Source organism: Narcine bancroftii, chromosome 14, assembly GCF_036971445.1.
Source record: "Narcine bancroftii isolate sNarBan1 chromosome 14, sNarBan1.hap1, whole genome shotgun sequence".
NCBI lineage: Eukaryota > Metazoa > Chordata > Chondrichthyes > Torpediniformes > Narcinidae > Narcine > Narcine bancroftii.
Window position 1 is genome coordinate 30,295,978 of NC_091482.1, and position 544,512 is coordinate 30,840,489.

The following is a 544,512-nucleotide window of genomic DNA, read 5'->3' on the forward strand; positions in this document are numbered from 1 at the left end:
CAAATGCAGGACAAGCATTATATCTATCAAAATAAATAGATAAATCTTGTTTTGTATAAATGAGAGTCTCGGATGGCCAGTGTGAGCATTTCCTTGGGTTGTTCAGCATTCTCACTGCCTGTGGGAAGAAGCTGTTCCTCAGCCTGGTGGGACTGGCTCTGATTCTCCCAGATCTCTTCCCTGAATGTAGCCTTATACAATCACTATCCACATGACCCACCAATTCTTGTACCAACGCACATCCTATTTGATAATGGATTTAATAAACTAAGGTCCCCATTCTGATCACTGTGCACCAATCAGGAAAGTAAATTTCCATCATTACCATCTGCATCCTGCCATCAAGCCAGTTCTAGAACCAATAAGTCAGCACATTTTGGACCCCACTTACCTTAACCTTTTGGATCAGCCAAACATGCGGGACCTTAACAAATTTCTCACTAACGTCCATGCATGTAACATATCTCACCCTGCCTTCATCAATTTTCTTCATCACCTTCATCACCAAAAAAATTCAATCAAATTAGTGACACAGGATTTCTCCCTTATAAAACCACGCTGACTCATTCTAATCAGTCCTTGCCTTTCCAAATGAGCATAAATCTTCCAATCTTCTCGTGCCTCACCTATGACTAATAAAGATTCAGATATCTCCACTAGGGTCCTACCATACTTTTCAGAGCATTCGAGGATAGATCCTACCTAACCCTGGGGATTTAACCGTCCTTTCATGTTGCATGACATTGAGCACTTCCAGCTTCTTAATAACTATGGTAAATGAACGATAAAATCAACATATTCCTCCTTGAAATCATTATCCTCCACATTCTTGTTTGTATTCACCAAGGAGAAGTATTCATTGAGCACCTCACCCATGTACCATGATTCCACACACGTTACCTCTTTGTTACCAAGAACACCCACTCTTTTCTTAACCATCCTCTTGCTCCCAATATGGTTATGGAAGAACCTGGGATTCTCCTTAACTTTACCTTAATGAGAATATTTCCTGACATCTTTTTGCCCTAATTTCCTTCAATTCTCTCCTATACTCTCTAGGACCTCACTTCATTGTAGTTGCCCATACCAGCTATGCCCCTCCATTTTGTAAATTATACTTTGAATAACTTTTGTCCAAGGTTCCTCAATCTTGCTCCCATTTCATTTCACTGAAATATGCTGGGCCAGTACCCTTTCACAAAACCCTCCCCCCACACCTTGGTAGATGTTGTTTACCCACAATTACCTTAATTGCTTTCAATCTACCTTCACCTGGTCCTCTCTTGTGCTTCCCCCATTTGGAACATTCACTTAAGGACCAAACTTATCCTTTCCCATAACTACTTTGAAACTTCCAGAATCATCCACTTCCACCAGATGCCAGGTTTCATTTCCTAAGAGAATTTATCTGCAGCTCCTTCTCCAGTAGGACTTGTTTGCACTCATCAACTACCACCCTCTTCAAGTCCCCAATACTAAGGTAATCCTAGTCAATATTGGGAAAGTTAAAATCTCCCATTTTTGCACCTTTCCACCACTTGCTAACATATCGGTTTCTTTAATTTCCACTGACAACTGCAAGGCCTGCAAAAGAAGCGCCAGTAAAGTTATCGCCCTGACCTATTCCTTATTTTCCCATATGGTCTTGTGGAATGTTCCCTCCAGGGTATCCTCAACCTTCTGCTGCGATGCTCTACCTCAGTGGTTCTCAACCTTTTTCATTCCGCTTACATACCACTTTATGCGAGTGGGAAGGGAAGGTTGAGAATCACTCCTCTAGACCCAACTGTAAATGAAATATTTTGCTTGAGAAAAATTGTCGTTGGCCCATTTCCTTTGGAGTTATGAAACCGTGCACATAACGAGTCCACGAGGTCCGATTAAAACAGTGGTTTTCAAACTTTTTCTTCCCATCCCCACATACCACCTTAAGCAATCCCTTACAAATCACAGAGCATCGATGGCACAAGGAATACTTAAAGTGGTACATGAGTGGAAAGAAAAAGGTTGAGAACCTAACCATTACAAATCCCACTCCTCATTTGCATACTCCTCCAAACCTATGTTTACAATGAATGGTAACCGAATTAGTGCTGGTTTTGCAAACATCCAGACTAAGGAAGTTTTGTAAAGATCAAAGAAACCCATGTTTCTTCTTCTGTGGTGTCATCCCTCTATTTGACATTGAGCAATTACAGCAGGCTTAATGCAACAGATCACACCATGAGGATATCTTTCTCTTTTTCTCTACTGTATAACTGAGTATATTCAACCTGAGCTAACATAAATACTGCATTAAAACTTTGGGGTTTTTTTGCCATCTAACACACAACAGACTAGTTGTGAAAGTGATAGATCTTCCAAATTTGCTGTAGAGGTACATGATCAGAGCAAAATGACATCAATTTTATATCAAATTAAGGCTGCAAGGTCTAACCAGAGAGAAATTAATCAAAGATGAAAGCAAGCTCATCCTTTGTGAACTGCTTTAAAAATTCAGAGAGAAGTGAACAAGATTTAGATGCATCCTGCAACAACCATATCTTTTTCGCAACAAAGCATCCTTTAATGTAATACAGCATCTCGTGTTTCACAGGAATATTTAAAATAACAATATTTAACACTCACTAAAGTAGATATCAGAGCAGGTGGCTTAAAGGTGGTCATTCAGATAGAACAGGTAGAAAAGAAAAGAAAACTCTTTGGGAATTAAAGTCAAAGCTGCATGACCTAATGCACATTCTTGAAAGTTGTAGCGTTCTAACATAGGAGAATGCATTTGTGAAAAATTATCGGGGAGGTGGCAGGTTTCCAGAGGCAATAGGAACCTCTGCTCCTTGGACTCGTGCTTTGAAATGTATTGTTTGATATTGCCTCCATATTATCCAAGGCTTATTCCGAAAGGACCCACCAGTCAATCTCCTTTCATTGCTGCATCTCATAATACCAGGGCACAGTGTCAATAGAAACCACTAACACCTTAAGTGATTGAAATGAAGCAATAATGGGCTAAGTGTGTGTACTGTCAAACCAAATGGAGGATTGGCTGAGTGATTGAAGGACAAAGTCAAGATTCAGGTCTCATGATTAATCTGCCAGCCCGTCACTCATGCTATAACTGTACTCTTCAAATCATAACATGAAGATGCTTACACTTGTCCGTTGTTTACCACTTATAGAGAAGGTGTGTGGATCGGAGGAGGTGTCCTACTAATATCAGTTGAGGACATTGGAAGCAGAATTCAGCCCCTCAGCCCAATGCTTGTCCTCCTTAAAAATTATTTTGCTTAATCTTTCTATCTCTGTCACTCTACAACGCCTTCTCCATACCCCTTCGTCTCATCTGTATCCAAAACCTATAGAGTCTTCCTTTGAAGTCAATTCATCCCTGAGGCTGCACAGCCCTCCAGGGTAAATTTTAATTACACATCATCCTGTGGGTGGAGGCCTACTGCGCTGTCTTGAACGGCAAATGTTTTATTTCAAGAGGGTGACTCCTGGTTCCAGGCGAAATCAGTAAATCCTATCACAATTTTGAATATTTCAGTGATATCAGCTCACTAGTTCGACTTTATTATCTTCAGGGCTTCCTCTAGGGGCACCAAGTTGCTCACACGTCATAAGGATTTGCAGGCAAATAGACAAATTGGCAATTGTAAATTGTGTTTGAGTCTAGGTGAGTGGAAGACTCTGTGAGAATAAAATGGGCTAGGAAAGGATTAGTGCAAAAATAGGCATAGATTTTGCAGTTGCCGTGAGGATTTGAACCTAGGTTCAGAGCTTTGCGAAAACGTACTGCTCACTTCAAGTGCGCTTTCACTTGGAAGAGTGATGAACATGCTGGTTAGCCTGTGATAGTGTCCAAGCGGTCGTGCAGAAAGAAAAAGGAGCACAGCCAAGAGGCCACAATTTCAGGTTAAAAGGGGATCAATTGAAAACAAATGTGGACAAATTTCTTTAGAAAGAGGGTCGTGAGCCTATGGAACTTGTTGCCACGGGCGGCAGTGGAAGCGAGGTCATTGGGCGTTTTTTAAGACAGAAATTGGCAGATATTTGATTAGTCAGGGTGTCAAGGGTTAAGGGGAGAAGGCTGGGGAGGGGGGAGTGCTGAGTGATAAGGATCAGCTCATGATTAAATGGCGGAGCAGACCCGACGGGCCGATTGGCCTACTTCTGCTCTTATATCTCGCGATCTATGTGAATACTGAGATAAACAGCAGAAGATGAGAGAAGGAGAAATGCTTGGTTTGCAGGAAGGAATGCCCCAAAGGTAATAAGGTGATTTTTTTTATTCTAGTGAAGAGGGAGAAAGACTGGGAGCAAGCAAAAGAGTAGAAAGTGCCATCGTCCACAGTAGGTGACTGCATGAGTGATCTGAGGGAGATTGCCATGAGCTTGAGGCCATGTCATTGAACAAGGCAGAGAAGAAATCAAACTGAGGAGCAGAGGAGGCTTTTGTCTTTTGTCAGTGAGGTGGGCTCTGCAGTCTTCTTCAAAGGAGGTTGCTGCCCGCCGAACTGTGAGGCGCCAAGATGCATGGTTTGAGGTGAAATCAGCCCACTGGCGGTGGTCAATGTGGCAGGCACCAAGAGATTTCTTTAGGCAGTCCTTGTATCTCTTCTTTGATGCACCTATGTCACGGTGGCCAGTGGAGAGCTCGCCATATAACACGATCTTGGGAAGGCGATGGTCCTCCATTCTGGAGACGTGACCTACCCAGCGCAGTTGGATCTTCAGCAGCGTGGATTCGATGCTGTCGGCAGTACCTTATCTCACATACTTCCTTTAAAGTACAAGGGCTTCAGTTCCCATATTTCCTTTGGCGCTCCACATTCCACAAACTCTTTCACATAATGCGGCAGAGTTCCCACACTCTCTTGAAGACTCTGATGTCTTTGTTCCCATCCTCCCTTAAAACACAATGGGGCCCCATTTCCCATGCTCCCTTTACTGAAATCAGTGGAAAATTATACCATGGTGTAACGTCTAACAGAAGTGAATTAAAAGTTTGGGAATATTCATGGGCATAATATCAAATAGTCTGCAAAATCTTTCCTTAAAAGGAAAACACTCCAAAACAAATATAAACAAATGCAAGATGTGCAGTACCATCTAGAGACATTGTCTGGTAGTGCAGAAACTGTCAGCATGACCAGGTCAGATGGAGGCCAACCATACTGTAAATAACTCAGAAAGGGTTTTAAGATCAGGCTGATTAAGAATCTAATGAGAAATACATTTAAATGAGCTGTGACTGCAAGCAGCAAAAAAAAAACTGCTCCAAGATGCCTTGTACTGTGCCTAAGACCATCATTACTTGCTCAAATCAGAAGCCGTGGATGATTGTGTGGGTGTGGGTGCTGCTGAGGAACCGAGACGCTGCCCTCAGAGCGGGCGACAAGGTGGCTCAAGCAAGAGCCAAGATGTCTAAGGCCATCGGAGAATCAAAATGTGCGCACGCCCAGCACATTCGCAATCACTTCCTGGACAGCAAGGACACTCGACGCATATGGAAGGGCACCCATGACATCACCAGCCACAAGACTACACCATCTGCCTCTGCTGGTGTGGCCTCCATCCCAGATGCACAGAACAACTTCTAGCGTGTTTTGAGGTGAAAAACGATGTGGCGGTGAAGAAGACCACCTCTCCTCCAAATGACCAGGTGCTGTGACAGTGGCCGAAGTGAGGAAAGTGTGAGGTAAATCAACCCACGGAAAGCTGCTGGTCCAGATAACATTCCCAGTTGAGTGCTCAGGGGGTGTGCGGCTTAGTTGGCGGATGTTCTCACCAACATCTTTAACATCTCCCTGAGAAGTACGTGGTCCCAACGTGCTTCAAAGCTGCCACATTGTCCCTGTGCCAAAGAAGATGTCTGTGTCCTGCCTCAATGACGACCACCCTGTGGCACTCACGTCCATTGTCATGAAGTGCTTCAAGAAGCTCATCATGGGGCACATCCAGCTCTTGCTGCCCCATCACTGGAGCCTCCTGCAGTTTGCATACAGATGCAGCTGCTGTATGGACGATGCCCTCACCACCGCCCTCCATCTAGCCTTCAACCACCTGGAAAACAAGGATTCATATGTTCAAATGCTATTTATTGACCAGTTTAGCATTCACCTCAGTAACTGATAAGGAAGTTGAGCTTGCTGGGACTAAACACTAAACACCTCTCTCTGCAATTCTATTCTTGACTACCTATCAGGGAGACCTCAAGCAGTTGGGATCAGTAATTGAGGCCGGGGGCCCCCAGGGCTGCATGTTTAGTCCACTGCTGTTCACTCTGCTGACGCATGACTGTACGGCTAAACACAGCTCGAACCACATCATCAAGTTCATTGATGACGTGGTCAGCCTGATCAGTGAGAATGAGGAGTCAGTGTACAGAGATGAGATGCAGTCACTAACAGACTGGTGCAGAGCCATCAACCTGTATCTGAATGTTAACAAACTACAGAGATAGTTGTCAACTTCGGGAGGGCCCAGGGGGAAACCACGCTTCACTGACCATTGACGGCTTCACCATTGAGGTCACAAAGAGTATCAATTTCCTTGGAGCGAACTTGGCAGAGAATCTCACATGGTCCCTTAACACCAGCTCCATAGCCAAGAAAGCCCAGCACCACCTCTACTTCCCATGAAGGCTGAGGAAAGTCCATCTCCCACCCTCCATCCTCACTGCATTCTACAGAGGATGTATAGAGAGCACCCTGCACAACTGCTTCACCACCCGGTTTGAAAGCTCGGACCGCAAGACCCTGCAGAGGATAGTGAAGTCAGTGGAAAAGATCATTGGGGGCTTCTTCCTACCATAAAGGACATCTACAACACTCGATGCAGGTGAAAGGCAATAACCATTGTGAAGGTCTCCACACACCCCTCATGTAAACTGTTCTCCCTTCTGCCATCTGGTAGGACGTACCGTAGCACTTGGGTCCTTATGTCCAGATTGGGCAACAGATTTTCCCCCCCAAGCCATCAGGCTCCTGAATCCACAGAACATAAGTGGATAGTGGACCGTGGACTTTTACTTCATATGTCTTAATATTTTAATGTATTTAACTTTTATTCTAACTTATATTTATGTAAATATGCCCCGTGGTCCTGGAGAAATACTATCTCGTTTTTACCATGAACGATAAATAAAAGTGGCTTGACTTAACTTTAAAGCACATATAGGATTATGGATGGGATTATGTCATAACAAAAGCCTGATCCTACACATTTACATCTGTTTGTACATAAACTGAAGTTCGAGGCAAGAAGAATTCATATGCTCAAGCATTCATTGCAAATTCTTTATCAACAAAAACGAGCATATTCATACAAAGTACCTTCAATGTTATGCAAACAGTTCAATCCCTGAACTGCACTTTCAAGATAGAGAAGATTTTCTGACTTGTGTTTGAATGGTCCCAAGGCAGCACATCCTTCAGAACTTGTACAAACCTTCCACACCATCTCCCGCCAGCAGGAGAAATTTAAGAGCAAAACTCATTTAACATTTGGTGCAGCAAGAGTTATAAATACATCATGATGAGATGTTAATGGGGTGATAACTAACTTTTGCCAAATTTCTTCCTATTGTTCCTAACTGTGTACTAAAAACAAGAGAGACTGCAGAAGCTGTGATTGTAGTTAATGAACAAACTTGCTCGAGAAACTCAGCAGGTCCTGCAACGTCCTTGGTGGCAAAGATTCAGTACGTAATCAATGCTTCGGCCAAGTGAGGTTTCATATAGAGCTTCCATGCAATTATTATTCATAATCTATCCTGCAGTCATGATTCAGCCCTCTTCACTCTCCCTCAAGAAAATCAATTATTTTGTGTTACAATCAGTTGGCAAACAACAGAAAGCATCTCAAGAAGGCTAAACATATTATAATTAAGTGAATTAGTATTTCAGTTTACCAACAACATCTGTGGATGTGCTACACTATGTTCGTGGCACTTAAACTGTTTAATGAATAATAACGTACTGCAACTGAATTAAAAATTATCACCAGTCTCAATATCAAGATGCATTTCAATGCCGAATATTACCAAGAGAATAACACCAAACATGGGACATGATATTGCTTTAAGATATCGACAGTTCAAATATCAGCCACATTTTATTACATCAACCTGTTTTCATACCTGGGAACCCCTGCATTATGCTATCTGGCCATTCAAGCAGAGAAGTCCAGCTCAGTAATGCAGCCGCAACATGTGGTTGGTGGAGGGGAAACCACACCTACAGAGGAGACAGGCAGAAGGGGTGAGATGTTACAGATCTTTCAACCAAAGCCAATCTTCCTTCAGCTCCACTTTGCCTTGTGAAACAGAGTGGAGTACAGTTGGCCAAACAAACAGAATGCTGGAGGAACTCAGCAGGTCAGACAGAAGTTCTGATTCCTGATCCAAGGCTTGTGGACGCTGCCCGACACACTGAGCTCCTCCAGCATTTTGTGTGCTTCTCCAGTTTTCCAGCATCGGCCTTCTTTCTTGTTTTCCTCATGAAGACCCTTTGCGACTGTTCAAACTAAAGAAATCTGCAGATTACTCCCTAATGCTACCTTTAAGTCAATGATAGAGCATTGCTCCATGCATAGAAGATGTACTGAGGATTGTGAAGACAAATTATGGTCTCCAGAGCATCACTAATAACCGCAAAGACACAACCACTAAGAAGGTATAGAAAGTCCCACAATATAAAAAGACCTACTCTAATATCTCCTCACTAATTTATCACTTGCTGTTGGGAAAGATTGCCATCGAATCACGGAAACTCAAACTCCATCATGTTATGCGACTTCACTGTTTAATGGGATAAATTCAGCTCTGACTTAAAAGTTTATACTCTATTATCAGAACAATGCTACTCTACAACTTGGGGCAGCATGGTTAGCGTGGCAGCTAGCGCAATGCTGCTACATTGCCAGGGTTCGAATCCAGCACTGTCTATAAGGAGTTTGTATGTTCTCCCTGTATCTGCATGTGTTTTCCCTAGGGCCTCCGGTTTCCTCCCACAGTTCAAAATGTATTGGGTGTTAATTGGGTGTAATTGGGTGGCACGGGCTCGTGGGGCAAAAGGGCTTGTTACCGTGCTGTATGACTAAATTTAATTTTAACAATTTTAATTTAAAACTTCAACCAATCTCAAAAGGAACATTTGACACAACTCTTTAAAAAAATGCCAAATGAGTGAAGTCTATAACAAGTATTCACAACACATTCTTGGCAATGGTCGGCGTAGCGGTTAGGGCAACGGCTTTACAGCACCAGCAATCGGGACTGGACTAGGGTTCGACCAGACTGGCATGCTGTCTGTAAGGAGTTTGTACGTTCTCCCCATGTCTGCAATGGGCTTTCTCCGGGGGCTCCAGTTTCTTCCCACCATTCAAAACGTACCGGGAATGTAGTGTAAATTGGGCGACACAGACTTATAGGGCCGTAAGGGCTGTTACCATGCTGTACGTCTTGCACAGCCAATCAACCACAGTTGAGAAATAACCTCTGCAATCTTTAAACTTCATTTTATGAATAGACAATTAATGGAAGCAGACAACTCCACAAACATCCCTGTCTTCAATTAAGTACTTCTGACCATGCTTAAGTTGGGGTCCCAAATGGATGAATCACTTCAACCTCATCCTGATATTCACATCCATGTGACATGAAGAAGAAACTCAGTGTAATCGATAGAGCTGCTCTAAGAGCAGCTGTTGCCACCATCCAGTTGGCCTACTCAAGAACTACTATTCAATTCAAGCTGTTCTATTGCCCAACTGACCAAAACTGCCGAGGAATTTTCCCTCCATGAAAAGCAATGTCAATCACCATGCTATTCACCTGCATGTCAGCATTGTCGTTAAATAGCACAATGCAAATGATGAAAAGTTGATGGATCAGGCAGCAACCACAGAAAAAAATGGACAGTCAACGTTTCGAGTTGGTGTCCTCTCTGGAGACAGAGTCCGAACCCGAAACATTGACTATCCATTTCTCTGCCTGTCTCACTGAACCCTCCAGCCCCTTGTCTGTAGTTCCTGTGCTTCACTTGTTACCACTGAAGTTCGGTCTGGGTTTGACTATGCCATTCAGGCTCACTGCAGCCTTGGTCAAATCTTGGACTAAAGAGCTGTACTCTGGAGGTGAGAGTGACTCCCCCGAACATTGAACAGTGTTTGACTGAGCATGGCATCAGGGTTGAGACTCTAATCAAAGTCAAGGTGAATGGGCAACCAATCTGGCCAAGCTTATTGCTTGCACAAATTGTTATTGGAGACCAACTATCTTAGTATCTGCCTACCACTGCAACAGTTCACCAGTGGCAGTGTCTGAGCTTCAACAATGGCCTTCACTCTGTCGTTAAGTCAGGTGTGGAAATTCTTGCTTGTGATTATACTTTTCTCTTTATAATCCAATAGTTTAGTTTAATTACTGACATCAACACTTAAGGAGTTATTTTGACCAGAAACATAACTCCATAAATACAAGTTCAAGTTTATCAGCTGATTGTATAAGTTCAACCCAACAAAACTGCATTCTCGGGTCCTGGGTGAAAAATCATGCAAACACAATACACATACATATGCAATATGAATATACTGTTACGGAGTCCAGAAGACCCCAAAAACCAGCAGCATTAGATCTGTCCCACAACACAAAGGGTCACTTCAACAAAAGTAATTTTTTATTATTTTTCAACAAGAAAACAGAATTAAACTTTAACTTATTACTTCTTCTTTGGCTTGGCTTTGTGGACGAAGATTTATGGAGGGGTATGTCCACGTCAGCTGCAGGCTCGTTGGTGACTGACAAGTCCGATGCGGGACAGGCAGGCACGGTTGCAGCGGTTGCAAGGGAAGATTGGTGGGTTGGGGTTGGGTGTTGGGTTTTTCCTCCTTTGACTTTTGTCAGTGAGGTGGGCTCTGCGGTCTTATCAACTTACTTAACCTACCTAATCCTCCCTCTAATACTAAGTGCAGGTGTGTGTAATGTATATTTAAGATTTAAAAAGTTCTTTGGATCACAGTTCAATCTCACTGGTTGCAGGCAATTCTTTTACTGTTCACAGAAGTTAGCATTAATAAAGTTCACCAGGCTTTGGTACTTAACAGGCAAATGGTTACCACTCAGGAGGGTTCTTGTTGATCTTCAGAAAGAGATTCCTTTTGTTCCAGGATATCCGCACCTGATTCCTGTTTAATCAGCCTTCCTGATGAAACTTTCCCCCTTGAGGGTTCTCCAGATGATCCTCCTTCTTTCAGGTCACCTTTCAGACAGCCAGTCTTCTCCTTTGACCAGACAGTCTTCCAAACGTTTGGCAGATTTGTCCTTCTGGAACTGATTTCTGTCTCCTTTCTCTCTGCTTCACACCCTCCTCTCTGAGAGCAAGACTGTTCTGTCTGCCTGCAAAAATCACATGCTCTCCCAGGCAAGCTGTATGCTGCAACTTTATTGTTCTTTTTGCAAAAAGCACTCTGCAGAAGTCCTGCAAATATTCTGTGCTTTAAAATGTTTGTGTGCAACCTGCCCTAATAATCCTTCCCAAAACACCTCTAAATACTCCGTCTCAATACACATGTAAAAATAAATAAATATTGTTTCATAAATGGTAGCGTCTCGGAAGGTTAGGATGACCAGTTCATTCAGTCAATCAGCAGTCTCACTGCTCATGGTAAGAAGATATTTCTCAATCTAATGGTTCTGACTCTGATGTTCCTGCATCTCTTTCCTGACAGGAGTAGCTGAAAGATACTGTGATAGGGGACCTCAATGATTTTGTGAGCCCACTTTAAACAATGATCCCTGCAGATCATTCAATGGAGGGGGAGGGAGACCCCAGTAATCCTCTCTACCACTCCTATGGTCCTGTGGATGAACTTCCGATCTAATGCTCTATAGCAACTACACCACACTGAGATGTCGTTGGCCAGGACGTTCTTTAGAGAGCTCCTGTAGAAAGATGGTGGCTGGTAGCCTTGCCTACCTCAGTCTTCTCAGGAAGTGCAGTAGCTGTGGCACCATCCTGACAAGTGAGAGAACGTTGCGTGTCCAGAATAGGTCACCACTCAAGTGGACTCTGAGGAACTTGGTGCTCTCTACTCTCTCCACTACAGATCTATTCATGTTTAGTGGAGGTTGGTCATCCCTGGTCTTCCTCAAGTCCACAATCATCTCCTTTGTCTTGTCCACATTGAGACTCAGGTTGTTATTCTCGCACCATTTCAGCAAACACTCTGGGTACACAAGCAGGTCAGAGACTGGATATTAACTCCTCAGAGTCTTCCCACGAGTGACAAGCTATTTGATGGAATACATCACCACAGCTCCAAGAACATTAAGGAAAATTGACACTATCCAAAACAAAGCAGCCGACTCGACTGGCAGCTGGTGAACCAATTTAAAGTTACATTCTCCACTACCAATGTGCCTTGGCTGCAGTTCGTTTTGTCCACATAACAAACCATAAAAACCCAGCAAGGCTTCAACCACAGCAAATTTAAATCCTGTGACCACTGCCATCATTTTTAAATTTTAAATTTAGACATTCAACACAGTAACAGTTCACTTTGGCCCATAAGTCCATGCTGCCCAATTACACCCAATTAACCTACAACCTCCAGTACATTTCAAATGGTGGGAGGAAACCAGAGCACCCAGGAAAAACCCAAGCAGACGCAGGAAGGTCATACAAATTCCTCACAGAGAATGTGGGATTCGAGCCCCCATCCTGATTGGTGGCGCTGAAACACTATGCCAACCGCTCCTTTGTATCAATTACTCACTAACACTGAATTAAAATTCTGTCTTCTCTCCCTACCAAGCAGTGGGAGAACCTACATTGCGCACACACACTGGAGTATTTCAAGAAGGTGACACTCCTCCAGATTCTCAAGGACGCTGAGAGATCATCAATAAATGCCTCACCAATTATCGCATACCCCAAGAATTAATATAAAAGAATTAAACATGAGATCCACTTTATTTTATGTCGATGCCCGTAAGCACTGGCCCATTGTTCTACTCAATTTATTACCATTCCAACCGTTCCAACTGTAAATAAAATCAGTGTGATGCTTACATGAATGGCTGTTCTGATTGACCATGTAGCCTCATCAGCCTTTGAAGAAGCTGTGAGCACCCATTTTAAGTGATGACATACGACCGCATCAAGCATTTCAGTCTGTGTAAGTGCACATGTATCCAAGCTCAAAGAGCAAAAATTCATGCGTCAACAGGCATCGGAATAAACGTTATATTTAGCTTATTAAGCAGAAATTAAAAGTTAGTGAGTGGCTTCATGACAAAATTCCTGTATCTGAGGCAGAAGGTGATAGTGTTGGTGAGTGGAGATTAGGATGAGGTTTCTTAATAGAGGCTGGCTTCTGGAGTTAACTGTCCTGCCCATTGTTGCACATCATCCTTCTACATATACCCTCTGTGAAATTTCAGCTAGTTTAGCATAATTTTCTTAACAACAGTTAATCCTTTTGATCTGCTTGGAGTAAAATTTAAAAGGACAGAAAATACAGCAGTGCATTCCCTCATAATTAAGTGAAATACTATTTCAGTTTAGCAGCAATCAACATTTATGGATGTGTTAAAATATTCGCATGGCAGTAAAACCATTAATGCATATCAAATTGCTCAAAGCACAACGTTATGGCTTTGAAAATTATTAACAGAACCAACAATGAGACTTACTTTATTTGTGTATATCAATAATTCAAATATTATCACAGTTATATTATCTTAAAATATCAGCAATTTAAATATCACATTCCACATAACACCATACATTGCCAATAACTCAGAGGTCCGACTCTCTGATTTTATCTCCCTCCTCTAGTACTCGTGGCCAGTTAAGAAAGGAAGATGCGGCATTGCAGCTGCTTAAGTGCACGACTGTTCTGAATTACACATTGGCTGTGATATCTCCCTCCAAGGCCATAATAGAGGCTACAGGGCCCAGGAAACTGTCCAAATCAATTTTGAGAGAAGACTAGCAATGGTGCCAAGCACCACAGGCTCTGCAAAGTAAGTACAACATGCATCCAAACATAGAGCTCAATAATAAATCAAAATAAACTCAGCTGAAGGAATAGTGCATTTATGTGGCCATCAATTAGAAGTGAGAATGAAAGTTGAGTATAGATTTCAGGGCACAATGCTAGTTACAGACATATTCTATCTTATATTATTCTGACAGAGGTAATAACTAATCTTCATGAATTAATTACCACACCTACTGCAACTTCCACTGGTTGCGATAGAAGGTGCAAGCAATCTGGATGACAAGAAGTGGAGGTGCATTGGAGGCAGCAAATGTCGTCAACAGAAGCAAGGAGCAGAGCGGATTGTTTGGAGTCAGCAATAGTAAACAGTTCACAAACTCGGACAGCAATAGCATCTGGATGCCACCTTACAGCCCCTGGAGCCAGGCTTTCAGTGCAGGAAGATATTTAAATTTAGACACACAGATTTATGACCATGATGGCGACAGAGGATTGGTTGTAACTCGGGTTTGGTTATGTCAGGGAATGTGGACCTTGGGCTGCCGATGGGAAAAGGGGACCTTGGGCTGCCTCAGGGAATGGGGACCTCGGGCTGCCATAGGGAATGGGGTCCTCGGGTTACTGTGGAGAATGGGGATGGGTTGCCGTGGGGAATGGGGACCTTGGGCTGCCGTGGGGAATGGGATTGGGGACTTTGGGCTGCTGCCTGGAGCAGGCACCGTTGTATTCAGTACTTTTACCTCAAAATATGAATGTATAGTAGTTTTTATCATTTTTTTATAAGTATGGTTGCATGTGCGGGTGGACGTAATTCATGCAGGTTGAAAGTCGAGGACTACCTATACAGCACGGCAACAGGCCCTTCCGGCCCGTGAGCTCATGCTGCCCAATTACACCCAAATGACCTGCAACCCTAGTAGGTTATGAAGGGTGGGAGGAAACCGGAGCACCCAGAGGAAACCAACGCAGACACAGGAAGAACGTATAAACTCCTTTCAGACAGCGCTGGATCCTAACCCCATTTGCTGGCCCTGTAACAGGGCCAGCTAACCACGCTGCCTTTTTTTTGTAACTACACAAGGGCAAAGGGAAACGCTCACACTCTTCCACTTATTCCGGAAGTGTCATTGAACATCAAGCATTCATTTATTATTTGTAAATTTGGATATGAAATTTAATCCGAACAATGATCTCCCATTCTCTTGAACTCTGCTGTTAAAGAATGTTTAATGCACTAACAAGGCAGCAATAAGCACCATCTCAGAGCAGCTGGTTAATACTGTTTTTATTGCCAGTCCACCAAAACCTGGTGAAACACTGTGAACCAATACGTCCATTCCTTCAGAATACTAGTGCTCCGTGGCACATATCACAGCAGAGTGGGAGGACCACCACACTGATGTCTCCCACTTCATCTTTGATTGGGCATGCATGAAATTCTACGGTGTTCTGAACAAAGGAACAAAGGAGTGCCCTACTGCTACATGAATGTAAGCTTGATCCACATCAGTCTGTTGGAGGACATGTGACATCCTCAATGCTCCTTAGTAGATTAGAATCAACAAACACGGTGGCAGTTGTCTGAGCTTCACTCACATGTACCACTGCATTGGGTGACTGCAGTGGAATATAGAATAGCTGGGACTATATAATAATTGGAACTATTGAAATTGAGTTGTTGCACCATAATTAAAAATCTAGGATTAATTGAATACATGAACGAATCTAACGAATTAAACAGTATAACGGGGAATAACTAACTGAGGGTGCCCTGCGCTTCTGATGTAAATTATTTATGACCCTACTCAGAAACAAGTCAATTTGTACGATACAAAGCTAAGTGGGTTAGCGAGCAGTGGATGTTAAGATGGATGGTTAAGTGGACTGAAGGGGGGAAACACACGGTGTCTACAATACTGTATTTAGGTTAAGTGAATTAACAAGACTGATAGTCAAATTTTTTTTAAAGCGTTATGTTGGGCCTTGTAAAGATATGGTATTGATAAGCATTTGTTGGGAGCGGTGTGTGCAGTTTTAGACTTTGTTTCAAAAGGAATATAGACTAGCCTTAGAAAGAGCAGATCCGGTAGATTTAACCCCAGGATGGAGAGGTTGTTCTAAGAAAAGAGACTAAATTACATTGGACAATGAACATTTGGCTTCCTGAACACTATGGATTTTAGGCTACTGATCATGAAAATCACCTTAAGATTTTCCTATCAGGTTTAAATATAACCTATTTTATAATCTATAGCTATAACTACATCCAGCTGAGTAACAACATGCTTCAAGCACACAAAACCATGAGGTGCAACATGTCATTGAAAATTCATTTTCTGCATTTGCACTTGGCCTTCTTCCCTGCTGATCTTGGTGAAGTCAGTGACGAACATGGTGAAAGGTTTTGACAGGACATTGTGACCACGGAAAAAGCAGGATCATGGCAACTGAATTCTATCAATGCTGGCCAGCTGTTGTTAGACACTGACATGAGAGGCATCAGATGCTGAGTACAAACAAAAATCAGCGGCAAAACATTTTTAGGACAGTTGAACTGACACAATGTGTCAGCATCATTATGGAGGAAGCAAACCTTCTGAATCAAATTGTTGCCCCGTGTAATAAAAGTGATAAGTGAGATACATGAGATGCTGAGCAAGACGGGTTTGGGAGATGCTGAGAGGTTGTGCCATCCAGCTGGAGAGTTTAGAACAAGGCACGAAGTGTCTGGACAAGGCCCAGGATATTTCATTCTGAGAGGCGAAATGTGTTCACATTAAATGGCTGCAAAAGTTAGGAATCTTCTACTTCCAATGCTTAATCATTGATTCGAGGCAAGACTGAGATACAGTATGTGGAGTTTGGAGATCAGGAATCAGAGGACCCGAAGATCAGGTCGGAGAGAAGATGAGACGCAAGATTAGCCAAGAGTCTGGCGGAACGATGGAGCAAGTTTAAGTGCTTCTCTGGCCTGAAATTTCTTCTGTTTCTAATATTCTTCTGTTCTGATATAGATTCAATAGTGTTGAACAACCCCAAATGTCCATCTTCCTCAGAACTAAAAATCATGGGTGCTGAACCCTGTCTTTTGCTGATCCGCAGCTCACTTTTCACACACTTAAGAACTGAGATTGTCTTTTTTATGGCATTGGAGCCTTCCTGCAATGAACAAAATAACTCTGCAACTGAGAGCATCTGAGTCATTGAACTTGAAGTCTTTTAGCCAACTTTCCTAATATTTGAGGTAGAAGGTTTAGCCATCACAAGCGCACAATGTCAATGGCTGTTTCGTGTTAAGGGGCTGAAAGATCAGAAATAAAACTTACTGGTGCTAGACTGCAGGGCACCTCCGCAGTTCTTCAGCACAATGAGTTGTTTCACGTCTTCCTCCCACATCAAATCAGCCAATGAACCACTCTATCAGCCAAAGTTAGATTTCTCCTTGCATGCACTTGGATCCACTGTAATAGTTGGAGAGAGTATTTATTTAAGTTTACTTATCACATTCTACCTAGTACCGCAGTCTAACAGGTCAGCTCGAACATGCATGCAACCATTGAAACTAGAATGGCAGGAGCGTAATTACAGAATGTAAAGTTGCAAGGGAAAAAGAAGATCAATTAGTACAAAGAAAAGGACATCAAGAGATGGCTCTTTTTGGGGTTCATTCAAGAGTCCAATTAGGTGCAGGGAAGAAACTGTCTTTTAGCATGTTAGTGAGATATTTCATACTTTTGAGCCTATGGGTAGAGGGAGAGGAGATTGTGTCTATGGTGTGACGGGTCCTTCAGAGCATTGGATGTATTTCCCAAGTGGCAGAAGATGTAGATGGAGTCCATGGAGGGGAAGGAAGTTCTGAGCTGCATCCACCACCTTATGTAGCTTCTTCTAGTCTTGATCAGAGCAGTTGCCGTACCACACAGGGCTGCATCCAGGAAATATGCATTAGATTGCATACCTGTAAAAGTTACTGAAAGACAAGGGAGATGGGCTAAACTTGCTTAGTCTTTGTTGGGCATGACCAGTTACCTCAATAATCGCAAGGACAAAGGCTGAGGGGAACAATAGGCTTTATTGTACATAAGACTTGAGCTGGCCCGGATCCAAGTGAGGGAAGTGCGGGGAAGGGAGAGGTGGCTCGACCTTTATGGTCTAGGCCACAGGGGAGAGTATCATCAGGGGGCGGGCCAGCCCGTGTCTTTACCGGCCAATGACTATATACAATCCATACCATTACTTCTAAGAAAATAGAACTGTGGGTGTGTTTTCTTAAATATCATTAATGATGTGATGTTACTAGACAAATTCCATGCTTTGGAGAACTTAGCAGATATTAAAGGAACTAGAGATTTGGGTACTTTCTGAAGTTTACTTGTTACAGGTTATAAACATTGAATCAAATGTTGTTGTTTTAAAATGTCTGAAATAAAATCTCCCCACTTATATCTTCCTACTTGTTTCAAGAAGGCCACCACCATCCCAATACCAAATAAATACACAATAATGGGCCTAAAGTCAATGCTCCGATATCCACCCTTATGAAGTGATTTGAGAGGCATTCATGGCTCACAGCAACTCTAAACTGCCAGTCAGCCCTGATCCACTTCAATTTGTTTATTGTCCAAACAGGCAGAGACCAGCTCCCTACCTCTCCACACAACAGGTTAGCGTAGCAGTAAGCACAACGCCTTTACAGAGCCAGCAATTGGGACCGGACCGGGGTTCAAATCCCGCACAGTCTGTAAGGAGTTTGTACGTTCTCCCGGGGGCTCTGGTTTCCTCCCACCATTCAAAAAATGAACCATGGGTGTAGGTCAATGGGGTGTAAATTGCGCAGCATGGACTCGTGGCTGAAATGGCCTGTTACTGTGCTAATATCTAAATGATTTAAAAAAAAACCCTGGAACACCTGGAGACTAGGCTCACCTATGTCAGACTAAGTACAGTTCCACCTTCAGCACCCCAGTCCCCAGAAAACTTTGGGATCCATCTAGGCCTCAGTGCCCCTCTCTGCAACTTCCTATCTAACAGACTGCAATCAGAGAAGATGGGCCGCAACGTCTCCTCCACGAATCCACTCAGTCCCAGACTACACCCCTCTACACCCACAATAGTACAGCTAAATACTGCTCCATTTCCATCTTTGGATTCACTGAGTACACCACAGTTGGAGGACAAGTATCAAATAATGTTGCAGTGAACATAGAAAGGAGAATGAAAGTCTAGTGGCATGGTGCCAAGACAACAAACTCTTTCCCAGCATCAATAAGACAAGTGATCGTTAACTTCAGGAGAGGGGCAGGGGCTATAAACTCTATCCATATTAACGTGGTTGCCTTGCTGAAGGATTCCATAAAAAATATTGCAGTTTTACAAACATTTTGGCAGATGGTGGGTGAGGTAAGGAATCCAGTGTGGTGATGAAGAATGGTATAGATTGTGTTCTCCTATTTGTTGTTTGAGGTAGAAAACATAAAATACGCTTAACTGTAATAAACAAGCACGATGTAAGGATTGCTGCAAGGAGAACATTGAAGCTAGCTTACTTGTCTCAAAATGTTTCTCAATTTATCTTAAAATATATAGTAAATAAAACTACTATATCAATAAGGGAAATCATGGAGAGCCAGGACTCCATTTCTACTATGTTTCTGCTCTACTGACGGAGATACCCTTCCAGGCAAATTCTACTCTAAACATTATTGCAATATGCACACTGTAACAAGTCATATGGTACAATTCTTAATGTGTTCCTGTTGGTCTGCTCCCAGTTTACAGCTGATTTTTAAAATGTATTTAGACATATAGTTCGGCACACGAGTCCATGCTGTTCAATTTATACCCAATTAACCTACGTCCCTGGTACATTTCAAATGGTGGGAGGAAACCGGACCCCCTGGGGAAAACCCACGCAGACACAGGGAGAATGTGCAAACTCCTTATAGACAGTGTGGGATTCGAACCCCGATCCCAATGGCTGGTGCTGTAAAGGCATTGGACTAACCAGTACGCCAACCGTGCCGCCCATGTCCTCATATCTTAAAGGAACACAATGTAACCAGCCAATAAGGCATTCAAATTAGCCAGAGTTTTAAATTTTTTAAATTTGGACAAACAGCACAGTTATGGGCCATTTCGGCCCACGAGTCCACACCTCCCAATTTACACCCAATCAACCTACTCCCCTGGTTCATTTTGAAGGGTGGCACAGTTGGCATGGAGGTTTTAGACAAAAGCTCTTGTATCAATGAGGAAGCTAAATAGAAAAATACAGGTTTTTATCTTGCTCAGGCAGAGCTAACTTGATCCCTTGAGGTGAAGATAAAGCCATCTGTGCTATTCTGATAATCAAGCAACATAATATCTCAGGAATAAAAGGCAATTGGAATCAATAATTTCTGAGCCCTAAAATGGGTCTGACTCGCCTTGGTTTAGATTCAAAGCCTTTTACAACAATGCTTCAAAGAACGATTTGTCATTAATTTACCACTATTTAAAAAAAAGTTAAGAACATGAATCATTTTTCTCTCAGCAAAATCTAAAGCACTTGTAAAGTAACCTGCATGAATGCAGATACAATAAAGAGTGAATTTAAAGACTATGATGTATAATTCCAACTGATTACTTGGAACAAGCAGGTCTGCCAATCATTTCTTTTGTTGTATCTATATTAAGAGCTGAAATGAAAAGCGTAAAGAATGTGCTCGGCAGGTAGCTTACCAAGAAGTTAGGAGGTCAGTCATACCCACGGGCTGAAAGAAATCTTTGATGAATTTAATTAACTAACTCTCTGTGATCGTGTTTGCGATTTTGTGTCTTTGACAAAAACACCGAAGCATTTGAAAGCTGTAATTGTACATTATGCAATATTCCACCTTGAGGATGAAGACAATTTGAGGGATGGGCCAGGATTAGCAGCTCAATGTTTCTGTAGCATCTGAAGCCTGAAGCCTGGATAGAGATGGAGGTAAGAAAGGAGGGGGAATTGTGTTTTTGATCAGGAAAAATGTCCAGTGGGACGACCGGTATATGGATGGAACTTGCAAATAAGAAGAGGGTGATTACAGTACAACTCTGGTTATCCAAAATGATCGAGACCAGGCCTATATCAGATAAACAGGTTATTCAGAGAACTGGTCATAATTTTAAAAAAACAGTCCAGTAGTGTAGTGCGTGTCGAAAGAACCAATGACTTGCTGATCCAAACCAAGGCTTTTATTAACTAAAAGACTGGAGCATATCACAAGTAGGTCGACCAGTCCAGAATGACCTGGTCTGAGTAGGAGCAATCCTTTAAGACCTGCCAGTAGGTGTGGCTACACTCTCAGCCAATCACAGTCATCCTACACGACCATCTGTACATCTGTACATATACACATTGGTGATAGAATCTGGACTATCACAAGTAGCAACCGCAAATCACTTGTAACAATGTTTAAACAACAACAAACAACAAGGGAAGACTAAGACTTTTTAAGTCCTAAAATTATGTTTAATTCACACAAAAATTATTCACTTACACCTCCCCACCGAGACCATGCTCCTGCCTGGGTGCCCAAGGTCCCTGCTGCTGCCAGGAGCCTGATGTCGTCATTCCCCCCCCCCCCCCCCCCCCACCCCACCGCTGCCAGGTGCCCAAGGTTCCACCCTGCTGTCGGGAGCCAGAGATCCTACCTATTCCTCGAAGCCCAACGTTCCTGCTTCTGCCCGGGAGGCCGCTCTCCTTGATGTCGCCAGGACAAGGGATTCTTCTGACCGCTTGTGGCTGGGAGACAGTGGCCTGTGGTTTGGGAAGGAGAGTTGAAGAGAAAAGTCAAGAGGGGCAGGTAAAGAAGAAATGGAAAGGGAGGGGAGGGAGTTATCTGAAACGAGGACAATTGTCGTTCTAATTTCATGTCGAGTGAATTTTTCTTTCAACTTGTGAGGTCAGTTCAGCTCCAAAAACATTTGGATAAATGAGGATTTTGGAGAGTCTGATTTCAGATAATTGGAGTTGCACTGTACTTTGAACTAAAAGCCTCCCAAAAGTCAGTGGGAATGAAAGGAGCAAAGATAAAGGGAGACTGCAGATGGCTGTAAGAAAATGAGGGTTGTAGTACTAAGTGATTGTAACTTCCCTAATATATACTGTAACTGCCATATTGCTAAGGGCTGGATGGGGCAGAATTTGTTGAGGAACGTTTGCAGTTGACACTTAGAATTTTACCATCTGACTTACTGCTTTCAGCATACTGCAAACATGGTGAGTATACAACTTGCCAAAAAGTCTGTCTGCCTCTGTGAACTAGGCACACAGTAGAAATACTGCCCTAAATTTTTAGACATATGGTATCTATGTTTATTAATAAAGAATTGATTGACTTTCCTTTAAGAAAATACACATCTGTTGTTACTGAAGAAAGAGCTAAAGACCAGGTTGTAAAGAGGTGCCAGAGGATTGCAAAACTGGCCTCAAAATGATAACATTTGGTGCAACAGAACGGCATAGTTTGGTTCCACCTCATGTTCTGCAGAAATCTCTGCTTATGATCAAAGCATATTCATGAGAACTTCCATTTATACAGTGCCCTCTCAGGTACTCCAAAACTTCACATTTAGCCATTCTATTACTATTGTAAGAGCATGTCAACAAGTACGCTGTAGACAGATCACCAGTTAATCTGTTCCGGTTGGAGTCAATGGAGAAAAGACTCTCCAATAAAATCTTGAAAGAACTTCCTGGTTTTCAGGAGGGACAGTTGTTCTGACCTTATCTGAGTCAACAGATAAGATGTTACGGGGCGTGGCAAGATGGCGTAGAGTCTAGACGTGTAATCTCAACCTCTCTGGCCGGACTTTTAAGTACCTGTTTTTTAACCCTTTGTTTTCAAGTTTAAACTTCTTAAATTTTAGTTTAAAGTATTAAGGAATTACTATGGCCATTAATGGTAAAAAGATTAAACTTCAAGTGCAGAATAAGTTACATTTTCGAAGTGCTGAAGATTTGGGGCCTAAACAACTTGCTACAGCCTCAGGTTTAATTTCTTCAGTGCCTAAACTACAAAGACTGCCTGTGGGAGCTGAAAAAAAAATGTCTACTACTCACCAAATGAAGGATAGCGCTGGAATTACCTGTTCTCTGGAAGAAGGTGCGTGTTCCCATGTAGTGGATTCTGATTCTGGCAGCCTGCTGATTTTAACGGAGGGAGCACGCAGGAAGACGACTTCATTGTCTGAAACGTCAATGAATCTCCAACCTGAAGATTTCGATCTCTTCCGTGATTTTTTTTTAAAACAACGAGCTGCGGGGGGAGGCCAGCGTCGACCCCCGAGGAAGTCGGGGTGCTGTCGCTGGGAGTCCAGACCCGCAGTAAGACTGTTAAAATGCCTTTTGTTGAGTTGCAACAGGAGCTCCAGTTACCTGGTTCTGCCACTACATTAGAGAAAGCAGGGCTGAGCTTTTCTGAATTACAATGTAACCAGTTAAATGCTGTCATTTTCAGCCTATAATGAATGAGTTGGCTCAAAGGATAAGTTCAGAATTGAATACAGTTAAAACACGTGTAGAAGCAACTTGTGAAGATTTTTTAAAATTTCAGTCTGCTTTTTTGGAATGTCAACAACAAGTGGCTTCTAATACAGAAAAAGTGTTGAAGGTTGAAAAATCCGTTATGGAATTGCGAGAACGTGAGAAGGAGTTAAAGAGAAAAATAGACTATTTGGAGAATCAAAGTAGAAGGAATAATGTGAAAATTGTTGGTTTGCCAGAAGGTATGGAAGGATAAGATCCTCTTCGTTTTTTTAAAGACTGGATCCCACAAGTATTGGGGCAAGAATTTTTTTCTGAAGGCTTGGTATTGGAAAGAGCTCACAGAACTTTAAGGAGACCACCTTTACCTAGTCAGCCACCGAGACCTGTAATAATTCGATGTTTGAATTATTTGAATAGAGATGCAATACTTCAACTGGCGGTGCAAAATGGGAGAAAACGACAAACTCCGTTATTGATTCAAAATAGCAGAGTTTTTTTTATCCTGATTTGAGTCAAGAGGTCATTCAACGTCGATGTCGATTTAATCCAGTTAAAGAAGTTTTGTGGCTTAAAGGTTAAGTCTACTTTTCGCTATCCGGCAAAATTGAAGGTGTTTCATGGAGACTACCAATCTCGGTTTTTTGAGGATGATCATGAAGCAATGATTTTTGCTGATTCATTGCCTGTTATAAGAGGACAAAGACGTAGTCCACCATCGTCTCCTAAAGAAAAATCTGATTGTTCTGGAAATGGAAGAAATGGTAGAAATGGAAAAAACGGGAATGGAAAGAGTACAACTTCTTTTGAAATGGGATCTTCGAGTTTGGAACCTCTTGGATGAATAGCAGAATCTTCTTATTCTTATTTTAATTTTTATGTTATTATGATATTTTGAGATTATTTTTTTGTTCGGCTGGGGAAGAAGAGATTTGTTCTAGATTTTATTAGTCATCAGCCACTGGTGGGTGATCCACACCCAAATTTTGTTTAGGGATTACTACCTTTTGGTAGGTTTTTTTTGGGGGGGGTTGTTAAATTTTTTTTCTTATTCTTTTATTTTATCTAGCTTTTACTTTGTGATTTTTTTTCTCTTATTGGAGGGCCTATATACGATGATTTAAGTTTTTATATAAAGATATAATCCTAACCCTAACCCTAGTAATATTAGTAGATATGTTAAAGTTGAGGTTTGCTACTTTTAATGTTCGAGGTTTAAACAGTTCGATTAAGCGTAATGATGACGGACAGCTATGGTATTGATAAGAATTCTTTGTTTCTTTATTTTTAAATTTGATCTTTGGTAAAATGTGTGTTTGGTAGCGATATGATTTTATCTGAAATGATTAAATTTGAGACTTTTCTTATGAAGGTACCAGAGAAGGGTTATATTTCATTCATGTATTAAATATTATAGGATGGTATGGATAAAAAGGGTTGGGATAAATCCAAATCTGTATGATTAAAATACCTTTAGATCTGATAGTATCTTTATTGGGCAGTTTGCAACCTCTGAAAGGTTTGGGGTTAGATAAATTTCAAATTGCTTTTGTATATTTAGCATTATTTGTAGAGAAAACATGTATTGTTAGTATGTGGAAAGATACAAATATGATTGATATTAATAGATGGCATAATGAGAGGACATACTGTCTAATAATGGGAAAAAATTACATATGTTTCGTGTGATAACTATAGCTTTTTTATTAGTAAGTGGTTGTTATATTCAGAATATTTACATTTCAATTTATGTTGATTAGATTTTAATATGTATGTTTAATTTTTCCTTAATTTTTTTTTTCCTTTCTTTATGACTCTCCTTAGGAGAGCTGGCTGAAGGGGAGGAGGGGGTGTTCTTTTTTTTCTTTTTTTTTTCTTTTTTTTTCTATAAAATATAACAATCATGTTTTTGGTTTATTGTTGTATATGTTATTTACTATCTGTATTTTGAACGAATAAATAAAGTTTAAAAAAAAACAGATAAGATCTTACTCCAATGACTTGTCCAAATATGCCCACCTGGATGATGCAGTACTCCTTGGCAGCACACCAGGGCATCAGCCAAGATTACCAGCCGCAACCTTCTGACTTGGAGAGGGATTCAGCTAGACTGAGATTTGTGTGGAAAACAATTAACAAGCAGGAGAACAGGAAGAATGGAGACACTGAACTGTGTTGGTTATTTGGAGGTATGAACAGTCAAGCAGATTCATGCCTTACAGTCAGGTTTACATGGAATCAAAGCCACCTAATCATCACTGACTGTCAAACACCCATTCGCAATTCTGCTATATTAATCTTTGTTTTTGATTCTCTCCAAATTCTCATATAGTCCCCTCCCACATTTCACTACACATCTGCACACTGATGGCTATTTGCAGTGGTCACCTAACACCAGGGGATTTTTTAGAATGCGGGACAAACCCAAGAGGACACAGGGCCACCATGCAAGCTCCACACAGACAGCACCGGAGATCAGGACTGAATCCAGAGTTATGGCAATGGCTCTACTCACTGTTTCATCATGACATTATATGCTAGGCTCCTCCATTACAGTCTGCTATTCCACCAATAGGCCAGGCACAACAGAGGCTGCAATGTAGTGGTATTCAGGAGGGTCCTCACTACTGACCTCCAGAAATCCTGCACAATTTTCAATTCAATTTGGTCTTCTCAGAAAAGGATGCATTTTATGCCTGCATGCAATAAGAACTGGACAAAATGCAGGTATCTGATAATGTGGCAAGTCAAGAAACTGCCAGGCAAGACCAGCTCCAAGACCAGCTTCATAAAGAATGGCATTGCCATTGCTGAATCCTTTCCCTCGTCCTCACCTACCATCCCATGAGCTTTCACTTCCAACATAGTATACTCCATAATTCCATGGGATTTGGTCTTTCCACAACTCCTTTATCCATCCATCCTTTCCTACTAATCAGCAGTTATCCCTATGAGCACAAATAAAATGCTACCCTTGCATGGGCATTTCATCACTCACCACCATTTGGAGCCCCAGACAGTCCTTCCAAGCGAAGTAACGCTCCACTTGTGAATCTGTCAGAGTCACTTACTGAATCGAGTGCTGCCGACGTGGCCTCCTCTGCATCAGGGAGTCTTTACACAGATTCGGAGATCGCTTCAGTGAGCACTTTCTCTCTGTCCACTGCAAGAGCAAGTATCTCCCAGTGGCCAGCCACTTCAATCCCACATCCCACTGACATTTCTGACTATGGCCTCATATCAGACTGCAATGTTGAGGCTACATGTTACCAAACATTGCATCTTGGCAATCTCTAACCGGACAATGTCGACCTCCAATTTCCAGTAGCCCTTATGCTTTCCCTTAACTCTCTGGCCCCATTCCTCCTTCTCTCTTCAACTCTCTGCCCCCATCCTCCCTGGTTGTTATCTAACACCTTCCTTCCTTCATCTCCTCTTTCCCTTCCTTCCTCTATCAGTCCATCTTTCTGACCCTTCTCCTCCCACCTTTATTTTCTTCCCCCCCACACCTGCATTTATTTATCACCCTACCCTCCCCATGTTTTTATTCAGGCATGCGCTCACTTCTTCCTTTTCCTGATGAAGGGTTTTCAGCCAGAAACATCGACTAACACTTTCCATGGATGTTGCCTGACCTACTGAGATCCATTGTGTGTTTCTGCTGGAGATAATGACCCTGGACAAAGTTTTTCAAAAGGTTTGTTTCCTGTTTTTAAAATAATAGAGGATGATGATAGACAACTTCAAGGTGAACACAGATATAATTTCAGATTTTGTATATTACGTAGGACACTGGAGAAACATTAAATTAAATTTTATTGTATTTAGTATGTTTAATCCAAATATGATGCTGACATATTGAGTTAGTACAACTGAGCTAACAATGCTTTGCCACTAATTTTCATTTGTACTCAGCATCTGATGCCTCTCATGTCAGTGTCCAACAATAGCCAGACAGCATTGATAAATTCCAGTTGTCCTGATTCCACTTTTCCACAGTGGCAATGTCCTGGTGAAACCTTTCACCGAGTTCATCAATGACTGCACCAAGATCAGCAGGGAAGAAGTCCAAGTGCAGAAAATGAATTTTTATTAACACGTTGCACTTCATATTTTAAGTCTACTTCAAGCATAGAAAATTATGAAATCATAAAAATAGATTATATCTATTCAAAACATACCAGGGGTGTAGGTTAATTGGGTGTAAATTGGGCGGCATGGACTTGTGATTCAAAATGGTCTGTTACTGTGCTGTATGTCTAAATTTTTTAAATTAAATTTAATCTAAAAATAATAGTATGAGTGGAAAGTTTTAAGATGATTTTCGTGATCAGCAGCCAAAAATCCATAAAATACACCAAAAAATGTTTAGGAGGGAAAATCTTCATCATCCAGCATCTGAAATTAATCACCTCATCAACATTATGGGCATAAAAATTGCTCAGATGGGAGGGGGTATTCTAATACTCCAATGAGATTCCCCCAACCACAAGGCACAAGCCAGGAGCTGTTTAACTCTTGCCTGGATGAAGCCATCTCTGTAACTCTAATGAAGTTCAAGACCATGCAGGTCAAAGTAACCTATGTCAACTACACAACATGCACAATGCTTAATATTCATTCCTCCCCCACTATTCATTATGTATTTTAAATGATTTATTATTTGATTTGTTCATTTGTTTAATTTCCTCTTTCTTTCTTATTATCTCATTCTCTTATTCTGTGTTGGTATTTGTGTACCTGAGAAGCTGCAGCAAGAAAGGTTTTCATTGCACCTGCACACCTTTCTTATGTATATAACAGTTCATTCACCGAGACGGGGTGCCTGCCAAGATGAACTGCAATTACTTCTCGAGGCCATTTGATAGTAGCTTCCCAGCCTCTGATAGCTCAGTGGTTAGAGCACTGATTTTGTAAGACAGGGATCACAATCTTGGTCTTCGCTGGGGCCTCATTTCTGGGAGGAACGCTCGTCAAAGTGATGACACTCTATCTTCCTTATGATAGACAAAGTTAAAGAATTTCATGGACGTTACATTCTAAATGTCATATTATGTGACAATAATGGAACCCTTTATCAAATCTGTGACCTTTACTACCAAGAAGGACATAGCCAGTAGGAACATAAGGACACTGCCACCTGGAAGTTCCACTTCAGTTCACATTCTGTCCTTTCTTGGAAATACATCACCAATCCTTCATTATTACAGCACCATATGAGTGTCTTTTCTAGAAAATGAAGAAGGCGACTCACTAACATCTTCTCAAGGGCAATTTGGGATGAATAAGGAACACTAGCTTGACATTCTTCTTTTCTTTCTTTCTTTGGCGGACGAAGATTTATGGAGGGGTATGTCCACGTCTGCTGCAGGCTCGTTGGTGACTGACAAGTCCGATACGGGACAGGCAGGCACGGTTGCAGCAGTTGCAAGGGAAAATTGGATGGTTGGGGTTGGGTGTTGGGTTTTTCCTCCTTTGTCTTTTGTCAGTGAGGTGGGCTCTGCAGTCTTCTTCAAAGGAGGTTGCAGCCCGCCGAACTGTGAGGCGCCAAGATGCACGGTTGGAGGCGATATCAGCCCACTGGCGGTGATCAATGTTGCAGGCACCAAGAGATTTCTTTAAGCAGTCCTTGTACTCTTCTTTGGTGCACCTCTGTCTCGTTGGCCAGTGGAGAGCTCGCCATTTTACATGATCTTGGGAAGGGGATGGTCCTCCATTCTGGAGACATGACCCACCCAGCGCAGTTTGGTTTTCAGCAGCGTGGATTCGATGCTTGCGGACTCTGCCAGCTCGAGTACTTCGATGCTGGTGATGAAGTCACTCCAATGAATGTTGAGGATGGAGCGGAGACAGCGCTGATGGAAGCGTTCTAGGAGCCGTAGGTGATGCCGGTAGAGGATCCATGATTCGGAGCTGAACAGGAGCGTGGGTATGACAACGGCTCTGTACACGCTGATCTTTGTGTGTTTCTTCAGGTGCTTGTTTTTCCAGACTCTTTTGTGTAGTCTTCCAAAGGTGCTATTTGCCTTGGCGAGTCTGTTTATCTCGTTGTCGATCCTTGCATCAGATGAAATGGTGCAGCCGAGGTAGGTAAACTGGTTGACCGTTTTGAGTTCTGTGTGCCTGATGGAGATATGGGGGGGCTGGTGGTCATGGTGGGGAGCTGGCTGATGGAGGACCTCCGTTTTCTTCAGGCTGACTTCCAGGCCAAACATTTTGGCAATTTCCGCAAAACAGGACATCATGCACTGGAGAGCTGGCTCTGAATGGGCAACTAAAGCAGCATCATCTGCAAAGAGTAGTTCACGGACAAGTTGCTCTTGTGTCTTGGTGTGAGCTTGCAGGCGCCTCAGATTGAAGAGACTGCCATCCGTGCGGTACCGGATGTAAACAGCATCTTAATTGTTGAGGTCTTTCATGGCTTGTTTCAGCATTATGCTGAAGAAGATAGTAAAGAGGGTTGGTGCGAGGACGCAGCCTTGCTTCACGTCATTGTCAATGGAGTAGGGTTCGGAGAGCTCATTGCTGTATCTGACCCGACCTTGTTGGTTTTCGTGCAGTTGGATAACCATGTTGAGGAACTTGGGGGGGCATCCGAGGCGCTCTAATATTTGCCAAAGCCCTTTCCTGCTCACGGTGTTGAAGGCTTTGGTGAGGTCAACAAAGGTGATGTAGAGTCCTTTGTTTTATTCTCTGCACTTTTCTTGGAGCTGTCTGAGGGCAAAGACCATGTCAGTAGTTCCTCTGTTTGCACGAAAGCCACACTATGATTTTGGGAGGACATTTTCGGCGACACTAGGTATTAGTCTATTAAGGAGAATCCTAGTGAAGATTTCGCCTGCAGTAGAGAGCAGCGTGATTCCCCTACAGTTTGAGCAGTCTGATTTCTCGCTTATGTTTTTGTACAGGGCGATGATGATGGCATCACGAAGATCCTGAAGCAGCTTTCCTTGGTCCCAGCAGAGCATGAAAAACTCATGCAGTTTGGCATGCAGAGTTTTGTCTCCAGCCTTCCAGACCTCTGGGGGGATTCCATCCATACCTGCTGCTTTGCCACTTTTCAGTTGTTCAATTGCCTTATATGTCTCTTCCCGGGTGAGGACCTCATCCAGCTCTAGATTCAAGGGCTGTTGAGGGAGCTGGAGCAGGGCGGATTCTTGGACTGAGCGGTTGGCACTGAAAAGAGATTGGAAGTGATCTGTCCATCGATTGAGGATGGAGATCTTGTCGCTGAGGAGGACTTCGCCGTCTGAGCTGCGCAGAGGGCTTTGGGCTTGGGGTGAGGGGCCGTACACAGCCTTTAGTGTCTCATAGAAACCCCTGAAGTCGCCAATGTCGGCGCTAAGCTGGGTTCGTTTGGCGAGGATAGTCCACCACTCATTTTGGATCTCCCGAGTTTGCGCTGAAGATGGCTGCATGTGAGATGGAAGGTTCGTTTTTTCTCTGGCCAGGAAGGCTTTGCAAGGTGAGCCTGGTGGGCAGATCACTTCTTTGCCAGCAGCTCCTGGATTTCCTGGTTGTTTTTGTCAAACCAGTCCTTGTTTTTCCTGGAGGAAAAGCCCAGTACCTCTTCAGTGGATTGCAGTATGGCCATTTTCAGCTGATCCCAGAGGGTTTCAGGAGACGTGTCTGTGAGACAGTTTGCATCCTCGAGCTTTGCTTAGTTTAACATATAGCTCCCATATCCCATAAATAAATAGTTCAATTATCTTCTTCTTAGGTATCCCTTAAGTATCAAGGATCACTTACAATCATTCCAGGTGTGTGGATTCGTTTTCAATGGCTGAGGGCCACTGTGGAAATCATAGACCCATCCGTTGATGGGGCAGGAGATGTCTGATACACCTGGAGAGTGGCTGGTCAGTGGAGTGGACCCCTCCTTCCAACTCTGAGACAGATGTCTGTGCTCTCCTGGCATATCAACTCGAGGTTTTCAAACCATAAAATGCTACAGCACAGAAAATAGGCCATTCAGCCCCTCTAGTCTGTGCTTACCATCATTCCACTAGTCCCATTGACCTACTCTTATTCCATTGCCCTCCAGGCCTCTCCCATCCATGTACCTATCCAAATCTTTCTTAAAATACATGATTGAGCTCACATTCTCCATATCAGATGGCAGCTCATTCCAAATTCCCATCACTCTCTGAGTGAAGTTCTCCCTAATGTTCCCCCTAAACCTTCCCCCTTCAGCTTAAAGCTATGACCTCTCGTATTTATCTCCCCCAATCAATGGAAAAAGCCTATTCTCATCCATTCTGTCCATACCTCTCATAATCTCTCAAATCTCCACTCATTCTTCTTCGCTCCAAGGAATAAAGTCCTAACCTGTAACTCAACTCCTGGAGACCCAGCAACATCCTTATAAATCCTCTCTGCACTCTTTCAATTTTATTGATATCCTTCCTCTAGTTAGGCAACCAGGACTACACACAATATTCCAAATTTGGCCTCACAAACGTCTTAAACAACTTCAACATAACATCCCAACTCCTATACTCAATAATTTGATTTATAAAGGCTAAGATTCCAAAAGCTTTCTTTACCACCCTGTCCACATGTAAACAATGTATCTGTATTCCCAGATCTCCCTGCCCCTCCACACTCCTCAGTGCTCTACCATTTATTGCATATCTCCTACCTTGGTTTGCCCTTCCAAAACACATCACCTCACACTTGTCTACATTAAACTCCATCTGCCATTTTCTGGCCCATTCTCCTAGCTGGTCCAGATCCCTCTTTGAAAGCTTTGAAAATCTTCCTCGCTGTCTACAACGCCTCCTATCTTTGTCATCATCAAACTTGCTGATCCAATTCATCACATTATCATCCAGATCATTGATATAAACAACAAACAACAATGGTCCCAGCACTGAGGCATACCACTAGTCACAGGCCTCCAGTCTGAGAAGCAACCATCCACTACCATCCTCTGTCTTCTTCCACACAGCCAATTTCAAATTCATTTTGCAACCTGTTCTTAAATACCTAGTGTCACAACCTTCTGAACTAATCTCCCATGTGGGACCTTGTCAAAGGCTTTACTCTCAGAACTCCTTCCAACAATTTGCCTACTACTGATGTCAGGCACACCAGCCTATATTACCTGGTTTATTTTTGGTGTTCTTTTTAAACAACGGGACAACATGACTGTAATGCCATAATTGGCTGTTGCTGGCTGGACATGCTTCCCAAGACAAATCTTACCCCTAGCTCCTTGAATACTCCCTTTTTGCTTCGATCAGTCAATGAGGTTGATGGTTGTTCCAGCCTTTAGTTGATAATTTCATAACTTCAGCCTTTATGTGATAGCAATGAGCTCCCCGCCAATCCTCCGGAACCTCACCCATGGCCAAGGACATTTTGAATATATGAGCCAGGGCCCCTGAAATTTCGACACTAGTCTCTCTCAAAGTCTAAGGGAACCACCCTGAATATTCCATCTCCACTCTGCACTTTCATGGGCCAAATATTTACAGGTGTCAGTGAGAATACTGCAATTTTTCAAGGAAGGTTCAAGCATCTTCTTGTATATTTTCCTCAGTACACCTGATAATCTTTTCCTGTGAAAGGACTGAGAATGCAAATGGGGCTGTGCCCATCAAATAGTAACAATGCCCTCAATATAAAGGATTTTAGCCTGAGATTGGACGTTGATGTCAGTTCATTTATCGTTCCATTAAATTTAGAAGATTTTGCAGAAGCATCAGACAGTGATTTTTCACTGTCTTTCACTGCCTCTACAGGGAATCTATGTCTCAGAAGTCTATAGAAGGAAAGAAAACATAAATCTCATTGGACAATGTGTACCTTTAGTATTAATCATTTAAAGGCTGCGCTGATACATTGGAAGCCACAGAAAATCTCATCATTGCTGTCTGTTTTGATGTGTGAAATGACCCACCTTTATCTTCAGTGTTGTGCAGAGGATGCAAGTTGACAGAGGACCCATCCTTCTGCACGCTTCAGTGAATGTCGATGGTTGCTGCATTACTCTGTAGAAAATCCTAGACAATCTTTATAAAATCTCTCATGCCCTCTATTTGCATCTGATTAACCTCTAGAGATGGAAGAATGCAACATTTTTAGAAGCTTATAAGATTTGAAGAGGATGGGAAGTCATGGATTAGAATACAATAAAGGTCATTTTAAAATTTAGCCATCTAGAAGCCGAGCTGTATTATACCTGTCTATGGATTTGAGCAATGTAGCTGTTAAATTTGCCAAAAGGAAGCAGATTATATTTTCAGAGAGCCCTGGATCAAACCTTCTTGGAACAAATCATTCAGTTGCACGATTGAAGAGATTTTTATGTCTAACAGCAGCAATTTATATGTATTTAGTGCCTGCTACATGGTGAAGTGTCCCTGGTAGGAGCTCACCTGTGCAAAATACAAGAAAAGGCCTTGGAAAGAGATATCAGGACAAAGAAAAATAAAACCTGGGAAAGGGGAGAAAGCCAACTTTCTGTGAAGTGAATACATTTCTGAAATAAACAATATATTTGATGCACAAGAAGAAAAAGGCATAATAGATCAAAGGATATAGTCAGTATTGTTTACATTTTCCACTTCAAACCGGTGCTCAGCTAAGGTTCCCAAATAATACTTTTAAAATGTTTGAACAAATTTATGGTTCTTTTGAAAGACATCCCTAATAGCCCTTGACTAAAAGCTTTTAAAATAATTTATAATTCACCTGGCCTCCTTTCAAGTTATCTCTCATAGGCCACTGCTGATTCATTCCTCGTCTCCCGTGTTTTTGTGCCTGTATTGGTGGGTGTTGTGGGTGAGTGGCAGAGAGGGGTTGATTATAATTGAGTGCAACCTATTCAATTGTAACCTTGTTGTTCTGTGACCAGGGAGAACTGAGTTCAGATAAAGCAGCATTGACTGTAAATCAATTGAATGGGGCTCCCTCTCACAGTTTCTTTCCTTGTCGTTCATCCCCTTTACACTTCGGATCAGTGGCACTATTCCTGTCCTAGTGCCTGTAGATCAGACTTAAACACTGATCCCTGGAGTACTGAGAAAGACTAGGCCTTGCCTCTGAAGGACTCTTGCCTTCTGGCTTCATGAAAAATGTATGAGAAACACAAAAGCTGCAGTTGCTGGAATCTTGAGCAAACAAAGAATTGCTGGAGGAACTCAACAACATCCATGGGTAGAAATGGTCAGTCAATGTCTTGGGGTTTGGCTACAAATTTTCCAGTTGCATTTCAACCCATAGATGCTGACTAACCTCCTGAATTCTTCCAGTAATTTTTTCCGCATGAACAGTGTACAAATTGGTTTATTTGATCTAAGACAGGGTGGCCAAACTACTGCCCCCAGGCCATCTGCGGCCCGTTACCCATTCTCAAATGGCCCAGGGTGAATTTGAAATTTAATCTGGAATATGGCTCAATGGAACATAGCCTCTAACAATAAATTCCACTTCTTTGTTTCAACACTAGATGTCGCTGCCATTTTGAACAATGACTAGACAAACCCTTGCAATGTTACTCACCATTGAAAATGTTTATCTCAGGTTCTAAAAACAGCATTTACCTCAGCTGATAAAACACAGTGGAGCTAAAAAAAATGGGAAATAGCAAGAGAGTGCCATAATTTTCAGACACGGTGGGAAAACGAAGTCAAAAGGAACTGTGTTTGTTTGATTTGCAAGGAATCTGCTAACTTTAATAGTCTATCTCCAGATTTACACATTGCATTATAATCATTAAGGTAGACACTTGGGCCATGAACTGTACTCACTGAGAGATGTGGAGGAATGTTGGAAACGCCCTCGTCCCTTTCTTGATCTCTTCTCCTGTTCTTATTTTGCACCCAGCTTTTGCTTTGATGCTGCTTTTTGAATGAGAGTTTTAAAGAGTTTTATTGTATTCATTTAAATTAAATGTATGAGCAGCAGATACAGAAATGCCAACTGTCATATATGAGCACATCAATAAACTACCGTAACATCAACAGTTAAACAGTGGTGTAGTATAGTTATTTTGATAGAAAATTAATTTTCTGGGGTCTTCTGATCTAAAAACACCATTTTTCCTACAGTGTAACAGATTGAAAACTGCAGAGCTTAATATTATTTGGCCAGTGACTCCTTATATTTTTCTGTATGTGGCCCACAACCAAAAAGGTTTGGCCACTCCTGATCTAAGAGTTTCCAAAATACCACAATTGGATTTAGTGTCTCATAGGATTTGACATTGTCACGATGGACAATAGAGTAACAGTTAATTAAAAAGAGAGGAGTTAGCAAAGTGAAAGGTTAAGACAACAGTTGTGCTCAGATTTAGTATCAACACATGGGTTACAGAGATGGCTGATGTGATTCCATTCTGGAACAAAACACACTGACGGCGTTTTCAGAATGCAAATAAGCTGAGACATCCCCATCAAAAGCACTTTGTTTAGCTAATGGTTGAACATCAAGCATTTCTGCATTGAACAATTTGTAGTGGCAGCTACACTACTACCGAAATAACACACAACCAGACGGGTTGAGCTCAGTGAGCAGAACTGATTTATTGCAGGCTGCCTAGCTGGCCTTATATTCCCAGCCTGGACCTGGCTGAGAACCGCGCTGGGGGCACTGACGTCACCCGGGCGTCACATGGTCCACCAGTGCACGTTTCTGAGCCCTGTGCTGAGAAGAAGGGGAAACCCCCGACAGCGCCATTTTGGCCGGCTGCCCCGCCATGTGGATTACAAGTGGGGCCAGTTCGCCTGCCTAGTGGTGTGCCACCACACTGCCCCCCCACCCCCAGAACCGGCGCCAATGTCGTTTTTAGCTGGGCGGTCTCACTTCTTGGGCTGGGCCACAATCAGGGTTCAGTGGGGTCGAGGTGCGCTGGCTTCAGCCTGTCCACAGTAAACAGTTCCCGCCTGCTACCGATGTCCAGCGTGAACGTAGACCCTGAACGCTGGACAACCTTGTATGGCCCTTCATAAGGTCTCTGCAAAGGTGCTGCAGGCGGGCCCCACCAAATAAAAATGTACTCTGTGGAAAGCAGCTCGATGAGGCCATGAGATGCCCGTGTGCCATTTCTGGGCAGAAGTGGGGGTGCGAAGGAGTCCAAGCAGGCCCAGAGGTGGGGAAGCAGCTCATGCAGCAACCGCTGGGGGTTGTGAGGTGTATCAATGAACTCACCAGGAAGTGCCAGCAGTGCGCCATAGACCAGCTCAGCTGATGATGCCTGCAGATCCTCCTTGGGCATGGAACAGATGCCCAGGCGCACCCAAGGCAGTTTGTCCACCCAGTTGGGACTGGTGAGGCTGGCCATAAGTGCCGACTTAAGGTGGTGGTGCAAACACTTGACCAGCCCATTGGCCTGCGGGTGATAGGCCGTGGTGCAGTATAGCTCGATCCTCAACCTGTTGGCGAGCTGTGCCCAGAGCGCAGAGGTGAACTGGGCGCCCCAATCGCTGGTGAGGTGATTCAGAATGCCGAACCGGGCAACCCAACTGTACAACAGAGCTCGGGAGCAGGAGTCCGTGGAGACATCCACCATCGGGATCGCCTTGGACCAACGAGTGGTGTGGTCCACCACGGTGAATAAGTAACGGTTGCCCCGGGAAACGGATAAGGGCCCAACTATGACCATGTGAATGTGGCTGAACCGTTCCCGGATGTGCTCAAACTCTTGCATGGGTGCCCTGGTGTGCCTATGTACCTTGGACATCTGGCAATGGGTGCATGTTCTGGCCCAGCCCGTGATCTGCTTCCGCAGCCCGTGCCAGACGAACCGCTCTGCCACCATCCAGACCGTGGATGTGGTGGAAGACTTGCCTGCACCACTGCTGGGGAACCACTGGCCCCGGGGTGCCCATGAAGACATCGCACAGGATGGTGCTTCCGCCACTCGGAGTCGGGAGGTCTTGGAACCGCAGGCCCATGATGGCAGTCCTGAAGGCTTGCGTCTCCTCATCAGACATCTGGTCCCGGGCGAGCTAGTCGAAGTCGAGGCTGGGCATCAGTGCACAGATGCCCGGTCGCGAGAGTGCATCAGTGACCACGTTGTCCTCCCCCGATTTGTCCCGAATGTTGGTGGTAAACTCCAACACTAAGGAGAGGTGATGCTACTGGCGGGCCGACTAGGGCTCCTTCACCATCGCGAGTGCCTGGGTGAGGGGTTTGTGGTCAATGAAGGTGGTAAAAGTCCTCCCCTCCAAGAAATAGTGGAAATGCTGCACTGCCAGGTACATGCCCAGTAACTCACGGTCAAAAGCACTATAATTGCGCTCTGGTGGGCGGAGAAGCCAGCTGAAGAAAGCCAGCAGCTTCCATTGTCTGTTCACCTGCTGCTCCAGGATGGCACCAACGGCTGTGGCAGAGGCATCGATGGAGAGTGTCATATGCAGGTTGGTGCGTGGGTAGGCGAGCATGGTAGCCTTCAGGAGGGCGTCCTTGGTGGCCTCGAATGCACTGCAGGCCTCTGGGGTCCAGGTGAGCGTTTTTTGCTTGGCTGAAATGAGGGCAAATAGCGGCTGCATGATGCGCGCAGCTTCCGGGATGAATCGGTTGTAGAAGTTGACCATACCTACAAACTCCTGCAGCCCCTTGAGATTGTCCAGACGTGGGAACTCCTTGATAGTGGCGACCTTCATAGTGGCGGGCGTGGCTCCCTTGGTCGTGATGGTATGGCTCAGGAACTGCATGGACTCTTTCCCAAACTGGCATTTGGCTGGGTTGATGGTAAGGCTGAAGTCGGCCAGCCGGGAGAAGAGGGTGCGCAGGTGGGCCTTGTGTTGTGCCCGATCCATGTTGGCAATGAAGATGTCATCTAAGTAAGTAAAGATGAAATCCAGATCCCTGCCCACTGAGTCCATGAGGCGCTAGAAAGTCTGAAAGTCTGAGCGACATTCTTGGCATGTGAAGGAATTCAAACAAGAAGAAGAGGTGATGATGGCCATCTTGGGTATGTCCTTGTGTGCACCGGGATTTGGTGATATTCACGCACCAGGTCAACCTTGGAGAAAACCCTCGCACCATGCAGGTTGGCCGTAAAGTCCTGGATGTGAGGGATGGGGTAACGGTCAGGAACTGTCACCTCATTGAGCCGTCGATAGTCTCTGCAGGGACGCCAGCCATCGGAGGCCTTCGGGACTAGGTGGAGCGGCAAGGCCCACGAGCTGTCAGACTGTTGAATGATCCCCAGCTTCAACAGATGCAAAAACTCCTCCTTCGCCACCTGGAGCTTGTCAGGCAGGAGCTGGCATGCCTTGGCGTGAACCGATGGGCCCTGGGTGGGGATGTGGATGAGACGGTGAACCTCCATGAGAACTTTTGTCAGCCGATCTGGAAGTGGACTATCTTTTCTCCATATGTCTCCGTTGCATTGGGTGCACGGACGGGAGGTCCTCGAGGTTGGTTCCTGGACTCGATGGCCATGGCCAGGATGATGCTGATCTGGGCCCCAGGGTTGACGAGGAACTGCCTGCCGCTGACTGAGTCCCACAGGTAGAAGAGGCTGTGTCCTTGGCCAGCTGCCGCAGCCATTAACAGCGGCTGGCCTGCTCATTTCCCTGGAATGAGTGGGGCTGATGACACTTTCGAGCCTTGGCTCCCCAGTGCTGGTGGTAGAAGCAGAGGACTGGAATGGATGCTGTTCCCCTGGTTATGCTCTTGGTGGCCCCTGCAGGGGCAGGATGCTCTACTGCAATGCTAGGGGCGGACTTGGCGTGGTCATGCCCGTGTCTCGTGACCTGCTGGACTGCCAAGCCCTCCGGGAATCGCTCAAGCCATAGCACTTGGGCCTTCTGAGCGACCTTCCTTGGGTCAGTAAAACTCTCTTGGGCCAGTAAAGTTCAGGTCAATTCTAGCAAGTTGCGGGAAGCTGTAGACAGGACAAGGCCCTTTCAGGGTGAGATATGTTCAACATCTTTAAAAGAGTGATCAATTTTTAAAATGCGCAAAGGACCTGGTTGATCACCTGCACACAATTGGGAAGGGATTTGCTGGAGTGAGCTGTTTTCTGGGTCAGAAAGAAGAACACATGAGTAGATGTCATAATGAAAGGATTAAATTCTGTGTTTGGGACATTTACAGAGAGAAGATTAATGTACAATGCTTTGTAGGGTTCTGCAGTACATAATTATTTGACATCTTACGTCATGTTATTTAACGTGTGTATCAAAGTTATTGGATTATGGTAGTTGTAATTTGTGATAGTACAGATTCTATCACCAATGTGTATATACACAGAATGTAGCGTAGGATGACTGTGATTGGCTGAGTGTGCAGCCACGCCTACTGGCAGGTCTTAAAGGATTGCTCCTAGCCAGACCAGGTCATTCTGAACTGGTCGACCTACATGTGATATGCTCCAGTCTTTTAGTTAATAAAAGCCTTGGTTTGGATCAACAAGTCTTTGGTTCTTTTGACACACTCTACATAATGTCTAACTAAATAAAACTTTTGCGGGTTGTGCTTGTGAACTAGTTTTACCCCAACAAGACGACTTCAGGGGCATTCCAGAGGATAGTTATAGAGACAACTAACAACACAACTGAAGTCTCAACTGGTTTGTGTTCTCATAAAACAACATGACAGTCCTCAAGGTTTCCCTCATGGCCCACCACTTGTTGCAGAATGTTAATTATAGCTTTCCTTCGTAAGAATTCCATCAGCAGTACCAGCCATGCGCTGACTGACAAATTACCTACACGAGGAGAAGTAAAGAATGCCATTTTAAAAATAATCTGGAGAACATGCCAGAGACGCCCTTTCTTGGTGTATCTCTTCTATTTCCACATTGAGGAGAAAAGAGGACAATGATGGCAACATTTCTTGAGAGAAACGGGTAATTTTGGACCAGCTGTAGTCACAATGATCTCAGCAAGATCTTCAATGCTTGGGTTTTCTGCCTCGCTCTCGCGCAAACTAACTGATAAATTGATTCCTATAATCTGTCAGAACTCCAGAAGATACACAGTCCACAGAAGGGTAAAGGTGAACCAGAAGGAATTTGTTACATATCTATTTTTAGTCCAATGTTCCTAAATCATATCAGTGTATTCAGAAAATATTGAGAAAATAGTTCAAATAAATAAACAAATGGAAATAAATTTACCTCTTGTATTCTCTTTAGTCATTTCCCTTCAGAACAGAAAATAGATGATATAACCACTGTTTAGGAATGGAATGTTTGCCACCAGATCCTCATCAACAGGCAAATAAATTGTTCAGTTTTATATTATGCTATTATATTATATTATATTACAAAGGAGGATTGTAATAGGATTGGGCCAGATTGTTTCAGAGAAGGAAAACATTTCCATTCAAATTGTTTAATTCTGGACTCTTATGTGCCAACTATTTGCACTTAAGATGGGTTTCAAGGTCCAGGCATTTGATATTCAACTATCGTAATGAAGCAGTGCTCGCAAATGTTTTTAGTGGTTTAGTATTCCAATAATCTTATTAATATTTCTACATGTCGCTCCCTTTTGTGACCAAGAACAATGAATTTTGTGACATGTTCATGACAGCCAATTCTTATTCTGAATCTGAGGCTGACTTCCTCAAAAACTTTGAGACACAACCGGCTGCAAATGCTAGTACCTGGAGCCACAAACAATCTGCTGGAATGACTCAGCATCTGGTGGGATGAGAGAGTCAAGTCCTCATGTTGGGGTCTCAGCCTAAAGTGTTGACAGTCCCTTTCTCTCCAAGAAGCTGCTGGTCCCACTGCATTCCTCCAGCAGATTGTCTGACAGCGAGGTTGCCAGCTGTTGTGCACCTGACTGTCTGCTTCAATGAGAGCGACAGCCTTCGGAGGTTGCATTTACAGGGGATGATACAATAGCTGTAAATGAGCATTATATTTCTAAAGATAGGGATATTCAAATCACAAAAAAAATTGTTTGATTCACATCTTTGGAAGTGATTCAATGGAGGAAATTTGGTGTAATATAATATTTTCCGTATTATTACATGACAATAAAAGAATCTTGAATCTTGTGTAGATGTATTTATCTAATTAAACTTTTACCCCACTGAATCACTTCCAAAGATGTGAATCAAATAATTTTTTTGTGATTGAATATCCGTATCTTTAGAAATAAAGATTTAATTACATAAATACATCTGCACAAGATTCAAGATTCTTATTGCCATGTAATAATACAAAAAATGTAATATTACACCAAATTTCCTTCTGTCTCCCCTAAGGCGAATGAAAAATCACCGTTAGTTTTGTCCAGAACCCCTCACAGTACGAGAGAAGGTAGCAAACGAGAATCCCTTCAGGCATACTGGATTCGCATCCAGCGCTCCTGCAGACTCTGTTCAATCCATCGGCAGACCGAGCTCCAGATCCAAACCTCCAACACAAGCAGGAAGCCCTCAGCCCCCTCAAAAAGTCCCTTGACTTCAAGTCGCTGACCACCCACAGCTTGTGTGGACCTTTCAGCGGATGAGCCGTGGCTATTGTCCTGTAGGCTTGTCTCCTCTGCTTCTCCTTCTCAATAGCAGGGTGTTCTTTCCATTTCTGGTACCCTGCGCTGATCTGCTGGGGTCTGCGGCCCCTCATGGCCACTGCCGAGCATATCCACTGCCACCTTGGGGACACACCCCGAGGTTGCAGAATTTAAATTTAAAACTCCGTTGTCTCCATTAACAGTATGTTTAAAGCCTGCATGATGCGCTATCAATAATGTTTCAGGATGTTGACACCCATGTGGACCATTGGGCCACCGTGCCATTCAGCGAGGAAGTCTCCATGTTATGGAAGGTGATCTCTAGCAACTTCACTAGGTCAGTCGTCCCTTTTAAGTCCAACTTACTCTGCTCAAGTAGCCTCTGGCACACATAGTCTGATCTGATGCCAGTGACATAGGCATCTGGGATCATGTCCTCCGTGTAGTTGGTGGCTGACACTGGCTGAAAGTTGCACGCTCGTGCGGGTCTCCACAGAGCCCAGGGGAACTCATCGCTCAATTCTCCGGGTCACTGTCTGTGGGTCGCCAGCATGTGTCTGCCATATACTTTATTGACTTCTCCCTGTACTGGTCTTTCAGTATGTCCGTTGCACCTCCACCCCCCCCCCCCCCCATATGTTGAGACATCCCTGATCATTGGTAATGCTCGATGTCCAACCAAGATAAGGTAGGTGCAGCTTGTTTGGCTACAATTCCAGTGGAATTCTGCAGGAAGACTTCAAAGCAGTGTAGCCAGAGTTCAAAGCTTTCTGAACCTTCTGGCAATTGTGGGTCAATTTCCCTCTTATCGGGCTTCAAAAGTTGTTTTATCATTGGGATAAAAATTGTTTAAATGAAATTGATGCACTATCAATAACTCAAAGGACTGGAGTTGCAGAACAATAGGCATTTATTTACAATAAACCTAGTATATCCCGTGCTGTGACCCTGGCTCTGGGGGAATGGGTTGTGGCATTGAAGACTTTTTTACGGGTCAAGTGGGTGGAGCCATGGGTAAAGTCCCAGAAAGGGGTGGAGCCAGACAAACACATATACAACAGTTCTCCGCACTGCACAGAGCTGATGGCATTAGGACAGGGCGGTTGGGCACTGCAGAGCAGCACGGTGTCACCACTCCCCCTCTCCTGGGTCCACACCAGAGGTAGCGTTTCCAGTACAGTAGCTCTAAATAAAAATCTAAATAAATAAAATTCCAGATTAATGAGATTCCAGCTGACTCGGTGTGTTCCCAAATTAGATAATAATATAGTGAAATGAGCCAGATTTACTTTGTACCCTAATGATGTACATCTGATAGACACTGTTGGAGGTCATTGTATGAGAGTATGAGAGAAATCCAAATTCTAGTTCTGTATAATCGAGAAAAAACCTAAATTCTATGTGAACAGCATTTGAAATAAAATTTACTACGTCCTTGAACTATTTTATACCCCTCAGTATCAACTCCAGTCTAAACAAAAAGCCAGAGGTAAATGTTAGAAATGAATAGAGAAGCATGCAACAAGCTTAAAGTTAAGGTCCCCCAAATTGGGGTGCATAAATATAGATTAAGATGGGAAAAAGATTTAAATACTCAAATAAGTGAAAAGGATTCGATGGAGTTGTGTAAGAAGAATATGATTAAACTTATAAATGTAAGATACAAGATAGATCAATATTTTTTTTTACATCAGTTATATTTGACTCCACAAAAATTAAATGGATTAAACCCTATATCAGATTTATGTTCTAGATGTAGATCTGAGGTTGGAACTTTTTTTCATTCAACTTGAGTCTAAAGTTAGACCATTTTGGTTAGGGGTAGGTAATTTTTTTGGAACAAATTACAGGGTCAAATTTCCACAGGACCCAATGTTATTTTTATTGAGTATCGATGGACAAAATTAAAATGAAATATGTATCAAATTTATTTATCGAATTGCTTTAGCAGTTTCTAGGAAATGTATAGCAATATCACAGAAGTCAGAAATAGGTTTAGGTACGTAAAGATGTACAGTTGTATATCACTAGAGAAAATTACATAATCAGCAAGATAAATATCATGTTTTTTGGAAAATATAGAGCACATATTTACAAAATTTTGGTTTAAATGTTTTATAGGCTCTCTGGAGACCTCACTCTTGGTAACCTCCAATAGACTTTATTGTATAAATGTTTTAGTTTCTTGGCATTCTCTTTTTTTTTCCTTTTCTTTTCTTTTTTTCCCCTTAGGGGTGGGGACGATAGGAAGGGTGGGTTGAGGGGGATAGGAAGATATCCTATGTATAATTTCTTTGGAAATAATTTACAATTGGATGGAAAGTAATTATATTGTGTTTAAAAATTTATAAATATAACTTTTCAAAATAAAAGCATGTAACAAGGCAAAAAGTGGTGAAGGTCCTGGAGATTGAGAGAGGTTACAAAAAGTAGCGAAGGTCCTGGAGATTGGGAGAGGTTACAAAAGTGGCGAAGGTCCTGGAGATTGAGAGAGGTTACAAAAGTGGTGAAAGTCCTGGTGATTGAGAGAGGTTACAAAAGTAGCGAAGGTCCTGAGATTGGGAGAGGTTACAAAAGTGGCGAAGGTCCTGGAGATTGGGAGAGGTTACAAAAGTGGCGAAGGTCCTGAAGATTGAGAGAGGTTACAAAAGTGGCGAAGGTCCTGGAGATTGGGAGAGGTTACAAAAGTGGCGAAGGTCCTGGAGATTGAGAGAGGTTACAAAAGTGGCGAAGGTCCTGGAGATTGGGAGAGGTTACAAAAGTGGCGAAGGTCCTGGAGATTGGGAGAGGTTACAAAAGTGGCAGAGGTCCTGGAGATTGAGAGAGGTTACAAAAGTAGCGAAGGTCCTGAGATTGGGAGAGGTTACAAAAGTGGCGAAGGTCCTGGAGATTGGGAGAGGTTACAAAAGTGGCGAAGGTCCTGAAGATTGAGAGAGGTTACAAAAGTGGCGAAGGTCCTGGAGATTGGGAGAGGTTACAAAAGTGGCGAAGGTCCTGGAGATTGGGGGAGGTTACAAAAGTGGCGAAGGTCCTGGAGATTGGTGGAGGTTACAAAAGTGGCGAAGGTCCTGGAGATTGGGGGAGGTTACAAAAGTGGCGAAGGTCCTGGAGATTGGGAGAGGTTACAAAAGTGGCGAAGGTCCTGGAGATTGGGAGAGGTTACAAAAGTGGCGAAGGTCCTGGAGATTGGGAGAGGTTACAAAAGTGGCGAAGGTCCTGGAGATTGGGAGAGGTTACAAAAGTGGCGAAGGTCCTGGAGATTGGGGGAGGTTACAAAAGTGGCGAAGGTCCTGGAGATTGGGAGAGGTTACAAAAGCAGTAGAAGGTGTAAAACAGAGGGTAAAATCTTGCAACAAGGAAATATGAAATAAAATTCAACAAATATCAAAATCATAGTCAAAAGATGAATAATAATTGTAGTTGGGGATGGAAGGGAGGTGAGTAGCAATGTTGCCTCTTTAAATTGGTGGTACAAATGTTGATCATCAGCAATAATACAAAAGATTACCCATTGCCCAGGACTTTCTTGTTTCTATCCAACTCTTTTAAAGAGAACATTACAGACACATTTGCTATAATTTTCTAAAGTTTTCCTGAATCAGTAATCACTGTTTTGGATTGAATATTTACACATGTCATTTGATATGTAGGAGAAATGGTACAGGGAATTAGAACATAAGGTCATTGATTCAAATGCCTAAATCACCTCATTCCGTGCAGTGACATTATTACAATTATGTAAGTAATTCTGCAGCAGTAATATGAAAGGTTAATCATTCCAGGAACAAGCAACAATGCAGACTGCTCAGCACCTCTACTTCCTCAGAAGTCTGCAGAGGTTCAGTAAATAACAGAAACCCTGGCAAATTTCTGCAGATGTGTGGTGGAAAGAGTGATGGCGGCTGCATCACAGTCTGGTATGGGGACACCAATACTCCTGAGCACAAAGCTCTGCAATAGTGGACACAGCCCAGGACATCATGGGAAAAACCCTCCCCACCATCGAGAACATCTACAGGGAACACTGACGTCAGAGGGCAGCAGCAATCATCAAGGATTCCGTTCTTGCTGTGACCATCAGGAAAGTATTGGTGCCACAATACTCATATGACCAGGTTCAGGAACTGCTGCTTCCCCTCCACCGTCAGACTCCTCAACAACAAACTCAATCAGGGACTCATTGAAGGATTCTTACCAACCTATTTCCAGTGTTACCTTTGCAGCTTTTTTTTAAACAACCAAACAGTTATCCAGTCCAGTGGCTAAGGACATGTTAAATATTTATACCAGACCCCCTGCAACTTCTACTCTAGCCTACTCTAGCCTCCATCAAGGTCCAAAGGAATATCTTATCAGGCCCTGGGGATTTATCCACCCTTTTTTTTGCCTTAAGACAGCAAGCACCTCCTCTTCTTTAATCTGCATAGGTTCCATGACCTCACTGCAAGTTTTCCTTACTCCCCTCAACTGTGCCAGTTTCGTGATTGAATACTGATGCAAAAAAAATTAAGATCTCACCCATTTCTTTTGGCTCCATACATAGCTGACCACTCTGATCTTTGAGGGGACCAATTTTGTCCCTTTTACTCTTAATATACCTATCGAAATATTTATGATTTTCCTTCACATTTTCTACCAAAGCAACCTCATGTCTTCTTTTAGTCTTCCCGATTTCTTTCATGAGCTTTTTTCTTGCATTTTGGGGATAGGCAATTGCAAGTCATCTAAGTGATATTTAAAAAATCAATCATACATCTCCTTCCATAACTAATTGATCCCTGACTGGTTCCGTTTTCTTGGGCTTGTATAGAGCACAATGTTGAAGAGAAATGTCACAACAATGTTTTGTTTTTGACTGCTGATATTTTCTCACCTTGAGGCCAATATTTGTTAAAAGGGCAAGTAATGCGTCCTCCTTTTCAATCTAGATCCCTTTATTGCATTTTTGCAAAACATTTTTGTCCTACGTTGATTGCTTTTCATTTCTTGTCTGTTTCTATCCATTGTTGGAAGTGTATAAAACATCAAAGCTGACAAATATGTTATGGTTCAGTGAAGTGTTTTAGAGAGAGTCTCCACAAATCTTCATTCTGGTAGAGTACTGTTATCCACTTACTTTAAGGGCTTATTCTGCTCACAGTAATATGTCAATGTTGCTTTCCTCTTAAAGTGCCAGATATATGAAATTACTTCCCCTTACTCTGGAATATTGATTCAGTTGTGAGAGTGTTTTGTTCAGGTTGGGATTAAATCACCATTAAGAGTCTTTAATACCAGTGGGGGAGGGAGAACAATTGAGGGAAACCCGTGCCACTGTTACCAATGACAACTAGTAGCAATGGATCTTTTCAAAGGCTGTGAGCCCTACCTTGACCTAAAATATCTTCTCCAGGAACCAATGTTCGGTGGTGCAATGTTTCTCGCATCCCCATGGAGACGTGCAGATCCCTCCCATGCCCACGTGACCATCCCTTCTGCTGTGAGGCTGGAGAGATAATAATGGGAGACATGGAGATGGCAGAGGAACTAAATGAGTAGTTTGCATCAGTCTTCACTATGGAAGACATTCACAGTGTTTAAGAGTCTCTGGGAAGGGAAGTGAGTGCAATTACTATTTCAAGAAAGAAGGTGCTCAGAAAACTGAATGGTCTAAGTCTCCCAGACCAAATGGGTTCTGAAAGAAGTAGCTGCAGGAATCATGGAAGTATCGGTAATGATCTTTAAGCATCAGTAGATTCTGGCATGGTCCTGGAGGACTAGAAAATTGCCAATGTACCCCACTATTCAAGAGGCAGCAGAAAGGAAATTATAGACTGGTTATCCTGATGTTGGGAAGATGTTGGAATTGATTATCAAAGATGAAGTTATGGAGTTCTTGAAGGTACGCTTCAAGATAGGCCAAAGCCAGGATGGTTTACATGAGAGAAAATCTTGCTTGACAAACCTATTGGAATTCTTTGAAGAAGTGACAAGAAGGTTAGATGGGTGTTATGGTTGGCGTAGCAGTTAGCACATCGCCTTCATGGCACTAGCAATCAGCACTGGACCAGCGTTGTCTGTAAGGAGTTTGTACGCTCTCCCCATGTCTGCGTGGGTTTCCTGCGGGGCCTCTGGTTTCCTCCCATCGTTTGAAACATACTGGGGGTGTAGGTTAATGAATGTGAATTGGGTGGCAGAGAATTGTGGGACAAAATGGCCTGATACCGTGTTGTATGTCTAAATTTAAAATTGAATAAAAGAAATTCAGTGGATGTTGTGTATTTGGATTTTCAGAAGGCGTTAGACAAGGTACCGCATATGAGGCTATTTAACAAGTTATCCCCATGGTACACCAGGAAACAACCTAGCATGGGTCAAGCATAAGGCATAGGAAGCAAAGAGTTGGAATATATGGATCAGATTCTGGTTGGCGGCCGGTTGCTCATGGTGCATCACAAGGGTCAGTGTTGGGGCCATTTCATTTTATGTTGTATATTAATAATTTTGGCCATGGATTGAATGGCTTTGTGGCCAAGTTTGCGAATGCTAAGAAGATTGGTGGAGGAGCAGGTTGTGTTGAGGTCATGGGAAGGCTGCATGAGGATTAGACAAATTAGGAAAACGGGCGGAGAAGTGGCAAATGAAATACAATGTCGAAAAGTGTCCGGCCATGTGCTCCAGGAGAAGAAATAAACAGGCAGATTATTTTCTAAATGGGGAGAAAATTGTAAATGCCCAGATGCAAAGGGACCTGGGAGTCCTGGCGCTGGCATTTATTTCAACAGGAAAAGAATATAAGAGCAAGGGTGTGATGTTGAGGCTTAACAAGGCACTGGTGAGACCTCCCTTGGAGTATTGCGAGCAATTTTGGGCTCCTCATTTAAGAAAGGCTGTGCTAATGTTAGAAATGGTTGATAATACCAGGAATTATGAGGAACTTTTGGTAGCTCTTGGCCTGTACTCATTGGAATTTAGGAGAATGAGGGAGAGCTCAATGAAGCATTACAAATGTTGAAAAGTGTGGACAGAGTAGATGTAGAAAGGTTATTTCCCATGGTGAGAGAGTCTAGGGCAAGAGAGGATATGTTCAGGATTGAAGGGCAAACACACAGAACAGAGATGAGGAGGAATTTCTTTAGTGGGTGATGAATCTGTGGAATTTGTAACTACAGGCAGTTGTGGAGGCCCGGTGATTGAGTCTATTTAAGGAAAAGATTGATAGGTTCTTGATTGGCCAGAGCATCCATCAAAGGTATTGAGGAGAAAGCCAAGGAATGGGGCTGTGGGAAAATGGATCCTCTCATGATTGAAAACAGGGCAGATTTAATGGGCTGAATAGCCTATTTCTGCACCTGTCGTGGTCTTACAGCACCTCAACACGCCCCCCCACAGCACACCACACACCCCTCCACACCACCGCACAGCTGTCCACACCACCACACACCACCGCACACCCCTCCACACCACCGTACATCCATCCACACCACCACACAATACCGCACACCCCTCCACACCACTGCACACCCGTCCACACCACTGCACAGCCTCCACACCACCGCACACCCCTTCACTCCACCACATACCCCTTCAAACCACCGCACATCACCGCACACCCCTCCACGCCACCGCACACCCCTCCACACCACTGCACACCCCTTCAAACCACCGCACATCACCGCACACCCCTTCACACCACTGCACACCCCCCACACCATTGCACAGCCTCCACACCACCGCACACCCCTCCACTCCACCACACACCCCTTCAAACCACCGTACATCACCGCACACCCCTCCACGCCACCGCACACCCCTCCACACCACCGCACACCCCTTCAAACCACCGCACATCACCGCACACCCCTCCACACCACCGCACACCCGTCCACACCCTCAACAGAATTTGTGTTACTCGGGAGGCTTCTTAAATAACTTAGAAATGCAAGATTCAAACTGTTCACACACTCTTACATATACATATACATACTCCCCACAGGGGTTCACTACAGTTATTACAGTGAGAAGGGTGTATTCTTACATGGTTACAAAATAGTTCACATTATCCTGACTATATAATATCCTTCCTTCTCAAGATAAAGAAAAACTTACTGTTCTTTATCACTTTCTTTCTCGTGCAACTTAAGTAACTGAACTTGTACACTCATTTATTTACACAACTATTTTTAAATAGTTCTTATCAATATCGCACTTGCGGCAGTTTCTTCCTTCACCATCTTGTGGATTTGGTTGTGACTGTTGGGCTCTGTGTTGCTGGTACACGTGTAAGTGATGTAATTGTTATGCTTCACCTGACAACTGCTGTGTTGATGTTTCAGTATTAGCGATTGTGGTCTCTTCACTTGATAGCTCACTTGATAATGATGTTGCAGGCTTTGCTAGTATTAAAGCTTTCTGCTTCATCACATCTTGTGTCGGCCAGATGTGAGTTCTGTTCCTCTTCAGCTGATTGCCAGAGTCTGTCTCGACAATGTATTATCTTCTCATACATCAGCTTCTCTGATGATCTTTGCTAGGGTCCATATTTTCCACATCGGCTCTTGAATATGCACATGCTACCCTCTGAAGAGTTCTGCCAATGCTTGTGCACATTTGTTATAATGCTGGCGTCCATCTTCTTGCGGGACATCCTGGTTTCCTCCTGGGTTTCTGGAGGGTGTATTTTGCTTGGCAGAGTTTATTTATATCTCCTGCCATTTAGAAGTTCTGCCAGGGACTTCACGTCAGCCCTTAAAGGTGTTGCTTGTAACGAGAGAAGAGCTAGGGATGGGTCATCTTTTGTTTCGCGACATTTAACTGGTGTGCGTTTCACAGTTTGCACTTGTCTTTCAATGAACCCATGACCTTTGGAGTAGTATGGGGATGATGTAGTGATAACAAACCCACTACTCTGCAGCCAGCTTCCTGAATTCTTGTGACGTGAACTGTGTTCCATTGTCACATATTACTTACTCGAGTATTTCTTGTTCAGCAAGAAGTGCTCTCATTTCTGAGGGAATAGTTGATGCTTTCTAGTCTTTCACCCTTTTGATGAATGGAAACTTAGAGTAGAAACAGGCTATTATTAAATACCACTCTTGATTCTCAGTGAACAGATCTGTTCCCACTGTGAGCCATGGCCTGGCAGATACTTCTGTGGAAATCATTTCCTCTTTTTGTTGTGTGTTTCAGTTGATCCTTTTGGAAATATTCTTTATCTGGATCTCATAATTGGCAGAGATCAACTCCCGGCAGATATCCAGACCTAGAATTGCTGGTCTGTCTGCATCTACCACGTAGAACGTAAAGAAGATGTTCTTTCCCTTATGGCAGCCATTAATCTTAGTTCTCCCAAGCTGCTTGATCATGGGTCCACCATTGGTCATTAATGTGACATTTGCTGTTTCCAATACACTGTCTTTTGGATTATGTTCTCTGGGAACATCTGGTGGTAGAGTCTGAGTGGGAGGATGTTGCTTTGTGATCCACTATTCAGCTTCACCTTTAGGTTAAATATCGTAGGCTTGTTCTGGATTGTCCTCTGTATTTGGATCCTTGTGTGCAACTCGTTTCCTTCTTTCATCTCACCCAATATCTTGTGAAGTTATATGGATTCTATGTCCAGTATCTGGATGTCAGAGTCCTCATTGTTGCTTCCTTTATGTGGCGGATCTTCTTCATGTCTTCTTTCTTCACTGGTATTACTGTTTTCTTCATACCAGTCTTGTACATCTTCACCCAGTGGTTTACTTTATCACAGGCTCTACATTCAGAACTGTATGTAGGGCATTGGTTTAGGTCATCGAAGGGGTGTTGTCTGCCACACTTCCTGCAGGTCTTGGGGGTTTTCACTTTTCTCATTGTCTTCTTTAATGCATCGACCCTTCCTTTTCTTTACTGTGGGTTGGTCTGCATTGATAGGGATTTCATTTGTGTCCTCGTGGCTTCGAAAGCTCAGGCTCTGTCTATATCTTCAGCCAGCTTCAAGCTATCCTTCCCTATAAGTGACTTTTGCTCTTCGGAATGGGCACTCCCCATATTAGTTGATCAACTAATCTTTCCTCTATATCCTTAAATCTGCATTTTGCAGCAACAATTTTTAGTCTAGTGAGGACGTTATCAACAGTTTCATTAGTCTCTTGCATTAAGCCTTGAAATTCATTGTGTTTAATTCTATGATTAGACCTGGGTTCGAGGTGAGAAGCAAACTCTGCAAATATCTGCTCTGGATCATTTTTCTCCCCCTCTGTAAGCTCCCAGCTATTAAATAAGTCAAGGCCTCGCTCCCCTGTCCAGAGAAGTAGATAACTGACCTTCTCTTCTGCTGTTGCATTTTTTAAATAGCTTTTGAATGATAAATTGCACTTCTGGTAAAACATTTTAAATGATTCAACAATGTTTTCAGCCTCCCCGTCCATCACTGGGTGAACTGCTGCTGCTCCAGACAGTTTTTCAATAATGGTTTTTCCCTTCTTCCCCTTCGTATTTCAGTGACTTACAATCAATTGTATGGCTTTATTCTTGTTCTCTTATACCGCACCCACCATGTTATGTCTCTGTATTATTCTGGAAGCTTTGTAAATAACTTAGAGATTTAAGATTCAAGTAACAAAAGACTGTTCACTCACTCTCACATCTACATACGCCCCACAGTGGTGCACTACAGTTACTACAGTGAGAAGGATGCATTCTTATGCGGTTACAAAATAGTTCACATTATCCTGACTATAAAACACCATTACACGTCCCTTAACATCACCACACACCCCTCCACATCACCACACACCCCTCCTCACCATTTCACACATCTCCATACCCCTACAAAACCCTCCACACCAATACACACCCCTCCACAGCACCACACATCCCTCCACACCTCTACAAACCCCTCCACATCACTCTACACCCCTCCTCATCCCTACAAACCCCTCCACACCACCACACACATCTCCATACCCCTACAAACCCCTCCACATCACCACACACCCCTACACACACATAGCAGTAGCTGCAGAAGAAGGCAAGGCGGGAGAGGGTGAGGGTCAATGGTGAGCTAGGCTGATTGTAGTTTCTTTCCTTGCTTCAACCCCTCCACCCCAACCTGCCCACTTCCTCCTGAAGTCAAGAATGTGATGGAATACTCCCGACTTGCTTGGATGAGTTCAATTCTACCAACACTCATGATGTCAAAACAAAGTAGCCCCTTGATTGGCTTTCTGTCCACCATCCTAAACATTCACTTTGCCTCTGAGATGCACAGCCAATTCAATCAGGGAAGGTTGACCTTGTCAGTCGGCAGATCACCAAGAGAGCAGTCAGAAGGGGTGGCCTGATCAGACAGCGGAAGGCATATGTCATAGATCATCAGTGCACGAACCACCTGATCAGCAGGAACTCAGCTGGTCTCGCAGTGTCTGCAGGAGGTAATGATACATTACTGCTATTTCGGGCCTGAGCCCCTCTTCAAAGTATAAGCAAAAAGCAGGCAGGCATCTGAATTAAAGACTGGGGAGAAAAAAATGGGGAAGAATGGGCAGGGGGGAACCTCAGACAAAAGGTGTTGATTGGATAAGATGAGAGGTGAGAATTGATTTTGGCTCTGTGAAAGGAGACAGAGAGAAAAGGGAAGAGGGAGAGACAGAGCTAGACAAAAGGAGACAGGGGAAGAAGAAGGAAGGGGGGTGTTTCTAACAGAAGTATGCAGAGATAAGGTTGTAACTTAAATAGGTCTCAAAGCTTCCAAATACAAAATTATGACCTGAAATGTCAACAGTTGCTTTTCCGGCTTCCTTTTTGATCCAGATTCCACCATCTACAGTCTTTTGTGTCTCAGGTATCAAAGGTTGTAGTCTCAGCTTTATGTTAAATTATTGTAATCTCAACTAAAGTAAAAGTAGCTTATCAGAAAGAAAGCAATGTGGGTCGGTCATCCGTTATTACATCTCCAGTGTGTATTCTTGTACAGTGATTCAATCCCATCCTTTGAAAGTGTCGGGAGGTTTAGTGGGAAAACCTGTCCACCAGTACATATGCAAACTCGTTCTGAACGTTCCTGTTCAGACAGTGCATTTCACATCATAACAATTCACTGCAAAATGAAATTGACTCTTCATTCTTGCTCAACCAGTCAGGTGTCCTTAATATCTCTGGTAGTTACATGGCACTGTATGCCGCAGACAAAGATATGGATTCATACTTGACAGACTAAATTTGTCACAGAACAAAGAGAATTTTACCTAACATCCCAGAGAGTTAATTATTTCCATCTTAATCACTAAGTACCTGTTCCATTGAAAACGAAAGAGACATATTTACATGTATCATCTGTCACACCACATACTCAAGATATCAATTAAGCCTGATCTTGACATCAGGAGGCCAAATAAAGTGTGGTTTTGAAGAACAAGGACAATCAAACCTGGAGGATACGGATGCTGCAGGAACATTATTTAAAGAATGATGCAGATATACAGTTAAATCAATAAATCTATAAATTTAAAATCTAGACATACAGCATGGTAATAGGCCATTTTGGCCCATGAATCCGTGCCGCCCAATTTAACCCAATTAACCTACACCCCCTGGTGTTTTTCGAACGGCGGGGGAGGAAACTGGAGCTTCCGGGGGGAAAACCCATGCAGACACAGGGAGAATAGACAAACTCCTGACAGATGCACGGGATTCGAAGCCCGGTCCCGATCGCTGGAACCACTACCCCAACCGTGCTGCCCTGCCCAAATTCAGCAAGTGTTACTTACAATCATATTGCATGACAGCTGTGAAACATATTCTAACATGGGCTCACCTCCAGAATTAGAATTCTCACGTTGTTTGACTTGAAGAGCCTCTATAATCATGGATTATCACTGAGATTAGAACATTTCTCCCACCCCACCCCGATGTACCCAACCACTCCTGGATCTTGGAGGACATGATGACTGCTGGAGAAAAACCAATTGAGCATGTGATCTAAAACCTCATTGCTGCTGTCAGCATGTGTGCTCCAGAGGTTTGGCCATCAAAGTGACATCTCTCCCCGACTCAAAGGATGGCTTCCCTCCAGCTACCCAAGTTGTCTCCAATCATTAGTGCCAGATTGTTTGGGCCTGCAAGGAAACTCATTACAAATACACGAATATCGGCTTCCTGATGTTGCAGCAGCTCACGCTTAGAGGGACATTAATTCGCAGCAAGCTTTCAACTTCCAGCCCACATAATTTGTCTCTTAACTTAACTGATTGTGCATCAAATGAGAGCATTGGCTTCATTAGTTAATTTGCAGGAATAAAAAAAAAATTAAGCTCCCAGAGAGTTGAGATGCCATCTTTTTCCCTTTAGTGGTTTCAGATAAAAGATAGATGCGTCAGACAATTGGACACAAAGGATTGTTGCCCCAAGGCAGTCTGCACAATCTTTTGGGCATCCACATCAATTGGAAGGCAGATTACCAAGGCTGAGTTATGAATGTGCGATCATTCCTGCTAATTCCCCAATGTACATTGCAGCCTTTATTTTCTCAGCAACATGGAAGGATGATACGAAAGTAGGTGGAGGAGCAGGTTGTGTTGAGGAAACATGGAGGCTGCAGAGGACTCAGATGAGGAGAATGGGCAGAGGACATATAATATCGGAAAGCTTATGATCCCGTACTTTGGTAGAGAAAAAAAATAAACAGGCAGATATTTTTTATATGGTGAGAAAATTGAAAATACACAGGGACCTGGGAGCCTTTGTGCAGGATCACCTGAAGGTAAATTGCAGGTTGAGATGATGGTAAAGAAGGCAAGTGTAATGCTGGCAGTACAAACCATGCATTACGAGCCGCAATAGACAGTGTTTAATTTTAAAACACTAATTTTATTCCTAACTCTCAAACTGTAGTCTTAACTCTAAAACTATCCTTAACACTAAACCTATCCCCAGCTATGCATGTGTATGATTACCATTACAGTCCAGACCGAAATCCAGAAAGTCTTTTAAATTCAGTGTTGAAGCATAGGCCTTTGAAATTTGATGCCCACAATTAATGATGAACTGATGAGAAGACTGGAGTTATGGCTGCCATAGACTCAGAAATTCTCCTTACGTTGCCTTTGAAGAAATGTCCGATCGTATAAGCTGTAGTCACAATACTCCTGGCCCTTTTGTAGGCAAGACTCGGACTGGGTGGCCTTCACAAAGCTTCCAAGACCCTGACACTGGTCTCTCCAAATAACTTCACTGCCAGTCCCACTTAAAATGATTGCTTCGCAAAAAGACCCTCCTGTCAGAGGTCAATCCACTGAAAAGGCCCAGTCATTCACAGAGCATTCTCTTTTGTTTCAGATTTCCAGTGACTGTCGTTATCGGGACAGTCAAAAATGGCTGGGTACAAGAGCTGCTTCAAAAAGCTGTTTTCTCTCCAGCAGTCAGAATAGTTCTTCCCTTTGCAAAATCACAATGTCTTTGCAAATGTATTGAATTCTGGAACAGACTGTGACAAGCCTTCCCTCAGTTCTTCCAACGTATCGAATTATCACTGGGCTGTGACTTGTGTTGTGCTGAAATGTCAAATGTTAACTGTGACCATTCAGTCCCTCCTTTCTATACTATCCCTTACCGTGATAATCCCATTTTATTAAAATGGGTGTTCATAATAAAAATAAGAGCAGGAATGTGATGTTGAGGCTTTATAGGGGATGCGTGAGACCTCACCTGGAGCATTGTGAGCAGTTTTGGGCTCCTCATTGAAGAAAATATGTCCTGATGTTAGAGAGGGTTCATAAAAGGGTTCACTGAGATGAAAAAGAGCATTTAACAGCTCTTGACCTGTGTTCATTGGAATTTGGGAGAATGAAGGGGATTTCATTGAAACATTTTGAATGTTGTAAGGTGTGGTTAACCACTATTGAGCCAGGATTGGCTGGACTCGCCTCCCGAGACTGATCCTACCCATTTCCCCCTGCATGTTCCCCTTTCTCTTTGTTTCGACCAGTCAATAGAGTTGACAGTAGTTCCTGTCCTTAGTTAATAAAAGCCTGATAGTGTCACAATATCATCATAAGGGAGGGACTGAGTAGATATAGAAAGGTACAGTGGGAGAGTCTAGGACAAGAGGTCACAACTTCAGGATTGAAGGGTGTCTGTTTAGAACAGAAATGTGTAGGAATTTCGTCAAGAGGTAAATCTGTGGAATTTGTTGCCACGGGCAGTTATGGCCAGGCTATTGGGTGTATTTAAGACAGAGATTGATAGGTTAGGGGGAGAAGGCCGGGCAGTGGGGCTGAATGGGAGAATGGATCAGGTCATGATTAAATGGCAGGGCAGACTCAATGGCCTATTTCTGCTGCTACAGTTTGTCTTATGGATATCTTGCACACCCAGTTGAAGATTTATTCACAGGGATTTTGGCAGCTCACTATTAACACAGTTGTAAACACTTAATTGCAAGCTCTACCAGATATATTTCACCAAAACTGGAAGAGTGTGGTTTCAGTTGCAGAGAGGGAGGGTTCGAGAGAGCATATCTGTGATAGGTGATAAAGGTTGACCAGGTAGCATCATTGATTTCAGTTCCAGCAGTTAAAGAATGTGGGGCGCAGCAAGGGCCCGATAACGACAGTCACTGGAAATCTGAAACAAAAGAGAATGGCGGAATTATCCATGGATTTGACATCCTTATGGTGTCTCGTGTTATATCATCAACTCACACATCCATATCACTCCGACGATGTAATGGGGGGGGGGGGTATTATACTGACCGCTTGCTATTGGCTATGGCTGTAGAGATATTCCACCCTAACAGATGGAGATGCTTTCCCACTGGCCAGTTTAGAGGTGGTTCTAGTCTGTTAATAAAATTGATATGCCATAGACATGGACCAATCAAGTATTATACCAATACAGGGCTTTTATTAACAGACTAGAACAGATCATCTGGACGTGTGGAACATCAGCTAAATTACTCCATCCTTTTTTATTTCATAACTTCATAATCTTACTCTTCATCAGGCAAGATTCAGCTCGTATCTGACTCTTTGATAAAGAATGATGTAAAATAATTACTAAATGTCTCTCCTTTAGCACATGGGCTAAGCTGACAAAAGGAAAACAAGTCTGTGAGTCAGTGAAATCAGCCAAGTCAGTTTATTCAAAACAGTTGTGCTGACCTTTTAAGGTTCGCCTCGCTCCCATATTTTATCATCCAGAGAATGTAGTTTACTCCTCTCAGGAACGCCACAGTGAGTTGGTGCAGGTTCATGTCCAAATCCTCGCTCTACCTGACAGAATTCTACCTTTTGTGATATGGCACACAAGATGCCAATAGTTTGGTGATTAATCTGAGAACACATTTACGACCAAACACCGTGCAACTGAGGGGACCCTGGTCTGGAGGTGGCGTGATCTTTCAAATGAGGAAAGGGATCCATCTGCCATCTCAGAAGGGTGTGAAAAGATCCGATGTGGAAATGTGCACAATGCTTCGATGTCCTGACCAATATTTACTCCCCACTTGACAAAAGATTATATCGTCATTATCACATTGAGGTGCACTTGTTGGCTGCACATTTCCCACTTGATAACTGTGATTACACTTCAAAACTATTTAATCAGTTGCTAAGCATCATAAGATGAGAGGCTCTACACAGGAACATGTCTTTCTTCTTAATTATTTGGTTCTTAGTCAGTCCCAATACAAGAGGTTCTTGAGTGATAAGATGAACCAAGATTCCAATTTCTTTGGTGCCCAGCAGGAAATGTCCTTGTAGAAACCCCAGGGATGGAAATGGTAACTCTGCTGAGATATTGGAGAGCTGTCAGAGTCTATGGAATCAGCATCTCTAATCTAATACCCTGCAAGAGACACCGTCTTGTGTACAATGACACACGTACACAAAAATACACACTCATTGAGACATGGTGTATCAACCACGTACAACCTGACACGTAAGCAGATTCACGTGAACGTATACATGTAGTGGTGGTCCTGGTTACCCCCTAGTTTGGCATCTGATGCAAGCTTACACATCCGTAGCGCGACATTTAGTTAGATCAAGTCATATGTGCATGAACATACAGTACCTGTTGGGAACCAGGCCAAGTAGATAAACCAACATGTCAATCACCAAGCAATGATGATTTAACTTGGTGATGCCAATCAGGACCTGAACCACACAGCTGATCCCCTGTGCACAACATCAAACGTCAAGATTTGCCCAAACTGTGTGTATAAACTGAGCACCATGTTACTTGCAGGCTGGTAAATGATTGATTTGTACTATTAGTTTCAGTCTCCTAGAATTTGATCTTGATTGATTCCTTTGGCATGGGTAAAGTTTGCAGGGGGGGAAGGGAGGAGCGCTGGAAGGGTGTCCTGATTTTAAAGGGCCTGCAGTAGTGAGAAGATTCCAAATACCTACCTTGGAGCACATGGGGACGGAATGAGCAGGAAAGGAAAGGGGGTCCTTCAGCAGGAGGCTATATCAATGTGGCTTTCAGAGATATTCTGCTTCATAAATCTTAGTGAGGGACCATCTGCAATATTCACAAGTCAACCTCATTATGACAAGCCACTGGTTCCTGCCATGAATCAGGAAGGGCTCATGAGAACTAGACAGTAGCCAGGAAGGAATTTAAGGAAGGACTTAGGAGAGCTCGAAGGGGGCATGAGAAGGGCTTGGCATGTAGGATTAAGGAAAGCCCCAAGGTGTTCTACATGTATGGGAAGAACAGAAGGATGATGAGAATGAATGTGGGGCTGCTTAAGGATAAAGGAAGCAACATGTGCCTGGAGGAAGAGGGGATTGGGGAAGTTCTAAATGAATACTTTGCTTCAGTATTCACCAGAGAAAAGGGCCTGGATTAGGGTGAGGTCAAACATGTGCTGGATAATGTAGAGATTAGGGCCAGGAAGTGTTGGATCCTTTTAAAAACATTAATATTGATGTCCTCGGAGATGGACGTGAAGTATCCAAGGTGACTATGGGAAGTGAGGGAAAAGATAGCTGGGGGATTGGCTATGATCTTTGAATTCTCCTTTTTCAAGGGGGGGGGGAGGAGATGGAGGATTGGACAATGGTAAGTGTTGTCCCCTTGCTTAAAAAGGTTAATATGGAGAATCCTAGGAATTATAGACCAGAGAATCTTACATCAGTGGTGTGCAATATGAAAATGAAAATGGAAATGGAAACACGCCTTAGCGGAACAAAAAATAATCCTTACCTCTGCTGCCTGGATTCATTCCTTTACACGTCAGGGGTGCTGCATGCTTCAGATAGCAATGGGAAATAAAGAGCGATTCCAGCTGCATGGGGGATTATGGGTAACGAAGGCACCCATCAATCCTGCATTGAGCCAGTTGCCAGCCGCCACCGTAAGTTTTGTTTCAACAAAATATGTAAATTTTAACAATGGAGGGGAGGGGTGGGGGGCATTTTCAGTGCAAGTGCAAAATGTGTAAGTAAGTTTTAACAGGGGGAGGGGTTGCAGTATCAGTGCTTGCAGTAGGCGCTATGTTCCCTGGATACGCCACTGATAATCATTGAATATATCGTGATCTGAGAAAGCCAGTATCATTTTGTTAAGAATAATTACATTATTTCAAACTCACCAAAACGGTTATTCAGAAACACTCTGGCCGGGGGGGAGTAGGTGCCACAGTCACACTTCCCTCTCACCACGCATGGGCCAGCCGACACTATTTAGGGCTGCACGTTCACCAGCCGGCACAGTTTAGGGCCCCTTTAAAATAAATCTGCAGGCCCTGCACTAATCTGGTTCTGCCTGGAGGTCAGTGACTAGTGGAATTCTGCAGGTATCTGTTCTGGGATCCCTCCTCTGGGATTTTTACAAATAACCTAGAATCTAATAACATAAGAGAACACTAATTTTATTGCACTTTATGAAGGGTTCACTTTCCAAATAATTACCATACATAAATACACATTAGTTTATGTTTAATTTATTTCTGCGCACGGATGGCAGTCTCTTCAATCTGAGGCGCCTGCAAGCTCACACCAAGACACAAGAGAAACTTGTCCGTGAACTACTCTTTGCAGATGATGCCGCTTTAGTTGCCCATTCAGAGCCAGCTCTTCAGCGCTTGACGTCCTGCTTTGCGGAAACTGCCAAAATGTTTGGCCTGGAAGTCAGCCTGAAGAAAACTGAGGTCCTCCATCAGCCAGCTCCCCACCATGACTACCAGCCCCCCCACATCTCCATCGGGCACACAAAACTCAAAACGGTCAACCAGTTTACCTATCTCGGCTGCACCATTTCATCAGATGCAAGGATCGACAATGAGATAGACAACAGACTCGCCAAGGCAAATAGCGCCTTTGGAAGACTACACAAAAGAGTCTGGAAAAACAACCAACTGAAAAACCTCACAAAGATAAGCGTATACAGAGCCGTTGTCATACCCACACTCCTGTTCGGCTCCGAATCATGGGTCCTCTACCGGCACCACCTACGGCTCCTAGAACGCTTCCACCAGCGTTGTCTCCGCTCCATCCTCAACATCCATTGGAGCGCTCACACCCCTAACGTCGAGGTACTCGAGATGGCAGAGGTCGACAGCATCGAGTCCACGCTGCTGAAGATCCAGCTGCGCTGGATGGGTCACGTCTCCAGAATGGAAGACCATCGCCTTCCCAAGATCGTATTATATGGCGAGCTCTCCACTGGCCACCGTGACAGAGGTGCACCAAAGAAAAGGTACAAGGACTGCCTAAAGAAATCTCTTGGTGCCTGCCACATTGACCACCGCCAGTGGGCTGATAACGCCTCAAACCGTGCATCTTGGCGCCTCACAGTTTGGCGGGCAGCAGCCTCCTTTGAAGAAGACCGCAGAGCCCACCTCACTGACAAAAGGCAAAGGAGGAAAAACCCAACACCCAACCCCAACCAACCAATTTTCCCTTGCAACCGCTGCAATCGTGTCTGCCTGTCCCGCATCGGACTGGTCAGCCACAAACGAGCCTGCAGCTGACGTGGACTTTTTACCCCCTCCATAAATCTTCGTCCGCGAAGCCAAGCCAAAGAAGAAGAAGAAGAATTTATTTCTATAATGTCAGGATGTTTCCTTATATGTTAAAGGTTATTCATTTGCACACAACAGCCAAGTAAATTTGTAACATATCCGACAGTTACACAATGCCATCTAAGGTAAATCTTCAATGAAATTTTTTGCAAAAATAATTTATAACTAATTTTAGAGGAGAAATATATCATGTTTACAAACAGGAGTCTCCTGAGTCTTGACTGGTGAAGAACAACAAGCAGTTGGAAGACAGAGAACACACACTGAATCTGTTTTGTGTGGACGTCTGACAGAACTGTGACTGAGTGCTGAGTGCCAAGCCGTTTATATTGAGAGACATCCAGATGACCTCACTGTGGCAGATTACTCACCATCTCATCGAAGGTCACCCCAGGAGGACTGAGACATGACCTCAGACCCACCCTGACCTCAGTAGGTTGGTAAGCCTCCTTGGCCCACATGGAAACATGCTAAGGCCTACCAGTGGTCCATGAAGAATGGGTCAGTAGCTTTGTGGATTATATATAGGGTGGAGGAGTTCTGGATAGTGCCAAAGATTGTCATAGGTTACAAAAGGATATAGACAGGATACAGAGAAATGGTAGATGGAGTTCAAACCGGATAAGTGTGGGGTGATGCATTTTGGAAAGTCAAACCAGAAGGGTGAGTACAGGATTAATGGTTGGTTACAGTGTGGAGGAGCAGAGGGATCATGGGTTCTAAATCTCTCAAGATTTCACACAGGTTGATAGAATAGTTAAGAAGGCCTATATGATCCTGAGTTTCATTAGTCAGGGAATTGAGTTCAAGAGTCGAGAGGTCATGTTGCAAGTCTACGAATATCTGATGAGACCACACCGAGAATATTGTGTTCAGTTGTGGTTACCTCATTACTGGAAGGATGTGGAACCTATGGAGAGGTGGACATCATATTTACCAGGATGTTGCCTGGATTGGAAAATAAATCTTTTGAGGCAAGGTTAGCAGAGCTGGAACTTTTCTCTTTTGAGGGAAGAAGGATGAGAGGTGGACATACAGCAACTTTTTGCTATTCCCAGGAATATCAAATAACAGAGGACACGAGTATAAAGTGAAGGGAGGGAAGTTTAGGGGAGACATCAACGGTAAGTTTTTTTTACACAGAGGGTTGTGGGTGCCAGGGATGGTAGTGGAGGCTGAAATGTTAGGGGCATTTAAGAGATAGGCAGATGGATGGAAGAAAAAAATAGAGTGTTGCCGGGTAAGGAGTGTTTATGTTTTTTTAGTAGGAATATGTAGATCGGCACAACATTAAGGTCCAAGGGCCTGCACTGTATGTCTGTGCATTTATGTACTTGGCCATACAGATAAACCACGACTTACGATATTTCAAAGTTACAATGATCAGAATCCGTTTGGAATAAAGTTGTCAAGGTTGACCTGCATCAATGTGCTTGCTCTTCCTTCTCTGAAGGAAATTCTTCCATCCAATCAGTACATGCAGATCACTTCCACTTCAGCCACCACCCCATTTTGGTGCTCCTCTTGGAACGCATGTGCAGATTTCCATCACTAGGGAGGGAGGGAGAGATTGAAGAGAGCAATGGCAATCTGTGCACACATCTCAAATAACAACATAGGTTGCGAGGTGAACCCACTGCCCTAGTTACCCAACACCACCTTGGGCTCCCAGCAGGAGTGGGGATGTCGGCCTCCCAGCAGGAGTGGGGATGTCCGCCTCCCAGCAGGAGCGGGAATGTCAATGTCAGTCTCCCAGCAGGAGCAGGGATGTCAGCTTCCCAGCAGGAGCGGGAACGTCGGCCTCCCAATGGGAGCGGGGACGTCGGCCTCCCAATGGGACAGATCAAACTACTACCTATATACGTAGACCCCAATTTAAAATAATTTCAACTTACGATTCGGGTCCCGGAACCAAACCCCATCGTAAGTCATGGTCTACCTGTGGTTCCAAAGTAAAGGTAAATACATCACATGTTACAAGATCAAACCAGCAACCACAAAGAAGGCAGATCACACAGGGGTAAAGATGAACAATTATTTTATTAACAAAAATTCACCTTCAAACTTTAATTCAAAGTCCCCCCTTTTATAACAATGCCCACTGGTTACTATGCAAATCTCTATCACAGTGTAAAACGAATAAATTCCCCAGCCTAAATATAACATATGTAATCAAAGTCTAAGCTACACTTCCAACCAGCCCAATGAAAAACTTAAGACACAAAACTAACACAAAACACACAAGACTCTTAAAACCTTGATCTCAACCGAAGCAACGATCATAAACAAAATTCAGTTTGTTTGGTAAACTAAAGCCAAAAGATCTTTGAGAGTGAGGGAGAGAGAGAGAGAGAGAGAGAGAGAGAGAGAGAGAGAGAGAGAGAGAGACAGACAGACAGACAGACAGACAGACAGACAGACAGACAGACAGACAGACAGACAGACAGACAGACAGAGAGAGCACAAAATTCAAAGTTGTCTTGTGTTGCTTGCAGAGAGAGGAACAACTGGCTTGGTCCGTCCGGATCCTTCTGGCTGCCTTCGGAATGTTCATCCCTTTATGAAATGCCCAACATTCTAAACTGTCTTCCAGACAATGACTCATGCTCTGGGCCTCTTTCCACTCCACAGCACCACCCAGTGGTGGTTTATTGTCCAAGTCCAGAAATTTTTAGATCATTTTCTGCGCATGCTCAGTCCGTCTCCCACTCAGCAATTCACCTTCACCTTGGCTCTCTAAGGCAAACTGTCACTTTTTAACATAAAACCACACAATTTCCCTTGGTAGGCCAAACAGTGTGAAAAATTTTAGCATAGCCTTCACAATTGTCTTTGCTTTAATGCTTCTCAGGGGCATAGCCTCTGGAAACCTTGAAGCTATGCACATATGTTAACAAATATTCATTTCCCGCTTTGGTTTTTGGCAATGGGCCAACACAATCCACTATCACTTTTGAGAAGGGCTTCCCAAAAGCAGGGATAGATTGTAAAGGTGCCACTGGTGGTCCTTGATTAAGCTTGCCCACCAGTTGACAAGTGTGAGGGGATCTACAAAAGTTCACAACATCCTTTCTTAATTTTGGCCAATAAAACTGTTTCCTTATCTTTTCTACCATCTTCTTCATTCCAAGATGACCTCCTAAAGGTGTACTATGAGCAAACTTTAATATTTCATTCCTGTAAGTTTTGGTAATTACAATTTGCCTTACTATTGCCCAGTTTTCACTGGCAGGTATCACTTGTGGTCTCCACTTTTTCATCAATATTCATGAATGGTTTAAAAATATCCCTAACTTTCTCACTCTGAACACAGGCAGTTGATACCACCCCTTTCTCTTTTTTCCTTTTCAGTACAGGAGAATTTGTTATTATGTGTTCTGCCTTCTTAAAATAGTGGCAAATAACACTCAAAAAATTTTCCTTCACCCATTTCTCTTCCTCTCTTCCTTTAACCTCACCTCTAGATTTTCTTTCTACTCTACTTGGATTATCAGCAGTATTGCTTTGAAAGGTTTTCCCTGGTGTCCACTTAGGCTTGTGGGTTAAAACATATTCCTCTGCAAATTTAGCCAATTCTTGCCAAGTTTTTACATTTTCTCTGCCAAGTACACTTGAATATCGTCAGGAACACAATTTTTAATCTCCTCAATCAGAATGATTTCCCTCAATAAATCAAAGTTATTTTCTACTTTCATTGCAGCACACCACTGATCAAAACGTACAACCTTCCTATAAGCAAAATCCAGGTAAGATTGGGTTGCTGCCATTTTTAAACTCCTGAACTTTTGTCTATAAGCCTCTGGGACTAGTTCATAAAATCAGAGTATAGCCTGCTTTATAAATTCGTAATCAGCTGCTTGTTGTACAGTGAGACATGAGTACACCTGTTGGACTTTCCCTTTAAGAACACTTTGTAGCAGGAGTGACCACTGGTCTGGTGGCCATTTTAAATTTACAGCTACTTTCTCAAAATGCTGGAAATATTGATCTATTTCAGCTTCCTCAAATGGAGGAACTGACCTCACTTCTCTACTGACCAGAAGCCTCTCCTCCTGACCAGCATGTGGGTTTTGGGCTTCTCCTTCTCCTTGCATTAGGGTCAGCTTTAATTTAGCTAGTTCTAGCTCATGCTTCTGTTCTTTCTCTCTCTCCTCCATTTCTGCCTGACTTACTACTTCCCATTTGGCTTTCCTTTCTGTCTCTCTTTTTTCCTCTAACTCTAGTTTTCTCAAAGCCAACTTTACTTCCTCTGAAGTTTTCTCCTTTGGAAACTGTTCTAATGCAGCTTCTTCAAATACCCCCTTTCCTACATAGTGCTTTACAATCTTTTGGGCAATTTCCTTTCTTTTCATCCCAGTTCTTACTGTATGAAGTTTTAACTTGCCAACTATAACCATCAGTTCTGACTTTTTAGTCATTTTTAAATGAACCACTGAAGGGTTCACTGTGAACTGGTCAATATTCGTAGTTGTTGGCTTTTCTGCTGGTGATTTATACACTCACCTTTTATTTTTCATTTCAAACTGGAGGTTGAGTCAAACTCAGACGACTGATAACTAAGCATAAGTCAATCGCCCCTAAAGCTTCCAAATTGGTTTGATCACGGACGATCCCTCCAAATTATGTTACAAGATCAAACCAGCAACCACAAAGAAGGCAGATCACACAGGGGTAAAGATGAACAATTACTTTATTAACAAAAATTCACCTTCAAACTTTCATTCAAAATTTCCCCTTTTATAACAATGCCCACTGGTTACTATGCAAATTTCTATAACAGTGTAAGACTAATAAATTCCCCAGCCTAAATATAACATATGAAATTAAAGTTATATTTCTAACCAGCCCAAACTTAGACACAATACACACAAGACTCACAAAACTTCAATCTCAACCGAAGCAAAGATCATAAACAAAATTCAGTTTGTTTGTTAAACTGAAGCCAAAAGATCTTTGAGAGAGAGGGAGAGAGAGCACAAAATTCAAAGTTGTATTGTGTTATTTGCAGAGAGAGGAACCATTGGCTTGGTCCGGATCCTTCTGGCTGCCTTCGGAATGTTCATCCCTTTATGAAATGCCCAACATTCTAAACTGTCTTCCAGACAATGACTCATGCTCTGGGCCTCTTTCCACTCCACAGCACCACCCAGTGGTGGTTTATTGTCCAAGTCCAGAAATTTTTAGATCATTTTCTGCACATGCTCAGTCCGTCTCCCACTCAGCAATTCACCTTCACCTTGGCTCTCTAAGGCAAACTGTCACTTTTTAACATAAAACCACACAACACATAGGTCAATACACAACACAGAACTCTGTAACAACGTATATTCCCAAACAAAATAACATATCCACACTTACCACATCAAAGAATCATCCTCATATGTTGCTGGAGTGCCTGTTTTCCATGTGCCTTTGCTGCTCACTCTCCATCCCAGTTTTCACAAGATCACAAGATAAAGGAGCAGAAGCAAGCCACTAGGCCCATCGAGTCTGTTCTGAGACTCTACAGTAAGCTGAACTATGCTCACACCTTGTTCCAATTTCCAGCCTTTTCACCCATATCCATTACTAATTAGATACTTATCAATTTCCTGTTTAAAATTCTCCCAGTGATCTGGCCTCCACCGCTGTATGCGGCAGTGAGATACACAGATCCACAACCCTCTGACTAAAGAAGTTCTTCCTCTTCTCAGTTTTAAATTTATAGCTTCCAATTTTAAGACTGAGACCCCTTGTCCTTGATTCACCCACCAAGGGAAATATCTACATCCACTCTGTCAAAACCTTTCAAAATTCAAAAAGTCTCTATGAGATCCCCTCTCATTCTTCAATGAATACAACCCAACAGCTGCTAAATGTTCCTCAAACGTTAGGAATCATCCAAGTAAATCTCCTCTGCACCCTCTCCAACAACATCACATCTTTTCAAAGATTGGGGGCCCAAAACGACACACAATTCTCCAAAGTGCTGGTGTTCCTCCAGTTGATAGTGTAAAACTGTAGGTGGAAAGCTGGTGGCCTTTGTTGGAAGTGGCTGCAGCTGGCCTTGGAGTTCAGTCCTGTCTTTTGAAACCCTCCCTGTATGGCCTTGATGTGCATGGCAGCAATCAGGATCACAAATGATGTTCAGGGGGAAGAGAGCACATTAATACACACTGCTCCTCCTCTATCCTGCTGCAGAACCTTGTCATTCAGTCATGTCTGAGAGTCTTTGCTTTGCCATGCAATTTTAAATTGGTTATTAGTTCAATGTTTGGGGACCTTGTTGCATGTAATGGAGATTTTAATTCTGTAATGCTTATTTATCTATCTTTACTGAAACCAGATTGAAAAGCCTTCTAATGAAAACCCAATTATGAAACTGTAACAATTTATTTTGTGTGAAATGCTTGAATGAATCAGACACAGTTTGCATAATGAGTTTCAGTCGGTTTGCCATTGTTCTTTGGACAATAAAAAAGACAATAAACTGTTAGCAAGTGGACAACTATTAATGGGGGATTTCATTTTAATTTCTGGCAATCTGAAAAATAACTGAAAGTAATCTTATTCCTTTACACCATGTATGTTGGCATATTACTTTAGATCTCTCCACGTTCAATGAGGTCTTTCTGCTTTTCTTATTCTTCCAGATTCCAATGGTTTCAATTGATATATCAAATTATCCCAAGTATTTCCTGATCTAAATCCCCTTGATACATATGTTCTGGTCTTGTTGAGTTCTTGGAGGGAGATTTTTCCTGTTTTGTCAATAATATTACATGCTAATCTTGAACCTAATCTTTTAACGGCTTTGTTTGGAGTGTTGGATGACATTAACGAGCCATTTTCTTCATCTGATCGTCAAGTCATTCTATTTCCAACTCTTATGGCACAGAGCCATCCTACTTCAATGGAAAGATCCTGTTCCACCCACTAGTACTCAGTGGTTACGTCATGTCTTAATTTAGAAAAGATCAGGTGCCCCGCGTTAAATTTTCATAAAATTTGGAGTCCTTTTATGGACTATTTTTGTGCTCATTAAATCTGTCTTGATCATTGAATTTATTTATTTATTTATGTGCATGGATTTTCCTTCAGTTAGTAATGTGTTATAGATTCAGCAAAACTGTTCTACCTTTAGTTTTATGTCAAAACATCCCAGGTTTTCTCGTTAGGAGGTTAGAGTTCTTTGTTTTTTTTCTTTGTTTTGTCATTCTGACAACATTGTATAGGGAAAGGGTACATCACCATTGCTTTATTTTTGGAAATGTATTCTTCACATTTGGTAACCTTGTGTTCTCTATACGTGTTCTTGTTCTATAAAGCTCAATAAAAAGATTGAAAGAGAGGAAGTGACTTATCCAGAGAAAAACGGCAGGGTAAGATTGGCTTGGCATTTCTCCTGCGCCCCTCAGTGATGCTAAACAGTGCTGAAAATCAGTCACCACCTTGAATTAGTCCCTTCCATCTTGTTATTTGATCCACGGGAACCACATAATTTGTTCCACTAAATCCTTCTGGGCATATTGAATTAAAATACTTCTTGTATAAGAGGTACATGCAGGGTTCTTTCAATGGCTCCCCATTGTCCCATACCCTGGCACAGTACTTATGATCCATGGGCCCTGGGCCATCATTGTTTCAATGTATTTGGCTTAAGCATCATTCCACACTAAATGAAGACTTAACCATTAGAGGTCAAGACCAAACCTAATCTCAGTATATGAATGAATCCAAAATAAGTTCCAAGGTGTAAAGTTAAACATCTAGAAGTATTTTACATGTGAAGTCAATGGAAATATAATTGGGCATCTTGCAATTTGGAAGTCCAACATCACTCTGAGATTGATGATAATCATTATTTAATTGAGCTCACCATCATGAATTTGTCAAATCATCTACTATTTTTATCTAAATGGACATCTGAGCCATTTGATGAATTCAACAGTGGTTCGTTTGTGGATCAATTCCAATATCTATGAATTATCAGCTTGCAAAATCCCTTCAATTCAACAAAAGCAGTCTCCACTATAAATTGTCGCTAAGGATGACCATGACTGTCATGGGACAAACCGTGGCTTTCCAGCTCCAGTAAGCTCATGACAACTGGTTCAAAAAAATTGAAAAACCACAGTATTCGAACAAATTTGGGAACTGTACATGCAACACCACAGAGAGGGCCTACCGCGGACCTCCACCCCCTAAAATGATAGAATGAGAAGACGACGAAATTAACTGACCCAGTGTGTAAAAGTAGATGGCACAATTTTTTTATTTTCTTGTTTATTTTCATTGTGTGATTACATTGTTTAATGGGTTTGCTGTATTGTATATGTTGAACGTTTAATGGGTTTGGAAGGGGGTGGGAAGGAGGGAGAGAAGGGGGAAGAAAATGACATAGTGTATATTCAAGAGGGAAATGTTTGTGTGTATTTTGGTTAATATGGTTCATAGTGTGAAAATTTTTTTAAAAAATTTTAAAAATTGAAAAACATCCAAATAGTGATGCTGAAATTCTAAACACTAAACAAATCAGCTGGGGTATACTCTTGAGGAGAAGTAGCATCTGTGGTGAGACAGAGAGAGAGAGACAGAGTGGAAAGGTAATGGAATTTCAGGTCAAAGGTTTGAAGGGATAAGTGCTGATAAAATATTAACTGTTTCTTTTATTGCAATTGTTCTCCGACTTGTTGAGTATTTCTGGTTTTTCATTTCAAAATAAACAATCATTTGCAATTTTAAGAAAAATACCTGAGCAAAAATCGATTTACAATTATCAGCATCTCAGACAGAGCGTCCCAGAAGTGTGTGGCTCTTGTATCTCGACAGGTCACAAAACCCAATTTGTCGTAAAGAATTTAGAGAACAACAGAAGCAAAGTTTACCAGGACCTAAAAGAATAAGATCTCTCCCAGAAGTACATGTAAATAAAACTCCACGTTATATTGTGTTGCATCCTAATTTAGGAATGTTCTGCAAATGTTTTATTCAAATGATTCTGCAAACTAGATAAGCCTCAGGTTGTGATATATTCTGCTTTCTGATTTTAAGGAGAAAAACAGAATTGACTGTTATTTTGATTAGGGTCAGAAGTGGAGATATTCGCAACTGACTGGACAATATTTAATTCCACTTGCAATACCTCGGAAGATGGAGCAAAATACAGAGACATCTATTATTTATCATACAGTAAAAATAACTGGTACTTCAGAGATGTTGAGTACCTTGTGCTGAAGCGACTTTCCTCCTGATGCCCCAAGGCATTATGGTTATTCAATCAAATTCCCAATTGTCGTCTGCTTGCCTGAGTGAAAGCATCTCAAATAGTCGATAAGCTTGAATGGTATCACATTGTATACATTGTATACCATTGGCTCAGCATGTACCATTTACAATAGGTATTGCATTTTAAACAATCAGGTTACTCCAACAGGATCTTCCAAAGCCATTGCATTTAACTTCAGGAAGGGCAAGAGCATCAGGTACATCAGAACACCAGGAGTCCATCCAAGTCCCATCCCATCTTGGATATATGTTGCCACCCCTTGGATTTTAAGCCTCAAACTCCCCACGATACCTTTATTGGGGTTCTTTCAAATGAAGAAATATAGCATCTTATGGTAGAGATTCATCACTCTGAATTTTGGGTGGCACGGTTAGTGCATTGCCTTTACAGTGCCTGAGATCAGAACTGGGGTTTGAATCCCATGCTGTCTGTAAGAGGTTTGTACATTCTCCCCATTTCTGCATGGATTTTCCCCGGGATCTCCACTGGCCTCCAACCATTTGAAAGGTATCTGGGGTGTAGATTAATTGGGTGTAAATTGGGAATGTATTACTGGGAAAGGGTAAACAAGGTTGGACTTCATTCCCTGGAGCGTAAGAAAATGAGGGGAGATTTCATAGAGATTATGAGGGTTATATGTAGAAACATAGAAGCATAGAAAAACAGGAACAGGAGTAGGCTATTTGGCCCTTCGAGTAGGATTTTTCCACTGAGGTTCCATGAGATTCAACATGGATTAAGGGTGAAAGGGGTATTTCTTCACACAGAGAGCGATGTGGGGAATGCGGGCTCAGTTTTAACATTTCAGTAAAGTTTGGACAGGTTCATGGATGGGAGGGGGTGTGGAGGTCTTGGAATGAGTGCAGGTCAGTGACACTAGGCAGAATAATAGTTCAGCACAGGCCGGAATGTTCTATGGCTCTATGAATAATGAACATGTGATCGAAGTAATTCAAGAGCACATCTACTCCAAAAGGACATGTTTTTTTTTAGCTCGCCTGTCCTCACTTCCCTCGGCCTGGGCTCTTGTGAAAATTTGTCAGACATCATCCACCCCTGGTTTTCTGTGCCCTCAAAATACATGGGTGACCTGCATTTCTTGGGAGTTCAATACTTTCAGGGTAATTCAACCCAGTTTGTTTATCAGTTAACTGTCGTGTACTTCGCTGGCCTGCCATATCCTTCACACAGTACGAAGACCAAACTGCATCACAGACCTGGGCAATTTGGTGTTTTCTGTATTCACACCAACCCAGATTATAAATTCAATCTTTTTCATTTCTTATTACCAATCCACTCACCTTTATCTTGTAACATACAAGGGCAGAAAAATAACCTATATTATTGTGCGCTCTTGGAGATTTGATTGCACTGAATTATCAGACTTTCAAAACTATTGGAATTTACCACTCCAACACACTTTCATTTCATTTTTTAATATGCTACATGTTTGGAAAAAGTTTACCAGCCATTGCCATGAGTTTAAAGGCAGTCTCCAATGCACTCCAGACCTCAATCCTATCCACAAACCTACCCTACGTTCTCAACCTCTGGAGTTCCCGAAACCAAACCCAATTTCCACCTCACACCTGGCCTACATCCTGGACCCTGCCCCAGGTCAATCTTCGGACCACCAGCTCTGACTGCTTTGACTCTGGGTCCCCAGCTCACGTTCCATACAAATGAGTGAGCCAGGTCCAACCAATCAGGACTTCTCAAAAATGGATCCTTGATTATTCCAGCTTTATCGGGTCTCTGAAAAGACCTTTAATCAACACAACCTTCATTTCTACATCCTGAAGAATTGTCATTAACATGGTGTTAACTCACTGCCCTAACAAGGCATGTTCTTCCTTTGACTTTCTAGTTTTTTCTGCCTTCCTCCAATTGTTAACAGTTTTTTAAAACTCACTCTAGGTATTATAATAATTACATTTTCTTCAGAACCTTAAAATAAAAGTACAAAGTCCGTTTTGCTGTTTGACATGTCACCTGTGTCTGTGCCCTTTTCAAACACAGTATATACCATTGGCATTTCATTGTCGTTTCAATCTCACAATCGGCACTAAACAAATCCAGCAAAACAGTTAAAGGATCAAAATGATCTCTGGAAAAGCAGTCATTTCCTCTCATTCAAGACACCTCTCCGAATGGATGGGCTGTCACTCATTCTTTGAGGTTTTATCACACTCTTTTTTAATTCAAATTATATTCCTGAATATGGGTTCTTTGTTTCCTCATTGTTTCCTCAACCAGAACTCAGCCCTGGCTCTTACTTTGATTGGTTGAAATGTCATCAGTGGACTGACAATAACCACACCAGCAGTGCGAGTATAATAAACTAATATGTACACTAAGAGGTCTTGTCTCTGCAAGATGAACCTGGAAGGCTAGACTAGCTCTGGACTGCTTTATCTACAAGGTCACCGGGATGACCCCTGGTGACCTAGTGGTGTAATTACATCTCACCACATTCAGGTCTTACATAAAATGTTTAACGGATAACAGGGCATATCATTAATCTTAAGATTGATTGGCATTGATTTGCACTGTAGAATAATCATAGGAAAAATAGGTTTTCTTGGCTAAAATGTACTTCTCAATCCATTAACCATAAAGGCAGCACAATGACTATATATTATTCCACTTCAACCTCCCACACACACATGGCTTATGTGAAAAATTGCCATGTTGTCAGTCCCAACGCACCCCATCGACTCAACATTCTTGGATATGTCACTTCCATTTCACTCTTTTTGTTGTAGTTGAAAATTCCTGTCCTTTGCTTTATTCCCAAAACTGAACCCTGTAGTGTGGACTGTATCCAATCATTATTTCTTGCATCCAAAGCAAAGATTTAATCTCCTGGCACTGCCACAAGAGGCTGAGGTTGAGCAAGAGCCAATTGCCGAGCTGTGCAAGAACCTCCAAGTAACTTTGAACTTTGGGATCTTGCGACAAAGGAGTGAAAAATGACTTCTTCATTATATGCCTCCAGTTCGAGCTGCTTATTTTAGCAAAATGTGCACTTTCTCCAAGGTGAACTCTGGCAAAAAAGCATAATTTTGCATCATTCTTGAAATATAACCAGATTCTTCTGGCAGTGAGTTAGGCTCGCATACAAAAAAGTTATTTTATGTACTCTTGCAGAACCATTTTTGTGTATATAGGTTCTGCTGTGCCAAAGGAGATCACAGTAAGATGGACCCAGGACTTAGCCTCTATCCTTGCCCCCCCCCCACCCTGGTCCAACTCCTCCAATGGCCAAACCAACATCCCATCACCTGCAATTACTATTATGTTTGTCACACAGCCGCTACGTTCTGGGAAATTATTCCCAAGTTTACAAAATGCAGTCTGCGTAAAAATGTCAGAACAGAAATGAGTGACTCATTCTGAAATTTTACCTCCTCGACTCCTGGTATATTTTCCAGAATGCCTGCAGTCCAAAGATAACTGCAGGCATTCCAGAAACAAGGGCTAATGTATAGCACGTATTTGCAAGTACCGCCTCTTTACTTACCGCACTTCCTTTACTTACACTGTCTAAACTCGCGTAAGGAAATGAAGATCTTGTGTTTTTTTATGGTTTGTGTGTGAACAGCCACTCCGGAAGGTAAGAAGACATTTTTGAACAGGGAAAAAAACAATTGTAAATTCTATGTAAAAAAATATTTGATACTACACTTAGGATCTGACAAACCCTGGACACAACTAAAGTCTGCAACAAAGGGTAAACCATACAGTGATCACAATATGTTGCTGTTACCACGAGGCACAATTTCTATGCCACTGAAAATGCATTTTTATTTGTTGAGACAAGGCAATGGTTTTAAATGGCTCAAAGCAGAGGTGCAAATGTCTGGAAAAAGCTATACAAAGAAGTATTTCCGCCCCTTCGCTTTTAACCATTAGAGAGGCATCAAAGAGATCACAAGCCAAGGAATGCAAACATTTAAGACATTTATTTACTGTGTGTCTTGCTAAAAGAATGCATTTATAATATGAAAGGACAGAGAAATTTTGTGCTGCATCCTTCTCCTTACACAGGCCAGCGTGGGAACAAGATTCTCATTTATCTCTTGCCATTTGCCCTCAAATCCAAAATTCCTGTCTTAGCACTGCAGACTTCATATGGCCCATACTAGGTTTACATGCTGATACATTGGTTGGTTCCTGCAGATTAAAGAGGAAGTCCCTGCCTGTCTCAAATGAATAATGCAGCTGGGACCTGTTTTTGCCTGCGAGGAACTGCAGGAGCACTGAGCTGTATTGGCAAAAGTCTCGTTGCTGTGGGGATTGCATTTAAGGGCCCAGTTTTCTGTGACTAAATGAACGAGACTAAGCATAACCGGTAAAGTGGTGGTAGAGATGGCAGATGACACCAAAAGCACATTCATGACCTGCCATTACACCAATATCATATTTACAGATGCCAACAAGTCTAACTGCCAGTTGAAGACAATTACCAAGAGTGGATGAGATCAACACTGAACCAGTGAGTAGTGCAAAGGGCAAGGATGGTCAATGACTCATGCCAGAACCCTTCACCAAGACTCTTGTGTGAACCCAACTCTCATACTCAAATAAAGAGCCCTTTCATCTGTTATCTGAGTAACAAATAACTTTGAAGTTCAGGATTGGAAGTTTCTCATACCTTCATCAAGGTATGGGAAAATATGTTGGCAGGCATCTGAACAAAAAGGTAAGGGGGAGACTCTGTTTGACCTGCTGAGTTTTTCCAGCGTTGTGTTTCTACATTTTACTTCTACTTCTCACCAACCTATTGGGGCAATTTACAGAGATTAAATAACCCACCAATCTGCACATCTTTGGGATGTACGAGGAAATGGGTACACCCAGAGAGAATCCAGGCCATCACAGGAAGAATATACAGACTATAGCAGTCAGGATTAAACCCAAGTTGCTAGAGCTGTCAGCTACCAGCTCTACTGTGCCAGCCTGAACAGCCGAGCGGGGTTGTGACATTTCAAAGGGCAAAGTTGTCTGAATGCAAAGCAAGATGGAAAGCGGCCTAACCAAACCAATCCCAGATCCCATACGAGGAAGGAAAATCTGCAGGGCCTCTCCGACCCCTGGGGCATGTAAACCTAACGGAAAGAGGAATGGGAAAGTAGTGGTGCAGCAGAACCACGCGCAAGTCATTGGCCACCACAGGTACTGTGCAAGAAGGTATCACAGCTCATTCATCTAGAGCTGGGAAAATGACGAGATTAATGACAGTGAGAAGCATGAAAAATATCTTGGCAGTAGTCTGATATATTTTTCACTTTATACCTTAAAGGTGCCCACGTGAATTTACTTGGCAAAGAGGAAGTCCCATTTGTGCTGAATAAATGAATGAGCTGGATAAAAATATAGGTGAGCACAAAGAATTTATTTGGCATCTGTGTGCTTGGTGTTGTGCATACAGTCCCTCAGTGCCAAGCAATCATTAATGCATCAAAATGACAGAAAACTCAGCATTCATTCTCTGACATTTATTCATTAGAGCATAAAACCGCATGATGGAGGCAGACTGAGGAACTAATTATAAAAAGCATAGGTCAAGGTGGATTGGTGAAGTTGATTTTCCAAACACAAGTCCGCCTTTTGAGATATAAGACAGCTGCAAATCACTTTGTCACCATAGGATGTAAAATTGATGTTCTAGCTTTCAATTGTCCACTAGTATTTCTGCACCTTATACCCTATTGGCATTTCTACTCTCTTCTCAATTTCTTAACATGGGGCATTTGAGCAAAGGTGTCTGCATTTTTGCTAACTTATATTTTGTCTTTAACTTGCAATACATTTGCAATTTAGCTTTTCAGGTTAGTCTAAACCAGTGGTTCCACTCACATCCCACTTTAAGTAATCCCTTTGCCATCGGTGATCTGTGATTACGGGATTGCTTAAGGTGGGATGTGAGTGGGAAGGGAAGGTCGTGAACCACTGCTCTGGACCCAATTGTTACGGAAATATTTTGCTTGAGAAAAATTTGTCATTGGCCATTTCCTTTGGAGTTATGAAACCATGCACATAACGAGTCAATGAGGTACAATTAAAACCGTGGTTTTCAAATTTTTTCTTTCCACCCACATATCACATTAAGCAATCCCTTAGTATTCACAGAGCACCTATAGCATAGGGAATACTTAAAGTGGGATGTGAGTGGAAAAAGGTTCCAGCATTTTATGCTTTAATTTCAAATTTACAGGGCACCGGGTAATATAGTTTTGTTTGTTTTAAGATTAATAAAATCAGTTTAATGTGGTAACATCACATGGTAGCTTGTGTACAAATTGGATGCTTTAAGTAGCTGCAGTGGCTTTCTATCTAAAAGACATTATTGGTTTAAGCTAGTGGATGATAGTGAAAAGTTCTATATAATGCAATCCTTTTTCTTCAAACACAAACATTTGCAAAAAAATCTATAACTCTAAGGTTAGGTTAATGTCAAAAATTAGTTTGCTAAAACAAATGTAGCATATTTCTGTTTACTGAGTTCATCGATATTGTACATTGCCTCTGTGCTGATAAAAAGGAAAATTTGTCTGTAAATACATCTCCATTCAGTAATACCCTGTTACTAAGTTCGATGTAATGGTGCTAAATAGAAAGTTGTCACTCTGTCTCTAAAATTAACTCTGCAGAAATCAACGATGCTCTAATATATCTCCATGGTATGTTTAGCCTTAGCAACCTGGCTGAAATTTCCATCTGTTCCTAGCATGCTGTCATTGCACCAGAAAGTGCGTGCTCAATGACTAGTTTGAACCTGAGCCGAGCTTTTTTGTATTTTTCCGTGGGATGTGGGTTTCATTGATAAGGCCAACATTTGGGCCAATCCCTCAGAAGGTGTGTATGGTGAAGATACTCCCATAATGCTATGGGGTAGGATATTCCAAGATCAGCAACAGTTAAGGGATAGCAATATACTTTAGAGCCAGAATGGTGTGACACTTAGAGAAAAACTGCAATCTCAATTACAGTGTTGGGCACTATCAGTTGCCCCAATGATTTCAATGACAAAAACTTGAGGGGAAATGATACGTTTTATTGTAGTGAAGACTTGAGCTGGCCTGGATCCAAACTAGGGAAGTGCAGGGAAGCGAAAGGTGTCTGACCTTTATGGCCTGGGTCCCGGGGAGGAGTCCAGGAAAGAGTGTCATCAGGAGGTGGGCCAGCCCCAGCCAATTAGCATATACAATCCATACCATTACCTACAGGTTGCAAGATTTTAAAGTCTTAAGAGTCATACGATGTGAAAACATCCATTCAGCCTAACACACACATGGGCACTCCTCGGTATTAATCTCTTCTTCCAGCATGTGGCCTACAGTTTTCCTTGCCAGCTGATTCATGTCATCATCCAGACAAACACTGTCGCTGACTTTACATCTCCCACCAGTGTTTTCCAGGTGCTGACCAACCTCATTTCCTCACTACATCTCTTACCCATTACCCAAACAAATGTCCTTCAGTTTTATCAACCTGAGATGGGGAATGGACGATCTAGCCCCTCCTAACTTTAAATACCTCAAGTTATGCACCCTCTAGGTTGGGGGTGCTATTGAAAAAAATTCAGTGAATTCTGTAGCCCATTTTCTAAAGATAGCATATTTACAAATTAGACACTTTTGTTATGAGCCCTTAGGACCCATAAACCCAGCAGCAATAGATATTCACCAAGGCAAATGGTTACTTAAACAAAAGTTGCTTTTAATTATCTTTAAACATGAAAACAGAATCACACTTTAATTTATCTCTATAGACTTATTTAACCCCCTTCTAATTCTAAGCGCACGTGTATGTAATGTGTGTGTAAGTTCAGAAAAGTTCTTTGGTTCAGGTCCAATCTCACTTCTCATTCCTCCAAGTTCTCTGGTTGCAGGCAACTCTTATACTAATTTAACATTTATCAAGTTCTCAGACTTTGGTGTTTGAAAGGCAAATGCTTACTGCTCAGGAAGGTTCTTCTCGGTTTTCAGAGAGAGATTTACTTCCATCAGCCACTTCAGTGTCTTGCCGAAGAAACTTGCCCTGTCAGGGTTCTCCAGATGATAACCTCTTTCTTTCAGGTCATCATAGAGTTCCTTCTTGTTTCTCTTATTCCAAGTGAAACATTAGACAGCCAGACCTATCCTCTTGCATGAACCACAAGAGCTTTGACCAGCTGTCTTCCAAAATGGGACATTCTACAAGTTTGCGAGCTTGTTCTGTTCTAATCCCAGCTGGCTGTAATACTGCACAAGTGATGTGTGTGTGTGTGTGTGTGTGTGTGTGTGTGTGTGTGTGTGTGTGTGTGTGTGTGTGTGTGTGTGTGTGTGTGTGTGTGTGTGTGTGTGTGTGTGTGTATGTGTCTCTCTCTCTCTCTGAGAGAAAGCCTGTTTTACTCTCTCTGCTTGCAAAACCACATGACCCTCTTCCAACAGCAAGCTCTCCTCCAGACAATATGCAGCTCCAACGAGCTCTTTCATCTATTGCCTTTTGTGAACAACAATCCATTAGTGAAGTCTCTTGAGCACCCTTCAAAGCTCTTGCAAAAGTTATGAGACCTCCAGTGCTGTCTAACATTGTGCAGAGCTCCTGTATTTCAAATAAGATCTGTTTTAAAGTATTTGTATGCGACCCACTCTAACAAACCTTTCCCAGAAACATATCTATATAGTCCTGTTACAGTTTGTTCAATCTCAGATTTCTGATTTTCCTGTGGTCCCTGAGATGAATATTCTTGATACATTTTTTAATACACTATCCTTATAAAGGCTTAAGATCTCTTATTTATGACAAAGGTCCATTTAAGACAAGCCTTGTTAATTAAAATTAAGAACACCTGGGAACAGGATTTGAACCTTTTGCTCTCTAATGAGGTTTGGGATTCTATTTTTAATTTGATTAACAGTATTTCCTTTAGTGCACAGAATTGTTTGCTGCTTTTGTAAGTGGAACACAGAGCACATATGTCTAAAGTTCAACTGTCCTGTTTTGATTCAGATATGAATCCTTTATGTGACAACTGTAAAACAAGATGATGCCTCTGTAGCTCGTAGGTTCTGGATCTGCCCTAGCTTAGAAACATTTTGTGAGGATGTTTTTCAAACATTATTGGCGAGTTTAAATTTAAAATTGGAACTTCACCCTTTAATTCTCTTTGGAATATTCTCTTTGGAATATCTCAAGAGAATGACTTCCATTCAGAGCTGAGTTTCATCTTTTATTTTGTTGATAGCCAGGTATACAATTTTGATGAAATGGAAAGATAATACCCCACCTACACATGCACAGTGGATAAACGTTATTATGTCTTGCTTAAATCTAGAAAAAAATAGATATGCTATCAAGGATTCAAACATAAATTTCCAAAAGATATGGGGCTCATTTATGGATGACTATCATAATCTTAAGATTTAGTGTGGTTCCGGAATTTTGGCGCTCTGTTGTCCTTCTCCAAGGTGTTCCTTGATTCATATGTGTCAACTTTCAACCTTGCTTAGAGGAAGAGGTCTTGAATATTTTTCTTTCCTTTTTTTGTTTTTTTTTTGTTGTTGTTAAAGTTTTATTTCATTGTTAAGAATGTGCTCTGGATTTCTTAATTATGATTGTATTTGTAATTTTTTTCTCTAATTTGTAGCACATTGTATAAGGTTGCCTTGATATCAAGGGCACTTAGTCTCACTTCATCCTTGGAATTCAGGTTGTCAGCATGAACTAAGACTCTGATCAGAGGTTAAGATCTCAGTGAGCCTGGAAGAACTGCTCGAGTTACCACCCAATCACCTGGTTGGATTGTTGGCTTAACTTTCAGTCATTCGCTGGTGATCGAGATCATTGTGATGCAGTGGTAATTTGCATTTGCTTTTTATGAACAAGACATATCTGGAAAATTTCCACTTTCAAGTGCAAGAGAAAAATATACAGTGAATGGCAGAACTCTGGGTAATTGATGAATAAAGGAACCTTGAGGTGGAAGTCTATAAGTCCCTGGATAGGATGACAGAGAAGGTATACAGCATTGAATGTAAAAGTCGGCTTTATGTCGCAGCTTCATAAAAGTTTGGTTCAGCCACATCAGGTGTTACGAGTTCAGTTCACATTGCCACACACACCATAGGAAGAATTTGGAGGCTTTGGAGAAGGTGTAGAAGAGGATCAGCAGATGTTGAAGGAGTGGAGTGTATTAGTTATAAGGAGAGGTTGGTCAAACTCAAATTGTTTTCTCTGGAGTGTTGGAGACTGCAGATGAACTGATAAAAAATTTAAAATTATAATAGGTAGAGTCAGGTGGATAATCAATCTTTTTTCCCCAGGGTGGAAATGTCAAAAACCAGAGGGCATGGATTTAAGGTGAGATTTGAGAGGCAAGTTTTTTTTTTACAGAGAGTGGAACACTGCCAGGGGAGGTTTTAGAAAATATAATTAAAATGCTTAAGAGGCATTTAGAGAGAGATGGGTGAACAGGCAGGAAAAGAGTATGTGCAGCAGATGGGAGTCGTTAGATTGGTCTTGTGCTCAATGCAGATGGTGAGCTGAAGGGAATGCTCCTCTGCTGGCCCTGTTCTATGGTCCATTTAAATGCCAATATGTCAGCTGCATATGAATTGTAGGCTAAAAAAAAATCTAAAATGTAAGAAGCACTTTACAAGACAAATGGAGTTAATATTCCAGGTCACAGACTCTTCGTGAGAACGAGAAACAGGACAGGTTAGCTCTCTGTTGCGGAATAGGTGGGAGAGAGATGGGAGAGCAAACAGAATACCTTTGATAGAGTGAGTCCAAATGAGTTAATATGACAGTGAGAAGCGTATTACACTTCCATTATCCATAATACATTTTGTTAATAGTAGGGATGTTGGAATATGCCCGAGCCACAATATACTAATAAAAAGGACGTTATCCACGGTTGCTGAGTGCTTCAAGGACTTCTGGGTTTTTTTTAATTTTAGACAAACAACACAGTAACAGGCCCTCAAGCCTGTACCGACCATTTGCAGCCCAGTACATTTTGAAGGGTGGGAGGAAACCAGAGCACCTGAAGGGAACCCACACAGACCCAGGGAAAACATACAAGCTCCTTACAGATAGTCCCAGATTCGAACCCCAGTGGCTGGCATTGTGCTAACCGCTACACTAACCATACCACCCCTTAAAGGTCAGATTTCCAGCATCCTTGGAAGTGTGCTGAGAACACTTAAGCTAGGATAGAGTCCTGCAGCCATTAGGTGGAGAGAATCAAATTGGCTGAAGACTGGTGTGTACGATAGCAGGAAATTCAAGAGAAGGGGCAGTGCTGCAACAAGTTGGTGCAACAGACCCCCTCCCCCCACCAGTGCAGTCCTGATCTTGAATGCTATCTGTACAATATTTGCATGTTCTCCCCATGACTGCATTGGTTTCTGCCAAACGCTCCAAAGGCATGTTGGTTGGTTAAATATCATCATGTAGATGGTAATTGGCTGTTGTAAATTTCCTTTCTATGCAAAGTAATGGCAAAAGAATTGAAAAGGGAATTGATGGGAATATGTGATTAAGAATCTGTTACAGGAGTACAGGGAGATAAAGAGAGGAAGGAATGGAACTAGCATGGACTCGATGGGCCAAAGAACCTAATTCCATGATTCTGTGTGATTATATTTATAATATAACGCAAAACAAGGCCAATCTAATCAATTCCTCACTTAAGGTTCTTATCCACATCCTACAACTTCTTGCTCATTAACATCTGCTAGTGTCACCAAAAGAGACACTAGTATTCAAGAAAATATCCCTTTCTCTAGTCACCTGTGAAGCCAGAGATTAGTAATAATCCCCACATCATTAATACCCACAAAATTGTCAAGGAATGAACTAAAATCACTGTCAGCCTTGTTCTTTGGTCTCATGTATTGTGCTCAACTACCAATAACGACGTGATGTGCATGGAAACTCCTTTCGCCTCTTCATTGCTTAATTGGCCAATGACTGAAGTTGGCAGGACCGCACAGCATTGATCTGATATGCTGGATGATGGATCGCCTAGTGCTGCTCTCACTAATTAGCAAGCATTTACTCCTAAAATGTAGCTGCACCTGGTTGTAACCTCATTTTGCACCTTGTGGCGTTTTTCCCTTCCTTCCACAATTAATCAGACTTGATCCATTGGTTCGATAGTAATGGGAGAGCTTGGATATACTGAGCCAAGAGGTTACAAATTTTGGTGCTACACTTTTCTGCTTGTGGCCGACAAGTCTCCATGGAGACCAGATTTGTTGCTTGTGTAGGGAAAAGCTGGAAATGCTGCAACTTGGAAATGAAAAATATTTCCAACTGATGTATCGATGGTCTAACAGTGTTTGTGCCTCCACAGATGCTGCTTGACTGGCTGGGTGTTTATGCTTCAGTTTTGAGCTCCATCATCTATCCTGGGTATGACAATCCTCATGCATTCAATGCAATGGAGAGTGTCCTTTTTGGGAGAATACGTCTCTTTGTCTCCACAAGGGCTCTGCTAGGATTGCTCTTGCCATTCCTACTTTAAACTGAAGGCAGACTGAAGGAGGACACGGAAGACATCCTTCATGCAAAAGACACAAGAGACTGTGGATCCCATATTCTGGAGAAAATACACGGCTGGAGAATCTCAGCTGTAAGTACAAGACAAAATACAAGGCCAAGGTGGTATCGATGGAGCAGGCAACATCTATGGATGAAGTCCTGATGCAGGGTTTCAACATGACATCCCCTTGCCTTTAAAGGTATCACTGATCAATGAAGATTTTGCTTCCTGAACATTTTTTTATGGATCACAAAAATCACCTGAAACGTTTCTAATCACATCCAGTTTTTTTTTTAGATATAACCTATTTTTGTGATTTCCTGTCATATTTTGTCTATTACTATATTGGCAAAAAATGCAAGTGGTTTTGGTCAGTCCAAGCATGCCTAGGCATGCACTCAGTGCAGGTGTAATGCAAATGGTGTCTTAGGCATGGGCATGCATGGAAGGCATTTAAAGATGTTGTTGAGAATTTTCTTGGCAACTACAAAGCACCAAACCACATCCAGCTGAGTGACAACTTGCTTCAAGTGTACAAAGTCATGAAGTGTAGCATCTCATTGAAAATTAATTTTCTGCATTCACACTTGGGCTTCTTCCCTGCTGATCTTGGTGCAGTCAGTGACGAACATGATGAAAGGTTTCTCCAGGACATTGCGGCCATGGAAAAGCGGAATCAGGGGAACTGGAATCCATCAAAGTTGCCTGACTATTGTTGAGCACTGACAAGAGAGTCATCATCAAACAAAATTCAGCGGCAAAACATTTTTAGGTCAGTTGAACTAACGCAATATGTCAATATCATTAGGCAATTAAGCATGCTAAATTCATTTAAAGTTAATTTAATGTTTCTCCAACTTCCTACATGAGACAGCAAATCTGTAATTATATTTGTGTTCAACTTGAAGTTGTCTATCATAACACCATTTTTTTTTTTTAGGAAGCAAACTTGATGAAAAAAAAATTGTTGTCCATTGTATTAGTTCTCCAACAACTGTTGCAAACACTGGAATACATTTTCCTTCAGGGCTTAATGGTCAGTGTCCATCAGAGTGGTGGACATTGAAATCCCCCAGCTTGTCTACATTTCTGTGACCTTGCTGCTTTCAGTAATTTAGAGGAGCACTGGTGCATTTTCTGAGAGCCTGCTGCTTCTTCATCTGGCTTTGCATCCCATAGGATGATGATGGTTTCTTACAGTATGAAGAGTTTGATATGTGCATCCTGGACTGGCTGTACAGGCCTATCCTTGACAGGCACTGCTTGCCACATACTTGGCAGGTAAGGCCTAGAGGGGCAGCTCCTCTGTTGTGGTCCTTCCTGTGTCTTTCCTCTGTTGCCTCTTTGAGCTTGTCCTCAGCAGTGTCCACACCTTTCCTGATGGCGTCCCTCCACTGCGAGCCATCTTGAGCCAGAACTTTCCATGTTATGGGGCAATGTCAGTTTCCTTGAGGCTCTTTTGCAGAACATCCTTGTACCATAGTCGCTGGCCTCCTCGTTTTCAGGTACCACTGTGTAGTTGGCAGTCTTCTGTCAGGAATTCTGATGACATGCCCTGACCAGCAGACAAAAGGTGGTAGCAAGCATGAGATTTCCTCACTTTCATTTGGCCTAATGCGAGGAAACTAAAATCCAGACTCACTATTGAGGACTTCCAATCCAATTTCTCAACTGTATACTTGCTTGGTCTCTTTCACCGATGGGAACTACAATGGACATAAAGGGACTGGAGGAAATAGGGGAGTTTGTGAATATAGCAGCCAAGCTGGCATTTTAATGTCCCTTCCCCATATAAATTAAGAATATATTTGCTGCTTTATATATTAACTTTTTTGATAGAGGGAAACATATTTCAAGAAACAGCTGCAATTGAGAGAGTTTTGTCTTTGTTATTTAAAAAAATGCTGTGGTGAAATTGAACACGACTCTGTTTTGGTAAGGTTTCATCGGAAGATCTGGTTGGTAACCAGGCAAAGTTGATTGATTTGGAAATCGGGTTAGGTAGAGTGATGAAGTGATTTTTTAGTCTTGTTCTGACTGAACATTGTCAAGCCATCCGGACACCAGGTGTTCAGATTTTATTCGCATTCTTGTAGTAATTCCTACTTTCTGTGCTTTTGATCGAGATGACTGACAACACTGCTTTCCAAATGTATAAAACTGACAAGAATACACTAGTCTTTTGTTTGCCTGCTTGAGACCAATAAAGTCCATGGTTTTATCAAATTTTATCTATATGGTGCTTAATACTGAAATTTATAGTAAACTTTAGTTCACTCAAAAATCTGTTGCATTTCAACCAGCTATTAAAAAATGTTCTGGAAACAAAAATCTCAATTTTATTGTTTTGAAGTTTGTTTTACTACCTCCACTACACATTAATAGCTCAGTAGTGGAGAGAATAGAGAGTATCAAGTTCCTTAGAGTTCGCTTGAGAAGTGACTTATTCTGGATCTCCTCTTTTGTCAGGATGATGCAACAGCGTCTATATTTCCTCAGAAGACTGAGGCAGTCAAGGTGACCGGCCACCATCCTGTCAACTTTCTGCAGGAGCTCTATCGAGAGTCTCCTGGCCGGCTGCATCACAGGGTGGTACAGATGCTGGAGGGCATTGGATCGCAGGATAATCCACAGGGCCATAAGAGCGGCAGAGAGGATCACTGGGGTCTCCCTCCTGAGGGCTCGCAAAATCACAGAGGGCCCTGACCACCCCACACCCAGCATCTTTCAACTACTCCCATCAGGAAAGAGATACAGGAGGATCAGAGCCAGCGCCACCAGGCTGAGGAACAGCTTCTTCCCTCGGGCGGTGAGAATACTGAACGACTGAATGAGCTGCCCATACAAATGCTTTGATAACTCTAACTATTTATTCAACAGTATTCATTTATTTTTATATATGTATATTTTGCTCTGTACATGTATCATTAGTCAGTATGTGTATTATGTCTGGATGTGTGTCTGCGTGTTTTTCACAGAGGACCAGAGAACACTGTTTCATCGGGTTGTACTTATACAACTGGATGATGATAAACTTAAACTTGTGCTGCTTTCTTCTCTATATGTTGTAATTTAAAAAATTTAAATGGTGTATTAGTTTTATCTTGAACCTTTCAGTCTTTAGATAAGTGGTCATCATCTTTTGAAATAGTAAAAATACATGGAGAACATCCCACACATTCCCATGAAGGGTTAATATTGTATTGAATGTCACCAAGCCCCCAAAATGGACATTCTATCCCAAGCTTTGCAATAGGAAGAGATTACCAGACAGAGAGAGAAGATTCAGAGATGTGCTCAAGGCCTCCTTGCAGAAATACTACATCAGTGGTTCTCAACCTTTTTCTTTCCATTCACACACAACTTTAAGTCATCCTGATGCCATGGGTGCTCTGTGATTGGTAAGGGATTGCTTAAGATGGTATGTGGGTGGAAAGAAAAAGTTTGAAAACCTCTGTTTTATTCATACCTCATTGACTCGTTATGTGCACGGTTTCATGACTCCAAAGGAATTGGGCCAATGACAATTTTTCTCAAGCAAAATATTTCAGTAACAATTGGGTATAGAGCAGTGATTCTCAACCTTCCCTTCCCACTCACCTACCACCTTAAGCAATCGCTCACTAATCACAGAGCCCCGATGCCATGGGGATGACTTGAAGTGGAAAGGAAAAAAGTTGAGAACCGCTGTGCTGCATCATCTCTGAGTCTATGGTACCGCTGGCCTAAGAACAAAGGGAAGGAGCAGCACTTGGGATAATATTTAACAACTTCAAGGTCTTATGTTGAGAGCTCATGAGGTTCTGCCAAACTGGTGAAAGGAGGCGACCACCCCACCAACTATCCACTCTATCAGTCGTCAGCTCAGTTTGTTTAAGAGTTTGTGGAACCTGAGTCAGCGAAAGCATTCAAGACCTAAACGTAAATACCCAGAGGATCTCAGTGGGTCCGGCAACGTTAATGGGAGAAACAGAATCATCGACATTGAGCCAAAACCCTTTATCGAGAGTGGTTAAAATGTAGTAGAGGAGCCATTTTAAAGAGGACAGGGTGGGAGAGGTAGAACAGGCCCGTAGATAGTCAGCTTTTCAGAGTTAGGGAGAATCGGTAAGAGAGTGGAGCTGAGACCATGATCAGATCAGGCCTGAATCTCTTTAATGTGTTGCAAACCATATGTGGTTAAGACAAAATGTGATATCAACATCATAATATTCGTAAATGAGATTAAAAGCTCGTTCAAGTGCCAGATCTTGAATTGACCAAAACTTATGCAGTCAATGGTGAAGTCACAAATCGAATTTGATGACAATGGTAACCCCTCAGAATTGGAGGAGCACGGAGATGGCACAAGATTTTGGGACTGGAGGAGGTTACAGAGAAACAAAAATGAAGAAGCCAAGGGAGTTTGAACCTCAGGATAAGATTTTCAATACTGAATCATGAACAGACCAAGAGTGAAACAAGAACAAGGACGATGGGTGACCTGAATATATTTTAGAAATGGAATGAACCTGATGTAACATTGTTCTAAATTTGGTTTGGCTTATTCAACTTACACAAAGGCCAACTAACATATTTCATCAAGATTCACTAGGTTTGCATCCAATATCTGAATGCTCAAAAAGCCACGGCCCATTCACTAAAACCACAAGCACCGTCCCATTCACTATAACCACGAGCGCCGGCCATTCCCTAAAACTACAAGCGCCGGCCCATTCACTAAAACCACGAGCACCGGCCATTCTCTAAAACTACGAGCACCGGCCCATTCACTAAAACCACAAGCACCGGCCCATTCACTAAAACCACAAGCGCCGGCCCATTCACTAAAACCACAAGCACCGGCCCATTCACTAAAACTACAAGCGCCGGCCCATTCACTAAAACCACAAGCGCCGGCCCATTCACTAAAACCACGAGTGCCAGCCCATTCACTAAAACCACGAGTGCCGGCCCATTCACTAAAACCACGAGCGCTGGCCATTCATGAAAACAATGAGCGCCAGCCCATTCACTAAAACCACAAGTTCTTGCCCCATTCACTAAAACCACAAGTGCTGGCCATTCACTAAAACCACGAGTGCCAGCCATTCATTGCTCATTGATAGATGAACTGTTGATGGTAGAAATTGTAGATTTTGTTCAAGACATTAAATTCTGATTCTCCAGTGTAAGTAATGATAGGAGAATGGAATGGCCAGGGGGCAGGGGTTCCAGTGATGGAAATGTGGGGAAAATCAATTGTGAATAGGGTAGGATCAGTGTAAACGAGTTTTCTGTGTCACCCCAGAGTCAATGGGCCGAAAGGTCTGATTCCATGTTCTCATGATTTATTGACAGTGGTCAAAGTCAATGAAAAAACATCCTACAGTAGCACATCAATGAGAGTGTCCACTATTGCAAGTGAATTCTTAATATTTTAAGAAAGATTCCAATTTTTTAAATATTCCTGGAAGGTCCATCGTAACAATTTATGCTCAACGATTGCATCCAAAATTCTGATCTGTCTTTGCACTGTAATCCCTCCTTTTGCATCACACAGCAAGTTCCCCTTTGGCCACTTTATCATTGAGATTCAGAGCCCAGACAGTAAATGCTACAAACTCTCTGGGAAATGTGGGTCAATAACATAGTAATAAAGCAAATTTTAATGTGATGCCCACAGATTTTATTCCTGACAGCAAGTAGTGCACAATGTCTGGTGTGGCGTGATCACTGATTTCTGCACAGGGCTCAAACCTATTCATCACCTCTCAACAAATAAAACCATAGGGCCTTAAGACCATATAAAACAGTGATTAGGAAGAACTTCTTTAGCCAGAGGGTCGTGGATCTGTGGAACTCGCTGCCGCATACAGCAGTGGAAGCCAGATCACTGGGAGTACTTAAACAAGAAATAGGCAAGTATCTCATTAGTGAGGGCATCAAGGGATATGGGGAAAAGGCTGGAAATTAGAAATAGTGTAGAGTAGCTTAGTGTAGATTTACGGAACAGACTTGATGGGCCTAGTGGCCTGTTTATGTTCCTTTGTCTTGTGATTTTGTGACCATAAGACATGGGAGAAAAATAGGCAGATCCATTTTCCCTCTCACCCCCATGGCCCAGCATTCTCCCCATAACCTTTGATGCCCTCACTAATCAAGGACCCTTCAATCTCTGACTTAAATACACCCTTAACTACCTGTGGCATCAAATTCCATCCTCTGGCTAAAGAAATCCCTCCACATCTCTGTTCCAAGCAGACAACCTCCAATCCTGCAGTTGTCCTCGATTCTCCCACCATGGGAAATCTATGTCTACACAGTCCATAGTTTTCAACATTCAAAATGCCTCATTCTCCTAAATTCCACAGAGTACAGGCCAAGAGCTGTCAAATGCTCCTCATATGATAACCTCTTCATTTCCGGAATCATCCTCGTGAAGCTCCTCTGAGCCCTCTCCAACATCAGTACATCTTTTCTTAAATGATGATCCCAAAACTGCTCACAATACATCGAGTGAGGTCTCACTGGGGCCTTACAAAGCCTTAACATCACATCCCTGCTCTTACATTCTATTCCTCTTGAAATTAATGCCAGCATTGCAGTTGCAGCTGTTGGCGCCTGTATCAACAATTAGACCAAGATAGCATTCGGGTACAGATAAATAATAAGTAACTTTGATGCCACAGATGTGCCTGGCAATGACCATTTCCAATAACAGATTGTGGTCTAATCACCTATTCTTGATGTTCAATGGCATTGCCTTCCACTTGGTCCCATCCCATCAACTTCCTGTGGACTCACCATTGATCAAACCTCAACTGCACCAGCCAGATTAATGTAATGGCTACAAGAGCAGGGAATCCTGTGGTGAATGTATCCTGTGCAAAATTATCATTTTGTTGTCTCTACATTTTTTTGGAATAAATTAAAATGGAAAGGAAATTGGCATTCAAGCAGACTTGAAATCGAGCAAAGGCCTCCAGAGATCCGACAAAACATGTTCATTTACTGCATCCCTGCACTTTGATCATTCCAATTACAGAAGTAAGATATAAATGGACCCCAAGTTTTATCGAAAGAGATCTAAATCTTCCTAGCGTTTTCCAAACTTAAAAGGAATAATATCCAGTAACCATTGTCTCAGGGTGGGTGGAAAGTCCTCTTTCCATTTAAGGAATAATCCTCTTCCAGCCAGTAATGTGAAAATGCTAAGACCTGTTCTTGATTAGATGTTAAATATATGTTTACATCACTGAAGAAGCCAAACATTGCCATCCAAGGACATGGTTTTAGATCGATCCCAAAAATGGCCGAAGTTGTTCTGAAAATAGCTGTCCAATATTCTGCTAAATTGGGACAAAACCAAAACATATGTATCAAAGGAGGTAGATTCGAGTGAGCTCAACTTTAGACATTTTATTTGTTCTAAACTTTAAGTATTTCCATATCTTCTGGATCCAAATTTCATCGACAAACTTTTGAATTACAACGTACATAAAGGTATAATATCCACCTTGTGTTATAAATTATTGAATTTAAAAACAGTCTCTTTAATTAGGATCAAAACTGAATGGGAGAATGATGTTAATATGTCTATTTCAGAAGAATGGATTTCAATGTCACTCTATTTTAACAGATTTTCCTTCTTAATATTGACAGCAGCATCCAGCATATCACACTTGTTGCTGTTATTCTGATCTACAAAATCCTTTTTGTGTTCTGTGAGGTCTGGTTAAATTTAAATTTAATTTTTTTAAATGTACACATACAGTACAGCAATGGGCCCTTTCAGCCCACAAGCCTGTACCGCCCAATTAAACCCTATTGACCTGTAACCTCAGTATGTTTCAAAAGGTGGAATGAAACCTGGGAAAATCCACATGGAGAGAATGCACAAACTCCTTATAGACAGCATGGAATTCAAACCCCGATCCTAATCGCTGGCGTTGTAACAGCGTTGCACTAACCGCTACACCAACCGTGCTGTCCAAAATAACCAATGTCAGATGTGGGTTAATTGAATCCTGCAACATAAGTTGCAGTCAATTATCTTTCTTGCTCAATATTGCTCACATAAGACTGGCACAAACCCAAGCAAAGTTTTGACCAGAGCACCATTTTAACATCTAATAAACATGGAGTGACAGGCAAAGAATAAGTTGATTTACTATAATAGTCTGATCAGATGAGTGATATTTAAATGTTACTGTATTGCATCGGTCTCTGCATTCCTTTTAATCAAATATTTATTCCATTAAAATGTTTTCATTAGTGTATGACTTTAGCCTTCAGCAAGAATCTGTTTTTCAAACTAAGTTATGATGCTTTTGTCACGCTTTTCCCCATAATATTATGCATTAAATATAGGCAAGATAATTAGGCAGCTGTGTTGCACAGATTTAGTGCTCAGGGATCTGGATGATTGATGGATCTGACATGCAGTGGGAGGTAATAAAAGTCAGACTGTATACGATAGAATATGGATTCATATTTTTAAATTGGACGAGGCTGCTGGAAAAAATTGGTCTCAATATTTTAAAGTTGAAAGCTTCTCTATAATATCAACAATAAAGGTTATGTCACCTGGGACTATCCTGACATCCAGACATTGTATATGAAGGAAAGTGACTAAGTCAAACATTTATCAATGTGGAAATTTAAAAGCTGCAGATGCTGGGAATCTGAGATAAAGTTAGAAACACACATTAAGTCAGGTAGCATCAGTGGAAAAACAAACAGGGTTAATGATTCAAGTGGAAGAACCTTCATCAGAACAAAGGCTCTCAAACCTGAAACATTGACACTGGATTTTCCACCCCCCACCCCCCCCCCCCCACAGGTGTTAACCGACTGAATTTATTCATCAACATGGTTCTGCCAGGAGGCATTAAATTGTGCACGACTTGGGTTTAGGATCATCTTAACTGAAGCAGAATTGAAGCTCTTCTGCAAACAATGAGCTGTTGGTGATCTCAGTGGTTTCCATGGGTAGAATATTTCGATTCATGGTCTTTCTCCTACTCTGCAGGTGTAGCAGGGGCTTGGGTTCCCAAAATCTTCCACCAATAGGTAATTTAATTTTTAAACCAAGATGAAGTGAGGTTGGGTCAGAGGAAGAATCAAAGGCAGAGCCTCAAAGACAAATCCTTGTCTACCCTCCTACAACGTCCTCCACTTATTTGCTCTCATTTTTGCATACATTCTATCTCACGCGCGTACAATTGCACAATCGCTTACCCAGATTTTCAGTCTCTCAAATTCACATACACACACAAATATACAAATGTGCACACACACACACACACACACACACACACACACACACACACACACACACACACACACACACACACACACACACACACACACACACACAAACAGAGTAGATTCATTAGCATAACAAATTTGCACATACATCCACATATTCTCGCATACTTTCACTTGGAGTCACATACTGTTCAGGCAAAATTAAGCATATTATGTCAACAAATATATATTCAAATACATACTTATTTAAACGCATTTGTGTCTTTCACAAGCACAACACTTTCGTGTATAGATACATGTACAGGTACTCCCAAACAGAAATGCTTATGCTCACTCAACAGCCCCTCTCTCTCACACATGCACACATATTTAACGAGAATTAATTGCATTAGCGATCACATATGGGTGAAAATGTTCCAAGCAGGACGTCAGACTGGGTGTTTCTGGTCACAATCCATCTTGGCATATGATAATGAGAGTTTATTGTCAGGTTCATTCATACCATGTAAATATGCACCAAATTTCTTATTGACTCCAGCTACACAGGTATGTAAGATTCCTGAACTAGGACATTATAAATTAGATCCGTAACCAACGTTTTGGGCTTGAGCTGGACTGCTGAGTTTCTCCAGCAAAATGCCAAGCAAAAGAAGAGATAATAAACAGTGATCATTATGGTTAGTGCAAGAAAAAAAACGATGCTTCAGTAAGGCAGATAGACCTTTCAGTGGTCCCAGAGTAGTTTACGATTAGGGTTAGGATAGTACAGGGAGCTTCAAGACCCTGGTAGCTGTTGGATTAAAGACTATTCTTCAATCTAGAGCAGTGGCACTCAACTTTTTCTTTCTACTCACATGCCTCTAAGTCATCCCTATGCCATCGGTGCTCTGTGATTCGTAAGGGGTTGCTTAAGGTGGGATGTGAGTGGAAAGGGAAGATTGAGGACACAATTGTTGCTGAAATATTTTGCTTGAGAAAAACTGCCATTGGCCCATTTCCTTTGGAGTTCTGAAAACGTGCACCTAACGAGTCAATGAGGGGCGATTAAAACAGGGGTTTCCCTTCCCACCCACATTCCACCTTAAGTGATCCCTTATGAATCTTAGAGCACCTATGGCAAAGGGAATACTTAAAGTGGGATGTGGGTGGAAAGAATAAGGTTGAGAATCACTGATCTAGAGGCTTTGGACCTTAGGCTTCCTTATCTTCTATCTGAAGGTAGCAGATTGTGACTAGGGTAGTCGGAATCTTTTAGGTTGTTGGCTGCTGCCATGAGGTAGCACCTTATCAATAGTTTAAATGGACAGGGACATCCGTGTGGGTGACAGATTTAGCTTAGTTTGCCACATGCTGCCTTCTGTATTCCTCAGCATTCAAGTTTCAACATCAGGAACGGTGGAGGTTCATGGAGTATTCACCGTCATGTCAAATCCCTTCAGATTTCCTGGCATTTTCTTGGCTTCAGTTACAGGGAGAAGATGGGTAGGCTGCAGCTTTGTTCCCTGGAGTATAGGCGGCTGAAGCAGAATCTTACAGCTGTTTATAAAAATGGATAAAGCAAATGTTCGCAATCTTCTTCCCGGGGTAGGTGATTTTAGAACTGGAAGATCCGTAACCAACGTTTTGGGCTTGAGCTGGCCTGCTGAGTTTCTCCAGCCTTGTGTTTTTACTTCAACCAAGACTTTTGTGTTTTACTTCGAACTGGAAGGCATAAGTTTAGGGTGAGGAGAGGGGGGGATATTTAAGAGGGACACCTATTTTCACTCAGAAGGGGGTCCATACCTGGAATGAGCTGCCAGATGAAGCTACAATTACAATGTAGTTTCAACCTCCCCACTAAGAGTTGAACTTACTGTTTTCACTCTTTTCTTCGGAGTTAACTTTCTGCCCAATTGGAACAGGACTCTGCTCATGATGAAGAGAGGTGTGAATTGAGGAGGTGGGGCACGCCTCTACTCCAGCAGGAGAAGAAATGTTTCCACGTGCCACGTCCATGCTCCTGCCTGGCATCTCTCTGCTCCTGAAGGAAAAACAATCCATTGAAGTTCGAAATATGACCCACTTGAAGGTAACAAAGCAAGCCCAGGGACCGGGCATTAACACGAGGCCTTTTCACACTGCATCGTAAAATGGAGATTCCCCGGAAATTTTCCCGTGAACCTGCGGTGTGAAAAAGTCGGCACATGAATTTCAATGGGTCCACGGCCCTACCTCGAACGTAGAGCCACGGCCCTGGGAAATTTTCCAAGACCACCCTCTCCCTGCAGTGTGAAGAGCCAAATGGCCAAGCAAGGAGGCCTCATGACATCAGCGCTTGTGGGCTGCATCACATTGGCGATAAAATGAAAAGATACTTACCAGCAGAGAACAGTGGATCGCTTCGGACCATCGTGACAGCAGCACAACGCGGGATGAATGATCGTCCTTGTTAACCATAATCTCTCACGCAGCTGGATTTCCTAGAGTGATTCCAGCTGCGTGAGGGATTATGGGAAATGAAGTTTGCACACTTCCTCCCTTCTGGGTATCGGTAGGTCACTTGCTCACCTGCTCCCTCCCTCCCTACCCCTCCCCCCGTTCATTGGTCAGTCATTTGCCCACATACTCCACTGCGCTTCGGGGCTGCTTCGGCCCGTCGTGACGGTGGTACAATGCAGGATGAATGGCCGACTTCGTTTCCTATAATCCCTCGCGCAGCTGGAACCACTCTAGGAAATCCAGTTGCGTGAGGGATTATGCTTAACAAAGATGGCCATTCATCCCGCATTGTGCTGCTGTCACGACGGGCCGAAGCAGCCCAAAAGAGCAGTGGAGTGTGTGGGCAAATGACTGACCAACGAACAAGGGGGGAGGGAGGGAGGGAGCAGGTGAGCAAGTGACCTATCGATGCCCAGGAGGGAGGGAGTGGACAAGCGAGCGAGTGACCTTCTGGCAGCTGTGGGGGAGGGAGCAGGTGGGCGAAAGACTGGCGGGCAGGAGGCAGGGAGTGGGTGGGTGAATGACCAACCTACTGACGGCCATGGGGGAGGGAGTAGGTGGGTGAGAGGCTGACGAATGGGTGGGGAGGGAGCGGGTGGGCAAAGACCAATGGACGGGCTGGGAGGGAGAAGAAAGTGAACAACTTACCGATGGTCGGGAGAAGCAAGTGAACAACCTACCAACGGTCGGGAGGGAGGGACCAGGCAGGCAAATTACCAACCAACGGCCAGGTGGGAGGGAGAGGGAGCGGGCAAGCAACCAATTGTACCTCCTAACTATGCTTCCAGCAAGACTCAGATATCCAACCAAAAGGTTGGATCTGACTCTCGGTTGTAACCTTTCCAACTGGGATGTAATGGGAACTGGCAAACCAGCTCCAATGTAGATGTAAGAGAGAAGTGTCATTGTTTTGGAGATGGTATTAAAGTCACCCCATTATCACAGGTCAGAAAGTGGCATTGGGAGCTTCATTTGGGGGTGTAATTAGAATTGCATCACAAACACAGGAGCGGGGATACAATCAGTTGGCCAAAAAGCATCAGGGTGATAGGATATCAACCCACAGACCTTAATGAGGAGCTCGAAGGAGCACTTCAGTTTACCAAATTGTGCTTGAAATGGGGTGGGGATGAATTAAACGTAGGGAACTGATTCACACTGGAGAGGACGTACACTAATGGACTTGACGTCACCCACAGAAAGCAATTACAACGTGAAAAAGGTGTGGTTGTTTATACTCAGAGAGTTATGCAATATAGAAACAGGCCCTTTAGCCCAACTAGTCCATCCCAACCAATATGGCATTCTGGACTCACCCCATTTAGTCCAAATCCCTCCAAGCCTCACCTATCCACAAAGCTTTGTCTTTTGTATGTCATTATTGTGCCTGCTTCTACAGATCCTCTGCCAGCTCATTCCAGATATGGACCACACTGAGTAAAAAAAAAAAAAATGCCTCTCAGGCACCTACCAAACCTTTCCCCTCTTGCCTTAATCGTTTGTCCTCTAGTTCTAGAATCATCTCCCCTGGAAAATAGATGGTGAGCATTCACTTTATTTATACCACACAAGATTTTCTAAACCACTACAAGATCAGCCCTCAACCTTTATTCACTCCAGCCTATCCAACCTCTCCCTCAACTCAATCCCTCCAGTCCTAATAATATATCCTCTGCACCCCTCTCAATTTATTGATGCCCCTCTATAGCTGGGCACAGCACTCAATGTGTGGTCTCATCACTATCTCATATAGCTGAATGATGAGGTCCCAACTTTTGTACTCCATACCCTGCCCAATGAAGACTAGTTTGCAAACACTTTCTTCACCACCATGCCTGTAGTTGGGGAAATGTTTGAAGCTATCATTAAGGAAAATATAGTGAGACATCGGGATATAAATTGTTCTCTCAGACAGAGGTGGAGTGGATTCAAGAAAGCCAGGTTGTGCTTGACAAATTCACCAGAGTTCTTTGAGGATATAAAGAGCATAGTGGATAGAAGGAATAGGCCGATGGTGCATTCTTGGATTTTCAGGCGGTTTTCAATAAGGTGCTGCATAAAAGACATCCATAAGATGAGGATGCATGGAGTCAGGGTACCGTATTCGCAGGGGTAATCAACCAATAGAAGACAGATTGGGGATAAATGGGTGTTTTTGTGGTTGGCAGTCAATGGTGAGTGGAGTTCCGCAAGGTTCGGTGCTGGGCCACTGGGTAATCATTTCAAGGAGGGGACCGAGTGTAGCATCTCTACGCTTGCTTAATGACACTAAATCGAGTGGAAAAGCAAATAGTGCAGAGGATGCAGATTCATATAGGTACATTTAATGCGTGGGCCGGGTCCACTAGAAGGAGTATAATATTGGTGAATGTGGCATCATGTGCCTTGGAATAAAAAAATAGATCGGATTATTATTTAGATGGCGAAAAATTGCAGCATGTTTTCGTGCAGAGGGACGTGTATGAATCCCCGAAGGTTGGTTTGCAGGTGCAAGAGATAATCAAGAAGGCAAATGGATGCTGGTCTTCATTGCTGGGGAGGGGGGGGGCTGGATTTAAGGCCAGGGAAGTTCTGATGCATCCGCTTGCAGTACTGTAAGAGGAGCAGTTCAAGAGATTTGGAAGTAAAATAATGGTTTTTTAAAAGATGACATAATTTTATTTTAATTTGGCATCACATTCAGCACAGGAATTGTGGATGTCCTAAGCTGTTCAAAGCGGATCCTCTTCAAATGAGGTCCAAATGAGTGGAACATTGTGTGACAACGATGTCAAGCCCATCTTTCACAATACGGGAGACAGGTAGAACCTCACCTGAGCTTGGTGGTTGTTACCTTGCTTCTGCACACTGCTCGAAAGCCATCAGGATGAGGGAAGAGATGGCCATTCATCCCGCATTGTGCTGCTGTCACGATGGATGTGCTCCATCCTGTATGTTCAGGCAACTGCTACTGATATTAATGTGCCTTTAAGAACTCTCGTCCTTCATTGATAACTATGCTGCAAAGTCGGGGCAAAGTTCGGGCCCTCTAGGAATTTTGTGGGATGCATGCTACTATGTTTTTATTTTCTGTGTAGATATCACGTTAACACTGCTGGACACTTGTTTTTGAAGGAGACCTGGTATTTTAGAAGTACTGTGATCTTAAATGCACAAAAAAAATTTGAATTCAATTTCCAGACAACCAAACACTATGCTTTCTGAATACAAATAATTGGTTGAGAAGCCTGTGGGCAACACGGAGTTCATGAAATCCACCTTCAATCACTTGTAAGCACCCAAATTCTATTAAAGTTACCTGCTATTTGCAGTACTTTATTGTTTTCTTCTATTTCAGCTGTGTCGAACTAGCATTTTCAGTGTCACAATAAAATGCAACTGCTTCACATCCATACACTCTTGCTTCGGACAGCAGCAAGTCCTGCAAATTGGAGACTTGTGCTAAAATGACCAGATGGTTAAACCCATCGGTAATCTCCATTTTCACTCACAGTGGGGAGAATTGTCTTTTGCTTCATTTTCCACACACAGAAAAAAGGACAAGCTAAATATTGGTGTGATAACTCCCATCAGTGCAGTAATTGTATGCATTCAAATACACTGGAAACAGACTGCCAACTTACATTTTGTGTTGTTCCATATTAACATTGAAATTGCTGCTGGATTTATGAGCCCAATGGGAAACACACATGGTTAGGGATGGGGGAGGGGTTGCTACTGGGGAGAGCTGGCAATGCACATTTAACACTTTTGCTCCTGTGTACACAGTGATCCACTCCCCTGTTCCTCATTCTTTGTCATGACATCAGCCACCAGCAGTAAACATCAGAACAAGCGCAGAGTGGCAGGTTTCGCTGGACTGCATCAGCTCAAGGCTGACGTATCCAGCGCCAAGGTTCTAATTAAACTCAGTTGACCTTGTCTGGTCGATCATGTCATTCACAAGCCTGGCATCAGACAAGGTAAACAAGGAAAAGCGATTCAAGGGTGCGCGCAAAGCCTCCTTGATAAAATGCAGCATTCTCACTGAATCCAGCCCGTAACTGCACAAACTGGAGAAGGAAGGTTCAGCAGGTCATGGAGCACCTTGAATCCAGGCATCAGGAGCGCCCTGAAGCCCTGTGTATTTGATGGAAGGAGAGAAGTAGCCCACCCCTTTGGGCACTGTTCATCCACTCTGCGGCAGGGTCCGCCGTTCCCTTCATCAGTCACTTTGGAGCAAGCAAAACTGGGAGAAAATCATCTCAATCCCAAGGAACTGCCTATAAAAAAAATAGCAGGTAATCAGCACTGGTTAACGCCAGGGAGCTGTACTGTGAAAAGGGCATGAATCCAAGGAAGGTGATTGGCAGCCACCATGGAGGTGCTGTGGTGAAGGCCTCCATGGAGCTGATGGAGAAGAGGAAATACAGTGTGGGGCAAAGGGTAAGTGGTAAAATCTGTGGGAGCAGACACAGGTCAAAGCCCGAGGACATGTGGTCATGGTCAGTGAATGAATCTCCAATGTTTATTGCAACATGCACTGCTCAATCCAGCACTCTGTCAGCCACCGCACGAACCAGTCGCACAGCCCTAACCATGCACTTTTCAACATTTCACACGGCCTCCACACAAGGCCAGACTTTCAGCCAACATGCGACATCATGAGACAGTTCTAACACAAGGTGACGAGGTGATTGGCCAGTGGCAGGAATGGCAAACTGACAGGGATGAGCAGTTACATTTACCTGGCCCTGTACAAGGCAGACAAGCCAGAACAGCCATGAGGAGTGTTCATGGACAGTAGGAGAGATAGAACCAAATATGGTGATGTTTTCGTACCCGATTTCCTTCGTTTCTCTCACTAACTTTTACATTCAACTCACAGCTTTTGAAGCAAATGTACAAGCTTCAGTTCACATCTCCCTCCTAACAACACAGCACACCCCTGAGCAAAAAAACTCTCCAAAAACATACGGGGTTGGGAGGTTAATTGGGGGGGGGGGCACAGAAGGACTTTCTACCATCATTTCTACCACCAAAATTATAAATCAACTTTAAAATGACTCATTTTAGATCATTAAGAATAAATTGGCCGTAGAAAAGCAAGGAGATTGTGAAGATAAAGGCAGCCCATCGCCAGCTCGTTGTGTGGCCTCAACCTGGCAGTACACTGAAGATGCCATCCATTATACAGTGGTGTTGGTTTAAGCATAACTATCATCTGCAAATGTGTCCTCAGCCACAGGTCTGTAGATTCAATAAGGATTTGCAAGACTCCGATGAGTCTTGGCCTAGAAGACATGAAAGTGCGTAGCGTGAATGCCCACTGTGTATCTACCATAGCGGGTGCATGCACGTGCATGTTTAAGTTCGCAAGGTGACCCATTTGCTCAGGTGTGCTGCTATGTCACCAGCAAGAACCATATCTTTAGAAAAGAATAAACTCCAACATCATCGAATCCCAGGATTAACTTCCTCTTTCTTAAAAGCTTCAGAAAACTATGAACATATAAAGTATCTCCAAGCTTCTATCTCTGTGTCAGTTATATAGTAATAAACGGGCCCTTTGGCCCAATGTCCACACCCACTGAGATGCCTATCTGCACTCATCTCATTTTCCTCTATTTTGGTTCATATCCATCCATTCTATTCCCATCCGTGCATAAGTCCAGATATATTTTAAACACTGTGGTTTATACCACGACTATCATGTCTGGCAACTTGGTCCATGTGTGGAAAAACGTCCTTCAGATTTCCCTTAAATACTTCCCCTCTTATCTTAAATCAATTTCCTCTAGGTTTATGCTGCCTTAGCCTTAGTAAAATATTGTGACTACCTATCCTGTCTATACCCACATAACTTTAAAAACTAGGTCATCCTCCTGTGCTCCAGTGAAAAAACTTTCAGCCTATCCAACCTCTCCTTGTAACTAAAGCCTCCCATTCTTGGCAACATCTTGGTGAACCTCTTCTGCACTTTTTCTTGCATTACCGCATCCTTTCTATCACATGGTAACAGAAATGGACAGAACTTTCCAAGTGCAGCCTTGCCAATGTCTTGTACAACGGTAACATTATTCTTAGACTCGATATCATTTTACCTATGAATCCTTCCTACAGATAAATTCATTAGTCACTGTAAATTGCCCGAGTTGGTAAGGTAGAACCTGGGGAGAGTTACAGTGAGGTTGTACAAGACATTGGTGAGGCCAAATTTGGAGTATCGTGTGTAGTTCTGGTTGCCAAACTATAGGAAGGATATCAGTAAGAGTGGAAGAGGGCAGAGAAGATTTACTAGGATGTTGCTGGGACTTCAGGAGTTGAGTTACAGGGAAAGATTAAACAGATTTGGATTTTATTTCTTGGAATGTAGAAGAATGAGGGGAGATTTGACAGAGGATTACAAAATTATGAGGGGTGCAGACAGAGTAAATGCGAGTAGGCTCTTTCCACAGATTAGGAGAGATAAATACAAGAGGACATGACTTTAGGGTGAAAGGTGAAAGGTTTAAGGGGAACATGTAGGGGAACTTCTTCATTCAGAGAGCGGTGGGAGTGTGGAATGAGCTGCCATCTGATGTGGCAAATGCGGCTCACTCTTAAATTTTAAGAATAAATTGGAAAGACAAGTAGATGGGAGAGGTCTGGAGGGCCATGAACTGGGTGCAGGTCAGTGGGACTAGAGAAATCATATTTTGGCACAGACTAGAAGGGCTTGTTTTCTGTGCAGTAGGGTTCTATGGTTCGAAGGGATGGCACAAATAAAACAGTAATAGTTACAGCATTAGAAAGTAAATGGGTACTTGATGGGCTGAAGGGCATACTTCCAAGCTGTATAACTCTATAGGTGAGAGCCTGCTGAGTTTTGGAACAGGTGCTGAAATGGTGACCAGCATAGACACGGTGGGCCAACTGGTCTCCTGCGCCACACAGAGCTGCGGCGGTGTGATTCTCAGTAGCAAAAGTTGTGGCCTTGCCATTGCACTGGCATTATTTTTCACCCGAGGTGGCACAATGAGAGGAAAGAGCGGGAGGGGTGGAGACGTGGAGTGGAGCAGGAAAACCAGGATGCAAAAGTGAAGAATGAAGAGTTAGAGGAATTAGAATCAATCAGTTTTAACAAGTATGGATAAAAACTTCCTACTAATCCATGAATTTTTAAAAATTCTGTGACAAGATCATCATCCAGAAAACTTAATTTACGCAGTGATCGATCGGTGATTGAAGTTCAATCCAATGTTCTTTTTTGATCTGTATTTGAAAAGGAAGGGGGGGGTCCTTATTAATTATTTCAGGATCTCTGATTTGATATGAATGCAGAAGTGTTGATTAATAAGGTAATTTATCATTTTGATAAGAAACTCTCATTTCTTCTCCTTGCCAAACAGCTTTGTTTTTTGTAATTGGGTTAGATCTTTTTATAATAGAATATTTCTGTAATATAATTTGTTTAATTGAGAATGCGGGGAACCTTGGATGAAATGTGCAATGGACTATTTTTTTGACTTCTCATACGTATTCGTATGTGCTCTACATTTTTCAATGCGGAACTTCAATTTTAATTTCTATAAAAATATTGAAAAGGGAAAGAAAAAAAGGTATGGAATGGAATGAAACACAGTGGATGACTCTCAACATGACCCAGAAGAGGGTGTTTTCCTTGAAAGGCATGAACAAGTTCAATTAATGCAAACAAACTGATTTTCACACAGGATTATCCTGTTAGACTAAGTAATTAATTAATGGCTGGTAATAAATTTTAATTGTTTCTGGCACTGAGGTATATTTGGTGATTACTAATTGATGTGTGGATCTGAAAAGCTCCTGAATAATATTTGCTTGGCTGACTTTTATCCAATGTAATGATAAAATTTACTCATTCAGATACAATGCAAACATTGCCTCTACAAACAGGCCCTATATAATGATTGAAATGACTTCAAGAATAGCGCTCACTTACTGACATGCAGTGATGCCAACTTAAAATGGGTTTATTCACTGACATAATTCCATCCAACTGCTCAGTACAAGGAATGTGTGCACGCTAAAGAAACGTTTGCTTCTGCAGTATGAAATACATCACGCAGTGTGCACCGCAGAACTGGGTTGTGCATTGTAAAACTGCTGAGCGCTGCAGACAAATGAGCTAATTGATGCCAGCTCCCAGGGGGCTGGGAATTGAAATGAGCACACATATGAAAGGAAGAAAGATAGTGGCATTAGCTGGCTCTCCCAGCATAATGCAAACATTTTCCTGTTATTTAACTATGATGGTTTTGTTGTATCAGTTAAGAACTTGTTCATTCCCCTGCTGTTTCTAGTTTGAAATAACTTTTCCATCAGTGCCGATTGTGCCCAGAGCTGGTTGGAATTGGTTTGCTTATATTACCATCCGCATAACTTAAAAAGACGGCATCAGGTCAATATTGGTTTTCAGACCACCGAGCTGTAATGACAAGGCTCATTCAGCACTGCCCTTCAGCAGCTCTCCACCTTTACACCATCGGGGGTCCACATAACAGCACATGCTACAGGACCAAGCCTCCAGTGTGGGAGCACATTGTAAAGGGCTCCACAAACAACAAGAGTAAAAGTATCTGTTTACAGATGGCTGAACTGCAAGATATCGTTTGCTGCTTGCACAAAGTTAATTCAAACAATCCTGAGCAATACACACAGAAAACTCACAAACCAAAGTGAACAATCTTCCCACAACAAGGTGGCCATTGATTTTACTTCATCCAAACACCCAACCATTAGTTCCACAACCCAGAAACAGCATCAATTTGTATTGTGCCTCTCCTAGCTGTGTTTAGCTCTCATTGTATGATTGCTTTCATACAGTGGCAATCACCCCAAATTCACTCGGCCAGAATAACATCTTGCAAAGTCGAAGAAGGAAACCCAAATATCACTCAGACTGATGACCTGACACCACAGGATAACTGATTTGAAAGAATGGTTGAGGTGGGGACCACAAACCATTTCAGTACTGAAAGATGCCAACTCTGAGCAAGGTTGATCTGCTCCATGACATTGCAAACACATACTTGGTTGGTTATTGGTTGGCTTAGCTACATGTTGGTGATGTCGGCTTCACTTGTCTACCCCATTGATGGGTAGAGGACATCTGTCAGCTTTATAGGTAGAGGACCTCTTTGCTCATCTCCCACTGCAATGAACTTGATGCGACTTTGTCACTGATATCAATGGTTTAATTGTGTTCGAGCCTGTGTGGATGGACTGGAGATCATACACAGTCTATTTCTGTAAAAGTGCTATTAGAGTAGGTGAAAGATTGAGTTCATAAAGACTAGAATAATGTTGCCTCACCTCACACTCACTGTCCAATTAAAATATAAGAAACTGCTTTTTTAAAAAAAAATAACATCTTTGCTCAATTATACCCCCGAGAAGAGAAAAGCTGTGTCTTTTCCTAACTAAAATTCATTTAGCTGTGCCATTTAACTTTATGCTTTTGACCTATCTTACTGAATGCCAATCTCATTTGTTTTGTCTTGGTAAATGTGAGACTTCCACTGCTCACCTTCCAGGTTTCAACTTGCTTGCTTACGAAGCATGAAATGCCAATTCAATTCAGCTGGTGCAGAAAGACCTGGTACTGATAACCAAGGCACCCAATCTCACAAAGCACTGAATGCAAATGGAATTTTAATCAGTTAAGTGTCAGCTCAGAATCAGGATTTGTTATCATGAGCAAGTCAAGAAATTCGGTGCTTTGCAGCAGCGTCACTGTGTAAACATTCGTATTATAACCATCTTACGGCATTATTACATATTTTTAAAAATTAATAATAAGAGTGCACAAAAAGTAAGACAGTGCCTTTTTTATTCATTCAGGAATCTAATGGCAGAAGGGAAGAAGCTGTCCTTGTGCCGCTGAGTGCTCGTCTTCAGGCTCCTGTACCTTTTCCCCAATAGTAGCAGAGTGAAGAGGGCATGGCCTGGGTGGTGGTGGGGGTCTTTGAGGATAGAGGCTGCTTTTTTAAGACACCACCTCATGTAGATGTCCTCGATGGAGTGGAGTCTGGTGCCTGTGATGTCGTGGCCGAGTTAACAACCCTCTGGAGTTTATTCTTGTCCTGAGAGCTGATGCAACCAGCCAGAATGCTCTCCATGGTACAACTGTAGATGTTTACACGAGTCTTTGGTGACATGCCAAATCTCCTCAGACACAAAGTGTAGCTGCTGGCGAGCCTTCTTTGTGATTGCATCAACATGGAGGCTCCGGGACAGATCCTTAGAGATGTTGACCCCAGGAATTTGAAGTTCTTGACCCTCTCCATTACTGAGCACTCGATGAGCACTGGGTCGTGTTCCCCTGACTTCTTCCTGAAGTCCTCAATCATCTCCTTGGCTTTGCTGATGTTGAGCACAAGGTTGTTGTTGTTACACTATTCAATGAGCTGATCTCTCTCCCTCCTGTATGTTTCCTCATTGCCAACAACTGTGGTGTCAACAGCAAACTTGTAGATGGCATTGGAATTGTGCCTGGCCACACAGTCATGGGTATATAACGAGTAGAGCAGTGGGCTAAGCACACGTCCATGGCTCATGCCTTGAGCATAAAGGTTAATTTCTACATGATGAAAATAAGCTCAAATATCTCATTTTTTAAAAATACAGGAAACCCCAGATATACTCAGTAAGTCAGTCAGCGACTGTCAGTCATCCTCCTGGTGGAGGATCTCATCACTCGACCCCCACGCCAGTGGGTAGAAGCAATCGTCACTCCACCACACTATATTGTGCTAAATTTTGTGCGGACGAGCTCTGCTTAAATGCAGTTTATTTTTGAATGAGAATTACTCCAGTATGAATATTCTTCTCCAGTATGTCATTCAACCATATTTAATTTGCATTTACATTGGTAAAATAATGTTTGCCTGAACTGGTTTCTCACTGTAACACTACTCTGCAATGCTGGAACTCTATTCTGTCCTGTATTTTATTCCACAGTATGGTTAGATTTGCTGGATAGCACGCCAAACAGACCTTTCCTCTGCACACGTGACAACAAACTTTAGCTAGAGCTGAAAACAATCTGCTGACAGAACAGAGCAGGTTGAGTATCATCAGTGGGTGGAAAAGAATGGTCAATGTTTCGGACTGGAACCTTTCATCCAGACACAAGAAATTCTGATGATGGGCTCCAGCCCAAGGTATTGACCATTCTCTTTCTCCCCCTGATGCTGATCAGCCCTCTGCATCCTTCCAGCAGATTCTTCTCATCACTCCAGATTCTAGCATTTACAATGTCTCATGTGTCCCTTTGAATTTTCCAGCGTTGTCTCCGCTCCATCCTCAACATTCATTGGAGCGACTTCATCACCAACATCGACGTACTCGAGATGGCAGAGGCCAACACCATCGAATCCACGCTGCTGAAGATCCAACTGCGCTGGGTGGGTCACGTCTCCAGAATGAAGGACCATCGCCTTCCCAAGATCGTGTTATATGGCGAGCTCTCCACTGGCCACCGAGACAGATGTGCACCAAAGAAGAGGTACAAGGACTGCCTAAAGAAATCTCTTGGTGCCTGCCACATTGACCACCGCCAGTGGGCTGATATCGCCTCAAACCGTGCATCTTGGCGCCTCACAGTTCGGCGGGCAGCAACCTCCTTTGAAGAAGACCGCAGAGCACACCTCACTGACAAAAGGCAAAGGAGGAAAAACCCAACACCCAACCCCAACCAACCAATTTTCCCCTGCAACTGCTGCAACTGTGTCTGCCTGTCCCGCATCGGACTTGTCAGCCACAAACGAGCCTGCAGCTGACGTGGACATTTACCCCCTCCATAAATCTTCGTCCACGAAGCCAAGCCAAAGAAAGAGATTAATCAGGGGTAGATTTAAAGGAGACTCGCAGTGGAGAAGTTCAGGTGCCTGGGATATTGGGAGCTGAAAGCACAAGAAGCAAGGGGCAGGATTTGGAGAAGTGCGGGAAGGTTAGAGGAGGTTGCACAGATAGGAAGGATAAGTACTGAATGAGAATTTTAGAACTGAGAAATTGGCTGATGTTGATCAGAGAGCATCTGTAGAGTTGAAGTGGTCATCAGAGTGCCATCAGAAATATGACCGGAGGTCATTATTTCCAAAATGATCATTCTGTTTCCACTGTCACTCCAAGACCTAATGAAGACATTTACCATTGTCTCCTATTATTTCAGACTTCCTGCATCTGGAGAATGTTGTGTTACGATTTATAAGCATAATTAATCTTGCCTCCAGTTGGGTTATGAATCCAATAGTTCATCTCAAGCCTGCTTCCTGCTTTTTATGCAAGACCCATACAGGCGGGGACAACCTTTGCTCTGAAGCACAATGTCCATTTTTGCTTTGTCTCAATGGGTGCTGTGGCATGGCAGTTGAATATGGAGGCACCAACAAAATAGCCACTTCCTCCTCATCAGCCATAAATGTGAGAATCATCCTTGGACAGATCGTGCATCGTAAATCATCTGGCAGGAAAATAAGCCTTCATTAGTAAAACATGAAAGTCTGCAGACACTGTGGTTGAAGTAAAATCACAATGTTGGAGAAACTCAGCAGGTCAAACAGTGTCCTTAATACAGATATAGCAAAGATAACGATACATAACCAACGTTTCAGCCTTCATCGATTACATATCTTTATCTTTGCTATATAAAGTACACTGTTTGACCTGCTGAGTTTATCCCATATTGTTTTTACAAACAAGCCTTCATTGGCTGGTTTTGCCGTCCATATCGTGCACTTGAACAGATTACGTGAGAAATTGTAAGTTAGGAAAAATAGTTTCCCAGGCAGAAAAACAGTAACCAAAAGATACAGATTTCAAGGTGTTGGCAAGAGGACAAGGGCAGATTGTTTTTCACGCGGCGATCAATTGTTCTGCACACCGAAACTGTACTTTAAACATTCTTTTTTTTTAACTAGTACTTCCATTTTAGAGAACAGTGCTAATTTTCAGAGGTAATTCTGTAAAGCAATTGTTCGCACATACACACAAATACATGGGTTCTCACAGTTAGATCTGCGATGTGCAGGACTGAGTCATGACATTTCCAATCTGAACAGCAGCTCAGTAAGTTCCATGACACTCACAGCGTATCTCATTACAGGATTAACAGCCAGGGAATATCTACCACACAGGAAGGTCTACAACCTGCAGCTGACCAAATCAACTCCCCCTGCATCAGACATTTCTATACCATGAGCTGACTAAGGAGTCGCATCTGATCAGCTTCATGCTTCACTGTGAAGCTGTCATAAATCAGGCCGCAATACATGACTGGGAACTGGGAAACAGTGATAAAAGGGCTATTCCTAGAAAATGCATCCCATTGTGTTCGCTGAACAAATTATTTTGACATATAAATATCTCTTCATCCTTAAAATTGCCCAAACCCTGGCAGGACAGCAGTTCCAGTTTTGTGATCGCTGCTGTTGTGTCCTCCACATCTGGCCAAACCAAGAGTGGGGCCTATTCCACACCCTCTTTATAAACTTCATGTCACTACATTGCCAGCAACCCAGCTTCAAATCTGCTGCTGTCTGTAAGGAGTTTGCACATTCTCCCTGCCACCTCTGTGCTCCAGTTTCCTCCCAGTCTCCGATAGGTTCATTGGGTGTGATTGGGCTGCTGCGGTTTCATGGACTGGAACTGCCTTCTATCGTGCTATATCATTAAAATTTTACATTTTGAGAAACATTGATGTCTTTGCCTTAAGTTCTTCCAGGACCCATTTAAGATCAACATTCTTTTATTTCCATGTGTACAAACAGACAAAATAAATGCGCACAAACAAGCGTGCCTACATGGCCAGTGCTTTGACAAGCTGTGACAAGGGGTTTGAATTTTTATTGTTTTCTTATTTTCTCTTTTTTTGTATTATCAAAAAAAGGTAGACACTATTTAGAATATGAATTATGGATATGATTTACAATTTATATATGTTAGTGATATATTATTTAGTTTATGCAACTGTCTGTATTACCTTAACGATTTGTATCCTTTTTGGATGTATAAGTTCTTTATTAACCTCAATAACATCAGGTGGTAGAGCCCTGCAGAGGTGTGCTTAAGGTGGGATGTGGGTGGGAAGGGAAGGTTGAGAACCACTGCTCTAGACCCAATTGTCACTGAAATATTTTGCTTGAGAAAAATTTTCATTGGGCCATTTCCTTTGGAGTTATGAAACCGTCCACATAATGAGTCCATTAAGTACCATTAAAACAGTGGTTTTCAAACTTTTTCTTTCCACCTCCATACCACCTTAAGCAATCCCTGACTGATCACAGAGCACCAGTGTCTTCAATACATTGTGCAACACACAAACATGCAGGAGAAACTCAGAAGGTCACACAGCATCCTTAGGAAGTAAAGAGTAACCAATGTTTCAGGCCTGGGCCCTTCATCAGGTAGAAGCAAACACAGGCCTGTATAAAAATGTGATGGGGAGGGAGGATGCAAAGAAAAAAAACTGAGAAGAGATGAGAGGAGTGTGGCAATACACCTCTAGCCTACTGCAGGGGGTGACCACTCTACCTTCAGGAAGATCACCAGAGGACAGACAACACCTGGTCGGCTGTCAATCAGTCAACCTGACTGGACCAAACCCCACCCGGTTGGCTGCCAATCATCCACACGGGATATAAGCCATATCCGGCCCCTCTCGAGGTCAATCGCTCAGGAGCAGGGCACATCTACCTTAAAGAGACCTTTAAGCTTAATAAAGCCTGTTGTTCAGTCTTTGAATCTTGTGTCTGCTTCCTGTCACTACAGTGCATCACAGAGAGGGCAGAGGGTTAAAAAGGAGTAGAGAAGGAGAGGAAAGGGTAGGAAGCTGGAGAAAAGGGGACAGATAGGGAAGGCAAGTCACGGGGACGAATGGAAATTGGAAAAGTCAATGTCAATGCTATCTGGTTGGAGCCAAGAAAGAATTTAAAGTGTTGTTTCTCCAATTTGCGGTGGGCCTTAACTGACGTGACTGTCCATGACCTTATGCACTCCCAAGTTGAGGCCTGCAACCCTTGATCCAACTCAACAGACCAAATTGCTCTCCCTCCCTCAGTGAGTGTGCGCATCGTACCATCCCTCTTGATGCCCTGTTAGCACTTCCTCCTGCTCTTTGGGAGAACATAATTTTCTCCGCCCATGCAGAGGGTACTTGGCACGTTTGCTTTCAGCAGACGTTCTTGTTTAACTCAGATACCTTGTGGCCAATTTTTAATTTAATTGGTCCTTCTTGATTTTGCAACCCACACCACCCTTGTGCAATAAAAATCAATTTTAAAAAGAACAATCAACCTCGGGGATTTCCCATTCCACTCACCTTGGAGAGTGTTAATGAAGTGAGCTTCTGTTCGACAGGGGTGGCCTGTTATTATTGATGGTAAATCTTCAGTTGACCTGTCAAGAAGCTGCTGGCTGGAGAGGAGAGGAGAGGAGAGAAGGAGGGGAGGGCCGAGTTATAAGATTAATCTGGAGCTCAGAGAAATGCAGTACAAGGTATTGAAGGTCGTGCAACAGGCACCAGTTGCAGTGACTCTTATCCTGGCAGGTCACTGGACTACAAGAGCTACATTTGACAAATGTATTCCAGCAAAGAAAGATTAATGGTCATTATTTTCATGAGCATATAAAGAAGTGACACGAGGTAATTTAGACTGAATTTCTCAGGAAATTTCTTGACATCATAGCAATTTTTGGTAGTTTATTAACCAACTCACTTAAATCTGCCTTCAGTATCTGTCTTGGTGCTCATTTTTCATGGCTGAACATTTTCCAGAGAAGCTTTTTGCATCAATAGTGTATTTGAATATCTTGTAATTTCGAGGTCGCATCCTTCCATGTCCAGCCGCTAATTCACTGTTATTAAACTGAAAAGGGGGCTCAAAAAAGGATTCGCGAGGACTGGAAGGCTTGAGTTATAAGCAGAGGACCTATTTCGCCAGAGTGTACTGAGAGTGTATACAAAATCATCAGGAGCATCAATGAGGGGAACGGTCATTTCCCCAGAGTAGGGAAGGCTAAACCCAGAGGGCCAGAGGCCCAGTTTTGTGCTGTCTCTGAGCCAAGGATTACTTTGATGGAATTAGATGAGGAAGCACAGGATTATTCAAGCTGAGCTGAATGGTCCATTTCTGTGCAGTTTACCCCATGAAATGGAGCGGAGACAACGCTGGTGGAAGCGTTCTAGGAGCCGTAGGTGATGCCGGTAGAGGACCCATGATTCGGAGCCGAACAGGAGTGTGGGTATGACAACGGCTCTGTATACGCTTATCTTTGTGAGGTTTTTCAGTTGGTTGTTTTTCCAGACTCTTTTGTGTAGTCTTCCAAAGGTGCTATTTGCCTTGGCGAGTCTGTTGTCTATCTCGTTGTCGATCCTTGCATCTGATGAAATGGTGCAGCCGAGATAGGTAAACTGGTTGACCGTTTTGAGTTTTGTGTGCCCGATGGAGATGTGGGGGGGCTGGTAGACATGGTGGGGAGCTGGCTGATGGAGGACCTCAGTTTTCTTCAGGCTGACTTCCAGGCCAAACATTTTGGCAGTTTCCGCAAAGCAGGACGTCAAGCGCTGAAGAGCTGGCTCTGAATGGGCAACTAAAGCGGCATCGTCTGCAAAGAGTAGTTCACGGACAAGTTTCTCTTGTGTCTTGGTGTGAGCTTGCAGGCGCCTCAGATTGAAGAGACTGCCATCCGTGCGGTACCGGATGTAAACAGCGTCTTCATTGTTGGGGTCTTTCATGGCTTGGTTCAGCATCATGCTGAAGAAGATTGAAAAGAGGGTTGGTGCGAGAACACAGCCTTGCTTCACGCCATTGTTAATGGAGAAGGGTTCAGAGAGCTCATTGCTGTATCTGACCCGACCTTGTTGGTTTTCGTGCAGTTGGATAATCATGTTGAGGAACTTTGGGGGACATCCGATGCGCTCTAGTATTTGCCAAAGCCCTTTCCTGCTCACGGTGTCGAAGGCTTTGGTGAGGTCAACAAAGGTGATGTAGAGTCCTTTGTTTTGTTCTCTGCACTTTACTTGGAGCTGTCTGAGGGCAAAGACCAAGTCAGTAGTTCCTCTGTTTGCGCATCCATTGGAGTGCTTTCATCCCTAACGTCGAAGTACTCAAGATGGCAGAGATCGACAGCATCGAGTCCACGCTGCTGAAGATCCAGCTGCGCTGGGTGGGTCACGTCTCCAGAATGGAGGACCATCGCCTTCCCAAGATTGTGTTATATGGCAAGCTCTCCACTGGCCACCAAGACAGAGGTGCACCAAAGAAAAGGTACAAGGACTGCCTAAAGAAATCTCTTGGTGCCTGCCACATTGACCACCGCCAGTGGACTGATATCGCCTCAAACCGTGCATCTTGGCGCCTCACAATTTGGCGGGCAGCAACCTCCTTTGAAGAAGACCGCAGAGCCCACCTCACTGACAAAAGGCAAAGGAGGAAAAACCCAACACCCAACCCCAACCAACCAATTTTCCCCTGCAGCCGCTGCAACCGTGTCTGCCTGTCCCGCATCGGACTGGTCAGCCACAAACGAGCCTGCAGCTGACGTGGACTTTTACCCCCTCCATAAATCTTCGTCCGCAAAGCCAAGCCAAAGAAACCCCATGAAATCCGTGACCTATATAAAAATGTTGCATGAATGGGAGTTGTTGTTGAACTACTATGGGTTGTGAGCCAGTTCCAATTTAAGGAAGATTCTTAGTTTCATTTAAGTATGAAAATGGTTCTCAAATAGGAGAACAAATTCAATGTGGATAAAAAGATCCCATTGACCTTTTTCCATCCTATTCCTTTTGGCTTCCTTTGCAATATTCAGTATTGCCATTGGTGGATGGCCTTCACGGGTGGATGGCCTTCATGGGTGGATGGCCTTCACGGATGGATGGCCTACATTGGTGGATGGCCTTCACTGGTGGATGGCCTTCACTGTTGGATGGCCTACATGGGTAGATAGCCTACATTGGTGGATGGCCTTCAGTGGTGGATGGCCTTCACTGGTGGATGGCCTTCACTGGTGGATGGCCTTCATGGGTGGATGGCCTTCACGGGTGGATGGCCTTCATGGGTGGATGGCCTTCACGGGTGGATGGCCTTCATGGGTGGATAGCCTACATTGGTGGATGGCCTTCACTGGTGGATGGCCTTCACTGGTGGATGGCCTACATGGGTAGATAGCCTACATTGGTGGATGGCCTTCACTGGTGGATGGCCTTCACTGGTGGATGGCCTTCACTGGTGGATGGCCTTCATGGGTGGATGGCCTTCATGGGTGGATGGCCTTCATGGTGGATAGCCTACATTGGTGGATGGCCTTCACTGGTGGATGGCCTTCACTGGTGGATGGTCTACATGGGTGGATAGCCTACATTGGTGGATGGCCTTCACTGGTGGATGGCCTTCATGGGTGGATGGCCTTCATTGATCTCCCAGCTGTAGATCTTGTCCTTTGGCAGTTCCTCATGATTAAGGATGACTTGCTTCCACTCTGGTTTGATTTGTTCACAGGTGGCTGACAAGGTTAGCGTGGGAAATGCAGACTCCCTGAGATGTCCTGGTGAAGTGGTTATGCTCTCCTTCTTCAATGTTTGCTCCTGATGCACAGATTTGAGATTGTCAATACACTTTCTTCACTTTGAGTGGGTATGAGCCAGGAATCCTCCCGACTCAGTGGGGATTCAGGAGTTTTCTTCCCCCAAAGACATTTTGAGCACCATCTTGACTCTTTCCCCTGTTCAGATGGTAGTCTATTCCCATGACAGAGCTCGGAATATGGTATCTGTCAATGAGATGATCTGCCCAATGGAGCTGAGTGACTGTATTCCCGGGCATGTTGGTTTGTGGAAAGGATGCTGATGTTGGCTCCCTTGCTGTGTGTTGCCTGCGTCACTTGTGGTCGACCATGGGTTCTGTTCCTCTGGCCTCTCCAGGGTGCAAGCCAGGGCAGAGTTAATATGGAGATCTATCTGTTACCTATGCAGTGGGAACCTTCCCCCGCCCCCCCCATGTTAATGACGTCTGAAGGAACGACGAAAGTCGATATGGTTTGGTGCCAGCAGCATCACAGGAGTTGATGCGCAGTAGACAACCACCTTCAGGACTCCGACTCTGGATTTTTCCTTGGGGTTTACTCCCAAAACCTTTCCTGTGAGCAGGTATAACCATGAGGCAGCGGAGGTTTGAATCAGAGATTTCCCTCTCCTAGATGAGTTACTACCCATGGTTAACCAGCCCAATCTGCCCGGAGCAACTAGTTTCAAAGTGCCCATCAGTGAGAACAGCTCCGCCATACCCCACATGAAGGCAAAGAGTTGGACTTGGTTGTCAGAGGCAGTTTGAGACGCACGCCATGAAGGGTATTTGTGCAACAGTGGGAGCTCGTCACCACAACCACCCTTTGGGTTTGACAACCTTTAGAGTTGGCTCTCTTATCCTTCCAGTAAATTTGGAGGCAAGTCGAAATAACATCGGTTCTATCCTCCCAGTGCCCCAGGATGGCAGCTGTAGGGAGTCTATTTCTCAGAGTATGTGTCAGGTCGAAGGTCTTGACCTTCAAACACTCTCTTCCCCAATCAGCCATATGCAGGCACTTTGATGCTGATGGTGGATTCCACCATTAATCACTGTGGAAACAGCTGTCAGACCAATTATTAACTCGATCATTCACAAATTGTCATACGTCAATTGGATAAACCAAATATGTTTTCATTTATCATTTATTTTATATTTAACTCAAACAATGATTGTAATATTTATCACTTAACCTTCCTGAGAATTAGACACTAACTGAGCAGCAGCTTTGTTCTTCATGAATCTAACTACATCTAAACCCAATACAGAACAAGGCAGCTTTGTACATTGAAGAGAGCTGAAGTACTTGTCTACTAATTAATATCCATTGATTGATTCACAGTTGAAATGACAAAAGGTTTACATGACTCGAACCATTGCTAATCAATTTCTGACATCATTAGTCTCAGTGGCACATTCAGCTCTGCTACAAAATATTTACCACTGGTATCAGTGACAAACATTGAAACCATTTGCATCACTTCAGCGAATAATGCAACATTTAAATTTAACCCACCTCACCCCCAGAAAAAAACCTGCATTAAAAAACAAGAGATTCATTGTATTGACATTGGTTCTTTCTTCCTTGATGTTTTATGGAAGTTTGCAATGCACAAATAGTCTCCAACATTTCTTACAGCACTGAATGCATTTTGGAAAGTATCTCAATGCTTTAGATGGTGTAGAATTTTCATCTTGCTCCTTTTATTTGTAATTCTATAAAAGTATCACAAATTCATGTTTACCTCCTTGATTGATTACATTCCATCTATCTTCTCATAAAGCCAGTGGTTTTTTACGACCTCGTGCAGATTTCACTGCCTGAAATCCCAAGGACTCTTGATTTACTGGTCATAAGAGACAGCAGATGCTGGAACCTGCAGCAAAAGGCAAAAACCGTTGGAGGGACTCAGCAGATCAGGCAGCATCTGTGGAGGAAAATGGGCAATCCCGAAGCAAGGTTCTAGGCCTTCCTTCAACGGTTCGTTCGATTAGCCGCCAACAGTTCATTGTTGACTATTTCGTTCTGTTTCTTGACATCAGACATCTTCTGACATTAGCTATCTACCAAGATCAATTTGAACAAAGCTTTGTTAATGACACAAAGCGAAAATAAATGTTTGAAATATAGACTCCGACAGATAGTCCAGGAGCTGAAATGTTAACTGTTGCTCTCTCCACAGATCCTGCCTGACCGGTTGAGTGTTTCTATCATTGTCTGTTCTTAATTCAGGTTTTTTATGTTCATTCTCTGTTATGGCATTATGAGAATAGTTGCCGACTGTGGTGATACACCACTAGCCTACTGCAGGAAGATCACCAGAGGACAGACCACACCTGGCCGGCTGTCAATCAACCGCCCGGGATATAATCCTGAGCCGGCCCCTCCTGAGCGAGTAACTCAGGAGTCACCAGTACAGCTACCACTGTAATAGAGACTTTTAACTGAATAAATTGTGATGTACTGCTGCACCATATTCAAATATGAAGGAGAAAGAAGCAGGAAATGTTAATTATTCATTCTTGGAGTGGCACCTCCAAGGTATTATTTAACCTGAATAGCAATGAGCTACATTCTTGACGCTCTGTTATCGTGTTATGAACCCACTCCCATGGTTCCAGGGCTAAGACTCATCCTTTTGCAATGAAGGTGATATCTCTCCCAGATTAAATAGTATGGGATTTGTGGGGTGGTGTTCCAATCAACCGGATGCCTCGTACAGTACGTCTGAAAATCCGGACTGCTAGGGGATTGAGTCGGTCCGGATTTAAATTTCAGCTCTCAAGCCCATGCCGACCCAATTACATCCTACCTTTTGAAGGGTGGGACTGGAGCACCCAGAGGAAACCCGCGCAGACACAGGGAGAATGCACAAGTTCCTTACAGACACCGGCGTATTCAAACCCTGCAGCAGCATTGCTGTAACTTCCTTCAGCTGTACTTTTAAAATGCAAGGAAGAATAAAGAAGCAATGAAGAGTAAAATTGTGACAGCATATATTCATTACCAAACAAAATTTATCAAAATGAGCAGTTTTCAACAAAAATAAAGTCAACTCTTGACAAAAACGCAAACATCAAATGTTTTCACCACAATAAAAAGCATGTAATGCTTGAACTTATGTTAGCTTCAAATGTGCGTTGTGAAAAACGTATACCAATGTTATTTTGTACTAATGAATTTTTTGTTTATTATGCATACTTATATCAAATACAAAGTGCAAAAAAAATGTATTTGTTCAGTTCCACAACTTCTGATGCCTGCTGCACTGTTTAAATTCTAGAATTTTGTTCCTTGCCTATTTTATATCATAAATTGTAGACTGTCCGATGTTGTATGTTTCCATTAGAACAGCATTACTCACACCATGTTCTAGTTTCTTAATTATTTCAGGTTTGTCACTCAATTTCAAACACGTTCTTTCTCATCCCACCACGAAGTTCATCTAATCTATGATCCTTTATTATGGGTTTATAAATACCTTTATAAAATATGGTAAATGGAAGGAAGAGGTTAGAAAATTAGAGCATTTGTTGTAGTATGGCCATTTCAAAATGGCCCTTACACACGAATGCACGTGCACAAAATCCCGCTGAGTTTTAAAAGTTTGAGAGTTTTTGAAAAGTCCAGATTTACGAGTGTTCTGGATTTCTGACATCTGGATTTATGGACTTCTACTGTATTTCTGGACTTCAGGGGTGACGGGTTCATTCGTTTCTGTCCAAAAACAAAAGCTTCAGCAAGTCTCTGCAATCAATTCTTTTGAGAGTAGACACCACAGTTACCATATAATAGACACAGGCAACGTTCCGTATGATGGTGCAAGTTCGAGATAGAGTCAAGTTTCTTGAACGCAGCGGGAACATCACGTCATCAAGCAACTGGAGAATATTCCATCGTGGTCTTTGATTTGGGCCTTTTGGATCATGGAATGGGTATGGGGTCAGGAGACGAGAGATTTGTCACAGGGAACCAGGCCTCTGACCTGAGCTTGTGGCCTCAGTGTTTATGGTTAAATCAGTTGAGGTTTTGCTCAGTGGTGACTTCCAGGATATTGATAATGATGATGGGTGGGTTAATTGATAATGGTAAATTCAAGGGGTGGAATGAGATTGAAAAAATTGCCCTGGGCATCAACATATACTCAATGGCATCATCTGTCCTTTGGAAATATGTGAGATTGAACTAAGTTGGGAATGGAAGGTAAAATCTAGTTCATTATATGGCTCGCCACCACATTTTTGCAGTGCATCAATGGTCCAGAAAGAAATCCATAGTGAACTTAATTTCTATCTTCCTCATCCTCTGGGGAGCCTGGCCAGGAATTGCATTTGAAATTAGGTCTAGTCTACTTATTAGCCTGAGGTTGCTCTTTTCCCATGAGGTTGCCACTTCATCTCCTCATGCAGAGTGATCAGGGAACAACTTGAGATTGAAAGGCCCCAGCTGATGAGATTGTCCAGATTTCAGTGCCGTCAGACACTGGCAAGCCCAAACCTGAACAGGCCCAAAAATCACAAGCTGCTGATTTCAACGTATGCCCTGAATTTTGACTGCACAGTTAGAAGTATTATTCTCTCTGCGTGGAACCAAGACATAACCTTCCCTCCCCAGCCCCCAGCCCCTGCAGTGGTAGTAAAAGTAACTTAGTTCCATCCCTGAGAGGAATAACATTTTATCCTGATAAAATGAGCGACATTTAAAATGTAGGCTTAGACACTGTTCAAAATAAAATAACTCAGAGAGTAGAAAAGACTCGGAGCAGAACAGGAATACTAATGTGACTAAAATTGGAACAGACTAATGGCTATGCAGTAATGGCTTGCTCAAATTGATGTTAGCTTCAAAGCCTGCAGGCCTTAACCATGTGTTTGCCCTTAAAAGAACATTTCCAGAAGAACCTAACCAAACTTTTTGAACTCTGCGTTGAATGACTTTTATTGCAGAGCAATATCATCCAAGATAATGGTACATCGAAAGAATTCATTGGAACATTGCCATGTCAAGAATATTCTGAATTGTATTATTCACTGTGGAAAACATACGAGTCGTTAGTGGCTCAAGAAGCCATAACAGGCAGATCAACCCCTTCTTGTGTGTACAAATCTTGTAAGATGAAGCTTATCTTGGGCCCGTCGTGCAGGGCTGCAGTGTGAAAACAAGGCATGGAATTGAGCCGCAAAAGGCAGTGAGAATCTGACAACCGAGGTGGAGGAGTTAATGTGATAATGGATGGTGCAGAAAGTAACAGCAGGAAAACTGACGAGAAAAACTGATCAATGCAACTGTGAGTACAGCAGCAGAGAGAGAACTTGGCTTGGTGTGCAGCCCCCTTGAAATATTTCTCCACAAACTGTGAATGTACACGAGTCGTTGAATGCTGCACAGAGGAGGAGTGGGCCCCTCCATTCTGCACGATCGCAGTCGATCTACCCTAATTATGCCCTTTCCCCACAGCCCCTAATTCCACAATCTTTCAAAAACGTGTGGACCTTTTTCGATGAAATGAGCCATCATTCTCAGGGGCTGAGAATTCCAGGCGTTCACTCCCATCTGCAAGGAGATGGGCACGAAGGTGGCCTTGTGAAGCGCTGATGCTCTCTGTAGTCTACCAGACACCTTTAGCTCACTCCCCACATTAACAGGTGACAGGTGCTACATATGTTAGCTTACATCAAGGTTTCTACCCTCTGTGGGGCCACCTCTCAAATGTAATTTCTGTGTCTGCCAGGACTCAGATGCTAATGCTGTCACCTCCGAGTTCAAAGTGAGACTCTAACTCCAGAGAAGTTCGGCATGATCTGGACTTCTCCTGTAACGCACTCTGGGGTTCTGCAGTCTGATAAGGCAGACATTTTCAGCCAAAATGCCACATGTCCTAAATTATCTCATCACTTGACAAAGAGAAAAGGAGATCTTCCTAGGCGACTTTTTATTCCTCAACCAACGCCTACTGTGGAAGAACGATCGGCTCATTGTTGTTTGAAGGAGCACGTGCAAATTGGCCATCACATTTCCTGTACTTCACTGGTGATCCAAAGTAATCATGTATTTCATTAGCTGTGGAAAACCTGAGAGGTCATGAAATTTTGAAACACACCACATAACTGCTAACCTTCATTGACTGAGTAAAGTTTGAAGCCGTATTTTAAAATAAAAGTGCAATTTATGAGTCATCGAGATATAAATTTGTGGTGCTACACCACTAGCCGACTGCAGGGGGGCTCGAGCTGTGTACCTGCAGGAAGAGCACTGGAGGACAAGACAACACCTGGTCAGCTGTCAATCAGCTGACCTGAATGGACCAAGCCCCACCCGGTCGGCTGCCAATCATCCGCCCGGGATATAAGCCACCTCCGACCCCTTGAAGTCAGTCACACGGAGTTGAAGCAGGGACTTTAAGTGGAATAAAGCCTGTTATCAGTCTTTAAGTCTTGTGTTTGCTTTTCTGTACGACAGCACACCACAATTTATTCCACTTAATATTTAAGCTGCTATGGAGAAGCTCCTGAGCGCTGGGAGCCTCGAAGTCGACCCACATCACCCGGAAGCGCAAGCACGGTTCGAAATCTGGAGGCACACGGTCAAAGCAATCACCGAGGCACACGCTGACAGCCTAGACTTCGACAGGTAAAAGCTCATCCTGCTCCACTCGAAGCTGGATCCCCAAGCCTTCCAGGCCATCAAAGACTGCACTGAGTACTCGGAGGCAATGAACACCAGGAAACCACGTATAAACCCTCAACAAACATGGTCTCCGCCAGGTACCTCCTAAGCATTCATGCCCAGCAGCCCAGAGAGACTGCTGGGTCCTACCTGGGAGCCCTGCGTGAGTTGGCCCGGCCGTGCATGGCCGAACACAGGTTGACAAAAAAGGAAGTCGAAAGGCTGATCAGGGACACCTGCGTCCGGGGTCTACGCTCGAGAGCCGTCAGGCAGAAGCTGCTGGAAGACAATATTTACTCCATGGCCAAAACTGCGGAGGTAATCCAAGCCCTGGAGGCAGCAGTCCTACACATTAAAGCCTTCGACACCAGACTCCCCCAGGTCTACTCGTGGAAAGTGCAGATAGCAGCTGTGGCCCAAAACCAGCTGGTGGATGAGAACATCGCTGCAGTGGGCGCCCCACACCCTTGTAAGAACTGTGGGTCTCAATGTCGGCCGGATCGGCGGCCGCGACAAAACTGCCCAGCCAGGAACCAATTCTGCTCGAAATGCGGCATGTAAGGCACTACGCTAATGTATGCCTTCCTAATGCTGCTGGCAGCTCAGCGGCCCTCTACAATCAACACCCCTCCCTCCCAGTCCCGGCCACGTGTGATTGCTGGGCAGCACCATTGCCCCCACAGCGACTTCCGGACTCCCCAGCCTCAGCAGCCGTACTTCCAGCCTCACCAGCAATGATCACCGCGTGCTCACCATGCATCCAAACCAGCCCCAGGCCACGCCAGCACCGCCCCGCTAAGACACCACATCTGCGGACTACAATTATGTCACTTCCGCATCACAGAGTGATGTCACTTCCACCACTCGCGACGACATCACCGGCATAGGCAGATGACAGCGTGATGTCACTTCCTCTGGTGTGACCAGTGCAACAGCAGAAGGCGGCCAGCCATGCCACTGCCACACACCCCCACACGGCACCGCCATCTTGGGCTGGGTGGGCGCTGGCACTCTGGGGCTTCTCAGGCCTACAACGTGCATACTGCCGACTTCACCAGCACCAACACTAATGATGTGGTCAACACGGGCACTGACCAGGCCACCCTTCCAACACACCCCAAGCCTCCGGATGCCACCTATCGCCACCCACCACACCCCAAGCCTACGGAGAACACCACCAGCCAATACTCACCTCTCTCGTCGCACCCCATGCCTGCAGAGGATGGCACTGGCTGCAACTTGCCCCCACTGTCAGGGAACTGCAACTCTATCCCCGAGATGGTTCTAGCGGCCACCACACTGTCCAGAGACATCCCTCATTGCCTCGGACGCTCCATGATGGACGTTGAGGTCAATGGGCAGGTAATAAAGTGCCTATTCAACAGTGGCAGGACCAAAAGCTTCATTCACCCGAACATGGCCCGCTCTCTGAAACTCAAAATCCACCCCACCACCTTCTCTATTGCCTTCGCCGCCCAAGACTGAACCATTAACACCCTCGGGTGCTGTTCCACCATCCTGACTGGGGTTGGGGAACATACACCGGGTTCAGGCTCCTGGTCATGCCCAAATTCTGCACTCCAGTCCTCCTGGGCTTAGATTTCCAATGCCACCTGCAGAGCATCACCCTCACCTTCAAGGGGAGCCCTACTCCCACTCACGCTCCCCAGTGCGCCGTCCAACCAGCCCCGGCCAATCTGCGGCCTCTCCATGCTGCGCATCACCCCTCCTGCCCTCTTCCCACTCTTCACGCCAGATTGTGAGCCAATAGCCACCAGTAGTAGGCACTATTGCACAGACGATAGAGACTTTATCAAGGCAGAGGTGCAGCGGTTTCTGGCAGATGGTGTCGTAGAACCCAGCAACAGCCCATGGACAGCCCAAGTCCTGGTAGTCAAAGGGGGCAGTAAGCCAAGGATGGTCATAGATTACAGTCAGACCATCAACCGGTACACCCAGCTGGATGACTACACCTAACTGAGGATAGCCAACAAGGTCAATGACATAGCTCATACAGGGTCTTCTCCACTATTGACCTGAAGTCGACCTGTCACTAACTCCCCATCCACCCGTAGGACAAACCCTACACTACCTTCGAGGTGGATGGGCACCTCTACCAGTTCCACCGAGTTCCATTTGGGGTCACTAACAGGGTCTCTGTCTTCCAGCAGGAGATGGATCGCATGGTAGACCAGCACAAATTAAAGGCGACCTTCCTATACCTGGATAATGTCACCATCTGTGGTCATGGCCAGCAGGACCACGATGCTAACCTGGAGAGACAACTGAGGAGCTGAACCTCACTTACAATAAAGAAAAGTGCATGTTCAGCACCACCCACCTTGCCATCCTTGGGTACATCATGGCACATGATGTGATCGGCCTGGATCCAGAACAGATGCTCCCATTAATGGAGTTACCCCTCCCACACGCACTCAAAGCACTCCTCAGGTGCCTTGACCATTTCTCATACTACTCGCAGTGGGTTCCCTGCTTCTCGGTCAAGGTCCGGCCACTGACCCAGGCCTCCACCTTTCCCCTCCCACCTGAGGTACAGGCAGCCTTCATGAGCATCAGGCAGGACATCGCGGATGTCACGATGCATGCCATAGATGAGGACTCCCCCTTCCAGGTGGAGAGCAGTGCCTCTGATGTGGTCCTCGCCACTACCCTTAACCAGAAGGGGCACCCTGTTGCCTTCATCTCCAGAACCCTCCACAGTTCCGAGGTAGGGCACTCTGCCATTGAAAAGGAGTCCCAGGCAATCGTGGAAGCGGTCCGCCACTGGCACCACTACCTGGCTGGCAGGAGATTCACCCTCCTCATCGACCAGCATGCAGTGGCGTTCATGTTCAGCACCATCCACAAAGTTAAGATCAAGAACTATAAGATCTTGCACTGGAGAGTCGAGCTAGCAATGTACAGCTATGACATCCAGTATCGACTGGAGAAGTTCAACAACTCCCCGATGCCCTCTCCCGAACTTGCACGCCACTCCACAATGACTAGCTGCAGGCCCTGCACAAGTCCTTCCACCTGGGTGTCATGTGTCTATATTATTTTATCAAGTCCCGACACCTCCCATACACCATCCAGGACGTCAGGACCATGACTGAGGCATGCCAGGTCTGCGTGGAATACAAGCCCCACTTCTTCCGCCCACCCCAGGCCCACATCATAAAGACCACCCAGCCCTTCAGGGCCCCCTGCCTTCCATGAATTGGAATGTCTATTTCCTCGCAGTCATAGACAAGTACTCCCATTTCCCTTTCGCTATCCCATGTCCAGACACCTCCACGGCCACCATCATCAGGGCACTGACGCAGATCTTCATCATGTTCGGCTACCCCGCGTTCTTCCACAGTGACCAGGGCTCCAGCTTCATGAGTGAGGAGCTGCGCCATTACCTGACTGCAAGGGACATCGCAACTAGTCACACAACTAGTTACAAGCCAAGGGGTTGCAATGGGCAGGTAGAGTGCGAAAACAGGATAATCTGGAAGGCAGTCCTCCTGGCCCTCGAGCCCAAGGGCTGATCCATAGAGTACTGGCAGGACACGCTCCATACCATTAGGTCACTCCTGTGCACGGCTACCAGCAAGACCCTTCACAAATGCTTGTTTTAGTTTCCCAGGAAATCGGTGACTTGAATCTCACTCCCAGCATAGCTCATGTCCCCAGGACCAGTGCTCCTGCGTAGACACGTGTAGGTGTTCCTCCTACACGCCAACCACAATTACGCTTTTGTTAGGGACCCCAGCGGCAGGGAGGATACCATCTTAACCAGGGGGCTGCCACCAGCGGGAGCACCCACCGCAGCACCACAGCCTCCATCACCCCCGGACCATTTGGAAATCAGCCTGGTCAAAGCCCTGTGCTTCATGCAAGAGGAGAGGACTGGCTGTCTAATGTTTCACTTGGGATAAGGGAAACAAAAAGGAACTCTGTGGTGACCTGAAAGAAAGAGGTTATCATCTGGAGAACTGTGAAGGGGCAAGACACTGGAGTGGCTGATGGAAGTACATCAGTTGTGGATATCCTGGAACAACAAATCTCTCTGAAAACCGACAAGAAGTTTCCTGAAAGGTAACCATTTACCTTTCAAGCATCAAAGCCTGGTGAAATTTATAAATGTTAAATTCTGTGCACAGTATAAGAATTGCCTGCAACCAGTGAATTTGAGGATGGACAAGTGAGATTGGACTGTGAGCCAAAGAACTTTTCTGAACTTACACACATATTACATACGCATGTGCTTAGAATTAGAAGGGGGTTAAGTTAGGTTAAATAAGTTAGTGACAAGTTAAAGTTTGATTCTCTTTTCATTTTTAAAGATAATTAAAAGCAACTTTTGTTTAAGTAACCATTTGTCTTGGTGAATATCTATTGCTGCTGGGTTTTGGGGTCCTCTGGACTCATAACATTTTATGGGGGATCATCTGTTCGATTTGAAAATTGGTGTTTTTGTGATTTATTAGTTAATTGGTTTTTTTTCTTTCTTTCTTTTTCAATCTTTTTATTATTATTATAATTTATAAACACATACAGTTCAAAGGGATATAAAAAATACATAGTAAGTAATGAATTAATACAGAGATATTAAACAATAATATTACAGAATAAAAATATATCATAAAAAAAAATTTAGATCAGTTTAGGGTGTGAACTATCTCTAAAAAAAAAGATATAATTAATAACAATATATGAAAAAAGAGAAAAAAAACCCAAAAAAGAAGAAAAAACAAATCTGAATTAAAAAAACTTTAAAAAAAACTTTAAAAAAACCTACAGATATAGCTAAACCACGCCGATCACTCCGATCTCATCTTACAGCCCAATTATCATACATAATCATAGAAAGAAAACAGAGCCAGATCAACTCACCACAAATGAAAATATTGAATAAATGGTCGCCAGGTTAACTCAAACTTAGAAGGGGATTTATAGACAGAGTTTCTAATTTTCTCTAAATTTAAACATAGTATAGTTTGGGTAAACCATTGGAAAACAGTGGGAGGATTAACCTCTTTCCAATTCAATAGTATAGATCTTCTAGCCATTAGTGTAAGAAAAGCAATCATACGATCCGCAGGAAGAGATAAATAAGTCAAATCTATCATAGATAATCCAAAAATTGCAGTAATGGGATGTGGTTGTAAATCAATATTCAAAACAGTAGATATAATGGAAAAAATTTGGTTTTTTGGTTTTTTTTCAAGCTAATGTGTAATCTAGGCTTGTGTAAATCTATATACTCTGTCACAGTATCTCAATAGTCAGGATCTCAAAGATTATGGGGAGGAGGCAGGAGAGCAGGGCTGAGTGGGAGAACGGATCAGCTCATGATGGAGTGGACTCGAGGGGCTCAATGGCCTACTTCTATATCTTATGGGAGATTAAATACTCCATTTAATAATGCCAAGACATTGCCCTGTTGGAAATAAATATTTTCAGGAAAACAATCAGAAATAACTAGGTTTCTAGTCAGAATTGATCAAGAAGAAAAAAATCACAAGGAAAATAAAAGCATTTGTGATGGACTGGATAACATGTTAGGCTGCAGCACACATTCCAAAGGATAAGGCAATCAAATAACTTCGGACAAACATCAGTCTCCTTAGAGAATTATTAAAACCAACCTGAGACTTGTATGGCTGCATCTTTAGATGCAGATAGAATATAATGCCCTGATTCAAACATAAAACCAAATCAAACAAAATCAGAAGGCTGCCAATGTGATGGAAAGTTATTAACCTGATTTATTATGTCCTTTCAATAGATTTGCTATTTCCAGCATTCTTGTTGGTTTTATTAAAAACCAGTTATTTGTCTTTTGCAGAAGCATTTAACTGCAATGTATTGCAGATACAGTCGAAAGAATAAGCAATGCAAGACAAACATTAGAGGTACAAGCTTCGGAAAATCTATATGGAGCAAATTCACTGATTTCCCTTCATCTACATGGTAAGAAATATCCTCAAATAACTGATTATTTAAATATGATTTCCCTTTCATATACTCGTGTTGACTTTGCTCAATCATATTATTTAAGTGTCTTTTTCATGTATCAAATGGGTTTAATGTCTTACCAGAACATCACCTCTGACAGAGATGGATTTTCTCTTTATTGCAGTAATGACACAGATAAAATTCTGGAGCACCTGGCATGGGACTTGAAGGACAACCTGTGTGCGAAGCAGCAAAAACCACCACATGAATGACCGCTCTACTTCCCACATTATTATCAAACCTTTTTACATCTTCTGCATCTGCCTACCACAACAACAGGTTTACCTCAGACACCATCTCACAAAATCACTGGAACACCTGGACAGCAAAGATGCAAACATCAGGATGCTCTTCATTGGCCCACAGGAAAAGGAATGTCAGGGTTGTTTGCAATGCCACGTCCATACTCTGGCAACAAATTGAACTCTGAACGTGTCTTCATTTCATGTCGAAACAGAAGGGACAGTGGCCAGATTTTCCTGCAAAACCTTGGCCAGACATTTGGATCCACTCATCCATTCCTCTGCATTCAATTCAGGAGAGCTAAATTTGATCAAATATATGAGGATTAATTCAGTAGTTGGCCTCAAATCCTCGTGCCTATTCTCAACTAAACACAAACTTGCCTCCAGTCCTTGTTTCTCCATTTATCTATTCAAAGCACAACCATCACTTCAACACTGGGTTCCCAAGCAAAAAAAAATCTTTGCCTCAGCAGTTACAGTCACAAATCTGCAAAATATTGGTGTCCCCTTGTGGTGATACGACCACCAGCCGACTGCAGGGGGCGATTTCTGTACCTCCGGGAAGACCACCTAAGGGGCTGACTCCACCTGGCTGGCTGTCAATCGGCCGACCTGAATATAGACCTGAGCCGGTCACATGGGAGCCACCGAAGCGTGAACCATTGTTCAAACTTTTACCTGAATAAAGCCTGTTGTACAGTCTTTCAAGTTTTGTACTTGCTCGCTGCTACCTCAGCACCACACACTTTTCACATCTTTTTCCTCTCATTTCAAGCCTGCATTTTCAGTCTTTTTATTCAAATTCCAATGATCAGTTTTGAATAAATCTGACTTTTCTTAACTCAGCTTCAGAGATCTATCTATTTTTCAAATCTATTGCCTGTGCAGAGCTATGATGAAAACAATTCAGTCCGATCTCAATATTCCTGTTTATTTTTATTATTATTTGCCAGTCCTAAACATAAATATAACTTGACACTTATTTTTCGATAAAACTCATTCTTGCATTGAAATCCCATTTTCCACAGGTAATTGAAAAAATGAAAGTCTGCAGGCGCCGCGATTGTAGTGAAAGCACAAAATGCTGGGGGAACTCAGCAGGTCTCGCAGCCTCCCTAGGAGGTAAGGATAGATAGGAGGTAAAGCCTGAGCCCTTCCTCAAGGTACAAGCCAACAACAGGCTCAGGGAGGAGGGAAGAAACAGTAGGGGGAAGAGCACAGGCCAACAGGCAGCTGGAAGCCACTTGGCACAAGATGGCGGTGGATACAAGTAGCCAGGAAAGCCTGTGGAAGTGAGTGTTGGTGAGTACACGGCTGTAGAGCTCGAGAACAGCAGGGATTGCGGGGGGGGGGGGGGGGGGGAGCCACGTGAAATTCTCCTCTCTTCGAAGGGAGAGCTGTGAGAGCACGTGTTTCTTTGTTCCACTCTTCAGAATATACAGCCATCACTTAAATTAGAACATAATTTTAGAATTCATCGAGATATACGTATCGAGTTCAGTGGTGCAGTTTAAATCACGAATTTCTAACTTCATCCCATTCCTGGTCAGAACGTGGAGTTTGGCAGATAAAATGTTCCAGATACAAGAAGTCAGAAATTTTTAAAAAAAAGAATGTTTGTAACACTGAACCATTCAGGCAGCAGAGATGAACAGGGAAATAGCTCACATCTCGTCAAAGACCCCTGACCAGAACAGTCTTCAGCCCAGATTTCCTTTATAGGCTGCCTGACCTATTGACTATTTCTGGCATTACCTTTTCTCATTCTGGATGTGGTCATTTGTTTTGATTCAATTGATGAGTAATTCTACATACTGGATCATCGCAGGCAAGGCAAAGAAGACTGTGTCCAATCTTTCAGGGTTTTTCATCCCCCATTCAGCCTCTGGCTATCATTTGCAAAGCCAGAATTCATCAATTGTCAATGAAAAAAATGGTGCGTTGTGATTAAAATAGAAAATGTTGGAAATGCACAGCAGGTCAGGTCACACCAGTGGAAGGGAAAACAGTTCAGGTTGCCGCTCGAGAATTGTTGGTCAGGACTCAATGGAGTCAAAAGAAGCTTGCTGGGCTTCAGGGTGAGGGAGGGGAATGTCTCTAATAGGATAAAGCTGGGCTGACCATGGGGATAAGCTGTAAACATATTTATCTGGTCAGTGAGTGAATGGGAGCAGTTAAAGAATCAATAAAAAAGTGTGGGAGGGAGGAGTCACGTGATGGAGTAGTGGCCGGACGGTGAACTCCAGCCCTCTCCAGAAAAGTCGGGAAAAACAAAGAAAAACACAAAGGCACAGAAATAAAAGTTACAGAAAAGTGAGTATAAAGGTGGAAAGAAGATGGCGACAAAAAAAGAAAAATCGAAAGCAACGGTAAGAAGAGAGGAAGAGAAGACAAAGGAGGAAAAAGGTGAAGGCCTTACCTGTCCGAAGAGGCCCGCTGCGGAGAGAGAAACCCGCTCCCTCAGGTCGGTAAATAATGGACTACAAAAATGACTCGCAGAGCCGAGTAAAAGTGCGCAACCGCGCATGCGCGATACTTCGCGCATGCGCGATGCGAATGAAAAAAAACACACCGACGGGAGGGGGGACCAGCTGGGGAGTCGATCTCCACAGCCGGCAACGACAGCTGCAGAACACCTGCAGCAAGAAGAGACCACAGAAGACAATAGAAACAAGAAAGAAGAGGAGGAAAGGGCACCAAAGAAACAACAGATGGCCAACCCAGAGGAAGAAGAGGAGGAAGAGGAAGAGTACAGTGAAATAGAAGAAGAAAAGAAAGGCAAGGTAAAGGAGGTACTTTCTCTTATTAAAGGATACATGGAGTCATTTAAAGAATGGCAAACACAGGAATTTAAGGATTTAAGAAAAAGAATAAACAACACAGAAGAGAAAATAAATAAAATGGAGATGACCTTAACAGAAATGGGAAAGAAAATGGACAAGATGGAAGAGCGGGCAGTAGCAGCAGAAATGGAGGTAGAAGACTTAAAAAAGAAATTGGAGAAATCTAATAAAAAAACTAAAGAGACACAAGAACTACTAGCCCAAAAAATAGATACAATGGAAAACCATAACAGAAGAAATAACATAAAGATAGTGGGCCTTAAGGAAGATGAAGAAGGCAAGAATATGAGGGAGTTTATAAAAGAGTGGATCCCTAAGACCCTAGGATGTCCAGAACTACAGCAAGAAATGGAAATAGAAAGGGCACATAGAGTATTGGCCTCTAAACCACAACCACAACAAAAACCAAGATCTATTGTAGTAAAATTCCTAAGATATACTACAAGAGAAAAGGTACTGGAGAAGACAATGGAAAAAGTAAGAGAGGGCAACAAACCACTGGAGTATAAAGGGCAAAAAATCTTCATTTATCCAGATATAAGTTTTGAACTCCTAAAGAAGAGAAAAGAATTCAATACAGCAAAGGCGATTTTATGGAAGAAAGGGTATAAATTTATACTAAAGCATCCAGCGGTATTGAAAATATTTATTCCAGGACAACAAAACAGACTATTCTCAGATCCAGAAGAAGCACGAAAATTTGCAGAACAATTACAAAAATAGACTGAGGGAGGAAGACGGGTAATGAGAGTTAAAATGATCACGATTGATATGTATGTGGGTAAAGACAAAAATAGACTGAGGGATGAAGACGGGTAATGAGAGTAAAAATGATCACGATTGATATGTATGCGGGTAAAGAGGTATAAGAGTGAATAGAGACAATACGTGAATGTATCTGTACTTAGAGGAAAATATAGATAGTATAGACAAGAATTAATAAGGGAAGGTAATGGAATAGAGAGAATAAGGAGGGAATTAAAAGAGTGACCTTTGTGACATATGAAAAGTGAAATCTTTTCTGGGGGAGGCGGGGTGGGGGGAAATAGCGGTCACTGCAAAATCAGTTGACGCTTGCGAGTGGATTCGCAAATCCAAATGGAGAGGGGAGATGTGGTTGTCCGACAAGGGATAAAGGACAACTCAGGAGGGGAAGGGGAGATTGGGGATAAATAAGATAGAAATAGGAGAATAAGGAAAATGTTGGATGTTGTAGGAATGTTGTCTTATAAAGAGTTGAAAATAAGAAAACAGAAATGGAAAAGGAGGAAAGGTAATGATGGAAAAACGGAAAGAGAAGATAAACAAAATATAAAAGGGCTACGCTGAACTATATGTCTTTAAATATTAATGGAATACATAACCAAATTAAAAGGAAGAAACTACTAAATTTAAATGAATAAATGTATTCCATTAGAAAAAATAACAGATAGGTTAAGAAATAATATTGAAATATTCGAGCAAGTATAGGAGCCTTACATTAAATACAATAGCGAAAACCTACCGGGGACAAACAGTACCTAAGTTGATGGAAGGAGAAGGAAAGAAAAGAATGGACTCAGTAGAATTTCTGGTGTAATTTTGTTGAATGACAACATTGTCTGACTGGCTTAATGCAACCTAGATTGTATACCTAAAATGAATGAGGGGGGGGTGGGGGGGTGGTTTGGGAGGAAAGGGGGGGGGGAGAAAAAGTCACTGTATATGTGTGAAAAAGAAATAGTGTATATCATGGCTAATGTGATTTATGGTGTGAAAAATAAAAAATTTAAAAAAAAAGTGTGGGAGAAGCAAAACATGAGCAGGAAGAGACGCTAGTCATGTCCTCCATTTCTGAGAATTTATTGTCACGAACCCTATTACGAGCTCCCTTTACATTTAGTGTGAGTATCACTTTAAGGGCTAGCACTGGCTGCACCCATTCACACCAGTGGTGAGAGTGGGTGGCAACAACTGATACAGATGTTATCCAAAGTTGATACACTGGGGGAAGAGAACGAACATTTGTCGCTTTATCCAGGGACACAGGCGGCGAGAGAGTCATGGGACACTGGAGGTACTAGCATTCTTTATTGACCACCAGCCATCTCCTGGAACACTCAGGTGGAGTGACTCTGTGTGAAATGGACAATTCCGCTGATTCTCCCTGTCAGGGGAATGAGTGAATCACATTGTGACCAAAGAAAAAGGTGACTTTGATTGACCTATACCCGGATTTTGCTGTATCAGATCATGACCAAAGTAATGGGCATTTCAACTGATCTGTGCCTGGATTTTGGAAGCATCATGGAAGTCACACATTTCTATTGCACCTTCCATTTTTGTTATTATTTTTAAAATGTTGTCAAGCTTTTTATTTGTATTCTTTTCTTTCTTATTTAAAGCTTTTAATACATCGTTTACATTACGTGTGGACTTCCACTTTCTTTTTGCCTTCTTCTGTTCTGTTGAAGTTGAGCCCGTCGAGTCTTCTTTCTGTGAGGACTCATCTAATCCTGCTGAGTCCAGACTGTATTAGTCCAACTGCTGGACCGTGCATGCACAATTGCTCCATTTGGATGGAGGAGCCAGAGACTTCGCAGTGCTAGGTCCAGGAGGAGACAATTCCAGTTGGAAGGCAGGTTGAACTTCTTCTCCAGGCTTTTTAAATTGTAATAGGTCTAGCTTCTTTCTTTTGGTGTACTCCAGAGGCTGTCAGTCATGTCTTATTTTTCTTAGAACCCATCTTCAGGTAAGTTCAAATATCAAGTAGACAAGTATTCTTGTAGAAAAAAAAAATTAATCCTTTTTTTGAACAATTCCAGGAGGACTGAGGATTCACATCATGTGACTCCCCTTTCCTAACTTATATCTATGTAAATATGCTCCGTTGTCCTGGAGAAACGCTACCTCGTCCCATCATGTGAGCATGGTAGGAACGATAAATAAAGTCGGCTTGACTTGACATAGCAAATGTGGGAGAATATGGGAAAGGATTGTGCACCCTGATTTATCTGAAATCCCCAGATTCCTGTGCAAGCTCCATCAAATGAAACACTGGAAGAGTTATTAAAGGAACTTTCTTAACTCAGCAAGATGTGCAGCTTTGTTTATTGATCCTTCAACCTGTGGTGTATTTAGTAAATGTCTAGCATTTACGCTGAATTCTACATTCTCTCTGCAATGAGATTTAATGGTTAATTCAGAATTCTCACATTCGCAAAACACCACACAGCGCCTCTGGCTTCTTCAGGAGCACCTCTCAAACCCAAGACCCCTTCAAAGACAAGGGCAGCAGGTGCGCTCACACACCATCACTGCAATGTAACCTTCTGGGGGAGGGGGGGGGAAAAACAAGATTAGTTTTTACAAGATGGATCACGTCCAGCAAGTTGTGATGTACAACTTCAAGGTATAGACAACATGGGGAGAGCACGCCTAACTTTGCCTGTGTCCTGATAGCCACTTTGTGTATATAGAATCAAATTCCCCAAAGCCAAGTGGTGAGGCTCTCCCTGTCCCTGGCGGTGCAAAGAATGAATCTGGCCTCTGTTCCAGTCAGTTGGTCATGGCTGCACAATTGGTCTTCTACGTCAATGTTCTTTCAGAAAGGCACCTTCTCTAAGTCCATCAGGCAGTGGTCAGCACAGAATGCCCTGCTGGACTTGCAGAAGGAGGACACGGTGGATCTTTTAGATTGGGAAAACAATTTAGTTGAATGCCTCATCACCACAATTCATCAAGAAGCACCAAGTCCTCGCTTGGCTGGTGGTGAGGACACACGCACATCACTGCTCCTACAAAACTTGGTAAGCAGCTCGCTTGGATCTGCCCCCACCTTGTTGTTCCTCCCACACAGCAAAATGTCCACAAGGAAATGCTGCCAACTGGCACCATCCAGTCTCAAGGCATACTGAAACATGGTACTGCTTTGTGGGGAAGGAGTACAGTCTGGAGTCCTGCCACTGGACATAGGGAGGCTCATTTCAGTATGGAGGCCTCTCAAACACTCGAAGTTTGGACTGTACTAGGAGACCATGCAATTGTCAATGGTTCCCTATACTCAGACTGTGCTCACACTCCAAATGTTTAGGACGAATAACAAAGAGTGTATGGACTGAGAGCCATTGTGAATGAAATCAAGGGCACTGATTTTCATATTTCTTGTATACTTCATGAATAAAATCTAATAAAATTTAATTTTGAAAGAATTTTTTAAAAGAATCTCCACCCACAGCAGCAAAATTCCAGTCCTAGCAACTTCCTCGTGAATCTGCTCTGCACCCTCTCCCTCTCCAACACAACCGGATGTTCACACTGCAGTCTAACGCGTGCTGTGTACAGCTCTAGCACAACCTCCCTGATCTTATAGTCTGCACCTTGCCAACTAAAGGGGAAGCATCCAGCATGGCCTTTTCTATCGATTTTGTAGAGCAGTCCTGCTATTTAAGGATCTGTGAACGTAGAACCCAGAGATCGATAAACGCAGGAGGACAGATCAATATTCTTCCACTTATTCGAACCACCCTTTCTTCATTGCACTTCCCCAAACCTCCTCCAGAGTAAATACTATTTGCCAGAAAACCAAAATTTGATTTCCATTTGCTACCTGATGAACTGGTCCTCAACCTTTTTCTTTCCACTCACATCCCACTTTAAGTGATCCCTATGCCATGGGTGCTCTGCGATTAGTAAGGGATTGCTTAAGGTGGTATCTGAGAGGGAAGAGAAGGTTGAGAATCACTGCTTTGGACCCAATTGTTACTGAAATATTTTGCTTGAGAAAAATTGTCACTGGCCCATTTCCTTTGGAGCTATGAAACCTGCACATAACAAGTCAATTAGGAACGATTAAAACAGTGGTTTTCAAACTTTCTCTTTCCACTCACCTTAAACAATCCCTTGCTAATCGCAGAGCCCCGATGGCATAGGCATTACTTAAAGTGGGATGTGAGTGGAAAGAAAAAGGCTGAGAACCACTGGTCTAGATCTTGTTGAAGTTGAAATCCTCCTGAACTAGCTTCATTATGAATCTTCACTTCCTTCTTCCCCAAACAAATTTGCAATATGTGCCCTTGATTTTTGGATGACAAGAAATTGGATAATTCTGACATCAGTTTTCAAGGTAAGGTGACTTCTCCAATTAGTAGTAAAATAGGAGTTCAAGCCTTTCTGCTTTTCTTGCATGCCAGTGTGTTCATTATTTGTGTTAATTGCAGGACTGGATGCCTCTTGGTGCTTAATGAACACTGGAGAAGGCAGTAAATTGCAGGGCTAAAGCTCGTTTTAATTGGACTATTAGGATAACACTTCAAACCACAAATCATTATGGGTTCAACCTCTGGGAGGGCAACACTGGTAAATAATCAGATGCATGGCTTCAATCAAACTGAAAGAAGTATAGTGAGATCTAAACCAGCATTTTATTCCGGCCATTTATAGAATCATGGCCCAGGGTTTTACCGACAGAATGGTGACATTTCCCATTTTACAGACCTATTGCAGAAGGCAATTCAAACATTTGGTAATTGGAAATTAAAGATGTTTATTCATCAAAACTGTACACAACTCCAGGATGTTCCAAAGCATTCTGCAGAGTGGTTGTCGTTTACATAAGCAGCAGGCACCATGAAGCTGGGAATGAACAGAAAATGTCGCTGCGTGTGATGTCAGTCGAGGTACAAACATTCCAGGAAGAAATCTGCTGTTCTTGTCGCAACGGTTGCTTGGAACCATCCGAGTGCGAAGACTCTGGATTTAATGTCAAGTCTGGCGGACAGCATTTCAACTGGACTCATGGGGGACTGAGCACTCTGTCCTCAGTTTGTTAATTTAACTCCCTTGAACAGGTTTCTGCAGCATGTTTATCAACTTGTAGATCACCTCAATATAAACTTTGCCTTAAAACGAGGTTAAAGATTTCCCTATTCAATGAACTCTCAAATAAACAACTAAGACAGGTATACCCCGCTTTACGAAACTAGAGCGTTCCTATGGAACCTTTTGTTAACAAAAATGGTGTAAAGCAAAGAAGCAGTTACCGTTGATTTCTATGGGGACATTTTGTGAGCATTCTCAGACCATACCAAGTAACACATGAAACCTAAAATAACACAAACATTTATTAAAAGCAGGAATTATATGATAAATGCACGGCCCATAAAGTAGAAATGATGTATGTTCAGTGCAGTTAGGCTGAGTTTTTGGGGGTTGGGGTGGTACGAGAGAGAGGAAGAGGCCCATCTCATGACATCTCATCGCAGTCCCCGGGGAAGAAGCTGCTCGCGGTGTGTGCGCAGTTCCCCAAACGGCATTCGCCACAATTATTCGTTAAAACAAAAATCCTTCCGTAAAAGCGAGCACGGGTTTTTTGGTAAAAGGAAATTCGCGTAAAGCGGGAGATTTCAATAGTTAAATCATCTATGTAAAATAGAATGGGGCATAAATGGTATTTTTCTGCAGTATTTGAAAATAGATAAAGTTAAAATGGATGTCACTCTCTTTGTTTATGTACAAGATGGACGTTGGGAATATTTTGTAGAACCAAAGGCAAAGAAAGAATTCAATTTGCTGCTTGCAGCTGTGTGATTAAAATGCTAACCAGTGCAATGCGTTGGTAAATCAAAAATGTAATTTATCCTCAAGACAACTGGGCTATTATGTATGAGAATGTCAACAGTTGAAGGCCATTATCTTGCTGTTAACTCTTAACAGTTTGATTTCCTGCCTGCTGCAACAAACAGGTTGTAATATTAAAAGAATAAACTGAACCCAGTTACATTAATCTAACCTTTTGGAGAACGTGAAAGCCATCGGTATTCAACGGAAAGAAGATGCGATGTATCCCTACATCCTACGCCCCAACCCTCCCTCAGTTACAGCACAAATGCACAGATGAGCAGGTTGTCAAGGTTATTGGCTGTGGGTGTTGATGTGTACACTGGTGGCTACCCTTTCCCAGCCAAATAACACAGTCCACTTGTCCAGAATGATGCATTAAGAATAATGTGAAAGGCACAAATTAAAGCAAGGTTTTGCTTTACTCCCGAGGCCTCATATAACAAAAACAAATAACTGATAAGGATAAAAGTCCAGAGGGAGGATGAAAGAGAAGTCGAAATTTATGTATTTACATGCAGCACGGTAACAGGTCATTTCAGCCCATGAGTCCTTGCTGCCCAATGCAACGCCAATCGTGCCAGTTAGTGACTTAAAAGTACATCTGAAAGTCAATAAACAGCTCACTTCCCAGGAAAGGTTCTCGTTGAGCTTTGATTGGCATTGTCAGCACAATTATGCACTGTCTGTTCTGCCCTTTCATTCACAGGGCTGGGCCTATTACCTTGTTAAATTAAACCAATCGATACTGGGATTTCAAGTAATACAATGAACAGGAAAACTTGACTGCACCAGTGATTTAGTTCTAATTAGAACTCACAGTTAAGGCTTTGGCAGAAAATATTCACCCTTACTTTCCCTTACTGAGTTTATCTGAGAAAATTAAATCACATACACAAAAAAAATCAATTTGCCTCAGGAATCCTGACGGGAAAGCACTTATTACAACAACTAGGAACAGGCTTTGAAACAGGGTATCCTGTCAAAGATTTTAAATTTAAATTTAGACATACAGCACGGTAACAGGCCTGTTTGTTCCACGAGCCCGTGGCGCCCAATTACACCTCATTAACCTACAACCCCTGGTACGTTTTGAAAGGCGGGAGGAAACCCCTTACAGACAGCACGGGATACGAACACTGGTCCAGATCACTGGCGCTGTAACAGCTATGCCAATGGGCGTAGAGAAAGGAAAGAGTTCTTTCACAAACTCAGTATCTGTTAGAATACGCTGCAACTTAGCTATTGGGATATGATTAAATCTGGCAATCTGTTTGGACACACCACCTTTAGACAAAGACAAGCAAGCAACGAAACGCACGAATTGTGGGTGCTGACAACCTGAGCAAATAAAAGAAGATGGAGGGACTCAGCATGTCAGGCGAGAGAAATGGACTGGCAACATTTCAGGGCGGGACCCTTTTCAAATGAGAGTAATTGTAATGGGTGAGAGCGAGTTCCATCAGGTTAGTAGAGGGGGAACCTCTCAGAGATCGTCCTGAAGAGGAATGCACGTGCATAAGGATACCATGCCCACAGTGAAAATGATAATACAAGCAAGTAATATATTTGTTGTCGACTGAGAGGTTAATATTGTCCAGAACACTGCAGGAAGATTATCTCTTCCAAAGAAAGCAGGTGTGGGGACGAGGGGAATGGGGAAATTTAGCATCCTGTACAAAGTGTCGAAGCTCAAGTGCACAAGTCCATAACAGAGGCGAGCTCTTATTTTCATGTAGACACACGGGACATAGAAGATGCTGGAATCTGAAACATAGAAACATAGAAAATAGGTGTAGGAGTAGGCTATTTGGCCCTTCAAGCCTACACCGCCATTCATTTTGATCATGGCTGATCATCCACTCAGTACCCTGTTCCAGCTCTCTCTCCATACCCCCTGATCGCCCTAGTCACAAGTACTAAATCTAACTCTCTCTTAAATATAGCTATGGAACCGGCCTCAATCACTTCCTGTGGCAGAGAATTCCATAAATTCATCACCCTCTGAGTGAAAAATTCTTCCTCATCTCAGTCCTAAAGGACTTCCCCTTTATCCTTAAACTGTGACCCCTGCTTCTAGACTTGCTTAACATTGGGAACAAACTTCCTGCATCTAGCCTGTCAATTCCCTTAAGAATTTTGAACGTTTCTGTTAAATCTCCTCTTAATCGTCTAAACTCCAGCGAGTACAAGCCCAGTCGTTCTAGCCTTTCTTCATATGCAAGTCCCTCCATCCCTGATATCAATCTGGTCAACCTTTTCTGCACTCTCTCCATGGCAATGATGTCCTTCCTCAGATAAGGAGACCAAAACTGAACACAATACTCCAGGTGAAGTCTCACCAAGGCCCTAAACAACTGCATCAATACCTCTCTACTCCTGCACTCGAATCCTCTTGATATGAACGCCAACATACCATTCGACTTTTTTACTGCTTGCTGCACCTGCCTGCCCACTTTTAATGACTGATGCACAGTGACACCCAGGTCTCTTTGCATCTCCCCTTTTCCTAATTGGATACCATTAAGATAGTACTCAGCTCTCCCATTCTTTCCTCCAAAGTGGATAACCACACACTTATCCACATTATATTGCATCTGCCATGCATTTGCCCACTCACCCAACCTGTCCAAGTCACCCTGCACACTCTTAACAGCCTCTACACAGCTTACAATCCCATCCAGCTTCGTGTCGTCTGCAAACTTGGAAATACTGTTTTCTAATTCCTCATCTAAATCATTAATATATATCGTAAATAACTGGGGTCCCAGCACTGAGCCTTGTGGTACCCCACTAGTAACTGACTGCCATTCTGAAAAGTACCCGTTTATTCCTACTCTTTGCTTCTTATCTGTCAACCAATTCTCTATCCACCTCAATACCGTATCCCCTATACAGTGTGCCTTAAGTTTGTATAGTCTCCCGAGGGCATTGATCCCGGCCCTGCCCAGATGGAGATCGTTCCATTTGAACCGATCCCATCTGCCCAGAACCGATTCCAATGCCCCAAGAATCTGAACCCTTCTCACCTACACCACTGTTCAAGTCACATATTCATTCTATCTATTCTGCAATTCCTACTCTGACTAGCTCGTGGCACTGGCAATAATCCAGAGATTCGGCTCCGAATCATGGGTCCTCTACCGGCACCACCTACGGCTCCTAGAACGCTTCCACCAGCGTTGTCTCCGCTCCATCCTCAACATCCATTGGAGCGCTTTCATCCCTAACGTCGAAGTACTCGAGATGGCAGAGGTCGACAGCATCGAGTCCACGCTGCTGAAGATCCAGCTGCGCTGGATGGGTCACGTCTCCAGAATGGAGGACCATCGCCTTCCCAAGATCTCCACTGGCCACCGTGACAGAGGTGCACCAAAGAAAAGGTACAAGGACTGCCTAAAGAAATCTCTTGGTGCCTGCCACATTGACCACCGCCAGTGGGCTGATAACACCTCGAACCGTGCATCTTGGCGCCTCACAGTTTGGCGGGCAGCAACCTCCTTTGAAGAAGACCGCAGAGCCCACCTCACTGACAAAAGGCAAAGGAGGAAAAACCCAACACCCAACCCCAACCAACCAATTTTCCCCTGCAACCGCTGCAGCCGTGCCTGCCTGTCCCGCATCGGACTTGTCAGCCACAAACGAGCCTGCAGCTGACGTGGACTTTTTACCCCCTCCATAAATCTTCGTCCGCGAAGCCAAGCCAAAGATTACCCTAGAGGTCCTACTCCTTAACTTCCTTCCAAGCTCCTTGAATTCTGCTTGTCGGACCTCATCCCACTTTTTTCCTATGTCGTAGATACCAACATGGACCACGACATTTGGCTGTTCACCCTCCCCACCCAGAATGTCCTGCAGCCGCTCCGTGATATCCCTGACCCTTGCACCCGGGAGGCAACACACCAACTGGGAGTTTACGGCCATAGAAGCTCCTGTCTATTCCCCTTACAATTGAATCCCCTATGACTATTGACTTACCACTCTTTTTCCGGCCCTCTTGCACAGCAGAGCCACTCACAGTGCCCTGACCCTGGCTACTGCTGCCTTCTCCAGATGAGCCATCTCCCCAACAACATCCAAAGTGGAATATCTGTTTTTCAGGGAGATGACCACAGGATACTTCTGCACTACCTTCCTGTTCTTACTCTTACCCTTGGTCACCCAGTCCCTGTATCCCTCAACTCTATGAAGCTGTGGTGTGACCAACTCGCTAAAGATGTTATCCACCAAATCCTCAGCATCCCGGATGCTCCAGAGCGAGTCCATGTGCAGCTCCAGTGCCGTCATGCGGTCAATCAAGAGCTGCAGCTGAACACACTTCCTGCACACGTAGTTCCCAGGGACTCTATCAGTCACCCTGAGTTCCCACATAGCACAAGAGGAGCATGGCACGGGACTGAACTCACCTGCCATGTATAAAATGACTGCCTACGATGGAGTTAAATTAAAAAAAAGATGCTCACCCCTTTACCTGTGCCTCAGCCTCTCTGCGTCTAAGTCTCTCGAGCCAACAAACAAACTGCTAGAGGAACTCACAGGTCAGGCAGCATCAGTGGGAACAAAAGAATGGTCGACAATTCGGGTCAGAACCCTCCAACAAGTCTATTTTCAGCCATTGGCTGCTAACATCAAAGGCGAACAATTCATTAAACCTATTTTGGGGCCCTGTGCCACGATGTGTGGAAAATTAGCACCTAGAGGTCATTGCAATGAGCCCTAATAAGAAATAATCAGAAAATGTTGGACTTTTATAAAAACATGAAACAAAATGGGCTGATTTGTTGTTGAGGGAATTCTTCTTCTTTGGCCTCCGTCGGTCGTGGTCGACTATATGTAACTGCGCCTCTGGTAGTGGCTGGAGTGGCCTCTCCAGGGCGCAAGACAGGGCAGAGATAATAGGGAGATCCAAATGTTGCCCGTGAGTAGGGCCCCCTCCCCCCCCCCCCCATGCTAATGACAGGCCAAAAGGAACGATGAAGGTCAATACAGTTTGGTGCCAGCAGCATTGCAGGAGTTGCCGTGCCCGTGCTGGGTGCAACAGACAGCCACTTTCGGGATTCCGACTCCAGATTTTTTCCTCGGGGTTGACTCCAAAGCCTTTCCTGTGAGTGGGTACAGCCACAAGACAGCGGAGGTTTGAATCAAAGTTTTCCCTCTCCCAGATGAGTGATCATCCGCAGTTAATGAGCCCCCGATCTGCCCAGACCAACTGGTTTCAAGGTGCCTTTGCCCTTCTCCTGTCAGTGAGAACAGCTCTGCCAGGCATAAGAACTTCACCCCACATGAAGGGCAGGAGTTGGACTTGGTTCTCAGAGGCTGTTTGAGTCATCCGCCATTTGTGTAGCAGTGGGAGCTTGTCCTCACTGCCACCCTTCAGCTAGGACAACCTTGGGAATATATGTTGATGGGGGCATTTTGCAAACAATCTGAATGAAAGGCATGTGGATAAAGAAAAGTAAAAGTCATGGGATTTTTTTAAATTGAAAGTTGGATTTAGACACACAGCACGGTAAGAAGTTCCTCTGGTCTGTGAGCCCGTGCCACCCGCAAACAAACCAATAAACCTCCAAACCCCATACATTTTGCACAGTGGGAGGAAACCAGAGCGCCCAGAGGAAACCCACATAGACACGGGGAGGGCGTACAAACTCCTTACAGACAGCGCAGGACTCGAACCTGAGTCGCCGGCTCCGTAATAGTGCTGTTGTCAGTTTTCAGTCATCTCAAAGAGAAAGGTAAAATTGTATGGAGTCTATATAGATTCTCAACCAGTGATCTTCAACTGGTGGATCTGGGAGGGGCACATTCCAAGCCGAAATAAAATGCTTAAAATAATGATTGAGAAAGTCAAAGCAGCAAATTTGGGGCAAAGAAGCATATTTGGGAGACAAAGGTTGAAACTTGGGAAGGCAAACAGAGAATTAGTGACAACGGTCTTGAAGTGCAATGGGAAATGTATTAAAAAAATGAACAAAGAGTTGAGGTTCCACTAAAATATAAACCATTGAAACAAATATTATGAATCAATAATAAGAGGGAATTATACAATTAAAAATCTATATTAAGAGAGGTGATAAAAAAGAATGCAAGGTTGGGAAATCTTAAAGGAAAGCAAAGAGGTGTCACACACTCAAGACGTGAGGAGAAAAAGCAGAGTGAAGTGTTCTGAAGTTATATAACTAACAACAAAATGTCAAAAATAGAGACTGCAACTAAAGGATGAGCAAGATAAACTTGGAGAATGACAGCAAAGGAGCAGAAATATTTGCTGTGAAAACCAACATGATGGACAAGACATTAGAAAGAGAAATTAGAAAATAGTGCCTTTTATAATAGAAAAGTGTAAAATAATAGATATGTGTGTGTGTGTGTGTGTGTGTGTGTGTGTGTTTGTGTGTGTGCGTGTGTGTGTTTGTGTGTGTGTGTGTGTGTGTTTGTGTGTGTGCATGTGTGTGTGTATGTTTGTGTGTGTGTGTGTTTGTGTGTGTGTGTTTGTGTGTGTGTTTGTGTGTGTGCGTGTTTGTGTGTGTGCATGTGTGTGTGTTCATTTGTGTGTGTTTGTGTGTGTGTGCGTGTGTGTGTGTTTGTGTGTGTGTGTTTGTGTGTGTGTGTTTGTGTGTGTGTTTGTGTGTGTGTGTTTGTGTGTGTGCATGTGTGTGTGTTTGTGTGTGTGTGTGTGTTTGTGTGTGTGTGTGTTTGTGTGTTTGTGTGTGTGTTTGTGTGTGTGTGTGTTTGTGTGTGTGTGTTTGTGTGTGTTTGTGTGTGTGTGTGTTTGTGTGTGTGTGTTTGTGTGTGTGTGTTTGTGTGTGTTTGTGTGTGTGTGTTTGTGTGTGTGTGTGTTTGTGTGTGTGTGTGTTTGTGTGTGTGTGTGTGTGTGTGAGTGTGTGTTTGTGTGTGTGTGTGTTCATGTGTGTGTGTGTTCGTGTGTGTGTGTGTTTGTGTGTGTTCGTGTGTATGTACGTGTGTGTGTGTACGTGTGCATGTGCACGTGTATATGTGTACATGTGTGTATATATGAATAATGCATGTAATAATAAATTCATTAGGAACAGCAATAGTAACAGAGACATGGCAGACAGCTAATATTATTTTTATATTTCAAATGAGAGACAAAGTATGTTTGGGGAAATTTAGGCCAGTTAGATTAATGATAGTCGTAGGAAATATAATGAAATCTTCATTCAAAATGTAATAGTAAAATGGTGAGAATCTGAAAATGTAATAAAGTGCAGTCAACATGGATTTCAAAAGGCAAAAATCATGCTGGACAAACTTACTGAGTTTTTGAAAAAGTTTCCGGTGAAAGTCATGGAAACACCCAGTTGCAATTGAATTTTCAATAAGCTTGCAAAAATTATTGATATCAGACTCACAGTCAAGGTTAGAGTATGTGAAACGATATGCTGAGAACAGAAAAAAGTCCCATTATTGTCACATAGAATGTTACACACAAGAAACTCTTTAATTTTGTCTACTCTAAAGATGCCGCCTCTTTGTCCTGTGCCCCTCACAGAGATGAGGCCCCTGCGAACCGTAACAAGTTAACAATTTAACAGAAAACAGGTGCCTTTCAGGGGTAGCAGGTAACAGCTTCCAGAGAGAACCTCAAGCATTCTCAACGTATAGAAACGGTTTTGACTCATGAATCAAAAAGACAATTTTAAAATCTGCCAAACGTGCTACTTGTTGGTTAATGCAGAGAGAGATTTGAAAACTAGAACAATACACTTGCAGAAAAGCTTCATTATACACGAGTCTGAGGCATCAATTTAATTTTGCAGGAATAGGAAGGTAACAGGCAGCTTGGATAATGCTGCTACGTGCACTAGATAAGCAAAGAGATCTAAAGGCACAGATGATAATCATGAAACATAATGAATTTACAAAGAGGCAAGGATAATATCGGAATTAACGAACAAATCATGAAACATGGCAGCAGGTCAAGAAAGACACTGAAAGAAAATTGGAGTTTATTTCCAGAGAAATAGAATGGAAAAGCAGAAAGTAAAGCTAATATGATAAAAAGCAAAGAAACTGCTTATACAGAGTATAAGCTAGAAATCTGAAATCTCAATGAGACTGTATTTATAAATCCGAGATTAATGCAGAGGCCTGAATAAAAAGGTGAGGGTTACGAGGTAATACGTGGATACAGATGGGAGGGGAGAGGAGAAAGAAGTTGAAGTGATCGGGGGGTGAGAAGAGGGTTGTGAAAGATAGTTCTGATAGAAGGGCAAGGGGTGGGGAGCTGAAGGGGACAAGGGGGAGTTAACAGAAACTGGAAAAGTCGACATTAATACTGTCTGTCGAGACAGGATATAAGGTTTTGCTCCTCTAATTTGCAGGTGGCTTCACATTTGCAGAACATGAAGCTACAGACAGCCACGTCTGTCTATGACCTCATGGCGAAAGGCAGGTTGAAGAAGCCACCGATCCCACATGGAGGAGTCAAATTGTTCTCGCTCCCTCCGGGAGGACACACACAGTCCAGATATCCCTCCTGATGTCCTACGGGGACTTCCTCCTGCACTTAGGAGAGCATCATTTACTCTGTATAAGCAGGGTGGTGAAGTAGGCATTTGGCAAGTTTGCCTTCAACGGTGGGGCATTCAGGACAAGAATTGGAACATCACGTCACAACTGCGGAAGATGTCAGGGTACAGTTCTGGTCACCCAAGGAAGGATGCCATTAAACCAGAGAGGATGCAGTGAAAATTTACAAGGATGTTCCCAAGACTGGAGGGCTTGAGTTATAAGGAGAGACCAGATAGGCTGGAAATTGTTCCCTGGACTGTGGGACGTTGAAAAGCAACCTTAATAGAGATTTAAAGAATCGTGAGGGGTGTACAGTGGCTAACAACAGCTTTTTCCCCAAGGGTATGAGAGTCTAAAACAATGAATATAGATTTAAGATGAGAGGCGAGCGGTTTAAAAGATATCAGAAAGGCAAGTTTTCACAGAGACGGTGATGGGTTTATGGCACAAGCTACCAGAGGGGGTTGCAGAGGCAGGTACAGTTGGGACAGTTAAATGTCATTTAAGGCAGGTGCATAGCCAGGAAAGATTTAGAGATATGGATCAAGGCCCCTGCTTGTAAATATACTGTTGGTCCTTCATTCTCACTGGAAGGACATTATGGGAGTAGATTCACCAGGAACGGCAAAGTTAGACTCAATATTGCAAGATCAGTCAGTGATGGAAAATAAATACTGGTTTTGCTGGAGGCTCAAAAGATAGGTTCTTTGGCTTGGCTTCACGGACGAAGATTTATGGAGGGGTATGTCTGCTGCAGGCTCGTTGGTGACTGACAAGTCCGATGCGGGACAGGCAGGCACGGTTGCAGCGGTTGCAACGGAAAATTGGTTGGTTGGGGTTGGGTGTTGGGTTTTTCCTCCTTTGTCTTTTGTCAGTGAGGTGGGCTCTGCGATCTTCTTCAAAGGAGGTTGCTGCCCGCCGAACTGTGAGGCGCCAAGATGCACGGTTGGAGGCGATATCAGCCCACTGGTGGTGGTCAATGGGGCAGGCACTAAAAGATTTCTTTAAGCAGTCCTTGTACCTCTTCTTTGGTGCACCTCTGTCTCGGTGGCCAGTGGAGAGCTCGCCATATAACACGATTTTGGGAAGGCCTCCATTCTGGAGATGTGACCCACCCAGCGCAGTTTGATCTTCAGCAGCATGGATTCAATGCTTGCGGACTCTGCCAGCTCGAGTACTTCGATGTTGATGATGAAGTCATTCCAATGAATGTTGAGGATGGAGCGGAGACAACGCTGGTGGAAGCGTTCTAGGAGCCGTAGGTAATGCCGATAGAGGACCCATGATTCAGAGCCGAACAGGAGCGTGGATATGACAACGGCTCTGTACACGCTGATCTTTGTGTGTTTCTTCAGGTGCTTGTTTTTCCAGACTCTTTAGTGTAGTCTTCCAAAGGCACTATTTGCCTTGGCGAGTCTGTTGTCTATCTCTTTGTCGATCCTTGCATCCGATGAAATGGTGCAGCCGAGGTAGGTAAACTGGTTGACCGTTTTGAGTTCTGTGTGCCTGATGGAGATGTGGGAGGGCTGGTATTCATGGTGGGGAGCTGGTTGATGGAGGACCTCAGTTTTCTTCAGGCTGACTTCCAGGCCAAACATTTTGGCAGTTTCCGCAAAACAGGACGTCATGCACTGGCTCTGAATAGGCAACTAAAGCGGCATCGTCTGCAAAGAGTAGTTCACGGATAAGTTGCTCTTATGTCTTGGTGTGAGCTTGCAGGTGCCTCAGGTTGAAGAGACTGCCATCCGTGCGGTACAGGATGTAAACAGCGTCTTCATTGTTGAGGTCTTTCATGGCTTGTTTTAATATGATTTAAAACACGTATTTAACATCATATTTAGTGTAGCATCCTAACTAGTATGAAGAAAAATTATTCATTTAAAAATTAATGAGATGCATTTAATGCTGTATATCATAAAATGGTAGGATTGAGATGTGTAACATTATTTGGAAATAAATAGATCCCATAAACCTAATGAGGTATTACTGTTTCGCTGGAGGTTTGACAGGGGGATTAACAGTTACTGAAAAAAAGTACGAGTCCACAATACTGGAAATCAACTGTTAACAAAACTGAAGTCAAAGTCTAATTGTGATGAATAATGGAGGCTTGAGATTCATAACTAAATCTTTCATAAAGCAACTCCAGTAACTTCAAGTTGACAGTTTCATCACCTTGTGAATTTCAAGCACAGCAAGAAGCCGACACTGGGAAATTCAATTGCATTCTTATTGAATTGTGGAGCAGGAATGACGGCTCAGATGGACCACTCCTGCTTCTTACGTTACGTTCCCATGAGACTGCTTCCTACAGATAATTACTGGGACTAGTCACACACCAAATGTTTCCTGCAGGAGAGGGCAGCGGGTGAGTGTTGTGTGATCTGTTTGGGTGCTAGAGTTGTCACGATTGCGCCTTCCCAACATCGTGTTATATAGTGAGCTCTCCACTGGCCACCGAGACAGAGGTGCACCAAAGAAGAGGTACAAGGACTGCCTAAAGAAATCTCTTGGTGCCTACCACATTGACCACCGCCAGTGGGCTGATATCGCCTCAAACCGTGCATCTTGGCGCCTCACAGTTCGGCGGGCAGCAACCTCCTTTGAAGAAGACCGCAGAGCCCACCTCACTAACAAAAGACAAAGGAGGAAAAACCCAACACCCAACCCCAACCAACCAATTTTCCCTTGCAACTGCTGCAACCGTATCTGTCTGTCCCGCATCGGACTTGTCAGCCACAAACGAGCCTGCAACTGATGTGGACAACTACCCCTCCATAAATCTTCATCCACGAAGCCAAGCCAAAGAAGGAAGATGCAAGCTGAGCATGTGTGTGGGTGATTGGTGGTGAGGCAATGGGTTTCAATGTTTGGTATATGCTCTGATAGACCACAGGGAGCAAAAGGTGGGAGGGTATGGATTGAAATGGGTGTTACCCGAGTCCACTAGTGCGCCTGGTGGGAAATGTATTTGCAGATCTCTTCACCGTAACATTCTCCAACTTGTTCCATCTAAGGGACGAAATCTTCATCTTGGGAGAGTGAAGATCTTGCACCAAACCATCCTCATGGTCTGATTCCTGGCAATGAAGTCCATTTCTAATCGTTCTCACTGCCTTCCGAATCCTGTGCAACAGGAGCTTGCCTACTCCCCCCACCCCTTTCTCTCCCAAAGTTCCAGCATGGTTTCCCAAACCACCGGGATCTCCTCTCTTCCATACTGGGTTGTTCTTCAGTGACATTGACATGGGACTCGCTTCCTGCAGGGCTCCCAGCACATGTTAGAGGCACAGAGCACCTTTCCTCTGGAGCTCATCACAAGATATGCAGCCTCAAACCATGTGACCACACCCCTCCCACTCCCCCCCCCCACCCTTTAAATAGGCGGACTTGGACCAGCAGTCATCTCTATGCTCCTTAGCTGGATTAATTTGGAGCTCCAGAACAATTGTCTTTTTGCTCCAGCCTCACAATCTTTAAAATGAATGACAAATGACTCCAAAGAAATTGACTTTTTGGCCCATCATCCACCAATTTACATTCATCCTAACCCATTTTATTCTCCCTGCATTCCCATCAACAACCTCTGCACTCCAGATGCTGCCACCCACGAGCGGGCCCTTCACATTGGCTGAGAACTTTACTAAGACAACAGGACTTTGGATGTGGGAGGAATCCAGGCAACCTGGCGAAGCCCATCTGATCACAAGAGTAGCGTGCAGACTCCAGATTCAACCTGGGTCAACGGCAACAAGAGGTAGCAGCTCTGCCCTCTCTACCAACCTGCTCAGCTGAGAACATTCCGGGAAAGTAAACAGCGGAAATTTGTGTGACGCCTCTCTCCTAGATATTTCTCTGACAGTCTCAGGACAGGCCTCGAGGCCAGAGACCCCAGCTCAACCGCCATGCTCACATCCGTCACCATGACAGACCGCTGGCTCGGAAATCATTTGTACTCCCGTAATACTTCAAACTCTAAGGAGGCTCACTAATCGTTTTAATGGTTGCAGGTTATTTAAACTAATCACTGGCCGTGACCCTCCCACCAATATCCGGTTTCTTCCCCTCCCCCCTTCAAATAAAAACATACCGGGGTATAGGTTAATAGGATATAATTTGGGCACCACACAAATAGGCCTGTTACAGTGCTGTTATGTCTAATTTAATTAAAATTTAATTAACAGAGGAGACCGAGCAGAGGACAGACACGTGAACACAGTAAGCTCTTGCTTTATTAATATCAGCATCAGCCTATTCAAGGCTTAAGAGTCAGAATGGAGGGAAAGGAATGGAAATGGCCTGTGACCGATTAATAAAAGAATGGTGCTTGAGCAGTTTGTCAAAACTATTTGTTGGCATTGTTGAGTGTTATGTGGTCTCTCAAACTGATTAAATTATGTAAATGAAACACAATGAATAATAAAAGTCTGTTCTATTATCTGCTTTGCAGTCTGGTGAATATAGGTATTCAGTCCATAATATCAAGGCCTCTCACCTTCAGAAATGCTTTCATGAACATAATTTCACATCTGGGGCCTTTTTAAAGTGTGTGCTGGTGAAAAGCACAATGCAGCATGCACCGTCTCAACAGGCAGAGTAAAACAAATCCTTTAAAAAAACATAAAGAGAAAGCCCGATACGTACAATGACCTCTGATAGGAAAATGGTTTAAATATCTCATCAGCCAGTCCCTACTACATCCCTGCAGCCTGATTACTTATCAGCTACTTTTATGATTATAATGACAGCCAATTTCAAAATAGGCCTTTCAAATTTTTTTATTACATTTATGGAAATTAAGTCTTTTAATAACTCGAGGACAGACTGTAACAATCTGTAATTCGTGGCACATCATTCAACACTCTCACCACAGCGATCTGTAACATTGACATTGTGTTTTAATGAAGTGGAAGATTTTTTTCTTCCTCTTTTTTTGGTGTGGGTTAAAGCAATCATTTGTAATTCTGCTGATGGCTTTATGAACACGGTCAGTAATTGGATGTTGGCCACCGCAGTCTAAAATCCAGGCTTCTCCCTTACAGGAAGGAAACTTAAATGTGTTGGATTCAGATTTGTAGGAAATCTTCACCAGAAGATAATGCCAGGAGAGAGAGGAGATTAGAAAGAAGAACAAAATTGAGAACTTTTTTTAAAAAAAAACACAAGTCCTGTACAGGTCTCCTTGTCAATCTATCTATTATTCTAAACAAAAGTATTCTTTAGCATTGAACAGAAACTATAATATTAAGACTTGGTGCCTCAAGGCATTTCCAAGCAATTTTCAGCCAGTTACTATGATAATGTGAAGAATATTACTGTCAACTTACACACAAGATCAGCAAGTGAAGCTGAAGGACTTCGACTCTCAACTTTGTTTACCATTGACGGTCCTTGGATAGTTCCAGGTTTGTCATTTTAGCCAAAGATTGCAGTCAGCGGTTTGGTATGACATCTGTGTCTGACTTCAAAAAATCCCTATAAATTCTGGAGCTATAATTGTCACAGGTCCTTTTAGGTACAAACAAGCATGTAGGAGCGACCTGGTGAGAGAAACATCCCAAACTCAAAATCCTTCTCTAGGTCTGACATACCTTTTGGGTACCTAGATAATAGCTGGTGATTAAATACAATTTCATTAGTTACAGGACATAGTTTATTTCAATATTTTGTGAACAAATGGCTCCAAGGAATTTTATTTTATCACAGAGCCAATCTTAAATGATGAGACCAAACATGTTTGTTGACATGGGGTAGTTCGCATTAATAGCAAAAGAACAAAATTCAGACATATTTACCATGGTGCTGGGAGAGATGAATCTTTGGATAAACAAACACCCCGAGTATTGGCTGACAAATATGATCAAGGCCTGTTTGATGATTTATCTGGTAAATTATCCACTCCAGAACTTCCCCAATCTCATTCTGGGCTTGTAAGCAGAACCCCTTTAATCAACGTCATCAAGGTGAAAAAGTATCTCAGCTTAAGATGTATGATGCCAAGTTCCCACATTCCAATACTGAGACTTTAGTATCATAGAGATATTGTCACACAGCTCAGAAATGTATCCTCCTCCACTACCTCCATGCTAACCTTACTGCCCATCTACACATATCTAATTTGCCAGTATTAGGACCATATCCTTCCACGCTGTGCCTATTTGAGTGTCTGTCTAAATGCAGCTTGTGTAATAAATTTATCCAATTGTACTGGCAGTAAGTTCCAGATATCAACCAGTCTCTATGTAAATGACACAGCTTGAAGATCTGCTTTTAAAATTTTAAAAACCATCCCCTCATGTTTTTGAAACCCATACCACTGAAAAAAGATTTTAACATTCTTTTATATAATCTGATATACTTCTATCACTAGGAATCAGATGATGGCTCACTTTAAACTCAAACCCTCTACAGAAGGTCTCAAAGCCCTGAGTTTCTTTCTCGACAAGTGACCTAACCAGTCCCTCTCCAACACCACCCTCCTCTGTCTGGCAGAACTTGTTATCACCCTTAATAACTTCTCCTTTGACTTTCTCCAAATCAAATGAGCAGACATGCTACAGTCCCAGCTATGCCTGCCTTTTTCTTGGCTTTGTGGAGCAATCCATGTTGCAAGCCTCCACAGGCAAGGCTCTCAGCTTTTCCTCCACTACATTGGTGCTGTCACATGCAGCTATGATGAGTTTGTCAACTTTATTCACTTTGCTGTTAACTTTCACCCCAACCTCAAATCTCTGGTGGCACTCTCCCCTTTCTTGATCTTACTTGGGAGACAAGCTTTCTACAGACCTATTTTTACAAACCTACCAACTCCCACAATTACCCTGTCCCTTGTAAGGATTCTATTCCTTTCTCTAAATTCCTCCATTTCCATCGTATCTGCTCCAAAAATGAGGTCTTCCAGTCCAGATCATCCGAGATGTCTTCCTTCTTCCAAAACAACATCTTCCTCTCTACCACCACCAACTCAGCCCTGACCTTAATCTCCTCCATTTCCCCAGATGCAACATGGGATTCCCCTTGTCCTCACCTACCATCCCCACCAGCCTCCACATACAAAACATTTCAATCACCTACATGATCCCACCAACAATCTTCCCTCCCTCCTTCTGTAGGGACTCCCTCATCCACTCATCTCTTCCATTAATCACCCCATTGGCAGCTTCCCCTGCAGCAGCAGGAGGTGCCACATGTATGACCAGACCTCCTCCCTCAACACCATTCGGGGACCCAAACAGTCCTTCCCAGTGAAGCGACTCTGGGAGTCATCTACTGCACCTGGTGCTCCTGTTGTGGCCTTCTCTGCATCTGAGAGACTGGACACAGACTGAGAGGTTGCTTCACATTTATGTCTGCATCAATGACAGGGATCTCTGATGGCCAACCGTTTCATTTCTGTGTCCCAATCCCATGCTGACATGCTGGTCTATGGTCTTGTGCGCTATCAAGCCATGGCCACTGATGGTCTATCAATAACTTAAAAGACCAGGGTTATGGAATTATAGGCTTTTACTTACAATAAACATGAAGGCCTTCCTGTGCTGTGTCCCAAGCTTTCTGGGGAGGGGTTTTGGTGTTGGACCCTTTATACAGGATCAAGAGGGAGGAGCCAAAGGTACGGTCACAGGTCAGGGCATAGCCAGATTAATGAGTGTACAGCAATACCTAATTTTCCACCTGGGCATCTCCAACTGGATGGCATTAACATTGATTCTCCAGTTTCTGCTAGCCCACTCCCCTTTCTCCCCTTCCCTCTCCACTCACAGAGCCTTCCCCCTCCCATTTGCTGATGTTCCTTCCCTCCCTTATCCACCTATTCCCCCTTGCATGTGAGACTGTGCTCCTCCCTCTATTCCTCCCCCCGCACCACTTTGTTCAGACGCCTGCCTACATTTTGTTCAAACCTTGATGAAGGGCTCGAGCCTGAAATGTTGGCTATGTATCTTTATCTTTGCTAGATAAAGTTGACTGTTCGACAGGCTGAGTTTCTCCTGCATTGTGTTTTTACCTCAACCAGGGAGTCTTCAGATGTCCATGGTTTACTTTACTGTTAAGACCACTCCAGTGTTTCAGTATGTCTGAGCCAAAAAGGCAGTCCTGGTCCATTCTGACCAGTGCATTCTGACAGAGTAAAATCAGACTATCCATCGAAGATCTGTAGGTGGAATATCACCTGGAGCACAAACGTAGCATTTTACCCCAAACTTGAATTCTGCTGCTTAATGGTTCTGGTCTAACTCTCTAGGAACCTGCTTAATCATGAAGCTTAATTGTTCCTGTTCTTTTTCATTCCATTTAAAAATACTTAATGTATAAGAAGAGTGATAACCTGGTAGAGTGTTACAAAAACTGAACGTTGCTAAATCAGCAAAAAAACTGGAATTTTAATAAGGATGTCCTTTCCTCCAACTAATTAAAAATGTCTGCCTGTGATTTTTTTTTTAAACCCACATTGATCATTTTAAGAAATGCAAAAGAAGACAGAACAGTCTCAGATTAGGTCTTTGTTCCAATGATGAACTTAATCCCCAAGATAAACAGAATTTCTTCTGCTTCCACATGCTACATATCCCACGACCACCTGCATATTTATGTACCTGCCTAAAAGCTTCTGAAATGCTATCATCATATCTTCTTCCACCACTACACCTGGCAGACTGTCCCAAGCACCCACCCATATCTGTGTGTTAAAACTTGCCCTGCACATTTCCCTTCTCAAGTTAAATGCATGCCCTCCAGCATCCGCCATTTTTAACCTGGGGAAAAAGATTCAGTCTATCTATGGCTCCCATCATTTTAGAAACTTCTTGCAGGTCTCTCCTCAGCCTCTGATGCTCCAGAGTAAACCACACAAGCTTGTCCAACCTCTCCTTATAGTTCATGCTCACTAACCATTGCAACATTTTGGTGAAGCTCTTCTGCACCTTCTCCAAAGCCTCCACATTCTTCCTGTAAGAGACGGCCAGAATTGCAGCCCAAAGTTTTATATCACTGAAGCAAGACTTCTCCCACTCAATGCCTGATCAATGAATGGTGGCACTTGCTTTATCACCCTATCTACTTTCTGGGAGCTAATGGACTCGGACCCTCAGATTCTTAAAGTAGTCTTTTATTTATTAAGTAATTTTCAAGTTTATTTATCATCCGATTGTACAAGTAGAACCCAATGAAACAGCGTTTTCCGATCCTTAGTGCAAAACACTGCCACACACATAGCACACATACATACAAATGATACGTACGCAGAGTATGTACACATAAAAATATTAAATAAATATTTCTAGTGCTGGACACAGCCAAGAAAGACTCAGTCACCACATTAAAAGTCATTCATGACTGTTTTTATTCAAATTCAGTGCGCGCCTCTTTAAGGGCAGCATAAGCTCAGTCACCTCGTGCATTACGACATCATAATCGCTGCCCTAGTGCGCATTGGGCAGGAGACTTGATACAGGGAGAAAACCCTGACAGCGCCATCTTCCCATGGCTGCCTCGCCATGTGGTGTTACACGTGGGGCCGTTTCGCCATGAGAGAGTGCACCACCACATATTCTCCTTAATTAAATAGTAGTTATGGAAGGTTTGTTTCGATACAATAGGGCATTTAAAATGTTCCAATTAATGTTTGAGTGCGAGAAAATGAATGCAGTATGAACCAGTCAACAGAAAGATGCAAGAGAACGAAGTTATTCCGCCCTCTCCATCACTGATCTGCGTCTGAACTTCACATATCCTATCTATTTCCCCCATATTCCCAAATCCTTTGGTTAACAGTCAGATTTACAATGGGAAACTGTCCCAGCACTAGTTATGAGGGAAATTGAGCTAGTTTCAGCAAAGGTGCTGGGAAAACATGAACATGTAAATGAAAGTTAAAACACTGCAGATGCCAGTAACATGAGACAAATCCAGAAACTGAAGAAACGCTCAGCTCCTGTGGAAAGCGTTCAATGTTGAGAACCTTTCATTCGTAGAAGGGCCTGACAGGTCTTCAATCTGAAAAAAAATCACTCTCTTTCTCTCTCTCCACAGACCCAGTGAGTGTTTGAAGCATTTTCTGCTTTGACTTATGAACGTATTGGCTTTTCCTGTGCTTTTAAAATTGCCCTGTCTTTTGTGCTGGTGTGGTCAGTTCAGTCTGCATTGTGCAATCAACCAGAAACTGAACCCAGAGAATGTATGTGCAAATAACTGGCTTTACCTGAGAAATAGACCTTTATCTAATCCAGTCAGTCCAATAGAAATCGCCAGTTAACTTCAGACATCGAGAATGTTTAAAGAAGAATTTAGTGAGCAGTGGAATCCAGTGATGCAAAGGGAGATGTGTTGCCTCAGGCAAGGCTAAATTAATAAGAAAATGGCATTTATTTAATCACTGATCTTAATACAAGAAGTTAATATGAACAACACAAATAAGAAATATTATATCAGGGTAAGAATTTAATAAAAGCAAATTATCCACAAAGGGAGTAGAACAAATACAAGGCCTCTTGGAGCATGGATGATCCTCTGGGATCTACTGCCTGAAGTTCTTGCACCACACAGGAACTTCCAGGCACTTTGCATGTCCTGAGGGACTGCACGCAGGAAAATTCCCCATGACCCAGCACAAGGTCAGCAATTCCAAAACAAGGGGCAACTGGATCATTGTACGGCACTGAGGAGCTTGAGAGTTCCTGTGTTAAAATGCTGCAGGAGTTGCCCGCTCCCAACCAGAGTTTGGAAAAGCAAGCAAATGACATAGAAGCAAGGATGGCCAGCATGACCTTGTGTGTGTGCATCTCAAATTTGACTGAGGTTTTTTTTGAAGGCAGGACCAAGAATATTGATTGGGACATTTTCTATATGGACTTTCGCTAGGTCTTTGTTTTGTGCGTTTTTTTTTCAACTTTTCCGGAGAGGGCTGGAATTCCCTGACCGACCACTACTCCATCACGTGACTCCTCCGCTAGGTCTTTGTTAAGGTACTGCATAGTGGGTTCATCCGGAAGGTGAGATCACATGGGATCCAGGATGAGTTAACCAATTGGATACAGAGGGTACAAGTGGAGGGTTGTTTTTTTCCCCCAATGTGGAGGTCTGTGACAAGCGATGTGCTGCAGGGATCAGTGCTTGTTCATCATTTATATTAATGACCTAAGCATGATTGCACAGAATAAAATCTCCACACAGGTACAAAACAAAGGCCAGAACTGGCAAAGCACAGGGCAGGCAATAGATGGGGTGAATGAATAGTCAGACAGTGACAAATGGAAATTAATAGAGGAAGTCTGCAACAGTATGTTTTGGTATCAATAATGGAGAGCGACAACATCGACTAAGTATCAAAGAAGATGAGAAGGAACAGAGAGACTCAGGTGCACAAATTCATGAAAAGTGTAAAAATAAACTAATTAATAAGTTAATGTGATCACAAATTCTGAAGCACAAAAATGGATTCTGTACAGACTATTTTAAGATGATAACTGGAGCATTGCATCAATTTAATAGCCTGAATACACCTGGGATTGTTTAATCTCAGAAGCTAAGCAGGGTCAGGACTGATCAGTATTTGGGAGGGGAGACCGCCGAGGAACACCAGGTGCTGTAGGTTTATGCCTTACGGTAGACAAAAGTTAAAGAATTTCATGCATGCTACATTCTAAATGTAGTATTATGTGACAATAATGTAGCGGCGGCTTCACTGCTATTGAAATAACACAACCAGACGGGTTGAGCTCAGTGAGCAGAACTGATTTATTGCCTGGACCTGGCTGAGAACCGTGCTGGGGGGGTGCTGACGTCACACGTGGGTCCCTAAGCGCAGGCTTCTGAGCCCAGTGCCGAAGTCGAAGGGGAAACCTCTGACGGCTCCATTTTGGCCGGCTGCCCCGCCATGTGTGTTACAAGCGGGGCCGGTTTGCCTGCCTAACGGCGTGCCGCCACACCTTTACCTTCTGGTCATCACACTTTAAGCGGGATGCAAAAAAGTTGAGAAAGGATGCAGAAGTTACCAGAATGGTTCTAGGGATGAGAGAGTCCCACAGGCCTGGGTTGGAGAAACAGGGGTCAGAGTCACAGCCCCTATGGGCCAGGATCCGCGCCAATCCTGCTCACCAACATTGATGATTTAAGTCAAGTTTATTGTCCTCTGACTGTACAAGTACAACCCTACAAAACTGCATTCTCCAGTCCTCAGTGCAAAACATGCAGACACAGTAATAGACATAAAGCACATGCAGCCAAACAATACACATGCAGGACAAGTATTCATGTATACAAATAAATATTGTTCTGTAAAAACTAGTGTCTCGGATAATTAGTGTGAGCAGATCCTTTGGTCGTCCAGCATTCTCACTGTCCATGGGAACAAGGTGTTTCTCCGCCTGGTCGTGCAGCCTCTGATACTTCTGTATCTCTTTCCCGATGGGAGCATCTTGAAGATGCTGTGTGCAGAGTGGAAGGAGTCTTCAATGATTTTGTGCACCCACTTCAAACATTGATCCCAGTAGAACACATCGATGGGGCGAGGTGGTGGTGGGAGAGAGACTCCAGAGATCCTCTCGGACACTATGGATTGATGTCTGATCCATTGTCTGCAGCAACCGTACATACTGTGATGCAGCCAGTCAGAATGCTTTTGATAGACCTCCTGTAGAAGGTTGACATAATGGTGGCCAATAGCCTTGCCCGCTTTAGTCTTCTCAAAAAGTGCAGTTGCTGTTGCACCTTCCTGACAAGTGAGGAGATGTGTCCACAATAGGTCACTAGTTAAGTGAACTATAAGGAATGGTGCTCTCCACTGCGTAATTATTGATGTGCAGTGGAAGGTGGTCATTCCTGGTCCTCAAGTCCATGATCACCTCCTTCATCTTGTCCCCATGGAGATTCAGGTTGTTATTCTCACACCTTATCATGAGATTTTCCGCCTCTTCTCTGCAGTGACTCATCGTTGTTGCTGATGAGGCCGACGACTGTCATGTCATCTGCAAACTTGATGACTCTGTTGGAGCTGGATCTGGTGACACAGTCGTGGGTCAGTAGCATGAACAGGAGAGGGCCAAGCACCCAACCCTGAGGTGCCCCAGTGCCCAGCGTGATTGTGTTCGATGTTCTGCTACCGACCGGATAGGCTGTGATCTTTCCTTTAGAAACTCCAGCATCCAGTTACAGAGAGGGATGTTGAGTCCCAGCAAGAGCCCCTCATCTTGATACTTCTTAGATATTCCGAGCAGCTGCCTCCACCATTTCACAGGCAGTGTGTTCCTGATTCAACCACCTTCTGGCTGAAAATGTTTTTCTTCAGATACCCTCTATTCATCTTACTCCTCACTTTAAACCAATGCCCGTTGGTTTTAATAGACTCTTTTATCAGGACCTCTTAACTTCTAGCACTTCAAGGAGGACAACTCCAATCTACCACTTCTCTCTGTAAGGAAGTGCTCCATCCCAGACAATATCCTTGTAAATCTCCCTTGCACACTCTGCAACACCATTACATCCTTCCTCTTGTGCGAACTGCACACATTACAGCTGTGTCCTGACCAGAGATATATAAAGTTGTACCATGAGCTCCATACTCTTATATTCTATGGTCGGTTTAATGAAGATCTACCTTCACCATCTCCCTGTCATTGCCATCTTAAGAGTCTATGGGCTTGGACATGAAGGTCTCTCCATTCCCCAGTACCTCAATAGGCCCTTATGAAGACCTACAAAATGCTTCCTCTCTCCCTTCCCAGGATTAAATCCCATCTGCCGTGGCTGAACTCAATTTACCAGCTAATCGACTTTTATAATCCAATATGATCCTCCTCACCTTCCACACCACCACCAATTGGTGTTCTCTTTGGAGCAAAGAAGAGACATCATGGAAGTGGACACCATAGTTGAGATAAAAAGAGGCAGAATGTTCCAATTAATCATTGGTCCAAGGCCCTTAGATCAGGTTTTAAATTACTGGCAGGAGGCAAGGAGGATGGAAGGGAAAATGTTAATTAGAATTTGGAATCCATTGGCCTTGAGGTTGGTGAGTTCATACAGATGCCTGGTAGCAACATTAAAGGTCAGGGAAAGGCCTCCTGCACCATAACAATTCTCCAATTCAATGTGGAAATCACTGCAGATTTAGAGTCATGCTTCCACCACAAAGGTAACTTCATATGATGGACCCCCACCAACAGCCACAAACTATAGAAGTTTTACCATTTTATCGGAAGGAGAGCGGCCCATTGTGAAGCAAATACCCTTGCAAGTCGAGTACTGACATGTCCCCTGGGAGAGGTTAGCTCCCCTTTTTAAAATTACCAACCAATCACAGCTGCATTCCCAATCAGCTGCATGTGGTCAGCAGCTAAATTGTTGGACAGCACTGACCCATTCGCCTATTTCTGAGATGAGCTGAACTGCAGCAGTAAAAACCTTCACTCTTTCTGAAGAGGGGAAATTAACTCTTGTGTAGGAGCAGATTCCCATGTTTATGATCTTATGGTCTCGTGCTATGTGTTAAAAACACTGAAGATATAGTCACGGATGCCTCCTGTCATTCATCTTCAACATTCATATCCATATTATGTTCAAGCACACCAAAAGCAGTATTGTCAACCATGCCATTACTTTTGAGCACCTTACCTTCCCAAATAGAGCTGTACCCACTGCTGTTTTCCCAGACAATGGAAAAGACTTGGGATTGGGGAGCTTGGTTTGGTTATTTGTTTTACTCATTGCATGCAGTGCCACGCTCAAGGTTTTCTGGGCTTGCTGGGCTACGGAGGACAGGGCTGGGTTTATTCAAAGGCAGGAAGCATATGCTGAAACTGTGCATGGCACATCTGATGCTGTCCTGGTCTTTGTGCAGGAGCACAAGGCAAACCACGCCCGTAACCTGCCTCACAAAGCTTCATGCGACATCTGGCAGGAGATTTTATTGACCTGGAGGAAAACAGTCGAGTCTTGGAGTGAATTTACATTTCAAATGCAGAGGTTGAACCAAAGGAAACAACATCCAAGCTAATATCAAATGTTAATTATCAGTTCTTGTTCATATCTTGAGAGTAGTATCTATTTAACACAAGTTGGATGATACAGACACTGTTCTTTCACCTCAAGTATAGCCAATCCAGATGAAAAGAAACTGTCCTCTTTTTTGCCAATTATCTTTCTTGAGAGACGGCTTTCTACTTTAAAGGTGTCCTGCAACAGCAAGTCATTGCTGTAATTGGAAGGTGCACATGAATGAGCAAAGATCCATGATCAGTAACACCAACAGCCCATGATCTCAAATGGTTTGACAGCAAATCATTCCAGTAAGGGCTCCCAACACCCTCACTCCACCACCCAACTCCAAGCCCCAGAATGCACATGTTGTGGGGGGGGGGGGGGTTCCAGCAGCAAGATCGCGTTTTCAGTCACCTTTTCCCTTGGCCACTTCAATGGCCTCTGTCCATTGTTCCTGTGCACGTAACCGATGGCCTCTCGCTGGCATTACCAGAACGGCAGGGATTTTTTTCTGCCATGAAGATTGGGAGGGGGGACAAAACCCACTGCACTTCACTGACAGACTCCCACCAAGTCTGCAAGCTCAGGCAATGGCAAGTTTATAGTCATCTGATTGCACAAGTACAACCCAATGAAACAACCTTCTTTGGTCCTCAGTGCAAAACATGCAAACACACAACCTGACAAACAATACATATGTAGGATAACTATTTCATCGATACAAATAAATAAATAAAGTTTCATGAATATGAGAGTCTCAGGTGTTTAGCCATTCAGCACTGCCCATAGGAAGAAGCTGATCTTCAGCCTGGTGGTGCTGGTTCTGATACTTCTATATCTCTCCCCTGACGGGAGCAGCTGAAAGATGCTGTGGGCGAGATAATATAGGGGGAATAATGTATTGTTAAAACTCCTCAGCTGTTCCTGCAAGGCAGGTGGTTACACTATTTCTGATGTTGATGGGTTTTAAAGGTGGGATGGACTTTATCCATTAATTTGCAATGGAAAAAAATTAGTAACCAAAAACCATCCATCTAATCTTGGAAAATTTAAACCAGAGGCTGGGGGGGGGGGGGGGGGGGTGGAGGGGGTGCTGCAGGGAAGGGACTGTCTGTGGCTCAGAGATATTGTTTGGGGCAATGAAAGGAACAACCTTATTCAACACCCCTGATATATTTTGGATTCTTTCCCAAAACTGAAACGACTTCTCCCTTAATGGGACAGAAACAAACCAACAAAAGTTCTTTCCAAAACACTTCAAACATTTACCCCTCTCTGGATGAGGAAGACAGGAGGGAACAGAATGGGTGGGAACACAAGAGCTGGGGCAAGGATTCAGGCCAAGGTGATGAGCAGTTTTGGTCATTGTGAAGGAGTTGATAGCTCAGTGAGAAGTTCAGGGCGGCACAGTTGGCAGAATGGTTAGATCACACATTTAAAGCACCGGTGATCAGTACTGGACCCCGCGCTGTCTGTAAGAGTTTATACGTTCTCCCCATGTCTGCATGGGTTTTCTTGGGGCGGGGAGGCGTCCAGTTTACTGCCACCATTCAAAACATATCGAAATGTAGGTTAATGGGCCAAAATGGCCTGTTTCTGTGCTGTATGCCTAAATTTAAATATATTTTAAAAATGAAATAGTTCCCTTTAATGTGAGAAAATGCAAGTAAATTGGATGGTCAGGGCAAACAATCTGTAGGAAACAGGTGAAGGCAACAGGATTCTCACAGAATCTTTTACATCTAATGTCTTCTTAATTTAATTTTTTTTTAATGTTAATTAATTTTTTTAAATTTAGTCATACAGCATGGTAACAGGCCATTTCAGCCCACAAATCCATGCCGCCCAATTTACACCCAATTAGCCAACAGCCCCAATACATTTCAAACAGTGGGAATAGTCTCCAGAGAAAACCCACACAAACGCAGAGAGAACGTACAACCTCCTTACAGACAGCGCGTGATTCAAACCCTGGTGTTGTAACAGCGTTGCACTAACCACTAGGCCAACCATGCCAGCCTGCTCAAATCAAATCTCGCCTCTCCCCTTATCATATCCAATTAACCCCTTTTGGTGGTCCCAGCCAGCTTTATCTTTATACTGAGCCTTCCTGTACCCTGCTTATTCCTTGAAGAAGGGTGGAGTCCTGAAACTTGGGTAACATATCTTTACCTCCAATGGACACTGAAAGACCAGCTGAGTTCCTCCAGCGTTTCTGTGTGTATTTTACAGGGTAATGGGAACACAGGGGGAAAAAAGGGCAGCAAACTCTAAGAAGTGGTGAACCAGAAGGGTCTAGAAAACTGGCCAAGACAGAGGAGATGGGGAAATGCTGACGGCAATGGAGGCTTTAATAGGATTGGATGGGAGCAAAAGATGAAGACAGGTGAAGAAATGCTTCAAATAGAATGTGGGACATAGCACAGAGTGCACTGTTCGACCCACGTCAACCAACTCCAAAACAATCTAATCCTTGCCTCCCTTACACCTCTCTTTCTTACATCCATGTGCCTATCCGAGTCTTCTGAATGTCCTTACTGTATGGTCCTCCACCACTCCCAGAAATGCATGATGCAGAAAAGAAGGAAAAGAGATGCCAAAGATATTGAATCCTGGGCAGACACAGTGGTTGAATGCTGTATGATCCCTTGATGAAGGGCTCAGGCCAAAAATATTGGTTCTGCATCCTTATCTTTGCTCTATAAAGTCCACTCTTCGACCAGCTGAATTTCTCTACCATTGTGATTTTACTTGAATCCTGGGAAACCCGGCTCATGATTTCTGGAGGGCGTGGACATGAACGTCTCCAAGATATTGCATGGAAACTACTAAGAACACAGTAAACATGACAACGAATGGTCTGCATAGCCTGAATGGGGTGTCACAGCAATGAGGGACGGTGATCCAAGTGGAACAATTCGCGTAAAACCACAATATTCAGAGATCGGCTCAGTCACATAGCTGGGAGTTTTCCATTGGGACAGACTGATGATGTTACCAGGTGGAGCTCAGTAACTGTTAATAGCCTAATTTATAATCCAAATGGCACTTGTCTCTGCTTCAGGCTTTGATGGATGAATTCAGACCAGGCAACAATGATGAAGCTCTCTGCTCATCAAGGCTTTAAGCACTTACCATGCACAAGTTTCTCCAATTAATTTAATGGGATTTTGACAGAGAGTAAAACGGTATTTGTCAATTAATTAACAGACATATTTTGGAACAGAATGCACCAGGCTTCCACTCAACAACACAAACTGAAAATGGTGTAAAATTCCTTTTAATTTTCAAATTAATTTATTACTTGAATGCAACCCAACTGGTTCAGGTGGTTTGCAAATAATGGAAATTTGACACAGTTTAGACTTGGGATCTAATAGAGAAATGTGGGTGGTTACAAATAACTCATCTCTGGTAGTAGATTTCACACTGGGATCTAAGCAAGGGAATGATGCTTGACAGGTTGCAGGGATGGATCCAATTAAAGAATTCAGATCATTTACATTTGAGTTATGGATCCTTGGAAGTGGCTTTGAGATTGCCTTCCAGCACACCTTCGATCAGGTAAATTATATTTTGTCGTATTACCATGTGACAATAAAAAGAATTTTGGATCTAATTTAAGGGTATTTCAATGAATTGCCCAGTAGGGCAAACACATCCTGTGTACATGACAATTGATTTAATGTGGAAATAGCAAGGCATTCATATTCTTGCCTCTTTTGTCACCCGCGTTATAAGTCATGGCTTCTCATCTGGAGTTCACAAACACTAGCTCAGGAAAAATTAAACATAATCATTGGGGTTAGGGTTAGGGTTAGATAACGCAGTCTCACAGTGACAAACCCAAAGTCAAATTTGTTGTTCAGAGCAATAAAGGCCCAGACTGCATTCTTATTGGAAAAACGGCAAAAAAAAATGTGATGGCCAATGTTTCTTGCAAGTGGAGAGAAATGCACCCACTGCTAATTACAGGCCAGTGAAGTGTACGGTCGTCCGACGTGAGGATCGGCAGTGATCGGGATCCCATCCTTCCCAGCTCCTCCTCCCTTTTCAGTAAGGTCAGTCAGTGTCACCTTATCCTGTGGCTGTCAAGAAACCCAAACACAGCTATCCCTCATTAAAACCACTGCCATACTTCCATCGAAAGGATATTTGATTTTGCATCTTATGAACAGAGACCTGGAGAAACTGGGAGAGGTGGAGCGAGGGAAGGGGGGAGAAGGGGAAGGGTGAGGAGACATGGAGGATTGTGGGGGAAAGTAAGGTAGACTCCATGGGATGGACTCCCTCTGTATCTTTCCCATGATTGGATTGTTGTCAGAGAGTGTGGGGATTGGGAGAAATGGAACTGTCAGAGAGAGACACATGGGGAGCGCGGTCAGAAATCTAGCAGATACAAGACCACCTGTATAACTGCCTGTTCAGGTAATCGATGGCCTTTTGTTCATCTGGTGGAAGATGTCTGTGCCTGCCAGAAATAGTGACAGGCTACAATATCCCAGGCATGCGAAAATGCAATCTGACTCTCATCTTGCACAATGATCTCAACATTTAGTAACAGCAAGGCCGCGTTCCCCAAGATCAGCATAAGTACACAACCAAAGGGAGTCCAGTTCATTGAGGATAACTGATCACTGACTAACTTTCAATGCATACATGAATGGGCATGGGATTAAACAGTCAAGACTCACTTATAACACTTACCACAATGCAGCAGCCTGTCAATTCTATCTGGACATGTACATGCAGATTCACTGCTAAAATGAAACATCAGAATTGAGTGACAAACAGCACAAAGGAGGTCAGAAAGATCGGGAAACTGATGGGGAAAATAAGCTGCATCACCTGCAGCCAGTGTAGCAATGTTGCCCTCTGCTGGACCAAAGTATTTTAACAGAAAGACCCAACTTCTGCCCTTGGCATTCATGTACCACATTTCAATATTATTTGTTGTCTTGTATTACAGATAGCACATATCCTCAAAGGATTAGAATCATTTACTGAAATTAACTTTTTTTAAAAATAACGTTTCATTTGATATTCACTCATTGGGAGCCCATCAGGCCATCCTCTCACTGCTGCTGTGGGCCCAATAGTTTTGTTCATGCACAAAGATGAGATACACTGCCTCCAATAGCACTGTACTTGCCACCAACCAACTGGCTCCAGTAGTGTGATGTGGGTTCTGTAACGATGCATGCGTCCCATCCTTAACTTAGACCAGTAGCATTTGATGGATGCTGCGAGACCAGCTCACTTCCTCCAGCATTTCTGGGGGTTTCTACAGCAGCATTTTACTTCAACTGACCGCAGCTTGCTGGAAAGAGGCTAAATGTTAGGAAGTGGACTGGAAAAGGAGCTTGCAGATAGCTTGCCTCCAATTCACCCTTTCTGTCATTTTATTTTTGAAATAATACGAATGTGTAACTTTTTGCTTTTGAGCCGTGCACTCCAGAGGTGCCCATGGATGCAGAGGTATCTGGGGCATTCCGGGCTTGGCTGGCATTCTCAGCAGAGAAGGGGGGTTCACTGCACTACCAAGTTTCTGATCACTGGAACAATGCTGTCTTGGGAAGTTGGCTGAGCAGAAGTTTTTCTACTTTACAACAGCTGCTACAAACCAGAGTACATCACTCACACGCTTGTCTTGTTGTAAACATACTGCAAGCATTTAAAACATATCAAGTTTGCTGCCTTACAAATCCAGTTGCCTACCATGAACACAAGCCAACCGCAGTAGGAATTTGCCCAAACTGCAATTACGTTGGGTGGGTCTGGGTGTAGATTTTGCTTTCAAGGGGTGTGCAAGCAAAGTAGTGAATGGGGGCACAGAGATCAACTGAATTGTGCAAATTCAAGGCAAACAAACAGGAATTAATCAAAACAACAGAAGCTGAAAATCTCTATTTTTATGAGTTTAAAACAAATCTTAAAACAAATATTAAAAAGTATAAAGTCGAGCGAGTACAAAGTCAGAACAAACTCATTACAAGAGCATGGGTGCAGAGGATTGTTTCTGGAAGTGTGCTCAGAGTTAATACTAATGCCACAGCAATAAAATCCCTGCAAAAGATCGGTCACAGTTTGCAATGCGAGGGGAAACATTCTCAGTCGACATCATCCATGGATCTTGGGGACTCACAACCAATGGCTCAACTTGCAGATAGTCAAGTCAAGTCAAGTCAAACTTCCCTGCTAAAAAAAGTTTATAAGTTAAGCTACGAAGGGGATTAAAAAGTCCAACATGTTCGAGGAAAGTAATAATTAACATACTTGGAGATACATAGACGATTTGTCAGGGTAAACTAAATTCATTTTAAATAAATTGTTAAAATCAGAGTTTTTCCCAAGTAGTTACATATCCAAGTGTTTTCTCTCTCCACTCTTAACCAATGAAGCCCCTTCACCAGCACTGTGTTCATTTCAGAAGCAATGTTACATTCTTGCGTTGCAATTGCTGACAGGTTAAAAGGATAGGAAACTTTGCTTTTCCCTCTCCTCCTGTGGAACATTGCATTGATTTTTCACTTCATCCATTATGAATCGTCAGTGCAACAAAAGAGCGCCTCCCCCCGCCCCGAGACGGCTACTGCAGCGGCAAGCTCTACCATACACGAGAGAGATGGGGAGGGGGCTACAAGTCATGCTGGGGAAAAAAGTGAACCATGAAGTACAGGTGTGCTTCAATCAGTGATGTCACAACAGGAAGCTGCAATTGCCCTAGGGGGAGCAAATAACTAACTCAGCCTGACCGACTGAGTTCCTCCATCAGTTTGTTTATTGTTCCAGATACCAGCATCAGGGCGAGGTAAAGTAAATAGAGTCCAAACACCAGCAATGAACAACTGTGTTCTAAAATGCCATTCCACAAGGCGGACAGTCAGCACCTGCTTCCCAGGTCAGATCAGCAAACACCAGAGGACATATGTATAATGTAAGGGAGGGAAGTTTAGGGGAGACAATAGGGGTAAGTTTTTTTTTTTATACACATAAAGTTGTGGGTGCCTGGAATGCCTTGCCAGGGATGGTGGTGGAGGCTGAAACATTGGGGGCATTTAAGAGATTCTTGGACACATGGATAAAAGGAAAGTAGAGGGTTACGGGGTAGGGAGGAGTTAGTACCTTTTTTTAAAGAAGGAATATATGGGTCGGCACAACATCGAGGGTCGAAGGGCCGGTACTGTGCTGTATTGTTCTATGTTCTACGATAAGGAACTGGGAGCAAAGGCCACAGGAGTAAGCTACCCTAGCAGAGCAGACTTTCCCTTTAAATCGTTCAGACTGCATTTCCTTTTCCACAGCGTTGAATCAAATTCCTGGGATTCTCCAACAAGTACTCCCACCATATGAATCAGGCAGTTCAGGAAAGCAGCTGTGCTCCACTTTCTCAGGGACAGTATCAGGTTGACATGAAGCGGTGGCCTTTATTGCAATGTCCACGCCCCGTGTAGCCTCTGGGCTGTGGAGGTGGGCTGAACAAATTGCAGTGGGCTGGGGAGTCAGGTCTCTCAGAGAGGTAAGACTACCAAGTGACTTACCACTCACTATCCATCCTGAGAGAAATGGCATGGAGCCACCATTCCAAATTGTGCTACCCAGCCTGTAGGAAAGCAAATCAAAGAGCACTCCCTTCAGTCAGCCAGTAAATAATAGACAGTATCACCTATTTCCTCACCGTTAATTAACGGATTTAATGAACAAGAAGAATATTGGTATTCTCTTCACATGTCACCTAGCCTGTTGGAGTTATAGCAATCCCTCTTCTGATGGCTGTCTTGGGCTAAATTAGCCAAATGGTACAAGGCCAACTGCAACTTCCTGGTCTGTACAGCTCAACGATAGAGCTAGCCTCCACTCAAATATCAACTTAGTTGGGAATAGAAGGAAAAGCAAGTCACTTGAAATGTTTAAAAAAACTGTCCTATTTGTGATGTGTGCCAACAAAGTGGGGTATAAATAGTGAAACTAAGATCTGTTGTAGGTGTTTGAAATACAAAGACTAGAATAATACTTCCCACTGGTGTGCAAAAAGAAAAAGGTAAAAATATACATATAATAAATAAAGCAACATAACAGTATCGTGTCAATTGTGACAGAATCCGGGAATACAACTGAAAAACGCTGATCAGAAGTGTGGGACCATTCTGGTCAAGGCTCGCGGTTACTGCATGTATATTCTCTCCCAAGATGGAGAGGGCTTTTGAGTGCTCAGAGATTCAATGTTCATTCAGCCTTTGGAAGATAAATTTCCACTTCTTCTCCACTCCGCACCTATTTGGTATCTGCATTTAAGAAGAAAAATACAGTTTTGGTAGTTTTCACTTCCTTTCAATCATTAACTTATCCCAAACTTTGTTCTGGTGAAAGATCATTGATGCAAAACATGAACTGGTTCTCCCTCCTCAGGTGCTGTCTGACATGCAGCGCATTTTTAGAAATTCTATGCATTCATCTTGCATTTCCACCATTATTATTTTTACATTATTTAAAGTAATACTCAAACTGGTCCCGCTGTGATCCATGAAATCACTGCCACTTTACCAGCTCACTTGATCTATCAATATCTCTTTGTAATCTTTTGCTCCCAACTACTTTGCCACAGATCTCTGCATCACTGAATTACAAATATATACTGTGCTAACCGCTTCAATCATTAAAAACCATGATCTTTGTGGGACACCAGAAATTATTTTCTTCCAGCTCGAATACACACCAGTTCGCTCGACTCTCCCTATTCCACCAGGCCTCTCCTATTGACTTTAATTCAATAAACTATAAATTTTAATGGTCTTGTGTCGAACCTTGGAGTACGTTTGGGAAGATATTACCTTCAGTTACCTCCTCAAATACTTGATGTCTGTTTGGTTAAAACTGTTTAAAGTAGTTTCTAATTTGCTCAGGTTCCTCACGTGCTCACTCAGTCTGTCCCTTACTACAGATTCCAATAACTTCCCAACAACAGATGTCACAAAAACACATCAGTATTCCATAGGAACTGGCCCGTCAGCCCAAAGTCCAACAGATCTAGAATTTCTTAGTCATCCTGCCTTTACCTTCAGAAAATAATGAATTTCTATTTGCAATTTTAAAATGCAAAGCAAAAATTCTTGAAAGTAATGGCAAAAACATCTGGAAAACAACTAAAACTTTATTAAATTTTTAAAAACTGGATATGCTAAAGTTTGGCAGCAATGTCAGTGAATGATTGGGTTGTGGTTTGCTGGATGCACAAGTTCAAGTGACGGCTGGACAGCTGAAGAAAACAGAGCAAGTTAATTCACTCATCTGGAACTGGTAACGTGGGTATCTGATTTCAGATTCCGATTTATTGTCAGAGAACATGCATGACATCACATACAACCCTCAGATAACATTTTTCCTGCAGGCGCGGCAGAATTATCACTGAGTAGTGCAAAATGAAACTGTACACAACATATAGATGTAAACAATTAAAGAAATGTAAACAGATAACGAATGTAAACAAACTGCAATACAGAGAGAAAAAAATCCATAAAAATCTATCTTTAAATTAAATTAGACATACAGCACTGTAACAGGTCAATTCGGCCCTACAAGTCCATGACACCCATTTTACACCCAATCTACCAAGTATGTTTTGAACAGTGGGAGGAAACCAGAGCCCCCGGATAAAACCCATGCAAACATGGGGAGAACGTACCAACTCGTTACGGACAGCGCAGGATTCTAACCTAGGCCAGGCCCGATTGTTGGCACTGTAAAGGCATTGGGCTAACTGCGATGCCAACTGTGCCACCCGCACATTTCCAATGATTAAATCATAGAATTTTGATCCAAATGTTCACCAATGTTCCCCATGGAAGGAATTCCACAACACTGAGTAATACAAAATAAAATCCTGTGATAGAACAAAGCATTTCACAGATCAAGGAAATTATAGAGAATATCAAATATTAGCCTCATCAGTAGTACTAACCAGGACAACCAAAGGTGAAGATCACACATGTCAAACTCTGGTCCGCGATATAATTATATTTGGCCCGCAAGATCATTTCAAAAATGTATTAGAGGTGGCCCATTGGCCGCCGCGCCAGTATAGCGCATGCACAGTAATACAACAAATCCCAGAATGCATTGGCGTCAGCCCGCTAATCGCCCCCACCTCCTCTGTTTACGTTGCAGGGTCTCACCGTGGACTCTGATTTTGGGGCCTGGCCGGTGTCAGGGGAAGCCAAGGCTGCTTCCCAGCGCCCGGAACCGGAGGCCTCGGGCCTGACCTCGCCAGGACCGTTGCCCACTCCCCCTCACTGCCGCAGGCCAACCCGCGACTCACGGTGACGGGGCCGCTGATCCGCCGAGATGCCGCCCTGCAGTGAGAGCCGATGCCCCCGCACTGTCATTGTCCAACCCGATCGCCCGCAAACCCCGCCCTCCCGCACACAGGCCTGAGTAAGTATTATGAACTTTAATCTCAGGATAAAACGATCTTCCAAAAGTTTCATGTCACAGTGATAAATATATTCCTGGTTAAAAATGGTCCTGCACCTGCAAACAAGCTCATTAGGCATAAATATTGTAAAACAGCTACATCTTGTGGTACCCTACTGGCGACTGCCTGCCAATTTGAAAATGACCTATGTATTGCCACTCTCTGCTTCCTGCCTGCCGACCAGTTGTCTACCCACATCAACACGTTACCCCTGGTGTTGAAATGGCCTGTAATGGTTCCTGGGCTGTTCTGTACAATGCTCTCCCCACATTTCCATCAATTCCTAGGTTCTAACACTGACCTGAAGCATATGGTCAATTCACAGCTACCAATTAATGATAACGAGTTTACACTGTATAATGTACAAATGGGCCAAAAAACCTACTAATCCACCAGGGGGAACCTGCAAACTCTACACAGGCAGCAGAGGAAGTCAAGGTAGAACATAGGTCACTGGAGCAATTTCACACTCTCTAAAATGGTTTTCTTGCTGGTGTCAATTTAATGAATTCTAGCCCTCAATTTCTTTTTAGTTTTCTTGGAATATAAAGCATCAGGTACTGTGATAAAATAAGCAATTGTTCAGAAAACCTACAATTTGTTTTTCATAGCAACACAACCCACTTAGATTCTCAATTTTGAACGCATCATCAAAAGATTCATTGCACAGATTATTCCGCATTGAGAGGACAAGGTGTTCAGAGAAACACTGTTTTGGTATGAGGATATCAATACCCCCGAGCTTAAAGCCCTCCAAAGGTAGTGGACACTGTGCAGGACATCACAGGCAAAACCCTCCCCAATATTGAGAACATCTACAAGGAACGCTGCAGCTATCATCAAGGATCCACACCACCCAGCGCACGCTCTGTTCTCACTGCCGCCGTGAGGAAAGATGTATCGGTGCCACAAAACTCACACCACCAGGTTCAGGAACAGCGGCTAACCCTCCACCCTCAGATTCCTCCACAACAAACTCCATCAGGGACTCATTTAAGGACTCTTACTTTTGCACTTTATTAATTGTTTGTTTTATCCTCTCTGTATTGCACAGTCCGTTGTTTACATTATTTGTTATCATGTGTACATTCTGAACAGTTTATTTTTGCACTACCAATTAGTGGTAATACTGCCTTGCTTGCAGGAGAAAGAATTTCAGGGTTGTAGGTGATATCATGTATGTTCTCTGACAATAAATCTGAAGGTGCATCTTGGGTCATCCTTTAAAACAAGGTTTTCCAGTTGCACTCACACCCTCTCCCATCAACCAATGATTGAGAAAAGAACAGAAGTCCAATAAAAAGCTTCCAAAAAGCCAAGGTGTAAGATGTAATGAGCCCAGGTGTACATGGCATTCCCTCATTGACAGCTGGTAATGACTTGTTGGCTCTGACAAGTGGTTGGTCTCGACTGTCCCAACAACCCTGGTTAGTATTGGAAGGAGATCGCACTTACTTTCGTCCCAGCCCTCAGAGACCCCTGCCAGCTCATAATGCTTCTTACGCAGTCCTCCCAAGCGCTGCCTCTCTTTTTGTAGCTGACTTTCCAGTTCCAAAACATGAACCTTCAGGACAGGCATTAAAACACAAAGATGTTGCATTTAAACTTTGACAGGGAAGAATCGGCACTAGTTTTTCAGTGCACATTAAATACACAAATATGGAACAAGAAAAGGTGACCAATCCCATTCTTTCTACGGACCATGGACAAGAACCATTTCATCTGTCAAGCCTCCAAAAGAAAAGCTCACAGATTCCAGATCTTTAATGGTGATCGAGCAAGACTCCTGAGCACACTTCCCTCCAATGACAGCCCTCATTCTTTGACTGATGCTCATCATCTGAAAATAAAATTATAGCCAGCGCTGCTGTAAAGGTAGTACTTCTGCTGGTTCAGACCCGGGCAGAACTAGGGTGGGGGTAGTGTTGGAGACAAAGAGCTCCCCTGCAGGGTACTGTATCCAGTCGTGATGCTGACGGCAACAGCTTTGTGCACGCTTTTATTTAAAATCCTGTGACCATGGGTTCTGTGCCCAAGATAGCAGCGCCTGTGCTTTGCAGCGGCCGTGAGGAGTTGCAGACTCTGGCACCAGTAAGGGAGAACACCCCTACCCCCCCACCCCTGTTGAGAAGGAGAAGCAAGGATGGTTACCACGGTGGCAGTCCAGCAGAGGGGCTCTGCGACTGAAGGACAAACAGGTGGCGAGCTATTGACGACTGAAGGGACTCTCTTTTGCTTCCCTTTCTCTGAAGTGCTGGGCAACGCCACTGGCAAATCTTTGTCTGCCTTATGGCAGACTAAAGGCAACTTCATGTAATGTTACATTTCTGTTTTATTACATGGCAATTAATAGTATCTGATTTGATCGTCAGACTCACGAGATTAAGAACTTGTTGGAGAAGTTCATTCTGATCAGAACATAAGCTTAATGTTAATTCTCCTTGAAATGTGCCCCTGCTACTGGACCATGGAACTTGAAAGATGCAGTTATTTCAAAGGGACAGACACATCATCTTATTCATTACTTCAAAAAAAATTGAGAGCTTCAACAATACCTGCGAGTCCATTTCCTGTCGCTTGATTTGTGTCAGTGTCATGCTGGAGAAATCCATTGTATCTGGAACAAATCGATGGAAATCAGCCAACCATGTATGGGGAAAGAAAAATCAACAACAGGCGTTCACAACCTGCAATTCTTCATCGACATTTAGGCTCCTACAGAAGTATTTCTGGCTGGCTATAGATCTATGGGCAGTTAGTATTGTCCACTAATTTGCCCAAACCTCTTCCTTCCTGTCAGCAACATATAGAAGTTACCCAACATGGGCACAATAGCAACGTTCAACACAACATCCAGGCAAACGCAAGAAATCCCTTAGATAATCTGTCAAAGGTGCCATCTTTCAGGTGAGACAACAAATCCTTTGCTTTATCACTGGAAACAAAGCTTAAACTGTGCTGTCTTGAAGAACAGGAGAGCTCCTTCCAGTGTCCTGGTTCACACACAACACTCACCCAAGAGCAATATCTGGTCACTATCTCATTAATGTTTACGTTCAAATGCAATTAGTCAGCTGCATTTCTAAATTATAACAATGGCTCTAGAACATATAACATTGTCCTCAAAAGATTTGAGGTCATTAAAGTAATATTATAAATTTTAGCCTCTTTAAATATATGTCACCACTGACTGATTTCCCTCTGCTTAGCCCAGGGAATAAAAGACTCATCTGAACCCGCCAGTCTGTGTTTCTAGATGACACACATCAATGAAAGAGCATTAAACCTGGAAAATGTGAAGAATAAAAATAGTAAATTCTGGGGGAAAAAATCAACAAGTCAAGCAGAATCTGTAGAGAGAGAAGCTGACAAATAATGTAGTTGATTATCTTTTGTCAGGTTACTGATGAGAAGCAAATATTTGCCCTGTTGCCGAGAGGAGAGTACACTGAACTGGAATAAAAGTAAGGAAAATGTTTTACTAGAAGGCTAGTTATATTTCTCTCTCTCCAAATATTTCCAGACTTTGGAGGATATTAAGTTTCCAACGTCTGTGGCTAAGTTGTACAAAATGGATGTTTCCACCCCCTCCCCTTAGCCTTTTGCTTTGTATCAGACTAGTAGACAAGATGAACAGTACACTACCTTTCTCCTCAATCTGGGATTTTCCCGATTTGGTGGAAGCCACCACTTTGGCCGTGGCCTCATTTACTCCCTTGGACGCTTCCCGTAGCCTTCCAAGATTAGAGTTATCTTTATCTGCTTTCACCTACAAAATAAATGACCACAAATTGGCTTATTAGGAGCAAAGGATCAACCAGAGGGTTAAACAAGAAAGCCTGCAGATGCTGGAGTCGCGTGCAATACATCATGGTGCTGGAAAACTCAGCAGGTAATGCATGTACCTGACAAAGGATCCAGACCCAAATGGTGGATACCCTTTACTCCTTATGGATGATGTTTGTTCTGTTGAGTTTTGCCAGCACGTTTGTACATTGGGCAAACCCTGAGATGAATACTTCTCAGCTGTATTCACCAAAGAGATGTGGAAGAGAGTGAGATTAGGGAAAGATCTATTGATAGTCTGGAGCATGTCAATATTAAGAGGGTGAAGGTGTTCAATGTACTGATCACATAAGGGTGGATTTGAGGGTTAAGTTTCTTTACAAATTGAGGGACTGGCATCTGGAAGAAACTGTGAGAGAAGGTATAAAAAGACAAAATGCTGGAGAAGCTCAGCAGGTCAAACAGTGTCATTTATGTAGCAAAGGGAGAGGTTCATAACCAACATTTCGGGCTTAAGCCCATCAAGGTGTGAGAGAATCCCGGTAGGCATCCAAACATAAAGGTGTGGGGGGGGGGAGGTGGGGGGTGGCAAGGGCAGGAGATAATAAGTGGATGAGGGGGGAGGAGGGATGGCTGGGTGGGTAAGGGTGAAGGGGGGGCCAAGATGAGCAAGACAGAAGAAAGCAGAGAAATCAATGTTCATGTCATCTGGCTGGAGGGTGCCCAGACGGAAGATACGGTGTTGGCCCTCCAATCTGCGGGTGGACAGGGTGGGATTGCGCTAAAGGCCATGGACAGACGTGTGAGCCTGGAAGTGTGATGAAGCCAGATACTGTCTCAATATTTAAAAAAGATTTGGACAGGCACTTGCATCGGCATGGCCAAGAAGAGCTAATGCGGGCCAACAGGATTAATGTAGATGGTGGGCAGGGATGTGGTTGACTCAGGACATTTCTACGCTGTACATTTATGACTTTAAACGGTTGGCCAACATTCAGGCAACATTAAACTCCTGACTACATGCTGTCAAAGTCAGAAGAAAGATTGAGAGAAATTATCCCAAATTCACTGAATAGAGTGCTTTGTTAGTGAAGATAGAATACACAGTACAGTCATACAAGTCTACTCCCTCACCAACTGCATGTAGACTGTTACACACTGAATCACTCTTAATGTCTATTTTCATATTCACTGAGATTTTATTTCAAACGTTGAAATAAAGTGTTCATAAAGAAAAATAACACTGTTCAACTCTTTGCTTTTCTTGTGTTTCTATCCATTTCCCTTATGTTATTTTAAGAATATGAGACCAAGACATGTAATGACTTACCTTGGAGGCAGCAACCAGTTGTACTGTGCTGGCTGCAATCTCATGGGAGCACACCATCAAATCCTCAAACTTCCCCTTTCCCTGGACAACCATGTCTGCAGCATCCCTGAACAGACAAACAGAAGGGCTTTGAACCATTTAACAAATTTCAACCGGAGACGCACGGGAGACTTTACAAATAGTGGGCCAACCAGCCACAGTGGTTTGATGAAGGGCTCTGGCCTAAAACGTTGCCCATTCTTTTCCTCCCACAGATGCTGCTCAACCCACTGAGATCCTCCACCACAGCAAAGTGCACCATTAACTAGAAGAGCATTAGGTGGAAGTTAGAGAGCCATTTGCTGACACAGGCTCCATCCACCATTAGGCAAACGTGGGTAAATGACTCTGTTAATGTACATCTCGAAGTTGAATTGCTTGGCTTGGCTTCGCGAACGAAGATTTATGGAAGGGTAATGTCCACGTCAGCTGCAGGCTCGTTTGTGGCTGGCAAGTCTGATGCAGGACAGGCAGACACGGTTGCAGCGGTTGCAAGGGAAAATTATAAAAACCTGTCAAATAACGTGCAATCTCCTATATGAGTAAAATTGCCTGTTTTCTTTGTTTGTAATTGTATGGCATGAGAGCTTGTCATCATATACACAAGTTTATAATGTTCAGCTGCAGTAAAATTCTTACTGTTGCAGCCAAACAGGTACAAAAGATACACCACAAAAATGGTATTAAATCAAATTACCTCTATGTACCATGAAACAAGATTAAAAAACAGATAAATATTCACAGTGGAATCAGTGCAAACAAGACATATTCAATATTGCAGACAGATCTTGTGGTGGTCCTGGAATAGTTTAAGGATAGGGGTAGTACAGGGAGGTTCAAAACCCTGATAGTTGTCAGAAAAGAACTGTTCTTGAGCCTAGAGGTGCCGGACTGGGTTTCTGTACCTAGTTTCTGAGAGTGACAGTGAGAAGAGTCTAGGACCAAAGTGATGGAGATCCTTCATGATGAAGCTGCCTTCTTGAAGCTTTGTCTCACATGAATGAATGTCTTCAATAGATTGGAGGCTGGTGCCCGTGATGGACCTAACCAGGTTTGCCACTTTCTGCAACCTTCAGTGTTCCTGGGCCCTTGAGTTTTAAAACCAGCCTGTGAAACAACCAATCGGTATACTTTCCACAAAGTCGCTTTGTTTTCGTACATTGTCAGTGATTCAGACAAGGGCAAAAATCTTGAACTTTGCAAATGATTAAAAAATTGGGAGATGTGGTGAACAGTCAGGAGAACGGTGATAGACTGCAGCAACACAAGACACAGTGGAAAGACAAATAGCAAATTTAATACAGAGATGTGTGAAGCGATTGATTTTGGTTAAAAAGTATGAGGAATGAGATTACAGATCCAAAGTCACTTATTTCTATTCATTAATCCACTGAATAGGGATAAGAGAAGTCTGTGTGTGTGAATCTGCAAAGTTGGTGGGACATTCTGAAAGTTCTGTGGGACTGTGGGCTTCATAAATAGAGGCTTGGCGTGCAAAAGCATTGTCATCATGTTAACATTTAGTAACATCGATTAGGCCACAAGTAGAGCACTGCATAAATTTCTAGTCACCACACTTGGTGAAGGCTGCGGAATGGTTCCAGGATGAAGGATTTCAGTGACATTCGGCTGGAGAGACTGGGGTTGCTATCCTCTGACAAGAAGGTTGAAGAAAAAGATCTGACAGATTGGAGAAATCGAGAGAAACACTGATCCCATTTCAGCAGGAGGTCAGGAACAAGATTTAAAAAGATCAGCAAAAGATATGGAATGATGTGAAATTTGTTTTGTTAAAAATGTAGAACATGATTGTAACCTGGAAACTGCTGTCTGTAGGGGAAAACGAAATGAAGCCTATGAGGGGTTACAAAAGGAACTCAATAGATGCTCAATAGAGAGTGATTTCAGGTTTATTGCCAGAGTACATACCTGTACATGACATCGTATACAACCCTGAGATTCTATTTCCCGCGGGCAAGGCAGAATTACCCCTTATTGGTAGCGCAAAACAAAAACTGTACACAACGTACACATGTAAACAAATAAAGAAATGTAAACAGATAATGAATGTAAACAAACTGACTGAGCAATACAGAGAATATATTTTTTTAAAAATCAATGTGCAAAAGTAAGAGACCTTAAATGAGTCCCTGATTGAGTTTGTCCTGGAGGTGTCTGATGGTGGAGGGGGAGTAGCTGTTCCTGAACCTGGTGGTGCGAGTTTTGAGGCACCTATATCTCTTGGGATAAGGAGCCTGACTAAATTGCTCTACATCAACTCAATGGGCTGAATGACCTTCTCCCCTGCCTTAATTTTATAATTGTAGAAAAAGTTTTTTTTAAATTTGAATTGAACATTCAAAGAATCAAACCTACTGGCAACTGGTAGGTTAATAACAAATAAATACTCACATGGGATCCTTGTTAACTAGTGTAATTATATGCATGATCCAAATTCTTTTTTCTTTTTCAATCTTTTTATTATTATTATAATTTATAAACACATACAGTTCAAAGAGATATAAAAAAATACATAGTAAGTAATGAATTAATACAGAGATATTAAACAATATTGCAGAATAAAAATATATCATAAAAAAAAAATTTTTGATCAGTTTAGGGTGTGAACTATCTCTAAAAAAAAAGATATAATTAATAACAATATATGAAAAAAGAAAAAAAAAACCCAAAAGAGAAGAAAAAACAAATCTGAATTAAAAAAAACTTTAAAAAAAAACTTTAAAAAAAACCTACAGATATAGCTAAACCACGCCGATCACTCCGATCTCATCTTACAGCCCAATTATCATACATAATCATAGAAAGAAAACAAAGCCAGATCAACTCACCACAAATGAAAATATTGAATAAATGGTCGCCAGGTTAACTCAAACTTAGAAGGGGATTCATAGACAGAGTTTCTAATTTTCTCTAAATTTAAACATAGTATAGTTTGGGTAAACCATTGGAAAACAGTGGGAGGATTTACCTCTTTCCAATTTAATAGTATAGATCTTCTAGCCATTAGTGTAAGAAAAGCAATCATACGATCCGCAGGAAGAGATAAATAAGTCAAATCTATCATAGGTAATCCAAAAATTGCAGTAATGGGATGTGGTTGTAAATCAATATTCAAAACAGTAGATATAATGGAAAAAATTTCCTTCCAATAATTCTGTAAAGAGGGACAGGACCAAAACATATGTGTAAGGGAAGCTATTTCCAATTGACATTTATCACATATAGGATCGATATGAAAATAAAAGCGATGGAGTTTATCTTTAGACATATGAGCTCTATGAACAACTTTAAACTGTATTAGTGAATGTTTTGCACAGAGAGAAGAGTTTACCAGTCGCAGAATTTTATTCCAATTTTCATTAGAAATATGAAGGTTTTCCCAATCATTTTTAAACTTTTCAAAAGTCCCAGAATTTATTTTTGTAATTATATTATATAATTTAGATATCACACCTTTTGGAGGGAATTTTGAATATAGTATATCCTCTAAAACAGTCGTAGTCTCCCAATTGGGAAAAGAGGGTAAAGTCGAAACTAAGAAACTATGATAGTTTACTTTTTAAAATAGCTAGAGACCATTTTATATATTTAGGGATTAAGATTACTAAAAAACATAAAGATTTGTTTAGGACTAATTTTTTCCCTCTATTGGACCTGATCGGCAGTTTACTTACTAATTGGTCACCATTATCTCTATCCATGATAGGCCGAATTAATGCTATTAAGATGATGATCTTACCTAAATTTTTTATATATATTCCAAGCTATACCTATTTTTGTTCCTAAATCTTTTTTTGATAAGGTCGATTCTAAATTGTCCTCGTATATCTGGCAAAACAATAATCCTAGATTGGGGAAAAAATATTTACAGAAATCTAAACTAGAGGGAGGGTTGGCATTACCCAACTTTAGAATTTATTACTGGGCAATTAGTATTAGTTACTTAAGGTATTGGTTGAATTATTCAGAATTATCTCTAAATCCCCATTGGGTAAATTTAGAAATTAAACCGATACAAAATTTTTCAATTAGCTCTATTTTGGGAGCTGCTCTCCCTTTTACTCTTACTAAATTATATAAACAAATTGATAATCCAATGGCTAAACATACACTACGTATATGGTTTCAATTCCGGAGATTTTTTGGCCTAAGTCATTTTATCTTGGAAACTCCTATTGTACTAAATTTCCTTTTTCATCCCTCTCCAATTGATCAAGCTTATTTACTCTGGAAAGTTAAAGGTATAACATGCTTTTCGGATTTATTCTTGGATAACTCTTTCATGTCATTTGAACAATTATCCATGAAATATGATTTACCTCGATCTCATTTCTTTCGATATGATCCAAATTCAACAGCACACGTGAAATTTAGCTGTTGTCCATAGACAACTGACAATAGAACTATAAAAATTAAGCAGTCATAATACTTACACCAACAGGGTGGCTCCCCAACCTACAGCCTTAGATGCAGAAATCAGGCCTTCAGTCCATCTGGAGTTCTTGGCATAGAACTCTTTCTGGGTTGCTGCTCCCTGTTAATAAGAAACACATCCATCATGGAATTTTGTCTCACTCTTCTCCATCTCTTTGAAGGTTCCTACATCTTGCTGGATCTGTTGAATTATCTAAATATCCATTCTCCATTCACCAGTACATGGGTGACAATAGCAAAGAGAAACGGACATCAGTCCAATTCAAACCACCTCCACCTCAGCCGAGAGGAAGGGTCTGTCTTGCGACCTTGTGCTTTGTTTGGGGAATGGCGAGAGGAGAAACAAGCTCCAGCCTGAGGGAAGCATGGTATGGCCTTGCGAAGAGGGACAAGGAATTTCCTGATCTCCTGCCATCACTTTGGCAGGAGCTTCAGCCAAAACAACTCACGTGATTTAACATGGCATCAGATTGTGGGCAAGTAGCTGCTTGCAAATCTTTGTTGTTAGTAAGGCGTGCCTGAAATGCCTGGAGTGAGAACTTCTGAACAACAATCAGGACCCGTTTCAACAGCACTGCTTCATTTATATGCCAACTTTGACAGTAGAGTTCCACCTCCACAGGTGACTAACCAGACAAATAATGAAAACCATGTCCAAGGAGGAGAAGATAGGAAACTGAGTGCTTGGACTTGATGCAGGCTTCAAAAAACTTTAATTAGGTAAGTTAATGTTCAGGGAAAGAATTCTTGAGATCAAGGGTCAGATATTCTAAGGAACAGCACAGTTGGTGCAGTGAGGAGTTCTCAAGAGGTGAGAAATAGAAGGACAGAGTTGGTTTTATGTTGTGTTTGCTCCATCCAAATATTTAAATCAACAAATTGCTTTGCAACTAAACATCTGCTGTCTATAACTGAAAGAAACATCCATATTATCAAGAAGACGGGCTGCACAATAGTGCAGATAATAGAGATGTTGCCTCACAGCTTCAGTGGCCCAGGTTCACTCCCAGTGCTGTCTATATGGAGTTTGCTCATTCTCCTAACACCTGGTGGGTGGGCATTCTTCAGGTGCTCTGGATTCTTCCCACATAATTGGCCCCTACAAGTTGTCCCTAGTTTGTGTGAGATTAATAGAATCCGAGTGGATTTAAATTTAGAGGCATACAGGCCCCTTCGGCCCACGAGCCCGCGTTGCCCAATTGACCTATAACCCCTGGGGAGAAAACCAGAGCACTCGGAGGAAATCTATGCAGACATGGGGAGAACATACAAACTCCTTACAGAGAGCGCCAGATTTGAACCCCAGTCTTGATTGCTAGCGCCGTTACAGAGTTGTGCTAACCGTGCTGTCAAATTCACCCATTTGATGGGTGAATGAGACAGAAGGACTGGGAAGGGTTGACTGATGGTTGGCATCGATTCAGGAAAGTCTGCGGTGGTGTTGGATGACTCTATGACTAAGTTTTACAAAGTGCTTACCCTGCCACTCTCCACAATGTCCCTCTGGAGATCCTTCGACGTCAGAACCAACATTTTGACAGCATGCATCAGGTCAGTGCAAGATTCAAGGATCCTACAGGAAATTACACACAATAAAATAAGACATAAACTTATTCTCGAATTGAGATAAATGAGAAAATATGCAATGAACTAGTCAATTTGATTTTTTAGTCAAGCCTTTGAATAAATAGGAAACTGCAATGAAAACTGGATTTGTAAGGTTCTGAGGTAATTCTGGATACGAGTCAAGCAGTCACCTGCAGTTCTGTAGAATTCAACAGATGTGAATGGGTGTAATCCACCGACATTTGAGGTTGTGAAGGGGAAATTATTCTTTCTTTGGACTTTGAATAGTCATAACTTCAATAACAGCAGAACAGCTGTACAGCAATCCAATGGTTAGGGTCCAATTTCACCAATTCAGGGCTGATTTAATTAGAATATTAGACAGCATTTTATGCAACAGGAGTAGTCATTTGGGTCAAAGAAGATGAAGTCAACAAATGAAGTTAGAATTTGCAGTTGGCAGTGACTTGGTTCAAACTTGTGCAATGGCTCTTGCAGGAACTTCTTGGAAGCATGTCATCTCCATCCATCTTAAGCATCATGGCCTCCTGCGTTGGATGGAACTAGACCCACCAACAAAACAGCTGCAAAAAGACAGCTGGCTCCATAAAATTCAAAGACTAAATAACATTAAAACTTTGAAAAAAAAGTATATCGCCAATCGTTCTGTTCTCCTGATGCAGACCTAAAAGTGATGTGGAACGGTCATCGAACAGAGCACACTGATGAAGATAAATGCAGAGAGTTGACCGCATTATCACGTGGAAGTCAAATACCGATGCTGTGGGAAATGTTGGTGATCACGTGGGAAATTGCTGATATTTCTTTACAAAATATTGGTTTGAGAGTCAAAACAATTGCTTTTCCTACTGATTACTGTTGGGCAGGAATCTCGAGATTGAAAATATATACACTCGGCGGCTTTGTAAAATGCCATTTAAAATTTTAGATGCCCAAGACAGTGACACCTATGCTGATTCCAGGGGACTAGTGGACTGGCATAGGGCACCAGAAATGGGGAGAATACCCCACCATTGAGAAGAAGCATGGGAGATGATGCTACAAGATGGCAATGGACCAGCGAGGAGCTCAGTGGCTGAAGAACTCACACAGGCTGCAGGCAAACTGCGGTTAAAGGACCCACATAGGCTACGGGCTACTGGAGACGGGGTCATAGGAACAGGTACTGAAACCAGGATTCGAGAGGGTGCTGAGGACAAGAATGGCCCCCAAAGGGCCTCAGGCGCTGAAGACGTCCCGATTGTATCGGATGTTTGGATCTGGAGCTCAGGTTGCTAATGGCTAGAACCAAGTCTGTGCAGCCGCAGGAATGCTGGGGGTGAATCCACGGAGACACGCGTCTCTAAAAGGATTCTCTTTTGCTTCTCTTTCTTCTTTTGTTAGGGGCACAAGGCGATGCTCACGGCAACTCTCTGTTTGCCTTATGGCAGACAAAAGTTGATGATATCATGTATTTTACATTTTTAATGTGACAATAAAGAGAACCTTGCAAAATTGATGTAAACTGATACGAACACATGCAATTACCTCTCATTCACCTCAAGTTTTACACCAGTGTCTCCAGCCCTGGATTTGCTCAGCATTTCCTGGTTACAAGATTTTGAAAGAGAGACAAAACAGGTTAAGTACGATTTTTTTATAATTTAGACTTACAGTGACAGGCCTTTCTGGTCTATGAGCCATGCCCTCCCCCCCACACCACCACCACCACCAAAAAACATCAGTCAACCTACAAACCCCGCATATTTTTGAAAGCTGGAAGGAAACCAGAGCACCCGAAGGAAATAGACACAGGGAGAACATACAAACTCCTAACACACAGCTCCAGATTCAAACCTGGGTCGCTGGTGCTGTAAGATCATTGCACTGACTGCTACACTAACCCAAACCTCAGAAATTCAACAGCTAAATTTCACCCTGCTGTCTTTTGAAAATTAATATGTTGATTTTTGTTGATGCACAGCATCCTGTCAGAGTGAGCATAAAACTAACATGGCTGTTGGAAAAGGCAACCAAGAGGTTCAGATAAAAATAGGTTTTCAACTTGTTGCAGGAAAACGTCAGACAGAAAGAGAAAGCCAGCTAGTAATAAATGGAAATTAAATACCCATGAGCAGCAACACTCAAAAGCCCTTGGTATCGCTGCACGCTCAAAGCCCTTGGTATCGCTGCACGCTCAAAGCCCTTGGAATCGCTGCACGCTCCAGACAGTGCTTTGTGACACAACTTACACACCCCACACATCACTCCATTTCACCCCACATATATGGGACCCACATAATATATAGGCTGTTCTACAATAAGTTAGTTTGAAATGGTAATTCCAGAATTGTAAAAAATTAGTCAAGTACAAAGAAAAACTTTCCTTTGTGAGAGTAAGCGCAGACATTTTGTTCCCATGTGGCTTGCATGACTTTGCAGAAAATCTGTAAGCACTGTATGTTTTGGATGACAGGATAAAGCAAGTCACGAAACACCAATCACAAGAGAAATGTTACCTTTAAGTATCTGATTAAATCACCATTATACCTCAAACACCTCCTATTTAAATCTCAAGCAAGCTTAAACAGGTGATTACTAGCGCAGAAAGACAACCTGTATAAATAAAAGCACATTTATTTTATCAACTCCATCTTTCAACTCTTCCCCTCAGAGTCAGATAAACGGTCATGGGAAGAGAATATGAACTCTTAAACCTGCTCCATCAGCCAATGCAATCATGGCCTAACTTCTAAATGATCTCCACCTCCCCATCTACATCCCTTAATTCTTTCCAAGTTCAGTCCAAATCAACTGATTGATCTCCATCTTATATGTATTAATCAACTGTGCATCCACAGGTATCCAGCACCTGGGGTTCAATAGATTCATAGCCATCTTTGAAAAGGCTAAGCCTCATTCTGATGTTTGTTTTAAAACCATGCAGCACGGTAGAAGACTATTTCCTGCCGATGAAAGCCGTGCTGTCCAAATTACACCCATTAACCTACCAAACCTGCACTTTTTGAAAAGCAGACCAATCGGAGTAAACCCTTGCAGGTCACCAGAACGTACAAACTCCTTACAGACAGTGGCAGATTCAACCCCAGGTCACTGGCACCATGATAGCGTGGCGCTAACCATGATCCTATCGGTCCAAATTCTTCAGGAAGAGGAAACAGTCACTTATCATTAACCTGGTCAAATCTGAGAAGATCAAATAAGACAACAGAAGACCAACAAATGGATGAATACAGGGAGCAGACCTGCACAAATGGCTAGAGTTGAAGAATGGACACATCAAGATGGATACATTAAGTGGGCAAGGCTGCACAAGAGATGTTTTATATTAATTATAGTATGAAAGAAAGGAGGTCAGGTTAGGGCAGCATATAACACGAGTTTAGAATAATGCTGGAATGCCATAAACATTTCCAGGCTGCATGAAGTGAACATCTATGAGAACAATGGTAAATATGGAAAATTTCAATCAATGTGGAAAGATTCACTGGGCTGGGTGCGTTTTCCTGGGAATGGATGAGGCCGTAATGAGATTAATCTGAGTCCAAAAAACACAAGGACCCAGTTCCCTTCAAGAGACATCAATAGGAGTAAAAGATTTAAAATACCTATGAAGATTTTCAAATATCTGAGAAATTTTCATTCACCTTAAGTGCCACAGAAGGCTGAAACTCACTGGCTGAAATCCTCATCACTTTTAAAAGGTATCTCACAAGCACGTTCTCTCGACTGGGATAATAGGAAGGTTCAATTATTTAGAAATTCCAATGGAATGTTATAGCTAGGGAAATTGAATACCTTTGTAGGGAAGTTATGCCACAGTTATACAGGTGATATCGCATTACTCGTTACATATTATGATCAGATCACTCAGGAAGCTATTACATGGTGGAACAGGTTGAAGAGGCTCAAGTGACCTCTTCCTGCAGCCAACTCATTTGTTTGTACACGTGACTGATATCACCTTAGTGAGTGTCTGAGAGCTGAGAAGCTGAATAGCTGATGTTGACAAGTCTAGATTCAATGAACCAAATTCTTTGCTTCGCTTCTGCAAATTATAATGATTCAGAAGGATCTTCGATGCGAATCCAGCTCAAGCTTCAAAACTGAATAAAACATTTCCTTTTTCTTGTATCACAAACAGTCCACATAATTCCAATGATCAATCTTGCACCATGTTGACGTATCCCCCAATCCAGAAACCCTCTTTTGATGTAATGGAATTCTTTAATACCTCTTTACCATTCTAGCTATTGAAACTAGTCCAGAAACTGATCCAAATCACCTCTATCCTTGTAGTAGCTGCCTCAACAGCTGCAGACGTGGCGGACATCTCTTGTTCCACAAGATCTCCCAGCTCTTTTTGTTTGATGTCTCTTCCTTTAGGTCTGAGTTCCTGAAATGATCACATACACAGTCGTCAGCAGTATGACAGAGGGCAGAGCATTCATGGAATGATTTCAAGAGTGGCACAAATTGCTCATTCGGGACATATTTTGTCTTGAATGGTGGTGCGACACAATGACAAGACTTCACAGGTCCAGTTCCTGAATTGTGTCGCTAAAGTCGTTCCCAGATGGAGAAAGAGTGTAGGTAACTCTGGTTGGCTTTGGCATTCTTCCCGCAAATTAATCTGTTCCTAACTTTGATCCAAATATACAGGACAAGACTCGGCTTCTTACCTCTGCAACCATGTTTATCTGGGTCACACTTTTCTTTACTTCTGTGCAATCTGCAGCACCCAGCATTGAAGAGTCCTTCAACTTGGAGAAGTAAGAGAGGACATCACTGCCACACTGCTTACATGCTTCCAACAGGTCTAACAATTAGAAAACAGAACTAATGTAAGGTCAGGGAAGAACCCAGGGTCGATATTATAAATGTATGACTCCATAGCCAATTGCTTTATTCCAAAGCTCTTTCCCTACGTACTCATCTTGGACTGGACCCACAGGCTTTCTTTGACATTGCAAGTTATGGATGAAAAAAGATCAGCCAGGATCAACCTGCTGATCAAATGGAATTAAGCTCAATCCTGATGCACTGGGGCTTAGATGAAAGAGAGGAGGAAAATTCAATTGGGCAGGGGATGGTGAGGAAACAAGAGAGGGAAGGGGAGATAGAGAGCTTTGAGTGGAGAGACAAGAGGAAGAGGGGCAGAATCTGGAGATCACATTTGGCCTGAAGTGTCCAAGTGTGAATTGAGCTGTCAGTCTAGTTTCCACTAATTCAACCCATCATCTCCTCCCCAATATTCTGAAAATAATTATTGTTGAGTTTTACCCACACACTTTCACCAAATCTCCATGATCCATTGAGAAAGAGGGAGAACCTGTTCTTTTGCACCCATTGGCACAGCAGCTTTAATACTGAACTTCTCACAATCAGGTCAGCAGAAGGACTTATTCACAATTCTTTCAACACCATGGCGTCACAATCTCCCACACAGTTAGAGAAGTGGGGAAGTTGAGAGCACAGCACTCAATAAAGTCAGCCAAGATAAACTGGGCAATTGAGAACCTGCCTCCGCGCCGTAGATTCAATGTCATGCAAGTCCATTCAAATTAGGGAGGGAATTAGAAGAGGGAAGATAAAATTCCATCTCAAGCTCCAGTTGGGCCTGTTATTGAAATTCCATCTCAATTCTGTTCTAGAAGAGGGAAGATAAAATTCCATCTCAAGCTCCAGTTGGGCCTGTTATTAAAAGTCCATCAAGCTCCAGTTGGCCCTGATATTAAAATTCCATCTCAAGCTCCAGTTGGGCCTGTTATTGAAATTCCATCTCAAGCTCCAGTTGGGCCTGTTATTGAAATTCCATCTCAAGCTCCAGTTGGGCCTGTTATTAAAATTCCATCTCAAGCTCCAGTTGGGCCTGTTATTGAAATTCCATCTCAAGCTCCAGTTGGCCCTGTTATTAAAATTCCATCTCAAGCTCCAGTTGGGCCTGTTATTGAAATTCCAACTCAAGCTCCAGTTGGCCCTGTTATTAAAATTCCATCTCAAGCTCCAGTTGGCCCTGTTATTAAAATTCCATCTCAAGCTCCAGTTGGGCCTGTTATTGAAATTCCATCTCAAGCTCCAGTTGGGCCTGTTATTGAAATTCCATCTCAAGCTCCCGTTGGGCCTGTTATTAAAATTCCATCTCAAGCTCCCGTTGGGCCTGTTATTAAAATTCCATCTCAAGCTCCAGTTGGGCCTGTTATTGAAATTCCATCTCAAGCTCCATTTGGGCCTGTTATTAAAATTCCATCTCAAGCTCCATTGGGCCTGTTATTGAGCTGACAACTGCTGTTCTGGAAATGAGATGAATCATGATGGCTGAAAGGATGGCTCTGCTGACATATTTCACTAAGAATAGAATAGGATAAACAATCTGGAAGTTGTACCTTCCTCAGCACTAGTAAGTGCTCTAGACCTCTTAATGATTCATTCAACTACTTTAGTGAGCATTAACAATACTTCCAAATGAACCATGCTTTCAAGGGGGAAGGTGGTAAATGCTGATACAGTTGGTAAACTGCCTACATCAAGCTATTTCCTCGTAATATGGCTTGCAAATGAACTCTCTGAACGTCTCATGATCATCCAGTATTCATGCCAAAATCTGGATAAGAATCATACATCTCCAGGCAGCAACTCAGGAGAGAGCAGTGCCTGTTTGTTCGGTAAAATGCGAGAAGGTTGATGCGAGCAAAACATTTCAATTTAAAGAACCCGTCTACAGATGGCAGACCAAGGGCACCAATCCCCGTCTACTCACGGCAGACTGAGGGCATTACTCACCATCTGCAGACTGAAGGCATGACTCACATCCACAGACAGAAGACCTAGGGCATTACTCACTGTCTGCAGACACGGACCGAAGGCATTACTCGCCTTCTGCAAACCGAAGGCATAACTCACCGTCCGCAGATGGCAGACCTAGGTCATTACTCACTGTCTGCAGATACAGACTGAGGGCATTACTCGCCATCTGCAGATGGCGGGCCGAGGGCATTACTCACCATCTGCAGACCGAAGGCATTACTCATCATCCTCGGACAGCAGACCTAGGGCATTACCCTCAGTCTGCAGACATGGAGTGAAGGTATTACTCACCAGACGACTGAGGGTATAAATGTCTGGAGACAATGGGTTAACAACATAACTAAACATCTGCCAACAATGAGTTAACAACACCACTCAGTACAGAGAATGGACGTTACTTACTGTCTGCCTGCTCCATTGAAACCATATGGGAAGTGGCGCTACCCTGAACAATGGTGTCACTCATCAGATGGGTAAAGAGGGTCACTGATTGGAGCATGCCGCTAGCATCTAAAAAAATTTTTAAAAGAATTAATAAACCAAGCAGCGTAAAGACCAAATAAGAGCTCCAACTTACACATTTTACAATGTCCCTTCCCTATCATTCATAATTTTCCACTCCCTCCTTCCCTCTAAGTATTGATTTTGTTGTTATGTACAAGCCACTCTGAGTGTCTGAAACTTCATGAACCAGGAGAACCACATCCAGCAAAAAACACAAGGATAAAAATGAAAACTTTAATATCAACTACACAATCATCATTTCGACCTGCACCTCCTTGGGTCAGTAGTCCATATTTACACCCAGTCAATTTAAATTTAGATATACAGAATGGTAACAGGTCATTTCAGCCAACAAGTCCGCGCCGCCCCCTATTCACACTCAATTAACCTACAAACTCCCAGTACATTTTGAAGGGTGGGAGGAAACCAGAACCCCCAGGGAAAACTCACACAGACACGGGGAGAATGTACAAACTCCTTACAGACAGCGCGGGATTTGAACCCCAGTCCCAATCGCTGGCACTGTAAAGGCATTGGGCTAACCACTACACTAACCATACCACCCGAAAGTAAATCTTCTTTGATACGACCTGCCAATTAGCAAACACTAGTTACCATATATATAAATGGCATAAATATCAAGGAATGACCTTCATGTCAAGAGGAGCATTCAGAGAGATATGAGCACACATAAAGCAGGAGCAGTTCGCTTCATCTGACCATTAGGAAACCAAATTACACATGTAATTATGGCAACGGGTTGTTGTAAAACAGCAAAGGTGTTCTGCAGCATTTATGTGAGGCTTTGATGCCACCTCATTTTTCATGCTGTGTGGTTTCCTGAACTCACAAAGAGAATATTTGCTGTAAAGTGATGCAAGAAAAAGTTTGCAGGATTCCCTGCAGTGATGATGAAGCAGTGCAAAGGCGAATTCCAATAGAACCGGAGGCTGTGTTCTTAGCCCCCGCTCTACTCACTTTACACCTACGACTGCGTAGCTTGGTATGACAGTAACACCATCTACAAATTTGCCGATGATGCCAGAGTAGTGGGTTGTGTAAAGGAAGGGGATGAGTCAGCGTACACGAGGGAGATTGAAAACTTGACTGAATGGTGCACCAACAACAACCTTGCACTCAATGTCACCAAAACTAAGGAGCTGATTGTTGACTTCAAGAAAGGAAAGCCAGAGGTTTACCCTAAACACCTTTCCCTAAAAAAAATTGGAAAAAATTTTAAAAAGAAATGAAATGGTATTAAAAAAAATTCTAAAGTGATCAAGAAGAGGACCTAGAAAAGCAAAAGAAAGATCTAGAACAACCTACAATAAAGAAAAAAGCAGAAAAAGGTGCAGAAGTTTCTTTATCTTCTGGAGAAATTAAGCAATTTTTTGACTTTTTCAACTATCTATGGAAGTATTAATTGATGAAATTAAGGAAGAATGATGATAAGATGGAAAGATTAATGCAAAAAGTTGACACTAGATTTGAAATAGTGGAGGGTAAAATTAAAGGGAATGAATTCAAGATTCAAAATCTCAAAGACCAAATGAAGAAAGTACAAATAGACACCATTACAAACCATGATCAGTTAATGCAAAAGATAGACGTTTTAGAAAACTTTAGTGGACGGAATAATATTAAGATTGTTGGACTTAAGGATATGAAAGTCAAGACATGAAAAAATTTTGCAATGGTGGATCTTTGGGTCAGGCTGAATTTCAAGGAGATCTAGAGATAGAATGAGCCCATAGGGCATTGAGACCTAAACCTCAGCCTGACCAAAGATCCCGTCCAATACTTGTCAGATTCCTTCAATATGAAGTAAGAGAGAAGATATTGGAGTTGGCAGCAAAGCAATAAAGAAAGACAATCACCTTTGATTTATAAAGGAAATTTTAAATCCAGACACAAGTTTTGAATTGTTGAAAAGAGTTTAATTCGGTTAAAGATGTGTTAGGGAAAAAAGGCTATGCCTCTGTTTTGAGATATCTAGCTGTATTGAAGGTATTTATTCCAGGAGGGAGGAATAGATGTTTTACTGAGCCTAATGAAACAAAGGTATATGCCGATTCACTGCCTGCTAAAAATTTAGGCTGTTCATACCTAAATTAATCGTACAATTGAAAGGTTTTTGCTGTAACTGAAGTATGTTGTGTTTTGAGAAAGCTTACAGGGGGAGGAAGGTTTAACCTATAATGTGCATAATCTATTATATTTGATAAGATTTATGGATTATAAAGACTTTTGTAAGGGATGGTTTGGTATTTCGAGTGAGTTAGTGAGGAACATGATGCTGACCATGGGCACTAATGTGATACTTTTTGGACCCTGCATCGGAATAGAGGTGCTTTAACATTACATACCTCTGGGGTTTTCTTTACTTTTTTCTTCTTTTCCTTTCTTTATCTTTTTTGTTTTAAGCTTAGACTATTTATATATGTAGTATATTATATAGACAACAGGAGTGTGGGTATGACAACGGCTCTGTATACGCTTATCTTTGTGAGGTTTTTCAGTTGGTTGTTTTTCCAAACTCTTTTGTGTAGTCTTCCAAAGGCGCTATTTGCCTTGGCGAGTCTGTTGTCTATCTCATTGTCGATCCTTGCATCTGATGAAATGGTGCAGCCGAGATAGGTAAACTGGTTGACCGTTTTGAGTTTTGTGTGCCCGATGGAGATGTGGGGGTGCTGGTAGTCATGGTGGGGAGCTGGCTGATGGAGGACCTCAGTTTTCTTCAGGCCGACTTCCAGGCCAAACATTTTGGCAGTTTCCGCAAAGCAGGACGTCAAGCGCTGAAGAGCTGGCTCTGAATGGGCAACTAAAGCGGCATCGTCTGCAAAGAGTAGTTCACGGACAAGTTTCTCTTGTGTCTTGGTGTGAGCTTGCAGGCGCCTCAGATTGGCATACCCACACTCCTGTTCGGCTCCGAATCATGGGTCCTCTACCGGCACCACCTACGGCTCCTAGGACGCTTCCACCAGCGTTGTCTCCGCTCCATCCTCAACATCCATTGGAGCGCTTTCATCCCTAACATCGAAGTACTCGAGATGGCAGAGGTCGACAGCATCGAGTCCACGCTGCTGAAGATCCAGCTGCGCTGGATGGGTCACGTCTCCAGAATGGAGGACCATCGCCTTCCCAAGATCGTGTTATATGGCAAGCTCTCCACTGGCCACCGTGACAGAGGTGCACCAAAGAAAAGGAACAAGGACTGCCTAAAGAAATCTCTTGGTGCCTGCCACATTGACCACCGCCAGTGGGCTGATAACGCCTCAAACCGTGCATCTTGGCACCTCAGTTTGGCAGGCAGCAACCTCCTTTGAAGAAGACCGCAGAGCCCACCTCACTGACAAAAGGCAAAGGAGGAAAAACCCAACACCCAACCCCAACCAACCAATTTTCCCCTGCAACCGCTGCAACCGTGTCTGCCTGTCCCACATCGGACTTGTCAGCCACAAACGAGCCTGCAGCTGACGTGGACTTTTTACCCCCTCCATAAATCTTCGTCCGTGAAGCCAAGCCAAAGAAAAGATATATTATATAGAGAAGGTTGTGGTGAGTAGGGAGGGGGAAGGGGGACAAATGCTTTAATTCTGGCGTCTAATGGCAAACAAATTGTCTTTTATTAGTATTAATATTAATAGAATTCAGAATCCGATAAAGAGAAAAAAGTTATTAAGCTATATGAAAAAAAACTAAAGTAGAATGTGGCTTTTTTTTTTACAAGAAACTCATTTAACAGAAATAGAACATGAAAAATTAAAGAAAGACTGGGTAGGTCCCGTATTGTTTTCTTCATTTAATTCTAAAGCTAGAGGAGTGGTGATATTAATAAATAAAAAATTACCAATTAAAATATTGGATGTTATTATTGATAAAGTGGGGAGATGTTATGGTACATTGTAAAATTTATTCTGAATATTGGACTTTGATGCACCGAATATAGATGATGGAAAATTTATACAGGATGTTAGCTAATGCAAACGGGAAAATAATTATGGGAGGAGACTTTAATTTTACTTTTGATTCGAAGTTGGATAGATCAGGTGAAATTATGGTTAAAGACAAGGTAGTTAAAGTTGTATAGAATTTTATGAATGAAATAAAACTTGTGGACAGTTGGAGGAGAATGTATCCTGATGTTAGATTATGCATTTTATACCTTTAGTCACAAGACATATTCGTGTAGAGATATGGTTTTAATCTCCTCTCAATTGCAAGCTAGAAAGAAAACCTTTGAACCATGATATTCAAGTGGACTTTTCTTTATTCTTACTTTGTTTGCTGCTAAAGCTTTTTCTTGCCTCAATATTTTGAACGCTTAATTACGACAGAGCAAGGTTTCTCATTTGGTTGCGTTCGTGGTCTGAGGACTCTATGTGCTTTCTCAGTTTCATTTGGACCTTCAAATTGATTCACCCCCAGAACCTTGGGTCTCTTTCCTTGGAGAAACTGAATCATGTCAATGCTTTTCTTCTCCTTCCTCCAAGACAACAATCTGAATGTTGTTTCTCCTACTAGAATTTTCCACCTTATCAATTTTTTTCTGAATTTATCTTTCTCTCAACAATTTCTTTCTTAGCTTCAGACTCCAAATTTTTCAGCTTCTCTTTTACATTTTTAACCTTTCGATAAATCTTCATAATATCCTTTTGTTCTTGTACTTGCTTCATATTTGTTGATAACTGGTTGTATTTTTCATTCATATCTTTAACCTCAGATCTTAAATATTTTATTTCTTTCCACACCATTTTGATATAATCCCATATTTCCCAAACCATCTGTTGCAATTCAAGGTTCTTTTTATCCTTTTGTATAGCCGTATTTAACTTGTTTAACATCTTCATAGACTGAAGCAACCTCTTCAAATCCTCTCTGTCCTGGTTCCACAACACTTGCTAATTCACCACTGAAATCAATTATCTCACTCGAACTTGACACTCTGATCTTGCTTGAAGAATCTGTTTTCCTTGGCCTGACGCCATCTTCGCCAGCCAGCAGGCTGGTCACACTCGCTGCTGTTCCCAGCAATTCCATTTTCTGAAGGGCCTTGGTCATCACTCCAGATCCGGGATTTCTCTGCATCAAAGGCCTCACTTCATATCCAGAAACAACACCTTCACCTGCTCCAGCAACAATAATTCTTCTCTTTGAAGGCATTTTAAAAAGTAAATGGTCTATTCTTATAGTTTCTCTTGTATTTTAATCTGTTTACTTCAATCATTTTCTTCTATTTTCCCAGGAGTTTTAGAATCCCACATCCTACGTGTGTCACATGATTTCCCCCCCCCCCCCCACCGCTGTGCACTTTATTGATTTTGTTCTCTCTGTATTACAAGTCAGTTTGTTTACATTCATTATCTGCTTACAGTTCTTTGTTCATTTTGTGTGGTTTATTTTTTGCACTACCAATTATTGGTAAATCTGCCTGGCCCGCAAGCAAAAGGAATGTCAGAGTTGTATGTGATGTCACGTATGTACTCTGACAATAAATCTGAATGGGCTCCTCATCCCCAAGTTTACAATGGGAAATGGCAATCTCTTTGATTATGCAGATTGTGAGTGGGCTGATTCACTTGGCAGGGGACAAGTTTTAGTCATAGCCTGAGAATAAGGGGCTATTTACTGAGAGCCTAAAAGAATTCTCCATCAGCGAGGATGTGAGACCTCAATCATAACATTGATTTAATAGGTATTTGAATATCAAAGGAATTAAGGAATATGGTAGGAGCGCAGAAAGATGGATTCGCATCTTGATTGGTTGAATAGCCTCTCCCAATCCTATTTCTTATGGTGGTATGATGGTCTTCTGCGATACACAGGTAGAGAGATCTTTTTTCAATGCAAAACCAAGGGCAACGGGGTTCAAAAATTCTAGTGTTTTAAATCAAACTGGAGTCATTTCCAGTTCCATGGGCTGATGTTTATCCTTCATTTAACATCTCCACCTACGGATGATCTGATCCAAACGTTTGCAGATGCGCTTCTGACAGTGCCTGGTCTTCACACAGCCCCACACAATTCAATGATCAGCTCCACGCTGAATGGATAGTCACCTTTCCTCTGGTTTGAGTGTTTTATGACTTTGTGCTTGCCATTATGAGCTGCCTTTGGTGGAGAATGGTGGCCCCATTGGTGCCACTTGGTTCCCGTATATCTTTTATTTCTTTTGATTTTGATAATACAATAGATAACTGTTTTGTTTAACTGTGAATAATGTAAACATTGATAAAATAATTATGAAGAGAAGGAAAGAGAATTGTAAACCTTGTTATCATTGTGCTCTAGATTTTCTTATGACAATATTGTATAATATTTTAATTTTTTTTAAATCTGCTGGCGCATTGTATAATTGTACTGTTCAATTGTTCATATTGTAAAACACCAATAAAAATGCTTTAAAAAGAAAGAGAATGTACCCCTGACAGTCTGGCACTCTGTCTGCACTGCAAATAAAAATGAAATGGAGACATGCAAATCAGCCGACGTAGCCTGCCTTCCCGGACTTGGCTCCACCAATCATACCGAATTGATGATGTCAATAGAAACCTGATAGAGGTCTTGCTTTATGTGTTCATAGGCTGCATTTTACCTTATTCTTGCAGCATGACTTGTTTGGACCAGCGAAGAGCTGAAAAGAAAGGAGTTAAGGATCAAGGCAATGTGAGCTTGCAGGTTGTTGAATGAAGTTAACTTGGTTAGTGGCACTGATTAGGAAGCGTCAGGCTCCTAATCAATCCCCAATACACAGGCATTGTACAAGCAGCAGCTCCACCACTGATCTTCTCCCAGCTGCTCCTTGTGGTTTCTCTGCCTGTAGCTACCCTACAGCTTCTCTGCCTGCAACCAAAGTGATGTCTAGAATGGAACCATTCTCAAGTAGTGAGCTTCTGAGGAGAAGCAGAATAAATATTGAAGAAAGCAAACCAAATCACGCGACAACTGATACCAATGTAGATTTTCCCCCATAAGCAAGCAGAATTCTTTTAAACATAACTGGATCACAGTTTTAAAAACTAATCCCTGCAAGGGATTACTGAATTTAGTTCAGTAGTGGGTAAACATTGGAACCTAATTTGATCAAGCTACTGAAAATATGTTTCTGAAATGGCTAAACAAAGTCATACACAATACAAACCAAGGATAATGTTTGTCACACTGGTAGTTTCTCAAATCCCACCTGATTTGTCAGCTAGATACTCTGTATGTCCATCCTGTAGTCTGTTGAGAGAATCCAGTGTAGCCTGAGCTCTTGAGATCAGATAATCTGCAGGAAGAAATCCGCTGCATTAAGAATTGTGTTGGTTTGCAAGTGTCTCTTGCTGACTTAGCATAGCATCAAAAATAACATTTTCTTTGGGTATAAAAGAAGGGATGTTGTCTCGTATGTTTCTCGCTCTACAATTGCCCGGGATGTTACCTGGAAAGGAGAACTGTACAATAGAGATGAAGTAGGCTGGGTATACAGTATGCCTACTGGTACATTGGAGGCTGAGGAGTGATCTTAGACCAGGGGTGGACAAACCTTTTTGGTTGTGGGCTACAAACATAAAAATTTAAGGAGTCACTGGCCAAACAATTTTCAATCTGTTACACTGAAAGAAAAATGGTTTTTTTAGACAAGAAAAACATTGTGCTATTGAAAATTTGTTTTCTATCAAATTAACTATACAACACCACTGTTAAACTTTTGACGTTTTGTAGTTAATTGATGTGCTCACATATGACAGTAGGCATTTCTGTATCTGCTGCTCTTAAAGTTAATTTAAATTAATACAATAAAACTCATTCGAAAAGCTGTGCAAAATAAGAACAGGAAAAGAGATCAAGAAAGGGACGAGGCCATCTCCAACATTCCTCCACAACTCTCAGTGAGTACAGTTCATGGTCAAGTGTCCATCTTAATGATTATGATGCAATGTGTAAATCTGGAGATAGGCTATTAAAGTTAGCAGATTCCTTGCAAATCAAACAAACACAATTCCTTTTGACTTCTGTGAAAAAGTATTCATTTTCCCACAGTGTTTGAAATTTTTGCCATTCCCTTTATTAACTGAGGAAACATTTTCATCGATAAGTAACCTTGCAATGGTCAGTCTAGTACGGGGTGGCCAACATTTTAATTTTTTTAATTTAGGCATACAGCACAGAAACAGGCCATTTCGGCCCACAAGTCTATGCCGCCCAATTAACCTACCCCCCTGGCACATGCTCATGGGCCGAAATGGCCTGTTTCTGTACTGTATGTCTAAATTTTAAAAATAAAATTAAAACATTGGCCACCTCTTGTCGAGTAGTTCAAATAGCAGTGACATCTAGTGCTGAAACTAGGAAGTGCAATATACATACAATGCAATTTATTGTTAGAGACTATTTCCTTACGGACCACATTCCATTTTAGTTTTAAAGTTCACCCTGAGCCATTTAAAAATGGGAAATACATTTTGCATGGGGGCGTAGTTTGGCCACCCCTGTCTCAAGGGTTTATAAAGTTACAAGGGCCAAAAATAAGAGAAATAGTTGGATCAAGATCACTTGAGAGGAATACTTCTGTGCTGCATCATTCTACCACTCACAATCGTCGGTGTAAATAAAGCATACCAAACGAAGGGCTCAGGTCCAAAACATTGGTTACTCATTACTTCCTATGGATGCTGCAGGACCTGCTGAGTTTCTCCAGCACATTTGTGTCTGAAAACAATTTGGCTGATCTCTTGTGTTACATTGGGTGGTGGTAAAATTCCCAAGGGGGGGGGTATGGTGGTAATTATTACTTCAAAAATTCTAAATTATTCCACATCTCCTTTGTATCCGTCTTAACAAGGACCCTCAGGATCTTCTACATTTCATTCAGTTCCCCCTCACTCTCGTACAAGCCTGGCCTGTCCATCATTCCCTCAGGTGAACACTTGGCCATTCCAGATATTTGTCCAGTATACTTTCTCTGAACTGCTTCAAACACAATGCACTTGCACACAGCAAAATTACTCTGCCCAAAATGCACATATCCTTTCCCGGATCGTTAACGGATACAAGTTGTTTGGGTCTCAAATCGTGCGGTAAACCAGCTTCAGTATCACTTCACATTCTTTTACTTACAACCAACTACAACCTATATTTGCTCCAAATTCTGGATGGCCTCAAGTTCTCTGTATTTACCTGCAGAACTGGTGCAACTAAAATGAAGGGGATCCTCCAACTTGCTCAGGGCATCCTGAATGATTCCCTCCGCCTCCTCGACGGCAGAGCGCAGAAGAGCAAACTGTTCATCAAGCAGCTGTTTCGCCAGAGCTTGCTCATGGCTCTCCTAAAACATGCAAATACACAAATGCAGCCCGGTTACACAGGACATGCTCAGCCCAGTTATACAGATCAACCCAAACACACCCAGACTGGTTACACAGGACAACCAAAACACTCGCCTAGTTACACATGACAAGCCAAACACACGACCATTCCATTTACACAATACAACCCAAACACATGCCCATCCCAGTTACACAGGACAGCCCAAATGCACGCCCAGCCTGGTTACACAGGACAACCCAAACACACATCCATCCCAGTTACACAGGACATCCAAAATACACATTGAACCTTGTTACGCAGGTCACACTATTTACACAATCAGCTAATTACACAGGTCAACCCATACACACACCCAGCTGCTTACAGAGGAGAACACAAACACACACTGAATCCTGTTACACATTATAACTGATTAGCACACAAAGACTAGGAACACAAGGAGAATGAAGAGAGTTAACTGAATGCACAACAGAAAAAGGGAGTGAAAGTCGCTGTGATTGTAGTCAAAACACAGAAATGCTGGAGGAACTCAGCCGGTCTCGCAGTGTCCATAAGAGTTAAATGTGTATATATATATATATATATATATATATATATATATACACACACACACACACACACACACACACACACACACACACACACATACATACATCTATATATATATATAACCAACGTTACGGGCCTGAAACATCGGTAATATATCTTCCCCCCCCCCCCTCCCCACCCCACCCATGGACTCTGTCAGACCGACGGAGTTCCTCCAGCAGTTCTGTGATTTGAACACAACACAAGAACCACAAGTACCAGCATAACTCTGTTGGAGCTCACTTTGGCACAATCCAGGCTGATACGATAATAGCACAGAGAAGGATCAGGGCACGTTAAAACACTTAGCTGAGTGTCACTGGTGGATATTAAAGATCACATCTCGCAGAATCAGTAAAACCACGCCGTTCAACCTGGTGTACAAATCAGCTGGTAAGATATTCAAACACAAGTTTTGAGGCCCTGTGTACCTTCTCATTCAATTGATTCTGCAACCCCTCAACTGTCCGGCTGGTGCTGTCCTTCTCTGCTGATAGGGCCTCCTTCACCTGCTTTAGCTCATCCTGTAGCACGGTTAACCTGCTCTCCTTCTCATCCACAACCTGGCTGAGTGCAACCTTTTCTGACGTCAGTGATTCGATGGTTGATGCCATTGTAGTGTTTGTCTGTTACGATCAAACAGAAAATAAACTAAGGAAGCATCTGAGGAAATTATCTCTAACATCTTTAGGCAATCCATGAGTGCCCATTTTTTGAAGGTAATAAGTGAGAAAATTAGTGCCAACATTAATAATTTATCTATTTTCCAATCTTTATTAATTGCCAAATTGGAAACCCCAAGTTTAAGATGCTCTTAAAAATGAATAAATAATTTTCTTCCCAAACCAACTGGGTTGCATCAGGACAGCTAGTTTCATTCCAGATTAAGCAAATTTCACCCTCAACTTGGAAACCGGTGATATCAACAGCTGGGTGCCCAGATCTATAATTGTATCGTAATGACTGCTGTCTGATCCCACAATGGTCACCTACACACATCCTGCTTTCATTTGAATACAATCTGCATGTTTCTATCTCCAGCGCAGCAATGTTGGTTGAAGCTAAACACAGGTCATGATGGCGCTGGAGAATGTCGACGAAATTCACCAGGTTGTTGGATTGGTCAAGTTTATTGTCAATTGATTGTACAAGTACAACCTGACGAAACAGCATTCTCTGGTCCTCGGTGCACAACATGCAGACGCACAACCAGACCTAAACACGCGTATAGTCAAACAAGTACTTCATCTATACAAATAAAATTGTTCTCACTGGCCATGAGAAGAAGCTGTTCCTCAGCCTGGTGGTGCCGTTCTGAGACTCCTATACCTCCTCCCCGATGGGAGCATCTGAAAGATGCCAAGTGCAGAGTGGAAGGGGTCCTCAATGAATTAGTGTGCCCCCTTCAGACAATGATCCTGGTAGATCACGTCGATGGGGGCGGGGGGGGGAATGGGAGACTCCCATGATCCTCTCTGCCATTCTTATGGTCCTGTGGATTAATCTCCGATCCATTTCTCTGCAGAAAATGTACCACACTGTGATGTAGCCGGCCAGGACACTCAGAAAGTGCAGTGACCGTTGTGCCCTCCTGACAAATGAGGAAGTGTTGAGTGTCCATGATAGGTCACTAGTTAAGAGAAATCTTTGGTGCTCTCCACCCTCTCTACTACAGTTCTTTATGACTGGGGATAGGTTGAATTTGGAGTAAAGGAGCTTGAGGGGTTGCTTGATAGAAGCATATACAAGAGGCATGGACACTCATTATGTTCTCATGGTGGAGCATAGGTCAAAAACATGAGGTATAAGGATTGAAGCAAGAGGTAAGAAATTTCAAGGACCTGATTTAATTGGGGGATCTGCACAATTTTTTTTTAAACTCACAGTGTGGTGGATATCTGGAATGCTTCACCCAAGGTGGTGGTGGAGTCCAATGGAATTGCTACATTTAAGAGGCATTTGAACAGTTAAGGATATGACACAAATGAGGGCAAATGGGCCCAATGCAGGTGAGCAAAAAGGTTGGACTGAAGAACCCTTTTCTGTATTGTACTGGTCCAACACGATGACAGGAAACAAAAAGCTGCTTCCGGCTCTGAACATCATCTTCCACATGATTCCACATTGCCAAGATGGAGAAAGTAGAGAGGGGCTGCAAGTCTGCACATGCCTTTGTACATCTGCTAAAACCCTGTAACATAATGCAAGCAAGTGTCAAGCCCAGTCCCAAGTCAGCTCCATGTTGGAGGATAAAAATAAATTGGACATGAGACAGACAATGGAATAATCAGTGTTCCTGTGCTGAAGCCTTACAGATGGCCACATCTACTGAGGAGAGGGCTGCGTAGCTCAGTGTGACAATAACACCATCTACAAATTTGTTGACGATACCATGGCAGTGGGTTGTATAAAAGAAGGGGAAGAGTTAGCTTACAGGAAGGTGACTGAAAATTTGGCTGAATGGGTCACCATCAATGACCTTGCACTCAATGTCACAAAAACCAAGGAGCTGATTGTTGACTTCAGGAAGGGAAAACCAGAGGTTTACAATCCAGTGATGATTGGAGGATCAGAGTTGGAGAGGGTGAGTAGATTTAGGTTCTTGGGAGTAACTATCTCGGAGCATCTTTCCTGGACCCAATGGAGCATCTTGCCTGGACCCAACACACCAATGGTATCATGAAGAAGGCATGTCAGCGCCTCTAATTCTACTCAGGAGGTTTGCAGAGGTTTAGTATGGCATCAGAAACCCTGGCAATTTTTACAAATATATGGCAGAAAGTGTTCTGACTGGCTGCATCATAGTCTGGTGTAGGAACACCAATACCCCGGAGCCCTCCAAAAGGTAATGGACACCGCCCAGGAAAAAGCCTCCCCACTATCAAGAACATCTTCAGGGAATGATGCTGTTGGAGGGCAGCAGCAATCATCAAAGACCCACAACACCCAGCACACATTCTGTCCTCACTGCTGCCATCAAGAAAGAAGTATAGGTGCCACAAGATTCACACCACCTGATTCAGGAATCTCCTATCTGCTCTCCTAACCAACAAGTCCCCAATTACCATTGTTCTCCAATTCTCTGCACTTCCCTTATGAACAGAGGGGCCAGCCTCTGTGCCCGAGATGTGACCACCATGGCTTGCTCATTGTCCCCCTGCAACAATCACAAATGCTATACTTGTTGTTGAGGGGAATGGCCACAGGGGTGTTCTGCACTGTTTGGCTAGTACCCTTCCCTCTCCTAACAGTCACCCAGTTCCCTGCCCTCCACCATCAGACTCCTCAACAACAAACTCAATCAGAGACTCATTTAAGTGCACTTTATTGATTTTCTTTGCTCTCCCTGTATAGCTTACTTACATGTGTTATCTGTTTACAGTATAGTTCTTTGTTTACATGTTTACATTGTGTACAGTTTATTTTTGGCACTACCTATTAGTGGTAACTTTTCCATGCCCGCAGGAAAAAGGAATCTCAGGGTTGTATGTGATGTCAATAAATCTGAAATTTGGTCCATCGTATTTAACTGCAAAGATATTCAAGCACAGAGAACAACTCCCCATTAAACATCCTCCCAGCAACCCATGGACATTAGATGTAGGGAATGGTATGTTGGGATCAGGGGCATCGAAGCTAATTGCTTTAACCTTTGTTTACTGTGGATGTTCCGGTCGTCTGCAACCTCAAGTGTCTACCCCATGTATCTTCACAGAAGAACACTGGATCCAATCTGGAATCCATGGTTTACAGAACCCATTTGGTACACAAATTATTTTCATCATTTAGTCCAGTAAAATCATCCATACAGGCCAAGTAAATGGAGCAGGAGTTCCACACCACTCCTGTTAACCTTGAAAGAAAATCATTCCTGTACAATCTCACCTGTTTAGACTCTTCATGTGAGCTTTTCAAGGTCACTACCTCTTCATTCCTGGATTGCAATTCCTCTTGCAGAGCTTCCAGCTTGTGAGTCTGCTCCTGTTCCTATTGTTTCAAGCCAGAGTAATTCATCATCTTTAAAGATGTCTGTTCAGAGGCATCAAACTGTCTGTTATTTTACTTACTTTAAACTTTTCAAACTCACAGGAAAAAAAAACAGGTTTTCATATTAGAGAACGCAAAATAATCAATTGGACCCCTCCCTGTAATTGCCTTCAAACTAACCAATTATTCATCAGCTGTTTACAAGATTAGTGAATACTTTACTGAAGAGATTTAATGACCCCATTATTCCCAATTTAGTGGACGCTCCCTTAATCCCCAATGTACTGGACATGGTACTCAATATACTCCGACTTACTGTACATTCCCTTGCCTTTTGCCTTATCTCACTTCTCTGGATTGGATTCCACCCAATCATTGTTCAGCACTTGAACGTAATCTTGCTCCTTATCAACCAACACTATTTTGCAGACTTCATCATGAAGGCCTTTTAATCTATCATCCATGCCAGCTGCAAATCAATCTCATTCCCTCACTAATTTTCCCCCGTCAACCTATTCTCCACACAGTTCCATCAACTCCCCCTACCCTGGCCAGCTACATGCTGCAGACTAGGAGAATTTGAGGAGCAAGAGATCAAATTAAAAAGCAGATCCAAAAAGGTAGTAATCTCTGAATTACTACCTGAGCCATGTGCAAATTGGCACAAGGTCCAGAAGATTAGAGTTAAATGCATGGGAGAAGTGAGTTACAATTCTTTCCTTTTTTTAAAATTTAGACATACAGCACTGTAACAGGCCAGTTCGGCCCTACAAGTCCATGCTGCACAATTTACACCCTATTAACCTACACCCTGGTATGTTTTTTGAAGGGTTGGAGGAAACCCACAGACACAGGGAGAATGGTCCAGTCCCGATCGCTGGAGCTGTAAAGGCATTGCGCTAACTACTACGCCAACCATGTCGAAGGAAATTGGCACCAGTATTGGGGAAGGAAGGAACTGTTCAAAGTGGACAGGCTCAATCTGAACTGTGACCTGGTGAATTGCATAACTAGGACTTTGGACAGGGATTTGAACTAAATAGTAGGGTGGGGGGGGAAATAAGTTAAAGAAGAGTGAAAGCAAAAGTTAAAGAGAAAGTAAGAGTCGACGGATAAAAGACAAGTGCAAATGAGGCAAGGGTGACCATATCTTAAAAGCTCAATGGGTAAAAGGGCAGTTTGTCTGAATGCCTATAGTATTCAAAACTAAGTCAGTGAAGTTCTGTACAAAGAGGTATGATTTAGTGGCCATTACAGAAATGTGGTTGCAGGATGGAGAGGATTGGGAATTAAATATTCAAGGATATCAGGTAAAAAGGAAGGACAAGCAGGAAGGTAAAGGGAGGTGGGGTTGCGCTCTTAGTTAAGGATGAGATCAAGGTAATAGTGAGAGACGTTGCAAGATCTAAGGTGCAAAACCTTGAATCCATCTGAGTAGAGATTAGAAATAGCAAAGGGAGGGGGAAAAAAAAATCACTGGTGGGAGTTGTCTACAAGCCACCCAGTAACAACATTGCAGTGGCGCAGGCAATAAACCAAGAAATATTGGAGGCATGCAAGGATGTTATTGGGTGGTTTGTAGACAACTCCCACCAGTGATTTTTTTTCCCCTCCCTTTGCTATTTCTAATCTCTACTCAGGTGGATTCAAGGTTTTGCACCTTAGTGCCAATAGGTAGAGCTGTTATCATGGAGGACTTTAACATGCACATAGACAATGGGAATGAAGTTGGTCGAAGCAACATTGAGGAGGACTTTATAGAATGCATCTGTGATGGCTTTCTTGAACACTATGTCACCAAACCTACAAAGGAACATGCTATCTTGGATCTGATCCTATGCAATGTGATCTTGTATTTGGGGATCTTCTTGGAAAGAGTGACCACAGTATGATTAAATTTCTCATACAAATGAGGAGTATCATAGTTCATTCTAAAGAGCAGAGGTCAGTACTGAACCCTGACTGATCCCTGGTGCTGTGAGGCAGCAGAGCTCCATGCACTGTCATCCCATGGCTCACTCATTCACATGCTCAACAAGCAGAAGACAAAGCACTGAATCTTGAGTTCCACCACTCTCCAATCACAGCCAACAAACAGCACCATCTGTTTCCAGCAAACGAGCCAATTTTGTCTCCCTCAGATCCACTCATTTATTTGTTTGTTTTTAAGCAGAACTCTGTGTGGAATCTTGTCAAAACCTTGGTGAAATTCATGGTGGTTATATCTCACACACACACACTGCTCTCATCAACCAAGATCCCAATGTAATGGATTAATAATTTGGGAGAATTTGTTAAGATTTAGAGTAGGTTACATACATACACACATTTTAAAACAGATCTTATTTGAAAGACTGAAGATCTCCGCACATTTCACAAGTAGGTGCTAATTGAACTGACGTCATAAAATGAATGGACTGGAGACAAACTGACTACAAGTACCTTTCTGCAAAGTGTTTACAGGAAGGTCACTCCTGGGTTTGGTTTATCTAAAACAACACCTTGAGCAGAAGAAAGAACTGTTGTTTGCTGAAGAAGGTGGGGATTTTGCAAGTGAGAGTCACAGAAACACCAAAAGCACAAATGCTTCAGTTTGAGTTGAAACTGATTTAATTCATCCGCAGGCCCCAAAGCATCAAAGAGAATTGAAGATCCCGTCAATATCCAGCTACCCGAAGTGTCAGTGCTTCTACCTGGAACAAGGGCCAGTTTGGCTGTAATATTCTGTAGCCAGGCAGTCTGTGAACACCCTTTGTCCATTGCATTAATACAGCATATTTGAAACAGCATGAAGATCACAAGATGTTGTGCAGAAATGCAAGCAAATAAAAATTGATACAGAGCTATATTACCCATCAGGGCAAGTGGTGAAAACTTTTGAAAAATCTTTAAGGATCATCTTCACAGAGCGAGGGTGGAGACATAAAGGGAAGGCAGAGGACATTGGTGAGGTATGTGAACGAGGGGAAAGAGGCATGAGATTCAAGATTAGAATTGCACCCAACCAGATTGGAATTTCTGATACAGCTGACAGAGGAAAGCGATCTCTGATTCTTTTGGAATTTGACCAGATGCTAAACTCACTTTCTGCTGCATATCTTCTTTCAGCTGTTGCACAGATTCCTCCAGCCCCTTCTTTGCTTGCTCCATGTCCTCCTGCGTCTGGCGAAACGAAGTCATTTGCTTCATGACGTCTGCGTTCTGTAAAAATGGCAGGGTGGGATGTCAAGGTGGATGAGAAATATAAATCCATCGGGGAACATATAAGGCAGTGAACTCACGCCTTGGGCCCTTGAAGCAGCAGCCTCCTAAATTCTTCAGAGCTACAGTAGCAACAATCTCAGCCAAGCTCCTATCTCTCTACTTTTTATTTTTAAATTTTTTTTTTTAATTTCTTACACTATGAGTCATATCAATAACAACATCCACAAATGATCATCATCAATATATACATAGTGACATTTCTTCTTTTTCCCCCCTTTCATCCCTCTCCCCTTTCCCATCCGTCTTCAAAAACCAATAAATAATAAAACTCACAAAACAAAGAAATAGCAAAAAGCAAAGAGAAAAAGTTGTATCGTCCACTTTCACATTTAAATCCTATTGTGCTCATAATGATGTTGTTTTAAGAGATGGAGGTTTGTGGTCGCCAATATATTTTATGGATGGTTCCCAAATTTTTTCAAATAATGTACACTTGTCTTTCAGATTGTATGTAATTTTTTCTAATGTTTATGTCTGTAAACCACTGTTGTATTTTAAGGTTTGTTTCCATTTTCCAGGTTGTCATAATACATTTTTTGACAATTGCTTGCCCTATTATCATAAATTTTATTTGGCCTCTGTCTAATTTTAGTCCTAATATTTTTGTCTCATATTATTTAACAGAAAAATTTTTGGATCTTTTGGTTTATTATTTTTTTGTGATTTTGTTTAATATTAGGTTTAGATCTTCCCAGAAAGCTTTTACTTTTGAACATGTCCAAATTGCATGTAATGTTAATCCAGTCTCTTATTTACAACAAAAACATCTATCCAATGCTGTTGGGTACCACTCTTTTAATTTCTGAGGAGTAAAATATGTAGCCAGTTATATTGTATTATTATCGTGTTCCTCATTGTTCCGATACATAACTTCTCCCATGTTTCGTTCTTCATCTCAGCGTTTAAATCTTTTTCCCAACTTTGTTTCAGTTTATACTTTATTTCACCCTCTTCCTTATATTGCAATTTGATGTACATGTTGGTAATAATTTTTTAAATTATCATTGTGTCTGTGATTAAATATTCATAGTTGCTACTTTCTGGTTATCTCAAGCCATTTCCCAGTTTATCTTTAAGATAAGTTTTCAATTGATAATATCCAAACATTGTACCTTGTGTTATTCCATATTTATCTTTTAATTGCTCAAATGTTAATAAATTATTTCCCAAAAAGCAATCTTCTATTTTCTTGATTCCTTTTCTATCCCATTCCTTGAAAAATAAATAATCTATTATAAAGGGGATTAATGGTTTTTGTGTTAATATCATTTTTGGTATTTGATAATTTATTTTTTTTCTTCCATAATTTAAGTATGTGATATAGTACTGGTGAATTGTTATATTGCACCAATTTTTCATCCCATTTGTAAAGAATGTGTTCCGGGATATTTTTTACCAATTTGTCTAATTCTATCTTAGTTCAGTCCGGTTTTTCTCCTCTCTGATAAAAATCAGACAAGTACCTTAACTGTGCTGCCGTATAGTAATTTTTGAAGTTTGGTAGCTGTAACCCTCCTTGTTTGCAACTCCATGTTAATTTTTCGCGTTATTCTTGATTTCTTACCTTTCCATAAAAATTTCCTTACTATTTTCTTAAGTTTTGCAAAAAAAAAATTGTCAGGGGAATTGGTAATGTTTGGAATAGATATTGCACTCGTGGGAACACATTCATCTTAATACAGTTTACTCTTCCTATTAAAGTTAAGGGTAGTTCTTTCCAATTATCTTTCCTGTATTTTTTTAAATTAATGATTCATTGCTTAATTTGTATAAATGTTTTAGGTTGTTACCTATTCTGATACCAAGGTAACGTATCACCTTTGATTGCCATTTAAAAAGGGATTCTTTTTAAAATTCTGAAAAATCAACTTTGTTCATTGGCATCACTTCACTTTTATTGGTGTTAATCTTGTACCCTGATATCTCTTTTTTTTAAACTTTATTTAATATTTTCAAAACAAAAACTTTTACAAATTCCATAATATAAAAATGAAAACTACAACTATCCCACCCCCTTCCACCCATCCTCAGCAAACCCTACAAGGGAAGCATTAAGAAAATTTTTAAAAATACATACAGCAGTTTAAAATATTTCTAAATTCATACATTTCAAATAAGGCAACCACATCTGAACAAAAAAGTCATAATTATCATGCAAATTATATGTTATTTTCTCCATATAAATACAGGACCTCAACTTGTTAAGCCAACGATTTACATTTATCTCAACTTTTGTCTTTCCAAGAAATCACAATGGTCCATTATATAATGCTCTAATCCAGTTAATAAATTTTTCTGGTAGTTTAAATTTCTGTAACACTTTAAACAAATAGTTCCACTCTACCCTGTCAAAGATTTCTCTGCATCTAATGTAACAACTACCGTTGGGGTTTTATTTATTTGTGCTACATGAATTAAATTAATAAGTTTACAAACATTATCAGTTGCCTGTCTTTTTTTAACAAATTCAATTTGGTCTTGCCTTACTATTTTCGGTACACAATCATTCAGTCTGTTTGCTAGTAATTTTGCTATTAATTTATAATCTGTATTCAATAATGATATTGGTCTGTATGACGTTGGCAATAGCGGGTCTTTTCCCTCTTTCAGAATTACTGTGATTATTGCTGTTTTACATGATTCTGGTAAGTTTTGGATCTCTTCTACTTGATTCATTACTTCAGAGGGGAGGGATTAATAGATCCCAAAAAACTTTATAAAACTCTATAGGGAATCCATCTTCACCTGGTGTTTTATTGTTTGGTGGTTTCATTAATATATCTTTTATTTTGTTCCTCTATTTGTAGATGTGGTAGTTCAATATTAGATAAAAATTAGTCAATTTTGTCATTTTTTCCTATATTTTCAGTTTGATTTTATTGTTTATAGAATCTTTTAAAATTTTCATTAATCTCCAATGGATTAAATGTGATCTGCTTATCATCTTTTCTTGTCGGTAGAATGGTTCTTTTACCTTGTTCCGTTTTAAGTTGGCAGGCCAATATTCTCTCCCAGTTCATAATATTTTTGATTTGTTTTCATTATATTTTTCTCTACTTTTTCTTAAAAGAAATACGATGAATTATGCTGGCACATGAAGTGAATGTTGTTTCAGACATTTAGGCCAGTTAGCTTAATGTCTGAGTTCAGGAAAATTCTTGAACTATTATGAAGGAGGAAAGAGTGAGACGTTTGGATAGAAATTGTTCCCTAACAAATACAGTGAACAGAGGAGAAAAGCTGGATGCTACATGCGAGAATTTCAAGATGGCATTTATTAAGGTGTCATCAAAAAGACTTATCCGTAAGATAATGATGTATGGAGTTGGGAGCCATGAATGAGCATGGAGAGTCCTAATCCAATATAGGGCAGAGAGCTGGGATGAATGGCTGTTTCTCTGGTTGGCAGTGGTGAATAGAGTGTCTCAGAGATCGGAGCTGGGCCCACAATGGTTAACAATATACATTAATGATTTGAAAAAGAGGGAGGGTGGTCAAGTGTAGCTCATGATATTCATTTGAATGGAAAAGCAAAAGATGCAGTGAATCTGCAGAGTGATATGGAAAGGTTAAGTGAGTGGGAATAGTACAATATTGGCAAATGTAAGGTCATCCACTTCAAAAGGAAAATTAAATATTATTCAGTGATGGAAGATTGAAGCATGCTGTTGGGCAGAGGATCTGAAAATACAAGAATGACTCAGCAGGTCAGGCCACATCTATGGAGAGAAAAGCAGAATTGAGGAAAGCTAATGAACTCTATACTGCCGGCATCTGCATGGTTCTAACTTCCGCACTTAAGAATGAAATGTGAAGGCAGACACAGGGATATCTGATCTCTCATTCCGCCACTAGACCCACATACTGAGGCCAAGGGCATTCATAACATGCAGAGTGAGATATACTTTCATACCTGGTTCCTCGTTGGGCACGTCCATTGCCTGTCTGTGCTGTGTCACCAAACTAACACTGGCAGTGCACTGAGAACCACACAGCCAATAAGTGTTTCTGCAGGGGTTTGGTGACACATAACACAAGCTAGGTCCAGTGCAATCTGGCCCATTAACTATTTTCTGCATTCTTATGCAAAGTAATCAACCTGAAAGGTTAACTGCTTTCACTCTCAACAGATTCAGTCTGATCTTCATCCATTTAAGACCAATTATTATTCCCCCGGCTAAATCATGTCCTTATTCTTCTATTGCAGTGTCTGCTTGCTAGAGGGTTCAAAATTATTTCATTAATTGGTTTTGGTCTTATTTAATTTGGCATACACAACATTTATTAAATTCTTCAACTCCAATTTTATTTAGTTTATCCTCCAACAATAATATACAGACCTGTATAGGGTGTGAGGGACTTGTGCGATTACATCCGCACAATGATTTATGACTTGAAAATGCAAATATTTACACTGGTGGAAGCCGGAGCCACCAGAGAAAACCCACGCAAACACGGGGAGAAGATGCAAACTCCTTACAGGCAGTGCCAGACTCGAACCCCATTTCAGTCCCAATCACTGGTGCTCTAAAGGTGCTGCGCGAACTGCTACACTAACCATGCTACTTGCTTTAAAAGGCCGAGACTCATGGAGTAATGTTACAGTCGTTCATAGTGTTTATAGAGTATGGTGTAACAAAGACTGTGTGCAGTATAGGGGAGGGTATCATTAAAACAGTGCCCGGGCATCACCTTTTACCAACAACCAGTCCATTTCAGAGTCTACTAACAGCATAGCAGATATTGTCCTTCAATCTCATTGAAATCTTAAAAATTCTTGGATGGGCAGGATGCTCCAAATGTACTCACCCTGGTTACTCATTCCACAGATGTTGCCAAACCTGCTGAGTGTTTGCAGCATCTTCTGTTCCTATTTTAGATTTACCACATTTGCGGTTCTTTTGATTTGCATCTATGACAGTAATTTCCCCTGCTTGGGGTGTAGAGAATTAAGGATCCCCGTCTCAGGATAACAGGTCAGTTGTTCAATAATGTAATGTGAAATCTCTGCACTCCTTGGGGGGTGGTAAAGTTTTGGATATGTATTAGCTATGGATGCTGAGCTGATTCAAGATTGAAAATCCTTGATTTCTGGGCACTTAAGAAAATTATGGATTTGATTAAACCAAGTAAAAGTTCAGTTACCATGACATTGAACAGGCTTTAATGGGCTTCATGACCCATTCCACTTTCAATGCAGTAGAACACCCACTTGGATTATGTCTTGAGATGTGCTTTAATCTGACACCCCTCCCCCCCCCATACCCAGCTCTGTTTTGAAAACTGAAACCCCCTCCCCCTTACCCAATATCTGGAGAAGGGTTCCTGACCCAAAGCATTACTGGTTATCTTTTTACAGATGCTGCTTGACTTGTTGAGTTCTTCCACCATTTTTTTTTTAGTTTGAGTCACACCATTTACATAAATTACTGCACAGTGCAGGCCATTTGCCCATGATGTTGTGCCAACCCATGTAAACCTACTCCACAACAATCCAATTTTTTCCTTTCTCACCTCCATAATTCTCTATTTTTCTTACATCCACGTTCCTATCTAAAAGACCTTTGAATGTTGCTATTGTACAACATCCCCAGCAATATATTCTAGGCACGAACTACTCTCCCTGTAAAAAAAAACTTACTTCTGATATCTCCCTTAAACTTACCGCCACTCACCTTAAACAGATGTCCTCTGGTGTAAGAATTAAAATACAAGTTGCAAGGAAAGTCTGCAACTAGCCAGTAGATGTTGACATAAATCATGCCGTCTCCTAGTCACATCTTGCTTCAAGATTAGCTCACTCTCTCTCTCTGATAAGACAGTCAGTTTTGAATTTTCTTTGTTCTACAAAGATGGAGGGTCTTGGGATAGACCAAAAAATTTATTGACTGTTTTAAGTATCATTTAATCATATAAGAAAGTAGTAGTAATGTAGTAACTGATAAGGTTTAATAAACCGTGAAAAACTCAACTGCAACTTTGGTACTGACTATTCTTGAATGAGTCATAAACAGGGACATTCCAGTCTCTCCAAGTGACTATAAAGGAAGATAGTCGTAACATCTGGTATTTGCTATTGTCAGCCCAGGAAAAAGGTCCTGGTTGTCCACCCTGTCTAGGCCCTTCATAATCTGACATACCTTTATTAATTCACCTCCCATCCTTCCTCACTCCAAAGAGAAAGCCCTAGTCTAACACGATTGTGCTTTCGAAACAGTCTTGCATCTTCGCCAGCAGATGGCGCTCAGGTTGTAGAAAACCTGAATGGAACTTCCTAACAGGTATAATTTGAATTTTAGGAAAACAAAATTCTCCAGTGAGTTCATCACATTAGCTACTCTTCCTATCATCACAAATTTATTTTAATATTTAACTATTTTGAAAGTGGTTTTCAAAAGATTAATGAAGATAATATGCAAAAGAAAAAAATACCAATGATCCTCTCCCATTCACCCATAAATATGAATTTACGCATTCAACACAAAACTCTCAGCAAACTGCTCAACCAGCCTGATATCTGGCTCACCCAGAGGAACAGCCAAAGATCCCAGGCTGCTGCAAACCCACCCCAGAGCTGGGCACAGTCTCCAATGTCCAGCTGATGGACTTTGAACACACCAAGTCCAGCTAAACGTCAAAAATCAATTCTGCAATTACTTAAACTCTCTTTTCTTTATAAAATATTTTTATTGGTGTTTATATTTTACATGATAAATGCATAAACAATAGTTATAGATTGTGCTATAAGATTCAAGAGAAAGAAAAAAATTATTACAAAAAAGCTTTGCATGATAAAAAAAAATCTAGAGCACAAGCATATAAAAGAATAGAATTAAACACACAAAAAAACCAAAGAAAAATATGATCAACCCCCCTCCCACCCCCCACCACTGAGCAAGGTTAAAAGTCACATCTAGGATTCAAGTGATGACTACTTGGAGATTGACAGCACCAAAGTTCAGAACAACCCTAATTCTTAAGATTGTGATAATAGTCCACAAATGGGCCCCACATCTTTTGAAAGTTAATATATAGATCTTTAATGGCATATCTAATTTTTTTTTCTAAACTTAAACAAGACATAATATAATTTAACCATTGAGCGTGTGTAGGTGAAGTGTTGTCTTTCCATCTAATCAAAATGACACGTCTGGCCATCAGTGAAGGATAACATTCAGTTTTGAATTGGAGTCAGTAAAACATCATCATCTTGAAATGATCCAAAAATAGCAATTAAAGGGCAAGGTTCTAATTTAAACTTGAAAATCACCGATAATGTTTGAAAAATATCTTTCCAAAATTTTTGGGCAAGTCCAAAACATGTGAACCAATTTTACATAACGAGACAATTTAACTTTAGACATACGTACACTATGGACCACTTTAAATTGCAACGAACAGCATCATGCATAAAAGGAGGTCGTATTAATCAAATTACAAATCTAATTATAAATTACACCTTTCATTTTAATTGTAGAATATATTTTTTAAGGATTTTGCAGAATTTCACTGATTTGAGTTTACATCAGTTTGTTGGTCTGGGAATAGGCACAGGCAAATTCCAACAGGTTAGGTTGAACCAGCATTGGAACATTTTGGTTGGAGCAATGATGGTGTGAAAAGTTCCAGCAGTGTTTTACCAGAACCTGGTATACTGCAACCCTCACCGACAATGTTTGCTATTTAAGTGCCTGTAGGAAACCGATGGTCGTCAGCCAAGTCCCTGCTGCGACCAAGGGAGCGAACGATTACTGAACCCTCCTGAAAACTTTCACTTCCACGGAAGTACAAACCTCATTGTCTCAAACATTTTACCAAGTCAAGGCGGAGTCACGTGACGGAGTAGTGGCCGGTCAGGAAAACCAACGCTCTCTAGGAAAATAGGAAAAAAGTTAGGAAAAATAAAAACATAACAAAAATAAAATTTAAGAAATAGAAAATAAAGATACAGAGAAGAGAAAGAAGATGACTCTCAAGAAGGAAAAAGTAAAAGCAACTGGAAAAAAAAGTAGAAAAGTCACTGGAGAAGATAGAAGAAGGCTTTACCTGCACGAAGGAACAGGATGCTGTGGTGGCGAGGAGCACCTGACACTCGAGGTCATTACCTGCCCTGCGGAGTCGCGACCCACCAGCCGGTTCACTACAAAAATGGCTCTCGGAGACAAACAAAAGTGCGAAGTGCGCAATCAAAGGAGAAAGAGGACACCAGAGGGAGGGGGGCTCAGCAGAGGAGCGTGGTGTCTCAAGAGCAAACAACTGAGGGACGCCCAACACAAGGGCGCTCAGCTGGAGGACAAGGAAGCCAGCAGAAGAGGGAGCGATGAAACAGATGAGGGAGGAATACGGTAGGATGACCTTCCAGATGACAAGAAGATCAACGTCAGGAAGCACCACAGACGAGCAGCCCAGGAGGGGAGGACCAGCAACAAGAGGCCCAGCAAGAAGAGGCCCGACAAAGAGATACAAGCAGCTCATCGAGAACAACAGAAGAGACACAGACACAAACACTGATACAGACGCAGAAGAAGAGGAAGATCTTCACAGAGAAACAGAAGGTAAAACTGATGGACAAAAAGAAATAAAAGGTAAAGCTGATGAAGGTAAAGTCTTTTGAGTTTAGAATTTAAAAGGAAAATGAAATGAAAAGAACAGAAGATAAAATGCAAAAGTTTGAACTGGTAATGACAAAAATAGGGAAAAGAGTAGAGAGTGTGGAAGAGCAGGAAACAGCTGTAGAAATGGAAGTGAATAACTTAAGAGAAAATTTGGAAGAAAGTGACAAAAAAATTAAAGAGACACAAGAGTTGTTATCTCAGAAAATTGATATGTTGGAAAATTATAGTAGGCAAAACAACATAAAAATAGTGGGCCTGAAGGAGGGTCAAGAAGGCACAGATATGAAGGAATTTATAAAGGATGGATCCCGAAGGTCCTGGGAACAACAAAATGCAGGAAGAAATGGAAATAGAAAGGGCACACAGAGCATTAGCTCACAGGCACATCAAAAATCAAGATCCATCTTTGTAAAATTTTTGAGATACATGACAAGAGAAAATATACTGGAACGGGCAAGGAATAAAATTAGAGAAAATAATAAACCATTGGAATACAAGGGTCAAAAAAAAATTTTTTTTGACCCAGACATAAATTTTAAATTCTTAAAGAGGAGGAAGGATTTTATGGAAAAAAGGGTACAAATTCATATTAAAACATCTAGCCGTGCTTAAAATATTTATACCTGGGGAGCAAAACAGACTGTTCTCGGATTCAGAGAAAGCGCAAGGGATGCCCTGGGTTTGAGATGTCGGACCTCCCACCAACTGCAATCATCCTTCTCTGTTCAAGGAATGGCTAAAATAATAATTGGGGCTTTCCCAAAGTGCCCCTTGACTTTACCCTAGTTTTGTTCAGGCTCTTTGATGCAATGCTCTAACAAATACAGCTTTGACATCATGTCAGTCACAATCACCTGCTCACTGCAATTCAACTTTCTGGTTCATATGAAGACCAAGCCTAAATTTAAATCTGGGGCCAAATGGACAGGGCAAAACCCCAATTGGGTCCCAGCATGGGGGTTATGAGAGAGGAGGTGCTGCTGGAGGGCACTGACAAAGACATTCCATTACTGTACTGATGCTAGAAGATTGATTGGGCAATAATTTGATGAATGGATTTGTTGTCCTCTTTGTGAGGACGACCCACTTGGACAATCTGCCACATAGGCAGGAAAATGCCAGTGTTGCCACTGTCCTAGTGCAGTACTGAAGTACACATCTTCGTTGTCACTGCCGACAGCACAAGTTGATAACTGATGCATCACCATCACACACCACGACAATGCGTTTAATACATAACACAACATAACAATTACAGCACAGAAACAGGCCATTAGACCCTTCTAGTCCGCACCGAACCAAACACCCCTCTCTAGTCCCACCTCCCTGCACAATGCCCATAACCCTCCATCCATATACCTGTCCAACCTTTTCTTAAATAATACAATTGACTCCGCCGCCACTATTTCTCCCAGAAGCTCATTCCACATGTCTACCACTCTCTGAGTAAAGAAGTTCTCCCTCATGTTACCTCTAAACCTCTGCCCCTTAATTCTTAACTCATGTCCTCTTGTTTTAATCTTTCCTCCTCTTAACGGAAATAGTCTATCCACATCCACTCTGTCTATCCCTTTCATAATCTTAAATACTTCTATCAAATCCACTCTCAACCTTCTACGCTCCAAAGAATAAAGACCTAATCTGTCCAATCTCTCCCTATACTCTAGATGCTTAAACCCAGGTAACATTCTGGTAAACCTTCTCTGCACTCTCTCCACTCTGTTTATATCCTTTCTATAATTAGGCGACCAGAACTGCACACAGAACTCCAAATTAGGCCGCACCAACGTCTTATACAATCTCAACATCACCTCCCAACTCCTATATTCCATGCAATGATTGATAAAGGCCAGCATACTAAAAGCCTTCTTCACCACCCTATTCACGTGAGTTTCTACTCAGACAACTCTGATAGCTCAGTGGTTAGAGCACTGGTCTTGTAAACCAGGGTTCGTGAGATCATTCCTCGCTGGGGCCTAATTTCTGTGAGGGGCACTTGACAAAGTGGCGACTCTCTGTCTTCCTTACAGTAGACAAAGTCAAGGAATCTTGTGCATGTTACATTCTAAATGTAGTATTATGTTCCAATAATGGAACTTTTACCTTTTAACAACTCATATGCCAAAGCACTTCTGGCCGATCCAGTTGGATGTCATTGAACGTCAAGGGTTCGTGCTAGACTCTCTCCTCGTGGAGACAGCCAGTGTCCGACACTTCCATGAATCACCTTTATGTGCTGAACTGGACGTTCTGGTGGACCTCAACTAATTTGCTGATTACTGTAAATACTCACCTAGGATTCAGCACATTGCAGAAACTCCTGTTTAGCTCCTGGAACCAAGGAGAGTGTTGGGCAAAAACTGGAAAAAAATCTATCACGAGCAACGAGGAAGCCTTCTGCAGAGCCACATACCAAATAAATAATCCTCATCTGCCAATTCTACTCTCTCCCAAATGATCCCAATAATGTCTCCTGTCAAACCGAGCATGCTGCAGGATATGTGGTGGTTGAGCTAATCTGAGATGAAAGGAACGAGCAATCGTTTGTCAAACAACTACCATTAGTTAATTGCCTTCCAATGAACATCACTAAGTTATCCATTACTTACATATATCCATAATGTAGCTTAAAACGTTGGGTTTTTTTTAAATTCAAAGTAAGTTTGATTGTAAATTTTGACATCTGGCACAGTTTACTCAAAGACAAATTACACTGGACAACAATAATTTTGTATGCTGTTACAGCGCCAGCTATTGGGACCAGGGTTCAAATCCCACACTGCCTGTCAGGAATTAATACATTCTCCCCATGTATGCGTGGTTTTCCCTGTGGGCTCCACTTTCCTCCCACTGTTCGAAACATACCAGGGTTATAAGTTAATTGGGTGGCATGGGCTCGTGGGCCAAAATTGCCTGTTACCGTGCTGTATGTTCAAATTTAAAAAGGTTTGGTTTCTGAATTAAAATTGGGGATCATGATTCATATTTGCTGTATCATGTAGAAAGTTAGATAAACATTAGATTAACTTTTATTGAATTTAGCATGTTAATCACATAATGATGCTGACTCATTGTGTTAGTTCAGCTGCCTTAAAAATGTTTTGCTGATTTTCATTTGTACTCAGCATCTGACGCCTCTTGTGTGTGTCCAACAATAGTCGGCCAGCACTGATGGATTCCAGTTGCCCTGATGCCACGTTTCCATTGTCGCAATGTTCTGATGAAACTTTTCACCATGCGACGTTGAGGAGACATTTCTGCTGTACTGAATCTTCCTGAAGACAATAAATGCTATTGTTAGGTGCTACTGCCTGAATTATATGTGCATCAACATGTGTTCAATCTCCATCAGTGTAATGCACATCATCTGTATATGTGAGGCTGTTTTTATTGCCTGTCTGCATCTACCCTGACTAAGCATGCCCAGGCCTAAGACATTTGCATAGCATCTGCACTGAGTGCAGGCCCAGGCAGGCTTGGACTGACCAAGACAGCTTGCTTTGAGGGCAATATACTAGTAGACTTGAAATATGACAGGAAATCACAAAAATAAGTTATGTCTAAAAAAAAAAGTGCACAATAGGAAGATTTGATGGTGATTTTTGTGATCAGCAGCCCAAAGTCTATAAAATACACCCAATAGTGTGATCAGGAAGCAAAATCTTCATTGTCCAGTGTTATTATCATTATTTTATGTCTTCTTCAATTAAAAATGATCAAGAATCAAACTGTCGGAAGGACTCTGAGCCTGGCTGCAGGTGTAGAGGCCAAGGAATAGCTGTTGTTTCAAGTCGGGCTGACCAGTTGAGTCTTGACTCGAAACATCAACCATCTCTCTTCCTCTTCCAGACAGGAAGGAAATGCAAGAAAAAGTCAATTCCATGTCAATCAGAAGTAAAAACAAAACAATTCATAACCTCATCTGAAATTGAAACACTTAATTCTGTTTGATGAGTCTACCTTACAAGAGGCTCAACCCATTTTGATATGGAGTGTTAATTTCAAACGGAACAAATGATTTTTAACACCATGATCCCCTCAGTACTGGTCAGCAAGCTTCAAACCCTGGGCCTCTGCTCCTTCTTCTGCAACTGGATCCTTCACTTCCTCATCAGGAAACCACAATCAGTGTGGATCCGTAACAACATCTCAACCTCTGACCATCAACACAGGTGTACCTCAAGGATGGGTGCTTAGTCCACTATTCTACTCTCTCTACACATGACTGAATGGCAAGGCACAATTCAAATGCTATCTGCAAATTTTCCAATGACACCACAGTTGTCGGAAGAATCACAGATGGCAATGAGGAAGCGTACAGGAGAGAGATAGGTCGGCTAGTTTAGTATTGTCACGACAACAACTTGCACTTAACGTCAGTGAAACTAAGAAATTGATTGTTGACCAGGAGAAACCAGGAGAACACAAACCATACCTCTGAGAAGTCAGCAGTGGAGAAGAGGGTAAAGAACTTCAAATTCCTGGGGCCACCATGTCAATGCAATCATGAAGGTTTTCCAGTGGCCTGGTTTCATTAGAAGTTTGAGGAGATTTGGTCTGGTACCCAAGACTCTCACAAATTTCTCCAAGTGTACTGTGGAGAGCTTTCTGAGTGGTTGCATCACTGCCTGGTATGGAGGTGCCAATGCTCAGGACAGGAAAAGACAACTGAGGGTTGTAAACTCGGCCAACGCAATCTTGGGAATTAATCTTCACTTTGTTCGTGACATTTTTGAGGTGGTGCCTCAAGAAAGCAGCATCAATCATCAAGGACCCTCACCGCCCAAGCCATGCCTTTTATTCATTGCTACCATCAGGAAGGAGGAAGAGGAGCCTGAAGATGGACACCTCTAGCATTATATTTATGATCGGACAGTGAACCCTATGGACACTCTGTCACTTTTTCTCTTTTTCGAACGAGCTATTTTTATTTTATTTACAAAATTGTAATTTTTATAAGGTAGTTATTTTTACACCTTGTTCTGCACAACACTGCTGCCCCAAAGCAACAAATTTCAAGATGCATATTCATGACAATAAAGCTGATTCTAAAGATTTACATCAAGAAGTTTCAAAGCACTTTACAGCAATGTCAACATTAGATTGTAATATGAGAAATATTGTAATGTCATTAATTTACACACAGCAACACAATGATCAATGAAATGTCACCATGATCAGACGATTTCTTTCTGGGACATTGGTTCTGGGCATAATGCCCAGTTCTTGTTTTAAAGTTTATGATAGGATCCTTCAATTTCATCAGTAAGGACTGGAGGACCTCAGTTTAAATGCTTCTTCTGAAAAGTGTCATCTCTAACAGTTCTGCACTGCACTGCGAGCTCAGCCATCTCTGTTCAACTCCCTTGGAGTGCGACATGAACCCACAAATCGGACTTGAAAGAGATTGCTCCAAGTCAGAGCTTGCAGTTGGTGCAAATGTAAACGTAACATCAGGTTTTCATTGAAAGTGTGAAGGATTTTAGAACTTTTGAGATTATACTTGAATAAACTACAGTCAATTATCCTCAGATTCTGGGGAAACTACCAATGAGAAATGCTGATTGGCTGCTGACATCAATTGGGGCTGACTGTCCCCATGACAAAACTTCCAGTCTTCCCCTCTGATGACTCCTTTTCATTTTGCCAACAAGGGAAATTATTCACTCCTTATGCACAGAAGATCACAGAAATTTACAGCGAGTCCACAACAACGTTCTCAGCACCTATACAGTATTTCACTTGGGAAACGAGAACTCTATCAGACAGACACCTCTTCGGGACCTTCCAGACTTCTCAAACTTTGTCAGTCCTCCACCAATTCCAGCAAAGTACAGTGGCCCAGCTCCTTGTGCCAGTGGAGGAAGCCAACTCAAACATAGAGCTGCTGCAGAGCTGAACTTTGTCAATTGTCAATCAGCTCAAAGCATGTTTATGTCAGTGTCACAAAGCTGCAACCTCACTATGTGCAAACCTCCTCTGAACAACCCCTGTTATACTAATGAGTACCACAAAGCCAGAGGTTTTCCCTGTGGCTTAAATATTAAAACAAGAACCCAGCTGATCTCACAGATGGACAAGTTCCTGAAACATTATTTGATTAAAAAGCATTCAATAGCACAAACGAAAATATCCATTTTGCATTAATTGACCATCACATTTTCAACACTGCAGCTTGACTGCACTTAAAAAGCACTGTGGGGAATTCAAATATAAATGGGACAATAGAAATGCAAGATGCTCTTTCTATTGCAATAGCCAAGAGCTAAATGACCACTCAGTAGACTTGTATTTCAACGGGGAGCTTGTGATCTTAATTATCCAAATAAGCCCAAATGCAATACAGGTTTAGTACCTGCAAAAGAGCATGAGGAAAGTGTGGGGGTGGGGATGGTGCAAAGGGAAAGGTGGGAGTGGAGAAAGAACACTAGAGAGACAGACAAGAACCGGGGTTGTAGGTTAAGTGGGTATAAATTGGGCGGCACGGACTCGTGGACTGAAATGGCCTGTAACTGACCGTCCTGTATGTTTAAATTTTGAAAATTAAATTTAAAAGCAACATCATGCCTTTTATAATCTCAGGACTTCTGAAGAAGTGCAACACCAAGGAAGAATTTTTGATGTCTGGTCTCTGTTGCAATATGGGGAATGTACCAGCTAATCTGAACAACCACCTTCTCATTATCAGATAATCTATTTTAATGCTGTTGACTTAAGAAGGGTTAAATGTTTTCTTGTGTTGGATGCACATCACATTCTGCTTTACTTTAAAAAAAGTGATGTGAATTTTCTCCAGAGTCCTGCATTCAAGTGTCAGTACAGACATTCAAGGGTAAATAGGGATAAATCTTTTAGCTGGTTAGGGAAATCCAGGACAAAGGGTATAGCTTAAAAATCAGCTCAAAATTAAAAAGCAATTTCCAATGTGGAATTCTTCCATGTACAACATGTCTGGGATTCAGAGACTTTGTTAAGAGACACTGGGAGAAGGCAGCTTTGTGGAGTTAAGGCATAGATCATTCATGAATCTACTGAATAGCAAAACCACCCTGAAAAGAGTAAATGACCTTCTCCTACTGCTCAGTCTCTGCGGTGGACTTTGATTGAACAACCTTCACATCCAGAGTCAAGAGTGCTAATCTGCAGATGTCAACTAATGTATAACTGTATGAAGTTACAGCAGGTCACAGACCATGTTATTGTGACTTGACACTCACTTGTAAACCAGGATGGAACTCTAAAGGGACCCACCTTTCGGAGCAAATCTGCATGGTTCTGAACCAGTTCTGTGTACTTCTCCTTCAGTTTTGTGTACCTTTGTTCATTAGCTTGAGCTTTTCCTGGAAGATGATTTTAAAAAAAGAGAAAAACGTAACTGACCCATCTCATTGAGGTTAATATTTTGAAATATCAAAAGTTTAAATGTCATTAACTCAGTGAGCTCTTTAACTGATGGTCCAAGTGCAAATTCAAACTTCACCCTGAACTGAGCTATTTGATCTTAGATAGGTGGGTGCTACCAACTGTAACTTGAACCAAAACAAGTGAAACAGTCACATTTACCAACTCACAGTTCCACTGAAAAACATGCGTGTGTGAATACAAGGGGAGGGCATTGCAGCCCAACTTTATCAGGAGGCGACCCTGGAAAGAAGAGCCACTTGATATTGCAAAGTTGCGCTCTATTAGAAGAACTATTGTTTTCAGAAGTCGAGGGATTGTTAAAAATGAACTACCGGTAGGTTTTTGAGTGCTGTAGACTCCTTCAAGTTTTAGATTCCAATTAATAAAGGCACCAGGAGAAGGGTAGATCACCACTCATTCAGATGCAGCTTGAAGGTGAACAGATAGCTGAAGGTGACTTCCAAGCTCTAATTGGTTGGATGAAGTTGCATGAAAACACAGTGATCTCTTGTTGACTGGTTAATACTATTACCAATTCACTCTGATGGTGTTTTTAATAATGTCGGATAAAGCCACAATCCCGATGAAACATCCCGCCAACGTGAATTTTGTAACTTACGTTCTATCTCCGTGAGGCTCCTCTGGGCTTTCTCCGTGTCATCCTGCCTCTTCTTAACCTCCTCGAGTTCAGCCTTCACAAACTCGTTCTCGTCCACAGCCTGCTGCTTCAGGTGCTGCTGCTCGGCGAGCTCCGCCTCCAGCTCACTGATCCTCCCCCTCAGCTGGGAGATCAGGCGCTTACTCTGAAGTGAAAACAGCATCACGGGATTCAGCACATCCCGCTTTAACAAGAAATTACAGATGCATCACATGAGAGACCCAAAGTAACAGCAGAGAAGCCTAAAATGCCACCTGGTATGAACCTGCAAAATGCCCCAAGGATAGTTTTTTTTTTAAATATTAAAAGTGTGTCATTGCTTCAGTGATCAATTATTAAATGTAGTTTTAAAAGCCTGTAGGTTAGTGAAGAATGAGACAATGAAGTGAGTTAAGGAACTGTGGAGACGGACTGGGAATTTATCGAAAAACAGGTTCAGAAGATCACGGGAAGCTGCTTTAGAATGAGAACATAAAGACATTTCCACAAAATGAAGGCTGGTCCAAGAGAAAGTATTCACTTTCACCTCTTCAACCTTATGCTAAAATTGCCTTCGACTCCAATTACTCTCAGCAAACTTACCCCATGCATCTGGAAATAACGAGCTAGTAATCCTGAACACAAAGCTGTCCATCTCTCTGGGTAATGTACCAGTAATCTCCTTCACTTCTTTAAAAATTGGGTCATGTACTCCAAGCAAGAGCAGAGATCGAAGAGTGTCTACCTTAATATCTCAGCAAAATCCTTGGAGTTACTTCAGATCAAGAGATCTTTCAGAGACAGCTGAGAGTTCCAGGATTTATTGACCACACCATTTGGAGCATGACAGTCAAGGTCATATGGCACAGAGCGTAGTCTACTGCAGGGTCCAAACTTCTTTGACATATAATGTGCGGCTCACGGATATACATTGGCTGAGAGTGTAGTTTCAGAGGGCGTTATTTTCAATTGGCTGATTGTTGCACCTCTCAAACACACAAGAACACAACACAAGAAAAAGGAACAGATGTAGACCATTTGGCCCATCGAGTCTGCTCCGTGAAACCTCCCTGAGCTAAACTGTTCTTGCATCTAGTTCCAAGTTCCGGCCATCTGAAGTTTATCGTATGTGGCTCTTGTGTTAAGCAAGTTTGTCTAAGACTTACTCAAGAACACCATGCACCAAACAGGAAGCCCAAAGCTCCAAGCCAGTGACATATAAAACTATGCCCACAACTGCTGAGTTCAGTGAAGCTGGGTAAAGGATAATGGAGCTATTGTGCATAGCATTACTGAACAGTCTGGTGACCTGATCCAACTTGACAGAACCCAACTCTGTGTCGTGTTCAAATGAAGGACCACAGAAGTTGCAAATGCTTAGGTAAGGTCAATCTGTGCCAGCTCCTTAAAATTTAAAAGTACAGAACTATGGAAGTAAATTATTCTTGCATGTATTGACTTATGGTATAAAACCTTGCTTTGCATGCTATCCAGGTAAGTCATATTACAGCAAATACAACAAGAATATAAACATTGTGTTGTTTACAAAATCGTGCATGGTTTAGTGTCACTTCAGGCAAAAAGCAGGGTATAGTATAAAACGGAAAAGTCCAGTTAATAGGGCAAGGCATCATTTTTTACGAGAGGTCTCTCCAAGAGTTTGATGCAGAAACAACAAAACTGTAAAGCCGCCTATTCTACCCCAATGCAGCTGTCGGGTGGCCACCTAAAAGCGGAGAACCCGGCCAGGAGGAGCACCTCCTCCCGCAGGTATAATCTCCGGCTCCGAGAAGCCCCGTTGCACCTGAAAGCAGCAGTGGGACTACGGCCACAGTCTACAGGAGCCAGCGTTCGCTTGGACGTGGCTCTCCTTCAGCCGGCACATTCAGGTGACAGAAAGGAGTCCTCTCCATGGCCACCTGAATGTCCCAGCTGCACTCCTCCAGCTGCATCTGCCGGCACATTATTTGCATCCGAGCACCTGAAAGCGGCTTATGCTTCAACCTGGAGGTGTTTTTTCAAACTCGTGTATCCTCTGCCTGAAGGAACGGGGGAGGAGGGAGAAGGAACAGGGGCGGAGGGAGAACAAAGTGAATGACTGTGGGGACTTGTGTTTTTCCACCGCAGGGCTAACTGTCCACAGTCAAGAGAGTCAGGAGGCGCAGGGGTTTCTGTTCCTTCCTTATAACGTTTGGTTGGCAGATGCAAGCACAGCATGTATCCAAAAAGTCTGTCTTTGGTGGGTTAGAGGTCTGTACTTGAGTGGACAATTTGCAAGAGAGCCTAGACTGAGGACCACTGGTGAGCTCAGTGAGCAACCAGTATGTGCTTCAACCTGTGCAGAGAGGTCTGCAACTCTTCTATTGGAGTGGCCTAACCCATCACTACTCAACACCACAAGTCAATGCACAAGAATTATTGAAGGTGTGTGGGCTTTCTAATTAAGATGCTAGACAACTTCCTATCTGGCTTAATTTCATCAGTACATAAAGCATTCAAAATTGTTTATAGAGGAGTATCAAACCTAACTGACCACTTTATTTTCACAATATCTCCTGCCTGGAATCTCAAATGCTCCATCCAGATGTGAACAAACTAACCCTATAATTATACCGCTGAAGGTTTTCCACAACTCGAGTCAACATGAGTCCTAACAGCATCACTGGATTGACAGGCGATCTAATTATCTGGTTACAGGCTGCAGGAACCTCAGCTCTTTCTCCCCATGAGTTCATTCAAGACGAAGGAAAATAAAAACTTGGCTTCAGTCTGCTCCAAGTTCACAAAAACCTGCACTATATGGAGGTGCTAATTTCACCCGCACTTCAATTGAGTTGGCAACGAGAGCAGCAGGTAGGAGGGGTGGGGATAGTATATCAAAAGATTCGAGCCTGAAATCTGTCTGCTGGTCACCTGCCCTCTAGCAGCTGTCTCTTCCAGCAGTGTCCATGGTGGAGGCCAGTTCCCAGTCACCAGCAGGGCCCAAGCCAGTGCAGGCCTTTCCCATCATAAAGGCAGAGCAGCTTTGGTATCTGGTGAGGCTTGCTGGCCAAAGAATACAAACACACAGAAACAAATGGCACTAGTTAGATCTACTCAGTTAAAATCAATAACCAGCTCTACTTGCCTTTCTCCCAGAAGGAGAGTCCTCCCATTCATTGCAACGATAGGGCTCCGTTTGTGCCTGGTTCAGCAGGCGTGGTTAAAATGGACAGACTCCCACCTTCAAAGCAGGGAAATCTTGACAAGTTGCTGCCGCCACATCAGTGGAGAACAGCCACCTGACATGGGGCTGCCCTCGCCTGTCACCCAACTACTGGGGTATCTGCTGGCAGATCTATACTGCTTCAATGAGTAAAATCAGCACCCTATTTTCCTTCATTCAATATATATTTCGGTCCACATATTCACACACTTTTAGATAAAGTTATCCTTGCATATGATTCATGTTTATTAAAGATGCTGTAATGATGTTCAGAAGGAAAAATATTTTATTTATCGAACTTGTCAGAATTCTCAGAAACAACCAAATCGTTCTCTTATGATTCCTTCAGTTTGCAATTTTTGGTGCCCACAGCAAATTCAACAGCTTTTATCCAAAGCAATATTCCTTATCCACTGAGATAAAAGGCATTTCCCAACAGGCAACACAACGTCAACAGCCGGGACAGAGCACAAGTCAAAGGAAGCAAAGACAGACTGATTCCTGCTGTGGTGATTAGACTTGCTCCTTTTCTCCAACCCATACACATCCCAACCCTCTCAACAACTTGAAACACATCAACTTGTTTTCTCGCTCTTCCAGTTTTGATGAAATGTTAACACTGCCTGACTTTCCACACATGCCATCAGACCTGCTGACTGTTTTGAGCTCCTCTATTCTTTACACCAGCCAGGTTGAGAAGACCAGAGTGCAAATGCACACTGGCTACCACCTCAGTGAACCTGGGACTTTCATTGGAATAATTTTTTTTACAATAACATGGTGTTGCTGTTGGTTGGAACTGTTGATCAACAAGAAAGCATTTCCTTTTCTCAAATCTATGGTGCCCCGGTACAAGAACAGAGCAAACTGACAACTCACCTCAGCTTTAAAGCTCGCCAATTCATCCTTCAGAGCTGCATTCTCCTTGTAGAGTTGCTTAATCAACTTATCCCTGTAAATAAACACATTTGTGAGCGTGAACCAATCGGCAGAAAACAAGGGTGGACGGTTACCAGCCCGTTTCAAGAGAAGCACCTGCGTCACCAAATAAATCCAGTTTTCTTCTTAACAATACCTTTCTCCCTTTGGTAACACCTATTCTGATTGGACTCGTGGCATGTTAGGTCTGGTTCCATTCTTCACCTTTCTGGACAAGTCACTCTCTGACAGTAAGGAGACTTGGGAGGAACAGGGCAGAAGAGTCTTGCCTTACAGTGCTCCTCGACAGGGTCCTACTTCCTGGCTGCCCCACCTGACAGCCCCACTTAGGTTTAAACTGCCTGTAGAATGGTGCAGTTTGAATCACCAAGGTTTGCGCCCAAGATGGTGACAACCAAGCTCGGCAGCCCAGACAAGGGTTGCAAGTTCCAGGGAATCAGAGGACCAGCACAAGAGAACACCCATCACCCCACACCCTGTGAGCAGGGAAAGCCGGGGAGGACCCTGTAGGGTAAGAGACCATAGCAATGAGGAGCTCAACAATCACACCAGGCCACAGGATGCTGGAGACCGATTTCTGAGAAGCAGGTATGAGATCAGGTCCTGTGAGGACCATCGGGTAAGCAGAGCTCCCTCACTCGATGTCACTGAAGGGACTCTTGTGCTTCTCTTTCTTGTCTTGATAAGGATTCCACTGCTGGTGCCTCACAGGGCAAACAAATTTTGTAAATTTGGTGTTCATGACAATAAAGGAATCGTGAATCTAGAGTTAACAGCATTTCTGAACTTTCCCCTCCAGTCAGAGATCACTGAAGGCAATGGCTGCCATCTGCTGGCCTGGGATAAGTTAATTTCCGGACACTACACATGCAAGTGTGACTCTGTATGGTAAACGACTGTCGCATGGTCAGGCACACCCAATGGCCGGCTGTACCCGTGGCCCCTCCCACAGGCTCCTGTATAAAGGTGACTGTCCCATAGCCCCCTTCTCAGTGCAGGACAGTCAAGCAGTATGGATATGCCTTTGTTCTTTAGTGAATAAAAGCCTATTGGTTTCTCAACCTCAGTTTTTGAGTAAATAATTCTCTCTGCTGACCAAATTTCAAAGTTTACTCATGCTTAGGAACAAAATGTTTAGGCTTCAACACACATATTTACCTTGGTTATTTAAATATCACTGTTACAAGTTGCATTTTAATTTCCATAGTGTGAATTTAATTTGGTGAGCAATTCAATTGTGGTCACTGAGGGATGGTGACAAAGTCATTAACCTAAGCGCTCTGTAAATTAAACTGATACAACTCCAGCATACCTGGCAAGTTTTTCCACAGAGCCACATAAATGCCTCTTCAAAAGAGATAATAAAAATGATTTAGGAATAGATCAAGTCAAGTTTATAGTCATCTGATTGTACAAGAACAACCTGGCAAAAGAAACAGCGTTCTCCGGTCCTCGGTGCAAAAACACGCAGACGAACAACCAGATATAGCACACAGAGTATTTTATCTAAAATAAATAATTAAATATACTTTTGTACAATGAGAGCCTCGGATGGTCAGTGTGAGCAGTTCCTTTGGTCTTTCAGAATTCTCACTGCCCGTGGGAAGAAGATGTTCCTCAGATTGGTGGTGCTGGATCTGATACTCCTGGACCTTTTCCCCAGTGGGAGCAAGTGAAAGGGTTGGAATGGGTCCACAATTATTTTGCATGCCCTCTTCAAACAATGATCCTCATAGATCACATTGATTGGGGGGTGGGGAGAGGGAGGGAGACTCTAGTGATCCTCTCTGCCACTCTTACGGCCCTGTGTATTGACCTCCAATCTATTTCTCTGCAGCAACCATACCACACTGTGATGCAGCTGGCCAGGATGCTCTCGATATGTTGACATAATGGTGTCTGGTAGCCTTGGCCGCTTCCATCTTCTCAGGAAGTGCAGTCATTACTGCGTCTTCCTGACAAGTGAAGAGATGTTGAACGTCCACAATAGGTCACTAGTTAAGTGAACCCCGAGGAACTTGGTGCTCTCCATACTCTATTACAGAGTTGTTAATGTGCAGTGGAGGGTGGTCATTCCTGGTCCTCCTGAAGTCCACGATCATCTCCCTCATTTTGCTCACATTTAAACTCAGGTTGTTCCTCTTGCACCATGTCATGTGTTTTTCTACCTCTTCAGTGTAGTGTGACTCATTATTGTGTCAACTACTGTTGTGTCAACTGCAAACTTGATGACACTGTTGGAACTGAGTCAGTAGCATGAACAGGAGTGGGCTGAGCACACAGCCCCCTGAGGTGCGTCAGTGCTCAGTGCAACGGTGCTCGATATTCTGCTACCAACCTAGATAGACTGTGGTCCTTCCGTTAGGAAGTCCAGGATCCAGTTACAGCGAGGGGCATCGAATCCCAGCAAGGACGAGTATAGTGTGTATCAGTTGGAGTGGGGAATTGGATGACAGTAAAGGAGGAGTCTTTGGATTACAGAGCAGAATTCACATGGCAAAGGTGAAACCTGGTGTCATATCAAACCTTCTTCATCAAGTACTTGAGAAGGAACAAGGGAATCAAAGCCTTATACTGGTTTTCCCAACTTCTTGTACTTGTCAGGAGTGAGAAAGCAAACATCAGCAATGCAACGGGAAATGCAGGTATTAGCGTCAGTGCAATCATTGCTCATTTTCTTAGGTAATCCGAGAAATTAATCAGTGATTCCAAGAGCCTTTCCTACTCTTGTCCCCTCCTTTGTTGCCATCCTAGAGAGAGATGATGAATTGACTTGATTCAGATCATCGTAAAAAGGGTAAAACACAAAAGTCTCCAGACACCGTGGTTGTAGCAGAAACTCAGCTGGTCAAACCGTGTGCTCTATGTGCAGCTTCTTGTCTTCCGAGATGAAAAAAGAGAGATCAAGAAAGGGGAGAGTGTTGTCAGAGATGGACCAAGTGATTCAACTTGAACTCAAGCAAAACACTGTAATGCTGGTGCAGGGCCGCGGGGCCCAAGGAGCAGAGATACAGCGCACCCGCGGGTTTCAACCACCCAGTCAACTCCCATCAGCTCTGCACAGGCTTTGAACAGGAGCTGATGGCAGTTTTATTTAAAATCCCGCAACCGCAGTGTCTGTACCCAAGATGGCGGTGCCTCTGATCAGCAGCAGACATGAGGGGTTGCAAACTCCAGGGGATCAGAGGACTGGCGCGGGGCACCATCCCCCGTCTTAGAGGAGACGACCCATGGGACAGTGACCATGGAGGCGGACCAGTGAGGGGGCTGAAAGACCAATGCATGCGGAGTGCTGCTGGCGACTCAAGGAGAGGAACCCACAGAGGCTACAGACACCGTGACAGGAGACTCGTGACAGGCTGCGGACTGCTGGAGGCTGGTCATGGGATTTTTAAACGGGCCGTTCAAAGCCTCTATGAAGCTGATAGGAGTCGAACTGTATGGTTGGGCCCTGCGAGAGTGCTGTGTCTTTGTTCCCCACTCTCCAAGGGTCCACACCAGCAGCAGTGCTGCCATTACAACAGTTCTGGCAGCACCGCCATTTTACAAATGTGGTCTGGAGGTGAGGAAATCCATGATCCACTTACACAGTGGGGTGTTGAGTCCCAAGTTTGCTGATCAGTTTTGAGGGGATGATGGTATGGAATGACGAACTGCAGTTGATAAAGAGCATCCTAATGTATGCTTCTTTGCTGTCCAGATGTTCCAGAGTTTTGTGTGGAGCTAATGCGATGGCATCTGCTGCAGACCTGTCGCTGCAGTAAGCAAATTGGAATGGATCCGTGTCGCTGCTCTGACAGGAGCTGATATGCTTCAACAGCAGCCTCTCAAAATACTTCATTCCTGTGGATGCAAGTGCTACTGATCGCTAGCTATTTAGGCAGGTTACCACACTATTCCAATGATTTCTGTGAAACGTTCCCTGTTGGGCTCGAGTAGGTTCAAAAACATAAATATCATTTTATGGCCTTTTTGTTTTTAAATGGGTCTTTTAGACCCAGTTTTTAACGGATATTTATCTTTCTTAAGGATAACTGTTATAATTGCATTAGCAAAAAAAATCTGGTCAAGAATGAACTTGCATTGCTTGCTTCAATACTTCCGTTAGAAGAGCCATTAATAACATTAATCCATCTTCACCAGGAGACTTCCCATTTGGCATAGATTTAAGTGCAATTTTACGTCCTTAGGGTAAGCTTTAAAATGTAAATTTCTCCTGGACAGATTTAGAACAGCTCCTTTTTTTCTCTTTACTTCATCAGTGAGCAGTGAGCCAGAATTATTCTTGCCCTTCACCTGCGTATTTGGAGGATGATGAATCATTCCACGAGACCCAGCCATTCTCATCTGGACAGGTGTTCATCATCAATTATCAAACACATTTTTTCCATAATTGACTTTAGATCAATGCCCTTACCTTTCGTCCTTCGACACTCCATTCTGATTATTGAAATTGAATGGGTCAGTGGGTCCAGTGCTTCCAAAGAGGTCATCAAATTTATTATCAAATAAGCTCTGCAAGAAGGAGAGTTAGAACATTACAAAATAACCATAATTACTGACTCACTCACACAAATAAACAATGAAAACCAACCTCCGTGTAGAAAGCAACAGTTAAGTATCTATTCGGAAACATCAAACTGATAATTCACGGAAAGAACAAAAGAAAGCAGAAGCAGGGTTAGACCTCCAGGCCCTTCCAGCCTGCACCACCATTTCATACATACGTGTTCAACAGAAATACAAAAGGAAGATTGGAGTAATTGCATCCAGATACTCAATCCAGCAAAAACTCCCATGGCCTTCAACCTTATTGTTCCCCAACCCCACGCTGCCCGGTTCTACCATCCATCTCCTCTTCTCTCTACTCAATCCAGCAACTAGTCTCTTACAATCCTGCACCCCAAGTAGGAGCAAATGCACTTTGAGCACAGCAGCCACTATAACTGTGACTGGTCACAGAAGTTCACAGCACATGTTCGAACAGGGCTCACCAACGCAGCAGGAACCCCAACTCTACTAATGTCCCTCTTCAGCCTGGAGGCCCTTTGCCAATCTAACAAATCAAGAAGTGCACGTTTGACCAGAAACAATGACCGTCGACTTCTCTCTGTGGATACTGCCTGACCCTACTGGGTCCCACCACCTTTCCCATATTTGCTCATCTTCTCAGATGATGTGATGGCTAAATTCAGCACAGACTAAAAACTCAAATGAGGGATTTGTTGTCTAGGCCAAGAGACAAACCAATTCATCCACTAATTCAAGGCAAAACAATGAAAACCTTACAGAGGTTCAATCACCCATATTTTACCCACTACAAACAAAAACAGCTCACTTAAGAGTGCACAGAAACAGATCATCCGCTTACATTCCCTCTTTTCCTCAGATCCGTTTGGAATAAACAGAAACAATGATCTTTGAAAGAGGATATTTATCGAATCTCTAGGGAAAAGCACCTTCCCAAAGCCCCTTGCATTAATATAACTGGAATGTGGTACCTAGCTCACGGAGACAAAGGAAAAGTGACTAAAGGTGTAATTGAAAGGGGAGAGGCTAGATTTAAATCAGGATCCCAGAGTTTAGGGAGCTGAAGCCACCACATAGATGAAGAGGAGTACTGCTGGCAGAGAGGTGGCAGTGGGATGATTGTGAAGATGGTTGCCTGTAATAAAGGTAAAACACAGACCCACAGAAAGTGCTAAAATCTAAAGCACTGAGAAGCAAAATCACACAGGAAAGGCCAAAATTGATAACGTGCAACACTGAGTCACGAATGTTTTCGCTACTGAAAAACACAGAAAAAAAAATGACTGAAGTTTTTGTGCTCTTTTTAAACCTGTCCTGAAAGCTCAACAACGGTAGAAGTGAACTGCTCAGTGCAAAGGGCATGACAGCTGTGAAGGGAGATCTATGGGTAAAACAGTAGAGGCAAGAAAGAGCCTGGATTCTCCTATTATCATGCTGGTTTCAAATCAAAAGTGTTTCCAGAATTTAGTCCATTTGAAGACCAGCCAACCAACCAACCACTGTATATCATTCTTAATGAAAGGCTGAATTTGCTCCCTCCCTTTCTGCTTTCTAAACAAGTGAAGCAGATGGAGTAACTCTGACAAAACAAATGGTGTAAACTTCTCAGTTCCACAAAGGCACCTGGGAGCAGCTACACACGGAATACTAAAGATTCTGGATGGGTTCTAATGAAAACACAGCTCTTCCAATGAATCCAGCTAATAACCCTTCAAATCACTTCAGCCCAGGGTATAAAGCAACTCAGAGAAATCAATCATCACCATGGAAACTATTCCACTTGTTTCTCTGTTCTCTCCTGTGCATTAATCCCTTCCACTGCAGTTATAAAAAATTGACATGGGGGAAAAAACCTGATCATAATTTCACTTGCAGCTTCTCGGTTTCAGGTCCCGTTTAACAATCACGGTACCTTTCCTCCTGAAGGCTGGCATGGTTACCGACACGGTTACCGACACGGTTACCAAAATGCTATGACAGCGCCAGCATCCTGGGTTCGAATCTGACACTGTGTGTGAGGAGTTTGTACATTCTCCTTGTGACCTGTACGGGTTCTCCCCTGCTGCTTCGGTTTTCTCCCACCTTCCAGAAATATAGGGGGTTGGAAGCTAAATGGGCAGTATCAGCCTCTATTGTGTGGCAAATAAACAAAAAGATAAAAACTTTAATTTGTCCTGATTTCATCTCCAAATGTTGCCTTTCAACATACCATTTAATTTTTTGGTAAAAATCCAGTTAAGCACTTTGACTATTATAAACTGTTCCATTTCCAATGGAATGTGAACAAAATATAGATAAACCAACATACCACAGAGTTCAGTGCATAAAGCCTTAGAATTATACCAAAGGTCTGGCTTTACATAATTGGGGTTGCACAGTGGATGTAGCGGTCACAGCAACCCTTTTACAGCACCAGCGATCGGGACTAAGGTTCGAATCCTGCACTGTCTGTAAGGAGTTTGTACATTTTCCCAGTGTCTGTGTGGGTTTTCTCCAGGGGCTCTGGTTTCCTGCCACCCTTTAAAACATACTGGGGATGTAGGTTAATTGGGTATAAATTGGACGGCATGGACTCGTGGGTCGAAATGGCCTGTTACCGTGCTGTATGTCTAAATTTTTTAATTAATTTAATAATATACACAAATTGTTACTTCATTGATCTGATGGAATGGGGAAAAAAATATTGGTATCAGAGGTAAATAGGTACATTTCAGAGCAAGATTTCTTCAAGCTAATTGGTCCTGTTGCTGTCACATAACATACAGCGCCAACGACTGGGGTTTAAATCCCGTGCTGTCTGTAAGGATTTTGTACGTCCTCCCCAAGTCTGTGTGGGTTTCCTCCAGGTGCTCTGGTTTCCTCCCACCTTTCAAAAACATACCGGGGGTTTCATTAGACAACACGGGCTTATGGGCCGAAAGGGCCTGTTACCATGCTGTATGCCTGGATGTATGTATATCTAACCTCTCAGATTTAATTAACCATTCAATTATCACTGAGAAAGAAAGGCAGACCCATTTACACTTGGGCATAAACAAAATGCTGCCAGGAACTACTTAATTATCACGACAAACCCTGCCCAAGATCTCAATTTGTAAATCCCCAATGTGACCATAGCCCCTTTCACACTTGCATCCCAGTAAACCGGCTGTTCAGTGCCCCGGGATAGGAATGAGTGTTTGGCCTTTCACACTTGACCACTCCTAACCGGGACACTGAACGCTTTCACACTTGCAAGGGTTTATCCCTGGTATTTGGTCTGTTCTACTTTTAATAGGAAGTGCCTGCAATGCAATTGCCCGTTTCACACTTGCCTGATCTCAATGCCAGCATCTGCAGACACCGGGGATTGTACTGGGGTTGAAGCTAGCAGTCCCCGGCGTGAGATGACATCATCTGTTGAGCAGATTTAGCTTTCACGCTTACCACTTTAAAGGCGGATTGGCCTTCAATTCCTGAGATCACTGGCAAATGTGAAAGGGGCTCATGAGAATCATTTGGTTGATAGAATTTTTATACATTTGGCTCTGTCACAATAAAAAAAAAGCTAAAAATTGTAGAAACTGGAAATTTGATGTAAACAAACATGCAGCAGGTCAGATGGATGCTGTACAAAGACCCTTCATTGGAACTGAAATGAGGACACCACCAGTTGATTTTTAAGTTGCTCTGGGGAAACACAGTCAGGACAAGGAGATAGGGTGATGCCAGAGTTGATGTGGGGATAAGTTATCGAGTCAGAGACACAAAGCACAGAACAGATTAACCCAACATGTCCATGCCAACCAATTTGGTGTCCTGGCCTCATCCCATTTGGGCCAAATCCTTCTAAGCTCTTCATATATCTGTCCAAATGTAGAAATTATGAGCCAATTAATCCAGTTCGACAGGGCGAATCTGAATAAAGGAATATAGAATCTATGAAATGAGGAAAGTTAGAGTGAGAACACACCACCTGTACAATTAGTGAACTGCATGTTGTGGACAAACCTCCCACCCTCTTAAACATAAAATTTACTTACAGTGTGTGCAATTCTTGAACTTGAAACTTGTTTCTCTTTCCACACACTGCCTGAACTCAAGGGCTTCTTACATTTATCATACCAGGAATTCAATATTTTGTTACCCAGATTCATTGCCAGCAATATATTTTAACATAATGGTGTCCTCAATGATATCCCTGCTTTTTTTCCAATACACTCATTTATTTCTTCCATATTCCAATCATATGTATTAATATAGGGTTAGCTGACTTTTTTGTTATTAACAACATTCCACTTATAAATAAAATCCTTCGTTGTTTCTTCATCTATTGAATTCAATCCCACTCCGATCCAAGGGGGACTGTCTTCTTCAAAAAAGAAGACAGGCAATTTAAAGATTTATTGATGCCTCTTCTGTTATAATGGATATATTGGTCTGGGCAGTGAAGACCCAGACCCTTTCAGAATCTTTCTCAACTGCTATAATTACAGTACTCATTATAAAATATTGACAAAGTCATTAGCTAATAGACTGGGACAATATTTACCAAAATTAATACATGCAGATCAGATAGAATTCTTCAAATAGTCTAAGTCGACAATTTAATATAACGCGCCGCTGAAATAATGACAACGTGCACATTTGGAGTTGTACTCAAGAATATTTTAGGCCTCCAGGCACGGCTTTATACGCATTCCCTTTTCCGCTGCTGCCAGAGAAAGTGATGTCACTGGCGAATACAAAGGGTTCTTACTGCGCCCGGGCTTTCTCTCCTCGGTTAAGGAAGCCCCGCCCCATCTTGGGAGCCGGCCTCTTTGCCAATGTGCGACCGCCATTTTGGGAGCCGGTTCGCGTGCATAGTGGCATAGTAAGTGGGCTGCCACATGAACATCCCCCCCCCCCCCCCCTTTCTCCTCACCCACAGAACCAGCGATAATCCTCCCGTAACCCAAAGTCTGGATTGGTCTCTGTTTTGATGGTCTGCTTCTGTGCCACGGTGTCTGGACTACCACCGGTTGGGCCAAATCTGCATGGGCTGGTTTAAGTGAAGACCTCTCTTTCCCCATAATGTCCACAACGAACGAGGACCCATTGTTCTTAAGCACCTTAAACAGCCCCTCATACAGTCTCTGCAATGGTGCCCGATGCACCACCCTTCTTACAAAGATGAACACAGTTCTGCAGGTCTTTGGTCATGCAGGTCATGCTGTCATGTTGGTGTGGGGGGCAGGGTACCAAGTTTCTCGCGTCATCTATCTAGGACTGCCACAAGTTCTTCCTCTTGCCCCTGAAGGGCTTGGATGAACTCACCTAGGACGACCACGGGAGCTCTGTAAATCAACTCAGCTGACGAGGTGTATAGATCTTCCTTGGGTATGGTGCAGATTCCAAATAGGACCCCACCTTTTCCCTCTATCTTTTTGCTTCGACGCCTGCCGACACTCTCATACTTTGATGAAGGGCTCAAGCCCAAAACATCAGTCATGTATTTTTACCTTTGCTACATGAAGGAAACTGCTTGACCAGCTGAGTTTCTCCAGCATTTTGTGTTTTACTTCTTCCATGTTGCCTACAGATTTTCATGATTTATGCAAAATCATTTCAGCTCTGTGTGCTGTTACTAATTTCTCAATTTTCAAGCAATACATGATTTTTTGGGAACTATTCAATTCCTGGTGGCTTTTTAAAAATTAATTGCCTTTTCCTCAATTTTGGCAATTAATTGGAGACTCCATAAGAAATGCGAGGAAACTATCCAAGTTTGCACCTACACATGAGGCTCCAGGGTAGGTGACGAAGAAGCAACTCATTAGCTAAATGGGATCGTCCGATATAGCTGACTGTGTGGTTGCTGTAGGTGCAGCAATTAAATCTGGGGATCATCAAGAGGCCAAAACAAAGGTAATAATGATGGTTCAAATGCAGGAAAGACAACAGGGAAAACATGACACAGATTTCAAGTATAATACAGTAGCATAAGATATGTGTCCAAAAAGTGAACACAAATACAATGCCCTTAAGTCATGAGTATGATTACTACTTCCTTACAGAAGAATAGTTTTGTAGAACAGATAAGCAGAAGATCTGCTCTTTCACTCCTGCAGAATCAATGATTGCCTGCCCTCTGAAACATTAACTTCAGTCTGGTCCCTAGTGGCTAAACCTCATCACAAGTGGCTAAACCATACCACAATCCAGGTTGATCTCCTGCTCATTGATATGCTTGTGGCAAGATCTCAGTGCAGATTTTACAGCCTCGTGACTTGGAGATCTGCAGTAGGTTTTGATGTTTGGTTGAAAGGTATCCCTGCCAGTTGAGGAACCAAATGTAGATGCCTGGGACAGATAGAAGGATTAGTCAAAATCCTCTTAGGGTTTTTGGAAGACGGCCCTGATCTAGAAGAAGTGATGGGATTCGCATCTTGTATCACATGGGATGAAGGTGATGCAGGATTTTCCGTCACACATAACTGGGTATAATGGCACGAGTTTGAGAACAAATCTTGCCACTTCCTGCTCAAGCTCCAGGAGTAATATCTATCGTGAAAAAAAGGAAAAAAATATTTTGTCTCCTATTCACAAATTTAAGATTCAATGAAAGCAGCCACCTTGGCAGTGCTGAGAAACTCAGCAGGTCACACTGCATCCATTGGAAGAGAAAGGCAATCGTCAAGAAGTCAGGCCCAAGTCATCAATGACCTGCTGAGTTTCTCCAGCACTTCTGAGCACTGCACCAGACCGCAGCATTGGCAGATTTTGTTTGCCACCAGACGATGAATTAGGGTTTAGCCAAGTAAAATCCATCCAGCTATTTGATTGCAGAAATGACTTTTAAGTATCTCTCCTATTATCTTCCTTCACATGAAAGCTCATCATTTCCTAACAATTAAAACAATCTTGCATTGCCTCACAAGAGAATAAAACTAAAAGCACTGAAGCTAACCCTGAGAAACACAGCAGCAAGTTTTATTACACTGCTCCTGGTGTCCTTACTGCATCAAGTGCACATTGAACGTCTTGTCCTGTACCTGCTGGGATGATGGATCCATCTCGACCAGGTCGTCAGTTTCCACAACAGGCTCACTGTCAGGTGAGGCAGACTCGACAGGGATTACCACAACAGGGCTGACATGCTCAGACAGAGCAGAAGCCCGCAGGAAATTTGGAGGATTCTGAAAGGAAAAAAAATGAAACAAAATTCAGTTAAATATTAATGAAAGGGCACAGTCCATAGTTAAATGTACATGTAGATTAATGTTTGGGATGTGGATGGTTCAGCCTGCAGCTGAAACATCAACACTGCTTTCAAAAGTACTTATTTGCAAGGAAGAGAATGGAACCTCAGAGGTTAAACATTTGACAATAATACCATCAGAGCAATCTCTATATTTAGTATTTAAATGCACATTGATTGAAGAAAGTCTCTACTCACAAGGACTAAATAATTTCAAAGAAAATACAACAAATTTATCGTTGAAAATTCAGTGGTCTGTGGGTGGATGTGAAAAATCTTCTCATGGTCTATCAGAAATACATTTAAGTTCCTAATCTGATAGTGATTCCCGCTCTCCTTCCTATCTTTCCCTATCTCAGCCTATTTAGTGCTTAAATACACAAGAAATAGGACCAAGAGTCGGCCATCCAGCCCATCGAGTCTGTTCCGTCATTCAATGAGATCATAGATGATCTGATGATGGGCTCATCTCCACCTACCTGGCTTTTCCCCCATATCCCTTAATTACCCAACCTTGTAAAAATCTATCCAACCTTGTCTTAAAATATATTCACTGAGGTACCCTCTACAGCTTCCACAGGCAGCGAATTCCATAGATTCACCACCCTCTGGGAAAAGCAGTTCTTCCTCATCTCCATCCTAAATCTACTACCCTGAATCTTGAGGTTATGTTCTCCTCTCTCCCACCAATGGGAACAACTTACCTAAACCTTTCATCATTTTATACGTTTCTATAAAGATCCCATCTCATTCTTCTAAATTCAAGCAAGTTCGACCACAGACGACTCAATCTCTCCTCGTAGGTGAACCCCAAACCCCACCCCCGGTATCAACCTGGTGAACCTCCTCTGGACCGCCCCAAAGCCAGTACCTCTTTCCTCCACATGAAGGCTCCATCATGTCCTAACAACTAAAACAATCTCGCAGTCTCCATTCTGCTCAACCTTTAACTCATCCAGAGCTCTACTGACAATATTCTGTTTCACCCTGCACCCTTCTGACAGCAACCTTCACTGATTAAAAAAAAAGATGCAGAGCCCCAGGTTTCCAAGGCCTCAGATGTCAATTGTTGCCATATTTAAATCCTTCGGCTTCCAATGTCAGGCATGTCCAATTACACTCTCAAATCAACTTGTAATCAACCTTTTCTTTGTTCTGGAGCAAAAATAAACTGCTGGAGGAACTCAGCAGCGGCATCTGTGGGATGAAGCATTTCGGATTGAGATGAAGAGAAAAGATGGCAAGTATAAGGAGGAGAGAAGAAGGCGCTGGTAAATTGTCAGTACCCAGAGGAATACCAAAGGACGACGCGCAATTCCAGCTGGGACAAGGAGGGCTCCAGTTGGGAGGCTGAGGCAGGTGGGTGATTGATGGAAGCAGACAAAGGAAGAGAAAGAGAAACAAAATCTGCTGATGCTGGAGGCCTTCAGCAAACAATGAGCTGCTGGAGAAACTCAACAGGGTCAGGCAGCATCATAGGTAAGAAACGTCAATGAAAATTTCAGGTGAAGACCTTTTATCAAGATTAATTTTTTTTAAAAAGGCTGATATAACGTATGTGAAGGAGAAAATTGCTGTGAGGGGACCAAGAGTGATAGGGTTTTGCACAGCACCTCTAGGCTGGGTGCTCAACCCACTCCTGCTCACACTACTGACCCACGACTGCGTCACCAGATCCTGCTCCAACAGAGTCACCCAGTTTGCAGATGACACAACAGTCGTTGGCCTCATCAGCAACAGCGATGAGTCACACAAGAGGAGGGGCGGAAAAGCTCATGAAACGGTGCAAGAGGAACAACCTGAGTCTCAGTGTGGACAGGATCACGGACTTCAGGAGGACCAGGAACGACCCCCCTCCACTACACATCAACAACTCTGTATCAGAGAGCACCAAGTTTCTTGGAGTTCACCTAACTAGTGACCTATTGTGTTGAGGAACTTTGGGGGGCATCCGAGGAGCTCTAGTATTTGCCAAAGCCCTTTCCTGCTCATGGTGTCGAAGGCTTTGGTGAGGTCAACAAAGGTGATGTAGAGTCCTTTGTTTTGTTCTCTGCACTTTTCTTGGAGCTGTCTGAGGGCAAAGACCATGTCAGTAGTTCCTCTGTTTGCACGAAAGCTGCACTGTGATTCTGAGAGGACATTTTCGGCGACACTAGGTATTATTCTAATAAGGAGAATCCTAGCAAAGATTTTGCCTGCAATGGAAAGCAGCGTGATTCCCCTGTAGTTTGAGCAGTCTGATTTCTCGCCTTTGTTTTTGTACAGGGCGAAGATGATGGTGATTATCCAACTGCACGAAAATCAACAAGGTCGGGTCAGATACAGCAATGAGCTCTCTGAACCCTTCTCCATTAACAATGGCGTGAAGCAAGGCCACGTCCTCGCACCAACCCTCTTTTCAATCTTCTTCAGCATGATGCTGAAACAAGCCATGAAAGACCTCAACAATGAAGACGCTGTTTACATCCGGTACCGCACGGATGGCAGTCTCTTCAATCTGAGGCGCCTGCAAGCTCACACCAAGACACAAGAGCAATTTGTCCGTGAACTACTCTTTGCAGACGATGCTGCTTTAGTTGCCCATTCAGAGCCAGCTCTTCAGCGCTTGACGTCCTGTTTTGCGGAAACTGCCAAAATGTTTGGCCTGGAAGTCAGCCTGAAGAAAACTGAGGTCCTCCGCCAGCCTCCCCACATCTCCATCGGGCACACAAAACTCAAAACAGTCAACCAGTTTACCTATCTCGGCTGCACCATTTCATCGGATGCAAGGATCAACAACAAGATAGACAACAGACTCGCCAAGGCAAATAGCGCCTTTGGAAGACGACACAAAAGAGTCTGGATAAACAACCAACTGAAAAACCTCACAAAGATTAGCATATACAGAGCCGTTGTCATACCCACACTCCTGTTCGGCTCCGAATCATGGGTCCTCTACCGGCATCACCTACGGCTCCTAGAACGTTTCCACCAGCGTTGTCTCCGCTCCATCCTCAACATTCATTGGAGCGACTTCATCACCAACATCGAAGTACTCGAGCTGGCAGAGGCCAACAGCATCAAATCCACACTGCTGAAGATCCAACTGTGCTGGGTAGGTCACGTCTCCAGAATGGAGGACCATCGCCTTCCCAAGATCGTGTTACATGGCTAGTTCTCCACTGGCCACCAAGACAGAGGTGCACCAAAGAAGAGGTACAAGGAGTGCTTAAAGAAATCTCTTGGTGCCTGCCACATTGACCACCGCCAGTGGGCTGATCTCACCTCAAACCGTGCATCTTGGCGCCTCACAGTTCGGCGGGCAGCAACCTCCTTTGAAGAAGACCGCAGAGCCCACCTCACTGACAAAAGACAAAGGAGGAAAAACCCAACACCCAACCCCAACCCCAACCAACCAATTTTTCCTTGCAACCGCTGCAACCGTGTCTGCCTGTCCCGCATCGGACTTGTCAGCCACAAACAAGCCTGCAGCTGATATGGACATTACCCCTCCATAAATCTTCATCCACGAAGCCAAGCCAAAGAAGAGAAAGACCTATTGTGGACACTCAACATCTCCTCACTTGTCACGAAGGTGCAACAGTGTCTACACTTCCTAAGATGATGGAAGTGGGCAAGGCTACCAGACACCATTGTCAACCTTCTACAGGAGCACTATCGAGACCATTCTGACTGGCTGCATCACAGAGTGGTACGGTTGCTACATTAAAATGGATCAGAGATCGATCCACAGGACCAGAAGAGTGGCAGATAGGATCAGTGGAGATTTCCCCCCCCCCACCCCCCACCTAAATCGATGTGATCTACCGGGACCGTTGTCTAAAGAGGGCATGCAAAATCATTAAGGGTCCCTTCCACCATGAACATAGCATCTTTCAGCTGCTCCCATTGGAACAGAGGAACAGGACCCCAATGCTCCCATTGGGGAAAAGCACCACCAGGCTGAGGAACAGCTTCTTCCTACAGGCAGAGAGAATGGTGAACGACCAAAGGAACTGCTCACACTGACCATCCGAGAATCTCATATTCATGAAACAATATTTATTTGTATTGATGAAATACTTTCCTTGCATATGCACTGCTTGTCTGTATGTGTATTAGGTCTGATTGTGTGTCTGCATATTTTTGCACCGAGGACCGGAAAAATTGTTTCATCGGGTTGTATTTGTGCAATCATATGACAATGAAACTGACTTGAGAAGATGGGAGAAGTGGACAGGTCAGTGGAGGGAGAGATCACTGGGAAAGGGGTAAGGAGTTAGATAAGTACATGAGTAGATAAAGAGATAGAAACAGTGGAACCAGAAAGATTGAAGGTGAACCTAAAATTAGAAAAGAAATTGATGTTCGTGCCATTAAGCTTAAGGCTGTCCAAGTGGAACAAGATGCGTTGTTCCGCAAGTCTCGGTTTGGCTTCCCTTGACAACGGATGAGGCCTGGGAAAGACCTGTCAATGTTGGAACTGGGAGAGTTGGAAGGTTTGGGAGAGTCGAAATGGTCAGCTACAGGAACTTCAAGCTTAGAGTCACAGTGTTGGTTCATCGATTTATGGGAAAGTTATCACCCAAAAATAAAGCAGAAGGAGACAACGGGATAGTGGTGGGGGAAGAGGTTATGTCCACATCAACATATGGCCTGTAAAAAATGAGGGTCAGTAAATAGGTTGCAATTGGAGGCTAACTGGCAATACTTGCTCCTGAGGAAAAGACTGTTAATTTTCATGAAGGTATCCAAGGCCTGCCTTTCACAGTGCAAGAACCCCAGGAGCAGGGTTGGCAGATTTAAAAAATTAAAAATAAAGTTGTAAAAGCTCCAACAGAACCAAAAAGAGCCTAACAATCTTCTAAATCCGCCAAAAACCCACCATTCAGCACTTTCTGCCGCCAACCAGTTCAAGAAAGCGTCAAATTTCTGCCATTTAGTTCCAAAAGAGCCCAATCTGGGAACCCTGCTCAGGAGAGGCATGGTATTGCAGGGTCAGGAGTCACGAGCAGAAAGCCAGATTGAGGAGCTGTGTGGGGCAGCACTGGAGATTCAGTGTTTCAAAAGTAACACATAGGATCAGCGGAAAAAGTTCTGCGAAAGACTGAAAAGGGAAACATAAAAATATTAATCATTCTGAATCTACTTCAGGCAATTCCGGCATTACATACGCAAATCAAGCACTACAAGAATGAACATCTCGTTGTTCAAAAAAATTAGTGTTTCATGCTCACATCTGCGGTTGAAAATAATCTGTGCAACCCCAAAGTTAAAGTATTCTACATCCTTTTCACTGAGTGCAAATCACAGGAGAATGGATCCTAACTTCAAGAAACACAGCAAGGCTTACGATGAGACTACAACTGGTATCCATGAATTCCGAAAGGCATGGTGCAACTTTATAAATATTCCACAGTTGTGGAGAATCTGTTCCCATGCTAGCCAGGCAATTACTCCGACCTTACCTCTCTGTGCAAGTCAGTATAATCCTTTTAAATGACTTAGCATTCATAACTTCAAGTGTACAGAAGAATTTAAACAATGTCCTTAATAACTTGAACAAGAAAATATCTCGCATGATCCTCAAATTGCACGTCATTGAATGAAAAGAGGGAAACCATTAATGACTTTTGTCATTAGGACGGCAGTCCTGTTACTCCTTCAGACTCCATGCTCTTCAAAAATAAAAGGATTGCCTGCTTTCCATTTTCAATGGGAATAAATGACTGCTGGGGAGATCATTAGAAATCACTTCACAGGAATTGACAGGAACTCACTATTGATCACTATTAGTGAAAGGCTCAACAGGGAATTTCTGAACAGCTAAGTTCATCTTTTGCAGTATGCATTGCAATCAGTGCAAACCATATGCTGTAGTGTCAAAGAAAATGCCAAAATGGAGTGATGGCTCAAAATCAGCCAATGGTTTTCCATCTCACTGCAAAGTGAGGGAGAGTGGCTTTTTAACGCTAGAATAGACTAAACGCTGCAGTGTGCTGCAAAAAGAGTATCCGTTAATAAGAGTCAGAGCAGAACATCCCAGTAGGTGCCTTTTCTCTGAATAACTACTGACAGAGGTTTGAACTCAAACATAATCCTTGCTGAAGCAGGTGCCAGAGGAACAGGACCCCAATGCTTCTTTACAGAGCGTGAGAGAGAATAAGAAAACAAAGCAAAATGCAGATGAAAGACAGCAAAGGTAGAAGGAGTAAAAATTTATTAATATTTCTCACCGGTGGCACGTTGCCGTAGCGGTTAGCGCAATGCCTTTACAGCCTCAGCGATCGGGACGGGCATTCGAATCCCACACTGCCTGTAAGGAGTTCGTTCGTTCTCCCTGTTTCTGCGTGGGATTTCCCCAGGGGCTCTGGTTTCCTCCCACCGTTGGAAATGTACCGGGGGTGTGTTAATTGGGTGTAAATTGGCCAGCACAGATTCGTGGGGTGAAATTTGAGTTTAAAAATTTAATTCTCTTTCAAGGCTTCTTTTGCCCAATTCTCAGATTTCTCCCTATTTTTCCCCAAAAGCACCAGCTGCTTGCTGGGGTCACATCACCAGTATCTTTTTTTTTATACATCTAGATCATTTTTGATGTGAGAGTTGCCACAAATCCAAGGCACAAATCCGACCTTACCCCTCTGTGCACTTCAGTTTAGTCCTGACTTAGCATTCATAACTTCAAGGGTACAGAAGAATTTAAACAACATCCTTAACAACTTGAACAAGAAAATAAGCTAGTTTTCCCCTTTTTGCTCCTTCGTTTGCCATTTTGAAAAGTTCACATCAGCCACTGGACCAATAACAGATGGTCATAATGGGAATGATTCGTCACGTTCTGTAAAGATACAGAAAGTGCAAGGTGGTCCCTGGATGCTGTTCGTACCAGCATTGTGTAGCGTGAAACTTGATTACGCCATTCATCCAGAGACCGTCAAGCATTTGGCTGCATTTTTTTCCCTTTACGCACTGTCAACCGTGCAAATCATCAGCTCTTCTTTGATGCAACGGGCAGTCTCCTGGTTTTCATCTGCTCCAGACTCTTAATCGGATGGGAATGAGGCATGGCAGATGCAATCATTTGAAGCATACGTGGTTGAGATGATCTTGCAGAATCAGATGATGACAACCCTGATCAAATTAGACAGAACACAACACCCTGACATGCGGAGAAATTCAAAAGTGACAATCCTGAGGCACAATCCTTTTATTTAAGATTAATTGATCATTCAACTAATCTTAAATTGGATTTGTCCTCCATCAGCCACATGAAAAAAAGTGCGGATCTATGAGACCCAAAGATCAACCCTTCAAAAATATAGTCTCAGGCAGGCAGCTTGGCCCAGTTGGTGGAATATTGATCCTTCTGATTGCTATCAAATGACCCCGTCGCTGAAGATGGCAACAGTGTTCTTGCTAAGATTCCTTGTTGACATGTTCTGGTCTCAGACCAAAGAAATAGAGTAAATTCCCCTTTAACCGACACTCAATCAACTGGAAACTCAAACAACAGGGAAAAAAGAAGAAAAAATAAATAAATTGCAAGATATATATATAAATAAAGTTTCAAATAAAAGTTTAAAATTGTAAATGTTCTCCGAAGCACCACACAACCCCTTGGGAGCAAAGATTCAGCCAGCGAAGTGTCCTTTAAGTAAAGTTGTGTTTGAATAAAATGTCGGCGCCCAGGATGAAGAGCCGATTCGCCGATGGGATGACTATTCCCAAAGTGTATCCTTATCCCTGCCTGGTAAGAGTCTTTATCTTTATTGGTATATTATTAAGGCTTGCAAGAGGGCGGGTTAATTATAACGACAGAACAGTTGGAGTAGTGCAAGGCTGTTACAGACCTCACAAAAAGGGTTTGAATTTAAAGGAAGGTACATCAAGGGCCTGACCAGGACACAATGGCGTGGAGGTGAGTCAGATTGTGTCGAGGATCTGACCAGGACACAATGGCGTGGGGGTAAGTCAGATTATGTTGAGGATCTGACCGGGACACAATGGTGTGGAGGTGAGTCAGACTGTGTCGAGGATCTGACCGGGATACATGCATGGAGATGTATCAGGTTGTCAACATGAGCAGAGGGGTGTTAATTATGATGGCGGCATGGTTAACACAACACTGTTACAGTGCCAGGGACCGGGATTCAAATTTAAATGTTGTAAATTACAGGAATTATCTGATTAAAGTGAACTTTATATAATTAAAAGCGTCCACGATACGTTCTGTAAAATTGGGCATCATGCGATGTGGACGTCGTGCAAACACCATACTATATCTATATTTAGAAAATCTTTATGGGATAGTGTAGTGTACCTGTAAGCTTTTTATTTAAAAATAGGGATCAGAATGGGAAATGACACGAGGCTCAGTAGGATAAGTGTGGGGACTGACATCGTGCTGTGGAGAGAGAGCAGGGCAGAAGGATCAGTCTGTGGGCCAACACAGGGCTGGGGGAGAGAGCAGGCAGTGGGATCAGCATGGGGCTGTGGGGAGAGAGTGGGGCAGTGGGATCAGTGTGGGGACTAATACAGGGCTATGGGGAGACTGCAGGGCAGTGGGATCAGTGTGGGGACTGACACAGCTGTGGGGAGGAGAACGGGGCAGTGGGATCAGTGTGGGGACTGATACATGGCTGTGGGGAGAACACACGGCTGTGGGAGAGACCGGGGCAGTCAGATCAGTTTGAGTATAGAGCATACAATTTCCTATAGCTAGCGATTGTTTTTTTCTCAATTCCTGTGGACTTGCTCGTGGTAATGGAATAAGTATGGGTCCACGAACGTATATTTGGTAAGGTGTTGCCCGAACGGATGTAAGCAGCACATACCTGTACTGATATTTTTTTAACTAATTCACATTTTGCACTGCCTTTTTTCTTTTAAACAGTATATTCTTAATGCAGGAGTATTAGTTAGGCATTGGAAGTATGAATCTAATCAACTGGGAAATTCACATTTCTGACATCTGTGCTCCCCATAGGTGCCGGATAATGGGGATTTTATAATACTCACCTCAGCAAGTATCAGTCCACATCTTTAGTTTTTGGAAAAAAAAGGAAATTTAGAGAAATCTAAACTAAAAAATATTCAACAATAACAAAATAGAAATGGAAAATGCAAGTAATAATTTTCAATGATTGTAGATTGAGCTATTGGGGTCCAGAACCCTGAATTGCCTTGAGAAGCTCGTGGCCACATGAAGCGATGTTCCTTGTACAGTGAATGAACACTAAAAGTGCTTTTATGTAGTCAGTTCCAGTGATGATGAAAGCTCAGTTCTGCCAGGATGATGCAAGAGCCGGAAGAAGCCATTTATGTGGCAGCAGCTATGACAAACAGACTGGCTTTTTACTTAAAAATTGAAATCTTACACATGGAAAAAACAACAATTAATAAAGATGCTTAAAAGAAAACCATTCAGGAAAAGTGCACATCTGCTCTGATCGTGTAACTGTTACATAGTGTTGGCAAAATTGAAGATAAAACATCTCCATTTCCTGAACAATATTGATAAAATACAATCTAGAGCCAGAGGATTTCTTATTTCTAAAGAAAGCATTCATAATTGTCTCCAAAGTGAGATAAAATCAATAAAATGCCCAAAACTCATGCATTTTTCCACAATCATGTGTAATGCCACTACTTTAAGAACACTAAGGGGTGAATTTAAAATCTTTGCATTCTTGGATTGAATGGGGAAACGGGTCAGGATTTGGACAGTGCAGCCTTGAGAAAGTTCTGCTTTTGCTCATCTTCCCAAAGCCTCATTAAAAATGTGCAACATCCTCCATGGCACGAAGGAATTCCTGACCCATAACCACTCAAAAGGAAGCAGCATTTGTGATGGCCTGTGTCTGTTCATCATGGGATCACAGGAGCCCAGTGTAATGCACATGCACAGATTTGTTAATGTAATTCTGCATGTTTGGCAGAATATTTCTTTTGTTGACATAATGTGGAAGAAACAAGTGCTCTCTCTGCCACACTAACTTCACCTGAACTTTATGAGATCAGCAGACTTGATAAATATTATACAATCTACTGCCCCAACCCTCTCCAATCTGTGAATTGGAAACAGTGGAGCTGGGTTGAATTCCTAAGTGCTCTGCTTATTCTCAAATGGCTAAAAGGAACATTGTTACCTTACAGCACATTCCTGCTCTGTAATGTGGCCACTTTTTTGGTAACTGCTCCCTGTCACTTCCCTCTAGGTGCATGCACAACAGTATTCTCTGTAATCAACATGGGAGAATCCTAGCACACCACTGCAACAGGCAATAAGTTTACATTTCAATGTGCATTATCCTTAATTGTCTTCTTAATTCCACGATTCTCAATGTTCCTTTTATTTTGGACTAGTACAAGACATTGAATTTGAAACCCATCTTCAAATTTTAAATTTAGACATACAGCACGCTACAGGTCATTTCGGCCCACAAGCCCGTGCCACCCAATTATACCTGACTGACCTACAACCCTGATAGGTTTTGAACAGATGACAGATGCCAAATGAAAATGTCAGCTGTGTTTAGCATTATTAGCTTCAGCAATTTAAACGCTGGCCTTTTCCACAAATGGTGCATCGATGCTATTTTAATTTTCAAAAGGAGCTTACTTCTGGAAGTTGTGGAATCTGGATCAGTCGCTTGAAATACTGCAAGTTGCTGGATCTATAAAATAATTCCTTCAGTCTGTGTTTAAAAAAAAAACAATAGAATTGTCAAGCACACTTGAAAGGGAAAATTATAACCTCTCGCTACACTGACTGCCATGAAATCCATGGAGATAGTGAGAACAGGCAGAACGTCATGCCATTGTTACAAAAACAGTGTCTTCCCCTTTGCCATCAGAATTCTTAATGGACAATGAATCTTATAGACACAACCTCATCTTCTTTCCATTTTTTGCACTAATTATATATTTTTTTAATCTTGTATTTATGGAATTGTAATTTATAGCAATTTTGTACAATATTGCTGTCCCAAAACAACAAATTACGTGACACATGTTCTTGATAATAAACCTGATTCTGGTGAACACAGAATTTTTTTTTCTTGGGCTTATGGATCACATCATTGACAAATGAATCAACAAATGCAGAAACTAACAGAAAGTTAATCATTCAACAAGAATTACCATTTGTAACATTCTAGAGAAAACATATTAGTTACTGGAAGACATGTATGCAGTTATTTTAGGAATCAATAATTTTCTGGTAATTGATAACCAGAGACATTTCAGAGACATTAAAATACATAATTCAAGGAATAAGTCAATACAAAATCACTCGGAAAGGTATTCAATCTATATTTAATAGTTTATATAATATCTATGTTGTATTAGATCCTGATATTTTTTTATTAGGGAATATGCAATCATTAATTGATTTAGGCTTAAATGATTATCAGATTTCTTTTATCTATTTAGCCTTAGCAGTGGCCAAGAAATGTATAGCGTTTACTTGGAAAGACAGAAATATATTAACCTTAGATAGGTGGTATTTAGAGATGAAGTCTTGTTTAATTATGGAAAAGGTATCTTTTTCAATTCAAGATAAGATGTCTTTTTATAAGCTGAAGTGGACTCCATTTGTTAAGTACATGCAATTAAGTTTGACTTAAATATGTTTTATGTGAGAAATTTTAGATTTGATAACTTTTTTTTATTAGTATTTTTACCTGTTATTTTTTTTTGTTTGTGAGTGTTTTTTTTAATTATATAATATTATTAACTTTATTAATTATTCACTCTTTATTTTGGGGGGGGAGGGGGGGTTTATATACATAGATTTTTTTTAGTGGCTGTATATATGGGGGGGTTAGACTGATTTAAGTTAGGTCATTAATGCTGTGTTGTAATAATTACTTTATTTTTATTTTTATTTAAATGTAATTTTTTTGTTTTATTCATGTGATACAATCTTTAAAGTTTTTTAAAAAAAACAAAATCACTCCACTTATCCAACACTCCATCCCACTTCTGCTCCAACAAATAAATACCCATCGCTCTGCTTATCACCCTGGGTGCTTATCACCAACTGCATATGATTTTACAGACATCCCCACCCTCATTCCATCCCCTCCCCTCTCAATCCCCACCCTCACTCCATCCCCTCCCCATCTCTATCGCCACCGTCACTACATCCCTTCCACTCCATCCCCACCCACACTGCAACCCTTCCCCTCTGTCCCCACCCTCACTTCATCCCCTCCCCACCCTCTCCCCCACCATCCCCACCTTCACTCCATCCCTTACCCTCTTCGTCCCCCACCCTCACTGCATCCCTTCTCCCTCTCCATCCTCACTCCATCCCTTTCTCCTCTCCATCTCCACCCTCACTCCATCCCTTCCTCCTCTCCACCTCACCCCCTCTCTGTTCCCATCCTCACTCTACCCATTCCCCCTCTCTGTCCCCACCCTCACTCCATCCCCTCCATCCCTTACCCCCTTCGTTCCCACCCTCACTGCAACCCTTCTCCCTCTCCACCCCCACTCTCACTCCATCCCTTTCCCCTCTCCTTCCCCACTCTCTCTCCATCCCTTCCCCCTCAATGCAACCCATTTCCCCCCACCCCTCCCAGGGCCAGCGCTACCATCAGACCAACTTGGCAGCTGTCTGGGGCACAGATCTGAGAGAGGTGCTGTTGAAAAGAGCAAATTGTACCCCATAGTTTAGGTAGGCCAAGTGTAAGGTTCTGAGTCTTCTGACCGGTGTGCGTCTGTAGGCCAAGTGACGTGGAGAAGGTTTGGCCTTTGGAGTCAGGAGTTGGGAGCTCCGGTCACCGGAGCCAGGCACTTCTGAAGCCTGACTCCAAACCCTCCCCTTGGCCTACACCATCCCCTTGTGTGTGTGTGTGTGTGTGTGTGTGTGTGTGTGTGTGTGTGTGTGTGTGTGTGTGTGTGTGTGTGTGTGTGTGTGTGTGTGTGTGTGTGTGTGTGTGTGTGTGTGTGAATAAGTGAGATATTTATATTTATTGTTCCAATAATTCTAACATTGGTTTTAGCAATTTATTAACACTTCATCTAGAAAGTCTTTTTAGCCCCTTTTTAGAGGATCATTATTCTCGAGAAGAGGAACCAAGCAGATTTGAGACCTCATTAAGGATAGCACAGGACATGTATTTGCTGGTTTCTCGTAACAAAATAACCATTAATATTCTTAAATGAGAAATAAAAATATAGAAATTCTTAAAAGAAATCAGCTCAGCAATTACTCCATGCCATTTTTCTCATTATATTAATGATTTTGTTTATCCTAGTGGTCAAAGTTTCATAAAACATGAGAGCTTCAAAAGGTAGATTCACAGAAAAACATTCTTCAAAATCCATGCGTAAAGCCAGGCTGAAGTTATATTGTTACATTTTGCTCAAGGTTCTCTATTAATGTATGGCAAGTTCTCACAATCTTTGTGTGTAATCTCCTTCCAGGCAGTTCTTAAAGCGACATGCAGTCAGCTTGATTAATTGCTCGAGTTGATGCTGTCTCACAGGGGGGCAATTAATAGAGCGACCACCTCACCACTCCAGCCCTCTGGCTTCTGCCCTGAACCCTGGCCCTGTCTGTGTCCACTTTGCACATTTCCCCCTGTGACCACGTGAGCTTCCTCTGGAGGTTTCAATGTCCTCTCAACCTGATGTAGATTATTGTAGAATGTGGGGGGAAACTGTGGAAATGTGGGAAAATAAAAAAAGGGAATAGCATCGATTTGTAAAAATGGTTGTGGGAAAGTTGATGGGCCAAAGGGGCATTTTCACCCTGCATCATTCTTGTGGGAAAAAATGGACGCTGGTAGGTAGACGGACTTAAAGGGGTGTGAAATAAAAGGTTTGAATGTTGCGTTGCCCTTGACAGGAGGATGCATTCCACTGAGTGCCCTTTAGTTCAAAATGATTTGTGCACCAAAATATTGTCTTTTGTTTTTGAGAAGATAATCAAAGATTGACGCACAACTTATTCTTGCAATTGAAAATAAATTTAGCAGTTTCAAGTTCATTTTTTTCTACAAAACATTCGTTTTTGAAAATTAAAGTTGGCAATTTTTTTTGGAAGATGCGCGTATTTGGCCTTGCCTAGTGCGCAAAATAGTCTGGCACGGTCCTGCTTCCCCCTCTCCATCCCCACCCTCACTCCACCCTCCATACCCCCCCTCCATCCCCATCCTCACTCCATCCTTTCTCTGTCTCCATTTCCATTCCTTCCCCCTTCTCCATCCCCACCCTCAATCCACCATTTCCCCATCTCTATTCCCACCCTCATTCCATCGATTCCCACCCTCACTCCATCCCTTCCCTCTCCAATCCCATCCAATCCCCATTCCCACCCTCACTCCATCCCCCCTCCATCCCCATCCTCACTCCATCCCTTCCCCACTCCATTACCACCCTCACTCCACCCCCATCTCTATCCCAACCCTCACTCCATCGCCTCCCCCTCTCCATCCCCTCCCCTCTCCGTCCCCATCCTCACTCCATCCTTGCCCCTTTCCATCCCTTCCCCCTCTCCGTCACAAGCAGCCTTGTTGAAATGTCTTACTTTTTAGCTACTTCCTTCCTTCATTTCAATCATGATTACATTTCAAAACACTGATTATGAAATACACTACTTAATTTCACCTCTTTATTTCACTTAAATTTTACAGCACATGTAAATATCTTGTAATATTTTGCCATAAACAATATACAAATACAGAAATATTTGGTAAAATTATCTAAGATCCATTACAGGATCCAGCTATACAATAAAGCAAAAATTAAGCAATTTTCAAAGATGTGCTTTATCAAGGAAACAACATTGGTTTCATAATGTTGTTGCCTTGGGGGTTGGTAGAGGATCAACAGGAAAAAGTCAGCCAAGTGCTACTTACTTCTTAAACTGTTCGTGAAACCGATCTCTATGGCCTTGTAATGTGTCAGCTGGCAGACCTGCAGAAAAAAAACATTTTAAAACTCTATTACAATAAAGCATTCAACCCAGAAGGCTGAATACACCATTAATAGTTTAGAATGCATAACATTTTAAATGTTTATGGCCAGCATTCACTGTTTTGGCTATTCGTGACTGTTGTTGAAGGTGAGATGATGCAGTATGGTCCAACCATTTCCCAATGAGACTTTATTTGCAAGTTTCAGAACCAGAACAAGTCTACTGGAGTCTCACTTCACAACATCAGAACAATTTGCTTCCCAAAACATAACTGCTAAAGTAGAAGCTTGGATTTTTTTTTCCAGATTTGTACTCTCACCTTAATGGGGTTATGTTTATTGCATAAACAGACTGATATATGAGTTACTTCTCTCTCTTCAATTACACTGGACAATGAAGATTTTGCTTCCTGAACATTTTTGAGTGTATTTTAGGATTATGAAAATCTCCTTAAATTTTTCCTATGATGTACTTTTTTTTAGATACAACCTATTTTTGTGATTTACTTCAAGCATACAAAACTATAAAGTGCAACCTGTCATTGAAAATTCATTTTCTGCATTTGCACTTGGGCTTCTTGACACTGACACGGGAGGCATCAGATGCTGAGCACAACTGAGAATCAGCGGCAAAACACTTTTAGATCAGTTGAACTAACACAACGTATCGACATCATATGCAATTAAACATGCAAAATTCAACAAAAGTTCATTTAATGTTTTTCCAAATTCCTACATGATACAGTACAACTGAAATTATCATTGTGTTCAGCTTGAAGTTTTCTATCATAATTCCACTTTTTTTTTCAGGAAGCAAACCTTTTGAAAAATATTTTTGTCTGGTGTTATGGGTCCTTTAGGAGTACTCTTTTATTTCAGGAACTTGTGAAGAAATTTGAAATTGATAGCTTCCTATTGATATCCTCAGCTATAATCTAATTTTATTAAGCAATGCCAAATTCCCAACAACAAATTTCCCCGACTATACAGTATTGCCAAGGGCACAAAATGCTATCTAGTTATATCTTTACACCACAGTGTATATAGGTGGCTCTCAAGCCTTTGGATTTAGTTACATGAGATTCAAAACTTTCTCATTTCAGATTTGGATAAACTGATGGTAAATGTCAGAAATTTTGTTCAAAACTTGATTTACAGCATTCATTTTAGTCAGAAAATGGCTGATCAAAAATCTCATTGTCACTTGCCTTCCACCCTCTGCCCCGTTACCAGTCCAGACTCTCCACTGCAGACCCAAAAGAGCTCAATTGGGCTCCTCACAGATCCAAGTGCCCTTAGCTAATGCGATCATTGCATTATTTTGAAAAGCGCATAAATGATAGTAAATCATCAGTTTCTTTTTTAAAATGTCCTTCTGCTGCAGATAGGCAAACTTGCAGATTCGCAACCCTGCTTCACGTCATACAACTGGGGGCAGCAAACGCAAAAATTCAGCAGTTCAACCAATTACTTGAAGACCCATTTGAAAAGATGTACATCATTCATGACTTTACCCAGCAATTCTCCTCGGAAAGAGATTTTTGGGAATCCCAGAGGCCCTGTCAACAGCCAGAGGGGGGAAAAAACACTTTAAAATAGGAAGATGGACCAAAGTAAATTCATTGAATCTCCTTGATTATCTCTGAAAGTTTAGAGTGGTGGACTGAGTACCAACCAAGTGGGGTGCTTTGCCCTAAGTGGTGTTAAGCGTAAGGAGCTGCATTCATCCAATAAATATAGGGTATTTCATCACTTGATGGAAAGTACTTGAAGTCGCTTAAATACAAAATACCAAGCCTGAATTTCAAGGTGAGCTAACCAAGCTGAATTTCAGGACACTGGTGACCATTAGGTAGCTCAGGTCGAATATCTAAGGAGAGTGTCAGGCTCTCCTTTGTTGACTATGTCATATGCTGCAGGCCACTCTTCAGCTCAATCTCTCTACTGTCCTGGACTAGCTGTCTGGAGGTTCATTAATCTGAAGCTAATAAAAACTGCAATCATAACCAAGATCCCCAGTTCTGACCTTATAACAGGTGGAAACACCAAAACCGGTGACAAGAATTAGACCAAGGCCATTTCCCAGAGGAAATTCTGTTCTTGACGAAAGATGATTGATCTGCATTAGTTGCAACCATGCTCCTTCAACTCCAGCCTGTGGGGATCTTTGCCAAATTCCCCATGGTCTCAGTTTTACTCAGATTTCAGTGGCCACAAAGTTGAATTAGTGACAGAAATCTACTTCCACTTATGTCATGCTGCTGAACTGCTCACAAACCACACGGCCCCGAACAGCAAGGAATAGCTTACTCACTAATCACATTTCGTTGGTGTGAAAGGAACTTTCAACCCCAGTTTGATCTCATCAGCCACCTTTGTAAGCATCACAGCACTAAAGACCAGATATCAAGAACAAGTGATGAATACCAATCAAATGACATTGAACCACAGTCTACGTGCAGCAGTGCTTTACATGAAACATTCATGGCACTGGTTGCCTTTTGAAGTCAATAGTGCATTCATACTCACAGGAATGTAACTTGAAGAGAAGTTTAACTGTGTAATCATAGAGGTGACTGCTGTCAAGAATAACCTGAATTAGAGGTGCCAATCGACACTGGCCGGCTGCTGTAACAGAAACCGATCTTGACATGTCCAGAGAGCTGAAGACTGTAAAATCAGAGGGAAACAGTATCACTAAAGGAGCAGCTCTGCATCAGATATAAAACACATGCAGCAATCTATCACTGCAGCTCAACACTTGGAATATCTTCCTAATTAATCTTCTCCAACAGTTATCTATGAAATCCTTTGGGTATTTTTCTGAGTCAATTTATCAGAGGAGATTTGCATCTTCTGCTCGGGCAGCACGGTTAGCGATGGTAGCGATTGGAACTGGGGTTCAAATCCTGTAAAGAGTTTGTACGTTCTCCCCATGTCTGTATAGGTTTTCCCCAGGTGCTCTGCTTTCCTCCCACCGGGGGGCAAGTCACTCAGGAATAATTGAGCAGCACAGGCTTGTGGGGCGAAATGGCCTGTCAACTCGTTGTATGTCTAAATTTAAATTTAAAAGTAAAAACAAAAGTATCAGAGTTACAAATGAGAAATTAACTGAATGAAATCTAGTGGAATAATTACCTTGATCACAAGAAAATAGTGAAAGCAGAGGAAAGCGAGTTCGTAATTGAAGCAGAGGAAATGAAGTGAGAGTGACAGATATTGCAATGACTTTTGGGAAGATGACAAAATGATCGGTTACTTCCTCTTACTGTGACATTTGTCCTTTGCTCATTCTCTCCGTTTTTTTTAAATTATATTTCTGTTCAAGTTTACAATATTCGCTTTTCTTCGCCATTAACAGCCCTGAACATTCTCAATCTCTCACTGTTGCAGATGGGGACTCCACAATCACTCACAGCAGATACAATCTCCCTGGCTCTCCACTCAGCCCTGGATCACCTGGGCAACAGCAACGCCTACATCAGGCTGCTTTTCATCAATTCCAGCTCATCTTTCAACACCATCATCCTCTCAGTACTGGTCAGCAAGCTTCAAAAGCTTGGCCTCTGCACCTCCCTCTGCAACTGGATCCTTGACTTCAGTGTGAATCGGCAACAATATCTCCTCCTCATTGACAATTAACAGAGGTGCACCTCAAGAATGCATGCTGAGTCCACTGTTCTACTCTCTGTACACACATGACTGTGGGGCTCAGCACAATTCAAATGGCATCTACAAATTTGCCATGACACCAAGGCTGTCAGCAGAACCAGTCAGTCATGAGAAAGCATACAGGAGTGAGATAGATCTGCCAGGTGAATGGTGTCACAACAACAACCTTGCACTCAGTATGAGCAAAACCAAGGAATTGATTGTGGACTTCAGGAAGTGGAAATCAGGAGAACACCAACCAGTTCTCATTGAGGGATCAGCAATAGAGAGGGTAAAATTCCTTGGTGTCTACATCTCTTAAGATCTACTCTGGGGCCATCATGCCCCAGATTGTGAGCAATCATGAGGAAGGCTTGCCAGGAGCCATATATGGTTAGGAGATTTGTATGTCACCAAAGATGCTCGCAAATTTCAACAGGTGGAGAGCATTCTGACTGGTTGCATCACTGTCTGGTATGAAGATGAAAACAAACAGGAGAGGAAAAGACTACAGAGGATTGTAAAAACAGCCAGAGCCATCATGGGCATAGGGTCTTCACTCCATTTAGGACATGGCTAAGAGGTGGTGCCTCAAGAAAGCAGCTTCTATCATCAAATACCCTCACCACCCAGGCCATGCCCATTTCTCACTGTTACCAGAAGGAAGGTGGTACAGGAGCCTGGAAAAGCACACCCAATCTTTACAAAAACAGCTTCTTCCCCTCCACCGTCAGATTTCTGAACAGACAACGAACCTATAAAGTGTTTTCTCTTTTCGTACTAATTATATATTTTTTAATTATTGTATTTACAGAACTAATATTCACAGCAATTTTGCACCTATATTGATAAAACAAATTTCTTGGCAAGTTCATGACAATAAAACCTGCTTTGGATTCTACAATATTTGAGAAATCTCTGACTGCCACTGTAACTTCCCTGGCAACTTGTGTATTTCTGCCACAGCTTAGTGATGCCCAACCATACAGAAGGAGATATCAATACCCAAACCTGTGGAAGCAATCGCAATTTCTTAAAGTAAAATAAGTAATGGTGTCCAGAAGAGGCGGTAATATTGACACAGTGCAAATTGCATGTCCCTGCAAAGGTATTTTGCCTTCAGCTCTGTTCCACATCCCAATATATTTATCGCCAGGACACTGGTGGGAGGGGGGCTCAGCAGAGGAGCGGGCTGTCACAGACCGACCAGCTGAGAGACGGCCGACACCAGGGCTCTCAGCTGGAGGATAAGGAAGAAAGCAGGATGCAACAAAACAGACGTGGAAGACAGTCGGAGGGAAGATCGACAAGAAGACCAACGTCAAGAAGCACAACAGACGAGCAGCCCAAGAGGGGAGGAACAGCAAAAAGAGGCCCGACAAACAGATACAAGCAGCTCATCAGGAAAAACAGAAGAGACACAGACACAAAGAAGAGAAGAAGAAGACGCCAACACAGATACAGACACAGAAGAAGAGGAAGAACACGACCAAGATCTCCATAGAGAAATAGAAGGTAAAACTAATGGACAAAGAGAAATAATAGGTAAAACTAATGGACAAAAAGAAATAACAGGTAAAACTGATGAACAGAATATAGATAAAGTCTTTTTTGAAGAACAAATGAGGTCACTAAAAGAATGGTTGTCATTAGAGTTTAATGCAATTAAAAGGAAAATGAAAAGAACAGAAAATAAAATGCAAAGGTTAGAACTGGTAATGACAGAAATAGGGAAAAGAGTAGAGAATGTGGAAGAGCGGGAAACGGCTGTAGAAATGGAAGTGAATGACTTAAGAGAAAAATTGGAAGAAAGTGACAAAAAAATTGATGAGACACAAGAGTTGTTATCTCAGAAAATTGATATGTTGGAAAACTATAGTAGGTAAAACAAGATTAAAAAAGTGGGCCTGAAAGAGGGTGAACAAAGTACAGACATGAAGAAATTTATAAAAGGATAGATACCGAAAGTCCTGGAAATGACAGAAATGCAGGAAGAATGGAAATAGAAAGGGCACACAGAGCATTATCTCAGAAACCACAGGCACATCAAAAACCATGATCCATCTTAGTAAAATTTTTGAAATATACGACAAGAGAAACCATACAGAAGGAGATATCAATACCCAAACCTGTGGAAGCAATCGCAATTTCTTAAAGTAAAATAAGTAATGGTGTCCAGAAGAGGCGGTAATATTGACACAGTGCAAATTGCATGTCCCTGCAAAGGTATTTTGCCTTCAGCTCTGTTCCACATCCCAATATATTTATCGCCAGGACACTGGTGGGAACGGGCAAGGAATAAAATTAGAGAATATAATAAACCATTGGAATACAAGGGTCAAAAAATATTTTTTTACCCAGACATAAAGTTTTCAACTCTTAAAGAGGAGGGAGGAATTTAATAAAGCAAGATCAACTTTATGGAAAAAAGGTTACAAATTTATATTAAGACATCCAGCCATGCTTAAAATATTTATACCTGGGGAGCAAAACAGACTGTTCTCGGATCCAGAGAAAGTGCAAGAATTTGCAGAACGTTTGTAGGACAGGAGAAGAAATGAAGAGATGTAACAAGAATGAAGTATATATAAAGATGTAAAAACAATGTATATGTAAACAACTAAAGAGGGAAAAGAGAAGGGAAGGAAGGGAGTAAGGGGAAAAAAAAGAAGAGAGAGTTTTGTTATACGTGTTAAAAAAAAGTGTTTTCGGGAGAGGGCTGGGTGGATGGGGAATAACCGTCACTGCAAAATCAGTTGAGGCTGCGAACAAGATCACAACCCAAATGAAAAGGGGAGTTGTGGTTGCCCAACCAGGGGTATGGAGCAACTCAGAGAAGGGGGGGAACTTTTGGGGTTAAGGTATTAGTGGATGTGGGAACTACAGGGGTACTTTATGTCTTAAGTGTGTTGTTGTATATTAAGTGTAATAAGAAAAAACTAAGAGATGAAAATGGGGAAAAGGAGGATGGAGGTGGCAAAGAAGAGGAAAAGAGATGTATGAAAGATATAAGATGGCCATGTTGAACTATATGACTATAAACATTAATGGAATACATAACCAAATTAAAAGGAAGAGGCTATTAAATTTATTGAAGAAGGAAAAAATAGATACAGCATTTGTGCAGGAAACGCATCTAACTGCAGCAGAACTTAACAAATTAAAGAGAGAATGGGTAGGACACTTAATGGCAGCATCCTGTAATTCAAAAGCTAGAGGTGTAGCCATACTAGTTAACAAAAATGTACCCATCAAAATAGAGGAGGAAATAATAGATCCAGCAGGGAGGTATGCAATGATAAAGGGTCAGATATACTCAGAATTTTGGAATTTGCTCAATATATACGCACCTAACGAAGAGGATCAAAAGTTTATGCATGATATTTTTTTGAAGATTGCAGACACACAAGGAAATATATTGATAGGAGGGGATTTTATCCTTAATTTGGACCCAATGTTAGATAAAACTGGACAAAAGACAAGTAAAAAGAATAAAGTAGCCAAATTTATGGTTAATCAATGCAGCAAATGAAACTTATGGATATATGGAAGAGGCAACACCCAAGAGAGAAGGCATTTTCATATTATTCGAGTAGGCACAAAACTTACTCAAGGATTGATATGTTTTTGTTGTCAGCCCATATTCAAACTGAACATAAACCTAGACTACTATCAGATCATTTACCCCTATTATTAGCAATAAAACTGGAGGTCATCCCACCAAGAATATACAGATGGAGGTAAACTTAGAGAATTTATTGAATGTCAAATTAAAACATATTTTGAAATAAACACAGGATCAGTGAAAGACAAATTTATATTATGGGACGCAATGAAAGCCTTCATTTGAAGGCAGATAATAAGTTATGTGACTAAGATGAAAAAGGATTACAATCAGGAAATAGAGCAGTTGGAAAGGGAGATAGTAAGTACAGAAAAGGAACTAGTAAAAAGGGATGATATAACGAAAAGGAGAGAACTGGCAGACAAAAAAATTAAATATCAATTGGCCAAAAAAAGTACCACAACCGAAGACTGGGAGCAGTTCAAGATGCAGCAAAGGAGGACAAAGGGATTAATCAAGAGAGCAAAAATAAATTACGAAAGTAAGCTTGCGGCAAATATAAAAACCGACTGCAAAAGCTTTTATAAATATGTCAAGAGGAAAAGATCGGTGAAATCCAGAGTAGGTCCTTTGCAGTCGGAATCAGGGGAATATAGAATGGGGAATAAGGAAATGGCAGACCAATTAAATTCTTACTTTAGTTCTGTTTTTGCAAGAGAGGATACAAATATCCTCCCAAGGATGTTGGGAAACATAGAGACTAATGCAAGGGAGGAACTGAAAGAAATCAGTATCTCTAAGGACATGGTCTTGGGGAAATTGATGGGAATGAAGGCAGATAAATCCCAAGGGCCTGATAATCTACATCCTAGGGTACTCAAGGAAGTGGCCATTCAGATAGCAGATGCTTTAAGAATTATTTTCCAGAACTCGATAGACTCAGGATCAGTACCCATAGATTGGAGGGTGGCTAATGTTACCCCACTATTTAAAAAAGGGGGTAGAGAAAAAGCAGGGAATTATCAGCCGGTGAGCCTTACATCAGTAGTGGGCAAAATGATGGAATCCATTATTAAGGATGTAATAGCGGAGCATATGACTAGCAGAGAAGGGATCGGACGGAGTCAACATGGATTTACAAAAGGTAAATCGTGCTTGACAAATCTATTGGAATTCTTTGAGATGGTGACAGGTAAAATAGATGGGGGAGAGCCAGTGGATGTGGTGTACCTGGACTTCCAAAAGGCCTTCGATAAGGTCCCGCATAAACGATTGGCTTCCAAAATCAAGGATCATGGGATTTGGGGCAAAGTATTGATGTGGATTGAGAACTGGCTGGCAGGTAGAAGACAGAGAGTTGGGATAAATGGCTCGTTTTCTGAGTGGCAGGTGGTGACCAGTGGGGTACCACAGGGATCTGTACTGGGACCCCAGCTGTTCACAATTTACATTAATGATCTGGATGAGGGGATTGGATGTAATATCTCCAAATTTGCAGATGACACTAAGCTAGGAAAGGTTGTGTGCACAGAAGAGGGGGGTCAGGAAGCTCCAGTGTGATTTGGATAAATTGAGGGACTGGGCAGATACATGGCAAATGCACTACAATGTGGATAAATGTGAGGTTATCCACTTTGGTAATACAAACCGGAGGGCAGATTACTATTTGAATGGCAATAGATTAAGAGATGGGGAAGTGCAGAGAGACCTAGGGGTACTTGTACGTCAGTCTCTAAAGGCGTGCATGCAGGTACAGCAGGCAGTTAAAAAGACAAATGGTATGTTGGCCTTCATATCAAGAGGGTTTGAGTATAGGAACAAGGATACCTTACTGCAGCTGTACAGGGCCTTGGTGAGACCCCACCTGGAGTATTGTGTGCAGTTTTGGTCACCTTATCTAAGGAAGGATGTTCTTGCAATGGAGGGAGTGCAGAGGCGATTCACTAGGCTGATACATGGAATGGCAGGAATGACTTATGAGGAAAGATTGCGCAAATTGGGATTGTACTCGCTGGAGTTTAGAAGATTGAGAGGGGATCTCATAGAGACATATAAAATTCTGGCAGGATTGGACAGAATGGATGCAGATGGGATGTTTCCAATAATGGGAAAATCCAGAACCCGGGGCCATGGTTTAAGGATAATAGGCAAACCATTTAGGACCGAGATGAGGAGGAATTTCTTTACCCAGAGGGTGGTGAATCTGTGGAATTCATTGCCACAGAGGACAGTAGAGGCAGGTTCATTAAATATATTTAAGAGGGAATTAGATCTATTTCTTCAGTATAAGGGTATTAAAGGTTACGGAGAGAAGGCGGGGACGGGGTACTGAATTTTAAGATCAGCAATGATCTCGTTGAATGGCGGAGCAGGCTCGAAGGGTCGAAAGACAAATTCCTGCTGCTATCTTCTATGTTTCTATGTTTCTACGAAACATTACAAACGTAAAAGGTGAAGAAGAACATGATGAAAACAAAGCAAAAATATTAAGAAATGGGAGAAAAAAACATAAAATATTAGCCTGGCAACTTAAAACAGAACAAGCTAAAAGAACAATACTGGCATCAAGGAAAAAGGACAAAAAAATTACATATAATCCAACAGAGATTAATTAAAATTTTAAGGAATTTTATGAACAATTGTATCAAACTGAGAACAAGGGGAAAGACGATAAAATAGAGAAAGTTTTAGCTAAAAATGAACTGCCGAAATTGCAGGAAGAGGAACAAAACAAACTAATAAAACCATTTGAAATAGAGGAAATACAGGATATATTAAAAAAGCTACTGAACAATAAAACACCAGGAGAGGATGGATTTCCAATAGAATTTTATAAAACATTTAAAGAGTTATTAATCCCTCCTCTCCTGGAAGTAATGAACCATATAGAAGAAACACAAAACTTGCCAGATTCATGTAAGACAGCAATAATTACAGTAATACCAAAGATGGGGAAGGATCCACTAACACCAGCATCATATAGACCAATATCACTACTTAACTCAGATTCTAAGATAATAGTGAAATTATTAGCAAACAGAATTATGGCCGATTGTGTACCTAAAATAGTAAAACAAGATCAAACTGGATTTATTAAGAAAATACGAACAGCGGACAATGTCTGCAAACTTAATAATCTAATTCACGCAGTTCAAGGAAATAAGAAACCAACAGTGGCTGTTGGTCTAGATGCAGAAAAAGCCTTTGACAGAGTAGAGTGGAATTACCTATTTAAAGTATTACAGAAATTCAATCTACCAGAAAAATATGTAAATTGGATTAATGGATAATGGACCGTTGGCGAAGGTAACAGTCAATGGATATGTATCGAGTCACTTTAAATTAAGTAGGTCAACTAGACAGGGATGTCCACTATTCCCCTCATTGTTCGCCTTAGCAATAGAACCTTTGGCAGAACTGATAAGAATAGAAAATAAAATAAAAGGGATAAAAATAAAGGAGGAGTATAAAATCAGTTTATTTGCAGATGACATCATAGTATACCTAACAGAACCAGAGGTATCAGTAAAAGAATTACATAAGAAATTGAAGGAATATGGAGAAATATCAGGGTACAAGATCACCGCAAATAAAAGTGAAGTGATGCCAATGAGTAACGCAGACTATACAGAATTTTAAAAAGAATTACCATTTAAATGGCAAGCACAAGCAATCTGATACCTAGGGATCAGGTTAGATAATAACTTAAGCCACTTGTACAAATTAAATTATCAGCCACTAATAAAGAAATTGCAGGAAAACTTAGAACAATGGAAAGAATTACCACTAACGTTGATGGGGAGGGTAAACTGCATTGAAATGAACGTGTTCCCAAGGATACAATACTTATTTCAGACATTACCAATTCCCTTAACAGAAAAATTCTTAAAGGAACTAAAGAGAATAATAAGGGAATTCTTGTGGAAAGGGAGGAATCCAAGGGTCGCTTTGGATAAATTAACAGAGAGGTATAATCAAGGTGGTTTACATTACCAAATTTTAGAAATTATTATAGAGCCGCACAATTGAGGTATTTATCAAATTTTTACCAGACAAGGGAAAAACCAGACTGGACTAAGATAGAACTAGATAAAATAGGGGAAAAGGTACAAGGACATATACTTTATAAGTGGGATGAAAAACTGGTGCAATATAAAAACTCACCAGTATTGCATCATTTATTTAATACATGGAAAAAGATCCACTTAGAAAGGAAAAAAAAGTATTATCAAATACCAAAATTACTATTGACGCAAAATCCGCTAATTCCTTTTACAATAGACAACCTTTCCTTTAGAGAATGGAAGAGAAAAGGAATCAAAAGAATAGAAAACTGTTTTTTGGGAAATCATTTATTAACATTTGAACAGTTGAAGTACAAATATGGAATAACTCATGGTACAATGTTTGCATATCATCAATTGAAAGCGTACTTAAAGGATAAATTGGGAAACAGCTTGAGATTACCTGAAGGAAGCAGCTTTGAATATGTGATTACAGACAATGATAATCAAAAGATTTATAACAAACATGTACATTAAGCTGCAAGAGAAGGAAAATGAAATAAACTATAAACCTTAGCAGAAGTGGGAAAAGGATCTAAACATAAAGATAAAAAATGAAGTATGGGAAAAGTTATGTTCTGGAACTATGAAGAATACAATGAACACAAGGTTACGTATGATACAGTAGAATTGGTTACACAGGGTATATATTGCTCCTCAAAAATTAATAAAATGGGATCTACATTATCAGATAAATGTTTTCACTGTGAGAAGGAAATGGGAACAACATTACATGCAACTTGGGCATGTACGAAAGTAAATACGTTTTGGGAAGAATTAAATCAGACACGAAATAAAATTACAAAAAATAACATACCAAAAAAACCCGAGATATTTCTTTTAAGTAACATGAGAAGTAGAGAATGAGGCCTCAAATTGGATAAAGCACAAAAAAAATTCATTATGATAGTCTTAGCGATAGCAAAAAAATGTATAAAATCACCTTGGAAAATGGAAGAGAGCATGAGTATACAGCAATAGTACATGGAAATGCATAAATGTATTCCATTGGAAAAAATAACATATAATTTAAAAAACTAAAGTCACAATGTTTGAACAAATTTGGAAACCTTACATATCAGAGAGAATCTGCCTACAACCTCCATCCGCTAAAATTAGAATGAAAATGGTAAGACGACAAAACGACTAGATTCAGTGTGTAGTAAATAGATGACGCATTTTTCTGATTTATTTTCATTTGTGTGAAAATATTGTTTTATGGTTTTATTGTATTGTAAATGTTGAATATTCATGGGTATTGGAGGGGGGTGGGAGGAGGGGAGGGAGAGAAAAAGGGGAGAAAAGACCACTGTGTAAATTTAATGAGATACGTTTGTGCATATTTTGGTTGATAAGATTCATTAAATTTATTTTTAAAAACCTTTAATTGACTTTTTACAGGTATTCAGACTCAAATTTTAACTCAACTGTGGCAAATGATCAGCATTTGCTCAAATTTATTCCAGATTTCACACCACCTTTTGTGAGAAAATCATTCTATTTGATATTGTTACTTGTCATGGTCACCTGAATATTGTTTCGTTTCTTTCCCATCTTCCATCCTCTCACAAATATTACATTTGTGTTTTCCCACTTCAATTGAACTGCTTGTCTTTATCTGCATCTTGCTTTATCTGAATTTTCATAGACTGGAAGGTCTTTCATATAAAATGTTAGCTCCATTTTGCACTTCACTGAAGCAGTTGAGCCCTCCCTCTAGTTCTGCTTTTCATTTCCAATTTCAAGGAGTTGCAGCAGTTTTCATGTCGAGTCAAGTTTATTGTCATCAGTACAACCCAAGAAAGTGTTCTCTGGTCCTTAGTGCAAAACAAGCAGACAAACATGTAGACACACACAATACATAATGTGGACGAGTATTATGTTTTGGGCTCAACAAGATGGGTTGACTCCAGAAGCAAATTCTTTCTTTGGCTTGGCTTCGCGGACGAAGATTTATGGAGGGGGTAAAAAGTCCACGTCAGCTGCAGGCTCGTTTGTGGCTGACAAGTCCGATGCGGGACAGGCAGACACGATTGCAGCGGTTGCAAGGGAAAATTGGTTGGTTGGGGTTGGGTGTTGGGTTTTTCCTCCTTTGCCTTTTGTCAGTGAGGTGGGCTCTGCGGCCTTCTTCAAAGGAGGTTGCTGCCCGCCAAACTGTGAGGCGCCAAGATGCACGGTTTGAGGCGTTATCAGCCCACTGGCGGTGGTCAATGTGGCAGGCACCAAGAGATTTCTTTAGGCAGTCCTTGTACCTTTTCTTTGGTGCACCTCTGTCACGGTGGCCAGTGGAGAACTCGCCATATAACACGATCTTGGGAAGGCGATGGTCCTCCATTCTGGAGACGTGACCCATCCAGCGCAGCTGGATCTTCAGCAGCGTGGACTCGATGCTGTCGACCTCTGCCATCTCGAGTACTTCGACGTTAGGGGTGTAAGCGCTCCAATGGATGTTGAGGATGGAGCGGAGACAACGCTGGTGGAAGCGTTCTAGGAGCCGTAGGTGATGCCGGTAGAGGACCCATGATTCGGAGCCGAACAGGAGTGTGGGTATGACAACAGCTCTGTATACGCTTATCTTTGTGAGGTTTTTCAGTTGCAAATACAGTTGGCAATAAATGCTGAACTTCACTGATGCCCAGATACAAGCAAAACAATAAAATTAGAAGCTAATAGAGCAGTCAACAGTCATTTTGGTGGATGCGGGCAGAGTTGGCCTTGTTGCAATCTCAGCCAAGAAATTGGATTGCACCCAGTTTTGGCACATTTGAGCATTTCTATGAGCCTCAACATTCAATCAGGGCACCCGCCAAAAAAGGTACTATTGGCCGAACTGCAAAAATTTTGTCATCTCTAAATGAAACCCTCCACTTGAGATAGTACCTTTAGATAGTCATCATACCTCAGACATCACACAGGCATGGTGTGCCAGAACAGCTTTGGATGCACATCTCATCCCATAGGCTGCTACGACCAAGCAGGTGCTCAATCAACTAAACCCTGCTTTGGTGTGTCCATTCAAGTCCTGGCTTTGCTAAGACCTTAAAACTCACCCAATTCATAAGCCATTTTGTGAACACTTAGCAAGGTTTCTAATTAAGCAGGTAATGGGTATAACTTCCCATTCTTTATTTCAATGCATGGTTTTCACAGACGACTGGAGAGGAGATGGCAAATCTGTTTTGACTAAAAATGGACAATTAACCCAGCAACTGCTTGGGTGCTGTGGCAGTAAGTGGAACTGCTGCTCAGTTCCCCAGACCAAGAGTCACTCCTGACCTCCTGTGTGGAGCTTGCACTCTTTCCCCATGAATGTACTGGCTTTCACCAGATGCTCTGGTATTTTCTGATGTCTTGTATATATTGAGAGACTAAATTATCCCTTGCTGTCGGTAAATAGAAAATTAATTTAAGGGTATGTCAGAGGGAATATGTTCCAGGGCTCCAGGGAAAAGAGGAGGGGGACAAATAGAGTTCTCTACCAATCGTCTGCACCTTCACCACCCCCCCAACCCAAACTAGCCAACTAACCTACATTAATTTAAGGAGACAGATCTTGGAGTATGTGGCAGGGATCAGCGCAGCAATAAGCAGCTTCTCAACAAAGCCCACCACTCATCTTCTCCCCATCTGTCAAAACTCCTTCCCATGTCCTCTCCACCCTGAACAACCTTCCAACCCCACCTTAAGTCATGACCTGCCCCAATCTTCTCTCACCAGCAATCCTCTCCCTAACAGTTCTGCAGCGGGAGAAAGTCACATCAAGGGTACAATGCGACAGTCAATATGGAAGAACCTTCCCATTTGCAGGGGGATTTTCAACCAAAGGAGGCTGATTTATGCTGATAAGCAGAAGAAAATTAGGATGCTTTTTCCTTAAAGTTGTGAGCAGCTGGGATCCAGAAATGCACTGTGTCATAGGATGCTGGAAGTATATTCAATAATGAGTTTCAAAAGGGAATTGATAAGCACTTGAAAGGAAAACATTTTGCAAGACTAGAGAAAGCTGAAAAATGGAACCAATTGACTGTGCTTGTAAATGCTGGCACAGATTCAAAGGACTGGCTGCCACCCTTGAATTCTTTAACTGTTTATCATTCCCTTCAGTATGTTACATCAGTATCAATTTACTTGATGAAGCTGGGTCCCATGTGAGGATTTTTTTTAAATTTCAAAATTGCAAGTTACTGGATACCAACTTACCTGCCTGAAAAAGATTGAGCTCGCACTCCAGATAATCAAACATTTCCACAGTCAACTGAAAACTGATAAGAAACAGAAAAGACATCCATTAGTTATAGTTTTACCAGCAAACTTGGTATCTTTTTAAGGGGCACTCCACTCAGCACATCTCTGTAAAGTAAGGTTTTGAAATAATTGCAAGGAAAGGACCTGGACCAACTCCCGATCTTAGGAAAAGCAGACAGATCACCTCAAGGCAGATGAGCAGTTTGGAGTCATGTAGCAGGAGGGCGATTTGCATAATACCATATTCCAAAATAAACCATAAATCATGCAGGTCTTAATATTCCCCCACATTTAGCAAGAACTCACTTAATCGCTACGTGTAAGAGCTCACAGAAATCTTGCAACAGATTAATTGAAATGAACTATTTCAATGTGCAAATCCAGAGGAAGGAACAGATCCAGATTATTGTTCACATTAAACTCTATCTTGCTCACTCACTTAGCAGGCTAATTATGTCCTTCTCAGACTCTTGTTCAGGCAAATTGAGAGTAAACGTTAGGGAGTGATGTCATGCAAGAAAAAAAATCGGTAATGGAACCTGCAATAAACATTCAATGCATTATCTCTTGGCACTAAACCATCATTAGTAATTCTCCTTCAAATGATTTACAAATGATGACTGCTCTCTTATTCTTAATTCTTGGGTCACAACTACATCCGAGCTCTTCACCTAACATAATGTGTGGAATATCAATTTACTGCCAAAAGTCATCTAAATTTCTTTAATCATACATCATTATTTCCATTCCCAATGCTGTTAGAAATACAGCAAAGAGAAAGACTTGGAAGCAAGTGGTCCACACCTGGGGTACAATGCTTTTCTCAGTTTTAGACAGTGAAACACACAGTAAACATCATGGTGGTGTCTCTGGACAAAGGTCCCAAATATTCAATACCCATTCTGTGAAAGAATAAGTTCAACAAATATGCTTAACCGAGAGTTAATGAATTAGGTGAGAAAATACATTAGCTGCCTGTAAGATAGTGGGAATATAATTGCCTTCTAAACATGACCTTCACTGTGCTGTAATGAAATTTTACCCAACTCTAGAAGAATGTCAATACACCTTGAGTAAAGGACACCCTGACATTTCCCAGTCATTTGCAGACACCACAGATGAACATGTTATTGTAAACACAAAATTTCCAGGTGTATGAAACTCATGTGAAACTTATAGGGTCTCACGCAGCCCACCCCCCCCAAAGCTGTATAAAAGTATGATGAACACTCTGATACTTTGAGTGGGGTTCAGTGTAGAGAATGAGTTACTAAACTCTTTCTTTATCACCCCTCACTAATCAAGGCTAAATAAAGAAACTATTGAATGCTTAATTGGTTCTGCTGTTTGTTTTATTACAGTGCGGGCTGACTTTCACAATTCTTCAGTAAAGAAACTGGATAAAAGGCTCAAGCCCAAAATGTCAGTTATGTATTTTTATCTTTGCTATATAAAGGACACTGTTTGACCTGCTGAGTTTCTTCACAATTGTGTTTTTACAGTTTCGATGGTATGGTTGCATTTAATTATATTTGAGGATTGGAAAATAAATTGGCTTTGTGTGTTGGTCAATGTAATTTCTTTTCTCTGCAAAAGCTGGAGAAATGCCTTAGGTCAAGCATTCAACATTTGTAAGCTTCACGACATGTCAAGACACAGTTGATTCTCACTGTACATTATTTTGGATGATAATATAAACTGAAGTTACTTCCTTGCTGCAAGTGAACTATTTCAGCGAACAGTTCACTTATCATGAAAGGGCGTTTCATAGTGAACAAACTGTACTGGCAGAAGCAGCCTGGTGTAACATGCAGTACAGATTAAGCCACATCCAATCCCTGAACTAAACCAAAGCAAAATAAAACATGGATAAAGGCTGTGCAACCTTTATAGTTCAATAGTTACCAAACCACCTTGTAATTAGTTATAATCTCAGATACCCAACCCCATTTCTAGATCACAAAAAATCCTTTTCTTTCAGAGATCCAAATTAATCTTGATGAACAATAGTTTCTGCCTCAACTTCCAGTCCTGGAAGTGATTGTTCTACCTCTCAAATGCACTCTATTTTTCAGCTTCTTCCATCCCAATATTTAAATTTCCTACATTTAATAGTAAAGCACAAAAGTCTGTAAACACCCTGGCCGAAGTAAACACTCAATGCCAGAGAAACTCAGGAGACGCCACACTTGTGCCCACACCTTTTTCCTCACCACAGTCCGGGGCCCCCAAACAGGCCTTTCAAGTGAAGCAACACCTCACTTGTGCGTACGCAGGACTGATTTACTGCATCCTGTGCTCCCTTTGTGGCCTTCTCTACATTGGAGAAACTGGATGCAGGCTGGGAGATCACTTCGCTGAGCACCTTCACTCTGTCTGCACCAGTGACAGGGACCTCCCAGAGGCCAATCATTTCAGTTCTGCATCCCATTCTCACATGTCTATCCATGGCCTTATGTACTATCCCACCAATACTATCCATACATTTGAGGAACAACATCTGATTTTCCATCCAAGCACTCTCCAGCCAGATGGTATTAACATCAACTTCTCCAGTTTCTGCTAACCTGCTCTCCTTTCTCCCTCCCTTCCCCCTTGTCTTCTTTCCCTCAGCTCTCCTCCCCTTCCCTCTCTATTCACCTAGCTATTCCCTCCTCCCCCATTTACTGCTGAGCCCTCCTGCCCTTCTTCACTTATTACCTCCTGCCTTTCAGTCCATGCCCTTCCCCCTTACCTTTCTTTTGTTCAGATGCCGCCGATATTTTTCCATACTTTGATGAAGGGCTCAAGCCCGAAACATCAGTTGTGTATCTTTATCCTTGCTATATAAAGGACACTGTTTGATCAGCTGTTTTTCCAGCATTGGGTGTTTATTTCTTGCATTTAATTTTGTTTTCATGGCCCCCTATTTATTTTCCTTAATAGTCCTTAAATTGTCCTACCATTCCATGCTCAGTTAAATTAAAAAAAACTTGTCTTTTTCTGTCTTTTCTAATGAGAGGCAGCATCCCCATGAATGTACATTGCTTCCTGTCTTAAACCTCAAAATTTTTCCAATACAACTTCTTCCTCTTTGAAATGCAACAGCAGAAACTAGAAAAAATCTTCCTCAGAGTTACATTTGTCCTTGCTGCCTTTATTAAAGTGTATCATTGCCTTCAATATTTTGCTACCTATTCCCCAAAAATCAGACCAATCATAAATAACATTCAAACAACTTCTATTCAGAGATTGAAGCTGCCACAATTTCACCTCAAAATTGGGAATGCTGAATTTCTCTTCAGTCCACGGGAACTGCCAACAATGACTGAACCAAATGGCCTCCTCTACTTCGTAAACATCAATCAAATATCACTTTTTAATCCTTTTTTTCCATTTCATCAACATGGTTTTGTAAGCTCACTTTGGCTTTCAAAAGACCGGCTTTTCGCATGGTCAAATTCTGTCATCGCATCCTCTTGGGCTCATTTCAGATCACCAACAGCACACAGAATGGCAAATGCAAGAACTCCAGGACTGAATTCTGAGGGACACGAGTCTTATCCAATTAATGCCCTCAAAAACTTTCTTCTCACAATTTTAATCAAGTTTGTTATTTATTCCCCCTGTATTTCCATTCTCAATCTTCTCCATTAATCTTCCATGTGATTGCTGAGGTTTTATCTGAAGTTCTTATTCTCTAGGTTCAGTGTTGGCAGTGTTGATTACATCAATAAGCCCTGGGCAAATGCAGAAAATAAATACCTTCTTTGGAAGCCCTGTTCATCACAGTCAGTATTTCAAATTTATGCCAGCACCAATTTTGTTCATTATGCACATATTTTGCTTATATTGAATTGAAGCAATACAACCCGTCTACCCTCTCTGATAAAAACATTTCACTTCACCAAGAACTCAGCAAGATTCCTTTATGAAAACTGTTGGGAGTCAGTGAATCACAAGTCTCTTTCACAGTCCTCACAGATTAGCATTAAGTCAATGTCAAGAGGATGTCTATGTCAGTTATTGATTTCCATCTATTCTTTTGGGCCTCAGAGGACATAATTTAAAGCCAGAACCCGTTGAGAGGGGGGAAAAGTTGATACTGCTCATCCACAGCAACAAAAATAAACAAAGCCCAAATTAACCAGTTTCCTTTTTTAGTTTGACAAATAAAAGAATGGTGATATTCAATCACTAACAGTGCAGTGGATTTGAGAGAAAATGAAATAGAAGGACTTCAGCATCCATCAAAATGCCAGTGTATATGGCAATACAAAATATTAAGGTACAAGTTACATAGAAAACTGCTCTGACAAAGTCTTTGAAACACATGGAAAATTAATTGTTACATAGATGAAATAGGAAATTCTATGGTTCAAGGGTGAACCTGGAAAAGTGACAACAAATTCACTGAGACTTGGGTTTATCACTTTTAAAAAGTTGAAAGTTTCAAACTTTAACTTCTCCTGAGAAGTATATTTTGTCAAAATTGTGCTCTGAAGGTTAGTGAAAGCAATAGACCACATCCTGCAAAATGATTGAAAACAGTTTTTCTACTTAGATTAGAAAGAGGAGTATTTTCCCTTTAAAAACTGGCTTAAAATCAGTGATGTTCAGTTATCAAAAAATTCTTTCAAGGGCACAAAAGTTTGAATGCCCAACTTTATTCCAAAGGCAGAGATCACCAATTTGTGCTTCAGAAGACTTTACTTGAGTAAACATGACAGTGTAAATATAAGAGTGCAACAAGAAATGACTGGAGCCAGTTGACTCACTAAATTAAAGCCCATTCCATAATGCAAGAAAGCCTAAAAAAAGGCAGAGGTTTCCTTGGCTTAAACTCCAACACAGGATGGGAGAGCACGAGTTGGACATGCATAAGTGGGACAGAGAGCCAGGGTGTGAACGAGGGTGATGGAGAGGGAATTAAAAAGTTCTATTAAAAATCATATGCAAAAGGAATCAGTTCCATCTGCTGAATGTGGGGCTGAGCGAATGAACATGGCAAGACAGGGTGTACATTATCAAGCTCAAGGAGAGATGTTACGAAAGCTGTATCTTGTGTGGGTGTCGTGAAGCATGAAGTCAGAGTCATGGACTCAGGACAAGATGGAGATGTTCCATTTTGGTCCCATCCACTGAAGACATCTATGTGACGCACTGCCTCAAGAAAGCAGAACCCTATCACCTTCGTCACTTCTCGTGACTACATTTGGGAAGAAGGTACGGAAGCCTGAAATCCAGCACCTCTGGGATCAAAACCAGTGTTTTTCTGCTAGCCATCAGGTTCTTCTCCAGGACCACAAAATAACCTGTCTGCAATATTGCACAATTTCATTTAGTGAACTTATTTTTCTCTTCTACTAACTAAATATTTATTATATTTTATAAATTTTATCTCTTTCCACACATGGAGCAATTGAATGTCTGCCACTGTAGTTAAACAGAAGTACTTGATTGGCTATAACAAGAATTTCAATGCATACCATCATTGTACTTGAGATTGTAACAATAAACTCATTGTCATAATCAGGTTGTGACAGCCAGTACATGTCAGCCATTCTCTTTTATTGGAATAATTTATCTGCTTCCCACCATGTTTTAGAGCAGCCAATCTCAACAGGGGCCAAATGGCCCACCTGGGGGACACAGTACATTGAAGCAGGGTGGGGGGGGGGGGGGGGGGGGCGCGCCACAGACTAAAATCTTTTTTTTTAATGTTTTTCATGCAGTCAATAGAAGTACATAGAAGATCAATTAAACTTGACTGGTTCATGGAGGAGGGCCCATACACTTTGAGCAGAATCGTGAAAAAGTTGAGAATTGCTGTTCCAGAGGGAGAGAAAAGAAACCAAGAGAGTTATCACAAGATATAGGGGCAGACCATCAAGTCAGCTTTGCCATTCAAATCATGAGCTGATTAAGCTCCACACCCCAGTTTTCTCCATGTAACCCTTGATGCCCTGACTAATCAAATACTTGTCAATCTCTGCCTTAAATACACTCAACAACTTCATTTCCACAGCTGCCTATGGCAACAAATGCCTATGGCAACAAGTTCCTCTGACCAAAGAAATGTCTTTGTTTTAAATTGATGCCCTTTTATACTGATGTTATGCCGTCTTGTCCTAGAATCCCCTACCTAGCCAATACTTTTAGCCGCTACATTTAGTCTCTGAGAAGTCAAATGAATAAAAAGCTGTCCCTTGCCGTTGAAGCGCTAAACGCCAAAGGCCAATTCCATCAAGAAGCACAAGAGTGAGAAAACTGTCTTGTGTCCAAGTAACACATGCCAAAGTAAATAACAATTATTCCACATTAATGAAAAACCCAAATGATCATACAAGAGAAGTAACAACTGATCTTTCCACATAATGCAGCATTAAATATAGTTAATTCTTTTCCATACCATGCAGATACAAGTAGCTAGACAGGGAAAGTGTGTGTACTCCATCTAGGGAAATGTAATCTTAATTAAATTGCATTTCTAATGACATTGATTTGAAGATCCTTGTCTGTCATTCAGCTGGTTAAAGAGTTGACTAACCAAATTATAAAAAATAATTTGGAGAACTTCTCAAGAAATCACAAGAAAAAGATTTGAGCATTGATTGCAAATTCACATCTAGAAAGACATTAACTGGTGGATAAATAACTGAGTAGAATCAAATTTCTGAAAATGTAAGTGCCTCAGAACTGTATTATCCCAATCGAATTTAGACATGAATTGATTACAGGGAATCTGACAACAAACCCTCACCAAACCTAGCTGCTTTCACTGAAAATGGAATGAAATCTAACAATGTGGTTCCCAATAAAATAAATTCTTAGTTTTCGAAAAAAAAACTTTTATCAGTTATTTCAAACATGTTAACTTCTACTTCAATGCCCTCCTGCACAAAAAAAGTGTATGACCATTCAGAGAGCTACCCCTCCCAATCACTTCTCAGTTATTTTTCTCTTCTGCCTCCCCCCACCCATATCCACTTGCCTGTTGCCTTGTACTCCTCCCCCTCCCTAAACGTTCGTTCCCTTTGCTTCTATTGATGCTGTGTGAGCTGCTGAGTATTGCGCATGACCAAATGTGCCATTTTCCATAAAACCTTCACAGCTCCACAGTGAGTGAAAATACTTCAGTTTAAACTGAGCTGCTCTAAATTCTGAACTAATTTCATAATAAAGTAATATTTTAAGGTTTATAGATGACATAGAATCTATGCTTCATCTACAGTCTTCTTTATCGTGTAACTATTTTGAAAACAAAAGTGACTTGTATTCAGATGAAGCAAATTTAATCACATTACTTACAAATTATTTACATCATTTTCACCCGTTTCCTCTAGTTGCCTGTCTGTCATCTGAAGATTGCCTGGAAATCTGGGATTCTACATGAAAAACAAAGTGGAAAAGTACATTAAAAACAAATTTAAAAGTTCTGATTCAGAACCCTTTTAAGCAGAGAAAATAAAGCAGAAAGTTGCACTTGAGAGAGTTGTAGTTCTTATAAAGCATTATTGTCCCTCTCTTTGGACATCATCGGGCTTGCTCAGTACCTTCAGGATATGCTGGTTTTATTTTGGGTTTCCAGTATATTGTATTTTTCACAGAAAGCTCCAACTCCAAAGAAACTTGCTCAACCCACTAAATTCAGCAAAACTGCAGAGTTGAGTTCAAAGGCTCTACAGCAGAAAAATATGTAAACATCTGGTAGCAGCTGTTGCTAAAATTAACAACAGAGGCCATAGTTGGAATTTATTATGGGATTTCATCGCAAGTTTTTATGACAGTTTGGCAGCATTCCCTTAATACTTGGGAGTTCTGTACACGTATGGGCGAGTCCTGAGAGAGTGCTTTTGTCCTGGAATGTCCACAATCTATTGCCTTCCATGGATGCTGCCAGACCTGTCAAGTTCCTCCAGCATTTTCTGTGTGGCTCCACTAACATGTACCTGGGTATCTTAACTCTCAACTACATTTAACAATTTACCTGGATTCATTTTTTCTTTTTTTTTTAAAAAAAACATTGCCAAACTCCCCAGAACTATAAATGTTCCTCACCCAAAGAAAATAAGCCTAACTTCATCTCTCACTTCAATGTCCAAACCAAAATAATTGTCAGAAATGCATCATTGGGACAAATCTTGCATGATGAGAAATTATTTCAAATTTAGCAACTGGATAGAACATTTAATTATTTATCATAAACTGAGGCTGAGCAGAAATCTATAAACACCAATAAAATTGATTGGATAAGTGGAAAAAATAAATAATGGAGATGTATAATAATTATACAGCAATAGACCATTCTCATCGTACATGTTTGAAACAAGTTAAAATGAAGTTGTTTCATTTTGATTTGTTAACCTAGCAGCTGCCCATAATTATCACTCAATCTAGTAAGAATACAATAAATCAGATCTCTCATCTCAGTGGAGGCATGAGTAACTTGTTTTGAGAATAACCTCGACCACCGATTTGCTAGATTATACCCTTTCATACAGCCACTTCAATGCAGGAACATTGTGTCATGGCTTCTGTGTAAAAGATGCCAACACGGAATGGGGGGGGGGGGTTCATTGTAGTCTCGCCTTTAAACTGGCAGCAGAGGCAGTCACAGCGTCAGATTGACATCTGTGTAAAAAGGGCAACCTGTCAGATGGTGACCAGGATAGGAAAGGATGTGTTTTTTAACTGCATAAAAGCCCCCCCTCCCCAAAACAATGGGGAATATTTAAAACATTTTTGAGTATTTTACAGGTAAGCATTTAAAACTTGGACAAAACATGCAACTTGGACAACAGGGAAAATCTTTTTAATAATAACATTGCTGTAATTTCAAGAGAAAACAAAGCAGCTTAGCTATAGCAGAAAACATTTTATAAAAACAAACTGCCGCTGTCAGTCCCCACGCTTGTCCCACTGCCCTGCTCTCTCCCGCCTGCCCGCTGTCCATCCCCATGCTGGTCGCACTGCCCTTCTCTCTCCAGGGTGGGGGAATGGGGCAGTGGGACCAGGGCAGGGACTGACAACGGACCACTGGGAGAGTCTCCTGGCAGCCCGCCACCAGCCCACAACCATAGATGGCGGTGATGCTAGTGAGCCACGCAGCGACAATGATCTCTGTCAGTGTTACTCACCACTATCACCATAATTTCAACTTTGCATACAAGACCCGGAGTATATTTTTGAGCCATGTTTTGGGAAAAAGAGGATCTAACATACCATCAAATGCTGTATGTTATACATCACACTAGACACCAATAGTGTTGTGCTGCACATCCCACCTCTTTTGCTCCAGGAATGCTGGCTTGCTGTGTAAAATGTCGCAGTGGCCCAGCATTATTTGGTTTAGTGTAAACAAGCAAAGTCGGCTTAATGACGGATATTCTTTACAGAAGTATTGCGGGATCTCTGTGTGAAAAGGTCTAATAATTCTGGAAGTTCAAACCTTCACCGAAGGTACAGATATTTCCCTGTCAGTCAGTCACCTGCTGCAGGAAATTTGAGGATAAACAAAGATGACCTGCCAAATTACCTTAATTAGAAGGGTTAATTGTGCGAAAATGAAAGTGATGCCAAGACTGCAATATCTCTTTCAATCATTGCCAATTTCTTTGCCTAAGAATTTTTTGAAGATATTTAATGGTCATATAAGACAATTTCTTTGAAATAATAAAATGCCCATGATTGCCATGGAGAAACTGACATGGGAATATAAATTGCGAAGATTAAGATTACCAGATTTTAAAAAAATTATTTAGCAGCCATGGCGAGGTTCCTCTCTTCCTTTTTCAAACAGAACTCTCCCTCATGGATCAAAATGGGACTACGTACAATAAGAGAGGGTGGAGCAAAGGATTTCATTTATAAATGTAATGTCGAATTATTAATTAAAAAAAACATTTAACCCCATTCCAATATATATGATTAAAATCTGGTATGAAATTAATGAGAGCACTGGAAAAAAAATGTGGGGATATCACCAAAAGCACCATTGTGCCAGAACAAACTATTGCCCATGAACTTGGGCAATAGAATTTTAAATATTTGGCATGAGAAAGGTATTAAACCTATTGAAGATTGCTATGAAGAAGGGAAACTTATGTATTTTGAACAACTAGAACAAAAATATAATCTGTCAAATGGAACCTTCCACTGATTCTTTCAGTTGAGGTCCTTCTTGCAAGAGAGGCAAGGTCCCACGATGCCCCTGCCCTCACTAAATTAATAACTAGGATGTATTCTGTTCTCCAAGGAGAAAGTGTTAAGCCAGGCCTACAAAGATCCAGGGAGAGGTGAGAGTTGGATCTAGATGTTACAATACCAGAGATGTATTGGTCTGACTGGTTAATGTGAGATATGGACTGGACCAATATAATTTTCTACATCAATTGTATCTTACGCCACAAAAATTACATAAATCAAAATCTGACATATGTGAAATGTGCTTTAGGTGTGGCATCGACATTGGACATGGTCCTGTGGGAAGGTAAGATCATTCAGGCATGACACTGCTGAAACACTATGTGAAGTAACCTTCACATACAGAGCTGTACCTTCTGGGTAACTTTATGGATGTGAGAAATAAATGACTAAATATATCAAACACCTGGAAATCCAACTCTCCCCTACTTATTGTTTGATGGGGTGAGGAGATGTATAGTCTTATACCCATGGAGAAAATTACATAACTTTAAAAAATAAATGACATTTTCATTAAGATATGGCAATCATATTTAGATTATATAGGGGTCCAATTGTAAACTTGACACTTCAATGTATAGAAAGATGTGATTATCCCAGAAAAAGGATCATGAAAAACAAGAGCTCTGATGATCCATAAAATTATATTCTTATATTTGGGGGTGGGGGAGGGAAAAGGGGAGATTTTTTCTTTTTCTTTTGTCTTGTAAACATTTAATATATACTTGAAATGTATAAAAGGAGGTCCTTAGACCACTTGGAATCGGTAGAATCGGCAATCTCCGTCAGGCTGAGGGATCTCTAAACACCCCACGGATATACAACAACTCCGCGGGAGTTTTAAACACTCGAGCAGGTACAACCACTACTCCGTGGATAACAACAATAACTCTGTAGTTTACAACAACTCTGGGAGTTTTAAAGTACTCCAGCAGGTACAACAGCAGCAGCAGACCCTCGAGCCACGTAAAGACGGCCTGGCAACGTGGACGCAGAGGGGGGCTACAGGTCAAACTGAGACACCGGGGCCTGAGGATTACACTCCCTACCATTCTCCTGGCCAATGTAAAGTCCTTGAAGAACAAACCTGATGAACTCCAAGACAGATTTCAACATCAGAGAGATATCAGGGAGTGCTGTGTGATGTGTTTTATGGAAACATGGCTAAACGTGGACATTCCAGACACGGCAGTGCAGTCCAAAGGCTATACCCTCCATCGCGCTGATTGAACACTGGCATCTGGGAAAATGAGGGGAGGTGGCATTTGCGTCATCATCAATTCATTGTGGTGCATAAACGTGATGATCATGTCCCAGTCCTGCTCCCCCAATTAGGAACATCTGGTGATCAAGTGTCGCCTATTCTACCTCCTGAGGGAGTTCATCCTGGTCGCTGTGTACATTCTGCCCAGGCTAACGTCAGTCTGGCACTGGAGGGACTGAGCACTGTGATAAACAGCCATGAGACAGCACATCCTGATGCCTTCCCGATCATTATGGGAAACTCTGATAAACTACCACCAACACGTCACATGTGAGACCAGCGGAACCAACACATTCAACCACTGCTACACCACCATGAAGAATGCATACTGAGTCATACCATGACCGCACTTCAGCAAGTCTGATCACCTGAATGTACTTCTACTCCCAGCATACAGGCAGAGACTGAAGACCACATCACCAGTGGTGAAGACGGCGAAGGTATAATCAAGGGAGGCGGAGGAGTGTCTGCAGGACTGCTTTGAATCGGAGGACTGAAACATATTCAAGAACTCATCCATAGACTTGAATGAATATGCATCAGGTGTCACCGACTTCATCAAGAACTGCATGGATGAGTGTGATCCCACGTGCATATACCGGGTGTTCCCCAACCAGAAGCCCTGGATGAATCAGAGAACCTGCAACCTGCTGAGGTTGAGAATAAGGGTATTTAAGGCCGGGGATTGAGATCTTTACAAGAAATCCATGAACAACCTGCAGAGGTCCATTTTCCGAAGCAACGTGGCAATTCCGGAGGAAACTAGAGCCAGCTCAGCGTGCGACATCACAGGCACTAGACTTCACTCCTTCGAGGACATCAACATGAGGCGGTGTCTTAAAGAAAAAAAGCAGCCTCCATCCTCAAAGACTCCCCCACCACCCAGGCCATCCCCTCTTCACTCTGCTACCATCAGGGAAAAGCATTTAGCGGCACAAGGACAGCTTCTTCCCCGCTGCCATCAGATTGCTGAATAATCAATGAATGAACCAAAGACACTGCCTGACTTTTTGTTCATTATTATTGTTATTAATTTACTTTATTTTTATAGTAATGTTGTAAGATGGTTATAATATGAATGTTTGCACTGTGGTGCTGTCGCAAAATTCCAAATATCATGACTTGTTCATGACAATAAATCCTGATTCTGAAAGACTTTATGAATATATTTATGGAAAGATAAAGAATTTATAGATTTGACGTTGGTTCTGAATGAAATCTTGAAAATGAAGTTTAGTTAAGTCGATCAAGAAAATAAAATGTGAGATTAAGGAAAAAAAGGAAGGAAATGTCAGAATAAGTGTCTTTACAGCCCATTTACGTGCTTGTTTTTTGGTCTCAGAGCTTTGTTTTCCCCATGGAACATCTGTGGCTCATGCATGTATGATACAACAGGAGATTGAGGCAGAACCTGTCCTTGGAGTCTGGAGAAAGCTCCTCATGTCACATTCATCAGCATAAAGTTTCCCCTCAAGGCATTTTCTGGTCACCACTTGTTTTTAATGAATAGATCTACTCTGGGTTTCAGCTGTGAGCTGCTGGTGCAAATCTTCTGCTGACATGAGACATCTTTTTGCCATATGCCATGGGTTTGTCTTTTCCAGTCAAACAAGTCTTGAACACCAGCATCATTTTCATCAAACCAACCTTGGTGGTGTCAGCTGTCAAAGCTAATACACAGCATATACCTTTTAAAACCTTCCTGAAATGGACATGAGATTAAGTACGTCTCATGATTATGCAATTTTTTAAAAAATTCTCCCCCTCCTTCATAATGCTCTCAGATAGGATCAACTATTTCCACTTTGAAACCATAGCTATAATCAATATATGACCATAAAGCATAAAGACTGACCATTGCAAGGATCGGAATTAGCTAATATAACCTGTAAGGCAATGTCCAACAAAGCAGGATCCTGTTTGCTGTTTGCTGTGAAATGATAGCATGGTTTGTCCAGTTTTAATTGATCAAACACTATTAAAGAACAGAAAGCTTTAGGGTGTCTTTTGGACTTTCAGTCAAAGTAGTTCCCCTTCCACCAACAATATCTGAAGATTGTTTGTACAAATTAGTTGGATCAGATCCTGAACACTGTACTTCAAAACAGAGGTTCAGTGATTGTAAAGTTTTGGGATGTCCTAAAATCATGAAAGGTACATCTTTTTCATAGTTTTTTTTACACTAAATAAGGCTTGAGAATATTAGAAAAATATCCATAAAGCAAATCAAGCTATTTCAGAAACAAATAGTAAATTTCTCCAAGAGAGGAACAAGCCAAATTGGAAAAGCCCAATCTGTCTGCTGTTGCCACAGGTCCACAACAGACACCATTTTCATGGTCCTGCATTCATTCCTGTAATATCTGGAATAATCACCCATGTCCAACTTCTATTTATTGACCTCAGCTCTATCTTCAACACCATGGACCCAAAACTCTGATATACAGGTATCAACATCCCACTCAATCCTGACTTCCTGATCTACAGACTGCGAGCAATGAAGATTGGTGACAACATCTCCTCCACAATAATCCTTCACAGCAGACCCCTACAAGGCTGTATACTCAGCCCCTTAATGACTATGTGGCCAAATTCTGCTCTAACTCCAACAACAAGTTTGCAAATCTGATGAGAGTGAGTGAAAGAAAGAGAAAGAGAATCAGTGATAGGTGTGCCAGATGGAGTACAATGTTGGTAACTGTGAAGTCATCCATTTTGGAAGGTAATGATGAAAGATTGCAGTGCATTGTTGCGAAGAGGGAATTGGAAAAGACGCCCCTCAATGCCAAAACAAAGGAGCTGGAAGCTAACCAAGAAACGGAGGAAAGCACACATTCCTGTACTCAGCAATGTTGCTGAGATGAAGATGTGGACAACTTCAAATTCTCAGGAGTACAGATCACCAACATCCCCAGGTCTAACCACGTTAATATTACAGCCATGAAAACTAACCTCCCCTCAGTCAACACTTCTCACTCTCAGTTGAGGTGCTCAAATATTAAAGGCCTCATCTCTGTGCATTCATCCTCTTCTCCTTCGCCTCCATTGAGCAGAAAGTATATGTGTTTGAGAACACGACCTCCAGGTTTGGGATCTGTGATGATCAAAGTGGATGTTACCATGAAAGGCAGCTTTCAGCACCAACAGAGGGATAGGATAGGAAGAGCAAGTTCTGGGCTCCAGAACCAGTTCCTTCCTAAGGGCAGAGGGAGAATTGTATGCTTGGGCAGCTACCTTTGTGAAATGTTATTGTAGGGGCCAGGTCAGGGGAATATGAAAGGAGAGGGCATAAAGTCAAGATGAAGGGACAAGATTTAAAAAAGATCTGAAGGGCACCTTTTTCACAAAGAGGGTGGTGGTTTTCTGGAACAAGCTGGCAAAGGGGGTGTAGACAATTCTAACATTCAAAAGACATTTAGATAGGATAGGAAAGGTGTAGAGGGATATGAGTCGAACGCAAGCTATGTGGTCAGCATGGATGTTGGGCCAAAGGGCCTGTTTCCATGCTGTAGAACTCTACTATTCAGGAACTGAAGGGCATACTGTATGTTTAAGTTGAGATGGAAATACTTAAGAAATATTTGCATGACAACTTTCTCATTCAGATGGTAATTGCTATCAGGAACGAGCTGCCAGCAGAAGCTATTGAAGCAGATGCAATTATAACATTCAAAAGGCATTTGGACAGGTATGTGGTTAGGAAAGGCTAAGAAGATGATAGATCAAATGCAGAAAAATGGGATGAGCCCAGAATGCCAGCTTGGTGAGCATGGATAAGTTGGGCCGAAGGACCTCTCCCATGCTCTATGACTACGGCTTGCTCTTACCTCCAAAAACACTCATCTCCAGCAGGAGATCCAGTGCAGGGACATGTCAGTATCTTGGCTTCAACATAGAACCTTTCCTATTGCTTCATCTTCTGGAGCCAAATCACTCATCACTAGCATCAGAATGTGGGCCATGTATAACACAAGCATCCATTCCCACTTTGTCTGCTTTAAGCACGTTTGATAGATTTTCAGGAAAGAACACTAAACAAGTTGGAACTCATGATCCAGAGCCAGGCCAATCCTTCCCAGAATGCCGACAGGTCTACCTATGCCATTAAACCTGCAACTGAGTGAAAGCGGAAGCAACCGAGCCTACAAGATACAGCCGGGCCACCCTCAGTTGCCTTAACTTACCACTTTGGAAAGCCCTCGTGGTCAGGAGTAACCTTGAAATAATTTATACTTGCTGCACCAGCAAATGTGGATACCTATATCTCGTAATGCTAAACTGTGCAGACCACGACATTATAATCATCATCCTCTGACTGCAGCAGGTCAAATACCACATCCAAAGAAAGAGCCCAACATTAAACTTTGACACTCACATGGCAATTCCTAACCAGCAAGATTATCACTTCCACATCAAAGGAGTCATGGGTGTCGCTGCTAGTGCTCAAACCACAATGACCAATCCTATGGAAAGAGCTGGCGACTTTCAATCTCTCCAGAGTGCACAATAGAAGGATCTTCCCTAGGATATTTCAAAAATATTCAACCATGCGAGTTGATCATTGTTGTCTCTTCATGTTGCTGGAGATCCAGCTACAAGTCAAGGATCTCCACCAATGCCATCACTAACAACCCAAGGATTCCCACCAATGCCATTTCTTAAAGGTCAAGGACCTATACCTATGGCACCAGTTCAAGATCCATTTTCTCCATTCACCTCAAGAGGCATCCACATGATGGTTTTCATCATTTAAACTATCTGGGCTCACTTGTGTAGAAATGTCACTTAGTTTAGGTCCTATGTGTTTCTTGAACCATACCATAGTAATAAGCAAGCACGTTGAGGAATACATAGTAACCACAGATCAAATTTTACATAAATACGCAACTCCTGTTAACTGTAGACCCAGAATCATCGTCCCTGAAATGAACCACATCCTTGGAACACCCTCATTTTCACCACCTCCCAATGACCTCTGTGGATGCCACAAGCTCACAGATCCTGTTCCAGATTCTCCCGTTGTTAGCCGCTGCAGTGAGATGCAAAATGAAACCTCTGAGGTGCCATCTTCAAGAGGAGGTTTAGATCTTATGTCCCAGGTGCCCCCTCACATACTGAATGTCACAAAGCTTTTCACAAGGAAAGCAAGTGCTCATTGCTTCCTGCCGATCATTACCCAACAAGCAGTACAAATCAGGCATTTACTACTGCTATGTATCGGCACCTGCTGTGTTCAAGTCAGTTGTCAGTAATTTTTAAAAATATTTTATTAACTCTTGATCAGCTTGAAAGCCTTCTGGAATGATATACAGTATGAAAGACAGAATCTGTCTAAGTGACACAAGATTTTTCATCCACAGTACCCTTGTCAACCCTTTCTGTTCATTGTGTAGAGCAAAAAGCTGAAGTTGCCTGTCATCTCAAATAGATGCAGATGCTCCTCAGACATTTCTGGGAATCAAGGCCTTCTTCAGGCATGTTATCTCAATCTGTTTTTTTTCAATAGATTGCAATAGATGGAAAGAATCCCACAATAAATAATGAAATGAAGCCAGAGAAGTTGCTTACCTTACTGTGGAATTCCATCCTTATTATTAGTAGTTTGAGGTAGACACAGCTCAGTCTCCCGTAGCCTTCACTTAAATGACCCTTCCAAGAATGAATTTTAAAAAACACAAAATTAGACAGTCTAGTATTTCAACCCAAAAAAATACATAAAGAAATATATATATCTATATATACGCCTTTAAAATCTGAACGTTTTTGTAGCTGCTTATCAGTCCTTTGAGGCAGGTCAGTTGAGGCATTTCAACAGGTCTCAGAGGCACTCTGTAGAAAAGGGAAATGAGTAGATATTTATCGGGCAGTATTCCCGCTTGGAATATGGTAACACCAGCTGGACTTTGGAAGCATCTTGTGTTCGACCCTGACCATGCTTGTGTGGTGAGTTCCCTCGTACCACAGACAGGATAGTTAGAAGGTTAGTTAGTTCAATTTTTCCCTCTGTCGGTGCAAGGCAGGAGAATTAGGAAAAGTTGATGAGCACGTGAGCGAGGGAGCACTCAGACCTAGCGTAGACTTTTGGATTCCCTTGGCCCAAATGGTCCCCTTATGCATCAAGAGAAAATATAAAGAACTATGTGACATCAGCTTTGGCTGTAATTCTGCACTGAATAACTGTCCTGTGAACATTGTGCATTATTATTTTAACTGCAACATCAACAGCTCAGTTCACATTGGTGTTACAATCAGAAAAATAGCGATTGTCTCAGCTCACATTTTAAGAATGGAAAAATAAGGGACTGATATAGCAAAAGCCAAATTCAAGAAGCACCAGCACTCAGACAAGAGAAACAACAATGTCTACATTTGCAGCTGCCCATAATGACCAGGTAATGCAAGAAGAATGGCATTAGAGCACATAGTCAGTTAGTGCTGGCTACTGAAACATTGGCTGTTCATCATTTCCAGACAGGCTGATATTCAGTGGACAATGATGCGTTTCAAATGAGGTCGTAACAATATTAGCAGCTCAATACGGTAACAGAACCTACGATGTGTTACAGTGTCCACATGGATAATCAGCATTCCTCCAAATTGACCTTTTACTTATTTCCAATTTCCTTTGCTCTATTGTTGTGGAAGCTGCCCGGGCTCTAAGCCAAGAATACACTCCGGAAATCTTGCTTGATTATGCTTTTTGTGAGACAGCTAGCGTTAATGGAGCAATGTAATTAGAAGCTAATGTTGCTAACAATACAGGCATTTTTTCCAATTATTTCCTGAAATTCATGTATTTATTTCAGAATTTCAAAAATTACAATTTATCTCAAAACATTTTTAATCACAAGAAAGAAAGGCTGTGACAAGAAAATTGGAAGCTCCCAACAGAAGGAACATTCAGCAAAAGGAACTTCTGACGATTCAAGTCTAACTTTTGACCTGGCATCATTTATGACAGTTCATGGATAAGAGCTCCAGATTCTTGAAATTATGCCAAACCTGCTGGCATGTGCAGGTTTGAAATCCTGTAAAATCAGCCTGGATTTTGCAAGTAACTATCCGCAGTTCTCTGTGTTACAGGCAAGTCTCAAAGATATGGCCCAACTGCTGGCGCTGGTTGTTCCCCCATCACTTCAGGGTTGGATCATCATGGAGACCAGTGCAGAAATGTGATGCTGCTGAGCTCCCCCACTATTTATGCTGGAGAATCTATTCAATTAACTTGTACCAGCAACAAACAAATCTGCTGGAGGAACTAATAAGCAGATTGAGCAGCTTCAGTGGATGAAGAAGAATCACCAATGTTTCTGGCCAGAACTGTTCTAGCCCAAAACATTGACTGCTATGGATGCTCCTCACCCCACTGAGTTCCTCAAGTGGGTTGTTTGCTGCTTCAGATTCGAACATCTGCAATCTCACTTGTGCCTCTCCAACTTGCGTCAGGTTGTGTTTGGAGCACAGACAGGTGTCACACTCAGTTCAATGCAGGTTACAATAGTGAGGGTAGGAGCTTAACAGATGTTTCAACTAAGGTACGAGTTTACAGTGTTGTAGCTTTAATTATTTCCATTTTAAATTTTTTAAATACTTAATTGCAAAAAGCTTGGAGATGTTTATCCCATTTCTGGCATCCCACACAACACTGCATTCATGCCGTGGAGGTCCGATCAGCATAAGGTGATTCTGCAAAAGACTCCACTGCTCATCTCCTCAGTCCAACTCTTCAAATTTAATCTAACCCATTTCTTTTTGGACTCACCTCATATTTTTTATGCTTCCAATTTCCCTTTCCCATGTTAGTCTCGAGAAAAGAGTCCCAACCCAAAACACCTTGCCATTGATGCTACCTGAGTCTCTCCATAGAATCATAGCATCCCACAGCACAGAAAACTGGCCATTCAGCCCTTCTAGTGTGTGGCAAACACTATTTCACTAGTCCCACCCACCTGCTCCCATTCCATATCCCTCCAGACCTCCCCCATCCATTTAGCCATCCAATCTATTTTTAAAACTCAAGATCGAGCCCACATTCACTACATCAGATGACAGCCCATTCCACACACTCACCACTCTCTGAATTAAGAACTTTCCCCTAATGTTTCCCCTAAACTTTTCCCCTTTCAGCTTAAAACTCTGACCTCTCGCATTTATCTCCCTCAATCTAAGTGGAAAAAGCCAACTTGCATTCTCTCTGTCTATACTGCTCAATCTTGTTCTTCTTTCTTTGGCTTGGCTTCGCGGACGAAGATTTATGGAGGGGGTAAAAGTCCACGTCAGCTGCAGGCTCGATTGTGGCTGACAAGTCCGATGCGGGACAGGCAGACACGGTTGCAGCGGTTGCAGGGAAAAATTGGTTGGTTGGGGTTGGGTGTTGGGTTTTTCCTCCTTTGTCTTTTGTCAGTGAGGTGGGCTTTGCGGTCTTCTTCAAAGGAGGTTGCTGCCCGCCGAACTGTGAGGCGCCAAGATGCACGGTTTGAGGCGATATCAGCCCACTGGCGGTGGTCAATGTGGCAGGCACCAAGAGATTTCTTTAGGCAGTCCTTGTACCTCTTCTTTGGTGCACCTCTGTCACGGTGGCCAGTGGAGAGCTCGCCATATAACACGATCTTGGGAAGCCGATGGTCCTCCATTCTGGAGACGTGACCCACCCAGCGCAGCTGGATCTTCAGCAGCGTGGACTCGATGCTGTCGGCCTCTGCCATCTCGAGTACTTCGATGTTAGGGATGAAGTCGCTCCAATGAATGTTGAGGATGGAGCGGAGACAACGCTGGTGGAAGCGTTCTAGGAACCGTAGGTGATGCCGGTAGAGGACCCATGACTCGGAGCCGAACAGGAGTGTGGGCATGACAACGGCTCCGTATACGCTAATCTTTGTGAGGTTTTTCAGTTGATTGTCCCTCCAGACTCCTTTGTGTAGCCCTCCAAAGGCGCTATTTGCCTTGGAGAGTCTGTTGTCTATCTCGTTGTCGATCCTTGCATCTGATGAAATGGTGCAGCCGAGATAGGTAAACCTCTATCAAATCTCCCCTCATTCTTCTTCACTCCAAGGAATAAAGTCCTGACCGGTTTAATCTTTCCCTGCGCTTAGTATTAGAGGGGGGAATTAAGTGGGTTAGGTAGGTTAAGTAATAAGTTAAAGTTTAATTCTGTTTTCTTGTTCAAATATAATTAAAAACTACTTTTGTTTAAGTAATCTGGTCTTGTGGTGCATATCTATTACTGCTGGTTTTTGGGGTCCTCCGTAACACCAGATCTCTCTGCTTCTCTGCACTCCTCAGTGCCCTACCATTTACTAGTTATGTCCTAACTTGGTTTGCTCTGCCAAAATGCAACACCTCACACTTGCCTGTATTAAACTCCATCAGCCATTTACTGGTCCATTCTCCCAGTTGGTCCAGATCCCGCTGCAAGGTTTGAAAATTACGTCAGAATCCACGACACCTCCTATCTTTGTGTCATCAGCCAACTTGCTAATCCAATATAGACAACAAACAACCACAGTCCCAATTCAGATCCTAAGACACACCCAGTGGTAGATTAACTACCACCTGGGCCACTAGGCTGAGCTTTAGTAAGGCCCCCGCAGGGTCAGCATCATGGGTGGGGGGGAATCTGCGGGCCATGCCCACCCGCAGCACTAGCGGCACCAAAGCAACTACACATTTTATTATGTTTTCAGTTCCTGACTCAAATTTAAGGTCTCCATCAGAGGTGCAGTGCCATCGGAGCTTATCAGGCCACTTTGGGGCCATTCCAGCTATGGATGGTTCTAGACTATTTTGAGCCCTAGGCCAGGCTGAGCGCGGGGGAAAGGGGCGCTACGGCTGTGGTCAAGCCTAGACCCAGACCCAGCCAATTTCCCCTTTCCCTGCTGCTGCATTGCGTTCAGCCTGCGCCATCCAGGCAGAGGGGTAACTGGGTGGGGGGGGAAGAGAACAACCCTCCCCCCCACCTTTTCATCTCGGAAACGCCCCTGAACCTCTCCCACAACACATATTTTTGCCACAAATGCTGTGGTCTCACAGTTCAAAAACAGGCACCACTAATCTGCCCTCCCTGCTGATTGGGCTATTAGACAGTGTGGATCACATGCCACACATGCGTGAATTGCGCGAACAGAATTCAATGTTCGAAAAGTAAATTGGAGAGGGAGGGAAAGCCTGAGAGGCAAGATCTGTAAATGTTTGTTTTATTTAAAAACTAAATTAATTTGCAAATTATGCCCCACAGTTCACGTAAGCCGAGGGGAGGGTTCGGAGTCAGTGTCAGGATCTCCTGTCACCGGTGCTCCCGGGTCCCAACTCTGAACCCTCCCCTGTCCCTTTGGCCTACTGATGTGCTCCAGATGAGACCAAAACAATCTGTGCAATACAAAGTATCGAGGATGCTTTGGCCTCCCCAGCAATAAATCATGCTTTGTTGCAATTAAATACATTTTGCAGCTGTTTTCATGAATTGCAATTTTTGAAAATGTATTAAGTGTAATGATAATGCTTGCGTGTTACACATCTGCTACAATTTAAATGCACCCCCATAATAACTGTGATTGGCGACGAGTTTGTGGTAGTATTTAAGGTCTGGTATCGTCACAGGTTGACACAGGGCTCCCGTCGCACCAAAACAACCACGCCTCCCCTCCCTTGCTCAGCCCAGTCAGCTCAGCCCCCCACTGATCCCTTGCACAGTCTGGCACCGACCGGGCCCAAAAAGTGGCCAGATGAGATGCTAGAATGGCACTCCGATGAGCTTCAGCAGCACTGTACCCCTGTGGAGATATTAAATTTGAGACAGAAATTGAAAAGATAATAAAATGTGTAGTTGTTTTGGTGACACTAGTGCTGTAGGTGAGCATGGCCAGCGAATGCCCACCCCCCCCCACGGCTAAGGACATTTTGAATATTTCTGCCAGAGCCCGTGCAATTTCTACACTAATCTCCCTCAAGGTTTGAAGGAATATCATATCCAGCCCTGGGGATTTGTCTACCTTGATTTGCTGTAAGGCAGCAAGCAGCTTCTCCTTCTTAATTTCCATGTTCCATGACACTTCTTTTTGTTTCCCTTCCACACCAGAGTCCCTGGTGTGCATGCGCAGTAGGCCGAGGGGAGGATTTGGAGTCGGGACTTGGGCATCAGGACCTCTGGTGTGGTCTGAGGGGGAGGGTTAATGTCAGGCTTCAGGAGCTCATGTGACACTGAGACCACGGCATCTGTGGCAGATGCTATGGTCTCGCAGTTCAACGATATGCAGTGCGGGAGGGCTGTAGGGTCAGGGGTGCTGCGGGGCTGAAAATGCAAGAGGAGTGGTTATTCTCCCTGCTCCCCTCCCCCCCCCCCCCAAGCTACGCTGCTGCTCGGGCTCCCAGGCAGGAGTGGGGACCTTGGTGGGGAGGTGTCAGTGATCAGCGGCAGCAGTTGGGAGGGGGAGTGTGTGCAGGTGAAGACTGGGTCAGAGGCGAGCTCCAACACGAGAACCAGAACAGTCCCTGCCGGAACGAGCCCCAGGAAGCCTCCTTGGGGATTGCTAGCAGCGGTGGGAATGTGTCGGAGATTGGCGGTGGAACATGGAGGGGTCTCAGTGGCTCAGTGGTCGGCAGCAGTATTGGGGATGTGTCAAGGATCGGCAGCAGCCAGCATTTTTTTGGTGAGAATTAAGCATTATTTTAATGCTTAAAAAGCCTTCCCTTGTCATTTGTTGTTGTTTAAACATTGATAGAAGTGAGTTTATGTTGCTACTGGGCTGTTTTTTAAAAATGACTAGTTCTCTAAAAAATTCAATCTCCAAATAGTCCAGTCACATCCATTTCAGATAATCGGAGTTGTACTGTACATTTGAAAGCCACTTTAAGGAAATTTAAAATTTTGTAAGAAACCAGGAGTCCATCTGTGCAACCAGAATATATCCCACTTGTACAATAAGTAATGAATTATTGGTTTTCATCCACTTCGTGAGTTTAACAGGCTGCGAGGCAGCTCCATGCTGCCAGACAGCAGGCTTATCATTTGAAAATCGACTTAAGGGAGACATTGCAGTCAAGACAAAGGCTGGGTCATATTTCTTACAGTTCATGTTCTTATAAAGCTACTTTCACATTTTCCACAACATCGCAGCAACAGTGACATTTTGAAAATCACACAGGTGCATTTTGGGAAACAATGTCACCTCACAAGTAAAAGCCGGTAATCACTGATATAGCTGATGTTTTTTTTTATTTGGAAATGATAAATAAATAAGGGCAATTTTTTGACTGTAGGACAATGCATTTGTTGGTCACAGGTGCTCAGGAATAATTTTCACACTTTAGAGTACATTAACAATTCTGCATCACAAAGCTAACCCACTGCAAATAAAAGCCTCCGCTTTTCTCTCCTTTGTTAATGGTCAACTTGTTCTGGCCAGGACTCAGATGGACTTCCTTGGTTAATCAAGTTCATTATGCAATTTCCTGTGAATTAAACGCCTGCCTCGACTGCTTTAACAATATCAGGATTCATAAGCAATCACTAGTGATAAAGTGAGATGATCAGACTGAAGCAACAGGGTACATCTACTGAACCTTTAACAAAGCTTCACATTATTCTTCAAACAAAAAACAGCTTCAAAATGTTAGCACTTCAACACCACCTCTTTCAAAAATGTGTTTACTTTCCAGTTTGATCCAAAAATTAATTCTTGAATAATCGGAATTCACAATATTTTCATATCCAAATAATCAATAAACAAATGCCGAGCATATTTGACTTTGAAATTACAATCCTATTGTACGTAAATGCCCTGTCTTTAAATCCACAAAGGAGAATGGTGATATAGCATTTGCAGCATTAACTTTCAATGTAAACAATAATTTTTTTTTTGTCAAGTAAATTTAATACCATTGTTGAGGATTATTTCAGTGTTATGGGGGTTTTGGAATGATGTAGATCAATGAGGCATTAATAAAACCTGTTTCAATGTATATTTATCAGCAGTTCTCAGTTTTGTAAATAAAAGGATAGTTTTACAACCAATAGTTCTATCTACAGATATCACAGTGGGGTGGAGTGGTGGGGGGGATTCGTGAAATGAGGTTTGCAAACTTGCAGGACTGAGATGCTCTTGTATGCATCAGCCAAGCATAAGGCATGGATGGGGCTCTACTAATTGAAAGCAAATCAAAGCAGACATCAGGCACCTTTCCTTTTCTCACCCTATTTTCCTTTTCACTTCCATCCTCAGCTTACCAAGTTCAGTATGGTCCTCACTAGGGTTTTTCATCTAGCTCAAATCATGCACTTCCTTTTTGCACTTTTCATCTTTTATGTCATCCAGTGAGCCAAACCTATGATTGCCCTGCCGTTCCTCCTTGTGGGAATGTTCCTTGAAATCAAAACAGAAAATGCTGGAAACTCTTCAGCATTGTGGAAAGAGAATGGGGTGAGAATTTCAGGGCAGAGACCATTCTGACAATAGGTCTTCAAACTGAAAGCTGAACTTTTTCCTCTCTTCCTACAGATGCTGCCTGACTGCTGAGTATTTCCAGCACTGACCCTTCTTCATTTCCAACACCAACAGTTCTTTCATTATTCCATTTACTGCACCAAAATATCTGCTCATTGTTCAATTATCTATATGACTTGTTTTATCTTTCTTGTACATATCCTTTTGCATCTCGTTGAAGTTAGCATTCAACAAATTTCACAGTAAAAATGTAGATTTCCTCATCAAAATCAAAAGTGACCACAAATCCTCCCCATTGCCAACCCCCCCCCCCCTCCCCATTACTAAAGCTTCCTTTGCAGATTTCCAAGCTCCATATACAACAAATCACAGCTGAAATTATAAAATCCACCAGGTCCTGTCTTCAACTACCAAATTTTCAACTTTCATCGAAATGGCCTCGATCAGAGTGGACCCAGGAGAGCAGACACACAATGTTGCTCCATAGGGTTCAATTCCCCAGTCCTAATGCTGGCGGCTCTGTATAGGCATTAAACGGCTTGTTAGATGGTGCTTTTAAACTAAAATGCTGCAATCACAGGTCTGTGCCCAAGATAGTGGCACCTGTACTTGGAAGCAGCCAGGTTACAGGCTCCAGGGAAACAGCAGACAAGCACAGGGCTCCAGAAATGGGAGAAACACCCCTCCAGTGAGGAGAAGCAGAAGAGACAACCCTACAGGACAGTGGCTATGACAATGTACCAGCAAGGAGCTCAGCGGCCAGAGGACCCTACAGGACAGTCACCATAGCAGCAGACCAGCGAGTGGCTCAGCTGCTGAGAGACCCGCCCAAGGCCACGGGTGACTTGCCCGTGGGGAGACCCATACGTGGTGTGGGCTGCTGGAGACTGACTCATGGGAGCTATGTATCAGAGCCAGGATTTGAGAGGGGGCTGAGGGCAAGAAGGAATCGTGTGGGGGGCTTGGATCTGAAGCTCAGGTTGACAACGGATAGAACAAGGATCTGTGAAGCTGCAGGAATGCTAGAAGAGAATCCACAGACACTCATTGACTCTGAAAGAAGTCATTTGCTTCTCTTTCTCTCTACAAGGGGCACTGACCGGGTGACACTAATGTTGACACCTTATCTGTCTTACAAAGGAAGAAGGCAACTTTGTGTAATTTTACATGTTCTGTATTATCACATCCAAAGGCGCTATTTGCCTTGGCGAGTCTGTTGTCTATCTCTTTGTCGATCCTTGCATCAGATGAAATGGTGCAGCCGAGGTAGGTAAACAGGTTGACCGTTTTGTTCTGTGTGCCCGATGGAGATGTGGGGGGGCTGGTAGTCATGGTGGGGAGCTGGCTGATGGAGGACCTCAGTTTTCTTCAGGCTGACTTTCAGGCCAAACATTTTGGCAATTTCTGCAAAGCAGGACGTCATGCGCTGCAGAGCTGGCTCTGAATGGGCAACTAAAGTGGCATCGTCTGCAAAGAGTAGTTCACGGACAAGTTGCTCGTGTCTTGGTGTGAGCTTGCAGGCGCCTCAGATTGAAGAGACTGCCATCCGTGCAGTACCGGATGTAAACGACGTCTTAATTGTTGAGGTCTTTCATGGCTTGTTTCAGCATCATGCTGAATAAGATAGTAAAGAGGGTTGGCGCGAAGACGCAGCAATTGCTTCACGCCGTTGTCAATGGAGAAGGGTTCGGAGAGCTCATTGCTGTATCTGTCACGACCTTGTTGGTTTTCGTGCAGTTGGATAACCATGTTGAGGAACTTGGGGGGGGCATCCGAGGCGCTCTAGTATTTGTCAAAGTCCTTTCCTGCTTTGAAAGACTACACAAAAGAGTCTGGAAAAACAACCACCTGAAGAAACACACAAGGATCAGCGTGTACAGAGCCATTGTCATACCCACGCTCCTGTTCGGCTCCGAATCATGGGTCCTCTACCAGCATCACCTACGGCTCCTAGAATGCTTCCATCAGCGCTGTCTCCGCTCCATCCTCAACATTCATTGGAATGACTTCATCACCAACATCGAAGTACTCGAGCTGGCAGAGTCCACAAGCATCGAATCCATGCTGCTGAAGACCAAATTGCGCTGGGTAGGTCACGTCTCCAGAATGGAGGACCATCGCCTTCCCAAGATCGTGTTATATGGCGAGCTCTCCACTGGCCACCGAGACAGAGGTGCACCAAAGAAGAGGTACAAGGACTGCTTAAAGAAATCTCTTGGTGCCTGCCACATTGACCACCGCCAGTGGGCTGATATCACCTCAAACCGTGCATCTTGGCGCCTCACAGTTCGGCGGGCAGCAACTTCTTTGAAGTTGCCCACCTCACTGACAAAAGACAAAGGAGGAAAAACCCAACTCCCAACCCCAACCAACCAATTTTCCCTTGCAACCGCTGCAACCGTGCCTGCCTGTCCCGCATCGGACTTGTCAGTCACCAATGAGCCTGCAGCAGACGTGGACATACCCCTCCATAAATCTTCGTCCGCGAAGCCAAGCCACATGAAAGTAAATAAATCTTGATCAAAATAATCTCCACTAATTTCATGTAGTTGGCTGCATTAATCTCATTATCTCAACCCTCAAAAAAACCCCTGCAGCCCATTTATGCTTTATCTCCAATGGTAACTTGCTTCTGTACCCTTTTAGAGTGAGTGACAAATCTCCCTGCCAGTCCACCACACTCTGAACCTTTCTTGATAAATTTCTGCCTCACTTCCTCCCTTCTCCAAACTTGAAACACTCCCCTCAAACATCACTAATTACAGTGGAACCCTGTTATAACAAGATAGTTGGGGTCCAAAAAAATTTGTATCACGCGAGGTCAGGCTCAATCGGGGTTCACAAAAAAACAGAGTTTTTCAAAAAAATCAAGAACACGTATATAATATCTGCATTTGCAATCATCTATTTATTTCTTACAATCATCATTTTATGTCTTTAAAAAAAAGCAATCGAGTGTTTGCTGCCTGAACGCAGCAGGTCATCGGTGGCGAGCGAAGGCCAAAATGCCTCTGAGATGGAGGATTTTTATGTTGTTCACATCCTGGACCTCCAGGCAACGAAGGCTAGATTCAAGGTGCTCAATGGCTTCAGACTCTTTTGGGGGGTGGGACTGAAGGCTCCTCATAATCATCCTCCTGTGGTTCGGGAACTGGTGCTATAGTAAAGTTATGGACAATCTTGGAGTCCATCAGATGCTCATATGTTGGGCATTCGTCATCGGCAGAGTATCACTGGTAAAAATTCTCTTTGCTAGTTTCAAACAGCCTCTACGCCTCACCCACCTCTTCATCTGTGAAGCCGTAGAATTCTTACTCATCATCATCATCTTCATCTTCCTTGGTGGATTTTCATGATGAAAAAGCTCCCAGCATTTTTCCACACAAGGAGCTGACTGCTGCCCAGCCTTTCCTACCTAAGTGGCAAACTTCTTTAATGTTCATGCTTTTCTGATAGTCTTCCAGCGTTGTTGATTCATCTACAATTCTACAAATTAATCCACATCTGTAATTTTGCTTGAACACGGAGCAAATGAGTGCGGACAGCAGGGACAAAAGTTTTGTAAATCCTCAAAAATGGCACTGGTCATCCAAGCATTGCTGCTACGCACGTACTTGAATAAACGACCATGTTGACTTGGTGGAAACAGCGGGGAGAGTGAAATTTGCCAATCATGAGCGTTTTTAACTTGTGTTCCACTCTTGTAAATATAAAACGACGTCACGCAATCTTTGCATTGTTTGAACTCCTCACGTCGAAGGGCATCATCTTTACTAGACAGCGTGCAGTCTGGGATCATCTTGTAGCAGAGGCCTGTTTCATCACAGTTGTATACTTGTACTTCAACGTAGTCACGTTCTTCTAAGAGTTTTTAGTTCTGCTGGGTATTCATTGGTGGCAGCCCTATCGGCTGAGCGAATTTCTCAAGACACTAACACTTGAGACAGCATTTAACCCGGTCTAGCCATCCATTACTAGGTGTGAACTGTGAGGTTTATCCGTTGATCAGATGCTCAAACTTCTCAGCTTGACCTTTGAGAATAGGCCCAGATATTGGAAGGCCTTCTGAGCACGCTTGAATGAGCCACTCATACAGGGAGTCATCGAGGTTGACATCTTTGGCTGTCGTCACATATTTGGCCTTTAATCCTGCCCTTTCCTTGACTTTCCAAAGTGACAGGCGTAATTTATCGTCCTGAGATTTCCAGCCATGAAGTGTTGATTTAGGTTCGCCGAGGTCTCACGCAACTTGGGTTTGACTTTTATTCTTGATTCGCATCAAATGCATGAAGCTTATCTTTCCTGGAGAAAACTTTTTGCTTTCTAACAGTGCATTTAATTTTGAAAAAAAATTCACTTCCGGAAACATTATTTCCGGATTCACATTAAATTGGAGCGCATTAAATTGGGGTTCCACTGCTTGCAGTTGGGCTGCCAAGTGTTTCATCTTTATTCTAATCCCAATGACTTTAAAGGTTTAAACTAATTACTATGAACATGATATTGATACACCTAGTAAATGAAGCTCACAGAGTATTGAGAACAATGGATGAACAGAAAGAAACCCATGGTACTTACCCACATTCTGCTCATGTCACTCAGCTCATTTTTGTATCGTATGGAATCTTGAAGAACCTGCAGCAAAATGAGATTATGTGCAAGGACCCCATGAAACTCACAAAGAAACAAATACCCATTAAGTCAAAACTACAATTACAAAATGTTGAAATAAAATTTACATTATGTTAATAGAAAACTCAGTGGGGAAGCAAGTTTCTCCATTTAGAAAATCAAAGACAGAAAATTTATTTTCTCTGGTCCTTAATACAAATTGCAAGTTTTCAGAAAGCAAAAGCTTCAGATATCTCAACAATGATAACCTTCTCAATGCAATATTGTGGCGACGCACATAATTGCAGTGGCGAACCGTCCCTTACGCACGGGTGGCCCAATGTAGCATGTTGTGAGTGAGCGCAGCGCCAAGACTGAACCAGCAGGCTGTGTGCTCAGGTATCACAACTAACTGATTTTATTTGAATCTCGTGTGCAGTCTTTAAGCCTGACTCCGTTCCACCCCTTACACACCGGTGCTTGCATCACATTGATGTGAGCGCGTATGCACCCTTCTGGTCTGTCCCAGAAGAGACGGTCCCGCGACGCCATATTTGCCGCAGCTGCCCCACTGCGCCCATGCGTAACAAGCGGGGCCGCTTCAATTATATGCATCACCACACAACCTCCCCCACACCCCACCCCCCACCAGAACCAGCACCGATGGTCTTGCGAAGCATCGCAGGTGAGGCGTCCCCTTCAGTGGCCTTACAAAGTCCTGAACAGGAATGTGTCCATGTTCGTTCTCTACATTGGCGGCAAAGAAGAGCTGTTCACATAGACCAAATGAAGCCTGCCCACTTAGACTTGTCTCAGCTGATACAGGTCCCACCATCAGTGCGCAGAGGACAACCGCCGAAGCAGCACACCTCACCCGTGAGGTGCCAGACCATTGCCAGACCATCGGTGCCAGTTCGGGGAAGAGGGAGTTGGGTGGCAACACACATAAATGCAATGGCGAACCGGCCCTGCTTGATATACACGGGCAGCGGGGCAGCCATGGCAAAGATGGCATTACAGGACTGTCTCTTCCGGGACAGACTGGAAGGGTGCGCATGCGCTTGCGTTGTGATGCGAGCACCAATGCATAAGGGGCGGAACAGAATCGGACTTAAAGGCTGCGCGTGAGATTCAAATAAAATCAGTTAGTTGTGATACCTGAGCACACATCCTGCTGCTTCAGTCTCGGCGCTGTGCTCACTCACAACACGCCACAATATCAGCCTTTTACTCCATTGTTTTGGTCACACAATCATGTGCAGTGGGAAAGGTTGGGTTAGAGCCAGCATCTGGAGCAACAAAGAGACTTTTTCTAAACCTATCCATCCCCATTTACAAATGGTGGATCATAGGCCAAGGGATCAGAATAGCAGTAACAACAGGAGTGGTGGAAGATAAAATAATCAACTGACAATTGTTATCTGGTTCTACATTTGCGAATAAAAGTGTTGTTGAACAGCCTTTCATGCATGTTCCATCCCAATAAAAATTCTCTATCAAATCGTTTTAACCATCTGACAGTAGTTATCACAAAGCAACAAAAAAAAATCAGAGAATGTTAAACAATGCCCATTAGATTCAGAATAAGGATTCAATCCACAACCAAGAAAGAAGTTGCAGACAGAAACTTTTTTCAAAATTGGAACATCAAAGTCCAAAGCACCATTTACCCAAAAAACCAGGATTCAGCTGCCTCATTCCACAGTTGAAAAATTAAGTAAGATTTCTTTCCAATGATTGTGTTCAGAAAAATTTTCATTCCATGCAAGCTCCATAGAGGTTCACTGCTTAAGCACAATGTTTTCTTATAAACGGTTTAGAAATCCATTACATAAATTATGGAGATATGTCACTTTACAATGAATCTCGCTGTCATAAAATTTCTTACATTTCATATTATCTGGCAAAGAGTCTGCAAAGCCAGCAATTTCAAAACTTGAAACTTTGACAGGTGATAAATGAAAAAAACACTATATCCAGAACTGTCAACATTAGGCATATTCTAGTGTGAAAATTTTAACAGCAACCGATACGATTAAGGTACCCATCAGTTTCAACTGTCACAGCACCAGCTGATAGCCAAGGGGTCAGATGGGTACAGTCTTCCTAAATCACTAATCTGTACCTTCTCTGCTCCATTCCTTCCTTCATTCTCATCTTTCCTTGCAGCCATTTGACTCTGTCTTTTATCTCCTGAAGGATGTCAGGAATTTTTCAGAGTACTTTTCCTCTTTGTGACTTTGGGTTTTTCACACAGGGAGATGACATGGCAAGAGGGATAAAGAAATGTTTGATCACAAGGCTCTGACCAGGTGGGGTATGCTCAAGGGCCCCAGCTAATCTTTCTTGGATGTGGATTGAATCCTTATTCTGAATCTAATGGGCCCCATTTCAGAAATTTCAAGACAATGGAGTTTGCAGGTACTGTTATTTTCAATAATAGGTGAATTATTGAGAATTTTGCAGAAGCTGACCATTAAATGTTGTTAATTCTCATCAACAAGTCCAGGAACACGACAATTTTAGCTGGGCAACTTCACAGAATATGCTCTGAAATACTCACATGACCTCAAATGTCTATTGGTATATTTCTTTTGGAAGAGTCTGGAAATGATAATACTGTTTACATTTAACCATGTACATTCCCAAAAGGGGAGTACAAGGCCTAATTGATCAATTGCACCAACAATAATTCAGCAGAATGGAAAAGAATCTCTTAAAAACATGTTCGGAATGGATTTGACAGGATGGATGAACTAATGTTTCATATGGTGCAGGAGTCCAGAACTGAGGCTGAGGGATCAAACACTCAAGATCAAGGTGAAAGGAAGTTTCTTCTCAAAGGTTGCAGATGCTTGGAATTCTGCCAAATCTCTCAGTATATTCAGAGCTGAGATTTATGCAGGTTATTGGGACTGAGCAGAAAAACTGAAATGAAGCCAAAGCTTCTTGGACTACAGGGGAAACTCAGTGGGCCATACGATCTACTCCTATTCTTTATCCAATGCTCATTAAGCAGCTTCACTCAAATTCCATTTGAACCTGCCTTATAATGCAGAGGAGGTAGGATTACATCTTCCATGCAGCATTTTGTCGTATCTGTACTCGCAGATCCGTCCCTGTATCTTGGGAAAATTATCTCCGTGTGATAATACATAAGTTTATCATGAGACCGACTTCAAAATATAAAAAGAGTTTAGCTATGAAACACTTGCTAACTTCAGTCATCCATAAGTCAATTAATGACTGCCACATCGGGGATTGTGTTTTACATCGTGAACCTTCCAATGGTCCTTTCTGCTACTAAATGTCAAGACTGCCTTCAGAAGCCATTTGTACTGTTGTCTCTTTTTAAACCAAAAATATAGTTTATTCAAAATAAATTATTTACCATAAAGAAAACCATTCAACATTTTTTAATACCCATTAATGTCATATCTATGTATATCTCATCAATGTACACAGTTACATTTGTTTTCTAAGTCCATCGTTACCACCATTTCTTCCCCCTCCATTGGTTGAGGGGCTTCCCCTCTGTCTCAGCCCCTCAATGACCAGTAATAGGAGGACATTAGACTGTGGTCCTTCTCCTGCAGCCTGAATCAGATTCAGAATTTATTGTCATGACATATTCACAAAATTTGGTGTTCAGCTGCAGCCTCACAGTGCAAACATTCACATTATGAACGATCTTACAACACTAACTGATATATAAAAGAATTAAAATAATAATGCACGAAAAGTAGCGTCTTTGATTCATTGATCATTCAGGAATCTGATGGCAGTGGGGAAGAAGCTGCCCTTGTGCCATTGAGTGTCGCCTTTAGGCTCCTGTACCTCCTTCCCACTGGTAGCAGAGTGAAGAGGGTGTGTCTGGGTGGTGGGGGATCTTTGAGGATAGAGGCTGCTTTTTTAAGGCACCGCCTCATGTAGATGTCCTCGATGGAGTGAAGTCTGGTGCCTGTGATGTCACAGGCCAAGTTAACAATCTTCCATACCAGACAGTGATACAACTAGCCTGAATGCTCTCCACGGTACATCTGTAGAAGTTTTCAAGAGTCTTCAGTGACAAACCAAATCTCCTCAGGCACCTCACAAAGTACACACAAGAACAAGAACAAAAAAAAGGAACAGAAGTAGACCATTTGGCCCATCGTCTGATTCGTGAAACCTCCCTGAGCTAAACTGTTCTTGCATCTAGTTCCAAGTTCCAGCCTTGTCCCCATATCCCATGATATCTTGACTAATTAGATACCTATTCATTTCCCCAATGATCCGGCCTCCACAGCTGCAATGTGGCAATGAATTCCACAAATCCACTACCCTCTGGCTAAAAAAAATGTCTCCTCATCTCTGTTGTAAATTGGTACTTTTTAATTCTAAGACTGTGCCCTCTTGTCCTGGAATCACTCAACTGGGGAAACATCTTATTTACAACTACTCTTTCCAAAATGTTTCTATGAGATCCCCTCTAATTCTTTTATATTCTAATGAATAGAGTCCAGGAGCAGCTAAGTGTTCCTCATATGTTATGCTTCTCACTCCTGGAATCATTCCGGTTAAACCCCTCAGTACCCTCTCCAACCTTGCTCTATCCTTTCTAAGATATGGGGCCCAAAACTGCACATAGTATCCAAATGAGTTCTCACCAGTGCCCCATAGAGTCTCATCAATACCTCTTTATTCTTATTCACAATCCCCTTTGAAACGTATGTCAAAATAGCATTCACCTTTACCGCCGATCCAACCTGGCAGTCAACTTTCAGGTTATCCTAAAACACCACAAGTATCCCAACACCGACCCTTGCAGAACACCATTAATAACAACCAAGCAACCAGAACAGGAACCCTTTATTCTCACCCTTTGGTTCCTGCCTATCAGCCAATGCTCTACCAAATCTATTATTTTTCCAGTAATTCCATGTGCTCTCATCTTATTAAGCACCTTATCAAAGGTCTTTTGAAAATCCAAATCACTACATCCACAGCCTTTCCTTTGTCCACCTACTTGAGACTTCCTCAAAAAAATTCCATTAGGTTGATCAGGCAGGATCTTCCCTTCATGAAATCCTGCTGGCTTAGATCTATCATGTCATACACCTCAAGGTATTCCATAACTTCGCCCTTGAGGAGCGATTCCAATATCTTTCCAACTACCAAAGTTAGACTAATAGGCCTATGATTTCCTTTTTTCTGCCTCCCTCCTTTCTTAAAGAGTGGAACTACATTTGCGACCTTCCAATCCTCGCGAACCATGCCTGAGTCTATTGATTTCTGGAAAATCAATTCCAATGCCTCTACAATGTCCAAGGCCACCTCCTTCAGAACTCGTGAGTACACCTCATTCGGTCCCAGAGACTTATCTACTTTTAGACCATTCAACTCTTGTAATCCTGACTATACTTAATTCTATTCCAAGTGAATATCAGGTATATTGCTAATGTCCTCCACAGTGAAGACTGACGCAAATATCCATTTAGTTCCTCTGCCATCTGCTTATAATTTCTCAAGCTTCATTTTCAATCAGCCATATATTTACTCTCGTCTCTCTTTTACTTTTTATATATTTGAAGAAACTCTTAATATCCTTTTGTATGTTATTTGCCAATTTCCTTTCATAATTCATCTTTTCTTTCCAAATGACTTTCTTTGTCTCTCTCTGTTTTTGAAAATTTCCCAGTCCTGCTTTTCCAGTCTGCCCACACTTTTGCTTTCATTTTAGCTTTAACCTCTCGTTAGCCACATCTGCGTCATTTTACCATTCATAATTTTCCTTTTCCTTGGAATACATCTATCCTGTGCTTTCTTTATTTCTTGTAGAAATATCAACCCATTCTGTTCTGCCGTCCTCCCATCTAGCTTATTTTTCCAGTCGACTTGGGCCAGTTCCTCTCTCATCCCACTGTAATTCCCTTTGTTCCACTGAAATATTGACACACCTGATATCATTTTTTCCCCTTCAATTTGGGAGCTGAACTATCATGCTGTGATCACTACTTCCTAAGGGCTCCACAACCTTTCAATCCCTAATCACCTCAGGTTCATTACATATCACCCCATCCAAAACCGCCAATCCACTGGTGGGCTGATCGACTCGCTGTTCCAGAAAGCCATCCCTTAAGCATTCCATAAACTCTTTCTCCTGAGATCCTGCACCCTCCTGACCTTCCCAATCCCCTTCCATATTAAAATCTCCCATCATTATGTGGACATTCTCTTCGAACGCGCTCTTTCTAATTCCAGCTGCATCTGACCGTCCACGTTCCGGCTTGTGTTGGGGGGGGGGGGGGGGGATCTGTATGTCTTTTCACCCTTGCCATTTCTTATTTCAACCCATAAAGATTCCAAGATACCTAATCTCAGCACTAAGATTCAGATTCGCACCCTCCCCCAAACTAGTTTAAACCCTACCCAGCTCTAGCAAACCTGCCTGTCGGGATATTAGTTCTCCTCCAGTTCAGGTGCAGCCCATCTTGTTTTTAGAAGTCAGATCTTCCCCAGAGAGATTCCAATGATCCAGAAATCTGAACCCCCTCCCCCAACTCTTGAGCCACACATTCATCTGCCACATCCACCTATTTCTACCCTCTCTAGCATGTGGCACTGGCACCAATCCTGAGATCATCACCCTTGAGGACTTATCTTTTTAACTTCCTACCTAACTCCCTGTATTCTCTTTTTAAAAGACCTAATTCCTACTCGTTTCTATGTCATTAGTACCCACATGGAACACAATATCTATCTGCTCCCCCTCCAGAATGCTGTGAACTCAACCACCTGGGAGGCAACACATCAGTCGGGAGTCTCAATCTCATCCACAAACCCCTATCGGCATGCCTAATCAAAGAGTCCCCAATCACTATCACTCTTCTCTTCTGAGCCGGGGGCCCAGGCTCTGTACCAGAGACATCAACACCTTGACATCCCTGAATGCCCACCTCCGTCAACAGTATCCAAAAGGAGATACCTGTTGTTGACTTGAATGGCCACAGGGGAATCTTGCACTGTCTGAGTCTTTCCCTTCCCTCTCCTGACAGTCACCCATCTACCTGGCTCCTGAAGTATTGCCGCTGGCGAGCCTTCTTCATGATTGCATCAACATGGAGGCTCCAGGTCAGATCCTCAGAGATGTTGACACCCAGGAATTTGAAGATCTTGACCCTCTCCACTACTGAGCCTTCAACAAGGAGTGGGTCGTGTTCCCCTGACTCCCTCCTGAAGTCCACTATCATCTTCTTGGTTTTGCTAATGTTGAGCGCAAAGTTGTTGTTGTGACAATGTGACGTCCCACACCGATGACCCAGTGTGGTGAACTGTTGTCTTGCACCATTAAGAGAATTAGTTTAATTCTTATCACCTGGACTCTTCCAACAGGAAGAGCTAACTTCATCCAACAAGACCACTATTTAAGAAGTAGTGAATAGTCTTAATTCTGTGATTCTTTTTAAATTTATCTCAAAACATTCAAAGCAATTTTGCTGGTGAAAAACATGGCTTTCAAACAACTGAAAACATTCAATTGTTTGATGCCTCAATAATGCACCCGAACTACTTGGTGTACTTGTACATTAAATAGGCTTCATGAGATTGACGTGGATGAGGTTACGGAGTACCAAGAGGCACATGACCAGATTCATCCAAGTCAGGATGGTTTCCTTAAACCACTGCTCTCAACCTTCTTCAGTCAAAGGCCCAACTGGCTCCCAGCCTCACATGCCATGGCAATGACTAAGCAATATTTTAAAGACAAAAGCGGCTCTATAAGAAACACATCTTTACCCAATTTAAAGTATTGAGTTAACACTTTAAAGACCCTCATGGAAACAAGCCCCTACTTTAAAGGAAAATCATGCTTGACAAAGCTACTGCAATTTTTTTTTAAAGATATCACAAGTAGGATAAACAGGGGAGATGCAGTGGATATTATGTATTTGAACTTTCAAAAGGCCTTCAACAAGGTGCCACACATAATCTGTTTAACAATGAGAGCCCATGGAACTATACGAAGGATACTAGCATGGGCAGAGCATTAGCTGATAGACAGAAAACAAGAGTGGGAATAAAGGGATCCTATTCTGGTTGGCTACCTGATACTTGAGGTATTCTGCAGGGGGCGGTGTTGGGCCCGCTTCTTTTTACGTTGTCTATAACTGATTTGGATTATGGAATCGGTGGCTTTTTAGCTAAATTTACAAATGATACCAAAATAGGTGGTTGGGCAAGTGGTGCAAGGATATAGAAAGGCTGTAGAGAGACTTGGATAGATTTGGAGAACGGGCAAAGAAGTGACAAATAAAATACAAAATTAGAAAGTGTACGGACATGCACTTTGGTGGAAGAAATAGAAATGCAGACTGTTATTTAGATGGGGTGAAAATTAAAAATTCCGAGGTGCAAAGGGACTTGGGAGTCCTCGTGCAGGATGCACTAAAGGTTAACCTCCTGGTTGAATCGGCAGTGAAGAAGGCAAATTTCCTAGAGGAAATGCATAAAAGAGCAGGAATGTAATGTTGAGACTCTATAGGGAGCTGGAGAGACCTCACTTGGAGTACTGTGTGCAGTTTTGGGTGCCTTTTTTGAAGAAGGATGAGCTGGCATTGGAGAGTCAAGAAAAGATTTACTGGAATAATGCCAGGAATGAAAGGAGGAACAGCTGTCAGCTCTTGGACTGTACGCATTAGAGTACAAAAGGATGAAGGGAGATTTTGTAGAGATATTTTGAATGCTGAAAGACCTGGACAGAGTTAATGTAGCAAGGTTGCTTCCTATATGGAGGGGGGTGGGGGTGGAGGGGTGTCTTTCTTCAGCCAGAGGGTCATGAGTCTGAAATATGTTGCCACGGTTGGATGTCTAAGAGTTAGGGCATCAAGGGTTATGAGGAGAAGGCCATGAAGTGGGAGGTGGAATCAACTCACGATTAGAATGGCAGAGCATATTCGATGGGCCAATAGGCCTACTTCTGCTCCTATATCGTGTGAATATATGGGTTTCTGCAAAATTATGTAAACATTGTAGAATGTAGTAATAACTCCTCAAATTTGGCCTCAAACTCAATGAAGCCTCATGGGTGCAGTTACTGTACCACACAATGATGAATCCTGGCAGGATACTTTCAATGGTCTATCTGCTATCCTGAAGGGATGCAGGTGACATGTTAAATTTCCTCAGAGTACTGAGGGTTAAGGGGTAGGGAGGGTTTAGTATTTTTTTTAAAGATATATGGGTTGGCACCACATTGAAGGCCAAAGGGCCTGTACTGTGCTGTAGTGGTCTATGTTCTATGTCAAATCATTGCAGAGGTTAGCTCTGAGAAACTTGGTATTTCCACCTTAGCGCCATTGAGTGACATCTACGGAGCAACTCTGTTCCTCATCCTGAAGTCGACGTCCAGTTCCTTGGTCTCTCCAACATTAAAGTATGGTTGTCCTGGCACCAAGCCACAACTCCATCTCCCTTCTATACTCCAACTTGTCAATGTTTGAGATCTGGCCTCCAAAAGCCATGTCAACTCCATCCAGAGATAGAGTTGGAATGATTTCTGGCTACTCATTCAGAGAAATGCAACGAGTACAGTAGGGGGGTGAGTGCACAACCTGGGAGGATCCCAGCAATGACTGTAAAGGAGCTGCCATCAATCCTCACTGATGGCAGTTTGTGGGATGGGAAATCACAGATCTAATTGCAGAGGGGAATGCAGAGTCCAGGATCATGGCAATAGAATTTTTTGGTACAATTATGTTGATGGCAAAATTATAGTTAAGGAATATAGGTGATATAGGTGCCCTTGCTGTCAGGGTATTCCAAAGCTGAGATGAAGGTCAGGTTGCAGTGATATGCAAATTGGGAGTGGGTCATGGGTGGCTGGCAGGCTGCAGTTAATGTGAGCCATAACCACCCTCTTCATGATGGTGGATGTCAGAACCACCAGCTGATAGTCATTTAGTTCCATCACTACATTCTTCTTCAGCACAGGGCCGATAGTGGCCTTCTCGAAGCAGCTGGATACGTCAGACTGTAAGAGAGGTTGGCAATGTGTGAATACTTCTGCCAATTGGACTAGCACAGAGGACAGGTCCAGAGACTCTGTCTTGTACAATTGCTTTCTGCAGGGCCAATTGGACCTGTGCAGTGGTGACCACAGGTGCCAGTGTGCTCAAGGTTGAAGAGGTGTGCGTCACTGGCCTCCTGCTCAAATAAGCATACAATGCACTGAACTCTTCAGTAAAGATGCACTGTCCGTTACTATTTGGCCCAGGTTCACTTTATTGCCAGTGATGAACGTCCTGACACCAGAGTCTCGTACCCGTGAACTTCAACCAGGAGTCCGGTCTGGTTCTGTGCTGCCTTTTGCCATCCCTGATGGCCTAGTGCAGTTCATATCTGGCTTTGTTGTACGTACCTGGCTTGCACACAATGTTCTTGGCCTTCAGTCGTGAGTAAACCTCACCAGTTCACCATGGTTTGTTCTTTTTGATGTGCTATTGTCTACACACTTGCTGATGAAGATGGTGACAGCAGTGGTGCAGTCATTCACGTTGGCTGCCAAGTCGTTAAATATATCCAGTCCACTGACCAGGAGTAATTATCTGGGAGGTCTCCAGTTTCCTCTGTCTATCACCTGTTTATCATCTCAGCTTCTGTTGAATGGCAAGTAAGAGCGACATTGAGTGGTGGGCTGTGTTACCAAGGTGCAGGCACAGGACAGAGTGGTAGGCATTTTTAATGGCTGTGTAACAGTTGTCAAGTGTGTCGGGGCCTCTCGTGAATACTTGGGCCCCTTTGAGCATCAATACAATCCCTCACTGCTATACAAATACTTTGATTTTCTTTCAGCTGCAAACTTATAAACTTGATTAAATTGATTATGAATGTATTTGAAAATTAATTTGCCCTTGAAAATATTCACATTTTTATTTTCATTTTCTACCGTCAAACAGTTAACAGACAATAGTGACTGATTTAATTTTGTTCTCATCCATTCCATCAGTCATCTCATACTAAGGAAGTAGTAAAGAGATGTGCTCATATTTACGTCATCCTCAGAGCCTCAATATTCAACAGTGCTTTAACCATATTGAAGTCAATATAATAGTTTTGAAGTGTTGCTACTGTTTGAGTGGAAGAAACACAGTAAACTGTAGCCCCTTTCGCACTGGCACCCTGTCCCAGGAATTAACTGGGGATTTTCTGGGACAGGGTCCAATGGAAAAAGAACACGGTCCGAACGCACGCCGAGGATTAACCACCTCTATCCCTACTTATATCCCTGGTGTTTGTTGACGCTGGCGTGCTGATAAAACCAGTGGAAAAGGGACAGCAGAAAGTCACCCGTTTCCAGTTGAAGGTAGAACACTGATCCATGGGGATGAATGCGTTCGGTGGAAAAGCAATTAGTGTCCCAGCTAAGGATGGCCCAGTGGAAACGGCACAAAGGGCTTCCTGTCCCAGGACACTGCTCAGCCAATTAACCAGGATGCCAGTGGAAAAGGGGCTAATGACTCACGCTTCACAAACCAGCTATGAATAAGATCAGTTTAAGTGACTTTAGTTAGTTGGTACTGTCCAGTACACAAGGGATAAGTTTCCTACCATTTTTTAAAATGTTTTAATAGAATATTTTACATCCACCTCAGAGCAGATGAGGTTCCAGTTTAACCTCTCATCCAAGAGACTTTTCTGCCCAAGTCGCTGGAGAGGATTAACCTCTCTATTCCAAGAGAAGATTGCCACCACCAATATATTCACCAGAGCCAGGCTCCATGTTGCCTTCACCCAGTCACACCAAGGGAGGAAGGAATATGCAAAAAGCTAATTAACGTTCTAACAATCACAAATCAATCTAAATTCATCCTGGGGTGCAGAGATCATCCAAATCTCTTGCATTTGTTGCAAATGCTCTCAAATCCTTCTCCTGCATCCCCGAGACAGCTCAATGCCTTTTTGTCCCTCCCAGCTGCTGTTATCTCCCCTAACATGGTAACTTTTGTTTGCTGTTTCCCTGCTTTCTGTCACTTACCAAGTCCAGATCAGAATTCTATCATTACTCCAGTTTCTCTTCCAACTCTCCTCGTGCCCTCTCTGAACTCACTTCACCAGGCAGACCCATCCCCAATCATCCATCTCACTAAACTTCCTTTCCTCCCTCAAGTTAGTTAAAACTGATGGCGCTTCTTTCTCCTTGGGTACGGTCCTCCTTCACTGAAAACCTTCCTTCATCAGTCCTCATTCAAAATAAGTCAAGATTCTTCTGTCCTGGCAAATAACTGTCCCGTCGCCAACTGCCCCTTCCTCTCCAAAGTCCTTAATCATTACAGCCTCAAACTGGTCTCTAGTTTCCCTGAAACTCCTTGTACAAATCTCTCCAATCAGATTATATAACCATATACAGCACAGAACAAGCCAGTTTGGCCCTACTAGTCCATGGCGAAACAAATCCCCACCCTCCTAGTACCACTGACCAGCACCTGGTCCATACCCCTCCAATCCTCTCCCCTCCATGTAATTATCCAGTCTTTCCTTAAATGTAAATAATGTGCTTGCTTCAACCACCTCTGCCAGAAGCTTATTCCACATCCCAACCACCCTTTGCGTGAAGAAATTTCCCCTCATGTTCCCCTTATAATTTTCCCCCTGCAATCTCAAACCATGGCCTCTGGTTTGAATATCCCCCACTCTTAATTGAAAAAGCCTATCCACGTTGACTTTCTCTGACCCTTTTAAAATCTTGAACACCTCCATCAAATCCCCCCCATAATCTTCTACGCTCCAGAGAAAAAAAAAGCCCCAGGCTGCTCAACCTTTCTCTGTCACTCAAACGCTGACATCCTGTCAACATTCTCGTGAACCTTCTCTGCACTCTCTCTATTTTGTTTATATCCTTCCTATAATTCGGTGACCAAAACTGCACACAGTATTCCAAACTTGGCCTCACCAATGCTTTGTACAATTTCATCATAACATCCCAACTCTTGAATTCAATACTCCAATTTATGAAGGCCAACATTCCAAATGCCTTCTTCACCACACCATCTTCCTGAGTATCAGCCTTGAGGGTACTATTTACCATAACTCCTAAATCCCTTTGTTGCTCTGCACTCCTCAATTGTCTACCATTCAGTGTATATGACCTATTTAGATTTGCCTTTCCAAAATGCAACACTTCACACTTGTCCATATCAAATTCCATCAGCCATTTCTCAGCCCACTCCTCTAGCTTTCCTATATCTCTTTTTAAGCTAAGGTAATCTTCCTCACTGTCCACAATACCACCAATCTTTGTATCATCTGCAAACTTACTTATCCTATTTACCACCCCTTCTTCCAGATCGTTAATATATATAACAAACAATAGTGGGTGGACCCAGGACCGATCCCTGAGGAACTCCACTAGTCTCCGGCCTCCAATTTGACAAACAATTTTCTACCAGTACTCTCTGACGCCTCCCATCCAACCATTGCTGAATCCATTTCACCACCTCCTTGTTTATACCTAATGCCTCCACCTTTTTTCCTAACCTCTTGTGGGGAACTTTGTCAAAAGCTTTACTAAAGTCTAAATAGACAACATCCACAGCCTTCCCTTCATCAATCTTTTTTGTAACCCCCTCGAAACACTCTATAAGATTTGTTAAGCATGATCTACCCCTGACAAAACGATGCTGACTACTTCCTATCAATCCCTGTTCTTCCAAATATTTGAAAATGCCATCCCTCAGAACACTTTCCATCAATTTACCCATCACAGACGTCAGACTCACAGGTCTATAATTTCCAGGCTTACATTTGGATCCTTTCTTAAACAGCGGAACAACATGAGCCACCTTCCAATCCTCTGACACTACCCCCGTGACCAGTGACATCCTAAATATCTCTGTTAATGGTCCCACTATCTGTCCACTAGTCTCCCCGAGTGTCCTTGGGAATACATTGTCCGAACCCAGAGATTTGTCCACCTTTATCTTTTTTAACACTGCCATCACTACCTCTTCAGTTATCCTTATATGATTCATGACCTCCCCACTTTTTTTCTTTACTTCAACTGGTACAATATTTTTTTCCCTATTGAATACCGAGGAAAAGAAATCATTTAAAATTTCCCCCATTTCCTCTGACTTCTCACTCAGCCTACTCTCGCTATCTTCAAGGGGTCCAATTTTATCCCTCACTAATCTTTTACTTTTAATGTACCTATAGAAACCCTTTGCATTTATTCTTACTCTGCCTGCCAAAGCCTCTTTGAGCCTCTTTTTGGCCTTTCTAATTTCTTTCTTAAGATTTTTTCTACACTCCTTGTAGTCCTCTTTCAATTCCTCAGCACCCTGCTGTTTATACCTCTTGTACACCTCCCTCTTTCTCCTAACCAAATTTCTAATATTCCTCGAAAACCAAGGCTCCCTATGACTTCCAGCCTTTCCTTTGATCCTCACTGGAACATATCTACTCTGTACTCTCAAAATTTCTTCTTTGAATATTCTCCATTTTTTATTTACATCCTTTCCTGAAAAAAATCATGTCCCACTCAATACTCCCCAAAGCCATTCTCATTCCTTCGAAATTTGCTTTTCTCCAATCCAGAACCTCAACTTAAGGTCCTTCTTTGCTCTTCCCTAAAACTACCCTAAAACTAATAGAGTTGTGATCACTCGACCCAATTTGTTCTCCAACATTAACCTCAGACACCTGACCTATCTCGTCCCCTAACAGGAGATCCAGTATTACACCGTCCCGAGTCCGTTCCTCTACGTATTGATTAAGAAAACTATCTTGCACACATTTGACAAACTCTCGCTTCTACCAGTCACAAAAGTCACCTTTGGTGATCGTGGAAAAAGAAACCCATCCGTTCATCACACCTCTCACTGCTGTGCATTGCTTTGATTATATTTTCTCCCTCTTATTCATCTCATTAACCCATCAACCATCTTCTCCCAGTGACAATCACCCTGTCAGAGATTCTGCCTTTATCCTATCCATTCTTCATCCATCACCCTTTCTGGAATTTAAACTAAATCACCAGATCTGACAAGCATCTTCAAACTGAAACAACACTGTTCCTTTTTCCACAGATGCTATCGCTTACTGATAGTTTCATTCATTCCTGTTTTAATTTCATCATAGTATTCTGGACGAATACATACAAATCCTGTTCTTATCTATCAAGTCATCTGTCATCATGTGCAGAGAATAACTTGCTGTGGCTGCTTCCTTCCTGCCTGCACTGATACCTCCTGCGTCCCTCAAGCATTTATCCTGGACACCATCTTATTTCTCAGATGATCCTTGGTAGCTTCCTCCGAAAACTCAATGTCACGAGCGCTGATTGCACCCAGTTTTATTTCACCACCATCTCAATATGGGAGCAACAGAATGTCTTTCAATTGACAAAACTAGTGTCCACCTTCAGTCTGAGTCACAAGCTGTTAGCATTCTTGGCGTAATATATGAGGCCCAAAATGAGATTTGGATCGCTGATTCAGAGCATCACTGACCACCTACTTCCACCAAAGTAATCATAGCTCACAGAGAAACACTATCTGTTTCTGAAACATTTTTGGTACCACTAGTACTGACAAAGTTGACTGCATATCCAAGTTCTGTTCTCCATAAACTTAAGGGCATCCTGCTTTAATCGCCCAGACTCATAAAAAAGACTGTTCACCCATCACGTCTCTCTGATACACATTGGTTTTTGTTTGGTCAGTGCAGTGATTTGAACACACTCATTTTAGTTTTGTCCCTCCCGGCTGCTATAATCTTCCCTAACCTTCAGGACAGTTGCATGCTGCCTTCTTCATCAATGCTTAATTTCATTGCTTTCAGTTGGTAAAATCCGCTAAAATTCTCCGATACTCTGCACCTCCCCAGCTAAATTTCCTTTTAGATGTTTCTTAAAGCTTAGCTCTTTGAGGTAACATTTGGATCAGCCACAGAATTTGTTTCAAACGCCTCCTTGAATTAATTTGTAACATTGAGCATTTTATTAGATTAGATACCATTTTTGTCAAGTAATAAAATCACAAAATTGCCTTTAGACTACTATAAGGTGGACGAAGATTCGCCATTAGCATTGCCGTCAGAGAGGGAGAAGCAAAAGAGAGTGCCCTCAGAGTCACTGAATGTCCATTGATTTGCCTCCAGTACTCCTGCAGCCAGCCGCACAAGGCTCCAATTCAGTTCAAACCTTCTGCAAATGGGGCCCAGATCCAAAACTATGAATCAACGAGGAAGCCTTGAGTGCTTATGGGTCTCCTTGCCCTCAGCATCCTCTCAGAATCCCGGCACCTACACCTGGCTCCCATGAGCCAGCAGCCCACAGTCTGGCACGAGTCCCTTGACCTCATCGACAGCAGCTCACATTCTGCATGGGTTCCTCGCCTGCAAGTCCACCTCCTGTCCTTGAGTCGCAGAGCCCCTTGCTGGTCTGCCACCATGGTCAGCGTCCTTAAGGTGGTCTCCTCTGTTTCTCCATCTCAATGGGGGATGTTCTTCCCATTACTGATGCCCTGCTCCCCCAGAGTCTGAAACCCCTCAAGGCTACTGCTGAACACAGGCGTCACCATCTTGGGACCAGACCCCCCCCCCGTTGCAAGGTTTAAAACACTGCTGGCTCCTTTAACAGGCTGTGTGAAGCCTGTACAGAGCTGCTGGCAGTAGGACTAGGTGGTAAGATCCTGCCATTGTAGCACCATATCTCCGCTCACCATCTTCCCAGATTCTCAACAGATCTAATGCTTGCATTACAGCAGCGCCATTATTTTTTTTAATCTTAATTTTATGGGCATTATCTGTAATCATTAACATAATGATTAGACATGAAGCTTCCATGTCGATGCAATCACAAAGAAAGCTCACCAGCAGCTAAACTTTGTGAGGTGTTTGAGGAAATTCGATACGTCACCGAAGACTCTCGAAAACTTTTACAGGTCGCATCACTATCCGTAACGGAAGTACAGAGGGTTGTTAACTCAGCCTGTGACACCAGACTTTATTACATCAACAAGAGGCGGTATCATAAGAAAGCAGCCTTGATCGTCAAGGAGCGCCACAACTCAGGTCATGCCCTCTTCACTCTGCTACCATCAGGGAAAAGGTACAGGAGCCTAAATACGAGCACTCAGCGGCACAAGGACAGCTTCTTCCCCGCTGCCATTTGATTCCTGAATGAACAATAAACCAAGGACACTGCCTTATCTTTGGTTTTGGTGCTCTATTTTTATAGATTTTCGTAAGGGTTTCTTCCCCGCTGCCATTTGATTCCTGAATGAACAATAAACCAAAGATACTGCCTTATCTTTGGTTTTGGTGCACTATTTTTATAGATTTTTGTAAGGGTTTCTTCCCCGCTGCCATTTGATTCCTGAATGAACAATAAACCAAAGACACTGCCTTATCTTTGGTTTTGGTGCACTATTTTTATCTCTTTTTGTGAGGTGGTTTATACGAATATTTACACTATGAGGCTGGTACAAAACAGAATTTTGTGACTTGTTCATGAAAATAAATTCTGATTCTGATATACAGTGCAAGAACTTTTCTTTGAATTATTGACATCACTTGGCATAAAGAGAGGACAATGATCGTAAAAGTTGGTGTGAAGTATATTTCAGAGGGTTTGTGAAGATCAGACGACCTGATGGCATCATCACTTAAGCCTTATTCAATCACATTTAACCAAGTAATACTTGATACAGTTGGACTTACACTTGGATGTCCATCTCGAAGCAGCTTGTGAAATACATGACAAAATTTCCAACAAAGGACTGCGTTGCTGGACAGTGGCAACCGGTTCACTACCGTCCAGAAGGTGTGAGCACCCTTTTCGTGATGTGTACCCAGAATGCATGGTGCAGAAACACGTTAAGGAAGTTATTACCAACTACAACTGTCTTTTTAAACAGAAACATAGAGTTCTGTGCTCAAATTTAATTAGGTATAACACTGATTACCAAAAATTGAGCTCAAAACTGTTACTACACTCTATGATACGGCAAGTAAATGGAACAGTTATCACTCTCAGATAACAGATAAAGAAAAAATGTATTCGTATTCTGAAATCAGAACAGGGGCAGTACAGTCAGCTTAGTGGGGTAGCATGGTTAGTGCTGCAGTTACAGCAATGCTTTCACAGCGGCAGTAATTGGGACCATGGTTCGAATCCTGCGCTGTCTGTAAGGAGTTTGTATAGATATCCAATTTTCCTGAAATAAGCGTTCCCCTTTCAGTAGCCAAAATCTGCTGCAGACAATGCTGGTCACTGGTCATCATTTGAGCATCCTTGAGCAAGGCAAATACATTTATAAACTCAGAAACTAAAGCATACCTTGGTTTGCATCCAGCTTTAGAAACACATTGGAGGGGATTATGGAAACAGGTCCTCCCACATCATTTAATTGATCATTAAATACAAAGCCATAGACAACAAATTACTTCTATCAACTTTTGTTTCCCCAAGTCTGCTTTCCATGCAGAAGTATTGACTCTCTAAAACATCTTCATGACAAAGTAAAACCATAACGTTGGAGAAACTCAGCAGTTCAAACGGTGTCCTTTATATAGCAAAGATTAAAAAAAATACCCAACTGACACTATCTTTTTACTTAAACCACAGACTTTCTTGTTTCATTTCCTCTTCATTACCAAGACACAAGTTCCAAATTTTCAACGCCCTGCAATTTTTCCTGTCCTATTGTTAGTGATGGGGGTTGACATCTCTGTTGCTCAAATCCAAGGAGGGGAAAAAAAAGTTAAAGTTACCTTTCTCATAACATGAGATGAGACTATCACACTTTCACACTTGCAAGTGGTCCCAGGAATTAACGGCCAATCGCCTTTGAAGTGTCTCGTTTGAAAGGAAAATTGTCTCAATGCCGGCGTCAGATGACATCATCTCACACCAGGGATTGACAGCCATGACCCCTAATACAATCCCCAGCGTCTGCAGACATAATGGCATTGTAATCAGGCAAATGTAGAATGGGCAATTGCATTGTGGGATTGAAATTACCCAAGTTTTTGAGTGAGTGCAGAACGTGAAGGAAGATTAAAATGAAGATATAAACTTTGCTGAGGGAAAGTCGTATGCTGGTCAGATTGAGCCCAAGTTTAAAGCATTCATTTTGAGTAAATTACCATCCTGAAGTCAAATATCTACCTTAACTTATCAGCTTCCTTCATAACTGAACATCCAAACTAAAAGAAGACTATAGTCTTACAAGGAGGTCAAAAGTGATAAAACTGAACACATGTTTGAAAAGAAAACAAAAGGACAAAGGGAACTTCCCCCCCACCCCCACCACCAACCAATTCACTTTTTTAACCAGTGAAGTGATTTGGGAATGTATAATCATACAGTTACTGTTTCTCGCACTGGGGGTTTGTGCACAATGTTTGCAGGATGTACCCGTTCCAGATTTAATTTACACCAATTTTTTTTTTTAATTGGTGACAGTAGAGCCCAAGGTTTTAATCTACATTGCTAAACTTCGGCGAAAGTGCTGAAAAGCACATTAAAGACATACAAAGGAAATTTTACGTGACATCTCCCACTCTTGGTCTGTGTGTTAATAGAAGCTGCATTCGGGATAAATCACAAAGGTCAATTACTGTTCTTCTACCCTCCTTGCTTCACATCGAGAAGCCCAGAAAGTGAGGATTGTATCACTCAACTGCAATTTGGCTCAGGCAATTTGTACAATGATAATGGAGACGAACTCCACGCCACACCCATTTTCTCCACATTAGCCCAGAGGCTCACAAATTCTTCCTGCTCTCCCAGTCCCACCCCAATGGTTCCATAAGTCTGGATTTTCATTAACGGATTTCAGAAAAGTATTAGACAGGACTGGAACAGTTGCTTGTTGCCTGTAACATCTCTTCCCATCCAACATCTTAACATTTTATTGCTCATTTTATGGGCAAATATGATCGTCAGAATTTAATACAATAAATGAGCAATAAAATGTTAAGAAAACATTTGTCTCCAATAAAATGTTGCTGCAATATCATTCTATCCCTTCTTCAAAGTATAATCATTGACAATCTTAACCAAGTTTATGGACAGAAATACCTTTTGGTTAAATTTAAATTAAATTTAGACATAAAGCCTAGTAACAGGCCCGTTCAAATCATGAGCCTGTGGTGCCCAATTTACACCCAATTAACCTACAACCCCAGTGCATTTGAATGGTGAAAGGAAACGGGAGCCTCCGGGGAAAACCCAAACAGACATGAGGAGAACAAATTAACTCCTTACAAACAGCGAGAAATTTGAACCCTGGTCCCGATCGCTGGCGCCATAAGAGCATTGCGCTGATCGCTATGCCAACCATGCCACCCCACATTTAATCCCCCACCTGAGTAAACTAAACCCCAAGAGGTCACCAAAACAGTTCAAAGTAGTTGCATTCCTAATGCTCTTTCTCCAATTCAATCGACTGTCAAAATCAAAGCTTCCCAAAAGGAAAATATTTGCATGGGTGGAGAAAATTTATATTAAAGCTTAAAAAAAAAAGCCACATTCTAACACCTGCACAACACCCAGGGACTTTTGCCAGACAATGTGTTTGTACTGACATCAGGCCATGGCAGGATTGGATGATGTCACACAGTGGAATGATAAATTTGGGCAAAGAACCAGAAACCAAAGGGCAAATCATATATATACTAGAGGGCATAAAACAAATTATAGCACTCTTAGCATGACAGGAGGCCAAAAGTCTCATCAAGAAGCAGAGGCAAAACTTGTTCCCATAGGAGGCAGTGATCATCTAAAATTTCCCAAATACACCTGCAAATTGTCCACTCACAATTTCCACACTGATGTGCCTAAATGGAGGGTGTGCGATGAAGAAAACCTTGCCACCCAGCATCAATACACTGAAAAACATCTGACGGGGAATCAGGAAACCGCATTCCGTACACTCACAAAGCCCAGCCAGTGGGAAACAAACACAGCCCGAATAAGGGTTCCTTTTGTGCTCTGTCCAACTCCACCCAAAAGAAAGGATATTTCTGGCATGTTTTTCCTTCACAGCAACTTCCTGTGCATTAATAGCCTTATTGATGCTGACGCTCTGCAAGAAAAAAATAAGAGAGAGATCAAATCTTCCTCAAAGTATTAATAACAGGAAAACAATTAAAAATAGAGCAGCAGATCAACATGAATGCCTGAAATGAGAAAAGAAAATATTGTTATTTTGGGTCAATTTTACATGGATTCTGATGCAAAATCATTGATCTGAAATGTCACCTCTTTCCATACTTGATACTTGATTTGCTGATCATTTCCAACATTGTATAAAAAAAGACAAACATTATTGCAAATTTCATTTTGGTTTGTGATGGGAAAGTTTCAGCCTTTGCCCTATCAACTCGATGGAGCTCGTTGTTGAGCAATCCATGCATTTCCATTCACCCACACTGGCCCTGACAGTTGTCTGAAAGAGAGTTTATATCATTTGCAGCCACAAATTCCAGGAGAATTTGCATCAATGTGCAATGTAATTCCTCTATCCCTTGCCCATAGCTTAGATTCCTAGTCTTTGTACCATGAACTTTCTTGACCTATACAAGTCAAAGTTATCCAATTGACTTTAACTTACACAATGGCTTCATGCCTACGTCCTTTTAGCAAACCAAGTGATTGATCCTTGTGATGTTGGGGGTGCATAAACTAGCCATCTGATTTTTACGTAGCCCGATAGCTGGGTCATGAACCCCAGATCCCAGAGGGAGAGCATTCCAGACTATTGTGGATGAAGTGATAGCAACTACTAGTGGAAGTGGCTGATAGCCCCTTTATCGAATTTACCTTACCATAGGAGTAGTGTTGTGCCATCTTTGTCGCATCTGCCTCCCAGACTCAACTGTTTTATATTGTCCTTACAATTTTCACAAAGGTTCTGAACGGAATTGATGGAAAAACCAGAAACTGCAAGCAGTAGTGTGTGTGTGTGTGTGTGTGTGTGTGTGTGTGTGTGTGTGTGTGTGTGTGTGGGGGGGGGGGGGGGGGGGAAGAGATATACTCCACAGAAGTTGTCACTCAAGATCGGCAGGGCTAATAACATACTAAACATAATAATACTTACATAAAGACAAGATTAAGAGCTACATTCTGCTGAGACACCTCAAAGTACAGAGAAATACACATCTTAAAATGACCTGCAGAGAAAAAGTCTGTGCTGGACAAATATAATTGAAGCCTGGGTTAAACCTTAATGGTTTGAACCATTCAATGTTATATGTCAGATGCCAAAGCCAGGCAGAGAAATAGTTTTCTACACAAAAGATCACTTGCCTGTCAGTGAAAATCCCCACAGTCATTACTACACTTCTATAGGCAAACAGCCCAACCCCCACATCACTATTTCCATTAAAGAACTGCAACTGAAGAAGCAACAACATGTAGACTGGGGGGTAGACAAAGCGAGTTCAGAGTGCACTGCACTTGCGTTGCAATGTTACACTGCACGACGTAGGCAAAGGAGTTGACTCTGAGTTCAGTATCCTTATCTTTGCTAAGGTCCATACCATGGCTTATCATGAACAGAACAGCAGACAAATCAAGCATGGAAAGGCAATTTAAAATACAAACAGGAAGTAAACATGACATGGGATTATAAACTATTCAATTACATATACCATCAGAAAATACAAAGCCTTCAGACAAAGAATTTGCATGACGAACTATGAAGTTCAAATATATGCAACATCACACAGAACACTAAGATTCTAATTTCTGTAACCATAAACTGTACGCAATGATAGACTGACTACAAATACAGAAGTATAAATATTCAGTAATAAATTATGAGTCCTTAAATTAGTCTCTTAAGGGTCTGTTATGCATGTCTGATAGTTGAGGGGTAGCAGCTACATCTGAAACTGGTGGTACGTGTACCTCCTTCATCATGGCAGCAGCGAGAACAGAGCATGCGCTGGGTGATGTGGATTCTTGATATCTGCCACAGCTCCCCGACTACAACTCTCCACTACATGGAGAGTTTTGCCTTGTGCAGAACTTTCCATTCAGAGGTATTGATGCCTCCATATCAGGTTGTGATGCAGCCAGTCAGCACACTTTCCATCACACATCAGCAGAAGCTTGCCAAGGTTTGCAAAGACATACCAAAACTTTGCAAACTCCTAAGGAAGTAGAGGCACATGCTTTCTCCATATTGGCATGAACAAGTTGGGTCCTCCAAGAATTTAAAGTTGCTCACCCTCTCCACCTCTGATCACTGGATTGTATCCCTCTAGTTTTCCTTTCCTAAAGTCCACAATCAGTTCCTTGGTCTTGATGATATTGGGTATGAGGTGGTTGTTAGTACACCGTGAAGCCAAGTTTTCAATCTCCCACCTGTATGTTGACTCATCACCTTCTTCTATACAGCTCTCTGCAGTGGTTTTATCAGCAAACTGGTATATGGTGCTAATTTTGTACCAAGCTGCAGTCGAGCAGGGTACTAAATACCCAACCTTGTGGTGCTCCAGTACTGATGAAGATTGTGGAGGAACACTGGGGTTTGGAGCTGAGGAAATCCGGCATCCAATTACGCAGTGGGATATTGAGGCACAGGTCTTGGAGTTTGCTGATTAGTTTGGAAGGGATGATGGTGTTAAATGCCAAACTGTAGTGAATAAAGAGTATCTTCGCTGTCCAGGTGTTCCAGGGGCTTGTGAAGAGCCAGTGAGATGGCATCTGTGGTGGTAGGCAAATTGGATCAGATCCATGTCACTACTCAGACATAAGTCGATCTCCTGGTGTGATCCAATGCAGACAAGGACAATGCTGAGTCATCAAAATCTTTTAATGTATCGCCAAACAGGACAAAGTGGCATCCTTACCATCACTTATTGAAAATGGCCCAATGAGCAGAAGTAATACCCTGCAAACACAGACAGTCCATTGAAGCCGATTCCTCACCATAACCTTGGAGATGGAATTTCCCACCATTCAGTGATCCAAGAGTGGATGTCTATGTGGTGAGAGACCTTTGGATGACAATGATCCCAAGAAAGAATAAGCAACTCTTAGTCAATCTAGGACTTGGAGGGGGAGAGCAAATTTGGTGAATATACTGATACAATTGTTTGTCCAAAAGAGCAGCTAACAAGGCAATTTCATTTTGTGCAAACAATTAAAAGACAAAAACAGCCATAATCTGTTTTCAATTTTTTTTTAAATACTTCACTGAACTTTTCAGACTTTTCCAAGCTACTTGACATCAGTGGTTCACAATTACCCATGACATAAAAGGCATAGCTGATCAGTGTTACTCAGAATTTCTATGGTAATCACCCCTTCCCCTTTCTCATTACCTCAACAGATTCCCTTCCCCTAGCCAGTTTCATCTTCCCGTCACCCAAGTATTCATCCACCTGACTTTATTCTCATTTGCTGCACACTCTTCTCCCCTCTTCCTTCCGTCAGGTGCCATCATCCCTCCTTTACCTGGTTCAACCAATCACATGCTCAGCTCTGACTCCACCCTCCCCGTTTGCTAATTTCTTCAATTCCATCCCTTTATCTTTTTATACCTATCACCCAATTGCTTGTCTCGAAATGACACTTGTTCTCCTCCCCCCCCCCACCTCCCAAACCTGTCTCCATCTGCCCTTCCTTTCCCTTCCTCCCAACCTGATTCCACCTACCACCCCTTCCTTTCAATCTTGTATACTGGCCATCTCATCCAACACTGTCCTGATGTGGGCTATCAACCCCAAACAACAACCATCCCTCTAACTCCACAGATACCGCTTTATCCGCTGAGCTCTTCCAATAGTTTTTTTTTCCTCTACAGTTTTTCATGTCTTCACAGGAGTCCAAGGCAGTCTGCTGACACAAGGGCCAATTTGTTCCACTTACAAGAGTTCACTGTCACAGAAATGCCCCACTGGATCCCCACTTGCCTTTTTGTCTATCATCTGATAAGAAAAGCCTCTGTGCTGGCTGCTACAATAATAAACATTAGCTCACCATGGAAGAACCGACTGGCAGGAACATCAAATCAAACACTACACAGCATATCTGCCTCATTACAACCGTTTTAAAAATCTACGTCATTGCCCTGAAATTAGGCCATTCAGCCTGTTGAGTATGCCCCACCACTCCATCATGGCTGATTTACTATCCTATTCTCCTGGCTTCTCCCTGAAACACTTGATTTGATTCCTGATCAAGAATACATCAACCTCCACCTTAAATATCCCCAATGATCAACTCCAAAGTCACCCACGGCAATGAATTCCACAAATTTACCACTCCTGGGTGAAGAAATTCCTCCTCATCTCTGTTCCAAAGGGATGTTTTTGTACTCTGAGGCACAGGGTGGCACAGAAGAAGAATGTTCAAAAAAAATACAGACAGGATGAACAAATATTTCACTTGAGCAAATCAGGAATGAAAAGCAGACGTGCAAGATTACACAATCTCTGATAACTGAGGAAGCATCAGGTAACAGACTTCTTTTGAAAATTTTATTTATAATTTTACAGGTTCGTATTAACCAAGTGGAATAGGGGAACAATCCTCCCCTTTTACAGATCATTGTTTTCCGAGTCCTTACTTTTTCCTTCCCACCATCTATCCCTACTACCTCCCCCCCACCCTCCCTCCAATTCAACCCAGGCAAAAACATAAATATCACTTGTTATAAATAATAATGCAGGTATATAAGGGGGAAAAAGGAAAGGGAGCTGGCAGGATTTCCTCCTCGTTCTCAGTGTTTCAGGGCATGTGAAACCCATTTATTCCTGTTGATAAAGGCTCTGGGGAGGCAATCGCACCTGCGTTTCGACGTGCCACAGGTATGGCTGCCATATCTCAATGAATGTGCCTTATCTCCCTGAATGTGCCTTATCTCCCCCTTAAGTTAGAAGTAATTTTCTCCAGGGGAAACACAGCTCTGCATATCCCTGCTCCATCTTGCGATACTTAACTGAGAGTCAGATTTCCAGGTAACCATTATGCACCTGCTGGTCACCGCCAAATTGAATTTGGTGTTTGGACAATTTTAGACACAAGTCTGTAACATCACCCAGCAGGAACAGGGCATGGTCCTGCGGATATTCCACCCCTGTGATTATTTTCAAAATGCCCCAAAAGGGTCTCACCTTGGCACATACCCACATTGAAGGCACAAAAGTTCTTGTATCAACCCTATGACTATGGGTAACAAGATCCTGGACACCTGGTGCCAGAAGGGGATCAGGTGTATCGAGGACTGTTATGAGAAGGGGCAGCTCATGTCATTCGAGCAATTAAAAAACAAATTCGACCGATCAAACAAGACCCTCTTCTGCTATCTTCAATTAAGATCTTTTTTTAAGGGACAAATTAGGTCCTGCCACTGTGTAGTGACGAGGAGGCTCTCATTCGAAGGGGGATCACATGTACATTTATTTTGGCTATGTATCTCCTGTTCCAAAATGAGAGCCCAAAAGCGTATCTCCATAAAGCGAGGCACAGATGGGAGTCGGATTTGGGAACAACAATTCTTGAATGATGCTGGTCCGACCTCTGTCGGGACAGCACGAAGGCAGTTATTAATGCCAGATATAGGCTGTTGCAATACAACCTTCTGCATCAGTTATATCTCATGCCGCTAAAGGCCAAAACATATTTCTTTTTGTGGAAAAAATGGGAGGTATACCTAGCAGAATAGAAGCTCTGCCTCCAAGGCTAAAATCCAACAATAGCTTGAAGGATACACAACGACAATATCCAAGGTGGAAAAAGTGAAGATACACTGAGAAGAGTTGTAAGACTCCAGCTCCAGTGCTGAAAAGGAAAGTGAGGGATAAAACTGTGATCAAGACTATAAGCCATCACTACAAGGTGTAAATTGAAGTCACTGTGATTTTCATCTTATGTCAAAGCAAATTTTAATTTAATTCTTTGACCAGCATATTGGCACTAATATTACACCAGTGCAAAGGAATTAACTAAAAACTGCTCTGCGTTCATTGGTTAACAAGACACAGAATCCACCATGAAGTTAATTTATCTCTTTGACAGTGAATATCTTGCTCCATGAGTTAAATAATTTCCACATAACATTTTTCACTTCACCCTGGTCTACATTTTCTGATATTATCCAGACTTGCCCCATAAGGACTGTTTATATTACTAATTCAATCTTGAATGGTCCCCATCAGACATTCAGATCTTCAAAGTGAGACAATACACTAGCAGCACAATGGTGCAAAACACCTCCACTTTACAGCAAGATACCCGATAACGCATCACCAGTCACGCCCAGGGCGAAGATTAGATTTTCAGGGCCCCTTGGGTGAGATGCAATGAGGACATTCACAAGGCTAGTATACTTGAGTGCATATTAGTTAAGTCGTTCAATGCTGAGTTGCTCCCTGAGACCACACAAATTTCCCTTGGGTACTCTGGTTTCCTTTCACATGCCAACAATGGGCTAGATGTAAGATAGATGAGTATTAGGGAGAGTGAGGGTGGGATTGATGAGATTGAGAGAGAATAAGTTTGGGAAACAAGTGGGATTGATGGAACAGTTCTGAAAGCTGGTAAAAACCCAATGAATCAAATCACCTCCTACCGTAATGAAAAAATATGAAGGTTCGTAGTTTTAAGATTAAACTATCTTCAATACAAAGTTTCAGCTGTGGACCTGAGAGAAAATAAAATTAAATGGTGAGGTCCTCCCTCACTTCCACTTTGATCACAAAGTTCAAGTTTATTGTCAATTCATCACATACAACCCTGAGATTCTTTTTCCTGCGGGCCAGGCAGCTATCAGTCGAGTAAACTGTACTCAAGAAAAAAGATGTGTATGCATAAATGAGAATATAAATAAGGAAAGAAATGTAACAAACTGACTGTGCAAATCAAAAATATTCAGTAATAAATAATGTGCAAAGTAAATGAGTCCCTGATTGAGTGTTGTTTATTAGTCTGATGGTGGAAGGATGGAAACTGTTCCTAAAACTGGTGGCATGAGTCTTGTGGCACCTGTATCTCCTTGCTGATGGTAGCAAGCAAGAACAGAGCAGGTCTTGGGTGAAGTGGATCCTCGATAATTGCTGCGTGCTCCAGAGTTCCACGCAGATTTTCTAGATGGTGGTGAGAGTTTTGTCTGTGATATGTCCACTGCCTTTTGCAGGGCTATTCGCAAGAGATGTTAGTACCCACATACCAGGCCATGATGCAGCCAGTCAGCACATTTTCCACTAAACATCTCACTTTGAAATAATTAGCATCAAACCAAAGAAAGACAACGTTAGAAAAAAGTTACATTCCCCCATGCTTGCTGATCCACATGGCCAAAACACCCATTAAAACAAGAGTGTCTCCAATCCTCTACCAGATCACACCCTGGCATTGCTTCTGAGAGTAATCCCCTTGGCATCATGCCTGGGAATTCCAGCATGACTGGACTTTGCCATTGGACTCCACTTGCGGTCTATTGAAGTACAGTACTGACACAAACACAGCACCATCTGTCAATTTGCAAGTCTCAGCTAGTGACAGTGGACGGTCAATGAATAGGCAGCATTCCCACTGGAATAGCAATCATTTTGCCACTACAACATGCTAATTATGAACAGGGAATCACTAGAATTTCCATATTTCATGTCCCAAGTCTGCAAGACTCCACATCATTGCTGGCATTTAGACAAAAGACACGGGCTTGCTGGTATTGAAGACAATTTTGCTTTGGGCTTCAGTGTTCTCAGCACTCTGCATCAGTTCTGGTCAGGTGTGCTCTCTTCACACACCTTATCTTCACAGATCACTGAAGGTGTGGAGGAAAGAGCTGAATCATGAAAGCAAGTTGGAAGTGACTGCCTTTGGCATCTATCCAGCGTTAGTCTCAGTGTAGGATCGAGGAGCCCCCAGAAGATTGATGCCAATGGGTAATCTTCACTCAGTCAGAAGAGGAAAGGTTCACACGTGATTTCTCAGCAGTCACTTCCACATGCAGTCACTGATACAATGTAATCACATGGAGCAATGTTTGAGCAGCCTATTGCTCAACATTCGTACCGAGCAGTGACCACTTCACAGTCAATCCAACCGTCCATCTTAAACCTTCCCCAATAGTAACATGATCTAGTATTCCATTACTGACTGAAAATTAGCTGGATCAGTCATAAATACTGCAGGTTCAATATTCAAATTAATTTTCTAAAGTCTTGCCATCATGTACAAGGTTGAAATTGGGTGAATAAATATTCCACTGGAAGAACTCAGCAGGTCAAACAGCATCGGTGAAAGAAAAATAATGTTGATATTTGGGTCTGAACCCTTCATTCAGAGAGAGAGTGTTGAACAGAGGTAGGTGAATTGATGGAATACTCTTCATTTATACATCCAACAATTGTCAACCAGCTCAATAGTTTTCTAAACAAAGTTTCCACAACCACTCACACCCTTCAGTGTCAGTCCAAAATGTGCTGTGGAAACTCATCAAAGCTTAATCAACACCTCCCAAACCTATAAACTTCCAATGGATATCGCAATGGGTCAGACACTATCGCCTGCGAGTTCGTGAGTGTTGCACATCGTTCTTTCATGGATATAATTTTCGTAAAAACTCCAGCAATGGATCACAAATTATGGTCACGCCATCGACGGTAAGACCAATAAACAAATGAAAAGATAGCTATTTCAACCACTGTGAAATAGTAAATACCTGATAAAGACGCATTTACATTTGTTTCCTTTATCATTAAGCACTGCCTTTTGGCAACAAACGACAAATTCAGAAAAGAGAGAAGACATCTTCAAAAGAATGTCGCCAGCTGATTCCACTCTGGTACTCTATGAATATCACGATACCCAATTAGTTATAATGATAAATAGAATTGGGAAGATTGTAAATTTGTAAACACTTTCTTATAAAATATGTATTGGATACCAAATTATTTATGAAAACATTTACCACATTATTTTGTACAGTTAACAAGACTTATACAAGTTAGGTGGAACAAAAATCCATGATTCCCCCTTTACATGGTCTTCTGAAGCAGATGGAGAAGAATTTCAGAGGTCAACGAAAATTGATGGTTTGCAGAGTCCTTTTTGCAAATCAAATAAATATTTGCATTGCGATAGATGTTGCTTTTTGGATTTCTCGAGTTGATGCCCAAAAAGGTATTGAGTCAGCATACAGGATGGAAATGAAAAACTTGGCTGCATGACGTACCGACAACAACTCAATGTCACTGAAACCAAGGAGCCAATTGTTGACTGTTGACTTCAGGAAGGTAAAACCAGAGGTGCACATTCCGGTGATCATTGGGGGATCAGAGGTGGAGAGAGTGAGCAATTTTAAGTACCATCACCATCTTTCATGGACCCAACACTCCAATGGCATTGTGAAGAAAGCACATCAGCGCCTCTACTTCCTGAGGAACTGGTAGAGGTTTGGTATGACATTGGAAACCCTGGCAAATTTCTACAGATGTATGGTGGAACATGTGCTGACCGGCTGCATCACGGTCTGGTATGGGGTCACTAATACCCCTGAATGCAAAGCCCTGCAAAGGTAGTGGCCACAGCCCAGGACATCACAGACTAAACTCTCCCCACTATTGAGTACAGGGAACGTTGCTGTTGAAGAGCAGCAGCAAACATCAAGGATCCACACCACCCAGCACACACTCTATTCTCGCTGCACCAACTGGAAAAAGGTATAGGTGCCACAGGACTCACACCACCAGGTTCAGGAACAGCTGCTACCCCTCCACCGTCAGAATCCTTAATGACAAACTCTATCAGGGACTTATTTAAGAACTCTTACTTTTGTAGCACACTGCTACGGTTATAGCTCGAGGTTACTGCTTGAAGAAAAAAGGCTCACACCAAGAGACTGCAATCGACACTGTTTACTCGGCTATCTGCTTCGCCTTTTACAGGCTGACTGCCACATCATCACGGGCGTGGCTTGTGATCTGCCAACCGTGGATTGGTTGCCTTGTGATGTGGTGGCCCAGATTGGACCCCATGCGATCCGCTGCTGGCGATTGGCTGGTTTGGCCTCTGCTGTTGCGGCCTACGGTGACGGGCCTCTCAGCTCACATCTGGTTTTCCCTTCCTAAAGGGCACTATCAATTCCTTAGTTTCGGAGATGTTGAGTGAGAGATTGTTGTGATGTTGGAATCTCATACAACTGGGTTCCACTTCAATAAACCATCTTCACATTGTTCATGCACAAATACTGAGAGACTGCCGAGTGGACCAGCGTTCATGTGGAGTTGGCAACGTAGCTCCTTCCCTGACAGACTTGGTAAGTAGGTGCATATAAAGTGCACATGTCGTCTGTTCAATCACTGCTTTCAACGGCCATTTCCTGTGTCAGCCTGCGGAGTAGGCTGCAGGTCGCTACCCTTTATTGATTTGTTTTTCTATCTCTGCATTGCACAGTTTGTTTACCTTTTTTGGCACTGCCAATAAGTGGTAATTCTTCCTCACCCGCAGGAAAACAAAACACTGGGCTGCATGAGATTTCATGTTTATACTCTGACAACACTTGTCAGCCACAATCGAGCCTGCAGCTGACGTGGACTTTTACCCCCTCCATAAATCTTCATCCGCGAAGCCAAGCCAAAGAACTTCTGAAATCTGAAGTGTACCACAAGATGGATGAAATTGTCACTTCGACAATTGGGAGAAGTTGGTTGGGGAGAACCCACGTGGTGGCAGATAATCAGACACACGTCTTGGAAACAGAGATTGTGAAAAATCACAAATCCCAGACCTTTGCATCGACACATTTGTTTACATTTCAAAGCCATTAAAATACAAAGATAAATCTACATGTTCTTTTAGTAACCATCTTCAATTTTACTGCTACACATGCAAAAGTGGAATCTTTAATCCTTTAATCATGTTGGTATTGTCTCTCCATGTTCTTTGTTGTGACATTTTATGCAATCACTCATCGTGATCACCAGCTCCAATCCACAAAACGCGAATTTATTCTGCAACATGCACATAGTGAACATAATTCCAAACTGAACAGTAAAATGTCATCACAACCAGAAGCTAATTTAAGGTAATATGATCACCAAAACCACAATTCTTACCATCAATATCTTCAATGTCACCATTAATAAGAAACTCAACTTCACAGTTAGGAAAGCAGTAAAAACACCAAAATGCTGGAGGAACTCAGTTGGTCTTTTCAGCATCTAAAGGAGACAAAGATCTATTGATCTCGTTTCGGGCCTGAGCCCTTCCTCAAAGAAAAATCAGAAAAGGCAGAATCAGAATATATCAGAAAGTCTCAGAATTGGGGGCGTGGCAAGATGGCGTAGAGTCTAGACGTGTAATCTCGACCTCTCTGGCCATACTTTTAAGAACCCGTTTTTAACTCTTTGTTTTCAAGTTTCAATTTTTTAAAACTTAGTTTAAAGTATTAAGGAACTGTTATGGCCATTAATGGTAAAAAGATTAAACCTCAAGTGCAGAAGAAACTACATTTTCGGAGTGTTGAAGATTTAGGGCCTAAACAGCCTGCTGCAGTTTCAGGTTTGCTTTCTTCCATCCCTAAATCGCAAAGATTGCCTGTGGGAGCTGATAAAATGACTACTGCTCACCAGGAGAAGGATATCGCTGGAATTACCCGTTCTCAGGAGGAAGGTGTGTGTACCCCCGATGTGGATCCCGATCCTGGCAGTCTGCCAACTTTAACGGAGGGGGCACGCAAGAAGACGACTCCATTGCTTGAAATGGCCCAGAAAGTACTCCAACCTGAATATCTTGATCGTTTCCGTCAGTTTTTGAAGCAACAACGGATTGCGGGGGGGAGACCAGCGTCAGCCCCTAGGAAGTCGGGGTGCCGTCGCTGGGAGTCCAGACCCGCAGTAAAACTGTTAAACTGCCTGTTGTTGAGGTGCAGCAGGAGCTGCAGTTACCTGGTTCTGCCACTACGCAAGAGAAAGCAGGGCTGAGCTTTTCTGAATTACAATGTAAACAGCTATGTCTTATGCTGAATGAAATGACTCAAAGGCTCAATTTGGAACTGAATACAGTTAAAATATGTGTGGAAGCATCCTGTGAGGATTTTAAACAATTTCAGGCTGCTTTTTTGGAATTTCAACAAGTGGCTTCTAATACAGAAAAAGTGCTGGAGGTGGAAAAATCCGTTAAAGAATTGCAAGAATGTGAGAAGGAGTTAGAGAGGAAAGTGGACTATTTGGAGAATCAAAGTAGAAAGAAAATTGATGTCGCTTTTTTACAAGAAACACATCTGAATGTCAAAGAAAGTATGAAATTGAAAATGGATTGGGTAGGACATGTATATTCTTCTTCATTTAATTCCAGGGCTAAAGGTATAGCAATTTTGATACATAAAAATTTATCTTTTGAATTACAATCAATGGAGGAAAAGGCAGGTTGTATTCTTAAATTAAACTGTAAGATTTTCATTGAATTTTGGACTCTACTTAATATTTATGCCCAAAATGAAGATGATGAAACATTTATTTCTGATGCATTTTTATGTCTGGGTCAGGCTAATGAGAATGTTTTAGTTGGTGGTGATTTTAACTGTGTTTTGGAACCATTATTAGATAAGTCCCTGAAGAAAGTTAAGAAATCTAAAATGGCAGTTCAGGTTCAAGCATCTTAATCCGACAGAGAAGGATTTCTCTTTCCATTCAGCTAGACATGAATCATTTTCAAGGATTGACTTTTTTTTTAGTATCGGCACATTTACAGGGGAAAATACAACAAGCGGAATATAAAAGTGGGATGATCTCAGATCATTCTTTGCTCTTCTTTTCTTCTCTTTGGCTTGGCTTCGCGGTCGAAGATTTATGGAGGGGTAATGTCCACGTCAGCTGCAGGCTCGTTTGTGGCTGACAAGTCTGATGCGGGACAGGCAGACACGGTTGCAGCGGTTGCAAGGGAAAATTGGTTGGTTGGGGTTGGGTGTTGGGTATTTCCTCCTTTGTCTTTTGACAGTGAGGTGGGCTCTGCGGTCTTCTTCAAAGGAGGTTGCTGCCTGCCAAACTGTGAGGCGCCAAGATGCATGGTTTGAGGTGATATCAGCCCACTGGCGGTGCTCAATGTGGCAGGCACCAAGAGCTTTCTTTAGGCAGTCCTTGTACCTCTTCTTTGCAGGACCTCTGTCATGGTGGCCAGTGGAGAGCTCGCCATATAACACGATCTTGGGAAGGCGATGGTCCTCCATTCTGGAGATGTGACCTACCCAGCACAGTTGGATCTACAGTAGCGTGGATTCGATGATGTCGGCCTCTGCCATCTCGAGTACTTCGGTGTTAGGGATGAAGTCGCTCCAATGAATGTTGAGGATGGAGCGGAGACAATGCTGATGGAAGCGTTCTAAGAGCCGTAGGTGATGCCAGTAGAGGACCCATGATTCGGAGCCGAACAGGAGTATGGGTATGACAACGGCTCTGTATACGCTAATCTTTGTGAGGTTTTTCAGTTTTTCCAGACTCTTTTGTGTAGTCTTCCAAAGGCCCTTTTTGCCTTGGCGAGTCTGTTGTCAATCTCGTTGTCGATCCTTGCATCCGATGAAATGGTGCAGCCGAGATAGATAAACTGGTTGACCGTTTTGAGTTTTGTGTGCCCGATAGAGATGTGGAGATGGAGATGTAGCATTCTTTGCTATACTTTACTTATATAACTTCTGAGAAAGTTCAAGTGGCTTATCGTTGGAGATTTAATACAATGTTGTTAAAAAATATGGAATTTATTGATTTTTTGAAAGAACATATTAATTTCTTTTTGAAAGAAAATTCTAATTCTTGTCCAAAGTAAATTTGTAGTATGGGATGCTATGAAAGCTTATCTAAGAGGACAAATAATTAGTTACACTGCTAAAATGAAAAAGAATCGATTAAATCAGAGTCTTGAATTAGAGAAACGGATTAGTGAGTTAGAAAAGGAATTTCAGAGAGACGTTACGGGAGATCAGAAAATAGAACTGTCTAGGTTGAAACTGGAATATAATACTTTGCAATCTTATCAATTTGAGTGTATGATTAACAGGACTAAACAACGATATTATGAATGGGGAGAGAAAGCATGGCAATTAAGAAAAGAACAGGTGTCGAGGACTATTAATGCTATTAGACGGAATTCGCTTATTACGTATAAACCTCGTGAAATTAATGATGAATTTTGTTCATTTTATAAAAAGTTATATACATCTGATGGAGAACAAGAAAACAGATCGATTGATCTTTTTTTATCACAGTTGAACTTACCGACCTTAGAGGATGTAGATATACAGGAGTTGGAAGCACCATTTACTGACTCGGAAATTAAGATGGTTATGAAGGAAATCGCCTGGTGATGATGGATTTTTGGTCGAATTTTATAAAATTTTTTACGATGACCTCTCTATAGTGTTTGGAGATGTACTACGTCAGGTTGGCAAACATTATGAATTACCTGAGTCTTGTTCTAGTGCTTTAATGAAAGTAATTCTAAAGAAAGACAGAGATCCTTTGAAAGTATCTTCATAGAGACCGATTTCATTGTTGAATGTAGATTATAAAATTATAGCCAAAATTTTAGCGAATAGATTGGCTAAGTTTTTACCTAAGCTGATTCATATGGATCAAACAGGTTTTATAAAGAATAGATATGCCTCGGATAATATTTTACGTGTGATTAGTTTGATTAATAGATTTCGACAATCTCCAGATTATCCGATGGTGATATCTTTAGATGCCGAAAAAGCGTTTGATAGAGTTGAGTGGAATTTTTTGTTCAAAGTTTTGGAGAAATTTAAGTTTGGTCCTTTTTTTACTGGTTGGATTAAGGCTTTATATAGTAAACCCGTAGCTAAAGTACTGACGAATGGTTTGGTTTCGGAACCATTTAAACTGACCCGATCTACTCGTCAAGGTTGTCCTTTATCACCAGCTTTATTTGCGTTAGTGATCGAACCTTTGGCTCAGTTGATAAGACAGAATACACAGATACAGGGTATGTAAGTTTTAGATGAGGAATATAAAATTAATTTATTCACTGATGATGTATTGGTGTACCTGACAAATCCAGCTCAATCACTTTTGCATTTGAAGCAGTGTTTGATGCAATATGGATGCCTTTCTGGATATAAAGTTAATTGGGATAAAAGTGAAATTTTACCGGTAAGTGAAGGAGATTATTCAGCTTATAAGAATATTCTTAATTTGAAATGGTCAGATCGAATTAAGTATTTGGGTATAATTATGGATGTCCATTATCAATCATTACATAAATTAAATTATGTTCCGTTAATGAAAAAAATGGAATGGAAAGATCTACCTATTAATTTATTGGGTAGAATAAGTACAATTAAGATGAATATCTTTCCGCGTATACAATATGTATTTCAATCTGTTCCGTATTTACTTGACAATATTTTTTTCGAGATTTGAATAAAATGGTTAGGGAGTTTTTATGGAGAGGTAAATTTTCAAGAGTAGCATTAAATAAATTAACTTGGAAATATGCCACATTTTCAAAATTATTATGAAGCAGCCCAATTTAAATTTATTAGTTCATTGTTGGATTTGGAACGGCCCCCTAGTTGGGCCAAAATCAAGATGGCAAATATTTATGAATTTGAAATACATCAATTTTTGTTTAGATGGAATGTAAATTTGTTACAGCAACATAATGTGCCTATACTAAAACATTTAATGAAATTATGGACAAAGAAAAAGAAATTGATAGGTTCTAGTGGTGAATTTGTCGACTTTGACTCCGTTGTATAATAATCAACTTATTCCTTTCTCAATACATAATTGGAGTTTATTACATTGGAGATTAAAAGGTGTGGAAAATTTGGGAGATTGTTTTAAAGACGATAAATTTTTATCTTTTGATCAGATGAGGGAGTTATGGTATTGATAAGAATTCTTTGTTTCTTTATTATCAAATTCGATCTTTGGTAAAACATGTGTTTGGTAGAGATATGATTTTACCTGAAATGACTAAATTTGAGACTTTTCTTTTGAAGGTACCAGAGAAGGGTTATATTTCAGTTATGTATCAAATATTACAGGATGGTATGGATAAAAAGGGTTGGGATAAATCTAAAGGTAAATGGGAAGTGGAGATTGGTTTTATTTTTTCCGAGCATGATTGGTCAGATATTTGTTATGATACTGTAACTAGACTGATAAATGCATGTTATGCAATGATTAATTATAGCTTTTTACATCAATTATACTTAACACCTGAAAAACTAAAAAAATATGGTTTTCATGAATCAGATTTATGTTTTAGATGTGGTAACGCGGTTGGAACTTTTTTTCATGCGGTTTGGTCATGTATACATATACAATCTTTTTGGAAGAAAATTCAATTGCTTTTAGAATACCAGTATAAGATTAAAATACCTTTAGATCCGACGGTATTTTTATTGGGTAGTTTGCAACCTTTGAAAGGTCTGGGATTAGATAAATTTCAACTTCCTTTTGTATATTTAGCATTATCTGTAGTGAAAAAATGTATTGCTTTTATGTGTAAGGATAAGAATATGATTGATATTAATAGATGGCATAATGAGATGAAATATTGTTTAATAATGGAAAAAATTACATATGTTTCGCGTGATAATTATAATTTCTTTCTTAATAAGTGGTTGTTATATTCAGAATATTTACATTTTGATTTACATTGATTAGATTTTAATATGTATGCCTCATTTATCTTTAATTTTTTTTTCTTCTTTTCATGGCTCTCCTTAGGAGAGTTGGCTGAATGGGGGGGTTTTTTTTTTTTTACATTTTTTCTTTTTTTTTTCTTTTATATATATAAAATATAAAATGTAATGTTCATGTTTAGTTTATTGTTATATATGTTACTTATTACCTGTATCTTGAATAAATAAATAAAGTTTTAAAAAAAAGAAAGTTTCAGAATTCAAACAATGGGGAGGAATCCAGACCCACAAAAGGTGATAACTGGATGTGATAAGGGTCTAGGTAGAATTTATCATGTCTGTGAGAACGGGGACAGGCAATGGAGAGACAACGACGGTGGGGGGGGGGAGGGGGGGTTGTGGAACAAGGGGTGGTGGGGGGAAGCAAGGAGGTGGTGGCGAGAGAAGCAAGGGATGGTGGTGGGGGTGGGAGTGTTTAATGAAAGCCAGAGAAGTCGATATTAATGCCATCCAGTTGGAGGGTGCCCAGTCAGAAGAGAGGTGTTCCTCCAATTTACGGGTGGAATCAATCTGGCAGGACATGAGACCATAGACAGAAATGTCGGCAAGGGAATGGGATGGGAAGTTGAAATGGATGTCCACTGGGAGGTCCCTGTTATTGCAGTGGACAGAGCCAAGGTGTTTAACAAAGCAATCTCCCAGTGTGCATTCAGTCTCTCCAATGTAGAGGAGACCGCAGCGGGAGCACTGGATGCAATGGACGATCCCTGCAGATTCACTTGGAAGGACTGTTTGGGGCCCCGAATGGTATTGAGGGAGGAGGTGTGGGCACAAGTGGAGCATCTCCTCATGGGTAGGTCCCAAGGGGACGATTGGTGGGGAGGGAGGAGTGGACAAGAGGTTCACGGAGGGAGCGGTCCCTACAGAAGGCAGAGAGGGGAGGAAAGGGGAATACGTGTCTAGTGGTGAGATTATGTAGTAGGTAGCAGAAATGGCAGAGGAGGATGCGGAGGCTGGTGGGGACGAGAAGAATCCTGTCCTTTTTGCGCGTGGGGAGGGAGGGGGCCAGGGCAGATGTGCAGGTAATGGAGGATATGAAGATGAGTGCCAAGTTGATGACAGGAAAGAGCTACAGCTCAAGAGGAGATTAGAGGCTTGTCTTACTGGAGCAAATGACTCATATCTTGAAATACTAAGGCCTGTCTAATATCTGGAATGCAAAAATCAGGAGCATCTATTTGCCTGGAAGAGTGTAGCTTTAATTGTACTCTCAAGCAGCTGGACATCAGAATTTAGATGCCAGGTTGACTGGCACTTGACCCACCCTTGACCACATTCACTATCTCTGCCACCACTGGAGCAATTGTGGTGTGTACAATGCCATCATGAATCACCTAGAATCACTTCCAAAACCCAGAGTCTCTCCAAGATCATGGTCTCTAAAACATGAGAACAACCCAATCTATTTTGATAAACGTTACTGTTTTTCATCATTAATGAGTGTAAATCATAAACTGCCCTTCCCAACAGCATTGCGGGAGTAGATTCATCACTCGGACTGTATTGTTTGAAGTTAGCTCCTCGCCAACTTCCCAAAAAATTAGGTGCCCAGATTATAACAAAATGAATAAGAATAAAAAACTATTCTGCCACATACAAACAATAACAGCAACTTAAAATGGCATCAGCAATAGAATCTTAATATTGCTTCTTTCTCTGAAGGACAGAGATTACGTGGGTAAGGGGCCAGGGTGAAATTTGAACTCATTGTTCTTTGTTTATTGATCCAGAACTGCATCAGCCATGCTAACATACTCAAGTACAGCGAGAAAGAATAAGATTAAGCCGTGGGTGGCAAGGTTAGCGTAGCAGTTGATGCAAGCTGTTACAGCGCCAGCAATCAGGACCAGGGTTTGAATCGTGCACTGTCTGTAAGGAATTTGTACGTTCTCGTGTCTGCGTGGGCTTCAAAAAAAATGTACCAGGGTGTAGGTCAATCAGGTGGCACAGGCCAAGAGGGTGTGTTACCATGTTGTATGTCCCAATAAATAAATTTAAAACTATGTGTTTCCAATGATCAAAGAGCTCAGGATTAGAGGTCATACATCTGGATTTCAGGTGTAAATCATCAGTTACCTTCCTTTTAGAACACTGAGTTGCGAACTCCTCCTCACCAAAAAAAAAGCACAATTCTTGATGGACAGAAACTAACAATCAAACGTGTGGATGAAGTTATTGCTCCACAATTTTCTGATGCTAAAAGCATCAGTTCAGATTCTAAAGGAATAATGTCGCTTGTACTGATCAAGCAGTTTCTGTAGGAATGATTTTCGCCTTTTTTAAATAACACTTTCAGTTTGTCACTTTAAACAGACATTGAAAAACACTGACGTCATCGACCAGACTGAACAACCAAACCAATCGAAGAATTCTCAGTTCATAAATTAGGAGAGAAAATTCATCTTCAGAACTAAATTTTCATTTCCCAGTATGCCATATGGTTTGGACAGATTTTATTGTTAGAAACTGAAATACCAGTATACTACACTGAAATAAATATTTAAACATTGAAGGGAAACTTGGGTAGGTACAAAACAAAGTTTTTGGTTATTCTGTAACAATTATGGTTAACATATTTAATAAAATTCTCTTACGCCTCATTCAACAAGGTTTAATATTGAATGGTTTGCACACAAAAAAACTGCAGAGAAAACTCAATTGCCAAGATATGGATAAAGTGTGAGTACTTGATTGGCACAAACAAAGTAGACAGAAGGATCTGTCCTGTACAATTCTAGGTCTTGTTTAAAAAAAAATGTCAAGGTACTCATTTTTATCAATTTCCCATGGAAACGCTAATGCAACAATGATTCTGCTAGAGCAAGGGTCCATCGACAGTAACTGCACACTGAAGTGCGCTAAATTGCTTTCACATATTATTTTGATGAGCATTGACTGTTTCGCTGAGACTTCTGTTCAGTTCTCTCCATTGTTTAAGATGACCCAAGCTGTCAACAAGGACTCACTTAAACAAGAACTGAACTTGCAACTCTAAACCCCATTATAGGGGATGTAACCAGAGGTTTGCCCATCTAACATTGAAACCCTTGTCCAATCCACTGAGATAGCATGACTTGACCAATCCAATGATCATTTGACTGGATCCTGAACTTGACCATAACAAAACCTCTGCCCAACATAGCATGTTTCATTCAATGTTAATCCCTTATTCATGAACCAGTGTTTGATTCTGTCTACAAAAATCAACATTCTCACATTCAAATTCTCAAAAGTCATCCCTCATGATCCATGGAACCTCCATATTTGCAACCCTTCCTTCAACTCCTGCTTCCGAAACTACTCTCTTGTGCATCTCCAAATTCCTCACGGTGCAGCTAGTACAGCCAATGCCTCAAAGCTCCAGAGGTCTGGGTTCAGTTCAATCCTCAGGTGCTGTCTGTGTGAAGTTTGCATGTTCTTGTGAAGTTGTGAACAATGACTGCAAGGGTTTCCCCAAAGTGCTCTTGTTCATCTCACAGCCCAAAGTATGTGTTGGTAGATTAATCGGTCACTGTAAATTGTCACTAGTGTAGAGATTGAGCAGTGGAATCCAATGAGAGTTGGTGAGAATGACAATAAAAAGTGAGGATTAATAGAAGGTTGGTGTATCCATGTGGTCTGTGTGGATTCCATAGAACCATAAAACATTACAACAGAGAAACAGCCCCCTTTGGCCCTTCTACTCTATGCTGAACCATTCCCCCCTCCCCCCACCCTAGTACCATTGACCTGGATCCAGTCCATGGCCCTCATGAGGCTAAAGGACCTGTATCCATGTTGTAAGACTCAGTGACTTAATCATCCCCACCATCAATAAGCATGCGTTTCCTGATTTATAATTGAACAATTTAATTGTCAATTCTTACATCTTCTTTCAATCTTGTACCATATACACATTTAGGGGAGTTTATTTTAAATTAAAGTAAGCATCAACAAATGCAAGTAATTATGAGTAACTTATTATGTATGAACATTTACTGACAAATGCACTTGCACAAATGGGGCCATAATCACTACAGACCAAGATGCTGCAAGACTGTGACCTGCTTACTTATTCAACACCAGATCACCTCAGAAAGGTATTAAATGTTTATTTATAAATGAATTCACTTCTGTGCTACCCACAATGCTGAAAAAATATCCTTTTTTATTGCCATTTTCTCATGATCTTCCTGAATTTCTGGACATATTTAAAATTACTGAAAGGTGAATTTCATTCTGAGCTGCCAATGTTATTTGAGCAACAGATAGTACTCTCCACTGGCCACCGTGACAGAGGTGCACCAAAGAAAAGGTACAAGGACTGCCTAAAGAAATCTCTTGGTGCCTGCCACATTGACCACCGCCAGTGGGCTGATAACGCCTCAAACCGTGCATCTTGGCGCCTCACAGTTTGGCGGGCAGCAACCTCCTTTGAAGAAGACCGCAGAGCCCACCTCACTGACAAAAGGCAAAGGAGGAAAAACCCAACACCCAACCCCAACCAACCAATTTTTCCCTGCAACCGTGTCTGCCTGTCCCGCATCGGACTTGTCAGCCACAAACGTGCCTGCAGCTGACGTGGACATTTACCCCCTCCATAAATCTTCGTCCGCGAAGCCAAGCCAAAGAAGAAGAAGTAGGTGCAAATAAAGATGGCGTCTAAAACTATTTGCTCACTTTAATCAGCTGGCAGCTAATGGCTTTCTTTCTGTTGGCTACTTTCAGAAGTATGATTGGTCTGTGGCTGATGTAAAAAATCCATTTCAGGCACGACATTGTGTGGTGTGCGTTTACATTTTTAGGGAAGGATGTGTTTAAAAGAAATTTAAAGCATAAAGCAGTTTATGTGTTGCAATTCATTGCCTACAAGGGTGTGAGAAGCAGAATCTATTGGGCTTTCAAAGGTGAATTAGGAGCCCTGCAGAGAATGATTTGCAGTGCCCTGGGTTTAAAAAGTAGTGGAAGCAATGAACAGGATTGTTGGTGGGAGCTAGCAATGGGCTGAATGGGCTCAGTGTGCAACAGTGATCCCAGGATAATCTCTCGCTTCAGCTCCATGAGAGTTACAAAATGCATGACTGAAGCTGTTTACCCACAATCCAAATTGATGATCCATTGCAGCCTCCTCCAAACGGCATCCTGTGGCACAGAAAGTGGCTTCCAACCTTCATCCAGAACCTGCTGAGAGCCAGATCACAGACATTTAAGTCCAGAGATCCAGAACATGGGGCGGCACAGTTGGTATAAAAATTAGCTTAATGCCTTTACAGCACCAGCAATTGGAATTGGACATGGATTCGAATCCCATGCTGTTTGTAAGGAGTTTGTACATTCTCCCTGTGTCTGCATGGGTTTGCTCTGGGGGCTCCATTTTCCTCCCACCCTTCAAATACATACCGGAGTGTAGATTAATAGGGTGAATATTGGGTGGCACGAACTTGTAGGCTACAGTGCTGTAAATTTAAATTTTAAAAACTTATGACAAAAGAAGCAGGTATGATCTCCAAGGCAAAGTGAAGATTCCAGACAAGAATGGAAACAACAATGCCTTCTGCATGATTTGACCACCAGAACAAGAACAAACTGCAGTACACCCACCCCCCCCAATCCTCTGATGATCCTCAACTGTCAGTCTCCGAAGATAATGTGCAGGCTGCCTTCAGGAGAGAAAATCTAAGAAAGAATTCAATCGGGACAGAGTACCTGGATGAGCAATGAAACCTTTGGTGACCAACTGACCAATCTATTCATTGATATCTTCACCTCACACCTAAAGGGCACGGTATGCACCTGTTTCAAAGAGGTCTCGATCATACTTGTGCCCAAGAAGCAGGTGGTAACCTGCCTAAATGACTATCGACCAGTGGCACTCACATCTACAGTGATGAAGTGTTTTGAGAGACTGATGTTGAAGCATATCACATCCTGCCTGAGTGGTGACATAGATCCATTCCAAATTGTCTACCATAGCAACAGGTCTACTGCAGATGCCATCTCACTGGCTGTACACAAACCCCTGGAACACCTGGAGAGCAAAGAAGCCTATATCAAGATACTCTTTCTTGACTATAGTTCAGCATTCAACACCATCAACCCTCAAAACTGATCAGCAAATCCAAGATCTGGGCCTCAATACCCCACTGTGTAATTGGATCCTGGATTTCCTCACTTCCACAATCACTGCAGATTGGCAAGAACATATTTCCACAATCTCCATCAGTACCGGAGCACCACAAGACTGCGTATTTAGCCCCCTGCTCCACTCACTTTACACCTATGACTTTCGAGCTCAGTCTGACAACACCATTTACAAATTTGCAGATGATACCACCTTTGTAAGGCTGTATAAAAAGCAGCAATAGGTCAGCATAAAGGTGGTAGATTGAAAACCTGGCTGAATGGTGTACTAACAACAACCCCACACTCAATGACACCAAAACCTGATTGTTGACTTCATGAAGGGAAAAGCAGAGGTGCATGATCCAGTGATCATTGGTGGATCAGAGAAGGAAAGGGTGAGCACATTTTAATTCCTGGGAATCACGATCTCGGGTTCTAACTTGCCTGGACCAATCATGTTCATGTCATCATAAAATAAGCATATCAGTATCTCTATTTCTTCAGGGGATTGAGGAGATTTAGTATAACATTGGAAACCTTAGTAAACTTTTACGGATGTATAGTGGACAGGCAGCATCACAGCCTGGTATGGGGACATCAGTACCTGAGCAGAACGCCCTGCAAAAGGTAGTGGACAATGCCCAGAACATCACAGGCAAAACCCACCCCACAATCAAGAAAATCTACATGGAGCGCTGCCATCAGAGAGCCCAAGCAATCATCAAGGATCTGCACCACCCAGAACATGCTTTGATCTCACTGCTGCCCTCACAGCAACACAATATCCTGAGGCTCTGACATCTGGTTCTGGATGAAAGAAACATTGGGAACAACCCCCCTGCATCTTGCCTGTCTAATCCTGTTTGAATTTCCATGAGATCTCCTCTCATTCTTCTAACCTCCAGTGAATATAGGTTGAACCAACCCACTCCATCTTCCTGTAAGTCCTACCACCCCTGGAAATAGTCTAATAAACTGTTATTCCAATCCCTCCCTGCAAAAACATTCCTGTTAAAATAAAGAGAGCAAAAAAAACATAGCTGGGACTCACCAAGGCCTTATACGGCTCCAGCGACATCCTTGTTCCTACACTCTAATACCTTTGCAAACAAGGCCAACATCCATTTGCATCTAACTGCCTGATTACCCATTGGGTAATATATTATGGGAATATAATTACATCTGTTATAAATTTGACTGCCCTTCAAGTAGAAGAAAAAAATCAATATACAACTTCTACTGTCATACCATACTTTATGACTATCTGAGCTAACCTGCTATGGGAGCCATAAGACTTAATTCAACTTTCACTTTATCCAAAATTTAACTGCTGCACAAATTCAATGTGGTCCATGGAGACCACACAAGAGACTGGAGATGCTAGAACCATTCATCAAAACTCCTGTGCCTCCCCCCTTCCAGACAGAACTTTGATTAAGTTTCCATTGTCTTCATCTTTCACCCCACCAGCCTCTGAATTCAGCACATCCCCCTTAATTTCCACCAGCTGAGACGAGACCCTACCGCCAGCCAAATCTATCCCTCCTCGCCCCTTTACCGCCTTTGTAACAGATTTTTAAATTTAAATTATCTTTAAATTAAAATCTTTAGTTATAAAATATTTATTTCTTAGTAAAGTTATAGAGTTAATTGTGAGGGAATTGTGGGCTGGATACAGGGTCACACACAGGTCACAGCATATTTCCAGATATAGCATTGAACTCAGAAAGAGAGTTCATTTTTGGAGTTGACACGTCTGGAAAAACAAAGCCATAAAGCTGAAGAAGTGTTCTTAATTGAAACCATGTGTTGTTCTTAAAAGCATTTTTGTGTATAATCAGCATCATGCTAGTAGCTGTTTCAAAACTCAAGTGACATGAGTTAGACTTTCCAGAATAGTAAACCACTTAAGATGAGGTCAGCTGTTTTTATGGACATGGAGATTTAAGAAAGGGCAAAAGGTTCTGCAGAAATGAAACTAAAACCGTGGTGATGTCACCTCACAAGATGTCAGAGAAACATATATGAAGAAGGTAGACTCATTTTGAAACCTGAAGGAGAAATTGACCCTCCCGTGAAAAATACTGGGGTAAAACAGTAGTCTCTGGAGAGAGAAGGAGATGCTGTCTTGTATTGTGTTATCCCTACCATAAGAGAAACACAAAGAAGTCACTTCACTGTCTCTTTGAAAAAGGAGGATAGTTTTGGAATTGAAGATACAGTAGCCAGAAATGGTACTGTTGTGTGTTACACCTGGAAAAGGGGAACACAAAATAAGTGGCTTTAAAATAATTAAGACCACTTCTGACTGCCTCTTTCAGGTGAAGAATACCTCTCTTAAAGATAACTCATCAAGAGACTTGTGAGTTTAAAGAGATCTGAAGACAATGTTTCAAAGTGCTTCATATTACTTCTGAACAGCAATTTAAAAAGATCAAGTTCAACAAGATGCTTGAAACTGGACCTTATAATTGACTTTTTCCAGAATCAAGCTTAAACTGTAATGGTTTGAATTTAATCACACACATCTATGCATAGTGGGGTTTAAGAGGTAAGCTTAGAGATAAGCAAGAAATGTCATATTATTAATAGTTTAATAAAAACTATGATTTGAATTTACCATTGTCTGGTGAATTTTCCACTGTTGTTCCTGTTAGTACTAATAAGGTTTTATTAGTTTGTAACACTTTCCACAGAGATTATTTTCTCCATTATTCCCTTACCTGTTCATTCCTCCTCACCTGCCTGTCCTTGACCCTGACACTTCCCCCTCGAATTGCAGAAAGTGCAATACTTGTTTTCACACCTCCTCCCTCACCACCACCTAAACAATCTTTCCAGGTCGGCAGAGTTATGTGCACCTCCTCCAATTGTACCTCCTGCATTCTGTGCTCCCAACATTGCCAAGATCAAGGGCAGACTTAGGGACTGTCTCAAAGAGCACCTGTGCTGTCCGCAAAGGCCATTCTGATCTCCCTGTTCCCCTCACATTCCCACAGCGACCTGTCCTTCCTTACCCTTCTCCATTGCAATAGTAAGGCTCACCATAAACCCGAGGAACAACACATTCTGCCTGAGTTGTCAGCCCAATGGTATAAATATTGAATTTTCCAAATTCAGGCAATTTCTTTTTATCCCAAAATATTGTTCTTAAATTTCCTATAACATGGAACTTACCTTTCATGGAGCAGCCCAAAAAGTCTGCTCCTGTGCCACATTCATGCTGAGCGGTGCCTCGTAATGGCCTCCAGAGATGACGGAGGCGTCATCAACCGCCCCTAACCAGCCGCAACAGTGCTGCGCTCCATTGATTATCCTTCCCTGAAAGGGATCACAGTCAATGCTTCGGAGCTGGCCATGGCACGTTCAAGAAGGTAAGGCCCCCAATGTAAGGGTGGAGAATCTCTGCCTTTACAGTCTGGCTTTTTTGTTGCATGAAAGGGCCTCTTGCCTAACAGTTCTTCCCCAAACCTCTCATTATACCACTATTATCGCCTTCTCATCAGATTTCAGCGCAAGCGGCCTTTATCTCTACATGTCACTCCACTCCACCTGATGCAACTCATCTTCCACCTAAGCCCTTTGTTCCCATTTGCTTCCCTCTCTTTTGGTCTGGCACCTGTCAATCAACTATCTCAGTCTGTTTCCTTTCACCTCTCCCTGGTTCACCAATCCCCACTCTTGCTTATCCAACCCCTACCCCTGCCCACATTGTACCAGTTCTCCTCCATACTCTCAGGCTTCAAACCCAATACATTCGTAATTCTTTTTCTCCCACTGATGCCGTTCGGCCTGCTGAGGTCCTCCAGCAGATTGTTTGTTGTTGCTAATCTACATGTTCAGTATCTGTATTAAACAAAACTTTCACGTCAGTCTTCTCCTCATCATTTCCAAACCCTTAAACAATCCTTGGTGTCCTCATCCTGTACCAAAGTATGAAATATCTGCATTCTCACGATTCAAGGATCTTTTATGACTGCAAATTTTACAGATCCTTCACTGCCATGGTCACATAAAGTTATGAACTTCCTTTTTCCCCCCACATTTTCTACTTTCAGACACTCATTAACCACTCTTGCATCCAATATAAAAGCAGACAGCAAAGACCAAGGGCACTCATGGCACTCCCATGTTCTGTAATTAACTATACTGATCCCACACCTGCAGAAAGAAAAATGTGCTTTGTCAGCAGAAACCCCTGGGTGGTAATGAGACAAATCGAATGTGGCCTTTGGTTGTTACTTCAGATTTTCCTCCTTAGACCCAAGGATATAATCACCAATTGCAGTTTCAAATCTTCATGCAGATCAGCATCAATAACTTCAAAGACTGGAGTTACTGAACAATAAATAGGCTTTTATTTACAATAAACTTGAAGGGCATCCTGTGCTGTGACCCAGGCTTTCTGGGAAGGGGTTATGGTGTTGGAGCCTTTATACAGGGTCAAGAGGGAGGAGCCAAGGGTATGGCCACAGAGCAGGGCAGAACCAGATAAATAAGTGTACAGCAGTTCACTCCACTTATCCCACACCTTCCAAAAGGATATACCATAAATATTCGTGTATAATGCGAAAAAATTTTCCCCTCAAAAATAGGGGGGGGGGGTGGTGTTCGCATTATACTAGAAAGTTAAAAAAAGAATTTTTAATTTCTGCAGCCGAGCGGCAGCGCGACTCGGCCGGGCGAGCAGGCGAGCGGCACCGGGACTCGGGCGGCCGAGGGGAGGGGTGGTCGTGAAAGACGAGATCGCGAATCGGGCAGGTGAGGGGGGTCGTGAGAGACGGCAGCGCAACTCAGGTGGGTGAGGGGAGCTGGTTCGTATTATACACGTGGGTAAAATTTTACCCCTTCTTCCCTTCAAAAATGGGGGGGGGGGGGGGGTTCGCATTATACATGAATATTTACAGTAATCACCAATTGCTGCTTCAAATTTTCCACCACACGGCAGATCATTTGAACCAACAGACAGCAAGGATTAAACTAGGTCTTGACTACAGTGAAGATGTAGTGATCTTGAATTCTCATCTCTCCCTTTAATGCTACAAGTCAGCATTTTAACTATTTAAAAAATTATATCCATTAATAAGAGATGGCATGCTCCAAATGATTGGACAAGAAGGTGAAAGGAACGTAGTTAAAATTGCCGCACACTGTCAAGTTTCATGTAATTCTACAATTTAATGGACTACTCTATCAGCAGGAAGTCAGGATTACTTAACCGAGCCACTGCTATCAGTACCGTGTAAATTAAACTGACTAGACACAAGTAATTTGTACTTCTCTCAATTTACTGAAGGCACTGTGATCATCTGTTTCTCTGCCACAAGCTGGCCTCTGGTTCCCCATTCAAATACTAATCTTTCAGTGACAAAGGGATTGGAAAATCTTCCATTTCTACATGCCCAAAGACTCAACTCCTCACAGCATCCAGTAGAACATTTCGTGCAACTTTCTTGATTCTTTTCAGTGTTAAGAAATCTGGAGGCATGTACAGATTTTTTTTTAAGTCAAGTTCAGAGACAGGTTTTGATGCCAAGCTTCAAAGCTTGAAACCTTGATCGCCCAAATTCCAAAACACTTCTTTTCAAGGAAAATCAATTATGTGATATAGTAATTCATGCTACAGATTTAATCTCATCTTCTCTACGGTGACTGAGTGGGTTTCAACCAGGAGTTCTGGTTTCCTCCTGGATCATAAACAGATGGGTTAATTGTAAACTGTCTCAGTGAGGGTATGAATAGGAGAACTGAGGGAAGTATAGGTTAATGGCCACGTAAAAGAGAATAACTTACAACCAATAGGAATGCTCCAAAAGCTGGCACAGACTCTATTAAGGGATAAACAATCTCCTCCTTCCACTGTTCCAAACCACAAAAATTACCATACTATCTGTACGCAGTAAAAACACTAAAAAGCTGGAACACACCTGATCTTTTCACCATCTATAGGAGACAAAGATTATTGCTGACGTTTCGGGCCTGAGCCCTTGTTTCAGAGAAAAATCAGAAAAGGCAGAAGGAGGAAATATCACAAAGTCTCAGAATTCAAACAATGGGGGAGGAATCCAGACCAACAAATGGTGTTAATTGGATAAGGGACAAGGAAGAATTCATTATGTATATGCGAAAGGAGACAGGGAATGGAGAGAGAATGGAGGAAGCAAGAGGGGTGGGGATGGGGGAGGGGAGGGGGAATTTAACAAAACCCAGAGAAGTCGATATTAACGTCATCGGGTTGGAAGGTGCCCAGTCGAAAGATGAGATGTTTTTCTTCCAATTTGCAGGTGGTCTCAGTCTGGCAGTACGAGACCATGGACAGACATGTCGGTAAGGGAATGGGATGGAGAATTGAAATGTGCCCACTGGGAGATCCACGCTATTGCGTTGGATAGAGCCAAAGTGCTCAATAAAGTGATCTCCCAGTCTCCATCCAGCCTCTCCGATGTAGAAGAGACCACAAATGCTGCTTCATTTGGGAGGACTGTTTGGACCTGCGAATGGAGCTGAGGGAGGAGTGCAAGTGGAGTATCTCCTGCAGTCACACGTTTAGGTCTCAAGGGGGACGATTGGTGGGGAGGGAGGAGTGAACAAAGGAATCATGAAGGGAGCGGTCGAAGGGAATTAGGTGGGTTCGCGAATTAGGTGGTGGAAATGGCAGAAGAGGAAGTGCTGGCTGCAGAGGCTAGTATTAATGGATATCTTCAATATCTCATTCCAGCAGGGAATGGTACCCACCTGTTTCAAACAGATGTTAATCATACAAGTGCCCAAGAAGAGTGCAGTAACCTGCCTTAACGTTTATCGACCAGTAGCACTTACATCAATAGTGATGAAGCCCATCAGCTCCTTCTGACCAGTGACATGGATCCATTCCAGTTCGCCTATCGCGGCAACAGGTCAACAATGGATGCCATCTCACTGGCGCTACACAAAGCCCTGGAACATCTGGACAGCAAAGATCCATTCATCAGGATGCTCATTATCGACTACAGTTCAGCATTTAACACCATCAGTCCCTAAAAACTGATCATCATACTCCAAGACCTGGGACTCAACTCCCCACTGTGTAATTGGATTATGGATTTCCTCACCTCCAGACAACAATCAGTGAAGATTGATAGGATCTTCTCCTCCACAATCTCCATCAGTGATGGACTACAACAGGGATGTGTTCTTAGCCCCTGCTCTACTCACTTTACACCTATGACTCTGTAGCTCACCTACGAATTTGCCGATGATGCCAGAGTAGTGGGTTGTGTAAAGGAAGGGGATGAGTCAGCGTACACGAGGGAGATTGAAAACTTGGCTGAATGATCACCAACAACAACCTTGCACTCAATGTCACCAAAACTAAGGAGCTGATTGTTGACTTCAGGAAAGGAAAACCAGAGGTTTACAATCCCGTGATCATTGGGGGATCAGAGTTGGAGAGGGTGAGCACATTTAGGTTCTTGGGAGTCACTATCTCAGAGGATCTTTCCTGGGTCCAACACACCAATGACATCAAGAAAAAAGCACGTCAGTGCCTCTACTTCCTCAGGAGTTTGCGGAGGTTTGGTATGACATCAGAAACCCTGGCAAATTTCTACAGAAAGTGTGCTGACTGGCTGCATCACAGTCTGGTATGGGAACACCAATACAGATACCATTGAGCGTAAAGCCCTCCAAAAGGTAGTGGACACAGCCCAGGACTATTGAGTATATCTACAGAGAACATTGATGTCGGAGGGCAGCAGCAATCATCAAAGACCCACACCTATTCTCTATTCTCGCTGCTGCCATCAGGAAAGAGGTACAGGTGTCACAAGACTTGCACCACCAGGTTCACAATCAGCAGCTACACCTCCACCATCAGGACTCCCCAACAACAAACTCAATCACTGACTGTTAAGGACTCTCATTTATTGATTTTCTTTGCTCTCCCTGATTTGCACAGTTTGTTTACATTCATTATCTGTTTACAATTCTATTGATTCTTTGCACATTCATGCTGTGTACAGTTTATTTTTTTGCCCGACCATTAAGTGGTAATTCTGCCGTGCCCACAGGAAAAAGGAATCTCAGAGTTGTATGAGATGTCATATAAGTACTCTGACAATAAATCTGAAATCTGGGAGGATGATTGGAGACAAGAGGAATCTTGTCCTTGTTGCTCGTAGGGCCAGGGCAGATGTGCGGGTAATGGAGGATAGACAGGTGAGTGCCGAGTTGATGGTGGTAGAAGGAAAGCCACGATGTTTGAAGGGGAGGACATCTCTGATGATCTGGCATGAAGCTCCTCATCTTGGGTGCAGATGCGATGGAGACGGAGGAATTGAGAGAATGGAACTGAATCCTTATAAGGGGATAGGATGGGAAGAGGTGCAGTCGAGGTAGGAATGGGAGTCGGTGGGTTTATAGAAGGTGTCCATCAAGGAGATTGAGGAGAGGGAGATTGTTGCTAGAGATGGACTAAGTGAATATGAGGTCAGGGTGGAAGTTGGCAGCAAAGTGGATGAAGTCAACGAGTTCATCATGGGTACAAGGCAGCACCAAATTAGTCATCGATGTAGCGGAGGAAGAGTTGAGGTGCCTTGCCTGTGTAGGCTTATAGCATGGATTGCTCCACGCAGTCAACCAAAAGGCAGGCTATACCCAGCCCCAACCTCACTTCCTCCCTTCTTCCACTTCTGAGCCAAATCATTACAGAACCTACAACAAACCAAACTCAGTTATCCGGGCCTCAAAGTTATCATTAGGCCATTGGGACCATTTCCAATTATTGTTCCCTTCCAAATCAGGGCAGAGTACAATTCTGGTCTTGCTGGTTACCTACCAATTGTACAACTTGAACAACCTTGAACAACTTAGCGGGTACAGAGGGGGGTTGCGATTCTCCATATTGTGATTTTCCATCACATGAAATTGTGACGTCTGAGCATGTGTCACGAAACATGTTAGAAAAAAGATTCATTCACTTTCATTCCCCCATATACTAAATTCCGAGAACGTGATTTTTTTTCTGTTCCTCAAATTTTTGGGCTGTGATGTGAGAATTCTCCAAGGGTAAATTTCCATTACTCAAACGGCATCTCTGAGGATTACCAAGAGTTTCTCTATTTTAGATAGGATTGTGCCATAAACAGGAACAAAGTCACCAGCAACCCATCCAGAGCAGGCAGATGGGAGTTGTGACAACAGAAACATATGACAAGGAAAAAGATTGCATTTGGGGGAATCGAGAGCAAAACAAAATGCTGGGTGAATTCAGTGGGTCCATGGAGGAATATGCACAGGTGCTGTTTCAGATTGAACCCTGATTCAGGACTGAGAAAGGAGAGGGAAGCATGCAGTATAAAAGAGAGGGGGAAGGTATGTCATTTGATGAAGGTGGACCAAAGATGGGTTGAATGATGACAGATAGATGGAGCCACATGGAGTGAAGTTGGGAAGCACAGCAGGCAGATGCCAAGAGAAAAAAGTGGGGAGCCAGAAACCCTCTCCCGTGTTGGCATCTTTGGCCAAATCTTGGATTTCTTGGGCTCCTTTTTAAGGTGAGAAGATGGAGGGAAGAGTCGGGGAACAAGGAGGAAAAACTGGGAAGTAGGAAGTTGCCAACTTCTCAGACCCAGTCTGACCACTGACCAAGAATTTCAAGAACACCAATGGGATCCCAGGACCTACCAGATAGAAGATTCAAACCTACTTAAGAGGAAAGTTTAAAGAATTTAGTTTCAGATTATCCCCAATTGTTTTCATCATCAAACACTTCAATGATGACAGGGTGTTAGCACATCACTCATCATCCCCTCCTAATTTGGGAAAAGTAAATTAAAACAGGACTATTTCTTCCCATGTTCTTAATAGTTGCCTGTGATGTGCTATGATATCAAGATTCCAATGCAGTATGAGCACCGTCAACAGATGAGTTAACCTCCAAAAATGTCAAGTAAATAGTGAAGAATCAGTCTCCCCACCACCTCCGCAGTGTTCATTTATACCGCAAACACAGCTGTAGAAGCAACAAAATGAAATGAGTGATGGCTGAGACATGAATGAAGAGAGCCAGCAGGCATTTGAGGTATGAGTGATGAAGGCTCTGTTTAACAGAAAAACATGTCAGCCTCAGGCTCATTCAACAGGAAGTTCGGGAAGCTCTAAGCCACCTAATTAGGTTGTGCTATCAATAGATTTTTGCTTGACTTGTGCAAGTGGCAGAAACAGTCAAGTTTCCTCATAAATGGACATTTGGGCATGACCTCCTGCGGTCCCATCATGGAGGCTCGAGGTGCTCAATCAAGGTCTGTAGGCAGAAATTCCCTTGAGGTTGTGAGGATTCTTTTCCTCCTTGAGGTGGCTTTGGGAACATTTCCTTGGTCCTTCTGGAAATCTCACCACAGAGTTTGGAGCAGAGTGCTTGCTACGTCAGGAGGCTCAAACATACAGATGTTCTTATCCACCTATGATAGCTGTTTCAATACAAAATGCTGGCTCAGGAGAGCACTCTGACAATGTGAGGACCACCAAAGGCTATGCACATGCACTGGTTGGTCACAATGATGAAATTCATCACTGATGTCCATTGTCACATGGAAATAGCATCTGTCACATGGTTTAAGTGATGCATATTTTCCAGATCCACATTGAATTCAGCCGTTGCAAGTTATCAAATCAAAGGCATTTATGCGCTGGTCCAGGACTAAAATGCAATGAAATTCCTGTCCAGTGAGCATAGATGTTTTCACCAAGATGAATAAACAGTTTAGGGGAAGATGAAGTCGTGGTTTTTAAACACTGACAAAATTAAAATTGGCTGAACCACTCAATTTAATCGTGCAAATTCCGATTAATCTGAAGGTACAAGCTCTCCAATTAGTCTACTCCCAAACTGATAAGATTGAGAGAAAATACATGGGAGCAGAACTCCTCATTATCACAAACTGAACACCCACAAGCGCAAGTGTGCATACTGACTTACAATAGGTTCAGTCACCACTCCTGCCATGGCCAAAAAGTCAGCCCAGACTATCTTTCTCCAGAATTTAAAAAAATCCATGATGGCCAGAAATAAAATTTAACCTGCTCCTCAATTTCCCTCAATAAGAGGTACGACAGAGGAGAGGGAATTAAAAGAAATGCATGCTTTTTAGAAGGATGTCAAGTATAAGTATTACTTAAATGGTGGATGTCATGAAAATGAGTCAAGAAAGAAGACTGCCCTGCAAAATTGACAATTAAATTTGACAGTTTAAAAAAAACAAGATTGACCAAATGTCACAATGCACAAGTATGTGATCTTTTTTTTACCTTGGTTGACCACACAGACAGATCAGACACTCCAAAGCAGCTGTTAACGATTTTGTTTGAGCAAGTTGAAAGAATTAAATTGATATGGCTCAACAAAATTGCACATAATTGGCAATTATTGGGAATACCACACAGGATCACGAGGATGTCTGGTTTGGAGAAAATCAGTAACACAAGTTCGATAGAAGAGCATTTTATGAAATTGGGGTTAAGATGTCCTTTTGCAGTTATTGTCAGCATCTGAAGATTATGCAAGCAGAAGACATGGTCGTGCTTGCCACAGGCTCTGGGCGGAGTAACGAATGGAAATTGTTCCAGGATTCATTCCCCTAATTGAAGGGAACACCCTTAAGATCTGCAGGGAGATGCGAACACATGCAAGGTGAATACATCAGCTCTTCTGAATTCTTTATTTCTTCAAATTAAATTTTCCCAGATACTCTTGATTAAGAGTACAAAATGTTCAAAGCTCCAAAACTGTTCCAAAACTATTTCTGCAACAATTCCTCTGAAAAAACAACATTAAAGACCAGTTAGTGTAACATTTTGCAGTTGCAGCCCATATTTTTAAAAAAAACTGGAATTTGCTGACATTGACTGGGATGTAATGGATTGACTAGGAATCACAAGCATTGGAAAGAGATTAATTTCCTACCAATAAAACTGCCAGGAAATAAAGGAAAACTGACCTACAATGAGGAGAAATCTTCCCCAAATCCACTCAGTTTATATTGAATCCCAGCAGTCTTTACGAACCTTGCTTGTTCGTACTCATTCACTTGCCTACTTACGCTTCGTACAATCATCCCTTTTGTCATGTTATCTCCCTTGCCTTATATATTGGCACCAACCTTCCACTTTCTTTTCCATCCCTCAAACTACATCCTCACCTTCCCCATGCACTTCTCTGAATCTTAAATACATTATAAAACTGGTCAAAAGATGGTTCTATCAGCGGAGAAACTACAAATGAATCAGGACACTAAATTGTTAGGCCTGCATATTGGTGGATAGCCTCCACTGAGATTGTTTTGGTACCGTTAGTTCACGAATGGAAAGAGGCCTACAGCTGAGTGAGCCTTGAATGAACAAGAATGGTTGGGAGTGAGGGCTCAAGTCCGATGCATTCCAAACAACTCACTGTAGCTGCAAACCATTCAAGCAGATGATCCAGTTCTATCGCTTCCTAGTTCTAACAAAAGCTCATTAACTACTTTAGGCTCAACTCCTTCGATTTTCTAGTGGTTTCGGGGTTTGTATTCTGAACTAACCCTGGCTCAATCATTAAGTATGCAATATTCAAATATTAATGTATCAACATAGAAGAACTGCAATCACAAACCAGCAAATAATAAAGTATTATTCTATTTGCAGATACAAGCCAGCAATTCATGTTATTTATCTTATGTATTAAATGATTTAACCTGAGTGCAAGAACAAGAAACTCCAAAGGTGGTGGTGAAGTAATATATCAAATGGGAACAAAAATAAACTTGTGAGATGTTCTGGATTTCATCATTTCAACACAGCTTTTTGTTTTTGAGGTGAGGGGTGGTGTGTGTTTTAAGGCTAGAAATTCAATAAAACATTGTTTTTCAATATGTTGAAGCAGAAGTCCAGCAATTACAAAACAATTATTATTGTCATTGGGGCCGGACAGGGTTCTCGTAAAGTAACATTATCAGCTTCATTTTCTCTCTCACTTCCACCATATACCTAAATCTTCAATCTGTGCCCTCTTGGCCTCAACCATCCACTCATGGGCTCAGGCTCCCTCAAAAGGCCCCAGTGAACCAGCCATAATCTTGGACATTTTTCATCTGAACTGAAATCTCTTATCCCTGGAACCATTCCTGTAAATATTTTCTGCATTCACTGTAAGACATTCATCTTCTTCCTGAAGTGAGTATGGCAGAACTAGATGCAATTTTCCAGGTCCTATGATTTACATTTTTGCTTCTAATAGAGAAATTCAGTTCATCACAGCTGCTCTGACTTCTGGTCAAGCAACTTTGTCAGTTCCATTACAAAGATCTGAAGCATTTCACTGGCAACACACTGTGCCATTTTTAAAGATCTAGGAACAGTTAGGATTAAGTCCCTCCATCTTTGTACACCCTTAAGAATCATTAAGGATTTCTGGATCATTCTGGAAGTTGCATTTTCATATCACTAACAGCCACAAACCAATCACACTTCTGAGATAAACACAACTAAATTTTGAAGAACCAGCAAAAAGAAACCCATCATCAACCAGCAAAAACAAGAAACCCAGGCAATCGAATTACTTCAAACATTTTGTCGAGGTATATACTGTTGTCAACATTACTTAAAATGAAACTCACAAATAAATAATAATAATTTAGAAATGTGGAAAGATAATTGGAAGCTGGAAAGAAAAATGGACATTTTATTAGCAATGGATAGAGTATATGAAAATAAATTAAATGGATTATAAACAAACACAAATTAAAGGATTATAGAGAATCAAGAATAAGCAAACTACATTGATCCCAGAGCTTAAGCAGAAGAATATGGTTCGGATCCAGATCAAAGAGCAACACGTGGATAATTAAATTACTGGTAACATAAAGATAATTAATTTTACACATGGGATACTTGAGAGGCAAAAAGACTTATCATTCTGCACATAATCACACACAAAGCAAGATACTCATTAGCAAACTTCCTTACCAGAATCAGAATTTATTGTCAAGGACATGGCCTGGGTAGTAGGGGTGCTTGAGGATAGAGGCAGCTTTCTTCTGACACCACCTCTTGCCTATGACTCCAATAGAGGGAAGAACACTATAGCACAAAAACAGACCCTTCGCCCCTTCTAGTCTGTGCCAAACTATTTTTTTGCTTCGTCCCACTGTCCTGCAACATGGCCATAACGCTCTATATTCCTCCCATCCAATTTTTCTTAAATGTCAGAATTGAGCCCGCATTCACCACTTCAGCTGGCAGCTCATTCCACACTCCAACCACTCTCTGAGTGAAGAAATTCTGCCAAATATTTCCTTTCAATTTTTCCCCTTTCACTGTTGACCCATGTCTTCTAGTTTTTAATTTCACCTAACCTGAGTGGAAAAAGCCTGCTTGTATTTACTCTATTGAAACCAGCTATTCTCAATGGGGGATGTATAGGATCCTTGGATTGAAATCAAAATATTTTTATGTTGTCACTAGAGTTACAGAAGAAACCAACTACACTTTACTGCTAAATAAAGTCAAGAATAGCTTATCTTGACCCATCATAATTTTGTATACCTCTATCAAATCTCCCTTCATTCTTCTTGCTCCAGAGAATAAAGTCCTAACCCGTTTAATCTTTCCCTCAGTTCTTCAATTCCTGGAAAATCCTTGCAAATCTCGGCACTCTTTCAATCTTATTGATAACCTTCATGTAAATTGCTGTTTGGTTTTTCTCGTGACTCAAATCTTACCTTTTACTATATTGATAGCCAGATGACCTATTTTATTGAAATGAACAGGAGATTCATCCCCTACTCATTTGCAGTGATATATGATGTAATGCCCTATTTAAGTTTAGAGAAAATCAGATATAATATAAAAAAAAAGAAAGTTCCAATTTATGAAATAATGGGGCCATAATTCTTAGAATTTTTTTTATAATTGGAAGAATCAATCATTATTTTATAGGTTCTGGTCATTCTCTCTCTGCTCTCCGGGAATCACCAGTGATTCCACATCATTAATGTTTCTTTTCATTATATAAAGGTCACCTTGATTAGAGGGAGGGGATTAGATTACATTAGTTTAGTCCATTATTTTTAGTTTTTTTCTTTTCTTAATCTTTATTATTTTAATAAAATAATCTTCATTATTTTAGTCTAATAAAGTGGTCTGACATGGTTGCATTCAATATGTTTATTACTAGATTAAGTTATAAGTAACTATTAATGTACTTATCCATATTTTGTTAACACTATTTTTTCCTCCCTTCTGTATATATTTACATATATAATTGAATGATTATGTAATCATCATTTATTATGTAAGCTTATATGTTAAACAATAAAAATATTTTAAGAAAGATATCCTTCATATAGTTAGGAGACCAAAACTACACACAATACTCCAAATATGGCCTCACCAATGAATTATACAACCATCATTACATCACAACTCCTCCCATCAATGCTTTGACTACGAAGGTCAATGTGCCAAAAAGCCCTATCCACCTATGGCACCACTTTCATGGAATTATGTATCTATATTCCCAGATTGCTCTCTTGTACCTCACTCTTCAGTTCCCTACAGTTCACCATGCATGCCCTATCTTAAATTAAAAAATTTGAAGACTGGCTATTTTTTCAATTAGCTATATGCTGCTCCTATTCCATAACTCTTGAAGATATTTGCATTTTATATAAACAATTTCCCTGCCTTGAAAAGTGCTTTAAAAATTTATGAGAATTTGTATAATGCACAATACCGCAAATCAGATCTTCCATAATCCAGGAAGCCCCTGCATTAGGAAAATTAAATACAATAAAAATGAATGTTGCTGAAAATGCACAAGGAAAAGGGATGAGGTAAACAGTTTTACTTGAATTTCTCAGCACAAGACTGAATTGCAGCTTTCATCAAAGGGAGAGCGAGATTTCAGAGGAGTTGGAAGAATGACTGCTCTTGACAACGAGGCTGCATTTGGACACACATCAAGGAAGCAGAAAAATTTTAAATGAAGTGACACCAATGAAAAACACTCCAACAGATAAAGCACACCGTACACTAGTAAACTGGTTGTCCTTTAGGATATTGCCTGCCTTCTTCAATCAGTTCCTCACAGACATGTTTTCAATGGTTGACAAGTCTTTTTACATGTGACTCTAGACCCAAGGATCACAAATCCAGATTTCATCCTGATAAAGTCATGAAAGTCCAGAAACAAGTGACTAAAAGCAGTCAGATTTAATTCAGGGATACAGCAGATACAGGGCCTTCTAGCCCACAACCCACATCACTCAAATATCCCCACATGACCAAATAACCTTGCATGTCTTTTGAATATGAGAGGAAACTGGAGCACCAGGAGGAATCCCTTGCAGACACGGGGAAAACATACAAACTCTTACAGACCACCCCAGATTTGAACCCGGGTCACTGGCACTGCAATAGCTTTGGGCAAACACTAAAATATTCTCTGTACCCTTGAAATTTTCATCTCGACTATGAACAGGCTTGGGTCTTAATTACTGAGAATGGAGATGCAATTTGAATTTGAAACAAAGATTAATTGGTAGAGGGAAAAAAATTGGGGAAAATGCCAAAGAATCTCCATCACATTGCACTCTCCCCTGCTGAATGGAGGATATGAGAAGGCTGTAAAGGAGGACATAAACATCGCAGCGTCCATTAATAACAAAATTAATGATAAGGTGATCAGTTTCTCAGCTGGAATCAGCCTCCGATTCCTTGATAAAATTCTGTAGCAAGACTAAAGTTTGAACACGCTCCAGGTAAATTTGTCAAACACGGAATTTGAGCACTCTTTTGAAGCCTGGTGGCAGAACTGGCAGTCAAAGTACATCGGTTTGATAGTCCAAGCATCAAGGACACGTTGGACTCTTGTATTCTAACTGGAACCCTTCCAGAAGAGGATATGCTGAATTTCAAAAAGCAAGAAACAGGGCATGGAGGCCACTACTCTATCATGTAATTCAACTTTTTCTCTTACAAGACAGAAGTTAAAATTTGCCCGAGGATGGATGTAAACCATGAGCAGGAACTCTGCTCAGCTGGTCATTAAAAAACAGAATTCAGTAAACACATCTGAAGGGAACAAGCTTACTCTGGTGATATTAAACCAAATTTAAGAAAGCTCATTTTAATAATCATTCCCAAAATAATTAAACTAATGACTGAGATTAGTCCTCTTCCAAGGATTTCCATTTTATTGGACCAGGATACATGATTGAAACACTAAAGTCTGCAGATGCTGTGATTGTAGTAAAAACACACCAAAACGCTGGATGAACTCAGCCGGACTTTCAGCGTCCATAGGAGACAAAGATATATTGCTACAGCTTTGGGCCTGAGCCCTTCTTCAAGGAATAAGCAAAATGAGCAAAGAAGAAAAACAGGACATCTTAGAATAGAGATAGTGCTGGCTGGGGAGAAGCCCAGACTAACAAAAGGTGTTAATCAGATATGAAAAGGGGAAAGATGAGAATTGTCTGTGCAAAAGGAGACAGGGAAAAGGGAGAGAGACAGAACTGAGGGAAGAAGTGAGGGGGAAGGGGTGTTTAACAAAAGCCAGAGGCATCAATATTAATGCCATTGGGTTGAATGTTGCCCAGTCAGATGAGGTGTTTGTTCCTCCAATTTACGGGTGGTCTCAGTCTGGAAAAACATGAGACCATGGACAGACATCTCAACAAGGGAATGGGACGGGGAATTGAAATGGGTGGCCACTGTGAGATCCACGCTATTGCGGCAGACAGAGCCAAGGTGCTCAACAAAGCGATCTCCCAGTCCGCAACCAGTCTCACCGATGCAGAGGAGCCCACGGCGGGAGCATCGGATGCAGTAGATGACTCCTGCAGATTCACAAGTGAAATGTTGCTTCACTTGGAAGGACTGTTTGGGGCCCCGAATACATATTGACTTCACTACTCCCTTTACACATACCAATCCCACCCCCTGGGGACATCTGGCCCTCCACTCTCTCCACACCAATCAAATCCTCACCATCAAACCCACACAAACAAAGATGGCGCTGTAGTGGACTGGTGCCCTGACTTCCATTTGGCCAAAGTCAAACGACAACTCTCAGGCACCTCCGATATCCCATTTCAATTCCCCATCCTATTCCCTTGCCGTGGGCTCCTGCACTGCCAGACTGAAACCACCCACAAATTGGAGGAAGAACACCTCCCCTTCCAACTGGATACCCTCCAACCAGATGGCATTAATATCGACGTCTGACTTCTTTTTTAAAACTACTCCCACCCCTTCCCCCCAACTTCCTACTTCTTCCCCGTTGCCCTTCCCCCAGCTGTCTCTCTCCCTTTTCCCTGTCTCTTTCCACACAGACAAAATCAATTCTCACCTCTCCCCTTATCATATCCAATTAACACCTTTTGTGTGTCTGGGCTCCTCCCCTGGCCCGCCAGCACTGTCTGTATTCAGAGATTTCCCATTTTTATTTGTTCATTCTACTTATTCTTTGAAGAAGGGCTCAGGCCCAAAACATTGGCACTATATCTTTGTCTCAGTCTGGAAAAACATGAGACCATGGACAGTGGTCTTTCATCGACCACTATATGGTCGATGAAAGACAGGCTGAGTTCCTCCAGCCTTATAGTGTGTTTTTCCCAGGATACATGATGAATTCTTGTGCATAATGTGCATTGACAAGGCACCCAATTGCTTATAAATTATGTAGAAAACACAGCTGCAGAATAGGAAATTATCAAGATGTTTTACCACGACTATTTTTATGTTGGATTCAACAATGTCTAAGAACCGCTCCCAATAGAGACGCTGATGATGAAATTTCTACCATTCAGCACAAACAAATAATAAAGCTAGCAGATTCAGCTTGGAGAGAATCTTCTTTTTTTAAAAAACTATTTTTAATAAACCCATCAGGTTATTGGTGAACAGCCAAGATAATTAACATTTCTCAAAACCCAAAGTGATACTCGTGATTGAAGTCGAATGGTCTGGAAACTCTCCGTGGAGAGATAAAGTGACAAGAAGCGCATGGGGAAGGATTGATCTGCCCTAAAACAGGAATTTATTGATGCTCTGAAACAACTCCAGGTCTACAAGAGGTTCACTGAGGTCGTAAATCACGGAAATAGTCATTTACAAGGAGACTTTTAAGTCAGTTCCATGTGCTTGTCACTCCAATGGAAGACAAGTGACCGACATCAAGTAAAACAAAACTGCAGATGCCGGAAATCTAAAAGATGTAAAATTGCTGTAAATAACCACGTCTTGCTGCATCTGGGGAAAGAGAAATATTTCGGGCCAAAACCCCTCAAAGGAATGGGATTTTCTTTCCACAGACGCTTCCAAGAATTGTTGACTGCTTCTTTTATTATTTGAGCGAGAGACAATTTGAAATTATTTCGTACATAGGTAAACCACTATAAAAAGAGGTTCATACCCATGTTTTGAAAAGCACAAGTTATTTGTTACACTCTCATGGAGCACAGAAACAGGTCCTTTGGCTCTTTGCATGTTTGCAGAACATGAGATATGCACGCCCTCCCTTTCAAATTCAGCTGTAACCTTTTGTGACCTGGATGACAGCCACATATACACGAATGTACAGCCTTCAGAAATGTAGGAGAGGGAGAAATGTGAAAACAGTTAAAGAGCATACATAATATTTAGGAATCCCGATCAAAGGCTCAGGCTTGGGATGCTGAATGTTTCCAGCACTTTTGTGTATTGCACTCAACCCCATCATTTGCAGACTTTGTTTAAAAAGAGATGTTTAACTTGATTTCATATTGACCATATGGTAGAGCTCAATTCATACAAATACTCTGCTCTTATATTCTCCATGGACTCCTACAACTGTGGCTCGGTACAACCATAACACCATCTACAAATTATCTGACGACATCACGATAGTGGGTGGTATAAAGGAAGGGGAGGGAGATTGAAAACTTGGCTGAATGGTGCACCAACAACAACTTCATACTCAATGTCGCCAAAATTAAGGATCTGATTGTTGACTTCAGAAAAGGAAAGCCAGAGGTGGAGAGGGTGAGCAAATTTAGGTTCTTGGGAGTCACGATCTCAGAGGAATTTCCTGGGCCCAACACACCAATGGCATCATGAAGAAAGTACGTCAGCGCCTCTACTTCTCAGGAGTTTGCGGAGGGTGGTATGGCATCAGAAACCCTTGCAAATTTCCAGAAATGTGTGGTGGAAAGTGTGCTGACCCGTTGCATCACACACAGTCTGGTATGGGAACACCAATACCCCTGAGCATAAAGCCCTCCAAAAGGTCATGGACACCGCCCAGGACGTCACAGCCAAAACCCTCCCTCCCACGAATGAGTACTTCTACAGTGAACGTTGCCATCAGAGGGCAGCAGCATAGTCCTCATAGTCCTCACCACCCAGCACACGCTCTGTTCTCATGCCTGTCATCAAGAAGTATAGGTGCCACTAGACTAGCACCACCAAGTTTGGAAACAGCTGCTCCCCCTCCACCACCAGACACCTCAACGACAAACTCAGAGACTCATTTAAGGACTCTTATTTGTGCACTTTGTTTTCTATTAAACAGTTTGTTTACATTCATTATCTGTTTACATTTCTTTATTTGTTTAAGTTTTACACTGTACAATTTATTTTTTGCACTACCAATTAGTGGTAATTCTGCCACGCCCGCAGGACAAAGGAATCTCAGGGTTGTATGTGATGTCATGTATGTATTCTGACAATAAATCCAAAACAAATCTGAAATATTTTTCTGCCATCCGATACATAATTGACAGACTAATAAAGAAGCTTAATTCTCATTCTGAAGAATGCAACTTTCTTGGAAGTCTGAGGAGATTCAGTATGTCATTGAATTCCCTATATGAAACTTCTACAGGCATACGATGGAATGTATACTGACTGGCTGTATCGTGGCTAGTTTTGAAATTCAAATGCTCAGGAATACAGAATGCTGCAGAAAGTGGCAAACCGAGCCAAGTCCATCAGAGGAACCGTCCATTGAGACAGGGCCTCAAGAACAGAGCCATCATCATGAAGGACTCCTATCACTCTGGTCACGATCTTGCTGCGATCATCAAAAAAAAAGGCAGAACTGCTGTTAACGGCAGCACTGCCACTGGTGCAGACTCGCGGGGGCCAACCGCCCAGGCCAATTGCCATTGGTTTTGTGCAGGCTTTATATGGCCTATTAAAGGAGATGACAGTGGTTTATTTTAAAAGCACTCCCCCGTGGCATCTGGGCCCAAGGAGGCGGCGCCTATGATCCACCGCGGCCACGAAGGGTTGCAGTCTACAGGGAAGCAGAGGACTGGTTCAGGGCACCAGAAAATGGGGAGACCATCTCCGATTGAGAAGGAGTAGACGACCCATGGGATGGTGACCGTGGTGACGGACCAGTGAGGGGCTCTGCGGACAAGGGACTCACACCAGGCTGCAGAGTGCTGGAGACTAGCTTGAGACTGGCTGAAAGGATACCAGGGTATCAGATCCGGGAGGTGAGAGGACACTGAAGGCTTCCTGATTGTTGCACAGATGTGCACCTGGAGCTCCAGTTGCTGATGGTTTGGACTGGAGGCTGTGTGGCTGCGGAAGAGCTGGAGGTAAAGTCATGGACATTCAGTGACCCCGGGGGGACTTTCTTTTGCTTCTCTTTCTCTGGCTGGAAGGGAACTTACAGTAGACAAAAGTAAATTTCATGGAATATCACATTTCATGTTTGATTACATGACTTGAATTTTGAAGTTCAGCCTGTCCATGTTCAAGAACAGTTTTAATCCAACAGTTGTCTAGCTCTTGAACCTCCCCTTACCACTAATCTTCACCATAAACTACTTCAGGACAGTCAAAAAATCCATCTGTTCTCCTGAAATGTCTTTTTTTTTCTTGCAATAACTGCAACTTTGGGAAAAGGAGTGGTCAGGTGACAAGTATTCCTCTTGCCTCAGAAAACTTCAACCAGCAATACAGCAGTGTTGGTGCAAATCAAAACAGCACAGTTGGAGCAGGAACACAGTGAACATAGAAGCCAAACTGATTAATCCCTGATGCTCTATGGGAATTTTTTTTTTAACCTGTCAAACTATATTTAGTTCGATGGAGCTCAAATCTTCTGAGTACTCCAGATTCATAAGCTCTTAAACAAAGTACATAACAGAAGTACCAACTCTCTCAAGACATGATTGTGTTCTGTCAAACCAACATCTCCAATCATTGAAAAATTGTTTCCTTTAAAGGCAACAGCAGGAGAATGGATAACGTAAGATGCTTTTCTTTCCCAGGAAGTAGCAATGATATTGATGCAGACCCCATATTCAAAGGGGAGAGGAACTAGTGCTAACTTGAGGCACAGATCATATCGGAAAAGGCAGAAGGAGTCTTAACAAACAATTCTCTGTGATCTGGGTGATTTTGATCCCCTGCCTGAGAGCACCGATGATGGTTTTGGAGAGGATTTTGGAAATTTGTTGGGAGAAGCGAGGAAGAGACACAAGGGAGGGGTAGGGGATTAGAGTTATGGTTTGGGGTTAAATAGCTTGGAAGAGTTTTGGGGTTAAACAGCCAAGACTATGTTTGAAACACGAGGAAGGGGGGAGGGGTTAAACTCTCTGTATGATGTTTGTTCGAGGTTAATCTTCATGCACAACGTTTGAAGCACAAGGGCTGGAGTTAAACACCCTAGACCAGGGGTGTCAAACTCAAATTCACAGAGGGCCAAAATTAAAAACTTGGACTAAGTCATGGGCCAAACTAAATATTTATTGAAAATTTTCAACAACATCTGCATGTTTTCTCTTCTTTCAACATACGTAATGTTAAACTTTTTCTTATTAAAATAAATGTTTAATAATAGTTTTGCTTAAACTCTTTCCAGAAGAAGCATTAACAAGTGAGAAATAAAATATTCAATAAATTATATTTCTCTATAGCCTTTAAGCTCCTTTTAAATGTATATTTTTTCACAAGCCAACAAGTCAAAAAAAATAACAACTTGCTTCAATGAAAATCCAATCTTTCAACTCTGAACAGTCCAAAATTAACCAAAGAAAATATTAATCCAAGCTTAGCTTGCTACACTGTGATTTACTCTGATGCACCTGGGTCTAAACCAGATACTTGGCATCTCTTCTTAGATGCAAGTTCATCAAACTCTGGAGTCAGAGTCTGCCTCCCACCTGTCTTGAAAGGTCCTGTTTTGTCTTTTGTTTGGCCATTTTTCGTAAGGGGTTTATTACATGTGAGTTGGGCGACAGGTCGCAGATACTAATGAAAGTAAAGAGAGAAGGTGGGGGCGATTAGCAGGCTGACGGGCCGGCGCCAACGCATTTGCAAAGCATTCTGGGATTTGTCGTATTAGCTGTGCATACGCTATACTGGTGCGGCGGCCAGCGGGCCAGCTCTAATACATATTTAATATGATCTTGCGGGCCAAATATAATTATATCATGGGCCAAATTTGGTCCGCGGGCCTGAGTTTGACATGTGTGCCCTAGACCATGCTGGAAGCATGAGGGGGGGTAGGGGGTTAAACTGCCTGTACAATGTTTGAACCACAAAGATAGCTCTCTTCCTCCCACAAGCCTCTTTTGTCATCCAAAAGTGGGAAAAAGAGAAAGGCAAAAATCCCTCCCACTGAACAGAGCCCGACAACACCAATCACCAATAGCCTTCATGCTGCATCTGCTCGGACCGCATTCAGACCTGGGTGATTTAATATGCTGGATATATGGAAACAGAATTAATTTAATTGGTCCAAAGTTTTAAAATTGAATGAACCAAGCAGTTTCCACCCCCCCCCCCCCCCCCAGCAAAACAACACCTTTCTGAGGGAAGAAAGTCATATTTGGAAACAAATTCCCAAGGCACATTCATAGCAATAACTGAACCTGGGGCAGCAGAATATACATAAATTAAGATTCCATTGTGATTACCTGCTGTCAGATTAGTCTTCTTATTTCTGCCATTAACTCAAAATGATAGACTAAACAAGAAAATCTTTTCCTTCCTACAATGTGACCACATCATGGACAGTGCAGCAACTCAAAATTACAGACAATTTTGATCATTACTTTCCCACAAATTCTTCGTTAAAATCACTGGCAACTTTGGAATTAATTTCTCAACAGGCATCCCTGCACAATCTGCACTATTTCAAAATATTCCTGCTGCTGTGGAATTTGCCCAAAAAATTTCAGAAGGTCCTGTTGTCACTGGGACTTTCTTGCCATCACTCTACCGGAAGTAGGACACTTGCCGATGATTGTGTAATGCTCGATTTCATTCACAATTTTCCAGATGCAGTCCACTCCTGCATTCAGCAAGACTTAGACAACATTCAAGTATGTACTAAGTCATTATACTAGTGCCTTAAAATTGCCTGACAATGAGCATTTCCAACAACAGAGTCGAACCGTTATCTTTCATATTCCATGACTTCAACTATCAAGTCCACCACCATCAACATCTTGGGAACCAATATTGACCTTAAATTGAGCTGGACCAACTACGCAAATACTGTGAGCTAAAAGAACAGGTCACAGCTGACAGGTCACACCTCCAGTGACCAGAGAATATTGCAGCACAGAAATAGGCCTTTTCAACCCTTCTAGTCTATGACAAACCATTTTTTTTTGCCTAGTCCCACTAATCTGCACCTAGTCCATAACCCTCCATACCTCTCCTACCACAAAATGTTGTCATGACCTCCAAAGCAAAAGCTAGAATCACAAAATGGAATTTTGTCCACTGTACGATTAATGTGACCACAGTTAAGGAACACCATGCTCAGGTCAAAGTAATCACTTTGAGAGAAGAGAGGGGAGGAGAGGGGAAGATTGTAGGCCGCCCCACCAGCCTCCGCATCCAATGTATCATCCTCCACAATTTCTGCCACCTGCAACGTGATCCCACCTCCAGACACATCTTCTCCTCTCCTGCATGCTTTCCGCATGGAGCACCTCCCTCATCTACTCACCCTTTCCCACCAAATTCCCTCAGTTCTTACCCCTTAGGCCAAAGGAAATTTCTACTTGCACCCACATCTCTTCCCTCACCACCATTCACACCCCAAACAGTCCTTCAATGTGAAGCAACATTTCACTAGTGAATCTGCAGAGGTCATCAACTGCATCTGATGCTCCCATTGTGGTCTCCACATCAGAGAGACTGGACGCAGACAAGATGGCTTCATTGAGCAAATTCGCCCCGTTCACTGCAATAGCAAGGACCCCACCCCCAGTGGCCCAACCATTTTAAATTCCACACATCATTTCTACACTGACATCTCTATCCATGGCCTCATGTACTGCCAAATCAAGGCACTACAAATTAGAGTAACAACACCTTGTATTCCATCAGGGCACTTTCCACCAGATAGCATTAATATCTCCAATTTTCATTAATCCCCTCCCCTAGTCAGTTTCTTTCCCTATCTCTCTGCCTCCATTCCTTCTGCTCCCCACCCCTTCCCTCTCTTGTTAGAGGTGCCGTCTCTCTCCATCACTTCTCAGCTTTTTTTCTCTTCTGCTGTTCCACCTCTATCCACCTTTGACCTCTTACCTGTTAACCTAGTTTGATACTCGTCTCCCCTCCCTCCACCAGATTATTGGAAGAACACCAGCAAAATAGTTCCATTACAGCAGGATTTTTTTTTTGCAAGTGTTTTGACAATTTTGCAGTAACAATGGCAATTCCGAACCAATCAAATAAAACGTGGCATGCTTCAGTTTTTTCCCCTTAATTATTCATGGATCTTTGCAGCTCATTCATAGTTTCACCAATTAATCTACATAGAGGAGAGAAACAAGGAACAATGCACAAGGTTTCAGTGAGGAAGAACTGCTGGAATTCAAAGGAAACTGAAATCTAAACAACTGCCTTGCTGCTGCCCTCTGAACAGACATTTCACGCTGCACTGGTGTAATGAAAAGTATTTTAAAATCAGGCGATTTTTAATTGTCATTCTCACAAGAAAGATTGTGGGCTACCCGCTACAAGTGCAGAAGTACAACCATGGAAATATGAGCAGAATATTTCAGGGTTTTAACCCAATAACCATAAATGAAAGTACGGTAGGTGTTCAGCTTGGGAGGCAACACAGAATCGTCTGCAGCACTTAGTCAAAACAGCTGCCTTGCTTGCAAGATTCCACTGAAGCCTTGAGAAATTAAGTATTGCTTGCACTCAGTAACCATCTACAGATGGAATTGATGTTTACGCAAGTGGAGAGGACTATTGGTTGCTTGGTCCTAGATGATGCTGTGGGGCTGACTCATCTGAATAAAGTGTCTATCACACTTGTGATCTGTGCTAGTAAATGGTGGAAAGATCCACAGCAGGTTGTTGGCACTACATACACTGCTTGTCCAGTCTCAGACTAATGTCCTCTCACAGGATGTGGACAGCATAACATTGCTAATGCTGTTGAATGTCTTTTGTTGGATCTGCACACAAGTCTGCTTCACATCGGCCATGAATATTGTCCCGGTCTTGTTGGACTTACTACAACTGCCTCATTCTTTGGTAGGTTTAAATGACACAGAATGGTTTGTAATTAGTCGGTATGCATTCAGTCAATATCCCAATGTCTGACATTACAAGAACAGAAGGCATTGCAGAAGTAATGAGAAAAGTTTAACAAATCACCAAAAGTTTAAAATCAGTAAAGTCAGCTTTAATTGTATCTCACAACAGGATAAATCAGAGAGACTTAGAGAGAGAGAGAGAGAGAGAGAGAGAGAGAGAGAGAGAGAGAGAGAGATCTAGCATTTTAGGCCAAGCCAGCAAAAACTCAAACCTCTCACGATGAATCGTAGAAAGCTAGCATACAGATAGATAGCAGTAAAAATGCTGTTGGAAATCTCAACTGAATACACTAACTCTCTGAATGTTGAAGTCTGTCCAGGGAATGATGTGTCTACATTGGAACATTTTGAGGAGTGATTCACCCAAAACAAACTCAGTTCCTCTCAATATTTGCTGTTCAACCTGCTACTTCCAGAATTTTTTGTTTCATTCCAAAGAATTAACTTAAAAGCTGCATTAACCACATTTTATATTACATTGTTCAATCCCTAAATTAACAACAAAAACTCATAATTTAGATTTGGGACCAAATGTCAAAGCCATATTTGGGCCAGTACACCAAAGTGTTGGAAAAACTCAGCATGTTGCACTGCATCCATAAGAAATAAAAGGCAGCCAAAGTTTGGGCTCTGAGCCCTTCTACATGAAACTAAAGGGCCCAGGCCCAAATATCAACTGCCTTTTCCTTCCTATAGATGCAGCGCTGCAGATTTTCTTGTTTACCTCCATGTACATCTGCTGGGACAAGGGGTCTAAAAGAACATTGAAACCGTGCAGTGTTGTTTTTCATCACTGGTGACCAACACCCCCCACTCCCAACCCAAATGATGGTTGAATACTGGCTCTGCAATCATAAACAGAAATGGATTTTCATAACTTGCTCAGTTTCTTCCCACGGGCAGTGAGAACGCTAAATGACCATGCTCTCACTAACCATCTGAGACTCTCATTTGTATAAAACAATACTGAGTTATTTTTTTTTAATCGATAAAATACTTATCGTGCATATGTATTGTTTGTCTGTGTGTGTTACGTCTGGTGGTGTGTCTGCATGCTTTTCACCCAGTTTCTCACTGAGTTGTACTTCTGCAATCAGATGACAATAAACCGTGGATGGCACGGTTGGTGTAGCGGTTAGCACAATGTCTTTACTGCCCCAGAAATCAGGACCAGACCACCGTTCAAATCCCACGCTGTCTGTAAGGAGTTTGCACGTTCTCCCTGTATATCATTGGTTTCCTCCGGGAGCTCTGGTTTCCTCCCACCATTCAGGGTGTAAGTTGGGCAGCACGGACTAATGGGCTGAAATGGCCTGTTACCATGCTGTATGTTTACATTTAAAATGACAAAGACATCAGCTGATAGATTTTTTTTTAATGAGTTACAGACAACCAAACGTAACAGACATTTCGCCACATTTATGGTCAAAAAAACATGGATCTATTTTTCCAAAGCTTTCATAGATTGTGGGGGCGGCATGGTTAGTGCAATACTGTTACAGCACCAGCGATCGGGACTCAAATCCCACGCTGTCTGTAAGGAGGTTATACGTTCTCCCTGTATCTCATGGGTTTCCTCCGGGGGCTCTGGTTTCCTCCCACCATTCAAAATGTACCAGGGGTTGCAGATAATTGGGTGTAAATGGGCAGCCTGGGCTCTTGGACCGAAATGACCTGTTACAGTTCTGCATGTCTAAATCTTTTAAAAATTAAATGACAAATCAGAAAATCTGATTTTGAACTCCATGCCAAGACAGAGATGTCAACCCAGGCTGGAACTTAAAATATTGCACAATAGAGGGTGAGGCAGTTTATGGAGGCCATGTCCATTTGGTCAGCAGTATTACAGATTCCATGGCACAAATAAAAGAACATGCTTACCCGCATAAACCGTTCAACCACCAGCATTAAAACACCAACTGATATTTCTGATGTGAAAAATTTCATAACATTTGTCATAACAATAAATAGTAATTATGAAATCTGTAGGGTCGGGGGGGGGAGGGAACATTTTAAGAGAAACGATAAAATCGTAGATACTCAAAATTCTTTACTCAACATTACGTAACGACAACAACCTCACACTCAATGTCACCAAAACCAAGGAGCTGAGTGTGAATTACAGGAAGGGAAACCCAGAGATGTAACAATGCATTGGGAAATCAGAGGTGGAGCAGGCGAGCAAATTTAAATTCCTGGCAGTCACAATCTCAGATAACCTTTCCTAGACCCCACACAAGTATGTCATCATGAAGAAAGCACATCCGCATCTCTACACTCTCAGGAGTTTGTGGAGGAGTTTGGCGAACGTCTGCAGATGTGGAGTGGAAAGTGCGCGGCTGCATTACGGCCTGGTATTGGGGCACCAGTACCTCTGAATGGAAAGCCTGGCAAAAAGTAATGGACGCCGCCCAGTAGAGCTCAGGCAAAGCTCTCTCCATCATCGAGAATACAGACGTGGAACTCTGCTTTTAGAGAACAGCAGCAATCATCAAGGATCCACGCCTCCCAGCACATGCTCGGTTCTCAATGCTGCCATCAGGAAAGAGGTACAGGTGCCACAAGACTCACACCATGAGGTTCAGGAACAGTTCCTATCCCCCCGCATTCAGACCCAGAGACTTATTTAAGGTATCTTACTTTGCACATTATTTATTCTCTGTTTGCGGTTTGTTAATATTTCTTTTGAATATGCATCTTTTGAAACTGCAGAACAGTTGGCTGAGGTCTTTATGAACATTTTCAATCTGTCCCTGGCCATTGTTCCCACGAGCTTCATCTTTGCCACCATCGTGCCAGGGTCGAAGAGTCCCACAGTCCAGTTGCACTCACCCCATCACTGCAAAGTGCTTTAAGAGACTGGTTTTTAATCACATTTGAAATCCTGTTTGCCCATTACCCTGGACGCTCATCAATTTGCCTATCATATCAACAGGTTGACTGAGGATGCCATTTGCACAACACTTGGACAGTTCATCAATTTTAGTTGGACATTCAATACTGTGATTCCCTTCAAACTGATCGTCAAATGTTGTCAGCTCGGTATCAGCTCATTCCTCTGTAATTGGATCTTGGACTCTCTGATCAACCCAATCTGTTAAATTAGACAATCCCTTCTTTTCCATTCTCACCTTGAACATTGGCGTGCCCCAGGGCTGTGTGCTGGGCCCTCTCCTGTATTCCCTTTTCACCTATGACTCTATTCGTACATATGGTTCTAATTCCATAATCAAGTTTGCAGATGACACCACAGTGATTGGCCTGATCAGAAGGGATGATGAGACACCCTATGGGGACGAGGTCCAACGCCTGGCCGCATGGTGTACCGACAACATCTTGGCCTTTAACACTCAGAAGACCAAGGATATCATTGTGGATCTCAGGTGCGCTGGAAGCCACATTCATTGTGGTGGAACGGGTATCAAGCTTTAAATTCCTTGGTGGCCACATTTCCGATGATCTCACCTGATCCCTGAACTCCTCCATCCTGATCAAAAAGGCACAACAGCGCCTTTATTTTCTGTGAAGCATAAGTTCACCTCTGCCCCAGGATATTGATGGATTTTTACACTGTACCACTGAGAACATCCTTATATATGGCATCTCAGTGTGGTGTGTCAATTGTCTCATATGAGACGGTAAAGCACTTCAGCGGGTGGTGAAAACTGCCCAGATGATTATCAGCATTCAATTGCCCACCATTGAGAATATCTATCAGGAACGCTGTCTGGGCAGGGCAAAGAGCATCATCAAGGATTCATCGCACCCAAACTATGGACTTTTTACTCTTCTTCCATCTGGTAGGCGCTGTAGGAGCCTTCGCTCTCAAACCGGCAGGCTCAAGAAGAGCTTTTTTCCTGAGGCTGCGACCCTTTTGATCCCAGTATCCCAGTGCTGAGTGGGACTGCACTCACAAGCCACTTTCAGGTGCTCGGGCGCAGATAGTGCGCCGGCAGACGCGGCTGGGACGTTCAGATGGCCGCGGAGAAGACACCTTTCATCACCTGAAGATGCCGGCTGAAGGAGAGCCGCGTCTGAGCGAACGCTGGCTCGTGTGGACTGTGGCCATAGTCCCACTCTGCTTTCAGGTGCAACGGCGGATTCTCAGAGGCTGAGAATATACCTACAGGAGGAGGGTTAGGTAAGTGCTCCTCCTGGCCTGGTTCTCCACTTTCAGTTGGCCACACATAGAATAGGCAGTTTTACAGTTAGGTATTCTGGCTACCTGAAAGCAGCTACAGTGTACTGAGAGTACTTTTATAATTGTTTTAGATGCTAATTTTACTTTATTGCCTTTGTATTTTACTAGTGCAATAACAATAACAATTGAATCTAATCTAATCTTTGGTACAGTTTTTTTTGCACTACCAATAAGTAGAAATTCTCCCTGGCCCACAGGAGAAAGAATCTTAGGGTTATATGTGATGTCCAGAACTCGACAGACTCAGGATCAGTACCCATGGATTGGAGGGTAGCTAATGTTACCCCACTATTTAAAAAGGGGGGGGTAGAGAAAAAGCGGGGAATTATCGGCCTGTGAGCCTTACATCAGTGGTGGGCAAAATGATGGAATCCATTATTAAGGATGTAATAGCGGAGCATATGACTAGCAGAGAAGGGATCGGACGGAGTCAACATGGATTTACAAAAGGTAAATCGTGCTTGACAAATCTATTGGAATTCTTTGAGATGGTGACAGGTAAAATAGATGGGGGAAGAGCCAGTGGATGTGGTGTACCTGGACTTCCAAAAGGCCTTCGATAAGGTCCCGCATAAACGACTGGCTTCCAAAATCAAGGCTCATGGGATTGGGGGCAAAGTATTGATGTGGATTGAGAACTGGCTGGCAGGTAGAAGACAGAGAGTTGGGATAAATGGCTCGTTTTTTTTGAGTGGCAGGCGGTGACCAGTGGGGTGCCACAGGGATCTGTACTGGGACCCCAGCTGTTCACAATTTACATTAATGATCTGGATGAGGGGATTGGATGTAATATCTCCAAATTTGCAGATGACACTAAGCTAGGAGGGGTTGTGTGCACGGAAGAGGGGGTCAGGAAGCTCCAGTGTGATTTGGATAAATTGAGGGACTGGGCAGATACATGGCAAATGCACTACAATGTGGATAAATGTGAGGTTATCCACTTTGGTAATACAAACCGGAGGGCAGATTACTATTTGAATGGCAATAGATTAAGAGATGGGGAAGTGCAGAGAGACCTAAGGGTACTTGTACATCAGTCTCTGAAGGCGAGCATGCAGGTACAGCAGGCGTTTAAAAAGGCAAATGGTATGTTGGCCTTCATATCAAGAGGGTTTGAGTATAGGAACAAGGATACCTTACTGCAGCTGCACAGGGCCTTGGTGAGACCCCATCTGGAGTATTGTGTGCAGTTTTGGTCACCTTATCTAAGGAAGGATGTTCTTGCAATGGAGGGAGTGCAGAGGCGATTCACCAGGCTGATACCTGGAATGGCAGGAATGACTTAGGAGGAAAGATTGCGCAAATTGGGATTGTACTCGCTGGAGTTTAGAAGATTGAGAGGGGATCTCATAGGGACATATAAAATTCTGGCAGGACTGGACAGAATGGATGCAGATGGCATGTTTCCAATGATGGGAAAATCCAGAACCCGGGGCCATGGTTTGAGGATAATAGGCAAACCATTTAGGACCAAGATGAGGAGGAATTTCTATACCCAGAGGGTGGTGAATCTGTCGAATTCATTTCCACAGAGGGCAGTGGAGGCAGGTTCATTAGATATATTTAAGAGGGAATTAGATCTATTTCTTCAGTATAAGGGTATAAAAGGTTACGGAGAGAAGGCGGGGACGGGGTACTGAACTTTAAGATCAGCCATGATCTCGTTGAATGGCGGAGCAGGCTCGAAGGGTCGAATGACCTACTCCTGCTCCTATCTTCTATGTTTCTATGTCATGTACGTACTCTGGCAATAAATCTGAACTTTAATTAAATGAAAATTAAATGCCAAAAGCAGACATGGCTCAGTATTTGGAGAGAAAGCATTCTCTCCTCCAAAGTGGCATGACAGTAATCAGAAATACCTTCTTTCCAACACTTGTAATAAAATTTGATTTTACACTACCAACCCTCTGAGGAAGAGGGTAAACACCGGGTATGCTGCACTTGGGAGCCTTTCCCACTGCACCATGACTCACCTGGTTAGAAGGCGATTAGTGAGTTAACTCGGCCGGGCTCAAACACTTGCTCCCACCAAGTTCGAGAGCTCGGTTGAATTTAACTCGCTCTGCCAAGTTGGGATGTTTCACATCGTGCAATTTCCAGGTGCAGACCCAGTAAATTACCCAGTTCAACCCTCATATGATCGGAGGTGTGAAAAGGGCTCCTTCAATCCAAGTTAATCACAATCAACAAGTACTTTGTTTTCCACTGTGCAGACGACATGTTTTCCCTTGCAATGCATACATCTGCTGAAGAAACTCAGCAGATCACACGTGGACGAGTAGATTTGTGTACTGCACTGCATCCCAGTATCTACAAACTATTTCTTCCTTTCATCGTTTACCGGGAAATACTAATAAAGTGAGTGGAGTTCATAAATAAATGAGCGATCCCCCTTGGATACATGAATTGAGAGTGGGCAACTGTTGCCCATCCTGAATAAAGTCACATTGGAATTTGATAAAGATCTGCAATTCAAATGTCCCAAATGTGAGGAGCTTCCAAATATTCCATCTTCAAAGAAATAGCTCTGCTTAAAGAAATTTCAAGATACTATATTTTTTTTTGCTCAATTCCTGAGGCAGCAGGAAGGAGTGAATGTGGCAGATGGAGGAGGGAAGATCAGGAGGAAATACTCCATACAATATCCTCAGACTGCGTGGGCAAGCTCATGCTAAATAAGGCTCCCCCCAGCAGCAGCGGCTCACCGTGGAACCCAGTGAACATTATGCAACCAAGTAGAAACAGTATGCTGTACTGAGGAGTGAGTGCTTTTACTCGCTGAATAACCTGGTAACCTCCTTTTACCACATCCATCCAATCATCAGTTTCACACCTTGGACCTTTCTCACAACAGGCAGAAGGTCTTATAGTATTCTGAACACATCCAGTACCAGGATATACATTTACAAAACATAAATTATACATGCTGCCTCCTCTCATCATTCAGCCTTAACGACCCAACTAGCAGTGCTAACAAAACCTTCTAACAATGGAGTGCCTTTCTCTGCAGCTGCCTTTAACACAAGCATGGAGAATCGCAGGCAAACTAGTCAGTCCCACATAAGAAAAGCTGCAAAGCTTCAAATGATAAAGGTTAACATTGCATCTTCCAAGTAATCATTGCTGTAAATAAATTCTCAGCTTTATAGGGGACGAGTGTGAATCTCCAGTTTCTCCTCCTGTCAGACAAACTTACCGTTTTCCCAATGTCCATTGTGGAAGTCTAAATGGACCGTATGTCCTGCTTCTTCCCCACGTCCAGTAAAGAGAGAGAGCCACACACACTCACAAAGCAGAGTTGTATCCAGAGAGCCTCCACCCTCTCTGGTCCTTGCACAATCTTTCATCGACTGTTTGGACAGCCTTCCAGTTAACCTGTGCCTGGAAAGAACATGACCTGCCCTTTCCGATCAAGTCCAAGTGAATGGGAAATTGTTTTTCCTTCCCTCTTCCCTCGCAGCGGCAGAAACTGAGCCCCCGCTCTCTCTGCAAAGTCTGGAAGTCGTTACAATCAGGACTGAAAGGCTGGTCGCAAAGATGCCATCTCCAGCGGAGAGCTTCCGGACAAGGGGAGGAGGAGAGCAGCGCAGCAGGGGGAGTGGAGAGGGGTGGGGGTGGGGAATGGCAATCTGACAGCTGACATCCTCATTCACAGGAAACATTGCCTCTGAGGATTGTTTTTGTAAAATATACACGTCACTCCACTGGCTGGAAGGACTAGTGCTTTTAAAAAAGGGACGAGCACCCCCTATCACACTCAGAGTGACGCCACCTTCTTTCAAATACAAATGCAATTATGACTGAGAGGGAGGAGGTGGTAGGAAGCAGCATTCAACATGGTCAGTCAGCAGTCGAACAAAGCTCAGGAAATTAACCCCAACAAAAGATTTCACTTGCTGTCACCGGGAGCCCTAATCCTTTCTCTCTCAAGCAAAAATCCATTGCAGCCTGGTCAGAAGACAATTGACCAGTCAACCTCCAGCTTTAATGCTTTAAAAACAACCTGGCAGATATGTACCCATGATCAGTTCAAACTCAGACTTATTTCAAAAGAAACAAACTCCTCCCAGTGGCCACCACTTGGCAACAAATTACCATCCAACACATTGGAACTTTTAGCACCCCAAAAGATCACTCTCCAAGTGGGGTCCTTTGTTAATGCTGCCCAACCTCTGGGCTCATCTCACTTCATGCTCATGAGTGTGCCTCCCATCAATATTCTTCATTACTTTGATGTGAACACAAATACAACCTGCACAGATGCACCAAACACCTTACTTGTTGCAGCCACACAGATGGGTAAATTACCTCAAAGTACAAAAACATTGCAAGACAGAAAAATCAAAGGATAGATAAATAAAAATTCACAGTTGAAGTTAGTGCAAAAAAAATCATGCAAAGAGATCTTTTGATGGTCCTGAAGTCGTTCATTGTTAGGGTTTGGGTAGTATTGGGAGGTTGAACTGTTCTTGAACCTTCAGGCATCACTTTTTTTTTGCATTAACTTCAACTGTGAGGCCAGACGTCTGTAACTTCTGCCTGAAGAAAGCCGTGAGAAGAGATTGTGACCAAGGTGACAGGGATCTTCATGAGCAAACAGGGCGTGGCTGGAGGAACTCAGCATGTCAGACAGGATCCTTGGGTAGAAATAGTCAACATTTTGGGACAGAACTCTTCATTGAGACTAGAGGGAGGTGATTTATAAAGTGGGAAGGGCCAAGGCATGATAAGGAATTGGATAGAAAGGGTGAGAGAGAGAGACCACTGGGAAGGTGGGGGAGGTTAGGAAATACAGGAATAGGTAAAGAGGAATTGGAAACTTGGAACCAGATGGAGAGGAGGGCTAAAATTAGAAAAAAAAATCAAAGTTTAAAATTAGAAAAATCAATGTTGATTGCACTGGGTGTGAAGTTATCTAAAAGCAATACAATGAGTGTTCCTCACATTCACATTTAGCTTTACCTTGACAATGAGGGGGGCAGAGGACAGACATATTGGTGGAGGAATGGTTAAGGGCATTGAAGTGGTTTTCTATGGGAAGTTCAAGCTGTGACACACAGTGCTGGTGTTCAGCAAAATGGTCTCCCAATCTGCAATTGATCTCGCCGATATAGTTCATACTGAAGGATCCTTTGGAATGTTCACTCCTTTTTTAATGCAGCGCCTCACATAGATGTCTTCAACGGATGGAAGGTCAGTACCCGTGACATACATGGCCAGATTTTGCACTTTCTTCAGCTTTTTTGCAATCCTGGGTACTCAAGTTTTCAAACTATGCTGTCAGCATACTAACCAGTCAGCATACTTTCCACAGCATATCTGTAGAAGTTCCTCTGAAGTAGAAATCAATTCAATCTCAGTGGACACTTGTGCAACATTCCATTCATGTTTATTCTGATACATCACTGAAAAAATTCTGCCCTCTTAGCATCAACTCAGCATCAAGGCTGCTCAGTGCGTGTGTAACTGGTGATTAAAATGTCATCGAGGTAGATGAAAGCAAAATGCAGATCCCGGCCTACTGCATCCATCGGCTTCTGGAAAGTCTGAACTGTGCTTTTTAACCTGAAGGGCATGCGGAGAAATTCAAACAATCCAAAGGGGTTATGATGGTGGTTTTTGGGACGTCTTCGGGGTGAACCGGGATCTGATCAGAGCCCCTGATGAGGTCCACTTTTGAGAATATCCATGGCCCTTGCAGATTAGCGGCAAAGTCTTGGATATGGGGCACAGGATATCTGTCTGGTATGGTGGCCTCGTTGAGGCAGCGATAGTCTCCGCATGTCCTCCAACAACCCGATGCTTTGGGGACCATGTGGAGAGGGGAGGCCCAAGGAGTACTGGAGCACCACACAATGCTGTGTTCCTCCATCTTTCTGAATTCATCCCTGGTGAGGTTGAGTTTCTCGGGGGGAGACATTGTGCCCTGGCGTAGAGGGGAGGGCCCTCTGTAATGATTTGGTGCCTTACCCCATGTTTGGGTTCTGCAGAATGGAAGTGAGGCATGGTGATGGAGGATATTTCTGCTAAGACCTGAGCAAATTCATTGTCGGCAGTACTTACTGAGTGCAGGTGAAGCCTGATGAGCTCGGTGCCCTTGAGCAAGAGTGACTGAAATGTCTGGGCGTGCACCAGTAGGTGCCCCTTGATAGCCACCAGGAGTGAGTTGGCCCGCAGGAAATCTGTATCCAATAATGGTTGTTGCACGGCAGCCACCGTCAACTTACAAGTGAATTGTCCGTCCTCGAAATGTAGGAGAATGGCGCAGGTGTCAAATGTTCGGGTGTTGGAGCTGTTTGCTGCTCAGAGCTCCCGGCCCACTTTGCCGCAGCAGGTCTTCAGGCTGGTCGGGAGAATGATGCTGCACTGTGCCCCAGTGTCCACCAAGAAACCTCAGCCTGACAGGGAGTCTTAAATGTGTAGCAGGCTATGCAGTTGGCCAGTCGTCACAGTCATTAACGATGGTCGGCCTGGGCTTCCCCCTGGAATGCGCAGGGGGAGCGGCATCGACAGGCCTCGGAACCCCACTGTCGGTGATAGAGCCAGTACTGTTTACCGATGGGGCGTGGCGTACAGGTGGTCGGTTGGTCAGTCAGTGGTCTTCCTGGTTGGGTGTTGATGACATGGTGCTGTCACCTGCTCGAGCGAAGTGCAGATGTCCATAGCAGGTCTGCTCGGGCAGCCACCTTCCTGGGTTCATCAAAGTCTTCCTCCGCGATGAGCAGCCGGATGTCCTCAGACAGCCTCTCCAGGAAGATCAGCTGGAACAGCGAGCAGGAGGTGTGACCATCGTTGAGAGCAAGCGTGTCGCTCACGTGGTTGGAAGGGGGTCCTATCTCCAAAACCATCAATATGCAGCAGTTGGGCAGCACGTTCCCACCTCGAGAGCCCGAAGGTGCTGGTTAACAGCTCCGTGATAGCCAGATACCTTTCTTATTCCGGGGGCAGCTGAAGAAAGTCAATGATGCGGGCTGCGGTGTCCTGATTGAGGATGCTGACCATGTGGTAGTAGCGCGTGTCGTCAGCAGAGATCTGTCAAATAGCGAACTGCGTCTAGGCTTGCTGGAACCCCGTGGTTGCGACATCCAGAACCCGGGCAGCTTCGACGCTATGGTGTTTATTGCAGGTTGCTCTTCCAGTTGGGGTTACCACTGTAGCGAGGTCGCTACGGCTACAGCTAGATTATATCCCTAAATCTGTAGCTCAAATCTGCAGAAGAAAGACACACCCACCAGTAGAATGTATTCGACACTGAGTTTATTCAGTGGCAACTCTGCCTTTTATAGTCAGCTCAACCGTGTCACTAACAGGGCGTGGCTTGAGTGGGCCGGCTGATTGGTTAGTTCAGATGCCTGAGCCCCGATTGGGTTCCCTGCAATCCACCGGTGGTGATTAGCCAGTTTCACCGCTCGGGTGGTAGCCTATGGAAACGGGCATTTCAGCCCGCACGATGCTTTGTCGGTCACCGCATTCAACTGCCATTTCCTATGTCAGCCCCAGACGCAGGCAGTGGGTTGCTACAGGGTTTATTTTCCTAGAAAACCATTCAAGATTCAATTTATTGGCATGGTAATAAAAATGTCATATTTACATGAAATTGCTTTTGCCTGCTGTAGAAGACAGATTCACTGTTGGCAGAAATTGCCTGAAGAGTCTCTTACAGTCAGAGAAAGAGAAGCAAAAGAGAATCCCTCCAGAGTCACCGAGTGTCTGTAAATTTGCCTCCAGTGCTTCCGCAGCCTCCTCAGCCACACAGAGTTAAGCCCAAACCATTGTCGACCCGAGCTCGAGATCTGAACCTCTGACCAGGTCAAGAACTTTCCAGCGCCTTCAGCACCCCCTCGCATCTCGGTTTCAATACCTGGTACCCCTTCAGCTAGTTTCGAGCCAGTCTCGAGTAATCCACAGCCCAGTGCAAGTCTCTCGACGACAGTCTCCAGCAGTCCGCAGCCTCCGTGGGTTCCTCGTCTCGAGTCGTCAGCATCCCGCAGCATGCGTTGGTTTTTCAGCCGCAGAGCCCCCTTACTGATCACCGTCCTGTGGGTTGTCTCCCCTGCCTCTTCTCAGACAGGGTACGATCTCCCCATTTTCTGGTGCCCTGAGGCAGTCCTCTGCTCACCTGGAGTCTGCAACCCCTCATCACTGCTGCTGGTCATAGGCAGCGCCATCTTGGGTACAGGCCCCGCGGTCGCAGGATTTTAAATAAATCTACTATCAGCTCCTTTAACGGGCCGTTCAAAGGCTGTGCAGAGCTGATGGCAGTTGACTAGGAGGTTGGACCCCGCAGGAGCACCGTATCTCCGCTCCTCACTCGCCGTGGGTCCATACCAGCAAGCAGTGCTGCTGTTTCAGTGGCTCCAGCAGTGTTGCCATTTTCCAATACTATAATGTGACTTCAGAATGCAAAGATTCATCATTTGCACACCGACAGGAAATGCAAGTTAAAAATAGAATAAACATTTTAATTTGATTTACTTTCTGCTTATTTTATTCCACTGTAGCGGCGGCTACTCTGCTCCTGCAATAACACACGCAACCAGACCGGTTGAGCTCAGTGACAAGACTAGTTTATTGCAGGCTGCTGGACTGCACTTAGACTCCCAGGCTGGACCTGGCCGAGAACCGTGCTGAAGGGCGCTGACGTCACCTGGGCGTCACGTGGTCCCCCAGCGCGGGTTTCTGAGCCCCGTGCTGGGAGCAATGGAACACCCTGACGGCGCCATTTTGGCCAGCTGCCCCGCCATGTGGCTTACAAGCGGGGCCGGTTCGCCTGCCTAATGGTGAGCCGCCACACCACGTCACATTTTTGGGTAAGACAAATTTCAAAATCCCTCTCTTTGCACTCAAAGATGTGGCTGGGATACCAGGCTGGCTAAAAATGCAAAATGATATGCTGACATTTCACTTAGCAATGTGGATAAGTTTCCAGGAAAGAGAAGACGAATCGGATCTAAAAGGGGTCACAACATACTGAGCTCTCAATACACTGTCAGTAGACAAATGAGCATGAACACCATGCCCACATTCAGCAGACTGGTTCACTGGTAAGGTGATACATTTTGGCAATTTTACTTTTCTTCTCCAGTTTTCTTTAATAAGAATGTTCTCTCCCTGCACCACGAGCACTATTACAGATCAGTGATGAGTGGAAAGCAAGGTACAATATTATGCAGTACTGAGAAGGCTCACTGTGCTTTCAATTACCCAGTTCAGAAGGGAGTGTTCCAAGGCAGCTGTGGAAAGCAAGACTGGAAACTGAAATGACATTTGTATATGATCTTCCAAACGTGATGTTCAAGAGTGGTATGAAAGGTCCAGAGAGCCCTGCAAGTGTATGAGAGTCAATTGTTTGAAGTGGCAGGGCAATTTAAGAAGGCAGTTTAAAAAATACATAATCTTGGGATTCACGAAAAAGAAAATGTGAAATAGCAAGTTGGTCATGATGAACCTTTGTTTAAAAAAAAACAAGTACCAAGTTCTACAAACATAGAATCCCCCTCATCCTCATCTTCCACCCCACCAGCCTCCACATCCAACACATCATCCGCCAGAATTTCCGGCACTTATTAGAGGATTCCACCACCAGACGTTTTTCCCTCTTGGCCTTCCACAGGGACCACTCCCTCCGTGATTCCCTCATGTACTCATCCCTCCCCAATCATTGCACTCCAGCACCTTCCCCTGTGCCCGCAGGAGGTGCAATACTTGCACCCACACCTCCTCCTTCACCACGGTCCGGGGCCCCAAACAGGCCTTTCAAGTCAAGCAACACTTCACGTGTACATCCAGGGGACTTATTTACTGCATCCAGTGCATCCTTTCTGGCAATCTCCATCAGAGAGACTGCGCGCAGACTGGGAGATTGCTTCAATGTCAGCACCTCCGCACTGTTCACAACCACAGCGACCTCCCAGTGGCCAACCAATTCAATTCTGGATCACACTCCTGCACTTACATGGCCTTATGTACTGTCCCACCCTGACCACCCTCAGATTAGAAGAACAACACCTTATTTTCCGTCTGGGCACCCTCCAGCTACATGGCATGAACACTGACTTCACTGCTTTCCATTAAACCTGTTCGCCTTTTCTTTCCCCACCCCTTCTTTTTTTTCCCAGTTCCTCCATCTACCCAATCATCCCTTCTTCCCCTCTGCTGATGTCCCCTCCCTCTTTTTTCCACCCATCATCTCTTGCCCTTGCCAACCACTCCCCCCCACCACTCTTTTGATCGGATGTTTGCCGGCATTTTCTCATACTTTGATGAAGAGCTCAAGCCCGAAACGTCGGTTCTGTATCTTTGCTACGTAAATGACCCTGTTTGACCTGCTGAGCTTCTCCAGCAATTTGTGTTTTTACTTCAACCACCGTGAGTACAGAATTTTGTGATTTACTTAAGTACCAAGTTCCCTGGTACCCATCTTCAGGAAATACATGAAGTGAATTTGCAGTAGATGATTTCAGAAATAAGGGGCATTTTTGGAGAAGGTATACTAGAGAAGCAGGGTTTTTCTCATTGTAAGAGTCGGTTATAAGGAGATCTGACAGTGAGATAGCTCCCATTAACGAGGTCAAGCTGATTTCCACTGCAAATATTTTTAGATTTTAACCCTTCCAGCTCACGAGCCAGTGCCACCCAATTACACCCAACTAACCTACACTCACAGTATGTTTTTTTTGAAGGGTGGAGGAAACCAGAACACCTGGAGGAAGCCCACGCAGACATGGGGAGAACGTAAAAACTCCTTACAGACTGTGCCATATTCGAAACCGGGTTACTGGCCCTGTAACAGCGCTGTGAAAACTCCTGCACTAACTGGGATACCCCTCCTAAGCTAACCATGCCTCCCCCTCAAAGTATGTTCCCCAATGCTTCCTTTATCTTGATCTATCCTGCATCTTATCAGACAAGAAATCCTTTTACAATAAAATAACAAGTCAACATACTTTTTTTGCCTTCCGAATTGTTTGTGCACCCACACATTAGCTATCAGCCAATGTACAATTGGTGCTCAGTTGCAGAAAGCAAACACTCCTTTATTCGCCGAATAATGTGTAATCAGCAGAAAACATCCTGGCTTCTGACTGAAAGGGTCAAGGCAAGGCCATTTCAGCCAAGGGTGTTTTGGCCACAGACAGTACGCAGAATGGAATGATTTAGGGAGGCAAACCACCACCATCTACTCAAGGGAATTTGGGAATGGATGACAAGTGCTGGCCTTGGAAGTAAACCCCACAATCAATGGAAAACTAGATAAAAGTTAAACTCTTTCCCAAGAAATATCTCCATCAATGTCCTGGCTTCAGTTGAATGACTTACAACAAAAGTCACCGTAATTCAGCATAACATTTGCATATTAATAAACACCAAATAAAACTAAAGCCATCCTTCCCAATACTTAATAATAGCCCTCATGGTGAATTGACAATCTTGCAAACATTGAAGACAAAGTTGCTCAATAAAATTGATTCACCTTGTACAAGATGGGTCAGCAGGAGGGCCAAGTGATCAAAGCACCCATAATAGAGAACAAGGCTCCCTCAACATACCTCGATGGAGGGGCTCAAGCCCAAAACATTGGTTATGTAACTTTATCTTTGCTATACAAACTATGTTGTTTGACCTGCTGATTTTCTCCTGTGTTGTGTTTTTATTTCAATCACTGCATTGGCAGACTTTGGTGATTCACTTCATCCAATTGTTGCCCAGTTACCCCACAAAAGAGACAAGTTACAGGATGTTCCAATTTGATATCTACAAGCAACCAGTCTGACTAAAAGTTACAAATCCTCCTCCTCCTCACTGCTAAACAGCAGATCACACTCAAGGAACCATGCTTGTGCAAGAATGCACCTTTCCAAATACTGACACATGTATATCGTTAGCACCCATACATGCTCACCAAGGTTTGGGCAGTTGAAGGAGATGCCAGTTCCCATTGGATCAATCCACCTCCATCAGCCAGAAAAATTCACGCCATGACCCACTTGAAGAGCAGGAAGACCACAATCTGCTCAAGGGGCACCACGTGAACTGTGGTTCTCCAAAGTTTTCTCACATGGATGGGGGAAAGAAGTGGGTTGGTGAAGAAAGACAAGAATCTAGAGGAAAGAAGAGGAAAGGTGGCAAATGAAGGAAGGGGCAAGGGGCTAATTAAGGGAGGAGTGACTGTTGCACAGAGATTGTCAGATGAGGAGGGATCTGCAAGACATAATTTGAGGAGGAGGTTGTGTGCCAGGTGATGTAGCCAGTGTTACCCTAGGCAAGACAATAGTGCAAATATAAAGCCAACAAGGTCCAATAGTATGGCAAAGACAACAAATAGGCTTGAGCAACTTAAAACCAAACTGGACTGTTTCCTCTTTTAAATTACCAATAACACTACTCATTTCCATTCAAAAGTTTGCTTATAACTTTACATCTCATTTTAATCCACTTACTGCTACGTCACATGCATTGGTGTCAATATTTTTTTTATAGAGGACTACGAAGTTGTCTTTGGATATTTTCCTGAAATAATGAGCGCATATACATTTATCAAAGGGGTGCAGAAGTAAGCCATTCTGCCCCTCAAAGGTACATTTAATAAGATTGTGCCCAATCTTGGTGTGATCTCAATGTAGGCCACTCCTTACCAATGAATTACACACCTCCCATTTTGAATCATAATTTTCCAAGAATAAAAAGCAATCTGAAATTAATTTCAAAATTAATGATCTCCACATGATCTGATGCTATACCATTTCCTGAAGACCTTGGGTTGTTGACCAACTAGTAAATCATACTGTATTAATCACTTTTACACTCCAGCTCTGCATTCATCAAATTAAAGATTTTACTCCCATGACACTTGTCAGAATTCATCTCATATATCTTCAACAAACAAATTTGTTCACTATTATTTTACATTTACAGGAAGATCATTCAGAACCTCCTCAATCCATATTTGTGCTGCTAAATCTCCCAAGGTGCAATCGATCCAGAAAATTGTAACAGGAAGCTTTGTTTACTTGTTGCCTTCTTCTTGAAACTAAATCCAATGATATTCTACACAGTATAAAGCCCTTAAACCTATTACTGCCTATTACTTCCAAACAACTCACATATTAGATTTCAGTCAAACTCCCCTTTGTTTAATCCGGATGAAACTGAGAAACAAGTGACTTGCAAGTTAAGGACTATGACGCCTCCCTTCTGGACAAACTGAACATCTTCTATGCTCAGTTTGATGAGAAGAACTGGATGTGCAAAAGAAAGCTCCATGTCCACCTGATGAACAGGCCCCCTGCTTAATCAAGACCAAGTTGAGGAGAACCCCATCCAAGGTCAACCCACACAAGGTGGCGGAACCAGACAACATTCCTGGTCGGGTACTGAAGGACTGAGCAGACCAATTGACGGTGGTCTTCACGGACATCTTCAACACCTCACTGCAGCAGTCCATCATTCCTACAGGATTCAAGGCAGCCACCATCACCCCAGTACCCGAGAGCGACAATAAAGACCTTAATGACTACCACCCTGTGGCACTGACCTTCTCCGTTATGAAATGCTTCAAAGTACACCTCCCAGAGATGCTGAATTCATTTCAATTTGCCTCTAGAAGAAACCATTCTACAGATGATACTATAGCCTTGTTGCTTCATTCCATTCTGGCCCACCTGGAGAATGGTACCTCATACACCAGGTTGCTGTTCATTGACATCAGCTCTGCGTTTAATGCAATCATTCCCCAGAGGCTAGTGGAGAAGCTGTCCTCGCTGGGACTCAACACCCACCTCTGTAATAGGATCCTGGACTCCTAACGCAAAGACCACAGTCTGTCCAGATTGGTAACAGAATATCAAGCAGCGTCACGCTGAGCACTGACGCACTTAAGGGCTGTGTGTTCAGCCCACTCCTTTTAATGTGACTGACCCATGACTGCATCATCAGATCCAGCAACAAGTGTCATCAAGTTTGCAGATGACACAACAGTAGTTGGCCTCATCAGCAACAGCGATAAATGCACTAGAGTTGGAAAATCTCGTAAATCTCGTGTGAGAATAACAACCTGAGGTTCAATGTGGACAAGATGAAGGAAATGATCACGGACTTCAGGAGGACCAGGAATGACGACCTTCAACAACTCTGAAGAGGAAAGAGTGGAGAGCACCAAGTTCCTTTGAGTTCACTTAACTAGTGACCTATCATGGACACTCAACATCTCATCTTTTTTTGAATAGAACCATTTGTCCCCTTTTACACGGAATAATATACTGAGTCTTTTTTATTTTTTCCCTCTTCCCCTCCCTCCCACCCCAAAACAATAAATCAACAAACACATATTAATTACAAAAAAAACCCAACAAAATAATGGGTTACAGAAATAACCCAAAAATAACAAGAAGATACCTGAGCAACCTAAAGTAGACCTAAAAGAGACAATATCGGGTCTCAGAGTCACTTCCTCCATCCTGGTATTTCGGGACTGGCGTGAACTTACCATCCACTGCCCCTTTTAAAGAAGGCGAGGGGGGGTTGTAATCATACTGGTCGGTGTTGCAATATACCTCAAGTACGGCTGCCACACTTCAACAAACGTGCTATATCTCCCCCTCAGATCATAGGTGATTTTCACCAGGGGAACACGGCATTATTTTGATCTTATCGTAATTGATTTTACATCCCAAGATTTTACCATAATCTTCCAGTGTGGTTTGCAACTTGGCCAATAACCCCACTAGTTCCGTCAAGTATAACAACACATTATCAGCAAATAAATTAATTTTGTGTTATTCCTGGCCCACTCTCAGTCCCTTAATACCTGGGACCCGGCTGATGGCTTCCACCAGCGGTTCAATAGTCAATATCAATAGAGCCGGGAACAGCGGACAACCTTGTCAACTAGACCTGGTTAGTGAGAAGGCTGGAGATGTTTGCCCATTGGGAACAATTTTGGCCCTGGGTTTATGATACAGCATCTTGATCCAATTTAAACATCTCCTCTCTTGTCAGGAAGGTGCAACAGTGATTGCACTTCCTGAGAAGACTAAAGCAGTCAAGGCTACCAGCCACTATCACATCAACCTTCTTTAGGATGCTCTACTGAGACCATCCTGGCCGGCTGCATCACATTGTGGTACGATTACTGCAGAGAAATGGATCAGAGATCAATCCACAGGACCATATGAGGCAGAGAGGATCACTGGAGTCTCCCTCCACCCCATCTACGTGATCTACCGGGACTGTTGTCTGAAGAGGGTGTGCAAAATCATTGAGGACCCTTCCCCCTTGCACACATATTTTAGCTGCTCTCATCGGGGAGGAGATACAGCTGTATCAGAGCCAGCACCACCAGCCTGAGGAACAGGCAGTGAGAATGCTGAAAGACCAAGAGACTCATTTCTACAAAACAATTTTTTTTTTAAATAGATGAAATATTTGTCCTGCATGTGTATAATTTGTCTGTATGTGTGGCGTGTCTGCATGTTTTATAGCCAGAAGCAGAGAACGCTGTTTTGTTGGGTTGTACAGGTGCAATAGATGACAATAAACTTGACTTCAAAGTATAGTGCCGTACGTAGAAAGGAAGAACAGCCTGTGTCCTTCTCAAATCCCACTGCAAGTATTTGGCTTAAAGGCTGCCTTCGGACTGACAAAGGTGTGGATTATTCTCGGGCCATCATCAACTGGAGAGAGCTGTGTGTGCTGACCATGACTTGCTCATGGTAAAATTAAGAATCTACACTAAGAGGTGACTGAAATCTGTGAACAGGCATGAATAGACTCGATCTCCAGCAATAGGAAAGACAAATTTGGAAGTCATGCGATAAGGAAACTCAAAAAACACATGGACCAAAACAGGAATAAAACAACATTTTTATTATTAAGACTAAAAAGTAAAGGAGGGTTTAACTACAGATCACATCACAGAACAACATCAGAGAAGTAAAATATCTCATGTAAGGGAATTTTACATGTATTATTTGTATAAATTTTGTATTCATTATTATTTTTGGACATAGTACGTTTTGTGATTTAATTGTTTAATTAGTATAATTATAGAATTTGATGGCTTGAATGAAATAAATTATGTAATAATTATGGATATGCTTCTAATTTACAACTGATATGTATATATGATTTGATTTATGTTATCATTGGTATACCTTGTGTAAAGGATTTTTGTTAAACACTATAAAAATATTTTCAAAAGAAAGAAAACAACACCACATGTTACAAAAAAAACTTGATGTCTTCCACTGGAAAGAATGATTTGTAATGGATCTGACTCAATGAATCAGTGAACACATTTTATGAAATGAACCAAATTGTTTATTGTCACCTGTACCAGGATGCTTCGTTTTGCTTGCTATAATGATGCAGAAGTGTGAGGTATGAGGTCAGAGTGCAGGACAGATAGAAAAGTTCTGACAAACTGTGCAGGGCCATCATCTTGAGAGATTCATTCAAGAATCTGACAACAAAAAATAAACTTTGAATCTGGAGGTTGGAGTTTCCAAGTTCAAGCAACTGCCAAAAGGAAGGGGGTTGGGAGGGGGCGGGAGAAAGAAGATATTGAGTTATGAGTGTTGAGTTAATGCTAGCTTTCCTCGAGGCAGTGGGAGGTAGATGGAATCAATGGAGGAAGCGAATCTGCGTGATCTTCTAAGCTGCCTTCACGACTCGCTTGTATAGAGCAGAGCAATTCCCATACCTTACTGTGATGCATCTGGACAGGATACCAAGAGTGCATTTATGCAAATTGGTAAGACACAATGAGGAACATGTTAAATGTCCTTAGCCTTCTCAAGTAGAATCATTGATGTGTTTCCTTGTGTGATAGTACAGACCTATCACCAATGTATATAGTTACAGTATCTAGAGTGTAATGACTGTGCTTACAGCGATTGGCTGAGAGCTTAGCCTCGCCTACTGTCTGGGCTTTAAAGGGTTGTGTCCCTAGCCAGGTCAGATCATTCCGGACTGGTCGGCCACCTGCGAAGAGCTCCTGTCTTTTGCTAATAAAAGCCTTGGTTTGGATCAACAAGTCTTTGGTTCTTTCGACGAGCTCTACACCTTGGCCATGGCATCAACTTGGTTGAAACAGGACAGATTACTGCTGATATTTACTCTTTGGAACTTGAGACCCTCCACCAAAATCTAACTCAACACTGTCAATGCAAACACGGATGTGTGCCACCCCACAAAGTTTTCTGACATCAAGGACCTTAGTTTTGATGACATGGTGAGAGGTTGCCTGTTGTGACACCAGGCTTACAATCTCCTTGTTATCACACAAGCTCACAAAAAAAAACAGTTGAGGGAGACTTGAAACTGGAGCTTTCTGCACGAAGCATATTGGCCCTTCAAGTCAACTGGGTGAGCCTACTTTCAATTGTGTCGGCATCAGTAATTTCATGGTCATGGTCTATACATAATGATCAAAACGCAAAACTAAGAGATCAAAAATCAAAAATGAAAAGCAAAATAATACAAGAAGATCATTCAACTGAAAACCCATTGGCTTATTTCGTGCTGTTCCAGCAGCTTGTTTTTCCACGTCTGCAGTCAGCTGAATAACATAATTAAAACACATTTAACCGATGCCTTGTTGTTTCCTGGATTCCAAGCTTCAATGGTCGCAGATTGTCAATTAAATAAAATATTGGCTGAATGGAGAGCCAAAACCTAGCAAGAGTTACAAAGAACCTTCCTCACGTTTACAAAGATGTGGTACGAGGCAGTGGCTGATTGTATAACAATAAGCTTGTATTTCAACACATCTTTACGTAACTTTACAATTGTTTCTTGAAAGATGTGTCCTTCAGAACCAATTAAGAAAACCGATCAAACATCAATCTGAGGAACATCACTGTTGAGTTTCCAATCTAAATATTATTCTCAAAGTATTGAGGCTCCAGCATTTTCAAACTTGATGAAAACACAGAGCCCTTTTTCCTGAGCTTTGTTGGGAATGGCTCTCACCCAGGCTGCTCAATTGGTTAAGGGAAATTACCTTGACTGGGGTATTTTTGCAAAACTGCACTCATCACCTCTTGGTAAATTGCTTCTAGCTCTCAGAACTATTCACAAAATGACAAACCACACAAGCCCTGACGAGAAAGAAACACTCAAATAGTTATCAAAATAATCCACTTCCTTCAGACCAATGTCTGAATGCTTTGGCAGAACAAACCAAACTTCTTCACATGCCTGGACAAAAAGGTGATTCTTAATTGACCATAGTGCTGCCGGCTGGGACAATGTGAAGAGTAATCAGACCATGAAAGAACTAGCTATAGATGTAACCAGTTACATCATGGTTTTCCTCTGCAAACTTCAGACTAGTGAAGTGATACTACTTTTCCGTGGTGATCACAATCTACAGCAATGAATCTGCTGCAGAATTGATGGTCCTGTTCAGATTACGTCAGTCTTCTGAAGTATGCTTGTGAACTAGAAGTTAGCTCATCTGTTGATTCTCCAAGCAGAAGTTAGCCACAACTCCACACCAGAAATTGCTCCAGGACAAATGGCTATTTGAATGCAGACCTAGAAGGGTGCCATCATCTGCACACCAACTATCCAAAGGAATGAATATCCTTCTGACAGGCACAATGTCCAAATCATCAATCAGCCTCTGATGTGTGCATCACCAACTTGGAACTACATCACAGCAGATGCTCTACTCACTTTACACCCACGACTGTGTGGGTCGGTAGGACAATACCACAGTAGTGGGTTGTAAAAAGGAAGGGAATGAGTCAGCATACAGGAGGGAGATTGAAAACTTGGCTGAATGGTGCACTCTTGCACTCAATGCTGATTGTTGGCTTCAGGAAAGGAAAGCCAGAAGTGTACAATCTGGTGATCATTGGGGGGATCAGAGGTGGAGAGGGTGAGCAAATTTAGGTTCTTGGGATCTTTCCTGGACCCAACACACCAATGGTATCGTGAAGAAAGCACGTCAGTGCCTCTACTTCCCCAGGAGTTTGCGGAGGGCTGGTATGACATCAGAAACCCTGGCAAATTTCTACAGAGGTGTGGTGGAAAGTGTGTTGACCAGCTGCATCACAGTCTGATATGGGAACACTAATATCCCTGGGCATAAAACCGTCCAAAAGATAGTAGACTCAGCCCAGGATATCACAGGCAAAACCCTTCCTATTATTGAGAACACCTACAGGGAATGCTGCCATCAGAGAGCAGCAGCAATCATCAAAGACCCACACCACCCAGCACATGCTCTGTTCTCGCTGCTGCCATCAGGAAAGAGGTCCAGGTGCCACAGGATTCACACCACCAGGATCAGAAGCAGCCACTACCCCTCCACCATCAGACTCAACAACAAACTCAATCACACACTCATTTAAGAACTGTTACATTATTGATTTTCTTTTTCTTCTCTCGATATTGCAGTTTGTTTACATTCGTTATCTGTTTACAGTTCTTTTAATTGTTTACATGCTTGCTCTGTGTAGAGTTTATTTTTTGCACTACCAATTAGTAGTAATTCTGCCGCACCCACAGGAAAAAGGAATCTCTCAGGGTTGTATGTGATATCATGTATGTACTCTGACAATAAATCCAAAATGTGATTATTGTAAATTGGTGAGGTTCACAAAGCAGCATGCACCAGAATCAACTGCACAGAATTTGACTACACTCAACCCAACTGACCAACATTGAAGATCCAATCTAATTTAAAGGATGAACCTGTAAAAACTGTTGCAGTACAGAACAGACAAAAATTGCATTAGAATCATACTTATTTTTTTAATCAAGTACAAAATTTTGCATAAGTCAACAAGTACATATATTTCGGAGAGGGAAATAAAATCCATAGACACAATTAGTCATCATTTTAATCAATCAAGTTCAAGTATTTTAATGATAACATTTTTTCCCTCCAGTACTTGTACAGTGAAGTTGATTATCTCAATGAAAGGATGACTGGTTTACTTGACAGGGTATTCAAGAGAATCTGGCAGTGGTGGCTGGCGAGGAGACGAGAAATCAAAGGATCAGCCATATCAGAGGTGAGAAATGCTGGGAGCAGACTAATCAGAGGTCAAGAATCCTGGGAGCAGGAAGTGAGTTGCACAATTCAAAACCACTGCAGAAAAGACAAAGGTTCAGGAAAAGCAGTTGCCCAACTTAGGTAGCACATTATCTATACACATTTTGCTTCCTCCAACAATCGTCCTCCAAGAGAATGCAAGTGTTGAGTGTGGAGGAAACGTGGCCTTGCTGCCTGTCTGGAATGTGTGTATTGTGGGTGGTCATGTGACCTCCCTGTCTGAAACTTATTCAGAAGTCACATCACCTATCAATCAGGTCTGACTCTGGTCACCCACTAGTGCACACCTTGCCGTTGACTAATTTCAATTACCTAGGGTCATTATTGGCTAGAAGCACCAATTAACACTGTATATAACACCAATACACAACACATTCTTTTTCTCTGCCTCTTAATCCAAGCACCGGACATCACTCCATGCCAGGTCGCTACTGTGGACATCGCTGGAAGTTTCGCGGGTCAGGTGTGCACTACACTGAAACTGAGCCATAGTACTGTGATAGATCAATACTTGCATGGATGCACACTCCCATTGGTCAGGGAATTGGGTGTGTGTAAGATTCTCTATTTGTAGCATGTGTACTCAAGTGTGTAAGCATATCGAGTACAGGTTCACGATTATCAGAGTCCAACCTAGGTCCGAGGTGAATGTCTATAGCTTAAGTGAAATAGCAATTGAGTACCATTTGATATTCTCCTGTTTGTCTCCCATGTATTAATTAAAGTTACATGTGATTGTAACACATGTCCAGAATATCTGTGAACCCACTGAACCTAATCTCTTCCCAACACGACAGTGAGCCAATGCAAGTTAATGCTGGAGACTATGTCCAACATCAAATTTGTCATAACATGGGTATCTAAAGTAAGGAAATAGGGTTCAGAGAAAGAACAGTAGATGACCACGTAGATCATCTGTCCCATCCAGCATCACTTTCAAAGAATAGTGGATGGCCAGGATCTTGATCAATCCCATCCATCATCACTTTTCATTAACTAGTCACTGAATAGATGAAGTAGAATGTTTAATAATGCAAGATTGCTTAAAAATTTGTCCACACTCTACGAGTGTGGCCCTTGGTGATCAGAGCCTAACTATATGGAGTGAAACACAAAAGGCTACAAATCCTGTGATTGTAGTAGAACCTACAAGTGGTGAAGGAACTTTGCAGGTCTTGCAGCATCTATAGGAGGCAGAGATATAAAACTGACGTTTCGGTCCAGGGCCCTTCTTCAAGCTCAACTGGACCCAGCATTTTAACAGTATGATGGTTTTGATTTTTATGAACTAATGGTGTTTGTACCTCCTTTGGGAACTAACACCTTCACATATTGAAACAATTCAATTCTTGCAGAGGCAATAATATCCCAACACATATGTTGGTCAAGCAAATAAAGAAACCCAATGCTGTTGGCCAATAAAAGTTTAAATTTATTGTCAGAGCACATCCATACAACCCTGAGATTCTTTTTCCTGCAGCCAAGGCAGAATGATCACAAATTGGGAGTCCACAAAACTGGACTCAGGAAGATACATGCACACATAAACAAATAAATGTAAACAAACTGACTGTGCAATAGAGAGAGAACAAAAATAAAGTGCAAAAGTAAGCATCCTTAAATGACTCTGATTGAGTTTGTCATTGAGGAGTCTGATGGTGGAGGGGGAGCAGCTGTTCCTGAACCTGCTGGTGCGAGTCTTGACACCTATACCTCTTTCCTGATGGCAAAAACAAAAACAGAGCGTGTGCTGGGTGAAGTATGTAATGATAGTGATCACATTTGCATTTTCTACTAGCAATGTCTTAAGGATCATTGTTTCTGTATGATTACACTTGGCTGCCAGCAGAAGGCTGACACAGACAGAGACTGCTGTCTGAGAGATCTGTAATGGAGGCCTGCAGCCTCATGACATGCTTCATGGGCTTCTTCCAACAATTTTCAAGTAACGAACCTTCATCCATGTGCTGTCTAAGAACTCATATACGAATACAAAATAAAACATGGTGCCAGAAGTGGGATGAAGGAAATTAAAAGGAAACACTTTAAACAGAAAAATCTAGTCAGCAACAGATTAGTGAAGCAAAGCTAACAAAGTGAAAGATGGAAGGATTACACCCCCCAATGAAACTTCAGCTGACAAGTAATGCGGCTGAAAATTGGAACAGATTCAAAAAACGTTTTGGATTGCATTTAGTGGCAGTTGGAGCTGACGGGAAAAGTGGTAAACTGAAAGTGTCAGTTTTCTTACATGTCGTGGGTGAAGCAGCCCTGGGGGTGTATAATAGCTTCAGGTTTGATGCCGAAGGAGACAAAATGAAATTGGAAAAAAATAATGGAACAGTTTGAGGTGTACTGCATATCTAAATGTAACGTTATGTTTGAAGGGCACAGATTTTTCACATGTACAGAAAACGAAAGAAAGTATTGATCATTATGTGACTGAATTGAGAAACAGAAGCAAAACGTGTGAATTTGGTGGACTGACTGACTTGCTGATAGAAGACAGACTTGTGTGTGGTATTCCAGATAATAGTCTAAGAGAAAGATTGCTAAGAGAGCAAAATCTAGACCTGGAAAAAGCCATAGCACTCTGTAGGGCTACAGAAACTGTAAAAGCACAAGCAAAAGAGCTATTCAGTGAAACTAGCTGCAACGTGGATGTGCCACAAAAGCAACCATTATCCCGTCATTATAGGAACCAAGTGCAACAAAGCAAGGTTCATGCAGTAGATGAAAGGGAGATAAGAGGAATTCTATGTAGACATTGTGACTGAAACAAGAAAAAAAAAGAATGACTGGATATTGAGATTAAAAGTGAATGACGTATAAATTTCAGTTAAATTGGATACTGGAGCACAAATTAATGTAATATCAGAGAATGATTTTAAGAAGATTAGACTCAGACCAAAGATGTATGGAACAAAAGTGAAGGTGACAGGATATTCAGGTATTGATATGCCAGTTCAAGGAGAATGCATGGTCAAACTGAAACACAAGGAAAAAGAGCACATGCTAACATTCATCATGGTACCAAAGGATGTACAGGCCTCAAAATTCTCCCTACTCACCTTCCCCCCCCCAACCCCGCCCCATTTCTCTGACCCACATATCTCATCCCATTATCTCACCCCACCCAACTCTTCCCTGACTTTCCCTGCCTGGCACCTATGCTACCTTGAGTAGAAGGAATAGTCCATCTCCTTTGGATGCTTTTGCCTCCATACATCTATCAAATTTAGCTCCTTCATACTGTCAATGGTGGCATGTGCTACCTTTGTTTTTGCTATTTTCTTTGTTGACTTGTCCAAAACAGGGTCCAGACAAAAATTAAAATATTCTCCTTTCCCTCTGCCAATCTCAGGAAAATGTTGGGGGCGTATAGATTTAATAGGGTCCAGGATTCCAAGTATATTTGACAGTGCACCATTATAAATCTACCTGCTTTGTCTGTAGTCACATCCTGCACTCTCACCAGAACACGCTTCCTGATATTCCATTCTCAGGAGAATTTGCCAAACAAAGAGATAGCACATAAAAAGTAACAAATATTCCCCTTCCTCTGTCCTCCCTTGCTTGCCACCTATCTCCCCCTCGCGACCTCCCCTGCTTGTCACCAACCCTCGACCTCCACTGCCTGCCACCTCCCTCTTCTGGCTCCCCTCCCCCCGACTTCCTCCACCTGGCACCTCCCCCCCCAACCTTCCAACCCTTCCACTTCCCCTCTTCTGATCTCCCCCCCACCCCCGCCTGACCTCCCCAGCTCTCACCCCCTCCCTCTCGTATTCCCAACCCTGAATCCCTCCTCTTCCTCCTCCCTCTGGTATCCCCAGCCCTGAATCCCACTTCCCCATGCCCCAGTTCCCCCAACACACTTATTTTATTAAATTATTTTTTTAAATTTAGACATAGAGCACGGTAACAGGCTATTTCAGCCCACGAATCCATGCTGCCCAATTTACACCCAATTAACCAACAACCTCCAGTACGTTTCAAACTGTGGGAGGAAACTGGAGCCCCCGGGGAAATCCCACACGGACATGGGGAGAACCTACAAACTCCTTACAGACAGCGCGGGTTTTGAATCCCAGTCCCGATTGCTGGCACTGTAACACCACTGCACTAACCGCTATGCCAACTGTGCCACCCTCCCCCACATATCCACCTATGACCTCAGGCCTGTGGAATCATGCTCTGCTCCATGCCCTTCCTGCCACCATTTCATTCAGCACGCCGACATATTAATCATACCTTGATGAAGGGCTCAGGCCCGGAATGTCAGTTACGTACCTTTAGCTTTATAAAGTTGGCTGTGTGACCTGCTGAGTTTCTCCTACATTGTGTTTTTACTTTGGTTAATTGGGGTATTTGGGTGGCACAGGCTCGTAGGCCTGAAGGGCTTGTTACTGTGCTGTATGTCTACATTTTTACTTAAATTAAATTTAAAAATTAGAAGAATGGAACAACAACGACAGAGTATGCTTCATTCCAAGTTGTTCACACAGCTCGGAATGACATCAACCCAAACACAGACGTCTCTCTTTATGCACCAGTCCATCCCTCCATTGTGCTCAAAGTAATCAAGGGGATTGGCCACCTTCAAGGAATACGACCATAGGCAAGGCATCAGGATTAAACATCTAATATCCCTTTCAAGTTGCAACTTCAGAACAGGATATTGCTGAAAGAACAGCTTTTGATGACAACATATTAGGGAGTGGGATATAAACTTCCTATCTGGAACTACATGCCAGGAGTTAGTCAATTTGCTTCCCCCCTCCTCTCCGAAAACAGAGTTCTGCTAAACAACACAATCTTTGTTTGTTACTGCTGCTCACCAATCCCTTCCACTGCAAATGTAATCAACTGCTGAAGGAAACCTGCAATTTGAACAAAGTTACTGCAGTAAACAATGTGCTATGGCACACCCAGAGATACCCACACACTCAATCCATCAGTCAGTCTCCATCTCCCTCTGAGTGCCATCTCCAGCCAAAACAGTCATGAAGAATTAACAATCGCAACTCAGCGCTAATTCAGCAGCTTTTAACATACAAAACATTTCATGACAAGATGGAGACATCAAGGTGATGTTGCATGCCGTGGAACCCATGGGTGGCATCATGCTGGAGCTGCCCTGCGTTCCCAACCTCCAGAGTTCATCACCACGTGATGCCGCACATGTCCCCGTCTTGCAGAGCCAACATGCCATTTTCCAGAACAATCGCTCCACTCCTCAACCATTCCCTACCACCTCCCCAGCTTCCCCCCACCCCCCAACCCACCCCCAGAGCCCTGCAAACCAACTGCTACAAGCCCCAACTGCACCGTTTCAACTTCACCTTCAGGTTTCCCAACAGCACCACAGTAGTGGGCTGAGTATCAAATAACGGTGAGACAGAATACAAGAAAGTGATTGTGGTGTCATGCCAAGGTAACAACCGCTCAACTTCATTAAGACAAAGGTGACTGAGTTCAGGAGAGAGGGCAGAGTCCACACCTCTATCCACATTAATAGAACAGTCAAAACAGTAGACAGCTTCAACTTTTTAGGAAACACTTCCAATGACATGAGCTGGGAAAAGTATGTCAATAACAGTCAATAAAGAACACCTACCCCTCAACTTGCTTAGAGGACTAACTGTGGTGAATGTCAGTCAAGCTGCCTGTCTCCCCTCTGGCGAGCTATGATTATTGTTTGACCACATCATCTTTGTCTACTTCATCAACTGGCACTTCAATTTTATTAGCAGAAATGGATGCAGGACTCAAGCCAGAGCGGCTGATAATCGACCAGTCTGCCCCGAGGGCCAGAGAAATTTTCAACCACTGGATTGCTTGTTTAGATTACTACATGGCTCAAAACAACGTGGTCGATGAGGCGATACAGTGCAGTGGGCCACCTGAACTCTCTGCTGGGTGAGGTCCCTTTTGCCGTAACGCAAGGAGCTACCACTCTGGCTATAGCCCGGGAACGTCTGACTGCCTACTATGCAGGGCCACGGAATGTGGTGCTTGCTCGACACCAGTTGCTGACTAGACGCCAGAAACGCAGGGAAAGTGATGCTGTCTATGCACTGGCCCTCAACTCTCTGGCAAACGAATGTGATGTCAGGTCAGTCAATGTGCAACAACACCGCAATGCCTTGAAGCTGAATGATTTTGTCAACGGGACTGACTCGAATTACATCAGACAGAGGCTGCTGGAGACTGAGCCCTTCATCTACGACCGGGCAGTCACTCTAGCCAAAACACTAAGAAGTGCCATGTGGTCCAGTGAAATGCTAGAAACCAAAAAGGAAACATCCAGGAGAGCTGGAACCCCGAAGGAAAGAAAATGGCAAACTCCTGAAAAATGCTACTTCTGTGATAAGAGCTGGCAGCCCAGACAGAAGTGCCCAGCTCGATTTTCTACCTGCAGCTATTGTGGGAAACTCGGCCTCTTCGCTAAAGCGTGTAAGGTGAAAAGTACTCCCACTGATAAGAAGAGAAGCACCACGAAAATGCGCCCTGGAGCTGCAGGAATGGAAGACAATTGTGAAAAGGAGGAATCTTCAGACAAGCAAGTGATGGCAAGGTGAGATCCCCTGTGATACCTCAATTGACTCCAAAGCTTGGGGGATGTTAAGGACTGGAATGGCCGACTATGAAAGGGGAGGTGAATGCTGAGACTCTTGATTGTCTAATAGACTCGGGGAGTACTGACAGCTACATCCACAAGAGAGTTGCCAGAGCCTTAAATTTGCGGAGATATCCAGCGAACCGAAAGATATCGATGGCTTGTAGTGAACTTACAAAAACTGTACAGGACAAGTGTAAAGTTACATTAACTTTGCAGGGACATTGCCTTGCTGGTGTGTGGCCCTTTATTATGCCAGAGCTCTGCGCCCCTGTGTTACTGGGGTTAGATATTCAATCTCAAATGAACAGTGTAGTGTTAAAATTCGGTGGGCCACTACCCACACTTAACATCCCCCACGCTAGTTACTGCGGTCTGTCCGCATCAAAGATCAAAGCTCCTTCCCTTTTCAGTGATTTATTCCAAGTGTCAGCTGATTGCCACTAAGAGCCGTTCTGACAGCAAAGAGGATCATGAGTTTATCAAAGCGGAGACCCAGAGATCGCCTAAAGGAGTATTTGAACCTAGTAGGAGTCCATGGCGGGCCCAAATGGTAGTCGTGAAAAATCACACTAAGAAACGACTGGTTATTGACTACAGCCAGACAATCAACCGTTACAAAAACCTGGATGCCTACCCCCTGCCACACATCAATGAAATGATTAATCAGATAGCATAATACAAAGTGTACTCCACTATCGACCTCAAAGCAGCTTATCACCAAATCCCCATTAAGAAAAGGGAACTGCCCTATACGGCTTTTGAGGCTGATGGGGGGGTTATACAAGTTTCAAAGGGTACCTTTTGGGGTCACTAATGGTGTGTCCGTGGTTCAGAGGGAAATGTAAGATTGTTAGGACGTACGAGTTACAGGGTTCGTTTACCTATCTGGATAATGTCACTATCTGTGGGAAAACACAGGCTGAGCTCGACAACAACTGAAAGAAATTTTTAGCAACAGCTAAAGAACTCAACCTTACATTTAACGAGGGCAAATGTGTGTTCAACCGACAGAGCTACCCATTCTGGGCTACATTGTCTGCAAGGGTAAAATCCGCCCTCACCAGGAAAGAATGCCCCCCCCCCCCCCTAAGAAGTTACCACCCCCAGACTCCGCAAAAGCCCTTAAAAGGTGTATGGGATTCTTTTCCTACTACTGCAAATGGGTTCGGGACAACACCACGAAGGCACACCCTCTGTTTGACACTAAAGTTCGGCTAGTTCCTCTTGTCCATCAACATCTTCCACAGGTGCACCATTGAAAGCATTCTTTCTAGATGCATCATAACATGGTACAGGAGTTGCTTGGCTCAAGGTCAGAAGAAACAACAGAAGGTAGTTTCTCAGAATACGGGTCAGAACACAACAAAAACTTCCCTACTCCTCTCTCCCCCCCCCCCCCCCCATGAACTCTGCTGCTTTAGAAAGGCAGTCAATGTACTGAAGGCTCCATTCCACCTCAGGGCATGCTCTTTCTTCCCTCCTCAGGGAGAAGGCTGTAAGAGTGTGAAAAAGCACACACCAGTTTCTTCACTCCAAGCATCAGGTTCCTGAATGAATCCCGTAACAGTGCTCTTGTACTGCCCTTGCTTGGTACCAACTGATCTTCCTTGTCAGTATAGTCCAATTCTCTGTACATTGTGCTCTAAACATGGCTGCATGTAATGAGAGAGATCATCTGTTGGTCTGCTCGCAGAAGAATCCCTATCACTGTTCAAGTTATCTTGTGACAAAAACTTTTTTTTAAAACTCTTCATGAGCCTCCAGCCATTTCTCCATTTCTATTCCCATCTCAATTACTCCAGGAATAAGGTCTCAATTTATAGCCCTCTCCAATTTATTTGCTCTGGTGCTTCTTACCTTTCATACCAAATATAGTTACCACCCACAAATCCCTGTCAGTTCACAGAATAAACAAACATTAGGTTCTGACTAAGATTTTATTGAGCTAACAAGCTTGTTGCAATTCAGTTTTGGCAGCCAGCACGCATTACATCTTATTGGTTTCCTGAAGGCAGCTCTCGTCAAATGTACAGGAATAGTTCTGCCAGTAAAAGGTACTCTTTTTCCATGCCATATCTGGGAAAGAACAAACAAAATCAGACTGCTGTAGTAAGAAATATGCACATTGAGAGTTTATTGTACAGAGTTGAATGTACAGAGACACAAATTCTTACTTGGTGCAGCCACACCAAGATGCCCCCAACCATAAGAGAAAACTTAAATTTCCACAATATGCCAAACAAAGATAGCACATAAAAAGTAACAAATATTCAAATTACTGGCATGTTTAAAAGAACACAGGATGTTCATCAATGACATTGTGCCAAAAGCATGCCAAATGGGCATCATTTCTTGCCAAAATTCCTGAATCAAAGCACATTTGTTTATGACACAAGAAGCCATTCATCCATCTTATCTATGCCAGTTAATACTGGTATTCAGACCAATCTTGTGCCTCACCCTTCAGGGCATGGAATTGGAAGATACAACACCAAGTGTTCATCCAATTTAAAACATGAAGGTTTCAACTCCACCACAAGCAGCAAGTTGTAGATCCATACTTTTCTTTGGGCAAAAAAAATACATTTTCTTATAATTCTGCCAATTTTTTTTTTAAAGTCCATGGCCTTCCTTCAGTGACTGGTTTCACCACTCTTGTCACTCAGTTAAAGACTAAACTTTCTCCACTTTCATCCAATCATCCCACACCCTCCTTTATTTAAAAAAAACACATTAAGACAACTCCTGCTCTGGAGTATCCTCAAGTCTCCTTTGCACTCTCTATACCTCCATCATGTCACAGACTTCATACACCAAAACAGCTCATGCAGGAATATACAAAAAACACTTGTTTCTTTACACTGTCAGAAAAATAAACTAAATCCACATGGTTCTTTCTTTCTTTGGCTTGGCTTCGTGGACGAAGATTTATGGAGGGGTATGTCCACGTCTGCTGCAGGCTCGTTGGTGACTGACAAGTCCAATGCGGGACAGGCAGGCACGGTTGCAGCGGTTGCAAGGGAAAATTGGTGGGTTGGGGTTGGGTGTTCGGTTTTTCCTCGTTTGACTTTTGTCAGTGAGGTGGGGTCTGCGGTCTTCTTCAAAGGAGGTTGCTGCCCGCCGAACTGTGAGGCACCAAGATGCATGGTTGGAGGCAATATCAACCCACTGGCGGTGGTCAATGTGGCAGGCACCAAGAGATTTCTTTAAGCAGTCTTTGTACCTCTTCTTTGGTGCACCTCTGTCTCAGTGGCCAGTGGAGAGCTCGCCATAGAACATGATCTTGGGAAGGCGATGGTCCTCCATTCTGGAGACGTGACTCACCCAGCACAGTTGGGTCTTCAGCAGCATGGATTCAATGCTTGCGGACTCTGCCAGCTCGAGTACTTCGATGTTGGTGATGAAGTAATTCCAATTAATGTTGAGGATGGAGCGGAGACAGCGCTGATGGAAGCGTTCTAGGAGCCGTGGGTGATGCCGGTAGAGGACCCATGATTCGGAGCCGAACAGGAGCGTGGGTATGACAACGGCTTTTTCCATGCCATATCTTTAACAGTGACCAGCAATGAACACAGCTTTCTAACTGTGACCCAACTGCGGTGTAAATATGGTTCTAACATATATACATGTCTCTAAATAAATGAAATGCCCCTTCTGAACCACCTTAGCTACATGTTCTGCTATCTTCAGTGCTTCCTGAATTCTCCAATGATTGTCCAGACTTCACCATTCATGAAATACTTACCTGTCTGACCTGCACAAATTCATTACCTACACTTCTCTAGATTAAACATTTGTCATGATCAATGTTTGATCAAAAGACTTGCTAAAATTTAAACAGAATGTGAGGAAGTTTCAAGCAAAAAAACCTCCCTGTAATTATTCTGTCACTAACTAGCTCCTTTTTTTTTTTAAAAAAACATGCCACTTTTGCAGGCAATACACAAATGTGATTTGCTGGTGACCCTTTACTTCCTATTAATGCTGCGTGGCCTGCAGAGTTTCTCCAGCTCTTGTGTGCATTGCACTTGACTCCAGCATCTGCATTTTTTTTTAAAAACTTATGCCTCTTTAGCAGGCTTCTCACACCATGTCAGAGGCCACGTGGTCAGTGCCCCAGTTATTTACACACTTCTGGAACACAATTTATCCAGTATGATGATTTTATACAATTGAAGTGATCATGTAATATCCTTGTTGTTCATCATTTCCAGTACTTCATTTTCTCAATTTCAATATTATCCTTTCTACTTTCTTCTCAAGTCAGGTCAAGTTTATTGGCATGATTACACAATTACAGCCCAACAAAACAGCGTTCTCCCATCTTCGGTGCAAAACACACCGAGACAAGACCAGACATAACACACACAGACAAATGAAAGACAAGTATTCATTTATACAAATAAATAAATATTGTTTCATGAATACAAGAATCTCGGATGGTTAGTGCGAGCAATTTCTTTGGTCGTTCACCATTCTCACTGTCCTCCGAAAGAAGCTGTTCCTTAGCCTGGTGGTGCTGGGTCGGATTCTCCTGTATCTCTTTCCCAACAGGAGCAGCTGAAAGCAGCAGGCTGGAAAGGGTCCTCAATGATTTTGCAAGCCCTCTTCAGAAAAGATGATTCTGGAAGGTCACGTCAATGGGTGGGGGCGGGGGAAAGGAGAGAGACTCCAGTGATCATCCCTGCCAGTCTTATGGTTCTATGAATTGACCTCCGATCCATTTCTCTGCAGCAACCATATCACACTGTGATGTAGGTGGCCACAATGCTCACAATAGAAGGATGAGACGATGGTAACCAATAGCCTCGCCCGCTTCAGTCTTCAGAAGAAATGCAGTCGCACCTTCCTGACAAACAAGATGGGTCTCCATGAACGGTCACTAATTAAGTGAATTTCAAGGAACTTGGTGCTCTCCACGACAGAGCTGACATGCTGTGGAGGCTGGTCGTCCTGAAGTTCATGATCATCATCTTGGTCTTGTCCACGTTGAGACTAGAGTTGTCGATCTTGCACCATATTGCAAGATTTCACACCTCTTCCCTGGAAAACTTCGCTTCTACAAATTGTTCAATCTTCTTTGTTTTAATACCAGGTTTCTGATTGTTTAACAATCAGTACTACCAGCTTCTTCCCATCACGCATTCTGTGCCTTTCAAACTTGTTTCTTCATCCCTTGCCCACCTACCCCAGAAGTGTTGTTTCCAGCCAGGAAACTTGCCTCCTTGATCATTTATTGACAGTGCACTCCCCATTGTTTCCCCATTTCTGTTCCCGCAGGATTCCCTTCCTGAACCTCTTCATCTGTGTGATGGCTGGCAAGAATATTCAAAGGTTCTGGAGAGGTTCTTTGACTTTTCTGGTGCCAAACTGTTTGATAAACTTTCCACAAAGAAAATCTGCTGCTGTGTCAAAAAAGCATCTTTAAATGTCAGTAAGTCAGTCAAGTAAAAGAAAACTCAATTTATCTCAAAAATTTCCAATTTTCTACTGGAAAAGGATTCCCATGGGGGACACAGTCACACCAAACACAGTGCGATAGCCCTTCCATTCTCAGGGCAAGCAATCCACATTGGTCAAAACACATAAGAAGTTACCCTTGCACCTCAATGGAGGATTTGATTGGGGCTAATTAACTGTGTTACCTTAGTTTTTAGGTTTTTTTTCTAGTTATTTCAACCTTTCTCCTCTCTTCCCCCCCCCCCCCCACCCCCCACCCCCCACCCATCCCAGGTCTGGCGTGGCTCTGACACCAGGAGGAGACAGCTGAAGACAAAGAGTTGGATGAGGAGGGAACCTAGGGCATTAGCAGTACAGAAGAAATATAGCTCTAATAACCCCTGGGGAAATGGCTAAGAGCATAAAATTTGCTAGGTTCAAGGTCAATGGTTTGAATGGAAAAGTCAAGAGATAGAGAATCTTAGTGGGAACGAGAGCATCAAAAGTTAAAAAGACGGGTGGGCCAGGTAATAGCCTCATTTCGTTTGAAGGCAAGGGGGGTGGAAATTTTGATTGGGAAGTGTGTTCCGGTGAGAGTGCAAGATGTGACTACAGACAAAGCAGGTAGATTTATAATCTTTGGCTTGGCTTCGCGGATGAAGATTTATGGAGGGAGTAAAATGTCCGTTTGTGGCTGACAAGTCCGATGCGGGACAGGCAGACACGGTTGCAGCGGTTGCAGGGGAAAATTGGTTGGTTGGGGTTGGGTGTTGGGTTTTTCCTCCTTTGCCTTTTGTCAGTGAGGTATGCTCTGCGGTCTTCTTCAAAGGAGGTTGCTGACCGTCGAACTGTGAGGCGCCAAGATGTACAGTTTGAGGCGATATTAGCCCACTGGCGGTGGTCAATGTGGCAGGCACCAAGAGATTTCTTTAGGCAGTCCTTGTACCTCTTCTTTGGTGCACCTCTGTCACAGTAGCCAGTGGAGAGCTCGCCATATAACACGATCTTGGGAAGGCGATGGTCCTCCATTCTGGAGACGTGACCCACCCAGCGCAGCTGGATCTTCAGCAGCGTGGACTCGATGCTGTTGACCTCTGCCATCTCGAGAACTTCGACGTTAGGGATGAAAGCGCTCCAATGAATGTTGAGGATAGAGCGGAGACAACGCTGGTGGAAGCGTTCTAGGAGCCGTAGGTGATGCCGGTAGAGGACCCATGATTCGGAGCCGAACAGGAGTGTGGGTATGACAACGGCTCTGTATACGCTTATCTTTGTGAGGTTTTTCAGTTGGTTGTTTTTCCAGACTCTTTTGTGTAGTCTTCCAAAGGCGCTATTTGCCTTGGCGAGTCTGTTGTCTATCTCATTGTCGATCCTTGCATCTGATGAAATGGTGCAGCCGAGATAGGTAAACTGGTTGACCGTTTTGAGTTTTGTGTGCCCGATGGAGATGTGGGGGGGCTGGTAGTCATGGTGGGGAGCTGGCTGATGGAGGACCTCATTTTTCTTCAGGCTGACTTCCAGGCCAAACATTTTGGCAGTTTCCGCAAAGCAGGACGTCAAGCGCTGAAGAGCTGGCTCTGAATGGGCAACTAAAGCGGCATCGTCTGCAAAGAGTAGTTCATGGACAAGTTTCTCTTGTGTCTTGGTGTGAGCTTGCAGGCGCCTCAGATTGAAGAGACTGCCATCCGTGCGGTACCAGATGTAAACAGCGTCTTCATTGTTGAGGTCTTTCATGGCTTGGTTCAGCATCATGCTGAAGAAGATTGAAAAGAGGGTTGGTGCGAGAACACAGCCTTGCTTCACACCATTGTTAATGGAGAAGGGTTCAGAGAGCTCATTGCTGTATCTGACCCGACCTTGTTGGTTTTATAATTGTGCACTGTCAAATATACTTGGAATCCTGGACCCTATTAAATCTCTATGCCCCCAACATGGACAGTGAAAAATTTATGCAGGATATTTTCCTGATATTGGCAGAGGGAAGGGAGAATATTTTAATATTTGTCTGGACCCTATTTTGGACAAGTCAACAAGAAAATAGCAAAAACAATGGCAGCACATGCCACCATTGACAGTATGAAGGAGCTAAATTTGATAGTTGTATGGAGGCAAAAGCATCCAAGGGAGATGGACTATTCCTTCTATTCAAGGTAGCATGACTCCTACTCTAGAAGAGATTTTTTGTTGTCTTCAGCCCAATGAGGATAGGATCATAGAGGCTCAGTACATGGCAAGATTTCTTTCAGATCATTCACCCCTAGTAGTTAGGATTGAGAATGTACAGATGGCGTTTTAATTCAGAGCTGTTAAAGAAGCCAGACTTTTGTAGTGTCATGAGAACACAGATTGACAAGTTTTGTGAGGCCAACTATGTCTCTACTCCAGATAAATTCCTTTTATTGGACATCCTCAAAGCATAATATACTAAAACAGTCAGGAAAAAAATACAAAAGGTGGGCAAATTAGAGGAAGAAATCACTCGCTTAGAAAAGGACTTCCCAAAAATTAGCTCAGTAGATCAGTACAGAGTTTTAACAAACAAGAGGTGGTTTTTTTTTTTAAAAATTGCTCTTGCTTAAGAGAACCCCTTGGGTCCCATCATTCTTTCAAGTGTGTGCTCCCATTTTTTTAAAATTTGCTCTCACCAAAGTGAGCCAGAATATACAGATTTGAACACCAAGAACAAGTGGATGTTTCACAGAAATTCCTGCAGGACAAAAAAAAAATTAGACTGGAATTTGAATTAAAATCACAGTTGGAACCAGCTCAGCTCCTTGGCTCCCAGTCAAAAGCAGTTGCAAGCATATGAACCCCTTTGTATTGGGGTACACTACAGGATTCTGCAGAGGAAAGATTCAAGAAGTGCAACTTCAGCACCATCTGGTGGACCTGCAGGAGAATTTCACCTTGCAGCCAATGGATCAAATGTCTGTCATCTGTTCAATCTTGAAGAAAATAAAGCAATACATCATTAACAACTTTCATCTGTTTGCAGGAGCAAGGATCCTCAATAGCATAACAAAAGCAATTCGAGTAATGAGCAAGGACTGCACATGGCAACATCATGATTGCTTCAAGTCTTGAACTAAAGGAGGAGGCCCACATTTAGTGCGAGGCAATTTGATCATTTAGTGCATTTCAGTGCTTTTAAGTGGCTTTTGCATCTATGCTACAAACAAGGCCACACAATTAAAAATGTCCAAATAAAAACCATGGGAAACAATCCCTCCTTGCAGATTGGAGTGGCACAAGAAAATCTGCAGATGCTGTGGTCTCGAGGTGGCCAAACTTGCTTAACGCAAGAGCCACAAACAATAAAGCAGATATTTGAGAGCTGTAAGACATGAAAAAAATTACATACACGATTTTTACCCTGAAATGCACATTTCAGATTTTTTGTCAAAGTTCAGACATGACATCACATACAACCCTGAGATTCCTTTTTTACCACTTATTGGTAGTGCAAAAAAAACTGTGCACAGCATAAACGTAAACAAATAAAGAACTGTAAACAGATATACAGAGGGAACAAAAATAATTCAAAAAAGTGCACAAGAGTCCTTAAATGAGTCCCTGATTGAGTTTCTCAGTGAGGAGTCTGACGATGGAAAAATTTATATAAATGTTAAGAAATATATGTCACTCCACTTAAGTCCTTCCTTTCAGCAAACATCAGCAATATTATTTTGTATCACTGACATCAAGAGTGAGCAATGATTCATTTTGTTCTGTTGCTACGTCCCATTTCAAATCCAACTTGCATGTTCCTTTGAAATAGACTGTGGTACTCTACATTTATTTTGGATTGGTCCCACCACTGTCAAATCGGTTTATTTTGATATTGCTGTAAACAACCTTTTGCAAAAAGTAAATTGGATTATATAAATAATTTTAGGAACAAATATTTTATGATGTTTGATCTGGTGTCGGCTCAGTTATGTGTATTTGAAAGCTCGTCCAGTTTATCCAGAATATAACATGAACTATTTGATGTGTATCTCAACAAATATGCAGTCAATTTTTGATATTTCAAGGCAGAGTCTCCCATCTTGAATGCGAAGTAAACCCCTCCCCCTTCTCTTAGGCTCCAGTATTCTGACATCAATCAAGCCACGGACCAGCCCTGCCTGCAACGTGGGCAAGGTTCATAAGTGAAGCCCCAATGTTTTGTTTTACTGGTTCTGCACTGCAAACCACTGGCAGATAGTCCCTGTGTCTTTCACTGAGCCTTACATTCAGACCATGAGCGATTCAACGTCCACCAGTGCCACACCCCTCCCCCCAACTTGGTTTCAATTTGTTTTCGGGTCTGTGGTCTGTTTCAGAATTTTATTTCCTTCTGCGCTAGTTACTAAGGAAACCTGGATGAAATATGAATGACATTCAGTTTGTAACCAAGGTCATTTATTAAACTTTAAAACACATTTCTGTATTTGATGTGCGTTTCTATTTGTTATTTTACCCATGCCCAGAACACACAAATAATTTCAGTATATTTTTTTTGAAGGCCTGCAATAGTGTTTGAAACAATGCCTTCCACAAGCCACACATTCTACGTCAAAGAGGTGCGTATGGCTCACGAGCTGTGGTTTGGTCACCCCTGCTGTAGTCTAATGCAATACATTAGAGAAAATTTTTTTGTTGTTTTTTGCTAGTATTGCATAAGGATGGAAGGGAAACAAACAAAGTGTCATGGAACAAACAAAGATTAAGGAGGAGGAGGTGCTTGCTGCCTTATAGCAAATAAAAGGTAGATAAATTCCCTAGGCTGGACATGATATTCCCTTAGACCTTGAGGGAGACTAGTGTAGAAATTGCTGGGACCCCAGCAGATAGATTCAAAATGACCTAAACCACAGATGAGATGCCAGAGGATTGGAAGGTAGTTCATGTTGTCCTGTTTAAAAAGGGTTCCAAAAATAAACCAGGTAATTATAGGCCAGTGAGCCTGACTTCAGTAGTAGGTAAATTTTTGGAAAGAGTTCTGACAGACAGGATATATAGGTATTGTGCATGTTAGGTCTAGTTTTTTGAGGAAGTTACCAAGAAGGAAGATTAAGGAAAGGCTGTGGATGTTGTCTACATGGACTTTAGTGAGGCCTTTGACAAGGTCCAACATGGGAGGTTAGTTCAGAATTTTAGACACTAAATATCACTAAGTATCCATGGAGAGGTTGTAAAGTGGATTCAAAATTGGCTGTGTGGGAGAAAACAGAAAGTGGTAGTGGATTGTTGTTTCTCAGACTGAAGGCCTCTGACGAGTTGTGTGCCTCGGGGATCAGTATAACCATATAGAGCACAGACTAGTAGGCCAGTTCGGCCCTACTAGTCCATGCCGTAACAAATCCCCATCCTCCTAGTCCCAGTGACCAGCACCCGGTCCATACCCCTCCAGTCCTCTCCTCTCCATGTAACTATCCAGTCTTTCCTTAAATGTAACCAATGATCCCGCCTCGACCACGTCTGCCGGAAGCTCATTCCACATCCCTACCACCCTTTGCGTAAAGAAATTTCCCCTCATGTTCCCCTTATAATTTTCCCCCTTCACTCTTAAACCATGCCCTCTAGTTTGAATCTCCCCCACTCTTAACTGAAAAAGTCTATCCACATTTACTCTGTCTGTCCCTTTTAAAATCTTAAACACCTCTATCAAGTCCCCCCTCAATCTTCTACGCTCCAGAGAAAAAAGCCCCAATCTGCACAACCTTTCCCTGTACTCAAACCTTGAAATCCTGTCAACATTCTCGTGAACCTTCTCTGCACTCTCTCTATTTTATTTATATCTTTCCTATAATTTGGTGACCAAAAAACTGTACACAGTACTCCAAATTTGGCCTCACCAATGCCTTGTACAATTTCATCATAACCTCCCTACTCTTGAATTCAATACTCCGATTTATGAAGGCCAACATTCCAAATGCCTTCTTCACCACACCATCTCCCTGAGTATCAGCCTTGAGGGTACTATTTACCATCACTCCTAAATCCCTTTGTTGCTCTGCACATCTCAATAGCCAACCATTTAATGCTTATGACCTATTTAGATTTGCCTTTCCAAAATGTAACACCTCACACTTATCTGTATTAAATTCCATCAGCCATTTCTCAGCCCACACCTCCAGCCTTCCTAAATCACCTTTTAATCTACGGTAATCTTCCTCACTGTCCACAACACCACCAATCTTTGTATCATCCGCAAACTTGCTTATCAAATTCTCCACCCCTACTTCCATATCGTTAATATATATAACAAACAATAGTGGACCCAGGACCGATCCCTGAGGAACTCCACTAGTCACCGGCCTCCAATTTTCTACCACTACTCTCTGACACCTCCCATCCAACCATTGCTGAATCCATTTCACTACCTCCTTATTTATACCTAATACCTCCACCTTTTTTCCTAACCTCCTGTGGGGAACTTGGTCAAAAGCTTTACTAAAGTCTAAATAGACAACATCCACAGCTTTCCCTTCATCAACCTTTTTTGTAATCCCCTCGAAAAACTCAATCAGGTTTGTCAAGCATGATCTACCCCTGACAAAACCATGCTGATTACTCCCTATCAATCCCTGTACCTCCAAATATTTGTAAGTACCATCCCTCAGAACACTTTCCATCAACTTACCCATGCACAGATGTCAGACTCACGAGTCTATAATTCTCAGGTTTACATTTGGACCCTTTCTTAAACAGCAGAACCACATGTGTCACCCTCCAATCCTTTGGCACTACCCCGTGGCCAGTGACATCCTAAATATCTCGGTTAATGGCTTCACTATCTGTCCACAAGCCTCCTTGAGTATCCTTGGGAATATTTTGTCCGGTCCCAGAGATTTATCCACCTTTATCTTTTTCAACACAGCCATCACTACCTCCTCAGTTATCCTTATGTGCTTCATGACCTCCCCACTATTTTTCTTTACTTCAACTGGTTCAATATTTTTTTCCCTAGTGTTGGGATCATTGTTGTTTGTTGTCTATATCAATGATCTGGATGATAGTGGTAAATTGGATCAGCATGTTTGCTGATGACACAAAGATACGAGGCGGTGAGGACAGTGCGTAAGATTTTCAAAGCTTGCAGAGAGATCTGGACCAACTGGGAGAATGGGCCAGCAAACAGCAGATGAAGTTTAATGCAGAAAAGTGTGAGGTGATGTATTTTGGAAGGGAAAACCAAGGTAGGACATACACAGTAAATGGTCAGGCACTGAGGAGTGCAAAGGAACAAAGAGATCTGGGAATACAGATACATTGTTCCCTGAAGGAGGTGTCACAGGTGGACAGGGTTGTTAAGAAAGCTTTTGTCATCTTAGCCTTCATAAATCAAAGTATTGAGTATAGGAGTTGAGATGTTATAATGAAATTGTTGAAGACATTGGTGAGGCCAAATTTGGAATATCGTGTGCAGTTCTGGTCCCCTAACTAGAGGAAAGATATCAATAAGATTGAAACAGTGCAGAGAAAATTTACTAGGATATTGCCAGATCTTCAGGAGTTGAGTTACAGGGAAAGATTAAACAGGTTAGGACTTTATTCCTTGGGGTGAAGAAGAATGAGGGAGATTTGATAGGTTTACAAGATTATGAGAGGTATAGACAGTAGATGTAAATTAGCTTTTTCCACAGATTGGGGAGATAAATACACAAGGTCATAGTTTTAAGCTGAAAGGGGAAATGTTTTGGGGAATATTATAAGTGGGCTCGATCTTAAGTTTTCAGAATAGATTTGATAGATACATTGATGGGAGTGGTCTGGAGGGTTATGGAATGGGAGTGGGTCTAGCAGAGTGGTAGTTGGCACAGGCGAGAGGGTCCGAATGGCCTGTTTTCTCTATGGTTCAACAAAGCAACTCACTGCTGTCTCAAAAAAAATCTATCAGATCTACTTTCAAATTCTCTTAGATCCTGACATTTGTCAAGTTGCCTTCTGGTTTACCTGCTTATCAACAGGTCAAATTGTTCAAGATTATTTACCAGTCAAGTACTGTCAAGCTGAGCACTGGTGCACCTCAGGGCTGTGCACTCAGCCTGTTTCCATTCACACCACCACTCAGCTATGGTTGCAACGCCAGATCTAGCTCCAAGAGTCATCAAGTTGACATTATCAGCAACAACGATGAGTCACTGCACAGAAGAGGTGGAAAATGGCATGAGAATGACAACCCAAGTCTTAATGTCACCAAGAAAAAGGAGATGATAGTGAACTTCAGGAGGACCAGGGACAACCAACTTTATGACACTTTAATAACTCAGAAGTGGAGAGAGCAGAGGGCTCCAATTTCCTCCGAAATCACTTAACGTGAGCTATCATGGAGACACAATATCTCCTCACTTGTTAGGAAGGCTCAACAGTGACTGCACTTCCTGAGAAGATTAAAGCAGATAAGACTACCAGCCATCATCACATCAACCTTCTTCAGAGGCTCTATCGAGAGTGTCCTGGCCAGCTTTGGTATGGTTGCTGTAGAGAAGTGGATCAGAGGTCAATCCACAGGATCATCAGAGGTCACTGCGCTATCTCCACCCCCATCAATAGGATCTACTGGAATCAATTTTTGAAGAGGGTGTGTAAAATCGTCAGGGATCCCTGCTATCCCACATCGTTCAGCTATCCTATTGGGATAGAGATACAGGATATCAGAGCCAGCACCACCGGGGTGAGCAACAGCTTCTTCTCACGGGCAGTGAGAATGATGAATGACTAAATTAACTGCACACACTACCCATCCAAGACAATTATTTACTAAACAATTATTATTTATTTTTATATCTGTATATTTGTCCTGCGTATGTATCACTTGTCAATATGTGTATTACATCTGGTTGTGTGTTTGATGTTTTGCACCTGAGGGCGCTGTTTCGTCGGGCTGTACTTGTGCAATCATATGATAAATGATCTTGAAGAGTACAATCTGACGAAACAACGTTCTTCGGCCCATAGTGCAAAACAATTCAAACACTCGTACAAATAAGTACTGTACATGTACGCATTTATTCAAAATAAATATCATAAATAGTGGAGTCTTCGTTGAGTTGTTTTAGCCGTCATCACTCATTTAGCAGTCTCACTGTTTATCAGAAGAAGCTGTTCCTCAGCCTAGAGGTTCTGGCTCTGATACTTCAGTATATCTTTCCTGACAGGAGTAGTTGGAAGATGCTGCGAGTTCACTTCAAACAACGATCCCAATTGGGATCCCAAAAGGGAAGAGGAAGGAGATTCCAGTGATCTTCCTCCATTTATGTTTACATTATGAAATGTAAATTCCTCCATTTACACAGGGATCCCATTTAATTGGCATGTGAACAACCCATGTTTAAAGCCAGCTCGGGTCGTTCACACTGAATCAAGAAAAGCCAGGTCAGTGCGACCTTTTCATAGGAACTCGGCATCCCAGTGCAAAAAGCGTGGGATCTGCAGCATTACAGTGACAACATCCTGGGAATGCAGGAGCCAATGCAAAATGCATTCCATCTTTTCAGGGCAGTGTATAAGGGCCATTATGGTCCTGTGGATCAACCATCGATCCAATGCTCTGCAGCCACCGAACCACACTGTGATGCTACCAGTCAAGACGCCCTCAGAGCTACTGTAGAAAGTTGATAGAACAGTGGCCAGTAGCCTTGCCCACCTCACACTTCTAATGAATGGCAGTCGCTGTTGGGACTTCCTGACAAGTGAAATGTGTGCCCAGGATAGGTCTCTTCTTAGTGGACCCCGACAAACTTGGTGCTCTCCACTCTCCCCACCACAAGCTATTAACTTATAGTGGAGGGTGTTACCCCTGATCTTCCTGAAGTCCACAGTCATCTCCTTTGTCTTGATCATGTTGAGACTCAGTTGTTATTCTCACACCATAATCACAACATTTTCCACATCTTCTCTGTGGTGCGCCTCATCGCTTTTGCCAATGAGGCAAACTACTGTTGTGTCATCTGCAAACTTGACTCTGTTGGGCTGAATCTGGCGTTGCAATAGTGGGTCAGTAAAGTGAACAGGAGTGGCCTGAGCACGAGTGGTGCTCGACACTCTGTTGTCAACCTGGAAAGGCTGTGGTCTTTATGTTAGGAAGTCCAGAATCCAATTACAGAGAGGGGTGTTTGAGTCCCAGCAAGGACAGATTCTCCACCAGCCTCAGGGGTACAACTGTATAAAACCCTGCTGCACACTTACGCTTGCCACTGGTGACCAATCAGTGGAGATGCTCAGGAAATGTAACATTCATGCACAGGCCAGAACAGGGAGCAGGAAGAGTGTAGCAGTTAATGCGCATATGCAAGGACGGAAGGAGCAGCAGTCGCATGCAGGGCAGTCGCTACAAAGTCAATGCCTGGCATATGAGGTGTCATTCTCCAGGTGGGTCAGGACAAAGTGGAGAGACAAGGCTATAAGTATCATCAATGAAATGCTTTTTCCCTAGGCTAACTGAAACGGATAGTGACTCTGGGAGATACATTGATGCAATGCATCACCAGTTACTCGAAGCATTTCATAATGGTGGAGGTCAATGAGGCCTGTTCCTGTCATCCTCTTTGGTACTGGGATGATGGCAGCTGCCTTGAAATCGCCGCACTGATGTGTTTAAGATGTCCGTAAGGACATCCATCAGTTGGGCTAAAGCCCTTCAGTACCAGACCATATCTGGTCCTGTAGCCTTATGACGTTCAATTCTCCTCACCTCAGCTGCGGCTATGCACGTGATGGTAATGAATCACTTGCATTTATACAAAGACCATCTCAACCACAATTACCAGTATTTTAATATTCTTGAATGGCAGTCCATTCTTCAAAGAAGAAAATAATTTAGAAATTACCCAACATCACAGATTCACAAATCGCTTTTGAAATTCCACTGGTCTAAGCTTCATGATGAAGGGTCTGTTACTTTTCCTTCATTCTCAGGGATGTTTTCCACTATTGGGTTACAGAGAAGCAACTTGTGGATGATCAGAATCAACGATGTTGCATCAGCCTATGGAAGAAATACTCCTTGTGTGTTGAACTTTGCATTCATAAATTTTGAGGTGCGCAATATGGCAAGAGAATTTGATACAGGTACAAAATGTTGCAAAAATTAAAGAATTTTAAAAATACTAAGTAACTTTCAAAAACTGCAGTTTTCCTTGCAAAGCATTTGAGCCCACCAAGACAAGAAGAAAATAATGCTCTTGTTTTAATATAAAATTTTGATGTGGGTTTTCGACTCCTCAATGACAAACTTAATCAGATACTCATTTAAGGACTCTAATTCTTTGATTTTCTTTTTGTTCTCCCTGTATTGCAGTTTGTTTACAGTTCTTTGTTTGCATGTTTACACTGTGTACAGTTTATTTTGCACTACCAATTCATGGTAATTCTGCTGTGTCCGCAGGAAAAAGGAATCTCAGGGTTGTTTGTGATGTATTTACTCTGGCAATAAATCTGAAATCTGAAAATCTAGGTGATATGGGCAGTGGAAGTAAACAACGCGCTTTAAATTATTTCCACACTGCTCCCCTATGAAATTTTGAAGAAGCATTGCTTTTTTTTAAACCAAGTCAGATCTCAACTCCTGATAATGAGTTGGAACCACCACTGACCTGGTTGAAACACTATATGGGGGTGGGGGGGGGGAGGGGAGGGGGGTCCTGCTGCCCTGGTTAAAGTACAATGGGAGGGTCTGCTGCCCGTTCCATTCAAGGTCGGTCTTTTACATTAATTCCTACATAGTGCTAGCAGAAGCAGTCAGCTTGCTTCTCGATTTCCAACATCCATTCGACTTGCTGAAGGAACTGTAGTAGAAACGTTGATCTGCATTTTCATCAACAAAAAAAAGACAGAATACCTCCCCAAGGCATCTTGCATCCTCCTGGAAATACACACAATGAGTTAGGAATCCCTGGACTGTTCAGTGATAATCTCTGCACCCACTCCCCCCTTCCCCCACCAAATCTGGTGCCAAGGGTCAGATGTTTTAGAATCTCAGGCCAAAGGTCTCACCTTCAATCTCACTAAAAGGTCAGAACTGTAATGGCACTGATTTGCCAAATCTTACAAAGAAAGAATACACTCACTCGTTTCCTTCATAACACCATGAAGTCGACTTGCTTTCATTATTCATTAGATGCAACATTGAATTCTTAAACTCCCCAAACACCACCCAGCTAAACTCCTCTGACCTTGTCATTTGCTCACTGTGACATAGGTGATCCTGACACTCGCACTCCCCTCCTAACGAAAGTTAACTACTCAACCGCAACAGCCCCTCCCCCCGCCCCCCATGCCACAAGGCAACTGACTGGAACTGTCCCTCAATTTAATGATCCAGAGAGCTGACAGTTCGGCCCAACCTTGTACGATAGTGCAAGGCAGGCTGGCAAGGGTGTGATGGGTCCTCTGGCTCTGGTTCTGACACAGAACATGGACCATCGATGCGTAACAGGCTGTGGCCTCTATAAATGGTGAAAGGACAACCTTCTCATGAAAAGTAAAAATGCTTCACTGCGAGATATATGGCCAAGAGTTCTTGACCAAATGTACTGTACTTTGCCTGAGCTGGTGACAACTTGGCTGGAAAAAATATACAATAGAGGTTCCAATTGCTTACGGACTTACACTGCTCCCACACCACTGACAGATGCAGCTATGGTAAGAGAGACCAAGGCTTTGTGCTAAGCATTGTGGCATTAGCAAGTGCAATCTTCACATTGTTGAAAGCACGCACAGCATCATCTCGCAAAGTTACTGGTCTTTTAGTGCTTCAGTGAGGGGCAGGAATTGGCAATAAAATAATCATCATACCTAAAAAATACATTGCAACTGGCCAAACGTGACAATGTAGGAAATTCTCGAATCTCTCGCATTTTCAATTCATCGGGCAAAATACAACGTTGCAAAATTCTTTGTCCCAAAAATATAAGATTAGTAGCGCCAGAAACACATTTACTGGGATTGATCACAAGGAGAGTCGGAGCCTGCCAAGCTGCCAGGGCCAAAGGGTGAAGGAACCTGGACGCTGAGCTCCACAGTCTAGGAAGGAGGAGAGATGCTGAGGACTCGTCATAGAGAAACAAAGCTGGGGAGTCCAATGGACAAAAGAGGGGAGCAAAGAGCTGGGCTCAGTGGGCTGGAAGGGCAGCGTTCGGCAGGAGAGCTGGAAGAAGCCACCTCAGGTTTTATGAAAACCAATGGCTGACTTAGTTACCCAAAATCCCCCAAGCAGCTAGCACCGTTCAGCATATGTTTGACCTCACAGTGACGGGCGGTGCTACTGCACCACTTGCTCCGACTCCCTCAGTTCGAGGGCACGCTTGACGCCGCTCTCCATAAAAGCAATGCTCCATCAAAGGCAAGTCCACCTTTTTTTTTTAAAACCTCATTGAGCCAGCTTCAATGCAACATCGCTCCATAAAAAGAGCTAGTGGATGACACCGCATTCAGACCCAAGCTGTGACATTTAGGCATCAAGCTTGTCACTCAGCCACACGTGGCCACAATCAGGCCCATGATCAGATATGCATTCTCACAACTGTCCCATCACATCTACTTTTTGGATCTTGCATTTAGATTGTACTATATAATGAAGGCAATATGCCTTTTTTAAATGTGGACCAATATTATCAGGTCTGGTGAGCCAAGTAAAAACACATTTTTCCCAATTCACCAGCTTTACATGCTTTCAAACATCATTATTTGATCCCGCTGCGAAACCTCCTTGTTTTCCCACAATTCTTAAGTTTTTAAGGAACTAACACTTACCTGCCTGCCTTCAGAACTGACAAAAACTGACTGAATACCTGTATGCCCCCAGGTAGAATTATTTATTCACATCAGAAAACCACTACACTCAGCATTTTATCAAAGGATGATTTCTGAGGTTCTGTACTGTTCCTGTCCAAGTTCTGACAACCAGCTGTCCCAGCCACACAGCAACCAGCCATGGAACAATAGAATGTTCTGTACTAAATGCCTCATCAATCCATTGCCCAAGGCTGCTCGTTTAAATCTAAATCCACGTGCATGGTGAACAAAAACTGATTTCCTGTCTGATAAGCAATTACTGTAAAATTACATATCCTTTCTCAAGCAAATAAAGTTGTATAAACAACATGGCAGCAAAATACCTGTAACTGAAAACTCTCACAGATAAAATGGTAAGCTGTATTAGGGAAGTATTGTGACAGCAGGAACTACAGAGAGAATTTCAACTACATTCCAAGGATTTTTTTAATATTTTATTTAAAATATTTGTCCATACATGGAGTCAGTTACAAATCTGAAAAGATACAAATAGAAAAATGATAAATCCATTATACACTTCATGATGGATAAATCCCCAACTCCCCTCAATCCCCTCCCACCCTAAAAAACCCCAAAAGGATAAAAAATGGAAAAGAGAAAAAGGAAAAAAGAAAACCAAAGAAAACAGAAAGGATTGCCAAGAAAGTGCCACTCACCACATGGATCTCCAATATATATTCTAAATAATTCTTTGGTAAAGGTTAACCTAAGTCTCCAAGATTCGAAAATAGTCTACAAATTTATTCCTTAAATTTGTTAATAAGGGCGCCAAATTTGCAGAAATATTTCATATTTCTTAAATTATGTATTCTTCTCAAGGGGAACACAGCTATGCATTTCAGCATTCCATTGTGCCATACGTAAATGTGAATCTGATTTCCAAGTAATCGTTATACATTTTCTTGCCACTGCTAATGCTATTTTGACAAATTCTGTTTGATATTTAGACAATTTCAATTTTGGTCTTGTCCCTGTGATATTCCCCAATAAAAACCATTCTGGATTTTGTGGAAACCGGTTTTAAAAAAAATCCTAAATCGGTCTCAAAAAAAAGGCTCAACTTGGGACATGACCAAAGTTGAATATTTCAAAAAGTACCTACCTCTTCGCCATATCTAAAACATTGATCTGATAAATCTGACTTCAACCTATTTAATTTCTGCAGCATGAGATACAATTGATGTAAAAAATTATATTGAACTGACCTGTACCTTACCTTCATTGTATTTGTCATACTATCCTTACAAAGTTTTGTTCATCATTTCTAACATCGAAATCTGATTTCCATCTGTCTAGATTTATGAACCCCCTGCTTAGGAGTTCCCATTTGATGTAGGAGATACATGACAGAAGTAAATTTCTTCATATTTTGCTTTTGAATCAGTTTCTCCAACACTTCTTCTTTGGCTTGGCTTCGCGGACGAAGATTTATGGAGGGGTAATGTCCACGTCTGCTGCAGGCTCGTTTGTGACTGACAAGTCCGATGCGGGACAGGCAGACACAGTTGCAGTGGTTGCAAGAGAAAATTGGTTGGTTGGGGTTGAGTGTTGGATTTTTCCTCCTTTGTCTTTTGTCAGTGAGGTGGGCTCTGCGGTCTTCTTCAAAGGAGGTTGCTGCCCGCCAAACTGTGAGGCGCCAAGATGCACGGTTTGAGGCGATATCAGCCCACTGGCGGTGGTCAATGTGGCAGGCACCAAGAGATATCTTTAGGCAGTCCTTGTACCTCTTCTTTGGTGCACCTCTGTCTCGGTGGCCATTGGAGAGCTCGCCATATAACACGATCTTGGGAAGGCGATGGTCCTCCATTCTGGAGACGTGACCTACCCAGCACAGTTTGATCTTCAGCAGCGTGGATTCGAAGCTGTCGGCCTCTGCCATCTCGAGTACTTCGATGTTGGAGATGAAGTTGCTCCAATGAATGTTGAAACCAAGGGGTTAATTAATCATAGAAAATATGTAGAATATATGCTTATGTACTATTCATTTTGTATACACGAATCCAGTACTATGTAACAATTTAATCTTTTCAATCTTCTTCAGCATGATGCTGAAACAAGCCATGAAAGACCTCCAACACTACACTTTGGCAATAACATTGCTAGGCCTAATCTATGCCTTAAATACACTCTTAATTGAAAATAACATGAGTGTGTTATTAGTTTTGCATACTTATTTTTTAATTGATCAAATGTCCTCCTTCATTCTATCTTCAATAGGTCTGATCCCCTTACAGGACCAGATGGAATTGATTACCCATTGTAAAAGGAATGGGTATTTTCAATCAAAGGCATTTTAGGTGATAAGCCTCGCCCCTCAACCTTGTTCCAATTTCACCATTTATCTTGTTTCAAATATTAATAATGTTTTAACAAAGGTGTTTCTTTCTCACCTGATATTAATTTCCCATTTGTATACAAAATCCTCTGCCGTTCTCTCTCCAATTTTCTCCATTCTATTTTTACCCATGCAGGTTTCTCTCCTTCCTCAAAAAGGGAAGCAAGAAATCTCATTTGTGCCACTTGATAATTTTTAAAATATGTATTTTAATATGTATTTCCATGTTAATTTTTCTATGGGGCCCTACATATCTTACACTTCCAAAGAAGTCAGCGCACCTCACAAAGGGGAGCGACGTCAGCACGCCGCAGAGTCATTGTCTCTCTGGCAACATGTCAGCAGGGAAGCAACGCACTCCGTTAACCCACGCAGGTCTGCAAACACTGGCTTCTCTTGAGCAAAGAAGGGGAGCCCGCACCATTCTGTGCCGGCTGCTCGGTGCGGGTTTGTCCAGCTGTGCGGCCGCTCGGTCTGTTCACCATACACGTAGATTTAGATTTAAATGAGCAGCCTTGGGCAAAAGATTGATGAGACATTTAGTGCAAAATAGTCTATTGTTCCATGGCTGGTTGCTGTGCGGCTGGGACAGCTGGTTGTCAGAACTTGGACAGGAACAGCACAGTACCTCAGAAATCGTCCATTGATAACTATTTAAATAATTTATATAAATTACACTAAACATATCCCTAAATATTTTATCTGATTAATCTGCCATTTAAATTGTGCTTCTTACGGGAGGGGATTATACTCAGTATTGAAGAGATACTCAATTTTGCTTTTGTCCAAAATTATTTTATAGCCCAAATCTTTCCCATATTCTTCCAATTTTACGTGCAGCTTTCATAATAAAGTTGCTGGTTCTGTCAGAGATATCAAAACATCATCAGCAAATATATTAATTTTATATTCCTCTTGATTAATCCTAAATCCCTTAATATCAGGATCAGACCAAATTGCTTCTGCAAGCAGTTCAGTAGCTAAAATAAATAAAGATGGAGATAATGGGCATCCTTGGACACAGGACCTAGTTAACTAGAATGGTGCAGAAACTTGTCCATTTGTTACAACTTTGGCTTTAGGCTCATTATATAATGCTTTAATCCAATTCAAAAAAAGTCTGTCCTCACCCAAATCTTTCCAGCACTTTAAATAAAAAATCCCATTGAAGTCTATCAAATGCGTGTTCTGCAATGAGAGCCAATGCACTCAAATCTCCTCTTTTTGGTGCCAATTGAATTATACCAAGTAATCAAGTTACATTGTCAACAGATTGTCCCTTTTTGCAAAGCCTGTTTGATCCATATATTTTTATTTCGTTAAATATTTTGTCAATCTCATTGCTAAAAATTTTTGCTATAAACTTATAAATCTGAATTTAACAATGAAATAGGATAACTGTTTTAATGGGTCCCTATATTTTTTTGCTATTACGATAATTATTCGCTGTTGAAAAAGATTCTGGGAAAATATGAGTTTCTGATGTCTGATCTAATACCTCCATAAAAAGAGGAATCAATAAATCTTTAAATTCTTTTTAAAATTCAGATGGGAAGCCATCTTCTCCCAGAGATTTATTTCTTTGCAATGAACTCAGAGCTTCCCTCACCTTATTTTGAGTGAAATGAACATTCAATTCTGCCTGTTCTTCTGTTTAACCTTGGATGCCTTTTTTTTATTTATTTTATTTTCACACTATGAACCATATTAACCAAAATACACAAAAACATTTCCCTCTTGAATATACAGTGTCATTTTTTCCCCTTTTTCCCCCTCCCTTCCCACCCCCCTCCCCACCCACTAAACATTCAACATATGCAATACATTAAACCCATTAAACAATGTCATCACACAATGAAAATAAACAAGAAAATTGTGTCATCTACTTTTACACACTGGGTCAGTTCATTTCGTCTTCTTCTCATTCTGTCCTTTTAGGGGGTGGAGGTCCACAGTAGGCCCTCTCTGTTATGTTCCATGTACGGTTCCCAAATTTGTTCGAATACTGTGACGTTATTTCTATGTTATGTGCTATGCTCCGGAACTATGAGAAATACAATAAACACGAGGTTACGCATGATACAATATAATTGGTTACACAGGCTATACACCATGCCCTAAAAGTTAAATAAATGGGACCCAACAGTATCAGATAGATGTTTTTGCTGCAAGGAAATGGGAACAACAGTACATGCAATTTGGGCATGTGAGAAAGTGGAAAAGTTTTGGGAGGATCTAAATCAGGCATTAAATAAAATCACAAAAAGCAACATACCAAAAAATCCAGAGATCTTTCTTCTAAGTAATACAAGAAGAACTAGGCCTCGATTTGGATGAAGCACAAAAAAGATTTATTATGATAGCCTTAGCTATAGCAAAAAAATGTATAATGTCAACCTGGAAATTAGAAGAGAGTCTGAGAGTACAGCAATGGTACATAGAAATGAATAAATGTATTCCATTGGAAAAAAATATAATTTTGCCCTCATCACTACTCTAGTTGACCTATCTAACCCTGGGTCAAAACAAAAATTAAAATCTCCACCTAATAAAATATTTTCATAAGCATCTGCTAAGTTGAGAAATGTTTCTTGAATAAATTTCTCATCATCAACATTTAGCCCATATTCTTCCTCATCAAATTTGCCACTTCCCTCAACTTCAAATTAAACAAAGAGGCTATGACGTCCCACCCAATCTCTCTTTAATTTTTTTATTTTCTTTTTCAATTAATTGAGTTTCTTGCAAAAAAAGTTAAGTCAGCTCTCATTTTCTTAATACCCTCTTTCTCTTCATCCATCCTGTTTAACCCATTAACATTAAAAAAATTTCACTGAATTACTCATCCCTATAAAAAATTATCACTGTATTTTTATATTCCCACTTCACTTCTTCAAAATGAAAATTATTATCTTCCGTGTTAGAGCACACCTTCCCCAGCAATCCAAGTAGAAAAGAATGACAATTAAAATACAAGTAATATGATACACATAACAATCAAAATTTAAAAACCTCCAAAAACTCCCCTTATTAGCATTGTTTAAATAATGCACAACTCAACCCTCCCCATTATACAAGTTGTGGCAAATGCCACAAAAGCACATGACTATAGTAGTCATTCATTCCCTACCCCCCCCCCCAGATATTTGTTAATCATGCTTTCAAATATAAAAATAATGTTCTAATTAAACCAAACGATACAACAACGTTAATTTAGTCATTCTGCCAGTTGAGCATTTGGCAATGATTCTTCAAACTTCCCTTCCCTGCCACTATCCAAATATAATTTTCTTCCACCGTCTGGCAAGAAGATCTTCAAAGTGGCTGGATGACACAGTATAAATCTATATCCTTTTTGCCAAAGAGAATTTTTTAACTGGTTAAATACTCTCCTTCGCCTCAGTAATGCTGCACTTGTGTCTGGATAGAACAAAACTCTACATCCTTAATAATCAAGTGGACCCCTTTTTGCAATTGCTCCTTCAGTCAACATCTTCTCGCTATCTTGAGATCTAAAATATTTTATCAATATGGAGTGTGGCTTTTGATCTGGCAGTGGTTGTGGTCTGAGACCTCTATGTGCTCTCTCAATTTCAATAGGTTGTTCAAACTGTTCCACTCCCAAAACTTCAGGTATCCATTCTTGAAAAAAAAAAAAATCAAATCGGGTCTTGACCTTCAATACCCTTCTTGAGACTAACAATCTTAAAGTTATTTCTTCTACTAAAATTTTTCATGTATCCACCTTTTCCCCCAAAGGTTTTTCCTTTCCATAGTACATGCAAGAGTTTCATTCTCCACTCTTCTTCTAGATCTTTTTTTTTTAAACTTTATTTAAAATTTTATGACATGAATAAAATAAAAATTACATTTAAAGAAATAATAAAAAATAAGATAATAAGAATTAGAATACTACATCATTAAACTACACAAATTAACCCCCCCAATAATTATAACACAACATTAATCGTCTAATTTAAAATTAGTCCAACCCTCCCCCCCAAATAAAGAGTGAAGAATTAATTAAAAATGTTGTAAATAAAATAGAAAAAACCCAACTTACAAAAAAGGATAAAACTTAACAACAAAAAAATTACTAACAAAAAAAATCAATACTAAAATAATACCCTTAAACATATATTTAAATCAAACATAATACATGTATTTAACAAATGAAATCCACTTTAAAACTAAGTTCAAATATTAAAATCATATATCAACCACATATCTGTTATACAAAAAATCATAATTAATAATACATAAATACAGAATTTCCATTAATACCGTTTCCTTTATAATTCATCGAGAGAAAAACATCCCTTAGAAAAACAATCAGATAAACTTTTTATTCCCTTCCCCTTATATAAAAAAGAAAAAAAAAGAAAAAAGTTCACTCTTATAAAATTCTCCATATTCTTCATTTATAACATCTTCAAAATTCTCTATCGAAATTAACTTAATTTTATTAAACTCTTCTCCCTCAATGTATTTGTACTTAGATTTCTTCTTTTTCTTCTTATCACCTTCCCCTCATCTTCCTCTTCATCTAATTCAACATCCTCAATTTTTGACTTATTATCTTCTGTGACATCATCCTCTTAAAAAAGAAAGAAAAAAGAAAAAACCCCCCCCAAAAAAAAAGAGAAAAAAAAGGAGAGAAAAAACCCTCCTAATTCCCTATCAATTACAATCAGAAAACAAAGAGTTGTTTTTTTTAATTATTTATTTTAAAAAATTTATAATAAAAAAACCTTCACTTCTTAATCCGAAAATTAAAAAGAAAAAAACAGGTCGGAGGTCACGACTACCTCCTCCTGTTTAAACCGCCCAAAGCGGTAACTCCCCCAAAATATTGGGTGTGAGATAATTCACAGGTAGCTGATGACTTCTGGAAACTAGTGCCCACCCAATTCCCTCTCCCAACTCCCATTTCATTAAACTATCATCATTATTTAAACTATTTAAACTCTTTTAAAAAAAAAAATTATTTTTTTTTAATCAACGTTACCACTTCGGTCACCATTACTTCCAATTCTTTTAAAAATCTGGATCCCACCTTACATCTCTACTCTCTTTAGAGACCTTGAAGGACTACATCGTTCCTAAAACTGCATGATTGGTAAAGACTGAGCAAAGTCCATAGCCTCTTTAGGATTTGGCTGATTTCCATCCTGAAAAATCTTCAGTACCGCAGGATACCTGAATGTTGCCTTCTGGCAAACCAACAATTTTCACATTGTTCCGTCTAGATTGATTCTCCAAATAATCAACTTTTTTTGCTAAATTTTTATTTTGAATCTGCAATGTTTCAATTATTCTATTTTCATCTTGCAGTTGATCCTGTGCATCGACTAAACCTTGATCACACATTTCAAATCTTTCAATCGTTTCAAGCTTAAAAGCTCCATTAATGGCTTCTGCCATCGCATTAATCTTGGAAATAAACAGGTTCACAAAATTAGCTAAGTGACTCGATACAGAATATATCTCATCTTCAAGATCCTTAATAGACATTTCAACAGAAGTAGATTCAGGTATAATGGGGTCTTGCTGTTCCTTAAAGACCACGGGATCTTCTGTCCCTTCCCTTAATTTAGTATCTTTTCTAGCAGTTTGACTTCGTATAAAAATCCCTCTCAAAGTCCCCCCAGCAATGCCAGGAGACTGAAGATCAGGGTTATCTTTAAGCCAAATCTCTTTAATCAACTTCACTGAATCGATGTCTGGAAAAACCGTTGTAATTGAAGATGCATTTTGCAGCGCCACCACTGTAGCAGCTCTTTAACTCTCCAGCTGGTGGCGCCCCAGCTGATTCAACTGTCAAAGTCTCAGTAACAGCACTCACAGTGGCCATTGTGTGAAATACTGGCACCCGTTCAGCTCTTTGGTCTGAAAGCTGTTGAATGCGACCTTCAGAGAGCCTCACCGGCTTAAAACGGAGTTTCAATGCCGAACTCTGCACGTCCTCCTCTGGATCCATTCTACGCTGAGTCCTGGCTGCTTGTAAACAAGTAGGCTCAGATAATTTCGGAAAATGTAGTTTTTTAACAGTCTGTTGATGTTTTCTTTTACCTTTTTTTTTGCATATAAACCATTAGGTATTAATCCAGCACCTCTTATTATTTATAAACTTTTAAAAGAACTTTAACGGGCACTTAAAGACAAAACAATAAATCAGAGTCAGGAGAGATCTGGAAGGCACATCTGTTCCCTACGCCATCTTGCCACACCCCCTTCTTGTACATCTTCCACATTTTTAACTCTCATCCATATTGTCCAAAGTAGCTTACATCTTATTCATAAATAGCAAAATATTTTTAAACCTGTTTAATTGTATTCTTTAATTCTCCTTTCAGTCTTGTTTCTTAGGTTTTTTTACCTTTACCTTTAGTAGAAACTTTAACTTTTTCTTGTATTACTTCTTGTTCTTCTTCATCCTCTCAACTGCACTGTCCTCTCCGATTTCCCATTGCAGAGGCTTGTATCTACTACTGATTAAGTTAGCATCCAAAGAATTACTGTATCGGACAAGATGCAAGTAGTTGTTAATTATTAATGAGTTTGAATAAATTTGTGTTAGCTAACATAGCTGTAGAAAGCTTTAAAGAAAATGATGTAGCAAAATAGCTATCTTAAAATATGAAAAATAACATCTTTTAAGGGAAGTAGCTAGAACTTGCCTTGTATGCTTAAGGGCTGACTTTCGTAAATACTTTATTGTAACATCTACTGATAACACTACTTGAATGGAGTACCATACCTGCTGAAGAATGCTGTCTCAGCAAATGAAAAACAACTCCAAATATGGAAAATATTGATTAATCTGAATTGCATACAAGTCCCTTTTGTATTACACCCAGCGAGTGGACACTCAGAGCAAAGAGCAAAGCAGCATCAGGAGAATACTGCTTAGTTCTGCCACTCCCATCCCAAGTGCTGTTCTGTTTAACTAACTGGCTAATTGTATTTTGTTATAAGGGAACGAGCTTTAACACTCGCAAAACGCTAGATACTCCAGCTGCCTCCAGGGCCTCTTACATCGTGCATGCGCTAGTTCCGGTGCATGCGCGTTAAGTCTTCTTCAATGCCATCTTCCCGCTCCAGCGGTGGAGATGCACCTGCAGACGTCCCAGCTTACCTGAGAGGGCACTCCAGCCCCAGACTTCATTTGGACATGATGCCTCTGATTGCAATCTTCTTGCTCCAGTCATTGGAGGTTCAGTGAGAAATTTGTTTCTTTTCGGTGAAATATTTAAAATGTTCTTGTGCAGTTCTAATGTTATTTTTTCTTCAATTGGTTTATTATACTTTACATAAAGAGCACTTTATAAACTAATTTTTCAGGAGTCAGGCCCTGACTCCACCGCATCATGTGATGTCCCCCCCAACTACATTCCAAGTTGAGTGTACCACTCAAATAAAGTGAATGCTGGAACATGGATCATGTTCTTACACAGTAATGGAACCATCACAACAATCCCGAAATTGTTTCCCATATATTCTGAGCCTTTGAATGACCAAATACATCTTACAGCAACTAAACTCCTGCAGACCACCAGGTTCAGTAATGATATCATTATTGGCATGATTGGCAATGTGGCAGGATCGGCGTAGCGGTTAGTGCAATGCCATCACAGCACCAGCAATCACTACTGGGGTTCGAATCTCACGATCTCTGTAAGGAGTTTGTACGTTCTCCGTGTCTGCGTGGGTTTCCCCCAGGGGATCCAATTTCATACCACCGCTCAAAAAGTACCAGAGAAGGGGTGGTAGAAAATCTTCATAAGAATGACTGGTCAGCTTGAATTACAAGGAGGGGTTATGTTGGCTGGGACTTTTCTCCCTGAAGCAGACAATATTAAGGAAAACCTTATGGACAGAGAACACACAGTACATTGAATGCATGGTTTTACATGAACATTGCCCCACCTAATCGTGAGGCAGGTCTTTACAAGCACATCATCCAAATAAATCTACTGAATTCAGTATGGCTTCAGAGTGGCCTCCTCCACACTGGTAAGAGCAAAGGCAAAATGGATGACCGCTTCACTGTGAGTCTCAACTTGAGGTTCCTGCACCAAACCATATTAACACCCCAAACCATTCCAGCAGTGACATGACTGTCCTCGGCTCAATCTATTTTCAAGGTGAGGCTAAATGTAAACTTGAGGAACAACACATCATACTCCTCATGGGCAGCCTTAAACCTCATTACATTAACATGGAGTTTTCTCATTTTACATAACGCCACCCCACTCTAATTTCACAGCTTCCATCTCTACATATTCCTGTTCTCAACTTTTTCTCTCTCTCTCCAACATCCCCTCCCCCTCCACTCCTAATGATTTCTCCCTCCACCTCATACCATTTTATCACCGACATCTCTCCCCATTTCTTTCTCTCTTTTCTACTTTTAATTTCACCTTTTATCTTTGTCTTGATAAAGGGTTCTGACTCAAAGTACTAACTATTTCTACCCATGGACACAGAGTTCTTCCACCAATTTTTAGTTTGCAATGAAAAATGATCTTTAGAAGATTCATTGGAGCTTAATAGCATGATCTAATCAAGCTATCATGGCGCTCCACATGAAACTAAATGCTCTTAAAAAAAATCAATACAAATCCTTTTAAATCCCCTAAAGTGAAATTAAAATGTTAAGACTATTTTTTTTCTGCAGTCACACACCACCTTACTTTGTGGCGTACGAATTAAATCCTTGGGCTGACTTTCAGATAACTTACTCAACGTTTTCAAATATTAAAACTTGATAGCGCAGTGCTGTATGTGGAGAATTTTGTATAGGCTAAAATAAGGCTGTCAGTATCAACAGGTTCATTCTCACTCTGAAGACTTAATAGGTGAGCTTCAAAAATTCATGGGACCAAGGGAAAAGGAGACCAAAGTTTTCAATCCTATTTGGTTCAGGTGCAAGAATGCCAAAGGTGCAAGTAGGTTTGCACGATACTTCCCTTGGTTTTGAAACCATTTTCTATGAAGATGATGGAAAGCCGCCAGAATTTTTTTTTTTTTTTTTAAATGTTACATGTCAATGGCTGCATGATAAATCACGTCAGGATCTTCAGCATAATATTAGAAATTTAATTGCCCTCAGACAATGGGGCCTGCCAGAGAAAACAATTCACTTGCAGACTGGAACTCAACTCAGACAAAGTGCCAAGCAAATTTAAATTACAGGATTTCTGAATATGAAGAAATGCAAACGTGCCCTTCATAATGAATTCCAGGTGCTTATAGTGAATACTGTTCACAGGGGCAGCACATGCAACTTCAAAAGTCAGGCAACATACTCGGCACAAGTCAGAACCTGAACATTGAGAAAATGACTCAAGGAAATGGTTGCAGTGAAATGCAGCAATTCAATTATTAGGCATACAGTACAACCCAGCCTCAACACGTTCAATGTCAGCCATGTCTTAATATTCCGTTCATGCTCTGGAATTTGTAAGTACTAAATAGCCTCAGGAAAAAACAGCCAAGGGATTGCTTTAAAACTCATTTGGTTCTGCAATGTCCTTCAGGCAAGGAAATCTACCACCCCTCACTGCATAGCGATTTTCCCACAAATGGCCTGGTATGCCATTTTTACATTAAAGCAGGAATTGAAAAAAAATGGCATCAACTGGGCCAATGAATTTATTTGACAAGGTCACTCCCAGCCCAGTTAACTTCATAAAAGGCCCTCCTCACCAACAGTCAGAGAACTGGCGTTGATTGGCCTCATTACCAGAGATAGCAGCAATTCCTGGATACATACCATCCCTCCAGCTGGTCTCTCCCACCAGAAAGGGCTGTACATACAGTTGGGAGGGAATGGTTCGAGGAATCTTTCTATTGACCAGATACTTGATACTTTTTTTTTTGCACTTTAGGATAACAAGCAAATTTTTACTGAAGCTTCTAAATTCTTCTGTAGTTTTACAGTCTGACTAAAACACTAAAATTACACCATAGACAATGTTAAAGAAGGTGCATGATAATATGCCTCTCCTAGAAGGGCTGTTTAGTCAAAAGATGGAAGTGAGGGGGACACAATTAGCGCAACATTGTTACAGTGCCAGCTTTCAGGGCCAGGGCTTGATGTCCATAAGGAGTTTGTACGTTTTCCCCATGTTCTGGGTACTCCAGATTCCTCCCACCCTTCAAAACGTACCAGGGGATGTAGGTTAGTTGGGTGTATCTGGGCAGCACAGGCCGGTGGGGCCAAAAGGGACTGTCACTGTGCTGTATGTCAAAAATTTTAAAAAATGAGTGAAGACAACAGAATGGACATGGGGTTGGGCTGGAGGGAAGAGTGAACAAGAGAGTCACAGAGTGGTTCCTGCATGCAGCAGGAAGGGGGAGGACAGGAAGGTAGGCTGGTGGTGGGATCAAGATGGAGATGAAAATGTCAAAGAATGATATGCTGTGTGTAGTGTCAAGAGATGAGAAAAGGGATATTGAGATTCATTGTCAGTAGAATCCTGGCCATGCAAAGTTCAAGTTACTGTCAGAATACATAGAGTAAACGACATCAGATAGAATCCTCAGATTCTTTCCTGTGGGCCAGGCAGAGTTTCTAATTACTGGTGACGAGACACTGTACTCAAAAGGAAGAATGTATACGAAAGAGGAGTCTGATAATTGAGGACTGGCAGGAATTCCTGAAACATGCAGGTACAAGTCTTGTGACACCTATACCTCTTTCCAGATAGCAACAGCAAGAACAGAGCATGTCCTGGGTGGTGTGGACCCTTCATGATTGTCGCTGCTCTCCTACAGCGGAGTTCCATGGAGGTTTTCTTGATGATGGAGAGTTTAACCCTTGATGTTCTGGCCCGAGTCCACAATATTTTGCAGAGCTTTCTGCTCAGAGGTATTGGAACCACCATACCAGGCCGATGCAGCCAGTCGGCTCTCTTTCCATGACACGACTGCAGCAATTTGCCGAGGTTTCTAATGACATAGCAAACCTCTGCAAACTCCTGAGGAAGTAGAGGCGTTGATGTGCTTTCTTCACGATGGCATTAGTGTGTTGGGTCCAGGAAAGCTCCATCGAGATAGCAAGTCCCAAGAATTCAAATTTGCAATGTAATAAATGCAATTACTGACCACATATATCCTGGGAAGCGACCACCAACCTGAAGATTAGCTAGACCAGCTACATAAATACCATGGCTACAATGGCAGGTCATTGCTGGATGAGTCATCCCCTGACTCAAAAGCTTTCCAACAAGTTGGTTTGGCACACATGTAGATGATGGAAAGCATGCTGACTGGCTGCATCATGGTCTGGTATGGGGACACCAATACCCCCGAATGTAAAGCCCTCCAAAAAGTAGTGGGATGACAAACAAAACCCTCCACACCATCAAAAACATCCAGGGAACTATCAAGGATCCACACCACCCAGCACTCACTCTGCTTCTACCAATAGGAAAGAGGTATCAGTGCCACAAGACTCACGCCACCGGGTTCAGAAACAGCTGAATCCTCAACAACAAACTCAATCAGGGACATATTTAAGGACTCATACTTTTGCACCTTATTGTTTTGTTATTTCTCCCCTCTGAATTGCACATTATTTACATTTTTGTTTGTTTACATGTGTACATTGACTTTTTTTGCAGTACCAATAAGTGGTAATTCTGCCTGGCCCGCAAGTAAAAGAATCTCAGGATTGTCTGTGATGTCATGTATGTAGTCTGACAATAAATCGGAATCTAACATAATCCTGTGCTGCAGCTTCACCAGGTTGGCACCTCATTTTTAGATATGCTTCATGCTGCCCCCTGCATACCTTATACACTCTTCGCTGAATTGGGATTGATCCTGTGGGTAGGTTTGTCATGCCAGACCATGACATTGAAGATATTTATTGTGCTTCCCATTTCTCCCACTGCTGATTCACAACTGGCTAATTTTGAACTGGCAAATCTCTCCCAGAACCATTCCATTTAGTATAATGATTCCCAAAGTGGTCACCACCACCCCCACCATCCTACCCGGGGGCAGTGGAAAGATCCAAGGGGGCAGTGAGGAGAAAGGGGGTGGTGAAGAAAAATGAGGCAATGAATGTTTGTTTGCTTCTTGATGACGTGCTCTATACAGGACATGTGCCACATTCATGTCTGCAAAGGCCAAGGCTCCAGGTTTGTAAGAATTTCTAATTATCTTCAGGTGGTAATATACATATAAATTACACTTAAATAAACTGAACACCCTATTTTTGGCCCCAATGGCCCTATTGCGGATCGTCACCCTGGCCACCCGCCCGTCAAGTTCTGGACAGCTGATTGATCCTCACCCCGGGCTACAGATGACCCTATCATGGATTGTGTGTATATGTGTGCGTGGGTGGGTGGATGCCAAGGATGCGGCCTGCGAGCTAAGGGGGTGGCAACCCGAAAAGTTTGGGGTCCACTGATTTAGTTGGATTGCAATGCCACAAGGTGTGATACACATATTCTCCACAAGCATAGCTCAATAGTCATTGCTACTCATGTTGTCCTGAGCAGATACATCTCCCACAAGCAGGATCACATACAGATGCATCCTGCCAACCACCCCATTCTTGGCAATAGTCATTAAATTATCTCAGGCAGAGCACATTATGCACCCTTGATATTCACAATGCTTCTACCAGATTTTAAAGAATGAGCACTAGTTTATCAACTGAAGAAAGAATGCCATGATTAGTAAGTGCTTCCCATGATCCTATCTGACCAAACTTGACAAGAACCATCAAGGCTACTACCACCCAGCTATGCAATCACTGCATAATCCCCTCCTCTGGAATAGTCTTGCTGCAGGGTCAGGGCTGATCAATGAATTCTCACGGAGTCATCATGTACTCAAGTCTAAAGTCAGAACCCAAGTCAACAACCGAATCAGGGGAGTTTGAAGAGACCCTGGGAAACCTCTCCCCATTGAAACACCAGATTCAAAGAGCAATGCAGCACAGGTACTTTGGCTCAATTTGTCCACGCTGCCTATTTGAGCGAGGCGGATTTACCTGTATTTGATCCACACCCCTCTTAACCTGCTGCATCACATGAATTAATGGAAACATCAACAAAATGAAATTAAATATACTTGAGTCACAAGACATTACATCTCCTGTACAGAACTAAAAATGTATTTTCTTCTAGACTCCTACAATGGGATTCAACTGAAGTAACCACAAGGATTTGGTAAATGTGTTTTAAATCCCATGACAAAGTACTCCAGAGCATTCGATACATAATTTGCATTGCAGTTATGATTAATCAGGTTTTTTTTAATCAAATGAACAGCTGCATTAAAAAAAATTAGAAAATTTAAAAGACATGAACCCTCAACTTTTATATTTTAAATTTTAGAAAATAATATTTATTTCCAGCAACCACTGCCAAGTGTGCACTTTACATTTTCGTCTTCACCAAAATACACATTTGGACAGAACACTACAAAGCAGATTGATTTTTAAAAATGCTGATTTTATTCATTCATTAAGACATTAGTAGACAAGAATAGAATTTCTTTTTATTTATGTGTTAGTTAATAATAGTACATGAAAAGTAAGGCATTGATCATTCAGGAATCTGATGGCAGCGGGGAAGAAGCTGTCCTTGTACCGCTGAGTGCTCGTCTTTAGGCTCCTGTACCTTCTTCTCTGCTACCATTGGAGAAGAGGGCATGGCCTGGGTGGTGGGGGTCTTTGAAGATAGACACAGACTCGTATAAATATCCTCGATGGAGTGAAGTCTGGTGCCTGTGATGTTGCAGGACAAGTTAACAACCTTCTGGTTTATTCTTGTCCTGAGAGTTGGTGACTCCACACCAGACAGTGGTGCAACCAGCCACTCCACAGTATACCCGTAGAAGTTTACGAGATTCTTCAGTGACATACCGAATCTTCACAGACACCTCACAAAGTATAACCACTGGCAAGCCTTCTTTGTGATTGCAAATCCTAACTTTCAACACCACGCGTGCGAAGTTTGCAGGTTCTTTTCCAAGTCAGTAAGATAATTGGGCATTACCCTCTGCTCTTCATGTAGAATTTGGAAGGTGTTGATGGTAATTAAAGAAGGATTGAAGATGGCGGCTGTAAATGCAGCATTGCCGTGGACCTGCAGGGACCAGAGTCACAGTGCTCTTTCAGGGTCCAAGCACCAAGACCGACTGCCTTCTCCTCCGTACAGGCTTTAAACAGCCTGTAAATGGAGCCAACAATGGTTTTATTTAAAAATTCTGCAACTGCAGTGTCTGCACCCAGCATCCAGGATGGTGGCAGCTATGACTGGGAGCAGCCATGAAGGGTTACAGACTCCAGGAAAGCAGAGGACTGGCGTGGGGCACCAGAAAATTGGGAGAACAGCCCCCATTACAGAAGGAGAGGTAAAGGAAATGACTCACAGGACTGTGACTATGGCAGCAGACCAGTGAGAGGTTCTGCAGCTGAAGAAACACACAGGCAACAGGCTGTTGGCCACTCATGAAGAATCCACGCAGAGTGTGGGCTGCTGGTGACTGTGGTCGAAGGATTTTCACCAGCGCATGGTCTGTTGGAGTGGCTCAAATCTGGCTTAAGGGGTACCAGGTATCAGAACAAAGATGAGAGAGGGTGCCAAGGGCACCAAAGAGTTCCTGATCATGTTGGGGGTTTGTATCTGGAATTCAGACGCCGATGGTTTGGACTTGTGGTTGCAGAAGCTGCAGAAATACTGGAGGGGAATCCACTGACAGTGACTCTGTGGGGGGGGGGGGGGGGGGGAAACAATCTTTTACTTCTCTTTCTCTGTAAGAGACGCTTCAGACAATTTCTACCAATGGATTATGGCAGACAAAAACAAATTCCGTGTATTAATGCAACATGCTTTGTTACATAATTACTTGAAAATTGATGACAGAATGAGGATTCAGGAAGGATTTGCACAAAATACATGCACAAAGGTCTGGGCAGAATCAGTAGGGCAAAGACATGGCCAGGGTGTATAACTGACATTATTTGGGCTCTCTACTGTCTCAACTGGAAATGGAATCATGTCTATTTTGTGCAATCAGATACATTCCCATTGTTCCCCAGTATCTCTCAGACCGACAAACAATGTGCTTCTCTTTTCCCAGTTTTGACAAAGTGTCACAGACCTGCAATGTTCAATGTTTCCCTTTCCAGAGACACTGTCTTTTGAATTTTGGCAATATTCTGTGTCTTTTAACAGACCATTTGTCATCTCATTCATGACTAGTCTCTCATTTGGTAATTTCTCAAAAATGTTTGCTTTGTATTAACAGAGTATTTATTTTAATTACAAAAATCAGTCTTCAACAAGTTTCTTCAGTATGACTCTCAACTTCTACTCTAAACATTCATTGGACCCTTCTTCGCACAAAATTGTGAAATTTGCTGAAGAGCATTTCAGGCAATAAAATGTTCACTCCCAGGTCATACCAAATTTAATGAAGACATTCAGAGCAACTTCCTTTCAATTCCCAAAAGACCAACTATGAGGTTGAAATAAGTTTTAAAATCATCTTTTTTGCAGCATCTCAAAGTAGAGTCAGATTACACAAGACAACCAAGATTTTACTGCCACACTTCTGTGTGGATTTTATGGATTTTGGGCAGGTGATCACAAAAATCACATTAACATTTTCCTATTGTGTACTTTTTTTTTAAATTATATATTTTTGTGATTTCCTGTCATATTTCAAGTCTACTTCTCACATACAAAAGCATGGTCAAGCATCATTGAAAATTCACATTTTGCATTCACACTTGGGCTTCTTCCCTGCTGATCTCGGTGCAGTCAGTGGCGAACAGGGTGAAAGGTTTCACCAGGACATTGTGACCATGGAAAAGTAGTATCAAGGCAACTGGAATGCATCGATGCTGGCCAATACTGACACAAGAGGTAACAGATGCTGAGTACAAACGAAAATAGTAGCAATATATTTTTAGGCCAGTTGAACGAGCACAATGTGTCAGCATTCTGATTAAACATGCTAAATTCAATAAAAGCTATTTTAATGTTTCTCCAACTTCCTACATGATATAGCAAATCTGAACTCATCTTTGTGTTCAGGTTGAAGCTGTTCATCATAATTCCCAACTTTTTGTCAGGAAGGAAATCTTCTGAAATAATTTGTGCCTTGTGTTATTATTTACATCCCAAATCTCATCATATCCATCGTCCAATTGATTAGCTAAATACATTCAATTAATATTAGGCTTCAACACTACCCCAAGACCACCTATGATATTGAAACAGTATATTCTTTTTGCACTCATATTTCCTTTCTTGTTCATTATCTTTCTTTTGTGGCAAGTTGTCTGTGCTTATTGTGCTTTACATACATGTGCAGCTGAAGCAAGAATCTTTTTCACCTTTATCATTATCTTTCAGCAACTTCAAGCCCCAAAACATTTCCGAGGATTCATAACTATGTTTTCTTTGCACTATGAGTTATATTAATAACAATGTCCACAAATGACCATCATCAAATGACCATGACCATCATCCCTCTCCCCTTCCCCATCCCTCTTCAAAAACCAATAAATAATAAAACACATAAAACAAAAAAATAACAAAAAACAAAAAAGTTGTTCACATTTAAATCCTATTGTGCTCATAATGATGTTGTTTTGAGATGGAGGTTTGTGGTCACCAATATATTTTATGTATGGTTCCCAAATTTTTTCAAATAATGTACACTTGTCTTTCAGATTGTAAGTAATTTTTTCTAATGTTTATTTCTATAAACCACTGTTGTATTTTAAGGTTTGTTTCTAGTTTCCAGGTTGTCATAATACATTTTTTTGCTACTGCTTGCCCTATTATCATAAATTTTATTTGGGCTCTGTCTAATTTTAGTCTTAATTTTTTTGTCTCTTATTATTTAACAGAAAATTTTTTGGATCTTTTGGTATATTATTTTTTGTGATTTTGTTTAATATTAGGTTTAGATCTTCCCAGAAAGTTTTTACTTTTGAAGATGTCCAAATTGCATGTAATGTTGATCCAGTCTCATTTACAACGAAAACATCTATCCGATGCTGTTGGGTATCACTCTTTAAATTTCTGAGGAGGAATATATAATCTATGTAGCCAGTTATATTGTATCATACATAATCTACTATTTATCATGTTCCTCATTGTTCCTCTACATAACTTCTCCCATGTTTCGTTCTTTATCTCGGTGTTTAAATCTTCTTCCCAACTTTGTTTCAGTTTATACTTTATTTCATCCTCTTCCTTATATTGTAATTTGATGTACATGTTGATAATAAATTTTTTAAATTATCATTGTGTCTGTGATTAAATATTCATAGTTGCTACTCTCTGGTAATCTCAAGCCATTTCCCAGTTTATCTTTTAGATAAGTTTTCAATTAGTAATATGTAAACATTGTACCTTGTGTTATTCCATATTTATCTTTTAATTGCTCTAAGATTAATAAATTATTAATTCATAACTATGTTGAACCTAAAACAAAAAGGAAGCACTCTGTGTCTGAATCAGACACCATATCCAAGTATGAACTCAGGACTGAGGAACAAGCATTGCTGTTGATCAGTTCACCCAGTAATATGAAAGGGAGGCCTTGGCTTTTTTTGTGATTAGCAAAACAGGTGGACATTGAAAATCCTGCTGCACGGTTTTCTGATCTGGTGTCTTCTGATATAATCTCACTTGAGGAGGTTGCACAAGAACAATTATCCTGCATCTTGGATGATGCTGCTGTTTACAATCAATCCAGAAAGCACTTGTGATATTTTGACACAATGAAGTCAAAGTGTAGAAAAGAGAAACAGATAAAGTAATGCTCACCTGTAAGTTACATGTTGAATTTCTGAAAGAATCTTTCATGCAAGAAACAACATGGGGTGGGCAGCATGCAATTGTGTTTCAGGTTATTTAAGAATGACTACTAGAAAGCAAATGAACAAAATCAGTGCCCAACAGAATCAATGATCAATCAACAGCTGATCATTGAGAGATGCACAGGACACATCGTGCTTTTGGAACATTTACAGTGATGCCCACGGAGCAATTGACTAAAATTTTAACAGGGTCACATTGCAAATCCAACAATTTGTCCCAATTTTTACTTCAGCTGAACAACTGATTTCCTGAAACTCAAATTTGGGACTGCCATCACAAGGTTCTTCACAATGATGGAAAACATAATATTGTCAAGAGCCCAAAAGTCCTTTTTTAAAAAAAATAAATAATGTGCAGTGATGTGGAACTCAGTTACTAGACAGGTACTTACAGCTTTGGTGTCTGATGCACCATCAGTTCTGCTAGAAGTCAGTCACTGAGTAGTCTATTGTTCAAGTGAATTCATATCTGCCAATTTCTATCCAGAAAGACAGCTTCAATAGGGTTTTTCCTCCTTTCTCTTTTGACAGTGAGGTGGGCTCTGCGGTCTTCTTCAAAGGAGGTTGCTGCCCACCGAACTGTGAGGCGCCAAGATGCACGGTTTGAGGCGATATCAGCCCACTGGCAGTGGTCAATGTGGCAGGCACCAAGAGCTTTCTTTAGGCAGTCCTTGTACCTCTTCTTTAGTGCACCTCTGTCTCGGTGGCCAGTGGAGAGCTCGCCATATAACACGATCTTGGGAAGGCGATGGTCCTACCCAGCGCAGTTTGATCTTCAGCAGCTTGGATTCGATGCTGTCGGCCTCTGCCATCTCGAGTACTTCGATATTGGAGATGAAGTCGCTCCAATGAATGTTGAGGATGGAGCAGAGACAACGCTGGTGGAAGCGTTCTAGGAGCCGTAGGTGATGCCAGTAAAGGACCCATGATTCGGAGCCGAACAGGCGTGTGGGTATGACAACGACGCTGTATACGCTAATCTTTGTGAGGTTTTTCAGTTGGTTGTTTTTCCAGACTCTTTTGTGTAGTCTTCCAAAGGCGCTATTTGCCTTGGCGAGTCTGTTGTCTATTTCGTTGTCGATCCTTGCATCCGATGAAATGGTGCAGCCGAGATAGGTAAACTGGTTGACCGTTTTGAGTTTTGTGTGTCCGATGGAGATGTGGGGGGGCTGGTAGTCATGGTGGGGAGCTGGTGATGGAAGACCTCAGTTTTCTTCAGACTGACTTCCAGGCCAAACATTTTGGTAGTTTCCGCAAAACAGGATGTCAAGCGCTGAACAGCTGGCTCTGAATGGGCAACTAAAGCGGCATTGTCTGCAAAGAGTAGTTCACGGACAAGTTGCTCTTGTATCTTGGTGTGAGCTTCAGGTTGAAGAGACTGCCATCCGTGCAGTACCGGATGTAAACAGCGTCTTCATTGAGGTCTTTCATGGCTTGTTTCAGCATCATGCTGAAGAAGATTGAAAAGAGGGTTGGTGCGAGAACGCAGTCTTACTTCACGCGATTGTTAATGGAGAAGGGTTCAGAGAGCTCATTGCTGTATCTGACCCGACCTTGTTGGTATCCAGAAAGACAGCTTCAATAAGCCAACAAACAAGGCTCTTCGAGTAACAAGGGGGCTTCTTCAAAAAACAATACCGTCAACATTAAAAAATTATGAGATTGCATTACATTTCTGTTTTGGTTGGTTAATTAACCACTGTAAATGGACTCATTTTGGGGAGAGAATCTGAGAAGAATGTGGAGGAGGTGGTTGATAGGAACATGGGGAGGATAAAATAGCATTGGTGTAAATAGTGACATACAAGATTGCAAATTCTTGAATATGGAGTAGAAAAACATTTGTTGGAGAAACTAAGTGGGTCAAGAAAGCATCAGAAGGAGAAAAAGAAGGGTCGATGTTTCAGGTCAGAATCCTTCATCAAACCTGTCTGGAACTTTGACCAGTCTTTGTCTCGCCCAATGTCACTCGGCCTCCTGAGATCCACCAGCAGACTGCTTTTTGCTCAATGAAAATAGTGATTCATCAGCATGATCTCATGGGGCCAAAGGTCATGTTTTCAAGCTGAATTTGTTAAAATTTATTGTTGATTTATTTTGTCAGAACTATTAAGTTATGAATGATAAGACCAAACTCCCTTGTGAGAATGCCATGAAAAGTTTCAATGAGCCAAAAATCCTTGAGCTCTGACAGCAGGTATCATGAATACACATCAGCATTGAGGGGAATTTTAAAATTGTGTTTTTTGTGTGTCTCATGTCTTTGTCCTTCCAGTGGGGCAGGGCCTGCAAAAATCAATATCACATCAACATACTTAATCAGACATTAACAAACATATTTCTGAAATAAAGCTCCAAAGTGTGGCTTTAGGTAAAAGTCCTCAAATTTCCACTCAGGTTATAGCAAAGGCACAGGATAGCTCCATAAGATGTACACGGTCGACATTTTAATTCAAACTGACTAAAATTTAAGCAATTGATACCCCTCTCCTGTATTAATCCAAAATGGGATTAAAATACAATTTTATTTTTGTTTAAAGTGACAGGATTCTCAATTTCATCCTCCAGAGTTTCAAGTAACTTCAAAACCTCAGAGTGGAAGGCAGTTGCTATGGTTGAAGGGTGGATAAAGAGGGAATGAAAGTTCCTGAATAAGAAATATTAAGGCACGGTCATTCCATCAATCAGATAGGATTCACAGGCCATGCAGTACAACACAACATACAGTTCAAAGCTTTGAAGAAATGTATAATTAAAATTATGAAAGATGTACAAAGTGTTTGTACCAGGGCAAGAACAAAGCTGTCACTAAAGCTCCTGAAGCACTTCAACTTCTGCATGAATAAAAGCTCCAAAAAACCATCAGTTTCAAACTTTTCTGTAAATATTTTGTTAAAAACATGAGCGGGGAGGGAGGGGTGGGGGAGGAAAAAAAAAAAATCACAGCACTGAGAAAGAGTGGAACTTCAAATAGATTTCAAATGCCTGAAAACAATCCCAAATCTACCCAGACTCGAGAGAAAGACAAGAAATGTAGACACTGGTCTCCAGGACAAAGAATGAAAAGCTGAAGTTTTCAGTTCAAGGGTTAAGTCTTGATAAAGGGTCCCAATGCACAACATTAACTGACCATTTCTCTCCTTGGTTGCTGCCTAATCTACTGAGCCCCTCCAGCCTCATTGACCTGGCACCTTGTTCTGAGTTACATTCCCCAGTGTTCATGATATAAAAAAGATGGTAGTGATTACTGCATTAACAAATCTCTGGCCACCCAGGCAAAACAAATTCAAAGAGTAAGCCAAAGCTCTCCAAGAATCGTTAGCAAAGGGAGATGAAATGTAATTATCTAAATTAACGGAGATCTTGCACACTGCACATGGGGAATATTTACATTCTCCACTTTGGAAGAACCCTGAATATACAAGAGCGACCATCATAATTTCATTTGAAACGCATTGGTTCAAAATTAATGTCAAATCCTACAATACAAATGTCCCCTTGAAGTTTCCTTACTTCCACTGGAATTATGCAAGCCTGCAATTCGCCATCATTAAATTCAACTGACAATAGCAGCCAATCATTCAAGAAATAATTAGGCACAATTCCCAAGGATAGGGTACAAGAACGGGGATAGCAAAATAATACACTGGCAAATTATGGAAGACGAAGATGGTTTTGTTTCTTTTCTGGTGATTTCCACAAGAATGGAAAAATTTACTCCAATTTCACACAACCCAGAATAATCATATGAAAATTAAAAATGAATTCAATGAAAAAATGGGGAATTTCGATTAGGAATACAAATTTGCGGACAATACCATGGTGGTGGGTTGCATAAAAGGAAACAATTAGTCAGCAGATGAGAGGGAAAATGGCTGAATGATGCAAACAACAGCCTAACATCCAATGTTACCAAAACCAAGGATCTGATTGTGGTCTTCAGGAAGGGAAAGCCATATAATCCAGTGATCATGAGGGAATCAAAGGTGGAGAGGGTGAGAAAATTTAAATTCTTGGCAGTCACTATTTCATCTACTGTGATTAAATGCTTTTTGGTCATGGGCAGAATTAATACGTATCTAAGCAAAGAACTGGACCCCCTGCAATTTACCCAACATTACAATTGCTCCACAGCAGACACGATATCACTGGCTCTCCACTCAGCTCCAGATCACCTCGAAAACAGCATCTCAAATATATGGCTGCTCTTCATCGACTACAGCTTAACCTTCAGTGCCATTATTCCCTCAGTGCTGGTCAACAAGCTCCAAACCCTGGGCCTCTGTACCACCCCCCCATCCCACACTCTTCTGCAACTATATCCTTGACTTCCTCATCAGAAGACAATCAGTACGAATTGGAAATATCTCCTCCTGACGATCAACACTCACACATCAAGGATCCATGCTTGGCCCACTGCTCTACTCACTGTACATCCATGGCTGTGTGGCCAGGCACAATTCCAATGCTATCTACAAATTTACTGATCACACCACGGCTGTCAGCAGAATCACAAAGAGCAATGAGGAAAGTGCACAGGAGGGAGATAGATCAGCTCGTTGGCTGTTGTAATGACAACAGCCTTGCACTCAATGTTAGCAAAACAAAGGAGATGATTGTGGACTTCAGGAGGAAGTCAGAAGAACATGATCCAGTCCTCATCAAGGACTAAGTCACGGAGAGGGTCAATAACTTCAAATTCCTGGGTGCCAACAACTCCAGGGATCTGTCCTGGAGCCTCCAATGTCAATGCAATCATGAAGGCTCACCAGCGGCTATATTTTGAGGAGTTTTTGGATATTCGGTATGTCACCAAAGACTCAAACTTCCGCCAGTGTACCGTGGAGAACATTCTGATTGGTTGCATCACTGTCTGGTACAGAGATGCCAATAATCAGGACAAGAAAAAACTCCAGAGGGTTGTTAACTCAGCCTATATTACAGGCACCAGATCACTCCATCAAAGACATCTATGAGAGGCAGTGTCTTAAGACTATAGCCTCTACCCTCAAAGACCCCACCACCCAGGCCTTGCCCTCTTCATTCAGCTACCATCAGGAAAAGGTTCAGGAGCCTGAAGACAAGCACTCAGCAGCACAAGGTCAGTTTCTTCCCCACTGCCATCAGATCCTTGAATGATCAATGAACCAAAGACACTGCCTCACTTTGACTTTTCATGCACTATTTTATTTATTTTTTGTAAGGTGGTTTATATGAATGTTTGCACTATGACGCTGCAGCAAAAGAACGAATTTCGTGACTTGTTCATGACAATAAATTCTGATTTTGGAGGAACTTTCCTGGACCCAACACATAAATGTCATTGTGAAGAAAGCACTCCTGCACCTCTATTTTCTCAGGAGTTTGTGGACATTCAAAACCTTGGAAAACATCTACAGGTGCATAGTGGAAAGTGTGCTGACCAGCTCCATTACAGCTTGCTATGGAGACACCATTACTCTGGGCTGAAAACCCTGCAAAAGGTAGTGGACATAGCCCAGTTCATCACAGGCAAAACTTTCCTCACCATTGAGATTATCCATGTGGTTCGCTGCCATCAAAGAGCAGCTGCAATCAACAAAAGGATTGTTACCACCCAAGACATGCTCTGTTCTCACTGCTGCCATCAGAAAAGAGGTACAGGTGCTACAGGTCTCTTACCATCAGGTTCAAAACAGTGGATACCCCTCCACCATCAGAATCCTCCACAACAAACTCAGTCTCGTTTAACCATTCTTACTTTGCAGAATACACTGGACAATGAAGATTTTGCATCCTGAACACTTTTGGGTGCATTTTATGGAGTTTGGACTGCTGATCACGAAAATCACTTTGAAATTTTCCTTTCAAGTATTATGTTTTAGATTATAACCTATTCTTGTGATTTCCTGTCATATTTCAAGTCTACTAACTAATATATTGCCCACTAAGCAAGCTGTTTTGGTCAGTCCAAACATGCCTGGGAAGGTGGTTTGCAAATATTGTCTTAGGCCTGGGCATGCTTAATAAGAGTAGATGAAGACAGCCTATAAAAGCAGCTCACATAGACAGATGCTAGCATTATAGTTCAAAAGATTGAATGCACGTTGATGCACATATTCTTCATTATCGTCTTCAGGAAAATTCCTGAACATCTTGGTGCAGTCCGTGACGAACATTGTGACAGGTTTCAGTAGGACACTGCAACCATAGAAAAGCAGTATCGGGGTAACTGAAATCCATCAATGCTGACCAACTATTGTTGGACACTGACACAAGAGACAACAGATGCTGAGTACAAATGAAAATAAACAGCCAAACATTTTAGTTCATTTGAACTAACGCAGTGGCAGCATCATTATGCGATTAAACAAGCTAAGTTCAATAAAATTTAACATTTCCCTAATTTGCTATGTGATACAGCAAATCAGAAATTATCTAGCTTGAAGTCATCTACCATTTTCCCCATTTTTAAGGAAGTAAACATTTTGAAAAATATTGTTTTCCAGTGTTAATTACTGTTGGAGATTTATTTTCCGTATTGCACAGTTTGCTTGCATTTCCTTCTGGTTTACATTTCTCTTTTGCATAAGTTTCTTTTCTTGAAAAGAGCTTTTTGCACTAATGATAAGTAGAAATTTTGCCTGGCCCAGAGGAAAAAGAATCTCAGGGCTTTATGTGATGTAATGAATGCATTCTAACCATAAAACTGAACTTTGAACACCTTTGCCGCAGTAAGGCCACATCTGTGGCCTCAAAATTTAGCACAAATTTTATTAATGAGAGACTGCAGCATTTAAAAAATATTCAGCTTGCAAATACCAAGCAGAATCCATTGTTTGCAGAAGCTTCTTGGGCAAAGGATGATTACTGTGTTGATGTCCAAATAATAAGACATCAATGGCAAAAACCAGCAATCACTTATTTCAAGCACAAGCATCCTCTTCACTGTTTAATCCAGCCAGTCCTGGCAAAAATTCAAGAGTGGGAGATCAAGGAGATGACATTTTTTTCTTATCAGTCATCAATGTGAACAGTTTTTTTTTCTATAGATTCTGGTTTCTATTGTGAGTGAAACATGAAAGTCTGCAGACCCGGCAATTGTGGTCAAAACAAAAATGCAGGAGGAAGTCAGCTGGTCTTGAAGCATCCAAAGAGGGTAAAGATGTATTATTGACGTTTTCGGCCTGAGTTCTTCGACAAAGTACGAATGGAAAAAAAAAGACAGGCATCTAAATTAAAAGGCTGGGCAGAGAAAGGGGGAAGATGGGAGGGGGAGGAGCACAGACCAACAGACAAAAGATGTTAATTGGATACAAGAGGAAAAGAGAGCTAGAGGAAAAGAGATGCGGGGTGGGGGGGAAAGAGAGAAGATAAGGGAGTGGGTTTCTAATGGAACCCAGAGAAGATGGAGACTGGCTTGAGACTGCCTGGTGGGGTACCAAGTATTGGAAGTGGGATGTGAGAGACTTTCTGATTGTGTTGGAGGTTCGGTTCTGGAGCTTGAGCTACTGGACTGTTGGCTGTCTGCGGGAACTGCAGCAGCGCTGGAGGTGAATCCATGGACACCCAGTGACTCTGAGGGGATTCTCTTTTGCTTCTCATTCTCTGACTGTAAGAGGCCCTTCAGGCAATATCTGCCGATGGCAAATATCTCTGCCTTAGGGCAGATGAAAGAAAATCCTGTGTGATATGACACTTTTTTACTACAAGATAAATGAATCTTGAAGAAGTCGATGTTAATGCAATCTGGTTGGAGGGTGCCCAGACCAAATAAGAGGTGTTGTTTCTGTCTCCAATTTGTAGGTGGCCTCAGTCTATCAGTTCATGAAACCATGGACAGACACGTCGGCAAGGGAATTGGGTGGGGAATTGAAATGGGAGGCCCACACTATTGTACCAGACAGAGCCAAGATTTCTATAGTTTCCACTCACAGCCCTGCAGTGAAATTTTTTGTAATACAATGTACAGTAAGTTAGCCACAATGCAGAGTTGAAAGGGGATAAGAAATGAAGACTAGACAAATAATTACAATAGCCTATTGCATGACTTACACTAAACAGCAGAGTAAAAATTCAGGTGTGGAGGAGCAACATTGCTTTGCATTTTATGCTACATGAAAAAAAATCTGTATTCTGAAGTCACAACATGGTAAGCCATGTCTCATGGTAAATGGGGACCTGCCGTTAACATCAAGGTTATGGAACTAACACCAACTATCTAAATCTGTCTTGTTCTATTCCTGCATCAATATCATTCCACTCTTGCTGTGAATTGAGCTCAGGCCAGAACTCAGTAGCTTCATAGAGGAGGAGATAAAGACCAGTCTTAAGTAGTTCCATGTCATTCTATCATTCATACACAACATTGAAATTTAACTGCTGCTTGTAAATTGTTGGAATGGAAACAAAACGGTTCCAACTTTTCAATTATGAAAGAGCAACGAGAACCTGAATCTTGAACCACCAATGACTACTCAGGTTTCATGAGCAGCTGCTATTCATAATTGTCACTCATCACTCAGCTCAAGTAAAATCCCATCATTGATAGAAGCCTGCTAAATAATACTTTCATCTACTGCAAGAAGTTTTTCTTCAAGACTATTGTGATGGAATATTTGGGAATGTTTTTGGGAGATAAATTGGTAAAATTAGAGTAGGTTATACACACACTTTAAATCAGATCTTATTTGAAATACTGAAGAATTCATATTCAATGACTTGACAGAAACTATGGAGAATGCTATGCTATGGAGAGTGCTAATTGAAATGATGTAATGAAATGAATGGACTATTGTCTTGGAAGGACAATCAGAGACAGGTTATCTGTTTTGGACCTTTTTCCAAGGCTTTTTACCTCTCTGCAAAGGGCTCAGTCAGAGGTCATTGAGAGGTTATTGTTTACCTAAAAAAAAAACAGATGAGAACAGAAGACAAACTCCTATTGTTTGCTGGAAAAGGTCAGGGGTTTTGCAAATGAGAGAGAGAAGGACATGCTGCTGGCAGTTTGAATCTCAGATAGAGAGAGAGAAGGGAGTCTTTGACTGTGTGTGTGACACAGAAAGCGGCAACAAGCCAGGAGAAGCTTGTTGGAACTGAAACAGAAGCTCCAGAGTGATGGATGGCTGGAAGTGCTATCTGTCTGATGTTTCTCTGGGAATAAGTGGAACAGATAGGAGTTCTGTGGTAGCCTGAAAGAAAGAAGTGATCATCTGGAGAACCCTGATGGGGCAAGTTTCATCAGCAAGACATTAAGGTGACTAATGGTGGTACCTCAGTTGTGGAAATCCTGGAATACATCTCTCTCTGCAAACCTACAAGAACCTTCCTGAGTGATAACCAACTACCCTTCAAGCAACAAAGCCTGGTGAACTTTATACATGTTAAATTCTGTGCACAGTACAAGAATTGCCTGCAACCAGTGAACTTGGAAGAATGAGAAGTGAGATTCAACTGTGAACCAAAGAACTTTTCTTAAATTCACACACACATTATATACATGTGCGCTTAGAATTAGAAGGGGGTTAAGTTGGGTTAGTTAAGTTAATAGTGATAAGTTAAAGTTTGATTCTTTTCTTGTTTAAATATAATTAAAAACAACTTTTGTTTAAGTAACTACTTGTCGTGGTGAATATCTATTGCTGCTGGGTTTTGGGGTCCTTTGGGATCATAACACTATATTGCCTGTTTCTGCTTTTTGCAGTTCAAATCCTTGAAGAGGCAGTGGCCTCACAAATAATACCCACATATCCACTGTTCATTTCTGAGTATCTCCACACTGGGTTCACATCCTCACAGCAGTGAAATTGCTGTTAACCAAGCTACAAATGATGTTTATGGTGACTTTGTCAAAGATTAAGGTTAAAAGAGTTCAGAATGTTGAACTATGATCCTTCCTCAAGCAGTCATTGCCCAGTTCAACAGAAATTTCACAAACAATGTCTTCTCTTCCCATTTAGCTTTTCCTCATTTACAGAGTCACATCATTTGAAAGGTTTGGGGTGAGTGAAAAATAATGCCATCAAGTTCCATCTCTTGAACTTTTGTCATGTGAAAAGACTATGGGAAGCTCAAATGTACCCCAAGAGTCCTTGCTTCCTGATCCATTTCACCTTCAGCAACTGTTTCCAGTTAAACTAAGCCTATTCTTTGGCTTGGCTTCGCGGACGAAGATTTATGGAGGGGTAATGTCCACGTCAGCTGCAGGCTCGTTTGTGGCTGACAAGTCTGATGCGGGACAGGCAGACACGGTTGCAGCGGTTGCAAGGGAAAATTGGTTGGTTGGGGTTGGGTGTTGGGTTTTTCGTCCTTTGTCTTTTGTCAGTGAGGAGGGCTCTGCGGTCTTCTTCAAAGGAGGTTGCTGCCCGCCAAACTGTGAGGCACCAAGATGCACGGTTTGAGGCAATATCAGCCCACTGGCGGTGGTCAATGTGGCAGGCACCAAGAGATTTCTTTAGGCAGTCCTTGTACCTCTTCTTTGGTGCACCTCTGTCTCGGTGGCCAGTGGAGATCTCGCCATATTACACCATCTTGGGAAGGCGATGGTCCTCCATTCTGGAGACGTGACCTACCCAGCGCAGTTGGATCTTCAGCAGCGTGGATTCGATGCTGTCGGCCTCTGCCATCTCGAGTACTTCGATGTTGGAGATGAAGTCGCTCCAATGAATGTTGTGGATGGAGCGGAGACAACGCTGGTGCTCTATCAAAACCCCACAACACTTGGTCAGGTGCTAAATACTTTTCTTTGAGATGAAACCTCTTGTTCCTTCATTGTAACATTGCCCATAAACACTCAGTGCCCTGCTGAGCAACTTCATTTTATCTCCACACGACATTAATTCTCTTCAACTCATTGCCACTAAACCCAATACCTACATCCTATTCTGCATTTTTATTTTTCTTCAAAACAGCTCATTTTGATATTGAAGCATATGCTGTATTTGCTAATGAATAAACTAACAAAGTTTACCTATTCATCTCTTCCTTTTTACTCCTTAAATTTTAAAAGTACTGCCCAAGAATTCAAAAAATCCAGACCTACCCAATCCCCGAGCAGTCCGGATGTTTGGACTTCTACTATACAGAATTTGGACACTTCAAATTTACCTTTTCCAACAAATCAGCTCTCGGCCCTCCCTTTGTCAATCACACACTTTGCAACTTCGCAAACATGAATGGTGCTTCTAAAAGAGAAAGCGGGAAACATGAAGGGGAGGTAAACTAATTTCAGCATCAGCCATTTTTATGTTCCTTCAATTTCAGCAGTATTATGGGCAATATTGAGGGCAGGTTTAGTAAAAAGACTTCAGTCAAATAAAAAAAAGTAACCAAATTAAAATTGAAAGAGGATTACCCAAAGCATCTAACAAGTCATTTACACAGCACCTTTTAGAATATTTTAAAATAGTACTGACAGAGAAAGTAATCTGTTGTCTGGAGAAATGGTAACAAGGTACATTAAAAAACCACTTTGCTTAGGTCTTCATTTTCTAAGTTGAACAAGGAGTTTTCCCAGAAGGTAACAGGAAAGCAAAATAAAATGGAATCCACCAGATATAAATCTGGAAATTCAAATGACATTTCACGAGTCACAACCCCAAACTTTGTAGCACAGAACAGTGTTCAAAAAAAATGAGGACTAAGTGTCAGGATTACTTGGTCAGTTTGTCAAACACTTAGTTCTTGGTGCAGAGGCAAGTGGGTCTGGGTTAGATCTGAACTATTTGCAATCAATATGAACGCACCCAAGAACAGCATATCAAAGCCGCAAGGTTGACTTAGAGCCTGCAAAAGGACTGCACACTAGTAACCTTACAGTCAACAAGCCTGAAGATGAAATTCAATGTTGGAAATTGGAATATTCATTCTGATGATAATAATCAATTTGGGCAATCAAAACACAACTTTAACTAGGTCCAGCAAATAATTAGAAAGCCCAACGACGTCAATCTTAATTTCAGTGATGCTACTTTTACAAATTAAATTTACAATTTAATCTGGACTCCAGCCCACATCATCTGAAATGTCCTCCTTCCACAAACAAGGCTTCCCCTCCACCATCAACTCAGCCCTTTCCTGCATCCCCTCCATTTCCCATTCGCCTGCCCTGGCCCCCAGGCATAACAAACACAAGATTCTTAGTCCCCACCTACCACCCTCCGCATCCATCACCTGCATCATGATCCCACCACCAGACATCTTCTCTTTGCCACCTTCCTCATCCACTCATCCCTTCCCACCCTTGGCATCTTCCCCTGTGACCACAGGAAGAGCCACACCTCCTCCTTCAGCACCATTCAAGGCCCCAAAACAACCTTTTATTTATTTAGACATGCAGCACTGTAACAGGCCATTCCAACTCACAAGCCGATGCCACCCATTACACCCAATTGATCAATACCTTCAGTATGGTTTGAACAGTGGGAGGAAACCAGATTCGCCAGGGAAAACATACAAATGCCTTACGAACAGCATGGGATTCGAACCCCAGTCTTGATTGCTGGCTCTGTAACAGCATTGTGCTAACCGTGCCACCCAAAGAGAAGCAACACTTCACTTGCGTATCCACAGGAGTCATCTACTGCTTCCAGTGCTCCTGTTGTGGCCTTTTCCACATGGGAGAGATGGTGTAGACTGGGAAATTGCTTCTCTGAGCATCTTTGCTCAATTACAGGGATCTCCCAGTGGCCAGCCACTTCAATACTGCGCCCCACTCTCATGTACTGTCCACCAAGATAACCCGTAAATTGGTGGAGCAACACTTAATTTTCCATCTGGGCACACTCTAACCAGATGGCATTAACATCAACTTCTCTGCTTTCTGCTAGCCTTCTCCCCATTCTCCCTCTCCCTTTGCCTTCTCTCCTCCTACTTTCCGCCCCCTTCCCTCTCCATTCACAGGGCCCTTCTCCCTCCCCATTTGCTGGTATGCTTGGCCTCTTTTCCACCTATTCCCTCCTGGCTTTGGGACCTTACTCTTCCTCCTGCCCCTCACCTCCACTGCTGTGTTCAGGAGCCTGCCAACATTTTTCCACATCTTGATGAAGGGCTCAAAAGGCTGAAACATTGGTAATGTATCTTTATCATTTCTAATATAAAGTACGCTGTTTGACCAGCTGAGTTTCTCCAGCATAGTGCTTTTACTTCAACCGTGGTATCTACAGACTTTCATGTTTTAGCTCATTTTTATTACAAAAAAATTTTGTCACAAAATACCTAGTATAGCAAGAAGAGTTCTTTTTCAAGCAGACCAATAGCTTAAACTTAACATTCATACAGCCTTGCAAAGAGCACAATTGCAGAATATAGGATTACAATGAAAAGACAGCACGAGACCACTGTTAGCCTGATGACTACAGGGCAGAAACTGTCTTTATGCCTGTTGGTATGTGCCTTCTCCGTTAATGAGGAAGGGAGAAGTGAGCAGATCAGGGGTGTGATCAGTCGTTATGTCTGCCAATTCTCTTTCCTAGTCAGCAGATGTAGAACATGGATAGGGAGCAAAGTTTTGGCTATCTTCACTGATCGGGCTGAACTCTGATGCATCCCTTAATTTTGCTTTTGATGGTGCTGTTGAGGGATAGAAGCAACATGCTAAACTTGTTTTTGAAGCATTGGTGCACTTTCTTGACTGTCATGTCAACATGTTTTCCCCACGTTAGGTCAATGGAGATACTTATTCCAAAGAACTTGAAGCAATCTACTCTTTCGATTTCAGCATCGTTAATGTGGACAGGTGTATGAACCGTACCTCCTCCCCTGAAGTCAATTGTATTTTATTGATTTTGGTCACATATAAATTTTAAAGATAAGAGTGATTTCTTGTCATAGTTTAAGTCTATTAGTATTTGCACAAAGCAAGCTATTTTTGTCAGTCCAGGGTGGGGTACCTTTTTTTAAAAAAGGTCACATTCCACCTTAAGCAATCCCTTTCCCATAAATGCTCTGTGCTTAATAATAGATTGCACAAGGTAATATGCGAGTGGGAAGGGAAGGTTGAGAACCACTGCTCCAGACTCAATTATTATTGAACTATTTGGCTGAGAAAAATTGTCATTGGCCTATTTCCCTTGGAGTTATGAAACCATGCACATACTGAGTCAATTAAGTTCTATTAAAACAGTTTCAAATTTTTTTCCCCCACTCACACACCATCTTAAGTAATCCCTTACATTGATATAGATTGAACGCATGTTGATGCACGTTCTTCAAGCAATAACAGAGTGAGGGTTCTTAACAGTAGCATTATTGTCTTCAGGAAGATTCACAACAGCCTATGAGCTCTACTTCAGTTGTAAAATTGGTGACAAAGACAAACCCTGGACTCCTTCCTCACATTTTTTATGAAACATGGGCAGTCAACCTGAGAAATTGGCTCAGCATTATTAAGCAATTAAGCATGTTAAATTCAATAAAAGTTGATTTAATGTTTCTCCAACTTTCTACGTGGTACAACAAATCTGAAATTATCTGTGCTCATCTTGAAGTTGTCTATCATAATCCCCAATTTTAGTTTCAAGTAGCAAACCTTTCAAAAAAAATGTGTTGTCCAGTGTTATCATTTCATTTTACCAACTTGAGAGAGAGAGAGAGAGAGAGAGAGAGAAATTGTTATCTAGCACCATGCCACTAGACTTTCAACCTCTTTCCTGTATTCCATCATTTGATACCCAGCCCACTACATTTTCCACTGGCTCAAAGTCTGATGCTGAAATCTGAAACAAAAACAGGATAGTAGAAGAACACATCATCAGACAGCCACTGTGGAAAGATAATCCAGATAAAGCATTAGATCAAAGACCCTTCCTCAAAACAAGGAAAAGAAAATCTGAGAAAGTGCACTGAACCCAGTAAGTTAATTGGTTTCGTTTTCCACAGATAATGATTGAGTAACTGAGATCTTATTGCAATGTTTTTATACAGCTATGAAATATAGTTTCAAGCGTCAGGCATGCAAGACCAATAATCAAATAGGTTTGAATCTCTTGATTTCTCTAAAAAACTAAGCATGCTCAGATGTGGACAAACTTTTGAAATTCATTCTCAGGCTTCAATATTATGTAGAAAAAATCTATTTGCAGGGATAATGTTGATAATAAGACTTGGGGAAATGGCATACTCTTTTAAAGTGGCCTTTGAGTACAATGGGTTACGAAGTTGCCTCACCACTTTATTCACTGACTTGTTTCATCTCTAAAGTCAAATGCAATGCCTTTTTAGAAGCATAGAACATTTCATCATAGAAACAGGCCCTTCCAGTCTGTGCCAAACCATTATTCCCTTTGACCTGCACCCAGTCCATATTTCTCCATACCCCTCCCATCCATATAACTATTCAAATTGTTCTTCAATATTAAAATTGAGCCTGCATTCACCACTTCAGCTGGCAGTTCATTCCACATTCCCACTACTTATTTTCTTTGGCTTGGCTTCGCGGACGAAGATTTATGGAGGGGGTAAAAGTCCACGTCAGCTGCAGGCTCGATTGTGGCTGACAAGTCCAATGCGGGACAGGCAGACACGGTTGCAGCGGTTGCAGGGGAAAATTGGTTGGTTGGGGTTGGGTGTTGTGTTTTTCCTCCTTTGTCTTTTGACAGTGAGGTGGGCTCTGCGGTCTTCTTCAAAGGAGGTTGCTGCCCGCCGAACTGTGAGGTGCCAAGATGCACGGTTTGAGGCGATATCAGCCCACTGGCGGTGGTCAATGTGGCAGGCACCAAGAGATTTCTTTAGGCAGTCCTTGTACCTCTTCTTTGGTGCACCTCTGTCACGGTGGCCAGTGGAGGGCTTGCCATATAACACGATCTTGGGAAGGCGATGGTCCTCCATTCTGGAGACGTGACCCACCCAGCGCAGCTGGATCTTCAGCAGCGTAGACTCGATGCTGTCGGCCTCTACCATCTCGAGTACTTCGATGTTAGGGATGAAGTCACTCAATGAATGTTGAGGATGGAGTGGAGACAACGCTGGTGGAAGTGTTCTAGGAGCCGTAGGTGATGCCGGTAGAGGACCCATGATTTGGAGCCGAACAGGAGTGTGGGTATGACAACGGCTCTGTATACGCTTTTCTTTGTGAGGTTTTTCAGTTGGTTGTTTTTCCAGACTCTTTTCCCAATACTATGTGTGAAGAAATTCCCTTTCATGTTCCCCTTTCACCCTCACCCATATTCTTTGGCTCGTATCTCACCTATCCTAGTGGAAAAAAAATCTACTTGCATCGACTATTATAAATACTCATAATTTTGTATAACTCTGTTAAATCTCTCCTTATTCTTCTACATTCCAGGGAAAAAAAAAGTCCTAACCTGTTTCATCTTTTGCTGTAACTGCTCTTCAAGTCAGGACACGGAACAGCTACAGGGTCAGAAGGTTGTGCCAACCTATATATTCCTACCTCTTAAACCTCTATCCTTTGCTGATATAACTGATATCCTTGCAAATCTTTCAAACTTATTGATGTCTTTCCTGTAGCTAGGTGACAAAAACTGCACCCAATACTCCAAATTTGGCCACACCAATGTCTTGTATAATTCACCATATCAGCCCAACTCGATACTTCAATTTATGCAGCTCTCTTTACAACCCTCCCTACCTGTGATGCCACTTTCAAGGAATTATGTACAGGTATACCCTGCTTTACGAATACACAAATTTGCTTTTATGAAAGGATTTTTGCTTTTATGAAAAAGCTGATGGCGGGGTGGTTACAGGCGGCCGGCAAGGCGGTCAAAACTCACTGTCTTCCCGATTCTGGTAAGTGAAACTACACTGTACATACATTATGCTGGGTGGGTCACGTCTCCAGAATGGAGGACCATCGCCTTCCCAAGATCGTGTTATATGGCGAGCTCTCCATTGGCCACCGTGACAGAGGTGCACCAAAGAAAAGGTACAAGGACTGCCTAAAGAAAGCTCTTGGTGCCTGCCACATTGACCACCGCCAGTGGGCTGATATCGCCTCAAACCGTGCATCTTGGCGCCTCAGAGTTCGGCGGGCAGCAACCTCCTTTGAAGAAGACCGCAGAGCCCACCTCACTGACAAAAGGCAAAGGAGGAAAAACCCAACACCCAACCCCAACCAACCAATTTTCCGCTGCAACCGTGTCTGCCTGTCTCGCATCAGACTTGTCAGCCACAAACGAGCCTGCAGCTGACGTGGACATTTACCCCCTCCATAAATCTTCGTCCGCGAAACCAAGCCAAAGATATCAGCTGGGTAGTTATCATACAAGCTTTTACTATATGTTAGTGTTATTTTAGGTTTTATGAGTTATTTGGTATGATTTTGAGGGTTTTTTGGGGTTTGTGGACAGTCAAAGATTTTTGCCATAGTAATCAGTGGTAATCACTTCTTCACTTTATGCCATTTCGACTTACAAAAGGTTCCGTAGGAATGCTCTAGCTTCGTACATGAAATCATTGATACAGATGAGTAACAGCCTATAGCTCAAACATAGCTCTGCAGATACCCAAGATGGTCCAAAACCTTTGCACAAATGGGCAATACCAGAACCTGCAACATGAAACCCTTACAAAACTCGCTGAATATCAGTTACTCAAATTGCCATTAGATTCATATAATGGTAGAACCATGGTCATCCTCATAACCACAATTCTAAATCTGTATGCACTGCTGTGGAAGATTTCACATAGAAAAAGGACACCTACCTTAATTAAAACCGAAATGGTTCGTACAATGTACAACTTTCAGAAGTCTATGCCACCACATGCTTTGCATATCGGAAAACTTACTTTTGCTAAATTAAGACTATTTCAAGTTCGTTATCCTCTGATTGAACAAGTACTACCTGACAAAGCAGCATTATCCAGTCCAAACTATACAGATGCAGTATGCATATAAATACAGGACCCTCCAAAATGCTTGGGACAAGGAGACTTTTACTTGACCTGTGGTCCACAATTTAAAATTTGTAATCAAACAATTCACATGTGATTAAAGTGTACATTCAAGATTTTAATCAAGGTTATGTACACTTTAGTTAGACCACGTAGAAATTACAGTACTTTTTATGAATAGTCTCCTCATTTCAGGGCACCATAATGTTTGGGACATTTAGCTTCACAGGTGATTACTCAAGTATGTTTAATTACTTCATTGGTGCAGTTACAGAGATCTTGGCTTGCTTCTAAGTTTTTCATCACCTATGCCATTTTTCAGCATCGAGACCAGAGTTGTGTCAAAGAAGCCATTTTGTGGCTGGAAAACCAAGAATAAAACAAGAGGTAATCACCCAAACTTTAGAATTACCAAAAATCAACTGTTTGGAACATCATTAAGAAAGAGCATACTGGTGAGCTCGATAATCACAAAGGGACAGGTATTCCAATGAAGACTTCCACTGCTGTTGACAGAATGAAGAATCCCCACATGCATGTCTGAAAGATGAAAAAGACTCTTCAGGAGGCAGGTGTGGATGTGTTAATAACTACTGTCCACAGAAGACTTCATGAACAGAAATACAGACACTACAAGATGCAAACCATAGCAAAGGTGGTACCGCTTTGATCTTGGGCAGTTCCTTTACGCCTCCACATTTTGCTCTTGCCTCACTCTGATATGGGTTAATCTTGATCTCATTTATCCACAAGATCTTTTTACAGAATTCTGCAGGCTCTTTTCAAAAATTCTTGACAAAAGAATCTAGCTATCTGTGGTTTGCATCATGCAGTGTAGCCTCTATTTCTTTTAACGAAGTTTTCTGCAGACAGTAGTCATTGACATATCCATGCCTGCCTCCTGAAGAATTTTTCTGAACTGTCAAACATATGTTTGGGGATTTTTCTTCATTGGGATGAGAATTCTCTGTCATCAACAGTGGAGATCTTCCTTGGAATACTAGTCACCCAGTCTTCATCCGCACACACTCCCCCTCCCAACCAACGAACACCGACGCCCCTCTACCGAGGTCTCCACTCCTGCCCGGGAGACCGCTCTCCTTGATGATGCCAGGACAAGGGATTCTTCCGACCGCTTGCGGCTGGGAGACTGCGGCATGCAGTTTGAGAGGGAGAGTTGGAGAGAAAAGTCAAATAGGGGAAGGTAAAGAAGAAATGGAAAGAGAGAGGGGAGGGAGTTACCTGAAATGCGGACAACTGTTCTAATTTCACGCTGAGTAAATTTCTTTTTCAATCTGTGAGGTCAGTTCGGCTCCGAAAAAATCTCAGATAAATGAGGATTTTGGATATCTTCATTTATTCAAAATTTTTGGAGGTGAACAGACGACACTTCCATGTCCAAAAATTTTTCTGATAAATGAGGATTTCTGATAATCTGATTTTGGGAAATCTGAGTTGTACTGTATTAGAGCCAATGTTTTTGAATATTTTAACATGAGATTTCACATCCAAAATACAGAGAACCTATAGATAGATGTTAAAATTCTCAAAGATACACTACACTTAAAATCACCAATGCCTGAAGAGGGCGCACAAAATCCGTGAACCGGTGTGGACTTGAAAGGCCAACATGGCCTGTTTCCGCTCCGTAAATGATGATATGGTTATATGATTACTGAGCTCACCAGTACACTCTTTCTTAATGATGATCCAAACAGTTGATTTCAGTAATCCTAAGGTTTGGGCAATGTCTCTTACTGCTTTATTCTAGCTTTTCAGCCTTATAATGGCTTCTTTGACTTTCATTGGCACAACTGTGGTCCTCATGTTGAAAAATACCAATGACAGACTTCAAAGGTCATCAAAAGCTCAGAAGCAAGCCAAGCTCTCTTATACCTGTGGCAATGAAGTAATTAAACATAACTGAATAATCACACACACACACACACACACACACACACACACACACACACACACACACACACACACACACACACACACACACACACACACACACACACACACACACACAACCTTGATAAAATCTGGAATGTGCATTTCAATTACATGTGAAATGTTGGATTACGAACTTACAACTGTGGAGCTCAGGGGCAAGTAAAGGAAAAATGTGTCTTTGCTCCAAACTTTATGAAGGGCACTGTATATGAGACAAAATTGGTCCCTTAGAAAATCAGAGCGGAAATGGGGGAGATATTGAACAGTTTCTTTTCTTCGGTATTCACTAAGGAGAAGGATATTGGGAGATGTGAGATAAAAAAAGCAAATTGGGTAAATATGGGGAATATAGAGATTACAAAAGGTGTAGTTTTAAGGCTTTTGAAGAATATAGAGGTGGATAAGTCTCCAGGACCAGACGGGATCTTCCCCAGGACATTGAGAGAAGTGAGGGAGGAAATAGCAGAGGCTCTGGCGGTAATTTTCCAAATGTCATTAGATATGGGGATAGTGCCGGAGGATTGGCGCATTGCGCATGTGGTTCCGTTATTTAAAAAGGGCTCAAGGAGGAAGCCTGGCAACTATCGGCCTGTAAGTTTGACGTCTGTGGTAGGTAAATTAATGGAAAAAATTCTTAGAGATAGTACTTATAAACATCTGGATAGACAGGGTCTGATCAGGAGCACTCAACATGGATTTGTGGGAGGAAGGTCATGTTTGACCAATCTGATTGAATTTTTTGAAGAGGTGACTAGGAATGTGGATGAGGGTAGCGCAGTGGATATTGTCTATATGGACTTCAGTAAGGCCTTCGATAAGGTACCACATGGAAGGTTAGTTAGGAAGGTGCAGTCTTTAGGTATAAATTTTAAGATAGTCAAATGGATTGAACATTGGCTGAAAGGGAGAGGCCAGAGAGTGGTAGTGGATAATTGTCTGTCAGGTTGGAGGCCGGTGACTAGTGGTGTGCCTCAAGGATCTGTATTGGGCCCATTGTTGTTCGTTATATACATTAATGATCTAGATGATGGGGTGGTGAATTGGATTAGTAAATATGCAGACGATACTAAGATAGGTGGAATAGTGGATAATGAAGAAGGTTTTCAAGGATTGCAGAGGGATTTGGGCTGCTTAGAAAAGTGGGCTGAAAAATGGCAGATGGAATTTAATGCTGATAAGTGTGAGGTGCTTCATTTTGGTAAGAAGAATCAGAATAGGACATACGTGGTAAATGGGAGAGCATTGAGGAATACAGAAGAGCAGAAAGATTTAGGAGTGACGGTACATCGTTCCCTGAAGGTAGAAACTCACGTGAATAGGGTGGTGAAGAAGGCTTTTAGTATGCTGGCCTTTATCAATCATTGCATGGAATATAGGAGTTGGGAGGTGATGTTGAGATTGTATAAGACGTTGGTGCGGCCTAATTTGGAGTTCTGTGTGCAGTTCTGGTCGCCTAATTATAGGAAGGATATAAACAGAGTGGAGAGAGTACAGAGAAGGTTTACCAGAATGTTACCTGGGTTTAAGCATCTAGACTATAGGGAGAGATTGGACAGATTTTGAGCCTGGTGGCTCAAGCTCTGATACTCCTGCATCTCTTTCCCAACAGGAGTAGCTGGATGACACTGTGTGCAGGGTGGTTAGGGTCCTCAACATTTTAATGAGCCCTCTTCAAACAACATTTCCGGTAGAACACATCGATTTTGGGGTGGGGAAGACCCCAGAGATCCTCTCTCCTGCTCCTTTGAATTGACCTCCAATCCAAGGGTCTAGGAACCATACCACACTGCATGTTCCTGAGTAGCCAGTATACTCTCAATAGAGCTCCTGTAGAAAATCGAAATAATGGTAGCCAGTCACCATGCCCACCTCAGCCTTCTGTGGAAGTGCAGTCACTGTTACAACTTTCAGACAAAGATAAGTCACTTCTTAAGTAGACTCCAAGGAATTTAGTGCTCTCCATAATCAAGCAGTGGAGGGTGGTCATCCCTAATCCTCCTGAAGTTCATAATCATCTCCTTTGTCACCCATACCTTTTTTATGATAACATCCAGAACTTTACAGCAAAGTTGCCTTTGAAGGAATGATGCACCATATAACCTACCAGCTCTAAAATGTTGAAAAACTCTTCACTGTGGAAATAATGAGAACATGGTCATTGAAAAACACTCTCCTGCAGGCAATCCTTTCTCTCAGAGCAGCAAAAGCACCAGCAACTTAATGTACACAGTGGTTGAGCAACGTTGGACTAAAGAACCCCTGTCAAAACCAGAACGAAACCAGTCCTTGTTCAAAATCCATACATATTCACTTCCAGCCAAAAGACCCAACAAAAATCAGGACACCTTTCTCCAACTGCTACTGAGTTTATTCGATTCCATACCCCAGCTGCAAACGTATTCTTTATCAAAACCCATCACTCGTTTGAGAACCAACCAGTTGCATATTTCAGGAACATTGAAGATGAGTAGGTATGCAACGGCTTCCACTAAAGAAAGAGAGAGCAGCCCAATAAAAAAGCCTGTTGACAAACTGGCCCAAACACAATAATAAATAACTCCATTGCAGTTTTATTTTTTTGATGGGTGTGGGAGACAAGGGTGAGGTGGACTTCAGACAAGAATTGCCATAACATTGCACCAGGCGTTTTGCAGCTTGAAATATTGCAAGGACACACGTCGAGAGCACAACACTGAAAACACTAAAACAACGAAGCCGCCAGCGAATGATAAAATATTCCATCTTATAATAAACACCCAGACCCAATGCAGGAGACTGGACAACCTGGAAATCACGCTGCACAAAGTCGCTGGTAACTTCATAACACACCGGTTCGGTTCGCCCAAGGCATTGGAGCTGATGGCGATGGGCCCAGGGCCCCTGGCCAAAGGCTGCTCAAGTTGACCACTCGGATACCCCCTTCTCTTCTCCTCTCCTCTCCTCCCCCCAACCCAACCACCAACCGCCACCCCCTCACCTGGCCACGCTCGAAGCTCTCCCTCTCCGCCTCCAAGCTGTTGCCCGGGCGGTTCCGCAGCAGCTGGACAGGCACCTGCTTCACAGAGCTGGCCATTTTCTCCATGCCTCCCACTGCCCCACCACTGAATCCAGGGAACAAGCGCTCGCCCTCAGCCGGGCTCCGGGCTCCCGCCTCCCGCCCGCCTGTCTCTCACTGGCTGCAACACAACAAACCCACCACCAATTGGACAATAGTGGACGTCTCTACCGAACATTAATGGTCCAGAAGACCGTCAATCAACCATCGGAGGCCGTTGACGTCATCAAGCAACCTGGTCTACTATTGGTTGGAGCATGACGCTTCCTGGATGTGATTGGACAGCTCTCGGTCGCAGTTTATTGCATTGGTTAAAAGTTAGTTCGGGCTGACAAGTTGAAGTGCCCAAACTCGGGCGGGAGATAATTGGCTGCGTCCTCCACCAATCAGAAGAGAAGGGAGGAATTGGCAAGGTGTAGCAGTGGCTACCCTCCTCCTGCAATAACACAATAACTCACCTGCAACCGCTGCAACCGTGCCTGCCTGTCCCGTATCGGACTTGTCAGCCATAAACGAGCCTGCAGCTGACGTGGACATTTACCCCCTCCATAAATCTTCGTCCGCGAAGCCAAGCCAAAGAAAGAAGAGGAATTGGGAGTAGGGAGGTAATGTTGCAACTGTATAAGGTACTGGTGAGACCGCACCTGGAGTACTGTGTCCAGTTCTGGTCTCCATATTTGAGGAAGGTTATACTGGCTTTGGAGACGGTCCAGAGGAGGTTTACTCGGTTGATCCCTGGGATGAAGGGGTTGACTTATGATGAAAGATTAAATCGTCTAGGATTGTATTCGCTCGAGTTCAGAAGAATGAGAGGAGATCTTATAGAAACATATTGGATTATGAAGGGTATGGATAGTGTTAGAAACAGAAGTACCTTCACAGAAATTGCTCGAGACAAAAATTGAGAACAAAGAACATTTATTATACAACAATGCAAAGTTGGGTACTTCCCCTTACTCTGGGAATACACACATACACTGGGGCTCACCCAACTTTTATACAGTTTATTTCAGTATAGGAATACCCTCCCCCTTACATTCTTCTGCCTCCTGGACAGGTTTGGCATTAGGCAATCCTGCCTGCCTCCATGCTGTTTCTGTGAACTTGTCATTATCCTCATTGTCCTTATTCACAAACCTGTCTTTGTTCTAATTTACACCTTCCCAATCTCTTTTCATATGTAGAACTTGCTACTAATTACATATGCAAAACCTGCTAATTCTATCTGGGGCTAGAAGACCCTTATCTTATTCAGACTAACTCTACTTCCTACATTCTAATATCCATTTCTTATCCTGTTCATACTGGCTTTATTCATTTACCCATATATCTATATTAGTTTCCTCATCTTCATATTTTTATATCAGTTTTACTCATCTCTCACAATCCTCACTTTTCTTTTAGATCAGTGATACTGATCTCTCACAATGATCAGTGTTTTACTTTTCTTTTAGATCAGTATTACTGATCTCTCAACTGAAATGTATTACTTGCAAACTTGGTCTTTTTCCCAGCTGGTCAGTAAACGAACTGCAGTCTCAGTATCATTAGACAGAATTAGGGAAACATTGTTGGAATATAGGGGTTAATTAATCATAGAAAATATGTAGAATATATGCTTATGTACTCTTCATTTGGTATACATGAATCCAGTACTATGTAACAATTTAATATTTACCTCATGGTGAAGGGAAAGAGTAATGTAAGTCAGGGGCAGCCACAGTATGTAGCAAAGTTGGCTGATTACAGTAGGTTTAGAATTGCCTGCTCCCAAAATACAAAAGAGAGGATATGTATGAAACAATTTAGTAGGAAGGTTAAGGCAAAAGGAGGTGTTGATGAGCACAGGAGCCGATGGCCAGACAAGAACAAAGAGAATCCTGACAGACACTGTCAGAAACAGAAAATGGAAACTAACAGTAAGAAGGCTAAGACAGAAGGAGGTGTTGAGTCGAACAGAAGAATATGGCCAGATGAGAACAAAGAAATAATTAGAAATATCTGGGGTATGAATTGATTTCTGATCAAAACAACAGGATATTCTGACCTTGAGGATTAAGATGGGAGCTCTACACCCCAGATATCTGCAGAGCAGGAAATTACTTGTGATAAATCTTATGCAAGAAATCTAGCAAAGAAAGCCAACTTTTGTTCTGTATGATAATGAGATCTAGCAAAGGAAGCCAACTTTTGTTCTGTATGACAAGATTGAGCTATATAAAATGTAGAGACTGGACAGTAGGGGTCAGTCTTGGGGAATAGCTCACTGTGCAGGTGACCTATGAACTAACGACTGAACCAGAGTTTTGTTAAGCTTTATTCTTGTGCTGTGTAATAAACTGATTGTTGAACCGAATACCTTCTCCTATCACTTCATTCAACGAGCATGCTGGACTCAGACGACACATAGACTAAATTGAGGGTAAGGTAAAGCCAGAGTCCGACAATTTGGTGACCCCGACGTGATGAAGATGGAGAAGTGACGGAAGAGAAAAAGATGACGCAACGGTCGATTGTGGTGTGGTGATAACAACAAGTGGCCACTCAACAAAAGAAGGTAACCAGACGTCTGTTTAAACGAAGTTCTGCTATTGGCAACGATAAAATTGTGTGTTGTCACAACTCTGCAAAAGTCCTAGTAGAAGCCAAGGAATAAAGCTTCAGGGGTTAGAGGCCTCTGTAGGTAAGGGGGTTAGAGTCCCCTGCAAGAAACGGGGGTTAGAGTCCCCTGCAAGAAACGGGGGTTAGAGTCCCCTGCAAGAAACGGGGGTTAGAGTCCGCTGTAGAAACGGGGGTTAGAGTCCCCTGTAGAAAACGGGGTTAGAGGCCCCTAGTAGAGATCTCGAGATATAAGTTTAGACACTTGGCCAAATAGAATAAGGTGCATTGTGTTATAGTTATTTGGTTTAGTAGTGTATAAAAAGTATTTGTTTAAGGATCGTGTATCATAGTAGTGTATAATAAGTATTTGTTTAAGGATTGTATATCTTGGGTAATAGTTATTTGTTAGGTATTGTGTACAGTGTGCTGCTGTTGTTTATAATCACGTGTGAAGGGTTGAAGTAGATTGCAGGGTGGCAAAATCCTACCAGGGGAGAGACCCATTGAAGTACGAAGTCTGAAGGGCTAAAAATCGGAACGTAAGATGGAAGGAGTAAGTGGGGATGTATGGCAAAAGTTCGGGGAAGACAGATGGGTTTCCCCATCTGTAAACCGACAGTGGGAAAGAACAAGGAATCAATTACTGGGAGGATTACCGAAGGGAGAGGAGGTACAGGCTATGAAACGGTACGAACAGATATGGAAAGAGCTGCAGAGTCAGGGGAAGGTACCCCTAGGGTTTGAAAAGATCCAGCTTGTAATGTACTTGGGAGAAGCCGAGAGGGAAGCGGCAAAGGAGGTACAGGAACATGAGGCAAAGGGACAAGGATCTATCTGGAATAGAAGAAGGCTTAAACAGCAGAAGGAAGCGAAGGAACAGAGAAGGGCAGATTTACATAATATGACATTGGCTTGCATGGCTGTGGAAGCGAACCTTCGGCATCCCCTATCACAAAGGAGAAAACGGGGGAGGAGATAACGGGGGAGGTTAAGTCATCAGCCCCGCTATATCCAAAGTTACCAGAGACATTGCCACCACCTTATCCGATTCCCCAGATGCCAACGATGCAGATAAGTGAGGGAATAGTGAATGTCACTGAGTTAACAGGTCCAGAACTCCATGAGGTGAAGGAGAGACTTAAGAGCATTGTGCAGGAGAGAATGGAGGAAACAAAGGAATTGATGAACGAAATACAGAACGATATATGTGCAGTAAGGGAAATTAATAGGTGCCTGGGAAAAACAGATGAGAGAGAGCAAGAACAGACACTTGAGAATGCCTTCTCGGTAGGAATGTCAGAGGATCACTCACCCCCACTCCTCACAATAGACAAAAGGAGTCAGAGGATGAGGAGATCTCGACCTTTTTGAGTCAGTGTAAGGAGAGTTGGACGGATAAAGCAGGAGTACACCCAGCCACAGATCCCTTGCAGACTACACTCTTTAGGTCTGCAGTAACGAGCGGGCTGCCAGCTGTAGTTAGAGAATAACCCTGATATTCCTGGTTGCTCGAATGAGCAATGGGAAAAATATTTGACCCATCACATGAAGCGTTATAGGGCTAAGCAAAAGGAGGACAAACAAATTATGGAGTCTGCACAAGTGCAACTCCTTAAGCTTCAATTGGAAGAGGCTAGGAAAAAGGCAAATGAGGCAAAAAAGAATCCCTCAAAGGGTGCGAACCAGATGATTCAGCAGCCACCGCAGCCACCACAAGGGAATAATATGAATTGGCACCCGGCCCCAAATTGGGCACCGGGTCCCACCTATGGGGGCAGGACTGGAGGTCCAATGGGGGGATTCCGAGTAAGAGGGAGAGGTCGGGGTGTTCCACGAGTGCAGCCAGCCGTATTTTTGGATGTGGTCAACCAGGACACTGGAAGAGAGAGTGCCCCCTAGCATGGGGTCCTCAGGACACTGGGGGAAGGGGATATGGACCACCACAAAATGAGCCTTGGGTCCAGCCCCAGAGATCGTCAGTGCCACCCCCATACATCAGGCACCCCATGCGGCTCTAGCTCCGATGAGACAATTCCCATTGCTGACGGAGGAGGAGCAATGTTACCCACAGTGACGGGGCCCGAGCACCCAAAAGCAGGTTAGGTTGGCAGACCCCTCCTGCAGATTAAAGTGATGGACATGGAAGTATCTTTTTTAGTAGATATGGGTGCCAGATTTTCAACACTTACTGGCGCTGAGTTTCAATCTAAAAAGTCATCCTCTAGCGTCCAGTTGATAGGGTTCTCGGGTACACCATAAAATCTACCGTTTTCTACACCACTAGTCACTTCTGTGGCAGGACAGACTTTTGCACATCAATATATTCTGTCGGCAATGTGCCCTACTAATCTTTTGGGCAGAGATCTGCTGGTCAGGCGTGGAGCATCGATCCTTTGCGGACCCAGCGGAATAGAGGTCACCTTTCCAAATGGATATTCAATGAACTGTTCATTAACTACGCTTTGTTCCAGTTCTCAGATGTTGGTGTCAGCCGCTGGAGGATCCACATCTGAGGGACTATGGGCCGACATTTACTAGGGGCTGCTGGAACCAGAGGACCCACAGAAGGGAGGGCTACTAAAGCTTTATAATCAATGGAAGCCGTGGATCCAGATGTTACACCCATATACCCCTCCCTCGGACCCCCTCCATGTGACCCTCTTTTACGATAGGGATGGAGATGAAATTTAACAGCATGTCTTTTATGAAGAGGTAGAGGGCATGCAATGGGAGATTAATTCGGACTACATAGTGGTAGGAAAGGAGGGAGTGGCCGCTACGGTAGCACTGACATCTGAGCAGCTGGAGTGGAATGTGATGGCGGGTGACTCTTGCAATTGGCACTAATCACCAGGCAAAAGATTTGGGACCGATGTGTCAGAACTTGATGTCCTTGAGGGACTGATCAGACACTCAATTACCAACAGTGCAGTTCTCTCTATCTGGTCAGGCATACAGGATTTTGTACCCTTCAAATGATCGGGTCCTCCTTGAGCAAAGACAGATTGAACGCTTTCATGGTAGAGAAAGGATGGATCATCCCGACTCTGCCCCTATGTTAGATTCTATCCCTGAGGACCTTAGGTCAGTGGGACCAGCAGACGTGGGTTTTTGCCAGCAGGTTGATCCCATAACATTTGAACTTTCAGATTATACTCCCATTTGGCAGACACAGTAACCACATAAACCCGAGGCTGAGGTGGGTCTGGCAGATACCATTGATGGCCTTGTGTATTCAGGGGTGTTGGAACATTCGTGTTCAAGTTGGAATACACCCATCTTACCTGTTCTGAAACAGGACACGGGCAAATATCGGATGGCCCATGACTTAAGGAGCATTAATGGTATTGTGCGAACACCCACAGTTCCAGTACTGAACCCATATACCGCCATGACTGCTTTAACTCCAGACCACAAGTGGTTCTCTTGTATAGATTTAGCGAATGCTTTATTTTGCTTGCCGCTGGCAGAACAGTTTAGAGATGTGTTTTCCTTTACGTATAGAGGTATAAAGTTACGTTATACTCAACTCCCACAGGGCTTTATCTTATCCCCAGGGATTTTCAATCAGGTTTGGAAAGAACTGCTCATGTATGTGAGTATAACACTAGATCCGACTGAAAACAGACACCCACCATGCACGAGACATGCAGTGGGGGTAGCAAAGATTTTACAAAAGGTGGCACACATAGTGATGGGACATGCCCTGACGGTATTAACAACACACAGTATTGTAGCATTTGTGAGCTTGACAGCGTTTACAATGACATCACTGAGGCAGACGAGACTGGAAAAGATCCTGAATGCTCCAAATATTACGTTTACCCATGAAGGCATTAATATGGCAGACAATATGGGAGAGGGAGAACCACACTGTTGTGAAAAGAGGGTTCTAAGGGATATTAAAATAAGACCCGATTTACAGGCTTCACCCTTGAGAGAACCAGATGAAACCTTATTTACAGATGGTTGTTGTTACAGACATCCTGCAGATGGATTAAAAGCCACCTATGCAGTAGTACGGAGAACCACAGAAGGATTTGAAGAAATTATTACAGGGATAGTGAGAGGAAAGGAGTCAGCACAACTTGCCAAACTACAGGGAATGATAGCAGCATTAGAATGGGCAGAAGGAAAGGGGGTAAATATATATACAGATTCGGCATATGTGGTAGGGACAATACAGGTTGAGCTGAGTCAATGGATTAGAAGTGGGTTTTTAACAGCAGCAAGGACCCCAATTAAACACGAGAAGGATGTTAGGAAATTGGCTGAGACCCTCTTGAAACCAAGGGCATTAGCAGTTATTAAATGTAAGGGCCATGATAAAACAGATACGATGGTAGCTCGGGGAAATCAGGAAGCCGCAAAAAGGGCAGCAGGGTACGGCCCTCAGTTTATTATGATGCAGACAGATAGAATGGCACATGACATATTGCCACCTTGTGAGGTAGGAGTAATAATTCAGGAACAAGCGCAGGCATCACCCCAGGAAATGATGGTATGGAAAGAAAGGGGGGCAACCGAAGATCAAGGACTGTGGAGATCAATGGACGGTAGGCCAGTATTACCATCTGGACTCATGAAACCCCTCCTGGAGGAGGCACATGGGTTAACCCACTGCAGGAAGAAACAGATGATAAGGTATTTGGTACATTGGTGGCACCCCTTCCTGCTGGCGATGGTGGAGAATCATATCAGAGAGTGTAAGGTATGTATAACATATAATGTCAAGGCGACTGTGAAACCTCACGAAGGACAGTTTCCGTTGCCTAAGTTACCAGGGCAGGAAATTGTAATCGATTACACGAACATGATAGAGAGGGCAAGGGGATATTGATACCTCTTAGTAACAGTTGATGTGTTCACAGGTTGGCCGGAGGCAATCCCTGCCAAAAGAGAAGATGCAAAGACGGTAATTAAGTTCCTAATCAACCAGTACATTCCTATACGGGTTTCCTAGGAAGATCAGGTCAGATAATGGAAGTCATTTTAAGAATGAAGATTTACAAGAGGTAGAAGCGATGTTGGGGTTAAAACATACCTTTGGAACGGTGTATCATCCACAATCCCAAGGAAAAGTGGAGAGAATGAACCAAACAATAAAAGGTAAGATCGGGAAAGTACAGGCACGGACCAAATTAAATTGGGTGGATGTGCTGCCCCTGGCATTGATGTCAATAAGGAGTTCGATAAGTTCTGTGACAGATTTACAGGATTTACTCTGTATGAACTACAAACAGGGCACCAGTTTCCGGACCCTGGAGCTGGGATTCAGACCACGAAGGAAGAGGTAAGTCCAATGAAATGTAAGCTTTATTATGATAAACTAACGGCTCTGGTATCAGCTTTTTCACAACAGGTTACAAGTACCGAACGGAAAGGTGAAACACTGATACCATCAGCCGCGGAGTGGGTTCTGCTAAAGGTGATCAAGAGAAAGTGGTCGGAGCCCAGGTGGACAGGACCCTACAGAGTGGTGGAAAGAACGTCCCACGCGGTTCGACTACTGGGAAAAGGAGAGACGTGGTATCATTGGAGTCAGTGAACAGCAACGGACCCACCAACACGGACACTGGAACAGATTCGAACGGAGGTGACTGAGAACTTGTGAAGCAACTACGGACTAAGAACTTTTTGAACGGGTCCCTTTAAAGAGACTATTGGATTACGGTGACTGTATTTCAGTATTTGAAGTGATATTTCAAAATTGAAGTCAACAAAATTTAGGGGGCTGTGATGGACACTATGTGGGGACTATGGGTGATGTTACTCCTAGCCCTGTATTTCAGTATTTGAAGTGATATTTCTATATTGAAGTCAACAGAATTTAGAGGGCTGTGATGGACACTATGTGGGGACTATGGGTGATGTTACTCCTAGCCCTTGAAGGGTCTGGAGAAGGAAACAACTGTACAAAGTGTTTGCGGTCAGCCTGGGGGGCCCATAACAAACCGGAAAAGTACTTTGCGGATTGGACTGACTTTCCTGAACACTGTGTTGGGGCCCCCACTGGACTGAAGTGTCTTCATAATGGCCAAGTTTATGAGGTTAAGTTTAACAAGGGGTTGGAGATGCCGGTCCTTGCAAAAACTCCTGAGGTCTCAGTCCCATAAGTTAACTGGTGGTTGGTCTCATTTTCATGAGACCAAAAGGGGGACTGTTGGAATATAGGGGTTAATTAATCATAGAAAATATGTAGAATATATGCTTATGTACTATTCATTTTGTATACATGAATCCAGTACTAAGTAACAATTTAATATTTACCTCATGGTGAAGGGAAAGAGTAATGTAAGTAAGGGGCAGCCACAGTATGTAGCAAAGCTGGCTGATTACAGTAGGTTCAGAATTGCCTGCTCCCAAAATACAAAAGAGAGAATATGTATGAAACAATTTAGTAGGAAGGTTAAGGCAAAAGGAGGTGTTGATGAGCACAGGAGCCGATGGCCAGACAAGAACAAAGGGAATCCTGACAGAGACTGTCAGAAACAAAGAAAATGGAAACTAACAGTAAGAAGGCTAAGACAGAAGGAGGTGTTGAGTCGAACAGAAGAATATGGCCAGATGAGAACAAAGAAATAATTAGAAATATCTGGGGTATGAATTGATTTCTGATCAAAACAACAGGATATTCTGACTTTGAGGATTAAGATGGGAGCTCTACACCCCAGATATCTGCAGAGCAGGAAATTACTTGTGATAAATCTTATGCAAGAAATCTAGCAAAGAAAGCCAACTTTTGTTCTGTATGATAAGGTTGAGCTATATAAACTGTAGAGACTGGACAGTAGGGGTCAGTCTTGGGGAATAGCTCACTGTGCAGGTGACCTATGACCTAACGACTGAACCAGAGCTCTGTTAAGCTTTATTCTTGTGCTGTGTAATAAACTGATTGTTGAACCGAATACCTTCTCCTATCACTTCATTCAACGAGCATGCTAGACTCAGACGACACATAGACTAAATTGAGGGTAAGGTAAAGCCAGGGTTCGACAACATACATCCTTTGGGTTATAGTGTTCTGACGAGGGGTTCGATGAATTAAATACTGCACACAAGTCTTTAGGCAGGGGAGCACCATAATGGCCAGAATAGTGAGTCCAGCTGCTATAAGGGCAGTGGGTATCAGACTCCAGTTACCAATAAAAAGTCTAGTTCATCCCACACCGGACCAAGGTTGCCATGTCTGAACCTGGGCATGAGAAGATTTTCAAACTCCTGAAGAAGTGTCTTTCACCGCTTGACCGTTGTGAGCATTGTCCTTAATCAGTCTTTCACAAACGCTGCCTTCAGCAGCCAACGAGTAATCGAGAGCCAGGCAGTTTTGTTGAACTGTGGCTCATATCTGTCGTTTTTCTTCAGCCCCTAAATTCAGGGCCATTGCTCTCTGTTTGATGCTGATGTCCAAGGCTGTCTGGAGTCTGATTAAACGATTTAAATGCCAAGCAGCTTTAGCGTTCTGTAGCAGCTCACGTCGTTTACAACTGGAACTCCCCTTAATGAGGTGGTGCTTATCATTCTGAATGTCTGAGGGACCCAAAGGATGTTTGAGAAGAGACCAAGTTGGGGAGGGTTGTTTCTTATTGTTTAACCTGTGTGTTGCAGCTTGTTTGCTAACATTAGCATAAGTATCATTGAACTTGTGAGTCCTCTATCTCTGCCACATGTACAATCCTGACTAGCATTCTGCCTGTCTTTGTCCCACCATCTCCTTTGTGCTAGCCCTTTAAAACTCCTGTCTTCAATACCTGTGTAAGCTAAATTACAAATTAAATCTACTCCACTAAAGCTGTTCAGTTCCCCTGGTCCGTGTTGGAATCCCTTGTTAACCCATATTTCCCACTATGACTATACATTATATCTATGCCCTGTCTACATTCTAAAGGAAAAAAATTGTCACCTCTGCTGCCCCTTTTCCAGGAGGACTTAATACATTGTGAGTAATTAAGTGATGTCCCAGAAATTGGGAAGCAACAAGTAAACAATACAGTAAATGGTAAAAACAACATTACGGCACTTTATCCCGGCGTAGTGTAACTTTGAGATCAGAAGGATGAAGGACTGCATGCCAGGTGGAGGGTAGATTATCAATGTTGTTATTCTGTGGTTCAGTAGCTGGTTTAATTCGTTGGATGTGGCTCCAGCCTTTTTCTTTCGTTCGCACAGCAGTGTCTGTAATTAAAAGTACACAATAGGGGCCATCCCAGACAGGTTTCAGTTGGTTATCTTGCCATGCTTTGACATAAACCCAATCACCAGATTTAATAAAATGAATAGGATATTCTAGGGGTGGGTTTGGAACTAATAAACCCTTCTGTCTTAATTAACTGCCAATGTATTCCCAGGATTTATTAGTTCACGATCCTGTTTACCTGGTGAAATGCTAATTAAAAGTGAATCGCTGCAATTTAATGCCTTATCTGTTTTTTTACACAATAGTTTCCAAAATCGTTCTGGGGCAAGATACCGTTTACCATAACAATCTGACTTTTCTTTGTGTTAATGTAAATGTTATATTTAGAATAATTGTAAAAAGAAACACAAACCATATTTCCATGGGTTTTGAATATATTAGACCTTATTAAAACACAGTTGAAGCTGCTTGTCTGTATGGGGCAACCAACCTGCAATTTGTTAGAGTGAGTACATAACAGACATTGCAGCACAAGAGCCCCTGCGAGAGAACTTGAAACATATTCAGCCTTTAGTTCTGCCCTAAGAGAAACTTGTCCGTGAACTACTCTTTGCAGACGATGCCACTTTAGTTGCCCATTCAGAGCCAGCTCTTCAGCGCTTGACGTCCTGCTTTGCGGAAACTGCCAAAATGTTTGGCCTGGAAGTCAGCCTGAAGAAAACTGAGGTCCTCCATCAGCCAGCTCCCCACCATGACTACCAGCCCCCCCACATCTCCATCGGGCACACAAAACTCAAAACGGTCAACCAGTTTACCTATCTCGGCTGCACCATTTCATCAGATGCAAGGATCGACAACTAGATAGACAACAGAGTCGCCAAGGCAAATAGCGCCTTTGGAAGACTACACAAAAGAGTCTGGAAAAACAACCAACTGAAAAACCTCACAAAGATAAGCGTATACAGAGCCGTTGTCATACCCACACTCCTGTTCGGCTCTGAATCATGGGTCCTCTACCGGCATCACCTACGGCTCCTAGAATGCTTCCACCAGCGTTGTCTCCGCTCCATCTTCAACATTCATTGGAGCAACTTCATCCCTAACATCGAAGTACTCGAGATGGCAGAGGCCGACAGCATCGAGTCCACGCTGCTGAAGATCCAGCTGCGCTGGGTGGGTCACGTCTCCAGAATGGAGGACCATCGCCTTCCCAAGATCGTGTTATATGGCGAGCTCTCCAATGGCCACCGAGACAGAGGTGCACCAAAGAAGAGGTACAAGGACTGCCTAAAGAAATCTCTTGGTGCCTGCCACATTGACCACCGCCAGTGGGCTGATATCGCCTCAAACCGTACATCTTGGCGCCTCACAGTTCGGCGGGCAGCAACCTCCTTTGAAGAAGACCGCAGAGCCCACCTCACTGACAAAAGGCAAAGGAGGAAAAACCCAACACCCAACCCCAACCCACCAATTTTCCCCTGCAACCGCTGCAATCGTGTCTGCCTGTCCCGCATCGGACTTGTCAGCCACAAACGAGCCTGCAGCTGACGTGGACTTTTTACCCCCTCCATAAATCTTCGTCCGCGAAGCCAAGCCAAAGAAAGAAGTACACAATTAGCCATAATGATTCGGCGAGTGATATTAACTATATTCTAAATGAATTTATTTTAAAATAGCAGAGTGGGAATAAGACATGTCTTTGTCACTGCTGATGGCAACGAATTTGACGATTATTTAACATCGCTATTGTAATTTTAAACATTAAATGCCTTGCGCCACAGCTCACAGGAGCTGGCCTTATTTAAAACAGTCTGTAAAACCGGCACCAAAAAAATGTAAAAGATGTTCTTATGAAGATTGCACACACAATCATTTAAGTACAGGCTAGTTTCTATTATATTCCACTTAAAGTTCTGCTGCATGAATCCTGGAGCTTGTGGAGTCATTATTGAATCAAGAAATATTGGTGCCATGCCAATTTCTCTGTAACATGCCAATCTTCCAGTCCTGAAGCCGAGACGTACTGAATAGCATCTGGTACAAGATCTGTGAGCTATTAATGATATTATTATTCCTATGCACCCAATTGTTCTGAACGATGCCACCAATTTAAATAATATTCCACCTATTGCAGTACTCACACACCACCATAGACCAGTTCGCAGGTTTATTTCTCCATTAAGCTAAATCCAGTCGCGCAGGGTTTACCACCGTGATTATTTACAATGTAACTTCCGCACAACCAGATTTAAATATAAACCTGATGAATGGGGGGGAGTTATCATGAACTAAATTACAGCGGCAATACAGAGAAATTGTGCTGAGGCATTAATTTCACTCCAGAGGAAAATGCACCAGAGAAATCAATCATTAAACTTATTGGAATCCCCAGAGGTTTCTTTATTCTCCAGAGGTGGGCGATCTTTAAACTCACGGACCTTGACTGCTGAATGTGTAGAAGAAATGTACTAAATCTATTGATAGGGCTCCATACCTCTAACTGCAAGACAAGAGCCTGAAGCCTCAATTTCAAGTGCCACAGTGCACTTAAAGGGACATACACACTCCCCCTTCAACTGGCTGGTCCAGCAACTTTACACATCAGATCCTTTCTTTATCTTACATATTTATGACATTTACATTTCAGCATGAAATTTAATTAATATTGGTCAGTGACTGAAGTGAGAAGTTGTGATTTATGAAATTATCTCTGTTCTCTACTCTCCCACTCCCAGCGCTTCTCCCAATGTCCAGGAGCTGGCACACAGTCCCTACCCTTTCCTTGTTGTTCCTCCACTACTCCCTTGACTGCCTGCATAGCCTTTCCTTTCTGCTTATCCTCAGACCTCTGGACAAATGCTTTTTGTGTGATCTGTAGAAGCTGGGTTATTCCCTGCTCATGCCAAAGTAAAGAGTGTTTTAAAGATAGATGTTAACTCATCCCAGGTATATGTATTTGGTCCCAAAAATTGATCTAATTGTTCAGCACATCGTTGAGGATTCTAAGACCTGACCAAATAAATTTGGTGATTCTGTAAAGCCCTGGGGAAGGACAGTCCACCGGTATTGATTCTTACGTCCAGTAAAAGGATTTTCCCATTCAAAGGCAAACATGTCTCTGCTCTTTGTTGCTAATGGACAGGTCCAGAAAGCATCTTTGAGATCAATCAGACTAACCATTTACTATGGGGCATCTGAGTCCAGCGTGTTTGTTAAATGAAGTGATAGGAGAATCAGTTTATTACACAGCATAAGAATAAAGCTTAACAGAGCTCTGGTTCAGTCATTAGTTCATAGGTCACCTGCACAGTGAGTTATTCCCCAAGACTGACCTCTACTGTCCAGTCTCTACAGTTTATATAGCTCAACCTTATACAGAACAAAAGTTGGCTTCCTTTGCTAGATTTCATTATCATACAGAACAAAAGTTGGCTTTCTTTGCTAGATTTCATTATCATACAGTGGCTTTCTTTGCTAGATTTCTTGCATGAGATTTATCACAAGTAATTTCCTGCTCTGCAGTTATCAGGGGTGTAGAGCTCCCATATTTTTAAATCCTCAAGGTCAGAATATCCTGTTGTTTTGATCAGAAATCAATTCATACCCCAGATATTTCTAATTATTTCTTTGTTCTCATCTGGCCATGTTCTTCTGTTCTACTAAACACCTCCTTCTGTCTTAGCTTCTTACTGATTCATTCTCTTTGTTTCTGACAGTCTGTCAGGATTCTTTTTGTTTGTGCTAATCAACACCTCTTTCTGTCTTAACATTCCTACTAAATTGTTTCATACATATCCTCTCTTTTGTATTTTGGGAGCAGGCAATTCTAAACCTACTGTAATCAGCCAACTTTGCTACATACTGTGGCTGCCCCTTACTTACATTACTCTTTCCCTTCACCATGAGGTAAATATTAAATTGTTACATAGTACTGGATTCATGTATACAAAATGAATAGTACATAAGCATATATTCTACATATTTTCTATGATTAATTAACCCCTATATTCCAACACATCAGTGTGTAAGATCGTGTCTCCCTGGCTTGCATTGGGCATTCTCTCTTAAAATTACACACCTCTGGACTAGTCAGGGGCACATTTATAAAACCGAGACCCCCTCCCATGGGAACATCCCGTAAAGGTCTCATCCAGTTAGTTTCTGGCTTATTATGTTTAGGTTCCTGCTCTCTGGGAAATGAATCAAAGGGTTCTGCCCTTTCTTCCCGGAGGGTCTCACACTGCTCTGAATTAAAGTCACCTCTCTCTCTTGTCAATAGAGGTGGTAATCGAGTACTTTGTGAAGGGTCATTATACCACTCCTACTTTCACCTCTTTTCTCTAGCTGTGGGGGAGGAGGGGAAGGTGCAGAAGGGTAGAGCATAGGAGGGGGGGGGGGGAAAGATAGGAGCCGGCATAGGAGGAACATAAGGTGGAGGAAGGAAATGTAACACATCCCATCCTTGTGATTCAGGGACAAAAGGTTCCTCATCTCTCTTGTCCTTGCATTCTTTTTCATTCAAAACCAGTTGATCAAACGATCCCCTGAGCCAGCAGGCTGCATATTCCCTGCTCTCAAGATTATCTCTTTGGTTTTGATAGAGCGAGCCAGATGTTCAATGCTTCACACATCCAGTCATCCTCGGATCTGAGCTTTGTCCAGTATACGGAGCTCCCTTTAATCGGGCTTTTAACCCATTCCAGACAACAATACCTGACCATGGTCAGTTTGTTCTTTCCACGGGTTCTTCCCGCGCCACAATCAGATAACTTTAATCCCAACGGGCTTTGCTTGGTTATTTGATTCTCACATCCTTCACCAGGATTCTCTTCCTTGCTACCCACACCTCCCTTACTAACAGGCAAGTAAAATTCCTCTTACGGAGTTCCAGTAGCAAGCTCTAGTGCGCTTCCTTAACTTCCTCTCATTGTTTGTTCTCAATGCCTCTTCTTGGATATCACTCACTTCATCCACTGACCAGTCACCCTTCGTCCGTGAGTCCAGCTGAATCAGCTGGGGTGCACCTACCCCCGTCGTTGGGCACTCTGTCGGTGGAGGGAGTGGGATCCCGGACGAGTCCCCATTTGTTAGAAACAGAAGTACCTTCACAGAAATTGCTCGAGACAAAAATTGAGAACAAAGAACATTTATTATACAACAATGCAAAGTTGGGTGCTTCCCTTTACCCTAGGAATACACACATACACTGAGGCTCACCCAACTTTTATACAGTTTATTTCAGTATAGGAATACCCTCCTCCTTACATTCTTCTGCCTCCTGGATAGGTTTGGCATTAGGCAATCCTGCCTGCCTACATGCTGTTCTGTGAACTTGGAGGACGGGAGGGGGGGGGGGGGTATCCTGTTGGTGTCTCATCATGTCATTATCCTCATTGTCCTTATTCACAAACCTGTCTTTGTTCTAATTTACACCTTCCCAACTCTCAGGGCTACAACCTCTTCATATGTAGAACTTGCTAATACTGTCTAGGGCTTACTAATTACATATGCAAAACCTGCTAATCTAGGGCTAGAAGACCCTTATCTTATTCAGACTAACCCTACATTCTAATATCCATTTCTTATCCTGTTCATACTGGCTTTATTCATTTACCCATATATCTATATTAGTTTTGTGAGAGATGGGAAAATTGATCTAAAATTATGAACATGGAAGAAACTAAAGTTCATCAGTAAATGGCTGTAACCAGTACAAACAGGATGAGCTTGGGGGTTAGGATGCAGGAAAGCAGAGTCAGCACGATTAACATAAGAATCTTCTAGTCTTTGTGACAAGACCATAAGACTAAGATAAGGAGTGGTAAGGAACAATAGAATGTAGGAAGTTGAGGTAGTCTGGATCAGATAAGGGTCTCCTAGCCCTGGACAGAAGTACCAAGTCCTACATATCTAATTAGCTAACCATACACAGATTTATACATCTGAAATTAGCCAACCCTAGATAGAATGAGTCAACTCTGCATATCAAGAGACTGTAGCCCCGAGAATCAGGAAGGTGTGAATAAGGACAATAACATGAAGGGACACCGACAGGATACCCCCTGGTCCTCCAAGTATACTGAAATTGCACGTAGGCAGGCAGGATTGCCTAATGCCAAACCTCTCCAGCAGGAGGCAGAAGAATGTAAGGGGGAGGGTATTCCTATACTGAAATCAACTGTATAAAAGTTGGGTGAGCCCCAGTGTATGTGTGTATTCCCAGGGTAAGGGGAAGCACCCAACTTTGCATTGTTGTAGTAATAAATGTTCTTTGTTCTCAATTTTTGTCTCGAGCAATTTCTTTAAAGGTACTTTAATTTCTAATAAATGGGGGATCGTCCGGGATCACACTCCCTCCACTGACAGAGTACCCCGACGACGAGAGTAGGTGCACCCCGGCTGATTCAGCTGGACTCACGGGCGACGGGTGGCTGGTCAGTGGAAGAAGCGAGTGATATCCGAGAAGAGGCATTGAGAACAAACGACGGAAGGAAGCGCACTAGAGCATTACTACTGGAACTCGGTAAGAGTAATTTTACTTGTTTATAAGCATGGGAATAATGGGTAGAGAGTCCTGGTTCAGGATGTGAACACCAGATAGCTACGTACAGCCCGCTTGGGTTGATGTTATCTGAGTGGGGCACAGGAAAGACCCGTGGTAAAGAAACACTGACAATGGTCAGGTATTGTTGTATTGAATGGGTTAAATACCCGGTTAAAGGGAGCTCCGTGTACTGGCCAAAATTCGGATCCGAGGATGAATGGATGTGTCAAGCTTTGAACCTATGGCTCTATCAAAACCAGAAAGACAATGTTGAGAGCAGGGAATATGCAGCCTGCTGGCTCAAGGGACCCATTGAACAACTGGTTTTGAATGAGAAAGAATTCAGGGATAAGAGAGAGGAGGAACCTTTTGTCCCTGAATCACAGGGTTGGGATGTGTTACATTCCCTCCCTCCACCTTATGTTCCTCCTATGCCGGCTCCTATCTTTCCTTCCCCTCCTATGACCTACCCTTCTGCACCTTCCCCACCTCCCCCACCACTAGAGAAGAGAGAAGAGAGCAGGAATGGTATGATAACTTGCTCACAAAGCACTCGATTACCACCTCTGTTGGCAGGAGAGAGAGGTAACTTTAATTCAGAACAGCGTGAGACTCTTCAGGAAGAAAGGGCAGAACCCTTTGATTCATTTCCCAGGGAGCAGGAACCCAGACCTAATAAGCCAGAAACCAATTGGATGAGACCACTGCGGGAAGTTCCCATGGGAGAGGGTCTCGGTTTCGTAAATGTGCCCCTGACCAGTACTGAAGTGCGTAACTTTAAGAAAGAACTGACCTCCCTGATAGAAGATCCCCAGGGATGTGCCGAACAGTTAGACCAATTTTTGGGACCAAATATATATACAATATGGGGGTCTCAACATAGAATCCCCAGCAGGGGAACAATTGGTACTAACAGGTTTTGTTACCAACTCAGCCCCAGACATTAGGAGAAAATTACAAAAGACAGAAAATTGGCATGAGCAGGGAATAACCCAGCTTCTACAGATCACACAAAAAGCATTTGTCCAGACATCTGAGGATAAGCAGAAAGCAAAGGCTAACATTTTGATGCAAGCAGTTAAAGGAATAGTAGATGAGTAACATGAAAAAGGCAGGGACTGTGTGCCAGCTCCTGAATGTTGGGAGAAGCGTCAGGAGTGGGAAAGTAGAGACCAGAGATAATTTCATAAATCACGACTTCCCACTTCAGTCACTGACCAATATTGATTAAAATTCATGCTAAAAATTAAATGTCATAAATGATCGTTTTTCAATACTGTAGAATTAGCGAATTTAACTACCAGTTAATTCCAATTTATGAAATAAATTGTATTTAAATGTGATTTTGCACAGGGAGTACCTGAGAGTTGTGATGTTATAACATTTGCAGGGAGAAATATATGCGCAAATAGGGTGAGTTCGACACATCTTATTTTAAGTGTATGTAAGATAAAGAAAGGATCTGATGTGTAAAGTGGCTGGATCAGCCAGTTGAAGGGGGAGTGTGTATGTCCCTTTAAGTGCACTGTGGCACTTGAAATTGAGGCTTCAGGCTCTTGTCTTGCAGTTAGAGGTATTTCTTCTACACATTCAGCAGTCAAGGTCCGTGAGTTTAAAGATCACCCACCTCTGGAGAATAAAGATACCTCTGGGGATTCCTATGGGGATTCCTATAAGTTTAATCATTCATTTCTCTGGTGCATTTTCCTCCGGAGTGATATTAATGCCTCAGCACAATTTCTCTGTATTGCCGCTGTTATTTAATTCATGATAACTTTCCCCATTCATCAGGATTATATTTAAATCCGGTAGTGCGGAAGTTACATTGTAAATAATCACGGAGGTAAACCCTGCGCGACTGGATTCAGCTTAATGGAGAAATAAACCTGCGAACTGGTCTATGGTGGTGTGTGAGTACTGCAATAGGTGGAATATGATTTAAATTGGTGGCATCGTTCAGAACAATTGGGCGCATAGGAATAATAGCATTAATTACTCACAGATCTTGTACCTGATACTATTCACTACGTCCCGGCTTCAGGACTGGGAAATTGGCATGGTACAGAGAAATTGGCATGGCACCAATATTTCTTGATTCACTAATGACTCCACAAGCTCCAGGATTCATGCAGCTAAACTTTAAGTGCAATATTATAGAAACTAGCCGGTACTTAAATGATTGTGTGTGCAATCAACATTGGAAAAATATGAAAGGTAATACAGGTGCTCCCCTACTTATGATTTTACGATGACACAATAGCATGACTGTCATTTACTTTCATATAATGTGTTAAAGGTCATCACAAGCCTCATTGATTTCCTCGTTGGTTAATCACATTTTCGGAAAGCTTACAGGGACTGTTGGGAGAGAGCAAGGTAGTGGGATCAGTATGAGGACTGATACAGTGCTGTCAATGTTAGACAAGGTACGTCTCCAATTAAGATTTTTTTTCAACTTATGCTGGGTCTGCTGGAACGCAACCCTATCGTAAATTGAGGAGCACCTGTGATGTTCTTCTATCTAAAGCCAGCTTTAGATAAACTCTTATCATTCTGACAAATCCAGGTCTAAGTCTAATTTTCCTCCAGCCTTTGAGCAAGCGCTTCCACTGCTGCATCTTACTGATCACCTCCTCACCAATGAATCAGAAGACCATGGTGTATGGCACTCACTGCACAAGCAGTCTGAAAATGTGTACAAGCCTGTTCAACTTCATTTTACAAAATCAACAATCGGTTCCAGGCTCCCCAATGCTCTCTGTGGAGAGAAAATTGCCAGATTTTTACCCTTTTAATGCCCTTGGTTATGTTTGCCTCTTCTCAAAGATTACATGGCTGCACAGAGGAGCAAGGCTGAAAGTGCCTTGAAGTAGTCTGTTGGCTGAACTTGTGACCTTTAGTCAGAAAATGCATGGGCTCTTGTCTCACTTTGGGTAGTGCAGCGGTTAGTTCAACTATATTATAGTGGCACTGATGAGTACATGGATGTGAGGGGGTTGGAGGGTTATGGGCAGGGAGTAGGTAGGTGGAACTAGTTGGAGTTTCATGTAAATCGGTGCGGACTAGAAGGGCCAATATGGCCTGTTTCAGTACTGTTATTGCTATATGGTTATTATATGGAATATGGTTGTGAGCTGTGGCACAAGGCATTTTACTTAAGGCAGAACTAAAGGTTGAATATGTTTCAAGTTCTCTTGCAGAGGCTCTTGTACTACAATGTCTGTTATGTACTCTAACAAATTGGAGGGTTGTGCCCCATACAGACAAGCAGCTCCAACTGCATTTTAATAAGGTCTAACATATTCAAAACCCATGCAAATATGGTTTGTGTTTCATTTTACAATTTTTACACTAACACAAAGGAAAGTCAGATTGTTATTCATTTTATTAAAATCTAGTGATTGGTTATATGTAAAAGCATGGCAAGAGGATCAACTAAAACCTGCCTGGGATGGTCCCTTCTGTGTACTTTTAATTACAGACACCGCAGTAAGAACAAGAGAGAAAGGCTGGACCCACATTCAAAGAATTAAAGCAGCTTCTGAACCACAACATCATGACACACAGATTCAACCCTCAACCTGGCGTGCAGTTCCTCATCCTTCAGACCTGAAACTTACACTGCGCCGTGACAAAGTGCCGTAATGTTACATTTATTGTTGTATTTTTTTAACTGTTTATACATTAATTGTTGTATTTTTAACTGTTTATTTTTTTAACTGTTTATTCATTTATTGGGGTATTGTTTGTTAACTGTTTATGTCACTTCATTACTCGCTATGTTTTAAGTCCTCCTGGAATAGGGGCAGCAGAGGTTACAATTGTACTCCTTTAGAATGTAGACAGGGCATAGATTTAATGTATAGTCATAGTGGGATATGGGTTAACAAGGGATTCCAATACAGACCAGGGGAACTGAACAGCTTTAGTGGAGTACATCTAATTTGTATCTTAGCCTACACAGGTATTAAAGACAGGAGTTTTAAAGCGATAGCACAAAGGACATGGTGGGACAAAGACAGACAGAATGGTAGTCAGGATTATACATGTCGCAGAGAGAGAGAGTTAATATATATGCTAATGTACACAGACAGGCTGCAACTCACAAGTTCAATGATACCCATGCTAATGTTAGCAGACAAGCTGCAACACACAGTTAAATCACAAGAAACAATCCCCCCCCAGCTTGGTCTCTTTTCATCACCCCATGAAGGGGAACACCAGTTACCAACAACGTGAGCTGCTTGACACTTTAATATCAGGCTCCAGACAGCCTTCGGAGATCGGTGGCCCTAGGGTTCAGGGCTGAAGAGGACATCAGATACTAGCCACAATTCAACGGAACTGCCTGACTACTGCTACTCGTTCGCTGCTGATGGCAGCGCTTCTCACAGACTGCTACTCGTTCGCTGCTGAAGGCAGCGTCTCTCACAGACTTCGTCAGGACAATGCTTACAAAAGTCGGGTGGTTAAAAGACACTGCTTCAATGTTTCAACGTGAATCTGCCCATGCCCATGTTCAGACGTGGCAACTTCGGACTGATGTGGGATGGACTAGACTCTTTACTGAGAACTGGAGCCTGATACTCACAACCCTAATAAGCAGCTGGACTCGCTACTCTGACCTTCATGGTGCTCCCCTGCCTAAAGACTTTACACAGAGATTACAATTCGGTTATTGACCAGCTGGGTAAAACTACACCTTACACTTGAAAGATCAGTATTACTGATCTAAAAGAAAAGTGAGGAAGTGGGGGGGGGATCAGTCACACTGACACTAGTAACCAAAGATCAGTAACACTGATCATGGTGAAAGATCAGTATTACTGATCTAAAAGAAAAGTGAGGATTGTGAGAGATGGGAAAATTGATCTAAAATTATGAACATGGAAGAAACTAAAGTTCATCAGTAAATGGCTGTAACCAGTACAAACAGGATGAGCTTGGGGGTTAGGATGCAGGAAAGCAGAGTCAGCACGATTAACATAAGAATCTTCTAGTCTTTGTGACAAGACCATAAGACTAAGATAAGGAGTGGTAAGGAACAATAGAATGTAGGAAGTTGAGGTAGTCTGGATCAGATAAGGGTCTCCTAGCCCTGGACAGAAGTACCAAGTCCTACATATCTAATTAGCTAACCATACACAGATTTAAACATATGAAATTAGCCAACCCTAGATAGAATGAGTCAACTCTGCATATCAAGAGACTGTAGCCCCGAGAATCAGGAAGGTGTGAATAAGGACAATAACATGAAGGGACACCGACAGGATACCCCCTGGTCCTCCAAGTATACTGAAATTGCACGTAGGCAGGCAGGATTGCCTAATGCCAAACCTCTCCAGCAGGAGGCAGAAGAATGTAAGGGGGAGGGTATTCCTATACTGAAATCAACTGTATAAAAGTTGGGTGAGCCCCAGTGTATGTGTGTATTCCCAGGGTAAGGGGAAGCACCCAACTTTGCATTGTTGTAGTAATAAATGTTCTTTGTTCTCAATTTTTGTCTCGAGCAATTTCTTTAAAGGTACTTTAATTTCTAACAGTTTCCTCATCTTCATATTTTTATATCAGTTTTACTCATTTCTCACAATCCTCACTTTCCTTTTAGATCAGTGATACTGATCTCTCACAATGATCAGTGTTACTGATCTCTTACAATAGGATAGATGTAGGAAGGTTTTTTGAGCTGGCCAGGGAAACTAAAACGAGACGACATAGTCTCAAGATTCGGGGGAGTAGATTTAGGACAGAGATGATGAAAAATAGTTTTTCCCAGAGAAGTGAATGTTTGGAATTCTCTAACCAGGGAAGTGGTTGAGGCTGCCTCATTAAACATATTTAAAATTCGGTTAGATAAATTTTTACATGATAGAGGAATTAGGGGATATGGGGAGAAGGCAGGTAGGTGGAGTTAGGTCATAAATTAGATCAGCCATGATCGTATTGAATGGCGGAGCAGGCTCGATGGGCCATTTTTGGCCTACTCCTGTTCCTACTTCCTATGTTCCTATGTTCCACATGCAACCAGACGGGTTGAGCTCAGTGAGCAGACTAGTTTATTGCAGGCTGCGGGGCTGCACCTATACTCCCAGCCCAGACCTGGTTGAGAACCGCGCTGGAGGGTGCTGACGTCACCTGGGCATTACGTGGTCCCCCAGTGCGGGTTTCTCAGCCCCAAGCTGGAAGGAAGGGAAACCCCCGACGGTGCCATTTAGGCCAGCTGCCCTGCTGCATGCCTTACAAGTGGGGCCGGTTTGCCTGCCTTGTGGTGAGCCGCCACACAGCCCCCCCAGAACCGGCGCCAATGTCCTTTTTTGCAGGGTGGCCTCAGGTTTTGGGCTGGGCAACGACCACAGGTTCGGTGGGATCGAGGTGCGCTGGCTTCAGCCTGTCCATGGTGAACAGTTCATGCCTGCAGCTCAAGTCCAGCGTGAACGTCGAGCCGGAATGCTGTGTAACCCTGTACGGCCCCTCATAACATAACATAACAATTACAGCACGGAAACAGGCCATTAGGCCCTTCTAGTCCGCACCGAACCAAACACCCCTTTCTAGTCCCACCTCCCTGCACAATGCCCATAACCCTCCATCTTCTTCTCATCCATATACCTGTCCAACCTTTTCTTAAATAATACAATTGACTTCGCCGCCACTATTTCTCCCGGAAGATCATTCCACACGGCTACCACTCTCTGAGTAAAGAAGTTCCCCCTCATGTTACCTCTAAACCTCTGCCCCTTAATTCTTAACTCATGTCCTCTTGTTTTAATCTTTCCTCCTCTTAACAGAAATAGTCTATCCACATCCACTCTGTCTATCCCTTTCATAATCTTAAATTCTTCTATCAAATCCCCTCTCAACCTTCTACGCTCCAAAGAATAAAGACCTAATCTGTCCAATCTCTCCCTATACTCTAGATGCTTAAACCCAGGTAACATTCTGGTAAACCTTCTCTGCACTCTCTCCACTCTGTTTATATCCTTCCTATAATTAGGCGACCAGAACTGCACACAGAACTCCAAATTAGGCCACACCAACGTCTTATACAATCTCAACATCACCTCCCAACTCCTATATTCCATGCAATGATTGATAAAGGCCAGCATACTAAAAGCCTTCTTCACCACCCTATTCACGTGAGTTTCTACCTTCAGGGAACGATGTACCGTCACTCCTAAATCTTTCTGCTCTTCTGTATTCCTCAATGCTCTCCCATTTACCATGTATGTCCTATTCTGATTCTTCTTACCAAAATGAAGCACCTCACACTTATCAGCATTAAATTCCATCTGCCATTTTTCAGCCCACTTTTCTAAGCAGCCCAAATCCCTCTGCAATCCTTGAAAACCTTCTTCATTATCCACTATTCCACCTATCTTAGTATCGTCTGCATATTTACTAATCCAATTCACCACCCCATCATCTAGATCATTAATGTATATAACGAACAACAATGGGCCCAATACAGATCCTTGAGGCACACCACTAGTCACCGGCCTCCAACCTGACAGACAATTATCCACTACCACTCTCTGGCCTCTCCCTTTCAGCCAATGTTCAATCCATTTGACTATCTTAAAATTTATACCTAAAGACTGCACCTTCCTAACTAACCTTCCATGTGGTACCTTATCGAAGGCCTTACTGAAGTCCATATAGACAACATCCACTGCGCTACCCTCATCCACATTCCTAGTCACCTCTTCAAAAAATTCAATCAGATTGGTCAAACATGACCTTCCTCCCACAAATCCATGTTGAGTGCTCCAGATCAGACCCTGTCTATCCAGATGTTTATAAGTACTATCTCTAAGAATTTTCTCCATTAATTTACCTACCACAGACGTCAAACTTACAGGCCGATAGTTGCCAGGCTTCCTCCTTGAACCCTTTTTAAATAACGGAACCACATGCGCAATGCGCCAATCCTCCGGCACTATCCCCATATCTAATGACATTTGGAAAATTACCGCCAGAGCCTCTGCTATTTCCTCCTTCACTTCTGTCAATGTCCTGGGGAAGATCCCGTCTGGTCCCGGAGACTTATCCACCTTTATATTCTTCAAAAGCCTTAAAACTACACCTTTTGTAATCTCTATATTCCCCATATTTACCCAATTTGTTTTTTTTATCTCACATCTCCCAACATCCTTCTCCTTAGTGAATACCGAAGAAAAGAAACTGTTCAATATCTCCCCCATTTCTCTAGGCTCCACACACAGTTTTCCGCTCTGATTTTCTAAGGGACCAATTTTGTCTCTAGCTTTCCTCTTACCATTAACATATTTGTAGAACTCTTTTGGATTAGTTTTCACCCTGCTTGCCATAGTTTTCTCGTACCTTCTTTTAGCTTTCCTAATTCCTCTCTTAAGATTCCTCTTACATTCAATGTATCTTTCAACATCTCCTTAACTCCATGCTTCTTACATCTAATGTACGCCTCCCTTTTTCTTCGAACCAAGTTTCCAATATTCCTTGAAAACCACGGCTCTCTCAAACCTTTTGCCCCTCCTTTTAACCTAACAGGAACATAAAGCTTTTGCACTCTTAAAATCTGATCTTTAAAAGACTTCCATCTCTCTACTACATCCTGCCAATAAAACAAATTGTCCCAATGCACACCCTGCAAGTCCTTTCGCATCTCCTCAAATCTAGCTTTTCCCCAATCAAAAACCTCAATCCTTGGCCCTGATTTCTCTCTTTCCATAATGACATTGAAGCTGATGGCATTATGATCACTGGACCCGAAGTGCTCGCCAACACTAACCTCCGTCACTTGACCCATCCCATCTGCCAACAGTAGATCTAACACTGCAACTTCTCTGGTCGGCACCTCTACATATTGTTGTAAAAAACTATCTTGCACACATTTCACAAACTCTAACCCATTCAGTCCTTTCACAGAATGTGTTTCCCAATCTATATGTGGAAAATTACAATCTCCCATAATTACAACCCTGTGCTTATCACAAATATCTACTATCTCCCTACAGATTTGCTCCTCTAGGTCTCGGTCCCCTCCGGGTGGTCTATAATACACCCCTACAAGTGTAACCTCTCCTTTCCTACTCCTCAGTTCCACCCAAATAGCCTTCGTGGATGTGCCCTCTAATCTATCCTTCCTAGGCACCGCTGTAATATTTTCCCTGACAAGCAATGCAACCCCACCTCCTCTTGCCCCTCCGACTCTATCACACCTAAAACAACGAAACCCAGGGAAATTCAGTTGCCAATCACATCCCTCCTGCAACCATGTCTCACTAATCGCTACCACATCATACTTCCAAGGATCAATCCACACCTTCAGCTCATCCACCTTTTTTACAATACTCCTGGCATTAAAATATATGAATTTCAGAGATTTCCCAATTTTTAATCCCTGTTTTCCCTCATCTTTAATAACAACATTATTTACTTTTCCTGCCAATTGCCCTTCATCTTCTTCCAGAGCATTTCCATTCTCTATCACCTGCCCATCCATATTCAAATACTTACTACAAACTTTCTTTGTTTGCATTCTAACCTTCTCCTTACTGCTCTGTAGTATTTTGTTCCATCCCCCCAACCATTCTAGTTTAAAGGATCCTGAGTAGCCCTAGCAAATACCTCTGCCAGGATTCTGGTCCCCCTGGGATTTATGTGTAACCCATCCTTACTGTACAGGTCACATCTCCCCCAAAAAAGGTCCCAGTTATCCAGAAACTTAAAACCCTGCCCCTTACTCCACCCCTTCAGCCACGTGTTAATCCTCCACCTCATTCTATTTCTATTCACACTGTCACGTGGCACAGGGAGTAATCCAGAGATTACCCCCTTTGCGGTCCTTCTTTTTAACTCCCTACCTAACTGCCTGTACTCACTTTTTAGGACCACTTCTCTAATTCTCCCTATGTCATTGGTACCTACATGTACCACGACCTTTGGCTCCTGTCCCTCCCACTTTAGGATATCTGGGACACGAGCAGCAACATCCCGGACTCTGGCACCAGGGAGGCAAACTACCATCCGGTTCTCCTTGCTGCGTCCGCAGAATCCCCTATCCGTCCTCTTAACTATGGAGTCACCTACCACAATTGCCCTCCTCTTCCTTTCCCTCCCTTTCTGAGCTACAGGGGCCGACCTCGTGCTGGAGGCACAGCCACTGTCACTCCCCCCAACCTTGATGTCCCCCTCAACAGTGCTCAAAGAGGCGTACTTATTGCTGAGGGTTACATTCACAGGGCTCATCTCTTGCACCTTACGTTCTTTTGTCCCTCTCCTAACAGTTACCCACCTTTCATCCTCCCGTGGCCCTGGCGTGACCACCTGGCTGTAACTCCTGTCTATGACTACCTCTGTTTCCCTAACCAGCCTGAGGTCATCGAGCTGCAGCTCTAGTTCCCTAACACGGTCCCTGACAATCTGCAGCTCGACACACCTAGTGTAGATATGGAGATCCGGGAGTCTGGAAGACTCCAGGACCTCCCACATCCGGCACTCCCGACAACACACAGCCTTAACACTCATCCCTTACCCCAATGAAGTAGTAATAAAGACTATCTTAGCTTTCTCTCCGCCTGCTTTCGCCGAAGCCTGATGAGCCAAAGCCTGGAAGTCCCACTCCTTCACTGAGCCTGATGAGCCAAAGCCTGGAAGTCCCACTCCTTCACTGAGCTTGATGAGCCAAAGCCTGGAAGTCCCACTCCTTCACTGGGCCACTCGCTCGCTGTCCCTCTTATTTATTGGCCTTTTACCAATTAACCCCTACACACTCTCCTGTACGCTCCCTCAACCAATGGCCACCTCCGACGCCGACTCCTCCCCGCAGACCCTGGTAAGAGACTATTTAAAAAGTTCGTATTTATTGTATTTCTCATCGTTCCAGAACATAACTTCTCCCATGTTTCCTTTTTTATCTTTATATTTAAATCTTGTTCCCATTTTTGTTTAGTTTTACCATTTGTTTCCTCATTCTCCTTTTCTTGCAGTTTAATATACATGTTTGTTATAAATCTTTTGATTATCATTGTATCTGTAATCACATATTCAAAGTTACTTCCCTCTGGTAACCTCAGGCTGCTTCCTAATTTGTCCTTCAAGTAGGATCTCAATTGGTAATATGCCAGCACTGTATCTTGAGTTATATTGTATTTATCTTTCATTTGTTCAAAGGATAATAATCTATTTCCTGAAAAACAATTTTCTATTCTTTTGATCCCTTTTTTCTCCCATTCTCTAAAGGAAAGGTTATCTATTGTAGAAGGGAGTAACTTATTTTGCGTCAATATTAGTTTTGGTCATGATAATTTGTTTTATTTCTTTCTACATGAATCTTTTTCCAAATATTGAGTAGATGATGTAATACTGGAGAACTTCTATGTTGTACCAATTTTTCATCCCATTTATATAATATGTGTTCAAGTATCTTTTCCCCTATTTTATCTAATTCTAATCTAGTCCAATCTGGCTTTTCTCTTGTTTGATAAAAATCTGATAGGTATCTTAATTGTGCGGCTCTATAATAATTTTTAAAGTTTGGCAGTTGTAAGCCTCCTTGTTTATACCATTCTGTTAATTTATCTAGTGCTATCCTCGGTTTCCCCCCTTTCCATAAAAATTTCCTTATTATTTTCTTTAACTCCTTGAAGAATTTCTCTGTCAAGTGTACTGGCAATGCCTGAAATAGGTATAATATCCTTGGGAAAATGTTCATTTTAATACAGTTTATCCTTCCTATTAGTGTTAATGGTAAATCTTTCCAATGCTCTAAATTGTCCTGTAATTTTTTCATTAGTGAATAATAATTGAGTTTATATAGTTGGCCGAGATTTTTATTTATTTGTATACCTAGGTATCTTATTGCTTGCATTTGCCATCTGAATGGTGATTCCTTCTTAAATTTTGAGAAATCCGCATTATTCATTGGCATTGCTTCACTTTTATTTACGTTAATCTTGTAACCCGACACTTCTCCATATTCCTTCAATTTCTTATATAATTCTTTTATTGATAGTTCTGGTTCTGTTAAGTATACTATAACATCATCCCAAATAAACTGATTTTATATTCCTTGTCTTTTATTTTTATCCCTTTTATATTATTTTCTGTTCTTATCAATTCTGCTAGTGGTTCTATAGCTAACGCGAACAATAAAGGTGATAGTGGGCATCCCTGCCGTGTTGACCTGCTTAAGTTAAATTGCTTTGATATAAATCCATTTACTGTCACTTTCACCAATGGCCCCTTATATAATGCTTTAATCCAATTAATATACTTCTCTTGTAAACTGAATTTTTGCAATACTTTGAATAAATAATTCCATTCTACTCTGTCAAAGGCCTTCTCTGCGTCTAAAGCAACTGCTACTGTTGGCGCTTTACTCCCTTCTACTGCATGAATTAAGTTAATAAATTTACAAATATTGTCGGTTGTGCGTCTTTTTTTAATAAATCCAGTTTGGTCTAGATTTACTATTTTCGGTACATACTCTGCTAATCTGTTTGCTAATAGTTTAGCTATTATCTTATAATCTGTGTTAAGTAATGATATTGGTCTATATGATGCTGGTGCGAGTGGATCTTTCCCTTGCTTTAGTATTACTGTAATTATTGCTGTTTTACATGAATCTGGTGATTCTGGGAGAATATTCTTGGCGACACTAGGTATTATTCTATTTAGTAGAATCCTAGCGAAGATTTTGCCTGCAATGGAGAGCAACGTGATTCCCCTGTAGTTTGAGCAGTCTGATTTCTCGCCTTTGTTTTTGTACAGGGTGATGATGGTGGCATCACGAAGATCCTGAGGCAGTTTTCCTTGGTCCCAACAAAGCTTGAAAAACTCATGCAGTTTGGCATGCAGAGTTTTGCCGCCAGCCTTCCATACCTCTGGGGGGATTCCATCCATACCTGCTGCTTTGCCACTTTTCAGTTGTTCGATTGCCTTATATGTCTCATCCAGGGTGAGAACCTCATCCAGCTCTAGCCTTAGGGGCTGTTGAGAGAATATTCTCCCAGAATCACAGTGCGGCTTTCGCGCAAACAGAGGAACTACTGACATGGTCTTTGCCCTCAGACAGCTCCAAGAAAAGTGCAGAGAACAAAACAAAGGACTCTACATCACCTTTGTTGACCTCACCAAAGCCTTCGACACCGTGAGCAGGAAAGGGCTTTGGCAAATACTAGAGCGCATCGGATGTCCCCCAACGTTCCTCAACATGATTATCCAACTGCACGAAAACCAACAAGGTCGGGTCAGTTACTGCAATGAGCTCTCTGAACCCTTCTCCATTAACAATGGCGTGAAGCAAGGCTGTGTTCTCACACCAACCCTCTTTTCAATCTTCTTCAGCATGATGCTGAACCAAGCCATGAAAGACCACAACAATGAAGACGCTGTTTACATCCGGTACCGCACGGATGGCAGTCTCTTCAATCTGAGGCGCCTGCAAGATCACACCAAGACACAAGAGAAACTTGTCCATGAACTACTCTTTGCAGACGATGCCGCTTTAGTTGCCCATTCAGAGCCAGCTCTTCAGCGCTTGACGTCCTGCTTTGCGGAAACTGCCAAAATGTTTGGCCTGGAAGTCAGCCTGAAGAAAACTGAGGTCCTCCATCAGCCAGCTCCCCACCATGACTACCAGCCCCCCCACATCTCCATCAGGCACACAAAACTCAAAACGGTCAACCAGTTTACCTATCTCGGCTGCACCATTTCATCAGATGCAAGGATCAACAATGAGATAGACAACAGACTTGCCAAGGCAAATAGCGCCTTTGGAAGACTACACAAAAGAGTCTGGAAAAACAACCAACTGAAAAACCTCACAAAGATAAGCGTATACAGAGCCGTTGTCATACCCACACTCCTGTTCGGCTCCGAATCATGGGTCCTCTACCGGCACCACCTACGGCTCCTAGAACGCTTCCACCAGCGTTGTCTCCGCTCCATCCTCAACATCCATTGGAGCGCTTTCATCCCTAGCGTCGAGGTGCTCGAGATGGCAGAGGTCGACAGCATCGAGTCCACGCTGCTGAAGATCCAGCTGCGCTGGATGGGTCACGTCTCCAGAATGAAGGACCATCGCCTTCCCAAGATCGTGTTATATGGCGAGCTCTCCACTGGCCACCATGACAGAGGTGCACCAAAGAAAAGGTACAAGGACTGCCTAAAGAAATCTCTTGGTGCCTGCCACATTGACCACCACCAGTGGGCTGATAACGCCTTAAACCGTACATCTTGGCGCCTCACAGTTTGGCGGGCAGCAACCTCCTTTGAAGAAGACCGCAGAGCCCTCCTCACTGACAAAAGGCAAAGGAGGAAAAACCCAACACCCAACCCCAGCCCACCAATTTTCCCCTGCAACCGCTGCAACCGTGTCTGCCTGTCCCGCATCGGACTTGTCAGCCACAAATGAGCCTGCAGCTGACGTGGACTTTTTACCCCCTCCATAAATCTTCATCCGTGAAGCCAAGCCAAAGAAAAACATGAATCTGGTAAGCTTTGTGTTTTATCAATCTGGTTGATTACTTCCAGGAGGGGAGGAATTAATAAATCTTTAAATGTTTTATAGAATTCTATTGGGATTCCATCCTCTCCTGGTGTCTTATTATTTGGTAATATTTTTATTATCTCTTGTATTTCTATTATTTCAAATGGTTCTGTTAATTTATTTTGTTCCTCTATTTGTAATTTTGGTAGTTCAATTTTAGTTAAAAATTCATTTACTTTCCCTTCTTTCCCTTCGTTTTCAGTTTGGTATAATTGTTCATAGAATTCTCTAAAGTTTTCCTTGATCTCCTTTGGATTATATGTGATTTGTTTGTCTTTTTTCCTTGATGCCAATACCATTTTCTTAGCTTGTTCTGTCTTAAGCTGCCATGCTAGAATTTTGTGCATTTTTTCCCCTAGTTCATAATATTTCTGTTTTGTCTTCATTGTGTTCTTCTCCACCTTATATGTTTGTAGTGTTTCATATTTTATTTTTTTATCTGCCAATTCTCTTCTTTTAGTTGTATCTTCCTTCATTGCTAATTCTTTTTCTATATTTACTATTTCCATTTCCAACTGCTCTGTTTCCTGATTATAGTCCTTCTTCATCTTGGTTACATAACTTATTATTTGCCCTCTAATGAACGCTTTCATTGCATCCCATAGTAGAAACTTATCTTTCACTGATTCCGTATTTATTTCAAAATACATTTTAATATGTCTTTCAATTAATTCTCTAAAATCCTGCCTTTTGAGTAGCATGGAGTTTAATCTCCATCTATACATTCTTGGAGGGATGTCCTCTAACTTTATTGTCAATATTAAGGGTGAATGGTCCGATAATATTCTAGCTTTATATTCTGTTTTTCTTACTCTATCTTGCATACGTGCTGATAACAAAAATAGTTCTATTCTTGAGTATGTTTTATGTCTAGCCGAGTAATATGAATATTCCTTTTCCTTTGGGTGTTGTTTCCTCCATATATCCAAAAGTTGGATTTCTTCCATCGATTTAATTATAAATTTGGTTACTTTGTTCTTTCTGTTAATTTTTTTCCCAGTTTTGTCCATATTTGAATCCAAATTCAGGTTGAAATCCCCTCCTATTAATATGTTCCCTTGCGTATCTGCTATCTTCAAAAAAATATCTTGCATAAACTTTGGATCTTCTTCGTTAGGTGAATATACATTGAGTAGATTCCAAAACTCCGAATATATCTGACATTTTATCATTACATATCTCCCTGCTGGATCTATTATTTCCTCTTCTATTTTAATTGGCAGAAATTTACTAATTAATATAGCTACTCCTCTTGCTTTTGAATTATACGACGCTGCTGTTACGTGTCCTACCCAATCTCTCTTTAATTTCTTGTGCTCCAATTCAGTTAAATGTGTTTCTTGCACAAATGCTATATCAATTTTTTCTTTTTTCAGTAAATTTAGCAGTTTCTTCCTTTTAATTTGGTTATGTATTCCGTTAATATTTAAAGTCATATAGTTCAGCGTAGCCATTTTATACTTTGTTTATCTTCCCTTTCCATTTCTCCATCATCACCTTTCCTTCTTATCCATTTCTGCTTTCTTGTTTTGAACACTTTATAAGACAACAATTCTAAAACATCAAACATTTTCCTTATTCTCCTATTTAAAACTTCTTTAACCCCATTCTCCCCTCCCCCTCCTGAGTTGCCCTTTATCCCTTGTCGGACAACCACATCTCCCCTCTCCATTTGGATTTGCGAATTCACTCGCAAACGTCAGCTGATTTTGCAGTGACCATAACTCCTCCCCACCCAGCTCCCCCCAGAAAAGATTTCAATTTTCATATGTAACAAAGGTCACTCTTTTAATTTCCTCCTTATTCCCTCTATTCCATTTCCCTCCCTTATTAATTCTTGTCTATACTCTATATGTTTTCCTCTAAATACGGATACATTCATGTATGCACACTATATATATATACACACATATACCCCTTCACACACATATAGATATAGATACATATAGATCGTGGTCATTTTTACTCTCATTACATGTCTTCATCTCTCTGCTTGTTTTGTAGTTGTTCTGCAAATTTCCTTGCTTCCTCTGGATCCAAGAATAGTCTGTTTTGTTGCCCTGGAATAACTATTTTAAGTACCGCTGGGTATCTTAACATAAACTTATATCCTTTTTTCCATAAGATCGTTTTCGCTGTATTGAACTCCTTCCTCTTCTTCAGGAGTTCAAAACTTATGTCTGGATAGAAAAAAAATTTTTTGACCTTTATATTCCAGTGGCTTTTTGTCCTCTCTTACTTTCTTCATTGCCTTCTCTAATATATTTTCTCTTGTTGTATATCTTAAGAATTTTACTAAAATGGATCTTGGTTTTTGCTGCGGTTGTGGTTTTGGGGCTAAAGTTCTATGTGCCCTCTCTATTTCCATTTCTTCCTGTAATTCTGGTCTTCCCAGGACCCTGGGGATCCAATCTTTTATAAATTCTCTCATATTCTTGCCTTCTTCATCTTCCTTAAGGCCCACTATCTTTATATTATTTCTTCTATTATAGTTTTCTATTATATCTATCTTCTGAGCTAACAGCTCCTGTGTCTCTTTAACTTTTTTATTAGATTCTTCTAATTTCTCTTTTAAGTCTTCTACTTCCATTTCTACAATTGTTTCTCGTTCTTCCATATTTTCCACTCTTTTTCCTATCTCTGACATGGCCATTTCTATTTTATTCATTTTTTCTTCTGCATTCTTAATTCTTCTTTTTATCTCATTAAATTCTTGTAATTGTCATTCTTTCACTGATTCCATATATTCTTTAAAAACAGATACATCCATTGTCTTGCCTTTCTCTTCTTCTTCCATTTCTTTCTGTTCTTCTTCTTCCTCTGGGTTGACCATCTGTTGTTTCCTTGTTTTCTTTTTACCCTCTTCTTTCTTGTTGTCGTTATTGTCTGTGTTCTGCACCTGCTGCTGTGCTGCAGGTGTCTCTCTCAGCTGTGGAGATCGACTCCGCAGCTGTTCCCCCCTCCCGTCAGTGTGTTTTTTTTCATGCGCATCGCGCACTTTTAATTCCCTCCTTATTTTTGTAGTCCCGAGCCCGGGACTTCCACTGACCTGCGGGAGCGGGCTTCTCTCTCCGCGGCGGGCCTCTTCGTACAGGTAAGGCCTTCACCTTCGTCTTCCGACATCTTTCCTTCTTCCTTTCTTCCCGTTGTTTTTGGTTTTTCTTTCTTCGCTGCCATTTTCTCCACACTTTTACTTTCACTTTGTTTTGGTTTTTAAGTTTGTGCCTTTGCTTTTTCTCTATCTTTTTTTTATCATGTTGAGGAACTTTGGGGGACATCCGATGCGCTCTAGTATTTGCCAAAGCCCTTTCCTGCTCACGGTGTCGAAGGCTTTGGTGAGGTCAACAAAGGTGATGTAGAGTCCTTTGTTTTGTTCTCTGCATTTTTCTTGGAGCTGTCTGAGGGCAAAGACCATGTCAGTGGTTCCTCTGTTTGCGCGAAAGCCGCACTGTGACTCTGGGAGAATATTCTCGGCGACACTAGGTATTATTCTATTTAGTAGAATCCTAGCGAAGATTTTGCCTGCAATGGAGAGCAACGTGATTCCCCTGTAGTTTGAGCAGTCTGATTTCTCGCCTTTGTTTTTGTAGAGGGTGATGATGGTGGCATCACGAAGATCCTGAGGCAGTTTACCTTGGTCCCAACGAAGCTTGAAAAACTCATGCAGTTTGGCATGCAGAGTTTTGCCGCCAGCCTTCCAGACTTCTGGGGGGATTCCATCCATACCTGCTGCTTTGCCACTTTTCAGTTGTTCGATTGCCTTATATGTCTCATCCAGGGTGGGAACCTCATCCAGCTCTAGCCTTAGGGGCTGTTGAGGGAGCTGGAGCAGGGCGGAATCTTGGACTGAGCGGTTGGCACTGAAAAGAGATTGGAAGTGTTCTGACCATCGGTTGAGGATGGAGATCTTGTCGCTGAGGAGGACTTTGCCGTCTGAGCTGCGCAGCGGGCTTTGGACTTGGGGTGAGGGGCCGTACACAGCCTTTAGAGCCTTGTAGAAACCCCTGAAGTCGCCAATGTCCGCGCTGAGCTGAGCATGATTATCCAACTGCACGAAAACCAACAAGGTCGGGTCAGATACAGCAATGAGCTCTCTGAACCCTTCTCCATTAACAATGGCGTGAAGCAAGGCTGTGTTCTCGCACCAACCCTCTTTTCAATCTTCTTCAGCATGATGCTGAACCAAGCCATGAAAGACCCCAACAATGAAGACGCTGTTTACATCCGGTACCGCACGGATGGCAGTCTCTTCAATCTGAGGCGCCTGCAAGATCACACCAAGACACAAGAGAAACTTGTCCATGAACTACTCTTTGCAGACGATGCCGCTTTAGTTGCCCATTCAGAGCCAGCTCTTCAGCGCTTGACGTCCTGCTTTGCGGAAACTGCCAAAATGTTTGGCCTGGAAGTCAGCCTGAAGAAAACTGAGGTCCTCCATCAGCCAGCTCCCCACCATGACTACCAGCCCCCCCACATCTCCATCGGGCACACAAAACTCAAAACGGTCAACCAGTTTATCTACCTCGGCTGCTCCACTTCATCTCATGCAAGGATTGACAATGAGATAGACAACAGACTCACCAAGGCAAATAGCGCCTTTGGATGACTACACAAAAGAGTCTGGAAAAACAACCACCTGAAGAAACACACAAAGATCAGCGTGTACAGAGCCATTGTCATACCCACGCTCCTGTTCAGCTCCGAATCATGGGTCCTTTACTGGCATCACCTACGGCTCCTAGAACGCTTTCATCAGCGCTGTCTCCACTCCATCCTCAACATCCATTGGAATGACTTCATCACCAACATCAAAGTACTCGAGCTGGCAGAGTCCGCAAGCATCGAATCCATGCTGCTTAAGATCCAACTGCGCTGGTTGTGTCACGTCTCCAGAATGGAGGACCATCGCCTTCCCAAGATCATGTTATATGGCGAGCTCTCCACTGGCCACCGAGACAGAGGTGCACCAAAGAAGAGGTACAAGGACTGCTTAAAGAAATCTCTTGGTGTCTGCCACATTGACCACTGCCAGTGGGCTGATATCGCCTCCGACCGTGCAACTTAGCGCCTCACAGTTCGGCGGGCAGCAACCTCCTTTGAAGAAGACCGCAGAGCCCACCTCACTGACAAAAGACAAAGGAGGAAAAACCCAACACCCAACCCCAACCAACCAATTTTCCCTTGCAACCGCTGCAACCGTGCCTGCCTGTCCCGCATCGGACTTATCAGTCACCAACAAGCCTGCAGCAGACGTGGACATACCCCTCCATAAATCTTCGTCCGCAAAGCCAAGCCAAAGAAAGAAAAAAAGAAGACGTTCAACCAGTCCATTGGCCTGCGGGTGGTAGGCCATGGTGCAGTGTAGCTGTATCCCCAACCTGTTGGCGAGCTGTGCCCAGAGCGCTGATGTGAACTGGGTGATCCGATCGCTGATGAGGTGAGCCGGGACGCCGAACCGGGCGACCCAACAGGACTCGAGAGCAGGAGTCAGTGGAGGTGTCTGGCATCGGGATCACCTCGGTCCAGCGAGTGGTACGGTCTACCACCGTAAACAGGTAAGGGTTGCCCTGGGAAATGGTTAAGGGCCCAACAATGTCCACGTGAATGTGGCTGAACCGTTCCCGGACATGTTCAAACTCCTGTACGGGCGCCCTGGTGTGCCTGTGCACCTTTGACGTCTGGCAATGGGTGCATGTTTTGGCCCAGCCCGCGATCTGCTTCCGCAGCCCATGCCATACAAACCGTTCTGCCACCTTGGACCTGATGGACGGATGTGAAAGGTTGTGGATGTGATGGAAGACCTTCCTACGCCACTGCTGCAGAACCACTGGCCGCAGGGTGCCCAAGGAGATATCTCATAGGATGGTGCTTCGCCACTCGGAATCAGGAGGTCACGGAACTACAGGCCAGTGATGGCGGTCTTAAAGTCCCTCGTCTCCTCATCAGCTTCCTGGTCCCGGGCAAGCTGTTCGAAGTCAAGGCCGGGCGTCAGCGCACTGATGGCCGGTTGCGAGAATGCATCAGCAACCACATTGTCCTTCCCCGCCTTGTGCCGAATGTCGGTGGTAAACTCCGACACTAAGGAGAGGTGACGCTGCTGGCGGGCCAACCAGTGATCCTTTGCCATCGCGAGAGCCTGGGTGAGGGGTTTGTGGTTGGTGAAGATGGTAAAAGTCCTCCCCTCAAAAAATTTCGGAAATGCCGCACCGCCAGGTACATGTCCAGTAACTCGCGGTTGAAGGCACTATACGCGTTCCAGCAGGCGGCTGAAGAATGCCAGCGGCTTCCAATGCCCATTCACCTGCTGCTCAAGGATGGCACCGACAGCTGTGTCAGAGGCATCAACAGAGTGCCATATGCAGGTTGGTGTGCGGGTGGGCGAGCATGGCGGCCTTCGCGAGGGCGTCCTTGGTGGCCTCGAATGCGGTGCAGGCTTCTGGGTTCCAAGCGAGCGTCTTGTGCTTGGCTGTGATGAGGGCAAACAGCGGCTGCATGATGCGCACAGCTCCCAAGATGAAGCGGTTGTAAAAGTTGACCATACCCGTGAACTCCTTGAGGCTGTTCGGCCGTGGGAACTCCCTGATGGGGGCAACCTTCGCAGTGGCACGGGTGGCTCCTTCGGCCATAATGTTATGGCCCAGGAACTGCATGGACTCTTTCCCGAACTGGCACTTGGCCGGGTTGATGGTAAGGCCAAAGTCAGCCAGCCGGGAGAAAAGGGCAAGTAGGTGGGCCTTGTGTTGTGCCCGGTCCTTGCTGGCAACAAGGATGTCATCCAAATAAAGAAAGACGAAATCCAAGTCCCTGCCCACCGAGTCCATGAGGCGCTGGAAGGTCTGAGTGGCGTTCTTGAGCCCGAACGACCTGCGCAGGAATTCGAACAGGCCAAAGTGGGTGATAATGGCCGTCTTGGGTATGTCCTCAGGGTGCACCGGGATCTGGTGATATCTGTGCACCAGGTCAACCTTGGAGAAGACCCTCGCGCCGTGCAGGTTGGCCATAAAGTCATGGATGTGAGAGATGGGGTAACGGTCAGGAACGGTTGCCTCATTGAGCCATTGATAATCTCTGCAGGCACGCCAGCCACAAGAGGCTTTCGGGACCAAGTGGAGTGGTGAGGCCCATGGGTTGTCGGACTGCCGAATGATCCCCAGCTCCAACAGGTGCGAAAACTCCTCCTTCACTACCTGGAGCTTGTCAGGCAGGAGCCGGCATGCCTTGGCGTGAACCAGTGGGCCCTGGGTGGGGATGTGGTGGAACACCCCGTGGTGCGGTGAGGCAACGGAGAACTGTGGCTTGAGGAGTGACGGGAACACGTCCAGGATCTGCTGGAACTTGTCTCTGGGCGTGCTGATCGTGGCCATCTGCGGTTGCTCCGAGTGGGAGGTGTCAAGGCGAACATCTACCAGGCGCCTACATCGAATGCCCATGTGCGAGGAGGAAGTCTGCACCCAGGATGGCAGTCAGGAGGGACGAGACGGTGAACCTCCACACGAAATTCTGTTATCCAATCTGGAAGTGAACTGTCTTGTCTCCATACGTCCAGTTTGCCGCTGCATTGGCCGCATGGAGGGGCGGTCCACGAGGTCAGTTCCAGGATTTGATGGCTGTGGCCGGTATAATGCTGATCTGGGCTCCAGTGTCAATGAGGAACCTCCGGCCACTGACTGAGCCCCGCAGGTAGAGAAGGCTGTATCCTTGGCCAGCCACCACAGCCATTAACAGCGGCCAGCCTGGTCGTTTCCCTGGAACGAGCAGGGCTGACGACACTTCTGAGCCTTGGCTCCCCAGTGCTGGTGGTAGAAGAAGAGGCCTGAAGCGGATGCTGTAGCTTTGGTTATGCTCTTGGGGGCCCCTGCAGAGGCTGGGTGCTCTACCGCATCGCTAGGGGCAGGCTTGGTGTGGTCGTGCCCGTGACTGTGTCTCGTGACCTGCTGGACCACTGAGCCTTCCGAGAATCGTGTGAGCCATAGCTCTTGGGCCTTCTGGGTGACCTTCCTTGGGTCAGTGAAGCTCTCCTGAACCGGTAGCGGGCAGATGTCCCCGGGCATATGTTCGAGGAAGATGCGCTCAAAAAGTGGACAGTTGGTGTGCTCACCCATGAGCACCAGCATCTCGTCCATCAGTTCCATCGGGGACCTGTCCCCCAGGGCATCGAGTTGCAGCACCTGAGCGGCACGCTCATGTCTGGATAGTCCGTGGAACCCGGTAAACACTCACTTGATGGTCTCGTACTTGTCCTCGGCAGGTGGGTGCTGAACAAGCTCCAGCATGCGTCTGGCGGTGGCCTGGACCAGAGCAGTGACCACATGGTAGAATTTGGTCGTGTTGGATGAAATCTGGCAAGGTGAAACTGGGCCTCTGCATGGCCGAACCAGGTCTCTGGCTCCTGAACCCAGAATTCAGGAAGTTTTATGGCTAAAGCGCTGATCCCAGGCTCGCTCATGATGGGTTCAAAGATATTTGAACTAGTTGGGGTCACCAATTGTAGCGGCAGCTACACTGCTCCTGCAATAACACACACAATCAGACAGGTTGAGCTCAGTGAGCAGACTAGTTTATTGCAGGCTGCTGGGCTGCACTTATACTCCCAGCCCAGACCTGGCAGAGAACCACGCTGGAGGGTGCTGTCGTCATCCGGGCATCACATGGTCCCCAAGTGCGGGTTTCTGAGCCTCAAGCTGGAAGGAAGGGAAACCCCCAACGGCGCCATTTTGGCCAGCTGCCCCGCCTTGTGGTGAGCCGCCACAAAGGTTTGATTTTGGCTTCACATGTTGAAGCTCGGCCCCAACCCCGTACTCCCCCCGCCGGGACAGAGCGATTAGTGTGAGGGCATCCCGCGTGGGACGTCCCCGCGTTGATAGCCAGCGCCGGCTGTCCCAGCTCTGACAGCCAGCCATCCCAAATCTGACAGCCCAAAGGGACAGGAGCCGGAGTGCGCTCAGAGGCGCATCCGGTGCAGCTGTCCCTTCAGGTTGCCAGCGCTGCACTTTTAGCGCTGCCACCTGAACGGCAAGTCAAAGGGCTGCTTCCTCTTCTTCAGGCACATTCTTAGCAGAGAATCCACCTGAAGAAGCCTTGAGAGAGAGAGAGAGAGAGAGAGAGAGAGAGAGAGAGAGAGAGAGAGAGAGAGAGAGAGAGTGTGAGAGAGAGAATGAAGGAGAGAATGTGGGAGAGAGACAGAATGAGTGAGAGAATGTTTGAGAGAGATAGAATGAGAGAGAGACAAGAATGTGAGAGAAACAGAATGAAACACACACACACGGCCTTTTTTAATTTTAATTTAAAAAATTTTTAAATTTAGACATACACATGGTAACAGGCCCTTCTGGTCCATGAGCCTGTACTGCCCAAATACTCCAATTAACCTGCAACTCCCAGAAGTTTTGAATGGTGGGAGGAAACCCAGGGGGAGAATATAGAACATAGGAACATAGGAAGTAGGAACAGGAGTAGGCCAAAAATGGCCCATCGAGCCTGCTCCGCCATTCAATCCGATCATGGCTGATCTAATTTATAACCTAACTCCACCTACCTGCCTTCTCCCCATATCCCCTAATTCCTCTATCATGTAAAAATTTATCTAACCGAATTTTAAATATGTTTCATGAGGCAGCCTCAACCACTTCTCTGGTTAGAGAATTCCAAACATTCACTACTCTCTGGGAAAAACTATTTTTCCTCATCTCTGTCCTAAATCTACTCCCCCGAATCTTGAGACTGTGTCCTCTCGTTTTAGTTTCCCCGGCCAGCTCAAAAAACCTTCCTTCATCTATCCTATCCATACCCTTCATAATCCTATAAGTTTCTATAAGATCTCCTCTCATTCTTCTGAACTCGAGCGAATACAATCCTAGACGATTTAATCTTTCATCATAAATCAACCCCTTCATCCCAGGGATCAACCTAGTAAACCTCCTCTGGACCGTCTCTAAAGCCAGTATATCCTTCCTCAAATATGGAGACCAGAACTTGACACAGTACTCCAGGTGCGGTCTCACCAGTACCTTATACAGTTGCAACATTACCTCCCTACTCCTGAATTCAATTCCTCTAGCGATGAAGGCCAACATTCCATTTGCCTTCTTAATTACCTGCTGCACCTGCAACCTAACTTTTTTCGATTCATACACAAGCACTCCCAAGGCCCTCTGCACAACAGCATGCTGTAGTTTTTCACCCTTTAAATAATATTCATCTCATTTATTTTTCTTTCCAAAGTGGATAACCTCACACTAACATTGTACTCCATCTGCCAGACCTTTGCCCAGTCATCCAGCTTAACTATATCCCTCTGCAGACTCTCCACATCCTCATTACAATTTGCTCTTCCACTCAAAGAAACTCCTTACAGACAGCGCAGAATCCGATTGCTAGCGCTGTAACAGTGTTGTACTAACCCCTACGTTGACCGTGCTGCTCGTATTTCATTTTCATCCATCACTTAAAACACATCGTGTATATTAACACAAACGTTTAATACATTCTTTGCAATGTTTTTTTTTAAATTAAAATCAATGAACTTCTATCAGTAGATAAATTTCCCATTTATGCTTACACAGAACTTGAAAGCTGGCATTGATGCTATGAATGAAATTCAAGATTTGGATTCTCAAAAATCTCAGCTTCTTTTGGAACGGAGCAAGTTGCACCATTTTTCTTAGTCCTCACTGGAGCTGGGGAATGTAGATGTTTTTTTTAAATGCAGGTAAGATGAGAGTTGTAGAGAACACAAAGGAAGTTCTGTGATGGGATGGGAAAAGAAAAGATTAATTGACTTAAGAGGTGTGATAGAATGAGGTAAAGGAATAAATAAAATCAGGTAGGGGTGAGTCTACAAGAATAAGAAGCAGAATAATCATGTGTAGTTCTCTGGGAAAAATGAATCTTATGATAGTTAAAACACAAAAGCTTAAATTGATGAACTCAACATGGAGCTGTGAAGGTGACACACCGCACTGTTAAAACATGACCATGTCCATAATCAGGGGCCATTTGGCCCTTCAAGTCTGTTCCATCATTTGTCAAAATGATTAATGATCGACATCAATATGTTGCAATATTCCCTTCTCCCTTTCTCCCTAGAAATCTGTCCTCTTTTGAATGAACTCAATGGCTGATATTCATAGCCCATGGACACAGAATTCCAACAATTTATTGCCTTCTGAGTCAAGAAATTTCTCATCATTTTAGTCTTTTTTCTGCGACTGTGGCCCTTCCTCCACCCAACCTTCCTCCAAATGTTGAAAACCATCCTCACTCCATTCTGCTTATTAAGCCATCTAAAACTTGTTTCAAAGAAATCACTTCTCTTTCTTCTAATCTCATGTACACATGCTTAATGCTAAATCTACTCAATCTCTCTTCATCCAGCAGCAACTCACCATTGCAGGAAACGTTCTTCTAAATTTTCATTGAACTCCTTTCATGCCAAGCATATCCAGTATTGTATGTTCCAGGTGGAGTCTCAACAAGCCCCATATATCTTCAGTGAAACATAATGAAGATGAGTTTATCATATACCCTGTACAATGGACGCGTCACCAGCGGGATTGGGGGCAGTACTTTCACAGAAAACTGGAAAAGGTGAGCAACCAGTGGCAAATGCCTCCCGATCATTAACCGCTAGTGAGCGTAATTATGCTCAACTAAAAAGGGAAGGACTAGCCATCATATTCGGAGTAAGGAGATTTCACCAATACTATATGGACGAAAATTTACCCTGGTTACTGACAAACCACTGAGTCTGATATTATGACCTAAAAAGGGAATGATGATGGTGGCAGTTTCCTGAATTCAAAGGTGGGCAATCCTACTGGCAGAATATGATTTTGATTTAAAACACAAGCTGGCTTTACAGAACAACCATGCAAATGCCCTCTTCTGCTTACCATTCTGTGATGGAACATGGTATTGCGGGCATGGTCCCCACTGGGCCAGCTGGCCCACCTGCGGAACTGGTAGCCCCTCCCCCTAAGACCTCTAATAAAGGCCAAGAGCCCTAGTCTCCTCCCCCATACTTGCCTTGAGCCATCCTGAAGCAGGCTTGGATTTTTTGATCAATAAAGCCTTTGGCCCTTAATTCGTGTCTATGAGTGGTCATTGATCGCGCTACACACTCCCAGATACAGAGCAGAGTGGAACAATCATCAAATGGACATCGGAATTAACAGCAATTAATCAAGGTCAGCTGGATCAAGTTCCCATTATGGCAAAACTGATCAGTAAAAAAGATGTGATATTGTCAAGAGTGTTCTACTTCCCACACAATGGTTGGCCAGAAGATCAGGAAATTCAGAAGAAAATAAACCCCTATGATGCCAAACATGGGGAACTATCGATCAAAGAAGGATGCCTGCTATGGGGAAGCAGGACTGTCATCCCCAAGAAGTGGCAGAAAGACTTGACGGCCGAACTTCACAATAACCATCAAGGGATAGTGCTATTGGTCACTGCAAAATCAGTTGACGCTTGCGAGTGGATTCGCAAATCCAAATGGAGAGGGGAGATGTGGTTGTCCGACAAGGGATAAAGGACAACTCAGGAGGTGAAGGGGAGATTGGGGATAAATAAGATAGAAATAGGAGAATAAGGAAAATGTTGGATGTTGTAGGAATGTTGTCTTATAAAGAGTTGAAAATAAGAAAACAGAAATGGAAAAGGAGGAAAGGTAATGATGGAAAAACGGAAAGAGAAGATAAACAAAATATAAAAGGGCTACGCTGAACTATATGTCTTTAAATATTAATGGAATACATAACCAAATTAAAAGGAAGAAACTACTAAATTTAAATGAATAAATGTATTCCATTAGAAAAAATAACATATAGGTTAAAAAATAATATTGAAATATTCGAACAAGTATAGGAGCCTTACATTAAATAAAATAGCGAAAACCTACCGGGGACAAACATTACCCAAGTTGATGGAAGGAGAAGGAAAGAAAAGAATGGACTCAGTAGAATTTCTGGTGTATTTTTGTTGAATGACAACATTGTCTGACTGGCTTAATGCAACCTAGATTGTATACCTAAAATGGATGAGAGGGGGGGGTGGTTTGGGAGGAAAGGGGGGGGTGGAGAAAAAGTCACTGTATATGTGTGAAAAAGAAATAGTGTATATCATGGCTAATGTGATTTATGGTGTGAAAAATAAAAAAAATTTTAAAAAAAAGGGATAGTGCTATTGAAAGTGCTCGCCAGAATGTATGTCTGGTGGCCTTCCATAGGGGAAGATATTGAGTGCAAGGTCAAGAGATGCAGCACGTGCCAGGAAGCACAACTCAAAGCACCTCAAACAGAAACAAACCCCTAGAAATGGCTGTCACAACGGTGGCATCTTGCCAACATAGACTTTGCAGGACCATTGATGGGAGAGAATTTCCTGATCGCAGTCGACCCACACTCCAAATGGCCAAGTGTAACCTACATGAAAGAAAACAACCATTGAAAAACTAAGAGAAGTCTTCTCATTGCATGGATTACCCATAGCACTAGTTTCTGACAACGGCCCACAATTTGTATCAGCAGAATTTAAAGAATTCATGCACAATAACAACATTGTCTGCACCACATCATCTGAGCACAAGGAGAGAAGCAGAACATTTCATACAAACTGTCAAGAAAGTCATAAAGATGAAACAAAGTGCAAACTTGTCATGGATTTGCTGATTTCTTGCTGGGTTACCAAAATACACCACACTCAACCACCAAAAGAACACCAGCAGAACTGATGTTCGGGAGAAATTTGAGAACTTCTTCAGGTGGATTCTCCGCTAAGAATGCGCCCGAAGAAGAGAAGGCGGCCCTTTGATTTGCCATTCAGGTGGCAGCGCTAAAAGCGCAGCGCTGGCCACATGAAGAGACAGCTGCACCGGATGCATATCTGAGCGCATCCCGGCTCCTCTCCCTTGGGCTGTAAGTTAGGATGGCTGGCTGTTAGCTGGGACAGCCAGCGCGGGCTATCAGGGTGGGGACATCCCCCCGTGGAATGTCCCCACACTGATCGCTCTGCCCCCTGGTGGGGGACAAGGGGGCTGGAGCAGCCGGCGGGGGAGAACGGGGGCTGAGTATGGCACTCAAGTCGGGTTTCGGCCAGCCCCCTTCACCCCCGCCGGCTGCTCCATCCTTCTTCTCCCTCGCTGGCCGTTCTAGCCCACTTTTTCCCCCACCGGCCGCTCTAGCCCTGCAGTCCCCACGCTGACAGCTCAGCCAGCTGCCCCTGCTCCGACGTCCTGCGCCGGGGGAAGCGGCAGCTGGGAGAGGTGCTGTCAGGCGCTCGCCAGGCTGCATTCAGATGGCTGGGGAAGCCACTGTGATGTGGTGATTCTCCTTCTCAGAGGAGGGTTCGCCTTGCAGGTGCCTGCAGCACATTCACGTGGCCTCCCAACAGCCGCATATTGCCAAAATATGTGGTTTTACAAGTGGGACAATTGGCCACCTGAAAGCGCCTAATATTAATATTTGGGGAGAATTTATAAGATTTAGAGTAGGTCACATACATACACACATTTTAAAACAGATCTTATTTGAAAGATTGAAGAATTCACACTGCAGGATCTCTGAAGAATGTAAGCACCTTTCACAAGTAGGTGTTTAATTGAACTGACTTCATAAAATGCTTGACTATTATCTTGCTGGAGTCATGCTGTCCATCAGTACCCTTTCTGCAAAGTGCTCATAGAAAGGTCAATTCTGGATTGTTTACCTAAGATAACAACTTTTTATATAATTTTTTATTTTTCAACCAAATTATATACAAACGTTTCTCATTAAATATACATGGTGGCATTTTCTCCCTTTTTTTCCCCCCTACCTTCCCACCCTCCTCCAAAACCAATAAATAATCAACATAAACAATACAATAAAACCATTAAACAATCTCATCACACAATGAAAAATAAACAAGAAAAATGTGTCATCTACTTTTACACACTGGATCAAGTCGTTTATCTTCTTATCATTTTAGGGGGTGGAGGACCAAGGCAAGCCCTCTCTGTTATGTTCCATATACGGTTCCTAAATTTGTTCAAATAATGTAACTTTATTTTTTAAATTACATGTTATTTTTTCCAATGGAACACATTTATTCATTTCCATGTACCATTGTTGTATTCTCAGGCTCCCTTCCATTTTCCAAGTTGACATTATACATTTTTTTGCTACTGCTATCATAATAAATCTTTTTTGTGCTTTATCTAATTTGAGGCCTAATTCCTTACTTGTTATATTACTTAGAAGAAAGATCTCTGGATTTTTTGGTATGTTATTTTTTGTGATTTTATTTAATATCTTTTTTTTTTGAAATTTATTTATAGTATCTCCATACATTCATTTCAAATTGACTTAGTATAACATTACATAATAGATACTAAATAATTTTCAAATTTTCACCCCCCCCTCCCACCTCCCCTAACCCCTTAGGAAACCACCTTGTGGTGGTTAATTCCCAAAAACCCAAATGGGTGTGGTATAAACCACAAGTGACATATGACTTTCGGGAGCAGAAGTACCACCCCCTCCCTCCCCCCCCCCCCTCCCCCCAGCCCCAGGCAGACAAAATACACGTATAAACCGAAAAATCATAATTTCTAATATCCATAAAGCCCCGGTCCATCAATTTAACCAATCTTATTCATAAACTCTTTTTTTTGAAAATCCAAACTTGATATTAAATTTTGCACCCTTTCCACCCTCCCAACACTGAGTTAAACATTGTTTACAATCAATAAAAGCTTCTTTTTTTTTTCAAGTCTTCCTGAATTTCATCCACTGAATTAAAACACCTCTGAACATCCCAGTTCAACACCGAATCTTCCATTCTTCTCAGTCTCAAGATGAATTTGTAGCTTACTTTCAAAAAAAGTTTTTTCAAATCTTTTAAAATTTTCTTGAACATAATTCCTTCGGTCTTGATCTTCTAAAACATCAATGTTATTCATAAGTTCTTTCTTCTATGTTTCCCAATTTAATATCAAATTTTCCACTTTGTCAATCTTCTCAATGTTAAGTTGAAATTATTGTTTATTTTCAAGAAAAACTTATTCAAAATTTTTAACTCTTCTTGGACATTGCTCCTTCAACTTTAATTTTATAAATCATCAATCTTGTTCATAGTTTCTTTCTACTGAGTTTCCAAATTTAATAAAGTTTCAGTTTTTTCCAATTTTCTCAATATTAAACTGATCTTGTTGTTTAGTTTAAAAAAAAACCTTTTCAAAACTATTAAAATCTGTTTGCAATGTATGCATACTCACAGATAATAAATTCACTCTTCCAATATTCCATCCAAAAAAAAATCACTGATAAACCTTATTGCAGGCCAAAGAGTTCCATATATATGTTTATCTTCAGAAAATATTTCAAATATTTCAAATCAACATTCGTTGCCATCTTTCAAAAAGGAGTCCGAAATCAACTTTAATAAGTTCTGTTCTTGAGAAAATTCCAGCACCAACTCCGGCTCTGTCTGGGCAAATAGGTCAAATTTCTTCCAAAGTCAAAGAATGTAATTTTGTTCTGTATTTATAGATAATAAGTTCATCCTTCCGATATTCCATCCAAAAAAAATCACTAATAAACTTTAATGTTATCTGGATTTTTAAAACTCACGGGCAACCAATGCCAATTACTGCAATTTATCTTCATAAAACATTTCAAATCAATATTCATCACCATCTTTCAGAGGGGTGTCCAAGGCCAGCTTATCCGACAGTCCAATTAATGAGCTCCGTTCTTAAGAAGATTCCAGCCTTGACTCCGTGGTTCTGTCTGGGCAAGTAGGCCGAGTTTCTTCCAAAGTCGGAGAGTGTAGTTTTGTTCTGTATTTGAACTCTATTTTCCTTAATCTTTGTTGCCATTTTAAACTAAAAACAATTGATAAACAAAACAATGACTTTTAACAAAAAAGAAATATTCTTAAAACGGGTATTTATATAACTGCTTGGGGGAGACAGGGAAGGCACGTCCGCTCCCTACGCCATCTTGCCACGCCCCCCATTTTATTTAATATCTGATTTAGATCTTCCCAAAACATTTTCACTTTCTCACATGCCTAAATTGCATGTACTGTTGTTCCCATTTCCTTCTTACAGCGAAAACATCTATCGGATAATGTTGGATCCCATTTTTTAAAATTTTGGGGGCATAGTATATAACCTGTGTAACCAATTATACTGTATCATGCCTAACCTTGTGTTTATTTTATTCTTCATAGTTCCAGAAGATAACTTTTCCCATGTTTCATTTTTTATCTTTATGTTTAAATCCTTTTCCCACTTTTGTTTGGGTTTATAGCTTATTTCATCATTTTCCTTATCTTGCAGCTTAATGTACATGTTCGTTACAAATCTTTTAATTATCATCGTGTCTGTAATCATATATTCAAAGCTGCTTCCTTCTGGTAATCTCAGTCTGTTTCTCAATTTAACCTTTAAATTTGCAAACATTGTACAATGAGTTATTCCATATTTGTACTTCAACTGTTCGAATGTTAATAAATTATTTCCAAAAAAACAATTTTCTATTCTTTTGATTCCTTTTCTCTCCCATTCTCTGAAGGAAAGGTTATCTATTGTAAAAGGGATTAGCGGATTTTGCGTCATTAGTAATTTTGGTATTTGGTAATACATTTTTTTTCCTTTCTAAGTGGATCTTCTTCCTTATATTGAGTAAATGATGCAGTACTGGTGAGCTTTTATATTGTACCAGCTTTTCATCCCGCTTATAAAGTATATGTTCTGGTACCTTCTCCCCTATTTTGTCTAGTTCTATCTTAGTCCAGTCTGGTTTTCCCCTTGTCTGGTAAAAATCTGATAAATACCTTAATTGTGCTGCTCTATAATAATTTTTAAAGTTTGGTAACTGCAACCACCTTGGTTGTACCTCTCTGTTAATTTCCACAAGAATTTCCTTATTATTCTCTTTAGTTCATTAAAGAATTTCTCTGTTAAGAGAATTGGTAACGATTGAAATAAGTGTTCTATCCTTGGGAAGACTTTCATTTTAATGCAATTTGCCCTCCCTATCAACGTTAGCAGTAATTCTTTCCAATGTTCTAAGTCTTCCTGTAATTTCTTCATTAATGGCTGATAATTTAATTTGTATAGGTGGCTTATTATCCAACCTATTACCTAGGTATCGGATTGCTTGTGTTTGCCATTTAAATGGTGATTCATTTTAAAATTCTGTATAATCCGCATTACTCATTGGCATCACTTCACTTTTATTTGTGTTGATCTTGTACCCCGATATTGCTCCATACTCCTTCAATTTCTTATGTAATTCTTTTATTTATATTTCTGGTACTGTTAAGTATACTATGATGTCATCTGCAAATAAACTGATTTTATACTCCTTCTCCTTTATTTTTATCCCTTTTATTTTATTTTCTGTTCTTATCAGTTCTGCCAATGGTTCTATTGCTTAAGTGAACAGTAAGGGAGATAATGGACATCCCTGTCTAGTTGACCTACTTAATTTAAATTGGTTTGATACATATCCATTTACTGTTACCTTCGCCAATACTTTAATCCAATTAATATATTTTTCTGGTAGATTGAAACTCTGTAATACTTTAAATAAATAATGCCATTCTACTCTGTCAAAGGCTTTTTCTGCATCTAAAGCAACAGCCACTGTTGGCTTCTTGTTTCCTTGAACTGCATGAATTAGATTGATAAGTTTACAGACATTATTTTAGTCTTTTCTTAATAAATCCAGTTTGATCTTGTTTTACTATTATTGGTACACAATTGGCCAAACTGTTTGCTAATAATTTTGATATTATAGTCTGAGTTAAGTAGAGATATTGGTCTATATGATGCTGGTGTTAATGGATCCTTCCCCATCTTTGGTATTACTGTAATTATTGCTGTCTTACTTGAATCTAGCAAGTTTTATGTTTCTTCTATCTGATTCATTACTTCCAGGAGAGGAGGAATTAGTAACTCTTGAAAATGTTTTACAGAATTCTATTGGGAATCCATCCTCTCCAGGTGTTTTATTGTTCGGCAGCTTTTTTTAATATATCCTGTACTTCCTCTATTTCAAATGGTTTTATTAGTTTGTTTTGTTCCTCTGCTTGCAATTTTAGCTTGTTCTGTTTTAAGTTGCCAGGCTAATATTTTATGAGTTTTTTCTCCCAGTTCATAATATTTTTGCTTTGTTTTCATTATGTTCTTCTCCACCTTGTACATTTGTAATGTTTCATATTTAATTTTTTGTCTGCCAGTTCTCTCCTTTTCGTTATATCATCTCTTTTTATTAATTGCTTTTCTGTACTTCCTATCTCGCTTTTCAACTGCTCTATTTCCTGATTGTAGTTCTTTTTCATTTTAGTTACATAACTTATTATCTGCCCTCTAATGAAGGTTTTCATTGCGTCCCATAATATAAATTTGTCTTTCACTGATTCCGTATTTTTTTCAAAATATGTTTGAATTTGGCGTTCAATAAACTCTCTAAATTCCTGCCTTTTAAGTAGCATGGAGTTTAACCTCCATCTATATGTTCTTGGTGGGATGTCCTCTAATTCTATTGCTAATAACAGGGGTGAATGATCAGATAGTAATCTAGCTTTATATTCAGTGTTCCTAACTCTCCCTTGAATATGGGCCGACAACAAAAACATATCAATCCTTGAGTATGTTTTATGCTTACTTGAATAATATGAGTATTCCTTCTCTCTTGGGTGCTGTCTCCTCCATATATCCATAAGTTTCATTTCCTGCATTAATTTAACAATAAATTTGGCCACTTTATTCTTTTTTGCTAGTCTTTTGTCCAGTTTTATCCAACATTGGATCCAAATTAAGGTTAAAATCCCCTCCTATCAATATATTTCCTTGTGTATCTACAATCTTCAAAAAAAGTATCTTGCATAAACTTTTGATCCTCCCCATTAGGTGCATATATATTGAGCAAATTCCAAAATTCTGAGTATATCTGACACTTTATCATTACATACCTCCCTGCTGGATCTATTATTTCCTCTTCTATTTTGATTGGTACATTTTTATTAATTAATATAGCTACACCTCTAGATTTTGAATTATATGATGCTGCCGCTACATGCCCTACCCAGTCTCTCTTTAATTTGTTATGTTCCACTTGTTAGATGCGTTTCCTACACAAATGCTTTGTCTATTTTTTTCTTTTTTCAGTAAATTTAATAGCCTTTTCCTTTTAATTTGGTTATGTATTCCATTAATGTTTATAGTCATATAGTTCAACGTGGCCATCTCATACCTATTTACTCCTCACCACCACCATCCCCCTTTTCCCCACTTCATCTCTCAGTTTTCCCTTTTTAAACTCAATGTATGACAACACATTTAAAACATAAAATACTCCAACAACTCCCACATCCAATATTCCCTTAACCCCAAACATTCCTTCCTCTCTGAGTTTCCCCTTATCACTTGCCGGGCAACCATAACTCCCCTCTCCATTTGGATTGTGAACCTGCTCACAAGCATCAACTGACTTTGCAGTGACAGTTATTCTCTGCCACTCAACCCCCTCCAGAAAAGACTTTTTTTTACACATATAACAAAGTTCTCCCTTTTTTCCCCTTACTTCCTTTCTTCCCTTCTCTTTTCCTTCTTTAGTTCTTTACATATACATTGTTTTTACATCTTTATGTATATATTATCGTTCTTCATTCTTGTTACATCTCTTCATCTCTCCTTCTGTCCTGCAAGTGTTCTGCAAATTCTTGTGCTTCCTCCGGATCCAAGAACAGTCTGTTTCGCTCCCCGGGTATAAATATTTTAAGCACAGCTGGATGTCTTAACATGAACCTTTTTTCCATAGGATCAATTTTGCTGTATTAAACTCCTTCCTCTTCTTTAAGAGTTCAAAACTTATGTTTGGGTAAAAAAATATTTTTTGACCCTTATATGGTTTATTGTCTTTTCTAATTTTATTCCTTGCCGCTCCAGTATATTTTCTCTTGTCGTATATCTCAAAAATTTTACTAAATTGGATCTTGGTTTTTGATGTATCTGTGGTTTCGGAGCTGTGTTCTGTGTGCCCTTTCTATTTCCATTCCTTCCTGCATTTTTGTCATTCCCAGGACCTTCGGGATCCATTCTTTTATAAATTGCTTCATGTCTGTGCCTTCTTCATCTTCCTTCAGGCCCACTATTTTTTATGTTGTTTCGCCTACTATAATTTTCCAACATATCAATTTTCTGAGCTAATAACTCATGTGACTCTTTAATTTTTTTATCACTTTCTTCCAATTTTCCTCTTATCATTTACTTCCATTTCTATAGCCGTTTCTCGTTCTTCCACATTTTCTACTCTTTTCCCTATTTCTGTCTTGACTAGCTCTAATCTTTGCATTTTATCTTCTGTTCTTTTCATCTTTCTTTTAATTGCACTAAATTCAAATGACAACCATTCTTTTAATCCTCTCATTTGTTCTTCAAAAAAAGTTGTATCTATATTCTGTCCAACTGTTTTACCTTCTATCTCTCTGTGAAGATTTTGGTCTTCTTCTGTGTCTGTACCTGTGTTTGTGTCTTCTTCTCTTTGTATCTGATTTTTCTGATGAGTTGCTTGTCTCACTTTGTTGGACCTCTTCTTGCTTGGCCTCTTGCTGTTGGTCCTCTTCTTCTAAGGTGCTCATCTGTTGAGCCTCCTGCTGCTACTCTTCTTTCCTTTAACCCTGTCGACTTTCTTTCTCACCTGGTACTTCACTCCCTCTCCTGCCGCTTTCCTCATCTTCCAGCTGAGAGCCCTGGTGTAGGACAACCCTCAGCTGGTCAAGCCATGGTTGCCCGCTCCTCAGCTGAGCCCCCCTCCCATCTGTGTTTTCCTTCTCCTTAGATTGCACACTTTTGTTTGGCTCAGAGAGCCATTTTTGCAGTCCAGCAGTCGGGGGATCGCGACTCCGCGGGGCCGTCACCAACCTCAGAGATCGGGTGCTCCTCTCCACCATGGCTCCCTGTTTCTTTGTGCAGGTAAGGCCTTTTCCTTTCTTTTCCGGCATCTTTTCTTCTTTTTTACTTTTTCCTTCTTAGGTGCCATTTTCTTTCTTTTCTCTACAACTTTATCTTTTATTTCTTATATTTTTTTATTTATTGAACTTTGTCTTTTCTAAACTTTTTTTCTTTTCTGGAGAGTATTGGTTTTACCCTACTGGCCACTACTCCATCAGGTGACTCCTTCCTAAGAATACAATTTGAGAAGAAATAACTCCTGTTGTTTTGCTCAGGAAGGTGGGGGTTTTGCAAGACATGAGTCACACAGTCAGTGTGTGGGAGACTGACAAATAACTGAAAAGTGCAATCCAGGGAAAACTGTTAGAAACTGATGAAAGCAAGTTCCAGAGCAGTAGATGGCTGGAAGATAGCAATCTGTCTGATGTTTCTCTTGAAATAGAGGAAGGAATGGAACTCTGTGGTAGCTTGAAGAAAGACATTATCATCTGGAAGACCCTGATGAGGCAAGTTTCATCAGCGAGACCCTGAGGTGTCTCATGGTGGAACCTCAATTGTGGAAATCCTGGAGCAACAAATATCTCTCTCTGCAAACCCTACATGGACCTTCCTGAGCGGTAAACATTTACCTTTCAAGCACTAAGCCTGGTGAACTTTATACCTATTAAATTCTATGCACAGTATGGTGATTACCTGCAACCAGAGAACTTGGAAGGAGAGTGAGATTGAACTGTGAACCAAATAACTTTTCTTGAATTTACACTCACATTACATACACGTGTGCTTAGAATTAGAAAGAGGTAATTTGGGTTAGAATACAGTATAGTATAAGAATAGAGTTAAGTTAAAGTTTGATTCTATTTTCATGTTTGAAGTAGATGAAAAATAACTTTTGTTTTGAAAGCCACTTGTCTTGCTGGGTTTTGGGGTCCTTTGGGCTCATAACACTAGACTATAGGCAATACGCCTAACATCAGCCTCGGATTGCAACAAATAACTTGCACTAACAAAGGCCCTAGATCAGTAGAGGTGGGGGAACCAGTTTTGGTAAGAGACTACTGTTTCAACGGAGCCACATGGGTAAGGGGAGTAGTCTTGAAAAAGGTCAGCCTATATTCTTATCACATGCTGGTAGGAGATATGATATACAAAAGGTAGATCAACCAGTCAAGAACAGTAGAAAGTGCTATGGCACTGGAGGCTGAGGCAGCAGACACACACACAGAAAGGCCAACCCCTGACAGTTTTTAAAACAAATCTGTACATTTATCTTTGCAGACAAGAATGATCTGATGGAGAAATTACAGGATGTTTCCTGTTGCCGGTAGAAATAAGCTTGCAAGAAAGGAGTTGGAATAAGTTAAGGCCAAGGAGCAAGAGAGAAAACAAAACCTCTGCAACATTGCAGCCTGAAGTATACAACTATGTCTGAAACTTCTCAACAATTGTGCCCATATCATTAATGCTTGCAGAAAACAATTGTGAAATAGCTTTTCAGTCCTTTCTGTCACCTTTTTCTCAACAGTTGAGCATCTGTTCTGTTGCAATCCTTCCGAAATATCCTCATTCCCTTTCATTTATTTTCTGGATCCATTCACATTCTCAAAGGAAATTGGGGTATTATTCTTCATCTTCAAAGGCAACTGGGGAAACATGGCTAATATTTCCAAAATCTATGGAGAAGAGTTTATTTCAATAAACTTCAATCATTCATAATCATGTTACACATAACTCTGAGATAATGGGAAGAAAATCCTTTTTACCCAAGTAGGTTTTTACAGATGTAGATCTTCTGACTGAACACTATTTTCCCCATTAAAGTTTCAGGATCTATGGAACATTGGCAACTCAAGTACAGTACTGTTCAATGTCCGATTTGATAAATGATCCATGGACTTTGAGCAAGTTGTTCTTTGTCTGCCAGGAAAGCATTTTTTGAGATGGTGCATGGTAAGTACCTCTTTGATAGACTTTGATATACATTGCATGGGTGGCTACCATTCAAGTAGCACCTATGTGGGTCCATATCAATGGTTGTCAAACTTTTTCATTCCACTCACATACCACCTTCAGTAATCCCTATGCCATCGGTGCTCTGTGATTAGTAATGGATTGCTGAAGGTGGTATGTGAGTGGGAAGGGAACGTTGAGAATCACTGCTCTAGACCAAATTAATACTGAAATATTTTGCTTGAGAAAAATTGTCATTGGCCCATTTTCTTTGGAGTTCTGAAACCGTGCACATAACGAGTCAATGAGGTACGATTGAAACAGTGGTTTTCATACTTTTTTCTTTCCACTCACAAACCTCCTTAAGTCATCCCTTACTGATTACAGAGCACCTATGGCATCGGGATGACTTAAGGTGGTACGTGAGTGGAAAGAAAACATTTGAAAACCACTGGCCTATATCTTTCACAAATAGATTCTAAGGAGCAGCATTGAACTCCACGGATAATTAACCATCAGTAGTTAATCCAATGTGAATGATGTCACCCAGATTTATAGGTTTACGTAATGCATTTAATAATTTAATGTCATCATATTTGAAATACCATCACATGACAATTATATTCACCAGTATTTCAGTGAGAAAACCCAATGGTTATGTGTACATCAAAGCGCTAAAATACAGATTATAGTACACCTTGCCAGTCTAAGAGCATCAGTTTCTCCTTCAAGACATATTGCTTCAAGAGAAAGTAATATCTTATCTCATGTTAATAACATCAGGGTGACGGCAGTATTCTTGCATCAATGTCAAACATCAACTAAGATTAAATCATATTAAATTATTCTGAAAATCCATGAAATTGAAATGTGGAGCAGCTTCATGTAGCTTGAATTTGCTATGAGTCATTGCCATCACACAATTACCAAATGGATTTCGATCAAGCTCCTTTCCAGCAACGTTAATGGAAACATTAACCTTAACAGCAACATCGCTCACGTTGACTTCATTGTGTATCAATTTTCTCACTTTTACTTTCTTAACAGACATTACTCACCTAAAATAACATCCCAGAGTTATTTTGATTTACATTTAAGGTAATCTATTGATGAGCTGAGAAAATGAGGGAGACAGGGATAAAGAGCAGTAATTGGCCTTTATGGGTCCTTCACTGTGGAAAATACAAAGGAAAGGAAGAGCGAGTGTGATCTTATCTGCTCTGCTCCCCATGCTCGGTTCATTGATGGCATTTATTGTCCCAGTTCACGGATGAAGAAATCCCAGTTGGAATTTGATAAGACTGATTTCCACTGACACAACTGAAATCCAGCTCGAGTCAGTATACATCAGGAAGAAAGGGACACCTGCCTCCTTTTTGCTTATACTTTGACAAAGGCTTTGGACCCGAAAAGCTGGTAATATAGAATATCTTTACTTCCTAGGGATGCTGTGAGGCCTGCTGAGTTTCTCCAGTACTGTTATGTATTAATTAGAACTACTGTCACCTAACAGTGACCTGAGCAGAGACAAATGTTCTCTCCACAGCAGAGGCATTTCTGTCTTTCAGATTGCAAACCACATCAACTCAAGTTATTGTCATCTGACTGTACAAGTACAACCCGACGAAATGACGCTCTCTGGTCCTTGGTGAAAACATGCAGTCACATCACCAGACAACACACATACAGACAAATAATATATATGCAGGATATATTTTATCTATATAAATAAATATTGTTTGTCTGAAATGAGAGTTTCAGATGGTTGGTGTGAGCAGTTCAGCATTATCACTGCCTGTGGGAAGAAGCTGTTCCTCAGCCTAGTGGTGCTGGCACTGATACTCCTATATCTCTAACCCAATGGGAGCAGTTGAAAGACGCTGTGTGCAGGGTGGAAGGATGTCCTCAATGAATTTGCATGCCCTCTTTAGACAATGATCCTGGTAGATCACATCAATGAGGGGATGGGTGGGGGGAGGGAGACTCCAGTGATCCTCTCTGCCACTGATCCTCTGGATTGACCTCTGCAGCAACTGTACCACTGTGATGTACCGGACAGGACACTCTCGATATAACTCCTATAGAAGGTTTACATAATTGTGGCAGGTGGCCTTGCCTGCTTCAGTTGCACCTTCCTGACAAATGAGGAGTTGTGACTGTCCACGAAAGGTCACTCATTCAGTAAACTCCAAGGAAATTAGTTCCTTCCACTCTACTACAGGGTGGTCGTTCCTGGTCCTCCTGAAGTCCACAATAATCTCCTTCGTCTTGTTCACATTAAGACTCGGGCAGTTACTCTTGCACCATTTCATGAGATTTTCCATCTCTTCTCTGCAGTGCGACTCATCGTTGTTGTGCAAACATGATGTCCTGGGTAAACTTGTACCTCTCATTTTGTTTGTTTTAGATTGGTCACAGTGTTTGAGCTACCGAAAGAAAATAGACACACCGAGAGCAGTTCAGTTTATACAAATGTTTATTACAAATTCAAAAGCCCTTCCCAACTATACTTATCAACGCCGGGACTGGTCCCATCTGCCGAAGCGAGGCAACGACTGCACACTTGTAGTGTAAGGGATAATGGAATATGGAGAGTCAAGCAAGTGCTAATTAGGAATGAATTATGATGGGTTAAATAAGGGTGAAGTAAGAATGGAATGTGAGGAAGGGTTAAGCAAGTATAATAGAATGGGAGTCTTCAAAAACAGGATAGCAAGTAGATAGATTTAGCAAGTCCTGGGGGTTGATTAATAAACTGATAAGAAGTTAGAAGACATGTAGGCAGAATTACCTAATGCTAACCAATCCAGGAGGCAGAAGAATGTTAAGGGGAAGGTACCTCTGTACTGAAATGGAATGTATAAAAAGTTGGGTAAGCTCCAGTATCTGTGTGTATTCCCAGGGTAAGGGGAAGCACCCAACTTTGCATTGTTGTAAAATAAATGTTCTTTGTTCTCAATTTTTGTCTCGAGTGAAATCTGTGAAGGCACCTCTGCTTCTCACAGTAGGTTGTCGGGGCGCCGGTAGCAGCTTCTCCACCTCCCTCGACTGGGACGTTAGCTGGACTCTCGAAGTTCTTCTTCTTGCTGAGAGATTTTGCCACCTCTCAGAGAGTCTCGAACTTCAGCAGTGGGACCATGCCTTATATTACCCAAAAGTTGTTTACTTCATAGCTTATCTCTTCAAATAAATGATTTAATTATCTTCAAGGTCTCCTGACAGTCTGCGACCAACAAAAGAAAACTGCATAGTGGAATTTAGATGTGTCATATGCATCCTTGAGCCTCACAGTGTAAATTAGATTAATTTATCTTCCTATTCAACTGCAGCATCCTGTGCCCCATGGTGGAATTTTGATTATGTCTGTTGATTCTAAAAAACAAGCAGGTTCTCAGCCTTGCAGAAGCAAAGGCTGCAAAAGTAAAAAAACAAGTTTAAATCTTCCATTACACACGATGACCCTGTTGGAGTTGGAGCTGGATCTGGTGACGCAGTCATGAATCATCATCATGAACAGGAATGGGCTGAGCACAGAGCCCTGAGGTGCACCGGTGCTCGATATTATGCTCTGACCTGGACAGACTGTGGTCGTTCTATTAGGAATTGCAGGATCCATTTATAGAGCAGGGTGTTGTCCCAGCGAGGACAGCTTCTCCACCAGCCTCTGGGGAAACAATCAGTGAGCAGAAGTCAATGAACAGCAGTCTGGAGTATGAGGCATCATTCTCCAGGTGGGCTAGGACGGAGTGAAGCGACAAGGCTATAGCATCATATGTGGAACGGGTTTCTTCTATAGGCGAATTGAAATGGATCCAGCATCTCTGGGAGGTGTGCCTTGATGTCTTCCATCACCTGATGCTCAAAGCATTTAAAAATGGTGGAGGTCAGTGGCACAGGGCGGTAGTCATTGAGGCCTGTTATTGTCGCCCACTTGGATCCCAGGATGACGGTAGCTATTTTGAATCCTGCAGTAATGATGGACTGCTGCAGTGAGCTTTTGAAGATATCTGTGAAGACCTCCATCAATTGGTCTGCATGGTCTCTCAGTACCCAACCTGGTATGTTGCCACCTTGTGTAGGTTCACCTTGAGAAAGTTTCTCCTCACCTCAGCGCGGCTATGCAGGGAGCCCAATTCATCAGGGGCTTTCTTTGGCGTCATCCTGTCCTTCTAACCAAACCGTGCATAGAAGGTGTTCAGTCTGTCCGGAAGGGACGCATCATTGTCCTTAATTTGCAGAGTTGACTTGTGATCTGTTATAGTCTTGATCCTTTGCCACATGCGCCTTGTGCTGCTGGTGTCGCACAGCTGTCTGTGGATCTTCTGTGTGTACCCTCGCTTTGCCTTCTGGATTACACAGGAGAGTTCAGCCCTGGCTGATCTTAGTACCATCCTGTAGCCTGTCCTGACATAACATGTGTCTTAACAGACAAGAGTGCATATTTTGCTCTTTTGTTAGCTATGCCAGTGATCAGTTAGTCAACTCAAAGATAATTGCAAAACTTTTGATGCTCATTGGGATATTTTTCACGTGGCACATCCAATTTTCATATAAATTCCTATCTAAGTGTTCTTGAAATGTTGAAAAGAACTTGAAACTATTTTTTCTTCAACAACAATCGAGATCAACCTCCGTGCAGCATATTCTCTGAAAATCAGCAAGTCTCATCTGAGTGGTCAGATTCAGCTTCAGATTTCAGATTTAATGTCAAAGTACATACATGACATCACATACAACACTGAGATTCCTTGTCCTGCAGGCGAGGCAGAATTGGTGGTGCAAAGGAAAAAATGCACAGTGTATGCAAGTAAACAAGTCACAACTAATGAAAGTAAACAAACTGATTGTGCAACACAGAGAAAATTTAAAAAAATAAAGTGCACAAGTAAGAGTCCTTAAATGAGTCTCTGTTTGAGTTTGTCGTTGAGAAGTCTGATGGTGGAGGAGGAGCAGCTGTTCCTGAACATGGTGGTGCGAGTCTTATGGCCCTTATACCTCTTTCCTGATGGTAGCAGTGAGAACAGAGCATGTTTTGGGTGGTGTGGATCTTTGATGATTGCTGCTGCTCTCCAATGGCAGCATTCCCTGTAGATGTCCTCAATAGTGGGGAGGGTTTTGCCTGTGATGTTTTGTAGTGGCTGCTACTGATAGAGAGGTTACGCTCAAAGAAGAGACACACATGACGGGAGTAAATTCAACACTGACTTATTGTGCCACTGACTGGTGGCATTAAGATCCGCTTCCTGGGATTGATCGTTTAGTGCTACCTGAGAGCAGCCAACCAATGAGAACCTCTCATCCCCAGGTGTGGCTGTTTCCCTAGCTCCACCCAATTGGCTGCCACTGGGCAGCCCATCGGAGTGGGGTGCTGCAGCTGCATGCTGTTGAGTCGAGCACTGACTTCGAAGCGCGAAGCCCGTCTCGACTGGCTGGCTCCCAGTTTTGGGTTGCTGCTTCACGCGTGGCGCATTCTGTGGCCTGCTACATTTTCTTTATTTAAATGGTTAATGGGTTCTTTTTTTGTTATTTTGTGTTGTGGGGGGAAGGAGGGGCAATAAAACCAGACCTATGTCTTCAAGTCACCGACACCCATGTAAGTTTGTATCCATTCATAAAATGCATGAGGCTGCATTTGCAATGATTTATCGCTTGGAGTTCATCTTTCGCCTCTGAATTTAGCTTCTGCTGGCATTTGGGGCCCAACTTGCCCCTCTCGTTCTCTCTTTTAAACTACTAGATGTTTTAATATTTATTTGTATTTTTTTAAAATTTAGGGCCAGGGTGAACCTCATTATAACATTTGATACAAGCCCCACACTTGTTTAATCTGGCCCATAGCATTTTGGGACAGATCCCATAAGGATTTATCTACTTTAATATGCACTAATATCAATGCAACTTCCTCTTTCCTGACTCAGACACATTCCAGAATATTGGTGCACCCCTCCCTGAACTCTCTACCTTTCACATCCTTCTCCTTGGTGAAAACTGATGAGAAGTATTCATTCATGATCCTTCTTTTATCTTTTGGCTCCACACATAAATTTCCTTTCTGGCTCCTGAAGGGAGCCTGCTCCTAATCTGAAGGTCCAGAAACTAAATCCAGGAAATCCACTAATTCACATAACATGAAGAACATAAAATGTTCTCCATCATTTGTTTAATGAATCTTTTAAATTACTTAATGCCCTCTGAAAATAATGAACAGAGGAATCAAACCAGCAAATGTTTGTCCATAAACGGCATAAATAATTTCAAGATGCTGTAAAATTGCATGGCTCTGTAACCTTGCCATCTAGTGGACATTGGTATATATTTACTATTCTGCAAATTTAATCTGTTGAGGAGAGCAGGATCTATTTCTTTCAGTATGCACATCAGAGACTCAATTATAACTGACATTACCAGGGTTTTAGATAAATCTGATTTATCTAAATTGACTTTATTGCCCATTTGTTAGACAAAGTCTATAGATGTTGTTGTTGAGGATAATACACAAATGTGCTGGGGAAACTCAACAGGCCACACAGCATCCAAGGGAAGTCAAGGGTAATCAAAGTTTAGGGCCTGGGTTCTTCATCAGGTAACCTGATCATCATACCTGACAAAGATCCATGCCCAAAACGTTGGTTACACTTTACTTCCTCTGGATGTTGCGTGGGCTGTTGAGTTTCTCCAGCAGGTTTGGGTATTGTACTGCTTGGCTTGATGTGGCTTTCACACCAAGTTCACATTGGGGGGTGGGGGGGGGCAGTTTATTTAAATTAAGAAAGGCACACTTCTGCTTCAGCATCGATCAAGTGGGAATGTTCCATGAGGGTTTCTTTTATTCGGATGTGCATCAGAAAGATGGCTGTCAAAATCTGAAATTAATGCACCATTGCAAAGCAAGAGCTTCTGTCAGAAGATGCTTCGCCTGAGGGCCCACAAATCATGCAAGGCTAACCCAACCGCATGTTCCCACTATCCTGTTGAAGTCTGGTGCTTCCTTCCTCCCTGAAGACAAGAACGAGGTTTGCACCATCTATCAGCTCGACGTGAGCAGATTTAAAACCAGCACTCACTGATAGAATAAAGTCAGAGATTAATTATATCATGCCTCAAATTCCACTCAGTTTTGCTTCATCCAGTTTATTTTTTTCATGGATTCTAAGCCTACCTTATAACTATTCTTAAACTGCATTTTGGTATAAATATCAGATTTCAGATTTATTGTCAGAGTACATACATGACATCACATACAACCCTAGATTCTTGTTTCTGTGAATGAGGCAGAATTACAAATTATTGGTTGTAAAAAAAAATTGTACACAAATGTATACATGTAAAAAAATAAAGGACTGAAAACAGAAAACAAATGTAAACAAACTGACTGTGCAATACAGAGAGAATTTTTTAAAAATCAATACAAGTGCACAAGTAAGAGTCCTTAAATGAGTCCCTGATTGTTGTTGAGGAGTCTGATGGTGGAGGGGGAGCAGCTATTCCTGAACCTGGTGGTGCAAGTCTTGTGGTTACCTGTCCTTTCCAGATGGTCAGCAGTGAGAACGGAGCGTATGCTGGGTGGCGTGGATTCTTAATGATTGCTGCTGCTCTCCAACAGCAGCGTTCCCTTCAGATACTCTCGATAGTGGAGAGGGTTTTGTCTGTGATGTCCTGGGCTATGTGCATTATCTTCAGGAGTATTGGTGTCCCCATACCAGACTGTGATGCAGCCAGACAGCACACTTTCCACCACAGATCTGAAGAAATTTGCCAGGGTTTATGGTGTCATACCAAACCTCTGCAAACTCCTGAGGAAGTAGAGGTGCTGACGTGCTTTCTTCACGATGCCTTTAGTGTGTTGGGTCCAGGAAAGATAATCCGCGATAGTTACTCCCAAGGACATAAATTTACTCACCCTCTCCACCTCTGAATGATCCCCTTTGTTTTTTCCTTCCTAAAGTCAACAATCAGTTCCTTAGTTTTGGTGACACTGAGTGCAAGGTTGTTGTTGGTGCATAATTCAGCCAAGTTTTCAATCTCCCTCCTGAATGCTGATTTATCACCTTTATTTATTCAACTCACTTCTGGCAAATTTGCAGGTGTTGTAACTGTCGTACCAAACCACACAGTCATAGGTGTAAAGTGAGTAGAGCAAGAATGCAGCCCTGTGGAGCTCTGGTTGGAGATTATGGAGGAGATGCTCTTTCTGACTGTGGTCTGGAGGTGAGAATATCCATGATCCAATTACACAGTGGGGTGTTGAGTTCAGGTCTTGGACTTCGCTGACCAGTTTTGAGGGGATGATGGCGTTAGATGCCAAACTGTAATCGATAAAGAATATCCTGATGAATGGATCTTTGCTGTCCAAGTGTTCCAGGGCTTTGTGTAGAGGCAGTGAAATGGCATCTGCCATAGACATATGATAATTGTGGTAGAAGTCAATATTCATGTTAGAGTCAGTTTGGAGCTATCCTATATTGCTGAGTAGTAAAAATTTGTAAAAAGTGCATGGCAACTTTCCACTCCATACCACATCGTGCGTTAATTTTTGGATAAGCTGTATAATTAGGACAATGTGTGTGCTTTCATCTTAAAGCTACACAAACCATGAAATCAGTGGTTCTCAGCTCTATTCTTTCCAGTCACATGCCACTTTAAGTCATCCCTATGCCATCAGTTTTCTGTGATTAGTAAGGGATTGCTTAAGGTGGTATGTGAAAGGGAAGGGAAGATTGAGAATCACTGCTCTAGATCCAATTGTTACTGAAATATTTTGCTTGAGAAAAATTGTCATTGCCCCATTTTCTTTGGAGTCATGAAACCATGCACATAACGAGTCAATTAGGTATGATTAAAACAGTGGTTTTCAATATTTTTCTTTCTACCCACATCCCACCTTATGCAATTCCTTACTAATCACAGAGCACCGATGGCTTCGGGAATACTTAAAGTGGTATGTGAGTGGAAAGAAAACATTTGAAAACACACTGACACATTGAAAAATATCTGTCACAAATAGATTCTAAGGAGCAGCCAATAACATTAGAAATTAAAATTAAAATAAGAAATTAAAATGTACTTCAAGGACATTTGGCATATCGGATCATCAGAAATACTTGAGTATCATCTCCAAACACATTAATATCGAACTCAACAAGATCATCTTCTACATTACAAGTTGAATGATCTGTTTCAAAGGTACAGGATGGGAGATGAGTTTTTTGGACGCATATTACATATCACAGTTTCAAGTCAGGTTTTTGAAGTGTTTGTTGCTTTGGAAACAAATCATGCGTTAAAATCTTCAAAGTATACTCACATAGTTGAGCTCAACAGAACAACAGCTTGATCATGTGAAGGTTTACTTTAATTGTTCAGAATTTGACTCCTGATTGTAAGATCATTCCTGATTTATGAAAAAACTTCATTTGATCCATATCTTTTGTGGGAAAGAGTTCCAGTTCTAGTCCCTTATTTTAGATTCTGTCATCACAGCAAAAGGCTTGGCAGAAATTCAGTTGAACACTTTCATCATTTTAAATACTTTATTTACAAGACTTCTTTGCTCTTCTAAACCTGAGATTACACCATGAGTTACCCTAAAATTATGTCAAACCTCCTATAATTCTGGAGAAACGGTTGTTCCATATCTTTCCAGGGGTGTTTTGCTAAAACTGCATGCAGTTTAGTCAACTAGAATGCTGGTAAGATGGGATGAAGATTTTGTATAACAGAAGAATAAATCACTGCTTTTTCTATTCCAACCTTTTTGAGATATAAGCCAACTTTGTGTTAGCCTTTTCTGATACCTTTTATATATCCGAATAAATTTGTAGCCATTTATATAAATGAGTACATGTCTTTGTTTTGTTGAACACCTTCGCTCTGTCCGCTGCAATAGTGAGAAATCTTCCAGTGGCAACCCATTTGGTTTTTGCTCATATCTTGATGAAGGGCTCAGGGCTGCAATGACATCTTTGCGTCCCATGGACCTGCTGAGATTCTCCAGCACTTTTGTGCATTAACTATGATCACAACATCTGCAGACCACATGATTCTTTTCATTCTTCCACATCTACTTCAATGCACTTGGACAATTGTCCTGAGCTTTATGAGGTTCAACATTCTTGCCATTATCTTTCTTTTAGTAATAATCGCCTCCTTTTTCTGTCCTCATCTATGAGTGAAAACATCTTCTCGATGTCAACCCAATTAAACTTAAATAATCTCACTTATCTTTGTCAAGCCACCCAAATCATCACTTTTCCAAAACAAGCTTGACAGAAATTTTGAATACATCTCCGTATTCTGATAATCATAAACCACTAACCTTTCACTATCCGATTCGTACTGTCATTTTAATCCATTGATTAGATTTTCCCAAAGACTCATTGTTCCACATATAACCTATTTAATCTATTTGTATTGTTTGATGCCTTAGAAACACTCACTCCTTTATTTAGACAGACAGCACCTTGATTACTTGTATGTCAAATGGGAAATCTAATTAACAATTTATCCATGAAACGTTTAGAGGCAGCAACTGTCAGTGAGAAACATCACGACTTCTGGTGTGAATGGGAATGTTTTATAGTATAAGTATCAGGCACTCACTTTTGAAGTTGGGTGTTTGAGGGGTTGAACCACTGAATGGTGGTAGATGGATGTTCTTTCTGGAGCTAAGTTTCAGGATATCCATGTGTGATAAGCACGAGGTCTTGTCTGGATGGTAGACGCAAAGGAGAATGTAGACGCTGGAACATGGAGCAACAAACAATCTGCTGGAGGATCTCAGCAGGTTGAGCATCATCAGTGCAAGATAAAGAATGATCAACGTTTTTAGCCAGAAACTTTCACCAAGACAAGACAGCACAGGTGTTCACCAATGTCCTTTCAGACACCACTTTGAAACCTCTTGCCTTAAAATCATTAAAATCTCCGAGGAAGCATTGTGCAAGAAGAAAAATGCTTCGACTCTTTAAATTGACCTCTTATTTTTAAATATTCACTTATTTATCAATTTTTTCTGGAGGAAGTGTCCTCACCGCATCCACCCCATCAAGAGTATTATGTTTCCATCAAGTACTGATGGATATCAAACTGCGGATATAAACCTAGCTGGTCCAACCTTTTGTCATCTGCAACCTGCCCTTTCCAAGTCTAAATCATAGAGTTATTTCCTTTGTATCAACACTCTCCTCGAGGTTAAAATGGTGCAGAGTGCACCAAGTGCCTTGGGGAGTCAAGAATGTATTGTATATTACAGAGTAAAACTTTCAAGGGGCTGAGTGATTTTTCTGCTCACTGTTGATAAAAAACTGACTGACTGAAACTTCTGGAATTCAGATTTTTTTTTACTGTGGCATATAGTTTGCAACAAAATCTAAATGTTGCTATCAGCAATTGATATCTGGAGAAAGCAGTGAATCGACTGGAAAAAAAAAATCCAAGTAACGTATACCCATCGGCCCCTGATAGTAATAGTCCTAATTACATTCTTCAGTACTTTGGAATGATCTTCTGGTTACAAAGGTCAGAACCTTTGAAACCATGGAGCCTCTGCTGAAGCACAATGCACTCTTCTCCATTGGAGATGCCACTGATCAGAGAAAATGATTCAGCAGTATTGCAACAACTATCACATTTTTAAAAAAACTGAAAATGCTGGTATCACTCAGAAGGTACTGTGGAAAGAGTATGAGCTAATGTTTCAGACCAAAGACCTTACTTGCTCTGTTGCCAGATTTAGCTTTCATGAGGAAAGTGTTGCAAGTCTCTAAAAATGCCCATCAGCTAATTCTCCTTCACAGACTACAAAGAAGCCACAATGCACATGTTACATGTGGATTGTGGAGTAACACGTGGAGCCCCTGTTTAGAATCTTGTGGATTGCGGAGGGTCATGTGACCTCCCTGTTTGAAACTTATTTGGAAGTTTCAGCACCTGCCAATCAAGGTTGGACACCAGCCACCCATTAGTGCACACCTTACCATTGGCTCATTTAAATGATTCACTGTCATCACTGGGCATATACCTGGCTCAGAACAATATAAAACATTGATGCATACCATATTTCTTTCTCTCTGCCTCTTAGTCCAAGTCTCGGACATCACTCCACACCATGTCACTACTGTGGACATCACTGGAGGAGTCGCAGGTAAGGTGTCCACAACACTGAGCTGAGCTGTAGTACTGCAATAGATCAGTGCTTGCAGAGAGCCGCACCCCCATTGGTATAGAGTTGGGAATGTGTTTGAAAGTCCCTGTCTGTGAAGTGTGTACACGTGTGGGAGAGTATGGGAGGGTAAGCATCACGGATATCGGAGTCCCTTGAGCCAGATGTGTCTTCTTGCACCATTATAGTTTTGTCTTGTACCATGTAGAACAAGGGTTCCCAACCTGGGGTACCTGGTATATTTTCACTTTTCAGGGGGTAAATTGGTCTGAGAGAATAACCACTACTGTAATCTGCAGTCAGATTGCACAATGTCATGGGTTTTTTATCCTTAATTTTTAAGGGTACACGGGAACCTATAAAAATGCCCAAGGGGTACAGAGGAACAAAAAGGTTGGGAACCCCTGATGTAGAAGGTAGGCGGCCACTGGTATTGGAGTCCAACCTGGGTCTGATGTGAATGTCTAGTTATTTAGTAGCAGAGTAATTAAGTATCATTTGATGCTTTTCCATTTATCTCCTGTTTGTTCAATAAAGTTATCTTTGATTGTAATATTTGTGTCCAGACTCAACTCTCTGTGAACCCACCGAATTGGATACTTCCCAAACGCAACAGTACATTGTCCTGGAGACAACTGCAGTGGAGTGGAGACAGACCTACCACTTTGTAGAATACAGCCCTTGACACTGTTCATCCCCATCTAATTTATGGGCTGTTCCCGTGGATGCACAGAGACAGACATCCAGAAATGCTGGAAGATTATCAACTCAGTGAAAGTTGTCTTTTGGTCTGCCCGAAACAAAGCTGATTCTGGCCATTTAAACCCGTGGCGCCCAATTAACCTACAACCCCGTATGTTTTGGAGGGTGGGAGAAAGTGGAGCACCAGGGGAAAACCCATAATATAGGGAGAACATACAAACTCCTTACAGATTGTGCCAGATTCGAACCCAAGTCGCTAACACTGTAAAAGCATACCACCCAACTTGTTGGTCTTCCAGCACAGGAACATTCCAGGCTGCAGGAGTATGTGCAGAGGGACATTGTGAGGCTTGGCACAGCCAACACAAGGATTTTGTGAGGAAGGTCCACAATCCTGTCCTTCAATTACTGGGCATTGAGGGGCTGAAACTGAGGGGAATTCCCTCAAACAACAGGGGGGGGGGAAATAACTGCAAGGGGCCATAGTGGTGGCAATGTTGTAGAGATGAACGTAACAATGATGGAAATGTATGGATATGACACCAAGGAAATGCATAGTTTCCTTTTGTAAACAATTGGCTGTGAATAAAGTTTGCTTTTTGTGATTAAAAAGGTCCGCAACAAAGCTGGAGGTGAGCCGCTGTTAATGGACAGCACCGGACCAGCAAGCATCTGGCGATGGGGAAGTGTTAATCCCACAACCACCCACCCATCCAAACTCCCAACACCCTGCCCATCTAAACCCCTGACTGCGGTTGGGGCAATGGGAACTCAGATGGGCAGGCGGCCTGACTCACTCACCCACCCTATCTGAACAGATGACGCCTTGAAATGACACAGGTAGTTACTGAGGTCAAAAGTTTGACCTGTGTAAAAGATGACACCCGCTCCTGCCCCATTTTTGTCTGGAAAAAGTGGTTCAAAAAATTTGACGATTACATGAGTACATCAGAATCAGAATTTATGGCCATGAGCAACTCATGAAATTCAGCATCATAGTGCAAAGATTCACATTATAACCATTTTACAAATTTGTCAGAAATAAAACTTCTCACACATGAGTCTCTTTAAAACTGATGACACGACAAGCTTTATTTACAAGTCTGCAGAGTTGGACTCAACTGACTTCTCACCAGTTAAGCCCCGATACATACAGTGCATTGATTTTTATACCCTTATTGTTTGCCCTTCCCCTTCTTATTAATACTGTTTTAATTGGTTAGTATTGCAAAAGCATTCTAAGTACAACTGCATTTTTAATTATCACGTTCGTTACGTACGCTGCGAACTCTACATACACTAAATTCTGTTTCTCACCCTTCTTATCAATCTTTTGTCTCCTGCATGTCTCTCACTATGACCATGAAAAGATATGTTTAAAAAAACATATCCAGCTGAACTTTTTGTCCTTGGCTGCTAGTAAGCTCCCTGTCCGTTCTGGCTTCCCTTTTTATGATTAATCATCACATTTTAACTTAAGCCATTTTAACCTAAATTCTCTATCTATAACAATCCACCCCTTTCTCTCTTTAAAATGTGTGTATTATATATATATATATATATATCTGAATGGGGATTTTAACTCGGGGAAGAGAAACGTCTCATGATAAATTAATTTCGTGCTGAAGTAAAATTCTAACGGGGTCTCCCAGTTCCCCTGGTTGCATAGCCTGTTGGACCATGGAAATCACTAGGCTGCGTAGACAGGGAATAAAACAGGGCAAAAGAAGCAGGAGGAATAAAATACCTCCGATGACCCACAACTTCTCATTGGAACAGTACGCTGGTGTATGCAAAACCAGAGTCCATCAGGGCATGGTGGGCCTGAGTCACCCTACCAACTGTCAAGAGGGAAAGGAGTGGTATTAGGAATCTGTATATAATGACCCATAGTATTTCCTCCTCTTTCCACACAAGGGGTATATGGATGTTGGGTGGTATTTTCTGCCCAGCATTTCTCAGGAACTGAGGTATGGGAAATAAAATTACCCTCCTTACTTCCCCAAGTGCGGTCCTGAAACAGGACCACTGTGTCTCTGCATTTCTTACATTTCACTCCTGATAAAGACATAGGCAAACTAAGAAAAATCAAAGAACATAACAATAACATTGTGAATCAAGTCTTTCTGCGAAATCGCAAGGTAAGAGGTTTTTCTCCAGGAACACAAGTCCAATCTGAGTTCGTATCAGGGTCCTGAGGCGCCTCGACAGGTCCCTTAAATCTGGATGCGTGCGTCCACCCCTTCTCTCTTGTTCGTGCTGCAGCCTCTGTAGTTAAGAGAACTTGGTATGGACCTTCCCACTGGGGCTGGAGTTTTTCAGTTTTCCAGGTCTTTTTTTTTTTTTTTTTTTTTTTAAATTTTTTATTTTTCACACCATAAATCACAATAGCCATGATATACACTTTTTCTTTTCCACACATTTACAGTGACTTTTTAGTTTTCCAGGTCTTGATGAGAATCCAGTCTCCTGGTTCCACTTTGTGTAAAGAAAAGTCTAGAGGCGGTGTTTGTGCCAATAGTCCTCTCTTTCGTAAATCTGTAAGAGAGCGTGACAGTGCCTGTAAATAGTTCCTAACAAATATATCCCCTTCCCCCAAGGTGGGACACCCCTCAACTGTACTCCAGAAGGGAAGCCCAAACATCATTTCATAAGGGGACAACCCTACATCTTTTCGTGGGGCAGTACGAATTCTCAATAAAGCCAGGGGCAGACACTTTATCCAAGGCATTTTAGTTTCCACCATTAATTTTGTCAATTGCATTTTTAGGGTTCCATTCATACGTTCAACTCTCCCTGAGCTTTGTGGATGCCAAGGGGTATGCAATTTCCAAGAGACCTGCAATGCATTACAAATCAATTGCTGGATTTTTGAACAAAAATGTGGACCCCTGTCTGAGTCTATAGAATCCATTATACCATATCTGGGGATTATCTGCTCTAGGAGGAGGCGAGCTACTGTAGAGGCTGTAGCATTTACTGTTGGGAAGGCTTCCACCCATCGGGTAAAGTGACCTATTACCACCAACAGATACTTCCATCTGGTGTCTTCCATGTTCCATCAGCCAGCTGGCTTGCGCCCAGCTGAGCCATGTCCTTTTCTTCCTTAGCAGTGAAAATGGGAGCCTTCTTTATGCCTTGTCTTATTGGGATTAAGGTCAGCAAACGGACTTCTTGTTGCATGGCTGCCCTTTTGGCTTCTTCATCAGCCAGTCTGTTTCCAATTGCTGTCGGGGTATCTCCCCTCTGATGGCCTGGTATGTAGACCACTGCTATTTCCTGGGTTAATGTCAAGGCTTCTAAAGTCAGAGTAATCATCTGTTCGTGTGCCAATTCCTTTCCTCTTGATGTAATTAGACCACGCTCCTTCCAGATCTTACCAAAGGTATGCACTACCCCGTATGCGTATTTGGAATCAGTGTAAATCGTTCCAGTTTTCTCTGCCAGTATTCTGAGGGCTCTCTGCAAGGCATATAGTTCACAGGACTGTGCTGACCAGCTTCCGGGTAGTCTCGTGGATTCTACTACTTTCCAAGTATTTCCTTCTATTATAGCATACCCACTTCTTCTCATTCCGTCAACACATCTGGCGGAGCCGTCAATGTAGAATTCATATCCTTCTCCCAGAGGAGTATCGCAAAGGTCTTCTCGGGTCTTGGTCTGAAGATCCGTTAACTCGACACAGTCGTGCTCCACCTCTCTCTCTGTTTCACTGCCGTATAAAAACTGAGCTGGGTTGCAGCTATTAATCTTTGCAAACTGTAGATCTTCTCCGACCATTAAAATGGTTTCATACTTTAATATGCGAGAATCAGTCAGCCATCGATGGGCAGTTTGTGTTAATAAAACACTCACAGAATGGGAGGTGTACACAGTCATCTTTCCTCCAAAAGTAAGTTTACGTGCTTCCTCTACCAACAGAGCAGCAGCCGCTACTCCCTGGATACACGTCGGCCATCCACAAGACACTGGGTCCATCATTTTGGAAAGGAAAGCCACTGGGTGTCGCTGACCGCCTTTTTCCTGTGTTAAAACTCCCACAGCTGTTCCTTGGTTATGAGTGACAAATAGCTGGAAGGGCTGTTTTAAAGAGGGCAGAGTGAGTACCGGGGCTCGTGTCAGGCGATGCTTCAAGTCCTCAATCCATCCCTCCTCCTCCTGGGTCCATTTCAATGGATATTCATTTTCATTTGTCAGCTTTTCATACATAAACTTCACCAACGCTGAGTAGTCCTCTATCCGTAACCTAAGAGTCCCAGGAATTGTCTTATTTCCTTCTTATTACGGGGTAACGGCATTCTAGTGATTCCCGCAATCCGTTCAGGGGTAATCCGTTTCTGTCCTTTACTTATCTGGTGTCCCAGATATACCACAGTTCTCTCAACGAACTGTAACTTGTTCCTGGACACCCGTAGACCCTTTTTCCCCAGATAATTCAAGAGTCTAATTGTATCTCCCCTCATTTCTTGTTCCTTGGGTCCTGATAATAGTAAATCGTCCACATACTGTATTAGTTGGGAATCATCAGATTGTGGATAGTCCGCCAGGATTTGTTCTAGCATTTGTCCAAACAGGTTCGGAGATTCAGTGAACCCTTGGGGCAATACAGTCCACCGAAGCTGTCTCCGTCTACCTGTCCATGGATTTTCCCATTCAAACGCGAACATATCTCTACTTTCCTCTTCTAATGAACACGTCCAGAAGGCATCCTTCAAGTCGATAACACTAAACCACTCATGGTCTGGGGGAATCCGACTCATAATAGTATAGGGATTAGGCACCACTGGGTGGCGGGTCTGAACAATAGCATTCAAACTTCTTAGATCCTGAACTAGGCGATAGGATCCATCTGACTTTTTCACTGGGAGTATAGGGGTGTTATAAGGTGACATGCATTCTTCTAATAGTCCGTCTCGTATTAGAGTCTCAATTACCGGCTGTAGCCCTTTTCTCCCTTCCAAAGAAATAGGATACTGACGTTTCCTTACCGGCTGATGACCTGGTATTAATGTGACATGTAAAGGTGGGATGTCCAGACCTCCTCGATTTCCCTCCTTATACCAGACTCTCTCGTCAATCTGCCGTTCATCCTCTTCCTTTAGAGCACAGAGGTGGACTCGCACTTCTCCGTCCACAGGGAGAGCACCCAAACCTAGGAGAGCCTGTAAGTCCCTTCCTAGGAGGTTAAATCCAGCCGACGGTAACAACAAGAGGTCTTGTACCCCTTCTCTTTCTTCCAGTTTCACTGTTACTTGGGGAATTATTGATACCATTCTGGGAGCACCTTCTATCCCAGAAATTTTCAAATTACTTTTTACAGGTTCAGTCCCAATTGGCACAGTTATTACACTACTTCGTTCCGCTCCTGTGTCCACCATAAACACCACCTCTTCTCCCTTGGGACCAATTTTTAGTTTTACCAGGGGTTCCCTCTTATACTTGGTCCCCAACATTTGGAACCCCTGACCCCCCTAATCTTCTTCCATAAGTTTGAGGGCACGCAATTCCCTCTTGTATCGGGGGCATTCCCTCTTAAAGTGTCCTTCCTCATTGCAGTAATAGCACTTAACGAACCTCCGGGGTCTTCCCTCTCTTGGATATCTTGGATTGTTTAGAGGAAGGTTTTGTTTTCTTTCCCCTCTGGATTCGGCATTCATCTGTCGGATAGTCTGTACCATAACCTTTGTCGCCCTCTTTTGATCTTCTTCTTCTCTCTGCACATATACTTTTTGCGCCTTTTTTAACAGGTCGCTTAGGGGTTTTTCGCTCCAGTCCTCCTCCTTTTCTAGCTTCTTTCTAATGTCCTGCCATGATTTGGAAACAAATTCAATTCGAATAAGCTGTTCACCCATTGGTGTACTAGGGTCCACGCCCGCATACTGTTGGACATTCTTTCTCACCCTCTCCAAGAAATCAGTAGGGGACTCGTCTTTCCCCTGGTGGTTCCCAAATGCCTTGGTGAAATTGTGACCCTTTGGCACAGCCTCCCGTATCCCTTTAATTGTCCACTCTCTATATTGTCTCATACTTGCCAATCCCTCGGGTGTTCGTTTGTCCCACCTGGGTTCATTTAAGGGATATTTTTGTTCATGGGGTCTGGGGTCCCCAGGTTGTTCATATTCCCACATGAGGAGGGCAGCCCGTCGAATCATCTGCCTCTCCTGGGGTGAGAATAATGTTCCCATTATTGCCTGCATCTCTTCCCACGTATATGTGTTTGGTCCCAGGAATTGGTCGAGCTGTTTGGCCAGTCCTATAGGATCTTCCAATAACTTTTTCATTTCTTTCTTAAATCCCCGCACCTCTGTACTAGTTAGGGGAACATTCACATATCCCGTTCCCCCTCCCGGTCCTCCCATAGGAACTTCCCTCAGGGGATTTAGGCTTACTGAAAACTTTGATGGTCCTGGACCAGTCTGGGATCTTGTCCAGGGTCGGTTTACCGGTGGAAGTTTAGGGTCCGACTCCCTTAATTCATTCTTTTTTTCCCGGCCCCTTTCGGGGCAATCAGATTCATCACCTTTCCCCTCCGGTAATGAGCTTTCCTCGGGCGCAGTAGGCACCGGGGGAATATAAGGAGGGGGAAGGTTGTCCAGAGGTTCCCACTTCTTTTCTCCCGCTACCCTCAATTTAAAACATTTTGTTAAGGATCCTGGCCAGGGAACCCAACAAAATGCATATGCTGACTCTTCTTGATTCACCTTTGGTCTCGAATTTACATATATGTTTAATGCTTGTCTAACCCAATCCTCATCAGATCCAAATTTCGGCCACCAGACCGAGGAACCTTTAATAGGTTGTTTCGACCAAAGGAGACAATATTGAACCATCTTTTTCTTGTTTTTGTCTCGATATCTTTTACTATCCCAATTTTCAAACATTCTCCCCAAAGGGCTGTCAAGGGGAACTCCCAGGAATTGTCCTGAATTATCAGACGAGCCCTTAGATTTTGATCCTCCCATTTTCCCACCTAGATCCGTTTTTCGTTGCTGAGGACCCTCTCGTTCTGGACCCTACTCCCTTCTTCTCAGACGCCTCGTCGGAGGTACTGTCCCTCCTTCGGTTACCACTGAGGTTTCCCTGGGGTCGACCCCTCTCTTCTCGGCACTTCGTCGGAGGTGCTGTCCCTCCTTCGGTTACCGCCGAGGTTTCCCTGGGGTCTATCCTAGAGTCCCACGACAGGGTCCTCACGCCACGACAAAAGCTCTATACCTGATCTATTACGTTAGGTTTTTTTTTATCCAAACAGGTGTATCCTGTTACCCAATCCCCACACCACAATCGTAAGTCGTCACTTACCGGTGTCTTCTCGGGGATTGAACCGTCACCCTTCTCCTCTCCGTCTTGTCGTGTCACCTTGTCCGGATACCACTCGCTCAAGCCGCCCGAAGCGACGAGCAAGGGACTAGGAGCCGCTGAACTCAGCGGGGTGCACCACCTCCGATGTCCCCCTTCTCGCCTCCCCTCACGGCTGGAGTGTAGATCCCGGACGAGCCCCCATTTGTCAGAAATAAAACTTCTCACACATGAGTCTCTTTAAAACTGATGACACGACAAGCTTTATTTACAAGTCTGCAGAGTTGGACTCAACTGACTTCTCACCAGTTAAGCCCCGATACATACAGTGCATTGATTTTTATACCCTTGTTGTTTGCCCTTCCCCTTCTTATTAATACTGTTTTAATTGGTTAGTATTGCAAAAGCATTCTAAGTACAACTGCATTTTTAATTATCACGTTCGTTACGTACGCTGCGAACTCTACATACACTAAATTCTGTTTCTCACCCTTCTTATCAATCTTTTGTCTCCTGCATGTCTCTCACTATGACCATGAAAAGATATGTTTAAAAAAACATATCCAGCTGAACTTTTTGTCCTTGGCTGCTAGTAAGCTCCCTGTCCGTTCTGGCTTCCCTTTTTATGATTAATCATCACATTTTAACTTAAGCCATTTTAACCTAAATTCTCTATCTATAACAAAAATTACTATAAAAAATAAAATAAAAGTAACAATAATAGTGCACTAAATGTAAGGCAGTGTCTTTGGTTCATTGATTATTCAGGAATCTGATGACAGCGGGGATGAAGCCGTCCTTGTGCTGTCTTTAAGCTCCTGTACCTTTTTCGCCAATGGTAACAGAATGAAGTGGGAATGGCCTGGGTGGCGGGGGAATAAAGGCTGCTTTTATAAGACTCTGCCTCATGTAGATGTCCTCAATGAAGTTTGGTGCTTGTGATGTTGCAGGCCAAGTTAACCCACTTGAGTTTATTCTTGTCCTGAGAGTTGGTGCCTCCATACCAGGGAGTGATGCAACCAGCTAGAATACGGTACACCTGTAGAAGTTTACAAGAGTCTTCAGTGACATACTGAATCTTGTCAGACACCTCACAAAGTATAGTCGCTGATGAGCCTTCTTTGTAATTGGATCAACATGAAGGCTCCAGGACAGATCCTCGGAGATGTTGACACCTAGGAATTTGAAGTTCTTGACCCTCTCCACTACTGAGCCCTCAATGAGGACTGGGTCGTGTTCCCCTGACTTACTCCTGAAGTCTACAATCCTCCCCTTGGTTTTGCTAAAGTTGAGTAAAAGATTGTTGGCAAGTCACCATTCAACGAGCTAATCTCCATTCTGTACGCTTCCTCATTTCCGTCTGTCATTCTATCAACAACTGTGATGTCATCAGCATTGGAATTGTGCCTGGCCACAGTCATGGTGTATAATGAGTAGAAACTGTATATAGGTTATATCTAAAAAATGGTACGTAATATGGAAATTTTAAGGCGATTTTCGTAATCAGAGGCCCAAAATCCGTAAAATGGCAAGTGATATGGAAATTTTAAGGCGATTTTCGTAATTAGCGGCCCAAAATCCGTAAAATCCACCCTTGTCGTCCAATGCGCCCGAGTTTCCCGCCGAGCAGCCAGCGCATGCGCATCAGCGCGTCACAAGCGCGCGCGGGCGGGCGATGACGACGGCGGACGTTGCCTGGCGATGGAAGGGGAGGGGTGGGCAGTGGGTGTCGGGTAATGGCGCGCATGTGTGTTGTGTGAAGGGTCCGGTAATGGCGGACCGAGCCAGAGGAGAATGGCGGAGAATGAGACGGAATTAAAGCCGCTGCCGCCGCCATGTCTCCCGCACACAAGCGGTCTCTGATAACGTGGGTGGCGGGGCTGAGCTTCGCGTTCGTGCTCTCCTTCTACATCTTGGGTTGGTACCTCTTGGGCCTTTTGGCCGTGGCATCCGTTTGGGGTTGTTACTCGTCCCTGCCCGCCGTAGGCCCCAGGCCTCAACTCAATCTGAGCCGCATCAAAGCTTTTCTCCTCGGGACGCGCTGGGTCGAAGCGGTGCACGACCAATTCAAGGCAGGAAGCGGTCAGTGGAAGGCGAGAGGCCGGGCTGGCAGAGGCAGGCCCCAGCAGGGGCTCGGGCATCCCGGCAAGGCTCCGGGCAACAGCTGCAGGTGGGAGGCGAACTGCGAGGAGTGTCGCCCGCCGGCTGCCAGCGAACGGAGCCCGGCCGAACTCATGATGGGCAGTTACCTGTCGAAGGAAAACACGGCGTTCAGCAGCCGGGAACTGAGAAGTCGCTACCACCGGCCGAATCCCGTCCCGTCCCCGACCAAGAGGTTGTCTTTTGGGTAAGAGTCCGGAGCCGATGAATCTCGCCTCGAATCGAAAACTGGTCGCCCAGGTTTTATAATTCAACAAGCAAATGCTGCTTCGTAGAATTTGGAAACGTTTTGCTAAGCTGAGATGTGAAGTTTAAGGTAGAAACGTGAAATAAAACTCGAAAAAGTTAGCTGGGCATCTGAAAGTGCTTTCATTAAACTAGTGAAATGGGTTCATTTTGAAGGTGTAATAGCGCTTCCTTGTGGGAATAAATCCTTTGATCTATAAAATGAAAAGTCGTGAGGATTTCGTAAAGTGGTTTGCGGCTCATGCTTGCAGTTTTCTGCTGGGGATCTTGCAAACACGAGCGTGAAGTCCTAAGGGAAGAGCCTGCTGGAAATCTGAAAAGTAGAAAAGGTTGGTCAGTAGTTAATGAGGACAGATTTAAAAACGGATATTGAACGATGTTGCTTTAATATCGGGCTGTTAGAGTTCTACAGCACAAAAAAGGCCCTTCTGCCCAACTTCTCCGTGCTGATCTTGTCTCAATTGCCTGCCATGAAACTTTCTTATCCATATACCCATCTAAATGGTTTTTTTTAATGTTACAGTAAATGTCCTAAAATCTGGGTTGGTCGGGATTTTCTGGATTTTCAGGCAGAACTTTTAAAATTCAAATTTAAGGAGAATAAAGAAGAGATTAATAGGTAAATTTTGATCGTTTATTAACAAAATTTTTTCATGGAATACAAAGTAAAAACAAATTTATTTGTTCATTTCTGCAACTTCTGTACACAGGCACCCAAAAGCCTGCTAAATTTTTAAAAGTTTGAGAGATTGAGAAGTCTGGGTTCTCGGGTTTCTGGCATCTAGATTTTTTAACTTTTACTGTACATTTATCATAGCAGGGAACTTACTAGCTCCTCAAAATAGTTGCATGGGATTCTTTGAAATTCAGCAGACATTCAGAAATAATCATAGTTCTTGACAGGTTAGCCAGCTGGATGAGGATGTATAGCTTATTTGTCTGTCAGATGACCAGCATTTCCAGGACAGGACCTCTCATGGCAGCCTCTTCAGGCTCAAGGCCCTGACATTTTGCAGAAAGATTACACCTGCTGATGCATTTTGTTTATTGGCTGCAGTAGCATTATGATGGACAAAGCTGCATTAGTTGAGCAGAATGATTTATTTATAATGTTATGATTTTAGATCTGTATCTAATGTGGATGTTAACTGCTTTCCAAATGGTTAAAAACTGCAGATGTTGTGGTATTTTGCAGTGAAACTGGAAAATAGCAAAAGGTTTCTGCTCTGCAAGCTTATTTGACACTTAAACATTGCAAAGAATAAGTGTTTCCAGATCAGTGTTTGTTTTGCATTGACACTTTCACTAAGGATGTGTGGTTCAGCATATTGGTTGTACACCTGCATGATTCAGTTGAGGTGTGTTGAAATGTTGACAGCAGATGCGATTCCTCAGAGCATAAACAGAAATAAACAGTAGAAACACTTTTGCATCAATATTAGGGAAAGCTCTCACAGAAAGAGTAAAGCTTTACAATTGAATTCCTTACTTTTTTTGAGCCATCTTTTATTTGATGTAAAAGTTAAGCCTGGTTTTTTGTTAGTTCCTGAAACCAAAATAATAAATTAGTGTACAAACAATTGATTGTAATACATGCTTCATAAGATTGTGTTAGTTACAGCTAGTGGGTGTTGTCAACTGTTTCATGGGTATAGTAAAAGAAGCCTTCACCAATTTGGCTTCAGAGCTTGCTCATCTTTCCTACTCCTTGGCATATGTTGGACACGCGAATACTGTGTCCACAGCAGTATTCAGTTGATCACTTTTTGCCTTTGAGTAAATGTTAATGTGTAAAAATAAAATTAAGCTTGCATTTGTGTATTTATCACAAATTCTGGATGTATTGGAAAAAATTGCTGAATACTATTAAGATTTGTTGAGTTGCAGTGAATGTTGTCGGAAATGCAGCAGCCAATTTGCATGTGGCAAAACATTCACATACAAGCTCCACAAGCATCAACGTGATGAGGAAAGAGTAAGTATGGTGGGAGAAGCAAGCAGATATTGAACTGGAAATGATTCTCATACTGATGAAAAATGGATGACTCCATAGATTTGACACGAAACAAATGTTTAAAAAGCTGCCTGAATTACTCCATACCAGAGTTTAACCTTTTCATCTGTATTTTTTGTCTCCCTCAGAGAACATCAAGTGATGATAAACAAATTCACAGTTGTCCCTCGCCGTCGGTATCCTATTCACCAGCCCCAGTATTCAATACCTGGAACCCTTCCAACTGTCCGATGGGATGGCTACCAGAAGAAAAATGTTTTGTCTTCTAGAAACTCTATCATGGTACATAGTCCAGTAACTGTTAAAATTGCACGTCCTGATGCAAATATAATTCATTCACCCCTGTAAGTATTTGATAACTTTTTTTTGAGGTGCAAATTTCTTTGGACATGATCAGTTGACTTGGGATGATTTGAATGAGTGCAAGATTTAATCATTTAATGCATGTGAAATACAATGTTGAGTAGTTTATCATTTTATTTGATGTGAAACAGAACTCTGGTTGTTTTGGTTAAATCTCTATCTTGCATCTTACAAGAACGTAAATATTTTGAAAAATAGCGCATTGTAAGGAAATATCCTGCACAAGTATGAAACAATCTTCCCACCAGTGCTTCGAGTGAAATTACAAACCTTCGTGTTCACACGGCAGAATTGGTGGTGAAAATTAAACATTTAAGTGATTCAAAAATCTGAGCAGTTGTCTGTAATTCACCCATTTTTAATTGTACTTTTTCATGGTCATTTTCACAGAGCAACATTTTGCATTCACCTTTTCTGTCAAATTGAAAGCAAATGTCTGTCATTTGGTTGATTAATATTGTACCCATTTCTTCACTTCTTTGGCATGTGTTTTAAAATTTTAATCTTCTATTCGTCTTCCTATTTACATGTTGTTTTTTACATTGTTGTTTTGTGATCATGTGCTATCTTTTTTTCATAAAAACAAATTACTGTCATTGACAAATCAGAAATAAAAATGAACATGCTGTCAGGTCAAGCAAGATCTGTGGGGAGAGAAAGTTTGTTTCAGTTTGGCGACCTTTATCAGAACTATTTCTTTTTGTATGTTTTAATAGCTGATCTCTAAAATTGAAGAATATTAGTGAAGGTTCACCATTCTTAAGTATGAAGTAGTGCTGACCTGTTTGCAGTACGCAGTCAAAACATCATCAGTTGACTTCAATAAGGCTGTGTTCTCGCACCAACCCTCTTTTCAATCTTCTTCAGCATGATGCTGAACCAAGCCATGAAAGACCTCAACAATGAAGACGCTGTTTACATCCGGTACCGCACGGATGGCAGTCTCTTCAATCTGAGGCGCCTGCAAGCTCACACCAAGACACAAGAGAAACTTGTCCGTGAACTACTCTTTGCCGACGATGCCGCTTTAGTTGCCCATTCAGAGCCAGCTCTTCAGCGCTTGACGTCCTGTTTTGAGGAAACTGCCAAAATGTTTGGCCTGGAGGTCAGCCTGAAGAAAACTGAGGTCCTCCATCAGCCAGCTCCCCACCATGACTACCAGCCCCCCCACATCTCCATCGGGCACACAAAACTCAAAACGGTCAACCAGTTTACCTATCTCGGCTGCACCATTTCATCAGATGCAAGGATCGACAACGAAATAGACCACAGACTCGCCAAGGCAAATAGTGCCTTTGGAAGACTACACAAAAGAGTCTGGAAAAACAACCAACTGAAAAACCTCACAAAGATAAGCGTATACAGAGCCATTGTCATCCCACACTCCTGTTCGGCTCCGAATCATGGGTCCTCTACCGGCATCACCTACGGCTCCTAGAACGCTTCCACCAGCGTTGTCTCCGCTCCATCCTCAACATTCATTGGACCAACTTCATCCCTAACATCGAAGTACTCGAGATGGCAGAGGCCGACAGCATCGAGTCCACGCTGCTGAAGATCCAGCTGCGCTGGGTGGGTCACGTCTCCAGAATGGAGGACCATCGCCTTCCCAAGATCGTGTTATATGGCGAGCTCTCCACTGGCCACCGTGACAGAGGTACACCAAAGAAAAGGTACAAGGACTGCCTAAAGAAATCTCTTGGTGCCTGCCCCATTGACCACCGCCAGTGGGCTGATCTCGCCTCCAACCGTGCATCTTGGCGCCTCACAGTTTGGCGGGCAGCAACCTCCATTGAAGAAGACCGCAGAGCACACCTCACTGACAAA

At 42.4% G+C, this 544,512-nt stretch overlaps 3 protein-coding genes across 18 annotated transcripts in view; 1 reads left to right on the forward strand and 2 right to left on the reverse strand.

Annotated features, from left to right (window-relative positions):
- Positions 1-2,542: 2,542 nt before the first annotated feature.
- On the reverse strand, positions 2,543-66,964 carry LOC138749933 (uncharacterized). 10 transcript variants are annotated; one of them, XM_069911997.1, is made up of 8 exons: positions 66,818-66,964; positions 63,835-63,878; positions 63,359-63,490; positions 35,275-35,364; positions 21,685-33,578; positions 17,337-17,471; positions 8,144-8,240; positions 2,543-6,066 (listed from the first exon to the last, which is right to left on the reverse strand). In XM_069911997.1, the coding sequence occupies exon 5, from the start codon at positions 30,934-30,936 to the stop codon at positions 30,283-30,285; it is 654 nt and encodes a 217-aa protein (XP_069768098.1). In that variant the 5' UTR covers positions 30,937-33,578; positions 35,275-35,364; positions 63,359-63,490; positions 63,835-63,878; positions 66,818-66,964; the 3' UTR covers positions 2,543-6,066; positions 8,144-8,240; positions 17,337-17,471; positions 21,685-30,282. The 10 variants fall into 10 exon arrangements, with proteins under 10 accessions (XP_069768098.1, XP_069768100.1, XP_069768096.1 ...); XM_069911999.1 differs by lacking the exon at positions 66,818-66,964 and having other exon boundaries at positions 21,685-21,790; positions 23,122-23,422; positions 63,835-64,457; XM_069911995.1 differs by lacking the exon at positions 66,818-66,964 and having other exon boundaries at positions 21,685-31,147; positions 33,423-33,578; positions 63,835-64,457.
- A 98,838-nt stretch (positions 66,965-165,802) lies between these two features.
- Positions 165,803-462,147, reverse strand: hip1 (huntingtin interacting protein 1). Of its 6 annotated transcripts, none has more exons than XM_069911170.1 (31): positions 461,959-462,147; positions 319,528-319,591; positions 316,221-316,363; positions 298,488-298,544; positions 286,039-286,119; positions 276,312-276,388; positions 268,977-269,038; positions 256,026-256,166; positions 253,439-253,496; positions 249,190-249,265; positions 238,384-238,527; positions 231,258-231,355; positions 226,781-226,853; positions 222,679-222,862; positions 221,907-221,995; positions 205,861-205,977; positions 202,675-202,776; positions 199,221-199,415; positions 198,052-198,199; positions 196,073-196,159; positions 188,788-188,895; positions 186,261-186,397; positions 185,864-185,974; positions 183,106-183,164; positions 181,471-181,564; positions 179,991-180,091; positions 175,498-175,603; positions 174,027-174,150; positions 172,937-172,998; positions 171,837-171,945; positions 165,803-168,195 (listed from the first exon to the last, which is right to left on the reverse strand). In XM_069911170.1, the coding sequence occupies exons 1-31, from the start codon at positions 462,061-462,063 to the stop codon at positions 168,185-168,187; spliced, it is 3,123 nt and encodes a 1,040-aa protein (XP_069767271.1). In that variant the 5' UTR covers positions 462,064-462,147; the 3' UTR covers positions 165,803-168,184. The 6 variants fall into 6 exon arrangements, with proteins under 6 accessions (XP_069767271.1, XP_069767272.1, XP_069767273.1 ...); XM_069911171.1 differs by lacking the exon at positions 461,959-462,147 and adding an exon at positions 378,044-378,178; XM_069911172.1 differs by lacking the exon at positions 461,959-462,147 and adding an exon at positions 376,278-376,658.
- Positions 462,148-539,611: 77,464 nt separating this feature from the next.
- Positions 539,612-544,512, forward strand: part of pom121 (POM121 transmembrane nucleoporin) — a 56,232-nt gene continuing 51,331 nt past the window's right edge. For both annotated transcript variants that reach the window (XM_069910670.1, XM_069910671.1), the window contains exons 1-2: positions 539,612-540,249; positions 542,451-542,666. In XM_069910670.1, coding sequence (XP_069766771.1) covers positions 539,738-540,249; positions 542,451-542,666 — 728 coding nt within the window. In that variant the 5' untranslated portion in view covers positions 539,612-539,737. The remainder of the gene's footprint in view (positions 540,250-542,450; positions 542,667-544,512) is intronic.

Excerpts from the sequence above, each read along its gene's own strand:
- LOC138749933 (XM_069911997.1), bottom strand. The coding sequence starts at position 30,936 with ATGCAGCCATCTTCAGCGCAAACTCGGGAGATCCAAAATGAGTGGTGG.
- hip1 (XM_069911170.1), bottom strand. The coding sequence starts at position 462,063 with ATGGAGAAAATGGCCAGCTCTGTGAAGCAGGTGCCTGTCCAGCTGCTG. Across the intron at positions 199,416-202,674 it reads CACATGAAGAGTCTAAACAG|ACAAACACTACAATGGCATC; the intron begins GTGAGATTGTAC and ends TGATCGTAACAG. Across the intron at positions 198,200-199,220 it reads AGAATCAATTGAATGAGAAG|GAGAGCCATGAGCAAGCTCT; the intron begins GTACACAGGGCC and ends TGCATGTTTTAG.